The sequence below is a fragment of the Salmo trutta genome, chromosome 27 (genome assembly GCF_901001165.1).
Source record: "Salmo trutta chromosome 27, fSalTru1.1, whole genome shotgun sequence".
NCBI lineage: Eukaryota > Metazoa > Chordata > Actinopteri > Salmoniformes > Salmonidae > Salmo > Salmo trutta.
Window position 1 is genome coordinate 654,283 of NC_042983.1, and position 576,716 is coordinate 1,230,998.

The 576,716-nt window shown below is 42.4% G+C and overlaps 7 protein-coding genes across 24 annotated transcripts; 3 read left to right on the top strand and 4 right to left on the bottom strand.

Moving 5' to 3' along the window:
• Positions 1-4,423: 4,423 nt before the first annotated feature.
• LOC115164094 (SEC14-like protein 2) lies at positions 4,424-57,296 on the bottom strand. 3 transcript variants are annotated; one of them, XM_029716209.1, is made up of 12 exons: positions 56,630-57,292; positions 55,799-55,874; positions 37,490-37,533; positions 30,495-30,557; positions 29,719-29,907; positions 25,251-25,346; positions 25,040-25,100; positions 24,425-24,508; positions 24,023-24,129; positions 9,907-10,046; positions 7,125-7,294; positions 4,424-6,181 (listed from the first exon to the last, which is right to left on the bottom strand). In XM_029716209.1, exons 1-12 carry the CDS (start codon positions 56,684-56,686, stop codon positions 5,997-5,999), a joined length of 1,272 nt encoding a protein of 423 aa, XP_029572069.1. In that variant the 5' UTR covers positions 56,687-57,292; the 3' UTR covers positions 4,424-5,996. The 3 variants fall into 3 exon arrangements, with proteins under 3 accessions (XP_029572069.1, XP_029572070.1, XP_029572071.1); XM_029716210.1 differs by lacking the exon at positions 37,490-37,533 and having other exon boundaries at positions 56,630-57,296; XM_029716211.1 differs by lacking the exons at positions 37,490-37,533; positions 55,799-55,874; positions 56,630-57,292 and adding an exon at positions 33,684-33,719.
• Positions 57,297-57,626: 330 nt separating this feature from the next.
• Positions 57,627-66,055, top strand: rnf215 (ring finger protein 215). Of its 3 annotated transcripts, none has more exons than XM_029716213.1 (10): positions 57,627-58,026; positions 58,294-58,455; positions 59,752-59,823; positions 60,073-60,158; positions 60,518-60,572; positions 60,728-60,832; positions 61,075-61,188; positions 61,358-61,495; positions 63,323-63,425; positions 63,621-66,055. In XM_029716213.1, the coding sequence occupies exons 1-10, from the start codon at positions 57,790-57,792 to the stop codon at positions 63,641-63,643; spliced, it is 1,095 nt and encodes a 364-aa protein (XP_029572073.1). In that variant the 5' UTR covers positions 57,627-57,789; the 3' UTR covers positions 63,644-66,055. The 3 variants fall into 3 exon arrangements, with proteins under 3 accessions (XP_029572073.1, XP_029572074.1, XP_029572072.1); XM_029716212.1 differs by having other exon boundaries at positions 57,629-58,026; positions 61,072-61,188; XM_029716214.1 differs by lacking the exon at positions 59,752-59,823 and having other exon boundaries at positions 57,628-58,026; positions 61,072-61,188.
• ascc2 (activating signal cointegrator 1 complex subunit 2) lies at positions 65,556-85,678 on the bottom strand. Of its 2 annotated transcripts, none has more exons than XM_029716208.1 (19): positions 85,559-85,678; positions 84,975-85,095; positions 84,486-84,644; positions 84,196-84,369; positions 83,769-83,898; positions 83,591-83,658; positions 83,268-83,381; positions 82,907-83,019; positions 82,616-82,690; positions 80,507-80,611; positions 80,275-80,343; positions 79,970-80,044; positions 79,519-79,759; positions 76,175-76,371; positions 75,851-75,970; positions 75,389-75,616; positions 75,039-75,123; positions 66,818-66,912; positions 65,556-66,660 (listed from the first exon to the last, which is right to left on the bottom strand). In XM_029716208.1, the coding sequence occupies exons 2-19, from the start codon at positions 85,059-85,061 to the stop codon at positions 66,483-66,485; spliced, it is 2,313 nt and encodes a 770-aa protein (XP_029572068.1). In that variant the 5' UTR covers positions 85,062-85,095; positions 85,559-85,678; the 3' UTR covers positions 65,556-66,482. The 2 variants fall into 2 exon arrangements, with proteins under 2 accessions (XP_029572068.1, XP_029572067.1); XM_029716207.1 differs by having other exon boundaries at positions 82,598-82,690.
• A 17,438-nt stretch (positions 85,679-103,116) lies between these two features.
• LOC115164097 (protein prenyltransferase alpha subunit repeat-containing protein 1) lies at positions 103,117-179,141 on the top strand. The gene is made up of 7 exons (XM_029716215.1): positions 103,117-103,203; positions 105,535-105,704; positions 130,505-130,571; positions 142,317-142,421; positions 158,303-158,543; positions 167,312-167,685; positions 175,876-179,141. The coding sequence occupies exons 1-7, from the start codon at positions 103,121-103,123 to the stop codon at positions 176,270-176,272; spliced, it is 1,437 nt and encodes a 478-aa protein (XP_029572075.1). The 5' UTR covers positions 103,117-103,120; the 3' UTR covers positions 176,273-179,141.
• A 13,586-nt stretch (positions 179,142-192,727) lies between these two features.
• Positions 192,728-310,915, top strand: LOC115164098 (amyloid-beta A4 precursor protein-binding family A member 1). 6 transcript variants are annotated; one of them, XM_029716218.1, is made up of 15 exons: positions 192,728-192,920; positions 205,806-205,873; positions 239,596-239,736; positions 275,795-277,642; positions 288,339-288,449; positions 293,722-293,761; positions 294,443-294,588; positions 299,605-299,637; positions 300,923-301,009; positions 301,564-301,752; positions 302,695-302,874; positions 304,244-304,456; positions 304,947-305,066; positions 305,296-305,436; positions 306,430-310,915. In XM_029716218.1, exons 4-15 carry the CDS (start codon positions 275,888-275,890, stop codon positions 306,499-306,501), a joined length of 3,087 nt encoding a protein of 1,028 aa, XP_029572078.1. In that variant the 5' UTR covers positions 192,728-192,920; positions 205,806-205,873; positions 239,596-239,736; positions 275,795-275,887; the 3' UTR covers positions 306,502-310,915. The 6 variants fall into 6 exon arrangements, with proteins under 6 accessions (XP_029572078.1, XP_029572077.1, XP_029572079.1 ...); XM_029716217.1 differs by lacking the exon at positions 205,806-205,873; XM_029716219.1 differs by lacking the exon at positions 205,806-205,873 and having other exon boundaries at positions 275,798-277,642.
• Positions 308,489-407,985, bottom strand: LOC115164099 (protein FAM189A2). Of its 4 annotated transcripts, none has more exons than XM_029716225.1 (12): positions 407,431-407,985; positions 400,811-400,867; positions 380,284-380,394; positions 353,929-354,048; positions 352,027-352,134; positions 350,705-350,977; positions 343,832-343,910; positions 325,483-325,671; positions 315,049-315,371; positions 309,933-313,089; positions 309,744-309,871; positions 308,489-309,487 (listed from the first exon to the last, which is right to left on the bottom strand). In XM_029716225.1, exons 1-10 carry the CDS (start codon positions 407,725-407,727, stop codon positions 312,742-312,744), a joined length of 1,905 nt encoding a protein of 634 aa, XP_029572085.1. In that variant the 5' UTR covers positions 407,728-407,985; the 3' UTR covers positions 308,489-309,487; positions 309,744-309,871; positions 309,933-312,741. The 4 variants fall into 4 exon arrangements, with proteins under 4 accessions (XP_029572085.1, XP_029572084.1, XP_029572083.1 ...); XM_029716224.1 differs by having other exon boundaries at positions 309,520-309,871; XM_029716223.1 differs by having other exon boundaries at positions 308,489-309,871.
• An 18,659-nt stretch (positions 407,986-426,644) lies between these two features.
• LOC115164101 (tight junction protein ZO-2) lies at positions 426,645-536,130 on the bottom strand. 5 transcript variants are annotated; one of them, XM_029716228.1, is made up of 23 exons: positions 535,813-536,130; positions 461,007-461,060; positions 452,076-452,200; positions 451,809-451,911; positions 450,630-451,263; positions 448,547-448,650; positions 448,119-448,272; positions 442,445-442,541; positions 441,993-442,141; positions 441,682-441,745; positions 440,939-441,089; positions 440,599-440,707; positions 437,932-438,151; positions 436,737-436,921; positions 435,774-435,869; positions 435,594-435,673; positions 434,365-434,575; positions 433,770-433,870; positions 429,828-430,052; positions 428,974-429,084; positions 427,946-428,320; positions 427,729-427,814; positions 426,645-427,494 (listed from the first exon to the last, which is right to left on the bottom strand). In XM_029716228.1, the coding sequence occupies exons 1-23, from the start codon at positions 535,870-535,872 to the stop codon at positions 427,320-427,322; spliced, it is 3,669 nt and encodes a 1,222-aa protein (XP_029572088.1). In that variant the 5' UTR covers positions 535,873-536,130; the 3' UTR covers positions 426,645-427,319. The 5 variants fall into 5 exon arrangements, with proteins under 5 accessions (XP_029572088.1, XP_029572087.1, XP_029572090.1 ...); XM_029716227.1 differs by lacking the exon at positions 535,813-536,130 and adding an exon at positions 479,615-479,780; XM_029716230.1 differs by lacking the exon at positions 535,813-536,130 and adding an exon at positions 479,615-479,779 and having other exon boundaries at positions 427,946-428,125.
• Between the last annotated feature and the right edge of the window lie 40,586 nt (positions 536,131-576,716).

A 576,716-nucleotide genomic window follows, 5' to 3' on the forward strand; every position in this document is an offset into this window, starting at 1 on the left:
TTTGGTTCTGTTGGAGAGTTTCGTCCTCGCGTTCTCTCTCTCTCTCTCTTGGTTAGTATGGATATTTCAAAGTGACATTCATTAATGTCGTTATAGAATGGATGTTTCATCGGTTGTCACGTTCAATGATACCGAATTCCTAGCTGCAGACTAGTAATTAATATCAAAGACTTGTTATTATTCTGTATCGATAGTTTAACCCCGTGGTATGGTTAAAGTTCAGTAGAGGGATGCATGGTCAAACCTATTAGCCAACTCGTAATGGAGTGGAGGTCTGGTCTTAAGGAAAGAACCCCTGGGTGGGGGTTCATATACTGAACGTAGAAAAGGCTGTCACACGACGCCTTGTCCTGTCTGTGTCCCTGGGGGTGTGCCAGTGACTTGGTAAAACTTTAAACAGAAAATACAATTCTCTCACATTAACATCTTACAAGCATCCTAACATATTCCAAATAGGTTTATCCTTATTCATTAATTTTATACAACCATTTAGATGTAAGTCTCATAGCTCAGGCTATCATATAAACATTATTATGGTAATATGGCCGTATTGTCTCTCATGAGTTTCACAACATTGTACCAAACGGACCAGTTCGTAGCTGGATTCTTCACCAATCTTTTATACCTTCTCCAGAACATAAATGTCGTTCGGTTCCCCCGTCCTGTGAGGTGGAAGAATTCCTTTGTCTCTCTATGAAACCACTCTGTCTCAAAACTGTGGCCATGAGGCAGGACATTCCCTTTGGAATTTACGACCGCCTTCTGACCACAGCAGCCTGGGTGTAGGAGACAGAGGGAGATGGTGCAGAAGTAGGGGGGATGGTGCAGGGGGAGGGGGTCAACTGTGCTCGCTGTACTCAAAGAGGGCAACGTCATGACACCTATTTCTATCATGTAAAAATGTTTAGCCACTATCAGTATCAACCTTCAGTAGGCCTATTAACCATACATATTCAACTGCCAATTTACAGTTCCCTTCAGTTGGTATAACCTACATTATCATTCAATTTAATTACATTGTTTCATTTACCTTAATGTGTTTCCTCTGTAAAAGCAGTCACGGCCGTGTGGTTGTTGCTGCGGATCATTAGTAAAAGATCATGTAAAAAAAAGGCATGTAGGCTAATTCAATCTTTATGGAGCAGTGTGCAGACCATAAGTAACAGTTTGAACCTGACACATGCGCAATACTTGGCCCTGTCATCACACAGTTCCATAGTTATGCAGGCAATAGACGAGGGTATAGTACACTATTCTCCCTATTATAATTATACACTAACCTTCAAGCATTCCATGGTTGAAGAACTGAATGTGGCAATTTTCAGAATGAATCAAACCTTTCTTTTGTGTGTAAAGGCTCTCCAACCGAGTTTTTTATGATTTATAAATATTTTCCTAAACCTAAATAATATAGTATTTTTAAATCTACCACTTGGTGCTGAAACGGAGACGTATATGCATATATTTAGGTGGCTTTCTTTCATTGTTACCTAATATTCTGAGCCCGTTCTCTCGAGTCTGTCGACAAAATTAAAACTAAAAGGTGCACCGTATTTAAAGGGATGGCTTAAGATAAATGTACTGAAAACCCAATTGAATAAAAACTCCACAAGAAAATCTATTGGCCAGTAAAAGGGAGGGTCTGAAATGTATTCAGTGCTCGCAAGGAAGCCACACCTGCAGAGCGCGTTATGCAACTGAATTAGGTAAGTCTGAATACCAAAGACTGAGAAGTGCATAGGAAAGGCATGCTATTGGAAAAGCATAAATTCCTAATTCGGGAATCCCCATAGTGAAGAAAAGTATCCCACATTGTAAAGTTCAGTATGGAGCCACTGAACTAGCTGATTCTGAGGTGTACTTTTCCTCTGGTTCCTCCTGCGTATACTATAGCGGTATTGGGCCAAAGAGAAGGGTCAGAGGTGACAGAGAGATAGATGATCTCTGTAAGTCCCTCCCTGAGCTACTCGGGCACAGAGGAGAGAAGGCTGTTCCTCTGACAGTTTGGCTCTACCCTCTGGAGCGGCTGAACCCTGTAGCGACGCTTGTATGGGACATATGTATGTATGGGATGCTTGTATGTGAAGATCTGTAGTCTATGGTAGAGAGAGAGCTGGAACAATGCCGAGATGGAGTGTACAAAGATGGTGAGGGTTAGGCTTAAAACATGCAATGAAAGGTTTCATAGGAAAGCCGAGGTGCCGAGAGAGAAAGTTGGGCAGATAGGAGACCAGCTCATGCAACACAGAGATGAGCTAAGGAAAGTGCTGATGCCAGTTGTAAAGTTTTTTAGAAAATTAAGTTAGTAGAACATATAATTTGTTTTCTGTAGAAAGGCAAGCATATACATTTGATTATGTATTGTTGTAATTCTGCTGTGTATAATGTGAGATATTGCTGTGCTGTATTTCATGAGGATGTCTTATGTTTCCTGCTCACGAACTGCAGATAAAATGAGCTTTGTAGCGAAGTCTGGTTAAAAATGTATTGTGCATGCTCCCTGACAAAAATAAAATACTAATTAACTAAAAAAATTATGTTTTAATAGTACAGTTGAAGTCGGAAGTTTACATACATCTTAGCCATATACATTTAAACTCAGTTTTTCACAATTCCTGACATTTAATCCTTGTATAAATTCCCTGTTTTTGGTCAGTTAGGACCACCACTTTATTTTAAGAATGTGAAATGTCAGAATAACAGTAGAGAGAATGATTAATTTCAGCTTTTATTTCTTTCATCACATTCCCAGTGGGTCAGAAGTTTACATACACTCAATTAGTATTTGGTAGCATTGCCTTTAAATTGTTTAACTTGAGTCAAACGTTTTGGGTAACCTTCCACAAGCTTCCCAAAATAAGTTGGGTGAATTTTGTCACATTCCTCCTGACAGAGCTGGTTTGTAGGCCTCCTTGCTCGCACACGCTTTTTCAGTTCAGCCCCAAAAAATTATATGGGATTGAGGTCAGGGCTTTGTGATGGCCACTCCAATGCCTTGACTTTGTTGTCCTTAAGCCATTTTGCAACAACTTTGGAAGTATGCTTGGGGTCATTGTCCATTTGAAAGACCCATTTGCGACCAAGCTTTAACTTCCTGACTGATGTCTTGAGATGTTGCTTCAATATATCCACATAATTTTCGTCCCTCATGATGCCATCTATTTTGTGAAGTGCAGCAAAGCACCCCCACAACATGATGCTGCCACCCCCGTGCTTCACGGTTGGGATGGTGTTCTTCGGCTTGCAAGCCTCCCCCTTTTTCCTCCAAACATAATGATGGTCATTATGGCCAAACAGTTCTATTTCTGTTTCATCAGACCAGAGGACATTGCTCCAAAAAGTACGATCTTTGTCCCCATGTGCAGTTGCAAACTGTAGTCTGGCATCTTTATGGCGGTTTTGGAGCAGTGGCTTCTTCCTTGCTGAGCGGCCTTTCAGGTTAAGTCGATATAGGACTCGTTTTACTGTTGATATAGATACTTTTGTACCTGTTTCCTCCAGCATCTTCACAAGGTCCTTTGCTGTTGTTCTGGGATTGATTTGCACTTTTCGCACCAAAGTGCATTCATCTCTAGGAGACAGAACGCGTCTCCTTCCTGAGCAGTATGACGGCTGCGTGGTCCCATGGTGTTTATACTTGCGTACTATTGTTTGTACAGATGAACGTGGTACCTTCAGGCATTTAGAAATTGCTTTCAAGGATGAACCAGACTTGTGGAGGTCCACAATTATTTTTCTGAGGTCTTGGCTGATTTCTTTAGATTTCCCCATGATGTCAAGCAAAGAGGCAATGAGTTTGAAGGTAGGCCTTGAAATACATCCACAGGTACACCTCCAATTGACTCAGATGATGTCAATTAGCCTATCAGAAGCTTCTAAAGCCATGACATAATTTTCTGGAATTTTCCAAGCTGTTTAAACGCACAGTCAATGTAGTGTATGTTAACTTCTGACCCATTGGAATTGTGATACAGTGAATTTTAAGTGAAATAATCGGTCTGTAAACAATTGTTGTTGGAAAAATTACTTGTGTCATGCACAAAGTTGATGTCCTAACCGACTTGTCAAAACTATAGTTTGTTAACAAGAAATTTGTGGAGTGGTTGAAAAACGAGTTTTAATGACTCCAACCTAAGTGTATGTAAACTTCCGACTTCAACTGAAGATGTTCCTAATAAAATAAATGCTTAGAAAACTAACTGTCAGACAATAGATACAACTACTGGAGAAAGACACAGACATACCTTTACTTTTGTAGACTAAGGTACTGTCAGGGCTCTAAAGTGCGATCATTTTGTACCATACTGTACATCCAAGTACTTGTTTAGTTAGTATACTGTATATTCAGTCCCCAGGCTTAATTGTTACCACATCTGCATACAGGTTAAACAGAGAAAGAGAGACGGCTAGTGGACGAGATTCATTCAAGTTGATTCAAACATGTATATTATTTTCCCAATAGATTGATACAGCTCAGATTTGTTTCTGTTACATTAAATATGCACTGACTACATGAATTCTACAAAAATAAATTACATGTTTCTAATTTTAACTAAAGAAAAGATTGACAAATGTTCACAAAAAGATAACAATTTAAATGTTTTGGAGTGGGTACTGTTCCCCCTACTCATTAATAAAATACATAAACGTAACATAAATTATCTATTGAACAGTGAGCACAAACCAACTTCAAATAAGGCTATAATAGCTAGCTACATTCCATGATTTTCACTGTGCAAAATACTTTATCGAGATGCTGGCAGAAGACGACTTCAATCAATATGAAGTACAGTTTACAGATTACATATAATAGAGCGTTTTGAGTGTTTCAACTGCCCATAAGGGCCAGTTAGTTTAGTGTTGCACATTCTTTAAACACACTGACGTATTTAAGGCAAGCATTTACACCAGGGCATGTATGTCTCTCGTTGTTACATATAGATAAATCCTGGGAATTTTTGGAAATCCTGGGAATTTTGGGAAAGTTGCTGGAATTTTGCAAATTGCAACCCTATACAGGAACAAATTGCTGCTGAAGGTTACACAACAACATGGAATGTCATTCTACTGCAATAATGCATAATGATACAGATTTTGGACAGTGGATATTAGCATTTTCAAAGATTTCTTGCCTTTCATGTTATAACATTTAAAAGACAAAATATAGATTTGTTTTCCCTGAAAATAAAACTACCGGTATGTCAACATATTCATTTGAACAGAACTGTGTTGATTTTGAAAAGAAAAAGGCATACTCAAAATGGCCTAATTTTGTCTTGACTCATAAATCATGACAGAAAGAAGAAAGAAAGAGTGAGAGCGAGAGGGTACATCTCAAAAGTATTTCCTTATTCCTTGCCTTTTGAGAAGGTGAGGAATCAAGGACATGAGAAATCAAGGAAAAACCTTGAAATTCACCCTGTGCTTGAGAGAGAGAAAGAGAGGGTGATGCCCATAATGCGTTGTTGCCAAGGAAAAGAGATTCTACATGAACAGATGGTTATATGGAGGAGTGTTGACGAAATAAATATCTCCTGAGGTCTTGCTGCTCTGCTCTCAGCATTGTAAAATAATACACCCTGGACCCTCAACGACATTCAGATATACTATACTTCCTGGTCTTTAAAATAAAATAGATTTTTAAAAGCCATACACTTATTGTAAAAAGTAAACCAGTTATTTCCGTCTGTGTTTGACAACATCTCCTCTACTCCAGGGACCCTGAGTTGTGGACTTGTTTCTCTTCATTGTACATTCTAGCTCTGGTCCAGGGCATTACGTGTGGCTTGCAGATGTAGAAGTCTCAGCATCAGCAAGCCACATGTAATGCACTGGACCAGAGCTACATACCTTTATTCGTGAGCAGCACAATGGCCCATTGTCAGATGAAGTACCTCAGTGCTGATCATTGGAGTCTGTTTCAGTGGTTTCAGGTCTGACTTCACTGACCATGGCCGGGGCTGAGACTAGCTCTAGCTCAGTAACGTCTGTCACAATTAGCTGCTGGCCCCAGATTCTGACCCACCCTGGTTATTCGGGGACTGCGATTGGTTGCTGGCCTCCACTTGTGAGCCAGCCTGTTTTTTCGGAGACTGAGATTGGCCTGGGAGCAGGACCTCGACGGTGAAGCTGATGCGTTTGGACTGGAAGATACTGTAGGTGTTGTCAAACCGCAGCACATCTGAAGAAGAAAGAAAACAACATGGATGTCGCCTAAGTCAAGTCCTACACCTTTACTCCGGCCCTTGTCCTCTTTGTGTTCTTGTATGCAAGGTCTGGTTCTTATTTGCCCAGTTTCTAGACTTGAGTGGAACCTGGGTCTAGTTTTATAACATGCACCCACCTTGCTAGTTATTTGCTGACCGTTCCTATGCTTGTTTGGTGACACTTTTCCCACGACCGAGCTTACATCCGCAATCAGTAGACAGTTCTGATTAGGAAGTTGTCGTTTGCGTCGCTGAGCAGTGCCCAAGTAAGAATTCGATCTAATTGATATCTGATACCCCCCTCCAAATCAAAATCAAACATGGATTCCATGTTGTGTTCTCACTTTGCATGCACACGTCTGTGTTTCACACCTTTTTGTCTAGCTAATCAGCCTTGCAGACAAGAAGTAGAATAGTGTGTGCGCACAAACATTGGTTTTGATTTGGATGTGGGGTGGTAGCATCTAACAATTGGATTAAATTATTTCCTGGGCACCGCTTGGTGATGCAAACAACGCATTCCTTATCAGAACGATTCACTGACCACGGATATACCCTCAGAAGTAGGAAAAGCATCACCCAACAGGCAAAGACACAGGTCTGTAAAGTAGTCACACGGTGGGCTAGTGTTATACTGGTAGGCCGAGATCCAATCTCTGTCTAGTACCACTAGACTAGGTTCTTATGTGCCCCTACCCAAGTCTTCATGTGTCACTGTACCCCTGTTCTAACCCACTGTAGGGCTTTTCACACTACTGAGACTAATCAAACCAACCTTTAAAGTTGCTGGAACCATGAAAAAAAGGCAATGTGAAAAGAAAATACCCAAGCCAGCACAGTTTGGTTTGGGATGGCACGATAGTGTGAAAGGGGTATAAGTTTAGAAATCGCTTATGTGTCTAGCTGTCCTGTACTCACAGACCCCAGGCTCGCTGCAGGTGAGAGAGCCGTCTTCGGGCACCAGGTGTGCGTTGTATCTCTGGCTGGGAACCACCTCCTGCATCTGCCCTGCATTCTGCCTCTCTCCTATCTTGCCCTTCATAAACACCCCAAAGCCGATGTCTGCCCCATCACTAGAAAACTGCCACCTGCATGGGGGGAGATATTATATTACATTATATAATTATATAACCTGACACACCCGCATAGAATTGTTCCGAGAGCCGATCCGTGCCCCACCAAATAACATCAATTTATTTAATAGTTTTTATGACTCCAGTAATAGGCTATTATTCCCCTCCCTGCATGAATTAATGTATATGCATGTCTAATCAACATTTAGATAAAAGGAAACTATGCCATGAAACCATGCCAGAACGACAAAATAATTTTTTTTACAATGAGATGTGACACATTGACAACTAAAATTGCTCTGAAAAAGGGTCTTCTAATTAGCCTTCTTACCTAATGAAAGCCTATAGCCGACATAATAAAACAAGACCTTTACATTCAATATTGTTTAGATAGTAAAACTGTTTAATTGAAAAGCATATAAACAATTCCCAGAATCGAATATAGGATGCAAAACTACATTTATTTAGTAGGCTATAACCTAGGCCTGCTCAAACTTTCACCAGCGCACCGGTTTAAACTTATGGCCAGCGTTATGGTCTAAATCAGGGGTTCTTAAACTTTTTCAGCCTGGGATCCAAATGAGAAATTCTGTGTTTTCCTGGGACCCAAGCTTAGGAAAATATGCAACTATACATAAATATTGGTATATTTCATTGCCCTTATGCCTAAAACAAATGCAATATAGACAAAAACAAATAACAATGAAATTAAATATCCATATAAATATATATTAATGTTTATTTTCCCCCGTTAAAAACACTGTTACATATCTGTCTAGGTTGAAACTGTTGCTGTTAAAATACAATAAATCATTTTCATTCTGAACTGGAATAAACTGATTGATCACATCACACAAATTAATAACAGAACACACACACAGGCTTTTGATAGTGCAACTCTAAGAATCACTACAGCTGAATAATGATCAGGCCTACTGTACATCTTGCTGTAGAAATTATTGTTGAAAGAAAGTTTAGGTTGGAACTGTTGCAATTCAATACATATTTTTTCTTTTGAACTGGAATAAACTGATTGATCACATCACACAGATGTAGACCAGAAAACACACACACACAGTCCTATTGAGAGCATGTCTATTCTGGGCTCCGTTCTTGACAGTGCAATACTGAGGTCATGCTCAGCCTTGAAACTGTTTCTGTACTTGTTTTTTAAGTATGTCAGAGTTGAGAAACCTGACTCGCATAGGTATGTGGTGCCAAACTGGACCAGAACATCTACTGCTTTCTCAGTCAGGCAGGAGACAGCTGTGTTTGCCTCAAAAAGCATCTTGCTTCAATCAGTTTACTCCAGTTAAGAATAAAAAATATTATTGTATTATAACAGCAACAGTTCCAACCTAGACAAGTTTTCAACAATAATTTGTACAGTACATCTTACAGTACAGTACAGTACAGTAGGCCTGATCATTTTTCATCTTCATTTGCACTGTTTCCTGAAGCATGCTGCCCTGTTCTGAATGAACTCCCTGGGTTTACCATCATGCTGTGGATGTTTGGTCAGGAGGTGTCGTTTCATTACTAAGCACTTCCCCGCACAAAACACTTTGTGGGCGCTCCTCGTTCTAAGTTTATATGAAAGAGAAACTCATCGCTGTATATGCGTTTCATGACAATTGAGCTGAGTCAGAACGTGTGGCTAGCATGAATCCATTTGATGACAGCGGTGAGTGATGGCGAGTGGGAATGACAAGTCAGTGGCAGACAGCGCATCGTCTGCTGCTGAACGACAGCGCTGCATCGCCTGTGTCGCGGAGTAATCTTCAAGAAAACTGCAGAAAAAAGATCAGGTAAACCGCGAAGCACACGGGCACCTCCCTCTCACACTAACGCAGCTGCCAAACTGAGCAGAGACCGCTGCTAAGCAGAGAGCGCACTTGGCCAAATCAATTCCAGTAATTCATTAAATAATTATAAATTTACCCACCATTAACAGGTCCGCGACTCAACCCATACTTTAAGAAAGGCTGCAAATGAATGTCTGGAGTAACGTAATAGTTAACTGATAATAAACTCAATTAGCCTATCGTAAACAAATACCAGTAAACAAATACCTACGTTGGCCATTTTCACATGAGCTAAGCTAGCCAAGGAAAGTACACTTGGCAAAGTATTCTCGTGTGGGGGGTCGAAACATACATTTCAGCACCACACAAATAATGGACAGTTCCCTGATCCACAGCGTGCGTGGCTGGTAGCTTATATGTCTGCCTCATCGCTCACAGAATGGAATTCGCAACACAATGCAACACAACAAGTCCTGGGTTTGTAAACCATTTTTTATATTGATTTAAAATGTTTCGACCCGGAATATAATTGTTCTGAATCGCAAGCCGACCCGTGGGTTGAAAGAACGTTTTCATTTCACCCACCAGCTGACATTTTTGCGGATCAACCACGGGGAACCGTGGGTATCGGACTAGATGCAGGGCTACCCTGCACTAGAGTTAAGGAGGGTAATAAAGAGATAGAGAGAGGAAAATAACGGTGGGGGTGGAAAACAAGGGAGGCCGAGATAGAACAGGACAGGTAGTGGGGTTAGAGAGAGGTAAGACAGAGAAAGAGGGAGGGATAGAAAGAAATAGCAGTAGTAATATCGGTCCACTCACCTGAGCACACAGCCAGGGCAGAGGATCTCATATTCTAGCTGCTGTGAGGAGCCACGGCTGACTGTTAGACACTGTTCATAGTCCACCTTCACTGACTCACGAACATAGTAGGACGTAGGCACTGTCCCAGCATAGTGGATCTTGAATACACACATATTTGGACAGAGTAAGAGGATGGATGTTGTGGGGTTACAGTGGCTTGCGAAAGTATTCACCCCCTTGGCATTTTTCCTATTTTGTTGCCTTACAACCTGGAATTAGAATGGATTTTTTTGGGGGGTTATATAATTTGATTTGCACAACATGTACACGACTTTGAAGATGCAAAATATGTTTTATTGTGAATCAAACAAGAAATATGATGAAAAAACTGAAAACTTGAGCGTGCATAACTATCCCCCCCAAAGTCAATACTTTGTAGAGCCACCTTTTGCAGCAATTACAGCTGTAATTCTCTTTGGGTATGTCTCTATAAGCTTGGCACAACTAGCCACTGGGATTTCTGCCCATTCTTCAAGGCAAAACTGCTCCAGCTCCTTCAATTTGGATGGGTTCCGCTGGTGTACAGCAATCTTTAAGTCATACCACAGATTCTCAATTGGATTTAGGTCTGGGCTTTGACTAGGCCATTCCAATACATTTAAATGTTTCCCCTTAAACCACTCGAGTGTTGCTTTAGCAGTATGCTTAGGGTTATTGTCCAGCTGGAAGGTGAACCTCCATCCCAGTCTCAAATCTCTGGAAGACTGAAACAGGTTTCCCTCAAGAATTTCTCTGTAATTAGCGCCATCCATCATTCCTTCAATTCTGACCAGTAGTTACCTAGTCCCTGCTGATGAAAAACATCCCGACAGCATGATGCTGCCACCACCATGCTTCACTGTGAGGATGGTGTTCTCGGGTGATGATAGGTGTTGGGTTTGCGCCAGACATAGCATTTTCCTTAATGGCCAAAAAGCTAAATTTTTGTCTCATCTGACCAGAGTACCTTCTTCCATATGTTTGGGGAGTCTCCCACGTGCCTTTTTAAGCAATGGATTTTTTTTCTGTCCACTCTTCCGTAAAGCCCAGCTCTTAGTGGTCCTATGGACAGATACTCCAATCTCCACTGTGGACCTTTGCAGCTCCTTCAGGGTTATCTTTGGTCTCTTTGTTGCCTCTCTGATTAATGCCCTCCTTGCCTGGCCCGTGAGTTTTGGTGGGCGGCCCTCTCTTGGCAGGTTTGTTGTGGTGCCATATTCTTTCAATTTTTTTAATAATGGATTTAATGGTGCTCTGTGGGATGGTCAAAGTTTCTGATATTTTTTATAACCCAACCCTGATCTGTACTTCTCCACAACTTTGTCCCTGACCTGTTTGGAAAGCTCCTTGGTCTTCATGGTGCCGTTTGCTTGGTGGTGTTGCAGACTCTGGGGCCTTTCAGAACAGGTGTATATATACACTGCTCAAAAAAATAAAGGGAACACTAAAATAACACATCCTAGATCTGAATGAATGAAATAATCTTATTAAATATTTTTTTCTTTACATAGTTGAATGTGCTGACAACAAAATCACACAAAAATAATAAATGGAAATCCAATTTATCAACCCATGGAGGTCTGGATTTGGAGTCACACTCAAAATTAAAGTGGAAAACCACACTACAGGCTGATCCAACTTTGATGTAATGTCCTTAAAACAAGTCAAAATGAGGCTCAGTAGTGTGTGTGGCCTCCACGTGCCTGTATGACCTCCCTACAACGCCTGGGCATGCTCCTGATGAGGTGGCGGATGGTCTCCTGAGGGATCTCCTCCCAGACCTGGACTAAAGCATCCCCCAACTCCTGGACAGTCTGTGGTGCAATGTGGCGTTGGTGGATGGAGCGAGACATAATGTCCCAGATGTGCTCAATTGAATTCAGGTCTGGGGAACGGGCGGGCCAGTCCATAGCATCAATGCCTTCCTCTTGCAGGAACTGCTGACACACTCCAGCCACATGAGGTCTAGCATTGTCTTGCATTAGGAGGAACCCAGGGCCAACCGCACCAGCATATGGTCTCACAAGGGGTCTGAGGATCTCATCTCGGTACCTAATGGCAGTCAGGCTACCTCTGGCGAGCACATGGAGGGCTGTGCGGCCCTCCAAAGAAATGCCACCCCACACCATGACTGACCCACCGCCAAACCGGTCATGCTGGAGGATGTTGCAGGCAGCAGAACGTTCTCCACGGCGTCTCCAGACTCTGTCACGTCTGTCACATGTGCTCAGTGTGAACCTGCTTTCATCTGTGAAGAGCACAATGTGCCAGTGGCTAATTTGCCAATCTTGGTGTTCTCTGGCAAATGCCAAACCGTCCTGCACGGTGTTGGGCTGTAAGCACAACCCCCACCTGTGGACGTCGGGCCCTCATACCACCCTCATGGAGTCTGTTTCTGACCGTTTGAGCAGACACATGCACATTTGTGGCCTGCTGGAGGTCATTTTGCAGGGCTCTGGCAGTGCTCCTCCTGCTCCTCCTTGCACAAAGGCAGAGGTAGCGGTCCTGCTGCTGGGTTGTTGCCCTCCTACGGCCTCCTCCACGTCTCCTGATGTACTGGCCTGTCTCCTGGTAGCGCCTCCATGCTCTGGACACTACGCTGACAGACACAGCAAACCTTCTTGCCACAGCCCGCATTGATGTGCCATCCTGGATGAGCTGCACTACCTGAGCCACTTGTGTGGGTTGTAGACTCCGTGTCATGCTACCACTAGAGTGAAAGCACCGCCAGCATTCAAAAGTGACCAAAACATCAGCCAGGAAGCATAGGAACTGAGAAGTGGTCTGTGGTCACCACCTGCAGAACCACTCCTTTTTGGGGGTGTCTTGCTAATTGCCTATAATTTCCACCTGTTGTCTATTCCATTTGCACAACAGCATGTGAAATGTATTGTCAATCAGTGTTGCTTCCTAAGTGGACAGTTTGATTTCACAGAAGTGTGATTGACTTGGAGTTACATTGTGTTGTTTAAGTGTTCCCTTTATTTTTTTGAGCAGTGTATATATATATATATACTGAGATCATGTGACACTTATATAAAGTCCACCTGTGTGCAATCTAACTAATTATGTGACTTCTGAAGGTAATTGGTTGCACCAGATCTTATTTAGGGGCTTCATAGCAAAGGGGGTGAATACTTATGCACGCACCACTTTTCCATTACTTTTTTTTATTTTTTGAAACAAGTCATTTCTTTTCATTTCACTTCAGCAATTTGGACTATTTTGTGCATGTCCATTACATGAAATCCAAATAAAATTATATTTAAATTACAGGTTGTAATTCAACAAAATAGTTAAAACACCAAGGGGGATGAATACTTTTGCAAGACACTGTAGCTGATAAAAATGTTATGAAAGTCAGCAGGAAATTTTTTAGGGAAGAACTTACAAGGAAATAAAAAAGAAAGCTTTACTTTCTACAACTATGAATCTGCTGCGTTACATGTTTTATCATAGGCTTTTGCGCTTCGCATACTTTCAGTTGAGAAATAAAAGTCCAGAGTATCAGCCTCAGAGTTTAATTTTGTAATTTATTTGCATAATAACAAGACCAACAATTTTCTTTAGACCACCTTACTGGCTAATGATTTCATCTTCCTAAACAGTCTGAGCCCTCAGCTCAAGCAAACCAAGGATTTGAGAAATACTGACTGACCAAACACAGACGGAAGTTAAAAATGCTGGTTGCAGCAGTAATTGAGAACCACCAGGGGGGCAATAAGGGGTGATGTATTCCATATGTGAGTGAAGGGAGAGAAAGATGGGATGGTTCACCTCAACCATAAGCAGAGGGCAATTAGCATTGGTCCACAGTCAAATCACACAAGACCATTCATTACATGTCTAGGATAACACAGCAAGCCATGGGAAATGTTGAGCTGAGCTGAGCACAGGTGCAGACACAAACAGGACCTTGATCCAAATGCATTTGTGGCACTGTCAACGATAAAGGTGTTAAAAATGATCTTTAAAACTTGACTGACTGTTGCATAATCTGCCTGTAGTGTACACACAGACCCAGTCTGATCTCACTCTACAGCAAATAAGCTATAAATGTCGGATGAAACAGATTATTTCTTTATGTAATATCTACATAGGCGTACAGAGGCCCATTATCAGCAACCATCACTCCTGTGTTCCAATGGCACGTTGTGTTAGCTAATCCAAGTTTATTGTTTTAAAAGGCTAATTGATCATTAGAAAACCCTTTTGCAATTATGTTAGCCCAGCTGAAAACTGTTGTTCTAATTAAAGAAGCAATAAAACTGGCCTTCTTTAGACTAGTTGTGTATCTGGAGCATCAGTATTTGTAGGTTCGATTACAGGCTCAAAATGGCCAGAAACAAAGAACTTTCTTCTGAAGCTCATCAGTCTATTCTTGTTTGGAGAAATTAAGGTTATTCCTCTAGCGCCTCTTCAACCTCAAATGTGTGGAGTGGTTGAAAAACGAATTTAATGACTCAAACCTAAGTGTATGTAAACTTCCGACTTCAACTGTATACAATGAGTATACAAAACATAAGGAACACCATCCAAATATTGAGTTTTGCCCACTGAACAGCATCAATTCATCGGGGCATGGACTCTACAAGGTGTCAAAAGCATTTCACTGGAATGCTGGCCAATGTTGACTCCCATGCTTCCCACAAGTGTGTCAAGTTGGCTGGGTGTTCTTTGGGTGGTGGACCACACACACAGGAAACTGTTGAGAGTGAAAAACCCAGCAGCATTCTTGACAAATCGACACTGGCACCTACTACCATACCCCATTCAAAGGCACCTACATATTTTGTCTTGCCCATTCACCCTCTGAATGGTACACAATTCATCGCTCAATTGTCTCAAGAATTGAAAATCCTTCTTTAACCCATCTCCCTTTCATCTACACTGATTGAAATGGATTTAACAAGTGACATCAATAAGGGACCATAACCTTCACCTGGATTCACCTGGTCAGTCTATGTCAAAGAAAGAGCAGGTGTTCCTAATGTTTTGTACACTCAGTGTATATTTAAAGTTTTTTCACAGACTGTATTTAACACCAAGGATTTGTTTTACAATGAAATTGGCCCCAACTCCCAACTGTTCACCGTGTACCCTAAATCAGGTAGACACATTCTTTCATATAATGTGGGAGTGCCCTGCAGTTAACCTGTTGGGGCAAGGTGGCAGTATTTACACGCCGGATAAAAAACGTACCTGATTTAATCTGGTTACTAATCCTACCCAGTAACTAGAATATGCATATACTTATTATATATGGATAGCAAACACCCTAAAGTTTCTAAAACTGTTTGAATGGTGTCTGTGAGTATAACAGAACTCATTTGGCAGGCAAAAACCTGAGAGATTCCTTTACAGGAAGTGGCCTGTTTGACCATTTATTTGCTTTCTTTGACATCTCTTCCAAAAACTCAGGATCTCTGCTGTTACGTGACACTTCCCACGTCTCCAATGGGGTCTCAGAGCCCGGGAAAAACCTGAATGACGTAATTCAAAGCCCTGGCTGAAACACACGAGAGCTTTTGCTAAGTGGTCTATCAGAGGACAAAGGCTTAGGCGCGTGACCTGCCCCGCCCCCGTATTTCTGTTTTTCCCTCAGTTTACAGACACGCAGATTCCCGGTCGGAATATTATCGCTTTTCTACGAGATAAATTGCATAAAAATTGATTTTAAACAGAGGTTGACATGCTTCGAAGTACGGTAATGGAATATTTAGATTTTTTTTGTCACGAAATGCGCCATGCTCGCGACCGTGATTTACCATTCTGATAGTGTCTAGAACGCACGAACAAAACGTCGCTGATGGAACATAACGATGGATTATTTGGGACCAAACCTACATTTGTTATTGAAGTAGAAGTCCTGGGAGTGCATTCTGACGAAGAACAGGAACGGTAAGACCATTTTTCTTATAGGAAATGTGATTTTGGTGAAGGCTAAACTGGGTGGGTGTCTAAATAGCTAGCCCGTGATGGCTGGGCTATGTACTTAGAATATTGCAAAATGTGCTTCATCCGAAAAGCTATTTTAAAATCGGACATATCGAGTGCATAGAGGAGTTCTGTATCTCTAATTCTTAAAATAATTGTTATGCTTTTTTGTGAACGTTTATCGTGAGTAATTTAGTAAATTGTTAGTAAATTCTCCGGAAGTTTGCGGGGGGTATGCTAGTTCTGAACGTCACATGCTAATGTAAAAAGCAGTTTTTTGATATAAATATGAACTTGATTGAACAGACATGCATGTATTGTATAACATAATGTCCTAGGTGTGTCATCTGATGAAGATCATCAAAGGTTAGTGCTGCATTTAGCTGTGGTTTGGGTTTTTGTGACATTATATGCTAGCTTGAAAAATGGGTGTCTGATTATTTCTGGCTGGGTACTCTGCTGACATAATCTAATGTTTTGCTTTCGTTGTAAAGCCTTTTTGAAATCGGACAGTGTGGTTAGATTAACGAGAGTCTTGTCTTTAAAATGGTGTAAAATAGTCATATGTTTGAGAAATTGAAGTAATAGCATTTCAAACGTTTTGAAAATCGCGCCACAGGATTAGACTGGCTGTTACGTAGGTGGGACGATTTGGTGCCACCTAGTCCATAGAGGTTAAATGCTTCTGGCAAAAAAGTTACAAAATTCATTTTGAAGTGCATGAATGTAAATATTCAATGCTTTCCATCTACTATGTTACTTAACGATGATAGCTCCTTGAATCTCTTAATCAATCAGAGATTATTACTGCTGGCAGGTGCCACTGCCGCAAAAAAGTTGTTGGCTCATAGATGGCTATCACCTCACCCTCTCCCAATTCACCAGTGGACACAGTTACTATTAGAAGTTCTAACAGAAATATCAACAGGGAGAATGAATTGTGCTAGTCAAGGAACAATTGAGGCCTGGACAAATATACTCTGTAAAGAATAACCTAAGCTAAAGCCCAACAAATACACACATCCAAATATACACACTCTCTGTAAACAGAAATGATCATGTTTGTCTGTAATTAAAACTTTGTGTTGTGAATTAAGATTTAGCATAGTGAAAACTAACGCAAATGTACATTTTCTCTTCCAGGAGAGGATAGGGTGTTCATAACTCTCCCTTTGAAATATTTCCGAGGCTGTTGTCTTGGGAGAGCAGTTAGTGAAATTCTGCACTTCTATTAAGTAGTGGGCCTTCCCTGTAGCTCAGTTGGTAGAGCATGGTGTTTGCAACGCCAGGGTTGTGGGTTCGATTCCCACGGGGGGCCAGCACAGGAAAAAAAAAAAATAATAATAAAATAAAAAATGTATGAAATGTATGCATTCACTACTGTAAGTTGCTCTAGATAAGAGTGTCTGCTAAATAACTAAAATGTAAGTATAAAGTTACCTGGATCCGGCCGTAAAAGGAGGTCCCAAAAAGCATTTGATAGCCTTCAATAGCGACTGTACTAGATAATTTTAAACCTTTTTTTGTAAGAACGTAGAATATGGGACTAATTTTAAGAAATTTTGCTTAATTAATTTGATTAATATTATGGTGTTTCTATTCCAAGAAAAACGAAAAACCTTCTGGGTTTCTGTTAGTATGGAACGGAAAATATGGCACTGACAACGTGACGGTCGGGAGTAGGCTACAGTACTGGGCTATTTAGCTAAAGAATCCCCGTGTTGTGCAGGCACGTAGGAGACCGGGGTTCAATTCCCTGACGGGGAGGAAGGAGTAGGCTGTCCTTGTAAATAAGAATTTGTTCTTAACTGACTTGCCTAGTTAAATAAAGGTTACACTAAGAGCATTACAATTACACAATTAGGGTGTAGAAATGTTGTCTAACCAATACCCAAACGGAGATTCAGTCAAAATAAAAATCTCATTGATTTATCAAGACCAGTCCCCATGCTTGTCTCAGAGCAGCACGAAACGGTGCTAAAATAGTTGTAGGCTATTGCTTCAAATCCTATTGCTTCTAACTTCAATATGCTCTTTAAATAAATAAGACCTACACCACTTTTAACAGCACATTACTCAACACTAGTGAGACTCATGTCGCCTACAGTATATTTTTTGATATGACGTGACTCTCCGCCAATAATTACATATAGAGGATTGGAGGATTCTAAATTAAAACCAAAAGCTGCCTCATTGGTCTCCCGGTGGCAGCCGGCACGGGTATCTGTACCAACGCATTTTGCATTGCGATGCGGTGACTTAGCTATGCCACTGGGGAGGCCCCATCCACAAAGTATCAAAATACAGAGAGGTGTTGGTAAAGGTATATTGTCCTGCTTATACCCCATAATGGGCTGTTATAATACTGTACATGGTGTCAAGGTCAGGATAACCAAAACATGTATTTATTAAAGACTATCAGAAAGAATGTTGGTACTTATTTATTTTGATCCAAAGCCATGAATGAGTGAGTCATGAATGAGTGAGTATTTTGGCCTTTATTCAGATTTTCAGATTTATTCAGATTTTATATAGGTGCCGCTATATGACTGCAATCAACTTGATAATATAACGATATTTTGGAGGTTATTTCGTTTTCAAAAAAACAAAAGTGAGTGATTGTAATCTGAATAAAGGCCAAAATAATATTTGTCAAGGCCAAAACATTTATTTCTGTTTTAGAGGGAGAGAAACGCTGGGCCAATTGAGCACTGCCCTAAATAAATAAAATGGGGCTCCCAATCAGGGTCAGATGAGATACATAATAATACTTTTTGTTGTATTATTTGTTTTGTCTTTTCTGGTGGATAAAACTGAAATTGCAGCCAATCCCGGCTGGTTGTGATACAACCAACCTAACTTAGAAATACATTTGATGATAGAAGGAAGGTAGGGGGAGAATTCTAAGTCTATTGTCCAACTACCTGCTAATAGCCATAATGGCGCTGTACAACATGACCGTGTGTGTTTGAAAGAGTATTTTACAGTAAGCAACAATTTGTTTACCTTCATTAGACAACTTTGTTCCAATATTTCTGTAATTCAGTGATATTTATTCCCATAGTAATTTGTTATGGATCCATAACTAAATAAATATCAGCATTGTGAAAGAGTATTTTTATCATTATTTTATTAACGAAAGCATAAAGATGCCATTATTAGTTACATTGTTTTTGTTTGAATGTACAGACTGGCACTAAGAACAGCGGGAACGTTTCCCTAGTCAGCGCCATTATTAGTGCAATGCCCCTTAAAGTGTTGCTCTGTGCTACCCAGTGTGGCGGGGTTGGCATCCACCCCCCTTCCTCTTTCCCCATGGGCTAGGTCCGTCTTCTGTGCGCAGCTCTGCGGCCCATCCCGTGCCCCCTGCCCTCGTGCCTTGAACCTCATGCGCTTTCAGTGGATACAGCTGGAGAACTACAAGGCAATCCCATTGTGCGCCACTCGGGAGCCATGACTAATATGACCAATAAATATGGTCCTGCTAATAACAGGGTTAATAATATATCTGTGAGAATATCCAAGGTGCTTTTATATAATTCTAAATTAATAATAATAATCGCTTTTTAAAAAAAATAACAATATTTTGGAGATGGTTTTGCTTTCAAATAACATCAAATGAGCGAGAAAAAGGCCATTCTTGAATGAGACATTGTTACTAATTTGCAAATAAAGCCAGTTTGTTATTTAGAATTAGAATTGCGCCACTCAGGCGCTGTACAACGTGACCGGTCGGGAGTGGGCTACAGTACTACAGTAAGAGCAAAACAATCCTAACAAAATAAAATAATAAAAATCTAGTGTAACAACAGTTTTAGTAAGTAATACTGAAGTCGTACACAATTATCAGTTTCTATTTAGGTTTATGTCGCCCATTCATTGTCAGTTAGAGACACAGTAGGACACAAATACATAATCAGTGCTCCAACTCCCCTTGCACTGGTCTGGAGTAATGAAGTGGTGACGCAGGGTACCGTACTAAACCACAAATTACCTCTAAGTCCCGCAGCATAATGAGTTCTCCTGATAAGAAATGTACTGAAAAACCCAATGTAAACCTGGAACACAGAATGTTTTAAATGTCTTTAAATAATCAGTCTGAAGTATAGAGAAAGAAAAGAGAAAGAACAGAATCAAATAAGAACAGACTCACTTTATGGTGTTGTATAACCTCTGTTCTGACTTTCTGGTCACCCTCGCCAGAAAGGCTAGAGACATTAGGTAAGATTTAAGTATAATATGTAATGCTGGTAAATATGAAGAAGTGTATTGCTGTTGTTGTTTTTCATCTTTGCTTCAATTCTCACCAGATTGGGTCTGCTGAATGGTCGGGATTTCTCCCTAAGGGTTAGCCCTCGAACTCCCTGACCCTGTAACTCTGCGGTGAGGTTGCCAATTTGATATGGGAATATAAGCCAGTTTGCTAAATGGTTTCAACATTGTGTTGTTGTTCTCTTTGACATTTGTCTTAGAAATTTGTATTAAGAATGTAATAATTAGTCATACAGTGAATAGTTTTGTCTGGATTTCCTGAATCAGAAATGCCCTAAACTGTTGTTCTGGTCTGTCTTCTCTCGAGGTTATGGCGATAGTGACTCCAGATGGTATCTCAATGCATGGAAGGGATAATTAGACCGAGAGCAGTGTGAGCCTCACCCCCTCTTACCGGCTGAAGTAATGGCGACAATGGCGTTCACTATTCTTCACCACTTCTACCTTAGACTTGAGTCCGAGACAGCAACCTGTGTAGTGTACAGCCTCCAGTCGAAGCTATCAACTGCCTTTTCTCTCAGGAGTGCGGCATGAGTCCTGGGAACGTCCATGTGGAGTGAGCATAGAGAAAGATCACATCCAAACTTCTCTCATGCTGCTGGTGTACTGTTCGGAAAATGGATAAAACAGAATGGACCATAAAGGTGGCTCAGGTGAGAGATTTGTCTGCTTGGAAAAATCTGATTACTCCCCAGATATTGAAACCGGGACATTATGAAGGGCCATCCACTTTGACAGGCATTAGTTACATGTGTGCCATTGTGCGGATGAACTGTAAAGCTAAGACACCAGAAGAATGAGTGCCGGAAGGGAGGGGGGTGGTCAACCGTGCCCGTAATTGATTTAGGGTTGCCCACATTTTTTTATTTTGGGTATAAGGTTGATTGTGGGGGTCTCCACACTGGGAGATTTATAGTAATTTAGACAAAACATGCATTGAGATACCGATCTGTTATTAACATGCCACTCACGACAGTGTAAGATAGGGAAAAACGGGGGCCGTGCTGAGAAAGGTTATTGCTGTATATGTATTCTAGGTTGTGTGGAACATGTGTGTGATCATTGTTCCAGATGAGGGACTGTTGGAAACTGACTAATTGACTTCAGCACATTTTAGTTTGTTTATAACTATATAAGTGGCCTAGCAGTAGTAACGAATGTGTTATGGTTTAGATGGAATGATCTATGTGCAAATGTATTTGTGGCCGGAGGCAAAGTACAAAGAGGGCCTGTCTCAGAGACAGAATGTTCCCATAAGGGTGAGATAGGAGTCATATGATAGCGCTTCTACCATAGATTGTGAACTATTGCCCTATAATACTGTCTTCTAGCTTTACTGATTGATATTATTGTATTCTCTCTAAGTTTTGCATCATGATATTCACTTGAGTAGGAATGGGTCACTTATTCTCAAATAGTTGTTTGTGTATGAGTCCGGGTAATTAACAATGGACTGAGGCAAAGTGCAAGAATGTATACTACTGATAAGAAGACCGGGAGATGTGTGGAGGAGTACCAAAGGTTCTGGACTCGGGATGGGAGGATAACACCACCTGCCTAGACACAGAGATTCATTGTACATCCTAGACAAAGGAGGGGGAGGGCTTGTCTGGGGAAACAGAGGGCCAAAGTGAGGATGACATTGCGTGGGAACACCTCCTGTAAAACCTGCAGCCTGATGGGGAAGTCTGGGTACAAGCATGAGGAAGTATTTTGAGCCTTAATTTTTGTGAACCCCAGCAGAACAGTATCCAAAGGTATAGTTAGGCTAAGGGAGAGTGAGAATCGTCATATTATGAAACTTCAGTTTTTGCCATATATGATTATGCATAGCTTAACGCATTACTAACACTTGTCATATATTGTGTTTTCTTTTCAAGTCTTTTGCTATCACTCTCTTAGGAACCGGAAGGAGGAAGAGAAAGTCAAAATCTCCAGCTGAAATGTCCTTGTCAGTTGTACAACAGGAGGGGTAATGGCAGAAAGGGGGGGAGTAAAAATGTGCATAGTGTGATTATAGGTTTGAGGCCTGGGCTTTATGCCATGAAAGCAGATTACATAGTCAGAGGCCATAAGTCTCGGAGGTGTAAACATCCAAATCAACTGAGAATATTAATCATGTTTTCTTTTCTGTTTATTTATAAGTTATTTCTAAGTTTATTTAATGTTGAACAGTATGGAGCTACTAATTAAAAAAAAGGGATTGTTGGATTGTAGCTTGAAATATACTTTTTCATGATACCAAACTAGAACTTATTGATTATTTTACATGTATAAGGAATGTATATGTTGGGGTCAATGAAGGGTGGAAAGGAATTTGATGTATTGAAATTTACCGAGTGAGACAAGGGGAAGTGCAGAAAGTTAATTTTCTGTTCGTAAGGAGGGAGGCAAAGGGCAACAGTCTAGTTAGTCTCTGATAAGGCAGACCGGCTGTTGAACAAGGGAAGAGTGAGGAATTCGACTCGAGGTCAAGTCAACAGATGAAGTGAGAAAAAACCTTGGGGAGGGGGGACTCAATGACTCTCCTACTACAGTCCTATCTCATATACATACACTTCCACACCCACGAAGGTTCAAGCATCAGGCAGGGCCATGACTACACCAGTGAGAGGAACTAATAAGTTCCTGCCTAGCAACAGAGATGTATTGGCTGTCTAGATGTGTAAGGAGTTGACCCTGCCTAGTAGGAGGTTATATGTGCTTGTGTAATCATACCTTGCCTTTGCAGCTGTATGACCCAGTGGGTGAATAAACTTGGGTTTGAGCTTTTTCTAGTCGTCCGTTTGAGTTTTTTACTCTGTTTGTTCAGAACCTAACAGATGGCATCTGACCAAATTATGCAATAATTTAGTTCTGGGTTAACCGAGATTACCAACTAAGTCCCTGATCTAAACACTCCATAGAACCCCATAGGATAGCTACTAATGATAAAAGCTAAAGTTCCTGTTCAATCCTGTGTTGAAAGACCAAATTACTCAGTTGAGTAAAATGGAATCATGGAGTTAGGGAGAATTTCAGTCCGTAGAATCTTAGTCTTCCGGAAGATTTCAAAAGGTCATTTCCTGGGTCTCATTTGGGATGACAAAGACCTGTCCTCCTACTCCACCTGCTCCTCTCCAGGTTAGGAAGACATCTCTACCTATGTATCTACAGAGACATCAGAGCAAGGGTCAGTTTCTTAGGTAAGAATATTTAAAATGCATCTAGACCCAACTATCAACTGTTATGGCACTTATTGGCAGGTAGATGACTACAGAGCCATTGAGAGGTTGTAGCTGGCTGGCAGCAAGGTAATTTGTGGCAAGGCAGAATTGAACTGAAGAGCAAAAATAAGCAGATCCATGATATATCCATGCGGCATTGTCTATGAAAAATACCTAATCAGCAGACTGTACCGGTTGAAGCAGACTCAGAGGAAACCATCTGGAAATCCTATAACATCTCAATGACCAGAAGGAATAAAAAGACTGTCAAGACTCATTGTGAATTGTTTCATGATGATATATAGCCCACAATCTCAATGTATCACACATACAAGTCCAACAGTCTGACAGAGAATCCTCATCTAATTCCACTGGCCCCACTAGTAGCAGGATGTAGCTTAGGAACGTTATTAGCCCTGCCTGCAGTATCTTGTGGTTGCAGGCAGCAAAGCAAAGCTGCTCTCATCTCACAGCATGGCTTCAATATTGCAGCATATTGAGTCCTTCCTACTGCAAAAGCCCTTAGGCAGGAGTGGAGCAACTACTAATAGGTGGCACTGCAAGCCCTAAATGTTGTCGCCATGTATAATTTTATTTATTTTTCTCCTAAATCTACTTAAGAGCAGCAATGACTACAGCATTGGACATCTCTCATCTCATTTCGGGGGGTGTGAGCTCACCTTGGTCCTACAGCGAGAGTCCCCATCCGGGTCGGTGAGTTTCCCTCCATACGCAGCAGGAAGCTGCTCTGGGTCTATGTAGTTCAGCAACACCTCCTGCCAGTTGGCTGCAGAACAGACAGGTAAAGAGAGAGAGACTGATATTACCATTTTACGTTTGAGTTATTTAGCAGATGCTCTTATCCAGAGCAACTTACAGTAAGTGCATTCATTACCTTTACTGACCTGAAGGGTTAAGCTGGGTAGAGTTAGAGACGATGCAACCATATACTGTATGAATTCACAGCGTATGGAATGTTCCTACTGTAATAGAAATGCCATGCATAGAGCTGACATGATTCAGCATTCTGGAACAGTATATTTTTATGGGAACATTCCAATGGAAATACAGAAGTGTCTTACCACCCAGGACAATGATCTTGTTGCGGGTGATCTCACTCAGGAAGTGCTTGACGAGGTTGTAGGCCACGGGGAAGAGCTTGGGGGCTGAGGATTGGAAAAGAGAGAACATGTGTGATACAATGGTGTCTAATTAAGGTTTGAGAGATGTGAGACACACAACATAAGTAAGTTTACTAATGGGATACTAAGGGGTAACATCTCCCTCTGGAATCCTTAATTGGTGAAATTGCCACCTCCGTTTGGGATATTACAACAACAAAGAAGTTACTGCAAACAACAATCATGGTTCTTTTCCCTTGGAATTCATTGCACGTGTGATAAAACAGCAGAATATGTACTGCATTACTTATTTTTTAAATACTGCCGGACGTTCTTCTTCTCCATTTCATCAACAAAACAAAAATAATAACAAAGGTGGTTGGGGCAAACAGTGGCTCTGTTTCCCCAAATGCGGATTCGATCTTTAAAGAGTCATGTCCATTATTCATGGTTTCTTTAGGATCTATCTTTTTCAAATGTACAAAGAAACGATAGCATAGTTTGTCTTCTCCAGATAATTTCTCCACATCCAGATATAATAGATTGATATGACGAAAAAGTGGTGGTGAAACTTACCTTTAATGACAAATAGTCTCTTGAGGCCCTCAGGGTAGTTGTCTTCAAACATGGTCAGGATCTGTAAGGATACAACACTTTAATCAGACAGTATCATCTCAGATCACTTTCCCCCTATGGATTCAACAGAACAGTGTGTGTGTGTGTGTGTGTGTGTGTGTGTGTGTGTGTGTGTGTGTGTGTGTGTGTGTGTGTGTGTGTGTGTATACACCTCTCCGTAAGTCTCGATGGCAGGCTTCCACAAATGTTTGAGACCCAGACCCTCACAGTCATAGATCATAGTAATGGCTTCCACATGCCTCCCGAGCTGGAGGAGAGAGAGAGCGAGATAGATGGAGATGGAGAGAGAAATAGAGAGGGCGGAAAAGAGAGAGATGAGAAGGAAGGCAGAAAACAGAGGGAGAAAGTGGAAGGGAGTGTTAAAAAAAGTGTTAATAAATGTACACTATATGACCAAAAGTATGTGGACAAAAAAGATGTTGGCTCTTAGATGGCAATCACCTCACTCTCTCCCAATTCACCAGTGGATACAGTTACTATTAGAAGGTATAACATTGGAAACATCGACAGCGAGAATGAATCGGTCTAGTCAAGGAACAATTGAGCCTGGACAAATATACTTCACTCTAAAGGATAACCTAAGCTAAAGCCCAACAGATACAAATAAATAATCTATAAATCCCAACATGTACACTCATAAAACAAATATGTATATATATATAAACTTCTGACTTTATAGTTGAAGTCAGAAGTTTATTAAAACTCGTTTTTCAACCACTCCACAAATATCTTGTATACAAACTATAGTTTTGGCAAGTCGGTTAGGACATCTACTTTGTGCATGACGCAAGTAATTTTTCCAACAATGGTTTACAGACAGATTATTTCACTGTATCACAATTCCAGTGGGTCAGAAGTTTACAAACACTAAGTTGACTGTGCCTTTAAACAGCTTGGAAAATTCCAGAAAAGGATGTCATGGCTTTAGAAGCTTCTGATAGGCTAATTGACATAATTTGAGTCAATTGGAGGTGTACCTGTGGATGTATTTCAAGGCCTACCTTCAAACTCAGTGCCTCTTTGCTTGACATCATGGGAAAATCAAAAGAAATCAGCCAAGACCTCAGAAAAAACATTGTGGAGCTCCACAAGTCTGGATCATCCTTGGGAGCAATTTCCAAACACCTGAAGGTACCATGTTCATCTGTACAAACAATAGTATGCAAGTATAAACACCATGGGACCACGCAGCCATCATACCGCTCAGGAAGGAGACGCGTTCTGTCTCCTAGAGATGAATGCATTTTGGTGCGAAAAGTGCAAATCAATCCCAGAACAACAGCAAAGGACCTTGTCAAGATGCTGGAGGAAATTGGTACAAAAGTATCTATATCCACAGTAAATCAAGTCCTATATCGACATAACCTGAAAGGCCGCTCAGCAAGAAAGAAGCCACTGCTCCAAAACCGACCATAAAGAAGCCAGACTACAGTTTGCAACTGCACATGGGGACAAAGATCGTACTTTTTGGAGAAATGTTCTCTGGTCTGATGAAACAGAAATAGATGCTGTTTGGCCATAATGACCATCATTATATTTGGAGGAAAAAGGGGGATGCTTGCAAGCCGAAGAACACCATCCCAACCGAGAAGCACAGGGGTGGCAGCATCATGTTGTGGGGGTGCTTTGCTGCAGGAGGGACTGGTGCACTTCACAAAATAGATGGCATCATGAGGAAGCAAAATGAGGTGGATATATTGAAGCAACATCTCATCAGTCAGGAAGTTAAAGCTTGGTCGCAAATGGGTCTTCCAAATGGACAATGACCCCAAGCATACTTCCAAAGTTGTGGCAAAAGGGCTTAAGGACAGCCCTGACCTCAATCCTATAGAACATTTGTGGGCAGAACCGAAAAAGCATGTGTGAGCAAGGAGGCATACATACCTGTCTCAGTTACACCAGCTCTGTCAGGAGGAAAGTGCCAAAATTCACCCAACTTATTGTGGGAAGCTTGTGGAAGGCTACCCAAAACGTTTGACCTAAGTTAAACAATTTAAAGACAATGCTACCAAATACTAATTGAGTGTATGTAAACTTCTGACCCACTGGGAATGTGATGAAAGAAATAAAAGCTGAAATAAATCGTTCTCTATACTATTATTCTGACATTCCATATTCTTAAAATAAAGTGATGATCCTAACTGACCTAAGACAGGGAATTTTTACTAGGATTAAATGTCAGGAATTATGAAAAACTGAGTTTAAATGTATTTGGCTAAGGTGTATGTAAACTTCCGACTTCAACTGTACATACAGTTTATATACACTACCGTTCAAAGGTTTGGGGTCACTTAGAAAAACACATTTTTTGTCCATTAAAATTACATCAATTTGATCAGATATACAGTGTAGACATTGTTAATGTTGTAAATTACTATTGTAGCTGGAAACGGCAGATTTTTTATGGAATATCTACATAGGCGTACAGAGGCAACCATCACTCCTGTGTTCCAATGGCACGTTCGTTGTGTTAGCTAATCCAAGTTTATCATTTTAAAATGCCAATTGATCATTAGAAAACCCTTTTGCAATTATGTTAGCACAGCTGAAAACTGTTGTCCTGATTAAAGAAGTAATAAAACTGGCCTTCTTCAGACTAGTTGAGTATCTGGAGCATCAGCATTTGTGGGTTTGATTACAGGCTCAAAATGGCCAGAAACAAATAACTTTGTTCTACTTGTCAGTCTATTCCTTGTTCTGAGAAATGAAGGTTATTCCATGCGAGAAATTGCCAAGAAACTGAAGATCTTGTTCAACGCTATGTACTACTCTCTTCAGAGTAGCGCAAACTGTCTCTAACCAGAATAGAAAGAGGAGTGGGAGGCCCCGGTGCACAACTGAGCAAGAGGACAAGTACAGTTTAGTTTGAGAAACAGACGCCTCACAAGTCCTCAACTGGCAGCTTCATTAAATAGTACCCGCAAAACGTCAACAGTGAAGAGGTGACTCCAGGGTGCTGGCCTTCTAGGCAGAGTTGCAAAGAAAAAGCCATATATCAGATGTTTTGTGCACAGGGGCATTGTCATGCTGAAACAGGAAAGGGCCTTCCCCAAAATGTTGCCACAAAGTTGGAAGCACAGCATCGTCTAGAATGTCATTGGATGGTGTAGCATTAAGATTTCCATTCACTGGACCTATGGTGCCTAGCCCGAACCATGAAACTGGGTACTGGACTTCCTGACGGAAAGATCATCAAGAACATCAACCACCCAAGCCACGACCTGTTCACCCCGCTATCATCCAGAAGGCGAGGTCAGTACAGATGCATCAAAGCTGGCACCGAGAGACTGAAAAACAGCTTCTATCTCAAGACCATCAGACTGTTAAATAGCCATCAATAGCCGGCTACCAACCGGTTACTCAACCCTGCACCTCAGAGGCTGCTGTCCTATGTACGGAATCACTGGTCACTTTAATAATGGAACACTAGTCTCTTTAATAATGTTTACATACTGATTTACTTATTTCATATGTATATACTGTATTTTAGTCAATGCCATTCCAACATTGCTCGTTCTAATATTTATATATTTCTTAATACCATTCTTTTTCTTTTAGATGCGTGTATTGCTGTGAATTTTTAGATACTACTGCACTGTGGGAGCTAGGAATACAAGCATTTCGCTACACCCGCAATAACATCTGCTAAATATGTGTATGTGACCAATAAAATTTGATTTGAAAAACAGCCCCAGACCATTATTCCTCCTCCACCAAACTTTACAGTTGGCACTATGCATTCGGACAGGTAGCGTTCTCCTGGCATCCGCCAAACCCAGATTTGTCCTTCGGACTGCCAGATGGTGAAGCATTATTCATCACTCCAGAGTCCAATGGCGGCGAGCTTTACACCACTCCAGCCGCTGCTTGGCATTGCGCATGGTGATCTTATGCTTGTGTGCGGCTGCTCAGCCATGAAAACCCATTTCATAAAGCTCCCTACAAACAGTTATTGTGCTGACGTTGCTTCCAGAGGCAGTTTGGAACTCCGTAGTGAGTGTTGCAACCGAGGACAGATGATTTTTATGAGTTACGCACTTCAGCACTCGGCGGTCCCGTTCTGTGAGCTTGTGTAGCCTACCACTTCACGGCTGAGCCGTTGTTGCTCCAAGACGTTTCCACTTCACAATAACAGCACTTACATTTGACCGGGGAAGTTCTAGCAGGGAAGAAATTTGACAAACTGACTTGTTGTAAAGGAGCCATCCTATGACGGTGCCACGTTGAAAGTCACTGAGCTTTTCAGTAAGGCCATTGTACTGCCAATGTTTGTCTATGGAGATTGCATGGCTGTGTGCTCGATTTTACACACCTGTCAGTAATGGGTGTGGCTGAAATACACTATATATAGAAAATTAGGCTATGTCAGATCTGTGACCATAGGTAGGGTTTTCAACAAGGATGACAAAGATTCTACAGGAACACTTCATTAGTGGTATAGAATCTCAGTAAGGTTGGTGCCAGGTGTTTTTCCTGGTCTTGTAAAACATACTGTATGTTCATGTAAAACTCCTGATCCTCCACATACAGTACTGAAAATCATAGATAGTGGCCTAATTGATTTAAATGGGAATCCCCATTCTAATAATTCTATTTATATGAATGAAACCTCCCCATACCCTCTCAGACTGCAGGTCACACTCCTTCTGCAGCATCTCACAGTCTCTGATCTTAGACTTGATGAAGTCCTGTTTAGAAGCAGACAGGAAGAGGCCCTTAGGGTCCACAGGGCCGATGACATCCCACCAGATGGGGCTTCCCTCCCGGTCAAACCCGCACATCCCACCAGACAGGTACTTCTCAATAACCTGGACACAAATGCAATGGAAACACACTATTAACACCATGGTAACTATAGAATAACTATCTTCAAAGTAATGACTCGGGACGTCGGGTTTGAAATGAAAGCTTCTTTTAGTAATAATACTGGTTCACGTTACATTTAACAACTTTAGATTCTACAAACAATAAAAGTAAGTTGCTAGCGAAAAGTCAGGATAATCACTTGTCACTTGACATAACTGGCGCGATCTCTCTCTACCTCCTGTCGCAAGGCATTCTGGAACTTGCAGTCAAAAGCGTAATCCAATACTAACCAATACAACAAAATATGTATGTTGTTCTCTCAATCTCCAACACACAAATTCTAATACAATTACATATGTAAATAACTCGAATGAAAATATCTTTAGATACAGCTCAATGAATTAACTTAAACATTAACTGTGTAACCCATTACAATTACAAGTAACAGAGTAATACCATGGCACTACTATACAGTCAAATTTAAACTATTTCAGTATTTAGGCCCATCTGATATTTTAATAATCGAAAAAGATAAAAATATACTCTGCTAATAGGTCAATTGAATAAGGGTGATAACAGACTGTCATACCTCTGGAGGCTGCCATTCTGTGGTGATTGTGTCTGCTTTCATGTGTTTCCTGAAGTCAAGGTGCTGGAAATAAAGCATGACAGAACATGAATGGCTCCAATAGTTTTTACATGTAATGGATTGAAATAGCTCTCTCTCACGCACACAAACACACTGTTTGTGTCAGGAGAACAGTGACTATAGTGAGTTAAGTAGATCAGTAGGTTTAGACTGCCAGTGTGACAATACCTGCATAAATACCCCATCAGCATAAAGTGGATAATACATTACACACTTCAGGAAATGATAGAGCTGAGCGATTAACTGACCTTTCGTCATTTTTGGGGTTGGTAAACAACTAATTGACCGTCATTGGTTCAATTACTTGAATTCCATTTAGTTATGTGTTCTTGTGTGAGCCCATTGCGCCGTTTCTCTAGAGAAAAACTGATCCATTCACGAGAAAAATCAAGTCAAGGACTATGTGGGACGCTGGGCTGAAGGGACTTCATTAAGTTTTCATTAAACAAATATTCAACCTAGTTGACTGCAGAAATGTGGTAATGAACTAGAATGACCACATTCCATTGTGAAAGTTTTTCTGGCTCAGACAGATGGATCAGAGAGGAAGAGGCAAAGTGAGAAGCTTCATTCTTGACAAAATCTATCTAAAATAAGCACAATGCAATTCCATGGGCTTATTGTGGAACTAAGCTTGTTGCCTTCCTTCCCGCCTTTGGGACAACGACTCCCATTGTTAGAGCGGAGACATGAGCATCTCGTCATTATATACAGATCTCTGGACGGATACACTGCTAAATTAGGTAAAATAAACATAGACTGCATGAGGGTGGAATGTACACAACAAACAACGAGAGGGACGGAGAAAGTTTGCGAAAATAGGCCTTATCTACTTTGAAGAACTAGTAAAATTAAACTCAGCAAAAAAAGAAACGTCCCTTTTTCAGGACCCTGTCTTTCAAAGATAATTCGTAAAAATCCAAATAACTTCACAGATCTTCATTGTAAAGGGTTTAAACACTGTTTCCCATGCTTGTTCAATGAACCATAAACAATTCATGAACATGCACCTCTGGAATGGTCATTAAGACACTAACAGCTTACAGAGGGTAGGCAATTAAAGTCACAGTTATGAAAACTTAGGACACTAAAGAGGGCAATAAATTGCAATGTCCGTACTGTGAGACGCCTAAGACAGCGCTACAGGGAGACAGGACGGACAGCTGATCGTCCTCGCAGTGGCAGACCACGTGTAACAACACCTGCACAGGATCAGTACATCTGAACATCACACCTGCGGGACAGGTACAGGATGGCAACAACAACTGCCCGAGTTGCACCAGGAATGCACAATCCCTCCATCAGTGCTCAGACTGTCAGCAAAAGGCAGAGAGAGGCTGGACTGAGGGCTTGTAGGCCTGTTGTAAGGCAGGTCCTCACCAGACATCACCGTCAACAACGTCCCCTATGGGCACAAACCCACCGTCGCTAGACCAGACAGGACTGGCAAAAAGTGCTCTTCACTGACGAGTCACGGTTTTGTCTCACCAGGGGTGATGGTCTGATTCACGTTTATCGTCGAAGGAAGGAGCTTTACACCGAGGCCTGTACTCTGGAGCGGGATCGATTTGGAGATGGAGGGTCCGTCATGGTCTGGGGCGGTGTGTCACAGCATCATTGGACTGAGCTTGTTGTCATTGCAGGCAATCTCAATGCTGTGCGTTACAGGGAAGACATTCTCCTCCCTCATGTGGTACCATTCCTGCAGGCTCATCCTGACATGACCCACCAGCATGACAATGCCACCAGCCATACTGCTCGTTCTGTGCGTGATTTCCTGCAAGACAGGAATGTCAGTGTTCTGCCATGGCCAGCCAAGAGCCCGGATCTCAATCCCATTGAGCACGTCTGGGACCTGTTGGATTGGAGGGTGAGGGCTAGGGCCATTCCCCCCAGAAATGTCTGGAAACTTGCAGGTGCCTTGGTGGAAGAGTGGGGGAACATCTCACAGCAAGAACTGGCAAATCTGGTGCAGTCCATGAGGAGGAAATGCACTGCAGTAATTAATGCAGCTGGTGGCCACACCAGATACTGACTGTTACTTTTGATTTTGACCCCCTTTCCCCTTTGTTCAGGGACACATTAGTCCATTTCTGTTAGTCACATGTCTGTGGAACTTGTTCAGCTCATGTCTCAGTTGTTGAATCTTGTTATGTTCATCCAAAATTTTACACATGTTAAGTTTGCTGAAAATAAACGCAGTTGACAGTGAGAGGACATTTCTTTTTTTGCTGAATTTATTTTGTCAGACAGCTCTGCAGCATACTTAGGCAGGCTAGCTAAGTAGGATGACTAAAGACAGTACAGTATGGGGAGCACATAACGATAGATGACCTGGCTAGATGGATGGTTGACTGCAAGGCCATTACCTGAGCAGAGATGACATTATTACTTTAAGGAATGAAAAATAATAAAGTCATCAAATAAAAATAAAGTTATATAAACTGAAATATTTCCAATATTTTGGCAATTGAATGCCCACTATTTTTGGCTTTGGAATTTACATTAAAAAGCTCTAAAATCATTGTAACATCATTATTTTCATCACACATTTTTTTTTATAATCGAAAGCGGTGATATTTTTTTCATAATCAAAATGAAACTGAACCAACCTCAAAAAGCACTAATCACTCAGAACTAAGAAATGGGCCGGGGCTTCTGAACCCGACATACAGCACTACTCTGGGCCTGTATTTTCAGAGTAAGCGTGCTGACATCAATTTTGCCTTTTAGATTATTACAGTTGATATAAAACTTATACAGTGCCTTCAGAAAGTATTCATACCCCTTGACTTATTCCAGATTTTGTTGTGTTACAGCCTGAATTCAAAACGGATTAAATAGCTTTTAGAAATGTTTGGAAATGTATTGAAAAAGAAATGCAGAAAAATCTAATTTATATACACTACCGGTCAAAAGTTTTAGAACACCTATTCATTCAAGGGTTTTTCTTTATTTTTACTACATTCTACATTGTAGAATAATAGAAAACATCAAAACTATGAAATAACACATATGGAATCATGTAGGAATAAAAAAAGTGTTAAACAAATCAAATATATTTTATATTTGAGATTCTTCAAATAGCCACCGTTTGCACACTCTTGTCACTCTCTCAACCAGCTTCACCTAGAATGCTTTTCCAACAGTCTTGAAGGAGTTCCCACATATGCTGAGCACTTGTTGGCTGCTTTTCCTTCACTCTGCGATCCGACTCATCCCAAACCATCTCAATTTGGTTGAGGTCGGGGGATTGTGGAGGCCAGATCATCTGATGCAGCACTCCATCACTCTCCTTCTTGGTATATAGCCCTTACACAGCCTGGAGGTGTGTTGGGTCTGAAAAACAAATGGTAGTGGGACTAAGTCCAAACCAGATGGGATGGCGTATCACTGCAGAATGCGGTAGTAGTGATGCTGGTTAAGTGTGCCTTGAATTCTAAATAAATCACAGACAGTGTCACCAGCAAAGCACCCCCACACCATAACACCTCCTCCATGCTTTACGGTGGGAAATACACATGCGGAGATAATCCGTTAACCCACACCACGTCTCACAAAGACACGGTGGTTGGAACCTATCATTAACTTGTTATGGATAGGGGGCAGTATTTTCACGGCCGGATAAAAAAACGTACCTGATTTAATCTGATTATTACTCCTGCCCAGAAACTAGAATATGCATATAATTATTAGCTTTGGATAGAAAACACTCCAAAGTTTCTAAAACGGTTTGAATGGTGTCTGTGAGTATAACAGAACTCATTTGGCAGGCCAAAACTTGAGAAGATTCCAAACAGGAAGCGCCCTCTCTGACTATTTCTTGGCCTTCTTGATCATCTCTATCCAAAACAGGGGATCTCTGCTGTAACGTGACATTTTCTAACGCTCCCATAGGCTCTCAGAAGGCGCCAGAACATTGAATGATGACTTTGCAGGCCATGGCTGAAAAACAGTAGCGCATTTGGATAGTGGTCGATCTGAGAACAATGAGACTGGGGGCGCGTGCACGAGACGACTCCATGTTTTTATTTTTTCGTCTTTGAACGAAAACAGGGTTTCCCGGTCGGAATATTATCGCTTTCTTACGAGAAAAATCGCATAAAAATTGATTTTAAACAGCGTTTGACATGCTTCGAAGTACGGTAATGGAATATTTAGAATTTTTTTGTCACGAAACGCGCGTCACCCTTCTTTACCCTTCGGATAGTGTCTTGAACGCACAAACAAAACGCTGCTATTTGGAAAACATAACAATTATTTTAAGAATTATAGATACAGAACTCCTTTATGCAATCGAGGTGTCCGATTTTAAAATAGCTTTTCGGTGAAAGCACATTTTGCAATATTCTGAGTAGATAGCCCGGCCATCATGGCTAGCTATTTTGACACCCACCAAGTTTAGTACTCACCAAACTCAGATTTACTATAAGAAAAATTGGATTACCTTACCTTTGCTGTTCTTCGTCAGAATGCACTCCCAGGACTTCTACTTCAATAACAAATGTTGGTTTGGTTCCAAATAATCCATAGTTATATCCAAATAGCGGCGTTTTGTTCGTGCGTTCAAGACACTATCCGAAGGGTAACGAAGGGTGACAAAAAAATTCAAAATATTCCATTACCGTACTTCGAAGCATGTCAAACGCTGTTTAAAATCAATTTTTATGCGATTTTTCTCGTAAAAAAGCGATAATATTCTGACCGGGAGTCGTTGTTTTCGTTCAAAGACTGAAAATGTAAACATGGAGTCGTCTCGTGCACGCGCGCACCAGTCTCATTGTTCTCAGATCGACCACTTACCAAATGCGCTACTGTTTTTCAGCCATGGCCTGCAAAGTCATCATTCAACGTTCTGGCGCCTTCTGAGAGCGTATGGGAGCGTTAGAAAATGTCACGTTACAGCAGAGATCCCCTGTTTTGGATAGAGATGGCAAAGAAGGCCAAGAAATGGTCAGACAGGGTACTTCCTGTACAGAATCTTCTCAGGTTTTGGCCTGCCATTTGAGTTCTGTTATACTCACAGACACCATTCAAACAGTTTTAGAAACTTTGGAGTGTTTTCTATCCAAATCTACTAATTATATGCATATTCTAGTTTCTGGGCAGGAGTAATAAAATTATTAAATCGGGTACATTTTTTATCCGGCCGTGAAAATACTGCCCCCTATCCATAACAAGTTAACCACTATTACTGCACACAGAGTGAGCCCATGCAACTTATTATGTGACTTGTTAAGCACATTTTTACTCCTAAACTTATTTAAACTTGCCATAACAAAGGGGTTGAATACTTATTGACTCGAGGCATTTCAGCTTTTCATTTTTTTATTAATTTGTAAAATTTTCGAAAAACATAATTCCACTTTGACATTATAGGGTATTGTGTGTAGGCCAGTAACAAAACATGTCAATTTAATCCATTTTAAATTCAGGCTGTAACACAAACATTTTTGGGAAAAGTCAAGGGGTCTGAATACTTTCTGAAGGCACAGAGGGGACCTGATCCTAGTACAGCACTCTTACTTTATGAATACAGGCTCTGGCCTCTGGGCCACACCTCCTGAGTCTAGTATAACATGTGTAAAGATGTGTAGGCTGATTGTACTATAAGACTGTGGCAAACAATCTAACGCCTAACAAAAATATGACATGACATGATGGACGTACAGGGGAGAGTTGAGTATGTTGAGCCATTTATTACTTTCGCTATGTCATGGGAAGTATAGTATTATTTCTAACAAAGACATCTACATATATTTTAGGATGTTGTGTATCCCCTCAAATAATCTGAATTTATGTAAACATAACCGTTTTGAAAATGTAGCTTGTCCAAAAACAGTGATCTCTTTACCCCGGTATGGGGTAAATTGAGCATAGGGACAGGGTAAGTTGAGCCACTTCAATTCGTAGGCAAGTTCTATGCATTTGAGGCTACTAAGCCCATTAAACTGGTCCCTGAGATTCTTGATATGTTTGGCAAGCTCAGACTCCATGTCATCAGACAAGACCTAACGTGCTTCTGCTACTCTATCATAGCCTCTCTTTCACACAGGTCAACAACCCCTGCTTGTTTTACGTTTGTATACATGAGGCATGATAATGTCTGCTCTGTAACAATAAAAATGCAATATCTTGAGTTCAAATGCATGAAAAATTGCAGAAATACTGTTCACATTATGCATAAAACTGACTAAATGTAATCATAATTTGAATGGGGTATGTTGTGCCATTGGCTCAACTTGACCCTGGCCAAATGGCACAATTTACCCCAAAGAAACCATTATGACTAAATTAGCCCACACAGCTACAAGGATGCATTTTCATATTAGGTTTAGGACCTCATGCTATATTTAGGACCCCAACTGATGTATAAAACATCTTAAACCTATCTACTTGGTTTAGATATTAGCATCATGAAACATATAACACAACAAATTATTTGGACTTTGTGAAAATCCCTTTTTTGGACTTAACTTGCTTACCACTTCTATGTGGTTTCTTCCTTCACAGATGCCATGCAATTATGACCTCTTCCTAAATATTTGGTCACATGATTAATGTTGTGTTTCCTAGAAACAAGGGGTGGCTCAATTAGCCCTTTGGCATTAATTACCCCACTCTCCCCTACAGTAGCATGCTTGGCTTGGCAAAGGTGTTTAATCAAATGAATGTGATGGACGTATTTCAGTTTTTTAAGCAGCACTTTCATGTGACGAAATCCACTCTTTGAAAGCGCCTGTATTGTATTGTGGTTAGGCTACATTCCTGATATTTCCCACATGCTTTTCTCCACAGTATTTCAGATTACTGGCTGGATAAACCGTTGGTAACACCAGGGGTACTCTAATGGTAGCAATGGAAATATACAACAGAACTAGTCATATATGTTTCAATGGCAACATAGGAAAGGAGAAGGGGAGTGTTAGGCCTACCTTTCGAAGCATGGCTTCTGACTTATTGACATTGAAGTTCCTGGCTGTGAGGGGAGAGAAAAAAGGAGAGAAAAGAGGAGAGAAGAGAGAGAAGAGAGAGAGAGAATAATATCCACGGTGTCATGGTTAGAGAGCAGAGCTGACGTTGATTTTGTGTGTGTGTGTGTATGCTGTTATTTAACATGTAAAGGACATTCTATTTGAGAAACACAGAGCATTTTGGTCCTCCACAACTAACGTTATAAACATGAACATCAGATAACTAACCACAAGCAAACAAGCAGGAAATGACCCCAAATCCCCTTTTCATTCATAAGAAGAGTCTTCAGTTTTACATCTGACCGGTGAGACATTGACTGCGTCCCAAATGGCACTCTTTTCAGTCAGCCATGTGACTATGCAAATTATTTCATCTCTCTTTATAAATCTGGACATGACTAATTTCTTCCTCACTCCGGGTGTCAGTAAATGAGCAGGGTAGGGCTGGTGGTATCACCATAACAACAGACTGTAGCTAATCTCCATTAGAGCTATTTATGGAGATTAAGAGCAGCCAGTCGGCTTTCTTCCACTGTGTGCCAACACCTTACATCAGACTTCCCCTGTATAGTAGCAGCACCGTACAGTACTGACCCAGAAGGGAGAGAGGACACTAAGCAGCTTATCTAATACTCTAATAGCTAAGGTGATTAAGTGGCCAGTGGCTCTGTCCCAAAACCCCCCTCCTATTATAGACCAGATTTGCCCTAACGACCAAGGGGTAGCTTGCTACTCAATGTAATAAAGTAATGACTTTTTAAATAAGTTACCTTACAACGTTATATTGGCTGACAATTTGTTAGTTACGCTGTCCTTACGACAATAGAACGAGTCAAAATTCACCCTAGGCTGAAAAACAGCTTAAGAATGTTGGCTAAACTGGAACACTAGTGTGAGCATATAGCAAATTAATGGAATCAAACGTTCGCAGAGCCTGTTTTGACTGGAGTGATGCTTAGAATTCCATACAAAATGTATCCCTTTTTATTTTCCCACTACAGTCTGTTCGTCGGACGAAACTGGAAAAAAGCAACTTGTGTAGAAAGTAAACATCCGTAACCTCGATGCTGTCAACTGTGCTTATGTCTGCGTAATGAAAAAGTAGGGAAAAAATGAAAATGTCTGACTATTTCTGGTCTAGCGATTGATGACAAACGAGCTCGCTGCCCAGACTTACATAATTACAAAGAGGAGATTCTGCTGATTAAAATGGTGCCCGTGTAACAGTTTTGCTTCCGCACCTCTCCTCGCCTCTACCTGGGCTCGAACCAGGGACCCTCTGCACACATCAACAACAGCCAGCCTCAAAGCATCGTTACCCATCGCTCCACAAAAGCCACAGCCCTTGCAAAGCAAGGGGAACAACTACTTCAAGGTCTCAGAGCGAGTGACGTCACCGATTGAAACACTATTAGCGCGTACCCCGCTAACTAGCTAGCCATTTCACACCGGTTACACATAGGCTTCATTAATGTCATTCAGACTTGAATTTGATACAAGAACTATGATAGCTGAGGTTCATAGATTGGAATGAATATTAGTTCAGAACCTAATGTTTTAGGGTCCATACACAGATCAACTACACACTGTAGCTAGCTACACATCCATAGGCATACAGTTATTTTTATCCTCCACTACACAATAAGCAAATAAATAGTTAGCTATGTTACTTCAGCTGCATTGCAAGGCAAGCTTACACAATTGTACATTCAATTTGCAGTAAATGCTTTAGCTAGCTAGATTCTTTACATCCACCGTTTCACAAGACGACAGCCTGTTTTGCTGGTTTTCTCAGGAGTCCCTAAAACATTAAACAACACGAATTACAAATTCATTCTCCTAACACTGGCTAATGTTAGCTAGTCAGATAATTTACGAAAACCGCTATTTTGCAAGTTAACTTCATGACAAAAAATGTGCACAAATGTTTGTCTCTACATTAAACTAACATATTCCTATCAATTGTACATTTTTTGCTTGACTCGTTATGACGTTATAACAACTTACATTTGGTTCCACCGTCATGTTTTGTCAGCCATCTTTGTTGAAGAACGCCAACAGGCACAGGTGGCTCGCGTCAAAATTCGTCATTGGAAAGACTCGATATCATTGGTCAAATAAAAACCTTGGGACCCAAATGCATAATGAGTGCTCTAACTCCCCCTTGTTGTGGTCTGGAGCAATGAAGCCGTGACGCTGGGTACCTCTAAGTTCCACGGTGCAAGGTCGCAATTTTTAAAGGAGGAACCACTGTAGGAAATTGGTTGTCATTTAGGTTCACACCTGCTGAAGAAGAGTGGTCTAGACAGACACATCAATGACCATTGCCAACTGAACTGAGATGAAATTCTGACGAAGACAGCAAAGCTGTTGAAACATCTGTATTTTTGTCTGATAGAAGAATGAGAAAAAGAACCTCTGGGTTGTTGGATGAAGTCTGCTGTGAGTACAGCTACATATATTTTCTCTCTCTCTCTAACAGTTTGTGATATATTGAAAACCTAAAAATGTACTATCTAAACATACAGTGGGGTATGAAATTATTGACACCCTTGGTAAAGATTAGCAAAAATGAATGTATAAAATAAATAATTCAAATACTGAGCTATATTGTACGCTCCTAAAAATTGGGAAATTTGATTATTTTATACTAATACAATTGCTCAGAGAAAGAGATATTTAACAAGGAATATCTATTAACTGCACTGAGCCTTTTTTAAAAATGTTTTATAAGTTGGAGAACACATGGGGGGGGGGGGGGATCTTAGACCATTCCTCCATACAGAATCCTTCTAGATCCTTGATATCCTTAGTCTATGCTTATGGACAGCCCTCTTCAATTGAAACCACAATTTCTTTATGGACTTTGATGTGTGCTTGGGGTTATTGTCTTACTAGAAGATCCACTTGCGGCCAACTTTCAGTCTCCTGTCAGGGGCAACCAGGTTTTTGGATAAAATATCCTGGTACTGGGTAAAGTTCATGATGCTGTTGACCTTAACAAGGGCCCCAGGACCAGAGGAAGCTAAATATCCCTATAGCATCAAAGATCCACCATATTTTACAATAGGTACAGGGTTATTTACTGCTCATGCATTCTCATTTTGACGCCAAACCCACCACGTGTGCATACGACAACTGCACCGCCCGGGTACGGCAACTGCACCGCCCGGGTACGGCGGTGCATCCTCAACCGCAGGGCTCTCCAGAGGGTGGTGCGGTCTGCCCAACGCACCAGGGGCACACTGCCTGCCCTCCAGGACAACTACAGCACCCGATGTCAAGGCCAAAAAGATCATCAAGGACATCAACCACACGAGCCATAGCCTGTTCACCACGCTATCATCCAGAAGACGAGGTCAGTACAGATGCATCAAAGCTGAGACCAAGAGACTGAAAAACAGCCTCTATCTCAAGGTCCTCAGGCTGTTAAATAGCCATCACTAGCTGGCTACCACCCGGTTACTCAACCCTGCACCTTAGAGGCTGCTGCCCTATGTACATAGACATAGAATTACTGGTCACTTTAATAATGGAACACTAACCACTTTAATAATGTTTATACTGTTTTACTCATTTCACATGTATATACGGTATTCTAGTCAATGCCACTCCAACATTGCTCATCCTAATATTTATATATATTTTTATTATATTCCTTACTTTTAGATTTGATCTGTATTGTTGTGAATTGTTAGATACTACTGGAGCTAGAAACACAAGCATTCCGCTACACCCACAATAACATCTGCTAAATATGTATTTGTGACCAATACAATTTGATTTGATTAGAAAGAGTCCTATTTTCATGTCATCCCAAAAAATGTAAAAGCCTTGAGTTAGCTAAACGACACTGGCCCTTGGACTGGAACCGGTGCTTTGGTCAGATGACATGAAAATAGAGCCTTCACTAGTCTTGGGCGCTTGTATATAATAACACCAAGCACACATATACACACATAAAAGTCCACAAAGAAATTGTTAATTGGCCAGAAAATCTACATTTTGTAACGGCCATCTCAGTTTCCGGAATTGAAAAACCTGTGGACAGTCCATACGCACAGGATTCTGTATGGAGGAATGGTCTAAGATCCCTCCCAATGTGTTCTCCAACTCATAAAACATTTTAGAAAAAGGCTCAGTGCCATTATCCTCGCAAGATGAGGTATTGGATGGTATTGAAAACAGGGATGTCTATCATTTTGACTCCTACCTTTTTGATAAAAAATAGTATTACTTGTTAAACAAAATCTCTTTCTCTGAGCAATTGTATTAGTATAAAATAATGTAATTTCACCAAAAAATGTAGCATACAATTTAGCTCAGAATTTGGAATTTATTTTATAGTCATTTTTTACTCATCTTTATCAAGGGTGTCAATAATTTCGGACCCCACGGTACGTGTCACAATAGTAATAACATTACTTGTATTTTTTTTTTTAAACGAGCACCTTATATACTGCATACGCACCAAAACCCTGTTGGTTTGTGGCATTAAATCACTCATATCGATTTGGGGTGAAAACCAGGTTGTATGCGCTGCTAAAACTAACACAACTAAAAAACCACACCGAAATTCGAAATATTGTTACCATCACTGGTTAGAGGATAACCTACTGAAGACAGTCGGCTACATTTTTGAGTGATGCATTTTGATTTGGGGGTCGCCAAAACGAAAAGAGAAACACAACACTGATTTGTCAATTACTAATATCGATATTGCGTTGAAATCAATACAACAAGATGGGTGGAGTCAGTTTGCACATCCTGTTCAAACTAACACTACTGAAAAAACACATGGAATCTGGGAATAAAATGTATATCACCGCTTAGAGGATACCTTGTAGAAGACAGCCAGCTACATTTTGGATTGTTGCATTTTGTTTCAAGTGGGTTGTCAACGCGGAAAGGTAAACGCAACACTATTTTGTTAATCACTTATATCAATATCACATTGAAATCAATAGAGAGAGGGCAAACATTTGGGTTGTATGCGCTGTTTAAACTAACACTATTCAAAGGACACACTGAATCTGAGAATAATTTTTTATATCAGTGGTTAGAAGATAATTTGCTGAAGGCAGTTGTCAATATTTTGGAATCTCAGATGGAGATTCTGGGAGGCTGTTGAAATGGGGAAGGAACAAATAAGTTGCTTTGTTATTTAAATTCAATGAATCACGACCCAACATAGGATATCAACACTGACTAGGGTTGGCTGTTATTTGAGAGATAGTTTGATTCTCAAATCTGTATATTGGTGTGAGGCCAGCGACATTTAAAGAGACCACCCCGATTTCTACGTGCCATTTGAGTTCGAAAATGACAGGAAGACTTCTAAGTCCTGCAACCCCCAGCATGTATGACAAAATCAACAGTACAAAACCAAATATACTGATCTGTTTTAAGCATTTCATCTTGTGTCATCGTGCTGTCTATAAACTTTTATACTAACATCACCAATCTGAGGTAAAAAGGATGTTTAAATCCTCCCAAACCGATATAGTCAAAACATGAGCTTGTGTAATGTAGTGACACATACTGTCCACATCAAGGAAAGTAGCGTAATATAAACTTATTAAATAAGGCCAAAATAATTCTAGGTTTTAATTTAGGATAATAGTAAATTAAGCAAACTCACAAATTTGTACAATAATCACATATATTTCCCACTAGTTTAATCATTTAAGTGTAAAAAAAAAAGTTGTTATGCACTATTTAACCGGGAGCTCAAGAAAGAGTTCCCATAGTGACTGTGCAGCAGCCCGTTCATTCACCCTCTCTACATTGAGAGGACGGTTGCCAAATTCAAACATGTCGACTCAGTCTAACCAATTAAAAGGTCAACTCCGCCTTTCTCAAATTTCAAACAGAAATGGGGTGGGTCAGTGCTAGGCCTGCGGCGGTCATGAAATTTTGTCAGCTGGTGATTATCATGCAAATAACTGCCGGTCTCACGGTAATTGACCGTTAATTAACATAAACATGTCTGGCTTCCACGCTTAGCCTACAAGCCACTGATGCAGACCATTGGATCATCTACATTAAAAAAAGTCTAATAAATCCATGTAATATAGCCTACAGCATCACAATAAATCCATTATTTATTTTAGACAGGTATAAATAAACATGATCTGAAGAAAATGTTGCCTATTTCACTGGAACAAAATAGCATATTCTGAGTTGTCCTTATGCTAGGCCCTGATCCGGCTATGCCATATGGCTGTGGGCTACACTAGTTAATTTAGCAGACACGATTTGCTTAGAATTCTGTGGCATTATTGTATAGTATTTTATTGTATGAAGAATACAATAAACATAGCTAAATAAAATAGAAAGGATATTTTCTCCAAAGGATTTCCGAGGAAATGCGCACACACGGCTATTCTGTGTTAACTTCTTAAAGTATAGGGGGCAGTATTTTCACGGCCGGATGAAAAACGTACCCAAATTAAACTGGTTACTACTCTGGCCCAGAAACTAGAATATGCATATTATTAGTAGATCTGGATAGAAAACACTCTGAAGTTTCTAAAACTGTTTGAATGGTGTCTGTGAGTATAACAGAACTCATATGGCAGGCAAAAACCTGAGAAGAATTCAACCAGGAAGTGAGAGATCTGAGAATTGTAGTTCTTCTTTCTAATCCCTATCGAAACTACAGTGTCTGTGGGGTCACGTTGCACTTCCTAAGGCTTCTATTGGCTGTCAACAGCCTTCAGAAAGTTTTTTCATCCGTCTCCTGTAACCGGGCAGAGAATAGGAGCTCAGTCAATGAGTGGACTGCCTGGGGACAAAGGGATTGGTAATGCGCGATCCCGCGAGTGCGCCGTTCCTTCTTTTTCTTCTTGAATGAATACGCTATTGTCCGGTTGGAATATTATCGCATTTTTACGTAAAAAATACCATAAAGATTGATTTTAAACAAAGTTTGACATGCTTCTAAGAACGGTAATGGAACATTTTGACTTTTCGTCTCTGGTACTGCGCTCGCGCGTTATGCCTTTGGATAGTGCTCTGTACGCACGAACAAAACGGAGGTATTTGGACATAAATATGGATTATTTTGAACAAAAACAAAATTTCTTGTGGAAGTAGCAGTCCTGGGAGTGCATTCTGACGAAGATCAGCAAAGGTAAGAGAATATTTATAATACTAATTCTGAGTTTAGGTGACCCCAGAACTTGGCGGGTGTCTGTATAGCTTGCTTTAATGGCGAGCTATGTACTCAGAATATTGAAAAATGTGCTTTCGCCGAAAAGCTATTTTAAAATCTGACACAGCGGTTGCATAAAGGAGTACTGTATCTATAATTATATATATATATATATATATATATATATATATATATATATATATTATATAAAGAATATCTAGTTAACAGAAGAAAAGAAAGAGAAAATCAGGACAGAAGAAAAAGGATATCAAAGTGAAACAGTTCTCTAAAGACACAAGAGACAATAATACAAGAAACAACACTTCTGTAGCTTGTCAACTATGTGTCTGTCTATCCCTGTTCTCTCCCCTCTGCACAGGCCATACAAACGCTTCACATCGCGTGGCCGCTGCCACTCTAACCTGGTGGTCCCAGCGCGCACGACCCACGTGGAGTTCCAGGTCTCCGGCAGCCTCTGGAACTGCCGGTCTGCGGCCAACAAGGCTGAGTTCATCTCAGCCTATGCTACCCTCCAGTCCCTAGACTTCCTGGCGCTGATGGAAACATGGATTACCACAGATAACACTGCTACTCCTACTGCTCTCTCCTCGTCTGCCCACGTATTCTCGAATACCCCTAGAGCATCGAGCCAGCGGGGTGGTGGCACTGGAATCCTCATCTCTCCCAAGTGGACATTCTCTCTTTCTCCCCTGACCCATCTGTCTATCTCCTCATTTGAATTCCATGCTGTCACAGTTACCAGCCCTTTCAAGCTTAACATTCTTATCATTTATCGCCCTCCAGGTTCCCTTGGAGAGTTCATCAATGAGCTTGACGCCTTGATAAGTTCCTTTCCTGAGGATGGCTCACCTCTCACAGTTCTGGGTGACTTTAACCTCCCCACGTCTACCTTTGACTCATTCCTCTCTGCCTCCTTCTTTCCACTCCTCTCCTCTTTTGACCTCACCCTCTCACCTTCCCCCCCTACTCACAAGGCAGGCAATACGCTTGACCTCATCTTTACTAGATGCTGTTCTTCCACTAATCTCATTGCAACTCCCCTCCAAATCTCCGACCACTACCTTGTATCCTTTTCCCTCTCGCTCTCATCCAACACTTCTCACTCTGCCCCTACTCGGATGGTATTGCGCCGTCCCAACCTTCGCTCTCTCTCCCGCTACTCTCTCCTCTTCCATCCTATCATCTCTTCCCTCTGCTCAAACCTTCTCCAACCTATCTCCTGATTCTGCCTCCTCAACCCTCCTCTCCTCCCTTTCTGCATCCTTTGATTTTCTCTGTCCCCTATCCTCCAGGCCGGCTCGGTCCTCCCCTCCTGCTCCGTGGCTCGACGACTCACTGCGAGCTCACAGAACAGGGCTCCGGGCAGCCGAGCGGAAATGGAGGAAAACTCGCCTCCCTGCGGACCTGGCATCCTTTCACTCCCTCCTCTCTACATTCTCCTCTTCTGTCTCTGCTGCTAAAGCCACTTTCTACCACTCTAAATTCCAAGCATCTGCCTCTAACCCTAGGAAGCTCTTTGCTACCTTCTCCTCCCTCCTGAATCCTCCCCCCCCCCTCCTCCCTCTCTGCGGATGACTTCGTCAACCATTTTGAAAAGAAGGTTGACGATATCCGATCCTCGTTTGCTAAGTCAAACGACACCGCTGGTCCTGCTCACTGCCCTACCCTGTGCTTTGACCTCTTTCTCCCCTCTCTCTCCAGATGAAATATCGCGTCTTGTGACGGCCGGCTGCCCAACAACCTGCCCACTTGACCCTATCCCCTCCTCTCTTCTCCAGACCATTTCCGGAGACCTTCTCCCCTACCTCACCTCGCTCATCAACTCATCCTTGACCGCTGGCTACGTCCCTTCCGTCTTCAAGAGACCGAGAGTTGCACCCCTTCTGAAAAAACCTACACTCGATCCCTCCGATGTCAACAACTACAGACCAGTATCCCTTCTTTCTTTTCTCTCCAAAACTCTTGAACGTGCCGTCCTTGGCCAGCTCTCCTGCTATCTCTCTCAGAACGACCTTCTTGATCCTAATCAGTCAGGTTTCAAGACTGGGCATTCAACTGAGACTGCTCTTCTCTGTGTCACGGAGGCTCTCCGCACTGCTAAAGCTAACTCTCTCTCCTCTGCTCTCATCCTTCTAGACCTATCTGCTGCCTTTGATACTGTGAACCATCAGATCCTCCTCTCCACCCTCTCCGAGTTGGGCATCTCCGGCGTGGCCCACGCTTGGATTGCGTCCTACCTGACAGGTCGCTCCTACCAGGTGGCGTGGCGAGAATCTGTCTCCGCACCACGCGCTCTCACCACTGGTGTCCCCCAGGGCTCTGTTCTAGGCCCTCTCCTATTCTCGCTATACACCAAGTCACTTGGCTCTGTCATATCCTCACATGGTCTCTCCTATCATTGCTATGCAGACGACACACAATTAATCTTCTCCTTTACCCCTTCTGATAACCAGGCGGCGAATCGCATCTCTGCATGTCTGGCAGACATATCAGTGTGGATGACGGATCACCACCTCAAGCTGAACCTCGGCAAGACGGAGCTGCTCTTCCTCCCGGGGAAGGACTGCCCGTTCCATGATCTCGCCATCACGGTCGACAACTCCCTTGTGTCCTCCTCCCAGAGTGCTAAGAACCTTGGCGGGATCCTGGACAACACCCTGTCGTTCTCCACTAACATCAAGGCGGTGACCCGATCCTGTAGGTTCATGCTCTACAACATTCGCAGAGTACGACCCTGCCTCACACAGGAAGCGACGCAGGTCCTAATCCAGGCACTTGTCATCTCCCGTCTGGATTACTGCAACTCGCTGTTGGCTGGGCTCCCTGCCTGTGCCATTAAACCCCTACAACTCATCCAGAACGCCGCAGCCCGTCTGGTGTTCAACCTTCCCAAGTTCTCTCACGTCACCCCGCTCCTCCGCTCTCTCCACTGGCTTCCAGTTGAAGCTCGCATCCGCTACAAGACCATGGTGCTTGCCTACGGAGCTGTGAGGGGAACGGCACCTCCATACCTTCAGGCTCTGATCAGGCCCTACACCCAAACAAGGGCATTGCGTTCATCCCCCTCTGGCCTGCTGGCCCCCCTACCTCTGAGGAAGCACGGTTCCCGCTCAGCCCAGTCCAAACTGTTCGCTGCTCTGGCACCCCAATGGTGGAACAAGCTCCCTCACGACGCCAGGACAGCGGAGTCAATCACCACCTTCCGGAGACACCTGAAACCCCACCTCTTTAAGGAATACCTGGGATAGGATAAAGTAATCCTTCTAACCCCCCCCCCCTTAAAAGATTTAGATGCACTATTGTAAAGTGGTTGTTCCACTGGATATCATAAGGTGAATGCACCAATTTGTATGTCGCTCTGGATAAGAGCGTCTGCTAAATGACTTAAATGTAAATGTAAAATGTAATGTAAATAATTCTTAAAATAATTGTTATGTATTTTGTCAATGTTTATGATGAGTATTTTTGTAAATTGATGTGGTCATTCACCGGGAGTTTTGGTGGGAATACATTTTCTGAACATCATGCGCCAATGTAAAATGCTGTTTTTGGATATAACTATGAACTTTATCGAACAAAACATACATGTATTGTGTAACATGATGTCCTAGGAGTGTCATCTGATGAAGATCGTCAAAGGTTAGTGCTTCATTTGGCTGTGTTTTGGGTTTTTGTGACATATATCCTTGCTTGGAAAATGGCTGTGTGGTTATTTTTGTCTATGTACTCTCCTAACATAATCTAATGTTTTGCTTTCGATGCAAAGCCTTTTTGAAATCGGGCAATGTGGTTACATTAAGGAGAAGTGTATCTTTAAAATGGTGTAAAATAGTTGTATGTTTGAGAAATTGAAATTATAATATTTTTGCTGTTTTGTATTTTGCGCCATGCTATTTCACTGGCTGTTGAATAGTGTGGGACGGTCATGTCCCACCTTGCCCAGAGAAGTTAACAAAGAAACCGGTCCTCCTATATGCTTAATTTAGTGTTATTTACGCTACATTAGGTGTGATACAAACGTTAGGCTATATGTTTAGAGTTTTATTACATTCTAAGGCTGCATGATGCGACTTTGAAAAACGTTGCATGAAAAACATGAGTTCTGCTTCTTGTGCAGGCTGCACACACTTTGACAAGTACTTGATAATATTCTCACCCATTAGACTATTCTTAATTTAATCTGGTCTTTTAAATACAGTCTATGGGTGAAATTATTTTTGATTTAGAATGGCCCACAAAAAAAAACTTTATCCGTAGCCTGCACTTGAATAGTGAATGGAGGTATTTACGTTTTTTAATATGTAAGCATAGGCAGCACATCCATAAGGCTAGGGAAAGCTTTTCCTAAAGTAAATTGAATTATATTGCCAAAATTATATAGCATTATTAGCCTACTCCTGTTTATACAGAAATAAATAAAATAATTCCAAATAGGATACTAAAGCATGATTTGGCCACAGAGGATCATTAGCTAATTTTTCAAAAAAATATTGTGGATTGTTTTAAATTATATTGCCTACAGTCGGAAGGAAAAGCAGCGCTCGCAATTTGGGCAGATTATTGTTGAGTTGCAACTGTCTGTTATTGCTGTAAAGAAAAGACAATGAAAAGACTAATCTGTCTTTAAGTTATCAAAATTCTCAACTTAATTGAGCAAACATCTTATTGGCACCAGCGGAGAGCATCTGTAATATCGCCAGTGAGTGCGAACTGCACAAATTCACAATTTATCATTGTTGGATCAGTGCTACTAGTTTTTTTTACAATAATTTTGTCCTCCAGTTTAGATGGACGTCATATTCTATTTGCATCTCCCGTTCTCGTAGGCCTATTATATGGACATTGTTGTTTTTATTTATTTGTTTGTCAGTGTCAGCAGTCGGCTACCCTGTAATTTGTCGTATTAAAAAAGATTCTGCTAATGTCTCCAGTCATATAAAATACAGTACAATTACATGATATGTGTTCATAAAAGACCACATTTTTCCCATGCAAAGAAAGAAGAAACATCGGATAGGCCTACTTAATGCTATAGTTGCTCTGCCATGCAGTGAAGTCTTTTTTTGCGAACAGTGATTGAGTTATATTTGTAGCCTAAATTATGACTATTCAATCTACTCATCACATTACGAATAGTAGGCAATCTTACATAAGTTTGCAAATGTGATGATGTATGGAATGCTTTCTTATAAAGGTGGCATTTTTATGGTGAAAATGTGCCTCCCCAAACTTGAAACTCACGCGCCTTTGTATGCCATGTTGTAAAGTGGATTATTGTGCTTAATTTAAGAATTTAGCAACATTAAGAATTGAGTAATAAATATAGCAGCACAAGAAAGCTAGGATCCTCTTTTAAATAGTGGCCAGTCAAAACTCTGTTTTCACATGCGATTGCGCAATGACATCTTTCAATGTGCTCTCTAACCGTGTTCGAGGGGTCCTAGGTCTATATGCTACATTTGGAGTTATTTGGCCACTTTAGTTGTGATACAAACCTTATCAAAACATAGGCCTATGGCCTAGGTTACATGATGTGTGCGACTATGACTAGAAAAAGTTGCGCAAAAATACGTATGTGCCATTTCTTGCCTTACTTCACATGCTGGGCATTATTCACAAGTGATAATACATAATTCACAAGTGATAATACATAATTCACAAGAGATAATACATAATTCACAAGTGATAATACATAATTCACAAGTGATAATATTGTCACCCATCAGACTGTTCTTTATTTAATCGTGTCTTAACATATACTAAATAATATACGGTGCATTTGTAAAGTATTCAGACCCCTTGACTTTTTTCACTTTGTTACGTTACAGCCTGATTAAAAAATTGTTAAAATTGTTTTTTTCCCCCTCATCAATCTACACACACTACCCCATAATGACAAAGCAAAAACAGGTTTTTAGAAATTTTGGCAAATGTATTAAAAATAAAAAAGAGATCCATTCAGCCACAAGATCATTAGTGAGGTCGGGCACTGATGTTGGGCGATTAGACCTGGCTCGCAGTCAGCATTCCTATTCAACCCAAAGGTGTTCGATGGGGTTGAGGTCAGGGCACTGTGCAGGCCAGTCAAGTTGTTCCACACCAATCTCGACAAACCATTTCTGTATGGACCTCGCTTTGCGCACGAAGGCATTGTCATACTGAAACAGGAAAGGGCCTTCCCCAAACTGATGCCACAAAGTTGGAAGCACAGAATCATCTAGAATGCCATTGTATGCTGTAGTGTTAAGATTTCCCCTCGCTGGAACTAACAGGCCTTGCCCAAACCATGAAAAAGCCCCAGACCATTGTTCCTCCTCCACCAAACTTTACAGTTAGCACTATGCATTGGGGCAGGTAGCATTCTCCTGACATCCTCCAAACCCAGATTCGTCCATCGGACTGCCAGATGGTGAAGCGTGATTCATCACTCAAGAGAACGCGTTTCCACTGCTCCAGAGTCCAATGGCCGCGAGCTTTACCCCCCTCCAGCCGACGCGCAAGGTGATCTTAGGCTTGTGTGCGGCTGCCCGGCCATGAAAACACATTTCATGAAGCTCCCGACGAACAGTTATTGTGCTGACATTGCTTCCAGAGGCAGTTTGGAACTCGGTAGTGAGTGTTGCAACTGAGGACAGAGGATTTTTACGCACTACGCGCTTCAGCACTCAGCGGTCCCGTTCTGTGAGCTTGTGTGGCCTACCACTTCGCAGCTGAGCTATTGTTGCTCCTAGATGTTTCCACTTCAAAATAACAGCACTTACAGTAGAACAGGGAAGCTCTAGCAGGGCAGAAATTTGACGGACTGACTTGTTGGAAAGATGGAATCCTATGATGGTGCCGCATTGAAAGTCACTGAGCTCACTGAGCTCTTCAGTAAGGCCATTCGTGTGGCTCAGTTGGTAGAGCATGGTGTTTGCAACGCCAGGGTTGTGGGTTCGATTCCCACGGGGACCAGTACGGAGAAAAAGATGTATGAAATGTATGCATTCACTACTGTAAGTCGCTCTGGATAAGAGTGTCTGCTAAATGACTAAAATGTAAAAAGTATGGAGTTTGCATGGCTGTGTGCTCGATTTTAAACACCTGTCAGCGACAGGTGTGGCTGAAAAAGCAAAATCCACTAATTTGAAGGTGTATTGAATGTTCCCTCCAATTTTTTGGGACAATGAGCAACTTTTTGTTCTTGTGAGTGAAAACTTGAACATTGTGAGAATTTTGTGCACAGTGAACACTGAGGCTGTACCCTTACAGTTTTATACAGTAGCCAATATATATATATTTGTACTTTTAGCCATTTTCCTCCCCAATTTCGTGTCTCATCGCTGCAACTCCCCCACGGACTCGGGAGAGACGAAGATCGAGAGCCATGCGTCCTCTGAAACATGACCCTGCCAAGCTACACTGCTTCTGACACACTGCTTGCTTAACCCGGAAGCCAGCTGCACCAATGTGTCGGAGGGAACACCGTACAGCTGGCGACTGAAGTCAGCTTGCAGGCGCCGGCCCGCCACAAGGAGTCATTAGAGCGCGATGGGACAAGGAAATCCTGGCCGGTGAAACCCTCCCGTAACCCGGACGATGTTGGGCCAATTGTCGCCGCCTCATGGGTCTCCCGGATCGAACCCAGGGTTGTAGTGACACCTCAAGCACTGCAATGCAGTGCCTTAGACCGCTGAACCACTCAGGAGGCCCTTATTGTTGCCATTTGAGCATAATGTAGGCCTACCAACAAAACCAATTAAGCAAAACCCATAACATTCTCACATGGAAATAGGTTTCTATGATATAGCCTACAGTAGACTATACTGTATGTGGTGTTCAATGCAGGCCTACATAGCATTTTTCTTCAATTTACATTATGATGGGCTTGACATGAATTAACGATTTACTTGTTCTGTAACACCATGAGCAAAATAGGTGACTGTAAATTGTAGCAGGAACTCCCCATTGTTAACTGACAGTGAGGAAAAAAAGTATTTGATCCCTTGCTGATTTTGTACGTTTGCCCACTTACAAAGAAATGATCAGTCTATAATTTAATGGTAGGTTTATTTGAACAGTGAGAGACAGAATAACAACAACAAAAATCCAGAAAAACGCATGTCAAAAATGTTATAAATTGATTTGCATTTTAATGAGGGAAATAAGTATTTGACTCCTCTGCAAAACATTACTTTTTACTTGCTGGCAATCACAGAGGTCAGATGTTTCTTGTAGTTGGCCACCAGGTTTGCACACATCTCAGGGGGGACTTTGTCCCACTCCTCTTTGCAGATCTTCTCCAAGTCATTAAGGTTTCGAGGCTGACGTTTGGCAACTCGAACCTTCAGCTCCCTCCACAGATTTTCTATGGGATTAAGGTCTGGAGACTGGCTAGGCCACTTAATGTGATTCTTCCTGAGCCACTCCTTTGTTGCCTTGGCCGTGTGTTTTGGGTCATTGTCATGCTGGAATACCCATCCACGACCCATTTTCAATGCCCTGGCTGAGGGAAGGAGGTTCTCACCCAAGATTTGACGGTACATGGCCCCGTCCATCGTCCCTTTGATGCGGTGAAGTTGTTCTGTCCCCTTAGCAGAGAAACACCCCCAAAGCATAATGTTTCCACCTCCATGTTTGACGGTGGGGATGGTGTTCTTGGGGTCATAGGCAGCATTCCTCCTCCTCCAAACACGGCGAGTTGAGTTGATGCCAAAGAGCTCCATTTTGGTCGCATATGACCACAACACTTTCACCCAGTTGTCCTCTGAATCATTCAGATGTTCATTGGCAAACTACAGACGGGCATGTATATGTGCTTTCTTGAGGGACCTTGCGGGCGCTGCAGGAATTCAGTCCTTCACGGCGTAGTGTGTTACCAATTGTTTTCTTGGTGACTATGGTCCCAGCTGCCTTGAGATCATTGACAAGATCCTCCCGTGTAGTTCTGGGCTGATTCCTCACCGTTCTCATGATCATTGCAACTCCACGAGGTGAGATCTTGCATGGAGCCCCAGGCCGAGGGAGATTGACAGTTATTTTGTGTTTCTTCCATTTGCGAATAATCACACCAACTGTTGTCACCTTCTCACCAAGCTGCTTGGCGATGGTCTTGTAGCCCATTCCAGCCTTGTGTAGGTCTACAATCTTGTCCCTGACATCGTTGGAGAGCTCTTTGGTCTTGGCCATGGTGGAGAGTTTGGAATCTGATTGATTCATTGCTTCTGTGGACAGGTGTATTTTATACAGGTAACAAACTGAGATTAGGAGCACTCCCTTTAAGAGTGTGCTCCTAATCTCAGCTCGTTACCTGTATAAAAGACACCTGGGAGCCAGAAATCTTTCTGATTGAGAGGGGGCCAAATACTTATTTCCCTCATTAAAATGCAAATCAATTTATAACATTTTTGACATGCGTTTTTCTAGATTTTTTTGTTGTTATTCTGTCTCTCACTGTTCAAATAAACCTACCATTAAAATTATAGACTGATCATTTCTTTGTCAGTGGGCAAATGTACAAAATCAGCAGGTGATCAAATACTTTTTTCCCCTCACTGTATACCTACCTATAACTGGGCTAATAACTCGCTAACTAGCAAAGAATATCAACAAATGCGCTCTGATCTGAAAAGTGCAGTCACTCGTGGGTGAAAGACCGCTCATGTGGGTGAAAGACCGCTCATGTGGGTGAAAGAACACTGTTGGGCTCCCTCTGCCAATAGAATTCTACTCCATTGCACTATTGCTCTGCCTACAACAAAATCACAGACTCAATCTAATTTGTTTTGGTTTGTTGCATTGGCTGGCTGATATCATGTTGATTCGATCACAGAAAAAACATTGATCTATATAGTGCAAACAAATGGGGAGAACTCAGTAAAGTTCAATCTCTTCTTCTGAACGACAGTCCTGGAACATTGGTGTCCACATACTTTTGTATATATAGTCTAGCTAGTTCGTTAGCTAAGCTAGTCATTGTAGCTAGCCAATAACTCTTCCAGTATGTGTTGACATCATTTAAAAGGATTTGTTTTTGGACTGAAGCTGTAAAGATCAGTAAGAAATTGCACTTCTGTAGCCAAAAATCTTATTCATAAATATGTTTGGTTTATAAGCATTAAATTACCTGATATGATGGTGCATTGATCAGTTATACAGTTTAAAGCCGTTATTTTTGTGTTTTTGCCCAAAGTCGACCATTAAGACCAACACATTTCTATGCAGTGAGTGCAGCTCTGATTATTAGACAAGATCTTTATGGTCTGCCAAGGATCAACACATAGTAACAAGCGCTTTCTAATTACAAATGGAATAGTTATAGATGAAAACCTGACAGACACAGACCATCAGTGGAAGGGCTAAGGTATGTTAAGCTGCCATAACTAATAACAGATGCATGAGTCACTGTTTTACAGGTTTAATGCGAATAGCCCTAGATTAGTCCTAGATTATAAGGATTCAGAGAGCCTACGTGAGTCCAATCTATTCCAATGTAGAACAAGGCATTCTTTACAACGCCTGCCTCTCACTCGCTGTTACTACAACCTGTCACTCAACTAATCAACTCTAGACCACAGACCTCTCTCTTTCTCTCAAGCCCTGTAACTGTCACTTGCAACCGTGTGAAGAGTTTTAACGAAAGCTCTAACACTGTTCATGTCCAAGTTAACCAGCTATTAGCCAAGTATTCAAAAGTTATTACAGTTATATACCAGTTATAAAGACAGCCCTCTCTCTCAAACCTTATAAACACCTTCCACCCCCAACCTCACAACTGAAAGCATTTACTGTAGCTACGCAGGTGTTGTAACTTTTCTCATGGTCAGTAACCATTCCAAAACCAGTTGGTAACTTCTCTATTTGCAAAACCATTGAGTTTTAACTGTTGAATTGTTCGGTTGAAGCTGAAATATCTGTTGCTGTGTAACAACATGTCCATCAAAGATGATAATCACCCTCTTCAGAAGCATATCTATCCGAGCTAGACTGGACTGGAGAGTCTGACCTTACCCAGGCATGGTCTTAACGGCCTTGCAGCTCTCCTACCAGAACAGATCATTCCAGTTCCAAGCCCACCGTGGTGAAGCAACAGGCGGTTAATTAGTCTGCCTTACCTCTGAGCCAGCGCAACAGGAAGTGGTCATGCTGAGCAGGAAGTAGTGGAAGAACATCCTGAATCCTCTCTCGAAACTGCCCAAGGATAAAACCGGGTGGCAGAGAGAGAGACAGAGAGAGAGACAGAGAGAGAGGGACAGCGAGAGCGAGAGAAAGAAAGAGAGCGAGAGGGCCAAAAGGGGTATAGGTGTATTAGTGATGATGCACACATGAGTTTAGTGGTAAACATGGAAGCAAGCATGTGAAATGAATTGTTATAAGCCACATGAAAGCTTCAGACTTCTGTGTGGAAGTTAATCTCTTAAAACAAAGCACATTGGTCACAGTAAGTTCAATAAGAGTTTTTCCACTCACATCTAAAATAGTTATATATTTTAGGAAATGAAACTAAAATCATACACAAGAACCAAACCTTTCAAGGGAGATACATATACTAAATTCTATACAGTAAATTGCAATTACATAAATAATTAATTATTAACAACATGATCATTCATATAATAATAGGCCTAGGGTAGATTTTTTTTACCCAGTTAGGTGGTTCCATCATTTTAATCACCTATCAACTTTACTGACCCGTATTACAGAGAAACCTCTGAAGGAAAAGCTTGATAAAATATATAAATAGGTTACAGCGTATTGTAGCCATGACATGTTTCTACATATAATCATATCTTGTAACGTACATTGCAGCCAACACTGTCTGTGTGCGTGTGGTGGAAAAAGATAGGAAGGTTCAAAGTTCCAAAAGCATCGATGACCGTTAGATTGTCAGGTCAAACATAAATAAATGCGACACAGATACAGAAATGTACAGTACAGCAATTCACCTCCTCCAATGCCTCAGCCTGCTTCGGACTTAGGTCGCCAACCCTGCCACTCATCATGTCTGTCAAAGCAAAACAAGATACAATGGCAGTTTTTATTCCGTTAATGGAAGTTGAAGACCCGAAGAGGATGCCACGCACTTCCCTCCCCTCGTCGCTGGACTGATCCCACTGTGTGAAGCTGCTCTACGAGGGCGCTGTTATCTTCTTCATCCCTGTCAGTCAAGTCGTAAAAAGCAATGACTGTATCAAAGACAGTACACTATGGAGATAGGCTAAAACGGCTTCTTCAGTATAAATAGAGTGCACTTGTAGGCGACGTTGGCTCACTAAACTCATGCGTAGAAACAGGCCAGGGTCAACAACGGTCGTCTCGTGCCGAACTACGCATGTGCAGGCCGTCAAATCAACGGCACTCCGTCGATATAACGTTGTTTTTGACGAAAATGGAAACGTTTCAGTTTTTCACTTTCACGAGCTTGGAGTAATAACATGCCCAACTACTTAAGACATCGGATCTAATCTAGGTTGTATCTTTAGATTTAGAGAAAATGAACAGCTAAGGAAGAATATTTAATTTATATCATTGACTTCTCAAACCACAAACCCCAGACTGGTCTGTTTGGTCTGTTTCTCAACCATTCCCGGAAGTCTTGCGAAGTTGCGTCTCTGGGTTTAGAAACTCTAAAAGCGTAAACACGAGAGGACACGCCCATTTAAAGGGCCAGTATCCCAACCTGATCCAGCGTGTCCTCCTCAAAAATAACAATAAAACGTTTCCAACACAAGTTGTTTTTATGCAACACAATAAAACTTGGGTTTGCATCAAAAAAATAAAATAAACATTAACAGCTACACATCATGCAGTATCAGTCCACACCTTGCATTTGGGCCTGGAAACAAGCACAATACACAACTATTTTATTATTGTTATATATTCACTAAAACAAGCATTTTCTCAATTTCCCAGTAGATGGCAGATTTGCAAGCAAACGTCAACTCACATCTCAGCTTCCTGTTCTACAGGAAGTAGTGTTCTTGCTTACATTTTTGGGTTCCAAGCCAAAAAGTACAGTAACTTAGTTGGTTCTGTAAAATAATGGTTGACAGTTGATAATGATTATCTAGTTTATAGTATTTTTAATTTACGCGTTTCATCGGCCATGTCTGCAAGCTGCTGCTATTTTACCGTGGTGTTTCTGGTCTCGGCTCCTTCGTTCTTGTCGTGTCTGCTAGTTACGGGCGCTCAGGTCGCCTTGGTCGAGGTTCTGCTGAGGGAACGTCCAGATGTCAGCACCGTTCTACAAGGCGAGGTGCTCGAAGCGAACTGGGAAAGCAGCAGCGTACCCGAAAAACACAATCAACAACAAGAGCATGATCTCGAAGGGGACCTCATATTAGTGAGTGATGTTACAGCTGGCTAGGCTCTGCTATGTAAAACCACTGGATTTGTATGTGTAACATGATATGGATATAAACATTACAGTTACTGAGAAAATAACATATACAGTGTATATATACAGTAATCTATATTGTCTAGCAATAGCTTAAAATCTGTTATTTTCACCATTGCATTTTGAATCATCAAGCATGCAATGTCTGCATCTATGATATTACCCAGTAATAATCATATAATGACCCCAGTGTTTCCAATTGCCATTGTTCAGGTGCAGGATGAGGAGCCGCAGGTGAGCCGGGGCAAAGGTGGGGGTGTCCAAGCCAAAGACCAGGAGCCATGGGTAGGTGTGGTGCCTGTCAAAGTGGAGGAGAGCAAAGCTTCCACTGCTGGGAACAGCCAGGAATCCTTTGCTGCTGCCGTTGTCAATAAAGTGAGTTCAGGGAGGAAACAAGACAAAAAAAGACCATGATTTTGGGGATTTTCACAAAATGTAATCCATAGAATGATTCTTTGAAGGAAGGATTGTTGACATATATTTGACATTTGTATCTAAAAGCATAATTGAAAAATCATTTATCAAAGTTTCTGGCGTTACCTAGGCTTCCTTTAAGACGGCATGATCTGTAGGTGCTACAAAGCAACATTTTATTTCATATTAAGCTTTACCGCTTGTTCTGTAATATGAGTAGTATTTTGATTTAAATACAATTTTTGTACATTCATTTATGAATAAAATGTAAACATGAATATTGAAAATATAAAAGTTTTGAGTTGGTAACTTAAAAAATATATACATTGTTGAACATAATATGCTCAGTGGTTCCCAACCAGTGGTACTATGACCCCTGGGTGTACTTGGTCTATCTCTAGGGGGTACTTGAGAAGACTCATGAGACCATAGGCCTACTGGTAAATTGCTTAAAAATCATTATTTAACCTGTCTCCTCCCCTTCATCTACACTGATTGAAGTGGATTTAACGAGTGACATCAATAAAGGTAGCTTTCACCTGGTCAGTCTGTCATGGAAAGGGCAGATGTTCTTAATGTTTTGTATACTTACTGTACATCAACAATCCTTCCTCCAAAGGATCATTTTATGGATTCAATTTAGTGATAATCCCAAAAATCTGTTTTGTCCTGGTTTTGTGAGGAATCACTCACATGGGCATGGGAAGAACAGTCAGTCAGTCCACTGTTTTGTTGAATAATTTGTATATTTGGTGAAATAAGTATTGTGACACACAACAAACTATACCCTGATCAGTGAGAGATGAATAACTGTCTGAATGTTGTATCTGTTCTTCAGCACCACAGAGTTTCACCTAAGGTTGCAAAGGGAGGGTATATTACAGGAAATTTACCAGGAAACTACCAGATTTTTTAAAATCCAGGATTTTATCATTGTAATCTATCACATGACATTTAGTGGCCCTTTTGGGTACTTTGTACAGGTGTCTGTAATTATCTCTGTCCCTCTGTGTGGCCTTATAACATGTAAAATATGAAATTATTACACAAAGATGATTTTCAAATAAAAAATAGAATGGCAATGCTGTAAAACGTTAACCTAAATATAAATCTTTAACTTAGTGAATAGTGTTTAGTAGGAGGGTTTCAGCATGAAATATGATTAATATTTTTTTTACACACTTTTAACACATGCAAATATATCAGTGTGGGTAAAGTAAGTCTGAAGTAAGTATAACCACTATCTCTCTTTGTTAGATGAAACGAGCCTTGGTCCTGGGGGCTTCTGCACTCATCATCCTAGCCCTCAATCAGAACACTATCAGAGAGGTAAAAGTCATTTTCTTACACACTGGCTGTGTTAGTGCTGGGCTGGAGCAAAAGCCTGCACACCCTGTAGCTCTCCTGGACCAGGGTTGGTGACCACTACTATAGAGCATAACACCAATGTTGCTCTATAATTGTCAGCTGTTAGAGTAACCACTCCTCTACTACTGCTTTACAGTATAACCCCATAGAGATAGAACAATGATATATGGTCTATGATAACTACTATTCTCTCCTGTATTCTCCTTCTAGATGGATCTGTCCCAAGTCCTCTCTAAGCCAGTCATTGTCATCCAGACATCAGAAAATGTTACCAAGCTTATCGGAGCACTCCTCAGGTACCACAGTGATGGAAAACGAAACAATACTAGTCTACACAAGGATCCCTCTCTGTGTATATATTTAACTAGGCAAGTCAGTTAAGAACAAATTCTTATTTACAATGACGGCCTACACCGGCCAAACCCGGACAACGCTGGGCCAATTGTGCACCGCCCTATGGGACTCCCAATCATGGCCAGTTGTGATTCAGCCTGGAATTGAACCAGGATGTCTGAAGTGACTCCTCTAGCACTGAGATGCAGTGCCTTAGACCACTGCGCGACTTGGGAGTATAGCTTTGATTGTATGAATATACTACAGCATACTGACTAATATAGAGACACTGAGGGAGTTAACTCTATGGTTTATTTCATAGGGGCCTTCATGCTACTGTGAAAATCACATACAAGACTATTCTACAGGACAACTTGGTAAGATCATCTTTTTGCCATAAACGTTATCACCTTAGAGAACAGCAAAATAGTCAGCGGACATTTCCAGTTTTCTATGTATTGTATCACTCTACTGTCCAGCTCATGTTATTACTTTGGATGTGTGTAAAACCTCCTCTCTGGTGGTATTGTAGGGGGCCACCCTGACGTTGTGGTCCACGTGCGGTCTCTCCAGAGGCGGTCTGTATGGAGAGTGGCAGGGGGTCATCTGCACCGGAGAGACCAACTCGCAGGTCCAGGTGTGAACACCATGGCATACATTCAAATGAATAGGGACAACAAAATAAATAATCAATGACATTCTAACCAAAGATAATCTGATTTTTACGCTACAACTCCTCACAGGCTAGATCTAACAAATCACTGATCTGTGCAACTCGTTGCTTTTTCCTACATCTCTGTTGTGTGACAAACGTAAACAAATGATTCAGAGGTAGGTTAACATCCGTGCTCGGTCCTGTTATGTGTTGTCCTCCAGAAGTACCTGCATCAGCTGTGGAACACGGTCCTACTGGTGGCTCTGATCCTCTGTACAGGGGTCATAGTTCAGGCTCGATGGCAGTACCAGGACAACCAACTCAATGACGACCTGGAGGTAGAGTTGAACCATTTTCCTCTTTTAATCATTCAGCAATTAGCAGACACGCTAATCTAAAGCACATTTAAGTAAACAGACACTGAACGACAGTATGAAAATGAGATGCTTTAAAATGAATAATGTAGAAACATTCACCATAATATTCATGACTTAATCATTCCTACAGTTACCAAAACAGGACATCCTGAAGAGACTGTCTTCCCTGAAGACCAGGATGTACCGGCAGCCCAAACCATGGTGTGACCCAGCGCAGCTAGAGACAGACAACTGTGCTGTCTGTCTGGAACAGTTCAACAACAACCAGGTCAGACTGGCTGACTCCTGAGGGGTATACTACAAAGCAGGATCAAGGAGTTAGCCAGCTAACTTGTCTAAATATTCTGAAATAGCATTGTTGTTTTTTACAGCTAAGCTTGACTTGGGCATGGTCAAATTGACTCAACAAAAAACTCATATCTAAGTTTATCTTTCTTAACACTAGAACCGATGGGCCTCGAGGGACCCCCCTTTCAAGTTAATGAGCAGTCATTTTAACTGCAACATTCTAACAGTGTAATTAATACATTTCATATATGCTATCGCAAAAATAATAATTTGGTTGTGTTAATGAAGGTCTTGGGTAACATTAGAATACCATTTATTTTTAAATGTAAAATAATACAGTAGCATTTTCATTATTTTGTTACTGTAGGCTATATGTAAAAACAAAAAAACACTAATTCAAGTGTAAAATCAATTTTATTTGTGGAGTGCCTTAGTTACAACTATGAAACGGAAAGCTTGTGTTGGAATGCGGTAACAGCTCATTTTTATTACGTCAAAATAAATACCCCATCGTCCAAGACTCACGGTCAGCAAGACGCACGGTCAGTATCCTAAATATCATTATAAGAGCAGTGTTCTTGATAAATAGCGAAAGTCGGCACAAAAGCAATAATTGCATTATAATTAATATGTGTCGATATGACAGCAGTCAAAAATAGTCAATTGTCAGCTGGTGAGTGTGTTGCCTATGCTGTTTTTTTTGCTTGAGATGTAGGGCCTGCTCTTTGTGATGACATTTTGTGCTGATAATCGTCCCAAAGCATTGTCACCGGCTTGTTCTATCCAAGCGGTGCCGTCCCTTCCTCTCTCCTGTCTCACCATTTTCATTTGGTGGTGGCGCGGGCACCTGCTCAGTGTGTACTGGTCTGGCTTTTTTGCACTTAGGCCTTAGAGGTTTAGGCTGAGGCTCAGAATCAGACGAATAATCATCAGAGATGTCATGATTCATTTCTGTGTAGTTTTCATTCAGATTTTGTAGTAACGCTAACGCAGCATGTGCATCTATTCATCTTGGTCTTCTTGCCATTGTAAAATACGCACGCTCCACTGTGTACTCCAAATAGGCCAGAGTAGACTGATGAGACTGTTTGGATTCGATGGACTGATATAGTGTATGTATCATTTTGACGTTATAATTAGAATAGATCAATAGAATGGAAAGACCTGTTCTTCATTCACAATTGGTGAGTACATAATTATGCATTGTTCGCTTCCCCTCGCTCATCAACTTACCCATTCTCCCCCATCATACTTTACTTTGTTTATTTCATCTGTTTTTATATGTGTGAAATTAGTTTTAGTATAGTTTCATGACAGTTATCGGGGTGATTGTCAACAGGGCATGGCACCTTCAACTGTTGGGAAAAGGAGGGGAGCAGACCCTACTGTCGGGAGGACGAGCGGCAACGGAGGAAAACCATTAAAACAATTACATGTCCTAAAACGGGTTGCAACTCCAGTTCTGTTTGTGATATTAAGATGTGTTATAAAGACTTATTTAGGCAAAGACGAAGGGGGGCATATTTAAAAATATATATTAGCAGTCCAAATTACTGCTTTAGTGATTCCAGCGTTAATGAACCAGAAAATCAAGTTATTTCTGGCTTTTTTTTTTTTTTTTAGCTACCGCTAACTCGTTGATCCTGCTTTGTAGTATACCCCTCTGGAACTACTCAGAAACACACACAAACATGTCATATGTTAAATAGAAAGTAAGATGTATAACACATTAATTCTGTAAATTCTACTTTAGACACGAGTGTTAGTAGTATGCTAAGTCACCTGGTGGTGTGTGACTGTGTTGCAGTGTCTTCGCGTGCTGCCCTGCCTCCATGAGTTCCACAGGGACTGTGTGGATCCGTGGTTGCTCCTGCAGCACACCTGTCCTCTGTGTAAACGCAGCATACTCAGTAAGTTATACACCTGCCCCCTGTGTAAACGCAGCATACTTAGTAAGAGCTCTACTTGCCTGTACACTTAAGTGCAACTTTATTTGCCATATGCAATTAACACATTTGAAATCTAATGTAGCGTTGGTGATTGTATTTGGTACCCGGGTTAATTAGCTATTCCCTTTGACTGTCATCTTGCCCTTCCATCCACAGGTAACCTCTGTAGAGACAGCTAATGGTAGCCTTGGCCCAGCTCCTCACCCCACTGACCAGGGCCCAGTTTTTAAAAACTTTTAATCTGGATCAGAATTTCGATTCTGTAATCCCCATTTTTGCTATCCAGGTTCAGATCAATCTCGCGTTTTTTGAGCCAGTTTTCAGAAAGAAATCAGATAGGATCATTCTGATCCAGATACCACAATATCAAGATCACAGAATTTGGATTTTCAGTGTTTTGAACAGGCCTAAATCTTGACATCTGCTGGACAAATTGTGGTACTACTTCTACACTGTCATAGGGTAACAGAGATGAATAAACTACATGAATGGGGGATCAAGATAATCCAGGTTTTTGGCATAAAAACTATCCTAAAAACTATCCTAATCCAAACCTTTTAGAGTTTTGAAAATGCAAAAATGACATGATTAAAGGTCAGATTGGATTACCAAATCTTTATCCGGAGGATCATAATCACATTTTTCAGTTACATTTTTGTAATCATTTTTAATCCTGTCCGAATCCGGAATCCAATCACATAACTTCTGAAAAGCTGGGCCCAGAACATTGGGATCAAGTTGTCTTGTCGTCTTTCGTGACTAGTTTTCAGTAACAGTTCCAGACCACACCTCTTCTTCTTGCACTGGATTGTGGGCAAGGGAGCTTCTCCCAGCAGCTGGCCTTCTTATTGGACAATGTTGACCTCTGACCTTTTAGGGACAGCCAATCCTGAAGCAGCTTCACTTATCTATGTGGTACTGTAAAACAAATGTTACTGTACCAGTGTTGAAACAAACAGTACATTCTTCCTGGGATAACATACCGTACAATGACGTTACTCTTTCTCTCCCACCCTCTTTCGCTGCATGTGTGATAGAGTACTGGTGCCTCATGGTGAAAGTGTCTATACATGTCGGGCATTCTAATGTTCTGTTAATCTGTGGTGGAATTCCATGTATGTTCTTTACAGGGAAATGAATGTTAAGTCCAAGGCATTTTAATGTGAAAAAATAAGATATAGCTAGGTTAAGTTATATTTGCATGGATGTTAAATGCAATATGGTACAAAGCATGGTTAACAGTGTGTTGCTAACTGGCATCAAAACACATCTGGTCATTTGGGGCCCAAATTCCACCATATCACAGGGTCAGTATAATCTCAAAAGTGAATTTAAATTTGTATAGATGGACTAATTTCATCCAGACTATTATTGTCTACTTAAGGAGTACAATTTCAAAGTTTGTGTTAATTCTGAACTAATTGGAATAAGGGTGGGGAGAGAACAATTATATTGTTACCCCTACTTTTGTTAAACTCTGTAGATAGACTGCTCTGTGAGGTAAATGCCTTATTCACCAGATAACCAGAGTAGCTGTACAGAGACAGACAGCATGTTACAAACACATCTGCACTTAAGAGTGTACTACTTGACAGTACTTATTTTAGAAATCCTTTATGTAGTCCTTAAATAATTTTATTATAAACCAGTGACCTTGCAGAACTGAAACAGACTTGACCTTGGCTAACCAATGAGTATAGTATGGAAAGGTGAAAGGTCAAATGGAGTCATTTGTATCACTTTCACTCATCCACAGGCCTTCATTGTAAATAAAAATTTGTTCTTAACTGACTTGCCTGGTTAAATAAAGGTTAAATAAATAAAATAAAATCTAGCAACGCCTTATAGGGAAATGTGAATACTCTAAATGCTTCCTACCATCAGCTAATCACTTGAGTAATATAGCTGCCGTTTCCATCTTTCACCATCCTATGGTATTATGTTGCCACTAGAACACCTTAAAGTCAACGCTCAGTTCACACAGAAATACTCCATTGGAAGAGCTCTAACCACAGTATTAAATGTATTTATTATTTTGTTTGTTCTTAAGAGCTTCAAAAAGCTAATTGTAATGTTTATTTTCTTTTTTTACAAAAATGCTCTTATAGATCTTTCTATAGGATTCTCTTGTTATAAAGTAGTTGTCCATGGCGAGTCAGAAGCCTCTTGAAGCTGTTCGATGTCTGTCTGAGGGACATTTGGCCTCTTAGGCTGCACTTCCACACACACACACACACGACTGTTGTTATAGCAGCTCACTTTTTGGGTTGAGGCTGAACCATGGTGGGTGGGGATATATGAACTACCACAGACACTATCACTTCGTTCAGACATTGCACACACGCTGCCACCCCTGGTCCTGGCCTGCCTGTCATTTTGATGTCTAGTCCTGTAACTGACATTCATTGTTCTTCCAGATCCAGCAGACAGTGGTTTCAGTCTGACAGTCAGGCCGGTCGCACTGGTTCTCGTCCTATTGGAGTCTCCTCTCTCATTTTAGTCATATGTTCCTTGTTCATTTGATGGCGATGTCAAAGCTAATGATTCCATCACTCCAAATCTTAATAAATGGATTTGTTACATGGCAAAAATAAATCTCTTGTCCTTCACTCACTCCATTCAGTCAGCACTTTGGTTTAACTGAATCAATCTACAATATTGGACTTAACAACAAACTAAATTCAAACATGTCTCTAAACATTCCACCAACAGGCCACTTGGCAACCAAAGTTCTGTTATCATGGAACTAATCATTGGTGTCCCTTTGCGATAGAAAATGGAAAACTAGAATGTCTTTACTAAAAGAGAACAGAAAAAGGCCTATAAAAATGGCCTGGTCAGTGAATCCCGGTAGAAAGAATCTGACTGATGAAGAGGACTCTGGGAGGGGACATCAATCAGGGCTCATGACCTTTGAGCCCAGATTATCTTTCTCTCTTTCTTTCCTTTCCACGTCGTCCCGTCTTGTACGCACCGTCCGCTAGGTCAGTTGGTTGGTCTCAATGGCAACACTTATCATCAGGAGGGGATCATTCCTTTGTTCCTCTTGCGGTCGGACATAGCCCTGCGGTTGTGGTTGGCTCCCCTGCTCTTGTGGGCCTCCTTCTTGCGTCGGTCCAGAAGAGTCTCTGTTGACTGGCCCTGGCCTTTAGGTTTACCCACCACGTCTCTCTCTCTGGCAGGCTCCGGACGGAACCTAGGAGGAGGAGAGGGGTTCAAATGGGAAATGCACACATTTCTCATAAGCAAACCTCAATTTAGGATGTCTTGCATTGTAATTGTAAGACATGTAGCAGAACTTAAGGACAATATAAGACATGGATTTAAGTTAGTGTGTGTGTGTGTCTCCGTACCCCTTCCTGTGTTGCATGGTAGCTCTCCTGGCCTCTGCCCTCTCTCTCAGCAGAGCTGGGTCCTGAACAAACTGGTCTCTCTTCACAGCGCCTTCCTGAGAACACACACCATGGAAAGGGTTAATGATACAACACATACTGACTGATCCATCTAAACAGCTTAATTCTTACATCTAGACGTTCCGCTAGCGGAACACCTGCTCCAATATCCAATGATAGGCGTGGCGCGAATTACAAATTCCTCAAAAATACAAAAACGTCAATTTTTCAAACATATGACTATTTTACACCATTTTAAAGACAAGACTCTCCTTTATCTAACCACACTGTCCGATTTCAAAAAGGCTTTACAGCGAAAGCAAAACATTAGATTATGTCAGCAGAGTACCCAGCCAGAAATAATCAGACACCCATTTTTCAAGCTAGCATATATCACAAAAAACAAAACCACAGCTAAATGAAGCACTAACCTTTGATGATCTTCATCAGATGACACTCCTAGGACATTATGTTATACAATACATGCATGTTTTGTTCAATCAAGTTCATATTTATATCAAAAACCAGCTTTTTACATTAGCATGTGACGTTCAGAACTAGCATTCCCACCGAACACTTCCAGTGAATTTACTAAATTACTCAAGATAAACGTTCACAAAAAACATAAATTATTTTAAGAATTATAGATACAGAACTCCTTTATGCAATCGCTATGTCCGATTTTAAAATAGCTTTTCGGTGAAAGCCTGGCCATCATGGCTAGCTATTTTGACACCCACCAAGTTTGGTACTCACCAAACTAAGATTTACTATTAAAAAAATTGGATTACCTTTGCTGTTCTTCGTCAGAATGCACTCCCAGGACTTCTACTTCAATAACAAATGTTGGTTTGGTTCCAAATAATCCATAGTTATATCCAAATAGCAGCGTTTTGTTCGTGCGTTCAAGACACTATCCGAAGGGTAAAGAAGGGTGACGCGCCCGGCGCGTTTCGTGACAAAACATTTCAAAATATTCCATTACCGTACTTCGAAGCATGTCAAACGCTGTTTAAAATCAATTTTTATGCGATTTTTCTCGTAAAAAAGCGATAATATCCCGACCCGGGAAACCCTGTTTTCGTTCAAAGATGAAAAAATAAAAACATGGAGTCGTCTCGTGCACGCGCCCCCAGTCTCATTGTTCTCAGATGGACCACTATCCAAATGCGCTACTGTTTTTCAGCCATGGCCTGCAAAGTCATCATTCAACATTCTGTCGCCTTCCGAGAGCCTATGGGAGCGTTAGAAAATGTCACGTTACAGCAGAGATCCCCTGTTTTGGATAGAGATGATCAAGAAGGCCAAGAAATAGTCAGAGAGGGTGCTTCCTGACTATTTCTCAGGTTTTGGCCTGCCAAATGAGTTCTGTTATACTCAGACACCATTCAAACAGTTTTAGAAACTTTGGAGTGTTTTCTATCCAAAGCTAATAATTATATGCATATTCTAGTTTCTGGGCAGGAGTAATAATCCGATTAAATCGGGTATGTTTTTTATCCGGCCGTGAAAATACTGCCCCCTATCCATAACAAGTTAACCTAAATATAAGAATAACACTACAGCATAGCCACTGGTTCAACTATGTCAAACCTAATATAAATCATCTGGATAACAAAACATGGTACATAGACAGCCTTAGGTAGCTAGCCATCTTGTGGGCAAGATTTTAAACAGCGCCATTCAAATCAAATCAACCCAATAGGTCCACAGACGACACAATCGCCATCACACTGCCCTAACCCATCTGGATAAGAGGAATACCTATGTAAGAATGCTGTTCATCGATTACAGCTCAGCATTTAACACCATAGTACCCTCCAAACTCATCATTAAGCTCGAGACCCTGGGTCTCGACCCCGCCCTGCGCAACTGGGTCCTGGACTTCCTGACGGGCCGCCCCCAGGTGGTGAAGGTAGGCAAAAACATCTCCACCCCGCTGATCCTCAACACTGGGTCACCACAAGGGTGCGTTCTCAGCCCTTTCCTGTACTCCCTGTTCATCCACGACTGCGTGGCCACGCACGCCTCCAAGTCATTCATCAACCGTAAAGACAAAGCAAAAACAAATATGAGGGGACTCAGCGGATATTCAAACAAGTAAAAAGACAGCTTGGCCTAATTTCTTCAGAGCAGCTAAGAATTCAGGATAGTTAATATTTCAACACAGTACTGACTGAAGCATTCTAGAGAATGCCATTTAAAAAGCAGCCTCAGATCATAAGGAATACGTGTTGTTGCATGAAGCATTTATATCAAGGATACCAGCCTTCCCTGTAGCTCAGTTGGTAGAGCATGGTGTTTGCAACGCCAGGGTTGTGGGTTCGATTCCCACGGGGGGCCAGCACAGAAAAAAATGTATGAAATTGTATGAAATGTATGCATTCACTATTGTAAGTCGCTCTGGATAAGAGCGTCTGCTAAATGACTAAAATGTAAATGTTTGCAGACAACACTACAGTGTTAGGCTTGATTACCAACAACGAAGAGGCGGCCTACGGGGAGAAGGTGAGGGCCCTCGGAGTGTGGTGACAGGAAAATAACCTCACACTCAATGTCAACAAAACAAAGGAGATGATCGTGGACTTCAGGAAAAAGCAGAGGGAGCAGCCCCCTATCTACATTGACGGGACAGTAGTGGTTTTAAGTTCCTCGGCGTACACATCACAGACAAACTGAAATGGTCCACCCATACAGACAGCGTGGTGAAGAAGGCGCAGCGGCGCCTTTTGCTTGCCATATGAGCTCTGTTATACTCAGACACCATTCAAACGGTTTTAGAAACTTCAGTGTTTTTTCTATCCAAATCTACTAATAATATGCATATCCTAGCTTCTGGGTTTGAGTAGGAGGCAGTTTAATATGGGCACATATTTTTTCCGAAATTGTCAATACTGCCCCCTAGCCCCAACAGGTTAACCTGTTGGGGCTAGGGGGCAGTATTTGCACGGCGTACCCGACTTAAACTGGTTACTACTCTTGCCCAGAAACGAGAATATGCATATAATTGTTTGATTTGGATAGAAAACACTCTGAAGTTTCTAAAACTTTTTGAATGGTGTCTGAGTATAACAGAACTCATATGGCAGGCCAAAACCTGAGAAGATTCTGTACAGGAAGTGCCCTGTCTGACAATTTGTTCTCCTTCTGTGGCATCTCTATCAAAAATACAGCATCTCTGCTGTAACGTGACATTTTCTAAGGCTTCCATTGGCTCTCAGAAGGCGCCAGAAAGTGGAATGACGTCTCGGCAGTCTCTGGGCGAAAAACAGCAGGAGTTTTTGTGAGTGGTCAGGCAGGGAACAATGACACTGGAGATGCGCGTCCACGAGATGACTCCATGTTTTTCTTTCAGTCTTTGAATGAATACAACATCGCCCGGTTGGAATATTATGGCTATTTTACAAGAAAAATAGCATAAAATTTGATTTTAAACAGCGTTTGACATGCTTCGAAGTACGGTAATGGAATATTTTGAAATTGTCACGAAATGCGCTCGCGCGTCACCCTTCGGATACCGACCTGAACGCACGAACAAAACAGAGCTATTTGAATATAACTATGGATTATTTAGAACCAAAACAACATTTGTTGTTGAAGTAGAAGTCCTGGGAGTGCATTCTGACGAAGAACAGCAAAGGTAATCCAATTTTTCTTATAGTAAATCTTAGTTTGGTGAGGGCCAAACTTGGTGGGTGTCAAATTAGCTAGCCGTGATATCTACTCAGAATATTGCAAAATGTGCTTTCGCCGAAAAGCTATTTTAAAATCTGACACCGCGATTGCATAAAGGAGTTCTGTATCTATAATTCTTAAAATAATTGTTATGTATTTTGTGAACGTTAATCGTGAGTAATTAAGTAAATTCACCGGAAGTTTGCGGTGGGTATGCTAGTTCTGAACATCACATGCTAATGTAAAAAGCTGTTTTTTGATATAAATATGAACTTGATTGAACAAAACATGCATGTATTGTATAACAATGTCCTAGGAGTGTCATCTGATGAAGATCAAAGGTCAGTGCTGCATTTAGCTGTGGTTTTGGTGACATATATGCTTGCTTTGAAAATGGCTGTGATAATTTTTGGCAGGGTACTCTCCTGACATAATCTAATGTTTTGCTTTCGCTGTCCGATTTCAAAAAGGCTTTACAATGTGGTTAGATTAAGGAGAGTCTTGTCTTTAAAATGGTGTAAAATAGTCATATGTTTGAGAAATTGAAGTTATAGCATTTGAGGTATTTGTATTTCGCGCCACGCGATTCCACTGGCTGTTGACTAGGTGGGACGCCCAGGGAAGTTAACCTACAGTGCCCAGGGAGGTTAAGTGACAGAATACTTTTGAAAAGACAGAAGTGATTTTAGTCTTCTAAATGAGAAAATAGTTTTTCATGTAAAGTTTACCAAGTCAGTAACCATGCCCACGTGAGCGCAGAGATTATGCAAAACGTAATGGAATGCCCTTTTTCCCCCAAGTGTTTAAAAGGACGCGCTGAAGAATTAACATATTAGACCAGTTACAGTGAGGGAAAAAAGTATTTGATCCCCAGCTGATTTTGTACGTTTGCCCACTGACAAAGAAATGAACAGTCTATAATTTTAATGGTAGGTTTATTTGAACAGTGAGAGACAGAATAACCAAAAAGAAATACAGAAAAACACATGTCAAAAATGTTACAAATTGATTTGCATTTTAAATGAGGGAAATAAGTATTTGACCCCTCTGCAAAACATGACTTAGTACTTTGGTGGCAAAACCCCTGTTGGCAATCACAGAGGTCAGACGTTTCTTGTAGTTGGCCACCAGGTTTGCACACATCTCAGGAGTGTCCCACTCCTCTTTGCAGATCTTCTCCAAGTCATTAAGGTTTCGAGGCTGACGTTTGGCAACTCGAACCTTCAGCTCCCTCCACAGATTTTCTATGGGATTAAGGTGTGGAGACTGGCTAGGCCACTCCAGGACGTTAATGTGATTCTTCTTGAGCCACTCCTTTGTTGCCTTGGCCATGTGTTTTGGGTCATTGTCATGCTGGAATACCCATCCACGACCCATTTTCAATGCCCGGGCTGAGGGTAGGAGGTTCTCACCCAAGATTTGACATGGCCCCGTCCATCGTCCCTTTGATGCGGTGAAGTTGTCCTGTCTCCTTAGCAGAAAAACACCCCCAAAGCATAATGTTTCCACCTCCATGTTTGACGGTGGGGATGGTGTTCTTGGGGTCATAGGCAGCATTCCTCCTCCTCCAAACACGGCGAGTTGAGTTGATGCCAAAGAGCTCCATTTTGGTCTCATCTGACCACAACACTTTCACCCAGTTGTCCTCTGAATCATTCAGATGTTCATTGGCAAACTACAGACAGGCATGTATATGTGCTTTCTTGAGGGACCTTGCGGGCGCTGCAGGATTTCAGTCCTTCACGGCGTAGTGTTACCAATTGTTTTCTTGGTGACTATGGTCCCAGCTGCCTTGAGATCATTGACAAGATCCTCCCGTGTAGTTCTGGGCTGATTCCTCACCGTTCTCATGATCATTGCAACTCCACGAGGTGAGATCTTGCATGGAGCCCCAGGCCGAGGGAGATTGACAGTTCTTTTGTGTTTCTTCCATTTGCGAATAATCGCACCAACTGTTGTCACCTTCTCACCAAGCTGCTTGGCGATGGTCTTGTAGCCCATTCCAGCCTTGTGTAGGTCTACAATCTTGTCCCTGACATCCTTGGAGAGCTCTTTGGTCTTGGCCATTTACATTACATTTAAGTCATTTAGCAGACGCTCTTATCCAGCGCGACTTACAAATTGGTGCATTCACCTTATGATATCCAGTGGAACAACCACTTTACAATAGTGCATCTAAATCTTTTAAGGGGGGGGGGGGGGGGGGGGGGGTTAGAAGGATTACTTTATCCTATCCCAGGTATTCCTTAAAGAGGTGGGGTTTCAGGTGTCTCCGGAAGGTGGTGATTGGCCATGATGGAGAGTTTGGAATCTGATTGATTGATTGCTTCTGTGGACAGGTGGCTTTTATACAGGTAACCAACTGAGATTAGGAGCACTCCCTTTAAGAGTGTGCTCCTAATCTCAGCTCGTTACCTGTATAAAAGACACCTGGGAGCCAGAAATCTTTCTGATTGAGAGGGGGTCAAATACTTATTTCCCTCATTAAAATGCAAATCATTTTATAACATTTTTGACATGCGTTTTTCTGGATTTTTTTTGTTATTCTGTCTCTCACTGTTCAAATAAACCTACCATTAAAATTATAGACTGATCATTTCTTTGTCAGTGGGCAAACGTACAAAATCAGCAGGGGATCAAATACTTTTTTCCCCTCACTGTATGTGCAGCTCCAGCTGAATACATTACCAATGGTTAAGAAATCTACCACTCTATAGATCAAGCAGACTTAAGGCGTAAGCCAAATGTTTCAAAATGGTTATAAACTCTGAAGCTATCAATCAATACAGAAGAAGCAAATTCTAGACTTCACGTTATCAGTCTGCAGCTGAAGACGTACGTAGCCTAGGGATGAGAACACCGACAACCTCTGAAGCATTCTAACGAGATCAACTGAGAACTACTGTATAGGGTACTTCAAAGTATCCATTCTTACCACCAGCACAACCAGGAGCTCTACCTAAGGACATGGTGATCTCTGGTGGCAAAACCAGAGTCATACACCAAATACTCCGTGACCAAAGGATTTGGACAATCAAGGACAGCTCAATCGTAAATATATAAATTGCATTCTCTTTTTTTCGAATGAACGGCTATCAGAGTGCTTAAGATTTTGAATTTTCATGAGCGAAGCTTCCCGATGTCCAATAGAGTAACTCCTTAGTCTCTCCCCCCCCCCCCTCTGATTTCGCCACTGTGTTATAACCAAACTGTCCTGTTAGTCTTCTAGAGACTATTTACTGTATAATGTTAGTGTGTATTCTGTAATTGTTTAATTAATTAGTAAATAAATAATTGAGCCAATTTGTGTATCGCTGATTCATCAATCAAGTAGGGTTCGTGCAGACTACAAGAAATTACGACGTTTAGAATGACTGATGAGGTAATAATACATTAATAAGTGACTAATCGATAAGCTTTGAAAATTCTGAACAGAGTTCAAGTCTGGAAATAGTAACTCTAAACATTTTCCCGTGGTGCCCCAACTAATTAGTTAATTAATGTTACATGATTAGTTTAATCAAGTAATAATAATTACACAGAGAATTGATTTAATATAACAGTCATCACATTAATGAAAAGTCCACGTCACGACAGCAGTCACCAACCATTTGCAGTCGAAAAGTAAACCGAGCTCTACCGCTCAGATTTTTAGAAATTTTTCCCAGTCTGATCTTTTTATTATAATCATGTATTATTTTAATTTTTTTATTAAAATTGAGTTCCCAGCACTGAAGTCTGAAATATCAGAGTTTCCAGTTGTTTTAGTTTAGGCATCTCAGCGGAGGAAGGGAGAGAGCAGCAGAGGGTCTGCCTTTCGCAGTCCCTGCTCTCTCCTTCCTTTCCTCCGGTAAGACTGACTAGAGAGATGGGACAGTCTTCCACCTGATGGCGAAACTTGAGTAGCACCGCATCTGCCTCATGCACAAATTCATGTTTTTTCTATGACCAGAGGAAGTGAAATACTCCTCAATATTAAAAAAGACATGACGAGCTGCTAATAAATAATAAAACAAAGGGCTAATCGATACACTTGGCTATTCATTCATTGCAGCTGCAGCGCAAGTGGAAGTAGGGATAAGCGTGTTTTATGTTTTGTAATAGTGTTAAATAAAAACAGTGTTGACAGTGCTGAATAAACATGAACCAACTAGCAGCTCTTTGCGGTGTTCTTCGACAGTCTCTCTGGTCATTGTTATAAAAGTTTGCTGTGGCCGGGGAAGCTGTAGGTTTCCAGATCTCCCAGTCCGCCGGGTAGGCGGAGTTTGTCTTTTCAGACAAATGAAATGGTTCAAAATAGAAACACTTTTGCCCACCCAGTGCGCAGGGCTTCTGAATCAAGTTCACCTACCACCAACACCGCAACACAAATAAAAAATTATGGAGCGCAAGCCTTTATTGTAGGCTTTTCTACAGAAATGTTTGGTGCTCGACTAGGAATGCTTTGAAGATCGACCAGTCGGTGACCACTGTTCTATACAGTACAATCTATTTCTATACAACCTACCTTCTCGTCCTCTTCCTCCTCTACGTTCTCCTCCTGCATCTGTGGTCTGCCTCCCTGCCGTAGGACCTGAGGGACGGTGAACGGCCTGTGGAAGGGAGAGAGAGAGAGAGAGAGAGGATGTGTCACAATCAATAAATAAAGCGTATTCATAAAGCCCTTTTTACATAAATGTGGTACAAGAGTTGTCAAAGTGTTTTCATTAACAGGAGCTAGATCTCAAAGGAAAGCAGTAGCACCTTGGCAAGAGGGAAGAAACCTTGAGACTGAGCAACCAAACTCAGATGGGAGGCTCTAGTCTAAATCAGTATGACTAGCTAAAATCTTAATCAGTAAACAGGTGTGTATGTTACCTGCGGTTGAGCAGGTTGGAGTCTCCGTCCAGATCATTGGCTCCTACTTGGTTGATGTCATATGTGTCATCATACTCATCATCATAATCGTTCAGATTGTAGATGGCTCCTGATTCGCTGGGAGTCACGATGACCTCATCCACCACAGTCTCATAGGTCAGGTAGCGTTCCTTCTGCTCTGCTATGTGCTGCTTGTCATTTAGCAGGTCCCGCACACTCTCTCCTTTCCTGAAGGGAAACAACACAGACAGATATACAGAGATTATAGATCACAAAGATACAGAGGTCAGGCTTTATTGTACAGTTCACCATTGACCTGGTATTTATCTAAAAATGACTTGGGATTATTTATTTATTTATTTTGGGTGTGGTTTGGCGTGACAAGACAGGACAGGAAACGGTCTGTGACCGAGTCATCAGGAGGCCATCTTGGCCACAATTAAATAGTCGATAGTGTCTCACCTCCGGCCCTTCCAGACACGAGTCATGTCCACCTGGTCTCTGTTGAAGACATCAAACTCATCATCGTCAAACACGTTGGACCTGGTGCTGAGTACAGGAGGCAGCTCCTCCTTTACCGGCCTGGAGAGAGAGGCGAACATCAACATTAATACCTTTTTCAGACTACCCAACCGGTGCTGGCTCTGTTATTTTCTGTTCACATTGTTATTTCCAGCACAGTTCCCATAACTATGGTGGATACGTAACCAGGCCAGCGCAGCACGACTCAGCTTGTGCATCTTTGTTTGTCTACACACAGACCAACCCACACACCCCTCTCCCTACCTGGGCATGGCTCTGTCCAGTTTGTCCAGGTCAGGGTGTAGTCTGTCCTCTAGGATGTAGTTAATGACCAATTCAGAGCTGTAGTTGTACTGGTGGAGACAGGCCAGTAGAAATCCCTCTCCCAGGTCTGGTAGCAGGTCTCTGATATGGGTTAACAGAGACTCCAGCTCCCCCGCACTGATCGTACACGCAGCACCCTGGATAACATAACACATATCAGACACGGACACACTATTATAACAGCATCTACACAGGACTGAGGCTACTGTGTATTGTCTGTGTGTTGTCTCATATAGGATAGGTAAGCTCTCAAAATGATTTGGTTATATTTGTGTATTATTTTTCCTGCTAAAATTACAAATCTGGAGGTCATACTTGCAAACATAAGCAACCATTTAAATGTAAACAGTTGCGTATCAGCCAATTAAAATTGTTGATTTACTTGCACGTGACAGAACACTAAATTGTAGCTGGTCCCATCAGATAACATAGCACACGTTAGCCCTAAACTAGCCCCACCAGGTGGCAGTGATTATATCCTGGAACAAGTTCTGCATCAGCCAATTAAAATCGTTGATGTAGTTGGACGAGTTCCAAAAACTTGCTCACGGAAGCGTCCTTAACATACCCCCAACAGCATGTCCTGATCATCAAAGCAACTATATTTGACTGACTGGTCAAATTGCATTCTGTGTAAAGTGCCTAGTCCACATAATTGTTGCAGATTGTGGCATGAGTTCCAATCTCACGAGTCCTCACATTTGAAATGTAGATTTACATGTATTGTGTTAGTGTGTTGAAAAGGGACAATTTTCAAGCTGTTGTCTGTAGGCTAAGATTGCATTTATTATTAAGGAGCTCTCTCTTCAGCCTTGCACACAAACACCAATAATCATATAGCATAGGCTTTATTACATGGAGGTGTACACCTAAATGTAGGCCTAAAACGTTTTATATGCATTTTTAATAATCTGCTTTGTCACATATGCATTACTTGACTCGATGAGGAAGAGCATTAAAGTGTACAGTAGGATTTTATTAGGTACACCACCCAGTTTAAGAAAATGTATCACTCCTACAGGCAGTGAGCCATGTGACCGTGGCTTGCTATATAAAGCAGGCAGACAGGCAAGCATTGAGGCTTTCAGTTACTGTTAGATTTAACGTTAGAATGAGCAAAACGAGTGACCTAATCAACTTTGAACGTGGTATGATCGTTGGTGACAGGCACGCCGGATCCAGTATCTCAGAAATGACTGCCCTCCTGGGCTTTTCACACACGACGGCGTCTAAAGTTTCTGAGAATGGTGCAACAAACAGCTCGTTGATGAAAGAGGTCGAAGGAGAATGGCAAGAACTGTGCAAGTGCAAGCTAAGAGCGGGCCACAAACAGGAAAATAACGGCGCAGTACAACAGTGGTGTGTTGAACAGCATCTCGGAAAGCAAAACTCGTCGATCCTTGTCACAGATGGGCTATTGTAGCAGGCGATCACACCGGGTTCCACTCCTATCAACTAAAACCAAGAAGAAGTGGCTTCAGGGGCACGCGATCACCAACACTGGACAATTGAGAAGTGTAAAAATGTTGCCTGGTCCAACGTATCCCAGTTCCTGTTGCGTTATGCTGACGGCAGAGTCAGGGCTTGGCGTAAGCAGCATGAGTCCCACCCTGCCTCGTGTCAATGGTACAGGCTGGTGGCAGTGGTGTACCGCCATCCAATCTGCAGCAACTGCTTAATGCCATTGCGTCACCACCAACATCCCTGTGGAATGTTTCTGACTTGTAGAATCCATGCCCCAAATAATTAAGGATGTTCTGAAGGTAAAGGGGGTTCCGACCCAATACGCTATGGGGGTTTTATCTAACTCTATGATTAGCATTTTCTGTATGCTACTATAGGAACTCCAATCAACATAGCTATAGCTTACATTAATTAACATCAGATAGTGTCCTCCTTATGCTATAACCCTACTAATGCATATGGGACTTTGAATGGTACACCTCAATTCATGAACAACTGGCCGGTGAGCCACCCATAGAGTGATTACGCCCTCTCCTGGCGAGGAGACAGTGTAGGCAACCCTGGTCCTGGAATGGCGCAGGAACTTAATGTTTTTGATTTAACCCATCTGAAAGACCAGATGTGTTGATTTTAGGCAATCACTGCTCAATTAGCTCAAGTTGGTCTTGAGTGGTGCCGAGTTGGAACAAAATCCTGCTGTACCTGCAGCACTCCAGGAACAGGGTTGCCTACCCCTCATGTAGGCTATCATTAGTAGGTTAAATTATTATGTAGGCTTCACTTACGTAGGCCTGCAACGTTTCATAGGCTATTCATTATTATATTCATCCACTTTATTACATGTTTTGAATCGAGTGTCAACGACCAGCAATTACCTATTTTTTCCTCAACAAAAAAGCTTAATGCGAAGGGGTCTCGAACCCATAGTTAAAGTGCACTATCGATTTCGAGTGAACCGCTTAGAAGCGATGGTGATAATGGTAGCCTACATGTCTGCTATTTGACAAATGCATATGGCTCTTAAATTTTTTTGTTTTACGCTGTATGAGTGGCGCAACGGTCTAAGGCTCTGCATCTTAGTGCTAGGGGCGTCACTACAGACCCTGGTTCGATTCCAGGCTGTATCACAACCGGCCGTGATTGGGAGTCCCATAGGGCGGCGCGCAATTAGCCCAGGGTTTGGCCGGGGTAGGCAGTCATTGTAAATAAGAATTTGTTCTTAACTGACTTGCCTAATTAAATAAAGTTTAAATAAATACAGAAAATAAATCAACGTAGATGTTGTAAGGACCTCATTTATCTTTTTTCCATAAAAGCACAAAATCTTGAGATTTTCTCATATATGCTAGGAGCCTAGTCAAGGATACATCAATGCAATATTGGCACACAACATTTTGTTACAGACCAACGTAACAAAAGTAAACCTTTCATTTGTAGGTTTAAAATATACCCCCTGGTCAGGGTTGACCTATTTTAAGAAATGCCATTGGTTGGTGCATATAAAGTCTAAGATCTTTGATAGGCTGATGAAGAATTTGTTCCAGGATATAGTCACTGCCACCTGCTATATCAGCATAAAGCTAATATATGCCATGTTATCTGATGGGACCAGCTACAATTTAGTGTTATGTCACGTGCAAGTAAATCGACTATTTGAATTGGCCTATACGCATTATGAGTTGGAGAGAAACGGTTTAAATTGAAATGGTCACTTATGTTCGCACGTATGGCCCCGTTATTTTGGCGGTTTAACTAACAAACTACAACACAGCTCACCCCACCCCATTTGCCCAAACTGGTATCTCCTATTCAGAACTCACGTTGTCTCCTTTATGGGGCATATCCCGCATGGCCTCTGCTCCTCTGGGGGTCTCCCCTCCTTCCCCTGGCTCTCTGATCACCATCTCTCCCCCCCAGGCCCCTGCCCCACCCTCTACTCCCTGGCCAGTCAGCCCGGCAGAGGAGTGTGTCTGCTGGGGTCTGTACTGGGTTCTCCTCCGGCCGATGCTGTCCCAGGCATCCTCCACCCCCTGGAGCAGATATGATGTCCTAGTCTCATCTCTGACAGGGACGGAGGGTTAAGGAAAGACAACAGGCAGTGCTGGAGGAAAGGGTGGTGGAGGTGTGTTAATATCACTGCTCTAGGTTGGATGGATGGATACGTTTCTTCCAATGAGGGGGATGTGTATGTTTCTATGACTGAGTGGCTGACTGGTGGACTCATTGAGGAACATGTGTCTGAGTGTGTGAGACCATGTGGAGGAAGGATACAGGAGAGGGAAGGCCTGCTGTAGAAGACTGATATCATCAGCTATGGGGAACTGCTCATCGTAGTCCAATAGGAACCTGAGACAGACAGCAACAAGGATGGCATAAACAAACATTCTTTATCTCCTCAATGGACAACCTCCAATCAGTTACACAGCATTCCTAAAAACAGCAGTTACCGTACAAAAACTCTGGTATTAATTAGGTCAGGGATGCAATGGTCAAAAATATTGATTGATTGAAGACGTTTATGGCCCTTCAAAAGGAAATTCTTCCCATATCAGGATTCAAACAAGTATGCACTGTACCTCTTCTCTGGTAGGAAAGTAGTGAAATGCTGCAGGAGTTCCTCCACAAATGTCTGAATGTTCTCTGAGCTAAAAACAAATGAACAACAATGTTCAAAGACTGCAGGAAGGCTATGAGCAAATATGATCCCCATACTAAAAGAAAATATGAATTCCAGCATGAAGGTTTGGTAGGTGGATAAAGAAAGGATGAAAAAGAGAATAGAAAGAGATAAAGGCATTTTATTCTGACCCCTCTAGTATGGGCTGTAGGCAGGTGTGTTGTAGCATCAGGTGTGCCATCTCCACCATCCTCCTCCGGGCGTGACACACCCTCCTCCACAGGTCCTCCTGGAGACTGGCAGGGGGCACGGGAGGGGTCAGTCACTCACACAAGTGCGTACACACACACGGATGCAAAAATGAACAGGCGCGGTACATACACACACAGAACATACAGTTGAAGTCAGAAGTTTATATACACCTTAGCCAAATACATTTAAACTCAGTTTCACAATTCCTGACATTTAATCCTCGTAAAAATTCCCTGTGTTAGGCCAGTTAGGATCACCACTTTATTTTAAGAATGTGAAATGTCAGAATAATAGTAGAGAGAATGATTTATTTCAGCTTTTATTTCTTTCATCACATTCCCAGTGTGTCAGAAGTTTATATACATTCAATTAGTATTTGGTAGCATTGCCTTTAAATTGTTTAACTTGGGTCAAACGTTTTGGGTAGCCTTCCACAAGCTTCCCACAATAAGTTGGGTGAATTTTGGCCCATTCCTCCTGACAGAGCTGGTGTAACTGAGTCAGATTTGTAGGCCTCCTTGCTTGCACACGCTTTTTCAGGTCTGCCCACAAATGTTCTATGGGATTGAGGTCAGGGCTTTGATGGCCACTCCAATACCTTGACTTTGTTGTCCATTTTGCCACAACTTTGGAAGTATGCTTGGGGTCATTGTCTATTTGGAAGACCCATTTGCAACCAAGCTTTAACTTCCTGACTGATGTCTTGAGATGTTGCTTCAATATATCCACATAATTATCCTTCCTCATGTTGCCATCTATTTTGTGAAGTGCACCAGTCCCTCCTGCAGCAAAGCACCCCCACAACATGATGCTGCCACTCCCGTGCTTCATGGTTGGGATGGTGTTCGTCGGCTTGCAAGCATCCCCCTTTTTCCTCCAAACATAAATGGTCATTATGGCTAAACAGTTCTATTTTGGTTTCATCAGACCAGAGGACATTTCTCCAAAAAGTACGATCTTTGTCCCCATGTGCAGTTGCAAACCATAGTCTGGCTTTTTTATGGTGGTTTTGGTGCAGTGGCTTCTTCCTTGCTGAGCAGTATGACGGCTACGTGGTCCCATGGTGTTTATACTTGTGTACTATTGTTTGTACAGATGAACGTGGTAGCTTCAGGCGTTTGGAAATTGCTTCCAAGGATGAACCAGACTTGTGGAGGTCTACAATATTATTTCTGAGGTCTGCTGATTTCTTTAGATTTTCCCATGATGTCAAGCAAAGATGCACTGAGTTTGAAGGTAGGCCTTGAAATACATCCACAGGTACACCTCCAATTGACTCAAATTATGTCAATTAGCCTATCAGAAGACCCTAAAGCCATGACATCATTTTCTGGAATTTTCCAAGCTGTTTAAAGGCACAGTCAACTTAGTGTATGTACACTTCTGACCCACTGGAATTGTGATACAGTGAATTATAAGTGAAATAATCTGTCTGTAAACAATAGGTGGAAAAATGACTTGTGTCATGCACAAAGTAGATGTCCTAACCGACTTGCAAAACTATAGTTTGCTGACAGTGAAATTTGTGGAGTGGTTGAAAAACGAGTTTTAAATGACTCCAACCTAAGTGTATGTAAACTTCCGACTTCAACTGTAGACAGTTCATGCACAGTACCCACACACACATACATGATTAATCAGGTTGTAATACACTATTAATTGGTATATACAGCCATTTGTGTGCATTTTCTTTATAAGCCAGAACGTTTAATAAAATTACATTTAAACTTGATCTACCGGTTGTCGGTGCATTTTGTCCTTCTGCTGCTTGAAAACTGAGACAAAGTATTCACAGAATAGTGTTATTCAGACGACTTTCAGTACATTCAGACTTTCAAAAAGTTTGGTAAACAACACTTTCCTGTGGATACTCCATCTCCACCTCCTACCGCCAAAAGAACCAACCGGGAAAGTAACCTCAAATATAATTTTATTTGTAGAAACTAAGTCTTTTTTTTACAGCAACTTCTTTCAGACTGATATCCATGGGGTAAGCATGGTAACAGTGATGTTCAGGCAAAAGCACACACCTACGAACAGAAACACACCTCTTGTCGTCAAAGTTTCTTTTCCTCACAGCCTTCTCTATGTCAGGCACAGCCACCTCGTAGAATGAGGCTAGTCTAAGAAGATAAAAGTTAGAGCAAAAGTGATCAATTGACAAATGCAATATTGAAATAAACAAATGTTCCACCACTGTGGAAACAGTGTAGTTGAATAGTGGTGGTGGGAAACAAGCTAAATACTGCTTGTTCTTGGCTGTATATGTTTACCAAATAAAATAATTCAAACTGTTGAGGAAACTGAGTGGAAGGTGTGTGTGCGAGCGCGCACGCTACCTATTGAGGAAGCTGTGACAGTGAAATGTAGAGCAGGCAGCAGGGAAGATGTCCAGGAAGGCCTGGATGGTGGTACAGGTGTCACACAGGTACAGCACCAAATCCACTAGGTCCTGGAAGAGGCACAACCAGTCAGAACCAGTCACTCCTGTACTAGGAGAATGTCAACTCATTGAGGAGATGGAAGAGGTTTCACAACAAATCAGTTAAAACAAACCGGTGACTCATTGAAGAGATTTGAAACTTCAGCTGACATGTTTTAAAGACACCAATCTCTGACAAGCAGTGGACTTTACTTTATAACTGTGGTCTATCTAGTCGGTCATGGTGTAAAATGCATCAGCAGTATGTTTATCATAACCTGTTGACTCATGGTCATGGCGGTGGGTCGGCCGGGTTCGCTGAGCTTCAGAGGCTCGATGGCAGTGGCTCCTTCACACTGGAGACCACACTTAGCAAGGATAGTGTCCAACACCTGGGGAGAGACAAAGGGCAAGTCTGAAATGGCACCCTATTTTCTACAAAGTGCACTCCTTAAAAGTTGCAGGCTGAGACATCTTAAAAAGCCGTGACACTAAATTTGAATTGAGGTAAAATTTCAGCGTCACCTAGATTATTTTCAAAGAGCACAAAACGGGAGAAAACCTTTTGAAATGGAGTGTATTGAATGGTTGTGCTTCTTACCTGTAGGACTGAGAGAACCGCCTCATCCAGGTCTCCATAGTAACACGGCTGCTGGGTGAAGATGTTTTCTGGAAGATAAACAAGACATTGATGTCATTTATTGAGAAACAAATCTGTTCTAGATCCATTTGAGCAGGTAAAATGCTACACCTGAGAAAGGGCCCATTGCTGAGCTCACCTATCATCTTATGGAGCAGCTGGGAGTTTCCTTTCCCAAACAGAACACACAGGTCCAGGATCTTGGGAATGTCGAACAGGAAGTTGTTGTAAATGATCTCTCCGAACACAGTCGGAGTTATAAAGCTCTCCTGAGAGAGAAGAGAAAACAGGAGATAAAAGTTATGTTCAGTCAGACAATTCTCCTCTCAATATAAGAGTCGGGCGGAGAATAATTAATGTTCCAAAAATTCTTTGCCTCTAACAGAGGTTAAATATAACTTCTCTCTAACGCCGTCTAAACACGACCTTTAAATGTGAGCCAAGTTATCTGCTTTTAAATTACAGGTATCTGGACGTGCATAAGACAGTTTCTCCATTCAACAACACTACATCATTGCATTATCAGAAACAGACAGACCCCCAGAATACCTAGAAAGCAGCGGTACCTTGGACTCCTTGTGCGTGGCCATTCTGAGGAAGGTCATAAAGACGGCTCGGTGGATGCAGCGCTGCATGTCAGCAACGGCCGGGGAGGAGGGCAAGGAGGAGGGGTCTAATCCCCGAGGGGAGTGGCGTAGGTAGGAATCCAGACACTTCTGCAATGACTCATCAAACACCACCTGGGGGGGGGGGATATGCGTGTTAATGATGGCCACAATGGGTTTAGGTTCTTCTTCGTCAGGTCAAAACCTCCCGTCTCCACATCATATGGTGTATGACAGCCACAGTGACTGACCTGGCACCAGAACTTGTCATGTCGCAGGGCCAGCAGCCAGTCCAGGTCCTCAGTGATGAACTTGCCATGCTCCAGGTACTCCTCCACCTGAGCGGGGGAGCTGTCCTCGGGAGGGGGCTTATAAGGCACGAAACACCGCTCCTCCTTCCTGTCTGGATGCTGCCATGGCAACACAAGGACAGTGGGCAATGGTTCAGAGACATCAGACATAGGCAAACACACTGATATTATATAGCTTAAGTTCTACAGTTGAGGGAAACATATACTAGAGTGGGTTATGATGAGAACTAGGACAGTAAAATAGGTCTGATGAACTGGCACATAACCAAAGGGAATTTACAGACTTTGATGATAGCTTACAGTAGCAAACTCTACCTAATGCAGATAACATACCACAACGCAGTTCGTTTGTGATGTGACAACCACAGCTATGGACATAATGTACACGAGGAAGCAGTGTCAGATGGTTTTTAATGTTGGCTGTCTTACCAGGGCTGGCAGGGTGCGCTCCTTTCCCAGAGGCCCAGTAGCCTCTGTCACCTGTTGCTCATCAAGAGGTATCATTGCACACGCCATCGTTCCTCTTCACTCTTTCAAGTTCAAGTTGATTCTTCAAATAGAGAGATAACTTACTGTATGCAATGGATAGGACACACATCCAACTAGTTAGCTAACCTACCTGCTAATTAATTAAGACGATTCCCAGTTTAGGTAACAGCTGGGTTAGTTCAAAATCGATTAAGCCAACTAAGCTAGGTACAACCGTTAAGTATGAGTAAGTAATGTTACCAAACTAGGCACGCCGGTGTGTAGTTTGCCGCGGACAGAATGTGCATTAATAATTAAGGAAGTGGCTACAACAAATCTACGTGGCACTGGCAAAGAAAGACATAACTAGCCAGCTAATTGCAGACAGTTACCTAGCATGAGTTTCTCAGCTTGCCAATCAGACAACTGAGCCACACAACAGTTGGCAAGGAAGCTTAACCACAACGCTTTAGTTAAGCTAATCGAATCATGTTAGCTATTTTATCATCATTTGTAATTGCCAATTACCACAACGATAAACTCACCTCTTATTTTATATAATGTTTGGCTCTTTCAAGCCATTACGAGCCTAGCCACTGTTCTGTTTTGCGCATGAGGCGAGCCGGAAGTGCCCAAGCACTTTTACGTCGCACATTGCGCACGCGCAGCTCAATGTCCGTTTGGGTGACGCAAATGATATACATCCTGGGACAGACAGCAGAGAAGAAGAATCTTTGTGCTTGATAGCCAAGTTAGCCATTTATGAGGCCTTCGTGGATTCTTCAGAAATATTTCATATGCGAATGTCATGCATAATAAAGGAGGCAAATGATGAACGATGAGTTGTGCAACATTTGTCAAAGCATCCACTCAGCACAGCCAGAAGAGGACTGGCCACCCCTCAGAGTCTGGTTCTTCTCTAGGTTTCTTCCTAGGTTCCAGCCTTTCTAGGGAGTTTTTCCTAGCCACTGTGCATCTACATCTGCATTGCTTGCTGTTTGGAGTTTTAGTCTGGGTTTCTGTATAAGCACTTTGTGACATTTGCTGATGTAAAAAAGGCTTTATAAATACATTAGATTTGATCAGATTTATATCACTGTCACGTGTGCTCCCTCTCCGGCCTCTTGGTCACAAGGCTGCTCGTTATGGTGCACACCTGTTACCACCCTTACACACACCTGCACGTCATCACTCACCTGGACTCCATCACGTCCTTGTTTACCTGCCCTAATGTATATATGTCACTCCCTTTGGTTCTTTCCCCAGGCGTCTTTGTTTCCGTTTCTTGTTTTGTATTAGGTTTCATTAATTTATTAAAACACTCACTCCCTGAACTTGCTTCCCGACTCTCAGCGCACATCGTTACAATCACCTTATGTATTATGACTTTTCTTCTAAATGATTTGTGAAGCATTAATGCAGTGCTTATGATCACCTTATAACAAGGTGTAATTGTAATTGTTTATAAAAAAAAATACGTTTCCACAACACATTGCAAAGGCTGATGACGAGGTTCCCCAAAATGTACAACCGTTCCCTGACACCACTATTCACAGGAGTCTGACTTCTTTACAACATATATAAATAATATCTTCAATAAGTCTAAAGTCAGTTAGAGACTAAAAACACAATTAGGTGTTTAAGATAGCAAAATCCTGTATTTTATTGATTTATTTATTTTAGAACTGCTGTAGAAACAATAGGTGCAAATGTGTGTTGACTGTGTATGTATTCTGAATTGAGAAGTGTTGTATTGATGTATCTGTCCTTTGATGACTAACACATGTGTTTTACATGTGTCACATGTAAAATACCGATAAAATGAAAGACAAAGAATAAATAAAACCAAGATTGCATTGTTGTCTAGTTTCATATGGCTTGTGTTTCTAGACAAAATAAGTGTGTAGTGTGCATAAACTTGAATTCAAAACATAATGGCTAAGTGATCATCCATACTACTAACAGTTTCAATACATTATGGTTGACATTGTACATTCTTCTATTTCATGTGATGGCTTATTTCATACGAGTTCATAGAATGACTCAGAAATGGGAAAGCACAATTATTCCCCTAATCTTTAGGATTTTGACCTATTCTATGCTAAATAATAACAAGATAATTGTGGACTGACATTGAAGTCATTGCATAGCAATTATAATACAACAACTGAGCAAGGGGGAAACAAAATACTCTCTACAGCTCTACGCTGGTACATTTCAGATGCTTTGTCTCCCCCTAGAGGTCATTTATCATATTATATATACACTTGCATATGCTAATGCAGGATTTCCCAAAACTGTCTTCGGAACCCAAGGAGTGCACGTTTTGGTTTTTGCCCTAGCACTACACAGCTGATTGAAATAATAAATGAATCATCAAGCTTTGATAATCTGATACAACTGTGTAGTGTTAGGTCAAAAAACAAAACGTGCACCCTTTGGGGTCCTGCGGACAGAGTTTGGGAAACACTGTGCTAATGGCACAATAAATTCTCACCAATCAAGAAACAACCCTAAAACATATATGAATGAGAAAGCCTATAAACCAAAATAACTTTAGTCCTGTGTCTTTATGATCCTGATCTTACAGTTTTGCTGTTGTCACAACATATTTAAGTTATAAACCTAACATATAATACCAGATGGTCCCCTGATGACAAATCCTACCAACCATAACCCTTTAATAACAGTTATAACTCATATAACCCTATAGCAACTGTCATAATCCTATAACTGTTATAATGGTTATAACCCTTCAACTGTTATAATCTTATAAAAACTGTTATATAGCCATGCAACAGTGTCCTGAACACTGCACCAATACAATATAGTACTTCATAACTCAATGATCTAATCAACCATTGACATGGTAGAAGCTGACTAACAGCTTAACAATCGTTTTCCACGACAGGTAAAAAAGTCTTACAGATTAAACCATGAGGTTTGGGCCTAGCTACATGAATTACAGCCTCACTTCACTCGGTATTGGATAAGGACACAAACAGTCAGGCCACATCTTAAGTGTACCTATCGTTCTGCATACAGTATTTGATTCTTAATTTTCATCATAACAAATAATAAAACAATACAACTTATGAAATGTAATACATCTTTATGTGAGAACAGTATGGATAAGGAATGGAGGACTAGATAAATACAGTTTCGAGAGTAGTGGAAAAATCTAGTCAATGACACATGAAGAGCATTCTGGTGCCACCATAGTCCATCACACCTTTGTCCAAAATAGCACCCTATTCCCTCCAGTGCACTAGTTTTAGGTTTTACACAAAAGTAGTGTACTATATAGGGAGCTATTTCGGACATATCTTAGTAGAGAACAATGTCAGGACAGAAAACTAAATCAGGACATTCTTTATGCAGGTCAAACTTGGTAAGAAAAACAAGCCCTTCACCATGAATAGGTCTGTATGTACATATTTGGTTGTTAAATTCACACGTTTCTTGTGCTTTTGTCTGGTTCCTCATCAAGTAAAAAAAATAACACATCCAAGTCCCATGTGGCTCAGTTGGTAGAGCATGGCGCTTGCAATGCCAGGGTTGTGTGTTAATTTCCCATGGGGGACCAATACGAGTAAATGTATTTACTCATTACTGTAAATTGCTCTGGATAAGAGCATCTGCTAAATGAGTCAAATGTAAGTACTGTACTCAGAAAGTCACATCCTCAGTCCTTTGTTGGGAAAATATTTAGTTTTCAGTTAAAGTTGATTTATACTTTTTTGGTATGGAATGAATAGAAGGGTTTGCACTCAGAAAATGTATGGAGGAGAAAGTCCAAGGATGTCTACAATGCTTTTACCTGATTGTGCTGCTGAGGCTCCCGTAGTTTGTTGCATGTGCATACAGAGGCTTATGGGTAATATAAGTATGCTATGTCCCTGTCCCTGGACCCTCAGTGCTCAAAAGGTCCCAGTCAAGGCTCATCTTCCACATCAAAAACCAATGAGAGAAGGACATGATCTCCATGACAATAGCAGTGTGTTTAGAGCCAAAATGGCCTCTCAGTAGTGTGATTGATTAACAGGATTGTTGTGCGTGGGGCGGGGGGCTGGAGAGATGAAGGAGAGATGAAGGAGAGACGGTACCCATGCCAGTGTACTAGTAGCTACTGCATATGGGAACAGCATATAAATGTGTTTTCATAACTTAAGCCTTATAGGGTGCGTTCCTGCCACACTAGAACCAAAGCTCCTGGTCTCTAATGTCCTGAGAGGGTATAAAGAGCCAAACGGGGCCTGAGAGGAAGAAAGGGAGCCTGGGGAGGAAGGACCAGGCGTTCCTTTTCAGCCCCAAAGGGCATCTACACCTCCAGGTCCAGTTCCAGTTGTAACCGGTTTGATCTGGTTTAAACCGGTTGGGTCCAGTAGTGTGAGTCCTAATGCTAGTCCATGGTGATTGCTCCAGAGTAGGTGGTGAGCAGCAGCATGATGGCAAAGCCGGTTAGGAGGCCGGCGTTCTGGATGGCGAAGGTCAGGAAGAAGCTCTTCCCCCCACTTCCTCCTCCTCATGACTCACCTCCTTCATCTCTGAGAGAGAGAGAGAGAGAGAGAGAGAGAGAGAGAGAGAGAGAGAGAGAGAGAGAGAAAGCAGGTCAGTTCCTCACACTCAAACAGGGCTATATACTGGATGAATGGTACAATCCACCAATCTCTCAACTTTGTTGGCATGACAGGCAGGGGGAGGGGCTTGGTGTGTGTAAGTGTAAAGCAGAGGAAGAGACAATGCAAACTCTCGCTAAAATCTTTCCAAATTAAGGCCAATGCATTTCTATGGTCTTATGTTGAACCTAAGCTTGTCACCTGCCTTCCCGCCTTTGGGACAACGACTCTCATTGTTAGGGCAGAGACGTGCATCTCGTCATTATATACAGATCTCTGGTGTAAATGGGAAGGTGCACACAGCACAGAGGAGCGAAGGAGACGACAGCAAAAATACAAGGGACCAAGCGGACATAAATACTCACAAAAACGAAAAATAACAAATGCCTGTATCGCAAGATACAGGCATTTGGAATATTGCGCGAAAACATACATTTTAATTAATCAAATTAATTCTATATAATCGCCCAGCTCTAACTATATTTAGAATTGGCGATATAGCTAATGTGTTTTGAGTTTCCACTTACTCAGGTGGTGAATTAACTCCAAATAAATTAGCCTATGATATTAGTGCACATAAAGACGCAGGCAACACAAAATAAAGCAAATTCATACTTTAACTTTAGATACTTAAGTATATGTTAGCAATTACATTTACTTATGATACTTAAGCATATTTAAAACCAAACACTTTCAGACTTTTACTCAAGTAGTATTTTACTGGTTGACTTTCTCTTTTACTTGAGTCATTTTCTATCAAGGCATCTTTACTTTTACTCAAGTATGACAATTGGGTACTATTTCCACCACTGCTATTTTAACAGTAAAATATAACAATAGCCTAATTGTCAATTGTCAATGCATGAATCACTGGATTAGGTTGCACATGAAAAAAAATTATATCACAAAGATGATGAAACAACTTAGTTCTGGAATACCATCTCAGTAGTCTATTGCACTGTGAATTACTTTACTTTTTTTTTTTTATTGTGTGACACCGCCCCAAAAATTGTAACAAATCATGGCCTGGTGCCACCAACGGAATAACTTAATGGCACCAGTGCCACCAGGGGAAAATATTAGTCTCGAGCCCAGCCAGTGGATACACACAGACACGTTCATCCCATCCCAGGACGTACCATGTCCGCCAGGGCAATGTAGAGGAACATGCCCCCTGTCAGTGCATTGAGGTGAGAAGCTGTTTCCTGCCAGGATGCCAAAATCCATGCCCAGGTAGCATCAGCAGGCAGACAGGAAGGTGAAGAACAGAGCCTGCTGGATACTCATCCCAGCATTCAACAAGATGACAATGTCACCTGAAGGAGGAGGGAGGGAACAGAGGGAGAGAGAGAGAAACATACATACTTATTGCTTGGAAAGGTGGATTCACATAACCCAACTTAGAGAACAAAACATTATCCATCAAATAAAAGTGGGCTTTGGGAGAATATATATTCTGAAACGCCCCTCATCACCACAAACAACTTCAATGATGGCAGTGAGACTGATGTATTCAGCGGACGACAGAGCAGCGGAGGAATTTTGTGAGAGTTGTAGGACTAGGTCAGTCCCCCACCTAAAATATATATATACAGTTGAAGTCGGAAGTTGACATACACCTTATAAAATATATTTTAACTCAGTTTTTCACAATTCCTGACATTTAATCCTTGTAAAAATTCAGTTTTAGGTCAGTTAGGATCACCACTTTATTCTAAGAATGTGAAATGTCAGAATAATAGTAGAGAGAATTATTTATTTCAGATTTTATTTCAGCATCACATTCCCAGTGCGTCAGAAGTTTACATACACTCAATTAGTATTTGGTAGCATTGCCTTTAAATTGTTTAACTTGGGTGAAACGTTTTGGGTAGCCTTCCACAAGCTTCCCACAATAAGTTGGGTGAATTTTGGCCCATTCCTCCTGACAGAGCTGGTGTAACTGAGTCAGATTTATAGGCCTCCTTGCTCGCACACGCTTTTTCAGTTCTGTCCACAAATTTTCTATGGGCTTTGTGATGGCCACTCCAATACCTTGACTTTGTTGTCCTTAAGCCATTTTGCCACAACTTTGGAAGTATGCTTGGGGTCATTGTTCATTTGGAAGACCCATTTGCGACCAAACTTAAACTTCCTGACTGATGTCTTGAGATGTTGCTTCAATATATCCACATCATTTCTCTTCCTCATGTTGCCATCTATTTTGTGAAGTGCACCAGTCCCTCCTTCAGCAAAGCACACCCACAACATGATGCTGCCACACCCGTGCTTCAAGGTTGAGATGGTATTCTTCGGCTTGCAAGCCTCCCCCTTTTTCTTCCAAATATAACGATGGTCATTATGGCTAAACAGTTCTATTTTTGTTTCATCAGACCAGAGGACATTGCTCCAAAAAGTACAATCTTTGTCCCCTTGTGCATTTGCAAACCGTAGTCTAGCTTTTTTATGCCGGTTTTGGAGCAGTGGCTTCTTTCTTGCTGAGCGGCCTTTCAGGTCATGTTGATATAGGACTCGTTTTACTGTGGAAATAGATACTTTTGTGTCTGTTTCATCCAGCATCTTCACAAGGTCCTTTGCTGTTGTTCTGGGATTGATTTGCACTTTTCGCACCAAAGTACGTTCATCTCTAGGAGACTGAACGCATCTCCTTCCTGAGCGGTATGATGGCTGCATGGTCCCATGGTGTTTATTCTTGCGTACTATTGTTTGTACAGACGAACGTGGTACCTTCAGGCGTTTGGAAATTGCTCCCAAGGATGAACCAGACTTGTGGAGGTCTACAATATTATTTCTGAGGTCTGCTGATTTCTTTAGATTTTCCCATGATGTCAAGCAAAGATGCACTGAGTTTGAAGGTAGGCCTTGAAATACATCCACAGGTACACCTCCAATTGACTCAAATTATGTCAATTAGCCTATCAGAAGACCCTAAAGCCATGACATTCTTTTCTGGAATTTTCCAAGCTGTTTAAAGGCACAGTCAACTTAGTGTATGTGAACTTCTCTCTTATTGCAGCTCTTATTGCAGGACTTTGACTGTGGGAAGTCATCTTATTATTTGCTACATTTATTTTAGTTGACCTTTATTTAACAAGGCAAGTCAGTTATTAAGAACACATTTTTACAAGTGTACTGTTATAAGTACGACACGTGACATCCCGGCAACTTTGAGAAAAAACACTTATATCGGAGTTATCTCGAGATAGCTATGCATATTCATGTCATGAATATGTAGCATAGCATCTCTCTCCATTGAGTACCACAGTATGAGTCATAATACCCTGGGGCAGACCAGCGGGTTTGGTCAAGACATTTACATAGATCAGACACGGACAGAGTATGATTAGCTCCGTTTCAAGGGTGTTTATTAAATAATAAATCAAAAAGAAAAGGTTTCCCCATGAGAACCTCTCTGGGCTCCGGGTCTTCCTGTATCAGCTCAGCTAACCCTAGCCAACCACATGGAAGTCACCTCAATTCCCCTGGTCCTCTCCCTGTGTGCTGCCCTTCTCGCAGCTTTATGGGCCTCGCACAGCTGGTGAGCAATCTGCCCTTGATTACTCATCAGCTCCGAATCAGCCCCAATTAGTCCTGTCCGGAGAGCCCGTCAAGACCTGGCACGTCCAGCAGATGGAGCCACCGCCTCGTGATGTATACTCCATCTGTTACCAGGCCTCGACGAATCTCCCCCTGGTGGCTGACCTGCTGTATGCCACAACCCATAAAACCTACCGCGCAACCATTTTTACACCATTCATTTTTCTGTAGGGGATTTTAGAATGACTTCTTATAGACCCCTTTCTGTGTTTACAAACATTGCCGCATGAGGGCGATGTATGTAAATTGGTGGCAGGACAAGGAGGAGCTCTTATAGAACGCTAGCAAAATGAATCCTCTATTTCAAATCAAATCAATGTTTATTTGTCACGTGCGCTGAATACAACAGGTGTAGACCTTACAGTGAAATGCTTACTTACAGGCTGTAACCAATAGTGCAAAAAAGGTATTAGGTGAACAATAGGTAGGTAAAGAAATAAAACAAGAGTAAAAAGACAGTCTATATACAGTAGCGAGGCTATAAAAGTAGCGAGGCTACATACAGACACCGGTTAGTCAGGCTGATTGAGGTAGATTCTACATGTAGATATGGTTAAAGTGACTATGCATATATGATGAACAGAGAGTAGCAGTAGCATAAAAGAGGGGTTGGCTGGTGGTGGGTGGGACACAATGCAGATAGCCCAGTTAGCCAATGTGCGGGAGCACTGGCTGGTCAGCCCAATTGAGGTAGTATGTACATGAATGTATAGTTAAAGTGACTATGCATATATGATAAACAGAGAGTAGCAGCAGCGTAAAAATAGGGGTTGGGGGGGCACACAATGCAAATAGTCCAGGTAGCCATTGGATTACCTGTTCAGGAGTCTTTTTGGCTTGGGGGTAAAAAGTGTTGAGAAGCCTTTTTGTCCTAGACTTGGCACTCCGGTACCACTTGCCATGGTAGTAGAGAGAACAGTCTATGACTGGGGTGGCTGGGATCTTTGACAACTTTTAGGGCCTTCCTCTGACACCGCCTGGTGTAGAGGTCCTGGATGGCAGGCAGCTTAGCCCCAGTGATGTACTGGGCCGTACGCACTACCCTCTGTAGGTCCTTGCGGTCAGAGGCCGAGCAATTGCCATACCAGGCAGTGATGCAACCAGTCAGGATGCTCTCGATGTTGTAGCTGTAGAACCTTTTGAGGATCTCAGGACCCATGCCAAATCTTTTTAGTTTCCTGGGGGGGAATAGGCTTTGTTGTGCCCTCTTCACGACTGTCTTGGTGTGTTTGGATCATTCTAGTTTGTTGTTGATGTGGACACCAAGGAATTTGAAGCTCTTAACCTGTTCCACTACAGCCCAGTCGATGAGAATGGGGGCGTGCTCGGTCCTCCTTTTCCTGTAGTCCACAATCATCTCCTTAGTCTTAGTTACATTTAGGGATAGTTTGTTATTCTGGCACCACCCGTCCAGGTCTCTGACCTCCTCCCTATAGGCTGTCTCGTCGTTGTCGGTGATCAGGCCTACCACTGTTGTGTCGTCTGCAAACTTAATGATGGTGTTGGAGTCGTGCCTTGCCATGCAGTCATGGGTAAATAGGGAGTACAGGAGGGGACTGAGCACACACCCCTGGGGAGCTCCAGTGTTGAGGATCATTGTGGCAGATGTGTTGTTACCTACCCTCACCACCTGGGGGCGGCCCATCAGGAAGTCCAGGATTCAGTTGCAGAGGGAGGTGTTTAGTCCCAGGATCCTTAGCTTAGTGATGAGCTTTGTGGGTACTATGGTGTTGAACGCTGAGCTGTAGTCAATGAATAGCATTCTCACATAACTGTTCCTTTTGTCCAGGTGGGAAAGGGCAGTGTGGAGTGCAATAGAGATTGCGTCATCTGTGGATCTGTTGTGGCGGTATGCAAATTGGAATGTATGAAATTGTATGAAATGTATGCATTCACTACTGTAAGTCGCTCTGGATAAGAGCGTCTGCTAAAATGACTAAAATGTCAAAAAAAAAAAAATGTCAAAATGTCTAGGGTTTCTTAGATAATATTGTTGATGTGAGCCATTACCAACCTTTCAAAGCACTTCATGGCTACGGACATGAGTGCTACGTGTCTGCAGTCATTTAGGCAGGTTGGCTTTGTGTTCTTGGGCACAGGGACTATGGTGGTCTGCTTGAAACATGTTGGTATTACAGACTCAATCAGGGACATGTTGAAAATGTCAGTGAAGACACCTGTCAGTTGGTCAGCACATGCCCAGAGCACACGTCCTGGTAATCCGTCTGGCCGCGCAACCTTGTGTATGTTGACCTGTTTAAAGGTCTTACTCACGTCGGCTACGGAGAGCGTGATCACACATTCGTCCGGAACAGTTGATGCTCTCATGCATGCCTCAGTGTTGCTTGCCTCGAAGCGAGCATAGAAGTGATTTAGCTCGTCTGGTAGGCTCGTGTCACTGGGCAGCTCGCGGCTGTGCTTCCCTTTGTATTCTGTAATAGTTTGCAAGCCCTGCCACATAAGAAGACCAACGGAGCCGGTGTAGTATGATTCAATCTTAGCCCTGTATTGACGCTTTGCCTGTTTGATGGTTCGTCGCAGGGCATAGCAGGATTTCTTGTAAGCTTCTGGGTTAGAGTACCGCACTTTGAAAGCGGCAGCTCTATCCTTTAGCTCAGTGCGAATGTTGCCTGTAGTCCATGGCTTCCGGTTGGGGTATGTACGTACAGTCACTCTGGGGACGACGTCCTCGATGCACTTATTGATAAAGCCAGTGACTGATGTGGTGTACTCTTCAATGACATTGGAAGAATCCCTGAGCATGTTCCAGACTGTGATAGCAAAACAGTCATGTAGTTTAGCATCTTCCAGACTGTGATAGCAAAACAGTCATGTTGTTTAGCATCTGCTTCATCTGACCACTTTTTTATAGACAGAGTCACTGGTGCTTCCTGCTTTAATTTTAGCTTGTAAGCAGGAACCAGGAGGATAGAGTTGTGGTCGGATTTACCAAATGCAGGGCGAGGGAGAGCTTTGTACGGGTCTCTGTGTGTGGAGTACAGGTGATCTAGAATTGTTTTCCCTCTGGTTGCACATTTAACATGTTGATGGAAATTTGGTAGAACTGATTAAAGTTCCCCCGCATTAAAGTCTCCGGCCACTAGGAGCGCCGCCTCTGGATGAGTGGTTTCCTATTTGCTTATTTCCTTATACAGCTGACTGAGTGCGGTCTTAGTGCCAGCATCTGTCTGTGGGCGCTTGTGGTGTTCTGGGGCTTATTTATAATGCGTCTGCCCCCAATAACCCCGGACATTCCTGTTTCGCAGACAACAGCCCTAAGGTCCCTAAAACATGGTGGGGGCCATACTCTTTGAAATGTTCAAACACATCCCCCAGTTCAACGAGGTCCCTACACATCAATCATCATGACAACTTTAAAGGAACAGATGAAATATATGCATAAATTAACACTCACTCTAAGGTGTGAGAACGGACGACAGGATGTCCTAACAGGATGCCCATATATGGGCACTCCCTTAGAGCACGTGATAACTTCCCGCCAGGATGTCCTGACAGGATGCCCATATATGGGCATACACATGTGACCCATGACATAGGGTCATAAATCACACGTTTGACGTGTGCTGTCTACTGTATTCTCTCTCTGGGGTAAACTGGAAGTTAAATTCAAAACTTTATTATTGAATAACTAGCCTTCAACAGGGTGCTTCCGCTTCAAACTGAACAGTTTCTCATACATACTCGTAAAAGACAAACATTTATCACATCCTGCACAGGGTTTTGTTGTCAACCCAAATTATTGTTATGATGGTTTTCAGACAGCATAATGATTTGATCAGACACTGGCTTCCTAAAAATACTGCTTTAGGGCAGTGATAGATGTTTAGGCTTCTGTAAGGGTTCTGTGGATGTCTCTCTCCACAGTGATATTACAAGAACTGTCATTTCACAGTGTCGTGTTGGTAGAGAAACCACCAAAAGACAGTGATGGACAGCTACGCCTTTCTCTCCCTCTCTCTCTCTGACCACTGCTTTTCTAAATGCATGGAGACCCAAACACTGATTTGAGGCTTAATTATTTTTCTTTTTTAAGAGAGCCTACCGGTAAATGAAATTGGCATACATAGCATAGTCATGTCGATGGTTTATAGGAACAAGTTAATATACACCTACACACGCCATGCACGAACACACACACGCCCACCCTCCTCCCCCACAACACGTAGGGTCAACGGAAGGGTTTATTTCAGCTCACGTACAGGTCAGATCCCAGGGGAGAGATGGGGGAGTTTGCACTGGGGAAGTTTGCACTGGGGGATGTTGTCCAATTCCACTGAAACAACTCAAATGAAACACTTCTAGGAAAACAAAAACGTTGGGCATGCAATACTTGCTTTATTCAAGTAAAAAGACAAACAGCACTAGAAACGTTGCAAGAGGCTTCACTACAATCCCTGGTTCAAACCCAGGCCGTATCACATTCGGCTGTGATTGGGAGTCCCATAGGGCGGCGCACAATTGGCCCAGCATTGTCTAGTTTTGGTTGGTGTAGGCCGTCATTGTAAATAAGAATTTGTTCTTAACTGACTTGCCTAGTTTAATAAAAAAAGAGAATGCTCTTCACCTGAAACACTAGTCCTACAGTTACAGCCTACCTGACTATACGTCTGTCAAAGTCTGCAGACTGGAAATGGTCAACCTTCACCATACGGGTTTCTGTGCTGGTGCTCCAGTTCTGGAGGTTTAAGAGAATAGAATAGAATTTGTTTATTTTCCCAGAAGGAACTTGGGTAAGGACAGGAGTAGAATATGTAACTGCAGCCATGTCATTTGAGATGACAGGGGTAATGAATAAACTCTTATGCAGCTTCATATTAGCTGATATTATTCTACAACAAGTATATATATATATATATATATAGTTGAAGTTGTAAGTTTACATACACTTAGGTTGGAGTCATTAAAACTCGTTTTTCAACCACTCCACAAATTTCTTGTTAACAACCTATAGTTTTGGCAAGTCGGTTAGGACATCTGCTTTGTGCATGACACAAGTCATTTTCCCAACAATTGTTTACAGACAGATTATTTCTCTTATAATTCACTGTGTCACAATTCCAGTGGGTCAGAAGTTTACATACACTAAATTGACTGTGCCTTTAAACAGCTTGGAAAATTCCAGAAAATTATGTTATGGCTTTAGAAGCTTCTGATAGGCTAATTGACATCATTTGAGTCAATTGGAGGTGTACCTGTGGATGTATTTCAAGACCTACCTTCAAACTCAGTGCCTCTTTGCTTAATCTTGCGCATATCATCCCGTTAGCGGGATCATTTTCCAGCGAAAACTCCTAGCGACATTAGCATAACGAAATTCAATATATTTGTTTTTCAAATATAGGACTGTCTCATATCGTTTTATAGATACACCTCTCTTGAATCGACCCTCGTTGTCCGATTTCAAAAAGATTTTACAGGAAAAGCACAATATTAGATTATGTTAGAGGAGTACATGGTAAAAGTAGCATCATATGAATTTTCCGACCAAGCACACGCATCACATATAACCAAAAAACAGCTAAATGCAGCACTAACCTTTTACAAACTTCATCAGATGACACACCTAGGACATCATGTTACACACAGCATGCAATCTATTGTTCAATAAAGGTCATATTTCTATATAAAAACAGCATTTTACATCGGCACCTGACGTTGACTAACTATTTTCCCATAAAATGCGTCCCGGGAAACAGTGCTACAATTTTATAAATTACTATTCGAAAACGATTTTTTTTTTTTATATTGTCAATCTAAGATTTATAGATGAATATCTCTTGAAAACACCCGTCATAACAGACTTTAAATTAACTTTACAGGGTAATCACACTTTGAGATAAAAGGGGATGCGATACCCAGAAAATGAGCTAGAAAGCCTAGCTCGTCGCCATCTTGGAAAAATCGCACATCACATCTGATCTTGTATAATATTGCCAATAATCCCTCACCTTTAGTTGTCTTCATCAGAAAGCACTTCCCGGTATCCCAGGTCCACGACAAATGTATTTTCGGTCGAAAAAGTCCATCCTTTATGTTCCATTAGCTTGCTGTTGTTAGCGCGTCCTAAGGCTGTAATCAAATGTTGATACGGGCGCGGGACCTGCCTAACAAAAAATGACTTTTTTGACTGCTGTAGGTTCGTTCAAACATGTCAAACGTTGTATAACATTAATCTTCAGGGCCTGTTTCAACAAGAGAGCCAATCAGATTCGAGTGGGACGATTTCATTGTGTTTCAAAAGGTTTCCAAAGGTGGGGGCAGACACGGCCGCCGACGTCACAATGCTGATGGCCCTACTACTGTGACCAATTGCCACATCGTCTCCTTCACTGAGTTTCGACCGCTCAATTATCATTTTTTCACGTTGTAAATTATAGGGAAGGCTGTGAAGTCGAGTCCACAATTCAGAATCCCACTTCCTGGTTCAATCGGTCTCGGGGTTTTGACTGCCATACGAGTTCTGTTATACTCACAGACACCATTCAAACAGTTTCAGAAACTTTAGGGTGTTTTCTATCCATATAAAATAAGTATATGCATGTCCTAGCTTCTGAGTTTGATTAGTAGGCCGTTGAAAATGGGAACAAATTTTTTCCAAAATGCGCTGTGGCGCCCCCATTGGTAGGGTACTCGCAAGAGGTTTTAACATCATGGGAAAATCAAAAGAAATCAGCCAAAACCTCAGAAAAAAATTTGTAGACCTCCACTAGTCTGGTTTGACCCAAGTTAAACAATTTAAAGGCAATGCTACCATTTTACATTTACATTTTAGCAGACACTCTTAGCCAGAGCTACTTACAGTAGTGAATGCATACATTATATACATTTTTTCTCCATACTGGTCCCCCGTGGGAATCGAACCCACAACCCTGGCATTGCAAACACCATGCTCTACCAACTGAGCCACACGGGACCTGGCCTGCCAAATACGAATTGAGTGTATGTAAACTTCCGACCCACTGGGAATGTGATGAAAGACATTTCACATTCTTAAAATAAAGTGGTGATCCTAACTGACCTAACACAGGGAATATTTACTAGGATTAAATGTCAGGAATTGTGAAAATCAAATCAAATCAAATTTTATTTGTCACATACACATGGTTAGCAGATGTTAATGCGAGTGTAGCGAAATGCTTGTGCTTCTAGTTCCGACCATGCAGTAATATCTAACAAGTAATCTAACCTAACAATTTCACAACAACTACCTTATACACACAAGTGTAAAGGAATGAATAAGTATAAGTACATAAAAATATATGAATGAGCGATGGCCGAACGGCATAGGCAAGATGCAGTAGATAGTATAGGGTACAGTATATACATATGAGATGAGTAATGTAGGTTATGTAAACATTATATAAAGTGGCATTGTTTAAAGTGGCTAGTGATACATTTATTACATCAGTTTTTTCATTATTAAAGTGGCTAGAGATGAGTCAGTATGTTGGCAGCAGCCACTCAGTGTTAGTGATGGCTGTTTAACAGTCTGATGGCCTTGAGATAGAAGCTGTTTTTCATTCTCTCGGTCCCCGCTTTGATGCACCTGTACTGACCTCGCCTTCTGGATGATAGCGGGGTTAACAGGCAGTGGCTCGGGTGGTTGTTGTCCTTGATAATCTTTTTGGCCTTCCTGTGACATTGGGTGGTGTAGGTGTCCTGCAGGGCAGGTAGTTTGCACCCGGTGATGCGTTGTGCAGACCTCACTACCCTCTGGAGAGCCTTACGGTTGTGGGTAGAGCAGTTGCCGTTCCAGGCGGCGATACAGCCCGACAGGATGCTATCGATTGTGCATCTGTAAAAGTTTGTGAGTGTTTTTGGTGACAAACCAAATTTTTTCAGCCTGCGTCTTCTTCACCACGCTGTCTGTGTGGGTGGACCATTTCAGTTTGTCCGTGATGTGTACGCTGAGGAACTTAAAACTTTCCACCTTCTCCACTACTGTCCTGTCGATGTGGATAGGGGGCTGCTCCCTCTGCTGTTTCCTGAAGTCCACGATCATCTCCTTTGTTTTGTTGAAATTGAGTGTGAGGTTATTTTCCTGACACCACACTCCGAGGGCCCTCACCTCCTCCCTGTAGGCCGCCTCGTCGTTGTTGGTAATCAAGCCTACCACTGTAGTGTCGTCTGCAAACTTGATGATTGAGTTGGAGGCGTGCATTACCACGCAGTCATGGGTGAACAGGGAGTACAGGAGAGGGCTGAGAACGCACCCTTGTGGGGCCCCAGTGTTGAGGATCAGCGGGGTGGAGATGTTGTTTCCTACCCTCACCACCTGGGGGCGGCCCGTCAGGAAGTCCAGGACCCAGTTGCACAGGGCGGGGTCGAGACCCAGGGTCTCGAGCTTAATGATGAGTTTGGAGGGTACTATGGTGATAAATGCTGAGCTGATAAATGTCGATGAACAGCATTCTTACATAGGTATTTCTCTTGTCCAGATGGGTTAGGGCAGTGTGCAGTGTGATTGCATCGTCTGTGGACCTAATGGGGCAGTAAGCAAATTGGAGTGGGTCTAGGGTGTCAGGTAGGGTGGAGGTGATATGGTCCTTGACTAGTCTCTCAAAGCATTTCATGATGACGGAAGTGAGTGCTACGGGGCGATAGTTATTTAGCTCAGTTACCTTTGCTTTCTTGGGAACAGGAACAATGGAAGCCCTCTTGAAGCATGTGGGAACTGAGTTGAAATGCATTTGGTTAAGGTGTATGTAAACTTCTGACTTCAATTGTATATATTTTTAAAGGCCTATTGATAGAATTTACATGAACTGCCCAGACCAAAGGCAAAAAGTATTGATAACAAGTTGATGTCAATTCAGTAGTATGTCTTGTGTTATTGTATGATGAAGAAGAGGTAAGGCTCACAGCATCCATGTAGGTCCCAAAGTGTTTGTAGGTAGATTTACTGAGTTTCTTCTCTCCCTCTGGACACAGTGTATTCATAATCTTTGGGCTCGGCCTCTGTTTTTATGCCAAGATGGAAATAATAGGCATAGAATTCATTAGATCTTCAGAGGGGGGAGCTGATTTTAGAGGGTGCTACAGCACCCCTTAGCACCCCTACTTCCCGCTGCTATGGTGAGGAGGTTGAACCATTATTCACCAATAAAACTTCCACTGAACTGAAGCCTTTTGCATTCAGGATTCTAGCCTAAGTGAAGAGGCCTCCAAATTCCATTCCATAAACTGTGACGTCTTATGAATCACATGGACTGTCAAAACAAAGAGTAGAATGTAAGTAACATGGTGTTTTCATAAATTCATCAGTTATTCTGCGCTCTGGCACACTCAGACGAGAGTGCTCTGAAATCGGAGTAGATAGCCAGAATGAATTTACGAACGCATCCATAGAATGCGTAATCCTTGTAGCTCGAGGTCTATGAAATGAATGAATTGATAACTGAATTACTGTGGACTATGGAAATATGCCATGTTCAAAACAACTGGGAACTCGGAGTCGGGAACGTGGGCCTCTTTCTAGAGCCCTGACTTTCTGAACTAAAGATCACAGATGTTATTATTTGACCTCAGTTGATTTTAGATTACAGTACCAACATTGAGGTTTTTCACAGTCAAAACGGTCTTTGGGATTTTTTGGTCTTAGTTTAAAGTTAGGTGTATGGTTAGCAGTGTGGTTAAGGTTAGGTTTAAAATCAGATTTTAAGAAGATAAATTGTAGAAATAGGCGGGGTTTATGACTCTGTGTCTGGTATCTAGTGACGGCCCTGGTGTGGCGAAGTTAGTGTAAGAAATGTTGCTACAATGGTGAAACCTGTTTTAAACATGTTCATCAAAGATTTTCTGCCTAGTGTGTTCATTTTTAATGACCCGGATGAACATGAGAGAATTCATTGACGTCATCAGTGCACAAAAATGGCAGAGTCGGAGGAGGAGGATGTCTTGGTCCAGAGAGTTGTAAAAGATATCAATAACGCCTTCAAGAGAAATCCCAATATGTACGTAGCTTTATCCAATTTATCGTAAATAACGAGTACGATTAGCTAGCTACAAGATCACAGCAAACTACTCATGGCATGGTGCTCGAACGAGATAGCTATCATTTGCTGCTTTATTAGCAAGCTAACGAACGTTAGCTATCTAACATCTCAGCTTGTTGTTCAGCTAGCTAGCAAGCAAACATTCAGGATAAAAAGCAATCTGCAGAGCCCGGAGGGTAGCCTAGCTTTTGTCTTTGCATACATTTAGCCACACGTTGCAAAGGATATATCTTTGACTGTGCAGCGGAATTCGTTTGCCACTTAGTAGCTAGCTACAGTAACTAGTCATTATCCAAGGAGGCTAGCTACTTGATTTGCAAAAAAAGTTGACCTAGCCTTGTTATTCCCAGCTCTGGAACGGCATGCATAAATCACGTGATCAGAAAGTCCTTGTTTTGTCCACAATTTAAAGTATATAGCCAGCCAAATACTGTTGGAACAGTCTGCGACTCTCCTCTCGCATGCAACATCATAGCCTGTTATGTGGGAGTGACATTTCCAGATTCCTTCCTTCCTTTTTTTTTTTACACCTTTATTTAACTAGGCAAGTCAGTTAAGAACACATTCTTATTTTCAATGATGCCCTAGGAAAAGTGGGTTAACTGCCTTGTTCAGGGGCACAGCCATGGGTGGGCCTGGGAGGGCATAGGCCGACCCACTTACATTTACATTTAAGTCATTTAGCAGACGCTCTTATCCAGAGCGACTTACTGGGAGCCAGGCCCACCCGATGGGTAGCCGGGCCCAGCCAATCAGAAATTGTTTTTCTCCACAAAAAATAGCTTTATTACAGACATAAATACTTGTCAGCTTTTTGTGCATATGGAACATTTATAGGATCTTTTATTTCAGCTAATGAAACATGGGAGCAACACTTTGCATATTGTATTTATATTTTTGTTGAGTATAGTTGTCATCCCTCACCCCAGAGTTGACTGATGAGTTTGGCTCTATGATACATAGATGTTTTATCTATCATCTTATCTCAGAAACCTGTCAGGTTTCACACCTGTTTTTATTCCAATGGAGATCTACTCTGGTGATTACATAGCTACTGTCTTTGTAACTATGCTTTTCAAGTTGTTAGCTAATCATATCCAATAAATTATCATATTATTACTCTGTAATATTTTTTATAAATTGTTATAATAACATGGTCAATTATGCCTTGTTGGGCTGAGAAGAGTGTCAGCTCGCTAGATGTATTCTGTTTAGAAGCTTCTCTGAGTGTTCTAAATTAGAACTGGCCTACATTCTGTAGCTCATTTAAGAACAGGGTGTGAATGCTTCAACTTGATGCTGAGCAGCCCAGATCTTTTCCCTTTCATTTGCATCTCCATGTTTTGATAGCCAACTCATAACCACCAGCCTCTTTTGAGAGATATCAAGAGAGGCTTCGCAGTACAAGGCACAATGGAATGTAAAATATAACTTTTCATATAAAATTGATTTGATGCACATTTCAGTTCCAGTTTATCAAAAGTAGAACATACACAGATCTGTCTGAACCTATTTGAACTGAGTACATTTCAACTTAATAAAGTAAAGGCATTTTTACAGGGCAAAACATCCTTCAATAAAAACAACATCTAAGCCTGATTTGTAGTGTTTGTGCAGGCTCAATCCCTTTGGTGTTGTGAGTGACCTGTGCTGAGTGCTATGCTGTGCTGTGTGCATACACACACCAGGGTTCCATACTAACAATTTCCCCACTAAGTTTTTCAGTTGGTGGCACCAGCCCATGATTTGGTCGCATCCATCTAAAAAATATAGAACAAACATGCCTCTCTGACATGTAGAATAAGGAATCACTCCAGTTCTATTTGTGACATTTCTATCTGAAACATTCCAATCCATTTTGCTTACTGAACATGGCCCTGCTGCAAAGGGGACTGTATGTGTGTGCGCACACCGCAGTTTGAGGCAAACCTGTTCTGTTCTGTGCTCAGTGAGGCGTAGACTCTGGAGATGCACTTGTGCAAAGTAGGCTGCTCTCTACAAGTCTTGTGCCCCGTATTCCAGACCAGTGTTGTATTGGGCATCTAAAGTGTGCTCCTACTCCTTCAACTAGAGACATTTAGGCTAAGTACAAGGGCCCCTACTCCCTAAACCAGGCAGTGAATAAAGCCCACCATCAGACAGGGGTTCTGCTGTGTCTAGAGGTTAAAAGGTTATTACTGTATGTGTGAGCATGCATGGGTATCTGAGAACGTGTTTGTGTAGTTGTTTTGTTAGAGCAATGAGCATGCAGGTTCACACTCTCTCTCTCCTCCCCCCTCCCCCTCCTAGTGATGAGATAGGTCTGATCCTGTGTCCTGAGGCCAGGTACAACCGCAGCCCCATCGTCTTGGTAGAGAACAAGTTGGGGGTGGAGAGCTGGTGTGTCAAGTTCCTGCTACCCTATGTCCACAACAAACTACTGCTCTACAGGCAGCGCAAACAGTGGCTGGACAGGGAAGGTAAGAAGAATAATTATTTATTCTTTATCCATTTTCCTTAGTCCACAGACACACACCCCAGGGCTCGAAATTAAGGGTGTCCCGTAGGGCTGGGCGATATGACGATATAATATCGTGTGATAATAGAAAAACGTCTATCATTTCATATTATGTTGTATCGTTTATTTAATTGTGTCGCAAATCACACTCTACGTCAATATTTTTTATCAATTGGATAATGCTTTGCGTGCCGTGTGGAAGGAAATTTGCAACACAAACAAACACGGAGGAGAGTGAACGTTACACAGACCACAGAGACACGGAGCTCGTACCTAAAAGAGGGGCTACTTCGGTCACGTGGATGTGGTTTGGGTATGAAAAGTCTGACAAGGACCAGAAAACCATCCTCTGCAAAATATGCCACAGGCCGGTCCCGACACCAGGCTCAAACACCGCTAACCTCCTTTACCACCTACGAAAGAATCATGTGTAACAGTACGGAGAGAGTCTACAGATGAGACCCAAAAAAGTACAGTCGAGTGCTCAAAACAAACCCCCGACTCAGACGTTGCAAGAGGATTTTGCCCGCGGCACACCATATGGTAAAGAATCACGAAGATGAAAGGAGGTTTTTTTATTTTTTTTATTTTTTATTACAAAAAACACAAGGAAGGGGTAACATTAAAGTATTAGAACATGAAGGACAAACAATACAGCATCAAGACACTATCAAACATGTATCAGTCTTTCTGCAACAGAGCCATCCTTATGTGTAAGGGTGCATGTGCATGATAGTGATATAAAATATGTCATAGTTTCCTTTTTCATGATCACAATCTTGTGAAACCCGAACCCTCCAAGATCCCCCCATAGTTCCCCAATAGCTGTCCCTCAACCATTCGAGAACCCTCACACAGTCCCCCCCCCCGAAGAAAAAAAAATAAAAAATACAATTAATTCCATTCCCCACCCCAAAGAACCCCCCAATGCACCAACAACCAAGAGAATGAACTAAAGAGTAAAAAGGAAAAGACAGAAGAAAACAGCAAACAATGCAAAAAAAATTAAACTAAATAATACATTTAAAACAAAGGACATCAAGGACAACTGAAATCATAACAGCAATGCCAACTGTATATGTTTGTGTGCATGTCTGGTACTATTACATGTATGTGTGTGTTCTTATGTGTTTATTTGAATGAGAGTGTGTGTATATGTATGTGTACAAACACCTGTACAGCATCAGCCTCAGGCAAACCGGCATTAGTTGTAAAAACACTGACACTTAGTGTCATTGAAATGTACTTTTATTATGTTTTATTTTATCTTTTTTTCACTCCTTTATCTTTTGACCTTCGTTCTCTCTCTCACACAGCAACTCCACTCCCACTTGTCTCCAATTCCACATACCAAACCTCAGCTTCCCTCAGCCCATCCCATCTATCTCCGCTGGCCACCCACTTCGTGTTTCTATGCAACACATATCTTTCAGCTATGCTATGATGTTTAACATACAATATCGATCTATCTAATCGAATAGAATCTACAGCTTGCGTGTTCAAGATAAATACTTTTACTAAGAGTATTAGTAATTGAGTGACCCGGTCTTTCCAGATCTCCTAACAGTACTATTTGTAGGGTTAATTTTAGATCAATGCTATGCATTTTCAGCCATTCCTGAGACCAGAAACAGGCTACCTGAGGGCAATACCAAAATAAGTGGTCTATTGATTCTGTATCCTCATAATAAAATCTGCAGAGCTTTGATGATTTTATGCCCCAAATATTCAACATTTTCTTGGTGGCAAGAATTCTATATAATAATTTTATCTGAAAAGCACGAAGTCTTGAATCTTGCGTTTTATATATCAACTCATACACCCTGTACCATGGAATCTGTACATCAAAAATCTCTTCCAAACTATTTTGCAATCTCTATGGCACAGTTGCCAACATCCTGGTCCTCAAATGAAACTGGTATACTTTCCTATTTATGCTATTTTTATTCCTCCGCCAGTTTTGATCCTTTATATTGGGCAGACAGACCAGTTCCCTACCTCCTCCCACTGCCACCCGCCTCCTCCATTTTTGGGGCAATGCTGTAATCAATTGGTTGTACTCTTGGATTGAGCAGACCTTCCCATACAATTCTGATAACTCCATGAAGGACATAACTCTACCATTACAATTTACAATATAATTTAAGAACAAAATACCCCTTTCAAACATCTTTCCCATAAATACAGGTATTTTATCAACCTGCACATTTGAGTTCAGCCATAATATTTGTTGTAATATTTGTTCTATCTTTTCAGGGGGATGAAATTTAAATTGTAGCCAACTCTGCAATGCTTGTTTGAAAAAGACAGATACTTTGAAAAAAGTATCATTTTCAATTCATCGAAAATGAGACATGGCAATCTGCACAAAGGCAAAAAGGCAATTTTTCTACAATGGATTAGCTTTTCTTATTAATCTACTTGAGAACCATTTAGGGTTCAAATAAAACTTTTGAATGAGTGAAGCTTTTAGAGAGAGGTTTAGTGCTTTTATATTTAATAATCTCAACCCACCCAATTCATATTCATTATATAGATAGGCTCGTTTTATTTTGTCTGGTTTAGCGTCCCAGATAAAGCAAAATATTTTTTGCTCATATGATTTGAAAAACGAATCATCAGGAGTAGGCAGCGCCATAAGTAAGTGAGTAAACTGAGATATGACTAAGGAGTTAATCAGGGCAATAAATAGACCTCTCCATGGTTGCAGGATCTTGTCTATTTTTACAAGTTTTCTATTGAAATTCATTGTGGAGAGCTTATTTATATCTTTTGTGATATGAATTCGATTATGTCTACTTCACCATCAGCCCATTTTATAGGTAAGCTGCAGGGTAATGTAAAAGTGGTATTTTTTAAGGATCCAATACGTAGTATTGTACACTTATCATAATTAGGTTTTAGTCCAGAGAGTACAGAAAAGTTATCTAGATCTTTAATGAGACATTGCAGGGATCTAGCTTGTGGATATAACATAAAACTTGAGTCATCGGCATACATGGCCACCTTTGTTTTTAAGCCTTGGATTTCTAATACTCTAATGTTGTTATTGGATCTGATTTTATTAGCTAGCATTTCGATGGCCATAACGAATAGATATGGTGACAGAGGACACCCTTGTTTAACTCCTCTTGACAATTCAAAACTCGCTCAGAAGTAGCCTTTATTTACTATTTTACACCTGGGGTTGCTATACATTCTTTTTACCCATTTTATAAGAGAATTACCGAAATGGAAAAAATCCAGGCATTTATAAATAAAATCCAGTCTTTATCAAATGCCTTTTCAAAATCCGCTATAAATACCATTACTTGCTTCTTATATGTTTCATGATGTTCTATTATTTCTAGTAGTTGTCGTACATTATCTCCAATGTATTGTCCATGTAAATAACCTGTCTGATCAGAATGAACAATACCTGGTAAAACCCTTTTAATTCTGAGTGCTATGCATTTTGTTAGTATTTTTGCATCAAAACATTGAAGTGTAAGGGGCCTCTAGTTTTTTAGATAGACTGGGTCTTTATATTTGTCATCTGGGTCTTGTTTTAATAATAGAGAAATCAGACCTTCCTGCTGAGTACCTGACAGAGTACCATTTCTATAGGAGTAGTTAAAACAATCTAACAATGGTGCTTTTAGTATATCAAAAATACTTGATATACCTCTACCGGTATGCCATCAAGCCCTGGGGTTTTTCCAGACTGAAAGGATTTAATAGCCTCAAAAAGTTATTCCTCTGTAATTTGGCCTTCGCACTGATCTTTCTGTACATTTGTTAATTTTAAATGTTTTATATTATTTGGAAAGAATTCCTTAACGTAATCTTCATTCAGTGGGAGAGGATGAGACGGAAAAGAGAACATCTGCCTAAAATAATTAGCTTCCTCTTTTAAAATATCATTCAAAGAATCATAAATGACTCCGTCTTCAGTAATGAGTTTCTGCAAATTATTTTTGTTAGCGTTCCTGTGTTGGAGATTCAGGAAGAATTTTGTGCATTTTTCTCTGTATTCCATCCAGTTTGCTTTATTTTTGTAATAGATTACATTAGATCGTTCTTGAATAAGTTCCTCAAGTTCTTTTTATTTTGTATCTCTGTAGTATTGTTTTTATTGCTATCTACCTTTACTATTAGTTCATGGATTTCCCTTGTTAGTCTTGTTTCTTTTGCCAGAAACGGCTTTTTTTTAAATTATTGATGAATATTGAATTAAATGACCCCTGAAGGTACATTTAAAGGTATCCCAAACAATAAGGGGATTTGCTGAACCTATATTATACTGGAAAAATTCAGTTATAAATTATTTTGTCTTAGTTAAAAATAAGTTGTCCTCCAGTAAACTTTGATTAAATTTCGAATATCCCCATCCACGTGGAAAATCTATATGAGTTATGTGAATGCCAATTAGATGATGATCCGATCGCATTCTGTCTCCTATTAAAACTTTTTTAACCTTTTGATGCAAGAGAGAAAGAGACAAGAAAGTAGTCAAGATGACTAGCTTGATTAAGTCTCCTTCATGGAAGGCGATTACAACTTACATCTGCAAAGACATGGCCCCAATTTACACGGTCGAGAAACGGGGGTTTCGTGAGTTGGTGCTAACACTCGACCCAAGGTACCAAATGCAAATTGATATGTGACAGGTATTAATGCCAAAACAACATGCAAAACAGGCAAGCTCCCAAAATATGTATTTTAGGCCTGTATTTATTTTGTTTGCAACTATAGTTTAAGTGTTTTCTATTTACCTTTTTAGATTGAATACATTATTATTTTGTTACACGCTTAATTGCAAATTTGCACCAAGGCTCTAAATAAAAGGAGAAATAATCAAATATGAGTAAGTACCTTTTATTTGTTGAGTATAATTCAAAATGTAATAAGAAATAGGCCTTTACATGTGGTCATTTTATATAAACTATTTATTAATAGAATTTACAGAAAATGTGCTATATCGTGATATGAAATGACCTATATCGTGATATGAGAGTTTGGCCATATCGCCCAGCCCTAGTGTCCCGTCATCCTGGGGATGATAAAAAAATATATGTCTGGGACTGTTTAAAACACACGTTGGAACAGTTGCGGGATGATAGACCAGAAAAATATAAAATGCATACAACAGTGGTTCCATACTAAAATGTTTAAATACAAAGATGAGGCTGATGAAACAGATCACAACATTTAGCTTAAAAGTTAAAAATAATGAATAATTCACATTACAAGTGCAGCAATGTGTTAACTTGTCTCGGCCATATGCGTGAATGTTCCAAAATGCTATTACGGGAGAACACCATTCTCAAACTTGCACCTGATGGGAGCGGTTTTTATATGTGACAGAGATGGATATGCAGCCTAATGGTAGAAACTTAGAAAAAGTGAATATCTGAATATGCAACAGCAGGATTGTGCCTTAATACCTTTGGACAGTAGAAGAAGAAATGCTGGTATCAATGGCATATCAGGAAATCTTAGCTTTTTTTCTATGGTCGGATTTTGGCTGTACATTATTAAAAGCAAGGTAAGATAGGCTATGTAAAATGTCCAGGTTTCAGACAATGATATGGCTGGCTGGGCTCCCGAGTGGCGCAGCGGTCTAAGGCACTGCATCTCCGTGCAAGCGGCGTCACTACAGTCCCTGGTTCGAATCCAGGCTGTATCACATCCGGCCGTGAGTCCTATAGGGCGGCGCACAATTGGCCCAGCGTCGCAGCGTCGTCCAGGTTTGGCCGGGGTGGCAGTCATTGTAAATAAGAATTTGTTCTTCACTGACTTGCCTAATTAAATAAAGGTTAAATAAAATTTAAAAAGTTCATATTTTGTTTATGGAAATGTATAATATTAGAACATCACTCCAATGTTGGGAAAATAAGCCTATTAGAATGCAAATGTTACTCTCCCAGCCTGTCTGTGGGCCTGTTGGCCTGGAGCCGAGGTTTCGCGTGCCGGGAGTTGATGTGGCATTTGCATTGTTTGTAGGCTATGGCTAGCTACTATGGTATTCTAGAGAATATGGTTGTATCTCCCTGAACTGAATGCACACTGAAATGTGCAAAGTATTTTTGCCTCGTGCTGCAACACTGCCTGGCTTGGGGCTGTGCGTGCTCACGTGAAGGCATAAAAATGTGTTTAATTTACTTGAAAACGGAAGTTTACTGAAGTGAGACTTTGTCCTTGTGTTTCTTGGCTATTTGCATTGTTTTGTTCTCAAGCTAGGTTGTGTTTCAATGTTTGAGTTTCAACTGATAGGGAAGAGAAGCAACTCGGATACTAATCAGGGGCTGCATTCCAAACACTTAAGACATACCCTCTCCCCTCAGCCCTCAAATTAAGTGGACGCTGATGACGTATCATGACGTCTGACGAGTTGACACTTGCAGGGCAAGGGGCGAAGGAAGGAAGAATGAATGAATTTTAAATGGATCGCTCTTGCCTGGAAATTTGTCACTCGTTCATCCCACGGTTGTGTTTTCAGTCATCATGAAACTATTGTGTGTGCCTTCTGTGCGCTGCAGTCAATTATGATTGCATTTCATATCTTGGCTGGAAGACAACGCATCCACAGACATCGAATGTTAGCCATCCTACTATCAGGTAAATAGAAAATTACAATGTATGTGTGTGATGTCAGGGAAAGTTGTGTGCAAGATAACATTTCCAAAAACTGACCAAACAAAAATATAATTACTTTTATGATATGTGTTTGAGCCGTGATGTGCATTGGTAGCACAATTTCTAACATATTTACATTGGTTTTTACTTACACTTGTATGTTGACTTCTCCATATTAATGTTGGTTGTAAGTTTTCTTAGCGGATGTACAATCATGGCGAATTGAATTATGGGGCGTTTCAGGCCCGGAGTGAACATAATTGTACACTCTCAAACTTAATCAAAAACGAGGGCTGAGACAAGATCGAATTTGAGGAGAAAGGGGTAAAGAAAATATAAACTTGGCAAAAAAAGAAACGTCCCTTTTTCAGGACCCTGTATTTCAAAGATATTTCGTAAAAATCCAAATAACTTCAGTTTCCCATGCTTGTTCAATGAACCATAAACAATTAATTAATTAATGCACCTGTGGAACGGTCGTTAAGACACTAACAGCTTACAGACGGTAGGCAATTAAGGTCACAGTTATGAAAACTTAGGACACTAAAGAGGCCTTTCTACTGACTCTGAAAAACACCAAAAGAAAGATGCCCAGTGTCCTGCTCATCTGTGTGAACGTGCCTTAGGCATGCTGCAAGGAGGCATGAGGACTGCAGATGTGGCCAGGGCAATAAATTGCAATGTTTGTACTGTGAGACGCCTAAGACAGCGCTACAGGGAGACAGGACGGACAGCTGATCGTCCTCGCAGTGGCAGACCATGTGTAACAACACCTGCACAGGATCGGTACATCCGAACATCACACCTGCGGGACAGGTACAGGATGGCAACAACAACTGCCCGAGTTACACCAGGAACGCACAATCCCTCCATCAGTACTCAGACTGTCCGCAATAGGCTGAGAGAGGCTGGACTGGGTCTCGTAGGCCTGTTGTAAGGCAGGTCCTCACCAGACATCACTGGCAACAACGTCGCCTATGGGCACAAACCCACCGTCGCTGGACCAGACAGGACTGGCAAAAAGCGCTCTTCACTGACGAGTCGCGGTTTTGTCTCACCAGGGGTGATGGTCTGATTCACGTTTATCGTCGAAGGAATGAGCTTTACACCGAGGCCTGTACTCTGGAGCGGGATCGATTTGGAGGTGGAGGGTCCATCATGGTCTGGGGCGGTGTGTCATAGCATCATCGGACTGAGCTTGTTGTCATTGCAGGCAATCTCAACGCTGTGCGTTACAGGGAAGACATCCTCCTCCCTCATGTGGTACCCTTCCTGAAGGCTCATTCTGACATGACCCTCCAGCATGACAATGCCGCCAGCCATACTGCTCGTTCTGTGCGTGATTTTCTGCAAGACAGGAATGTCAGTGTTCTGCCATGAGCCTGGATCTCAATCCTATTGAGCACGTCTAGGACCTGTTGGATCGGAAGGTGAGGGCTACGGCCATTCCCCGCAGAAATGTCCGGGAACTTGTAGGCGCCTTGGTGGAAGAGTGGGGTAACATCTCACAGCAAAAACTGGCAAATCTTGTGCAGTCCATGAGGAGGCCACACCAGATACTGACTGTTACTTTTAACTTCCCCTTTGTCAAAACTCCCACATTATTCCTTTTCTGTTAGTCACATGTCTGTGGAACTTGTTCAGTTTATGTCTCAGTTGTTAAATCTTGTTAGGTTCATACAAATATGTACACATGTTAAGTTTGCTGAAAATAAATTTAGTTGACAGTGAGAGGACGTTTCTTTTTTTGCTGAGTTTATAGATCTTCATCAGTGTCAATTGACAATGCAATGAGAAGAACGCTTTGTGGGGAGTCAGTTCTAAAACAAATGTTAAAAACGTTGTTGTGATGAAACATGCAATTCATGAATAGGGCCCACAACTGAATACAACCTATAGCTGGCAAAGATACTTTTGTTCATGTAGTGTATGTGGACACCTGCTTGTCGAACATCTCATTTCAAAATCAAAGGCATTTATATGAAGTTGGTCCCCCATTTGCTGCTATAACAGCCTCTACTCTTCTGGGAAGGCTTTCCACTAGATGTTGGAGCATTGCTGCGGGTACTTGCTTCCATTCAGCCACAAGAGTGTTAGTGAGGTCAGGTACTGATGTTGGGCGATTAGGCCTGGCTTGCATTCGACGTTCCAATTCATCCCAAAGGTATTTGATAGAATTGAGGTCAGGGCTCTGTGCAGGCCAGTCAAGTTCTTCCACACCGATCTTGACAAACCATTTCTGCATGGAACTCGCTTTGTGCACAGGGGCATATTTTTTACTTAACCAACAATGCAGTTTTAAGAAAAATAAGTGTTAAGGGCTTGTAAGTAAGCATTTCACTGTAAGGTCTACACCTGTTGTATTTGGCGCATGTGACAAATAAAATTGTATTTGATTGTTATGCTGAAACAGGAAAGGGCCTTCCCCAAACTGTTGCCACAAAGTTGGAAGAACAGAATCGTCTAGAAGGTCATTGTATGTTGTAGCGTTAAGACTTCCCTTCTCAGGATCTAAGGGGCCTAGTCCGAACCATGAAAAACAGCCCCAGACCATTATTCCTTCTCCACCAATCTTTACAGGTGGCACTATGCATTCATGCAGGAAGCGTTCTCTTGGCATCCTCCAACCCCGACGGCCAGATGGTGAAGCGTGATTCATCACGCCAGAGAATGCGTTTCCACTGCTCCAGAGTCCAATGGCGGGGAAGCTTCACACCACTCCAGTCGACACTCGGTGATCTTAGGTTTGTGTGCGGCTACTCGTTCATGGAAACCAATCTCCCGACGAACATTTCTTGTGCTGACGTTGCTTCCAGAAGCAGTTTGGAACTCTGTAGTGAGTGTCACAACTGAGGACAGATGATTTTTATGCGCTTCAGCACTCTGCGGTCCCGTTCTGTGAGCTTGTGTGGCCTACCACATTGCGGCTGAACTGTTGTTGCTCTTAGACGTTTCCACTTCACAATAACAGCACATACAGTTGACCCTGGCAGCTCAAGCAGGGCAGTAATTTGATGAACTGACTTGTTGGAAAGGTGGCATCGCCATGTTGAAAGTTACTGAGCTCTTCATTAAGGCCATTCTACTGCCAATGTTTGTCTATGGAGATTGCATGGCTTTGTGCTTTAATTTATACCCCTGTCAGCAGCGGATGTGGCTGATATAGCCAAATCCACAAATTTAAAAGGGTGTCCACATACTTTGGTGTATATAGTGTTTCTCCAGAAAGTACAAATTGGAGAGTAGAGACCGACCGATATGGGATTTTTGCGTCCGATACCGATTTTTAGGGGGTAAAAGTCACTGAATCCCAGGGTGAAATGAAAAACAAACCTTTTCTTATACAAATTGTGCTCTAAAGGATTAACAGATACTATACATTATGATTTCTTAACAAAATATTACAATGAACATTATTTAAGAACATTTTATTTGTGGTTTACAGGATATCCACCAAAAGGAAACTTGTTTAGTATACCTTCTTAGGTACAACTTAAAGATGTCTATCTATGGCAGTGGATAAGAAGAATGCAAAAGTGTTTGTGCTAAACCGCCACAAGGGGTGTCTGGCTGAATGAATTAAACTTTCTTTCAAAGTAAATCTGAAACTGCACTGTTCACAAATAAGCATTGAAATGCAGTAACATGCTGTTCCTAATCTCACCGCTAGGTGTCAGCATTTGTCTTGAGTAGATTTATTACAGTGTTTACAACAGTCAAAGGTCACTTTATGGCAACCTTGCAATGAGAGTAAGTTATGACAAGCACAAGCTAGCTGTTCATTACAACAATGTTTTCTCACAGAAACAATACGTACATTACACTGCAAAATGGCATGACTGAAAACGTTTATGCAGGCAAATACTTGCCGCACTGGTTTTAGTCACACGTTCTAATTTATCTAGCTAGCAAACGTTAGCTACTTATCATGAATGCAAACACATGGCCTTAGTGATGAGGAATGGGCTGCTTGCTTGGTGAAGTGTTCTTTTAATTATTTACTTATTCATATACACTGGCTGTGGCAAGCTATTCACCGTCAAACTACCATGCCTACTCGCTCTCACGTTGTGACCTAGGACTGAATGATGTCAGGCACTCTTCAGGCAACCATTGACATTTTCAAAAAATTACTGCAAATGTGTAGACATATTTGTTTATTCTATGTATATAATATCGGTGCTTTATCTGTGGAATAAAGACTGATATAAATATTTTTGTGAAAGGCTAATATCGGCCGATAATATCCGTCAACTGATTTATCGGTCTGGCTCTATTGGAGACTGAATCTCTTGAAACCTTGATGAAGACAGCTTGCTGTCGAAACGTTGATAAATAAATGATTGTAATTAGTATTAAGAAATGATTGCATCAAAGCTACCCGAGTGTGTGGCTTTTCATTTTCTTTTGAAATATGGTGAATGTCTAACATCAAACCGTGAGATTGAAATAGCTAGAAAGAAGAATAAAAGACTGATGCAATGAGACAATATACAGTGCATTCGGAAAGTATTCAGACCCCTTGACTTTTTTCACATTTTGTTACATTACAGCCTTATTCTAAAATGTATAAATAAATGTTTTCCCTCATCAATATACACACAATACCCCGTAAAGACAAAGCAAAAACAAATATGAGGGGACTCAGCGGATATTCAAACAAGTAAAAAGACAGCTTGGCCTAATTTCTTCAGAGCAGCTAAGAATTCAGGATAGTTAATATTTCAACACAGTACTGACTGAAGCATTCTAGAGAATGCCATTTAAAAAGCAGCCTCAGATCATAAGGAATACGTGTTGTTGCATGAAGCATTTATATCAAGGATACCAGCCTTCCCTGTAGCTCAGTTGGTAGAGCATGGTGTTTGCAACGCCAGGGTTGTGGGTTCGATTCCCACGGGGGGCCAGCACAGAAAAAAATGTATGAAATTGTATGAAATGTATGCATTCACTATTGTAAGTCGCTCTGGATAAGAGCGTCTGCTAAATGACTAAAATGTAAATGTAATCTGGTAGTTTTTGTCTGTCTAGCTGATAGGGAGTGAGCGGACGGAGTGGGTCTATTTACAGGACTTTGTTATTGCAGCCACAACATATATACACACATAGCTTATACACAATAGGTCGGGATGATACTAGTATTGCAATATTTTTTCCATGGCAAAAATTAAAACACGAAGCAGACAGAACACTTTTTGGTCCTTTCTAATCCTGCTGTATGTAAAATATTGCATGCTATAACTTGGAAAATAAATAAATGTGACTCTGGATGACACCATAATGTTTGTTTCTAAAATTAGGTCTCTTTACCTGAAGAAGTAAAATTCGCTTCATGTTTTATTTCCTTGCCACGATACTAACGAATATCGCGACACTGTTATCGTCCCGGCCCTAATACACAACACAGCTGGTGGGAGCTGGAGTCATTGGTTGGTGTCCATACCTGACATTTAAAGCGGTGGTAAACTCTGAGTTAAGCAGCAACAGAGTGCTGCTCAACAGTTTTTACCCCCAAGCCATAAGACTCCTGAACAGGTAATCAAATGGCTACCCGGACTATTTGCATTGTGTGCCCCCCCCCAACCCCACTTTTGATGCTGCTTCTACTTTGTGTTTATCATATATGCATTGTCACTTTAACTATACATTCATGTACATACTACCTCAACTTGGCCGACCAACCAGTGCTCCCGCACATTGGTTAACCGGGCTATCTGCATTGTGTCCCACTCACCACCTGCCAATCCCTCTTTTACGCTACTGCTACTCTCTGTTCATCATACATGCATTGTCACTTTACCATATCTACATGTACATACTACCTCAATCAGCCTGACTAACCGGTGTCTTTATCTAGCCTCGCTACTGTATATAGCCTGTCTTTTTACTGTTGTTTTATTTCTTTACCTACCTATTGTTCACCTAATACCTTTTTTTGCACTATTGGCTAGAGCCTGCAAGTAAGCATTTCACTGTAAGGTCTACACCTGTTGTATTCGGGGGCACGTGACAAATAAACTTTGATTTGATTTGTCCACCAGAGCTGGGAGAGACAGAGACAGGTTAGCATATCAAGTGATTATTTGAAGTACAACTAAAGCTGTCTATAATGTCCATTTTTCTTGGCAAAAAAATTCTGCCCGTTCAAAAAGGTAACGAAAGGACAAGACCACTTGACAATTGCGACACATGCCCAACAGCTCATCTATATGATTAATACTAGAGCCCGACCGGTAAATCGGTTGACCGATATTATCGGGCGATATTAGCCTTTCACATATATTTTTTTCATCCGTTTTTATTCCACAGATAAAGCACCGATATTGTGTACATAGAATTAACAAATATGTCTTCTCATACATGTCACGCTGTAGAATGATAGGAGACAGGCGCAGGAATACGTAATAAGGTTTTTTATCTCTCCACCTAAAATAAAGTACATCATGAAAACGACAGGGATTGACATCATTTGAGTCAGTTGGATGTGTACCTGTGGATGTATTTCAAGGCCTACCTTCAAACTCAGTGCCTCTTTGCTTGTCATCATGGGAAAATCTAAAGAAATCAGCCAAAACCTCAGAAAAAAAACTGTAGACCTCCACAGGTCTGGTTCATTCTTGGGAGAAATGTCCTAATTCCTGAAGGTACCACGTTCATCTGTACAAACAATAGTACGCAAGTATAAACACCATAGGTCCACGCAGCCGTCATACCGCTCAGGAAGGAGACGCGTTCTGTCTCCTAGAGGTGAACGTACTTTGGTGCGAATAGTGCAAATTAGTCCCAGAACAACAGCAAAGGACCTTGTGAAGATGGAGGAAACAACAGGTACAAAAGTATCTATATCCACAGTAAAACGAGTCCTATATTGACAGAACCTGAAAGGCCGCTCAGCAAGGAAGAAGCCACTGCTCCAAAACCGCCATAAAAAAGCCAGACTACGGTTTGCAACTGCACATGGGGACAAAGATCATACTTTTTGGAGAAATGTCCTCTGGTCTGATGAAACAAAATAAAACTGTTTGGCCATAATGACCATCGGAAAAAGGGGGAGGCTTGCAAGCCGAAGAACGCCATCCCAACTGTGAAGCACGGGGGTGGCAGCATCATGTTGTGGGGTGCTTTGCTGCAGGAGGGACTGGTGCACTTCACAAAATAGATGGCGTCATGAGGAAGGATAATGATATGGATATATTGAAGCAACATCTCAAGACATCAGTCAGGAAGTTAAAGCTTGGTCGCAAATGGGTCTTCCAAATGGACAATGGACAAGCATACTTCCAAAGTTTTGGCAAAATGGCTTCAGGACAACAAAGGTAAGGTATTAGAGTGGCCATCACAAAGCCCTGACCTCATTCCTATAGAACATTTGTGGGCAGAACTGAAGAGGCATGTGCGAGCAAGGAGGCCTACAAACCCGACTCAGTTAAACCAGCTCTATCAGGAGGAATAGGCCAAAATTCACCCAACTTCTTGTGGGAAGCTTGTGGAAGGCTAGCCGAAACGTTTGACCCAAGTTAAACAATTTAAAGGCAATGCTACCAAATACTAAGTGAGTGTATGTAAACTTCTGACCCACTGGGAATGTGATGAAAGAAATAAAGGCTGAAATAAATCATTCTCTCTACTATTATTCTGACATTTCACCTTCTTAAAATAAAGTGGTGATCCTAACTGACCTTTGACAGGGGATTTTTACTAAGATTAAATGTCTGGAATTGTGAAAAACTGAGTTTAAATGTATTTGGCTAAGGTGTATGTAAGCTTCCGACTTCAACTGTATGTGACAAATTAAATTAGATTCAATTTTGATTTGATTTACTCAATCCAAATGCTTACGCTGTCACCTGGTGGTGACATTACAAACTGCATTTCACTGAACTTCACTCCATAATTTGTATAAAGATTTACTTTGAGACAACGTTTAATTAATTCATCTATTCTTGTTTATTAGTGTGCTTGTGGTGCTTCAGCATAAACACTTCTGCAATCTTATCCACTGCCATAGATATGTACAATTTAAAGCTAAGTTGTCTTAGAAGGTAAACTGAACAAGTGTTTTTTATTTACTTACGTGTTTATAGAGGATGTACACCACAAGTAAAATGTTCTTAAATAATTTAACTAATTCGGAGCACAATTTGTGAAAAGGTCTGTTTTTCTTTCCACCTCCCTAAAATATATATCAGCAGATATATCTGTAATCGGTGACTTTTTGCGTCCCTAAAATCAGTATCAATCCCATATCGGCCGGGCTCTGATTTATACCATAACTTAATCCTTTCTCTAGATACCAATATGTATGTAGAGGTAGGTAGTCAATAGGTTTTTTCCACATTTTGTAACGTTACAGCCTTATTCTACAATGGATTAAATTACATTTTCCTCATCAATCAATACACAATACCGCATAATGACAAAGCGAGAACAGGTTTTAGATTTTTTTGTTGCAAATGTATTAAAAATAAAAAACATACCTTATTACATAAATATTCAGACCCTTTGCTATGAGAGTCGAGATTGAGCTCTGGTACATCCTGTTTCCATTGATCATCCTTGAGATGTTTCTACAACTTGATTGGAGTCCACCTGCGGTAAATTAAATTGATTGCACACGATTTGGAAAGGCTTACACCTGTCTATGTAAGGTCCAGCAGTTGACTGCATGTCAGAGCAAAAACCAAGCCATGAGGTTGAAAGAATTGTCCGTAGAGCTCCGAGACAACATTATGTCGAGGCAGAGACCTAGGGAAGGGTAACAAAACATGTCTGCAGCATTGAAGGTCCCCAAGAACACAGTGGCCTCCATCAATCTTAAATGGAAAAAGTTAGGAACCACCAAGACTCTTCCTAGAGCTGGCTGCCTGGCTAAACTGAGCGATCGGGTGAGAAGGGCCTTGGTCAGGAAGGTGACCAAGAACCCGATGGTCACTCTGGCAGAGCTCCTCTGTGGAGATGGGAGAACCTTCCAGAAGGACAACCATCATCACAAATTGAATAATGGGGCATTTTATGCCCGGAGTGAACATAATTGTACACTCGCAAACTTGATAAAAAAACGAGGGCTGAGGGGCTTACGTTGCCAACTTCCCTTGCTTGGCAAATCATTTGCACCAATGTCAAAGATGGTCGCGGGGATTCCCCCAAGGGCATAAGGCGAGGGTGAGTGGAGGAGGATGTATTTTATGAGTTTGAAACGCAGCCAGGCTCTCAATCTCACAGGCACCAACATGACTCGAGTCACATTACCACAGTAACATCCCGCCTGTAAAGGGGTAGGTGAACATTTTTTTGCAAACAAAAGTATTTGGGCTGGGAAAAATTATGGGTGGCTGGTGTTCCAAAAAATATTTTTGGGGTCAATGGGCGTTAGGAAGCGGTGGCACTCAAAAAGGTAAATGCAACCATTCTTCAGTGACTGATGACAACTAGACACACCTGGCTGATGGGTCATGTAATGATCTGGCCAAAGTGGAGTCCTTTGTGTAGACATGTAGCTAGCTAGGTAGCTAGCTAGTTTAACAATGAACCAGCATAATCCCAAGTCATACTACTACTAATACAAAGATTGTCATAGCTGTAATACGAATCTGCAGGTAGCTAAAGCTAACAAACTATGTTTAATGTTAGCTAGCTAACATTAGGCTATAACTAGCAATGCAAATGGATTTCTAATTCGAATAATATTACTACACAGATCATCCACGTAACATTAGATAGCAAGCCAGCAAGCTAATGTTTTCTACCTAACTAACAGCAGTTGTGGAAAAAGTACCCAACTGTCATACTTGAGTAAAAGTAAAGATACCTTAATAGAAAATGACTCAAATAATAGTATCTTTACTTTTACTCAAGTAGAATTTTACTGGGTGACTTTTATTTGTCATTTTCTATTAAGGTAAGTCACCCAGTAAAATTCTACTTGAGTAAAAGTGTAAAGGTATTTGGTTTAAAATATACTTAAGTATTAAAAGTTAGAGCATAAATCATTTCAAATTCCTTATATTAAGCAAACCAGATGGCACCATTTTATTTTATTTATTTATTTTTCGGAAAGCCACGGGCACACCAACATTCAGACATAATTTACAAACAAAGCATGTGTGTTCAGTGAGTTCGCCAGATCAGAGGCAGTAGGGAGGACCAGGGATGTTCGGTTGAGAAGTGCGTGAATTTGACTATTTTCCTGTCCTGCTAAGCATTCAAAATGTAACGAGTACTTTTGGGTGTCAGGGAAAATGTATGGAGTAAAAAGTACAATATTTTCTTAAGGAATGTAGTGAAGTAAAAGAAGTAAAAAATACAAATAGTGAACTACAGATACCCCAAAAAACTACTTAAGTAGTACTTTAAAGTATTTTTACTTAAATACTTTACAACACTGACTAACAGCACACTTGCAATAAAAACGGCTATGACAAAATGAGAAACTTATATCTGAAAATGTAGCTAGACTCAAACCGTATACATAGATGAACGCTTCACTGCAAACTGGAACCATTTAGCTCAATTTTGTTTGTAGCTACATATTGTTTGGCCAGCGTTGTGTCAAGTCATTCTGGATCAATCTGACCGTGGCGTGTGCAGAAAGTAGCCCATCACTTTTTCCAAATGTTCTGTCGATAGCGCCTGCTAAATTCAGGGCATCAATGTTGTTGAGAAAAGTAGAAAAACTTTTGTTATTCTCGATGGCTAACGTATATCTTTTAAAAAAACGGTGTGGTAGAAAGGACTCAACACATGCTGAACAGCTCACTTTATAGACAGAGGCATGCTACATGGCAGACCAATCCAAACTCATCTCCCAGCATGTCCAGATGTTCGATCTGGTTCAAGTCTGGGCTCTGGCAGGGCCACACAAGGACATTCAGAGACTTGTCCCGAAGCCACTCCTGCGTTACCTTGGCTGTGTGCTTAGGGTCCTTCTCCTGTTAGAAGGTGAACCTTTGACCCAGTCTGAGGTCCTGAGCCCTCTAGAGCAGGATTCCATCATGGATCTCTTTGTACTTTGCTCCATTCATCTTTCCCTCGACCCTGACTAGTCTCCCAGTCCCTGCCGCTGAAAAACATCCCCACAGCATGATGCTTCCACTACCATGCTTCACCGTGGAGATGGTGCCAGGTTTCCTCCAGACGTGTCGCTTGGCATTCAGGCCAAAGAGTTTAATCTTGGTTTCAGCAGACCAGAGAATCTTGTTTCTCATGGTCTGAGAATCTTTAGGTGCCTTTTGGCAAACTCCAAGCGGGCTGTCATGTGCCGTTTACTGAGGAGTAGCTTCTGTCTGTCCACTCTACCATAAAGGCCTGATTGGTGGAGTGCTGCAGAGATGGTTGTCCTTCTGGAAGGTTCTCCCATCTCCACAAAGGAGCTCCGCCAGAGTGACCATCGGTTTCTTGGTCACCTCCCAGACCAAGGCCCTTCTCACCAAATCGCTCAGTTTGGCCAGGCGGCCAGCTCTAGGAAGAGTCTTGGTGGTTCCTAACTTTTTCCATTTAAGAATGATAGAGGCAACTGTGTTCTTGGGGACCTTCAATGCTGCAGACATGTTTTGTTACCCTTCCCCAGGTCTGTGCATCGACATAATGTTGTCTCGGAGCTCTACAGACAATTCTTTCAACCTCATGGCTTGGTTTTTGCTATGACATGCACTGTCAACTGTTGGACCTTATATAGACAGGTGTAAGCCTTTCCAAATCGTGTGCAATCAATTTAATTTACCGCAGGTGGACTCCAATCAAGTTGTAGAAACATCTCAAGGATGATCAATGGAAACAGGATGCACCTGAGCTCAATTTCGACTCTCATAGCAAAGGGTCTGAATATTTATGTAATAAGGTATCTGTTTTTTTATTTTTAATACATTTGCAACAAAAAAATCTAAAACCTGTTCTCGCTTTGTCATTATGCGGTATTGTGTATAGATTGATGAGGAACAATTTAATTTAATCCATTGTAGAATAAGGCTGTAATGTTACAAAATGTGGAAAAAGTCAAGGGGTCTGAATACTTTCCGAATGCACTGTATAACTACATATTGACAACTACCTCTACATACATATTGGTATCTAGAGAAAGGATTAAGTTATGGTATAAAACAGTGCCCGACCGATATGGGATTGATACTGATTTTAGGGATGCAAAAAGTCACCGATTACTGATATATCTGCTGATATATTGTTTGGGGAGGTGGAAAGAAAAACAGACCTTTTTTCACAAATTGTGCTCCGAATTAGTTAAATTATTTAAGAACATTTTACTTGTGGTTTACATCCTCTATAAATACGTAAGTAAATAAAAAACACTTGTTCAGTTTACCTTCTTAGGTACAACTTAAAGCTAAGTTGTCTATCTATGGCAGTGGATAAGATTGCAGAAGTGTTTATGCTGAAGCACCACAAGCACACTAATGAACAAGAAAAGCTGAATTTATTAAACGTTGTCTCAAAGTAAATCTTTATACAAACTATGGAGTGAAGTTCAGTGAAATAAAGTTTGTAATGTCACCACCAGGTGTCAGCGTCAGCATTTGGATTGAGTAAATCAAATCAAATTTTATTTGTCACATACAGTTGAAGTTGGAAGTTTACATACACCTTAGCCAAATACATTTAAACTCAGTTTTTCACAACTTTGGAAGTATGCTTGGGGTCAATGTCCATTTGGAAGACCCATTTGCGACCAAGCTTTAACTTCCTGACTGATGTCTTGAGATGTTGCTTCAATATATCCACATAATTTTCCTTTCTCATGACGCCATCTATTTGTGAAGTGCACCAGACCTTCCTGCAGCAAAGCACCCCACAACACAACATGAAGGAAGATTACGTGGATATATTGAAGAAATCTCAAGGCATCAGTCGGGAAGTTAAAGCTTGGTCACAAATGGGTCTTCCAAATGGACAATGACCCCAAGTATACTTCCAAAGTTGTGGCAAAATGGCTAATGACAACAAAGTCAAGGTATTGGAGTGGCCATCATAAAGCCCTGACCTCAATCCTATAGAAAATGTGTGGGCACAACTGAAAAAGTGTGTGCGAGCAAGGAGGCCTACAAACTTGACTCAGTTACACCAGCTCTGTCAGGAGGACTGGGCCAAAATTCACCCAACTTATTGTGGGAAGCTTGTGGAAGGCTACCCAAAACGTTTGACCCAAGTTAAACAATTTAAAGGCAATGCTACCAAATACTAATTGAGTGTATGTAAACTTCTGACCCACTGGGAATGTGATGAAAGAAATAAAAGCTGAAATAAATAATTCTCTATACTAATATTCTGACATTTCACATTATTAAAATAAAGTTTCTAAAACTGTTTGAATGGTGTCTGTGAGTATAACAGAACTCATATGGCAGGCCAAAACCTGAGAAGATTCCATACAGGAAGCGCCCTGTCTGACAATTTGTTGTCCATCTGTTCCATCTCTATCGAAAATACAGCATCTGTGCTGTAACGTGACATTTTCTAAGGCTTCCATTGGCTCTCTAAAGCCGCCAGAAAGTGGAATGGGGTGTCTGCTGTCTCTGGGCGAAGAACAGTAGGAGAATTTGTAAGTGGTCAGCCTGGGGACAATGACACTGGAGGTGCGCAGTCACGAGACTACTCCATTTTTTTCTTTCAGCCTTTGAATGAATACAACGTTGCCCGGTTGGAATATTATCGCTATTTTACGAGAAAAATAGCATAAAAATTGATTTTAAACAGCGTTTGACATGCTTCTAAGTACGGTAATGGAATATTTAGAATTTTTTTTGTCACGAAATGCGCTCGCGCGTCACCCTTCTGAAAGTGACCTGAACGCACGAACAAAACGGAGCTATTTGAATATAACTATGGATTATTTGGAACCAAAACATTTGTTGTTGAAGTAGAAGTCCTGGGAGTGCATTCTGACGAAGAACAGCAAAGGTAATCCAATTTTTCAAATAGTAATTCTGAGTTTAGGTTGTCCCAAACTTGGTGGGTGTCAAAATAGCTAGCCGTGATGGCCGAGCTATGTACTCAGAATATTGCAAAATGTGCTTTCGCCGAAAAGCTACTTTAACATCTGACACCGCGATTGCATAAAGGAGTTCTGTATCTATAATTCTTAAAATAATTGTTATGTATTTTGTCAACGTTTATCATGAGTAATTTAGTAAATTCACCGGAGGTTTTCGGTGGGTATGCTAGTTCTGAACATCACATGCTAATGTAAAAAGCTGGTTTTTGATATAAATATGAACTATATTGAACAAAACATGCATGTATTGTATAACATAATGTCCTAGGAGTGTCATCTGATGAAGATCATCAAAGGTTAGTGCTGCATTTAGCTGTGGTTTGGGTTTCTGTGACATATATGCTTGCTTGGAAAATGGCTGTGATTATTTGTGTCTATGTACTCTCCTAACATAATCTAAAGTTTTGCTTTCGCTGTAAATCCTTTTTGAAATCGGACAATGTGGTTAGAATAACGAGAGTCATCTTTAAAATGGTGTAAAATAGTTGATTGTTTGAGATAATTGAATTGTTGTATTTTAGTTGGTTTTGTATTTCGTGCCGTTCGATGCCATTGGCTGTTGGCTAGGGGTTCCGCTAGCGGAACGTTTGTCCTCAACAGGTTAAGTAATTAATTTGCATTTTATTGCGTGACACAAGTATTTGATCACCTACCAACCAGTAAGAATTCCGGCTCTCACAGACCTGTTAGTTTTTCTTTAACCTCTCTGGCGCATGTGGGACGAACTCGTCCCACCTACGTAACAGCCACTGAAATCCAGTGGCGCGATTTTTGAATCGTTAGAAATACTATTACTTCAATTTCTCAAACATATGACTATTTTACAGCTATTTAAAGACAAGAATCTCGTTAATCTAACCCCACTGTCCGATTTCAAAAAGGCTTTACAACGAAAGCAAAACATTAGATTATGTCAGCAGAGTGCCCAGCCAGAAATAATCAGACACCCATTTTTCTAGTTAGCATATCATGTCACATAAACCCAAACCACAGCTAAATGCAGCACTAACCTTTTATGATTTTCATCAGATGACACACCTAGGACATTGTGTTATACAATACATGCATGTCTGTTCAATGAAGTTCATATTTATATCAAAAAACTGCTTTTTACATTAGCATGTGACGTTCAGAAAAAGCATAACCCCCGCAAACTTCCGGGGAATTTACTAACAGTTTGCTAAATTACTCACGATAAACGTTCACAAAAAGCATAACAATTATTTTAAGAATTATAGATACATTACTCCTTTATGCACTCGATATGTCCGATTTTAAAATAGCTTTTCGGATGAAGCACATTTTGCAATATTCTAAGTACATAGCCCGGCATCACAGGGCTAGCTATTTAGACACACACCCAGGTCAGCCTCCACCAAAATCACATTTCCTATAAGAAAAATGTTCTTACCTTGCTTGTTCTTCGTCAGAATACACTGCCAGGACTTCTACTTAAATAACAAATGTTGGTTTGGTCCCAAATAATCCATCGTTATATCCAAACAGCGACGTTTTGTTCGTGAGTTCTAGACACTATCATAATGCTACATCACGGTCTCGAGCATGGCGCATTGGCGTGACAAAAAATGTCTAAATATTCCATTACCGTACTTCGAAGCATGTCAACCGCTGTTTAAAACCAATTTTTATGCCATTTATCTCGTAGAAAAGTGATAATATTCCGACCGGGAATATGCATTGAGCCTAAACAGCCGAATTAAATTTCTCCTCAGGAGCGAATCGTGCACGCGCCTCATTCAAAGGTCCTCTGAGCCGCCACTTGCCAAAGGCGATAATGTGTTTCAGCCTGAGGCTGCCTCGTAAACCTTCAGGTATTTCCAGGGTTCTGAGAGCCTATCGGAGCCCTGGGAATTGTCACGTTACAGCTAAGATCCTTACTTTTCAATAAACAGATGCAAGACGCACGACTCCTTGTCAGACAGGGTACTTCCTGAATGAAACCTTGTCAGGTTTTTGCCTGCCATAGGAGTTCTGTTATACTCACAGACACCATTCAAACAGTTTTAGAAAATTCAGAGTGTTTTCTATCCAAACCTGAACAATAATATGCATATTCTAGCTTCTGAGTTGGTGTAGGAGGCAGTTAAAAATGGGCACATATTTTTTCCAAAATTCTCAATACTGCCCCCTAGGCAAAACAGGTTAAGAAGCCCTCCTGTTATCCACTCATTACCTGTATTAACTGCACCTGTTTGAACTCGTTACCTGTATAAAAGACACCTGTCCACACACTCAATCAAATGGACTCCAACCTCTCCACAATGGCCAAGACCAGAGAGCTGTGTAAGGACATCAGGGATAGAATTTTAGACCTGCACAAGGCTGGGATGGGCTACAGGACAATAGGCAAGCAGCTTGGTGAGAAGGCAGCAACTGTTGCCGCAATTATTAGAAAATGGAAGAAGTTCAAGATGACGGTCAGTCACCCTCGGTCTGGGGCTCCATGCAAGATCTCACCTCGTGGGGCATCAATGTGATCATGATGAAGGTGAGGGATCAGCCCAGAACTACATGGCAGGACCTGGTCAATGACCTGAAGAGAGCTGGGACCACAGTCTCAAAGAAAACCATTAGTAACACACTACGCCGTCATGGATTAAAATCCTGCAGCGCACGCAACGTCCCCCTGCTCAAGCCAGCGCATGTCCAGGCCCGTCTGAAATTTGCCAATGACCATCTGGATGATCCAGAGGAGGAATGGGAGAAGGTCATGTGGTCTGATGAGACAAAAATAGAGCTTTTTGGTCTAAACTCCACTCGCCGTGTTTGGAGGAAGAAGAAGGATGAATACAACCCCAAGAACACCATCCCAACCGTGAAGCATGGAGGTGGAAACATCATTCTTTGGGGATTCTTTTCTGCAAAGGGGACAGGACGACTGCACCGTATTGAGGGGAGGATGGATGGGGCCATGCATCACGAGATCTTGGCCAACAACCTCCTTCCCTCAGTAAGAGCATTGAAGATGGGTCATGGCTGGGTCTTCCAGCATGACAACGACCCGAAACACACAGCCAGGACAACTAAGGAGTGGCTCCGTAAGAAGCATCTCAAGGTCCTGGAGTGGCCTAGCCAGTCTCCAGACCTGAACCCAATAGAAAATCTTTGGAGGGAGCTAAAAGTCCGTATTGCCCAGCGACAGCCCCGAAACCTGAAGGATCTGGAGAAGGTCTGTATGGAGGAGTGGGCCAAAATCCCTGCTGCAGTGTGTGCAAACCTGGTCAAGAACTACAGGAAACGTATGATCTCTGTAATTGCAAACAAAGGTTTCTATACCAAATATTAAGTTCTGCTTTTCTGATGTATCAAATACTTATGTCATGCAATAAAATGCAAATTAATTACTTAAAAATTATACAATGTGATTTTCTGGATTTTTGTTTTAGATTCCGTCTCTCACAGTTGAAGTGTACCTATGTTAAAATTACAGACCTCTACATGCTTTGTAAGTAGGAAAACCTGCAAAATCGGCAGTGTATCAAATACTTGTTCTCCCCACTGTACATACATACATACATACAAACATACATACATACATACATACATACATACATACATACATACATACATACATATATAAAACACAGGGATGCAACCCAAACAAAAGAGCGATGTGTAAACCTCTAAATAATACACGGCACTAGACCTGTAATAACAAGTGCACAATAACACAATACACACACACACACACACACACACACACGTGTTTGATTTGGGCTTCGTCCCCATCGTTTTCATGACGTACTTTATTTTAGGTGGAGAAATAAAAAACCCTATTACGTATTCCTGCGCCTGTCTCCTATCATTCTACAGCGTGCCATGTATGAGAAGACATATTTGTTAATTCTATGTACACAATATCGGTGCTTTATCTGTGGAATATGTGAAAGGCTAATATCGCCCGATGATATCGGTCAACCGATTTATCGGTCGGGCTCTAGTATTAATCATATAGATGAGCTTTTGGGGATGTGTCAATTGTCAAGTGGTCTGGTCCGTTCGTTACCTTTTTGGACGGCCAGAATTTATTTTGCCAAGAAAAAGGGCATTATAGACAGCTTTAGTTGTACTTCAAATAATCACTTGATATGCTAACCGGTCTTTGTCTCTCCCTCTTCCAGCTCTGGGGGACATTACTTGCACTCTGCTGCTGCTCAACTCAGACTTTACCACCGCTTGGAATGTCAGGTATGGACACCAGCCAATGACTCCAGCTCCCACCAGCTGTGTTGTGTATTAGGGCCGGGACGATAGCAGTATCGCGATTCTCGTTAGTATTGGAAACAAACATTATTTATTTTCCAAGTTATAGCATGCAATATTTTACATACAGCAGGTTTAGAAAGGACCAAAGCTTTCGTTCTGCTTTATGTTTTAATTTTTGCCATGGAAAAAATATTGCAATACTAGATCATCCCGGCCCTATTGTGTATAAGCTATGTGTGTATATATGTTGTGGCAGCAATAACAAAGTCCTGTAAATAGACCCACTCCGTCCGCTCACTCCCTATCAGCTAGACAGACAAAAACTACCAGATTCCTTGATATAAATGCTTCATGCAACAACACGTGTTCCTTATGATCTCAGAGGCTGCTTTTTAAATGGCATTCTCTAGAATGCTTCAGTCAGTACTGTGTTGAAATATTAACTATCCTGAATTCTTAGCTGCTCTGAAGAAATTAGGCCAAGCTGTCTTTTTACTTGTTTGAACCTCCGCTGAGTCCCCTCATATTTGTTTTTGCTTTGTCTTTACGGGGTATTGTGTGTATATTGATAAGGGAAAACATTTATTTATACATTTTAGAATAAGGCTGTAATGTAACAAAATGTGAAAAAAGTCAAGGGGTCTGAATACTTTCCGAATGCACTGTATATATAGCCTTCCCTGTGGCTCAGTTGGTAGAGCATGGTGTGTGCAACGCCAGGGTTGTGGGTTCGATTCCCACGGGGGGCCAGTACAAAAAAATGCATGAAATGAAATGTATGCATTCATTACTGTAAGTCGCTCTGGATAAGAGCGTCTGCAAAATGACTAAAATGTCTAAAAATGTCTAAATGTCTATATTGTCTCATTTCATCAGTCTTTTATTCTTCTTTCTAGCTATTTCAATCTCACGGTTTGATGTTAGACATTCACCATATTTCAAAAGAAAATGAAAAGCCACACACTCGGGTAGCTTTGATGCAATCATTTCTTAATACTAATTACAATCATTTATTTATCAACGTTTCGACAGCAAGCTGTCTTCATCAAGGTTTCAAGAGATTCAGTCTCCAATAGAGCCAGACCGATAAATCAGTTGACGGATATTATCGGCCGATATTAGCCTTTCACAAAAATATTTATATCAGTCTTTATTCCACAGATAAAGCACCGATATTATATACATAGAATAAACAAATATGTCTACACATTTGCAGTAATTTTTTGAAAATGTCAATGGTTGCCTGAAGAGTGCCTGACATCATTCAGTCCTAGGTCACAACGTGAGAGCGAGTAGGCATGGTAGTTTGACGGTGAATAGCTTGCCACAGCCAGTGTATATGAATAAGTAAATAATTAAAAGAACACTTCACCAAGCAAGCAGCCCATTCCTCATCACTAAGGCCATGTGTTTGCATTCATGATAAGTAGCTAACGTTTGCTAGCTAGATAAATTAGAACGTGTGACTAAAACCAGTGCGGCAAGTATTTGCCTGCATAAACGTTTTCAGTCATGCCATTTTGCAGTGTAATGTACGTATTGTTTCTGTGAGAAAACATTGTTGTAATTAACAGCTAGCTTGTGCTTGTCATAACTTACTCTCATTGCAAGGTTGCCATAAAGTGACCTTTGACTGTTGTTAAACACTGTAGTAAATCTACTCAAGACAAATGCTGACACCTAGCGGTGAGATTAGGAACAGCATGTTACTGCATTTCAATGCTTATTTGTGAACAGTGCAGTTTCAGATTTACTTTGAAAGAAAGTTTAATTCATTCAGCCAGACACCCCTTGTGGCGGTTTAGCACAAACACTTTTGCATTCTTCTTATCCACTGCCATAGATAGACATCTTTAAGTTGTACCTAAGAAGGTAAACTAAACAAGTTTTAACGTCGTATTTATAGAGGATTTTGTTTCCTTTTGGTGGATTTCCTGTAAACCACAAATAAAATGTTCTTAAATAATGTTCATTGTAATATTTTGTTAAGAAATCATAATTTATAGTATCTGTTAATCCTTTAGAGCACAATTTGTGTAAGAAAAGGTTGGTTTTTCATTTCACCCTGGGATTCAGTGACTTTTGCGCCCCTAAAAATCGGTATCGGACGCAGAAATCCCATATCGGTCGGTCTCTACTCTCCAATTTGTACTTTCTGGAGATACACCAAAGTATGTGGACACCCCTTTAGATTTGTGAATTTGGCTATATCAGCCACATCCGCTGCTGACGGGTATAAATTAAAGCACAAAGCCATGCAATCTCCATAGACAAACATTGGCAGTAGAATAGCCTTAATAATGAAGAGCTCAGTAACTTTCAACGTGGCGATACCACCTTTCCAACAAGTCAGTTCATACATTTTTTGCCCTGCTAGAGCTGCCAGGGTCAACTATAAGTGCTGTTATTGTTAAGTGGAAACGTCTAAGAGCAACAACAGCTCAGCCGCAATGTGGTAGGCCACAATGTGGTAGGCCACACAAGCTCACAGAACGGGACCGCAGAGTGCTGAAGCGCGTAGTGCGTAAAAATCATTTGTCCTCGGTTGTGACACACTACAGAGTTCCAAACTGCTTCTGGAATCTACGTCAGCCCAAGAAATGTTTGTCGGGAGCTTGGTTTCCATGCACGAGCAGCCTCACACAAACCTAAGATCACCAAGTGTCGGCTGGAGTGGTATGAAGCTTGCCGCCATTGGACTCTGGAGCAGTGGAAACTCGTTCTCTGGCGTGATGAATCTAGCTTCACCATCTGGCCATCTGACGGACGAATCTGGGTTTGGAGGATGCCAAGGGAACGCTACCTGCACGAATGCATAGTGCCACCTGTAAAGATTGGTGGAGAAGGAATAATGGTCTGGGGCTGTTTTTCATGGTTCGGTGGTCTGGGGCTGTTTTTCATGGTTCGGACTAGGCCCCTTAGATCCAGAGAAGGAAGTCTTAACGCTACAACATACATTCTAGACGATTCTGTGCTTCCAACTTTGTGGCAACAGTTTGGGGAAGGCCCTTTCCTGTTTCAGCATGACAATCAAATACAATTTTATTTGTCACATGCACTAAATACAACAGGTGTAGACCTTACAGTGAAATGCTTACTTACAAGCCCTTAACCAACAATGCAGTTTTAAGAAAAATAAGTGTTAAGTAAAAAATATGCCCCTGAGCACAAAGCAAGTTCCATGCAGAAATGGTTTGTCAAGATCGGTGTGGAAGAACTTGACTGGCCTGCACAGAGCCCTGACCTCAATTCTATCGATTACCTTTGGGATGAGTTGGAACGTTGACTGCTAATCGCCCAACATCAGTACCTGACCTCACTAATACTCTTTTGGCTGAATGGAAGCAAGTACCCGCAGCAATGTTCCAACATCCTAGTGGAAAGCCTTCCCAGAAGAGTAGAGGCTGTTATAGCAGCAAAGGGGGGACCAACTTCATATTAATACCCATGATTTTGGAATGATATGTTCAACATGCAGGTGTCCACATACTTTTGTTCATGTAGTGTATTTTGGCCAGCTATAGGTTGTATTGAGTTGTGGGCCCTATTCATGAATTGCACTTTTCATGAACATTTGTTTTAGAACTAAGCGTTTTCCTCATTGCATTGTCAATTGACACTGATGAAGATATATATATATATTTTCTTTCCCTCCCCTTTTTCTCCTCAATTTCGATCTTGTCTCATCGCTACAGCTTTCCAACGGGCTCAGGAGGCAAAGGTCGAGTCACGCGTCCTACGAAACATGACCCGCCAAATCGCACTTCTTAACACCCGCCCGCTTAACCCGGAAGCCAGCCGCACCAATGTGTTGGATTAAACAATGTTCACCTGCTTAATTTAGAAATGTCATTGTATACTGAACTAAAAATATAAACTCAACATGCAACAATTTCAAAGATAAATCAAAAAGAAACAGAGTTACAGGACATCAGTCAATTGAAAAAAAATATTTGTCTTTAATATATGGATTTCACATGATTTTATCAATGTATTTATTTGTAATAATGACAATTACAACAATACTGAATATACACTTTTATTTTAACTTAATAATACATAAATAAAATCAATTTGGTCTCAAATAAATAATGAAACATGTTCAATTTGGTTTAAATAATGCAAAAACACAGTGTTGGAGAAGAAAGTATAAGTGCAATATGTGCAATGTAAAAAAGATCACGTTTAAGTCCCTTGCTCAGAACATATGAAAGTTTGTGGTTCCTTTTAACATGAGTCTTCAATATTCCCAGTTAATACGTTTTAGGTTGTAGTTATAGGAATTATAGGACTATTTCTCTCTATACCATTTGTATTTCATATACCTTCGACTATTTGATGTTCTTATAGGCACTATAGTATTGCCAGCCTAATCTCGGGAGTTGATAGGCTTGAAGTCATAAACGGCGCTGTGCTTCAAGCATTGCGAAGAGCTGCTGGCAAACGCAGGAAAGTGCTGTTTGAATGAAGGCTTACGAGCCTGCTGCTGCCTACCACCGCTCAGTCAGACTGATCTATCAAATATCAAATCATAGACTTAATTATAATATAATTAACACACAGAAATACGAGCCTTTGGTCATTAATGTGGTCAAATCCGGAAACTATCATTTTGAAAACAAAACATTTATTCTTTCAGTGAAATACGGAACCGTTCCGTATTTTATCGAATGGGTAGCAACCCTAAGTCTAAATATTGTTGTTACATTGCACAACCTTCAATGTTATGTCATAATTATGGAAAATTCTGGCAAATTATTTACGGTCTTTGTTAGGAAGAAATGGTCTTCACAGAGTTCGCAACGAGCCAGGCGGCCCAGGCGGCCCAAACTGCTGCATGTACCCTGACTCTGCTTGCACTGAACGCAAGAGAAGTGACACAATTTCCCTAGTTAATATTGCCTGCTGACATTAATTTATTTTAACTAAATATGCAGGTTTAAAAATATATGTACTTGTGTATTGATTTTAAGAAAGGCATTGATGTTTATGGTTAGGTACATTGGTGCAACTATTGTGCTTTTTTTTGCAAATGAGCTTTTGTTAAATCATCACCCGTTTGGCGAAGTAGGCCGTGATTCAATGATAAATTAACAGGCACCGAATTGATTATATGCTACGCAGGACAAGCTAGTTAAACTAGTTATATCATCAACCATGTGAAGTAAACTAGGGATTATCTTTTGATTGATTGTTTAAAAAAAATAAGTTTAATTCTAGCTAGCAACTTACCTTGGCTCCTTGCCTCACTCACGTAACAGGTGGTCAGCCTGCCACGCAGTCTCCTCGTGGATTGCAATGTAATCCGGCATAATCGGCATCCAAAAATGCAGATTACCGATTGTTATGAAAACTTGAAATCGGCCCTAATTAACCGGCCATGCAGATTAATCGGTCGACCTGTGATCCAGAGCATCCCAAACGTGGTCAATGGGTGACATGTCTGAGTGTGCAGGTCATGGAAGAACGGGGACATTTTCAGTTCCCAGGAATTGTGTAAAGGTCCTTGCGACATGGGGCTGCGCATTATCATGCTGAAACATGAGGCGATGGCGGCGGATGAATGGCACGACAATGGGCCTCAGGATCTCGTCACGGTATATCTGTGCATTCAAATGGCCATCGATAAAATGCAATTGTGTTCGTTGTCCGTAACTTATGTCTGCCCATGCCATAACTCCTCCGCCACCATGGGACACTCAGTTCACAACATTGACATCAGCAAACCTCTCGCCCACACGACACCATACACATGGTCTGCCAAATTCTCTAAAACAACGTTGGAAGCAGCTTATGGTAGAGAAATTAACATTCAATTCTCAGGCAACACCTCTGGTGGACATTCCTGCAGTCAGCATGCCAATTGCACGCTCCCTCAAAGTCTGGGAAATTGTGTTGGAGTGGCCTTTTATTGTCCTGCTGGGGATTCAAGGTACGCTTGTGTAATGATCATGCTGTTTAATCAGCTTCTTGATATGCCACACCTGTCAGGTGAATGTATTATCTTGGTAAAGGAGAAATGCTCACTAACAGGAATGTAAACAAATTTGTGCCCCAAATTTTAGAAAAATAAGCTTTTTGTGTGTATGGAACATTTCTGGGATCTCTTATTTCAGCGCATGAAATATGGGACCAACACTTTACATGTTGCGTTTTATAATTTTGTTCAGTGTATTTCCAGGCCACTATAGTGTAATTTAGACTGAACAGTCATTAGTCACTGTTCAAAATGACTGGGCATCACTCGACTTTTGGGCACCAATGCTGCGGCGTCTGTAGGATGTTCATAACAATGGAAACAACAAGACAGAGTGACGGAGCTGCAACCCATGAATTCGGAGTTGAGATGACCAAGTGTAACAGTATTGCTTCCTTCCCTCTTCTTGCCCCAACCTGGGCTTGAACCAGTAACCCTCTGAACTAGAGTTGGGCGATATTCCGCTAGCATCGTCTATCGACGATAATTGACGGCCTCCGTCAATGGTGACGACATTGTGATGTGACAGACGATGGTCTATTTGAACTTAACGTAGTCTCGCAGTGCACAGCGGGGTAGCACACAAGTGACATTCCGAGTAATTTGTCTATTTCTATTTGCTGTAGTCTATTTCAATAAATATGTTTTCTACAGAACGCTAGAGTGGAATGTAGGCCAGACAAAGTGGAGAATCCTAGTCAGAAAATATTGTTTCTCTCTCTCTGTCGGATGCATGGGCCTTAGGCTATAGCCTAAACCTATTAAAAAAAATGTAGAACATAACTATCTTGTCTAGCTGTTTTTAAAAACTTGGCCTATATTCCATTCTCTCTCCATTCGATAGGCTATGAGAATGACTTCGGGCTATTGGCTATGCTTCCATCGTTTTGTGCATGGCCCTCTTCCAATAAAACAATGAATCTAACGGAGTAACATCTCAAAACCTTATTTGAATAGCCTTAAAACATAAGGTAGCCAGGGGACTAATAATGAGAGAGAACAAACAATGTCAATAGCCTATAATAAAATCGAATGACAAGTTTAATCAAGTTTAAGCTTATTAAGAAAGAAATGATCCATGGGGGCCAGAAAAATTCTGCCAAAAACATATCCTCCTACTAAGCCTATCATAGAAGCTTTAAGACAAGTTAAAGGTTGCAATATGCAGAAGTTGCTGTGCCATTTCCTGGTTGCTAATATTCTAATAGTTTGCCTAATTTTAGTTTATGTGACAAAACAAGCAAGCAAGTGTAGAGAATCATTGTACCATCTAAACCGCTGTGAAATATATGTTCAATAACCAAAATGATAGTATTTTCAGCTGTTTAAAGCTGATGTTCAAAACCGAAAGTAAAAGACTCAAAAACAAACTTAAGAACGGGAAGCATAAAAATAGCACACATAGAACAGATCTACCTCTTCTTAGACTTGCTTTCAATGATAATGACAGATCCATAACTTACATTTCCTTGTGAATTTGGTCGGGTCGCCCAAAATGTTACATATTGCAGCTTTAAATTTATGAACAGTAACTTATTTCCCAAATATTCTAGTTTAAGTTGGTGTTGTCCTAAAGTTGCACTTTCAAGAATGGAAGCCTATAGGCATAGGCTATTCTCATACACAGCTGTATGAGAGATAGAACACACAATATTATTTATTTACTATTATTTTAAGAGGCAAAAAAAGAAATTATCCAGTTATTACCTACTATCTAGCCATTTCACATTGGCTAAATATGCATGCTTAACTAATGCGTAAATCATTCATTAACGTAAGTAGGAAGTTTACATACACTTAGGTTGGAGTCATTAAAAATCGTTTTTCAACCACTCCACAAATTTCTTGTTAAACCTCTTACATCTAGACGTTCCGCTAGCGGAAGACCTGCTCCAATATCCAATGATAGGCGTGGCGCGAAATACAAACTCCTCGAAAATCCGAAAACTTCCATTTTTCAAACATATGACTCTTTTACACCATTTTAAAGACAAGACTCTCCTTTATCTAACCACACTGTCCGATTTCAAAAAGGCTTTACAGCGAAAGCAAAACATTAGATTATGTCAGCAGAGTACCCAGCCAGAAATAATCAGACACCCATTTTTCAAGCTAGCATATAATGTCACATAAACCCAAACCACAGCTAAATGCAGCACTAACCTTTGATGATCTTCATCAGATGACACTCCTAGGACATTATGTTATACAATACATGCATGTTTTGTTCAATCAAGTTCATATTTATATCAAAAAACAGCTTTTTACATTAGCATGTGACGTTCAGAACTAGCATTCCCACCGAACACTTCCGGTGAGTTTACTAAATTACTCACGATAAACGTTCACAAAAAACATAACAATTATTTTAAGAATTATAGATACAGAACTCCTTTATGCAATCGCGGTGAAAGCACATTTTGCAATATTCTGAGTAGATAGCCCGGCCATCATGGCTAGCTATTTTGACACCCACCAAGTTTGGTACTCACCAAACTCAGATTTACTATAAGAGAAATTGAATTACCTTTGCTGTTCTTCGTCAGAATGCACTCCCAGGACTTCTACTTCAATAACAAATGTTGGTTTGGTTCCAAATAATCCATAGTTATATCCAAATAGCGGCGTTTTGTTGTGCGTTCAAGAGACTATCCGAAGGGTAAAGAAGGGTGACGCGCCCGGCGCGTTTCGTGACAAAAAATTTCAAAATATTCCATTACCGTACTTCGAAGCATGTCAAACCCTGTTTAAAATAAAATTTTTATGCGATTTTTCTCTTAAAAAAGCGATAATATTCCGACCGGGAAACCCTGTTTTCGTTCAAAGACTGAAAATAAAAACATGGAGTCGTCTCGTGCACGCGCGCACCAGTCTCATTGTTCTCAGATCGACCACTATCCAAATGCGCTACTGTTTTTAAGCCATGGCCTGCAAAGTCATCATTCAACGTTCTGGCTCCTTCTGAGAGCCTATGGGAGCGTTAGAAAATGTCACGTTACAGCAGAGATCCCCTGTTTTGGATAGAGATGATCAAGAAGGCCAAGAAATAGTCAGAGAGGGCGCTTCCTGTTTGGAATCTTCTCAGGTTTTGGCCTGCCAAATGAGTTCTGTTATACTCACAGACACCATTCAGACAGTTTTAGAAACTTTGGAGTGTTTTCTATCCAAAACTACTAATTATATGCATATTCTAGTTTCTGGGCAGGAGTAATAATCAGATTAAATCGGGTACGTTTTTTATCCGGCCGTGAAAATACTGCCCCCTATCCATAACAAGTTAACAAACTATAGTTTGGGCAAGTCGGTTAGGACATCTACTTTGTGCATGACACAAGTCATTTTTCCAACAATTGTTTACAGACATATTATTTCACTTCTAATTCAGTGGGTCAGAAGTTTACATACACTAAGTTGACTGTGCCTTTAAACAGCTTGGAAAATCCCAGAAAATGATGTCATGGCTTTAGAAGCTTCTGATAGGCTAATTGACATCATTTGAGTTAATTGGATGTGTACCTGTGGATGTATTTCAAGGCCTACTTTCAAACTCAGTGCCTCTTTCCTTGACATCATGGGAAAATCAAAAGAAATCAGCCAAGACCTCAGAAAAAAAATTGTCGACCTCCACATGTCTGGTTCAACCTTGGGAGCAATTCCAAACGCCTGAAGGTACCACGTTCATCTGTATAAACAATTGTACGCAAGTATCAACACCATGGGACCACGTAGCCGTCGTGCCGCTCAGGAAGGAGATGCGTTCTGTCTCCTAGAGATGAACGTACTTTGGTGCGAAAATTGCAAATCAGTCCCAGAACAACCGCAAAGGACCTTGTGAAGATGCTGGAGGAAACAGGTACAAAAGTATCTATATCCACAGTAAAACGAGTCCTATATCGACATAACCTGAAACACCGCTCAGCAATGAAGAAGCCACTGCTCCAAACCGCCATAAAAAGCCAGACTACGGTTTGCAACTGCACATGCAGACAAAGTTCGTACTTTTTGGAGAAATGTCCTATGGTCTGATGAAACAAAATAGAACTGTTTGGCCGTATTGACCATAGTTATGTTTGGAGGATAAAGGGGAAGGCTTTCAAGCCGAAGAACACCTTCCCAGCATCATGTTGTGGGGGTGCTTTGCTGCAGGAGGGACTGGTGCACTTCACAAAATAGATGGCATCATGAGGCAGGAAATTTATGTGGATATATTGAAGCATCATCTCAAAACATAAGTCAAGGAGTTAATGGGGATTCCAAATGGACAATGACCCCAAGCATACTTCCAAAGTTATGGCTTAAGGACAACAAAGTCAAGGTATTGGAATGACCATCACAAAGCCCTGACCTCATTCCTATAGAACATTTGTGAGCAGAACTGAAAAAGCGTGTGCGAGCAAGGAGGCCTACAAACCTGACTCAGTTACACCAGCTCTGTCAGGAGGAATGGGCCAATATTCACCCAACTTATTGTGAGAAGTTTTAGAAGGGTACCCAAAACGTTTGAAGGCAATTTAAAGGCAATGCTACCAAATACTAATTGAGTGTGTAAACTTCTGACTCACAGGGAATGTGATGAAAGAAAGAAAAGCTGAAATAAATCATTCTCTCTACTATTCTGACATTTCACATTCTTAAAATAAAGTGGTGATCCTAACTGACCTAAGACAGGGACTTTTTACTAGGATTAAATGTCAGGAATTGTGAAAAACGGAGTTTAAATGTATTTGACTAAGGTGTATGTAAACTTCCGACTTCAACTGTATGAACTTTCACAGTGAATGCTTTTGTTTATTCGTTTCGTGCGAATTAATTGAACATCGCCAAATGCATCATAAAAAAATATTGGGCCTATTTAATGCAAACCTTGCTGTTAATAGATCACAACGCAGCATACAACTGAGCTAAACGTTTGTAAATGACAAGTTCACTTTGTCATTCATAGCCTAAAAACGCATATCAAGTGCAAATGCGCTGTTTTGCCCATATCTGAAGGCTGGGAGGTATTTAGGATGTCTCCTACTGTGGATCGGTAAAATATCGTAATGATTATGATTACACTACCTATATTCAAATATTATGGCGACACTTGGAAACCAAGCTCAAGTTTTCAGTGTGGCCTGTTATCGTCCAGACTTGTTGAAATATCTTCTGGACTTGAAAAAAATCTCCAGGCTTTCGTCATAGATGTCAATTTTTTGAAAAATATAACAATTCTTACAGGTGGCAGTTTTGAAAAAAAAAAAAACGAATCCCGTCCGAATCGTTCTCTGGTATAACGGACATTCTGTGGTAATAAATACATAACCAATGTTCTCTTGTAATACTAGTCCCGTGCGAATAGGGCTAAAGACAACACCCTGGTCAAATCATTCTGTCATACAAAATATGTATCCAACTGTCAAGGTCACATACCTAATCGTTGCCTGGTATATTTCATTAAGCCCTAGCCGCCTTCAAACATTTGCTCATTTGGCAGATAATAAAAAAGTAGTCCATTATCATGGTGTAGGCTATTTAGCCTGTGAATGTGTTTGCTTGTACATTGAGTGTCTTTGAGGATCTAACTTGCCTAACTTTGATCAATTCAAATAACTTATTTTTCCTGTGAGAAGTTTTTGTGTTTCATAAAACAAAAACAAGTATGCAAATAGCATGCAAACAAATGTGCAGTAATATAACATTCACATCCGGTAGAGAACATTGAGATTGACAGTCATTGAATAGTTCCTCTCTTCTGTCTGTTTTGGCAGGAAGGAGCTGCTGCAATGTGGCGCCCTAAATCCAGAGAGAGACCTGTACCTAGGAAAACTGGCCCTCACCAAGTTCCCCAAGAGCCCCGAGACATGGATACACAGGTAGGACTGGATAGGTGTGTGTGTGTGTGTGTGTGTGTGTGTGTGTGTGTGTGTGTGTGTGTGTGTGTGTGTGTGTGTGTGTGTGTGTGTGTGTGTGTGTGTGTGTGTGTGTGTGTGTGTGTGTGTGTGTGTGTGTGTGTGTGTGTGTGTGTGTGTGTGTGTGTGGTGTTTCCCTGCGCGTGTGTCCACGTTCAATATTTTTAAATATTAAACTGTAACTGACGGTTTTACGATGCATGTTTAGTCACCGGTGGACCAAAATATTTGAGTGCTTCTAAAACGATGGCATTTATAGGTTCCACTGTAAATCCTCTCACACACTTAAACACAACACACACTCATACACACACACTCACACATTTACACACACTCAAACATGTCACATGCACATACACACGGTTAAACAGGTCCAATCTTTACTGCCTCTACTGAGTCCCTGCTCGACTCTAAACCAGGCTACAGAATAAATCTGTTGAAATATTATTGATGTAGTAAAGTTATACAATTTACCACCACTAACCCAAGCTGGGAGGGAGGAAGGGATGGAGAGAGTTAATGAGGGATGAAGAGAGAAGGAAAGCAAGAGAGTGTGGGTTGGAGAGAAAAGGGAGAGGGAGAGAGGGGGTGGTGGTGGAGAGAGAAGGATGGAGAAATACTTAGTAATAAAGAGAGAGAAACAGAGGAAGGCACAGAAGGAGTGAGAGAGTGGGGATATCTTTCTTGCGAGACGGACGGTCTAACCTATTTCCCACAGTTTAACCCCCCCGTTCCCCACCATCCCCGTCATGTTAGATCAGGACCAAGCCCACGCCGGTAGGCCGTAAGATCACATCCCATTAGAAAGACACCCTGCGTGCCCCAAGTGGCCCTAGGAAATTATGGTCACATGATTATCAGTGGCCTGACACTGGTTTCATTCAGTATATTGTAGAAGGAGGGGGAAAAGGGAGGAAGGATGAGGGGCGAGAGGTAGAAAGCGGGTAGAAACAGATAGAGAGAGGGACAATTACACACACTTACACACGTAACACACACACATACAGTTGAAGTCGGAAGTTTACATACACCTTAGCCAAATACATTTAAACTCAGTTTCACAATTCCTGACATTTAATCCTTGTAAAAATTCCCTGTCTTAGGTCAGTTAGGATCACCACTTTATTTTAAGAATGTGAAATGTCAGAATAATAGTGGAGAGAATTATTTATTTCAGCTTTTATTTCTTTCATCACATTCCCAGTGGGTCAGAAGTTGACATACAATCAATTAGTATTTGATAGCATTGCCTTTAAATTGTTTAACTTGTGTCAAACGTTTTGGGTAGCCTTCCACAAGCTTCCAACAATAAATTGGGTACATTTTAGCCCATTCCTCCTGACAGAGCTGGTGTAACGGAGTCAGGTTTAAAAAAATAATAATTGTATTTAACCAGGTAGGCTAGTTGAGAGCAAGTTCTCATTTACAACTGCGACCTGGCCAAGATAAAGCACAGCAGATTGACACATACAACAACACAGAGTTACACATGGAATAAACAAACATACTGTCAACAATACAGTAGAAAAAAGTCTATATACAGTGTGTGCAAATGAGGTAAGATAAGGGAGGTAAGGCAATAAATAGGCCATGGTGGCAAAGGAATTACAATATAGCAATTAAACACTGGAATGGTAGATGTGCAGAAGGTGACTGTGCTAGTAGAGGTACTGGGGTGCAAAGGAGCAAGATAAATACAGTATGGGGATGAGGTAGTTGGAAGGGCTATGTATGGGCTATGTACAGGTGCAGTGATCTGTGAGCTGCTCTGACAGCTGGTGCTTAAAGCTAGTGAGGGAGATATGAGTCTCCAGCTTCAGTGATTTTTGCAGTTTGTTCCAGTCATTGTCAGCAGAGAACTGGAAGGACACACACACACACATTTACACACACTCAAACATGTCACATGCACATACACACGGTTAAACAGGTCCAATCTTTACTGCCTCTACTGAGGAATTGGCTTTGGGAGTGACCAGTGAGATATACCTGCTGGAGCGCGTGCTACAGGTGGGTGCTGCTATGGCGACCAGTGAGCTGAGATTAGGCGGGGCTTTACCTAGCAGAGACTTGTAGATGACCTGGAGCCAGTGGGTTTGGTGACGGGTAATGAAGCGAGGGCCAGCCAATGAGAGCGTACAGGTCGCAGTGGTGGGTAGTATATTGGGCTTTGGTGACAAAACGGATGGCACTGTGGTAGACTGAATCCAATTTGTTGAGTAGAGTGTTAGAGACTATTTTATAAGTGACATCGTCGAGGATCGGTAGGATGGTCAGTTTTACAAGGGTATGTTTGGCAGCATGAGTGAAGGATGCTTTGTTGCGAAATAGGAAGCCGATTCTAGATTTAATTTTGGATTGGACATGTTTAATGTGAGTCTGGAAGGAGAATTTACAGTCTAACCAGACACCCAGGTATTTGTAGTTGTCCACATATCGGTTGAAGAGCATGCATTTAGTTTTACTTGCATTTACGAGCAGTTGGAGGCCACGGAAAGAGAGTTGTATGGCATTGAAACTCGTCTGGAGGTTAGTTAACACAGTGTCCAAAGAAGAGCCTGAAGTATACAGAATGGTGTCGTCTGCGTAGAGGTGGATCAGAGAATCACCAGCTGCAAGAGTGACGTCATTGATGTATACAGAGAAAAGAGTTGGCCCGAGAATTGAACCCTGTGGCACCCCCATAGAGACAGCCAGAGGTCCGGACAACATGCCCTCCGATTTGACACACTGAACTCTATCAGAGAAGTAGTTGGTGAACCAGGCGAGGCAATCATTTGAGAAACCAAGGCTGTTGAGTCTGCCAATAAGAATGTGGTGATTGACAGAGTCGAAAGCCTTGGCCAGGTCAATGAATACGGCTGCACAGTAATGTCTCTTATCGATGGCAGTTATGATATTGTTTAGGACCTTGAGTATGGCTGAGGTGCACCCATGACCAGCTCTGAAACCAGATTGCGTAGCGGAGAATGTACGGTGGGATTCGAAATGGCCGGTAATCTGTTTGTTAACCTGTTGGGGATAGGGGGCAGTATTTGCACGGCCGGATAAAAAACGTACCCGATTTAATCTGTTTACTACTCCTGCCCAGTAACTAGAATATGCATATAAGTATTGGCTTTGCATAGAAAATACCCTAAAGTTTCTAAAACTGTTTGAATGGTGTCTGTGAGTATAACAGAACTCATATGGCAGGCAAAAACCTGAGAAGATTCCTTACAGGAAGTGGCCTGTCTGACCATTTCTTGCCCTCCTTGATCATCTCTATCCAAAACAGGGGATCTCTGCTGTTACGTGACACTTCCTACGGCTCCCATAGGCTCTCAGAACCCGGGAAAAAGCTGAATGATGTAATTCCAGGCGCTGGCTGAAACACACTAGCGCTTTTGGCAAGTGCTCTATCAGAGGGCCATCAGACTGAGGCTCGTGCATGAGGGGATCCCATGCTTTTACTTTCGCTCTCTTTGTAATAAAAAAACGATTTCCCGGTCGGAATATTATCGCTTTTTTATGAGAAAAATGGCAGAAAAATTGATTTTAAACAGCGGTTGACATGCTTCGAAGTACGGTAATGGAATATTTAGAATTTTTTTGTCACGAAATGCGTCGTGCTCGTCACCCTTATTTACCCTTTCGGATAGTGTCTTGAACGCACGAACAAAACGCCGCTATTTGGATATAACAATGGATTATTTGGGACCAAACCAACATTTGTTATTGAAGTAGAAGTCCTGGGAGTGCATTCTGACGAAGAACAGCAAAGGTAATAACATTTTTCTTATAGTAAATCTGACTTTGGTGAGTGCTAAACTTGCTGGGTGTCTAAATAGCTAGCAAGTTTAGCACTCACCATATTCAGATTTACTATAAGAAAAATGTTATTACCTTTGATGTCTTCGTCAGAATGCACTCCCAGGACTTCTACTTCAATAACAAATGTTGGAATTATGTTTTTTTTTTTAGTTTTTTTTTTACAAATTAATTAAAGATGAAAAGCTGAAATGTCTTCAGTCACTAAGTATTCAACCCCTTTGTTATGGCAAGCCTAAATAAGTCCAGGAGTAAAAAAGTCACATAAGTTGCATGGACTCACTGTGTGCAATCGTTGTGTTTAACATGCTTTTTGAATGACTACCTCATCTCTGTACCCCACACATCCAATTATCTGTAAGGTCCCTCAGTCGATCAGTGCCTTGCAAAGAAGGGCACCTGTTGGTAGTTGGGTAAAAAAATACCAAAAAACTGACATTTAATATCCCTTTGAGCACGTGTCAAACTCATTCCACAGAGAGCCAAGTGTCTGTGTATTTTTGCTCCACCCTTGTACTTGATTGATGAAATAAGGTAACAACATTGTAGTTACTCCACAAAACGAACCTAATTGACAGAGAGAAAACGAAGTCTGTACAGAATAAAAAATATTCCAAAACATGCATCTAAAGGCACTAAAGTAGTACTGCAAAAATGGTATGATGAAACTGGCTCTGAGGACCACCACAGGAAAGGAAGACCCGGAGTTAACTCTGCTGCAGAGGATAAGTTCATTAGAGTTACCAACTGGAAATTGCAGCCCAAATAAATGCAGTAACAGACACATCATAACATCAATTGTTCAGAGGAGACTGCGTGAGTCAGGCCTTCATGGTCGAATTGCTGCAACCGCCGTGTCTTTGTGAGACGCAGAGTATTTTGTATTTATTATGGATCCCCATTAGCTGCTGCCTTGGCAGCTACTCTTCCTGGGCTCTGGCAAAATTAAGGCAGTTATACAATTTTAAAAACATTACAATACATTTATTACAGAATTCACAACACACTAAATGTGTGCCCTCAGGCCCATTCTCCACTACCACATATCTACAACGCAAAATCCATGTGTACGTGTGTGTATAGTGCGTATGTTATCGTGTGTGTATGCATGTGTCTGTGCCTATGTTTGTGTTACTTCACAGTCTCCGCTGTTCCATAATGTGTATTTTTACCTGTTTTTTAGATCTGATTCTACTGCTTGCATCAGTTACCTGATGTGGAATAGAGTTCCATGTAGTCATGGCTCTATGTAGTACTGTCCGCCTCCCATAGTCTGTTTTGGACTTGGGGACTGTGAAGAGACTTCTGGTGGCATGTCTTGTGGGGTATGCATGGGTGTCCGAGCTTTGTGCTAGTATTTTAAACAGACAGCTTGGTACCTTCAGCTTGTCAACACCTCTTACGAAAACAAGTAATGAGGAAGTCAATCTCTCTTCCACTTTGAGCCGTGAGAGATTGACAGGCATATCGTTAATGTTAGCTCTCCGTATACTTTTAAGGACCAGCCGTGCTACCCTGTTCTGAGCCAACAGCAATTTTCCCAAGTCCCTCTTTGTGAACAGTAGTCCAGGTGCAACAAAACCAGGGCCTGTAGGACCTGCCTTGTTGATAGTGTTGTTAAGAAGGCAGTGTAGCGCTTTATTATAGACAGACTTCTCCCCATCTTAGCTACTGTTGTATCAATATGTTTTGACCATGACAGTTTACAATCCAAGGTTACTCCAAGCAGTTTATTCACCTGAACTTGCTCAATTTCCACATTATTCATTATGAGATGTTGTTGAGGTTTAGGGTTTAGTGAATGATTTGTCCCAAATATAATGCTTTTAGTTTTTGAAATATTTAGGACTAACTTATTCCTTGCTACCCATTCTGAAACTAACTGCAGCTCTTTGTGTTGCAGTCATTTCAGTCGCTGTAGTAGCTGACGTGTATAGCGTTGAGTCGGCCACATACATAGACACACTGGCCTTACTCAAAGCCAGTGGCATGTTGTTAGTAAAGATTGAAAAAAGCAGGGGGCCTAAACAGCTACCCTGGAGAATTCCTGCTTCTACCTGGATTATGTTGGAGAAGTTTCCATTAAAGAACACCCTCTGTGTTCTTTTAGACAAGTAGCTCTTTATACAGATTATAGCAGAGGTGTAAAGTCATAACCCATACGTTTTTGCAGCAGACTAGGATCGATAATGTCAAAAGCTGCACTGAAGTCTAGCAAGACAGCCCCCACAATAATTTTATCATAATTTTCTCTCAGCCAATCATCAGTCATTTGTGTAAGTGCTGTGCTTGTTGAGTGTCCTTCCCTATATGCGTGCTGAAAGTCTGTTGTCAATTTGTTTACTGTGAAATAACATTGTATCTGGTCAAACACATTTTTTCCCCAGAAGTTTACTAAGGGTTGGTAACAGGGTGATTGGTTGGCTATTTGAGCCATTAAAGGTGGCTTTACAATTCTTTGGGAGCAGAATGACTTTAGCTTCCCTCCAGGCCTGAGGGCACACACTTTCTAGTAGGCTTAAATTGAAGATGTGGCAAATAGGAGTGGCAATTATCGTCCGCTATTATCCTCAGTAATTTTCAATCCAGATTATCAGACCCCGTGGCTTGTCATTGTTGATAGACAACAATAATTTTTTCACCTCTTCCACACTGACTTTATGGAATTCAAAAGTACAATTATTGGTCAGATATACTTGAATGTGTAGTGTCAGCATTTGTTGCTGGCATGTCATCCCTAAGTTTGCTTATCTTGCCAATGAAAATGTAATTAAAGTTGTTGGCAATATCAGTGGGTTTTGTGATAAATGAGCCATCTGATTCAATGAATGATGTTGTCTTTTTTCCCAAAAATGTAATTTAAGGTGCTCCTAGGATTTTTACTATTATTATTTATATAATTTATCTTTGTTTCATAGTATAGTTTATTTTTATTTAGCTTAGTCACATGATTTCTTAATTTGCAGTACGTTTGCCAATCAGTTGGGCTGCCAGACTTATTTGCCATACCTTTTGCTTCATCCCTCTCAACCATACAATTTTTCAATTACTCGTCAATCCTAGAGGATTTAACCATTTTTATAATCATTTTCTTAATGGGTGCATGCTTATTAGTAACTGGAATAAGCGATTTCATAAATGTGTCCAGTGCAGCATCTGGTTGCTCCTTATTACACACCACAGATCAGCAAATATTCTTTACTTCATCAACATATGAATCACTACAAAACCTCTTATACACTATATTAGGCACAGCCTTTGGATCTTTGGTATTCCTAGATATGGCTATTATATTGTGAGCACTACATCCTATGGATTTGGATACTGCTTTAAAGCAAATTTGTGCAGCATTAGTTAAGATGTGATCAATACATGTTGATGATTTAATTCCTGTTCCTTGAGTAGGTGAATCCAAAATAGGTGACCTAAGTTTTGAATCCAAAATAGGTGACCTACGTGATTCGTGTAGATCCGATGAGAAAAGTTTGAGGGGGGCCGGGGGTGAGGCGCGTTTGGAGCAATACTGGCTGTATCCAAGGCTCAGCCAATCATTCACACAACAACAGAATGCAGCACGTGACTGAAGAGAGAAGAGACTACCAACTTGCTAGTTACAGCATCAGCGCACACTTTGGAAAGAGTGGAAAAGTGGAAAAGCAGTTTGCCAGTTACAGCAGCAGCGCGTCCCCTGGTGAGAACGAAGAGGTAGTTTAGAAGTCTGCCGACGAAGACGACGGAGGTGAGAAGGTGTATTTCATGAGCTGATCAAATAATTGAGTTTATGGTGTGAAAATCTGCTGGCTAACAAAGTCAGACAGCTAGCTTTAGCTAGCTAGTTAAAGTTACAACATCAGATGAGCTAACGTTAGCTATAGTATTAACTGGTATATGACTATTAACGTTCCTCAAGCTATAACATTGTTAGTTGCTCACTGGATCCTGACGGAAATCATCTATGAATTGTTAAATTACTTGTTAGATATTACTGCATTGTTGGAACTAGAAGCACAAGCATTTCTCTACACTCGCAATAATGTCTGCTAACCATGTGTATTTGACCAATAAAATTAGATTTGATGTTTTCCCTCTAGTTTTCAGAATGAAAGAATTAGGTGAAGATAAGGCATTGTTTGTTTAACGAGTGGATTCAGGGATTAAGTGTAGCTGGAGCTGGGCCTGGTTTAAGCTGGATGTCACTATAGAGGTGAAAGGAACACCACACACTTTCCCTCTTTCTTAGTTTTTCAATAAGGTGGATAAAAAGGGGTATGCCAGGTGTACTCTCTGCCTGAAATAGATCAATTATGCCAACAAAGGGTCTCATGCTCTTCTGCCACATTGTAGAACAGTTGTCCACAGGCAGACTGTGTACAATGTAATAACGTGCAGCGTAGCCCAGATACTGCCCAGATACTGCCCACCACCAGCACCATTCCACCAGGGGCCAGAGAAGATTAGGGAACAAGAGGCTCAGCTTCCTGTGCCCACTGTAGACTGCATAGCAAATGCAGAGGTACGTGTGTTAGGTAATTAGCATCACTATTTGAGAAGTCAGCATAGCACGTTAGGCAAATTTAGTGTGCAATTTACACAAGATATGTAGTGTGCCTGCTTTTAGTTAATTTCCGAATTTGTGTCTTCTAGGTGTTGTGACATGACTATCATTAATGCGATGACATGCTATTTATCGAATAATTAACTGTGTAATTATTACGTGATTAAATTAATCATGTAACAATTAACTCATTAGTAACCTGGGGCCCCACGGGAAAAGTTTGTTTAATGAGTTACCGTTTCCCGAATTAACTCAAATATCAATTTTGATATCATAGCAGTCAATCATTTCCTCATATCAGTCTCATTCTGAATGTTGCATAATCCGTTAAATATGCACGAACCCTAGTCTACATGATGGCTCAGCGATACACAAATTGGCTTAATTATTTATTTACTAATTAAATAATCACACAGAATTACATAAACACAGAGAATAGATTATACATTGATTACTAATATAATGCAATGAAAAGTCCCTAGTATACTAAACCGATATGACAGCTTGTTACACAATGAAAGGGGTGGGGGAAAGAAAGAGCGGGAGAAGGAGAGACAAATGAATTAAACTATCGTACATACAGTTGAATAATACGCTCATCGTCAGTATGAATATTTAGCAGCATAACAATAGCTCATTCGGATTTGGAAATGCAATGTACATTATTACGCTTGTATGTCTTTGTTGTCTTTTTCTGTTGAAATTGCCCGATCCGTGGAACAGTCTAGGCAACAAATAACATTGGATTGCTTTCTTTACATTTTTTAGCTGAGTTAGGTTCACATTAACCACTTTATTTTGCACACAAAGACTGATCATGTAGATCATATTCTATTCTTGACATATGTTGTTTAATTAGTTGAAACCTGCATTTCCCCCTGCAGGGATTCTTTGCATGTTTCAGTGCAAAACAAAAGTGTCACCTTTTTGGGTCCTCACCAGTTTGCATCCCTGATATTTACGCTTGTATGTCTGTCGTCTTTCTCTGTTGAAATCGCCCGATCCGTCTGTGACGAAAAGTCTCTGGTTGTGTAAGTCTCTGATTGTCCACCAGAGATCACCATGTCCTTACGCCAGTAGCAATCCTGCCACTGCTCCACGTTTTCTGGTCTAATGTAAATTTAGTTAGGAGTCCTTTATAAGCACTCTGGAAAAACTAGCCGTTCCATCCTTTTGGCATGTCTGTGCTCATGTGGGCATGGTTACTGACGGGTAAAACTTTACATGAAAAACAATTATCTCATTTAGAAGGCTAGAATCACATTTCATCTTCTCACAAATAGTTTCATATTTAATTATATAAGTTTTGCAACATTTAGATGTAACTCTGACATATACATTGGAAGGTCTTAGTTACAATGTTTCTGTTATAACGTCTTTAATGATATTACCAAACAATAAATGCTGACATGATTGTTCTTTAAGTCCCTCCTGACCATTTCCCACATCCTTTGTGTTAGGAATATTGTTTCATTATCCACTTTTGGATGTTGTAGTTTTGGCGGGAAGAATCTGCTTGTAACAGAAGGGTTATTTCCCCTCAATACTGCATGGCCAGGGAGAGACAGTTCCTGCAAGGTATTTATGACCGTCATAAAACTGGCCAACTACCCCAGGAGAGGGCGGTCTTGAAACCTTTGTTTAGCCGGCACCTTTTATCTCCATCCAGGAGGGCAAGTCATGACATAGGCTATGGTCCTTGGTGTCCTAGCAGAGCATTCCCTCCCATTTGCTATTGCTCCAGTAATTGTTGAGCTAGTGCAAAATCTTGCCATTGACAAGGTGGCTTTGGAGAGGATGAAGCTCTCGAGAACAGCATCATCCTACAAGATGGTCAATGGCCTAGGGCGGACCTTCTCCGAAAGGACCTTCTCAAACCTGAGGTTTCCTTTTTCTTTGAACTTGGATGAGAGCACATCTAACAGCAACAAAAAGGTTGTTCTCATATTTAATTATTGTTATCTTATCAATTTGGCATTCTATTATCTATTATCTATTCTATTATCTCTAATCTTATCTTACATTGTTGGAGAGCTCAAGTAGAAAGCATTTAATTGTCCAGTCAACATCTGTTTACTGTGCATTTGACAAAATAACCCTGATTTTGTTTGGTTTGATTTTTGAAGGTCCTCTCCATGCTGGTAAGCTACTACCATGATGACATCCGAAAGGTGGTGGTGGAGCACTTGGGGTCCCTGGAGGTCATAAAGGTGAATGCCGTCAGCTTAGACAGCGCGCTCTGCGACTTCTTCAACCATAACATCCAATGGAAATATCTGGTGAGCATGATGATGGATTCTTGTAGGGTCATGAGAGGTAGCAAGACCGGCATCGAGACAAAGATCTTCCAACCCTGCTCGACATTGATGGAGTCTCCTGTCATCACATCCACAATGCAGCAAAGAAGTTTGCAGAGCCCTTCGACCACCACCTTGAGCAGCTCTTCAATGATCTGCACACTGATCATCAGCGGTCTCCAGATCAAGTAAAAACAAGTATATTTTAAAGTTTGGTATTTACTTATCACTCAATGAATGAAATCTTTATTCATGAATTCATCATACTGAATTTATTCCAAATCTATCGTGTTTATGTGCAATCCTACCTTAAATGACAAAGAACAATAAAGGGGTAGTGTAAGGAAATAAATAATTCTCTCTCTTTTTGTCAAGTGATGTACCTCAAGGATATATGCCTGCCTCCAATCCTCAGAGGTTTGTGCCCCATCGCTGGCTGTCCGCATATGATGTCAGCATTTCAACACACAGAATGCTGTACTACGGGTTCCCGAGCAACGATGACCAGGAGCTGTAATAGGACCCACTGGAACACATTTATAAAGAAGACCACGTGAGCGAGAAGGCACAAGCGCGGATCAAGTCTTTGCACGAGGACCTCAACAGAAAAGGTGAAGATCATCACTAGTTCTATGTTCAAATGTTATTAGTCACATGCGCCGAATACAACAGGTTACAGTGTAATGCTTACTTACAAGCCCCGAACCAACAATGCAGTTTAGAAAATATGAATAAGAATAAGAAATAAAAGGAACAAGTAATTAAAGAGCCGCAGTAAATAACAATAACGAGACTATATACGGGGGTACCGGTGTCAATGTGCGGGGGCACCGGTTAGTTGAGGTAATTGAGGTAATATGTACATGTAGGTAGAGTTATTAAAGTGACTATGCATAGATAATAACAGAGTAGCAGCGGCGTAAAAGAGGGGGTGGGGGGGGTTGGGCAATGCAAATAGTCTGGGTAGCCATTTGATTGATGTTTAGGAGTCTTATGGCTTGGGGTTAGAAGCTGTTTAGAAGCCTCTTGGACCTAGACTTGGCGCTCTGGTACTGCTTACCGTGCGGTAGCAGAGTGAACAGTCTATGATTAGTGTGGCTGGAGTCTTTGACAATTTTTATGGCCTTCTTTTGACACCGCCTGTTATAGAGGTCCTGGATGGCAGAAAGCTTGGCCCCAGTGATGTACTGGGCCGTACGCACTACCCTCTGTAGTGCCTTGCTGTCGGAGGCCGAGCAGTTGCCATACCAGGCAGTGATGCAACCCCTCAGGATGCTTTCGATGGTGCAGCTGTAGAAACTTTTGAGGATCTGAGGACCCATGCCAAATATTTTCAGTCTCCTGAGGGGGAATATGCTTTGTGGTGCCCTCCTCACGACTGTCTTGGTGTGCTTGGACCATGTTAGTTTGTTGGTGATGTGGACACCACGAAACTTGAAGCTCTCAACCTGCTCCACTACAGCCCAGTCGATGAGAATGGCGGCGTGCTCGGTCCTCCTTTTCCTTTAGTCCACAATCATCTCCTTTGTCTTGATCACGTTGAGGAAGAGGTTGTTGTCCTGGCACCACCCGGCCAGGTCTCTGTCCACCTCCTTATAGGATGTCTCGTCGTTGTTGGTGATCAGACCTACCACTGTTGTGTCATCGGCAAACTTAATGGTGGTGTTGGAGTAGTGCCTGGCGGGGCCCCTGAGGGGCCCTGTGGGGAGGATCAGCATGGCAGATGTGTTGTTACCTACCCTTACCACCTGGTGGCAGCCCGTCAGTCCAGGATCCAGTTGCAGAGGGAGGTGTTTAGTCCCAGGGTCCTTGGCTTATTGATGAGCTTTGAGGTCACTATGGTGTTGAACTCTGAGCTGTAGTCAATGAATAGCATTCTCACATAGGTTCCTTTTGTCCAGGTGGGAAAGGGCAGTGGTGAGTGCAATAGAGATTGCATCATCTGTTAGGTTGGTATGCAAATTGAGTGGGTCTAGTGTTTCTGGGATAATGGTGTTGATGTGAGCCATGTCCAGCCTTTCAAAGCACTTCATGGCTACAGACTTGAGTGCTACAGGTCGGTAGTCATTTTGGCAGGTTACCTTCGTGTTCTTGTGCACAGGGACTATGGTGGTCTGCTTGAAACATGTTGGTATTACAGACTCGGACAGGGAGAGGTTGAAAATGTCAGTGAAGGCTGCGAGTTGGTCAGCCTGCGGCCTTGTGAATATTGACCTGTTTAAAGGTCTTACTCACATCTGCTACGGAGAGCTTGATCACACAGTCGTCCGGAACAGCTGGTGCTCTCATGCATGTTTTAGTGTTATTTGCCTTGAAGCGAGCATAGAAGTTAATTTGCCTGTCTGGTAGGCTTGTGTCACTGGGCAGCTCTTGGCTGTGATTCCCTTTGTAGTCTGTAGTGGTTTACAAGCCATGCCATGGTTACCAGTGATGAGCAAAATGTACCTTATTGACACTTAACTTACTGATTCTGTTTTCACAGGCATGACACAGCAAGGAAAAGACAGAAAGAAGAGTGACCAGGAAGGTGTGGCATGAGGGCACTACAACTGACCTACAACTCAGAATTTACGTGGGTGTACTGCCTATCATGAAGGAACACGTAATGGTTTTCCCGGTGGGTTTTTTCTATCTGCGACTGTTGGCTACACCTGTATATACAATGTTGTATTTCACAACAGCTTGTTTTACATTCACAGGGTAGCCAGACGTTGGTACATAAGCTCCACGACAAGCAGCTTGAAACTTTTCAATGCTGAATACATCACTAAAGTGTCACCCAAGACTATGGGAGTGATGGTACTTAAGGAGAAGATGCTGCTGTTTGCCAGGGAGATGTATGTGGGGCGGGAAGCAGATGGATTCTGAACCAGGAATCCTAATCATGCTGTTAGTACCCTACAATTTAATTACATTTAATACTTTATCTTTTTTCTCATTGTTTCAAAACAGTTTTGTGGTGTTCTATATTTCAGCTGCTGAAGTCTTTCATGGAACAGGTCACCAAAGCCTTGCAAAGTCACACACTGAGGTCACTGTCTGCTCTGGACCCGATTTTGAGAGGCCACTCGCAGGTAGCGATCCAGTTGAAGAAGCCCTGCGCAATGTTGGGCCACCTCTCACTTGCCGGCAGTGATCTCCACCAGGAGATCATGCGATACAACATTGATCCATGCCTGGCCAGCTTCAAGGAGGGAGATGACATGGTGGAGTGGTGGGCTCATGTCTTGGCCCAGACACCTTATCCAGCCCTGGGTAATGTGGTGAAAGGTGCCCTCTCTGTCTTTCATGGTCCCAGGGTTGAATCTTCATTTAGCTGGATGAACGACATCATTGATACACGAAGCACCAACATCAACATCTCAACTTTCAATGCAATACAGACTGTGAAGTACACCCTGCAGACCAGGCAGAAGACCGCAGTGGAGATGTTTAAATGGGAGGATGCAAGGTTTGGAGAGGTGGACTGAAGGCTCTGCAGAAACATCAGTTCAGCAGGAACAGTAGACAAGACCCAGTGGCAGCGGAGTCTGCTGGAAGACCAAAGACGACATCTCGGGTATGGCTGTCAGCCATCTGGAAGCGCTCAGGAGAGCAAGACGGCGGTAGCTGAAGAGGAGAAGAGGGCAAGGCTCAAGCATGCCGCAAAACAGCGCAAGCGGGCACTTGAAATACTTGTCCAGGTTCTGAAAAAGAAGTAGGGGAAAACCCTCTACCCAGCCCTCTACTTCCCTCCAGTACTCTCCCTTTGTCAAATAAATCCCAAATTGTTCCTGGCCTAGGACGCAGCATCCGAGGCCTGTTTTCTGCCACCATTTACCTTAATTTGATGGGCTATATTTTTATGTTTGCAATTCAGATATTTTTTTTCAGAAAGTGTTCTGAAACTGTATGTGGGTATAGGAAAGAGTTCTATTTGGGTTTCATTTAACTTTCCCTCAGAAATGTTCTGTTCTGTTGGGCAGAACAGCATCAGAGGGACTGTTCCTGAAAGCTAGATCAATGAGTTAGCTAGCTAACTTTCCAGAATATCTTGAAATAACTCCATCTTTGGAGAACTATTGACCTAAAATGTATGTGGTATTATATTGACTCGACTACATAAACCAGTATAAAATATGAATGTATTGTTTATTTTGTGGACTTGAGTGTCATGTGCAGTAAAGTATGGCAACAAATAACATTGGATTGTTTTCCTTAAAATGTTTAGCTATGAGTTAGGTTCACATTAACCACTTTTTATTTTACACACAGAGACTGATCATGTAGATCATATTCTTTGTTGGTTAATTAATACACAGATTCAGCCTAAAAGTCACTAGAAATTTGAATTTTAAAGCTGATTTACAGTAAAAAAAATCCCCTTAAAATCCCCTTAACACATGTTTTGTGTGTTTCAGTGCAAAGAAAATGTGTCACATTTTTTGGACAGTTAGCATCCCTGCCACTGTGAAGCATAAAGAAGGAGTTGTGATGGTGTGGGGGTGCTTTGCTCGTGACACAGTCAGTGATTTATTTAGGATTCAAGGCACACTTAACCAGCATGGTTACCACAGCATTCTGCAGCGATACGCCATCCCTTCTGGTTTGCGCTTAGTGGGATTATTATTTGTTTTTCAACAGGACAATGACCCAACTCACCCCCAGTCTGTGTAAGGGCTATTTGACCAAGAAGGAGAGTGATGGAGTATATCTATATATCTTTTACAAATGTTAGAATTCGTTTTCCACTTTGACGTTAGAGTATTCCGTGTAGATCGTTGACAAAAAAATTACAATTAAATCAATTTTAATACCACGTTGTAGCACAACAAAATGTGTAGAAAGTCAAGGTGTGAATAGTTTCTGAAGGCACTGTGTATGGCCGTATATGGTGTGTACAGGACATGATCAAACTGACCCAAAATGACCCCTCATCTGGCCAGCAAAGTGTTTAGCAGCCTGAGAAGGCTGTGGTTGCACAATGCATTCTGAGAATGTCATCGCAGTTGATAGGTCACTTACGTAGCTGTTTTGTATTGATGTTATCCAGGCCTTTTGTCCTGGCTCTGTTGTTGAACCAGATGCTTACTATAGGCTCGGTTGGTTCTGGGTTTAGGGCTGTTTTGGGAGCCGAGGGTATTTGAGGTGCGTGTGTGTGTTCAGTCAGTGTATATAGTTAAACATTCCCCCTGTGTTTCCAGGCGCTGGGTACTACAGCAGGTGCTACGGGAATGTTCTTCCCCCAGCTCAGACAGGAAGAAGCAGGGTGACAGTGACTTGCGTGACGCAGCAGAGAGGACGCAGCTTAGTGAGCGCCTCCACAGGGTTCTACACGACGAGATGAAGGTATGCGCCGACGCCGCCAGCCGCTACCCTAGCAACTACAACGCCTGGTCGCACCGTATCTGGGTCCTGCAGAACATGGCCCAGGGCAACCTGAAGGTAGGAGTAGGACGAGATAGGGTCTCTCTCTATCTCTCTCTCTCTCTCTCTCTCTCTCTCTCTCTCTACCTCTCTCTCTCTCTCTGCCTCTCTCTCTCTCTCTCTGCCCCTCTCTCTCTCTCTCTCTGCCCCTCTCTCTCTCTCTCTGCCTCTCTCTCTCTCTCTCTCTCTGCCCCTCTCTCTCTCTCTCTCTGCCTCTCTCTCTCTGCCTCTCTCTCTCAATTCAATTGACTTTATTGACATGGCAAGTTCATTATTACTTACATTGTCAAAGTATACATATAGAAAATATATATATACACTGCTCAAAAAAATAAAGGGAACACTTAAACAACACAATGTAACTCCAAGTCAATCACACTTCTGTGAAATCAAACTGTCCACTTAGGAAGCAACACTGATTTCACATGCTGTTGTGCAAATGGAATAGACAACAGGTGGAAATTATAGGCAATTAGCAAGACACCCCCAATAAAGGAGTGGTTCTGCAGGTGGGGACCACAGACCACTTCTCAGTTCCTATGCTTCCTGGCTGATGTTTTGGTCACTTTTGAATGCTGGCGGTGCTTTCACTCTAGTGGTAGCATGAGACGGAGTCTACAACCCACACAAGTGGCTCAGGTAGTGCAGCTCATCCAGGATGGCACATCAATGCGAGCTGTGGCAAGAAGGTTTGCTGTGTCTGTCAACGTAGTGTCCAGAGCATGGAGGCGCTACCAGGAGACAGGCCAGTACATCAGGAGACGTGGAGGAGGCCGTAGGAGCGCAACAACCCAGCAGCAGGACCACTACCTCCGCCTTGGTGCAAGGAGGAGCAGGAGAAGCACTGCCAGAGCCCTGCAAAATGACCTCCAGCAGGCCACAAATGTGCATGTGTCTGCTCAAACGGTCAGAAACAGACTCCATGAGGGTGGTATGAGGGCCCGACGTCCACAGGTGGGGGTTGTGCTTACAGCCCAACACCGTGCAGGACGTTTGGCATTTGCCAGAGAACACCAAGATTGGCAAATTTGCCACTGGCACCCTGTGCTCTTCACAGATGAAAGCAGGTTCACACTGAGCACGTGACAGACGTGACAGAGTCTGGAGACGCCGTGGAGAACGTTCTGCTGCCTGCAACATCCTCCAGCATGACCGGTTTGGCGGTGGGTCAGTCATAGTGTGGGGTGGCATTTCTTTGGGGGGCCGCACAGCCCTCCATGTGCTCGCCAGAGGTAGCCTGACTGCCATTAGGTACCGAGATGAGATCCTCAGACCCCTTGTGAGACCATATGCTGGTGGGGTTGGCCCTGGGTTCCTCCTAATGCAAGACAATGCTAGACCTCATGTGGCTGGAGTGTGTCAGCAGTTCCTGCAAGAGGAAGGCATTGATGCTATTGACTGGCCCGCCCGTTCCCCAGACCTGAATCCAATTGAGCACATCTGGGACATCATGTCTCGCTCCATCCACCAACGCCACATTGCACCACAGACTGTCCAGGAGTTGGCGGATGCTTTAGTCCAGGTCTGGGAGGAGATCCCTCAGGAGACCATCCGCCACCTCATCAGGAGCATGCCCAGGCGTTGTAGGGAGGTCATACAGGCACGTGTAGGCCACACACACTACTGAGCCTCATTTTGACTTGTTTTAAGGACATTACATCAAAGTTGGATCAGCCTGTAGTGTGGTTTTCCACTTTAATTTTGAGTGTGACTCCAAATCCAGACCTCCATGGGTTGATAAATTGGATTTCCATTGATTATTTTTGTGTAATTTTGTTGTCAGCACATTCAACTATGTAAATAAAAAAGTATTTAACCTCTCTAGGGTAGGTGGCACCAAATCGTCCCACCTACGTAACAGCCAGTGGAATCCTGTGGCGCGTTATTCAAATACCTTAGAAATGCTATTACTTCAATTTCTCAAACATATGACTATTTTACAGCATTTTAAAGACAAGACTCTCGTTAATCTAACCACACTGTCCGTTTTCAAAAAGGCTTTACAACGAAAGCAAAACATTAGATTATGTCAGCAGAGTACCCAGCCAGAAATAATCAGACACCCATTTTTCAAGCTAGCATATAATGTCACAAAAACCCAGAAGACAGCTAAATGCAGCACTAACCTTTGATGATCTGCATCAGATGACACACCTAGGACATTATGTTACACAATACATGAATTTTTTGTTCAATCAAGTTCATATTTATATCAAAAAACAGCTTTTTACATTAGCATGTGACGTTCAGAACTACCATACCCCCCGCAAACTTCCGGTGAGACAAGAAGAACAAGATCTTGTCAGAGAGGGCACTTCCTGTAATGAATCTTCTCAGGTTTTTGCCTGCCATATGAGTTCTGTTATACTCACAGACACCATTCAAACAGTTTTAGAAACTTTAGGGTGTTTTCTATCCAAAGCCAATAATTATATGCATATTCTAGTTACTGGGTAGGAGTAGTAACCAGATTAAATCGGGTACGTTTTTTATCCGGCCGTGTAAATACTGCCCCCTAGCCCTAACAGGTTTTAATAACATTAGTCTTTCATTCAGATCTAGGATGTGTTGTTTAAGTGTTCCCTTTATTTTTTTGAGTATTATATATATATATATATATATATATATATATATATAAATAAATAAATGAATGGTGGGACCAACAGCAATAATAATACTAGTAGTGGACATGGGATTACCATTAACAACAACTACAACAACAATATTAATCAGAACAACAATACATTAAAGCAATGGTAGTAGACCAGTGTCAACATGACTGAGAAGACACATGACATGGTATGAAAGACGAAACAAAACAAGATGGGAAATATTATTGACATTACATTGCACTTTTCACCGGCTGTCCCTCAGGTTGTGGCAGGAGGACACATATTTGGCTGCCAAAACTGCACATTTTGGCTTTTCACCCTATAAATGTTATATTTTTTCTTCAACTTTTATAGTTTCAAATTCTTTGTATTGATTTATAATTTGGGGAAAGAAATATTCACTTAGGTCTGAGTATTTGTCACAGTGTAATAGGAAATACAGCTCTGTCTCTACCTCTCCCCTGGATCAGAGTGAGCACAGCCTGTCCTCTCTGGGCAGCCAGGTTTGTCTGTGACGACCGGTCTCTATAGCCAGACTGTGCTCATTGAGTCTGTACCTAGTCAATGTTTTCCTCAGTTTTCTATCAGTCACAGTGGTCAGATAGTCTGCCACCATGTACTGTCTGTTTAGAGCAAAATAGCATTGAAGTTTACTTAGATTTTTTTGTGGTGTCTTTCCAAAAGGTGATATATTTTTCTTTTTGTTTTGTGATGATTTGGTTGGGCAAGAGTGCTATCCTGAGGCTCAATGGGGTTGGTTTGGGTTTGTGAACTGAGCCTCAGAACCAGCTGGCTGAGGGGACTCTTCTCTGGTTTCAGCTCTTGACATTGTAGAGCTGTGTGATGGAATGTTTTGGGGTCACTTGTTTTTAGATGGTTGTAAAATTTCATGGCTCTTTTTTCTATTAGAATGAGGAGGGGGCATTGGCCCAATTCTGCTCTACAGTGAGGGAAAAAAGTATTTGATCCCCTGCTGATTTTGTACGTGTGCCTACTGACAAAGAAATTATCAGTCTATAATTTTAATGGTAGGTTTATTTCAACAGTGAGAGACAGAATAACAACAAAAAAATCCAGAAAAACGCATGTTATAAATTGAGGGAAATAAGTATTTGACCCCTCTGCAAAACATGACTTACTACTTGGTGGCAAAACCCTTGCTGGCAATCACAGTGGTTAGACGTTTCTTGTAGTTGGCCACCAGGTTTGCACACATCTCAGGAGGGATTTTGTCCCACTCCTCTTTGCAGATCTTCTCCAAGTCATTAAGGTTTCGAGGCTGACGTTTGGCAACTCGAATCTTCAGCTCCCTCCACATATTTTCTATGGGATTAAGGTGTGGAGACTGGCTAGGCCACTCCAGGACCTTAATGTGCTTCTTCTTGAGCCACTCCTTTGTTGCCTTGGCCATGTGTTTTGGGTCATTGTCATGCTGGAATACCCATCCACGACCCATTTTCAATGCCCAGGCTGAGGGAAGGAGGTTCTCACCCAAGATTTGACGGTACATGGCCCCGTCCATCGTCCCTTTGATGCGGTGAAGTTGTCCTGTCCCCTAAGCAGAAAAACACCCCCAAAGCATAATGTTTCCACCTCCATGTTTGACGGTGGGGATGGTGTTCTTGGGGTCAAAGGCAGCATTCCTCCTCCTCCAAACACGGCGAGTTGAGTTGATTCCAAAGAGCTCCATTTTGGTCTCATCTGACCACAACACTTTCACCCAGTTGTCCTCTGAATCATTCAGATGTTCATTGGCAAACTTCAGACGGGCATGTATATGTGCTTTCTTGAGGGACCTTGCGGGCGCTGCAGGATTTCAGTCCTTCACGGCGTAGTGTTACCAATTGTTTTCTTGGTTACTATGGTCCCAGCTGCCTTGAGATCATTGACAAGATCCTCCTGTGTAGTTCTGGGCTGATTCCTCACCATTCTCATGATCATTGCAACTCCACAAGGTGAGATCTTGCATGGAGCCCCAGGCCGAGGGAGATTGACAGTTCTTTTGTGTTTCTTCCATTTGCGAATAATCGCACCAACTGTTGTCACCTCACCAAGCTGCTTGGCGATGGTCTTGTTGCCCATTCCAGCCTTGTGTAGGGCTACAATCTTGTCCCTGACAAGAGAGCTCTTTGGTCTTGGCCATGGTGGAGAGTTTGGAATCTGATTGATTGATTGCTTCTGTGGACAGGTGTCTTTTATACAGGTAACAAACTGAGATTAGGAGCACTTCCTTTAAGAGTGTGCTCCTAATCTCAGCTCGTTACCTGTATAAACGACACCTGGGAGCCAGAAATCTTTCTGATTGAGAGGGGGTCAAATACTTATTTCCCTCATTAAAATGCAAATCAATTTATAACATTTTTGACATGCGTTTTTCTGGATTTTTTTGTTGTTATTCTGTCTCTCACCATTCAAATTATAGACTAATCATTTCTTTGTCAGTGGGCAAACGTACAAAATCAGCAGGGGATCAAATACTTTTTCCCCCTCACTGTACATGCGTTATTTGGAGTTTTTCTTTGCACTTGCAATACAGTCTTGCAAAACTCTGCATACAGTATTTCAATTGGATGTTTGTCCCATTTGGTGAATTCATTATTATTATTATTAGAGAGTGGACCCCATACTTCACTGCCATATAGAGCAATTGGTTCTGTAACCGAAAATTTCGAGCCAGATTCTAATTGGAATTTTGATTTTAATGTTCCTTTTAATGGCATAGAATGCTCTTCTTGCTTTGTCTCTCAGCTCATTCACAGCCATGCTGATATCTAGTCCTAGATATGTGTAGTTTTTGGTGTGTTCTAATAGAACTGTGTCCAAATATAATTTATATTTGTCATCCTGATTTCTGGACCTTTTTTGGAATATCATTATATTTGTCTTTTTTAGGTCAGAGCCCAGGTCTGACAGAACCGGTGAACACGATCTAGGTGCTGCTGTAACCCCTCTTTAGTGGGAGACAGCAGCACCAGGTCATCTGTGTATAGCAGACACTTGATTTCAGTGTTGTTTAGGGTGATACCAGGTGCTGCCGATTCTTCTGATGTTTTTGCCAATTCATTCATGTAGATGTTAAATAGTGTTGGACTTATTGGGCAGCCCTGTTTCACTCCCCCACCCTGAGAGAAGTCTGTTTGCTTGTTGCCAATTTTAACCGCACATCTCTCTCTTTCTCTCTGCCTCTCTCTCTGCCTCTCTCTCTCTCTGCCCCTCTCTCTCTCTGCCTCTCTCTCTCTCTGCCTCTCTCTCTCTGCCTCTCTCTCTGCCTCTCTCTCTCTTTGCCTCTCTCTCTCTCTGCCTTTCTCCCTCTTTGCCTCACTCCCGCTCTGCCTCTCTCACTTTCTCTCTGCCCCTATCTCTCTCTCTGCCCCTATCTCTCTCTCTGCCCCTATCTCTCTCTCTCTCTCTGCCTTTCTTTCTCCCTCTCTGCCTCTCTCTCTCTCGCTCTGCCTCTCTCTCTCGCTCTTCCTCTCTCTGACTCTGCCTCTCTCTCTCTCTCTCTCTCTCTCTGCCCCCATCTCTTTCTCTGCTTCTCTCTGCTTGCCTCTGCCTCTCTCTGCCTCTCTCTCTCTGCCCCTCTCTCTCTCGGCCTCTCTCTCTCCCTCTGCCTCTCTCTCGCTCTGCCTCTCTCTCGCTCTCTCTCTGCCTCTCTCTCTCTGCCCCTCTCTCTCGCTGCCCCTCTCTGCCTCTCTCTCTCTCTCTGCCTCTCGCTCTCTCTGCCTCTCTCTGCTTCTCTTTCTCTGCCTCTCTTTCGCTCTGCCTCTCTATCGCTCTGCCTCACTCTCTCTGTCTCTGCCTCTCGCTCTCTCTCTGCCTCTCTTGCTCTCTCTCTTCCTCTCTTGCTCTCTCTCTGCCTCTCTCTGCTTCTCTTTTGCTCTGCCTCTCTCTCGCTCGCTCTGCCCCTCTCTCGCTCTGCCCCCCTCTCTCTCCCTCTGCCTCTCTCTCGCTCTGCCTCTCTCTCGCTCTGCCCCTCTCTTGCTCTGCCTCTCTCGCTCTCTCTCTGCCTCTCTCTCTGCCCCTCTCTCTCTCTGCCCCTCTCTCTCTCTGCCCCTCTCTGCCTCTCTCTCTCTCTCTCTGCCTCCCTCTCTGCCTCTCTCTCTCTGCTTCTCTCTGCCTTTCTCTGCCCCTCTCTCTGCCTTTCTCTCTCTGACTCTCTGCCTCTCTCTCTCTGCCTCTCCTACTCTCTGCCTCTCTATCGCTCTGCCTCGCTCTCTGTCTCTCTGCCTCTCGCTCTCTCTCTGCCTCTCTCTGCTTCTCTCTCTCTGCCTCTCTTTCGCTCTGCCTCTCTATCGCTCTGCCTCGCTCTCTCTGTCTCTGCCTCTCTTGCTCTCTTTCTTCCTCTCTTGCTCTCTCTCTGCTTCTCTCTCTGCCTCTCTTTCGCTCTGCCTCTCTATCGCTCTGCCTCGCTCTCTCTCTGCCTCTCTTGCTTTCTTTCTTCCTCTCTTGCTCTCTCTCTGCCTCTCTCTGCTTCTCTCTCTCTGCCTCTCTTTCGCTCTGCCTCTCTCTCGCTCTGCCCCCTCTCGCTCTGCCCCTCTCTTGCTCTGCCTCTGCCTCTCTCTCGCTCTTCCTCTCTCGCTCTGTCTCTCGCTCTGCCTCTCTCTCTCTCTGCCTCTCGCTCTGCCGCTGCCTCTCGGGTCTGCCTCTGGCTCTGCCTCTCTCACTCTGCTTCTCTCTAGCTCTGCCTCCCTCTCCCTTTCTCGCTCTACCTCTCTATCGCTCTTCCTCTCGCTCTCCCTCTCTCTCGCTCTGCCTCTCGCTCTGCCTCTTTCTCTCTCTCGCTCTGCCTCTCTCTCGCTCTGCCTTTCTCTCACTCTGCCTCTCGCTCTCTCTCTCTGCGTCTCGCTCTCTCTCTCGCTCTCTCTCTGCTTCTCTCTGCCTCTCTGTTTCTCTCTGCCTCTCTCGCTCTGCCTTTCTCTCACCATGCCTCTCGCGCTCTCTCTCTATCTGCGTCTCGCTCTCTCTCTCTGCTTCTCTCTGCCTCTCTCTCTGCTTCTCTCTGCCTCTCTCTGTCTCTGCCTCTCTCTGTCTCTGCCTCTCTCTGTCTTTGCCTCTCTCTCTCTCTGCCGCTCTCTCTCTCTCTGCCTCTCTCTCTCACTCTGCCTCTCTCGCTCTCTCTCTGCCTCTTTCTCTGCTTCTCTCTGCCTCTGCCTCTCTCTCACTTTGCCTCTGCCTCTCTCTCGCTCTGCCACTGCCTCTCTCTCGCTCTGCCACTGCCTCTCTGCTTGTCTCTGCCTCGCTCTCACTCGGCCTCTCTCTCTCGCTCTGCCACTGCCTCTCTGCTTCTTTCTGCCTCTCTCTTGCTCTGCCTCTCTTTCTCTGCCTCTCTCTCTGCCTCTCTCGGTCTGCCTCTCTCTCTGCTTCTCCGCCTCTCTCTGCCACTCTCTCTCTCTGCCTCTTAATTGTATGTTCGTGGTCTCTGTCAAAACATTGATAGCTCTTTCAATGTAACATTGACAGAAAACATCTGTGTGTGCTAGTCTAGCAGGCAACTAGCTATGAATGTTTTCATGCAGCTAGCATGGCTTATACAGTAAGACCAGGGTCTGTGTGTCTCCAGCCCTCGCTGCCTCATATCTCTGGCCTGTCACTGTGTGTTGAGGAGGACAGGAACTTTCTAATCCATTTAACTGATCTGGGGACAGTGCAGGCATTAATGCAGCAAATCCCTACGGCCTGATCCTAAAATAAGAGGCCTAGGGATTTAAAGGTGGATGGAGTGTTGTGGCTCAGTTGATCCGTTCCTAATTTTTAAGCCATGCCAGGCACTCCTAAGATATGGAGAGATGCTACTGTTTATTAGGACCAGGGATATAGGACTGTGACAAGAGTAGACAGTAGGAATAATTCTTTAATAGACACTTCCTGTTATGATAGGATAAGCCCACTTTCTGATCACCCATTGGGGTTTGGTTCTCGTAATGGCTGCCCTGATAGCGTTTGATTGGTCAAATCATGTCTTTGTAAGAAGCCAAATAATTTCCCTCTCTCTTTTGGAATTGCTAGTGTGCACAAGTATAATTCCAACCATAACATAATTGTTTTATTGTTAAAAATGTTTGTCTGAACATATACACCTGCAATTTAGTGTCCTCTTTAATCATATGTTGGTTAGCATACCTTTGAATGGAAAACCTTGCTTGAATGAGGTCATCTCTCCTCCTCTTTTCCCAGGTCCTCCATGATGAGCTGTCCTCCCTACGTGAGTGGGTCTCCATGCACGTGTCGGACCACAGTGGCTTTCACTACCGCCAGTTTCTGCTCAAGGCCCTGGTCAGGGAGCTCAGCCAGTCCATGCACCACCACCATGCCCCTCGGCCCAGCCTCGGCATCTCCAGCCCTCGCAGTCCCAGCCCGGACCCCCAGCCAGGCCACCCCCACCACCAGGGTAACGGAGAGGCCACAGCAGCAGCCCCCTGCCCCTCTCCCGCCACCCCAGAGGACCAGTCCTCGGTGCCGGCCGTGCCCCAGCTCTTCCACCAGGAGATGGAGCTGTGTACTGACCTCATCCAGTCCTTCCCCGGACACGAGACACTCTGGTGTCACAGGTACGAGCCCACCGGCCACTGTCACTCAACCTGAGACTACAATGTTAGCCAATCACAGAACACATTTTATTATGAGACGCTCTGGTGTCACAGGTGAGACCAAAGGAGGACCAATCATGGACCAGCACGTTGTTGTATCTAGGGTGTGGCCTAATTTCAGCTAGAGCCATAGCCACTGTACAGAGTTTGGCTAACTACCCTCCATATTGGTGGCAAATGCTTTATTATGCCAATCGTTTTTATTGTCCGTTAGACCATTACAATGTTCTCAGGACTCTTCAGTAGTGGATGTGTTGGTGGGTCCCTATCATGTCATATACGGTGCATTCGGAAAGTATTCAGACCCCTTCACTTTTTCCACATTTTGTTACGTTACAGCCTTATTCTAAAATGGATTAAATCATTTTTTCCCTCATCAATCTACACACAATACCCCACAATGACAAAGCAAAAACAGGTTATTATAAATTTTTTGCAAATGTAGTAAAAAATCTAAAACTCATATTACATTTACATAAGTATTCAGACCCTTTCTCAGCACTTTGTTGAAGCACCTTTGGCAGCAATTACAGCCTCAAGTCTTCTTGGGTATGAAGCTACAAGCTTGGCACACCTGTATTTGGGGAGTTTCTCCCATTCTTCTCTGCAGATCTTCTCAAGCTCTGTCAGGTTGGATGGGGTGCGTCGCTGCACATATATTTTCAGGTCTCTCCAGAGATGTTCAAGTCCGGGCTCTGCCTGGACCACTCAAGGACATTCAGAGACTTGTCCAGAAGCCACTCCTGCGTTGTCTTGGCTGTGTGCTTCGGGTCATTGTCCTGTTGGAAGGTAAACCTTTGCCCCCTGTCTGAGGTCCTGAGTGCTCTGGAGCAGGTTTTCATCAAGGATCGCTCTGTACTTTGCTCCGTTCATCTTTCCCTCAATCCTGACTAGTCTCCTAGTCCCTGCCGCTGAAAACATCCCCACAGCATGATGCTACCACCATCATGCTTCACCGTAGGGAGGGTGCCAGGTTTCTTCCAGATGTGGCGCTTGGCATTCAGGCCAAAGAGTTCCATCTTGGTTTCATCAGACAAGAGAATCTTGTTTCTCATGGTCTGAGAGTCCTTTAGGTGTCTTTTGGCAAACTCCAAGCGGGGTGTCATGTGCCTATCACTGAAGAGTGGCTTCCGTCTGGCCACTCTACCATAAAGGCCAGATTGGTGGAGTGCTGCAGAGATGGTTGTTGTTCTGGAAGGTTCTCCCATCTCCACAGAGGAACGCTGGAGCTTTGTCGGAGTGACCATCGGGTTCTTGGTCACCTCCCTGACCAAGGCCCTTCTCCCCAGATTAATCAGTTCGGCCAGGCGGCCAGCTCTAGGAAGAGTATTGGTCGTTCTAAACTTCTTCCATTTAATAATAATGCAGGGCACTGTGTTTTTGGGGACTTGCAATGCTGCAGACTTTTTTTGTGGGACCTTAAATAGACAGATGTGTGCCTTTCCAAATCATGTCCAATCAATTGAATTTACCATAGGTGGACAAAGAAGATGATCAATGGAAACAGGATGCACCTGAGTTCATTTTGCACCTGAGTGTCATAGCAAATGGTTTGAATAAATGTTTTCGTTTATTATTTTTAATACATTTGCAAAAAAATCTCAACCTGTTTTGACTATCATTATGGGGTATTGTGTGTAGATTGAGGAATTTGATTTATTTAATCAATTTTAGAATAAGGCTGTAATGTAACAAAATGTGGAAAAAGTGAAGGGGTCTGAATACTTTTTTTTGCTGCAGAACATTCTTTGTTCTTCTAGAAAGGGAGAGAATAGAGATATAGTGAGAGGAAAGAGGGAACAGAGCTAGCGAGAGGAAAGAGGGAACAGAGCAAGCGAGTGAGGGCAGAGAGGGAGAACAGAGAGAGGACTGGGGAAAGAGGGAACAGCAAGAGAGGCTGAAGATCAGCTCAGTAAAAAGTGTTTATACCTGACCAGTAGGGCTGGGTGATATATCAAATTATTTTGATAAATTCTAATTTATGTTTTAGCACGATATTTCAAATGCCAATATCGCAAGAATCTGCTGTTCTATTTTTCGTTTTTATGAGTGTTTATGTCCGCTTGTTCTCATGTCTTCATGGTCTCGTCTCCTTTGCTCCTTCTGCTATGATTGTGCACCCTCCCGTTTAAACACACACACACACCAAGCTCCTCCCCTACACACAAAGCTCCTCCCCCTGCCACGCAGAACAACAAAGATGAAAGATCACTTCTTCCTCTCTGACAACAAGCCGTTTCAACTCGCTATTTGAGATGGGTCAGAGAATTGAATGTTTATTTCTCTACCATAAGCCGCCTCCAACGTAATTTTAGAGAATTTGGCAGTACGTCCAACCGGCCTCACAACCACAGTCCACGTGTAACAACGCCAGCCCAGGCTTCTTCAACTGCGGTATCACCTGCTTCAGCCACCTGGACAGCTGATGAAACTGGATTTGCACATTGTAGGTGTTGGTGATGTATTAATTCTCATGGCTTGGGTCTTCTGTATGTTGATATGGAGACCAGTCTGTTTAGCATACATGCAGAGTCTATCTAACTTTTCGAGGTGGATTTGTTTAGATGATTTAGGGTTCAGATCATTAGCAAAGTCAAAGTCCTCTAGATGAGGGAAGAGTGTCCTCTGGATTCCTCTGGAATTGTCAGATATTGTTTGACGCATTACCCAGTCGATGGTAACAAGAAAAAGGATCGAAGAATGGATACAACTTTGTCTGACACCAGACTTGAAATTACTCTGTAGGAGAACTATAAAGGATGATGCTACATTCGAAGTGTTCATAGAACTTCCCAATGAGGTTGACAATCTTAGGTGGTATTCCGTAGGCTCCTAGGACCCTCCATAAGCTCTCATGGTGAACACTATCGAATGCCTTCTTGAAATCAGTAAAGTTGATTTAGAGGAGTGCATTCCATTCGGCACTGCTCGATGATGTGCAGGGCAAAGATCTGGTTAATGCATGCTCTTCCTTTGCGGATCCCTGCTTGTTCTTGTCTGAGTTTGTCATCAACAGCAATGTCAATCCTTTTGAGGTGTATCCTGCAGAAGATGTAAACTCAGCAAAAAAAAGAAACGTCCTTTTCAGGACCCTGTCTTTCAAAGATGATCAGTAAAAATCCAAATAACTTCACAGATCTTCATTGTAAAGGGTTTAAAGACTGTTTCCCATGCTTGTTCAATGAACCATAAACAGTTAATGAACATGCACCTGTGGAACGGTCGTTAAGACACTAACAGCTTACAGACGGTAGACAATTAAGGTCACAGTTATGAAAACTTAGGACACTAAAGAGGCCTTTCTACTGACTCTGAAAAACACCAACAGAAAGATGCCCTGTTGTAAGGCAGGTCCTCACCAGACATCACTGGCAACAACGTCGCCTATGGACACAAACCCACTGTCGCTGGACCAGTCAGGACTGGCAAAAAGTGTTCTTAACTGATGAGTCGCGGTTTTGTCTCACCAGAGGTGATGGACGGATTTGCGTTTATCGTCGAAGGAATGAGCATTACACCGAGGCCTGTACTCTGGAGCGGGATCGATTTGGAGGTGGAGGGTCCGTCATGGTCTGGGGCGGTATCTCACAGCATCATCGGACTGAGCTCGTTGTCATTGCAGGCAATCTCAACGCTGTGTGTTACAGGGAAGACATCCTCCTCCCTCATGTGGTACCCTTCCTGCAGGCTCTTCCTGACATGACCCACCACAGCATGACAATGCCACCAGCCACACTGCTCGTTTTGTGCGTGATTTCCTGCAAGACAGGAATGCCAGTGTTCTTCCATGGCCAGCGAAGAGCCCGGATCTCAATCCCATTGAGCACGTCTGGGACCTGCTGGATCGGAGGGTGAGGGCTAGTTCCATTCCCCCCAGAAATGTGCGGGAACTTGCAGGTGCCTTGGTGGAAGTGTGGGGTAACATCTCACAGCAAGAACTGGCAAATCTGGTGCAGTCCATGAGGAGGAGATGCACTGCAATACTTAATGCAGCTGGTGGCCACACCAGATACTGACTGTTGCTTTTGATTTTTTTAATTCAATTTATGTTAGTCACGTCTGTGGAACTTGTTCAGTTTATGTCTTAGTTGTTGAATCTTGTTATGTTCATACAAATATTTACACATGTTAAGTTTGCTGAAAATTAACACAGTTGACAGTGAGAGGACGCTTCTTTTTTTGCTGAGTTTAGTTGTATGTTGCCAGTTGTCACATTCGCTGAGGTTTCCTTTCTTTGGCAGTTTGACGATAAGGCCTTTTCTCTAGTCTTGTGGTAAGATATCATGCTCCCAGATCTTGCAAAAGATATCAGTCAGCACCTTGGTAGCTGTGTTGACATCAGCTTTAAGTAACTCAGCGTGCAGAGAGTCTTCATAAGCCTTGATGGCTGCTTGGACCTCTGCTTCAACAGGTGGGCCTGTGTCAATACCATCAATCTCATCCGAGGTTGGTGGGTCTTTTGTATCATAAGGCTTTGGCCAGTTGACAACCTCTTCAAAGTGCTGGACCCATCTTGCAGTTTGTTCCTCTTTGGTTGTTTTACCTTGTTTGTCTTTGACTGGCATTGTGTGGTTGCTAACTTGGCCACAGAGCTGTCTTGTGATCTTATATACAGTACTTAGTTCTCCTCTTGCTGCAGCTTGTTCTGCCTCACTGACCAATTATCTTATCCCTTCCAGCTCTCTTTCTTACTTTTTTGTCCTTGGTCTTATATTCTTGCTTTGCTCGCTCAATCAGCATGGGTGATTTTGTGCTTAGCAGTTTATCTTTGGCCAGCCTTCTCACATCTATTTTCTTCCATGTATCTTGTGTTAACCACTTCTTTGCCCTTCTTTCTAAAGCCAATAACTTTCTTTGCCGTTTCTGTGTACGCGTTCTCGATGTTACTCCACGTGATTTCAACTGTGCCCTGGTGTTCCTCTGCATTGGCTAATGGACTGAAGCAATTTCTTAGCTCAATGGTAAAAGCTTTCTTTATTTCAGGAGATGTGAGCTTGTTGATGTCAAAGACGTTCTGCCGTTGTTGTATTGTGTATGTGTGTGGCTCACAGCTTCAGCCTGACCTTGGCTATTACCAGGTAGTCGTTGCTGTTGACATCTGCCCCATGGTGGACCTTGATATCCTGCAGAGACCTTCACCATTTCTTATTGATAATGATGTGGTCAATTTGGTTGACTGTGTAACCATCTGGGGATCTCCATGTTAGCTTATGGATGTCTTTGTGAGGGAATTGTGTGCCACCAATCACACAGATGTTATTGAGGCAAAAGTCGACAATCTTTTCACTGTTGTTGCCCAATAGCCTAGCTCCAACCTTTGCATTCAAATCCACCGTTGTCATGACCATGCCGTGTTGTGGGACCTTGGATACTGCTTGTTGTAGCTGCTTGTATCAGTCATCCTTGTTCTCTGCCTCGTTGGTGTGGGAATAACATTGCTGGATGGTGAACTTCCAGTCCTTGGAGTCAAATCTTGCTCTGATGTGCCAGTCACTGATGGGTTCCCATTCTAAGAGTGATTTGGCAGTTGTTCTACTGATAATGAGGGCTAGACCACTGGAGTGGGAATCATCCTTTCCTGAATAGATCGTTTAGCCATCGCTTTTCACCATGCGTCCAGAACCAGTCCATCTGCTTTCGCTTACACACAGGATATTAATGTTCCATCTCTCTGATAACTTGAGCTGTCATGAAGTTTCAAACATGGTGCGGACATTCCATGCTCTAAGACGTACTGTAGTTTTGGGCCCTAGAAAACGTGCTATGACAGCTTTCATCTAAAGCTGTCATAGTATTTGTATCTGCCAAGGCAGCAGCTACTTTTGCTGGGCTCCGGCAGAATTAAGGCAGTTCTACAATTTTTTTAAACATTACAATACATTCATTACAGAATTCACAACACACTAAGTGTGAGCCCTCAGGCCCATACTCCACTACCACATATCTATAGTACAATGTCTATGGATTGGTTGGAGTTTCCTGTTGGGTCCCTTGTTGTAGTTTTCAAAGTTGTTGTTGCAGTTTCTGCAACAGTGTGTTTTTACGGGGTGTTTTTTTAGCCCCACGTCTAATCCCCAACCTGGAGGGCCAGGTGCTGTGTTTAGTCTGTCCTCTCACCTGCAACCTGCCCGGCATGGTTGAACCTGCATGGGGCCAAAACCCCACCTGTATAATCTTCAGGATCACTGAAACAAGCAAGCTTCCCCACCAACGCCAAGGAAATAGCAGGCATGGAATTATGCATGGTTCATTTTCATAGATTGACTTGAAAACCAGATCAGTGATCATTTTAAAAAAGCAGGTTAAACTGTTTTGATAAAATAATACAATTATTAGTGGGTCTTATGATTGTGGAAGGCTTATATTTAGCCTAGCCCTGAATTCATTAGATTATTGCTGACTGTTTGAAATGCATTTTTTTTTTACAGTTTAACCTCTCTAGGGTAGCGTCCCACCTGGCCAACATCCGGTGAAATTTCAGAGCGCGAAATTCAAAATTCAAATATTTAACATTCTTGAAAATATATGTCTTATACATCAAAATAAAGCTTAACTTCTTGTTAATCCAGGCGCCGTGTCAGATTTCAAAAAGGCTTTACGGCGAAAGCAAACCATGCGATTATCTGAGGACAGCGCCCCGCATACAAAAACATTATTTATATTTTTTGTAAACATTTTTAGTCATTTAGCAGACGCTCTTATCCAGAGCGACTTACAGTGGTGAATGCATACATTTCATACATTGTTTTTTGTTTTTCTCCCCATACTGGTCCCCCGTGGGAAACGAACCCACAACCATGGCGTTGCAAACACCATGCTCTACCAACTGAGCCACACGGGACCACACGGGAACACATGAAAATCATATTTCAACCAGGCAGGTGCGCCACAAAAGAAATAGAAATAGCGATATAATTAATGCCTTACCTTTGAAGATCTTCTTCTGTTGGCACTCAAAAATGTCCCAGAAACATCACAAATGGTCCTTTTGTTTGATAATGTTCTTCTTTATGTCCCAAAAATGTCCATTTATTTGGCGCGTTTGATTCAGAAATACACCGGTTTCAACTCGCCCAATATGCCTACAAAGTATCTAATAATTTACCTGTAAACTTGGTCCAAACATTTCAAACAACGTTCCTAATCCAACCTCAGGTACCCTAAAACGTAAGTAATCGATAAAATTTAAGACGGAATAAACTGTTTCTAATACTGGATAAAAACAACGTGAAGCGCGTTCCAGTTCATGCGCACCAAAACAGTAGAGTCCATCTGGAGTGACAGTTACAATGCATAGCACTACTTCTTCATTTCTCAAAAGAAAACATCGAACAATTTCTAAAGACTGTTGACATCTAGTGGAAGCCATAGGAACTGCAACCAGGTTCCTAATAAAAAGGGAGTCCCATAGAAAATCATTGGAAAATCCTATGACCTTTTTTCTCCCCTGGATGGTTTGTCCTCGGGGTTTCGCCTGCCAAATCAGTTATGTTATACTCACAGACATTATTTTAACAGTTTTAGAAACTTTAGAGTGTTTTCTATCCAAATCTACCAATTATATGCATATCCTAGCTTCTGGGCCTGAGGAACAGGCAGTTTACTTTGGGCACACTTTTCATACGGATGTCAAAATACTGCCCCCTACCCCAGAGAGGTTAATTGTACAACAAAGCTTATTTAGAGAAAACATTCCATCTATATATATATATATATATATATATATATATATATATATATATATATATATATATTGTGAATTGCCCATAACTATTAAAAAACAGAGATTCAATTCTTAGGCCATATTGCCCAGCCCTACTGACCAGCTTTGTTGTGATAGGGCGAAGTAAGAGGTACCATGGTAACAGTGTTCAGATGGTTGCTAACTGATTACTAATGGCTGTAGAGAATGTGAAGATTATTTATACATTGATTTGGCCAAGATGGTCATGACTCAGTGATATCTTAGAGGATATCATTATTTTTGTCTAGAGTGGCATCTTTTCCCCTTAAAAATATAATATGGTTTCAACATAAAATGTTTTTTAGCTCTACAGTTCTACAGATCCTAGAAATCCAGTTTTTCAATGATAGCAGTTTACTATGACATCAAAACTAACACTGTATTTCCTAACCACTATCTGTCTCCAGGCGACACGTCTTCTACCTTTGGCACCACTGGAGGCGGGACCACGATCACCACGATGGCCAGGACTGTGGCAATGAGTCTCCCCAGCTGAACCACACTGACGCTGGGCTGAACAGCCACCCTCACACAGCCTCCCCTAGAGGAGTGGGTTTAGACAGGGTGGAGAGCAGGAACGGACAGGCTCAGGAGGGTCAGAATACCATGGAGGTGGACGGGGTCGGGGTCCTAGACCCCCGCGAGACTAAGCGTCTGAAGCGGGGTCCCCCTGACCCCTGCCCCCCCGCCCTGCCCTCAGAGCACGGTTTCATAGCCAGCATCCTGGACGGCTGCCGCTCCCCCGAGCAGGGATGCTTCGCCCTTGCATACAGAAAGTGGCTAGACTCTGTGATTGGTCAGTGAGAGATGGACGGACAATGTCATTGGTCAGTGAGAGGAGACGCTTCCTACTCCACTGGAGATGGGTTACGGTTTAAATTTGCCCCTCTGGCACAGATCTAGGATCAGTTTACTCTCACCCAACCCCTAACCTTAACCATTAGGGCAAGAACTGCAAAATACTGTCCCTAGATCAGCGTCTAGTGGCTGGTAACATTATGCTCGTCTTGAAGGCTCTGGAAGGGGGCTGGGGGATCTCAAAGTTATTTGTGGCCCCTCCTGTCTTCCTAGAAATGCCTGGATTCTGATTCGTCGGCAGAGCTTTGTCTGAGCCAATCTCCCTTCAGAATGGAAATTTGAGTGTGGCTTTGCTCTGAGTCGTTCCACCTCAAAGCACAAGAAAGAGGACCACCAGATTGTTTCTGTAGTTAGTAAGAGGAGATACGATTAGCATTCCTGTAACATTATTTTGTTGAAATATAATTAGATCTCTGAAATATTAAGCGAATTGATTTCATCCAAATTGACCATTTTAATTTATAAGATTCAGATAGTAATCAATAAATATAGTACCCAACATCCAATTTGGACCAAACTTCTTCCTACCAATGCGTCCCCCAAAAATTGTCAAAGGCCACCCACGGACCCCCTACACCCCATGCCAGTCCCACCCCAACAACCAGTATACAGTATCAGTTGTCTATGTTTGACAAGTAGTATGAAGCTGTGGCTTGGAGTATTGCTTCTCCATACAATGTAATGTATTCCCTGTGCATCTGGTGATGTTTCTTTTCCCCCTGTTCAGAGAAATTAGTCATTTAAGTGGCTTGCATTGTTGTTAAGCAACAAAAGTGACGCTTGCGCAACTATGGGGAAAAACAGACCTGTTTTTGTTGACAACATGTAAACTATATTTAGTCTACAAATGTTTGTTGAACATATAAATACATTTGCACAATGAGCACTTGTTGACTCTCAAATACATTGTTACAGTTGTTAGCAAATTCTTGCCATATTAGCATTGACATGAAATAAGTCAAAACACCTCAAAACAAGACATGGTATCAAGAACACACTCCCTACACTCACAGTAATATCTGCTAACCATGTGTATGTGACCAATAAACATTTATTTTATTTGAAGATACAACTAGCTGAAACGAGACACATACGATTCCCCACATGGTAGCTTCTTGTCATTGTTGCTCGTTATCTCACCGTTCAGAATCATTGCAAAGCACGGCTTCAGGCCACAATGATGTGTGCGCATAATTTTTGTGACGTTATCAGCCAAACGGTCTATAGATGTTTACCACTAAATGCCACTGTTCCTGCTACACCGCCACTCTTTTATCCATTTTGCTGGTCTCTTGTGTTTACATCACAACATTTCATTTTACAACTTTGGGTAGAAAACCAATAGATTTGTCTCATTATGAAAATAAATTGTGTCGTCCTCACAATTCAAGCCAGTCCTCCATGAAAGCAATTCAGCTTGTTCTTATAGCAACTTAATGGTGAAAAACAACTCTTATTGAATAGTCCACCAATGGCTGCTCTCTGATGCAATTCTCATATGATGACTTTACCTTACAAGCCAAAAACTTTGATGAAGAAATTGGCTAGCGACTAAATGTTGTGACAGCCTTAATAAAGTAATTAATTGCATGGCAGTCTTATGTGTTTCAATAAAATTATCAGGAAACAGCTCTATAAAAGCATAAAAGAGTGTGATGGTATAGCAGGAACAGTGGCATCTAGTGGTCAAAACCTGGTACTTTCACACTACTTCATGGTAAATAATGCAAACAACTTCAATACTATCAGGGGGGAAAAACATCAGTTTCATAGTGAATACATTACATAGTATGGAAAAGCAATACTCTAAACCGCAGCGTCATACTACTTATCAATCATGGTGAACTGATACTGAATACTGGGGGTGCGTGGGTGGCTTTTACATTTTGGGGGGGATTCCTCATGTCTTACTCAATGGTAGGAAGAACTTTGGTCCAAGTCGGATGTTTGGTACTATATTTATTGAATATTATCTGAATCCAATAAATTAAAATGGCCAATTTGTTTGCAATTAATTAGGCTAATTTCTCCAAGATAAAATGTAAACAAAATAATGTTTCAGAAATACCAAACTTACCTGTTTCTTACTACAGAAACATTTTGAGAACAATCTGAGATGGTGGGTGTCATGGCTTGCTGAAATAACATGGAACGACTTCTCTGGAAAAGTATGGCTCATATGGTCTGTTAGTAGCTTAGTTCAGGTACCTCAATACATCAGGTCTCTCAATGTTAGGGACTAGAACAATTCTGTCAAACAATTCTGTCTGTTGTTTTAGGTTTTTCACTTAAGAGATTCATTCTTCCGGTATCTTTCTTTTGTCTTCCAGTAACTAAATGTATTGTAGCAGAATAGGTTAAGTGAAGCTGCCATGGTTACAGGAGGCTATTCATCACAAATGTTGTTATCAGGTCAATTCTGCATAATTAAATTAAGGACTATAGTGAGATGAGCAGTGCAGCAAATCATTCATTGTCAACATACAAAAACAAAGAACAAAAAACTAGCAAAGCCATTATATGCCGATACCGATATGTCGTGCATCCCTACGGACAACTAAACAACATTTAGACTGAGCACAACCATGAACCAATGAAACTCATGTTTTAGCTCCCAGAGAAATTTAAGTTTTTCGCAAGGAGAGAGGAAAGCAAATAAAATCTGAGAGAATCAATTCTAGTTGATCCAGGTTTCTTCATACCTGGATGTGAAATATATGTATATATCAACTGCCAGGCGTACAATGGTCTGAGTCACTTCAATTGTAGAGAGGTGCTCGATTGTAAATAAATGACTGCAAGCACATTCTAAAAATTCTAATTTCCTCAGAAGGTTCTCCTGAAGTACCTAGCCCTCGAGTGTGTCAATGAGAATGATTACAGTACTGTATGTAAGCACAACTGGTATATAGGCTGTGTCACTGCTTTCCCTTTTCTTCAAGAACAACTTGGTGCTAGCCTGGTCCAAGATCTGTTTGTGCTTTTGCCTACCCCATTGTCATTGTCAAGCCAAACATTTTGCATGACAATTCCATAAGGAGTTGACAAGCGAGCAGAAACAGACTGGCACCAAGGCTAACTTAGTACCACAACCTCTATTCCCATTCTGAGGGGGAACTAGTATCAGTTTCAGACTTGTGAACCTTGTAGGTTTTATAATCCCCCCTGATCTGATCATCACATTGTCTGCATCCCAAATGGCACCCTATATAGGTAATAGGGTGCCATTTGCGACACACTCATACTCTCCTGGAGTAGTTGTTGCTGCTGTATTTTTTTCACGGTTCTGTTTGTTTAGTCCTCTTAATGATACCTGGGCTTGTATTCACAAAGTTTCCCTGAGGAGCGCTGCCTGATAAAGGATCAGTTTTGGCCTTTTGATCTTTATGATTACATGGTCAGGGGGTACTTCATCCTAGATCAGCACTCCTACTCTGAGACTCTTTATTAGAGATGTAACTCACGATTTACCGATACGCATTAGTCCCTAGTTCTAATGTTCAAGAGAGAACTGTGTTGACAGTCATTGATCTACAAGTCATTTTGCATGCCGAAAAACCCCAGGCAATGTCAGTAGCCTAGCAAAGATTTTCCATTATATTGACAAGATAGTCGAGTGACTGTCCTCAAAGATGGAATGGAGGCGAGTTCAGGGGGGCCCATTACCAATGAGAGGGCAGATACTCGTGTGAACAACAGGCAACTCTGATTATAACGTTTTTTTTTCAAAGTTGTGAAATGCCATTTGTGTCCACATATATCAGTGCATTTGTAACAACTTAACCATTACGAAACTAATATTCAATCAAATAACCTTCAAGTAGCAAATTAGCAATTCAATGTTTTGCTGACCAAATTTGACACTCTCTCATTGACCTCCGTACAAAAATATAATCCATTCTCCGTTTCATGAATTTATTCACAGGTAAATAGTAATTGACTCTTTTTTAAAACAATTAATAAAAATCATGTTTAAAATCAGTACAACCGACTATGCTAGCTGAGGTTCATAGTAGCGTAGCACCCCGTATAATCGGCATATTCAACATCATTTAAGAAATGATCTTGTGATCAAGCCATCAATGTTTTGTGATTATTGGTGTAGTAAAAATGTTAGCTAACGGGTTAGCAATTAGCATGTTTGATATTTCAGTGGAAATACTACTATCATATTTTTGATAAGCGGTTTAGCAACAAAATAATACATCCCGTATTATCAGCATACGGTCCCCAGTTATTGGCCACCTTACTATTTTGTTCAATTACAAGATATATCCGTTTAATTTTGTTTAAAAAAAGACACCAACCTCGTATCTGAAGTGTTTACTAGATAGTTGATTAGTTGGCTAGCCTTCCAGTAAAAAAAAAATGACTTGCCTGTCAACTTGTCATTGCGTAGCCCGGTGCGCCCTCCTGTAGAGGTTCTTCACCAGCATCTTGTTCAGTGTTGTAACCAAATAATGTCTCATTATTTGTTTTACAGATTGAGCTTATGTTTTGAGAAAGTAGATAACAGTTTAATACTAACATATAAATGAGTGTGAATAATTTAGGTCAAAAGTTGGATATTAAATGTTATGGTTTGTCTCGCAGTCAAATTTTACAATACACAGCTTGTCCCACAAAATGTGTATATATACACTGCTCAAAAAAATAAAGGGAACACTTAAACAACACATCCTAGATCTGAATGAAAGAAATAATCTTATTAAATACTTTTTTCTTTACATAGTTGAATGTGCTGACAACAAAATCACACAAAAATAATCAATGGAAATCCAATTTATCAACCCATGGAGGTCTGGATTTGGAGTCACACTCAAAATTAAAGTGGAAAACCACACTACAGGCTGATCCAACTTTGATGTAATGTCCTTAAAACAAGTCAAAATGAGGCTCAGTAGTGTGTGTGGCCTCCACGTGCCTGTATGACCTCCCTACAACGCCTGGGCATGCTCCTGATGAGGTGGCGGATGGTGTCCTGAGGGATCTCCTCCCAGACCTGGACTAAAGCATCCGCCAACTCCTGGACAGTCTGTGGTGCAACGTGGCGTTGGTGGATGGAGCGAGACATGATGTCCCAGATGTGCTCAATTGGATTCAGGTCTGGGGAACGGGCGGGCCAGTCCATAGCATCAATGCCTTCCTCTTGCAGGAACTGCTGACACACTCCAGCCACATGAGGTCTAACATTGTCTTGCATTAGGAGGAACCCAGGGCCAACCGCACCAGCATATGGTCTCACAAGGGGTCTGAGGATCTCATCTCGGTACCTAATGGCAGTCAGGCTATCTCTGGCGAGCACATGGAGGGCTGTGCGGCCCCCCAAAGAAATGCCACCCCACACCATGACTGACCCACCGCCAAACCGGTCATGCTGGAGGATGTTGCAGGCAGCAGAACGTTCTCCACGGCGTCTCCAGACTCTGTTACGTCTGTCACGTGCTTAGTGTGAACCTGCTTTCATCTGTGAAGAGCACAGGGTGCCAGTGGCGAATTTGCCAATCTTGGTGTTCTCTGGCAAATGCCAAACGTCCTGCACGGTGTTGGGCTGTAAGCACAACCCCCACCTGTGGACGTCGGGCCCTCATACCACCCTCATGGAGTCTGTTTCTGACTGTTTGAGCAGACACATGCACATTTGTGGCCTGCTGGAGGTCATTTTGCAGGGCTCTAGCAGTGCTCCTCCTGCTCCTCCTTGCACAAAGGCGGAGGTAACGGTCCTGCTGCTGGGTTGTTGCCCTCCTACGGCCTCCTCCACGTCTCCGGATGTACTGGCCAGTCTCCTGGTAGCGCCTCCATGCTCTGGACACTACGCTGACAGACACAGCAAACCTTCTTGCCACAGCTCGCATTGATGTGCCATCCTGGATGAGCTGCACTACCTGAGCCACTTGTGTGGGTTGTAGACTCCGTCTCATGCTACCACTAGAGTGAAAGCACTGCCAGCATTCAAAAGTGACCAAAACATCAGCCAGGAAGCATAGGAACTGAGAAGTGGTCTGTGGTCCCCACCTGCAGAACCACTCCTTTATTGGGGGTGTCTTGCTTATTGCCTATAATTTCCACCTGTTGTCTATTCCATTTGCACAACAGCATGTGAAATTTATTGTCAATCAGTGTTGCTTCCTAAGTGGACAGTTTGATTTCACAGAAGTGTGATTTTCTTGGAGTTACATTGCATTGTTTAAGTGTTCCCTTTATTTTTTTGAGCAGTATATTACTTTTTTGACAACTCTCAATCAACTTAACTTACATAAACTGCAATGAAAATTGGTAGAAGGGTGTCTTCAGTCACAAAACGTGCTGTTATTTTCTAGGCCATTTAAATGATTTAATCCTCCAACCGCTAGAGAGCGTTCGAAGTTAGGGGGTGTCCGATGTTGGGGGAAAATTAGCTAGTCTCCACTGGCATCAGTAATAGCTTTCCTTATATTTCTCATGGAAGAAAATATTTACTTACCATATGAGCAACAAGTGAGAACTGCAGAAAAACAATGTGCCTGTAATGTACCCATCCTGGTTCACCATCAGCAATAGTTTTGGTAGTTTTACAGGGTAAAGTTGATAATTCCATAATGAGGACTGCAATCACTGCATGGTCGAAGCAGGAGGAGAAGCTCGCTCCCTAAAAACTTTAAAACGATCAAAACCATTCATTTTGAGACGGGGGTGAAATCCAAAGTTGTGCTATACATTCATAGATATTGATACATTACTAGCTAAAACACTTTTAATCTGGAAAAATTACTAGTGGGTGATGGTGATTTAAAATCAAAAGTGTGGGGAGAAAAAAGCATACACTGCCCCCTCCCCCCTAATCTGATAGTGAGGTAGTAGATGCCCACCAGTCTCCCTTAAGGCTCAGCTCAGTTGACTACATACACCATAGACATATACATCATTTACAAACACACACATACCAGGGTTTCTGTTAGGAAAACGTGGTGCCTGACAAAGTGAGCTGGAGGATTTAAATTTACTGGTCATTTGAGAAATGTATCGTCCCCATATGCAGTGGGTGCATAAACCATTAGGGCATCCACCCACTGTGCTCAAAAATCACATTTCAATTATGGTAATGCATCTTAACAGAACCTGAAACTCATGTAATGAAGCAGCCAATAAAATGCAATTTTCAAACATTTGCCAAAATGCAATTTGCCTGAAAACAACATTCTAAACAGCGCACCTGATAGCGGTTCCATATGTGACAGAGATAAAAATCTGTTAGAAACTTAGAAAGAGGGGGAAGCTAAAGATGCAACAACTAGGATTGTGCCTTTGGCTTCTGGACAATGAAAAAAAGTTGATATGAAAACCAGACACATGCTCATTGCTAACATGGAGCACTCCAAACAAAAGATGGACAAAAAAATGGACAAATTGTGTAAATGATGGTTATGAAATAAACCAAAACGTGTTTCTCAAGTGTAGCAGGTTGTGAACTCTGCAAACGTTTCCACTGAGAATGAGAACTGTAGTAAATGATTGTAATTAATATATGCATTAACAGAAATTGATGTAACCAAATGATGGGGATTAACGGTACATTTACTACTGGTGACATACACTACCGGTCAAAAGTTTTAGAACACCTACTCATTCAAGAGTTTTTCTTTATTTTTGCTATTTTCTACATTGTAGAATAATTGTGAAGACATCAAAACTAGGAAATAACACATGGAATCATGTAGTAACTAAAAAAGTGTTAAACAAATGAAAATATATTTGAGATTTGAGGTTCTTCAAATAGCCACCCTTTGCCTTGATGACAACTTTGCACACTCTTGGCATTCTCTCAACCAGCTTCATGATAGGTAGTCACCTGGAATGCATTTCAATTATCAGGTGTGCCTTAAAATTATGGCAAGAACAGCTCAAATATGCAAAGAGAAACGACAGTTGCAAAAACCATCAAGCGCTATGATAAAACTTGCTCTCATGAGGACCTCCACAGGAATGGAAGACCCAGAATTACCTCTGCTGCAGAGGATAAGTTCATTAGAGTTACCAGTCTCAGAAATTGCAGCCCAAATAAATGCTTCACAGTGTTCAAGTAACAGACACATCTCAACATCAACTGTTCAGAGGACACGGGCCTTCATGATCAAATTGCTGCAAAGAAACAAACCACTACTAAAGGACACCAATAAGAAGAAGAGATTTTCTTGGGCCAAGAATCACGAGCAATGGACATTACACCGTTGGAAATTTCTCCTTTGGTCTGGAGTCCAAATTTGAGATTTTTGGTTCCAACTGCCATGTCTTTGTGAGACGCGGTGTGGGTGAACGGATTATCTCAGCATGTGTATTTCCCACTGTAAAGCACGGAGGAGGAGGTGTTATGGTGTGGGGGTGTTTTGCTGGTGACACTGTCTGTGATTTAATTTGAATTCAAGGCACACTTAACCAGCATGGCTACCACAGCATTCTGCAGCGATACGCCATCCCATCTGGTTTGGGCTTAGTGGGACTATCATTTGTTTTTCAACAGGACAATGACCCAACACACCTCCAGGCTGTGTAAGGGCTATTTGACCAAGAAGGAGAGTGATGGTGCAGCCTCAAATGACCCGGTCTCCACAATCACCCAACCTCTACCAAATTGAGATGGTTTGGGATCAGTCGGACCGCAGAGCGAAGGAAAAGCAGCCAAAAAGGGCTCAGCATATGTGGGAACTCCTTCAAGACGGTTTGAAAATCATTCCAGATGAAGCTGGTTGAGAGAATGCCAAGAGTGTGCAAAGCTGTCATCAAGGAAAAGTGTGGCTACTTTGAAGAATCTCAAATATTAAATATATTTTGATTTGTTTAACCTTTCTGGCGCAGGCGTTCTGCTAGTGACCTACCTCGACAACATCCGGTGAATACAAGTGTTATACATCGGCTTAAAGATGAACTTCTTGTTAATCCAGCCACTTTGTCAGATTTCAAAAAGGCTTTACGGCGAAAGCATACCTTGCGGTTATCTGAGGACAGCGCCCCGCTTACAAAAGCAAAATGCAAACATTTTACAACCAAGTAAAGGAATTACAAAAGTCAGAAATAGCGATACAATTAATCACTTACCTTTGAAGATCTTCATATGGTTGCAGTCACAAGAGTCCCAGCTACACAATAAATGTTCGTTTTGTTCGATAAAGTCCCTCTTTATATCCCAAAAACTCTGTTTTGTTGGCGCGTTTTGTTCAGTAATCCACTGGCTCAAAGGTGGTCAAAACATGCAGACGAATACATCCTATTAGTACCGGTAAAGTTTGTTGAAACATGTCAAACGATGTTTATAATTAATCCTCAGGCTGTCAATTGTCTAAATAATCAATAATATTTCAACCGGACAATAGCGTATTCAATAGAAAGGAAAAACAATGAAGGGCACACACTCGGTCATGCGCGCAAACCAGCTCTGCATTCTTCCTCAGTCCACTGACGGAAAGGTCTCATTCTTCGCCATAGGATCTGCAATCTGGGTCCTAACCCATTAGATACTCTATAGGCATTCAATTGAAAACCACCCACATCAAAAGAATCCCACTTCCTGGATGATTTTCCTCAGGTGTTCGCCTGCCATACCAGTTCTGTTATACTCACAGACATTATTTTAACAGTTTTGGAAACTTTAGAGTGTTTTCTATCCAAATCTACCAATTATATGCATATCCTAGCTTCTGGGCCTGAGTAACAGGCAGTTTACTTTAGGAACGCTTCTCATCCAGACGTCGAAATACTGCCCCCAAGCCAATAAGAACTTAACACTTTTTTTTGGTTTGTTTACTACATGATTCCATATGTGTTATTTCATAGTTTTGATGTCTTTACTATTATTCTACAATGTAGAAAATAGTAAAAATAAAGAAAACCCCTTGAATGAGTAGGTGTTCTAAAACTTTTGAACGGTAGTGTATGTAATGGGGAATAGATAAAAAGCATAAATAACCAAAGGACAAACAATTCACACTATGATCTCACATTAGTTGACTTTTAACTTTTAGATTTTTAGCATTTTAATTCCGATATTACTTTATTAAATCTTTAGAAAATAATTGCCTCCATGTTTCCATGGTCAGATTTTGCCTATAGACTACTTTGAAGCAAGGTAAGACATGCTTGATAATATGAAATAAAACAATCAAACAAACAATATCAAACAATTAAGTATGTTTTCAAAATGCATACTGCCTCCAGCTCACATTGTGAAGTGGTGGGTGACGCGCTGACAGCCTGTTGTCTGCACTTGAATGGGCGGTGCTCTTCAATTACCAGTTGAGACATAAAAATAGTAGCTTGTTTAATCGTGCACCAAAACTGTTTTTAACACACAATTGCATTTAGAATTGTTGCGCAATGAATGGCCTTATAAAAGCACGTTTTACTCCAGCAGGAGAAGTCCCGCTCAAAATAGGCTGACTAATGAAAATACACACAGGCCAATTTAATTCCACTAAATTATGCAAATTAACTTAGACCGATAAACATGATGGTCAAATTTATTGACTAATATTTCCATCAATGAATTTAAATAATTATTTTGCTATGGGTTTTATTTCTCTCAGCGGGAACAGTTTTATATATCGCCATTTATCGGCCAATTGCCGGCTAACGGAAACCCTGGCACACACAGACAGAGAAGTCAGCTAAAACAGATCTAGATACGTATCGAAATGAAATTGAAAGGGAAAGATGCACTTCCCTACTCTTTATGAATACAGGCCCTGGCTGATGGCACGCATTATTGCTCAACAATAGTACCAGATCTGTTTGTTCTCTTGTCTACTCCATTGCTGTCCTTGTCAATCCAAACAATGTTTTGTTTGGCATGACAATGAGTGACAAGGAGTTGACATGACAGCACAACTATATATACACCTTCTTAGAAGAGTGGAGGCTGTTATAGCAGCAAAGGGGGGACCAACTCCATATTAATGCCCATGATTTTGGAATGAGATGCTTGACGAGCATGAGATGCTCGACCACATACTTTTGGTCATGTAGTGTATGTAACCGGCAATAACTGGCCTGAATGCCTCTCATTCAGCACGACATTCAAAATGGCCGCCTTTCTTTGGGCCAACAGAATCAAGGGCGAGGCAGCTGCTGTCATTCAATGTTGTTGATGTTTCAGTGTTTTTGACCTTTCTTCCCTGTAGAGTAACTTGGCTCCCACTAACTTGACAGCTTTTCAGTCCAGTGGGTTTACTACAAAGCAGGATCAATGAGTTAGCCAGCTAACTTCAATTAACAACCATAAATAGCTATTGATTTTCTGGTCTATTGAGAAAGCTCAACTTAGATATGTGTTTCTGGTTTTTGACTAATTTAGACCATGCCCGTTTCAAACTTATCTTTGTAAAAAAATGTTTTTAAATAGTTAGGCAAGTTAGCTGACTAACTCATTGATCCTGCTTTGTTGTATACCCCTCATATCTCACAGACCCACTGATCTGGGTATTATAGGCGTATGATTTAAAGCTTGTTGTCATTAGGGGTCAGTGAAAGCATTGTGTAGGAAGAGTTTATTTTATGCTTACAGCACTATCTCCATAGAAATAGGATTCATGGATAGAATGGATTCTATATATATGACTGTCTCTCAGTTCAGCACATAACATTAAAGAGAGAGTTTGGGATTTTGAGTCAGACAAACTTGTGAATACCATTTGTATGTCTCTGCGTCCAGTATGAAGGAAGTTGGGGGTAGTTTCATGAGCCAATGCTAACTAGCATTTGCGCAATGACTGGAAGTTTGCGCAATGACTGGAACAGCTAGCGTTGCACTAACGCTAGTTTGCAACTTCCTTCAAACTGAACACAGAGACATAAGAATTGTATACACGAGTTCAAATGACTGGGGTAGTACACAAAGGGCTTCATTGCCAAAATACCAATCTATCCCTTTGTAGGATTATACATATTAAGATATGTTTTTGATCCATTCTCTGCTCGTTCTTCTCGACCTACAGTATATACTTGAGGTATTCAATCAAACACTGAGTTATGGCTCCTGTAATAAGTATTATAACCAGATAATAGGTTCCTCTATGGTAAATACGGTATAAAGACCTATCTTTTGGTAGTGTTACATGATACTTGTTACATTATCTCAAGATAAATCATCTACGTTTGTGTTTTATAAGCATGACATTACATTCCCTAACCTGTATATTCACAGAACATATCTTTAGACTGACACATACTCGCACGGTACATATTCAGGTAGGATTCCATTTTGTAAGAAAGGGCCCCTGTCCTGTACCTTTTGTAAATATAATTTGTTCAGTTGCATAAACCACTATGAACATGATGATAATAATAACAACGGCAGAACAAGTCTTACACCCTTTATTGGTCATAGACTAATAGATCAATCTTTTATAGAGGAGCAGCTCTGATGAACATTGGGCTTCTTCTGCATTATTTTCTGTAAGGTGCAAATGGGATATTTGCAGCTGTTTTCGTAATTAACATTTTCCAGCCCCATCTCAATTTAAAGGGATAGTTCACCCAAATTACAAAATGAAACATTGGTTTCCTTACCTTATCCATAGACTGTTTACAGGGTATGACAGCAATCCATTATTTGGTTTAGTTTCCCTGGAACTGTTTCCACATGCTAACATTGTAACATTTTTGGCACAAATCCCATTTAAGTCATTGGACCGATATTAGCTTTTTTCATGCATCATGTCTAAATCATCTGAAACGATCTGAAATTGATTGTGAAGCTCAACAAAGTAACTTATAGTGGATTTGAACATTATGTAATTTGGGTGAACTATACCTTTTAAGTGGCAGGGCTGAAATAGGCTAAATCAAGTCTAAGATTGTTGCTTTAAATGAATAGTTCACCTTTCTGTCTTCTCCTCTTACATCGATACTTCACCACCTATGTATCTCCTCTTAAAGGGATAGTTCCCCTACTCTAACCTCCAGTTAACCTCTCTCTTATCTTAGATGCATCCTCCTGCAGATCTGCCCCTAAGTCACACCAGCTCATTTGTCAAAGTGGTTATTATACAATACTGTATTATGTGTCTGAGCCACTGCCCACAGGGCAGGCAGGTCAGATTCTCTGTCGGATAGGGAGGGATACTGCTATAGAGTAGGTTGGAAAACCGTTTCCATTTGTATTAGAGACAGACTTGTATTTCTGTTAGGTGTTTGAGCCCTCTCGTCAAGGTGCTACTTAACAGGGCCAGTATTCACAAAGCGTATCTAGGAGTCCTGATCTAGGATCAGTTTTGTCTTTTTGATCATAATAAATAATATTATATGGATAGGAGGGACCTGATCCTAGATCAGCTCCCCTACTTGAAGACACTTAATAAATACAGGCTTAGGCTACTGTCGTGTGTATCTGTAATGTGATCAGAACAGGCACTGGTATGAAGCATGTGGCCGAGGGAGGCAATGACAACACAGACAGACAGACAAACAAACAAGCTTGGAGAGAGCTTGGTAGTTGCCACTGAAGTATTCTCTTCACAGCTGCCGCATAACAAAATGTGACAGAGCTCAAATGGATCAAAAACCAAACTGACGTTTTGAGTGGAAGGAGCAGGGGCAGGCTCTTTAGCGCTTGTAGCACAACATAACAATCAACTTGCAACTGTATAACATTCCCAAGAGGCTTAGCGAGACACGCTTGAGACATAGGCCTAGACAAGCATTCATAAAACATTCATAATGCCACTGTGAACAGACAAAGCAGCTCATAACAGCCTATGACAACAGCTGTTTTAGGGGCAGACAGTAGGGGCAGTAATGTGTGAAGAAGTCATCAGCCATTGCGGTGGTCAGTGACACAAGCTGGGAAACACATCATGACTGTTGTAGGTGGATATTGGAACAGCCACAGTGTCTGTCCTATTGGAGATCATTGCAGAAAGAGTTCAAATGCAGCCTTACCTACTATCACTTCATTTGGATACTGTGTGCATACGTCTGCCCTGTCCTGCCGAAGGCACTCTTGTTTTTAGTTCACAACATTTTACCTACGAGGACTTCCATTTAACTCCTACTACTACTATGTTCTCTGTTACCTATGTTTGGAATAACTAAGAAGATAATATATAATCTAAACATTATGTAAAAGACCCTTCTCATCTCAAAACCACTGTGTCCTGAATGATGAAAATCATTTATCAAACTATCAAAGCTACATTTGTTTTTGTTGAGCTGTCATTGAGTAGTTTTCATTCTGTCTGTGTCAGCGTCTTTTGAATGAATGAATGCAAGCATATCCTTACTCTTTTTACCATGTGGGTTTGTTGTATTGCATACTAGGCCTACTTACAGACATTAGAACACAAATGTTAGAATATAGGAATTATACATAAACTCAGCAAAAAAAGAAACGTCCTCTCACTGTCAACTGCGTTAATTTTCAGCAAACTTAACGTGTGTAAATATTTGTATGAACATAAGATTCAACAACTGAGACATAAACTGTACAAGTTCCACAGACATTGAATAATGTGTCCCTGGACAAAGGGGGGTCAAAATCAAAAGTAACAGTCAGTGTCTGGTGTGGCCACCAGCTACATTAAGTACTGCAGTGCATCTCCTCCTCATGGACTGCACCAGATTTGCCAGTTATTGCTGTGAGATGTTACCCCACTCTTCCACCAAGGTACCTGCAAGTTCCTGAACATTTCTGCGGGGAATGGCCCAAGCCCTCACCCTCCGATCCAACAGGTCCCAGACGTGCTCAATGGGATTGAGATACGGGCTCTTCGCTGGCCATGGCAGAACACTGACATTCCTGTCTTGCAGGAAATCACGCACAGAATGAACAGTATGGCTGGTGGCATTGTCATGCTGGAGGGTCATGTCAGGATGAGCCTGCAGGAAGGGTACCCCATGAGGGAGGAGGATGTCTTCCCTGTAACGCACAGCGTTGAGATCGCCTGCAATGACAACAAGCTCAGTCCGATGATGCTGTGAGACACCGCCCCAGACCATGACGGACCCTGCACCTCCAAATTGATCCCGCTCCAAAGTACAAGCCTTGGTGTAACGCTCATTCATTCGACGATAAATGCAAATCTGACCATCACCCCTGGTGAGACAAAACCGCGACTCGTCAGTGAAGAGCACTTTTTGCCAGTCCTGTCTGGTCCAGCGATGGTGGGTTTGTACCGATAGGCGAGCCCTCAGTCCAGCCTCTCAGCCTATTGCGGACAGTCTGAGTACTGATGGAGGGATTGTGCCATCCTGGTGTAACTCGGGCAGTTGTTGTTGCCATCCTGTACCTGTCCCGCAGGTGTGATGTTCGGATGTACCGATCCTGTGCAGGTGTTGTTACACGTGGTCTGCCACTGTGAGGACGATCAGCTGTCCGTCCTGTCTCCCTGTAGCGCTGTCTTAGGCGTCTCACAGTACGGACATTGCAATTTATTGCCCTGGCCACATCTGCAGTCCTCATGCCTCCTTGCTGCATGCCTAAGGCACGTTCACACAGATGATCAGGGAGCCTGGGCATCTTTCTTTTGGTGTTTTTCAGAGTCAGTAGCAAGGCCTCTTTAGTGTCCTAAGTTTTCATAACTGTGACCTTAATTGCCTATCTTCTGTAAGCTGTTAGTGTCTTAACGACCGTTCCACAGGTGCATGTTCATTAATTGTTTATGGTTCATTGAACAAGCATGGGAAACAGTGTTTAAACCCTTTACAATGAAGATCTGTGAAGTTATTTGGAATTTGACTAATTATATTTGAAAGACAGGGTCCTGAAAATGGGATGTTTCTTTTGTTGATGAGTTTATATGCAGAATCTTTAATTTTTTACAAAGGTTCATTTAGTTTTTAAAATATGTCGTTTTTTACTTTGTACTTTTTCTAATTTATTGTAAGATTGTTTTTGGAGGGTTTGACCAATGTTAATATGCCTAGCAGCTCATCTTTGATTATTTCTGTATTTATTTATAGAGTAATACAATAAATTATATATACTGTTTCAACATAAATAGTTTTTAATCAACTGCTTACCAAGCTTAATAAAGCTCATATGAAATATACAACTTTGTCAGAACCTGAGAGGTAAAATAGTTGAAGAATGGGTAGTAGGTGGAAAATACGTAATAAACATGTAGGTAATGGTATACTATTTATTTACATCTCTGACTAAAACTTCCTTGCTATTCCATTGCCATAGGCACACGTGAAAGAGAGAAGTATTCTATCTGGCTAAATGTTTGGACATCCCCATGACGAAGTACAGAACTGACAAGAATAATGGGGTAAAATTTAACTGATATGCAATATAGCATGGATAAATGAAACGGACCAGAAATGTGTGTACTCTAGTTGAAGACAATATAAGCCTTTCAAGACCGCTGAAGCGGCCATCCAGTGCTGGACAAAATTCCCCCCATTTAAAGATGCTTTTTGCATTGTTTGTAATCCCCCTCTGATGTCACGGTGGCTGGGGAGGAGGGGTAGGGGAGGGAGGCAGCTCGCTCACAGCACAGCACAGACCGTCTGCTGCCCAGCCTAGCCGGGTAGAGTGAGAGAGGTGTGGAACGAAAGATGGTGGAATTGCAGGGAATGGAACGGACCGCAAGCTTGCAGAAACACCGATATTGAAGAACCCGAGGTGAGATGAATTACCGTTGATTCGCGCGAATTGCTTGTGAACGCACTGTTGCGTGTGCATGCGATATAATGGGGTTTCAAACAGAGCAACACTTCTTTCTGAGTATTTTTGCGAACGAACTGTAGCACTAGCAGAGATTGTCTGGGCGAATGGCACTTGATTGGCCAGGGTAGCCCAGTCATCCTGCTGCCGATACTTTTTCATGGTCATTGCCAGCGGGAGATTGTTGTTCCATATAAGCAATACAAGAGTTAGGCTACAATGTATCAATGTAGCGGGGGGAATAATTTAAACGCCCACATTGTTGACATGAAACAAACATTCTATGCGGGCGATATAATATTTTTTAGGCCAGGTCATTCATTTGCAGATGTTCCGAAGGCATTGATAAGCTTAAATCGTTTTAAAACAATAGAAAATATTATATATAATAAACTACAGCAATGTATCTATGGACAATATTATTTTCTAACTATTCAGGAGATAAAAAATTGTGATTTTGCTGAGATGATGCTTTAAATTGCGCAACAAGTGCATTCGTTGTTCTATTCTGTTTTTTTTCTTCTGTTTTTCAATGAAGATAACAGTGCTTGGCTGCGTGACAGTTAGACTATAACAGGGTTGTTTGCATTAGGTTCCATGGCATGAGGCTACATCCCTAACTTGATGGCTTTGCCAAAAAATAGGTGTTTTTTTCCAAGTGATGCGGCCCCTCCTAAACCTGACCAGGCTGGCCACAACAGTGCTATTGATCTGTCTGGGCTCTAGTCTGATTAATCTTTTTTGCAGCCTTGGCTTCTGTAACAAGTGAGCATTCATTACGATGCGTTTATAATTGTTACTGCCTCGCAGCTGCCTCCGCCGTCCACGGGGACCGGGGCAAGGTCGGTGTTTTTTGCCAAATAGTGCGCTACGGTCTGTGAGTTGATGAATGGCGGTCCGGGGCCCGGAATACGCAAGCGCAGTAGGTACTTCGGATTTTGCATTCCTGACAAATATTCGTCCTAATTGTCGCCTTGGCTCATCCGTTTCGGAGCAGGTGGCAAGGAAAAACTATTGACGTAATTAAGGTAAAAGTATGTTATGTCAATGTTTTGCGGTTTAGGAGTTGTTTCTGTGTTTTCTATATTCATAGCTCTCCGCTTGTCTTTTGTCCACAGACTAGTCGCGGCGCACTCGTTCTCTTCATCCTACCGATGATGCAGGTTGCAGAAAAGCAGTATGTCATGTGTTGTCTATATGGGTGGAGATTGATTGGCGAATGGGCGGTCGCATTTTTATTCTTCAATAGCATCAAAATACCTGGTTCACAACCAAATGCTATTTGGAGAACTGCAAAAACAAACGACCCCAGCCATTAATTATCACAGAAATATTAGGTTTAAAGTTCTGTGGAACAGTATGCAATATCAACCGTATGCAATGTCAACTCAACCGTATCATAAATGTAACGTTACTAATTTACTTGTGGAAACGCGCATTCAGTGCAACTTGAAATAGATCCATAATACACACTAACAATTCACAACAAAGCCAACTTCAAATGCCGACATCCAGTGGCGGATTTAGCTATAGGCGACATGCGTGGGAGACCTTGACCGGGGCCTTTTCTATCGCTTATTTTCAGGTCACGTCAATGATATCATGTCACCGTGTGGGACCGTGGGTCAATTAACCTTGTCGGAGTGGGCGCCTGATTCTAGTTTGTGAGCTAGGTAGGCTACTGCCTGGGAAGGTCTCCCACTCAGAAGTTGAGATGGGGAAGCCGGACGTAGGGGGAGCGGGGGAATCTTTCAAATAGTGCACCTCTAACTTTGTACAGTACTAATGCAATTAGTTGTGCAATTGAGTTTGTGTGTTTCTTGTTTGAAGTGCAATAGTGTAATAATCAGGTTCTCTTCTTTATAAGTGTGTTATTTTATTGTGTATTTGTGTGATATAGGATTTGTGCAATTTAGTTTAATTTGTGTGTTTTTTATTAGCAATAGGGTAATTGTGTAATAATTAGATTATCTTTTTATTTGTTTTTATATACTACAATTTGTTTCTATTTGTCTTTTACTTATTTTTTATATTTCTGAGTAGTATTTTTGTATATATTAATATTTCTAAAAGTTATGATTATTTATTTGTGTTGTTCCAATTATCTGGTTGTTGTTTTTTTGGGGGGGGGGGGGGGGGGATACAAGCTACAACCGCCACTGCTGACATCCATAGCATGTGAGATTCGAGTTTGGGGAAGCAATTATAATTTTTTCACCTTTATAGGCATCTATCATTGCACTTGCAGACAGGCAACCCGGACGATGCTGGGCCAATTGTGCGCCGCCCTATGGGACTCCCAATCACGGCCGGTTGTGATACAGCCTGGAATCAAACCAGGATCTGTAGTGACGCCTCTAGCACTGAGATGCAGTGCCTTAGACCGCTGCGCTACTCAGGAACGGTCATATAACTCAGTTACTGTTAGCGAAACAGACAGTTCTGAACAGCGGCCACAACTTTGGTTTTAGAAGAAGGGGGGAAGATAATTATTATTATTATATATATATATTTTTTTATCCAGTCAGAAAAACACTCCAAACCGCCTACCCGACCGTTTTGAGGCGTCCACATGGTCCTGAAGCACACCATTGCCTCGTTTTGTAGCACATTCCAATGATAAAACTAAGGGGGACAAAAATGCAATTTCAGAATGTGTGTGGGGGGGAGATAACATATTTTTGAATACAACACATTAGTAGCCTACTCTATTGACACTGACAAACAGATCAGTAAAAACGACCTTGTCTTAATCTTACCTGACCAAATTCACATAGAATTTTGCGTTATAGATCTATCATTCCACTTGAAACCAAGTCAAAGAAGTGGTAGATATGTTCTATGTGTGCTATTTCTATGCTTCCCATTCTTACATTTTGTTTTTGTGTCTTTTACTTTCGGTTTTGTACACTCAGCTTCAAACAGCTGAAAGAACAATGTTTTTGGTTGCGGAAAATACATTTCACAGCGGTTTAGATGGTACAATGATTCTCTACACTATACCAGCTTATTTTGTCACATAAACTGAAATTAGGCAAACTATTAGCGTTTAAGCAGCCAGGAAATACAGGATTTTCTGCGTAGTGTAACTTTAATTGCAACCATCTAATCTCTAAAAACTTTCCAATGGTACTGATCCAATGATAATGACAGTGATTATTCATGCACTCACCAGGGATATGGTTTTACTCTCTGCTGCTGCCAAAAAGATAGGCTACTGTTTGCTCAATTGGGAGTTGAGAATTTTAAGCAATAGCCACTAAACTGTTTCTCCTACGACTGTATTTAGAAATATTGCAATAGGCCTATTTAACTACTTTTCACTGTCCACTGCAATTTAGTAATCAGCTATTTGTTAGGCTATTTGGCAATCGCTGCCCAAATTGCAGGTTAAAAACAATCCACAGCTAATTTTTTCAAGATGCAAATGATCCTCTGTGGCCAAATCATACTCTCTGGTGTATAATTTTGAATGATTTTATTTATTTCTGTATAGGCATTTTGTAATTATATACCAAATTTAATTGAATTGACTTTAGAGGCAGCTTATCTTCCCTTAACCTATTGGACGCGCCGCCAATGTCGACATCAATGTGAAAGTAACCAGTGCATAAAATCGCTGGCTGCAAGGTTTACAAGACCAAGTTCAAATACCGACATCAAATTCAAAGCAATGAGCGCACTGCCTAAACAGCTGACAAACAAAGAAAACTGTCTGGCACTGCCTATGCTCTCTGCTGTGAGAAAGGCGTGCAGGCTGGCAGCTTCTCTCTCAGCGATGCTCCGCACGGTCCTAAAGCCAGCTATCAATTACAGCCATTACATTTTAGGCGGGATTGGAATGATTTTTGTCTACTTTTTTTATAGCCTACTTCAATTTTTTTTGTCTTGAGCTAGTGAATTAAATGTTGTTGTTTTTTTAACCTTTATTTAACTAGGCAAGTCAGTTAAGAACAAATTCTTATTTTCAATGACGGCCTAGGAACAGTGCGTTAACTGCCTTGTTCAGGGGCAGAACAACCTATTTTGTACCTTGTCAGCTCGGGGTTTCAACCTTGCAACCTTTCGGTTACTAGTCCAACGCTCTAACCACTAGGCTACGCTGCCATATGGCGCCTGCCATACCCAACTGTAACTCTTGATATCCCTCTTGATGTTCATGGTGACAGTAGTCAACCCTCTTCAAAGGTACATAGAGACACATTATGTCCATTTACTGAAAAGGCTGCTTCTGTTAAATGTTTATGCCACAGATACTAGCCCTACATTGTTGCTAAATAAGTCTTACTTCCCCCAATTAATCTTATAGTCGTTTGAGATTAGCGGGTGTGTGTTTGTTTAGGCTATCAGCATAAGAAGCATATGGCGTGTGTAGTCCGAGGGTAAGACCAGAAATATATCACTGCTTTAAAAGGATTTGCAGAATTCTTGATCCTCTCCTTCCATGTTGAGCCAGTAAGCTGTGTAATTGCTGAATAGGATGTATTATAAACGGTTCATCACCATGGAAATTGTCATAAATAGGACAGGATTGATATCTAATTGAAAGACTAATAGGCTTAGTCCAGTGGTCAGCAAACCTGGTCCGAGCTTGGTGTGTGCAGGCTTTTGTTCCAGCCCACCACTGGCTGTTTTGTCGAGCAGTTGATAAGTTGAATCAGGTGTGTTATTGCTGGGCTGCAGTAATATTCTGCTCACCCAGTAGCTCTCTAATCGATTATGTAAAAGTTGTGGAAATTAAGGAGCTTTATGACCATCATTGATTCTGGCATTTGACTCTAGTGTGTGCTTTTGATTTCTGCATTTGATTTCTTTTCCCTTTTGGCAAACACTCAAGTGCCTTTGTCTTAGAAAGGCGAGAAGGAAGGGGGTAGAGATCACAGATCAGAAATGCCCTTTCTCTGGGTAGAGGAGGAGGAGTGAGGCTGTATTTTCCTGGTGTGTTAGGCCAATCTATGACCTTTAACTGGAGCCGTCTGTCTGTCCCTGTTTCAGAAAGAGATGTGATTGGTGGGCATCAGGCAGAATGAGATGTGGTTAGAGCTACTTCAGAATGAGATGTGATTGGTTAAACAGCAGGCACACCTACATGGCAGGCTTTCTGCTGGGGTGGAGGTTGTCAAGAGGAAGAATGCTACAAAAGCTGAGAGATATGAGTGAAGGAGGGGAGGAGAGAGGAGGGAGGGGGGTAGTGAGGGAATAGAGAGATGGAGGGGGAGTGAGGGGAGGAGAGGGAGAGTGAGAGATGGGGACTCTGACCTACAGAAAGGACTTCTGGTGTGAACACCCCCTCCTCTTCCTGCCTCCTCCCTCGGCTCCCTCTGAGATATGGAAGTCAGAGTTGTGGAATTGGTTTCCATGACTAATTTTCTCTCCAAGTAGAGAGAGAGAGAGTGTGTGTGTGTTTAGCACTCTGCATGGTCCTTTCTCGGGCTCCCAAGTGGCGAAAGTGGCATCTTAGTGCAAGAGAGGCTACAGTCCCTGGTTCGAATCCAGGCTGTAACACATCCGGCCGTGATTGGGAGTCCCATAGGGCGGTGCACAATTGGCCCAGCGTCATCCGGGTTTGGCTGGGGTAGGCCGTCATTGTAAATAAGAATTTGTTCTTAACTGACTTGCCCAGTTAAATAAAGGTTAAATAAATAAAAATTCAGAGGCGATAATGCACATCTGTTATTGACCAGCATGTTGAGAGAGATAGAATATGTCGGGCTAGTATCAATATCACTCTACTCATTCACACACAGCTGTTCATTCACACACACACACACACACACACACAGCATAATATTGCTATTATTTTGGGGACCCTTAAAGATGTTGTCGAAGGAGGTGTTTTTAATTTGTAATTCTTCACTATAAGTGTTTCATTGTCTGTCTCTGTCATAATGGTTGTTAATTTAATTGCAGTACTGTCAGTGTCTCTTATCATTCTTAGCAGTCGTTTTCTCAGTTACTCACTGTTAACGTCTGCACTGGCTGGCTACCCACACTACTCTTTGCTACGTGCATGTAGATTACTCCTTTTAATTTACTCTCCAATGGAGTGATAACAAGAGGAGGAGAGATGTTTTGGAGATTACAATCAGAGATAGTCTATTACAATTAGGAACTACCTTCTTGCCCTTTGTGCTGTTGTTTGTGCTCAATAATGTTTGTACCATGTTTTGTGCTTCTACCATGTTGTGCTCCTGCCATGTTGTTTTGCTATCATGTTGTCATGTTGTGTTGCTACTATGCTGTGTTGTCATGTGTTGCTGCCTTGCTATGTTGTCTCAGGTCTTTCTTTATGTTGTGTTGTCTCTCTTGTCGTGATGTGTGTTATGTCCTATATATATTTTTTATTTTAGTTATTTTAAATCCCAGCAGGAGGCCTTTTGCCTTTTGGTAGGCCATCATTGTAAATAAGAATTTGTTCTTAACTGACTTGCCTAGTTAAATAAAGGTTACATTTAAAAAAAAATAATAATAATGAAATTGACGTGGTTTCTCCTCTCTTAATGCATGCTTTTCACAATACAGTATGTTGTGTTTGCTAAAATTTAATAAACAAGTTGATGGCTCGTATTTCACTAAGTTATGTACAGTATTTTGCAGAGTAGGTGTCCAAACCAGTCAAAAGTTTGGACACCTACTCATTCAAGGGTTTTCTTTATTTTTACTATTTTCTACATTGTGGAGTAATAGTGAAGACATCAAAACTATGAAATAACACATATGGAATCATGTAGTTACCAAAAAAGTGTTAAACAAATCAAAATATATTTTCGATGAGATTCTTCAAAGTAGCCAACCTTTGCCTTGATGACAGCTTTCCACACTCTTCTCTTGGCATTCTCTCTACCAGCTTCACCTGAAATGCTTTTCCAACAGTCTTGAAGGAGTTCCCACATATGCTGAGCACTTTTTGGCTACTTTTCCTTCACTCGGCGGTCCAACTCATCCCAAACCATCTCAATTGGGTTGAGGTTGTGTGATTGTGGAGGCCATGTCATCTGATGCAGCACTCCATCACTCTCCTTCTTGGTCAAATAGCCCTTACACAGCCTGGAGGTGTTGGGTCATTGTCCTGTTGAGAAATAAATGATAGTCCCACTAAGCCCAAACCAGATGGGATGTCGTATCGCTGCAGAATGCTGTGGTAGCCATGCTGGTTAAGTGTGCCTTGAATTTTAAATAAATCACTGACTGTGTCACCAGCAAAGCACCCCCGCACCATCACGCCGCCTCCTCCATGCTTCATGGTGGGAACAACACATGCGGAGGTCATCCGTTCACCTACAAAAGACATGGCGGTTGGAACCAAAAATCTCAAATTTGGACTCATCAGACCAAAGGACAGATTTCCACCGGTCTAATGTCCATTGCTTGTGTTTCTTGGCCCAAGCAACTCTCTTCTTCTTATTGGTGGCCTTTAGTAGTGGTTTCTTTACAGCAATTCACACAGTCTCCTCTGAACAGTTGATGTTGAGATGTGTCTGTTAATTGAACTCTGTGAAGCATTTATTTGGGCTGCAATCTAAGGTGCAGTTAACTCTAATGAACTTATCCTCTGCAGCGGAGGTAACTCTGGGTCTTCCTTTCCTGTTGCGGTCCTCATGAGAGCCAGTTTCATCATAGCGCTTGATGGTTTTTGCGACTGCACAAATGTCCGTATTGACTGACCTTCATGTCTTAAAGTAATGATGGACTGTAATTTTCTTTTTGCTTATTTGAGCTGTTCCTGCCATAATATGGACATGGTCTTTTACCAAATAGGGCTATCTTCTGTATACCACACTTACCTTGTGTCACAGATTTCTTCGTCTTCAGACGATATAGCGAAATCATCGTCGGAGAAAGTGGACCAATACGCAGCGGGTTGCGTGTTCAACATCATATTTATTTAAAGACGTTGACCACGGAAAAACAAGAAATGCAGACAATACGACAGGAGACAGTTTCGCAGGCTATACCTAGCAGTGCAAAAAACAACTACCCACAAAACACAAAGACAAACACACCCTACTATATAGGACTCCCAATCAAAGGCAACTCAACACACCTGCCTTCAATTGGGAGTCCAACCCCAATTAACTATACATAGAAAAACAACCCTAGAACCTATACCAACCACTAACACACCCCACTACACCACACACAAAACCCCATAATACAAAACAAATATACCTCTGCCACGTCCTGACCAAATATAATACAACTAATACCTAAATATTGGTCAGGACGTGACACCTTGTCACAACACAACTGATTGGCTCAAACGCATTAAGAAGGAAATACATTCCACTCATTAGCTTTTAACAAGGCCCACCTGAGTGAGAAGAAGTCTAAGGCACTGCATCACAGTGCTAGAGGCGTCACTACAGACCCTGGTTCGATCCCGGGCTGTATCACAACCGGCCGTGATCGGGAGTCCCATAGGGCGGCGCACAATTGGCCTAGCGTCGTTTGGGTTAGGGGAGGGTTTGGCCGGGGTAGGCCGTCATTTTAAATAAGAATTTGTTCTTAACTGACTTGCCTAGTTAAATAAAGTTGTAAAAAAAACATTTAAATGCATTCCAGGTGACTACCTCATGAAGCTGGTCTCTCTCTATGTAGACACATTTCATCTTTCTGTCAGGGTTGGTCCATGTCATTTCAGCAAGCTATGACACCCAGATTGTTTCAGATTGTTCTGAAATGGTTTCTGTAGTTAGAATCAGATAACATTAGTATTCCTTCAATATTATTCAATGTTATTTTGATTTAAGACAATTTGGACTCTAAGAAATTAAGCTACTTGATTGGACCCAAATTAGCCCTTTCAATTTATAGGATTCATATAATATTCAATAAATGATTAAGACGTGAGGAATCCAAATAAATGGTCAAAAGCCATCCACGGACTCCCCAAGCCCACCCCAATGGCCAGTATACAGTATATTTTCCCTATGTTTGACAAGTACTCTGAAGCTGCGCCTTAGAGTATTGATTATTTATACTATGTACAATAGGTGTTTTTTTCCCTTCCTGTTCAGATAAATTGAAGTCACTTGCATTTCCCCCATAAATTAATGTGTAAACTGTTCCTGCTACTACCACAACCTTTTATCCTGTTTGTGGGTCTCTTGTGTTTATCAAATGGATCACAACATTTTATTTGCAACTTTGGTTTGAAAACCAATAGCTTTTTCTCATGATGAAAATAAATTGTCGTCATCCTCAAAAGTCAAGCCAGTCCTCCATGAAAGCAATTCAGTTTGTAATTCTCTTAGCAACCTAATGCTTCAACCAAACTCTCCTTGAATAGTCAAACAAGTGGCAGCTCTCTGAGAGGGCTTTCCCTATGGCGCAATTCTCATATGAAGCCCAAATATTTTATGACAACCCTAATAAAATAATACAATTATAAACCATTGCATGTCAGTCTTATGTTTTTCAATAAGATTATTAGAAAACATCTCTATATGTTGTGTTATATCTACCATTAAACCCAACCCAATACCATTACCATTGCAAAACACTTTACAGCAGTAGTCACCAACCGGTCGATCTGTAAGGCATTCCTAGTCGATCACCAAACATTCCGATAAAACCTCGGGTTCCTATTTTTATATTTGCTTCGCACTGTTTGCGGTAAGTGGACTTGATTCAGCAGACCTAGGGCGGGGAAGGTAAAGTGTTTCCATTTTGAACCATTTCATTTGTATGAAGGTAGAACTCCAGAGAGCAAATCAAGTGCATCTATAGGCCTACAGCTGGCAGATCAGATAGCTCAGATCACCGTGTATGCACAGTTTCCTCGAGCCATAGACTGTAAAAAGAAGCCTCAAATGCACAGCAAAGTTGATACTGTGAGATTTCAGAACATTTAAAACCATGTCAAGCTAGAGACTCAACGAATACAGGAAAGAGCTGCTGTTTTTATGTGTAGCCTAAGATCATGTTTAAGTTGTTATTCAGTTCAACATCTTTATATGTGCGTTCTTCTTACTTCCACCCATGCTACAACCCAGTGATGGAAAAAGAACCCAATTGTCATACTTGAGTAGTCAAAGTATTTGGTTTTAATTATACTTAAGTATCAAAAGTAAATGTAATTGCTAAAATATACTTAAGTATCAAAAGTAAAAGTATAAATAATTGCTAATTCCTTATATAAAGCAAACCAGACAGCATCATTTTCTTGTTATTATGTTTTTACGGATAGCCAGGAGCTTGCTCCTACACTCAGACATAATTTACAAACGAAGCATGTGTTTAGTGAGTCTGCCAGATCAGAGGCAGTAGGGATGACCAGGGATGTTCTCTTGATAAGTGTGTGAATTAGGCAATTTTCCTGTCCTGCTAAGAATTCAAAATGTAACGAGTACTTTTGGGTGTCAGGGAAAGGTATGTAGTAAAAAGTACATCATTTTCTTTAGGAATGTAGTGAAGTTAAAGTTGTAAAAAAAAAAAAATAGTAAAGTACAGATACCTAAAAAAAACGACTTCAGTAGTACTTTCAAGTATTTTTACTTTACACCACTGCTACAACCAGCACCGCAACTACAATGAATGAGGATTAAAGGGAGTGGCAATAGTAGGAACAGTGGTATTTAGTGCGAAAAACCTTGCATTTTCACACTTATTTATGGGGGGAAATGCAAGTTACTTCAATGGCTAAATACTCTGCACCAAATTCACTGATAATACACTTAGTGTGTTGTGAATTCTGTACTGAATGTTTTGTAATGTTTTTAAAATTGTATAACTGCCTTAATTTTGCCGGACCCCAGGAAGAGCAAGGCAGCAGCTTATGAGGCTCACCCCAACTGTCCGTTGGGGTGGGCCTGGTGTGGGGGTCCATGAGTGGCTTTTAATTTTTTATTCTTCATGTCTTACTCATTGTTAGGAAGAAGTTTAGTACAAATCTAAAGTTAGGTACTATACTTATTGAATATTACAGTCATGGCCAAAAATATTGGCACCCTTTAACTTTTTTTTAAGTAATTCACAATTTTCCCTAAAAAATAATTTGAAATTGAACAAAGTATTTGGCCTCCACAATTCTTTATTTCACTGCTAATGTTACAGAACCTTTGTTTTTGATTCAGAACTTAATATATCCATTTAAATCAGAAAATAAACACAAATGGCATTGACAAAATTGACACCCTATACTTAATATTTGGTAGCACAGCCTTTGGTCAAAATAACTGCAATCAAGCCCTTCTTATAACCATCGATGAGCTTGCTGCACCTCTGTACTGACAGTTTGGCCCACTCCTCTTGTGCAAACTCCTCCATTTCTCCCAGATTAGAAGGGTGCCTTCTCCTAACTGCTGTTTTCAGATCTCTCCACAAGTTTTCAATGGGATTTAGATCTGGACTCATTGCTGGCCACTTCAGAGCAGTCCAGTGTTTTGTCTTGAAACATTCCTGGGTGCTTTTTGAAGTGTGTTTGGGGTCATTGTTCTGCTGGAAGACCCATGACCTTCGACAGAGACCCAGCTTTCTGACACTGGGTCTGACATTGTGCTCCAAAATACCTTGGTATTCACCTGATTTCATGATGCCATGCACACGTTCAAGGCACCCAGTGCCAGAGGCAGCAAAGCAACCGCAAAACATCCGGGAAACCTCCTCCGCAAAACATCCGGGAAACCTCCTCCATGTTTGACTGTGGGGAAGGTGTTATTTTCTTTGAAACCTTCATTTTGTTTTCTGTAAACATAGAGGTGGTGTGCTTTACCAAAAAGCTCTAATTTGGTCTCATATGTCCACAGGACATTCTCCCAGAAGGATTTGGGCATGTTCAGGTGTGTTTTGGCAAATTGCAGTCAGGCTTTCTTATGTCTTTCTCTCAGCAGTAGGGTCCTCCTGGGTCTCCTACCATAACCCCCTTTCATTGAGTAGGCGACGGATGGTGCGAGTTGAAACTGTCGTACCTTGTGTCTGAAGGTCAGCTTGAATCTGTTTGGCAGTTGACCGAGGTGCTTTATCCACCATTCGAACAATCCTTCACTGCAATCTTTATTCAAGTTCTCTCTTGCGGCCAAGTTCAGTGAGGTTGGCTACAGTGGCATGGGCCTTAAACTTGATAACATTACGTACGGTGGAAACAGGAACATCAAGGTCTCTGGAGATTTGTAGCCTTGAGATTGTCCATGCTTGCTTACAATATTGTGTCTGACCTCCTCAGATAATTATTTGGTTTTCTTTCTTTTGTCCATGCTCATTGTGGTACACACAGTGACACAAAACAGGAGAATAAGTCCTTTTCTCTATTCAAACTGGTTGAATATGTGATTTTTATACTGCAGGCAGCTTCAACTCACCACAGGTGAGTTCAATTCCAAAGTAAATAAGAATCACCTACTTGAAATCAAATTATTTCTATCTACTTCTACAAGGTGCCAATAATATTGTCTGAGCCATTTTAGGATTTCTTTGTGGAATTAGCTAAGATTTTGTAAATTATTCAGTTTTTTTAATATATTTTTTTCAACTGCACATCGAAGACATACATATGTGGATACCAAAATAAGTTTTAATTTCAACAGTTTTCTGGAAGAAATGGTGCATTATTTGAAAAAAATGCAAGGGTCACAACTGTATATGAATCTATACATTTACAATTAAATTAATATAGCCAATTTGGGTGCAATCAATTAGCTTAATTTCTCAGAGATCGTATTATATTTCAACCAAATAATGTTGCAGGAATGCAAATCGTATCGGTTTCTAACTACAAAACCTCTTTCTTGTGCTTTTTGAGGTAGAACGACCCCCTCAGTGGTGCATATTGTGGTGGCTGTCTCTTTGTTTACATTATACATTTTGCGGTAAATGCTCTCATCTGCTGCTGTGGTGTCTGTTTAGGGTCCAGGGGAGCTGACGGGATACAGAGCAGGCGTTGGAAACGGACTAATTGACTTGAGCACGTTTTAGTAAGTGGCCTAGCAGCAGTGATTAACGTGTTATGGGTAAGAAGGAAGGATCTATGTGCAAATGTATTTGTGGCAAAGTACATAGGGGGCGGGGCCTATGTCTGTGACAGAATGTAAACTTTCTGCACTCGCCCTTTCTCACTCAGTAACTTTCCATTCACCTACTTCTTATCCACCCTCCATTGACCCAAACATATACATTCATTATACATGTAAAGTAATCAATAAGTTCTAGTATGGTAACACAAATAACAACATTTCAAGCTAGAATCCAACAGAGGCTAATCCTGGGGGTACAGTGTGTGTGAAGGTGTGTGTGTCTCCAGCATGTTTTCCTTCTGATTTATACCCCTACAAGGGACTCTCCCTTCCTCCCTGACTGTTTGTCAATGCATGGGCTTGCCACACCGTGTCCACATAATGATATAGGGGATTCCGGTGCACACCTTGCAATATTGAAACGTTCCCCTTCTGCTCTTCCTCTCTCAACTCTTTGCTGTTGCTGATTTCCTTAGCTGTCCTGTCCTGTCCTAGGAACGGCATTGAGCTTTCTTTCAATATGAATCACTCTCTAGAGGAGTTCTGTGGGTTGATATGGCTTAACAATGACAGAGGCAGGCAAGGTTAGTCAGCATTGTAGTAGCTCTAACACCAGCTATTCTGTTTTATTTACCACAGAATTATGTTTCTTTATTCTGTATTGACAACACTAGACTGTATCAGCAGCTAGTAAATGCTCTCTGCCTCTTCACCATTTTCATCTCTTATGCTGAGAAAGAGCTAGTGCCGTGTGAGTGTGTGTACTGTGTGTGTGTGTGTGTGTTGTAGATATATTTTTGTGAAGAGCTGTCAGGCTACAGGGTATAAGAGGTCATATGTAAGGGTCATATGTCTGGTTGGTGTGATTGATGTAGAAGATTGAGCTCCTAAAAGTCACACAGTGAGAACACAAGGATGGAGCTCACAAGATGAGTGTCATAGGCTCTTGTCAAAAGTATTGCACTACTGTATATAGGGAATAGGGTGCCATTTGGGACGCATTCGAGATCTCACAGGACCACCTCACAATACAATACTGTCCATTACAGTCTGCTGGTCTGCTGCTGCATTTTCATCTCCTGTCTGCCTCCAATCACACTCAATGTGAAGCAGGGGGACTGAAGCTTTGTTGTTGAGGCTAGAATCACACTGTCATGCTGCACTATGTGTACAATGGTGTTTTCGAGTGTCACGATTCAGAATACAGTCAAATTAAGGTATGTTTTTTGTTTATTCAATTGACGTCATGCAGACATGGGATTTGAGGGTAAATGTTTGTCTTTTTCTCGATCTTAGATATATGGACTGTGTCTCAGAGGCCTCTGTGGATTCCCTTTTCACTTTTTCTCTTTCTTTCTTTTTTCTCTCTCTCGCTTCCTACCTCCCACTCTCTCCTAATGAGCTGTCAGTAAGTGGGAGAATCATTCAGGAGCAATGAGACATCCTCACCGGTGAACGCACACACACGCATGCATGGACTCACACACACACACACACACACATGCATGCATATATATATATATACACACACACATATACACATACATACAAACACACATACTGTATATACACATACGAGAATCCATTCTATTAGTCTGTGTTGTTAATGGTGATATTTTTTGCCACATTTTTGTTGTTAAATGGGCTCCACAAACCTAATTAGCTGTTTATCAGTGTTCCTCAAGCTACTGCTCAAGAGTTCTTGGGAGTGTGTGTGGCACTGTATTTTGCGAGGACATGAAGGTGTGTTGTGTAGTGTGCAGTGAAGGACCAGATCATTTAAGATATTTAAGATGGGCCAAAGATATTTTTAATAGTTTCTCTACCCAGTGCTTTGCTTCACCCTCACCTGGCACTCCTCACTCATGCTTTCCTTATTTCAACTGTATGTCCTGACCACACCAGTGTAGATACACACAGGAGCTACACACATACAGTTACACACAGGAGCTACACACAAAATTGGCACAACTAAGGTACCCTTGACTGGATGTAGGTGAGTTAATGACCACCTAGGGAGTAGCTACGACCTACATAGTAATCTATCAACATCAATATCTGGGACAGTCCTAGAGCTACAACCGTCTGGGAACTAGACTGGTATCTTCAAACATTCCCAACTGTGTGTGGAAAGATTGAGTAATTGCACAACTACTACAAAGATATAACTCAAATGAAGTATCTTTAAATACATTTTAGGTTAGGCATACATTTGAAAGATAGAAAAAAGCTTTGAGCTCAAGGACTTTTTAGTAATTGGCCGCCACATTCTCAGTTGGAACAAAATGCCCCTCATCAAAATAGAGGTTATATTGAAGAGACGTTTAGCCAAGGCAAGCAGTTGTAGTGAGGGCATGAAGCTATGTCTTTACAGTACATCCTACAGGCCAATTACTCCTCTGGGTTGTAATATCAATAGCATATCAGCATAATTGGGTAGACAGAAAACATATGGCCTGTATAACCTACACATAACCTCTCGTCTGTGCATCAGACCTGGGTTGAAGTAGTATTTGTTCTCTTTCAAACATCCTGAATGTTTGCTTGAGCCAGCCTATTTGAACCAATGATATGAATGGACATAGCAATTGACCGTGTGACACCATTAATTCCAATGTGAAGATTCAATAGCTCATTGGAAGCCAAATTAAATCAGTTACAATGGCTTCCCAATGGAGCCATAAAATGTGCAGTTTGAGCTAAACCAGGAAGAGATGTTGCAGGCTAGCTCAGTGCTGCCTCCTCTCATTGAGTAACTCAAATTCAAGGCTGACCGGGGTACTGCAGGCTGGCATTATTTTATTTATTTAACCTTTATTTAACCAAATTCTTATTTTACAATGACGGCCAACCCCGGCCAAACCCTCCCCTAACCCGGACGACGCTGGGCCAATTGTGCGCCGCCCTATGGGACTCCTGATCACGGCCGGTTGTGATACAGCCCAGGATCGATTAGCAACTAAATTATCCTTAAAACTTTGTGCAATTTTGAAATAATCTGTTCAAGGACATACATCTGGTGTAGTATAAGCAATTATTGGTACAATGTTTGCTTTACATTTTAAAAAAAATATTTTTTTACACAAATATTGACCACGAAGATCACTATTTTTCTATTTAGTATAATGGGGGTCCTGTTTTCTGCTAACAATGCCTGCAGTTGGCCTTGAACTTCCATGGCTTCAATGAAAGGGAGCAGTCGTTCTCCCCTGATTTGAACCCATGTCTGGGCTGGATGGATGGAGAAAGAGGGATGATAGAAGGATAGAGGGATGGAGTAGTGCACCATATGGCTTTGTCTATTTCTGGTCTCTGCTTGGTTTGCTATTAGATTATATTAATAGATTACAATAGATTATCGTTATGAATCATAGGCTTTGTCCCAAATTGCACTCTGCTTCATATATAATGTGGTGTACTACTGTGTCAGTAGTACTATTACAGTGAAAGGGAATATTTAATGCGGATTAAACCTTAGAGTTTGCTACTGCATATTAATGTTATCAGTCAGCGGGTAGTCCTCTATGTGGGAATTTATGTTAGAATTGGAAAATGATCTGCCAATCTGGATTTTTTTTTTGTATGAAGCTGTTAATTGGAATTTGAGGAGTTTGGGATCAACAAACTTTGGACGTGGGTCACATTTGCCGTACGAAGTTAGTGTGTTGTAAATGGACAGTATTGTGTGTGTGTCTGTGTGTGTCTGTGCGCCTGCGTGTGTGATATATATTTTTATATATATATATATATATATATATATATATATATATATATATATATATATATATATACACACACTACCGTTCAAAGGTTTGGGGTCACTTAGAAATGTCCTTGTTTTTGAAAGAAAATCTAATTTTCTGTCCATTAAAATAACATCAAATTGATCCGAATTTTTTTGATGAAATGTTTTATTTAACCTTTATTTAACTAGGTAGGCAAGTTGAGAACAAGTTCTTATTTACAACTGCGACCTACAAGTGCAACCTGGCAGTTGCGACCTACAGTGTAGACATTGTTAATGTTGTAAATGACTATTGTAGCTGGAAACGGCTGATTTTTTTTATGGAATATATAAATAGGCGTACAGAGGCCCATTATCAGCAACCATCACTCCTGTGTTCCAATGGCACATTGTGTTAGATAATTAATCCAGGTTTATCATTTTAAAAGGCTAATTGATCATTAGAAAACCCTTTTACAATTATGTTAGCACAGCTGAAAAATGTTGTTCTGATTAAAGAAGCAATACAACTGGCCTTTTTTAGATTAGTTGAGTATCTGGAGCATCAGCATTTGTGGGTTTTATTACAGGCTCAAAATGGCCAGAAACAAAGGACTTTCTTCTGAAACTCGTCAGCCTATTCTTGTTCTGAGAAATGAAGGCTATTCCATGCGAGAAATTGCCAAGAAACTGAAGATCTCGTACAACGCTGTGTACTACTCCCTTCACAGAACAGCGCAAACTGGCTCTAACCAGAATAGAAAGAGCAGAGGGATGCCCCGGTGCACAACTGAGCAAGAGGACAAGTACATTAGAGTGTCTAGTTTGACAAAGAGACTCCTCACAAGTCCTCAACTGGCAGTTTCATTAAATAGTCTCAATGTCGACAGTGAAGAGGCGACTCCGGGATGCTGGCCTTCTAGGCAGAGTTCCTCTGTCCAGTGTCTGTGTTATTTTGCCCATCTTAATCTTTTCTTTTAATTGGCCAGTCTGAGATATGGCTTTTTCTTTGCAACTCTGCTTGGATTAGCTAACACAACGTGCCATTGGAGCTCAGGAGTGATGATTGCTGAAAAATCTCAGACTGGCCAATAAAAAGATAAAATAAAAATCTGCTGTTTCCAGCTACAATAGTCATATACAACATCAACAATGTCTACACTGTATTTCTGATCTATACTTCTGATGTTATTTTAATGGACAAAAAATGTGCTTTTCTTTCAAAATCAAGGACATTTCTAAGTGACCCCAAACGTTTGAACAGCAGTATATATATATATATATATATATATATATATATATATATATATATATATATATATATATATATATATATATATATAAAATGGACAGTAATAATCCATTGAATATTCATGTTATTCAGGTCTATGACTGCGGAGAAAGTGAAACTGACAGAATATTAATACAGTGCGTTTTACTCTTGAATGTCCTGTTGAAATTAGGCTGTTAGCATTCCACAGCTCGCCCTCCCTTTGTTAGTGCAGAGTTGTCTTTCTCTCTCGCTCTCTTGTTAACACATATTTATGGTTCTCTCTCTGCTCTCCCTCTATTCTCTCACTCCCCCCTCGCTTGTAAGTCACATGACAACCCTGTGACATTCATCTAACATGAACTCTTAATACAATCACATTACAATGATACAACTATGACATAAAAGCATGTAACAAAACTTATAAGGGTACAGTAGTATTATAAGCTTTTCTGGCTAATACTTATTTTAGTCAGACAGACCACATGACTCCTCTCTAGGATCATTAATCTACTGCTTTAATCAGATGTTATAATGACTGTATGTGTTTCACCTCTCACTGTTACGTTGTTAAGCTTTCTGTCATTTAATCCACAACCTAACCCTCCACGCTGCGTCTTACACAAACAGGCATGCATGCATGCATACAGGCCTTGAGTGCCAACCGGTTTCAGCCAAGCATGAGAGTGGAGGGGCTGAGGAGGTGGTGTGTGTGTGTGAGAGAGAGAGGGTGCAAGAGACAGGAAGTTGTGGTTGTGATTGGGGTGTACCAGGGGTAGTTGAGTGAGTGAGTGGATCTCACATCGACTAGGGAAAGGGGGATACCTAGTCAGTTGTACAACTGAATGCATTCAACTGAAATGTGCCTTCTGCATTTAACCTAACCCATCTGAATCAGAGAGGTGCGGGGGTCCTGCCATAATCGACATCCACGTCTTCGGCACCCGGGGAACAGTGGGTTAAATGCCTTGCTCAGGGGCAGAATTACAGATCTTTACCTTGTCAGCTCGGGGATTTGATCCAGCAACCTTTCGGTTACTGGCCCAACGTTCTAACCACTCAGCTACCTGCCACCTACTGGAGCACACTTAGCCAAAGCCCACTGCGATAATTCTTGAGCATTTCTCTGAGGTCACGCAACCAGAAGACAGCTCAGGGAGAGAGGGGGAGGTAGATAATGGAAAGAAGGAGAGGAAAGAGAAAGTGGTAAGGCCTGAGGAGATATTGTGCCAGGGAGAGAGGTGGAGGGAGGGAAGTTGAGGGAGAAAGGGCTCAGGGTGAGGGGAGGGAGGGAGGGCTCAGGGTGAGAGGAGGAGGAAGGGAGGGTGAGTTAGAGAAGGGAGAGAAAAAAAGTGGTAAGGTGTGACGAGATATCGTACCAGATAGAAAGGGGGAAGGTGGATGAAGAGATGAACCCAGAGTGTTTGAAAGCTGGGAAAAAGGTGACAGGGAGGCAGGAAAGGTGAGGGGCAGGGAAGATGGGTAAGAGGTAATCAGAGAGGCAAAGGGAAGAAGATATGGCTCAGGGGCCTATAGAGTCTAAGAGATAGCTCTTTGATCTCACACACACACAGCTTTCAGATTTGGTATCTGAGCCAAGGCCACACACACGCTCACAGACAGATACACAGACACAGACACAGACAGTGTATCTGCAAACACACACTGAAGGTACTGAAATAGCACCAATATTTTTATCTCAGTGCAGAGTGGAAATGGACAGAGAATATTAGCCCTTTCTGGGGAGATAAAGATGACTCAGGCTGGCACTACATCTGTTTTCAACAGTCAGATTGTATTGTAACATGCTGACCAGACCGGGCACGCGCGCACTCCATCGCAAGCATGTTGATTTTGTCCATCCACACCAGACCCGATCAGGACACAGGTTGAAATATCAAAACAAACTTTGAACCAACTATATTAATTTGGGGACAGGTGAAAACGCATGAAACATTCATTTCAATTTAGCTAGCTAGATTGCTGTTGCTAGTAAATTTTTCCTGGGATATAGACATTGGGTTGTTATTTTACCTGAAATGCACAAGGTCCTTGACTTAATCCACAGATAAAAAAGTAAACCTAGTTAGTTTCTGGTAATCTCTCCTCCTTCAGTCTTCTTCTTCTTCTTTGGACTATATATGGCGGTTGGCAACCAACTTTAAGGTGCATTACCACAACCAACTGGACTGGAGTGTTGACCTCATTTCATCTTTCAATCACCTACGCTCCTAAAAACCAATAAGATGATGGGAGAGGCGGGACTTGCAGCACATCAACCAAGTTCTATTTTTGCACCTGGCTACGCAAACGCTCGCAATCAGTTTTGATGAAATTATTGAATAACATGTACTGTATGTGTACATTTATTTTGCAACGCTCACGCATGTAATGCGAGTGGTGTGGTCTGCATGTAAGCCACCAGAAAGAACACACAATAACCAAATATGAATAATAACACTCCAGTAAAGATAAATTGTACTCCACAGTTCATACCCTTTAGCTGTCGTGATGAAATTACATGTTTTTGTCATTAGAAATGCCATTGCCAGTGGAGTTTAGTGTATTGAGGCTAGAACATGACAGATCTTCCAACAACACTATCTATCACTACATGACTGTGTGTGTTTCTGAGATAGTGTCTTGGTAGTACTGTCTGAGAAATGCTATTGTGTTCTCCCTTCAGTGTTGATCTTCAACCCCAGTCTGACACAACCCAGTGTTTGTTCCTGTCAGACAGTGGAGGACAAACCACTTCTGTCACCCCACAGATGTCATCCCTGTGTGTGTGTGATGCTGAATGTCTTCCAGCCTTGTCAACCTGCTCTAACACACACTGAGCTAAGCTGACTTCAGCGATCCTGTGTGTGTGTGTGTGTGTGTGTGTGTGTGTGTGTGTGTGTGTGTGTGTGTGTGTGTGTGTGTGTGTGTGTGTGTGTGTGTGTGTGTGTGTGTGTGTGTGTGTGTGTGTGTGTGACAGAGTATTAGACAGCTTGTTCATTGTTGTATATATGAGTGTTTGTGCTTAATCAATGGGCACCAGTGAGAAGATTTCTATCCCCAAGGCCACTGTTAAATACACACACACACACACACACACACACACACACACACACACACACACACACACATACCACTGGGGTAGACGTATACTGTATGTGATGAACAAACACCACTATCTGATTGTGTATTCCCGACTGCCTCCCATCCTTGGTGTAAATTATTTGTGATCACTAACTGGGGTTTTACAATGACTGGAGGGTTCACTGTCCATGCTGTCCCCTGTCAGAGAACAGTGTCTGTATTATGTCTGTCTTTTGTTGCTTTTCCATTGGTCGAGAGGACAGTAGGTGCTGTATTTCCATTGGTGGACAGAGGTTTCTGTGTCTGACTTTCTGGGTGCGTCTTAGTAGTCTGAAGTCCACACCTCATATCCTTTCCTTGAGATACCTGAGATGAGAGGAGGTGGCCTTGTGAGACTATTGAGATGAAGGAGAGCAGACGAGGAGAGGAGGCCACGTTAGACTATTGAGATGCGTCCAGTGTAAAGATCACTTCCTTCACCTGCCATCCAAGTGGAAGTCATTACCGAGGCATCTCCATGACAACCCAGCAGCACACCATGACAATCCAGCAGCAGCTTGCTCTGCGTGGGGAGATTCAGCCAAGCCTGATCACAACAACAACTATAACACTCCCACCCTGACTGACTACTATAGACAGACAAGATATAGAGGAAATATGTTTATCATTGGTTCTGAAGTGTAGATCCAGGTTACAATAATTGTACAAGTCAAGAGTTATCGCTACATACTGTATGTATTTATTTATAGTATGTTTTGCTGCTTGGTCTATCTGTGGTTTATATTTATCTTAAAGAGCCTTTAAAGAGTAACTGAACTTCCTGATTTGGCCTCGTTATGAAAACAATACTACAGTATACTATAGTCTAAATACGGTAGTATTACTATAGTCTAAATACTATAGTATTCACTTATGTTTTTGTTGACTTCACTGTAGTATTTACTGTAATGTTTTTTCTTACATGACTAGTATATTATAATATTCACTTTAGTGTTTTTGTGGACATGACTGTAGTTTACTATACAGTGAGGGAAAAAAGTATTTGATCCCCTGCTGATTTTGTATGTTTGATCCCCCACTGACAAAGAAATGATCAGTCTATAATTTTAATGGTAGGTTTATTTGAACAGTGAGAGACAGAATAACAACAAAAAAATCCAGAAAAATGCATGTCAAAAATGTTTTAAATTGATTTGCATTTTAATGAGGGAAATAAGTATTTGACCCCCTCTCAATCAGAAAGATTTCTGTCTCGCAGGTGTCTTTTATACAGGTAACAAGCTGAGATTAGGAGCACACTTAAAGGGAGTGCTCCTAATCTAATTTTGTTACCTGTATAAAAGACACCTGTCCACAGAAGCAATCAATCAATCAGATTCCAAACTCTCTACCATGGCCAAGACCAAAGAGCTCTCCAAGGATGTCAGGGACAAGATTGTAGACCTACACAAGGCTGGAATGGACTACAAGACCATCGCCAAGCAGCTTGGTGAGAAGGTGACAACAGTTGGTGCGATTATTCGCAAATGGAAGAAACACAAAAGAACTGTCTCCCTCTGCCTGGGGCTCCATGCAAGATCTCACCACATGGAGTTGCAATGATCATGAGAACGGTGTGGAATCAACTCAACTCGCCGTGTTTGGTGGATGAGGAATGCTGCCTATGACCCCAAGAACACCATCCCCACCGTCAAACATGGAGGTGGAAACATTATGCATTGGGGGTGTTTTTCTGCTAAGGGGACAGGACAACTTCACCGCATCAAAAGGAAAGATGGACGGGGCCATGTACCGTCAAATCTTGGGTGAGAACCTCCTTCCCTCAGCCAGGGCATTGAAAATGGGTCGTGGATGGGTATTCCAGCATGACAATGACTCAAAACACACGGCCAAGGCAACAAAGGAGTGGCTCAAGAAGAAGCACATTAAGGTCCTGGAGTGGCCTAGCCAGTCTCCAGACCTTAATCCCATAGAAAATCTGTGGAGGGAGCTGAAGGTTCGAGTTGCCAAACGTCAGCCTCGAAACCTTAATGACTTGAAGAAGATCTGCAAAGAGGAGTGGGACAAAATCCCTCCTGAGATGTGTGCAAACCTGGTGGCCAACTACAAGAAACATCTGACCTCTGTGATTGCCAACATGGGTTTTGCCACCAACTAGTAAGTCATGTTTTGCAGAGGGGTCAAATACTTATTTCCCTCATTAAAATGCAAATCATTTTATAACATTTTTGACATGCGTTTTTCTGGATTTTTTTGTTGTTGTTACTCTGTCTCTCACTGTTCAAATAAACCTACCATTAAAATTATAGACTGATCATTTCTTTGTCAGTGGGCAAACGTACAAAATCAGCAGGGGATCAAATACTTTTTTCCCTCACTGTAGTATTCACTGTAGTGTTTTTGCAGACCTTACTGCAGTATTTACTGTAGTGTTTTCGCAGACATGACTGCAGTATACTGTAGTATTTACAGTAGTGTTTTTGCAGACATGACTGTATTGATATTGTACCAACACCTGCCAGCTAGGGTTAGCTAAAATGGCACAACTACCAGACTACGCCGGTTACTGTTTAATGAGGGGAACACCTCAACCAGAACAGAAGACACACAGGTTCGTGACAGGCCACCTATTGAGTTGGGTCAACATTTCTGAGTAGGCTTGGGCGATATACTGTATATATCGTATACTGGGGTATTTGTAAATAGCCACAGGATGGTTTTTCAATACCGTTCAAACTATTTATTAGAATTTTTTCAATAAATTTCAACTGAAGCACAAAATTTGTCTGATGCTGAGCAAAAATAACAAGAAGCATTTTAGATCTGCGTTTATAAAACGCAGCAAGATATTTCTTATGCGTTTTATATTTTTTTCCTGTGTGAAAAATGCATAATTCTGCGTTAACGTGACCCCTAAGTTTACTTATTTAAGCAAGTGGCTGAATTAATAAGGTGACGGGGCATCATATAGTGTTTGAGAAGTCAAAGCCCTTTGGATGAGTTATCTGTACAGCTGCCACTGCTTGATTTCTTTGTGTTTTCTTCTCCTCTCTGTTCTGTGCCTGCCTGCTCCTCCCCCCTCTTCTCCGAGCAGAGCTGGCAGGCCAGTTGCCCTAGCGTCTGCGTGTACACATGCAGACAAGCATGTGTCAAAACTTTTATCATTTGCAAAATGTCTCTCGTCCACATTCGCTTGTAAATGTCCAAACTCACCAAAAAAATATACTTCGGTAGCTCCCGACCTGTATAACTTTAGGAGCTGGATTGCCTGTCTTTGCAATTCGTTTAGTTTTGTTTGTGCTCGTTAACATATTTAGCTAGCAGACTCCATGGAAATTCACTATTACTTGTGCTCATTTTGTTAGTACCCTGGTAATGAAATCCAATGGATTCTTTTTTTTGGTGGCTTTTTGTCCTTTGTTTGGCTAACTAGGCCTGCTTTATGGCTATGTTTGCTACTTTTGTTAGCTTCATATTGTTTGTTTGCTTGCTCTGCTATGTCCCCAAGAACACAGTGGCCTCCATCATTCTTAAATGGAAGAAGTTTGGAACCACTAAAACTCTTCCTAGACCTGGTCGCCCTGCCAAAATGAGCAATCAGGGGAGAAGGGCCTTGGTCAGGGAGGTGAACAAGAACCCGATGGTCACTCTTACAGAGCTCCAGAGTTCCTCTGTGGAGATTGGAGAACCTTTCAGAAGGACAACCATCTCTGCAGCACTCCACCAATCAGGCCTTTATGGTAAAGTGGCCAGACGGAAGCCATTCCTCAGTAGAAGGCACATGACAGCCCGCTTGGAGTTTGCCAAAGGCACCTAAAGGAGTCTCAGACCATGAGAAACAAGATTTTCTGGTCTGATGAAACCAAGATGGAACTCTTTGCCCAGAATTCCTAGCGTCACGTCTGGAGGAAACCTGGCACCATCCCTACAGTGAAGCATGGTGGTGGCAGCATCATGCTGTGGGGATGTTTTTCAGTGGTAGGAACTGGGAGACTAGTCAGGATCGAGGGAAAAATGAACGGAGCAAAGTACAGAGAGATCCTCTAGAGCGCTCAGGACCTCATACTAGGGCAAAGTTTCACCTTCCAACAGGACAATGAACCCTAAGCACACAGCCAAGACAATGCAGGACTGGCTTCAGGACAAGTCTCTGAATGTCCTTGAGTGGCCCAGCCAGAGCCGATAGAACATCTCTGGAGAGACCTGAAAATAACTGTGCAGCGACGCTCCCCATCCAACCTGACAGAGCTTAGAGGATCTGCAGAGAAGAATGTGAGAAACTCCCAAAATACAAGTGTGCCAAGCTTGTAGTGTCATACACAAGAAAACTTGAGGCTGTAATCACTGCCAAAGGTGCTTCAACAAAGTACTGAGTAAAGGGTCTGAATACATATGTAAATGTGATATTTCAGTTTATTTATTTTTTTATATATATTTGCAAACATTTCTAAAAACCTGTTTTTGCTTTGTGGCAAAATTGGGAAGAAGTGGAATAATAAAATAAGTGTGGGGAATAACAGTAGTGTTCATTCTGAATAAGCATATAATTACTCAATATTTTTGTCCATTGTTAAGAATGAGAATTGTTCCACTGATCAGACTAAGTAAAGTAAATAGATCAAATCTCCTGAAAACAAGATCGCATTAGTCTGCCCTACACCCTAACCAAATTATTTTTCTAATTTCCCCTTCTAGAATTAAACTTACACTTTTTGGTTCACTGTCTGTTAGACAAAATGTTTTTCGTAGTTACAAATCAGGTCACCCTACCAAACTTTCCTGCTAAAACATATTGTAGGTCTGCTGCCTTTTCGTTATCACAACCTAAATTCCAATCACCAAACAAGGGGACTAATGCAATGTGGATTAAATTGACTTTGGTGCATGCAACCTACTTTTGTTGAAAACATTGTACATAAAACAGCACTACCTTGCTGCTCGTTTTAGTTTTATTAACTCAGCAGAGAACGTTCTCTCTCTATTCAGCTCCAATCTAATCTTGAGTGGTGTTTCTTTAAAAAGTGCATCCAATTCCCTTGATCCCTTACATAACTAGACCAATCATATACTTCAATGTGCCGCGGTTCAGAGGTTCCACTTGTGATGTTAAATTGTAGGCTCATATCCTCCGATTTCAACATTGGACTAATTAGAAAAATAAAAGCACTACTTTCCTAAGCTTGAGATATGTGTGGCGTGTGAGCGTGAGAAGAGGGTCAAATGTGTGCGTTTCATGGCCAATTCGTGAGAGTTGGCAGCGCTGGTGTACATACATTGATCAACAAAAAAATTGATGTGTGACAAAGACAAAACATTTCATGCTTTAAATATCACATTGATGTGCTTATAAAGACAGTATGCTTATACTTACCTAGCAAATAAAAATGTTGTGTGTAGAGTACAACTTCAGCTATCTAACCTGAACTAGAAGGGCATTATATTTGTCTATTTGGCCAAATCTAACGATTTGGTTTTCTAACCACCCACTGACATGCACATCTCTCTGGGTGAGGTTCTGTCTTCCAGTCTCCACTGGGTGATTCCATCTATGTAGTATGTAGTACAGGTTATGGACAGGTGCAGCCAGGTGACAGGAGGGTTGGAGTGCATGACACTCTTGGAGGGTTGGAGTGCATGACACCATCCTGGATATGACAGAGTTCAATAACTACAGGCAGATGTGAAATGCCGGAGGATGGCACTCTTCTCATACCACTCTTTAGCTACTGACCAATCGTTGAATCACTCAGTAGCCTACAGAGTAATATGAGAAGAGTGCAATTGCTGAACTTATGTAGATATTCTAAACAATGTTTTGATAACTTTCAACATTTCCATGTAGAATAAACCATCCTTCACATAATACTGTAGAAGCCGTGTTCTGCTAATATAACAATGTGCTACCTTCCTGTAGTGTGTCCCATATAAGAACGGAGTTCCCCGACATGTTTGAAGAATACATAGGGTCCCCCCAACCTATTGATTGTACCATTCGATTCAATAATAACAAAAGACAATAACAAGCAATAATAATTTGAATGCTGAGTGCAAGGTCTGTCCTGAATCAGACATCAGTATCAACCTGTCTTTCAGTCAGAGGACTCTTCTGTCCTCCATCTGTAGAAAAATGAGGATGAGTTGATGAGTGACATGTTTTGAAAGGGTGATATTACTAAACACTTGTGATGTACTGTCTTGTTAGTAATCACTTTTAGTCCCTTCTGAGATGTTTGAGCATGTTAGCATAGATCAGCTCCAGGTCCCCCTCGTCACAGGTCATATGAATGAGCCTGACTTTGGCGCCTATATCCTACCCAGCTCCTATATCACAGATGGAGAGAGAGAGAAAGATAGTCATGGAAGCGAACAGTAAATACACAGTTGAACATAGCCATTCAGAGATCCTGATTCACAGCTAATTCACAAGGGACACGTGCCAGCATGGTTGGCTTTACTCACTCGGGCCCAGGAGAAGTCCATTAGCACAGTGGAAGGGGGCACCTCCTTACAACATACAATACAAGCCTTTTATCTATTCCCCAGAGTCAGATTAACTCGTGGATACCATTTTTATGTCTCTGTGTCCAGTATGAAGGACGTTAGAGACAAAGGCTCTCAATGCCAAAATCCTGAAGTATCCCTTTAAAGGACAATCTCATTGAAAAGTGTTTGATGAAGTCCATCTACGTCAACATTTGTATTTGGCTGATGCAGAACTTGTTACTGGATATAATCACAGTCAGCTGGTGAAGTTAGCATAGGGCTAATTTGTTCCATGTTATCTGATGGAACTAGATAGAATGTAGCCTTCTATCACGTGCAAGTTGTAACGGTTTTGACTTGAGGTTATCATTTATCGGGGTGCCAGGTAGGTTGTGCCTACCAGAGAAAATATTGGTTTCTCCTTTTAGTTTGATAGGGAATGAGTCCCACCTGGTCCGTCAAGTCTACACCAATACAAAGGACTCATGTAAAAGTCAGGATGGAAATACACTTTTCATAAACCCTTAAACCATTGGAAAGAACTTACAAAACAACTGTATTCTTTTGCGTGGTTGTATTAACATAAATGATCACACACAACAATAATGAGCTTTAAACAGCTCTAGTTCCTCCAGAAATGTCCTGTACCTCGGGCCTAAAAAGAGTCCAGCCCGGTAAACAAGTTCAGGGAACTCAAGTGACCTTAGTCACGCAATGGTTGTCCGTTCATACAGTGTAGCGTAAACCCAGTGTCAATCATACAATGAAAAGAACAAATATTTGACCACACATTTCAATAAATCCTCAACTACAACTACATAAATCATCACGGTATACATCACACCAAAACAAATGAAATACCGTATACAAAAAAGGTTGTAGTCAGTCGGTCAGTCAGAGAAGCCAATCCGCCGACAGATCTCCAGCGGAGAAAGGCCACGAAAACCAACGGAGGTGTAGTCCACGGAGGCAAAGAGTGGATCCGATCCTGGGTAGATTTTCTATTAGGCTACACAAAGCACACTTTTACAGCAACACAACAACGGAAGAGAGAAGCTTCAGAACTGAGGGTCGAACACATCCTCATTCATGTTTCCATCACAACTCCACTTTTGCGCAGCTGATGCTGGCTATTTAATTGGGAATTAAAGGGGAAGCGCCCTATTGGAAGAAGCACTAATTAATTGGGAATTAAAGGAAAAGCGCTCTATTGGAAGGAGAAGCACTGAGACGGTTCAGGAAAATTCAGGGCCGTCACAAAGTAAATCAACGATTTGAATTGGTTGATGCCCATTTCGAGATGCAAAAACTGTTTCAACTTAAACCTTTTCTAATGTTTGCACGTATGGTTCCAAAATGTTTTTCCCTCTGTCTGACTCAGTGCTCCAGTCTGAGCAGCTCTGTGTATGGATGTGGCTAAATCACAGCCAAATCAGTGACACTGCTTTTTCCCCTATCCCAGAATCTAGACCTCTCGATCACAGGAGTCACTGGCTATTTAACTCAGTCTCTGCTATAGTAAACCTCTAGTTCAACCACTCTCCTGTCTGTTCTTCTTACTCCCAATAAGAGGAGACAAATATTGTCTTCTGGTATGTACACACACAGACCAGAACTGTCCCAATATCTGATGTTTTACTGTTTGTTTTCTATTGAGTCAAGCAGCACCCTATCACATTATGCCTACAGTACATTATGCACTGGAAGAGCAGGACAGGGAGAGGAGGCCACATTGGAAAACTGTCTTCTAATTTAATTAAATTCAATGAGATTTAATTTATCCAAGAATAGGCAATTCAACTAATTTAAAGTTTTATTTTCAAGTTCTCTGATCCGTCAACTGACTGGCAAAACAAGACAAATGTTGAAGGCCTCGTTATTAGAAATGAGCATTTATGCTACAGTTTAACTACACCTAGGCTTACCTTAAGCATGGTCAGACAGCATAGCTAGCCACAGTACAGTCATTTACAGTTCAGTTTATGGCTTTTTTTATATCTACTATTCAACAAAGAATTGTGTCTTTTGACATTTTGCAGGGAGTTACACTTGATTGTGAGAAGATAGGAAAGTGCATTTCTCTAAAATGTTGTGCGCAAATTTGTTTACATCCCTGTTAATGAGCGTTTCTCCTTTGCCAAGATAAATCCATCCACCTGACATGTGTGGCATATCAAGAAGCTGATTAAACAGCATGATCATTACACAGGTGCACGCAGTAAACAAAATGTGATTGGAGATCCAAATAACCAAACCATAGCCTACTACAATGAGATGCAGCTGTCTTGCCAAACAAATAGGCCCGCTTCAAACATGGAAAACGATGCCACTCATGAGTACAGCAACACGTGGAGATATGGCACAATACACTGGATCAAATTCGACCCACTCAATCAATTAAGCAATGCCTGCCTACCATACACTGAACACGTTTGTCAAAGTGGAAAATTAGTTCTCACATGTAACTGTGGATGCCTCCCCCATGAGTCAGTCCTATGAGTTCATTTTGAATATTGTGTGACTTGTATGTGGCATTGTGGGTACTAAACACATTGGCAAGTTCATTGTCTTTTCGGAGAGTATATACCATCATAGACAGAAAAGGTATATGACATTTCTCGCCAGCTGCCCGTCATTAACAAATGTTGACACCAATGTTCCCATAGCACTTCAAACTTGTTTTTCTTTCCACGATGCAGTGCCTTTCAAATGCTCTTTGCGTACCTAGCGAATCGTTTGGTACTATCAATAGCATGCTTCCAGTTAGAATACCCAGCTTGGGTGAAAGCCTTGTCTGCATTAGCATAACTTTCGACATGGGAAACAGAATGCCTCATTTGCAGTAACCAAGTATTCCAGCCACTATCTTCCTATGAACAAGTTGCTTTTAAATGAAAGTGTTTGGACAGAAAATCTGCAGCTACAGTAGGATTTTAGGCTAACCTGGGCTGGCTACTCTGTTCCAAGATTGTCAGGAACAGCCAGCGGTGTAGGGGGCTGTGGAGCCATTGTCCTAGGGGTGCTTGTGGAAGGGTGGGTAGGCTCTGCACGCGGAGCTAGCTGGAGCTCGGCAACATCACTGCTGGGCTTGGTAGTTTGATGCTGCTGCTGCTCACTGCTCTTTTTCTTCTCTTGGGTTTGTTTGGCGAAGCCAATTTCTGATATAAATCCTGGCAGTGGCAGATTCGAGCTTGCTAAGACGCTAACTTAATTCTAGTTGTGATGCAGAGTTGAGTAAAGCAGCTTCAACTGTGAAATTTACCCCGCCCGTCAAATATTACAGGTGGAGGCGTATCATGTTATTCACTTAGCCTACCACAGAGAAGCTTTTTTTCCAGCTTTTTATGGAAACCCAAAGGAGTCATACCTAACCACCCCAAAATAATTCCAGCATCCAAACAGTGCACCAGCCATTGGATGAATGTAAAGAGATCTGTTACAAAACACCAACACTTCTAGGTGTAATGACATTTGGAGATTGTCATTAGGCCTACACTCTTGTAGCTTGAATTAATTGATGCATTTTTCTGACAAATTGACAATTTTTGTCAAAAGAGAAGTCTGGAAACCTGAAAAGGGGCTGAAATATGACACGAAAATAATCAAATCAAATCTTATTTGTCACATACAACAGGTGAAGGTAGACCTTACTTACAAGCCCTTAACCATCAATGCAGTTAAGAAAAATAAGTTAAGTAAAAAATAGATAAAAAATAAATTATAATAATAATTAAAGAGCAGCAGTAAAATAACAGTAGCGAGGCTATATACAGGGGGTACCGGTACAGAGTCAATGTGCGGGGGCACAGGTTAGTCGAGGTAATTGAGGTAATATGTATATGTAGGTAGAGTTAAAAAAGTGACTAATCTTTTCAGTCTCCTGAGGGGGAATAGACTTTGTCGTGCCCTCTTCACAACTGTCTTGGTGTGTTTGGAACATGATTGTTTGTTGGTGATGTGGACACCAAGGAACTTGAAGCTCTCAATCTGCTCCACTACAGCCCCGTCGATGAGAATGGTAGTCCACAATCATCTCCTTTGTCTTGATCACGTTGAGGGAGAGGTTGTTATCCTGGCACCACACGACCAGGTTTCTGACCTCCTCCCTCATTGCTGTCGGTGATCAGGCCTACCACTGTTGTGTCTTCTGCAACCTTAATGATGGTGTTGGAGTTGTGCCTGGCCATGCAGTCATGAGTGAACAGGGACTACAGGTGATTTTAAATGTATTTATATAGCCCTTCTTACATCAGCTGATATATCAAAGTGCTGTACAGACACCCAGCCTAAAACCCCAAACAGCAAGCAATGCAGGTGTAGAAGCACAGTGGCTAGGAAAAACTCCCTAGAAAGGCCAAAACCTAGGAAGAAACCTAGAGAGGAACCAGGCTATGAGGGGTGGCCAGTCCTCTTCTGGCTGTGCCGGGTGGAGGTTATAACAGAACATGGCCAAGATGTTCAAATGTTCATAAATGACCAGCATGGTCAAATAATAGCAAATAATAGCACCCCTGAGGGGCCCCCGTGTTGAGGATCAGCGTGGCAGATGTGTTGTTACTTACCCTTACCACCTGGGGTGGCCCATCAGGAAGTCCAGGATCCAGTTGCAGAGGGAGGTGTTTAGTCCCAGGGTCCTTAGCTTAGTGATGAGCTTTAATGGTGTTGATGTGAGCCATGACCAGCCTTTCAAAGCACTTCATGGCTACAGACGTGAGTGCTACGGGTCGGTAGTCATTTAGGCAGGTTACCTTAGTGTTCTTGGGCACAGGGATTTTGGCGGTCTGCTTGAAACATGTTGGTATTACAGACTCAGTCAGGGACAGGTTAAAAATGTCAGTGAAGACACTAGTCAGTTGGTCAGAGCATGCTCAGAGTGCAAGTCCTGGTAATTAGATTAGATTAAACTTCATTGTCATTGAACAAGTACAAGTACTGTACAACGAAATGCAGTTAGCATCTAACCAGATGTGCAAATAAAAGAGTACAACAAATGTACAAGTGAAACAATTAAATACAATGTATATTATTAAGTGGGATGTATAAATGTGCAATGAAGGTAAATAGCAAGTACAAATGACAAGTCCAAATGTGCAATGAAGGCAAATTGAAAGTGCAAGGAGGCATGCAACTGAAATACAGGGATAGCAGCAATGAGGTTACCGAGGTAGACATGTACATGTACAACTGAATAATGTCCTTAACAGACTTTGCAAAGCAATATTAGAGTCCAGTAGTACCGTGAAGAGTGCAAAGAGAGTAGTGCAACAAGGTCCCTGAGAGGCAGTACTAAGCGGTGGGCGGGTGGATATGGCTAGTGCCGTGTCACAGAGTTCAGCAGGGTTACAGTAGCTGGAAAGAAACTGTTCTTGAGCCTGCTAGTGCGGGAACGTAGAGACCTGTACCGCTTGCCTGATGGTAGGAGGGCAAACAGATTGTGGCATGGATGTGAAGGCTCCCTGATGATGCCACGCGCCTAATGCAGACACCGCTTGCACTGGAGGTCTACGATGGCAGGGAGCTGGGCACCAGTGATGTGCTGGGCAGTTTTCACCACCCATTGCAGGGCCTTCTGGTCGTCCATGGAGCATCCGCCAAACCACACTGTGGCGCAGTTAGTCAGAACGTTCTCGACCGTACAGCAGTAAAAGTTCACCAGGATCTTGGGAGATAGGCAGGCCTCCTTCAGCCTCCTGCTGTGCCTTTTTGACCAGGGTTGAGATGTTTAGGGTCCAGGAGAAGTCCTCTGAGATGTAGACACCCAGGAATTTGAAGCTGGGCACACGCTCCACCTCAATGCCATCAATGAGAACTGGGGCGTGGATGCAGCTTTTAGACTTCCTGTAATCCACAATGAGCGCCTTGGTCTTCTTTGCATTGAAGACCAGGTTGTTGTTAGCGCACCATGCAGGCAGATGCTTGACCTTCTCCCTGTAGGCTGACTCGTCATTGTCACTGATCAGGACTCCCACCATGGTGTTGTCTGCGAATTTGACGATGGTGTTGGAACCGTGTACAGGAATAGGTGAAGAGGGAGTACAGGAGGGGGCTCAGCACGCAGCCCTGTGGCACACTGGTGTTCAGGGTTGAGGAGGTGAAGTTGTCTAACCTGACAAACTGGGGTCTGTTGGTTTGGAAGTCCAAGTCCAGTTACAGAAAGAGGGGCTGACCCCTAGGTCATGGAGTTTGGTGACCAGCCTAGAGGGAATGCCCGTATTGAATCCTGAGCTAAAGTCTATAAACAGCATTCTCACATAGGTGTTGGTTTTGTCCAGGTGGGTCAGGGCAGAGTGTAAAGCTGTGGAGATGGCGTCCTCTGTAGACCTGTTCAGTCGGTAGGCAAACTGGTGGGGATCCGGTGTTGGAGGGAGGCAGGACTTAAGGTAGGCCAAAACCAGTCTTTCGAAGCACTTCATGATCATGGGGGTGAGTGCAACAGTTCGGAAGTCATTCAGGCTTGATGTGGTTGACTGCTTCGGCACTGGCACAATGGTTGCGGTTTTAAAGCATGTGGGGCCAGCGACAGGTTGAAAATGTCAGTGAAGACCTCGGCCAGCTGCCCAGCACATGCTCTGAGCACACGACCGGGGACGCCATCAGGACCAGCAGCCTTGCGTGCATTCACCCTGCTCAGTGCAGACAACACATCTGTGATGGATAGTCTGAGGGGGAGGTCATCTGGGGGGCGCTCAGCTTTGATGGCTGGATCCCTGTCAAAGCGAGCATAGAACCTGTTTATCTCGACGGAGATGGAGATGTCGCTGGCTATTAGGGTAGGGTTTTTTGGCCGGTAGTCTGTGATGGCTTGGATGCCCTGCCACATGCGTCGAGGGTCGGAGTTATTGTTGAAGTGCTCCTCAATCCGCAGTTTGTGGTCATGTTTAGCCATCTTGATGCCCTTTCTCAGGTCGGCCCTGGATGAGCTGTAGGCTTCCGCATCACCGGATCTGAAAGCAGTGTCACGTGCCTTTAGCAGTAGTCAGACCTCTCTCTTCATCCAAGGCTTCTGGTTGGGGAAGGTCTTTATTAGTTTATGGGTGGTGGCATTGTTGATGCAGATGTTGATGTAATCCATAACGGAAGAAGCATATGTTTCAATGTCCATATGGGAGTCAAGGGTGACCTGAGTGGCAAACAGTCTCCAGTCTGTGTGTTGAAACTGGTGCAGTAGTAATGAGTGTGACCCCTCTGGCCACACTTTGACTGTCGTCACTGATGGTTTCACACATTTAATGAGGGGTAAATACTTGGGGAGTAGGAACAGTGAAAGGTGATCAGACTGTCCCAGGTGGGGGAGGGGAATGGCTTTGTAAGCCTCCGGAATGTTTGTATACACGTGATCTAGTAAATTGTCTCCTCTAGTGGGGCAGGAGACATTTTGGTGGAATTTGTGAAAAACAGTTTTCAGATTTAAGTGGTTAAAATCCCCTGCAACAATAAAAGCACCATCAGGATGTGCAGTTTGCTGTTTGCTAATAGCAACCTGCAGTTCTTTCATTGCTAGTTTAGCATTAGCATCCGGAGGTATGTAGGCTGCAGTAACAACAATGGATGTAAGCTCCCGAGGCAAGTAGAAAGGCCTGCACCTAATCATCAGGTACTCCAGATTGGTTGAGCAGTGACTCCCGGTTATGTTTCTGTCTGTACACCATGCTTTGTTTACATAAATGCACAGACCACCTCCTCTGGTCTTTGGTCCTCTGCGGTGCGATCAGCCCTGAAGATGTCGCGCCCCTCTAGCCCAATAGCATTGTCGGGTATGCTGTTGTTTAGATACATTTCTGTGAAAATCATGACGCTACAATCCATAATCCTTTTTTTGTGATATGATTCTTAGTCGTATTTCGTCCATTTTGTTCGCCAGCGACCAGTCGTTAGCGAGGAAAAGGCTAGGTAGTGAAAGCCGATGTGGGGTTAGCTTTTGCCTGGCCCAGAGGCCACCCCGCTTCCCTCGCCTTTGTTTACGATCTCGACGCCGCCTCTGGGCACTTCCTCTCAGCGATGTTAGTCAGAATGCTCTCGACCGTGCAGCGGTAAAATAAAAAGTACAGGCTTTTTGAGGAGGCTGAAGAAGGCCCGCCTGTCTCCCAAGGTCCTGGTGAACTTTTACCGCTGCACGGTCGAGAGCATTCTGACTAACTGCGCCACAGTGTGGTTTGGCAGATGCTCCGTGGCCGAAGAGGAAGTCTCCCGGGGCGTCTTCGCAATCTCCAGTGGAAGTTGGAAGTTGTCAAAAACTCTCTTTGTGCATTGTGTTCCAATATCCAGGAGTTCTTGTCGGCTATACTGAGTGTACATCAGGCTGTACTGAGTGAATAAACTAAGAACTATTAAGTAAATTACTGCTAATTTGCAAACATCTGGGTAGATGCCGAGGCTCGAATTGTACACGCGCCACCACCATCTGGCCCTGCGGCCTTGTGAATGTTGACCTGTTTAAAGGTCTTACTCACATTGGCTACTGAGAGCGTGATCACACAGTCATCCGGAACAGCTGAAGCGCTCATGCATGCTTCAGTGTTGCTTGCATTGAAGCGAGCATAGAAGTAATTTAGCTCGTCTGGTAGGCTCGTGTCACTGGGCAGCTCGCGGCTGTGCTTCTCTTTGTAGTCTGTAATAGTTTGCAAGCCCTGCCACATTCGATGAGCGTCCGAGCCGGTGTAGTACGATTCAATCTTAGTCCTGTATTGACACTTTGCCTGTTTGATGGTTTGTCTGAGGGCATAGCAGGATTTCTTCTAAGCGTCCGGGTTAGAGTCCCGCTCTTTGTAAGCGGCAGCTCTACCCTTTAGCTCAGTGCGAATGTTGCCTGTAATCCATGGCTTCTGGTTGGGGTATGTACATACAGTCACTGTGGGGACGACGTCATCGACGCACTTATTGATAAAGCCAGTGACTGATGTGGTGTACTCCTCAATGCCATCGGAAAAATCCCGGAACATATTCCAGTCTGTGCTAGCAAAACAGTCCTGTAGCTTAGCATCTGCATCGTCTTACCACTTCTTTATTGACCGAGTCACTGGTGCTTCCTGCTTTAGTTTTAGCTTGTAAGCAGGAATCAGGAGGATAGAGTTATGGTCAGATTTGCCAAATGGAAGGCGAGGGAGAGCTTTGTACACGTCTCTGTGTGGGAAGTAAAGGTGGTCTAGATTTTCCTCTGCTTGCACATTTAACATGCTGGTAGAAATGAGGTAAAACTGATTTAAGTTTCCCTACATTAAAGTCCCTGGCCACTAGGACCGCCGCCTCTGGTTAAGCGTTTTCCTGTTTGCTTTTGGCCTTACACAGCTCATTGAGTGCGGACAGTGCCAGCATCGGTTTGTGGTGGTAAATAGACAGCTACGAAAAAATGGTTGTCAACTCTCTTGGTAAATAGTATGGTCTACAGCTCATCATGAGATACTCTACCTCAAGCGAGTGAAACCTTGAGACTTCCTTAATATTCGATTTTGTGCACCAGCTGTTGTTTACAAATATACACAGACCGCCACCCCTTGTCTTACCAGAGGCAGCTGTTCTATCTTGCCAATGCAGCGTAAATTCCACCAGCTGTATTTTATCCATGTCATCGTTCAGCCACAACTCAGTGAAACATAAGATATTACAGTTATTGTCCCGTTGGTAGGATTTTCGCGTTTGTAGCTTGTCTATTTTGTTATTCAATGATTGTACGTTGGCTAATAGGACTGATGGTAGAGGCAGATTACCCACTCGCCGTCGGATCCTTACAAGGCACCCTGACCTACGTCCCCGATATCTCTGTCTCATGCGAATGACGGGGATGTGGGCCTTGTCGGGTGTCTGAAGTAAATCCTTCGCGTCCGACTCGTTAAAGAAAAAATCTTCGTCCAGTACGAGGTGAGTAATCGCTGTCCTGATATCCAGAAGCTCTTTTCGGTCGTAAGAGACTTTGGCAGAGACATTATGTACAAAATAAGTTACAAATAACGCGAAAGAACACACACGATAGCACAATTGGTTAAGAGCCTGTAAAACGGCAACCATCTCCTCCGGCGTCATTAAGAATACAGATGTGTCTGTCCCGAGCTCATCGGCACGGGAAACTAAGGGCCCAGTTGAAACAAGTTCTCTATCAGTCTGAAGTTGAACCCAGTTGACACAATATTGCAAGTTTGCTTTATTTTCATATTTACCACTGTATCAGTACAAAATTGCATTTAAAGAAATAGGAGAATGGTTAAATTAGAGACCCCCCTCCCCATTTAGGGAATCTCATGTCTCATTCGGGGGTCTGAGTCCCCCCTGGCCCCCCTGCAATACGCACACTGGTAGCAGGTGTAGCAGTCTCCTGGGAAACTGGCCCTGAACCACTTTGCACTAGTGTTGCATGGTATACCGAAACTTTGCTACTTTTTCGATACTAGAACATGAAAAATGGTTTGATACTAGAATTTTTGTAACCTTCTGTCAAATGTGTCTCAATGATCAAGTCTTTCTGTCAGCGCAGCCAATATCCCCTTCGTAGCGCGAGCTCACCATGCTTGCTCCACTTAGCCTGCACTAGGAGTCAGGGTTGCATTATGTTTGCTTCCCACTCATGCTGCACAGAAGTTAACACACTTGAATAATGTGACACGGCATGTAAACATTTTGTAACTTTTAACCCCTGGTCGGGCTCCGTATGCGGGACGGACATCCAGCAAAAATCCTATCGCCATTAGCATAACAAAATTTTATATATATATTTTTTCAAATATAGGACTATGTTATATCGTTTTATAGATACACCTCTCCTGAATCGAACCACGTTGTCCGATTTCAAAAAGGCTTTACAGCAAAAGCAAAACATTAGATTATGTTAGAGGAGTATATCGTAAAAGTAGCCACATAGCCATTTTCCGACCAACCACATGCATCACAAATAACCAAAAAACTGCTAAATGCAGCACTAACCTTTGACAATCTTCATCAGATGACACTCCTATGACATCATGTTACACAATACATGCATTCTTTTGTTCGATAAAGTTCATATGTATATATAAAAACAGCATTTTTATCGGCGCATATCGTTGACTAACTATTTTCCCTCAAATGCATCCGGTGAAACAGCGCTACAATTTACTAAATTACTATTCGAAAACATTTTTAAAATGTAATATTGTCATTCTAAGATTTATAGATTAGCATCTCTTGAAAGCACCTGCAATGCCAGATTTAAAAATAACTTTACTGGGTAATCACACTTTGCGATAAAAGGGGATGCGATACTCAGAAAAATAGGCTACCGTTACAGGTCAGCGCCATCTTGGAACAATCGCATATCAAATCTACTCTTGTATACTATTGCCAATAATCCCTTACCTTTGATTATCTTCATCATAAAGCACTTCAAGGAATCCCAGGTCCACAACAAATGTATTTTCGTTCGAAAAAGTTAATCCTTTACGTCCCAATAGCTTGTTCTTGTTAGCGCGTTCTGAAGGCTGCTCCAAAAGCTCCGTTGGCCGCGGGACTCCTCTTTCAATAAAATGCTTTTTTTAAATTTAGGTTCGTTCAAACATGTCAAACGTTGTATAACATAAATCTTTAGGGCCTTTTTCAACCAGAGCTCCAATAAGATTCAAGGGGGACGATTGCATTGTCTTTCAAAACGTTTCGAAAGGGGAGGATAGCCAGGGGCGCCGGCGTCATAATGGTGATGGCCCTCCTCATGTGACCACGTTCCACAGACTCTCATTCTGTCAGTTTTCACAGTAGAAGGCTCAAATCACTTTGTAAAGACTGGGGACATCTAGTGGAAGCAATAGGAAGTGCTCAATGAACCATTGCTCACGGTGTGATTTCTAGGCAAAGTGATGAAGTTGAGTCCGCAATTCAGAATTCCACATCCTGTTACGATCGGTCTCGGGGTTTTGACTGCCATATGAGTTCTGTTATACTCACAGACACCATTCAAACAGTTTTAGAAACTTTAGGGTGTTTTCTATCCACAAGTATTAATTATATGCATATCCTAGCTTCTGAGTTTGAGTAGGAGGCCGTTTAAAATGGGCACAATTTTTTTTCAAAAATCGCTGTTGCGCCCCCTATCCTAGGCGACCGTCAAGAGGTTAATTACTGTTTGCAAAACAATATCCATATACAGGCTAAAACACTTCAACGTAGTTTCCAGCTTTGTAGGCTGGAAAGTTTCTTTGCTATCTTACAGCTGAAGCTAACATCAGTTCTCTAACCTAGTACTTTATGCTGATTTCAAAGCTGATTGCCACCAAAACTTTATTAATTCACATATGTCTCGCTCACATCTCTCCCAAAGAGAGAGATGTGCATGCACACACTCCTATTGATATGCATTCACCTGTATTGTGAATAGGCCTAAGCGCCATCTTGATTTACCCAGTTTACCAATAGTAATTTAGCATTCATACAAATCATTACCATTATGTTGTTATGTAGTAAGATTGGTTAAAAACAAAGTCAAATTGATTGTATGATTGTATAATTGATTCATTAATGCATACATGTCTCTGAAAAATGTTGACATAAAACATTTAAAATGTAATGATATTGAACTCAAAAGATGCCCAACGATTGAACAAAGCAGTAGCTGAGTTAATCTGTCTGGATCAAGTGCCATTCTGTGACTTTGGTTAATATGCCTTCTTTTTTTGCTGTGGTATCATTTTGGTATCTGGTATTGTGATGGTATCGAGTAATATGATACTAAACCTTGTATCGGTATCGAACCAAAAATTCTGGTATGGTGACTCTGGCTGTGGTGGGCAGGAAATTTCGTCAGCCGGTGATTGTCAAGCAAATAAATGTAGTCTCACGGTAATTGACCGTTAATAAACAAACACATTTAGCATCTCCTGGCTTCCACACATAGTGGTCTAGAAACCACTGATGCAGACCTTTGGAACATCTACATTTTAAAAAGTATATTAAATCCATGTAATATAGCCTACACCTTCACGATAAATCCATTATTTATTTTAGACAGGTCTAAAGAAACGATATGAAGAAAATGTCTATTTCAGAAAAAACAGAATAGCATACTCTGAGTTGTCCCTATGCCAAATGGCTATTGGCTACACAAGTTCATTTTTAGCAGGCACGATTTTCTTAGAATTCCGTGGCATTATTTTATAGTATGAAGAATACAATTGAATAAAATAAAGGATAATTTCTCCAAATGATTTGAGGGAGTGTTCAAATGCGGCTATTCTGTTTTGAGCGGTTAACTTGTTATGGATAGGGGCAGTATTTTCACGGCCGGATAAAAAACGTACCCGATTTAATCTGGTTATTACTCCTGCCCAGAATATGCATATAATTAGTAGCTTTGGATAGAAAACACTCCAAAGTTTCTAAAACTGTTTGAATGGTGTCTGTGAGTATAACAGAACTCAAATGGCAGGCCAAAACCTGAGAAGATTCTGTACAGGAAGTACCCTGTCTGACCATTTCTTGGCCTTCTTTGTCATCTCTATCCAAAACAAAGGATCTCTGCTGTAACGTGACACTTTCTAAGGCTCCCATAGGCTCTCAGAAGGCGCCAGAACGTTGAATGATGACTCTGCTGTCCCAGGCTGAAAAACAGTAGCGCATTTGGATAGTGGTCGATCTGAGAACAATGAGACGGGCGCACGCGTGCACGAGACGACTCCATTTTCAACTTTGAGTCTTTGAACGAAAACAGGGTTTCCCGGTCGGAATATTATCGCTATTTTACGAGAAAAATCGCATAAAAATTTATTAAACAGCGTTTGACATGCTTCGAAGTACGGTAATGGAATATTTTGAATTTTTTTTGTCACGATACGCGCCGGGCGCGTCACCCTTCGTTACCCTTCGGATAGTGTCTTGAACGCACGAACAAAACGCCGCTATTTGGATATAACTATGGATTATTTGGAACCAAACCAACATTTGTTGTTGAAGTAGAAGTCCTGGGAGTACATTCTGACGAAGAACAGCAAAGGTAATCCAATTTTTCTTATAGTAAATCTGAGTTTGGTGAGTACCAAACTTGGTGGGTGTCAAATTAGCTAGCCCGTGATGGCGAGCTATCTACTCAGAATATTGCAAAATGTGCTTTCACCGAAAAGCTATTTTAAAATCGGACACCGCGATTGCATAAAGGAGTTCTGTATCTATAATTCTTTAAAAAATTGTTATGTTTTTTGTGAACGTTTATCGTGAGTAATTTAGTAAATTCACCGGAAGTGTTCGGTGGGAATGCTAGTTCTGAACGTCACATGCTAATGTAAAAAGCTGGTTTTTGATATAAATATGTACTTGATTGAACAAAACATGCATGTATTGTATAACATAATGTCCTATGAGTGTCATCTGATGAAGATCATCAAAGGTTAGTGCTGCATTTAGCTGTGGTTTTGGTTTTTGTGACATTATATGCTAGCTTGATAAATGGGTGTCTGATTATTTCTGGCTGGGTACTCTGCTGACATAATCTAATGTTTTGCTTTCGTTGTAAAGCCTTTTTGAAATCGGACAGTGTGGTTAGATAAAGGAGAGTCTTGTCTTTAAAATGGTGTAAAATAGTCATATGTTTGAAAAATGGAAGTTTTCGGATTTTCGAGGAGTTAGTATTTCGCGCCACGCCCTATCATTGGATATTGGAGTGGTGTTCCGCTAGCGGAACGTCTAGATGTAAGAATAACAAAGAAATATGCTTAATTTAGAGTTTATTAATGTAACTTTAGTTGTTCTACAAATGTTGAGCTATATGTTTTGATATGTATTTCATACATTATATAATACATATGTATTTAATACATTCTAAGGCTGTATGATTCGACACTAATGACGATTTGAAAAAAGTCGCTTGAAAGGCATAAGCTCTACTTTGTTTTTTTGCGCAGTTCCTCATTCACAATTTGACAAGCACTTGATAATGCCTCGAATTTCCCGGCGACATCCCCTTTCTGTGGCCGTAATGCACCCCAAAAAAATCCATGCCTTTTGTGGCCAGTGGCCGTTCTTCCCTTGGCCCAGAGTGCTGCGTTGTGCCCTTCTCCCTGAGTGCTGCGTAGCTCTGCATCACATGAACGGGCCTTTCTCACAGTCCACAAGTAAAGACAGACCCATTTGGGACGCAACTGCGCGTGTCCTTATCCAATTACGAGGTGCATATTGAGATATCGGAAGAACTATCCACATTTACTTTTCGTCAGCCAACAAGATGAGTAGGCCTAACGAACACCAAAAACACTAGCCTATGGGCCCTCCCGAGTCGTGTAGCGGTCTAAGGCAATGAATCGCAGTGTTTGAGGCGTCACTACAGACCCGGGTTCGATCCTAGGCTGTGTCACAACCGGCCATGACCAGGAGTCCCATAGGGCGACGCACAATTGGCCCAGTGTTGTCCGGGTTAGGGGAGGGTTTGGCCGGGGAGCTTTACTTGGCTCATCGCGCTCTAGTAACTCCTTGTGGCGACTTTTGTCGTCATTTGAACAGTGTTTCCTCCGACACATTGGTACAGCTGGCTTCCAGGTTAAGTGGGCGGGTGTTAAAGAGTGAGGTTTGGCGGGACATGTTTCGGGGGTTGCATGACTCCACCTTCACTTCTCCCGGGCCCTTTGGGGAGTTGCAGCGATGAGACAAGATCATAATTGAAATTGGGGGAAAAAGGGGGTAAAATACAAAAAACTACAATACATTTTTTTTTAAAGCACTAGCCTATGTCAATCTACTATCCACCATAGTACAAAAGTTGACCTATTCTGTGCAATAAATAAATATTCCAAACATAGCAGTTGTGGGATGCTATAGATTCTAACTTAATACAAACACTAGCATCAACAAAAAAGTTTTTTTGTGACTGACGCAACAGATCAGAACTTTTAGCTTAAAATGTTGATAAACTTGTAGGCTTTTTTTTCACATAAGCGCAGCAATGCGCACATGGCAGTAGGCTATAAGCGCAAGTGTTCCATTAGCGGGAAAACACCATTATCAAAAGTGACCGCAAATGTGATTATGCATGAAATGCTTTTAATATAAAGGTGCATTTTTATGGTGAAAATCTTCTTCCCCAAACTTGAAACTCACTCGCTGCTTATGTATGCCAGGTAGGCTCTACACCCCTTGTAAAGTGGATTCATGTGCTTCATTTTAAGAAGTTATTTGGCCACTTTAGTTGTGATACCAACCTTATCAAAACATATAAGCCTATGGGCTAGGCTTCCCCCGTCGGGGGAAAAAAATATTGTTTCTTGCCTTACGCTGAGCATCATTCACAAGTGATAATATATCATTCACAAGTGATAGGCTAAGATTGTCACCCATCAGACTATTCTTGATTTAATCTTGTCTTTACATATACTAAATAATATATCTGTGAAATTTGTTTTGATTTAGAATGGGCCATTATCATGCACCTGTCTCGAAACCGGGACAGAGAAAAAAATACGTCACCTATGCACTTAAATAGCGAATGGAGAACACTTTTCCCGTGGTTCATTTTCATGCCAGCCAGGTAGGTTATACTCCTGTTGTAAAGATAAGCAATGTGCTTTATATTAGGAAAGTTGAGAAATAAATATAGTAGGCCTAGCCTGTAGAAAGCTGATGGGATCCTCTTTTTAATAGAGGCCATCACTCTGTTTTCTCGCACAATAGCATAGCCTATAGAAATGTTACGCAACATGAGCACATGGGCTCTCATGAAATGTTCAATAAAATGTTTGATAACAATTGCATTGATGTCAGAGTGATTAGAGGGACAATAGTGTTAGCAGTTAGCAAGTTTGGTAGGCTGCTAATGACCATCAACGGCATCAGAGTGTCAGGGCTGTGCGCTGCTGGTGGAGAAGTCAGGTGCAGGAGAGCAGGGAGTATTGAACAAGCGCACACTTTATTATGGCAGTAGAGAAAATAACAGAAGAACGCAGCTTCTTCAAAACCTCCAGCCCACAAGGCAAAAGTGTAAGGCGCGATAAATGTTCAATACAAGACACTGTAATACAAAATAAACAAACCGTGTGCAAAAACACGGAAACATGAAAACCCAGTCTAGCGCGTAACGATAACCACGTAACACAAAACAATTACACACAAAGACATGGAGGGGAACAGAGGACTAAATACATGTAGTGTGATTATGGAATGAAAACCAGGTGTGTATGGAACAAGACAAAACAAATGGACATATGAGAAATGGAGCAGCGATGGCTAGAAAGCCGGTGACATCGATCGCCGAACGCCGCCCGAACAAGGAGAGGAGCCGACTTCGGAAGTCATGACAGTGCCCCCCCCCCTTGACGCGCGGCTCCAGCGGCGCACCGACACCGGCCTCGGGGACGACCCGGAGGGCGAGGCGCAGGGCGGTGAAACTCCCACAGCAGTTCGGGGTCCAAAACATCCGCAACCGGAACCCAGCACCTCTCCTCCGGACCGTACCCCTCCCACTCCACGAGGTACTGAAGGCCCCCTGCCCGACGCCTTGAATCCAGGATGGAACGAACGGAGTACGCCGGGGCCCCCTCGATGTCCAGAGGGGGCGGAGGGACCTCCCGCACCTCAGATTCCTGGAGCGGACCAGCCACCACCGGCCTGAGGAGAGACACATGGAATGAGGGATTAATATGGTAATCAGAGGGAAGCTGTAATCTGTAACACACCTCGTTCACCCTCCTCAGGACTTTGAATGGCCCCACAAACCGCGGACCCAGCTTCCGGCAGGGCAGGCGGAGGGGCAGGTTTCGGGTCGAGAGCCAGTCTCACTGCAGTGACGGTCCACGCTGGTCTTTTGCCGAAACGCGGCTCGCTGGAGGTGAACATGGGCGATAAATGTTCAATACAAGACACTGTAATACAAAATAAACAAACCGTGTGCAAAAACACGGAAACATGAAAACCCAGTCTGGCGCGTAACGATAACCACGTAACACAAAACAATTACACACAAAGACATGGAGTGGAACAGAGGACTAAATACATGTAGTGTGATTATGGAATGAAAACCAGGTGTGTATGGAACAAGACAAAACAAATGGAAATATGAAAAATGGAGCGGCGATGGCTAGAAAGCCGGTGACGTCAATCGCCGAACGCCGCCCGAACAAGGAGAGGAGCCGACTTCGGCGGAAGTCGTGACACAGAGCTTGGAGAAGCCTAATTACCATGACTAAACAGTCGCGTAGAATTTGACTGCCTTCATGACTCGTGACTGTCGGTGTGGCGGTAATACGGTCACTGCAACAGCCCTAATCATGAAAACACTACTCTGTCCTCCCCACTTCCTCAGTTCCTCCCAACCTATACACATACAGCATGTAGTACATAGTTTATATCAGGCAACAGTTTATGACATCACCTCTTTTTGGATGCAAGAGGAGATGCCATCTTGGAAAATGTATTTATTATTTATTTTTGTTATTTATTTTCTTCAGGTGTTATTCAGATATTGTCATAGAGTCACATTGTGCTGCCATCATGTAATACTCTGCTCTGCTCTCTGTCTAAACTCATCTAAATTATGGAAACTTTATCAAGGCCAGACTAGATTCAGAACAAAAATGTGATTTTGTGATCCGCTCTGTGAAAATCTAGGTTATGGCTCTCTCAGTTGAGTCACAGACATCTCACATTGCCTTGACAAATTCGTTGAGTGTGTGTGTGCGGTCTGCGTTTGTGTGTGTGTACACGTGTGTGCGTTTGTGTGTGTGTACGCGCGTGTGTGCGCGTGCGTGCGTGCGTGCGGTGCGTGCGTGTGTGTGTGAGAGCTCTTGTTCAGATTCACTCTGTTTCATCTGTCACATTGCCACAGAAGTCACATCATAAAGCCAGAGATTTAACAAGAACACAAGGCTGATTTTCCACAGCCTCTCTGCTGCTGCTGCTCTGCCAGGATTATTACAGATAGGACTACTAAGAGACAAACTGGAGCTGTTCTCTCTCTCTTCTCTCACTCTGCCAATGGGATAAGCTTGTTTCAACCTTTTGTAGTATGTGTGTGAAGGAGGGCAATGTTTTTTTTCATCTGTTTTTCTCTGTTTCTCCACCCACTCCTCTTACATTAGATCCTCATCTGCCTCTCCTTAGCCTTATCTATAATGTCTCCACTTCTTTTCTGTGCTGTAGTTTGGAGCTGGTGTGTACTAACGCAGCCATATATGCCTTTTTCTGTCTAAGGAGCCAGTGACCTACACTGACACGAGCCACAAGGCCACTGAGATCCACGGAACCATAGGGTCCAACCTCAACTCCGGCCCCCTGACCTCTGCTCTGAGAAGCCACCTCATCACCCTCCACACCTATAGATGGTTCTAGAAGGTGAGTGTCTGTCTGCTTCCACACCCCTGAAGATGCTTCCCTTCCTTCCTTCGTATTTTCTCTCTCTCTGCTACCTAAAGACAACATATTTTATTGAACTGTTATTTTCATCTGAGCATGGCTAAATATCTCTTGCACATTCAGTTTGTTCTTCCAATCATGGAGCTTGGTTGGATTTTCTGGCAGATTGCAATAATGATAATGTACCGGTAGACTTTTTCCTTTACCCAGGGAATTTCACCAGCCAGCCCATTTGGAATTATTGGATAGAGATAAATGTTTAGCTAGAGATTCTGTAAGTTTGTGTGTGTGTGTGTATGCATGCTTGATAGCCAGCTGGTCATCGTGCTACAGTGGTTCATTTGTTCTGTGATGCCTCATTAACTTGGCTGAAGCTGGTACTTTGGTGCTCCCCATTCTCTATCTTATTCCCTCTCTCTCTCACTCCCTCACACCCTCTCTCGCGCTCCCTCACTTTCTCTCTCGCTCCCTCACACTCTCTCTCTAACTCCCTTACACTCTCTCTCTAACTCCCTCACACTCTCTCTCGCCCCCTCACACCCCCACTGTCTCTCTCGCTCCCTCACACTTCCTGTCTCTCTCGCTCCCTCACACTCCCTCTGTCTCTCTTCCTCCCTCACATCCCCCGTCTCTCTCGCTCCCTCACACCCCCTCTGTCTCTCTCTTTCTGCCCCCCCCCTCTCTCTCTCTCTCTCTCTCTCTCTCTCTCTCTCTCTCTCTCTCTCTCTCTTTCTCTCTGCCAAGTGTGTTCCCTTACAACAACAAAAAATGAAAAGAATTACATGGTTGTCAGACTTGTGAACAAATTAAATTTATCCTAGTATTATTTTCACCACTTCAGCTTCATTTGGTCATCATCCAGGGACCAACCAGGAACGACCATGCTTATCTTCAGAAGTAAACCAGCAGTGGGATGCAAGGTGCTATGTTGCTGGAATGAATGTACCAAAACTTCCAACTAGAAAAAAAAGCAGCGAAAGGCCAGAGTAACAACCAACGATATGTCAGTCAAATTACAGGAAAGAGGAAGGCGTTTTGTTTATTCGCGTTGTCCATTTACAGTTTATAGTATTTCCTTGCAATATTTTATTTTGCTACCAATACTTTTGGGTTTATGTTTTGCTTTCAAGATCATTCTTTGTGTTTGCAATACTAAAAATGTTGTTCTCGACTTCAGAAGTTTTGCTTAATATTAATGGCACAAACGTAACTCACTCACTAGAGGATTTCACCATATACAATAATAACACTATAACTCTATTAAAGGTGTTTAAAGCGGCAATCCTTAATTGAAACAGTTTCGGTAAAAAGCTGTAACTATGCTATGGATGCAAGGACTGAATGTTTTTAGGCCATACAGTGTTTGTTTACATTTACTTTGTTTACAAACATTGAAAGTGGAATTTTCACATGTGGAGTTTTCTTACATGTGAACCTGCAATTTAGGTTTTTTTTCACGTGATTGATTTTCACATGTGAAACAGCAAATGTGATTTTCACATGTGAAATCTTTTCACGTGAAAAGTGAGTATACGATTATATGAATGATTTTATCATGTGAAACCACAAATTTTACATGTGAAACTGCAATTCACATGTGAGGTGAAAACATGTTATTCTCCTCACATGTGTAAAGATGGTGTTAACATGTGAAATTTAAGCTCAACGTGTGAACCTGCAAATATTTGTTTATTTGTTTTGTAATGGTTGGCTGTCACATCTACAGTGCTTATAGGTACTAGAGAGGGACTAGGCTCAGAGTTAATGAATCGTTAAATGACTGGCCAAGGGATCAAATAGATAGACTCATGCGCTCGCTCGCTCGCTCGCACGCTCGCACGCACGCACGCACGCACGCACGCACGCACGCACGCACACACACACACACACACACACACACACACTATCACTGTATGGCCAATACTTGTCCACTCTTGGCTCTTGTTCAGAGTGTTCGTGCATACAGTGGCAAGAAAAAGTATGTGAACCCTTTGGAATTACCTGGATTTCTGAATAAATTTGTCATCAAATTTTATCTGATCTTCATCTAAGTCACAACAATAGACAAACACAGTCTGCTTACACTAATAACACACACACAATTATACGTTTTCATGTCTTTATTGAACACACTATGTAAACATTCACAGTGCAGTGTGGGAAAAGTATGTGAACCCTTTGACTTAATAATTGGTTGACCCTCCTTTTTGCAACAACAACCTCAACCAAACATTTTCTTTTGAATTCTGGACCATTCCGCTTTACAAAACTGTTTCAGTTTAGCAATATTCTTGGGATATCTGGTGTGAACCACTCTCTTGAGGTCATGCCACAGCATCTCAATCGGGTTGAGGTCAGGACTCTGAATGGTGCACTCAAGAAGGTGTATTTTCATCTATTGAAGCCATTCTGTTTTTGATTTACCCCTGTGTTTTGGGTCGTTGTCCTGTTGCATCACCCAACTTCTTTTGAGCTTCAATTGGCGGACAGATAGCCTTACATTCTCCTGCAAAATGTATTGATAAACTTGGGAATTCATTTTCCCGTCAATGATAGCAAGCAGTCCAGGCCCTGAGGCAGCAAAGCAGTCCCAAACCATGATGCTCCCTCCATACTTTACAGTGAGGATGCAGTTTTGATGTTGGGGTGCTGTGCCTTTTTTTCTCCACACAGTGTTGTGTGTTCCTGCCAAACAATTCAACTTTAGTTTAATCTGTCCACAGAATATTTTGCTAGTAGCGCTGTGGAACATCCAGGTGCTCTTTTGCGAACTTCAGACGTGCAGCAATGTTTTTTTTGGACAGCAGTGGCTTCTTCTGTGGTGTCCTTTCATGAACACCATTCTTGTTTAGTTTTTTACGAATCGTAGACTCGTCAACAGAGATGTTAGCATGTTCCAGAGATACATATACATGAACTTTCTTGTGCTTCAATATCAAACTTGTATGTCATCTGTAAATACGAATAAAATTGTTAAATTAAGAGCCTAGTTGGTTTAGCCACAGAGAAAGCCAGCAACCTTCCCGTTAGCCATGATTGGCAGAGATAATGAGTGGGCTGGACATGCTGAGAGATTAGTTTGGATTGGTCTGCGGTGTTGCATCTTGTGTCTATAAAATGAGCTGCTCGTAATGCATAAATAATCCTTTCTACTACAGTTTTTTTAAAGATATAGTGTTAACCATGGGGAACTGCAAATATGTTGCTACTGCTCTCAATAACGTTGCTGCCCTGAATTTATCAGGTGCTATCGACAAAGCTCAGTGGGAAAAAGTTGTGATGGACTACTTTCTGGACGACGATCGTGCCATGCAATGCTGACTCTCTCTCACTCTAAAAATAACACGTTTTGAAATCAGTGGAACACAACGGGCCAAACAAGCTGTGCAAACTAAATGGAAACAACACAGGATGTCTTATAAAAGGGGTTGCAGTCTGCCGTGAAGCTTACATCCATGTATACAGGTAAGAATCTAGCTACAGATTCAGATATTATACATTTCTAATTTTGTCAAAGTTGTGTTCATTGCAAGCTAAATGTTGCTGTTAGCTAGCCAGCTGGAGTTCGATGGCTGGCTTGCTAACTAACATTAAACCTAACGTTATTTGGTTAACTTTAGCTTGACAATCGGTTTGTATTGCTAGTAATATTACTTTATAGATTGAGCTAGATAGCTAACGTTAACGTGACATGTCTTAACAAAGGACCCCAAGTTAAAGCTTGCTGTTAGCTAGCTAATGTTAGCTGAGGGTAGGTGGCTGGCTTGCTAGCTAACATTTGTATTTATATTTGTATTTATTATGGATCCCCATTAGCTGCTGCCAATGCAGCATCTACTCTTCCTGGGGTTCAACAAAATTAAGGCAGTTTATACCATTTTTAAAACATAATACATTCACAGATTTCACAATACACTGTGTGCCCTCAGGCCCCTACCCCACCACTACCACATATCTACAGTACTAAATCCATGTGTATGTATTGTCCGTATGTTATCATTTGTGTGTGTGTGTGTATGCATGTGTCTGTGCCAATGCTTGTGTTGCTTCACAGTCCCTGCTGTTCCATAAGGTGTTTTTTTAATCAGTTTTTTAAATCTAGTTTTACTGCTTGCATCAGTTACTTGATGTGGAATAGAGCTCCATGTAGTCATGGCTCTATGTAGTACTGTGTGCCTCCCGTAGTCTGTTCTGGACTTGGGGACTGTGAAGAGACCTCTTGTGGCATGTCTTGTGGGGTATGCATGGGTGTCCGAGCTGTGTGCCGGTAGTTTAGACAGACAGCTTGGTGCATTCAACATGTCAATACCTCTCATAAATAAAAGTTGTGATGAAGTCAATCTCTCCACTTTCAGCCAGGAGAGATTGACATGTATATTATTAATATTAGCTCTCTGTGTGCATCCAAGGGCCAGCCGTGCTGCCCTGTTCTGAGCCAATTGCAAATTTCCTAAGTCCTTTTTTGTGGCACCTGACCACATGACTGAACAGTAGTCAAGGTGCGACAAAACTAGGGCCTGTAGAACCTGCCTTGTTAAGAAGGCAGAGCATCGCTTTATTAGACAGACTTCTCCCCATCTTAGCTACTACTGCATCAATATGTTTTGACCATGACAGTTTACGATCTAGGGTTACTCCAAGCAGTTTAGTCATCTGAACTTGCTCAATTAACACATTATTTATTACAAGATGTAGTTGAGGTTTAGGGTTTAGTGAATGTTTTGTTCCAAATACAATGCTTTTAGTTTTAGAAATATTTAGGGCTAACTTATTCCTTGTCACCCACTCTGAAACAGTTAAGAACAAATTCTTATTTACAATGATGAACTCAGACGACGCTGGGCCAATTGTGCACTGCCCTATGGGACTCCCAATCACAGCCAGTTGTGATACAGTCTGGATTTGAACCAGGTTGTCTGTAGTGACACCTCTAGCACTGAGATGCAGTGTCTTAGACCACTGCTCCACTTGGGAGTGGTGCAGTGTATAGTGTTGAGTCATCAGCATACATAGACACTCTGTCTTTACTCAAAATCAGTGGCATGATATTAGTAAAAATGTAAAAAAGCAAGGGGCCTAAAAAGCTACCCTGGGGAATTCCTGATTCTAACTGGATTATATTTGGGAGGCTTCCATTAAAGAACACCCTCTGTGTTCTGTTAGACAAGTAACTTTTTATCCACATAATAGCAAGGGGTGGAAAGCCATAACACATACGTTTTTCCAGAAGCAGGCTATGACCGTTAATATCAAAAGATGCACTGAAGTCTAACAAGACAGCCCCCACAATAATTGTATCATCAATTTCTCTCAGCCAATCATCTGTCATTTGTGTAAGTGCTGTGCTTGTTGAGTGTCCTTCCCTATAAGCATGCTGAAATTCTGTTGTCAATTTGTTTACTGTGAAATAGCATTTATCTTGTCAAACGCAATTTTTCCAGAAGTTTACTAAGGGTTTGTAACAGGCTGATTGGTTGGCTATTTGAGCCAGTAAAGGGGGCTTTACTATTCTTTGGTAGCCGAAAGACTTTAGCTTCCCTCCAGGCCTGAGGGCACATGCTCGCTAGTAGGCTTAAATTGAAGATGTTGCAAATAGGAGTGGCAATATCATCTGCTATTATCCTCAGTAATTTTCCATCCAGATTGTCAGACCCTGGTGGCTTGTCATTGTTGATAGACAACAATTATTTTTTCACCTCTTCCACACTGACTTTACAGAATTCAAAAGTACAATTCTTGTCTTTCATAATTTGGTCCGATATACTTGAATGTGTAGTGTCAGCATTTGTTACTGGCATGTCATCCCTAAGTTTGCTTATGTGTGTGGTATGAAGTGTGTGTAACGTGAGTGTTTTTTTCTCAGAATGCCATTTCGCATTGGTAGTTATAGCCTAGTCTTAACTAGCTAACTAGCTAACATAGAACCCTATTGGTTAACTTTAGCTAGCTATAACAATCGGTTTGTATTGCTAGTTAAAGCTTGCTGTTAGCTAGCCAGCTGATGTTAGCTACAGTAGCTAACATTACCTGTATGAACTGTGTGTAGTGATGTTATCTCAGTATGCCATTTCGCATCTATTGTATAATAATGCTAAAATATTTGTATCTGGAATTTGTCTTTCAGCATCAATCAGTAGAACACGCCTGACTCTAATCCACCAGTCATACAGTCATTAAAAAGAGAGCTGGCCCAAGCAAGCAAAGGCAGCAGCGCAGTCATCAACTACTTGCACCATTTCTTCACCAACTATGGAGTTGGAAAACCCGTGTGGACCTGAATTGTGATAACTGCAGTGGCCAAAAGAAGAACAAGTTTGTGCTCTGGTATTATGCCTGGTGGACCATGCACAAGCTCCACCACAATCTGGACCTGATCACAGGCTACACCAAGTTGGCCCCTGACTGGTGCTTCAGCCTCTTCAAGCAGAGCTTCAGAAAGTCGAGAGTGAAAACTTTGTCTGAGACTGCTGGTGTTGTGAAGGACAGCACTGTGACAGGGGTCAACATCCCACAGCTGGTTGGACTGGAAGATGGTACGGTGCTGGTGGAAAGCTATGGCTGGCAACAACATGGCTGGTACTTCAGGCCGCTGCCACAGATCAAGCAGTACCAGAACTTCAGGTAAAAAATTAATTTCATTGTATGAGGTTATTCTTATCTAAACTTGGGAGGTGAATGAATGTTGTAATGTCTTCAGATTTTTTGTTGTTATTCCCTGTTTTACAGCTTCGATGCTCTGAAGCCTGGTGTTGTCGCCAAGGAGCGTTCGGATTGATGGTACCAGGTTTCAACTGCTGCGCAACGCTGACATCCGGTCTGCCTGTAAAAGCACCACCTGGACTGGATACAGCTAGACAAACTATCTTTTTGAGAAGATCAGGGAGTTTTGCGACAAAGAGGCTATGGACATCACATTCCTTGCACCAAAGTCAAGGGCAGGACAGAAACAGGCTCTCCGAATATACAGTTGAAGTCGGAAGTTTACATACACCTTAGCCAAATACATTTAAATTCAGTTTTTCACAATACGTGACATTTAATCCTAGTAAAATTTCCCTGGCTTAGGTCAGTTAGGAACACCACTTTATTTTAAGAATGTGAAATGTCAGAATAATAGTAGAGAGAATTATTTATTTCAGCTTTTATTTCTTTCATCACATTCACAGTGGGTCAGACGTTTACATACACTCAATTAGTATTTGGTAGCATTGCCTTTAAATTGTTTAACTTGGGTCAAACATTTTGGGTAGCCTTCCACAAGCTTCCCACAATAAGTTGGGTGAATTTTGGCCCGTTCCTCCTGACAGCTGGTGTAACTGAGTCAGGTTTATAGGCCTCCTTGCTCGCACACACTTTTTCAGTTCTGCCCACAAATTTTCTATGGGATGAGGTCAGGGCTTTGTGATGGCCACTCCAATACCTTGACTTTGTTGTGCTTAAGCCATTTTGCTACAACTTTGGAAGTATGTCTGGGGTCATTGTCCATTTGGAAGACCCATTTGCGACCAAGCTTTAACTTCCTGACTGATGTCTTGAGATGTTGCTTCAAGATATCCACATCATTTTCCCTTCCTCATGATGCCATCTATTTTGTGAAGTGCACCAGTCCCCCCTGCAGCAAAGCACCCCCACAACATGATGTTGCCACCCCCGTGCTTCACGGTTGGGATGGTGTTCTTCGGCTTGCAAGCATCCCCTTTTTTCCTCCAAACATATCGATGGTCATTATGGCCAAACAGTTCTATTTTTGTTTCATCAGACCAGAGGACATTTCTCCAAAACGTACAGTGCAGTTGCAAACCATAGTCTATCTTTATTATGGTGGTTTTGGAGCAGTGGCTTCTTCCTTGCTAAACGGCCTTTCAGGTTATGTCCATGTAGGACTCGTTTTACTGTGGATATAGATACTTTTGTACCTGTTTCCTCCAGCATCTTCACAAGGTCCTTTGCTGTTGTTCTGGGTACCTTCATGCATTTGGAAATTTCTCCCAAGGATGAACCAGACTTATAGAGGTCTACAATTTTTTTTCTGAGGTCTTGGCTGATTTCTTTTGATTTTCCCATGATGTCAATCGAAGAGGCACTGAGTTTGAAGGTAGGCCTTGAAATACATTAACAGGTTTATTTTTATAATTTTTTATTTCACCTTTAATAATCAGGTAGGCTAGTTGAGAACAAGTTCTCATTTACAACTGCGACCTGGCCAAGATAAAGCAAAGCAGTGCGACAGAAACAACAACACAGAGTTACACATTGAATAAACAAGCGTACAGTCAATAACACAATAGAAAAAAAGAAAGTCTATAATCGGTGTGTGCAAATGGCGTGAGGAGGTAAGGCAATAAATAGGCCATAGTAGCGGAGTAATTACAATTTAGCAAATTAACACTGGAGGGATAGATGAGCATATGATGATGTGCATGTAGAAATACTGGTGTGCAAAAGAGCAGAAAAGTAAATGAAAACAATATGGGGATGAGGTAGGTAGATTAGGTGGGCTATTTACAGATGAGCTATGTACAGCTGCAGCGATCGGTTAGCTGCTCAGATAGCTGATGTTTAAAGTTAGTGAGGGAAATATAAGTCTCCAGCTTCAACGATTTTTGCAATTTGTTCCAGTCATTGGCAGCAGAGAACTGGAAGGAAAGGCGGCCAAAGGAGGTGTTGACTTTGGGGATGACCAGTGAGATGTACCTGCTGGAGCGCGTGCTACTGGTGGGTGTTGTTATCGTGACCAGTGAGCTGAGATAAGGCAGAGCTTTACCTAGCATAGACTTATAGATGACCTGAAGCCAGTGGGTCTGGCGATGAATATGTAGCGAGGGCCAGCCGACTAGAGTATACAGGTCGCAGTGGTGGGTGGTATAAGTGGCTTTGGTGACAAAACAGATGGCACTGTGATAGGCTGCATCCAGTTTGCTGAGTAGAGTATTACTGTCTTGGTGTGCTTGGACCATGTTAGTTTGTTGGTGATTTAGACGCAAAGAAACTTGAAGCTCTCAGCCTGCTCCACTACAGCCCCGTCAATGAGAATCGGGGCGTGTCTTGATCACATTGAGGGATAGGTTGTTGTCCTTGCACCACACGGTCAGGTCTCTGAAATCCTCCCTATAGGCTGTCTCATTGTTGTCGGTGATCAGACCTACCAATGTTGTGTCATCAGCAAACTTAATGATGGTGTTGGAGTCGTGCTTGGCTGTGAAGTCATGAGTGAACAGGGAGTACAGGAGGGGCCTGAGCACGCACCCCTGAGGGGCCCCCATGTTGATGAACAATGTGGCGGATGTTACCTACCCTTACCACCTGGGGCGGCCTGTCAGGAAGTCCAGGATCCAGTTGCAGAGGGAGGTGTTTAGTCCGAGCGTCCTTAGCTTAGTGATGAGCATTGAGGGCACTATGGTGTTGAACGCTGAGCTGTAGTCAATGAATAGCATTCTCACATAGGTGTTCCTTTTGTCCAGGTGGGAAAGGGCAGTGTGGAGGGCAATAGAGTTTGCGTCATCTGTGGATCTGTTGGTGCGGTATGCAAATTGGAGTGGGTCTAGGGTTTCTGGGATAATGGTGTTGACGTGAGCCATGACCAGCCTTTCAAAGCATTTCATGTCTACAGACGTGAGTGCTACGGGTCGGTAGTCATTTAGGCAGGTTACCTTAGTGTTCTTGGGCACAGGGACTATGGTGGTCTGCTTGAAACATGTTGGTATTACAGACTCAGACAGGGAGAGGTTGAAAAAGTCAGTGAAGACACTTGCCAGTTGGTCAGCGCATGCTCGGAGTACACGACCTGGTAATCCTTCTGGCCCAGCGGCCTTGTGAAAGGTCTTACTCACATCGGCTGCGGAGAGCATGATCACACAGTCGTCCGGAACAGCTGATGCTCTCATGCATGTTTCAGTTTTAGGGGTCCCTGCCCAGCCACGTCCGACGAGCCACTTCGGAGCCGGTGTAGTATGATTCGATCTTAGTCCTGTATTGATGCTTTGCCTGTTTTATGGTTCGTCGGAGGGCATAGTGGGATTTCTTATACTGTAAGCTTCTGGGTTAGAGTCGCGCTCCTTGAAAGCGGCAGCTCTACCCTTTAGCTCAGTGTGAACGTAGCCTGTAATCCATGGCTTCTGGTTGGGGTATGTACGTACAGTCACTGTGGGGACGATGTCCTCGATGTACTTATTGATGAAGCCAATGACTGATGTGGTGTGCTCCTCAATGCCATTGGAAGAATCCTGGAACATATTCCAGTCTGTGCTAGCAAAACAGTCCTGTAGTTTAGCATCTACTTTATCTGACCACTTTTTTTGTAGAACGAGTCACTGGTGCTTCCTGCTTTAATTTTTGCTTGTAAGCAGGAATCAGGAGGATTGAGTTATGGTCAGATTTGCCAAATGGAGGGCAAGGGAGAGCTTTGTACATGTCTCTGTGTGTGGAGTAAAGGTGGTCTAGAATTTATTTTCCTCTGCTTGCACATTTAACATGCTGGTAGAAATGAGGTAAAACAGATTTAACTTCTTACATCTAGGCGTTCCGCTAGCGGAACCCCTAGCCAACAGTGGAACCCCTAGCCAACAGCCAATGGGATCGCATGTCGCGAAATACAAAAACAACTAAAATACCACAATTCAATTTTCTCAAACATACGACTATTTTACACCATTTTAAAGATACACTTCTCCTGAATCCAACCACGTTGTCCGATTTCAAAAAGGCTTTACAGCGAAAGCAAAACATTCGATTATGTTAGGATACCACCACAGCAACAAAAAAAACAACACAGCCATTTTCCTAGCAAGGACAGCCATTTTCCAAGCAAGGGTAGCCGTCCAAAAGCACAAAACCAGCTAAAATTATGCACTAACCTTTGACGATATTCATCAGATGACACTCCTAGGACATTATGTTAGACAATACATGCATTTTTTGTTCCATCAAGTTCATATTTATATAAAAAAAACATTTTACATTGGCGCGTGACGTTCAGAAAATGTATTCACCCCAAAATTTCCGGTGAATGTGCACCATAATTTACAGAAATACTCATCATAAACGTTGACAAAATATATAACAATTAATTAAAGAAGTATAGATGAACTATTCCTTTATGCAACCGCGTTGTCAGATTTCAAAATAACTTTACGGAGAAAGCACATTGTTCAATATTCTGACTACTGCTAAGCTAATTCTGACTACTGCCAAGCTATTCAGTTAGCCGTCCAGCCACAGCATCCACAAAACGCTGAAATATGTTAAAAATATTATCTTACCTTTGCTGATCTTCGGCTGAATGCACTCGGAAGGTCTCCCACTTCCACAAGAAATGTTCATTTGTTCGATAAATTCCATAATTTATGTCGAAATAAATCCGTTTTGATGGCGCGTCCAGGTCACCATTCCAAAATGCATCTATCCACCATCGACGAAAAGTTATAAAGTTCCCTCAGCGTTTGTAGAAACATGTCAAACCATGTTCACAATCAGTCTTTAGGGTGTTTTTAACGTAGAATTTTGATAATATTCCAACCGGACAATAGCAGATTCATTACAGAAGAAAAATAAAAATGGCTAGCCCTGCGTGAGCGCGCACGAGGTAAGTCAATGACCCCAGCCCGACCACTTACTGTTTCGGGTATTATTCAATCAAATTGCATTGTAGAAGCCTCAAACAAGGTTCTAATGACTGTTGACATCTAGTGGAAGCCTTAGGAAGTGCAATATGACATCACAGACACTGTAGTTTAGATAGAACATCATTTGAAATGACTACAACCATGTGAGGTCATACTTCCTGGTTGGACTTTTCTCAGGTTTTTGCCTCCCATATGAGTTCTGTTATACTCACAGACATCATTCAAACAGTTTTAGAAACTTCAGAGTGTTTTCTATCCAAATCTACTAATAATATGCATGTCCTACCTTCGGAGTCTGAGTAGGAGGCAGTTTAATTTGGGTACGTTTTTCATCCAGCCGTGAAAATACTGCCCCCTATAGTGAAGAGGCTAAGTTTCCCTGCATTAAAGTCCCAGCCACTAGGAGCGTCGCCTCTGAATGAGCTTTTTCCTGTTTGCTTATGGCGCAATACAGCTCATTGAGTCCGGTTTTAGTTCCACCCTCGGTCTGTGGTGGTATGTAAGACAGCTACGAAAAATACAGATGAAAACTCTCTAGGTAGATAGTGTGGTCTACAGTTTATCATGACATACATACAAAACCCTGAGACTTCCTTAGATATCATGCACCAGCTATTGTTTACAAATATGCATAGGCCCCCGCCGCGTGTCTTACCAGAATGGCAAGGAAACCATGTGTTTGGTGTATTTGATACCATTCCACCTATTCCGCTCCAGCCATTAGCACGAGCCGGTCCTCCCCTATTTAGGTGCCACCAACCTCCTGTAGTGCCCAAAGAATGTACCATAATTTCCGGACTATTAAGCGCACCTGAATATAAGCCGCACCCACTGAATTGAAAAAATATATATATTTTGAACATAAATAAGTCACACATGTCTATAAGCCGCAGGTGCCTACCGGTACATTGAAACAAATGAACTTTACACAGGCTTTAACGAAACACGGCTTCTAACAAAAATAAATAGGCTTTAACGAAACACGGCTTGTAACAAAAATAAATAGGCTTTAACGAAACACGGCTTGTAACAAAAATGTAAAATTAGCAGTAAGCTTTAGTTGTCTTTTTGCACTGAGTCAATTCCTCACGCTGCTGTTTCCAACGTCTTATCATTGACTCATTAAGACCAAGCTCCCGTGCAGCAGCTCTATTTCCTTTTCCAACAGCCAGATCAATCGCCTTCAACTTGAAAGCTGCATCATATGCATTTCTCCGTGTCTTTGCCATGATGAGGGTGACAAAATGACTACCGTAATCAGAATGATGGGAAGTTTGAGAGCGCTCGATTTAATCTAAACAGTAAACAAAAAAGTTGTTTGACCTTAACCCGTTCGGCAATTTGATTGGTCTAATGAAAGCTTCATGCTGCCAAAAAACTGACCACGTCACAGAATGTGTTTTTTTGGAAGAAAAAAAATTGAAAGCGGGAAAAATCCATATATTAGCCGCGTCATTGTTTAAGCCGTGGGGTTCAAAGCGTGGGAAAAAGGTTGCGGCTTATAGTCTGGAATTTACGGTATGTGTGTTTGGGTGTTTTGGTGTGATCTGCTGTCCTGCTGTTGTTGCCAACTGCAACCTGGTTTCATCAGTACAGTAGTATTTTTGTCCTAGCACAGGGTATTTAACAAACGGCTCTACTAACCTCACTCTTGCTTCGCTTGTTCTCTCTCTCCCTGCTCCTCCAGGTATGATCCTGTTTTGTTTGTTCTTTTATTGGTTTATTTAGTTTCCACTCAGTCATGTTTACATACACATATTCACGCATCCATGCACCCTACATTATGACATTTCCACACCTCATTCCTTTTTCTTTGTTTAGAATTAATAGTTTTGTTTTATAATAAATAACTTTTTGAATTGGCCTATACCAGTTGTTGATGTCCTCTCATTTTTGCCACAGGCTATGAGCCGGCCTGTGACAATTGACACTTGCGCCAACCGAAAATAGAGCCCCCTATGTCAGCCCCTGAAAATCAGATATCAGCCTCAATCTCTGGACCAGAAGGAACGTACCTACACTCTTAGAAAAAAAGGGTTCCAAAAGGGTTCTTCGGCTAACCCCATAGGAGAACCCTTTGAAGAACCCTTTCGGCCTTCATGTTAAACCCTTTCCACAGAGGGTGACTTAGGGGGCTCTATTTTTGGCAACAAACTTGTTTACAATTTTATTATGTACAAACTGGCGCACTGGCATTTTCCAGCCCTAGCGCCAGGGTCGTCAATTTAGCTATCTAACATCAGCTTGCTTATGCTGAGGTGGCAACATTTCATGTGAGTCCTTAAAAACGAGCAAAAGTGACAATTTCATGCAGCACTAATGGGAAGTTTTAACCCTATCATTCCCAGGATTCCAGCAAAAATAGGCTTAATTTATCTGATTTTCATTTATTTGCATGTCCAACCCATATCTTTATCCTCACAATTAAGCGTTTTACCATTTTCTTTTTAGGACAACCAGTGCTACAAGTAGAACACACAACAATTTTACATAAATAGTTGCATTCACGTTACTCTTGTGAGCCATAGAGCAAAACATGTTTGTAGCTCAAACCATTCGGACACTACAGATGGTGGGAAGAGTTAGACAAATTATTTTGCCAATTAGCTTCAGCTGGCTGGTGTCTGACCCGGGCCCCTTCGTGGTCCGCTCTTGTCTCTCAAACGCCGCTCTAGCTCAGCGCCCGTTAATCACACAGACCGATGCAGAAGAAATGGACGAATCCAATGGTACAGAATTCTGTAGCTCAAAAACAGATACTTTTGAGAATCTGCCTTGCACATAGGCAACTATACAATTGACAGGAGCCTAGTATTTTGTATAGATGTGCAAATGTTATGCGCAGAGATTTAGGCCTACATGTGCACACAGTGCCATGGAACGAGTGAAGCAATTTATGATATCATGCTTCTGACCCCATCCTATTTAGAAATATTGTTAAAAAAAACAAAAAGCTTGTTTTCCATTTCATATCAAGCCCTCCATAGTCTACCCTTACCCTAGGCCTAGGCTACAAAGGCTGGTTCAGCAGCAAAGTCTTGTATTTTTTTATCTTGGACTTTATCCATAAAGGTGTTTAAAAGGTGACTGTAGGAAATTCTAGCGGCCATGACTGAATTAAACCTGAGTTGGTTTTGGGGTGTGGTTTGATGTGTGAGTTTGCAGGTGGGAAGAGTTAGACAAATTATTTTGCCAATTAGCTTCAGCCGGCTGGTGTCTGACCATGACAAAGTTGGTTTGACTTTGGATAACCTATCTCCGGGGCTAATTGGGGGCAATCAATAAATTGCACAATGTAAATGAGAAAATATTAATTTCAACAATTTATAGATGGTTTGAGGTTTTTAAGTCATTGAATATTGGAGCTATTGGAATTTTTACATATTGTCCAATTTACAGATGGTCCCTAACTAGCCCCATAGGGATATCCAAAGTGAAATTAAATTTACCACAGGCATTACAATCGGTTCGCTTGCAGCTGCACTCCATGATTACTTGTGTCCTGCCAGCAGTGGGCATGTGGGCAGGATTGAAACAAACCCAATCTTCATTTATGTTGTGATGCAGTCACGATCAAAAGTTTCACGAGACTGACTTCATGACCAAAATTATCCTCTTTACACTTTGTAGTCAATTCTGACAGTATAATAAATGTTTCTGACTCATATCAATGCCACATAGGCTGTTTTCTAAATGAGAAGTAGTTTTTTAGGGGCTGTTGCTCTTTAAATGGTCTATTCGGCCTTAATTTGAAAATATACTGCACATCCTAAAACATACACACATATGCCTACCAGCATACTTCATTTAGCTTGTTCAAGTAGCCATCCCCATCTCCAAAGACCACCACTCATCCGGTTACCAAAGACGTGCTCCTCCAATGAGTGGCCAAGCCCTCGTTACACCTACAACTTATTTATTTATCAACAACCAGCCCTTTTGTACCATTGCCAGCTATTGTGAAAATAGCTTAAATATTTCTGACAAACCCCCATTGCTTAGATTTACCATTGCGTTAGGTTTGTTAAACTAGAGCCAAGGATCAGTTTGGCCTTTTTAGACCACACAATAAATAACATTACATGGACCCTAGCACTCCAACTCTGAGATGCTTGATATATACAACCCCTGATCTCTGATTTGATGTGCAGAGAGGAAAGAGGGCCATTATGCACCAGTCCATCTCAAGAGGAGGAGACATATTGTATGTCTGTCCTGGCGGCTGTGGGAAGAAATAAAGAATGAAATATTGATTCTCAATCTCTCTTGCCTCCGCAGGCCACGACAGTCAATTTGTTTTTGCAATGCATGCTGGGACTCACCCTGGGAGGAGAAGGCGGAGGGTCTGAGTCACTGGAGCCTGGCGTTATAGAAAATAAATAACCATGAAAAATGTATCAAAATAATGTCATTTTTCATGTTTTATTCACTGAATTTCATATCAGAGATGTGTGCAGTAGACTCGTTTAGAGTTGTAGTTTATTTAATCCGTATACACAGCTTTGATTTGAGGCCCCTGCAGCTGTACTCATCTTTTCATCTTTAACTAATGAAATGGTGCACATTTTAACTTTTATAAGAGTTGATGGTGTGTGTGTGTGTGTGTGTGTGTGTGTGTGTGTGTGTGTGTGTGTGTGTGTGTGTGTGTGTGTGTGTGTGTGTGTGTGTGTGTGTGTGTGTGTGTGTGTGTGTGTGTGTGTGTGTGTGTGTGTGTGTGTGTGTGTGTGTGTGTGTGTGTGTGCGCGTGTGCGTGTGCGTGCGTGCAACTTTCCTGTCTGAGTGTGTTTGTGGGGGTTGGATCTTGGATGTCTTGAAGGGCTCTCTTTCTTCAAAATAAATGCCTGTTACTTTTTATAGCCCAGCTGCTTTTGTAACAATGCCAAAATCCCATTTCTAACTACTATTGAAATAACCATATGATCCCATTGAGCTCTTTGACTTTCCTTCAGGGTATATTGACTGTGATGTTTAGTTACAGCCAAATACATAGGCTTATCGTAAAGGCTTGTTCAATTTAAACACACACACACACATAGCCTTGAGAAAGGTTGAGTTTTCTTTTTTTTATTGCTTTGTTACTATTTTCACAAGTATGTGGGGGAATTTTCTAAACTCTTAGTACAAAACTCCAAACTTGTAACGCAGCCAGTCTTACATTCAAAACCTTTCATTGTGCATTAATTTTGTTTGTAGACATCTTTCACCACAAAAGCATTGATCCAAAACACAACATAGTGATGTCTTCTCAATTCAGATATTTTAACCACCAGTTCATCCAAAAGCTAAAAATATGAGAAATGTTTCAAAATTGCCCTTTGAATGTAATATGCTTACTGTAAATTACAGTACATTAGTTTTCACATTAGGCAATAAACTTGCACAACCCATTAAAATTTACTGAGCAACTTTCACAATGTAGTCAAATTAAAGAAACATAATGTTTAGCAGGGACTAGTTTGCATCAAGCCTGTAAATATCATCATTGTTCATGCACCTGGGGAAAAACCCTTTGGCATGGTGAATCCACGCCTGACTTACAGTAGATCTGGATTGATGTCATTGCATGCCGCATCCATGGCCTGAAGGAGGGGGGTACGCTCATGGGGATGGCAATCATACATCTTCCATCTGTATTGTAATTGCGTATTGCATTTTACAGTGTTGTATTGTACTTGTGGCTCAGTTCATAACAACATGGCACTAGCAACACAAGAGTTTTTGGTTCGATTCCCACTGGGGAATTGTATTGTATTGAGATTGTATTGCTGCACTATAGGAGCTAGAAACACAAGTATTTCGCTGCACCTGCTGTAACATCTGCTCAGCTGTGTACGCGACCAATAAACTTTTATTTGATTTGCTACATACAGTACATCTCTGATCTTTTTTAATGCTTACTGTGAAGTAAAATCAGAATAGTCATAATAATAGTACTTTTGAGTATATTTCAAGCTTTTATGTTTCTACTTTACAGACATACACTTTCATTATGTAGTTCTCAAAACCTGTATTAGACAAACCAGTTTACATGTTAAATGTATAGCTACAGTAGGTTTACCCAACTTTTATGTGATCATCAATTAAGAGCATTTGGATTAAGCGATAGTAAAATGTATTTTAACTAAAGGGAAGAGAATAATATCAAAAGTAATGTGAGCATCGCATCGTGAAAGGCAATTACTTTATTTAAACATGTATTGCAAAGTGAAAGATGTATTTCTAGATGAAAGCCTGATTAAGTTATTAAGTGAAAAAATAAAGTTGTGTGTTCTACTTAGTCAATTGAAAATGTGCTTAGAGTTTTGAAACTGCCTTTTTGATTAGCTGTTTTGAGTTTTGTACCAAGAGTTGTGAAAATTGCACATAAGCGATTAAACAAAACTGTAGTTTACTTGAGAATAGTCAAATATGGTGTGTTTGCCCATGGGCTCCCTCAGACAGAACCAACCCAGCACTGTGACAAGTACAGAGTATAGATCCTTATACTGTATCTCTGGAGGCTAGCACCATGTTATACTGCGTCAGAAAAGCTGAATGAAAAAGATGTAAGGCAGATTAACGCAGCCTTCACTTGCGGTTCCCACCAAAGTTGAAATAATTAGTAGAGAGTAGAGGGAATAATCATCTCTAACTTGCAGAGTAAAATTAACCCTCGGTCGTGCTGCATGGCTTCAGAAAAGGAGGAAACCAATTTTCTCCTGCTTCTGTTCGACTTCTGCGCATTCGCCATTCTTCTCTGACTGAGATTCAGATTTTTTTATTTTAGCTTTCCTGGCTAATCCGTTAGCAAGAGGATTTAACCAACAAAGACAACCATGGAATTAACAGGCTTTTTTGGGGCTTTTAATATATTTTTGAGTTAAAATAACACTTAACCCTAGCTTTCTTGTCTGTACCTGGAATCATGTCACTACATTTAAAATATGTGTAAGGCGTGGGTGTTGGTAGATGAGGAATAAAATGCAGGAGAACAGCGATTCGGTGTATGGGCTTTAATAGGCTTCCAAACAAAACGACAGCCAATGCACAGAGCGCACAACAAAGCAAAGTGCCCCAAACACACGGGACAAAACACAGCTTGCGCAAACATACGCACCACTGAAGAATGTGCAACAAACCGCGTGTAATCACGCACAGCATACAATGGGAAAAATAATCCCGCACAAAGAGCAGGCAGGCCTGCTGGCTAATAAAGCCCGCTAATAGTCCAACTAAAAACAGGTGCGCCTAATAACGAAAAGGGGGAAAACAAAAAGGGAATCAGTGGCAGCTATTAGGCCGGTGACGACGACCGCTGAGTGCCACCCGAGCAGGAGGGGAGCCACCTTCGGTAGGAGTCGTGACAATATGCTAATTATTCTAGGCTTGTATGCTTTCTCTCTACCTCACAGAATAATGCTAGGCCTATGTAATTGATATAGAGTCTACAATCACAGATAATATGACCTCCGGACCAGAAATCAATGTTTATCTTCTTTGTGTATTGACTACTGGCTATAAAGATGGCATAATCAGTATGCTAATGGGATAAAACACGGTCAATGCAGCTATCGTTGTGTTTTGGCAGAATGTCCTTGACCTAATGTTTAATTGTCGTAGTATTCTTTGTGTTCCTAGGGAATGTAATTAGTTCAGTAATAGGTGTGTGTGTGTGTGTTCAGTAATTGATGCAAATTCTGTATGTTCTTGTGTGCATGTAATTGTGTAAAATTTACTTGATTGATATACACTACAGTTAGCGTGTGTATCTGTGTGTGTTATCCTTACATAATACCCTGGGATTTTGTCTGTCTTCTCCCCTCATTCCCCACGACCCTCTACACACACACAACACATTTTGAGCACTTATGTCATTAGAGGAAGGATTCAATCAAGTTGTCACCCTGTCAAAGTGGGCGCATCTGGACAGGCTATTTAGAGAGAGCTGAAAGATTCGGAAGGAAGGAGAGGCTTGTTCATCAACCACACTGTTCTATGTGTGTGTCTGTGCCTTTCTCTGCGATTGTGTTTCTCTGAGATGGTTTGTTATATGTGTGTGTGCGTGCATACAAACGTGCATGTGTGTGTGTGTGTGTGTGCAGGAGGCTGTAAGATAATGTCTCTGATGTTAATGGGAAGTGTGTGTTGTGGCATGTCCAGGCGGTTCAGTTCTGTGTCACTGTCATGTGTCAGCTCTGATCGGCCCAACTGCTGATATGAGTATAGCCTGAGCTCAGCACCTCTAGGGTTGTGTGTGTGACATGTACTGTATATAGGCCTGCCTCTAGGACCACATAAATGCCTGGCTCTGCCCATATGTCTGTAGCCCTACAGTAAGTGTCTATAAATTACCAGGTCTGGTTTATAGGCCAAAACACTGACCAGACCAGACCACATAACGAAACCATGGGGTCTATTGACTGATTGGCCTTGCCGAACATATAGTTCATCCTGTATGGCTTAATGGTATGATGTTTTATCCTTCTTAGGCGAATGAGACACTGGCCATGTACAAATACCCGTACTAAATAGTAGACCGTTTGAGTATGCAAAGAAATTACATTTAATAGTATGCAACATTTCGAAAATCAAGTATGTTTTAAATGCCCGGATGTCATACTCCAGGGTTCCCAAACTGGCGGCCCGGTGGTTTTATTTGCCCCCCAGGTTTTCTGTTGGACATACAGTTGAAGTCGGAAGTTTACATACACCTTAGCCAAATACATTTAAACTCAGTTTTTCACAATTCCTGATGTTTAATCCTAGTCAAAATTCCCTGTCTTAGGTCAGTTAGGATCACCACTTTATTTTAAGAATGTGAAATGTCAGAATAATAGTTGAGAGAATTATTTATTTCAGCTTTTACTTCTTTCATCACATTCTCAATGGGTCAGAAGTTTACATACACTTAATTAGTATTTGGTAGCATTACCTTTAAATTGTTTAACTTGTGTCAAATGTTTTGGGTAGCCTTCCACAAGCTTCCCACAATAAGTTGGGTGAAATTTGGCCCATTCCTCCTAACAGAGCTGGTGTGACTGAGTCAGGTTTGTAGGCCTTCTTGCTCACACACTTTTTCAGTTCTGCCCACAAATTTTCTATGGGATTGAGGTCATGGCTTTGTGATAGCCACTCCAATACCTTGATTTTGTTGTCCTTAAGCCATTTTGCCACAACTTTGGAAGTATGTTTGGGGTCATTGTCCATTTGGAAGACCCATTTGCAACCAAGCTTTAACTTCCTGACTGATGTCTTGAGATGTTGCTTCAAGATATCCACATAATTTCCCTCCCTCATGATGCCATCTATTTTGTGAAGTGCACCAGTTCCTCCTGCTGCAAAGCACCCCCACAACATGATGCTGCCACCCCTGTGCTTCACCATTGGGATGGAGTTCTTCGGCTTGCAAGCCTCCCCCTTTTTCCTCCTGCAAGCCTCCCCCTTTTTCCTCCAAACATAACAATGGTCATTATGGCCAAACAGTTCTTTTTTTGTTTCATCAGACCAGACAACATTTCTCCAAAAAGTACAATCTTTGTCCCCATGTACAGTTGCAAACCGTAGTCTGGCTTTTTTTTATGGCGGTTTTGGAGCAGTGGCTTCTTCCTTGAGGAGCTGCATTTCAGGTTATGCCGATATAGCACTTGTTTTACTGTGGATATAGATACTTTTGTACCTGTTTCCTCCAGCATCTTCACAAGGTCCTTTGCTGTTGTTCGGTGATTGATTTGCACTTTTCACACCAATGTACGTTCCTTTCTAGGAGACAGAACGTGTCTCCTTCCTGAGCGGTATGACGGCTGCGTGGTCCCATGGTGTTTATACTTGCGTACTATTGTTTCTATATATGAACGTGGTACCTTCAGGCGTTTGTAAATTGCTCCCAAGGATGAACCCGACTTGTGGAGGTCTACAATTTTTTTCTGAGGTCTTGGCTGATTTCTTTGCCATGATGTCAAGCAAAGAGGCACTGAGTTTGAAGGTAGGCCTTGAAATACATCCACAGGTACACCTCTAATTTCTTATTTCACCTTTATTTAACCAGGTAGGCAAGTTGAGAACAAGTTCTCATTTACAATTGCGACCTGGCCAAGATAAAGCAAAGCAGTTCGACACATACAACAACACAGAGTTACACATGGAGTAAAACAAACATACAGTCAATAACACAATAGAAAAATAAGTCAAATTGACCCAAATGATGTCAATTAGCCTATAAGAAGCTTCTAAAGCCATGGCATTATTTTCTGGAATATTCCAAGCTGTTTAAAGGCACAGTCAACTTAGTGTATGTAAACTTCTGACCCACTGGAATTGTGATACAGTGAATTATAAGTGAAATGATCTGTAAAATATTGCTGGGAAAATTACCTGTGTCATGCACAAAGTAGATGTCCTAACCGACTTGCCAAAACTATAGTTTGTTTACAAGAAATTTGTGGAGTGGTTGAAAACAAGTTTTAATGACTCCAACCTAAGTGTATGTAAACCTCCAACTTCAACTGTAACTGACTGTAAAAACACTTGGAAATCAGATCCAAGGGATTTTAATTGAAGAAATCTGTCCTCAAGTATTCCCACACATAATGGAGAGATGTTATCGTATACAAATATAAGCAAGGTTTTAAATTATTCTGTTTTAGTCAAACATATCTGTTTGGGCTTCTTGCGGTCAATTTGCAGTCTACAAATGATTTGTAATTGTGTTCTGTCCCCCCAACCATCCGCTCAAGAAAAAAAATCGACCCACGACTGACTAGTTGATGATCCCTGTCATACTAATTTAGGCTTTGACAACAGCTGATCAATTAGATATGGAGACGCTCTAGCGAAATCAAGGAATAGCTGGAAACAACGCAATTGTGCATCACGCATTCTTCGTATGCAAATATTCAGGGTATGGTTTAAATGCCAGGATGTAATACTCATTTCAGAGCTTCATCTAGTAGAATTTGATGCACACTTTTCCACAATGCATTGGAAGAGTTGGGCTGCGAGTGATAGGCCCTAGCTCTCTTCATGTAGCCAAACAAAAAAACTAGGCTACTTAATTGGGAAGGTGCCGAATAGCTTCTGCGGTGATGTTAAAATGTAGGCTAAGAAGATTTTGTTCTCCTTAAAATAATCATGAGTATTGCATCGTAGGCTACATGTGGCTACGTTATTGATGTCATGTTAATCAGGCCTTTTGATTTGAACATATGGAATGTTTTAGTTTTGTAGGCTAGGCTACCTATTTAATTATTACATTTATGGATCAAGCCTTACATGCTGACCACACCTCTCTCTTCGCAAAATAAATGTACACATACATGTTATTCAATCATTGCACCCACACTGCTCGCACGCATCAACGAGCGTCTGCCTAGCCAGGCGCAAAAATAGAACTTGGTTCTATTTGTGACGCTTGACGCACTGCAAGTCCTGCCTCTCCCATCTCCTCATTGGTTTTTAGGAGCATATACCCACGTCCCATCTCCTCATTGGTTTTTAGGAGCATATACCCGCGTCCCATCTCCTCATTGGTTTTTAGGAGCATATACCCACGTGGATGATTGAAAGATGAACTGAGGTCCACACTCCAGTCCAGTTGGTTGTGGTAATGCACCTTAAAGTTGGTTGCCAACCGCCATATAAATTCTGAAGAAGAAGCCTGAGAACTAGAAACAAACTCGATTCATCCTTTTATCTGTGGATTAATTGTCACAGTAGAGGAACTTGTGCATTTCAGTTAAAATAACAACCCAATGTTTATATCCCAGGACAAATTAGCTAACAACAGCAAGCTAGCTAGCTAATTGCCATAAATCAAATCAAACTTTATTTGTCACATGCGCTGAATACAACAAGTGTAGACCTTACAGTGAAATGCTTACTTACAAGCCCTTAACCAACAGTGCAGTTCAAGAAAAACTTAAGAAAATATTTACCAAAAAAACAAAAGTTAAAAACTATAAAAAGTAACCCAATAAAATAACAATAACGAGGCTATATATAGGGGGTACTGGTACTGAGTCAATGTGCGGGGGTACAAGTTAGTCGAGGTAATTTGTACATGGATATAGGGGTAAAGTGACTATGCATACATAATAAACAGCGAGTAGCAGCAGTGTACAAACAAATGGAAGGGGGGGGGGGGGTCAATGTAAATAGTCCAGTGGCCATTTGATTAATTGTTCAGCAGTCTTATGGCTTGGGGGTAGAAGCTGTTAAGGAGCATTTTGGTCCTAGATTTGGCACTCTGGTACCGCTTGCCGTGCGGTAGCAGAGAAAACAGTCTATGACAAGAGTGACTGGAGTCTCTGACAATTTTTTGGACTTTCCTCTGACGGCTAGTATATAGGTCCTGGATGGCAGGAAGCTTGGCTCCAGTGATGTACTGGGCCATACGCACTACTCTCTGTAGCGCCTTACGGTCAGATGTCGAGCAGTTGCCATACCAGGCGGTGATGCAACCGGTCAGGATGCTCTCAATGGTGCAGCTGTAGAACTTTTTGATGATCTGGGGACCCATTCCAAATATTTTCAGTCTCCTGAAGGGGAAAAGGTGTTGTCTTGCCCTCTTAATGACTGTCTTGGTGTGTTTGGACCATGATAGTTCGTTGGTGATGTGGAGACTAAGGAACTTGGAACTCTCGACCTGCTCCACTACAGCCCCGTCGATGTTAATGGGGGCCTGTTCGGCCCGCCTTTTCCTGTAGTCCACGATCAGCTCCTTTGTCTTGCTCACATTGAGGGAGAGGTTGTTGTCCTGCCAGGTCTCTGACCTCCTCCCTATAGGCTGTCTCATCGTTGTCGGTCGGACTGTTGTGTCGTCAGCAAACTTAATGATGGTGTTGATGTCGTGTTTGGCCACACAGTCATGGGTGAACCTGGAGTACCAGAAGGGACTAAGTACACACCCCTGAGGGGCCCCAGTGTTGAGGATCAGCGTGGCAGATGTGTTGTTGCCTACCCTTATCACCTGGAGGTGGTCCGTCAGGAAGACCAGGATCCAGTTGCAGAGGGAGGACTTTAGTCCCAGGGTCCTTAGCTTAGTGATGAGCTTCGTGGGCACTATGGTGTTGAACGTTGAGCTGTAGTCAATGTACAGCATTCTCACATAGGTGTTCCTTTTGTCCAGGTGGGAAAGGGCAGTGTGGAGTACGATTGAGAATGTGTCATCTGTGGATCTGTTGGGGTGGTTTGCGAATTGTAGGAACCTAGGGGATCTGGGAGGATGCTGTTGATGTGAGCCATGACCAGCCTTTCAAAGCACTTCATGGCTACCGACGTGAGTCCTACGGGGCGGTAATCATTTAGGCAGGTTACCTTCGATTTCTTGGGCACAGAGACTATGGTGGTCTGCTTGAAACATGAAGGTATTCCAGACTCGGCCAGGGAGAGGTTGAAAATGTCAGTGAAGACACTTGCCAGTTGGTCCGTCTGGCGCCCGCGGCTTTGTGAATGTTGACCTGTTTAAAGGTCTTGCTCACATCGGCTATCGAGAGCATGATCACACAGTCGTCCAGATCAGCAGGTGCTATCATGCATGCTTCAGTGTTGCTTGCCTCGAAGCGAGCATAAAAGGCATTTGGTAGGCTTGTGTCACTGGGCAGCTCGCATCTGGGTTTCCCTTTGTAGTCCGTAGTAGTTTTCAAGCCCTGCCACATCCAACGAGCATCAGAGCCGGTGTAGTAGGATTCAATCTTAATCCTTTATTGACGCTTTGCTTGTTTGATGATTCATCTGAGGGCATAGCGGGATTTCTTATAAGCGTCCGGATTAGTGTCCTGCTCCTTGAAATCGACAGCTTTCCTGCTTTAGCTCAATGCGGATGTTGCCTGTAATCCAATGCTTCTGTTTGGGATATGTACGTAGGTCACTGTGGGGATGACAAATTCTTGTCAGATTTGCCAAATGGAGGGCTGGGGAGAGCTTTGTATGCATCTCTTTGTGTGGAGTAAACGTGGTCTAGAATTTTTTTTCCTCTGGTTGCACATGTGACATGCTGGTAGATATTAGGTAAAACGGATTTAAGTTTGCCTGCATTAAAGTCCCGGGCCACTAGTAGCACCGCTTCTGGATGAGCATTTTCTTGTTTGCTTACATACCGTTGGTTGAGTGCGGTCTTAGTGCCAGCATCGGTTTGTGGTGGTAAATAGACGACTACGAATAATATAGATGAGAACTCTCTTGGTAGATAGTGTGGTCTACAGCTTATTATAAGGTACTCTACCTCAGGCGAGCAATACCTCGAGACTTCTTTAATATTAGACATCGCACACCAGCTGTTATTGACAAATAGACACACACCCACACCCCTCATCTTACCAGACGTAGCGTCTCTGTTTTGTCGGTGCATGAAAAATCCCGCCAGCTCTACATTATCCGTGTCGTCGTTCAGCCACGACTCGGTGAAACAAGATATTACAGTTTTTAATGTCCTGTTGGTAGGATAATCTTGATCGTACGTCATCGATTTTATTATCCAATGATTGCACGCTGGCCAATAGAACGGATGGCGTTGGGGGTTTACTCGCTCGCCTACGAAGTCTCAGAAGCCAGCCTGACCTCCTGTATATCTTTTTCTCAGTCTTTTCTTCACGCAAATGATGGGGATTTGGGCATGTCCCTGAGAAAGCACTATATAATTTGCGTCGGACTCATTAAAGGAAAAAACGTCTTCCAGTTTGAGGTGAGTATTCGCTGTTCTGATGTCCAGAAGTTATTTTCGGTCATAAGAGACAGTAGCAGCAACATTATGTTCAAAATAAGTAAAAAAAATAAGTTACTAACAAAATAGCACAGTTTTTTTGTTTGACCTTTTTTTTTAAAAATAGGATAGATGGGCTATAGGGCTACATTATAGGTTGAATGTGATATTCTGCCTATAACTCCATTCCTATTTTATTCAGAGATTAGAGAAATTAATTGAATTGGAAATTAGCTATTTTCAGGCTGGTTAATGCGATGCATGTCTGCTGAATTTGGAAATCCACCTGCACTCGGCCCCGCCCCAACCTACTCAGCCAGTCAGGAGCCACTACTGCGATGCGGCCATGGCATACTGCATACTTTTTGCTAAACGGTACGTGCTAAATAGAATGCGACAATGAGTACATAGTATGCAGTTTAAGTTTGTAGTACGCTAGTATGTGTATTCGGACACGCCCATTGCTTTGGGTTTGGGCATCTCCCCCCACTCTCTCTTTCTAGCTCCTCTCATACTTCTGTTTCTCTCTGTCCATCCATCCATCCTCCTCTCCCTCTCTCTCTCTTCCTCCATCCCTCTCTCTCTGTCTCCATCCCCCTCTCTCTGCAGTGTAGCTGCAGACTCTTATTAGTTCTGTATAGTTGTCCTGGTTCAGTCTGGCTCAGCTCAGCTCAGCTTGGCTCTGTGACTTTATTTACGGGGCAGTTTGACCACTGGAGGAAAGCCAACGTCTGTGTGTATTATTACCTCATCCTGACAGCTCCCACCTCACATATATGACTCTCAGAGGGAGGGAGAGGAGGGAGGGAGGGAGAGGAGGGAGAGGAGGGAGGGAGGGAGGGAGATTGGAGGAAAGCAAGAGGGATGGAAGGAGAGAGCAGTAGATTGGTAGAGAGTGAGGGGGATGGAAGGCACTATAACTCAGTCCTCCTGCCTCTCTATGTCCTGCAGTCATCCTGTCATCCCCCTGTAGTTATCATGATTTATCTCTCTCACCCTGCACGTGGACGCGCACACACATTTACACACACACATTCACACACACTCACGCATGCACATACACACGCACGCACGCAGTGAGGCACATGCACACAAATAATTAGTGTGATCGATAGACCAAAGCATCCAGCTGGTAAAGAGGAGAAAACATACCACCAGTATACTCTATGGTTTTCAAGGAGTTGTATACCGTGGCTCTGCTATCCTCTCTTCTGTCTTCTACCAAAACTCAAGGTCAACACACACAGACTGAACACACACAAACAAGCACCCTCCAACACACGTCAGCAACCTGACCAACACTAGGTGTTTGACTCTGTGTGTGTCCATGAGAACTGCCTAAGGCTAATTCTGAAGGCTAATTCAGCTGCTCTACAGTCTTATTACAGCCCACTGAGCCTAGCAGTGATGTTCTGCTTTAGCTTTAATGATTTACTTGAATAACCTCCTCTCTTCTATCTCCATCCCTCAATATTGTCTTTAAGCAATCAGAGGGTCCGCAAGCTCTCTCTGCCTTCCTCCCCCTCCCTTTCTCTCTCTCTCTCGCTCACTTTATCTTTCTCTATCTCCCTCTTTTACTCACTCTGTGCCTCACTCTATCCCTCATATCTCTTTATCTCTCTCGTTCTCCCTCCCTCCCTCCCTCCCTCCCTTTCTCAATCACTTCATATTTCCCATTCTCTCTCTCTCCGCCAAATAGCTGGTCTCTCTAGGCCATGGATTTCAAATACATTTTGCCCCGTGGGCCGCATTCGGTCTTCAACAAGGTTTGGAGGGCCGGACTAAAAATGTGTTATATTTCCTCGCTGTCAAAATTAGAAAGAAATTGTCCACTATTGTTTTTGGAATTTTCAATGCTAGCTTTGCTAGCTTTTATTTCGCTGATTATTAGTGAGCTGGACACGGTCAAGAAACTTTATGAATGTAGGTCCATTGTAATTTCTACACAGTTTCGATTTGGTTTTAGTAACACAAAGAATCACCCGCAGGCTGGATTGGACCCCTCTGGCCGGCCAGATCCGGCCCACAGGCCATATGTTTGACACCCCCTACTACTAGGCAGAATGATTCATTATTGACAATGAATCAGCGTGTGTGAGGTAGGCTTGTAAATCGTGTGTGTATTTTTTATTTAGAGTAAATACTTATTTTCTATGTATTTTAGTATTTTCAAATAATGTGGCCTGGATCAACTACTTCAATTGGAAGTATTTGAAATTGTTTTAAAATAATTTCCTATAAATGCACGGCAGTATTTAAGTATTTGTGTAAATACTGTGTATTTGAGTATATTAAAATACATGCCAATTCCTGTATTCAAGTATTTTTTTTTATGCCAGTACTTTAAGTGTACAGTCATGGCCAAAAGTTTTGATAATGACACAAATATTAATTTTCACAAAGTTAACTGCTTCAGAGTCTTTAGATATTTTTGTCAGATGTTACTATGGAATACTGAAGTATAATTACAAGCATTTCATAAGTGTCAAAGGCTTTTAAAGTTGATACAAAGAGTCAATATTTGCAGTGTTGACCCTTCTTTTTCAAGACCTCTGCAATCCGCCCTGGCATGCTGTCAATTAACTTCTGGGCCACATCCTGACTGATGGCAGCCCATTCTTGCATAATCAATGTGAGTTTGTCAGAATTTGTGGGTTTTTGTTTGTCCACCCGCCTCTTGAGGATTGACCACAAGTTCTCAATGGGATTAAGGTCTGGGGAGTTTCCTGGCCATGGACCCAAAATATCGATGTTTTGTTCCCCGAGCCACTTAGTTATCACTTTTGCCTTATGGCAAGGTGCTCCATCATGCTGGAAAAGGCAATGTTCGTCACCTAACTGTTCCTGGATGGTTGGGAGAAGTTGCTCTCGGAGGATGTGTTGGTACCATTCTTTATTCATGGCTGTGTTCTTAGGAAAAATTGTGAGTGAGCCAACTCCCTTGGCTGAGAAGCAACCCCACACATGAATGGTCTCAGGATGCTTTACTGTTGGCATGACACAGGACTGATGGTAGCGCTCACCTTGTCTTCTCCGGACAAGCTTTTTTCCAGATTCCCCAAACAATCGGAAAGGGTTTTCATCAGATAAAATGACTTTACCCCAGTCCCCAGCTGTCCAATCCTTGTACCTTTTGCAGAATATCAGTCTGTCCCTGATGTTTTTCCTGGAGAGAAGTGGCTTCTTTGCTGCCCTTCTTGACACCAGGCCATCCTCCAAAAGTCTTCGCCTTACTGTGCGTGCAGATGCACTCACACCTGCCTGCTGCCATTCCTGAGCAAGCTCTGTACTGGTGGTGTCCCGATCCCGCAGCTGAATCTACTTTAGGAGACGGTCCTGGCACTTGCTGGACTTTCTTGGGCACCCTGAAGCCTTCTTCACAACAATTGAACAGCTCTCCTTGAAGTTCTTGATGATCTGATAAATGGTTGATTTAGGTGCAATCTTATTGGCAGCAATGTCCTTGCCTGTGAAGCCCTTTTTATGCAAAGCAATGATGACGGCACGTGTTTCCTTGCAGGTAACCATGGTTGACAGAAGAAGAACAATGATTCCAAGCACCACCCTCCTTTTGAAGCTTCCAGTCTGTTATTCAAACTCAATCAGCATGACAGAGGGATCTCCAGCCTTGTCCTCGTCAACACTCACACCTGTGTTAACGAGAGAATCACTGACATGATGTCAGCTGGTCCGTTTGTGGCAGGGTTGAAATGCAGTGGAAATGTTTTTGGGGGATTCAGTCCATTAACTCCCAATGGCTCTTTTATCACAGGAATTAATGCTGCGTGACTCAACTGGAATTATGGGTAAATCTTTGTTGACGGAACGCTGTCAACATTAATTTATCCCACAATTAGTTAGACAAGTCATTAGGATGAGGGGTAATTGATCGGCTGATAGATAAAACCTTAATTAGAATGATAAAAGAGAGGAGGAATGAGCAGGAGAGAGGAGGAGAACTTGTCTAAGCTTTTAGACAGTGACGGCTGCAAACCGTCATGACAATATTGAGGCTTTGTAGCATTCAGAGATGAAATGGAGTAATTTCAAGTGTTCCATGTAACCAATGATTTATTCAATGATGCCTGTTTAAAATATGTGTGATAACTCTAAATGTGGCTGTACTTGTGCATTTTAGTATTTGTGTAAATACTGTGTATTTGAGTATTTTCAACTACTTCATTTGGATTATTGGATTAATTGCAATATCATTACAGTGCCTTTTGTACATACATGTATTTACAGCCCAGTGCAGTCAAAACGTGATTTTCCTGTGTTTTTATATATATTTCCACACTATGGGGTTTGAATAATACTGTTTTTATTTTTACATTATGATATGCCCTTTTAGTGTAAGAACTGTTTGAAAAGACTGCCTGAAATTTGAGCTTGTTTTGGTGGGATGGAGGTTTGGCCTGCCTGGTGATGTAAGTAGCTAGTTTTCAGGTTACATATCCCTCCCATTGGGCTCATCCAATTAGGCCCCTCACTCAGACCACTCCAGACAGTCCTAGCAAAATTCTTGCTTGAGAAATTACTCTTCGCTAAGAAGATATTTTAGTTTATTTTTGACCATTTTAATTGAAAACAATCACAGTAAGGTTACCCAGAAATAATTTAATATTGTGATAGAAATTGCTGTATTGGACCTTTTAATAGCTAACTTTAAAACCATGTAATAATGTTAACACTTTATAATCAGACTTTCAAATAAAGCAATTCCAATTTATTGAAACTGTTCAGCCCCACCTTCAGCAATACACTGTAGAGGCTAGAGCTGAATATCGTGTTTTTTCTCCTGCAGTATAAGAGACAGAGAGAGAGAGAAGGAAAGAAAAGAAGGAAAGAGAGACAGACACAGAGAAAAAGAAAGAGAAGCATAGCGAATAACGGTGTGAGAGAGAAGAGGTACTATAGTGTGGTATGATCTTTCCATGACCACTATCTCCACACTGCCTCAGTCCAGAGCTGCAGGGCATTTCAACACTTGGCGGCAGGAATGTGTGCGTGTGAGCAAGTGTTTTTGTTCATGGTAAGCGTTGATGTTATTGTGTGTGTGTGTGTGTTTCTGTTCATGACAAGGGTGGTTGTGTGTGTGTGTTAGTGTGTATGTCCTTGAAAGAGACCAGTTTCCAGTGAATCTCCTGCAGAGAGTGAGAGATGTGTAGACAGACAGGTTGGAGGTCACAGTGACAGTGGGAATCCTAGCCACAGATCACCTCTCCCTGTCATTCCAGCTGGGTCACACCTCACTTCCGAACTGCCCGACCACATCAAGATCAAAGGCAGGAGAAGAGAGAGGGGTCAAGGTTCATAATGTAGCATTTTCAGGCATTTTAACTGTCATATTTCACTACTGTATGTTCTGATAAGATCTGTAAATTGATGTTCTGACACTTTTTGGAGGGTGTGAGGAGAGAGGTGAGAGGGCTGAGGAGGGAGAAGGAGTGAGGTGAAAGTGGGTGAGGAAGGTGGTGAGAGAGGAGAGTTGTGAGAAGAGGGGGTGAGGAGAGAAGAATGGATGAGGGGGTGAGGAGGATGGGTTCCATACAGTACAGTATAGGAAGAACAGTATAGAGAAGAAAGGGGTGATGAGGACTGAAGGGGTTCCATATAGTACAGTATAGAGACACTTCAGACCCAGTGATGATCATGAAACATTCATGCAGTATGCTCAGCATCCTCCTTCACAGCAGTATACCAGAGCCCTCTACCATACCAGAGTCCTGCTGTGTTGCCCTACCTTTCCCTCTGGCATTTACATTTGACATCAGAGGGCACAGTATATGGATTAATCTATCTTCGCTTGAGTAATGGCGGTTACATACAGGTAACTGCCAAAATAAAGGAAACACTTACAGTGAGGGGAAAAAAGTATTTGATCCCCTGCTGATTTTGTACGTTTGCCCACTGACAAGGAAATGATCAGTCTATAATTTTAATGGTAGGTTTATTTGAACAGTGAGAGACAGAATAACAACAAAAAAATCCAGAAAAACGCATGTCAAAAATGTTATAAAATTATTTGCATTTTAATGAGGGAAATAAGTATTTGACCCCCTCTGCAAAACTTGACTTAGTACTTGGTGGCAAAACCCTTGTTGGCAATCAGAGGTCAGACGTTTCTTGTAGTTGGCCACCAGGTTTGCACACATCTCAGGAGGGATTTTGTCCCACTCCTCTTTGCAGATCTTCTCCAAGTCATTAAAGTTTCGAGGCTGACGTTTGGCAACTCGAACCTTCAGCTCCCTCCACAGATTTTCTATGGGATTAAGGTCTGGAGACTGGCTAGGTCACTCCAGGACCTTAATGTCCTTCTTGAGCCACTCCTTTGTTGCCTTGGTCGTGTGTTTTGGGTCATTGTCATGCTGGAATACACATTTTCAATGCCCTGGCTGAGGAAGGAGATTCTCACCCAAGATTTAACGCTACATGGCCCCGTCCATCGTCCCTTTTGATGCGGTGAAGTTGTCCTGTCCCCTTAGCAGAAAAACACCCCCAAAGCATAATGTTTCCACCTCCTTGTTTGATGGTGGGGATGGTGTTCTTGGGGTCATAGGCAGCATTCCTCCTCCTCCAAACACGGCGAGTTCAGTTGATTCCAGAGAGCTCCATTTTGGTCTCATCTGACCACAACACTTTCACCCAGTTGTCCTCTGAATCATTCAGATGTTCATTGGCAAACTTCAGACGGGAATGTATATGTGCTTTCTTGAGCAGGGGGACCTTGCGGGCGCTGCAGGATTTCAGTCCTTCACAGCGTAGTGTGTTACCAATTGTTTTCTTGGTGACTATGGTTCCAGCTGCCTTGAGATCATTGACAAGATCCTCCTGTGTAGTTCTGGGTTGATTCCTCACCGTTCTCATGATCATTGCAACTCCACGAGGTGAGATCTTGCATGGAGTCCCAGGCCGAGGGAGATTGACAGTTATTTTGTGTTCCTTCTATTTGCGAATAATCGCACCAACTGTTGTCACCTTCTCACCAAGCTGCTTGGCGATGGTCTTGTAGCCCATTCCAGCCTTGTGTAGGTCTACAATCTTGTCCCTGACATCCTTGGAGAGCTCTTTGGTCTTGGCCATGATGGAGAGTTTGGAATCTGATTGATTGCTTCTGTGGACAGGTGTCTTTTATACAGGTAACAAGCTGAGATTAGGAGCACTCCCTTTAAGAGTGTGCTCCTAATCTCAGCTCGTTACCTGTATAAAAGACACCTGGGAGCCAGAAATCTTTCTGATTCAGAAGGGGTCAAATACTTATTTCCCTCATTAAAATGCAAATCCTTTTATAACATTTCTGACATGCGTTTTTCTGGATTTCTTTGTTGTTATTCTGTCTCTCACTGATCAAATAAACCTACCATTAAAATTATAGACTGATCATTTCTTTGTCAGTGGGCAAACGTACAAAATCAGCAGGGGATCAAATACTTTTTTCCCTCACTGTAACTAAATGAGGGATACAAAGTATATTGAAAGCAGGTGCTTCCACACAGGTGTGGTTCCTGAGTTAATTAAGCAATTAACATCCCATCATGCTTAGGGTCATGTATAAAATGCTGGGCAGGCCATTATTTTGGCTACCATGGCTATGCCCCCATAGGATGACAATGCCCCCATCCACAGGGCACTAGTGATCACTGAATGGTTGGATGAGCATGAAAACGATGTAAACCATATGCCATGGCCGTCTCTGTCACCTGATCTCAACCCAATTGAACACTTATGGGAGATTCTGGAGTGACACCTGAGACAGGGCTTTCCACCATAGCCATCAACAAAATACCAAATTATGGAATTACTTGTGGAAGTAAGGTGTCGCATCCCTCCAATAGAGTTCCAGACACTTGTATAATCTATGCCTAGGTGCATTAAAGCTGTTCTGGCTTGTGGTGGCGCAACACCATATTAAGACACTTTATGTTGGTGTTTTCTTTATTTTGACAGTTATCGGTAGGTGCTCCTTTGTTAGTTGTTCACACTGTATATGGATACTAGTCTGCGTCAGGGACTGATGTGTGTGTGTGGTCAATCAATCACAATAAATATATGTGGGAATGTGCCTCCCTGTGTGTGTGTATTCCTCTAAAAGCAACCTCCTAGATTTACAGAAGATCTTTAACATTCTGTAGTATGTCAATTGATAGTAGTAAGTCTTACTACTTCAGCAGTTTCTCTCTCTCTCTCTCTTTCTCTCTCTCTATCCCTCCCTCGCCCTCTGGACTGTCACAGTGTTGTGGTTTCATTCCACTGCAGCCTCTCCTGATGTAGCTACCTTCATTTGGATATACAGCTGTTATGTTTCTCTCTTTTTTTTTGTGGTCTGTCTCCATCTATATGTTTTCCTCCCTCTTGCTGTTGCGGGTAAGGGCTGCCAGGTCCCGAGGGAGAGGGTGTGTCTATGTACGTGTGTTTGAACATGTATGCGTGCATGCATACACGTGTGTGTGTGTGTGTGTGTACGTGTGAATGTCAGTCTGCATGCCTGTGCTTGTATGCCTTGTGTGTGTGTGCCCGCCACACTTGTGTGTGTGCAAGTGTGAGGTGGTTGCTAAGCAGGAACAGAGAGGAGAGGAAAGGTAGTTTCCTTGTTGCTGCAGTCTGAACACCTCACCTAGGCGTTGTCATGGGAGACTATCACCATGGTTACCACAGATGTGCGCTCTGGCTGTGTGCGTGTGTAGTTTCAGATCCTTTCTTTGCTAATGAGATGGGGTGTTAGCCCTAGACTGACTGATTCCCATGCTTCATTGTGAATGACAGAAAATCCTTCTCATATACTCATTATGATTCAACATAGCCTCTATTCTCATTCTCTGGTGGTCTTCTGCAACCAAATGCTAATTGTTAGCAGTTATTCAATGAATATTCCTTTTTGATTGATTGACTATAGTGAAGAGTTGGAAAGTGTTTGTGGAATGAAAACATAGGACTATGATCATTCTATTGAATGTAGTCCAGTGATGTTGTCTGATTTAAAAGTTTACATTTAAAAAAAGCTTTGACCAATCTGGGTAATGATATGATTAAAACAGAGGCCCTACGTTCCTTTCAATGTTTTACTGAATGTGTGATGTTAGTGGTGGTAGTCATACATCATTTGGAGTTAATATTTCTCCTCAGAATCATTGCCTGATGCCCTTTGATTTCTACTCATGTCAGTTTTCCTCTGGGACTGTGTGTGTGTGTGTGTGGCATTCTCTCTCTTCCAGAGCTGAAGACATTAGCGCTTACTTTCTCTCTCTGCCTGCTGTGGCTCTTGACAGCACAAAGTGGGTCAATGTCACACACACACACACATACATGCGGTGACTGTCCTTGTTTTGTAACCAGCTATAGAACCGGAAGAGAAGCGAGAAGATGCTAGACCTCCAGGTGGTCTTTCTGACAGGAAGGGTCTGGATCTGGGGAACGTTCTGTGTGGGTGGCTATGTGTTTTGGTTCTGGGGGGTGCTCTTTGCTATGAGGGGTGAGGGGAGAAGGAAGGAGCCTCAACAGGTTGCTAAACAAGAAGTTCTGAGGTCTATGATCTAGAGTTATCACTGTGGTCCAGCTGTCTCATACTTTATGGCATTACAGACTCAATACTGTGATTGATGAAGGTTTCACTAATGTTAAACTGTGGTTTTTACTAATAAATTGTTTTTATTGAACTTCCGTCCGAGTGACTTAATACCTTTTGTAGACTATGTTTTAGTTTGTAGTAGCATTATAACTCTCTTCTCTCTTTCTTTTCTCTCAGAAGCCCTTCCACTGAGCAGCGTTTCTCCCAGACGGCAGGCGATGCATTCCGCCTAGACTCCACCCCTCTTTCCCCGACCAATCCGAGGCAGCCATGAACCCCGAGGAGGTGGAGCATGGCCAGGAGCTGATCGAGCACATAGAAGCCGACCTGCCCCCTCCTCAACGCCGTCGCCACGACAACCACATCGCCACCAACAACGGTCGACCCCGGCAGCCTAGCAACCACAGTAGTGAGAACAACAACCACGCTGCTCCCCGCTACAGGAGATATAATGAGGCTCCTGGCGCAGGTGGCAGCAGGGTCAGAGGGGCCCCACAACGCAGGTCAACAGAGGAGCCAGAGGCGGAACTGCACCTGGGGGCCCAGTCCCCTCCCCAACCCCAGCAGCAGCAGCAGGCCCAGGGTCAGTCACAGCCCATCCTGCGTCCTGCAGTGACGCGTTACCGCAGACAGGGGGACAGCGAGGCCAGGCTCAGAGCACAGCAGCAGAGACACATACAGAGACAGCAGAGAGAGGCTGAGAGGGTACACCAACAACAACAACAACAACAACAACCTCTGCCAGCCCCACAGCCTGTTCACTCTCTACCCCCAGAACGAGAAGAGCCGGAGGAGGATGAGGAGGAGAGAGGCAGGTATAGAGAGAGGGAGACAGAGGGGGATAACTCTGCGTTAGCCCGTTCGGCCAGCACGGAGAGCGCTTTCCACACACACACAGACCGGGCGGAGGGCGACTGCGTCATGGCCCTAGATCTTGAGGCAGAGGACGAGGGCGGTACTTACGAGGTGATGCTTCGTCCAGAGGCGGAGGGATACACAGAGAGCGCTGAGTCAGAGCAGCACCATCCCCACCCTCAGCCCAACCTGAACCTCAACTACCCCCCTCAGCCCCCTCCCTTACCCCGGGAACCCCTACCAGACGTTGGGAGACCCCCCAGTCAGGAGGAGGCAGAGGAAACCCTGAACCCTGGGTGTGGTTACTCTAACTACGTCTACACCCATCCTCTCAACCTCCATGGGGGAGGGGCCAGGGTGCCGGGGGGGCGGGACAGCAGTGTCGAGGAAGGGATGGAGCCTAAAGACGAGGCATATTCTGAAGCCTACCACTACTCCCTGACAGAACATGTGTACGAGGAGATCAGCGACGCCCCCTCTGCTGCTGCTGCTGAGGGGGCGGGGCCTACAAATGCCAACGAGAACCTCCAGCAGAGAAAGGCGGGGTTCCGTCTGTTTGAGGGGAGGGACGGGGGCGGGGACTACTGGCAGCAGGAGGCAGTGGGGTCGAGGCTGCACCACTACGACGAGCGCTCGGACGGTGAGTCAGACAGCCCTGAGAAGGAGGCGGAGTTTGCTCCATACCCGCGGGCAGACAGCTGCGACCAGGACGGTGAAGAGGACATCAACATGATCGTAACGGAAGTCAGAGAGAGTTGCAGCTCTCAGAGTCTGGAGAGAGCTGCTGCTGGGTTGGGGGAGGGAGGAGACAAAGAAGACATGATGAAAGGAGGAGAGGAAGAGGGAGACTCTTACAACTCCCAATCCGACGCCCCCACAGACTCCAAACATCCCAAGAGAGAGATGGAAAGAGAGGGGGATGAGAGAGAAGGAGAGAACGTTCCAGCCCCAGCAGACAGTCCCTCTGAGGACTCGTCTGGGGTTCGTGAGAAAAGAGACGCCATCACCCTGGCCATAAAGGACATCAAGGAGGCCATAGAGGAAGTGAAGACCAGGACGGTGAGGTCACCCTACACCCCTGATGAGCCTAAAGAACCCATCTGGGTGATGAGACAGGACCTGAGTCCCACCACTGAGTGTTGTGAACTGCAGCCCTCACTAGGGGGCGACGTGAGTACAGGTTTTATGCAGACTAACACCAGTGTGTGTGTGGGGGTTTAGTCACCTCACCTGTGAGTGTGTGTGTGTGTGTGTGTGTGTGTTAATGAGTGAGTGTGCATGCGTGCGTAAATGCGTGTGCATGTGTGTGGTCACCTGACACACTGTAATGGAGCTGGTAGCTTAATAATGATGCAATTCTTATATAAAGATACAGTAGATAGCAGCTTGAGTTACAACCTCAGACTGGTCAGGACAGGAAGGAAGAAGGGTCTCTTAATAGTCTGAAGTGGCTTCCTTTCCTTCCCTCGTCTCTTTTCTCTATCTTTATTTATATGAAAATACAAGATAGGTGAGAGCAATATGGAGGATGCTAACTATGAAATTAGCTCGTCTGTCCAGTTCTTTCAAATCAGCACAATAGAAGGAGAGGAGGTAAGGAAAAGAGGAATCAACTTGAGATACAGCCTAGGAAAATGTTTGGTTGTATGTTGAATGTATTGGATCATGATGCAGAAAGGCAACAGCAGAAGAGCTGAATAACACATATCCTTCTGGCTTCAAGACCACAAGATTAGATCCCTCTCCCTTCTTCCTCTCTCCATCATTTATCTTTCTCTTTCCCTCTTTTCTGTCTCAACATCCCCTTCTCACTTCATATCTCTAACACTTCATCTCTCTTTTTCTCTTCCCTCTTCCCCTCCTCCTCTCATTATCCCTCTTTCCCTCAGAGGGGTTGTTTGTCACATGCTGGCTTTGCTTTCTGAGTGGTGGCTGTGAGGACAAATGATCCTCCTCTCCTCCCCTCCCCTTTTGACTGCTGCAGTAGCTATAGCGTGGGTAGGTTGGTTGAATCGTTTGACCAGCGGTCTCATCTCATCAGTATTCCTCCTAGCTCTGTGGTTGCATGCCACCTTTCCTCTCTTAGCTTCTCCACTACACAGTCAGCCTTGCAAATGGAGCTGTCTTGGCCTGCCAGACCTAGACAGCCTGACACTGATAAGAGGGGGAAGGGGGTAGAGTGTAGGTTAAGAGAGGAAGAAAGAAAAGGGGAGGAGGGAGGAGCGAGCATGAGAGAGTAAGGGAAGAGTCAGAGAGGATTGCTGAATTACAGAGTGCGAATTATACCGTGGCATTCAGGGGTCACTTTTTTTCACGGGACCTCCTATGTTTTCAGAATGTTTTTTATGGGCCTAATAGTAAAGATGTGTCTTCTTTTCTTTTTTGTCTTCTTTTCTCTTTTTTTGACACAGAGGTGGGCATGTTCGTTTAATTTGGAATAAGCATTTATTTAAAAAAATTGACCACTGTGTAACGTTCGTCGTCGTATGGAGTGGACCAAACTGCAGCGGGTATATTGAACATCTTTTATTTGAAGGAAAAACAAAACACACGACGAAAACAGTCCTGTAAGGTGCACAGACTAAACCGGAATCAACCACCCACAAACACAAGAGAAAATTAGCCCACTTAAATATGGCCTCCAATTAGAGGCAACGACAACCAGCTCCCTCTAATTGGAGGTCATTCCAAAACCTAACATAGAAATAGAGAAACCAGATAAACACATAGAAATAGAAAATATAGAACATACACCAAAAACGCCGAAACACACAAAACAAACACCCCCTGCCACGCCCTGGCCAAACTACAATAACAAACCACCCCTTTTACTGGTCAGGACGTGACACACTGTAGCAGTACAAATTGCATTTTAAACAAATAGGAGAATAGTTAAATTAGCATTAGAGACATTGTTGCATTTAGGGAGACTCCTGTCTCATTCATGGAGATGGCATGCTGATGTCAAACAAATCAAATCAAATTTTATTTGTCACATGCGCCAAATACAACAGGTGTAGACCTTACCGTGAAATTCTTACTTACAAGCCCTTAACCAACAATGCAGTTCAAGAAATAGTTAAGAAAATATTTACTAAATAAACTAAAGTAAAAAAAAAATACATATATAAAAAAAATCAACAAGTAACACAAGAAAATGACATAACAATAACCCAACCCTTTGTTACAGGGGTACCAGTACCGAGTCAATGTGCAGGTTAGTCGAGGTAATTTGTAAAGTGAATATGCATAGATGAGTAGCGTGGGGGGGTCAATGTAAATAGTCCGGGTGGCCATTTAATTATTGTTCAGCAGGGGTAGAAGATGTTAAGGAGCCTTTTGGTACTAGACTTGGCGCTCCGGTACCGCTTGCCGTGTGATAGCAGAGAGAACAGTCACTTGGGTGACTGGAGTCTTTGACCATTTTTCGGGCCTTCCTTTTCCTATATAGGTCCTGGATGTCAGGAAAGGGGGAATACCTAGTCAGTTGTATAACTGAATGCCTTCAACTGAAATGTGTCTTCCATATTTAACCCAGCCCTTCTGAATCAGAGAGGTCCGTGGGGCTGCCTTAATCGACATCCATGTCTTCGGCACCTGGGGAACAGTGGGTTAACTGCCTTGCTCAGGGGCAGAATGACAGATTTTTACCTTGTCAGCTCGGGGATTCGATCCGGTTATTGGCCCAACGCTCTAACCAGTAGGCTACCTGCCACCCCTGGGGCATACGCACTACCCTCTGTAGTGCCTTACGGTCAGATGCCGAGCAGTTGCCATACCAGGTGGGGATGCAACCGGTCAGGATGCTCTCGATGGTTCAGCTGTATAACCTTTTGAGGATCTGGGGACCCATGCCAAATCTTTTCAGTCTCCTGAGGGGGAAAAGGTGTTGTCGTGCCCTCTTCACAACTGTCTTGGTGGGTTTGGACCATGATAGTTTGTTGGTGATGTTGATACCAAGGAACTTGAAACTCTCGACCCGCTCCACTTCAGCCCCGTCGATGTTAATGGGGGCATATCCTGCCCTTCTTTTCCTATAGTCCACGATCAGCTCCTTTGTCTTATTCACATTGAGGGAGAGGTTGTTGTCCTTGCACCACACTGCTGGGTCTCTGACCTCCTTGCTATAGGCTGTCTCATGGTTGTCGGTGATCAGGCCTACCACTGTTGTGTCGTCAGAGCTCTTACTCTTCTGTATAACTACCCAGGGGGCATAGTAGTGATGAGAGTGGCTAGTGGATGGATGGACACTTTACTACTGTCACGCTAGCTTGAGAAATCCCCTCCAAGTATAAAAGACTGTTCCTCTTCAAAAGGGTTAGAAATGATGGAGAGAGATTCTTTGTACTCACTCAGACCTCTGGAGACAACAACGGACTCATGTCTGGGAGCAGGCAGTCATTTGGGTTTTAGTAGAGTCACGCAACACACACACACACACACATTCAAGCTTATCCTATTATTCGAAAGGTGTGCCGCATGAGCGGTGAGCTGAGGTAATGTTTGTTGACTTTTAGTCATAAGAGCCTGACACTGTCTAGAGATGTGAGGAGTTGATGCCATTGTATCAGATGACACGCATCCCCTGAGAAGGTCAAAGCCATCAGCATAGTGGTTTATGACATACACATACATACACACACACACACACACACACACTATACTTAACAAACAGAGCCCTGCTAGATTACTGTCTGTTGTTGAGAGACTCATTAATTAGCTCTGTTTGTCTTTGATTAATTTCAGACAGCACAATGTACATCTGGTTTAGAGCCAACCACCAGCTCTCATGGAGTTAGGAGTGCTGCTGGTACTAACGTTGTTAGTGTGTGTGTGTGTGTGTGTGTGTGTGTGTGTGTGTGTGTGTGTGTGTGTGTGTGTGTGTGTGAGAGAGAGTCAACTATTAAAGACTCCACTGTATTCTCCAATTACATTGAATGAACTATAGGACACAATACAAACCCTTCTTAAACTCTTTAACATCATCCTCAGCTCTGGCATCTTCCCCAATATTTGGAACCAAGTACTGATCACCCCAATCCACAAAAGTGGAGACAAATTTGATCCCAATAACTACCGGGGGATATGCGTCAACAGCAACCTTAGGAAAATCCTCTGCATTATCATTAACAGCAGACTCATACATTTTCTCAGCGAAAACAATGTACTGAGCAAATGTCAAATTGGCTTTTTACCAAATTACCGTACGACAGACCACGTATTCACCCTGCACACCCTAATTGACAAACAAACCAAAACAAAGGCAAAGTCTTCTCATGCTTTGTTGATTTAAAAAAGCTTTCGACTCAATTTGACCACTGTGACTGACCCAAAATTAAGGAAATCTTTGACTATGTTCAGACTCAGTGAGCATAGCCTTGCTTGGCCGCCGAAGGCAGACCCAGCTCTCAAGAGAAGACAGGCTATGTGCACACTGCCCTACAAAATTAGGTGGAAACAGCTGCACTTCCTAACCTCCTGCCAAATGTATGACCATATTAGAGACACATATTTCCCTCAGATTACACAAACCCACAAAGAATTCGAAAACATATCCAATTTTGGGTAGAATATCAGTGTGCAGTCACAGCAGCGAGATTTGTGACCTGTTGCCACAAGAAAAGGGCAACCAGTGAAGAACAATACCATTGTAAATACAACCTATGTTTATTCCCTTTGCTACTTTAATTACAACACTGTATATAGACATAAATGACATTTGAAATGTCTTTATTCTTTTGGAACTTTTGTGAGTGTAATGTTTACTGTACATTTTTTATTGTTTATTTCACTTTTGTTTATTATCTATTTCACTTAATTTGGCAATGTATGCATATGTTTCCCATGCCAATAAAGCCCCTTAAATATATCAGAGAGAGAGAGAAAGAGAGGTGGGTTAAGACTGTGCTATAATGACCTTATGCGTACTGTACTATAGTGTCATTTACATCTCCTTTCTGGCAGTTCGCCGTTCATCAGAAGAACATGTTATTTTTGCCTTCCCCAGGATAATTTATTTAGTGTAGATGAGAGAGTGAATAATTCAGAGGGTTTCCAATAACATTGAAGAGAGCCTGTTTTCATCCACTGCAGGCCTCTGTCTATACACAAACACACAGACACACACACCCCTCCCTGTGCCTTTCTGATAAGTCCATTGTGAATTCTGATAGCTTGTGAAACAGGAGTAGAGCAGAGCTCAGACTTGGTACCAAGCCACCAGAGACTGTAGATACATTACCACCACAGTACCATGAGAGAAGGTTAGCTAGTTTTCCTCATTCAGGTTCTGTAGCCACTAGGTAGTGTCTGTTTGTGTGTGTAAGTTAAGGACAGTCTGCATCATAGTTTGACCGTTGTTCAGGCTCAAAGTATGGAGAACTTCTGGGATTCCCTGGTAGACCGTCTGCATGAAAACCATGGAAACCAGGTTTGTTTGGAGTGAACATTAGTGTAGTTTTGATGGATTTATACCAAACATTCCTCCGATGTTGTTTGGTGTTGGACATGGACTTATTTTTCTATGGACTGTGGATTCGGGCCAGTTTTCATTGTGGAAGTTGTTTTCCCTTCAATTTCTCTAAATGTCTAAAATGTATGACAGTTGCGCTGTATGAATGAAACATCACTGAAGATTGTTGAAGAATATTTATGAGTCAACCTAGGTGTGTTTTCTGTGCAGAGAAGTAGCTACTGGAACTATGGGCATTGGGCAATGGAGCATCGATGGATAGGAGCGCCCACATAGATAGAAAATCAATAGACAGGCCATAGATTAGTTCTATATTCATTTCTATGGAATGATAAGCTTCAATTCATCGAGCGTTCCAAATAGTGCATCCAATATGGCCGCCGATGTACATACTCCCGGTGGTCATTGCTTTGAACTGGAATATCCATTCTGCTAATTGCATTTCTACGAGCTTCCAGGGACTAGATAATGATGTGTGGAAGAACTTTACTGGCCTTCACAGAACCCTGACCTCAACCCCATCGAACACCTTTAGGATAAATTGGAACGCCAACTGCTAGCCAGGCTTAATCACCCAGCATCAGTGCCCGACCTCACTAATGCTCTTGTGGCTGAATGGAAGCAAGACCTCGCAGCAATGTTCCAACATCTAAACTCAGCAAAAAAAGAAACGTCCTCACTGTCAACTGTGTTTATTTTCAACAAACTTAACATGTGTAAATATTTGTATGAACATAACAAGCTTCAACAACTGAGACATAAACTGTACAAGTTCCACAGACATGCGACTAACAGAAATGGAATAATGTGTCCCTGAACAAAGGGGGGGTCAAAATCAAAAGCAACAGTCAGTATCTGGTGTGGCCACCAGCTGCATTAAGTACTGCAGTGTATCTCCTACTCATGGACTGCACCAGATTTTCCAGTTCTTGCTGTGAGATGTTACCCCACTTTTCCACCAAGGCACCTGCAAGTTCCCGGACATTTCTCGGGGAATGGACCTAGTCCTCACTCTCCGATCCAACAGGCCCCAGACGTGCTTAATGGGATTGAGATCTGGGCTCTTTGCTGGCCATGGCAGAACACCGACATTCCTGTCTTGCAGGATATCACACACAGAATGAGCAGTATGGCTGGTGGCATTGTCATGCTGGAGGGTGATGTCAGGATGAGCCTGCAGGAAGGGTACCCCATGAGGGAGGAGGATGTCTTCCCTGTAATGCACAGCGTTGAGATTGCCTGCAATGACAACAAGCTCAGTCCGATGATGCTGTGACACATCGCCCCAGACAATGACGGACCCTCCACCTCCAAATCGATCCCGCTCCAGAGTACAGGCCTCGGTGTTACGTTCATTCCTTCGACGATAAACGCGAATCCGACCATCACCCCTGGTGAGACAAAACCGCAACTGGTCAGTGAAGAGCACTTTTTGCCTGTCCTGTCTGGTCCAGCGATGGTGGGTTTGTGCCCATAGGTGACGTTGTTGCCGGTGATGTCTGGTGAGGACTACAAGCCCTCAGTCCAGCCTCTCTCAGCCTATTGCGGACAGTCTAAGCACTGATGAAGGAATTGTGCATTCCTGGTGCAACTCAGGCAGTTGTTGTTGCCATCCGGTGCCTGTCCCGCAGGTGTGATGTTCGGATGTACCTATCCTGTGCAGGTGTTGTTACACGTGGTGTGCCACTGCGAGGATGATCAGCTATCCGTCCCTTCTCCCTGTAGCGCTGTCTTAGGCGTCTCACAGTACGGACATTGCAATTTATTGCCCTGGCCACATCTGAGTCCTCATGCCTCCTTGCATCATGCCTAAGGCACGCTCACAAAGATGAGCAGGGACCCTGGGCATCTTTCTGTTGGTGTTTTTCAGAGTCAGTAGAAAGGCCTCTTTAGTGTCCTAAGTTTTCATAACTGTGACCTTAATTGCCTACCATCTGTAAGCTGTTAGTGTCTTAACGACCGTTCCACAGGTGCATGTTCATTAATTGTTTATGGTTCATTAAACAAGCATGGGAAACAGTGTTTAAACCCTTTACAATGAAGATCTGTGAAGTTATTTTGGATTTTTACTGATTATCTTTGAAAGACAGGGTCCTAAAAAAGGGAAGTTAATTTTTTTGCTGAGTTTAGTTGAAAGCGTTCCCAGAAGAGTGGAGACTGTTATAGCAGCAAAGATGGACCAGCTCCATATTCATTTCTATGATTTTGGAATGAGATGTAGTGTGTTTATATAATATATCTTATTCTGCTCTTTTCCCCTCTGGTTTCCCTTCCCTTTCTTTTTTTTCCCTCTCTGTCTCATTCTTCATATCGCCTCCTTTTCCCATTTCAATCACTCTCTCTCATTACCGCTCTATCTCTCTCTCTCCCCTTCTTCTTCTCCTTCTCCTCCTTCTTCTCCTCCTCCGTATCCCCAACTCTCTCTATCCCTCTCTCCCCGCTCTCTATCCCCCCTCTCACTGTCGCTCTCTTTCATTCATATTCAGATTGCTTTATTGGCATGAAATACAATTTGTAGATATTGCCAAAGCAGTATAGCGGTACAGCATTTCAGTAAATACAGTACAATGCAATGAGGATAATGAATTACAGTTCATTACAATAATAATAATACATATAATTATAATAATACACTTGAGAACCGCACTCGACAAGAAGTTTGCCCATCACTTCCACTCATTGGGGAGTGAGTCAAATGCTATAAATTAAGAGGACTCAATGTATTTTGAAAGCAGAGTTTTTGAGGATTATAATAATACCCATTTGATGTCTATGGTGGCAAAATTGCAAGATTATGTTATAATGCTTTTATTGCATCAAATGGTTGTTTTATTCAACAGAATAGAGTATTCTGTTAACTATTGTGTGTGTGTGTGTCCTACTGAGGATGGGCCTCTGGGAGATAACACTGACAGGAGATTTACGATGTCTTTTGGGTGATAAAACCTAAAGAGCATTCCAGAGCATGAGTTAATGTTTCTGTTCTATACCGTACCACGGAGAGATGGTTCCAGTTTGGAGTCGGAGGGCCAGACACTGGTATATACAATGAAAACTGTCGACACAGCAGATACTGTCTGCTATGTATTATAGGTATCTTTCATACACATCTTAACCTTGTGACCCATTCTATATATCTGTTGTTCGTCATGTAGGTTGAAAGGGGTGTATCTTGGCTATAAAAGACCTTTGTACTTTTATCTTGGCACTCTCAACGGATCATCAGAAACGGTTATTCATCACCAAGCCATTGCTATTGCAAAGCTCTCACTGTTAAAGATTTAGTTTTAAGTATAACTCTGGCTTGTGTGATAAGTTTGTCTCTCCTCATTTGATAGTAAAGAAATGAACCACCACATGTCATACAAGCAAGCCAAACGCCCGTCCAAATGTGCACTTCACATTTCTATATCATAAAACTCATGTCATATACTGTGTCAATGCTTTTTTAGCACTATGTTTGATATACAGTTACAAGATGACATGGCGTCATACCCTGGCTTGTTCTGAACAGAATGAACAAATGTTTGTCTATTGTGAAGAAAATGTGCCGCAGAACACGCACCTGAATGCACTAATGAATCATTTCTCTGCGTATCAAAATGACGATTTGTTTCTCTGAATTACCTTGTGAAAGCCTACTGTAAGATCTGTAAGATCATGTAAGACACTGTAAGATCATGTTTTATAACTTAGCTAGTCATGTTGGCAATAGAAGAGAACAAGCTTTCAAAGGATGCCCACCTGATCCAGATTGCAATTTATAATGAGGCGTTTTTATGGATTGCGTAAACAACAACAATAATTCTGTGATGGCGGAGATGCAGGGTTGTGTTCCAAACAACACAACTACAAGTGTGCTTGCTCTAGTTTCTCAACGGCACAGCTAGGGAAAAAAACACCTTATATTTGAAGATTCTTCTTTGAGTCATAAAAGTGCAATGAAATGACTTAGGGAACTGTGCAAACTTTGGAGAGGAGTGTGGCCACTTGGAGACACCAGTTAGTCCTCTCACTCAAACCCTTGTAATTGTTTTGTCTTAGGTTGCACCTACAGTACCCCACATTTACCACAAATATAGTAAAAAGTACAGTAAACGTAAAATGCACATTAAATCAATAGTGTAATGTTTGGATTCAGTCTTGTGTCAGATGAACTGTTGTGCCTGTAACTTTGGTCTAATAATTTTCCCATAATCTCCAAACTGTTTCAATTGCTTCCATGCTTGTGCATGCATATGCTTTTCATATTTCTTCTGTAAGAAACATTTCAATTTAGCCCTATCTATATAGGCCAATTCCCACGAGTGTAAAGGGTTAAGCCAGTCTCTGGCTGTCAATATCCCAGAGCTGTTTTACACGGCTATCCAGCCATGTCTTGTATATACATTTTGATTTAGCTGTGAAGCTTTGCGTAGCGTTGGTGACGTCAAAGGCATGTGCTGTAGTTTTATTTTTTACATGTAAGCACATCGTTAGCTTTTTACTTTTTTCGATTACATAAATGCTTTAAAATTCTCAAAAAGTGATGTTAACTGATTAAGATTATTTCATAGAAAAAAACGTATATAAAATCTCCTAATCCTGTGTTTACCACAGACCTTATTTTCTGCATTTATCCAAAAACCCTCCAAAAACCCAATTAATTTCTTCATAGGCTTTGCCCAACGAGCCATGGCGGAGTTTGCCTCTGTAAAATTGTCTACAAAAGACGCCATTACAATTGCTCTCAATGGAGTGGGGTTTAATTCGTCTGCTAAATGACTAAATATCAATGTAATTTGTCGCTTTTTTATATGGGGGTTTTGAACCCTTGGTTCCAAGTACCAGGGAAGCAGCCACTCTCCAAAACCAGGTTGAATAGTTTTAATTAGGCATTCTGTACATTTGCATAAATGTGTTTTTGTGGCAGCTATCAAAGCCAAATGTAAGTCAGGGAGGTTTGGGCTATATGTACTCGAAAGGAAATCATTCATACAGGTTGTCCAAATACTGTATATGTTTATTACCCTCAGGTTCAGAATTTGTTCTAGCATTAAAATCCCCACTCGAAAGCACATTTCCCTCAGCTTGGAACTGGTTGGTTTCTCTTTGAAATTATCATAAAACTGAATTTGAGTGAGAACCATAGACTGCACATACAGTATATGTAAATGATTGTTACTAATGATCGTGCTTTTGTTGAGTTTGAACCAAATGTGGGTGTTACTCTTATTGATTTGGTTCAGTGAAAGGTCTTGTATAAGTCTTGTATACCATATGATCAATCCTTCCAAGGCCCTGCTCTGTTTTATGTTTTTATGTTTGAATGATGGAAGTAAAATTAGCTCTTTCTCTCTTTCTCTTTCTCTCTTCTCTCTTCTCTCTTCTCTCTTTTCCTCGCTCTCTCTGTAGTCTCCAGGTTCAGACTCTCAAGCCTCTCCTCAGGGGGCGGAGTCTTCAATCCGGACACCCATGCTTGAAGGGAGTGAAAGCTTCGAGTCTCCACCGCTTTCCACTAAAGAGGTGTTTTTGTGTGCATGTATATGTCCATGTTATGATACTTACCAGGCATTGTGACAAATCAAAATGACACTGCATATAGGTCCGTTGCGGTGACCATATTACCGCAACACCGGCAGTCATGTGTCATGAACGTAGTCAAATTCCACGTAAACGTTGAGGTAATCTCCTATTATGCACTCTGGACATGCTTTGGTAGTACCCAAATCACTAACGACCATTAGGTCACTAATGGTCTGGCACTCAGAGCTCTATTGTCCCTCTAACCACTCTGACATCAATGGAAATGCATTCGAAAATCACTTCAAACACTTTATTTTTTATTTTTTATTTAACCTTTATTTAACTAGGCAAGTCAGTGAAGAACAAATTCTTATTTACAATGACGGCCTAGGAACAGTGGGTTAACTGCCTTGTTCAGGGGCAGAATGACAGATTTTTACCATGTCAACTTACAATCAAAATAATATCATGCTTTTAAAACCCACCATTAGGTAAAACATTTTGACCTCACTGTGATGATCAATTTGAAGAAAGAAGTTCAAAAACTGAGTGGAAAACATGGTCGTTGTGGATGTTGTTTCAGAGCCAAGCACAACGAAATGTGTAGAACAACCAAATGCATATTAGAGCTTATGCATACGCATATGTCTAAATGCAGTTGAAGTCGGAAGTTTACATACACTTAGGTTGGAGTCATTAAAACTCATTTTTCAACCACTCCACAAATTTCTTGTTAACAAACTATAGTTTTGGCAAGTCGGTTAGGACATCTACTTTGTGCATGACACAAGTCATTTTTCCAACAATTGTTTACAGACATATTATTTCACTTCTAATTCACTGTATCACAATTCCAGTGGGTCAGAAGTTTACATACACTAAGTTGGCTGTGCCTTTAAACAACTTGGAAAATTCCAGAAAATTATGTCATGGCTTTAGAAGCTTCTGATAGGCTAATTGACATCATTTGAGCCAATTGGAGGTGTACCTGTGGATGTATTTCCAGGCTTACCTTCAAACTCAGTGCCTCTTTCCTTGACATCATGGCAAAATCTAAAGAAATCAGCCAAGACCTCAGAAAAATAATTGTAGACCTCCACAAGTCTGGTTCATCCTTGGGAGCAATTTTCAAACGCCTGAAGGTTCCACGTTCATCTGTACAAACAACAGTACGCAAGTAAAAACACCATGGGACTACGCAGCCGTCATACCGCTCAGGAAGGAGACGCGTTCTGTCTCCTAGAGATGAACGTACTTTGGTGCAAAAAGTTCAAATCAATCCCAGAACAACAGCAAAGGACCTTGTGGAGATGCTGGAGGAAACAGGTACAAAAGTATCTATATCCACAGTAAAACAAGTCCTTATTCGACATAACCTGATAGGCCGCTCAGCAAGGAAGAAGCCGCTGCTCCAAAACCGCCATAAAAAAGCCAGACTACGGTTTGCAACTGCACATGGGGACAAAGATTGTACTTTTTGGAGAAATGTCCTATGGTCTGATGAAACAAAAATAGAACTGTTTGGCCATAATGACCATCGTTATGTTTGGAGGAAAAAGGGGGATGCTTGCAAGCTGAAGAACACCATCCCAACCGTGAAGCACGGGGGTGGCAGCATCATGTTGTGGGGGTGCTTTGCTGTAGGAGGGACTGGTGCATTTCAGAAAATAGATGGCATCATGAGAAGGAAATTATGTGGATATTTTGAAGCAACATCTCAAGACATCAGTCGGGAAGTTAAAGCTTGGTCGCAAATGGGTCTTCCAAATGGACAATGACCCCAAGCATACTTCCAAAGTTGTGGCAAAATGGCTTCAGGACAACAAAGTCAAGGTATTGGAGTGGCCATCACAAAACCCTGACCTAAATCCTATAGAAAATGTGTGGGCAGAACTGAAAAAGCGTGTGCGAGCAAGAAGGCCTATAAACCTGACTCAGTTACACCAGCTCTGTCAGGAGGAATGGGCCAAAATTCACCCAACTTATTGTGGGAAGCGTGTGGAAGGCTACCCGAAACGTTTAACCCAAGTTAAACAATTTAAAGGCAATGCTACCAAATACTAATTGAGTGTATGTAAACTTCTGACCCACTGGGAATGTGATGAAAGAAATAAAAGCTGAAATAAATCACTCTACTATTATTCTGACATTTCACATTCTTAAAATAAAGTGGTGATCCTAACTGACCTAAGACAGGGAATTTTTACTATGATTAAATGACAGGAATTGTGAAAAACTGAGTTTAAATGTATTTGGCTAAGGTGTATGTAAACTTCCGACTTCAACTGTATGAGCCCAAGTCCCACCCAAAAAAACGGAATTAAAATAATGATTGTGCTTTTATACAATACATATCCTAATAGTCTACCACATATTAGCATGGCAAAAAAAGGTTTCGGCACATAAGTGGTCTAGCCTATACTCCGAAATTAAACACATTCTAGTATTCACCTTAGAATGTGGACTGTATTATTATGCATACTTGATGGACTGGTTGGCTTAATTGAGGACAGACGTTCCGCTAGCAGAACGCCTTGCCTACATCCAATGGAACAGCAGGGCGCGAAATACAAAAATCTAATAATTTCAATTTCTCAAACATACAACTATTTTACACCATTTTAAAGATACACTTCTCCTTAATTTAACCACATTGTCCGATTTCAAAAAGGCTTTACAGCGAAAGCAAAACATTAGATTGTTAGGACAGTACATAGACAAACAATAACCACACAGCCATTTTCCAAGCAAGGAGATGTGTCACAGAAACCCAAAATACTGCTAAGAGGAAGCACTAACCTTTGACGATCTTCATCAGATGACACTCCTAGGACATCATGTTACACAATGTATGTTTTGTTCGATGAAGTTCATATTTAGATCCAAAAAGAGCATTTTACATTGGCGCCTGATGTTCAGAAAATGTATTCCCACCAAAACCTCCGGTGAATGAGCACATCAATTTACAAAAATACTCATAAACGTTGACAAAATATATAACAATTATTTAAATAATTATAGATACACTACTCCTTGATGCAACCGCTGTGTCAGATTTTAAAATGGCTTTACGGAGAAAGCACATTGTTCAATATTCTGAGTTCATAGCTCAACCATCAATGCAAGCTATACAGCTACCCGCCAAGTTCTGGCATCAACAAAACTCTGAATTAGTGTTATAAATCATTCCTTACCTTTGCTGATCTTCAGCGGAATGCACTCCAAGGACTCCTACTTCCACAAGAAATGCTATTTTTGTTCGAAATACTCCATATTTATGTACAAATACCTTCGTTTTGTTTGTGCGTTCAGATTACTATCCAAAGGCATAATGCGCGAGCGTAAATTGAGACAAGAAAAGTCAAAATGTTCCATTACTGTTCGTAGAAACATGTCAAACGTTGTTCACAAACAATCTTTAGGGTATTTTTAATGTAAAAATGCGATAATATTCCAACCGGACAATAGCGTATTCATTCCAGAAGAAAAAGAAGGAACTGTGCGCTCGCGGGCTCACGCATAACCAAGCCCTTTGTCCATAGGCAGTCCACTCATTGACTGAGCTACTATTCTCTGCCCAGTAACAGGAGAAGGAGGAAACAAGTTTCTAAAGGCTGTTGACAGCCAATGGAAGCCTTAGGAAGTGCAACGTGACCCCACAGACACTGTAGTTTCGATAGGGATTCAAAAGAAGAACTACAATTCTCAGATTTCCCACTTCCTGGTTAGATTTTTCTCAGGTTTTTGCCTGCCATATGAGTTCTGTTATACTCACAGACATCATTCAAACAGTTTTAGAAACTTCAGTGTTTTCTATCCAAATCTACTAAGAGTAGTAGGCAGTTTAATTTGGGTACGTTTATCCGGCCGTGAAAATACTGCCCCCTATCCTCAACAGGTGAAATTACTCTCAAAACGTTCTATCCGTGAGTATGGGAGAGAACGTATAGGCCTAGGTGATGCTGTTTGTTGTGCAGGGTGGCTTACAAAGTCAACCTACAATTATGGTGAATTTGTATTTGATTTTGAAAACACTGGATAGCTGCAGGAACATGGTTGGCGAGCCCATGGCATACAGAGGTTGGGCGGAATATCACCTGTCGCGCAGTGAGAGGCTGCATGCTCCTCAATCAGTGGTTGATGCGTGAAGTTTAAATTATTTTTCTTATAAACCCAGACATTTATATATGCAATCCTGTGTGAAAGCAGGGTTTTGGTGGTTGCCACTAAAAAGAAGAGGATCCTAGCTGCTCCTATATTTATTTCTCAGCTGCTTTGCTATAAAGCCGGAGTAGACTACACGGCATGATTTAATTGGGGGAAAGGGGCCTCCATTCGCTATTCGAGTGCATACGGATGACATGTATTTTTCCCCTGCCCCTGTTCCTACCCATTTCATAATGGGCCATTCTAAACAAATTTAAGATAATATTAAATTGAGAATAGTCTAATGTGTGAAAATATAATCACTTGATGAGAGAACCGGGTGTGTAGCCAGAGGCAAAGAACAGAGCGCAAGCTTTTTTTGTGACTTTTTCAAATAGTCAATAGCCTATAGCTGCATCATGTTTTGATTTCTAAGACATTCTGAGGTTTGTGTCATTCAAAACTAAATGTACCAAATAATTCTAAATCTACCATATAGGATCTGTTTCAATTGATAACTTTTACGCTCAACATAGCCACTTCATTTGTGCACTCACTCCGGAAGGGGAAAACATCCTTTCTATTTTTTTCAGCTAACTTCAATTATATTATTCTTACAATAATATAATATCATGGCACAGGACTGATTCGATATCTGATTCCATATTTGCTAAATGAACAAGCCTACGAGCATGGCGCATAGCCAGATAACATACAGTCGGCCGACTCACATTCGGTTCTTTTGAAATACATTTTCTTCATATAATGTTTCTTTAGTCCTGTCTAAAATAAATAATGGATTTATTGTGATTGTGTATATTAAATGGATTTATTCGACTTTTTAAAATGTAGATGTTCCAAAGGCGCACATCAGCTGCTTGCATGCATAGAGGCCTGAAGATTGTAAACATGTTTATGTTAATTAACGGGTAATTACCGTGAGACTGGCAGTCATTTGCATGACAATAACCGGCTAACAAAATGTTATGACCGCCACAGCCCAATGTGTCAACCAACGTGTGTCTGTCTTTCACCAGTGTTATGATAGTGCTATGACAGTGTTATAATGACCATGCCTGTGTGACCGGTCAGTAACGTGTTATCTGTCTCTCCTCTACACCTACAGTCCAGGAGAAGCCTGGCCTCCTTTCCTACCTATGTAGAAGGTAAGACCTGCTCCTTTGACTTGCTCCTGGTCTTTACGTCCCTCTCTGCTTTACTTCAGTGGGCCTCATTTGGCCAGTGCAGAATATATTTGAGAAGTGGTTCTCTCTAGTAAATGCTTGGGTGATTTAGCTCTGTGGGCGTATGCTGATGTGCAGGCCTACATTTAGTACCAGATCAGCATTTTTAAATGTCATGGAGTGCTGAATGGGAGGTAAGGAAAATTAGAGACAGAGAAAGGGCCCCTAGTGCACCCGTCAAACGCTTCAGTACGGTCTTTCACATACACATCTCTCTATCTATCTCTCTATCTCTCTCTCTATCTCTCTCTATCTCTCTATCTACCATCTATCTATCTATCTATCTATCTATCTATCTATCTATCTATCTATCTATCTATCTATCAAACAGACCCACCCACACTCTTTCTCCTTCCCTCATGCATTCTGTGTGTTTTAGCTCAGTAGGAGCATTGTGTCTCTAGTTTCTCTAGCTCTGTGTGAAGCACAAGGACATTCCGGTGACACACACACTCTCTCTCACTACGATGTCCCAATCAATCCAGCTGTTCTGATTTCTGCATCTTTAGAGTTGAAGCCTTCACAAACATGTTAAGATTCAAACCGTATATATATTCCATGGCAAATCATGGTATTTTAATCTTCCTACTCTTCTGCCCCCAGTCCCAGGTCCATGTGACCCAGAGGACCTGATCGATGGGATCATCTTTGCTGCTAACTACCTGGGCTCCACCCAGTTGCTGTCTGACAAGACCCCCTCCAAGAACGTCCGCATGATGCAGGCCCAGGAGGCTGTCAGCCGCATCAAGGTGAGGAGAGAGACTAATTAGATTTTTTTTTCTTTGCTCGCAATGATGTGGTTGAACATGCTGGGTTGACCCTAGTAGACAGTACAAATTATTTTCTTACAGAGGAACTTCTGGATAGATCCCATTTTAGTCATTTAGCAGATGCTCTTGTCCAGAGCAATTAGGATTTAAGTACCTTGCTCAAGGGCACATCCACAGATTTTTCACCTAGACAGCATGGGGATTTGAACCAGCGACCTTTCGGTTACTGGCCCAAAGCTCTTAACCCGCTAGGCTACATGCCGCCAAACCTGATTCCAACCTGTCCTTGTACTGTATTATGTTTTCTACTTGGTAATGGATAATATCTAATAACCTGTTTTTAATACTGTCTGATAACACACCGGGCAAAAACTGGTTGCATCAGCGTTGTTTCCACATCATTTCAACAACAACAAAAAATCTATCGGATGACGTTGAATCAACGTGGAAAACTGATTGGATTTGCAAAAAGTCATCAATGTAAGGGACATTTTTTTTCACCCAACTTTTAACCTAAATCCAATGATTGTTGATTTCATGTTGAATTCACATTAGTTGACAACTCAACCAAATGTAAATGAAAACTAAATGTTGAAATGACATCTGTGCCCAGTGGGAACGTACTGCTTTATAACATCTTTATCACAAGTGATCAAATCGATATCTGTTTTGCATAGAAACATGTTCTATGCTTTGTACGAACCTAAGTATGTACAAAGGTTAAGATCTCACATCAGTACATTTATACCTATAACTGTGTCACTTCCATAGAGAATAATAGAGAACTCTAGTGCTCAAATGCTTGTTTTAGCTTGGCCTGTGCTATTGAGGACTTTCCCCATTTTGAAGTAGTCAACTGGGTGGGAAGGAAGGATCACATAATTCCATCTAGGTCATCAGAAGGGATCAGACAATTCATTATACTTGAGTAAACATTCCATAACTGCAGGTGGCAGTAGATTTCCAACCTTGGCTTTATATCTGTTCAAACAACACACTTCAGGTGGCAGTGTGCACCCTTTGAGTTTGTTTAATTGACTACTTCAAAATGGAGATGTCCTCAATCGCACTGCCCATGCACTCACAGATGTCATAATGGGACAGATGCAATGAAGAGTCCTCTATCACTCTCTATGGTTACTTCCCCTCACTCACTTTCTGTCACATGACCTGAGTCTTCCTGACATCTTCCTGGTTTATCAGCCTCCTGGCGCACCTCCAGCCCATAGCCCATACTGTAGTGACTCAGCATTTTACAGCCCGCCTGATCAAAATGCACTGAGCTGTAGCCCATAGCCTCTGTCAGCCCATACATACTGTACACACACCTAGAGTATGTTCTCTGTTACTCCTGTTCTCATCAGACAGAGCCACCATAGCACCTCTGCATGTTCTACTATCTATAGTATCCTTCCTATGTTTCTTCCTTGACTTTTTCCAAATTTTGTTGTCACAGCCTGAATTTAAAATGGATTAATTTCAGATGTTGTGCCAGTAATCTACACACAATATCCCATATTCTCAAAGTGGAAATGTGTTTTTACAAATGTTACAAATTAATGAAAAGTGAAAAGCTGAAATGTCTTGAGTTGACCAGGATCGGTGTGTCGTCCCCCCCCCCGCGGGACGGTTGAGTTAACGTGCACTAATGTGATTAACATGAGGTTGTAAATAAACAAGAACATTTCCAAGGACATAGACATATCTGATATGGGCAGAAAGCTTAAATTCTTGTTAACCTAACTGCACTGTCCAATTTACAGTAGCTATTACAGTGAAATAATACCATGCTATTGTTTGAGGAGAGTGCACAGTTATGAACTTGAAAATGTATCAATAAACCAATTAGGCACATTTGGGCAGACTTGATACAACATTTTGAACAGGAATACAATGGTTCATTGGATCAGTCTAAAATGTTGCACATACACTGCTGCCATCTAGTGGCCAAAAAAAATTGCGCCTAGAGTCCTAAGTCATATATTGGCCTTTCTCTTGCATTTCAAAGATGATGGAACAAAAACATTTTTTCTTTGTATTATCTTTTACTAGATCTCATGTGTTATATTCTCCTACATTAATTTCACATTTCCAAAAACTTCTAAGTGTTTCCTTTCAAATGGTATCAAGAATGTGCATATCCTTGCTTCAGGTACTGAGCTACAGGCAGTTAGCTTTGGTTATGTCATTTTAGGCAGAAAAAAAAGGGTCAGATCCTTAAGAGGTTTCAAACCCCTTTGTTATGGCAAGCCAAAATAAGTTTAGGAGTAAACATGTGCTTAACAAATCACAAAATAAGTTGCATGGACTCACTCTGTGTGCAATAATAGTGGTTAACATGAATTTTGAATGACTACCCCAATTATCTGTAAGGTCCTTCGGCTGAGTAGTGAATTACAAGCACATATTCAACCACAAAGTCCAGGAAGGTTTTCCAATGCCTCGCAAAGATGGGCACCAATTGGTAGAATGGCACCAATTGGTAGAATGGTAAAAAAAAAGAAGCAGACTCTGAATATCCCTTTGAGCATGTTGAAGTTATTAATTACACTTTGGATCAATACACCCAGTCACTACAAAGATACAGTCACCCTTCCTAAATCAGTTGCCAGAGAAGAAGGAAAGAGATCAGGGATTTCACCATGAGGCCAATTGTAATTTTAAGAGAGTTTAATGGCTGTGATAGGAGAAAACTGAGGATGGATCAACAACATTGTAGTTACTCCACAATACTAAACCAAATGACTGAGTGAAAAGAAGGAACCCTTTTCAGAATACAAATATTCCAAAATATGCATCCTGTTTGCAACAAGGCACTAAAGTAATATTGCAAAGAATGTGACAAAGAAATGAACTTCTCTGAGTACCACTCTTCATATTCTCAAGCATGGTGGTGGCTGCATCATGTTATGAGTATGCTTGTCATCGGCAAGGACTAGGGAGTTTTTTAGGAAAAAAATACATGGAATAGAGCTAAGCACAGGCAAAGTCCTAGTGGAAAACCTGGTTCAGTCTGCTTTCAAACAGACACTGGAAAGCAAATTTACCTTTCAGCAGGACAATAACCGAAAACACAAGGCCAAATTTACACTGGAGTTGCTTACCAAGATGACATTGAGTGGCCTAGTTACAGTTTTGACTTAAATTGGCTTGAAAATCTATGGCAAGACTTGAAAATGTCTGTCTAGCAATGATCAACAACCAACTTGACAGAGCTTGAATTTGAAAAATAATGATCGGCAAATATTGTACAATCCAGGTGTGCAAAGCTCTTAGAGACTTACCCAACAAGACTCACAGCTGTAATTACTGCCAAAGGTGTTATCCAACGTGTATTGGGTTGAATACATATCTAATAAAGATATGTTAGTGTTTCAGTTTATATTAATTTTTGATTTTTTTTCTTCCACTTTGATATTGGAGTATTTTGTATAAATCATTGCCAAAAAAATTACAATTCAATCTATTTTAATTTAACTTTGTAACACAACTAAATGTGGAAAAGTCACGGTGGTTGATTACTTTCCTAATGCACTGTACCTATTAGTTTACTATGTATTGTAAAGACACACTCAAGATTCCAATTAAGCCTGATACACTTTCACATTAATTGACCTCATTAAGTGAATTTGACCATAAAAGAATGGTGCAGTTTAATAAAAAAGTATTATGGTGGTAATAACTGTGTCTAATCCTTTTAGTGCACAAGTGAGTCACCTGCTGGCCAAAACATAACACACTGAAGAGTAAAGTAGATATACCATTAGGTACTTTTTTAAAGACTGGTTGACTTCAGACTAGTTGAATCCCAGAAATTAGATGTAAGATATGTTCTAAAATGGAATGTCCCAATGGATGTAATCAATACACACACTGCCACTCAATCCCCTCCCCAGACCCATAGGCCTACTATGCCCATGCTACTTCAGCCCTGCATTACTCTGACCACATACACGCACACACATGCACACGTGCACACACAAACACAGCTGTGTTATTGTGAAATTTCAGGACTTTTTGGAGTGTCAAATTTTTTCACCATTACAAATCCTATTTTCCCTAACCGTTACTTAACCTAACCCTAACCCCAAAACAACTACCGTAATTTCCAGACTATTAAGCGCACCTGAATATAAGCCGCACCGACTGAATTTTAAAAAATATATTATTTTGAACATAAATAAGCCGCACATGTCTATAAGCCGCAGGTGCCTACCGGTACATTGAAACAAATGAACTTTACACAGGCTTTAACGAAACACGGCTTGTAACAAAAAATACAAAATTAGCAGTAAGCTTTAGTTGTCAATTCCTCACACTGCTGTTTCCAACGTCTTATCATCGACTCATTAAGACCAAGCTCCCGTGCAGCAGCTCTATTTCCTTTTCCAACAGCCAGATCAATCGCCTTCAACTTGAAAGCTGCATCATATGCATTTCTCCGTGTCTTTGCCATGATGAGGGTGACAAAATGACTACCGTAATCAGAATGATGGGAAGTTTGAGAGCGCTCGATTTCATCTAAACAGTACCGGTAAACCAAAAAGTTGTTTGACCTTAACCCGTTCAGCAATTTCATTGGTCTAATGAAAGCTTCATGCCGCCAAAAAACTGAGCACGTCACAGAATGTATTTTTTTGGAAAAAAAAAATTGAAAGCGGGAAAAATCCATATATTAGCCGCGTCATTGTTTAAGCCGCGAGGTTCAAAGCCTGGGAAAAAAGTTGTGGCTTATAGTCCGGAATTTACGGTAATCTTAACCCTAAACAACCCTTTAGCTTAAAATAGCAATTTTGAACAAATTCAGGACCTGAAAAAAGTCCTGAATTTTCAAAAAAGTAGTTTTCCTATCTGTTCAGGACATTAAGATGAAATGTAAGGACATTGGGTCCTGATAATGTAGGAAAACAAGTACACACACACGGCGCACCCTGCCTGAGCCCTGCTTCAGTCTAACCCATTCTCCTGTATGTATGTTTGTTCCATGCCAAGCAGACGGCCCAGAAATTAGCCAAAAACAAGAAGAAGGTGCGGTACTCCTCATTGATTGGCTGTTCAGTGTTCCGTTGTGTTTTTTACTGTGTCTGTCTGTGTCTATGTCCCAAATGGCACCCTATTCCCAATTTAATGCACTACTTTTGACCAGAGCCCTATAGGCTATAAAGGGAATAGGGTGCCATTAGGGACTCATACTGTGTTGTAAAGTCTCTCTCTCTCTCCCTTTTCCCTCTTCTTTTACTCGCTGCATTTTCTGAATCCAGCAACAAAGTCTTCTCTGTTGATTTGCAGTCATGTTATGTATACCATTCTTAGGTTTGTCTGTCAGTTAAATCGTCACCATTTTCTCATTCCATGTCAGACATTCTCCGATTTATCCTCCTATAGAGTTTCTACAAGATACTGACAGGAATACATAGACACATGGACACATGATATAGATGTACAACGAATAAAAGCTTATATGAGGAGAAACTGAAATTGCTGGATGCAGAAAATGGCTGTGCAGCCACAATTTTTGTGTTATATCATGAAGTTGTGTTGTGTTTGTGATCGTAATTGAAGAGGTTTTTCTCTGGCACAAGCTTCTGTATTAGTGTGGTATTTCACTGTGGTTGTAACAATTGTAGGGCTGTTAGCACTGTGAATCCTGTGGATGGCTAACATTACACACAGCAGCACCTCTCTCTCTTTTCCAACACAGACCGACTAATTATTCACTGTAACCCCAAGGTTTCTCAACTCCGGTCCTGGGGACTCACAGGAATCCATCCAGGTTTTCATTACAAACCAACACTCTCAACACTGTAATACGACTTAATGAAGTGACCAAAAACCAATATAACTAGAGTGAAACCCAGTTAACACAGTGGGTCCCCAGGAGGGAAGTTGAGAAACACCACAGTATAACTAATAAGACTAACCCCATTACTAACTCCAGTCTCTCTGCTACCTATGGAGAGGCTATATTTGACTAACTACTGAACTAACTCTGAATATGCTGTACAAGCCAGAATTACACTGAAGGAAAACAACAACTCTATACACACACACACACATGCACACGCACACACACACACTCTACCTGCAACATTCTGAACACCTCAAAGCTTTTGATTGATTGAAAGTGCTGGTGTTTTCCTTCTGTGTTATCTCGGGTAATTGTGGACTGTCTCTGACCTCTGTCTATTTGTGGAATGATAATAATGGACTGTTAGCTGTACTGCTCTAATAGACTAGATGCTCAATTGCCCTGTTCTGTCTCTGTGTCTTTCTCTGTCACTGTATGTATCGGTCTGTGTGTGTGTCTAAGCAGGCTCCAGAAGGTGAGGCCCAGCCCATGACAGAGGTGGACCTCTTCATCTCCACCCAGAGGATTAAAGTCCTCAACGCTGACTCACAGGTACACTCTCTCTGTCTCATCTTCTATGTTGCGCACTTCTCTGTTGACATTTCTCCTCCTCTCCTCAGGTAGTAACAGTCCCAGCCAGGTTGCCATGGCAGCCAGTGGGCTTAGATTTACCTCCGGTAACGGCGGGTCGTGGCTCATTAATCCCAGCGTGGGGCCAATCAGGGGGCCTGGCCAAACTAGCCAATTACCTGTACAAGTACCCCTGGGACAATCAATATAGTGTTTCTTGAGTGTAGATTTATTCACACGACGGCTGATGGAGTTGCTTTGATATAGGTTTGGTCCAGAGTTTCTTCTTTCTGTGCCCTCCCTGTCCTGACCATAGACATAGAGAAGGGTTGAATCTGGTAGACATGAAACGTATGGTCCTTGACTGTCCCCTCTGTGGTTACAGGAGACCATGATGGACCACCCCCTGACCATAACCATATCATCACCCCTTAACCCTTGAACCCTGACCTTAACCCTATCATCACCCCTTAACCCCTAACCCTATCATCACCTCTTAACCCTTGACCCTAACCCTATCTCTCCTCTATCTACAGGAGACTATGATGGACCACCCTCTGAGGACCATCTCCTACATCGCTGACATCGGCAACATTGTGGTTCTGATGGCAAGGCGCCGTATGCCCCGCCCAGACTCTATGGACAGCGTGGAGGCGTCAGACCCCGCCGAGGACGAGAAACAACGGCAGTACAAGATGATCTGCCACGTCTTTGAGTCCGAGGATGTGAGGAGCTCACTTTACTTTTACTTTCAAACGATGCCTTATCTCTCTCCCTTTCTCCCTCTCCCTCCCTTCCTCCCACTCTCCCTACTTACTCTCTCACTCTTTCTCGTTTGTTCATTCATTCTTTGTCACGCTGTATAACTTTCTCTGTATCTTTTGTGGTTACAACCCTTACTTTATATTGGTCTTTCACGCACTCTCTTTCTCTCTTTGTGGTTACAATTACAGCCCTTAGTCTCTCCATCGCTCTCTCTCCCTCTCTTTCTCATAATTTTTCTCTCTGTATCTGGATTCGACTCGTCCTGTTGACTGACTCTCAACCTTATTTCATTTTAATGTTGCATTAATTAATCATAATCAAGTCTCCACGCCCTCCCTTATCATCTAATGGTTCATTTCACTTAACATAGTTGTTTTTGGGACCCCTGGTGTAACTGGGTACACACACACACACACACACACACACACACACACACACACACACACACACACACACACACACACACACACACACACACACACACACACACACACACACACACACACACACACACACACACACACTCATATGAACACACGAACACAGACACTCATATGAACACAGACACATACATATGAACAGACACACACACAGGAACAGACACACACACATGCCAGTGATGACAGCATGGCCGACCTATCTTTTCTCTGTACTCCAGTGATTTGAGATCAACTTCAGAAGACAGAGTAGGACTCAGAGAGATGAAACATTCATCTCATCAATATGAAACACTTCTGTCCTGATTGGTTTGTTCTGTTTAAAGCGCCTATGCAGTCTTTTTGATTGGATTTTAAATCATCACTGTATGTCTAACAAATCACCGTGTCACAGTTTTTTTTTCCTCCCTCTCTTCCTCCCTCTCTCCATCCCTTGCCTCCCTCTTTCCCACTCTCACTCTCCAGGCCCAGCTGATTGCCCAGTCTATAGGCCAGGCCTTCAGTGTGGCGTACCAGGAGTTCCTGCGGGCTAACGGCATCAACCCAGAGGACCTGAGTCAGAAGGAATACAGTGACCTGCTCAACACTCAGGACATGTACAACGACGACCTCATACACTTCTCCAAGTCTGAGAACTGCAAAGACGTGAGTCTGTTGTAGAATGATGAACTGTACTACAGTACCCATCATGCTCTGTATCTGTACCTGGTTTTATCTTACTAAAGGCGTTCGTAAAGCTAACACTATGGTGTATTAATACATGTGTTCCACTTCTACAAGTCCGAGAGCGACCGTGGTTTTACGAATGAAGAGCAGAGTTCTTACTATGCTATAAACTGTCTCCAATCAGCAGCACCACTGAATCATTTTTAACCTTGAAACCACCCATGTCCAGTCTTGGCCACGGCAGGCAGTGATTGGTTCTAGACCATGGCGCGTAGTAAGAACTCAAGTTCGAAATGAGTAAAGCAGCAAAGATGTGAGTCTCTCAGACACTGGGATCTCCCAGGCAGGCCTCTGGAGAATTGATCAATTGATTTTACCAGTTAAAAAAACACAGTACATTTTAAAAACGTGACAGTGATATCACAAAAAGTCTGAGACTTATTTCCCCTAAAAGAAAAGTGGTCCTCTTTGATGGAGATTGAAAAGTCTCTCTAGTAGTCGGTTCCAGATGATGCAAAGGGCTGGAAATGCAGTATAGCTTGAGTGGAGGGGGCATCGATGGTACAGTCAAGAAGAAACAAAGACTCTTAGTCAGTGCACCACATCTGCTTCTCCGACGTTCAGTTCCTCCACAGGTACAGGTCCTCCATTGCCGAAAATGTGGCACCCACTTGGGTGGAGGGCATGGAGACTTGATTATGATTAATCTTTTAATGCTTCATTAAAATAACAAATAAAAAGCCACCACACATTGACACTGGTTAGGAACAGTCCCTTTGCCTTCTCTGCCATCCATGGAAACTGCATGCAGTTGTCAATCCCAGCAGATGAAATAAAAAAGCCAGTGCTGCATTATTTAAATCCAAATAGTGTAGCTATCAAGCCAAACAAATATACTTTTTATCTGTCCTGCAACTGTGAGTCAAGACAACCAAATGTAAGTGAACGAAACCCAGAGCAATGAAAACCCCCACAAATAAATGTAAAAAAATACATAAAAAACACAGAACAAGGTGCCATGGCAACCACGGAAGTACAACGTAGTTAAACAAAACATTTGTTATTAAGCCAAAAGTGAACTATGGCTGGGTTGACACAGGCAGCCCAATTATGATATTTTGCCCAATTACTGGCAAAAGAGCTGTTCTCATTGGCCAATAAAACAATTTTAGCAAAAAAAAAGATCAGAATTGGGCTGCCTATGTAGAGAGAAGGGTTTGCTCTTTCTTTGGGGTGTAGATCAGGTTACTGTAAAAGCAATTTGTGGCAACTGCTGATGTAAAAAAGGGCTTTATAAATACATTGAGATCAACCGATTGATTGATTGACTGATTGTGGGTCTCCCCAGATTTACATCGAGAAGCAGAAAGGTGAGATTCTGGGTGTAGTCATTGTGGAGAGTGGGTGGGGCTCCATCCTGCCCACAGTAATCATCGCCAACATGATGCATGCTGGTCCGTCGGAGAAGTCAGGCCGTCTTAATATCGGAGACCAGATTATGTCTATCAACGGGACCAGTCTGGTGGGGCTACCCCTGTCCACCTGCCAGACCATTATTAAGGTAACACACACTATCTCCTCTCTCTCTTTCTCTCTCTCCTTTTCCCTCCCTCCCTCCCTCCCTCCCTCCCTCCCTCCCTCCCTCCCTCCCTCCCTCCCTCCCTCCCTCCCTCCCTCCAATCAGTCTGTTGGGGCTACCCCTGTCCACCTGCCAGTCCATCAACAAGGTAACACACACACTCTCTCCTCCCTCTCTCCTTCCATTAGCCTGGTGGGCCTGCCACTGTCTGCCAGAGCATCATCAAGGTACTGGAGGACAGAAGAGAAAGAGATATCCTAACTATCATTCCTTTATTTCTCATCTATCTCTGCATCCTCTTTCTTTCCTCGCTAGCTCTGTATCCTCTCCTCTTACAATGACGTGTTCTCTTTTATGTGAGAACGGGAATGCCAAGGACAGTGCAGTACACACAGCCAACATCTATACTTGTCACCTACCAATTATCTTATTAGACTAGTTTAATTCATTCACCACTTCTCTTCTCTCTCAGGGTCTGAAGAACCAGTCTCGTATCAAGCTGAACATCGTCAGGTGTCCTCCTGTTACCACAGTGCTCATCAGACGACCTGACCTCAGATACCAGCTGGGCTTCAGCGTACAGAACGGCATTGTGGGTATCACCAGGGAGACCATGTGTTGCGTGATATCATGAGCCCCAAACTTTCTCGGCATTTGACTTTGTCCTCTTTGCTTTGTGATAATAACCTTCTGTTTGTGTATGATAGTGGTGACTCTTGAAGTGATAGGCTCATGCTTTTGCTGAAACCGAATATAACAGATTTTAAGCTGATCGGCTGAATGTAACTGTCTTTTTTGGACCTTCCCCTGCACACCCACAGATCTGCAGCCTTATGCGAGGGGGCATCGCCGAGAGGGGAGGGGTCAGGGTCGGCCACCGCATCATCGAGATCAATGGTCAGAGCGTGGTGGCCACGCCCCACGAGAAGATCGTCCACATCCTGTCCAACGCTGTGGGAGAGGTGAGGTCAGAGGGGAAAGGTCATTCTGAGCCTGTAACTGTTAGCTTAACAAAGCATTTCAGTTTTGGTGCTGGACCTTCAACCATTGTTGGGTTAGGTTTAGGGTAGTCTCGCGTAGCCATACCTCCAAAACAGTAGAGGCTGCTGAGGGGAGGATGGCTCATAATAATGACTGGAACGGAGCGAATAGAATGGAATCAAACACATGTTTGATGTTGTTGATACCTTTCCCCTTATTCCGCTCCTGCCATTATCACGTGCCAGTCCTCCCCAATTAAGGTGCCACCAATCTCCTGTGCTCCAAAATCATGTCACGCTTCCTTTGGTGGTCTGGAGAATTTTGTATTAGCCGAAATGGTTAGAATGGTTCGCAGGATTCCAGCAGCTACATTTTAATTGGGTGTTACATTTCAAGAACCTTCCCCACATGCCCCTAAATGGGCGGTGCATCTTTGTTATGTTTGTCACTGTTTTCAGACCAGGTAAGATACATAGTTGTTGCTAGTTTGCAACATTGGTGAAAATGTAAGAAAACCTGGAGTAAAAACTGAATTATGGTTTGCCAGAAGTGTGCTCTACACACAAAATCGAGTCGATGAAACTTCTCTGCTTGAAAACTCTACAAAAAAAGAGACGTTATGAGTGGGCACCTGTGGAGCTCTGCCCAAGCAAGGCATTTCATTCGTTTGACGTGTTGTTAGGCGTCATTGATTTATACTGTGTTTCCACCCATTTTTAGCTGTTTTCTGCCATTGACTTCACCAGGCTTTCTGTATAGGTAAGCCTGGTTCTCGACGAGGCTACAGTTAGGTTTGTCTAGGGTTAGGGTTGAGGCTAGGGTTAGACTTGAGCTGGGATGTGGACATGAAGCTAGGGTTGGGGTTAAGGCTATGGTTATGTAGTTACTGTATATCCATGATCAGCGTGAGTCTCATTCTTCATCTCTCTGACTTTCTTCATCCTTCGTTCTCTCTCTCTCGCTCTCTTCCACAGATCCACATGAAAACGATGCCAGCTGCCATGTACCGCCTGCTAACTGCCCAGGAGCAACCTGTTTACATCTAGTGATGACCTCCCTCTCCTACCCGACATCCGCCCTCACTCCCTGATGACGTCACCCCTGACCCCCAGCATCACTGCACCCTCTATGTGTGAGCAACTCCTCCCCCTCCCTCAAACCCCAGATCACCATTGGACACTGAAGCTTCTTAATCCTTACGAATGGACGTATCACATGCTCTGGATTACTATTTTATCCAATCTGATTGTTTTGCTGTGGAGAGTAGAGTTTGGCTGAAAAAAAACAGCTTGTTCAAGCCCCTCCCATACCGAGGGTTGCTTCATGAACTTCACACTGACCTTCCCTTCTTTCCCATGTTTCTTTCTCTCCCTCTCTCTGTTTCTCTCTCTCTCTCCCTCTCACTTTCTATCAGTCTCCCTCCCTTCTCTATCCCTCTCTCTTTCTCTCCCTCTCTTTCTCTCACCGGCTGCACTCGTCTGATGTAATGTTGAATACTTCTGTGTTCTCCCACAACACAAACAAAAAGAGAGGGAGTGTGAAACTTGCTGATGAACAAGTGTTACTACTCTGAACAACAAACCCCTATCACTCCTCGTCATAACATTCCATGCCTTCCGTCTAACGTTAATGAATGTCCAAGCAGGGAGGACTTTTCCCGACTCGAAGTCCACCAGGAAAGATAAAGAAAACCAAACGTTCCCATCCCAGTTTTTTTTATGTTGTTTTTAAGGCTGAGATTTGGGCTGATATAACAAGCATTCCAAGTTTCTCCACACCCATCTGTTTCAGTCAGGCCTCATCAAGGGAAGGCATAGACCAAATTATTTCAAACCTTCCAAAGGAATTCACATTCCCTTCTGAAACAACATGCAATCCAGGAAAAACAGTTCTACAGGGCTGGAGGCTCGGTTCGGCTAATCACGTACTATTTCCACCCTGGGAAGAGGGGATTCTGCATCATCAAACCACCATATGTCTTAAGGGTTTACAGTCACTCTGAGACCAGAGCTTAAAGTAAATGCCCAGTGTTTCCAGATTTCTATGAAATATGACCAATAATTACAATATGAGTGAAATGGTTTTCGTTTAAAAAAAATGGTAATTGGTATGGTAAAAAGTAGCTTTTCTGTGTTGGAATGGTGTGGGCATACCCCAACAACAGAATAGTGAGGGCGTATACCGGTCATTAAAAATATTCACACAAGTAGACCGCTGATTGACCAGCTCAGCCTCCTCTAGACAGCTGATTGGCCAGCTCATCCTCCTCAGGGAGATACGTCTATGAGAAAATAACAAGTATTTTTGAAAAGGTTTGGTGGAGATTTGAAGTGGGGTTTTTTAAGTGTTTTTTTTCTACAATTTATGCTTTGGCCACATAGAAGTCAACAACATTATTTGGATATAAGTTAACAGCATAAGAACTTTTAAAGTGAGATTTTAACTGGGCAGTTACTTTAAGCCATACGTTACATTTCACATAGGATGTATCCCAAATGGCACCCTATTCCCTATAGTGCACTACTTTTAAGCAGGGCCCATAGGGCCTGAGTTGAAAGTAGTGCACTATGTAGGGGATAGGGTGCCATTTGGGACACCACCACAAAGGTTCTGTACTATAGGCTCTGGTGGTGGAATACTGTAGAAGCTAAAACTTTTCAGATCCATCTTAGGCTGAGGAGAGATAGCAGAGGTCAACCAGATGTGTATAGAATACCTCAGACTTTGGCACCAAACTGAAGTTCAGGATTAAATATTTTTTGGGGGATCAGGAAAGTTGGATTAGATTGTGTTACAGTACAACCTTAAAAACAACCACCAATGAAATTATTTTATATTTTCATTACCAAGGATTTTACATTCCTCTGTCTTATTTAATATTTAAAAAAATGTTTTGAATATAATCTGTAATATTTATGCCAGACTATACTGTAATTCTGTTTATAGGTCATAATATTGCATTGCATTTGGATCTCAATCTTTATACTTGAAGGATGCTTATCATAGTACAAGAAATGGGTCATTAGTTTGTTATTTAAAAAACATGATTTATTCTTTTATTTTTTTAGATTTTATTTTGTTATCTCGCAAATGTGAAGAAATGAAAGTACTTTGAGTCAACATATCCTCTCATCTCCCTGGTGTACATGATTCACATGTCCTCAAATGTATCTGTGTTGCATAAAGTGGATAGAAGTTCCCCTCCTGTTTATGTTGGGCCCTGCTGCCTTTCTGACTAGAAGTGATTAATGAGGCTACAGTGTTTTGAGGCTAGGAGCTCGATTCAATCCTTATCGGCGAATAGCAACTTGACATTTAAAGGTAATTTCTGATTTAGCCAACATATGCAGCATTTACCGTGAATTCAGTCTCCGCGAACGCAGGAATAGTGCCTTTACATTTCAATCGCGCTATAGCGCCGAACTTCGGCGATGCGGTTTGAATCAAGCCCTAGTAACTAAAGCAAGATGCGACGACTTACCACTGATAATGAACATGTTAACCACAATGGAAGCATTATGTTGTAGTAGTAAATTGATGAGCAGATGCTCTGATTATGGCCTTGCTGTAGGAGTGTCAGCTAATGCAGATGATGGATTGACAATGGGAAGGAATGACTAATGTTGTTATGATTCCTCCTCTTTAACCACATATCCTCCCATTCATTGATCTGTCTGGCCTGCCGTATACATTTCAAAACCTATTTTCTTCACAATGAGAAATAAGACACTTCTCACTCTAGCTCTACTCTGGGTCTGTAGCTTACTTAAGAATCAGATCTAGTTATTTTAGAATGTTTTCAAATGTAATTCTGAAATGTCTAGAACTCTAGACAGTAAAAAAAAAGAATTCCAGGAAGCTTACACCTTGTTTAACGTGAATGAGCTTTGACCTTCTGCCCAGACATCCTCTCCCTCACTTCGTGTCTCCTGTGTCACTTCCCGCTTGAGACGCCCCCTCTGGATTCGTGTTTACAAACTGTCATGGGACAGTTTCCGGGTTGTGGAGTGGACACACATTATGACGCAACACCTCTGTAGGAGGGACACATTCTGTTGCGACACCTCTGTAGGAGGGACACATTCTGTTGCGACACCTCTGTAGGAGGGACACATTATGTTGCGACACCTCTGTAGGAGGGACACATTATGACGCGACACCTCTGTAGGAGGGACACATTATGACGCAACACCTCTGTAGGAGGGACACATTATGACGCAACACCTCTGTAGGAGGGACACATTCTGTTGCGACACCTCTGTAGGAGGGACACATTATGACGCGACACCTCTGTAGGAGGGACACATTCTGTTGCGACACCTCTGTAGGAGGGACACATTCTGTTGCGACACCTCTGTAGGAGGGACACATTCTGTTGCGACACCTCTGTAGGAGGGACACATTCTGTTGCGACACCTCTGTAGGAGGGACACATTATGACGCGACACCTCTGTAGGAGGGACACATGACGCGACACCTCTGTAGGAGGGACACATTCTGTTGCGACACCTCTGTAGGAGGGGACACACATTATGTTGCGACACCTCTGTAGGAGGGGACACACATTATGTTGCTACACCTCTTGCTAGTTGCTGCTGGAGCACCCTGCCACCTGAGCTTGTGTGCCAAACATTGACCCTTCCCCTCTGCCCTACTCTCCCCTCTAAACCATTGATTGTTCCAAATGTGTATTCTATCTCATCCCTAAATCAAATTTTGGCCTTATTTATTACTGTACTTATGACATTGAACTACTAAATGATGCTGAAAAAGTTGTTCCTGTACGGTTGACCACATGATGTTTTAGCATGGTTCATCTATGGAGTCACCGGTCGGTCGGTAATATGCTGTATCATTCCTGCTTCTAGTGTGTGTGGTGTGTAATGACAACTTCTTTACTCCATGTTAAACCAAAACCAGCTGGACTACATAATATATACATAAATATATATATAAAGGTATATATACTTCTAATGGTTATTTGTGTGTTTGGATTGACCATATAAGCAAGCTTCAATGAATAACACGTAACGTGAAAAGAGAATTCAGACTAATGTCAAGGGCCCTTAACGTGACTCTGAAAGAAGTGGTTTCATATGAACTAGAGATGCAGTTGATTGTGTGAAAAGACATAACTGTACGTATTTGACTAGTGCACAAGGTCACAAACACAGGGGCGTATTACTATAGACCTCCCCCACAAGAACGTTGTACTTTGTAAAGAGATGGGGAGCAAACATACACTTGAGTAGGTGGTGACTGAGAGGTGGGATAACTAGTGTTTATAATGCACTGTTTTGAATGTAATTAATCTTTAAAAAAAAACACTTTCTGTAAAGCTATGGCAATGTTTATTTATTTGCTAGCTTTTCTGTGATGTTACAGTTATTGACTACATTACCTTATCAGAACTGGAATGTTTGTAACGGTATTTACAACAATAAACTACTTGCAAAAGGACGGTACTGTTGTCGCTTTCTTTTTTAAAGAGTGCGGGAGTCCCACTCCTTTTTTTTCTGTTGCTTTATTGAAGAGGTACTACAGTGTGGAAGATGGAGAAGGGTGAGTCAAATGGCAGTGGGCCCGATTCAAACCCATGCAGACTGGCATACATGTGTGCCGGGGTCAGCGGCTGTAACCACCGGACCACACAGACCACTTTATGTTGCCTTTAAAGGCCAGGATTCAATCCAAGGCGTGTTATAGAGCAATGCACTGGACAGCCAACAATGTGCCTTTTAAAGGTAACTAAGCCTGGGAACATCCGCAGCATTTACCATGAATGGCATCTCAGCGAAACGTTAGGGACATTGCCTTTAAAAGGCACATTGTCGCAGTCCGGTGCACTGCTCTATAATGCGCATTGGGTTGAATCCCAGTCTAAATGATGCAGTTTGATTTAATGAATTGAAGCTAAATTTAGCATCCCAAGACTAAACACTCTTGTATTGCATGAGAGACTCTTCCTTCCATAGACTTTCACATGCAGTTCTCCTTCAAGTTAGGCCTAAATTCAATCGCGATTGACATTTGAAGGTCATTTTCGATTGAGCAGACATATATATAGCATTTACCGCAAATGTGGAAACATTGCCTTTGAAAGATGCATAGCCGAAAAGGGGCGATTGGATTGAATCTAGCTCTTATTGTTCAGGGCAAAATTGCCGTCTAGCAGGGCCGTGCACAGACCTTTGAAGAAAAAAAATGACTTTCATAATTTCTATCTCGAAATTCATGAACTTTTTTTTTTAGCATAAGCCTATTTATTTCTGCAACAACACACTAATCAGAAAAATACATGATTGACTACGGGAAAATAGGGTGAGGATACAGCTGATCGTTGATGATCGACGTTAAACTGCTAGTTAGCAAGCTTGATTTATTTTTTACTGATTGTGATCAATAAATGCTCTTAAATAACTTCATAATAGAATATTCACAATCGTCTAATGATACAGTATATGGCTGGTTAGTGACATGTGTGGATATTTTAGTATATGGTGGTTAGCAACAGACTACCTGTGTTGCTGCTGCACGTATCAGCCAACCAGACCGAATACTGATGATTATGTAAATCAAGTGGCAGGGCAGACTGGGAAACAGGCACAACCCGGGCGTGTCCAAGCTCCGTACAAGGCAGACCAACAGGCGCAATCAACAGACGGGGTGGGGGTGGCGAACTTAACGATGACCTGCGGGCAGTGGGTTCAGAACAACAATGTCAAAAACTGTATACAAAAAAACAAGTATACCGCCACCCAAAATGGGACTTGGCGAGTGGGAGGGCAAAGGGGCAGGTGCTTGACACAGGTACACTCCTATCTGTGCACATGCTTGCTGTCTAGCCATATGTTCAGTGCCAATCATTTCAGAACAGGTTGTAGCAGAGAATTGTTAATGGGAAATATTTGGAAACCATTTTGAAACCTTTGATTCTATGGCTCAGTATAAGGTGGCCCAGATCATCTCTCACGATGCAAACAACATCTGTACTGAACATATACCGGTAAACTTCAACAATATTAGCACAGCACAAACTAAAAAGAAACACATACAGACACTCTCATACACAACTTAGGCACACAACCACACACTCCCATGCAGCCTTTCCAAAGGCTAATCCTTGCAGTCTGTGGGACTTTTCTCCACTAGCTTTAGCAGTGGCAGTCCCAAACCTCACAACTAGTAGGAGCACTTCACTTGGAGTCAATGGGCTGTTTTCCCCCAGTGGACCATACCATTATGTCTTCGCTAGGGAGGTTTTGAGATGGGATAACAGAGTTCCATCAGAGCACAGTTTCTATGAGACTGTGGGGGCGCTCAGGATGATCCAGGCGTGACCCCGCCTGTGACGTCGACCTAGAACCCACCCTAGAACCCGCTCTAGACCCAGCTCTAGACCAGGACCTGGAGCCAGAGCCACCACCCTGCCTGTCCTCTAGCGGCTGCTGTTCCGCCCAGGTGAAGGTGCTGAGGTCCCCACAGCTCCCGAGGTGCAGCAGCCCGGGTCTCTTCCGGAGGGGCTGGGGCAGGGTCTGGGAGGAACAGTTCAACAGGGGGGCACTGGGTCTGGAGCGGGGCCTGGGGAGGGAGAGGGGTTGGAGGATAGCTGCTCTCTCTGATACTGTGATCATCTGGAGAGGAGGATATAATGGTCCAGTTTAAAGGGATAGTTCACACAAAAATTCACACAAATGTATCTCTTCTTATCTCCTCTTTCTCACCTACTCATCCTTCTCACCCCCTTCTCCCTCCGTCCTCCACTCCTCTACCTGTTCTAACTGTTCTATATACCTTCTATCTGTTCTATGCAGACCTGGGCAGAAAATAGTTGTATTTTGTAGTTTATTTGAAAATACCAACTTTTCAAATACTTGAGGTAGTCGAATATAGTTTATATAGAGTTTAAACTAAAAGGCAACTATTTTCTTTGATATTCATACAGGTCTCAGAAAACCAAATCATCTTTGAAAGTATTTTGAAAACCAAAAGCTACAACAGTTAGTTGAATTTGTCTAAATATATTATCATTAGCACATGGTTTGGAGGGCTCTCATATATTAATTTTATTATAGCATATAGCCTACAATTAAATACATGAGGGAGATGGAATCAACTCAACATTAGAGTAAACCACTTTTGCAGCTTCAAAATGACTAACAAATATATTTTCATAATGAGTTAGACACTTAGTAGAGTAACACTTGACATCAAGTTCTTATATATAGTAACTTTGTGATTATTACAATAGCAACATTGTTGTTACATATGACTTTGGAAATTGCTTTATAATTGCATAATAATGGAGTTATTACATAAGTGGAATAAGGAACAGTCACTATTCCTCTCAGCTCATTATGCAATTAAAATGCAATTAGCAAAGTATTATGTAACAACATGCTAATAACATGTTGCTCCAAAAGTAATTACAGCTTTATCACACAGGCACAAGAACAGTTTAATGTTAAGTGTTACAGAGAACACTAACAGTATCAAAATATGGCTAAGTGTCGAAAGGAAACAAAATATCCCATATAACAAATATCAACTACAGCCTAGGTAGGGGGAAAAACGTGTTAGTTTGTATTCTGAGTAAACTATCCCTTTAACTATGTTATAGTGTGTGTTTGAAATAAGAAGACGGACAAAGAGGTTAGAAGTTGATTTAGCTAAGAATTCAACTTGCTATTTGCAATGTTTTCAAATGGCTTTTGTATTTTCAGGTATTATTAAGTTAATTGCAGCTTTTTACCTTTTCAGTGGCATGTTGAAAGAGTCATACAGTAGTTGAGCGTCACAACGCATTTATACTTATCTTATCAAAATATAATTGGTTAATTCAGCATTTCCGAAACTCTGTCCTAGTGACCCCAAGGAATGCACACTACACAGCTAATTCAAATGATCAAAGCTTGATGATTAGTTGATTATTTGAATCAGCTGTGTAGTGCTAGGGCATGAACCAAAAGGTGCACCCCTTGGGGTCCAGAGGACCAAGTTTGGGGAACCGAGTCTGGGTTGAGTGTCACAACTTATTTATACTTATCTGTACAAAATATAATTGGTTTGACTTGATTATGAACACCTGGGGCAATAGACATTCAGGAGAATAGATATTTACAGAATGTTCAGATAGAAAAGTATTGTATAGATCAAATATGACTAAGATAGATTGGAGATTGTGTTAGATATTCATTCTATTTATATATTCAACATGCAGTGGCAGATACAGCCCTGCAATTAGTTGAAGCCAGCAAATCCAATAGCTTCATTAAATAATATAATAATATATTAAGAAATATTAAGAAGTTGTGTTCTCAGATCTGTATTTAAATAGTTTAGAAAAAGTAGTAACTTTCTGAGATCTGCATTGAAATAGTTTTATAAAGTAAAAGTCATTTGTTGGGCTCTTTATTCAAGGAGTTGTAGTCCCCTCCAAAGTAACTATTTGTTCCCCCATTTATTAAAAAAAATGTATACGAAGCATAGGTAAAACTATAGTTGTCCCAGGTCTGCTTCTATGTAGCCTCTACCTGTTCTATGAAGCCTCTACCTGTTCTATGTAGCCTCTACCTGTTCTATGAAGCCTCTACCTGTTCTATGTAGCTGGCACAGCGTACGGCCTCCTCCATTTGTTTCTGGTCAGAGCGCAGCACGCTGCGGATGCTGTCCACCAGTTCCTGGACCTCGGGGGTCAGGCTGCAGTGGGCCGGCTGCTCCAGGAACCTACTGACCAGCTGCTGAGTGTGTCTGTAGCTCTGGTAGTCCACCATGGAGGAGGGCCGGGGCCGCCGAGGGCCTCTACCTCCCTGCCGGAGGGTCACTGTCTGGGTCCGAGAGGACTGGGCGGCCAGTGCAGACTGGGAAGTCTGGGTGGAAGTCTGGGTGGTCTGCGTGGCCGCCTCACAACTTAATACTGAGGAGGAGAGGGTGGTAGGGGCTTAGTGTGTCTGTAGACTGGCATGCAGTGGGACATCTGTTGGAAGCGTAAGCTATGCTTCACAGTTTAGCAAATGACAGGGTTACCGCTATCCCTATGACACACACACACACACACACACACACACACACACACACACACACACACACACACACACACACACACACACACACACACACACACACACACACACACACACACCCCCGTCTTTATTGCAGTCATGTTGAGTAGATGATCAGATCTCACTTCTAACGAATCAAACACGACATTAGCCTATGACAAAGCATTCTTCTAAGAAATCACAAGTGACTAGTGAATGGTCAGTGATGACTTCACTAGTCTAGGTGTGCGTCCTAAATGACACCCTATTCCCTAGGATCCATGAGATTGAAACAAACCTGTGAGGATCCAATTACGTATGTCAATACGAAGACCAACACAGCAGTAAACCTACAAGTGGCCCACGCATCTGGTAAGAGAGAATATTACATTGTACACATTTGTCTATGTTAGGTTTCAATATCCTGTACATTTTATGTTTTTAGTGAAGGACTTAATCTGTGTCCAGAACACAATTATGAGTTTTTGATGTCAGTAACTCCACTCCAACCATGTTCAGTGATGCAGGGGCTGGTCAAAAGTAGTGCACTCTATAGAGAATAGGGTGCCATTTGGGCACAGCTAAGCATATATTTGACTAAAAAGAGAAGACGTTTTACAATCTGAATTCCTTGTATCTCTTGTTCCAAAGACATTCTGAAGAATTAAAATTAGCAAAACGTCTTTGGAGTTATGATTCATAGTTACGGTGCTTCCAGGGTAATGTGTGTAATGTGTGCATGTTCCCTCAGGCCCTATAGCAAGGTCCCTGGCTCTCAGCTATGGACTGCTGTGTGTTCTACAAGTTACTCTCAACATCTCCTTGCGTCTGGCCCTCTGTGAGTCTACTGACTTCTATGTATAGTGTGTGTTTTTTTATTATAGGCCTACATACTGGATAGAAAGTTAGCAAAATAAAGACAAAGACAAATCTCTTGCACAATGAAGATAAATAACACAGGACCAGATAGAAGTTGCCACAACCTGACCAAAGAGAGACAAGCTACAGCTACTTATTGGCCGGCTAGGTGAGTAATAATGTGTAAAATTTGTGTGTTAATGTGTCAGGTGAAAGTAGATTTAATTTATACCCGGTACGGTACCTCCTATGTGTACACGCGCTTGCATGTGCACAACATTTTTTTGGGGGGGCCTAAACATATGTTACCAGAATTACATACAGAATCCCGATTAATTTAATAGCATCTATGTGGGCCTAGTAGTAAAGATTTGTCATTTACCATTTCAAATGTATTACCTTTTAATGTGGCAATAACATAACCAGTCATGATGTTTTCATCTGAATATCAAATACTGAAAAGGTTCCCGGAAGCCTGGCTACCGCTCGCACGTTCGTCCACTCTAAAATAATTTCCGCATCCATTGAGTGCACTGTGCACCCATCATTTGAGGAATGGAAAGAGACATCTGTTACAAAACACCAGAAAGAGTAATGAGGAGGAACTTCTTGATGCACTGAAAGCCATTAAGTCATGGAAAACTCCAGGGTTGGATGGTATACCAAACCTTTTTTGATATACTCAGAGGACCGTTATTAGCATGTTTTAACCACTCCTACAAAAATGGTAGATTATCAAATACTCAACAAGGTCTGATTTCATTATTACTGAAACAAATAGTAAAAGATCCGGTCCATTTAAAAAATAAGCGGTCCCTTACACTTCAGTGTTGTGATGCAAAAAGTCTAGCAAAATGCATAGCGCATAGAACTAAAAAGGTATTGTCGGATATTATTCAAACTAATCAGACAGGTTTTTTACATTGGAAATAATATAAGACAAGTACTAGAAACAATCAAACACTATGAACAATCTGGGAAAACAGGCCTGGTATTCATAGCTGACTTTGAAAAGGCTTTTGATCAAGTATGACTGGAATTTATATATAAATGCCTGGAATATTTCAATTTTGGAGAATATCTTATAAAATGGGTTAAAGTTATGCATAGTAACCCTAGATGTAAAATAGTAAATAATGGCTAATTCTCAGAAAATTTTAAACTGTCACAATCGGCATTATTATGGCCATCGAAATATTAGCTACTAAAATCAGATCCAACAATAACATCAAAGGGTTAGAAATCAAGGGATTAAAAACAAAGGTGTCATTGTAAGCTGATGATTCATGCTTTCTTTTAAATCCACAATTTGGATCCGCCCACAGCTTCATAGAGGATCTAGATACTTTTTCTAACCTATCTGGATTACAGTGTACTATATTACGTGTTGGATCACTAAAAAATACAACTTTTACATTACCGTGTAGATTACCAATAAAATGGTCTGACGGTGATGTGGACATACTCGGTATACATATCCCGAAAGAAAGAAATGATCTCACTACAATACATTTTAATAAAAAGTTAGCAAACATAGATATGATTTTGCTACCATGGAAAGGAAAATACCTGTCCATTTGTGGAAAAATCACCCTGATTAACTCTTTAGTCATATCCCAGTTTACATATTTGATTATGGTCTTGCCTACACCTAGCGACCTGTTTAAATTATATGAGCAAAAAATATTCAGACAAAATTAAACGGGTCTATTTATATAATTCATATTAATTCGGAAGGCAGATATTTTCAATATTAAAGCATTAGACCTCACACTAAAGGCGCCAGTCATACAAAAGTTATACTTAAATCCAAACTGGTTCTCTAGCAGATTAGTAAGAATATCCCATCCCATGTTGAAGAATTGTCTTCTTCCCTTTATTCAGATAACAACCTCTCATTTTCGGTTATTTGAAAATGAAATAAGCTCCGAAATATCGCTATTTTTAAAACAAGCCATAGAAAGTTGGTTGCAATTTCAGTTTAATCCACGAGAAAAGACATAACAAATAATAGAACAAATATTGTGATTAAAGTCAAATATACTAATTGATAGAAAAACATACTTTTTTTATTTAAGAAAAATAGGTATAATCTTTGTAAATGATATCATAAATAGGACTGGTGGAGTTTTCACACATGCAGCTAACAAAAATATATGGAAATGTCTGCTCTACCCAAAATTACAACCATCTAATTGCAGCATGCAAAAATGGAAGAGGCAAATGGAAGGGGGAAAAAGTTAGGAACTTGTCTGTTGGCCCTGCATTAAAGACCAAAATTGGTTAAAGAAAACGTGAGTTATCTTGAATAAAAAAGTATACCAGTTTCATTTAAGGACTCAAAAATTGCAAAATAGTTTTTTTATGTATCGTAAAAAAAAAAAAAAAATGTATGAAATGTATGCATTCACTACTGTAAGTCGCTCTGGATAAGAGCGTCTGCTAAATGACTAAAATGTAAATGTAAAATGTATCGATTCCATTGCACATGGTTTATGAACTGATACACAAAACAACACTGGGTTCAAAACTTTGAATTTTAAAAATTTCAATTATTATACAAAATTCTTGCAACCAATATAATGTTATTTATATGGGTGATACAACCATCCCAGCTCTGCATATTTTGTTGTGAAGAGAGCGAATCATTAGATCATTTGTTTTGGTACTGTCCATATGTAGCTTGTTTTTGGTCATAGGTCCATGAATGGTTGAAGAAGTGCAACATTTACCTGGAGCTAACTCTGCAGATAGCAATACTGGGTGATTTGAAAAGACATAGTCAATCGATCAATGATATAATAATACTTTAAGCAAAAAAATATATATTTTGTTTCAACATCACAGCACAGTTGAAAAATATATTGCAAATATATATATAAAAAATGGATGGTGTTAAGAGATAGGCGTTGAGTGGAGCTGAAGGGTGGGATTAAAAACAACAAGATAACTAATGTAAAATATACTATGTCCGTAAAATGTATATAGATTCAGAACTTTTGTGAAACAGCACTGTTAAAAATATATTGCAACATAGAAATCAAACTGAATGGTCTTCAGAGATAGATTGAGGGGTTGAGAGTATCTGAATAATGGGATTAAAAACAAACACAAGATAACTATTGTAAAATACATTGTGTCCGTAAAATGTATATAGTATGTATAAACTGGAAGTAGAAGCCTAAGTGTTGTTGTCCATTAGTTTATTCCAATTAGGGGAGGGGTGGTAGGGTTAGAGGAAAATAATAAAGGAAAATATATTTTTAAAAGATATGTACAGTTGAAGTCAGATGTTTACATACACCTTAGCCAAATACATTTAAACTCAGTTTGCCACAATTCCTGACATTTAATCATAGTAAAAATCCCCTGTCATAGGTTAGTTACGAACACCGCTTTATTTTAAGAATGTGAAATGTCAGAATAATAGTAAAGAGAATGATTTATTTCAGCTTTTATTTCTTTCATCACATTCCCAGTGGGTCAGAAGTTTACATACACTCAATTAGTATTTGGTAGTATTGCCTTTAAATTGTTTAACTTGGGTCAAACGTTTCAGGTAGCCTTCCAAAGCTTCCCACAATAAGTTGGGTGAATTTTGGCCCATTCCTCTTGACAGAGCTGGTGTAACTGAGTCAGGTTTATAGGCCACCTTGCTCGCACACGCTTTCTCAGATCTACCCACAACTTTTCTATAGGATTGAGGTCAGGGCTTTGTGATGGCCACTATAATAAATTGACTTTGTTGTCCTTAAGCCATTTTGCCACAACTTTGGAAGTATGCTTGGGGTCATTGTCCATTTGGAAGACCCACTTGCGACCAAGCTTTAACTTCCTGACTGTCTTAAGATGTTGCTTCAATATATCCACATAATTTCCCTTCCTCATGATGCCATCTATTTTGTGAAGTGCACCAGTCCCTCCTGCAGCAAAGCACCCCCACAACATGATGCTGCCACCCCCGTGCTTCCCGGTTGGGATGGTGTTCTTTGGCTAGCACAGCCTCCCCCTTTTTCTTCCAAACATAACAACGGTCATTATGGCCAAACAGTTATATTTTTGTTTCATCAGACCAGAGGACATTTCTCCAAAAAGTACGATCTTTGTCCATGTGCAGTTGCAAACCGTAGTCTGGCTTTTTTATGGCGGTTTTGAAGCAATGGCTTCTTCCTTGCTTAGCGGACTTTCAGGTTATGTCGATATAGGACTTGCTTTACTGTGGATATCGATACTTTTGTACCTGTTTCCTCCAAAATCTTCACAAGGTCTTTTGCTGTTGTTCTGGGATTGATTTGCACTTTTCGCACCAAGGTACGTTCATCTCCAGGAGACAGAACACGTCTCCTTCCTGAGCGGTATGACGGCTGTGTGGTCCCATGGTGTTTATACTTGCATACTATTGTTTGTACAGATGAACGTGGTACCTTCAGGCGTTCGGAAATTGCTCCCAAGGATGAACCAGACTTGTGGAGGTCTACAATTTTTAATCAGAGATCTTGGCTGATTTCTTTAGATTTTCCCATGATGTCAAGCAGAGGCACTGAGTTTGAAGGTAGGCCCTGAAATACATCCACAGGTACACCTCCAATTGACTAATGATGTCAATTAGCCTATCAGAAACTTCTAAAGCCATGACATCATTTTCTGGAATTTTCCAAGCTGTTTAAAGGCACAGTCATCTTAGTGTTTGTAAACTTCTGACCCACTGGAATTGTGATACAGTGAATTATAAGTGAAATAATCTGTCTGTAAACAATTGTTGGAAGAATTACTTGTGTCATGCACACAGTAGATGTCCTCACCGACTTGCCAAAACTATAGTTTGTTAACAAGAAATTTGTGGAGTGGTTGAAAAATGAGTGTTAATGACTCCAACCTAAGTGTATGTAAACTTCTGACTTCAACTTCTGACTACAGTGTCAAGAAAAAGTACGTGAACCCTTTGGAATTACCTGGATTTCTGCATAGATTTGACATAAAATTTGATATGATCTTCATCTAAGTCTTAAACTAATAACACACACATTATTGTTTTTTTTATTGTCTATATTGAATACATTTAAATTTTCACAGTGTAGGTTGGAAAAAGTATGTGAACCCCTAGGCTAATGACTTCTCCAATAGCTAATTGGAGTCTGGAGTCAACTAACCTGGAGTCGAATCAATGAGACGAGATTGGAGACTTTGGTTAAAGCTGCCCTGCCCCATAAAAAACACAACATTTGAGTTTGCTATTCCCAAGAAGCATTGCCTGATGTGAACCATGCCTCGAAAAGGGAAAGGGTTACAAAAGTATCTCTAAATGTCAGTCCACGGTAAGACAAAATGTCTATAAATGGAGAAATTCAACACTGTTCCCTAGGAGTGGCCGTCCTGCAAAGACGACTGCAAGAGCACAGCTCAATGAGGTTAATTAAGAAGAATCCTAGAGTGTCAGCTAAAGACAGAAATCTCTTTAAGATGCTAACATCTCTGTTGACGAGTCTACAATACGTAAAACACTAAACAAGAATGGTGTTCATGGGAAGGCACCATGGAAGAAGCCACTGCTGTCCAAAAAAAGCATTGCTGCCTCAGGGCCTGGACAGCTTGCTATCATCAACGGAATAATGAATTCCCAAGTTTATCAAGACATTTTGCAGGAGAATGTACGGCTATCTGTCCGCCAATTGAAGTTCAACAGAAGTTATGTGATGCAACAGGACAACAACCCAAAAGACAACCCGATTGAGATGATGTGGCATGACCTCGAGAGCGGTTCACACAAGACATCCCAAGAAAATTGTGGAACTGAAACAGTTTTGTAAAAAGGAATGGTCCAAAATTCCTCCTGACCATTGTGCAGGTCTGATCCGCAACTACAGAAAACGTTTGGTTGAGGTAATTGCTGCCAAAGGAGGATCAACCTGTTATTATATCCAAGGGTTCACATACTTTTTCCAACCTGGACTGTGAATTTTTACACGGTGTGTTCAATTAAGACATGAAAAATAATAATTGTTTGTGTGTTATTAGTTTAAGCAGACTGTGTTTGTCTATTGTTGTGACTTAGACAAAGATCAGATAAAATGTTATGACCAATTTATGCAGAAATCCAGGTAATTCTAAAGGGTTCATTTACTTTTTCTTCCCACTGTATAACTCGGAAAGTATTCAGACCCCTTTACTTTTCCACATTTTGTTAGGTTACAGCCTTATTCTAAAATGTATAAAATAGTTTTTTCCCGCCATCAATCTACACACAATACCCCATGATGACAGAGCAAAAACAGTAAAAAAAAAATTTAAAAGCCCCAAAAATGAAAATAAACCGGAAATATCACATTTACATAAGTATTCAGACTCTTTACGCAGTACTTGTTGAAGCACCTTTGGCAGCAATTACAGCCTCGAGTCTTCTTGGGTATGACGCTAAAAGCTTGGCACACCTGTATTTGGGGAGTTTCTCCCATTCTTCTCTGCAGATCCTCTCAAGCTCTGTCAGGTTGGATGGGGAGCGTTGCTGCACAGCTATTTTCAGGTGTCTCCAGAGATGTTTGATAGGATTCAAGTCTGGACTCTGGCTGGCCCACTCAAGGACATTCAGAGACTGCATTGTCTTGGCTGTGTGCTTGGGTCATTGTCAGGATGGAAGGTGATCCTTCGCTCCAGTCTGAGGACCTGAGCGCTCTGGAGCAGGTTTTCATTTGTACTTTGCTCCGTTCATCTTTGCCTCGATCCTGACTAGTCTCAGTCCCTGACGCTAAAAAACATCCCCACAGCATGATGCTGTTACCACCATGCTTCACCATAGGTGCCAAGTTTCCTCCAGACGTGACGCTTGGCATTCAGGCCAAAGAGGTCAATCTTGGTTTTATCAGACGAGAACATCTTGTTTCTCATGGTCTGAGAGTCTTTAGGTGCCTTTTGTCAAACTCCAAGAGGGCTGTCATGTGCCTTTTACTGAGGAGTGGCTTCCATCTGGCTTCCGTCTGGCAGGTTATCCCATCTCCACAGAGGAACTCGAGAGCTCTGTCAGAGTGACCATCGGGTTCTTGGTCACCTCCCTGACCAAGGCCCTTCTCCCCTGATTGCTCAGCTTGGCCGGGCGGCCAGCTCTAGGAAGAGTCTTGATGGTTCCAAACTTCTTCCATTTGAGAATGATGGAGGCCAATGTGTTCTTGGGAACTTTCAATGCTGCAGACGTTTTTTGGTACCCTTTCCCAGGTCTGTGCCTCAAAACAATCCTGTCTCGGAGCTCTACGGACAATTCCTTCGACCTCATAGCTTGGTTTTATACACCTGTCAGCAACGGGTGTGGCTGAAATAACCAAATCCACTCATTTGAAGGGGTGTCCACATACTTTCGTATACATAGTGTAAATAGTTTAATAGCCTACAGTTTTTTTGGCATCTTTGTTTTAATTATTGTCATAGGCTCATATTCAATATTTATTTTGCCGGTACTATGTACCGGACAGTACAGGCTTAATTTCACCCCTGGTGTGTGTGTGTTTGTACAGTGTACGTGCGTGTGTGTGGGGGATCAGCTAACAGTGCACTCCAATGAAGGGAAAGCAATTCACTTTTTTTCTCAACTCTGTATGAAAGGACGGAATAAGTTTAACTCCAGCTGGTACTTCTCCTAAGAGCATAAAAACTGGGAGAAGAACAGAGAGGAATGTCTGAAGAGGGTAGCAGACCGGGTGATCATAAACAGCAGAGGGGAACAGAGGTGTGTGTGTGTGTGTGTGTGTGTGTGTGTGTGTGTGTGTGTGTGTGTGTGTGTGTGAGAAAGAGAGAGCGAGAGATTTCAGATTTTTCAAGATCTTTCAAATCAGAAGTGATACAGAAAAAAAGTCCATATTAATTGCCTTCAGTGCAGTTGATTCATAACGCAACTTTTACTCTCTTCTTTCATTGTTTGTTATCAGTCAGTTCTTCAACACGTATTGATTGGTCTGACTGACAAGGATTCTGAGGGAAACCAGGATATGGGTGAACGGAACCGTACTTATCACAGTGTAAGAAATGTTCACCTTTTTTCATTACATCAACAATGTATATCAAAATATAAACGTAAAAAGAAAATCGACACTGTCATTCGATTGTCGGCAGAAGGTAAGTCTCTTTACACATGATTAAGGATAAGTTCAAAGGTCATCAACAGTAGTGGTTTGTAGGTTCTGGAGTTCCGGACAGCCTAAAAATGGAGGTGGGGAAGAGGAGGACTGTGTCACCGTTCAGCCTGTGCATCAGTTGTACAGCTGGAATGACCTACCATGCAGCGAAAAGGCAACATGGATCTGTGAGATTGTTTGCCACACACACACACACACACACACACACACACACACACACACACACACACACACACACACACACACACACACACACACACACACACACACACACACACACACACACACACACGCGCGCGCGGGCAGGCAGACATGCAGACATGCAAAAATGCACGTACACGCACGCATATATCCTTTTATATACAGTAGTTTAGAAATATAGCTTTTTAATGCACTTCATAACATACCCACATGTATGTTTTTCTTATTTCTTGTTTAATGAACTCATTACAATGTGAATTGACATTTCAAGTATTTGCTTCTGCTCTATTGCTGAGTGAATATTAAACAAACAAAAATAACTGTTGTATTTTATCATGTAATCCCACTATAAAATCTAATGAGCCATATTTTTGAACTCCCTTCCCTGTCAGAAGGAATATACATTTGCTGTTTCCTTTCTTGCAAAAGCTGTGGTCTTGTGTGGCTCAGTGGTGGATCATGGCACTTGCAATGTCAGCATCATGGGTTTAACTCCCGCTGGGGATCACCCACACTAAAAATATATGCACGCTTTGGATAAAAGTGTCTGCCAAATGGTATCATATTAAATGTGAATTTGTGCAAGGGAAATGTTTGTAAATGTAGTCTCAATCTTCAGAGAATGAGGAGATTCTAAATGCACGCATGCAGAGACTGTAGATTTACTGAGGACAGACTGTTCCAGAACTATGAAGTTTATATAATCCTATTTTTGACTTGTGTGTGTGTGTGTGTGTGTGTGTGTGTGTGTGTGTGTGTGTGTGTGTGTGTGTGTGTGTGTGTGTGTGCATGGGTGACCCTGCCTTACCTTTGGCAGCCAGGTCTAATAGTACAGGGTCACTGTAGGAGCGCATGATCCTCTGGCGCTGAGACCTCCTGACGGGGGGCACCGGGGCACCCTGGGGGGGTCTGGCCTGGAGCAGGGGGGGTGATGGGGGAGAGGGGTAAGATGGCGGAGACGTGGGCACAGCAACAACCGTCGTCTGGGGACCAACGTCTGAATCACAGGAACAATAAACACAATTAGGAGGAGAGGGGTAGGGGGGCACTAAAACAGACACACATAATAAGCACAGAGTCAGTCAGTTAGGAGAGGGGTGGGTAGGGGGAGGGAGGTGGGTTGAGGGGTAGGGGAAAGTGGGACACCATTAGAGACGTAATAAACCCAGTCAGAGGGAGGGGTTATAGATTCATATCTAGTGTAAATAGGGGTCATAAACCAGTCGCTGATACACCTGAGTTTCTTTAGCAAACTCCCCTAGCTAATGTTGTTACTCTATCCTTAGGAAACTCCCTAGAGACAATATTTAATGAGAGCCATGCATAAACAGCTATACCTTCTCTATGCGTAACGCTCACTCCTCTCATGCCCCTCTTTAACTCTGTCTTTCTGTCAGTTTTTTTCCTTTCTTTCTTCCTCAAGTGTGTGTGGTGTGACAACTTATACCAGGGTCACACCCAAAGCTCCATCTCTATCACACAAGCATTGTGACCTTAGAAAGGGAAAGTTACAATTTGAACCTTCAAGGTGTGTTTGATCATAATGTCTGTCTGTCTGACTTTTTCGCCACATCTTAATCTTCTCAGTTTGACAAACTTGTCTCTCTACTCTAAAATAGTTCCAGACTGGGAGTGAAATTACACTTTTCACAGAGATTAAAGAAAGGGAAGAAACATTCCTATCCTGAGCTGTATGTATGAAGGAGACTGAGTTTGTGAGAGCTAGATAGAGGGTGGGTGGGGGTGGTGAATGTAACATCTGAGACTGAAATAAATGTTCTTATAATACATTCATGGCATAACTGTCAGTGGGTGAATCTATGACGGAAGGGCAAGGTTATGTCCCATTCCTCTGACTGGGACAACTATAGCAGTACAAAGGGATACAGTAACTGTAGCAGTACTTTCACTGGATAACTATAGCAGTACTTTCACTAGGATAACTATATCAGTATTTTCACTGTAAGTTAGCAGTAACTAGAGCTGTAATGGGATAGCTACAGACAGACATCCTACTAGCAACAGGACTCTCTCAGCAAGGATCTTGAGTGCCGCAGCGGTCTAAGGCACTGCATCTCAGTGCTAGAGGCGTCACTACAGACCCTGGTTCAATCCCGGGCTGTATCACAACCGACCGTGATTGGGAGTTCCATAGGGCGGTGCACAATTGGCCCAGTGTTGTCCGGGTTAGGGGAGGGTTTGGCCGGGGTAGGCCGTCATTGTAAAATAGGAATTTGTTATTTACTGTCTTGCCTAGTTGAATAAAAAAAATTCATAAAAGGATACAAGTTCGAGGATACTTTGTCAGGACACACACGTTTAGCTTTTTCCAAGGCTCACATGTATTAATGTGAATTATGATGGTGGAAAGAAGATATGAGAGATTCATACCGAGGTTTGGACATATCCATTCACAGGATGCCCTATGTTTTGCATATAGCCTGTAATTTATAGGTAGGGACAGTTTTTTCCCCGTTTTTTAACTGGCATTTCCAGCATTATTCATTAGGTTTGCTGTATGGGGTCAATTTCACACCATATGTATTGAATTGAAAAATAAAAAATAATAAATCGTGAACATGAAAAATAAAGTTGAGAATGTAAGCATTATATTTCCAAGGACTGGTGAAATAATGGATGTTGAAATCAAAAACCAAACAATTGAAAGCAAAATGTATAGAATTGTAAACAAAAATAAGACATCAAAAACAAACCCCCAAAACTTGTAAGCAAATCATTTTAAAGTGAGAGCAAAACTCTATGACAAATTATAAAAAAATATATTTGAAAACAAATGAAAATATCGTTTTCGGTTAAACTTTCCCAGCAACCAATCCTATTGAATACATTTTGCCTATGCTCTTGCTTTGCTTGCTAAGTTAATCATGTTCATTAATTGGGTTAAAACGAACAGTCACTCCAAAAATAGAGGACCAATGGAGACTCATTGTCTCCCTCTAAACCCTGCTCTTCACGGAAAAATAACGGCAAAACTTGTAATCGAAAAGACTGGCAGTGAAAGCAAAGAAACAGACATCGAAAGCAAAGATATGAGTAGCATAACCAAAAGGCAAGAGTGTAGGCAAAATGTATTCAGTAGGATTGGTTGTTGGGAAAGTTTAACCGAAAATATCTTTGCATTCTTTTTCAAATATTTTTTTTTTCATCATTTGTCATAGTTTTGCTCTCGCTTTAAAATTATTTGGTTACAAGTTTTTGGGTTTTGCATTTGATGTCTTATTTTTGTTTACAATTCTATACATTTTTCTTTTAATTGTTTGTTTTTTGATTTCAACAACCATTACTTCACCTGTCCTCGAAAATATAATGTTTACATTCTCAACTTTATTTTTCATGTTCATTATTTATTTTATTTTGAATTCAATACATATGGCGTGAAATTGAAACCATATTTATGCAGGTAAAACAATTCCAAGGAAATGTTCTTTGACAAGCTGTCTCCAATCAATAAATCAATCAATGTCTGGTTGTGTGTGAGTGTTCGGTGGGGGGTCGAACCCGGGTCCAGCAACTGTCAAGCCAACACCTAAACCATTATGCCAAGAGTTCCGGACCTCTTGATGAGCTCGCTAGGTGTTACCTACCCCTTTTCTCTATACCAAGTCCCTCACGTGTACAATCCTCTCCAATGGCCTCAAGAGTGCCATCCCACTTCTGACATGACTGCCAAGCTGTTCTGACCTCTTGGCGAAATGGTTAACGTGTTGGCTTGACACTCGCAGAGCCCGGGTTTAAGTCCCGTCGTGGCTGTCAACAGTGAAGAGCCGACTCCGGGATGCTGGCCTTCTCGGCAGAGTTACTCTGTCCAGTGTCTGTGTTCTTTTGCCCATCTTAATGTTTTCTTTTTATTGGCCAATCTTAGATATGGCTTTTTCTTTGCAACTCTGCCTAGAAGGCCAGCATCCCGGAGTCGCCTCTTCACTGTTGACGTTGAGACTGGTGTTTTGCAGGTACTATTTAATGAAGCTGCCAGTTGAGGACTTGTGAGGCATCTTGTTTCTCAAACTAGACACTCTAATGTACTTGTCCTCGTGCTCAGTTGTGTACCGGGGCCTCCCACTCCTCTTTCTATTCTGGTTAGAGCCAGTTTGCGCTGTTCTGTGAAGGGAGTAGTACACAGCGTTGTACGAGATCTTCAGTTTCTTGGCAATTTCTCGCATGGAATAGCCTTCATTTCTCAGAACAAGAATAGACTGATGAGTTTCAGAAGAAAGGTCTTTGTTTCTGGCCATTTTGAGCCTGTAATCGAACCCACAAATGCTGATGCTCCAGATACTCAACTAGTCTAAAGAAGGCAAGTTTTATTGCTTCTTTAATCACAACAACAGCTTTCAGCTGTGCTAACATAATTGCAAAAGGGTTTTCTAATGATCAATTAGCCTTTTAAAATTATAAACTTGGATTAGCTAACACATCGTGCCATTGGAACACAGTAGTGATGGTTGCTGATAATGGGCCTCTGTACTAGAGGTCGACCGATTAATACATTTTGTATTTCAAGTTTTCATAATAATCAGTGGAGTGCAATGTAATCGGCCACAATCAGTGTCCAAAAATGCTGATATTTTTGGACACTGATTGTGGCCGATTACATTGCACTCCACGAGGAGACTGCGTGGCAGGCTGACTACCTGTTACGCGAGTGCAGCAAGAAGCCAAGGTAAGTTGCTAGCTAGCATTAAACTTATCTTATATAAAAAATCTATCTTAACATAATCACTAGTTAACTACACATGGTTGATGATATTACTAGTTTATCTAGCTTGTCCTGCATTGCATATAATCGATGCGGTGCCTGTTAATTTCTCATCGAATCACAGCCTACTTCACCAAACGGATGATGATTTAACAAGCACATTTGCGAAAAAAGAACTGTCGTTGCACCAATGTGTACCTAACCATAAACATCAATGCCTTTCTTTAAAATCAATACACAAGTATATATTTTTAAACTTGCATATTTAGTTAATATTGCCTGCTAACATGAATTTCTTTTAACTAGTGAAATTGTGTCACTTCTCTTCCGTTCCATGGAAGCAGAGTCAGGGTATATGCAGCAGTTTGGGCCGCCTGGCTCGTTGCAAACTGTGTGAAGACCATTTCTTCCTAACAAAGACTGTAATTAATTTGCCAGAATTGTACATAATTATGACATAACATTAAAGGTTGTGCAATGTAACAGCAATATTTAGACTTAGGGATGCCACCGTATTAGATAAAATACGTAATGGTTTCGTATTTCACTGAAAGAATAAACTTTTGTTTTCGAAATGACCATATTAATGACCTAAGGCTCGTATTTCTGTGTGTTATTATGTTATAATTAAGTCTATGATTTGATATTTGATAGAGCAGTCTGACTGAGCGGTGGTAGGCAGTAGCAGGCTCGTAAGCATTCATTCAAACAGCACTTTCGTGCATTTGCCAGCAGCTCTTCGCTGTGCTTCAAGCATTGAGCTGTTTATGACTTCAAGCCTATCAACTCCCGAGATTAGGCTGGTGTAACCGATGTGAAATGGCTAGCTAGTTAGCGGGGTGTGCGCTAATAGCGTTTCAATTGATGACGTCACTCGCTCTGAGACCTTGAAGTAGTTGTTCCCCTTGCCCTGCAAGGGCCGTGGCTTTTGTGGAGCAATGGGTAACGATGCTTCGAGAGTGGCTGTTGTCGATGTGTCTCTGGTTCGAGCCCAGGTAGGGGCGAGGAGAGGCAATACTATAGTGCCTATAAGAACATCCAATAGTCAAAGGTATATGAAATACAAATGGTATAGAGAGAAAAAGTCCTATAATTCCTATAACTACAACATAAAACTTCTTACCTGGGAATATTGAAGACTCATGTTAAAAGGAACCACCAGCTTTCATATGTCCTGAGCAAGGAACTTAAACGTTAGCTTTTTTACATGGCACATATTGCACTTTTACTTTCTTCTCCAACACTTTGTTTTTGAATTATTTAAACCAAATTGAACATGTTTGATAATTTATTTGAGACTTAATTAATTTTATTGATGTATTATATTAAGTTAAAATAAGTGTTCATTCAGTATTGTTGTAATTGTCAATATTACAAATATATATATAAAAATTGGCCGATTAATCGGTATGAGCTTTTTTTGGTCCTCCAAGAAACGGTATCGGCGTTGAAAAATCATTATCGGTCGACCTCTACTCTGTATGCCTATGTAGATATCCCATTAAAAAATCTTCAGTTTCCAGTCATTTACAACACTGTATTTCTGATCAATTTGATGTTATTTTAATGGACTAAAAATGTGTTTTTCTTTCAAAAACAAGGACATTTCTAAGTGATCCCAAACCTTTGAACTGTAGTGTATGTTTTTTATGTAAAATACATTTGCAAAAATTTCTAAAAACCTGTTTTTGCTTTGCCATTATGGGGTATTGTATGTAGATTGATGAGGAAAATGTTGTATTCAATCAATTTTAGAATAAGGCTGTAATGTAACAAAATGTGGAAAAAGTCAAGGGGTCTGTCCAAATGTACTGTAATGACCTTTGTGTGCATTGTCACATCCCACAGAGTTTTATCCTACCTACTAGTGCTCCATTTGAGTGACATCGCCTGCTTAAACTTAGTAGGGCATTCATTATCTTATCCCCCATATGGAAAAAGAATTTATTGGAATATATTTAAAAAACATAGAAATATAGTTAAATACTGGGAAAATATACACTGCTCAAAAAATAAAGGGAACACTAAAATACCACATCCTAGATCTGAATGAATGAAATAATCTTATTAAATACTTTTTCTTTACATAGTTGAATGTGCTGACAACAAAATCACATAAAAATAATCCATGGAAATCCAATTTATCAACCCATGGAGGTCTGGATTTGGAGTCAAAATTAAAGTGGAAAATAACACTACAGGCTGATCCAACTTTGATGTAATGTCCTTGAAACAAGTCAAAATGAGGCTCAGTAGTGTGTGTGGCCTCCACGTGCCTGTATGACCTCCCTACAACGCCTGGGCATGCTCCTGATGAGGTGGCGGATGGTCTCCGGAGGGATCTCCTCCCAGACCTGGACTAAAGCATCCGCCAACTCCTGGACAGTCTGTGGTGCAACGTGGCGTTGGTGGATGGAGCGAGACATGATGTCCCAGATGTGCTCAACTGGATTCAGGTCTGGGGAACGGGCGGGCCAGTCCATAGCATCAATGCCTTCCTCTTGCAGGAACTGCTGACACACTCCAGCCACATGAGGTCTAGCATTGTCTTGCATTAGGAGGAACCCAGGGCCAACCGCACCAGCATATGGTCTCACAAGGGGTCTGAGGATCTCATCTCGGTACCTAATGGCAGTCAGGCTACCTCTGGCGAGCACATGGAGGGCTGTGCGGCCCCCCAAAGAAATGCCACCCCACACCATGACTGACCCACCGCCAAACCGGTCATGCTGGAGGATGTTGCAGGCAGCAGAACGTTCTCCACGGCGTCTCCAGACTCTGTCACGTCTGGCACATGTGCTCAGTGTGAACTTGCTTTCATCTGTGAAGAGCACAGGGCGCCAGTGGCGAATTTGCCAATCTTGGTGTTCTCTGGCAAATGCCAAACGTCCTGCACGGTGTTGGGCTGTAAGCACAACCCCCACCTGTGGACGTCGGGCCCTCATACCACCCTCATGGAGTCTGTTTCTGACCGTTTGAGCAGACACATGCACATTTGTGGCCTGCTGGAGGTCATTTTGCAGGGCTCTAGCAGTGCTCCTCCTGCTCCTCCTTGCACAAAGGCGGAGGTAGCGGTCCTGCTGCCCTCCTATGGCCTCCTCCACATCTCCTGATGTACTGGTCTGTCTCCTGGTAGCACCTCCATGCTCTGGACACTACGCTGACAGACACAGCAAACCTTCTTGCCACAGCTCGCATTGATGTGCCATCCTGGATGAGCTGCACTACCTGAGCCACTTGTGTGGGTTGTAGACTCCGTCTCATGCTACCACTAGAGTGAAAGCACAGCCAGCATTCAAAAGTGACCAAAACATCAGCCAGGAAGCATAGGAACTGAGAAGTGGTCTGTGGTCACCACCTGCAGAACCACTCCTTTATTGGGGGTGTCTTGCTAATTGCCTATAATTTCCACCTGTTGTCTATTCCATTTGCACAACAGCATGTGAAATTTATTGTCAATCAGTGTTGCTTCCTAAGTGGACAGTTTGATTTCACAGAAGTGTGATTGACTTGGAGTTACATTGTGTTGTTTAAGTGTTCCCTTCATTTTTTTGAGCAGTGTATTAATCAAATATATAAATAAAATATATGTTCATATATTTGTAAAATGTGTAAAATACACTCACGCCCTTCTCTACCCCGATGATAACGTTGAGTCTATTGACCTCTGGTAAGTGGTGTTTTGCATGCAAAATATGGATCATTAAGTTGGAGTTTAAACTAAATTCTGCAGCTATTGCGGTATATCCTACCTGCCATTTATGAAACATAAACACCTAATTTATATTTACTATTTCAAAGACACTTGAACAAGCTGCGAATCACAATTTGTCATCATGGCTTTATGTAGTACTGTGCATCTCCAATAGTCTGTTCTGGACTTGGGGACTGTGAAGAGACCTCTGGTGGCATGTCTTGTGGGGTATGCATGGGTGCCCGAACTTTGTGCCAGTGGTTCAAACAGACAGCTCGGTGCATTCAACAGGTCAATACCTCTCACAAATACAAGTAGTGATGAAGTCAATCTCTCCTCCACTTTGAGCCAGGAGAGATTGACATGCATACAGTGCCTTCCACTAATATTGGCACCCTTGGTAAATATGAGCAAAACAGGTTGTGAAAAAAATGTATTTTCTGTTTATCCTCTTGGTCTTTCATTCAAAATATTCACAAAAATCAAACCTTTAATTGAAGTAAAATGTATGTGAAAAAAAATAAAAAATGAAATGTGTACCCAATTAATGGCAATCTAGCTGAAGTATATTCCCATTCATATTTTACGTTTTAAAGTTCATCTGAGTGATTAAGACCACTTCCTGTTTCACTGGGGTATAAATATGAGATGACACACAGGCCAACTTCCCATAGTCATCCATTACTATGGGAAAGACCTGAGAATACAGTATGATGTGCAACAAAAGGTTGTTGAGTTGCACAAATCAGGAAATGGCTATAAGAAAATAGATCTACGGTTGAAAATGCCCCTTTCCACTAACAGGGCAATAATTAAGAAGTTTTACCACAAGTTGTTTGGGAGGGTTGAAATAAAAAAGCCTTTGCTGTCATCAGCTGTATAAGGAAATAAGCAAACAGGAAATCACTCACCAAGAGGCGGCGCTCCTAGTGGCCGGATACTTTCATGCAGGGAAACTTTAATCAGTTCTACCAAATTTCCATCAACATGTTAAATGTGCAACCAGAGGGAAAAACAATTCTAAATCACCTGTACTCCACACACAGAGACGCGTACAAAGCTCTCCCTCGCCCTCCATTTGGTAAATCAGACCACAACTCTATCCTCCTGATTCCTGCTTACAAGCAAAAATTAAAGCAGGAAGCACCAGTGACTCGGTCTATAAAAAAGTGGTCAGATGAAGCAGATGCTAAACTACATGACTGTTTTGCTATCACAGACTGGAACATGTTCCGGGATTCTTCCGATGGCATTGAGAAGTACACCACATCAGTCACTAAGATTGAATCATACTATACACCGGCTCCGACGCTCGTCTTATGTGGCAGGGCTTGAAAACTATGACAGACTAGAAAGGGAAGCACAGCCGAGAGCTGCCCAGTGAACAGGTCAACATACACAAGGCTGCGGGGCCAGACGGATTACCAGGAGGTATGCTCCGGGGATGTTCTGACCAACTGGCAGGTGTCTTCCCTGACATTTTCAACATGTCCCTGATTGAATCTGTAACACCAACATGTTTCAAGCACCCCACCATAGTCCTTGTGCCAAAGAACACAAAGGCAACCTGCCTAAATGACTACAGACCCGAAACACTCACGTCCGTAGCCATGAAGTGCTTTGAAAGGTTGGTAATGGCTCACATCAACACCATTATCCCAGAAACCCTAGACCCACTCCAATTTGCATACTGCCCAAACAGATCCATAGATGATGCAATCTCTATTGCACTCCACACCTGGACAAAAGGAACACTCATGTGAGAATGCTATTCATTGACTACAGCTCAGCGTTCAACACCATAGTACCCTCAAAGCTCATCACTAAGCTAAGGATCCTGGTACTAAACACCTCCCTCTGCAACTGGATCCTGGACTTCCTGACGGGCCGCCCCCAGGTGGTGAGGTTAGGTAGCAACACATCTGCCACGCTGACCCTCAACACTGGAGCTCCCCAGGGGTGCGTGCTCAGTCCCCTCCTGTGATCCCTGTTCACCCACGAATGCATGGCCAGGCATGACTCCAACACTATCATTAAGTTTGCAGATGACACAACAGTGGTAGGCCTGATCACCGACAACGATGAGACAGCCTATAGGGAGGAAGTCAGAGACCTGGCCGGGTGGCGACAGAATAACAACCTATCCCTCAACGTCACCAAGACTAAGGAGATTATTGTGGACTAAAATGTTTTATTGTGGACGGAAAAAAAATGCATGAAATGAAATGTATGCATTCACTACTGTCTTCTCCAGAGCGACTGCTAAATGACTAAAATGTAAAATGTAAAATGGACTACAGGAAAAGGAGGACCGAGCATGCCCCCATTCTCATCGACGGGGCTGTAGTGGAGCAGGATGAGAGCTTCAAGTTCCTTGTGTCCACATCAACAACAAAACTAGAATGGTCCAAACACACCAAGACAGTCGTGAAGAGGGCACGACAAAGCCTATTCCCCCTCAGGAAACTAAAAAGATTTGGCATGAGTCCTGAAATCCTCAAAAGGTTCTTCAGCTGCAACATCGAGAGCATCCTGACTGGTTGCATCACTGCCTGGTACGGCAACTGCTCGGCCTCTGACCGCAAGGCACTACAGAGGGTAGTGCGTACGGCCCAGTACATCACTGGGGCTAAGCTGCCTGCCATCCAGGACCTCTACACTAGGCGGTGTCAGAGGAAGGCCCAAAAAATTGTCAAAGACCCCAGCCACCCCAGTCATAGACTGTTCTCTCTACTACCACATGGCAAGCGGCACCGGAGTGCCAAGTCTAGGACAAAAAGGCTTCTCAACAGTTTTTACCCCCAAGCCATAAGACTCCTGAACAGGTAATCAAATGGCTACCCGGACTATTTGCCTTGTGTGCCCCCCCCCCAACCCCTATTTTTACTCTGCTGCTACTCTCTGTTAATCATGTATGCATAGTCCCTTTAACTATACATTCATGTACATACTACCTCAATTGGGCTGACCAACCAGTGCCCCCGCACATTGGCTAACCGGGCTATCTGCATTGTGTCCCACCCACCACCTGCCAACCCCTCTTTTACGCTACTGCTACTCTCTGTTCATCATATATGCATAGTCACTTTAACCATATCTACATGTACATACTACCTCAATCAGCCTGACTTTTTTTTCACCTTTATTTAACCAGGTAGGCAAGTTGAGAACAAGTTCTTGTTTAAAATTGCGACCTGGCCAAGATAAAGCAAAGCAGTTTGACAAATACAACAACAGAGTTACACATGGAGTAAAACAAACATACAGTCAATAATACAGTAGAAAAATACGTCAATATACAATGTGAGCAATTGAGGTGAGAAAAGTGAGGTAAAGGCAAAAAAAGGCCATGGTGGCGAAGTACATACAATATAGCAAGTGAAACACTGGAATGGTAGATTTGCAGTGGAAGAAAGTGCAAAGTAGAAATAAAAATAATGGGGTGCAAAGTAAAATAAAAAATAAATACAGTAGGGGAAGAGGTCGTTGTTTGGGCTAAATTATAGATGGGCTTTGTACAGGTGCAGTAATCTGTGAGCTGCTCTGACAGCTGGTGCTTAAAGCTAGTGAGGGAGATAAGTGTTTCCAGTTTCAGAGATTTTTGTAGTTTGTTCCAGTCATTGGCAGCAGAGAACTGGAAGGAGAGGCGGCCGAAGGAGGAATTGGCTTTGGGGGTGACCAGTGAGATATACCTGCTGGAGCGCGTGCTACAGGTGGGTGCTACTATGGTGATCAGCGAGCTGAGATAAGGGGGGACTTTACCTAGCAGGGTCTTGTAGATGACCTGGAGCCAATGGGTTTGGTGACGAGTATGAAGCGAGGGCCAGCCAACGAGAGCAGTGGTGGGTAGTATATGGGGCTTTGATGACAAAACGGATGGCACTGTGATAGACTACATCCAATTTATTGAGTAAGGTATTGGAGGCTATTTTGTAAATGACATCGCCAAAGTCGAGGATCGGCAGAATGGTCAGTTTTACGAGGGTATGTGTGGCAGCATGAGTGAAGGATGCTTTGTTGCGAAATAGTAAGCCAATTCTAGGTTTAACTTTGGATTTGAGATGTTTGATGTGAGTCTGGAAGAGTTTACAGTCTAACCAGACACCAAGGTATTTGTAGTTGTCCACATATTCTAAGTCAGAACCGTCCAGAGTAGTGATGCTGGACGGGCGGGCAGGTGCAGGCAGCAATTGGTTGAAGAGCATGCATTTAGTTTTACTTGCATTTAAGAGCAGTTGGAGGCCACGGAAGGAGAGTTGTATGTCATTGAAGCTCGTCTGGAGGGTTGTTAACACAGTGTCCAAAGAAGGGCCAGAAGTATACAGAATGGTGTCGTCTGTGTAGAAGTGGATCAGAGACTCACCAGCAGCAAGAGTGACATCATTGATGTATACAGAGAAGAGAGTCGGCCCAAGAATTGAACCCTGTGGCACCCCCATAGAGACTGCCAGAGGTCCGGACAACAGGCCCTCCAATTTGACACACTGAACTCTATCAGAGAAGTAGTTGGTGAACCAGGCGAGGCAATCATTTGAGAAACCAAGACTATTGAGTCTGCCGATGAGGATGTGGTGATTGACAGAGTTGAAAGCCTTGGCCAGGTCAATGAATACGGCTGCACAGTATTGTCTTTTATCGATGGCGGTTAAGATATCGTTTAGGACCTTGAGCGTGGCCGAGGTGCACCCATGACCAGCTCTGAAACCAGATTGCATAGCGGAGAAGGTATGGTGGGATTCGAAATGGTCGGTAATCTATTTGTTGACTTGGCTTTCGAAGACCTTAGAAAGGCAGGGTAGGATAGATATAGGTCAGTAGCAGTTTGGGTCAAGAGTGTCCCCCCCTATGAAGAGGGGGATGACCGCAGCTGCTTTCCAATCTTTGGGAATCTCAGACGACACTAAAGAGTGGTTGAAGAGGCTAGTAGGTTGCCACAATTTCGGCAGATAATTTTAGAAAGAAAGGGTCCAGATTGTCTAGCCCGGCTGATTTGTAGGGGTCCAGATTTTGCAGCTCTTTCAGGACATCAGCTGACTGGTTTTGGGAGAAGGAGAAATGGGGGAGGCTTGGGCGAGTTGCTGTGGGGGGTGCAATGCTGTTGACCAGGGTAGGGGTAGCCAGGTGGAAAGCATGGCCAGACGTAGAAAAATGCTTATTGAAATTCTCATTTATAGTGGATTTATTGGTGGTGACAGAGTTTCCTATCCTCAGTGCAGTGGGCAGCTGGGAGGAGGTGCTCTTATTCTCCATGGACTTTACAGTGTCCCAGAACTTTTTTGAGTTTGTGTTGCAGGAAGCAAATTTCTGCTTGAAAAAGCTAGCCTTGGCTTTTCTAACTGCCTGTGTATATTGGTTTCCAACTTCACTGAAAAGCTGCATATCACGGGGGCTGTTCGATGCTAATGCAGAACGCCACAGGATGTTTTTGTGTTAGTTAAGGGCAGTCAGATCTGGAGAGAAGCAAGGACTATATCTGTTCCTGGTTCTAAATGTCTTGAATGGGGCATGCTTATTTAAGATGGTGAGGAAGGTATTTAAAAAAAATAACCAGGCATCCTCTACTGATGGGATGAGGTCAATATCCTTCCAGGATACCCGGGCCAGGTCGATTAGAAAGGCCTGCTCGCTGAAGTGTTTCAGGGAGCGTTTGACAGTGATGAGTGGAGGTCATTTGACCACTGACCCATTACGGATGCAGACAATGAGGCAGTGATCGCTGAGATCTTGGTTGAAAACAGCATAGGTGTCTTTAGAGTTGGTTAGGATGATATCTATGAGGGTGCCCGTGTTTACGGCTTTGGGGTGGTACCTGGTAGGTTCATTGATAATTTGTGTGAGATTGAGGGCATCAAGGTTAGATTGTAGGATGGCTGGGGTGTTAAACATGTCCCAATTTAGGTAACCTAGCAGCACGAGCTCTGAAGATAGATGGGGGGTAATCAGTTCACATATGGTGTCCAGAGCACAGCTGGGAGTAGAGGGTGGTCTATAGCAGGCGGCAACGGTGAGAGACTTGTTTTTAGAGAGGTGGATTTTTAAAAGTAGAAGTTCAAAATGTTTGGGTACAGACCTGGATAGTAGGACAGAACTCTGCAGGCTATCTCTGCAGTAGATTGCAACACTGCCCCCTTTGGCTGTTCTATCTTGTCTGAAAATTTTGTAGTTAGGGATAGAGATTTCAGAGTTTTTGGTGGTCTTCCTAAGCCAGGATTCAGACACGGCTAGGACATCCGGGTTGGCAGAGTGTGCTAAAGCAGTGAATAAAACAAACTTAGGGAGGAGGCTTCTAATGTTAACATGCATGCAACCAAGGCTATTACGGTTACAGAAGTCATCAAAAGAGAGCGCCTGGGGAATAGGAGTGGAGCTAGGCACTGCAGGGCCTGGATTCACCTCTACATCGCCAGAGGAACAGAGGAGGAGTAGGATAAGGGTACGGCTAAAAACTATGAGAATTGGTCATCTAGGACATCCGGAACAGAGAGTAAAAGGAGCAGGTTTCTGAGGGCGATAAAATAGCTTCAAGGTATAATGTACAGACAAAGGTATGGTAGGATGTGAATACAGTGGAGGTAAACCTAAGCATTGAGTGATGATGAGAAAGATATTGTCTCTAGAAACATAATTGAAACCAGGTGATGTCATCGCATGTGTGGGTGGTGGAACTGAAAGGTTGGATAAGGTATAATCAGCAGGGCTAGAGGCTCTACAGTGAAATAAGCCAATAAACACTAACCAGAACAGCAATGGACAAGGCATATTGACATTAAGGAGAAGCATGCTTAGCCGAGTGATCATAAGGGTCCAATGAGTAGTGAGGTTGGTTGGGGTCACGGCGATTCAGACAGCTAGCCGGGCCATGGGTAGCAAGCTGGCAGAAGATGGTCTGTTTTTAGCCACCTCGTGCGTTTCCGTCGGTAGATTAGTGGGGTTCCGTGTGGTAGAGGGGACCAATCCAATTGGCAAAATAGTTATAGTTATAGTGGCCCAAGAAAATTAACTAACCGGTGTCTGTATGTAGCCTCGCTACTTCTATAGTTCACTACTGTATTTAGCCTGTCTTTTTACTGTTGTTTTATTTCTTTACCTACCTATTGTTCACCAAATACCTTTTTTGCACTATTGGTTAGAGCCTGTAAGTAAGCATTTCACTGTAAGGTCTACACCTGTTGTATTCAGCGCACGTGACAAATAAACTTTTATTTGATTTGATCAAACAACAAGCTCAAGCGCCTATAGTTTGCCAAACATTACTGGAACTTTCCATGGGACCGGGTTCTATGGTCAGATGAGACCAAAATAGAGCTTTTTGGAAACAAACACCAGAAGTGGGTTTGGCTTAGACACATGGACAATAAAGACTTTTTTCACAGCCTGTTTTGCTCATATTTCCTAAGGGTGCCATTATTAGCGGAGGACACTGTATTCTTATTAACATACTTTTCCCCATCTAGCTACTGTTGTATCAATATCTTTTGACCATGACAGTTTACATTCCAGGGTTACTCCAAACAGTTTAGTCACCTCAACTTGCTCAATTTCCACATTATTTATTACAAGATTTTGTTGAGGTTTAGGGTTTAGTGAATGCTTTTAGTTTTTGAAATATTTAGTACCAGCTTATTCCTTGCCACCCATTCTGAAACTAACTTCAGCTCTTTGTTAAGTGTTGCAGTCATTTCAGTCGCTGTAGTAGCTGACGTGTATAGTGTGGAGTCATCTGCATACATAGACACACTGGCCTTACTCGTTAGTAAAGTTTTTTTTTATTTTAAGTAAGTGGCCTAGACAGCTGCCCTGAGGAATTCATGATTCTACCTGGATTATGTTGGAGGCGCTTCCATTAAAGAACACCCTCTGTGTTCTGTTAAGACAGGTAATTCTCTATTCACAATATAGCAGGGGGTGTAAAGCCATAACACATACATTTTTCCAGCAGCAGACTAATGATCGTTAATGTCAAAAGCCACACTGAAGTCTAACAAAACAGCCCCCACAATCTTATTATCAATTTCTCTCAGCCAATCAGTCATTTATGTAGGTGCTGTGCTTGTTGATTGTCCTTCCCTACAAGCGTGCTGAAAGTCTGTTGTCAATTTGCATTGAATCTGGTCAAACACAATGTTTTCTAAAAGTTGGTAACAGGCTGATTGGTCGGCTATTTGAGCCAGTAAGGGGGCTTTACTATTCTTAGGTAGTAGAATTACTTTTGCTTCCCTCCAGGGCTTAAATTGGGCTTAAGTTGATATGGCAAATAGGAGTGGCAATATCGTCCACTATTATACTCAGTAATTGTCCATACAAGTGGTCAAACCCCGGTGGCTTGTCATTGTTGATGGATAACACTACTTTTTTCATCTCTTCCACACTTACTTTACGGAATTCTAAATTACAATGCTGGTCTTTCATAATATTTTTATTCACTGTTAATGTGTCGGGATCCTTCTCTTGCATGGCACTCGCTGCAGACTGTGCGACATCCACGGCCATCTCATCTCTTCTTACTCCTTCAGCTATTTTCACTGCCTCTACATAGGAGACCTGCTGGTTAATATTTAAATATATGTTCATATAAGGATTAAACATATATTTATATATCTTTAATTTACATATAATTAAATACACGTACATACAACCGCTTATGGACAGGCGTTCCGCTAGCGCCTCACCAATATCCAATGGTAGCGCCTTGCGCGAAATACGAAAAACCTTAAAAAAATATAATTTCAATTTCTCAAACATATTACTATTTTACACCATTTGAAAGATAAGACTCTCCTTTATCTAACCACATTGTCCGATTTCAAAAAGGCTTTACAGCGAAAGCAAAACATTAGATTATGTCAGGAGAGTACCCAGCCAGAAATAATCACACACCCATTTTTCAAGCTAGCATATATGTCACAAAAACCAAAACCACAGCTAAATGCAGCACTAACCTTTGATGATCTTCATCAGATGACACTCCTAGGACATTATGTTATACAATACACGCAATCAATCAATCAAGTTCATATTTATATCAAAAACCAGCTTTTTACATTAGCATGTTTTGTTCAGAACTAGCATACCCACCAAAAACTTCCGGTGAATTTACTAAATTACTCACGATAAACGTTCACAAAAAACATAACAATTATTTTAAGAATTATAGATACAGAACTCCTTTATGCAATCGCGGTGTCCTATTTTAAAATAGCTTTTCGGTGAAAGCACATTTTGCAATATTCTGAGTACATAGTCCGGCCATCACGGCTAGCTATTTTGACACCCACCAAGTTTGGCACTCACCAAACTCAGATTTACTATAAGAAAAATTAGATTACCTTTGCTGTTCTTCGTCAGAATGCACTCCCAGGACTTCTACTTCAACAACAAATGTTGTTTTGGTTCCAAATAATCCATAGTTATATCCAAATAGCTCCGTTTTGTTCGTGCATTCAAGTCACTATCCGAAGGGTGACGCGCCGGCGCGTTTCGTGACAAAAAAATTCTAAATATTACATTACCGTACTTCGAAGCATGTCAAACGCTGTTTAAAATAAATTGTTATGCGATTTTTCTCGCAAAATAGCGATAATATTCCAACCGGGCGACGACGTATTCGTTCAAACACTGAAAGAAAAAATGGAGTCGTCTCGTGCACGAGCGCCTCACTGTCATTGTTCCCAGAAGGACCACTCACCAAAACCCCTGCTGTTTTTCGCCCAAAGACTGCAGAGCTATCATTCCACTTTCTGGCGCCTTCCTAGAGCCAATGAAAGCCTTAGAAAATGTCACGTTACAGCACAGAGGCTGTATTTTTGATAGAGAGGCTATAGAAGGACAAGAAATGGTCAGACAGGGCACTTCCCATACAGAATCTTCTCAGGTTTTGGCCTGCCATATGAGTTCTGTTATACTCACAGACACCATTCAAACAGTTTTAGAAACTTTAGTGTTTTCTATCCAAATCTACTAATTATATGCATATTCTAGTTTCTGGGCAGGAGTAGTAACCAGATTAAATCGGGTACGTTTTTTATCCGGCCGTGAAAATATCCCAAAGAGGTTAAAATATCTGTCAATATAATTTTTCCATACGGGCCACGTTGTCAATGGTGTGCTTACTGGGAGCGGAGTCAGGTGCAGGAGAGCAGAGAGTTGTGAACAGGCGCACACTTTATTTAGGCAGGAGAAACCAACAGACGGACGCCACTTCATCGAAACCTCCATCCAATATGCCCAAGTGCAAAAATGCGCAAACAGTCACAATAATAAAGTACAAACAAATAAACATACCTCGTGATATAAAACAAGGAATAAACACACACCAGAAATAGCACGTCAAAATGACACGAAACAATTACACACAAAGACATGAGGGGGAACAGAGGAATAAATACATGTAGTGTGATTGGGGAATGAAAACCAGGTGTGCAGGGAACAAGACAAAACAAATGAATAAATGAAAAATGGAGCGGCGATGGCTAGAAAGCCGGTGACGTCGACCGCCGAACGCCGCCCGAACAAGGAGAGGAGCCGACTTCGGCGGAAGTCGTGACAAGTTGTCCTATGAATTTTAATATCTAATAAAATGTCTTACATTGTGGTTGTGTTTTGGTGTGTTCAGACCTGTGACGCCAGACCATACCGGTTAATGCACTACGCTACACTACTCTGCCCAACCCAGTACTTGTCCCACCTCTTCTCTCAAGCTTTATTACAGTATGCCGGTCCATCAATCCATCCATCCTTGTGTCTTACCTCTAATTGAAGTACCCGCCTCTGAGCTGTTATTCAACTCTTCTGTGAGATCCGTCACGGGAATCTGAATCTCTGTCTCCTGAAGATAACATAGTCATTCGATATTATACTGTAACTGGAGATTGGGAGACATTAATAAACCACACAGTTATGAAGCAAACAATAAAAGTAATTATCCAGGGTTGGGGTCAATTCTGAATTGAGCCATTTAATTTCAATTCAATTCTTGAATATGAATTGGCCACACTCCACAGGAAGCAGAATTAATAGAATTTGAATTAAAGGAAGTAGAATTGAATTCATTCAGACTCAAATGCCTACACATCACTGTGTAGTGATGTGTTTCACCTGTCCTTGTGATTGTCTCCACCCCCTCCAGGTGTCGCTTATTTGAGCCACAGGGAAGACCATTTTCCCCAGTGTATTTATTCCTGTGTTTCTTGTCTCTCTGTGCCAGTTCATCTTGTATGTTTCCAAGTCAACCAGCGGTTTTCCGTTTGCCTGCTTTTTGCATTCTCCTTTTTCTAGTCCTCCCGGTTTTGACCCTTGCCTGTTTCTGGACTTTGTACCCGCCTGCCTGACCATTCTGCCTCCTGTGTCTGCATTTGGGTCTCACCTTGTGCCTTGATACATCACCATAGAAATGTTTATTTTGACATCACGTATAGTTACCAATACCATGTAGCATAAGGTTGTAACATTTTTGGGAATGCATTCTGGGAAACATTTCAAATGCATTCTGGGAAATGCATTCTGATATATAACAAATACTAACTATGAATTATAATAGACAACCTACAACGTGTTAGAATATATATATATATATATATATATATTTTAGGAGAATGAGTTTTAGAAATAAAAAACACATTCTCCTAAATCAATTTTCGAGAATTATAGTGGCCTGGAAATATTCTAACATGTTGTGGGTTGTCTATAATAATCCATAGTTCCCTGAATGTTGTTAAATATCAAAATACATTTCCCAGAATTCATTATATCAAACACTGCAGTAGGGAAGGGAACAATGTAATATCATGACAAAGAAAAAATATTGTTATCAATTATAGTGTCTCCAGAAAATATTCAATATTGACTTTTTCCACATTTTATTGTTACAGCCTGAATGTAATATCCCATGTCAAAGTAGAAATATAATAATTAATTTTTTAAAAAATTTTACAAAACGAAAAAATGAAATGCTGAAATGTCTTGAGTAGGGTTGTTGCGGTGACCGTATTACCACCAAACCAGCGGTCAAAAGTCATGAAGGCAGTCAAATTCCACATGACCGTTTAGTCACCGTAATTAGGATTCTCCAAGCTCTGATGCTGCTGCTGGTCATTAGTAGCCTGCCAAACTTGCTAACTGCCTTGTACTCAGCATTCTATTGTCCCTCTAATCACTCTGACATCTATGCAAATGTTTTTGACAATCTAATCAAACACTTCATGAGAGCCCATGAGCTCATGTTGCGCAACATTTATATAGGCTATGCAATCGCGGGAGAAAACAGACTGATGGTGGCTAATAAAAAGAGGAGGATCCCATCACCGTTCTATAGGCTAGGCCTACTATATTTATTTCTCAACTTTCCTAATATTAAGCATATTGCTTATATTTACAACAGGAGTATAGCCTATTTGGCTGGCATGAAAATAAACCACGGGGAAAAGCGTCTTCCATTCGCTATTTACAGTTGAAGTCAGAAGTTTTCATACACCTTAGCCAGATACATTTAAACTCAGTTTTTCACAATTCCTGACATTTAATCCTAGTAAAAGTTCCCTGTCTTAGGTCAGTTAGGATCACCACTTTATTTTAAGAATGTGAAACGTCAGAATAATAATAGAGAGAATGATTTATTTCAGCTTTTATTTCTTTCATGACATTCCCAGTGGGTCAGAAGTTTATATACACTCACTTAGTATTTGGTAGCATTGCCTTTAAATTGTTTAACTTGCGTCAAACGTTTCAGGTAGCCTTCCACAAGCTTCCCACAATAAGTTGGGCGAATTTTGGCCCATTCCTCCTGACAGAGCTGGTGTAACTGAGTCAGGTTTGTAGGCCTCCTTGCTCGCACACGCTTTTTCAGTTCTACCCACAAATTTTCTATAGGATTGAGGTCAGGGCTTTGTGATGGCCACTCCAACACCTTGACTGTGTTGTCCATAAGCCATTTTGCCACAACTTTGGAAGTATGCTTGGGGTCATTGTCCATTTGGAAGACCCATTTGCGACCAAGCTTTAACTTCCTGACTGATGTCTTGAGATGTTGCTTCAATATATCCACGTAATTTCCCTTCCTCATGATGCCATCTATTTTGTGAAGTGCACCAGCCCCTCCGGCAGCAAAGCACCCCCACAACATGATGCTGCCACCCCCGTGCTTCACGGTTGGGATGGTGTTCTTTTTATTCAGCTTTGTTCAATTGTATTCTTCATACTATAAAATAATATCAAATAATGCCACGGAATTATAAGCAAATCCTGTCTGCTAAATGAACTAGTGTAGCCCACAGCCATTTGGCAAAGCCACATTAGGAACTAACATAAGGACAACTCAGCAATTATTTTATTCTGAAATAGACTACATTTTCTTCGTATTATGCTTCTATAGACCTGTCTAAAATAAATAATGGATTTATTGTGACGGTTTAGGCTACATTACATGGATTTATTAGACTAAAATGGCTTGTAGGCTACAGTGGGGGAAAAAAGTATTTGAACCCCTGCTGATTTTGTACGTTTGCCCACTGATAAAGAAAGGATCAGTCTATAATTTTAATGGTAGGTTTATTTGAACAGTGAGAGACAGAATAACAACAAAAATATCCAGAAAAACTCATGTCAAAAATGTTATAAATTGATTTACATTTTAATGAGGGAAATAGGTATTTGACTCCTTCTCAATCAGAAAGATTTCTGGCTCCCAGGTGTCTTTTATACAGGTAACGAGCTGAGATTAGGAGCACACTCTTAAAGGGAGTGCTCCTAACCGCAGCTTGTTACCTGTAAAAAAGACACCTGTCCACAGAAGCAATCAATCAATCAGATTTCAAACTCTCCACCATGGCCAAGACCAAAGAGCTCTCCAAGGATGTCAGGGACAAGATTGTAGACCTACACAAGGCTGGAATGGGTTACAAGACCATCGCCAAGCAGCTTGGTGAGAAGGTGACAACATTTGGTGCGATTATTCGCAAATGGAAGAAACACAAAAGAACAGTCAATATCCCTCGGCCTGGGACTCCATGCAAGATCTCACCTCGTGGGGCTGCAATGATCATGAGAACGGTGAGGAATCAGCCCAGAACTACACCGGAGGATCTTGTCAATGATCTCAAGGCAGCTGGGACCATAGTCACCAAGAAAACAATTGGTAACACACTACGCCGTGAAGGACTGAAATCCTGCAGCGCCCGCAAGGTCCCCCTGCTCAAGAATACATATACATGCCCGTCTGAAGTTTGCCAATGAACATCTGAATGATTCAGAGGACAACTGGTGAAAGTGTTGTGGTCATATGCGACCAAAATGGAGCTCTTTGGCATCAACTCAACTCGCCGTGTTTGGAGGAGGAGGAATGGTGGCTATGACCCCAAGAACACCATCTCCACCATCAAACATGGAGGTGGAAACATTATGCTTTGGGGGTGTTTTTCTGCTAAGGGGACAGGACAACTTCACCGCATCAAAGGGACGATGGACGGGGCCATGTACCGTCAAATCTTGGGTGAGAACCTCCTTCCCTCAGCCAGGGCATTGAAAATGGGTTGTGGATGGGTATTCCAGCATGACAATGACCTAAAACACACGGCCAAGGCAACAAAGGAGTGGCTCAAGAAGAAGCACATTAAGGTCCTGGAGGGTCCTAGCCAGTCTCCAGACCTTAATCACATAGAAAATCTGTGGAGGGAGCTGAAGGTTCGAGTTGCCAAATGTCAGCCTCGAAACCTTAATGACTTGGAGAAGATCTGCAAAGAGGAGTGGGACAAAATCCCTCCTGAGATGTGTGCAAACCTGGTGGCAACTACAAGAAACGTCTGACCTCTGTGATTGCCAAAAAGGGTTTTGCCACCAAGTACTAAGTCATGTTTTGCAGAGGGGTCAAATACATATTTCCCTCATTAAAATGCAAATCAATTTATAACATTTTTGACATGCGTTTTTCTGGATTTTTTTGTTGTTATTCTGTCTCTCACTGTTCAAATCAACCTACCAATAAAATTATAGACTGATCATTTCTTTGTAAGTGGGCAAACGTACAAAATCAACAGGGGATCAAATACTTTCCCCCCCCACTGTATGTGTGGAAGCCAGGAGATGCTAAATGTGTTTATGTTAATTATTGGTCAATTACCGTGAGACCGACAATTATTTGTTTGACAATCACCGGCTGACGGAATTTCGTGACCGCCACAGCCCTAGTCTTGAGTCAATAAGTATTCAACCCCTGTGTTATGACAAGCTTAAATAAGTTCAGGAGTAAAAATGTGCTTAACAAGCCACATAATAAGTTGCATGGACTCACTCTGTGTGTAATAGTGTTTAACATGATTTTTGAATGACTACCTCATCGCAGTACCCCACACATGCAATAATCTGTAAGGTCCCTCAGTCGAGCACTGAATTTCAAACACTGATTCAAACACAAAGACCAGGGAGGTTTTCCAATGCCTCGCAAAGAAGACACCTATTGGTTGACTCAAGGGTGTGAAAACTTACAGTACCAGTCAAAAGTTTGGACACACCTACTCATTCAAAACGAGTTAAATAGATTTTTTATGACAAAGTGAAAACATGTTTTTAGAAATTTGTGTAAATTTATTGAAACTAAAATACAGATATCTCATTTACATACAGTACCAGTCAAAAGGTTGGACACATACTCATTCAAGGGTTTTTCTTTATTTTTTACAAATTTCTACATTGTAGAATAATAGCGAAGACATCAAAAGTATGAAATAACACATACAGAATCATGTAGTAATAAAACAAGTGTTAAACAAATCAAAATATATTTTATATTTGATATTCTTCAAAGTAGCCACCCGTATCACAACCGGCTGTGATTGGGAGTCCCATAGGGCGGCGCACAATTGGCCCAGTGTCGTCTGGGTTTGGCCGGTGTAGGCTGTCATTGTAAATAAGAATTTGTTCTTAACTGACTTGCCTAGTTAAATAAAGGTTAAATAAAAATAAAAATTGATGACAGCTTCGCACACTCTTGGCATTCTCTCAACCAGATCATTAGGTAGTCACCTGGAATGTGTGTGTTTCCTTCTTAATTCATTTGAGTCAATCAGTTGTGTTGTGACAAGGTAGGGGTGGTATGCAGAAGATAGCCCTATTTGGTAAAAGACCAAGTCCATATTATGGACAGCTCAAATAAGCAAAGAGAAATGACAGTCCATTATGTCAGTCAATCTGGAAAATATCAAGAACTTTGAAAGGTTCTTCAAGTGCAGTTGCAAAAACTATCAAGAGGTAATGATTAAACTGGCTCTCATGACGACCGCCACAGGAAAGGATGACCCAGAGTTACCGCTGCTGCAGAGGATAAGTTCATTAGAGTTACCAGCCTCAGAAATTGCAGCCCAAATAAATGCTTCACAGAGTTCAAGTAACAGACACATCTCAACATCAACTGTTTAGAGGAGACAGCGTGTGAATCAGGCCTTCATGGTCCAATTGCTGCAGAGAAACCACTACTGAAGGACACCAATAAGAAGAAGAGACTTGCTTGGGCCAAAAATCACGAGCAATGGACATTAGACTGGTGGAAATCTGTCCTTTGGTCTGATGAGTCCACATCTGAGATTTTTGGTTCCAACCGCTGTTAGTTTGTGAGACGCAGAGTAGGTGAACGGATGATCTCTGCATGTGTGGTTCCCACCCTGAAGCATGGAGAAAGAGGTGATGGTGTGGGGGTGCTTTGCTGGTGACACTGTCAGTGATTTATTTAGAATTCAAGGCACACTTAACCAGCATGGCTGCCACAGCATTCTGCAGCAAATACGCCATCCCACCTGGTTTGTGCTTAGTGGGGCAATCATTTGTTTTTCAACAGGACAATGCCCGAACACACCTCCAGGCTGTGTAAGGGCTATTTGACCAAGGAGAGTGATGGAGTGCTGCATCAGATGACCTGGCCTGGTTACTACATGATTCCATATGTGTTATTTCATAGTTTGTATGTCTTTAATATTATTCTACAATGTAGAAAATAGTAAAAATAAAGAAAAACCCTTGAATGAGCAGGTGTGTACAAACTATTGACTGATAATGTATGTCAATTCAATCTGTATTTTAGTTTCAATAAATTTGCTAAAACTTTTCACTTTGTCATAAAAAAACTCATTTTGAATTCAGGCTGTAACAAAATGTGGAATAATTCCAAAGTAATATTTTAAATAGTATGTGTATTCTTTGCATTAATATGTTGCATATCCTTTTGATAAAATATTTGTCAAATGAACCAAACTTTCATGCTCCATGGTTTGAATTGGTTTGAATTCAATTCTAATTCCTTCAATTAAAATTCTGGTTCTTGTGGGGTGTGGCCAATTCAATTTAAGTGCATTGTTTGAATTGAATTCAGAAATTCCAAATTGACTCCAACCCTGCAACTATCAATACAAAGCATTTACAACTCTCAAAGGTATCACATTGCTGCATTACTTGATTTGAAGTTACTGAGTAACTTGTTGGAATACAACTTGGAGCATGCTGACTGGATGGGGGCCAGCCATTCCAATTGTTTTTCACTAAACTATGCTAATGTTCAGCTGTAACTAAATGACTATCTAAATCCATAGTCTACTTTCAAGGTATCCATAAAATGATATAAATGTAATCTGCTGTATGTACCTGTGTTGCGGTGGCCAGGGCGGAACCTCCAGTAACAGCTTCGTAGGGAGGGGGTGGGTCTAAAGGACAGAACACCTCTACTCCTTTAATCCTGGCACCATAGATATGAGGTAGTGGTATCACACTGTCCCCAAACATCCTGCGAGCCAGCCGTGGTGTGTAGGAGTAGAATGTTGAAAAGTAGGAGGGGGGAGGGGCAGGGGGGACAAACTCATCCGGGTCAGGGATAATAGTTGGCTCCTCCACCTCCTCTGCAATTGGCCTGGGATCATCCTATTAGGGGGGGGGGAGAGAGAGAGAGAGAGAGAGATAAGCCCCTTATTGAGATGCACCTGTAGTGTTGACAAATAAGTAAAACATTGGTCAATATGGAGCAGAGTATGTGAGCGGAGCGGAGCTGGAGCGGCGCGAGGAGCAGTATGCCCAATTTGACAGGAGCACAGAGCTAGATTCCCAAAGGCTGGAGCATCGGACTTCGCTCCAGTAGCACTCCAGTAGCGCTCACTTCACGAGCTCAGGGCATGCCTGGCCCAGCATGTATTTGTAGTCTACTTCTGTGCTGCTATAGCCTCTTGCTTTAGCTACTGTCATGGAGTTTGATAAATATTTTCACAAAGAATTTGATAAAACACACAGGTGCAAAATCAAGGTGATTTACAAAGATGAGGACCAATAGCAAGAGAGGGAGTGCAGTGATGTAGTGTCCACAACTAAAGAATCATTGTGGAATCTGAAAATACACATATGCTGAAAGCATGATGGTGTACTTACTATGTGAACATGCTAAAAGAAAGGAACGAGGTGGGTAGATAACTAAGTGTGACATTGTAGCAAAGTATTTATAAACAAAAAATCTGATCATCCGACAATATGCTGTTAAATATGACACGTAGACTATTTGAAATTATGAGCGCTTCTTACCTTTTCATGTTTAAATAAAATACTTTTCATTCAAATCACTTGGTTTGGTTTCAATACTTCCAAACCAAATGCTAGGTCCAGGTAGTCACAAAAATAGATGGAAAGGGATACCCGCCAAATGGGTGTCGGTTAAATTGTGATTTTAATGAATGGAGTGAATTCAGAGCTGCAGTTTTTTTCCCTGTGAGTGAGGTGCGGTTGGAAAGGCTGTGGAGAACTGGAGCGGTGCACAAGCACAGCATGAGCGGAATTTCCAACCACTCAACTCTGCTCACACACTCTGATATGGAGATTCTTCTGCTATGTGATTGGACGTGGTGCAGATTCTAACCTACATGAATGCAGCTGGGGGTTCTCAGGCCCTGGGAATGGTTGTGATAGGGTACATGGGGTAGTCTTACCATACATGGTCTTCTGGTGGTGAAGACCTGTAGGTATCGGAGGGCAGCAGCCACCAGACACACTGCAGTGGTCAGAGCATTCAGAGCACATAGCGCAAACAGAACCTTCTGGAAACACGGACAGACGAGAAACAGTTTGGGTTAAACCACCCCACAAACACCAATAACCATCTTAACTTGCTATATGGTTAAATGTTACCATAACAACCATAGAGTTGTATACAGGGCTCTAGTGCCCAAAAGCCCGTTTTAGCATGAGCAGTGCTTTTGAGCACTTTCGCCATTTTTAACCTTTTCACACATGAGTTCCAAATATCTCTAACGGTCGCCCCAACATGAGTTATTTTATGCACGTGATGTCAGAATGCACTCACTGTTCCAAAATGTGAATGTTACGCAACAGGACAGTTAACACGTGCTAACACTTTTCTCTTCGAGGAGAGCCCACACACTTCACCAATGTTTCCGCAGATCTAGTATGCAGACATTTGTGCAGTCTTACACGAATTGGCACATTTTAAGACTGGCTGGCGCTGGCATTGCCTTCCTTGTTTTTTTCCTTACAAATAATACATTTGGACATGTGCGTTCCTATCAAAGCAAGCGCCTTATTTTCTGTATGTCGTTTCTACCTTAGCATACAGTATGTGTGTGTGTGTGTATATATATATATGGAGCATAATGTATTTACAGTTTTATTCACGTTTTCAAGTACTGGTGACAAATAATGCATTCCGATTATTGCATAGATTATAATGGATGTGTGTAAAATACTTTTTTGAAGGTTGTACTGATTATAATGAGCTAATGCTAAGCTATTTGCCAGCTATGTGTGATGCTATGTTTGTTGACATTATACAATGCATTCTGGGTGTCACAGAAACATCTGTCAGACCAAATATTTTCTAATGAGGTGAAGGGTAAACTTCCGGAAGTGAATGAAGGGAATTGAATGATCATAGACGACACACCCCTTTCAACATGCATACTGCAAACAGACCAAACTCATCTTGTCTCCTCTTATTATCTTTGGCTGACGCGTAAAAACTAACATGGCGGCGTGCACAAACTACCCCTCATCGGATTACTTTCAATTTCTAGAAGTGTTTTACTCAATTATTTCGATCAATGGTGAGCTCACCCATGATGTGATGAAATATAAATAGTAATTGCTATTAGCTAATTCATATTGTGGATTCTGACAGCCGAGAGTTATCTAAATATGACCGCTTGTGTAAGGTTAATCTTTCCTCAGTTAGTGCTAGGACTAATGTAGCCTACATTTTCCAGTTTCGTTACTTCTGTGAATGTCTGAACATTGCATCCAAAAATAAACTTGTCACGTTCAGGACATAATTTTGTAAGGACTGTGTTTGTGCAAAATGTTTCTGTGAAAAAACTGTGTGGCTAGCTTAAATGCTGACTGTTGCATAAATCGAAACTGGACTTTCTAAATAAGTGTTCTAATCACACCGGTTTGAGCGTAAGCTGCAGTGACCACTGTAGAATGATCACACCCATTTGCTGGTACATGTGAAAAGGTTAAGTAGCCACCTGGGTGGCAATTCCTAAGGATCACATAATTCCATCAAGATCATCAGGAGGGATCAGACAATGAATTATACTTGTGAGCAAACATTCCATAACTGCAGGTGGCAGTTAATCGCCAAACTTGGCTTCAAACCTTTTCTAGCAACACACTCCAGGTGGTAGTATGCACCCTCTATCAGTTTGTTTACCAACTCATAGAAGTAGGAGAATAATAAAAAATGGAGATGGGCTCAGTGGCACTGCCCAGATGCCATAATGGGACAGATACAACGTTGCGATCTCTATACAACTCTATGCAATGAACATAAATTCTCTCACACACATGGTATGCACAAACTAACACATACACACCTTGAGCAGGACCCTCATGGTACTACAGGAGTGTCCAGGGTAGAGTTTGAGTAGTTTTTCCTCAGGACACTTGGCAGTGGGGGTCTGAGGACAGCAGTTACACACATCTCCCAACTCACTCTGAAACACAAAAAACACAAGAGATGCATGGCCTTCAGACTGACTCTGAAACACAAAACAGACCAGGTCTAAGAAATGTAAAAAACAAACAGACTGTGTTTGACATGTTGGCATGCCAATCTCAACCTATTCTAAGACTGTTAACACTTTCAACCAGAGGAAAGTAAGGAGGGAGGAAGGGAGGGAGAGAGAAATAGGGCAAAGAGGGAAACTGAAGAGAGAGACATCAACAGAGTGAGAGCAAGACATATTTTACCTTCAGGTATGTACAATTTCATCTCCCTCCCTCCAGGTCAATGAAAGGGTCCTTGCTATCCGGTATCCTTGGGACGTCCCTACCCCATTGAAGTTGACATTTAAAATGATTACGGTAAGGGTTATGGTTAGGGTTATGGTTAAGGTTAGGGTAAGCGTAGTTTAGTGAAAGTAACAACAGATTTGAGGAGCAGGTGGTCTGGACGGGAGACTCCATTACTCACAATTACTCACACTTTAACCAACACCCATCTTTCAATTATTTCAAGGCTATAGCCTACAAAGAAATACATTGTGAAGCATTTGCGAGTGCGACACTAGGCTGGTAGGGACATAAAGCGCTCAGCAACATTAAACAACATTGAGTTGTATTAAATCATTATTGCCAATAAATTGCGCATATAGGCTATATACTTAGAACACACACACACACACACACACACACACACACACACACACACACACACACACAAACGAAGTCTAAAGTTTACATACACTTAGGTTGGAGACATTAAAACGTGTTTATAAACCACTCCACAAATTTCTTGTTAACAAACTATAGTTTTGGCAAGTCGGTTAGGACATCTACTTTGTGCATGAGTCATTTTACCAATAATTGTTTACAGACAGATGACTTCTCTTATAATGCACTGTATCACAATTCTAGTGGGTCAGAAGTTTACATACACTAAGTTGACTGGGCCTTTTAAACAGCTTGGAAAATTCCAGAAAAAGAGGTCTTCGCTTTAGAAGTTTCTGATAGGCTAATTGACATCATTTGAGTCAATTGGAGATGTACCTGTGGATATATTTCAAGGCCTACCTTCAGTGCCTCTTTGCTTGACATCTGTCACAACATCCACAGAAGGTGGCGCCTCTCCTCGGTCGAGCGGCGCTCGGCGGTCGTCGTTGCCGGCCTACTAGCTGCCACCGATCTGTGTTTCAGTGTCTGTTAGTTATGTCTGTTTTGTGATTGCACCTGTTTTGTGTTTGTCATTAGTGGGGGGTATTTAGTCTGTCTGTGTTTAGCTAGTATTCGTGCGGGATTGTTCTTTGTTACGTGTGGTGTTACGTTTATTGTATAGGCATTAGGGTTGCCGGGCTGCGCCCCGTCTGCCTTTTGAGCGGAGCTTCGTTTAAGTCATTTTTTGACTGTTATGCTCTCAGCCATATATGGATCTTGCCATTGAATTATTAAATTAAGTTTGTTCCAACGGACCTCAGTCTCCTGCGCTTGACTCACTCCTTAAACGGTTCATCCCGCTCGTGACAGAATCCCGCACCACTTTATGGAGTCAGCAGGGACAGAAACATTTTCAATGGAGGAACAAGTCTCCCAACATGCCCGCCTCCTCCAGCGACTGGGCACGGCCATGGACCAGGTGCTGACCCGATTGGAGAGCTGGGAGCGAGTCGCTCCATCAACCCCACCAGGACCGAGTCATCACCCTGCGCCCCTACCGAATCCAACCGAACCCAGTACAAGCGGGATACGGATCATGGCTCCCAGGGAGTTCGATGGGCGAGCGATTATTTCATCTAAGGCAGGAGACGAGGAGTGCTCAGGACTTTGCTCTGGAGTTCCGGACTCTAGCCGCCGGATCGGGGTGGAATGAGCGGGCCCTGATTGACCACTACAGGTGTAGTCTACGTGAGGACGTCCGCCGGGAGCTGGCTTGCCGGGACCATACCACCACGCTGGGCCAGTTGGTTGATTTGTCCATCAGGCTGGACAACCTGCTGGCTGCCCGGGGACGTTCCGATCGGGGCCTATTCATTCCACCTCCCATCCCTCCTGCTCCAACGCCCATGGAGCTTGGAGGGACTGCTGCTAGGAGGACCGGAGGGGGGGGCCTCTCCTGCACCCACTGTGGCCGTAGAGGACACACTGCGGACCGGTGCTGGAGAGGTTCTCCCGGGAATTCAGATGGCAGGCGGAGCACCCCATCGACCCCCCAGGTGAGTCTGCACCAACCACACCCAGAGCCCCCTGTCGACCACATGTATGTATCTGTTTTCTTCCCTGAGTTTTCCCCTCACTAGCAGTATAAGGCACTAGTCGATTCAGGTGCAGCTGGGAGTTTTATGGACCGAAGTGTTGCTGATAAGTTAGGGATTCCCCTGGTTAAACTGGACCAACCCTTCTCCGTGCACGCTTTAGATAGTCGACCACTAGGGTCTGGCCAAGTGAGGGAGGCAACAGTGCCACTGGTCATGGTAACGCAGGGGGGTCATGAGGAACGTATCAGCCTGTTTCTTATTGATTCCCCGGCATTTCCGGTGGTGCTGGGACTTCCCTGGCTAGCCTCTCACAATCCTCAGATTTCATGGGGGCAGAGGGCTCTTAAGGGGTGGTCGAGGGAGTGCTCAGGTAGGTGTATAGGAGTTTCCATCGGTGCAACCACGGTGGAGAGTCCAGACCAAGTCTCCACTGTACACATCCCCTCTGAATATGCCGATTTGGCTATCGCCTTCAGTAAAACGAAGGCGACTCAATTACCACCCCATCGACAGGGTGATTGTGTGATAAACCTCCAGGCTGACGCGGCCCTTCCTAAAAGTCACGTGTATCCTCTGTCGCAGGAGGAGACAGTGGCTATGGAGACATACGTCACTGAATCCTTGAGACAGGGATACATTCGGCCATCTAAATCACCCGTCTCCTCGAGTTTCTTTTTTGTGAAGAAGAAGGGGGAGGCCTGCGCCCGTGCATTGATTATAGAGGTCTAAATTCTATCACAGTGGGGTTCAGTTACCCACTACCTCTCATTGCTACGGCCGTGGAGTCATTTCATGGGGCGCGCTTTTTCACCAAACTAGATCTCAGGAGCGCGTATAACCTGGTGCGTATCCGAGATGGAGACGAGTGGAAGACTGCATTTAGTACCACATCTGGCCATTATGAGTACCTCGTCATGCCGTATGGGTTAAAGAATGCTCCCGCCGTCTTCCAATCCTTTGTGGACGAGGTTCTCAGGGACATGCTCGGGCAGGGGGTGGTGGTGTACATTGATGACATCCTGATCTACTCCTCCACTCGCGCCGCGCATGTGGCTCTGGTGCGTAAAGTGCTTGGGCGGCTGCTGGAGCATGACCTATACGTCAAGGCTGAGAAATGTGAGTTCTTCCAACAAGCCGTTTCTTTTCTGGGATATCGCATTTCCACCACAGGGGTGGTGATGGAAGATGACCGCGTTATGGCTGTGCGTAATTGGCCGACCCCTACCACGGTAAAGGAGGTGCAGAGGTTCTTGGGGTTCGCTAATTATTACCGGAGGTTTATCCGGGGTTTTGGCCAGGTGGCAGCTCCCATTACCTCACTGATGAAGGGGGGTCCGGTGCAATTGCGGTGGTCGACAGAGGCGGACAGAGCCTTCCGTCGTCTGAAGGTTCTGTTTACCAATGCTCCGGTGCTGGCGCATCCGGATCCCTCTTTGCCATTCATAGTGGAGGTGGACGCGTCCGAGGCTGGGGTGGGAGCTGTGCTTTCGCAGCGTTCGGGCGCTCCTCCGAAGCTCCGCCCCTGCGCATTCTTTTCTAAGAAGCTGAGCCCGGCGGAGCGCAACCATGATGTGGGGGACAGGGAGTTGTTAGCTGTGGTCAAGGCTTTGACAGTGTGGAGACATTGGCTTGAGGGGGCACGTCACCCTTTTCTCATCTGGACCGACCACCGTAACCTGGAGTACATCCGGGCAGCGAGGAGACTTAATCCTCGTCAAGCCAGGTGGGCCATGTTCTTTATGAGGTTTCAGTTCACCCTTTCGTACATTCCGGGTTCTCGGAACCGGAAGGCCGACGCACTGTCACGTCTCTACGACACCGAGGAGCGGACCATCGATCCCACTCCCATACTCCCGGCTTCCTGTCTGGTGGCGCCGGTGGTGTGGGAGGTGGATGCGGACATCGAGCGGGCGGGTCGGTTCGAACCCACTCCACCTCAATGTCCCGCGGGTCGGAAGTTCGTTCCGCTGGGTGTTCGCGATCGCTTGATCCGATGGGCCCACACTCTACCCTCCTCGGGTCACCCTGGGGTGGAGCGGACAGTGCGAGGCCTGAGGGGGAAGTACTGGTGGCCCACCTTGGTAGAGGATGTAAGACACTATGTCTCTTCCTGTTCGGTGTGCGCCCAGTGCAAGGCTCCTAGGCACCTGCCTCGAGGGAAATTACAGCCCCTCCCCGTTCCACAGCGACCATGGTCTCATCTCTCGGTGGATTTCCTTACGGATCTCCCGCCATCTCAGGGAAATACTACGATCCTGGTTGTTGTGGATCGGTTCTCGAAGTCCTGCCGTCTGCTTCCGTTGCCCGGTCTTCCCACGGCCCTACAGACCGCGGAGGCCCTATTCACCCACGTCTTCCGGCACTACGGGGTGCCCGAGGACATCGTATCTGATCGGGGTCCCCAGTTCACGTCCAGGGTGTGGAAGTCGTTTATGGAGAGGCTGGGGGTCTCGGTCAGTCTGACCTCGGGTTTCCACCCCGAAAGTAATGGGCAAGTAGAGCGCATTAACCAGGATGTGGGCAGGTTTCTGCGGTCATATTGCCAGGACCGCCAGGGGAGTGGGCGCGGTTCGTACCCTGGGCCGAGATGGCCCAGAACTCTCAGCGCCACTCCTCTACTAACCTGTCACCCTTCCAGGTCGTGTTGGGGTATCAGCCGGTCCTGGTGCCATGGCAACAGAGCCAGACAGAGGCTCCTGCGGTGGAGGAATGGGTCCAGCGCTCTAGGGAGACCTGGAATGCGGTCCAGGAGTGCATAAAGAAGGCTGGAGATCGACACAAGGAGAGCGCTGACCGCCACCGCAGTGAGGCCCCGGTGTTTAACCCAGGAGATAGAGTCTGGCTCTCGACCCGGAACCTGCCCCTCCGCCTGCCCTGCCGGAAGCTGGGTCCGCGATTTGTGGGGCCATTCAAAGTCCTGAGGAGAATAAACGAGGTGTGTTATAGGTTACAACTTCCTACATATTACCGTATTAACCCCTCGTTTCATGTGTCTCTCCTCAGGCCGGTGGTAGCTGGTCCGCTGCAGGACGCTGAGGTGCGGGAGGTCCCCCCGCCCCCCCTGGACATCGGAGGGGCCCCGGCGTACACAGTCCGGGCCATCTTGGACTCCCGACGTCGGGTGGGGGGCCTACAGTACCTCGTGGACTGGGAGGGGTACGGTCCGGAGGAGAGGTGCTTGGTCCCGGCGAGGGATTTTCTGGATCCAGCCATGTTGCGGGATATCCACAACCTCCGCCCGGATCGCCCAGCGCCTCGCCCTCCGGGTCGTCCCCGAGGCCGGTGTCGGCGCGCTGTGGGACCCGCGCGTCAGGGGAGGGGTACTGTCACAACATCCACAGAAGGTGGCGCCTCTCCTCGGTCGAGCGGCGCTCGGCGGTCGTCGTCGCCGGCCTACTAGCTGCCACCGATCTGTGTTTCAGTGTCTGTTAGTTATGTCTGTTTTGTGATTGCACCTGTTTTGTGTTTGTCATTAGTGGGGGGTATTTAGTCTGTCTGTGTTTAGCTAGGATTCGTGCGGGATTGTTCTTTGTTACGTGTGGTGTTACGTTTATTGTATAGGCATTAGGGTTGCCGGGCTGCGCCCCGTCTGCCTTTTGAGCGGAGCTTCGTTTAAGTCATTTTTTGACTGTTATGCTCTCAGCCATATATGGATCTTGCCATTGAATTATTAAATTAAGTTTGTTCCAACGGACCTCAGTCTCCTGCGCTTGACTCACTCCTTAAACGGTTCATCCCGCTCGTGACAACATCATGGGAAATTCAAAAGAAATCAGCCAAGACCTCAGAAAAAAATTGTAGACCTCCACAAGTCTGGTTCATCCTTGGAAGCAATTTCCGAATGCCTGAAGGTATGACCACGCAGCCGTCATACCGCTCAGGAAGGCGAGGCGTTCTGTCTCCTAGAGATAAACGTACTTTGGTGCGAAAAATGCAAATCAATCCCAGAACAACAGCAAAGGGCCTTGTGAAGATGCTGGAGGAAACAGGTACAAAAGTATATATATCCACAGTAAAACAGGACCTATATCGACGTAACCTGAAAGGCTGCTCAGCACGGAAGAAGCCACTGCTCCAAAACCGACATAACAAAAGCCAGACTATGGTTTGCAACTGCACATGGGGACAAAGATCATACTTTTTGGAGAAATCTCCTATGGTCTGATGAAACAAAAATAGAACTGTTTGGCCATAACGACCATCGTTATGTTTGGAGGAAAAAGGGGGAGGTTTGCAAACCGAAGAACACCATCCCAACCATGAAGAACAGGGGTGGTAGCGTCATGTTGTGGGGGTGCTTTGCTGCAGGAGAGACTGGTGCACTTCACAATATAGACGGCATCATGAGGAAGCAAAATTATGTGGATATATTGAAGCAACATCTCAAGACATCAGTCAGGAAGTTAAAACTTGGTCGCAAATGGGTCTTCCAAATGGACAATGACCCCAAGCATACTTCCAAAGTTGTAGCAAAATGGCTTAAGGACAACAATGTCAAGGTATTGGAGTGGTCATCACAAAGCCCTGACCTCAATCCTATAGAAAATTTGTGGGCAGAACTGAAAAAGCGTGTGCGAGGAAGGAGGCCTACAAACCTGACTCAGATACACCAGCTCTGTCAGGAGGAATGGGCCAAAATTCCCCAACTTATTGTGGGAAGCTTGAGGAAGGCTACCCGAAACGTTTAACACAAGTTAAACAATTTAAAGGCAATGCTACCGAATACTAATTGAGTGTATTTAAGCTTCTGACCCACTGGGAATGTTATGAAAGAAGTAAAAGCTGAAATAAATCATTCTCTCCACTATTATTAAGACATTTCACATTCTTAAAATAAAGTGGTGATCCTAAGACAGAGAATTTTTACTAGGATTAAATATCAGGAATTGTGAAAAACTGAGTTTAAATGTATTTGGCTAAGGTGTATGTAAACTTCCGACTTCATCTGTATATACACCACAGTTCAAAAGTTTGGGGTCACTTAGAAATGTCCTTGTTTTTTAATGAAAAGTAAAAGAAAATGTCCATTAAAATAACATCAAATTGATCAGAAATACAGTGTAGACATTGTTAATGTTGGAAATGACTATTGTAGCTGGAAACGGCATATTTTTTATGGAATATCTACATAGACATACAGCGGCCCATTATCAGCAACCATCACTACTGTGTCACAATGGCACATTGTGTTAGCTAATCCAAGTTTATCATTTTAAAAGGCTAATTGATCAATAGAAAACCCTTTTGCAATTATGTTACAACATCTGAAAACTGTTGTTCTGATTAAAGAAGCAATCAAACTGGCCTTCTTTAGACGAGTTGAGTATCTGGAGCATCTGCATTTGTGGGTTCAATTACAGGCTAAAAATGGCCAGAAACAAAGACCTTTCTTCTGAAACTCGTCAGTCTATTATTGTTCTGAGAAATGATGGCTATTCCATGCAAGAAATTGCCAAGAAACTGAAGATCTCGTACAACGCTGTGTACTACTCCTTTCACAGAACAGCGCAAACTGGCTCTAACCAGAATAGAAAGTGGGAGGCCCTGGCGCACAACTGAGCAGGAGGACAAGTACTTTAGAGTGTCTAGTTTGAGAAACAAGATGCCTCACAAGTCCTCAACTGGCAGCTTCATTAAATAGTACCTGCAAAACACTAGTCTCAACGTCAACAGTGAAGAGGCGACTCCGGGATGCTGGCCTTCATGGCAGAGTTGCAAAGAAAAAGCCAGTTTAGACTGGCCAATAAAAATAAAAGATTAAGATTGGCAAAAGAACACAGACACTGGAAAGAGGAACTCTGCCTAGAAGGCCAGCACCCCAGAGTGACGCAAAACTTTTGAACGGTAGTGTGTATATATATATATATATACACACTGGGGTAGAGAAAGGTGTGTGTATTTTACACATATTACAAATATATGAAGATATATTTTATTTATAGATTTGATTAATACACTGCTCAAAAAAATAAAGGGAACACTTAAACAACACAATGTAACTCCAAGTCAATCACACTTCTGTGAAATCAAACTGTCCACTTAGGAAGCAACACTGATTGACAATAAATTTCACATGCTGTTGTGCAAATGGAATAGACAACAGGTGGAAATTATAGGCAACTAGCAAGACACCCCCAATAAAGGAGTGGTTCTGCAAGTGGTGACCACAGACCACCTCTCAGTTCCTATGCTTCCTGGCTGATGTTTTGGTCACTTTTGAATGCTGGCGGTGCTTTCACTCTAGTGGTAGCATGAGACGGAGTCTACAACCCACACAAGTGGCTCAGGTAGTGCAGCTCATCCAGGATGGCACATCAATGCGAGCTGTGGCAAGAAGGTTTGCTGTGTCTGTCAGCGTAGTGTCCAGAGCATGGAGGCGCTACCAGGAGACAGGCCAGTACATCAGGAGATGTGGAGGAGGCCGTAGGAGGGCAACAACCCAGCAGCAGGACCGCTACCTCCGCCTTTGTGCAAGGAGGAGAAGGAGAAGCACTGCCAGAGCCCTGCAAAATGACCTCCAGCAGGCCACAAATGTGCATGTGTCTGCTCAAATGGTCAGAAACAGACTCCATGAGGGTGGTATGACGGCCCGACGTCCACAGGTGGGGGTTGTGCTTACAGCCCAACACCGTGCAGAACGTTTGGCATTTGCCAGAGAACACCAAGATTGGCAAATTCGCCACTGGTGCCCTGTGCTCTTCACAGATGAAGCAGGTTCACACTGAGCACATGTGACAGACGTGACAGAGTCTGGAGACTCCGTGGAGAACGTTCTGCTGCCTGCAACATCCTCCAGCATGACCGGTTTGGCGGTGGGTCAGTCATGGTGTGGGGTGGCATTTCTTTGGGGGGCCGCACAGCCCTCCATGTGTTCGCCAGAGGTAGCCTGACTGCCATTAGGTACCGAGATGAGATCCTCAGACCCCTTGTGAGACCATATGCTGGTGCGGTTGGCCCTGGGTTCCTCCTAATGCAAGACAATGCTAGACCTCATGTGGCTGGAGTGTGTCAGCAGTTCCTGCAAGAGGAAGGCATTGATGCTATGGACTGGCCCGCCCGTTCCCCAGACCTGAATCCAATTGAGCACATCTGGGACATCATGTCTCGCTCCATCCACCAACGCCACGTTGCACCACAGACTGTCCAGGAGTTGGCGGATGTTTTAGTCCAGGTCTGGGAGGAGATCCCTCAGGAGACCATCCGCCACCTCATCAGGAGCATGCCCAGGCGTTGTAGGGAGGTCATACAGGCACGTGGAGGTCACAAACACTACTGAGCCTCATTTTGACTTGTTTTAAGGACATTACATCAAAGTTGGAACAGCCTGTAGTGTGGTTTTCCACTTTAATTTTGAGTGTGACTCCAAATCCAGACCTCCATGGGTTGATAAATTGGATTTCCATTGATTCTTTTTGTGTGATTTTGTTGTCAGCACATTCAACTATGTAAAGAAAAAAGTATTTAATAAGATTATTTCATTCATTCAGATCTAGGATGTGTTATTTTAGTGTTCCCTTTATGTTTTGAGCAGTGTATATATATATATATATATATATATATATATGAACTATCAGGGGAGATATATATCTGTAACGACTGTCGTAGCGAGGGGACCAAAGCGCAGCATGTTGAGTGCTCATAATGACTTTTTATTTTAAACACAGAACACTAAAGAAAATCACAAAAGCGAAAAAGATCAGCTCACTGTTCTGTCGGGTACATAGACTAAACAGAATACAACTGCCCACAACACAGGTGGAAAAAAAAACTACTTAAGTATGATTTCCAATTAGAGACAACGAGGACCAGCTGCCTCTAATTGGAGATCATCCCAAAAAACAACAACATAGAAATAGAAAACTAGAACTAAACATAGATATATATAAATAACATCTTACTATGGTCAGGACGTGACCATATATATATATATATATATATATATACACACACACACACAGTGCATTCGGGAAGTATTCAGACCCCCTGACTTTTTCCACATTTTGTTACGTTACAGCCTTATTCTAAAATTTATTAAATTGTTTTTTCCCCCGAATCAATCTACACACAATACCCCATAATGACAAAGTATAAACTGTTTTTTATATTCTTTGTCAAATGTATATTTAAAAGAAAGCTGAAACATCACATTTACATAAGTATTTAGACATTTTACTCAGTACTTGTTGAAGCACCTTTGGCAGCGATTACAGCATTGAGTCTCCTTGGGTATGACGCTACAAACTTGGCAAACATGTATTTGGGGAGTTCTCCCATTCTTATCTGTAGATCCTCTCAAGCTCTGTTAGGTTGGATGGGGAGCGTTGCTGCATAGCTATTTTCGGGTCTCTCCAGAGATGTAAAATCGGGTTCAAGTCCGGGCTCTGGCTGGGCCACTCATGGACATTCAGAGACTTGTCCCAAAGCCACACCTGCATGGTCTTGGCTGTGTGCTTAGGGTTGTTGTCCCGTTGGAAGGTAAACCTTCGCCCCAGTCTGAGGTCCTGAGCGCTCTGGAGAAGGTTTGAATCAAGGATCTCTCTGTACTTTGCTCCATTCATCTTTGTCTCAACCCTGACTTGTCTCCCAGTTCCTGCTGCTGAAAAACATCCCCACAGCATGATGTTGCCACCCCCATGCTTCACCGTAGGGATGGTGCCAGGTTTCCTCCAGACGTGACACTTGGCACTCAGGGCAAAGAGTTCAATCTTGGTTTCACCAGACCGGAGAATCTTGTTTATCACAGTTCGCGAGTCTTTAGGAGCCTTTTTGGCAAGATCCATGCGGGCTGTCATGTACCTTTTACTGAGGAGTGGCTTCCATCTGGTCACTCTACCATAAAGGTCTGATTGGTGGAGTACTGCAGAGATGGTTGTCCTTCTAGAAAATTCTCCCATCTCCACAGAGGAACAATGGAGCTCTGTCAGAGTGACCATGAGGTTCTTGGTCACCTCCCTGACCAAGGCACCTCTCCCCTGATAGTTCAGTTTGGCCGGGCAGCCAGCTCTAGGAAGAGTCTTGGTGATTCCAAACTTCTTCCATTTAAGAATGATGGAGGCCACTGTGTTCTTGGGAACTTTCAATGCTGTAGACATTTTTGGTACCCTTCCCCAGATCTGTGTCTCGACACAATCCTGTCTCAATTCCTTCAACCTCATGGCTTGGTTTTTGCTCTGACATGCACTGTCAACTGAGGGACCTTGCATAGACAGGTGTGTGCCATCCAAATCATGTCCAATCATTTGAATTTACCACAGGTTGACTCCAATGAAGTTTTAGAAACATCTCAAGGATGATCAATGAATTTTTTGTTGTTGTTTATAAATACTTTGCTACAATGACACACTTAGTTAGCTACCCACCTCATTCCTTTCTTTTAGCATGTGCACATAGTAATTAGGCTACACTGCCATAAACCCACCATGCCCTGCCCTCTCATTTCAGCCTCACATTACAGGGGCACCGGGGTGTGTGTGATATGTTCCCCAATAAGAAACCAAAAACCGTTGCACAACAGAAAAAGGGAATTAACAAATGAGCCACTGACAACCAAAACGAAACAGGTGGGGTTTTAACATGGGTTCTGAAAGGCATCCATGGGGGGCCTACTGAGTGCTGGCCAAGGAACTCCAGTTGGGTCTTAAAAGATCCCCACCATGGACACCCACTGTATTTGCCTGATACCAGACAAAAAAACGAAATAAAACAACACACCAACTTTGGATAGGGAGTGAAAATAAAAGTGGAGCCAAACCCAAACAGTCGAGGTAAAGGCTCTATTTAACAACTTAAAGCAGAAAAGCTAAACAGAGATGTAGCTCTTTCAACATCTATTTTTCCAACAGAAGCCCTGGGCCAGCAGCTCTTAAATAGCAGTTGTGCCAGCACAGATTAAATAGGGAGCAGCAGTTGGAGGGACGAGATGTTGGAAACTGAGGTTTTGTTTAAAACTGCTAGTGAGTCGGGTGAAGTTAATAGCACAGAGAGTAAGAATGACTGGGTTACAGTGGCGAAGAAGAAGGGAAACAAGAGAAGGAAACCACTAGACTTGTTTTTCGTTGGAGTGAGGGCATTGGACCAATGTTACCTGAGGAAAATCTGGAATGTGTTGGAGGAAAGTGTTGAGTCGGTGACAGTCACAAGAAGTTGTCTTATTTAGATTTTTTTGTGTGTCTGCGGAGCAGAAGAAGTGTGTTTTAAGCCTCAAAAAGATATCGATGTGGAATGTTTCCTGTATGGTTTTTCGAAGCAGGGCGCCTATCAAGGGGGTTATTTCTAGGGGGCGCAGAAGGCAGATGATATAACTGAAGACATAGATGGAGTGGTTGGTGCATGTCGACTGATCCGTATGGTGGGATTCATGAGATACCCTGTAAGAGCTTTTGTGCACAAGCCTCTTCAGTGTCATAAATGCAGAAGATTTGGTCATGTGTCAAGTATGTGGAGACGGGCAGAGTATCGTATGCCAGATGAAGTGAAATGCTTCAATTTTGGTGGGGAACATTCACCCGAATTCCTGGAGTGTCCTGTTAGGGTGAAGGAGACCGAGGTGGCAAGAGTAAGGGGTGTCCAGCGTGTCTCCTATCTGGAGGCAGTGAGAAGAGTGGAAGGTACAAGTGGCGAGGAAGAAACAATGATAGTAGAGCCATCACGACCAGTAAAGGTTTTTATCAACCGAGGGATCATGAAATGTTGTATGTTAAAAAGGTAGACTTTGTATTATTTATTGCAACGGTCATAAACTGTACAGTACAAGCGGAGACGAGGTCATTGTGAATGCAGCTGAAAGTATTTTAGTGTTTTCACAACTGAGGCCTTGCAAGAAATCTTGTCGGTGAATGTTCCGCCCTCACAGGCCCCTGATCCTGTGTAGGGATGTATTTTGGAATAGACTGTGACTGGAGAAGTGGAAGGGTTTTGTTTGTTGAAGTGTCTATTTTTTGTATTTTGTATTTTGTTGTTTTTCCCCGTTCAATACCCCACCCAGCTGGTGGCGGTAATGCACCATTAACATTGGATGCCAACCGCCGTTAGACCCTTAGAAGAAGAACAGGTGAAAGACCTTATGACTAACGAGGACAACAGTTGCAACACATTCTGACCAACAAGGATGATTCCAATCAGTACACCACACCCAAAGAGAACCAACCTCGAAATCAAAAATGAAATCTAAAGAACCCAAAGCCTGTAACACCTTCCCTCTTAAAACAACGAGTATAGTCCATGTACTTGTTGGACACATTTTCTCACAACCAACAGAAAACAACTCCCATTTCACAACATGATCAATGTAAATGCGTCGCTACTTAAATGGTGTTGCTTCGCCAATATAAACATGCTGCTTATTGCCTGTCTATCGTACAAGACAAAACAGCCACTCCTTTTTCTTATATAATATTTTTGGGAATAATAATAATAAATGATCATTTCGAAAATTAATTAGCAGCCAAATATTTTTTTTACAATCTCAATCTTTATACCTTTATACCTATTCCCATCCCCTCGGAACGAGCCCAACCAAAATGTACATCCTCAATACGAAAAAAACGTGCAATCAAAACAAAATGTGAGCCAGGTGAAATACGGTCTAGAGGGGTAGAAACCGACACATAAACCTCAAAGTGCTGAAACGCCAAGATTAAAGCAAGCATTTCTTTCTCGATGGGCGGAGTAGTGTTTTTGACAGGAGGCCGAGTTTTTCGAAAATTACCTCATTGGATGCTCAACATCATTGTCGCATAGCACCTGCTCCTACATCACTGGCATCTGTGTACAAATAGAATGGACGACGGAAAGCTTTAGTGGCAAGCACCAGGGTGGAGACTAAAAGAGCTTTTGTCTTCTCAAAAGCCTCTTGACTGTCTGGGCTCTAGCGGAAAGCAATTTTGGTACTAGTCAAATGTGTAAGTGGGGCAACAACCTGGACAAAGTTCTCACAAAATGCTCGTTGGTAGCCAGCCATCCCCAAGAATCGGTGCAGTTCCGGGTGAGAAGTTGGCACAGGAAGGTTATTGATGGCCTCCACTTTTGCCATGACCGGTCAGACTTTTCCTTGACCCACCACCTTTCCAAGATACTTCACTGTTGCTTGGGTGATTTCACTCTTTGACAGCTTAACTGTCAAGTTGGCAGATGCAAAACACTTGAACAGACTCCTAAGGTTCTGAAGATGTTCTGGCTAGGTGGCACTAAATACCACCACATTGTCCAAATACACCTCAGCATTTTCAGATAAAACGTTTCTGTCACGAAGCAAGCACCAATTAGCCTGGAGCTAGCCTATGCTAGGCCCATCTCCCGGCTAGCTGAAGAGGTCCATCAGCCACTCCTTGGGCTACAATACCTATTTTTCCAATTGGCCTGGACCATTTTACTACACGGAGCCCTGCCGATCGACTGGTCTGCCGACGTAACCGCCCGAGGGGGCTACAACTGACTCTTCCATCGCGACATCCCCCTAAGGCTCTTCTGCTAGCCTGCTAGCTGTCTAAATCGTCGTGTCTCCAGGCCACCTAGCTACTCACTAGACCCCATGATCACTCGGCTATGCATGCCTCTCCTTAATGTCAATATGCCTTGTCCATTGCTGTTTTGGTTAGTGATTATTGTCTTATTTCACTGTAGAGCCTCCAGCCCTGCTCAATATGCCTTAGCTAACCCTTTTGTTCCACCTCACACACATGTGGTGACCTCACCTGGTTTAAATGGTGTCTCTAGAGACAATAACTCTCTCATCATCACTCAATGCCTAGGTTTACCTCCACTGTATTCACATCCTACCATACCTTTGTCTGTACATTATGCTTTGAATCTATTATTCCGTGCCCAGAAACCTGCTCCTTTTACTCTCTGTTCCGAACGCACTAGACGACCAGTTCTTATAGCCTTTAGCCGTACCCTTATCCTACTCCTCCTCTGGTGATGTAGAGGTTAATCTAGGCCCTGCAATGCCTAACTCCACTACTATTCCCCAGGCGCTCTCATTTGTTGACTTCTGTAACCGTAAAAGCCTTGGTTTTATGCATGTTAACATTAGAAGCCTCCTCCCTAAGTTTGTTTTATTCACTGCTTTAGCACACTCTGCCAACCCAGATGTCCTAGCTGTGTCTGAATCCTGGCTTAGGAAGGCCACCAAAAACCCTGAAATTTCCATCCCTAACTATAACATTTTCCGACAAGATAGAACTGCCAAAGGGGGCAGAGTTGCAATCTACTCCAGAGATAGCCTGCAGAGTTCTGTCATACTATCCAGGTCTGTGCCCAAACAATTTGAGCTTCTACTTTTAAAAATCCACCTTTCCAGAAACAAGTCTCTCATCATTGTCGCTTGTTATAGACCGCCGCTTGCTATAGACCACCTTCTGACCCAAGCTGTGCCCTGGACACCATATGTTAATTGATTGCCCCTCATCTATTGTCAGAGGTCGTACTGTTAGGTGACCTATACTGGGACATGCTTAACACCCAGGCCGTCCGACAATCTAAGCTAGATGCCCTCAATCTCACACAAATTATCAATGAACCCACCAGGTACAACCCCAAATCCGTAAACACGGGCACCCTCATAGATATCATCCTAACCAACCTGCCCTCCAAATACACTTCTGCTGTCTTCAACCAGGATCTCAGTGATCACTGCCTCATTGCCTGCGTCCGTAATGGGTCTGCGGTCAAACGACCACCCCTCATCACTGTCAAACGCTCCCTAAAACACTTCAGCGAGCAGGCCTTTCTAATCAACCTGGCCCGGGTATCCTGGAAGGATATTGACCTCATTCCGTCAGTAGAGGATGCCTGGTTATTCTTTAAAAGTGCTTTCCTCACCATCTTAAATAAGCATGCCCCATTCAATTTTTTTTTAATAAGGAACAGATATAGCCCTTGGTTCACTCCCGACCTGACTGCCCTTGACCAGCACAAAAATATCCTGTGGCGTATAGCATTAGCATCGAATAGTCCCCGCGATATGCAACTTTTCAGGGAAGTTAGGAAACAATATCCAGTGGCAGTTAGGAAAGCAAAGGCTAGCTTTTTCTATACAGAAATTTGCATCCTGTAGCACAAAATCCCAAAAGTTCTGGGACACTGTAAAGTCCATGGAGAATAAGAGCACCTCTTCCCAGCTGCCCACTGCACTGAGGCTAGGCAACACTCACCACCAATAAATCCACGATAATTGAGTATCTCAATAAGCATTTTTCTACGGCTGGCCAGGCTTTCCACCTGGCTACCCCTACCCCAGGTCAACAGCCCTGCACCCCCCTCAACAACTTGCCCAAGCCTCCCCATTTCTCCTTCACCCAAATCCAGAGAGCCGATGTTCTGAAAGAGCTGCAAAATCTGGATCCCTACAAATCAGCCGGGCTAGACAATCTGGACCCTTTCTTTCTAAAATTATCCACCGCAATTGTTGCAACCCCATCACTAGCCTGTTCAACCTCTCTGTTGTGTCGTCTGAGATCCCCAAAGATTGGAAAGCTGCCGCGGTCATCCCCCTCTTCAAAGTGGGAGACACTCTAGACCCAAACTGCTACAGACCTATATCTATCCTACCCTGCCTTTCTAAGGTCTTCGAAAGCCAAGTTAACAAACAGATCACCGACCATTTCGAATCACACCGTACCTTCTCTGCAATGCAATCTGGTTTCAGAGCTGGTCATAGGTGCACCTCAGCCATGCTCAAGGTCCTAAACGATATCATAACCGCCATCGATAAAAGACAATACTGTGCAGCTGTATTCATTGACCTGGCCAAGGCTTTCAACTCTGTCAATCACCACATTCTTATCGGCAGAGTTAAGAGCCTTGGTTTCTCAAATGACTGCCTCGCCTGGTTCACCAACTACTTCTCAGATAGAGTTCAGTGTGTCAAATCGGAGGGCCTGTTGTCCGGACCTCTGGCAGTCTCTATGAGGGTGCCACAGGGTTCAATTCTCGGGCCGACTCTTTTCTCTGTATACATCAATGATGTCGCTCTTGCTGCTGGTGATTCTCTGATTCACCTCTAACACAGATGAAACCATTCTGTATTCTTCTGGCCCTTCTTTGGACACTGTGTTAACAAACCTCCAGACGAGCTTCAATGCTATACAACTCTCCTTCCATGGCCTCCAACTGCACTCAAATGCAAGTAAAACTAAATGCATGCTCTTCAACCAATCGCTGCCCGCACCTGCCCGCCCGTCCAGCATCACTACTCTGGACGGTTCTTAGAATATGTAGCTTAGAATATGTGGACAACTACAAACACCTAAGTGTCTGGTTAGATTGTAAACTCTCCTTCCAGACTCACATTAAGCATCTCCAATCCAAAATTAAATCTAGAATCGGCTTCCTATTTCGCAAAACAAAGCATCCTTCACTCATGCCGCCAAACATACCCTCGTAAAACTGACTATCCTACCGATCCTCGACTTTGGCGATGTCATTTACAAAATAGCCTCCAAGACTCTACTCAGCAAATTGGATGCAGTCTATCACAGTGCCATCCGTTTTGTCACCAAAGCTCCATATACTACCCACCATTGCGACCTGTATGCTCTCGTTGGCTGGCCTTCCCTTCATATTCGTCGCCAAACCCACTGGCTCCAGGTCATCTATAAGTCTTTGCTAGGTAAAGCCCCACCTTATCTCAGCTCACTGGTCACCATAGCAGCACCCACGTGCTCCAGCAGGTACGTGCAGGTATATCTCCAGCAGGTATATTTCACTGGTCACCCCCAAAGCCAATTCCTCATTTGGCCGACTTTCCTTCCAGTTCTCTGCTGCCAATGACTGGAACGAATTGCAAAAATCACTGAAGCTGGAGACTCATATCTCCCTCTAACTTTAAGCACCAGCTGTCAGACCAGCTCACTGATCACTGCACCTGTACATAGCCCATCTGTAAATAACCCATCCAACTACCTCATCCCCATACTGTTATTTATTTTTTTGCTCCTTTGCACCCCAGTATCTCTACTTGCACATTCATCTTCTGCACATCTATCACTCCAGTGTCTAATTTCTAAATTGTAATTATTTCGCCACTATGGCCTATTTATTGCCTTTATCTTACCTCATTTGCACACACTGTATATAGACTTTTCTATTGTGTTATTGACTGTATGTTTGTTTATTCCATGTGTAACTCTGTGTTGTTGTTTGTGTCGCATTGCTTTGCTTTATCTTGGCCAGGTCGCAGTTGTAAATGAGAACTTGTTCTCAACTGGCTTACCTGGTAAAATAAAGGTGAAATAAAATAATTAAAAAATACATTTCTCATCAGCCGCTCTCTGAGAGTATTCCTTCATCCACCAAAGCAGCCTCAAGCCACTATTTTACTCCTGCCTTTGACTCAGAAGTGTTACACCGATGTCAAAATGCTTAGGCAATGAGCAAATGCTTAGTACCTTGGTACTTCCCAAGTGTTTTTTTCTTCAAATGCTTTCACTTTGAGGACCATGGCTTTTTAAATTTTTTACCCTGTGAGTATTTATGCAACTTTCCACTGCTTCAGAGTGATTAAAGCGACTACAACAAGCCTGAGACACAAGATCCCGGATTAGCCTCCATTTTGTTATCTTCCCCAATAACAAACCAAAAATTGTTGCTCAACAGAAAAAGGGAACTAACAAATAAGTCACTGACAACCAAAACGGAACAAGTGGGTTCTGAAAGGCCTCCATGGCGGGCCTACTGAGTACTGGCCAAAAAGATCCCCACCATTGACAACAATTGGAATTGCCTGATATTAAACAAACTAAAAGAAAAAAACTCACTCCAACATAGGACAGGGAGTGAAAATAAATGTGGAGCCAAACCCAAACAGGGGAAAACAAAGGTAAAGACTCTGCTCAACAACCCTAAAGCAGAAGAGCTAAACAGAGGTGTATCGCTTCCAATATCTCTTTTTCCAACAGAAGCCCGGAGCTAGCAGCTCTTAGAGACAATTTATGCTTGAGCCGTAAATGTGGTTATAGGCGTCGTATGGATGGTGTGATGCAATAGCAGAGCCCCCGGAAGCATGCAGAGGACAAATTGAGCTGTTGTAACAATGCAGTGGGCTCCATATACAGTAGCTCCGCATCGACATGATTGGTTTACAATAGGTGAGAGCGGGAGGTCCTGTATAAACACAAACTCACTTCCTTGACAACTTCCTTCAAAACAGCTCTGCGCTGCTCCACGAAGCACGAGAAGTAGGAATGCCCTGACTTCTGCAGAGGCCATATCACTGTAAATGCTGCACGGCCAATGCAGATGTCCGATTGACCATGCAGCATCTTTTAAATATTAGCTGTGCCAGCACAGATAAAGCACCTTCTGACTAATGAGGACAACCAGTGCAACACATCCTGACCAACGAGGATGATTCCAATCAGTGCGCCACACCCAAAGAGAATAGAAGAAAACCCGAAGCCTGTAAAAGTGTGTGTGTGTGTGCATGTGAGTGTGCACGAGTGGAGACTCCTCAAATGATTAAATGGGAGGACCATCCTCATCAGTGAATTTTATACAAATAAAAATAGTGAAACATTAAAAAGGTTATCCTTTATAGATAAAACTATACTAAATATATTCACATACCACTAGCAGCACTCTGTAGGTTAGCACCATAGGTGTCCTCCTCTGGGTACATTGACTTCAATCCCCGCCGGACTGAGTTTTTTGGTTTACAATAGATTTAAACGTACTCTTTAAAGTTGTAATAGCAGAATGCACAAGATGCAATTTTGAAATTGGGTAGTGGAGCATAATTTTCTCTTGTCAAGTTTGTCATTGCGTACCTTAGAAAGCTATTTACAACTTCTCAGAAATCTCCAGATCAACTAGCCCATGTCAACTAATGTTTTTTTTTGCCCATAGATATTGTTGTAATTTTCTACTCACTCAAATATTACATGAATACACATTAGACATGGCAAAATATATAGAATTGCAAGAAAATTTGCTTTAAACTACAACATATTCATTGCATACCATGACAAAATGTGTAGAATTCAGTGGCGGTCAGTGCCGTTTAAGATGAGGGAGGACGATTTAGTTTTTTTCATGAGCTTTGCCTTATTTCTATTACAGCATATTGGATGCCTGTCATTCATATTCCATTCACCCAGTTCAACATAGCATCGATACGTTTAGGTTACTACATGATACTCAAATTTTCACCATGCCCATCATGAGGTTGCACACTCTTTGCATTTCAATTGATAAAAGTCAAAGAGTGGAATTTCTTTCCTTCTTAATGTGTTTGAGCCAATCTGTTGTGACAAGATAGGGGTGGTATACAGAAGATAGCCCTGCTTGATAAAAGACCAAGTCCATACTATGGCAAGAATAGCACAAGCAAAGAGAAACGACAGTCAATCATTACTTTAAGACATGAAGGTCAGTCAATCAAGAACATTTCAACAACTTTGAAAGTTTCTTCAAGTTCTGATGCAAAAACCATCAAGCGCTATGATGAAACTGGCTATCATGAGGACCGCCACAGGAAAGGAAGACCCAGACCAAGTTCATTAGAGTTAACTGAACCTCAGATTGCAGCCCAAATAAATGCTTCACAGAGTTCAAGTAACAGACACATCTCAACATCAACTGTTCAGAGGAGACTGCGTGAATCAGGCCTTCATGGCCCAATTGCTGCAAAGAAACCACTACTAAAGGACACCATTAAGAAGAAGAGAGTTGATTTGGCCCCAAAAAAATAGCAGTGGACATTACACCGGTGGAAATCTGTCCTTTGGTCTGATGTGTCCGAATTTGAGAGTTTTGGTTCCAAGCGCTGTGTCTTTGTGAGTACGTAGGGTAGGTGAACGGATGATCTTTGCATGTGTGGTTCCCACCGTGAAGCATGGAGGAGGTGGTGATGGTGTGGTGGTGCTTTGCTGGTGACACTGTCAGTGATTTATTTAGAATTCAAGGCACACTTAACCAGCATGGCTACCACAGCATTCTGCAGCGATACACCATCACATCTGTGTTGCGCTTAGTGGGACCATCAATTGTTTTTCAACAGGACAATGACCGAACACACCTCCAGGCTGTGTAAGGGCTATTTGAACAAGAAGGAGAGTGATGGAGTGCTGCATCAGATGACCTGGCCTCCACGATCACCCGACCTCAACCCAATTGAGATGATTTGGGATGAGTTGGACCGCAGAGTGAAGGAAAAGCAGCCAAACAAGTGCTCAGCATATGTGGGAACTCCTTCAAGACTGTTGGAAAAGCATTTCAGGTGAAGCTGTTTGAGAGAATGCCAAGTGTGTGCAAAGCTGTCTTCAATTGAAAGGGTGGCTACAATGAAGAACCTAAAACATAAAACATACCTTGATTTGTTTAACACTTTTTTTGCTTACTACATGATTCCATATGTGTTATTTCATAGTTCTGATGTCTTCACTAGTATTCTACAATGTAGAAAATAGTCAAAATAAAGAAAAACCCTGGAATGAGTAGGTGTGTCCAAACTTTTGACTTGCACTGTATATACAGTGCATTCGGAAAGTATTCAGACCCCTTAACTTTTTCCACATTTTGTTACGTTACAGCCTTTTTCTAAAATTGACAATTTATTTATTTTCCTCAATCTACACACAATAGCCCAGAATGACAAAGCGAAACAAGTTTTTAGAAAATGTTGCACATTTATTGAAAATAAAGAACATAAACACCTTATTTACATAAGTAATCAGACCCGTTGGTATGAGACTCAAAATTGAGCTCAGATGCATCCTGTTTCCATTGATCATCCTTGAGATGTTTCGACAACTTGATTGGAGTCCACCTGTGGTAAATTCAATTGATTGGACATGATTTGGAAAGGCACACAACTATCTATATAAGGTCCCACAGTTGACAGTGCATGTCAGAGCAAAAACCAAACCAAGAGGTCGAAGGAATTGTCCGTAGAGATCCGAGACAGGATTGTGTCGAGGCACATATCTAGGGAAAGGTATCAACAAATATCTGCAGCATTGAAGTTCCCCAAGAAGACATTGGCATCCCTCATTCTTTAAATGGAAGAAGTTTGGAACCACCAAGACTCTTCCTAGAGCTGGCCATCCAGCCAAACTGAACAATCGGGGGAGAAGGATCTTGGTCAGGGAGGTGACCAAGAACCCGATGGTCACTCTGACAGAGCTCCAGAGTTCCTCTGTGGAGATGGGAGAAACTTCCAGAAGGACAACCTTCCCTGCAGCACTCCACCAATCAGGCATTTATGGTAGAGCGACCAGACGGAAGCCACTCAGTAAAATGCACATAACAGCCCGCTTGGAGTTTGCCAAACGGCACCTAAAGGACACTCAGACCAGGAGAAACAAGATTCTCTGGTCTGATGAAACAAGATTGAACTCTTTGGCCTGAATGCCAAGCATCGTGTATGGAGGAAACCTGGCACCATCCCTATCGTGAAACATGGTGTTGCCAGGGTCTGGGAGACTAGTTAGGATCGAGGTAAAAATGAACAGAGCAAAGTACAGAGAGATCCTTGATGAAAACATGAACCATAGCGCTCAAGACCTCAGACTGGGGTGAAGTTTCACCATCCAACAGGACAACGACCCTAAGCACACAGCCAAGACAACACAAGAGTGGCTTTGGGACAAGTCTCTGAATGTCCCTGAGTGGCCCAGTCAGAGCCTGGACTTGAACCCGATCAAACAGCTCTGGAGAGACCTGAAAATAGCTGCACAGCGATGCTCCCCATCCAACCTGGCAGAGCTCAAGAGGGCCTGCAAAGAAGAATGGGAGAAACTCCCCAAATACAGGTGTGCCACGCTTGTAACATCTTACCCAAGAAGACTCAAAGGTGTAATCGCTGCCAAAGTTGCTTCAAAAAAGTACTGAGTAAAGTGTCTGAATACTTAGGTAAATGTGATATTTAATGCATTTTAGAATAAGGCTGTAACATAACAAAACGTAGAACAAGTCAAGGGGTCTGAATACTTTACGAATGCACTGTACACACTGAACAAAAATATAAACACAATATTCAACAATTTCCAACATTTTACTGAGTTTACAGTTCATTATTATTATTATTATTATTATTATTAGTAGTAGTAGTAGTACATTTGTCAATTGAAATACATTCATTAAGCCCAAATCTATGGATTTCACATGACTGGGAATACAGATATGCATCTGTTGGTCACAGACACCTTAAAAAAAAGTAGGGGCGTGGATCAGAAAACCAGTCAGTATGCACTGCGACACATCTCCTTCGCATAGAGTTGATCAGGCAGTTGATTCTGGCCAGTGGAATGTTGTCCCACTCCTCTTCAATGGCTGTGCGAAGTTGCTAGATATTGGCGGGAACTGGAACACGCTGTTGTACACGTCGATCCAGAGCATCCCAAAAGTGCTCAATGGGTGACATGTCTGGTGAGTATGCAGGCCATGGAAGAACTGGGACATTTTCAGCTTCCAGAAATTGTGAATCCTTGCAACATGGGGCCATGCATTATCATGCTAAAACATGAGGTGATGACGTCGGATGAATGGCACGACAATTGGCCTCAGGATCTGTAGTCAGGCCAAGACAATGGTGAGGATGCGGAGCACGCAGATGAGCTTCCCTGAGACGGTTTCTGACAGTTTGTGTAGAAATTCTTTGGTTGTGCAAACCCACAATTTCATCAGCTGTCCGGGTGGATGGTCTCAGACGATACCAGACGAGCCGGATGTGGAGGTCCTGGGATGGTGTGGTTACACGTGGTGTGCGGTTGTGAGGCTGGTTGGACGTACTTCCAAATTCTCTAAAGTTATGTTGGAGGCGGCTTATAGTAGAGCAATTAACATTAAATTCTCTGGCAACAGCTCTGGTGGACATTCCTGCAGTCATCATGCCAATTGCATGCTCCCTCAAAACTTGAGACATCTGTGGCATTGTGTTGTGTGACAAAACTGCAATTTTAGAGTGGCCATTTATTGTCCCCAGCACAAGGTGCAGCTGTGTAATGATCATGCGGTTTAAACAGCTTCTTGACATGACACACCTGTCAGGTGGATGGATTATCTTGGATGAGGAGACATTTTCACTAACAGGTATGTAAAGAAATTTGTGCACAAAATTTGAACAAAATAATATTTTGGAGAGTCTGGAAAATGTCTGGGATATTTTATTTCAGCTTATGAAACATGGGACCAACACTGTACATGTTGTGTCTATATTTTTGTTCAGTGTTGATCTTTAGAAAGAGGAGAGGCACTGCGATACAATGTTTTTTTTTTTATTAGTTTTTTTAAGCTAAACCTGCTTTTTGCCTGAGTAACCTCTGGTGGCAGAGCATTCCATGATGACATGGCTCTACACATAACTGAGCAACACATTAAGTCTGTTTTTGGTTTGGATACAGTGAAGAAACCCGTGGCATGTCTGGTGGGGTATGTACGGTGTGTCTGTTTGAAGTGTATGCAAATATTGGTTAGTCATTTTCAACACACACATTTTTCTTAAAAAGACTAGAAGAGAAGTAGTCAATTTCTCCTCAACCCTCAACCATGAAAGATTAACATGTATGTTGTTGAGGTTAGTTTTGTGTGCGCAGTTAAGGGCAAGGCGTGCTGCTTTGTTTTGAGCCAGCTGCAACTTTGCTAGGTCTTTCTTTGCTGCACCGGACCATATTACCGGACAGTAATTAAGATATGGGACAAGATCAGATCCCGAACAACTAGAACAGTTGATCTTTGAGTCAAAAATGCAGAATATATTTTTATAACAGACATACCTCTACCCATCTTCACAACAACTTTGTGAATATGGCTTTACCATGATAACTGATTATCCAATGTTACTCCTAGGAGTTCAACTTGTTCAATGGTCACATCCTTTATGTGTTTGTGTCTGTGTGCATGCGTATGCGTGTGTCGATGTCCAGATCTCAGCTCCAGTCTGATACGCAGCTTGTGTTCAAGTTCGTTTTGGGGTGGGAGAAGTTCCTGCAGGTCTAACGTGTGAGATGGTACGTTTCTAGGCTAATAAAATGTACCATGTTGATATGCCTTGAACTGGAACGAGCCGTGGTTTCTGTTCCAAATGGCACCCTATTCCTTATATACAGTACTGCACTACTTCTGAACCAGGGCCCATAAGGTTCTGTTCAAAAGTAGTGCACTATGTAGGGAATAGGGTGCCATTTGGGACACAGCCCTGGTCTCTGTGTGGGGCCGGTTGGACGAATAAAACAATTATGGATGGTATTAGGATGTAGAGAGGTCACATTGTTGAGGTAGGCATCTCCAGTAGAGAGGAAAGAGACATCAGGTAGATCAGATAGTTTCCTTCCTCTCCGACTCCATATAACTTATTATGTGATTTGTTAAGCACACTTTTACTCCTGAACTTATTTAGGCTTGTCATAACAAAGGGATTGAATACTTATTTTCTCAAGACATTTCAGATTTTCATTTTTTATTCATTTGTAAACATTTGAAAAAACATAATTCCACTTTCACATTATGGGTATTGTGTGTAGGCCAGTGACAAAACAACTACATTTAATACATTATAAATTCAAGCTGCAACAACAAAATGTGGAAAAAGTCAAGGGGTGTGAATACCTTCTGAATGCAAGAAGCTGTGTGTGTGTGTGTGTGTCTGTGTGTGTCTGTGTGTGTCTGTGTGTGTCTGTGTGTGTGTTAGTGAGAGAGAGAGAGAGCGAAAGCGAGAGAGATAGAGAGAAAATGAATACAGGAGTACAGCCTGCCACCTAAGACATCAAAAGCTCCCCTATAATAACAACACATAGCTCACACAAACACATGTGAAAATAGATCACTGATAATCATGATCCACTTATCCCCAATCATTGTCTGTCTCACACCATAATCAAACCCCTACACACAACATCATCACATATGCACACACACTCGACCAATCAAACATCTACACACATTTCAAATCAGGGAAAGATTTTGTGTTGTGTGCACATGCATGTGGGTCTGTGTGTGCGTGCCTGCCTGACTGTGGGTGATGTCTGCGTGTGTGTGTCTCACCAGTTGACAGTTGGTTATGGTGGAGACCAGCTGAGCTCCTTGACAGCAGAGGATGAAGCTGGCCAGGTTGAGAAGAACACACACCACTGACGACAGCACAAACATATTCACCTGGGAGAGGAAAAGGGTGGGGGAGGAGAGAGAGGGGAGGGAGAGAGAAATAGTAATGGAGATATTTGCAAAACATATCACACAGCCTAATAGGAAAATAGTCAAAATCAGAGAGCATGCTAAAATTAAATCCCCATCAGGAAAATAACACAGGACCATAATACTGAGAGAGGGAAGAAAGGGAAGTTGAGAGAAAAAAGGGATACAACTGTTTATGACGAAAGAGAAAGGCCCTCATATCTGGCCTTGACTGGAAAGATAATTTATAGTGCCTTCACACCCCGGACTTTTTCCACATTTTGTTGTGTTATAACCTGAATTTAAAAAGGATACACTTTAGATATTTTGGGTCACTGGCATACAAAAATACCTCTTAATGCCAAAGTGGAATTATTTTTTTCGATTGTTTTACAAATGAATTACAACTGAAAATCTTAAATACGTATTCAACCCCTTTCTTATGGCAAGCCTAAATAAGATATTTGTATTTTTTAATGACTACCTCATCGCTGTACCCCAGATATACTGTATCTGTAAGGTCCCTCAGTCGAGTAGTGAATTTCAAACACAGATTGAACCAGAAAGACCAGAGAGGTTTTCCAATGCGTTACAAAGAAGGGCACTTATTGGTAGACAGGGGGGGAAAAAATAAACTGACATTGAATATCCCTTTGAGCATGGTGAAGTTATTAATTACACTTTGGACGGTGGTATCAATACACCCACTCACTACAAAGATACAGGCATCCTTCCTAACTCAATTGCCGGAGAGGAAGGAAACCACTCAGCAATTTCACCATGAAGCCAATGGTGACTTTAAAACAGTTCGAGTTTAATGGCTGTGATAAGAGAAAACTGAGGATGGATCAACAACATTGTAGTTACTCCACAATACTAACCTAATTGACAGTGTGAAAAGAAGGAAGCCTGTACAGAATAAACATATTCCAAAACACGCATCCTCTTTGCAACAAGGCACTAAAGTAATACTGCAAAAAATGTCACAAAGCAATTCACTTTTTATCCTGAATACAAAGTCTTCTGTTTGGGGCAAATCCAATACAACACATTACTGAGTACCACTCTCCATATTTTCAAGCATATGTTATGGGATTGCTTGTAATCCTTAAGGACTGGGGAGCTTTTCAGGATAAAAAAAGAAATGTAATGGAGCTAAGCACATGCAAAATCCTGCAGGAAAACCTGGTTCAGTCTGCTTTCCACCAGACAGTGGGAGATGAATTTACCTTTCAGCTGTACAATAACCTAAAACACAAGGCCAAATCTACATTGGAGTTGCTGGCCAAGAAAACAGTGAATGTTCCTGAGTGGCAGAGTTACAGTTTTTACTTAAATCTGCTTGAAAATCTATGGCAAGACCTGAAAATGGTTGTCTAGCAATGATCACCAGCCAATTTAAGAGAGCTTGAAGAATTTAGAAAATAATAATGGACAAATGTTGTACAATCCAGGTGTGGAAAGCTCTTAGAGACTTACCCAGAAAGACCCTGTAATCGCTGCCAAAGTGATTCTAACATGTATTGACTCAGGGGGTTGAATACTTATCTAATCAAGATATAATATTGTTTTATTTTTCATAAATGTTTTATAAATATTATAATTTTTCTTCCACTTTGACATAAGAGTATTTTGTGTATATCGTTGACAAAACAATACAATTAAATCCATTTTAATCCCACTTTGTAACACAACGAAATGTCGAAAAAGTCAAGGGGTGTGTCATAGTTGTCGTAGGATGAAGGAGCGGACCAAAGCGCAGCGTGTGTATCATTCCACATTTTCTTTATTAAACTGTGAAACTATGCAATACATACAAATAAACTGAATGAACAAAACAACAAACCGTGACGAAGAGTTACAACATACACTTACTCAAAAACAATCTCCCACAAACCCAAGTGGGAAAAACAACTACTTAAGTATGATCTCCAATTAGAGCCAACGATGACCAGCTGCCTCTAATTGGAGATCATCCCAAAAAAGGCCAACATAGAAATACAAAAACTAGAACATAACAACATAGAAAATCTAAACTAGAAAAAAAACTGTCACGCCCTGACCTACTCTAATATAGAAAAGAACAGCTTTCTATGGTCAGGACGTGACAGGGTGTGAATACTTTCTGAAGGCACTGTAATTGAATTGAATTTATTTGGGTAAAATACATATACAACAAGATAAACAATGTATTCCCAGAGGAAATCACATACAAGTATTAATTAAAACACTTGTTTTCAAAGTGGTCCTCAATGGTAAAAACAAATAAAACATTAATGATTAAAACACAAGACGAAATTACAGATAGAAAAGATGACAGAAAAAATGAGTCATATAAACACTGTTATTGAAAAAAGACAGAAAGAAGAAGAAGGAGAGGAGGGAAGACAGACCAATACCAGTTTGTTGATAGCTGACATCATGGAATATACAGTGGGTAATTTAACTACACTACTATTAGACTCTTGATGTGAGTGTTGGTTTATAGTGCATGTAATTCAGAACAGCCAAGGATATGTCAATCAATATGAAAATGACCCCTTTTCAAAGCTTACACCAATAGGTGGGCTCGGAAAAGATCTGACTATTTTAAGCGTGCCTCAAGCAGCAAAATCGTGTCGGTCGCCTGGCGGTCTCGGGCATAAATGAGGGGATGGGACAAATCCAGCCCCCCACCCCCTCTCACAGTGAGGCAGAGGGGTATTTATACTGGAGCTGAGACTGGGACGCATGGTGACCTGTCAGTCTCGCTGTCTGTCTCTCTGTGTCTGTCCCTATCTGTCTGGCAAAATTTCTGTCTGGCGACCGCGAAATCGCACGGGTCAGAGGTGGGGCTCTATGTATTCTTTGTGACTGGGAGGATACAGCCACTAATTTGTCCTAACTCAGTCAGTGTGTCCGCTCTCGCTCTCTCACACAGGACACACACACACAAATACACAGCTTGCAGGACAGACAGCTCAACTCCAGATTTCACCCTCAGGCAAGCGCCAAATCCCCAGTTCCAACTGAACACTCACTCTTCCAGTTCCCGAAGTCACGTTTTGAACAAATTGAGGGGATTAAGACTAAGACCGTCTTTACACTAATAAGAGTCTTCCCCAAGGGGTAGGCTATGTCTGAAGATACATTATTGATGTTAATCTGTTGCACTAAAGGTGCACTATGCAAAAATCGCTCCACAATTTCCTGGTTGCTAAAATTCGAATAGTTTCAGTTTATGTGATAAAACAAGCAAAAGCAGTACAGTGTAGAGAATCATTGTACCATCTAAACCCCTGTGGAATAACATTTTCAATAACCAAAAATATTGTATTTTCAGCTGCTTGAAGCTAAACCTAAGAATGGGAAGCATAGAAACGCTAGTGGAACGTTTCGACAACATCCGGTGAAATTGCACAGCGTGAAATTCAAAACAAATTATTCTAAATATTTCACTTTCATACACTCACAAGTGCAATACACCAAATTAAAGCTTAACTTCTTGTTAATCTATCCACCGTGTCAGATTTCAAAAAGGCTTTACGGCAAAAGCAAACCACGCGGTTATCTGAGGACAGCACTCCATCAAACAAACACATGACAATCATATTTCAACCCACCAGGCACGACACAAAACTCAGAAATAACGATATAATTCATGCCTTACCTTTGAAGAGCTTCTTCTGTTGGCACTCCAATATGTCCCATAAACATCACAAATGGTCCTTTTGTTCGATTAATTCCGTCGTTATATCTCCAAAATGTCCATTTATTTGGCGCGTTTGATTCAGAAAAACACTGGTTCCAACTCGCCCAACATGACTACAAAATATCTAATAAGTTACCTGTAAACTTTGTCCAAACATTTCAAACAACTTTCCTAATCCAACTTTAGATATTTTAAAACGTAAATAATCGATAAAATTTAAGACGGGATAAACTGTGTTCAATACCGGACGAAAACAAAGTGAAGCACGTTCCAGGTCGTGCGCACCAAAATATTAGAGTGCACCTGGAATGACACATGAAAATAACAGGACTACTTCTTAATTTCTCAAAGGAAAAACATCAACCAATTTCTAAAGACTGTTGACATCTAGTGGAAGCCATACGAACTGCAACCAAATGCCTCAGAAATCTAGATTCACATAGAAACCGAATTGAGTCACCTCATAAAAAAGATTCCTGGATGGTTTGTCCTCGGGGTTTCGCATGCCAAATAAGTTCTGTTATACTCACCGACATAATTTTAACAGTTTTAGAAAGGTTAGAGTGATTTCTATCCAAATCTACCATTATATGTATATCCTAGCTTCTGGGCCTGAGTAGCAGGCAGTTCACTTTGGGCATGCTTTTCATCCGGATGTGAAAATACCGCCCCCTAGCCCGAAGAGGTTAACACTAGAACAGCTGGGCCTCAATGGACCCCCATTCAAGCTAATGACTGCAACATTCTGTGTATTTAATATATTTCATATATGCTATCACAAAAATTATAATTTGGTTGTGTTTATGAAGGACCTGTGTAACATTAGAATAATATTTAAATGTTATTTCAAATAACACAGTACTTTCATTAGTTTATGTTACTGTAAGCTATATAAAAAAGGCGAAAATTAAAGTGTTCAATCAATTTTATTTGTGGAGTGCCTTTGTTACAATTATAAAACATAAAGAATATGCGTTGGAGCACGGTAACAGCTTATTTTTATAACGACACAATAACAATTTAAATATCCCAACCACCAAAATGCACAGTCAAAGATGCGCGGATTTCATTTAGCTGTTATCCCTTGTCCTAACAGTTGAAACAATTTTCCAAAATTTCACTTGCTTGACACACTTTGACATACCTTTGTTTGGCTGTAGTGTGTAATAGTCTCCGGTTTCCCCTTTATTGTGTTCCCATTGTCTTGTCATTCTTCAGCACCGTTGCAACGGCTGTGCAGATGCCTTATTTTGCTCAGAGAGAGCTCCCCTTGCCAAAATAAGGTTCCACAAGCCCCATCACCACATTCTCTGACACCTGCTGCCTGATGTGGATATTTTCTCAGATATTGAAAGCGTTCAGCATGTACAATTACGCACGCTCTCACTGTGTAGCCTACTCCAAGTAGGCCAGAGTAGACTGACAAGACCGCTTTGATTCGGTGGACTGATATAGGGTGCATACCATTTTAAGATTATAATTAGAATGGATCAATAGAACAGAATGGCGCACCCTGTTCTTCATTCACAATTAGTGATTACATAATTATGCAATGTTCGCTTCCCCTTGCTCATCCATTCTCCCCATCATTCTTTACTTAATTTATTTCATCTGTTGTTATATGTGTGAAATTCGTTTTTTGGTATAGTTTACTTTCTAGGAAATTATCTGCTGTGCACTGCACTGTTCACTGTCAGAAGAAGGAGCTGAGCAGGCCCTAGATTTAGATTTTAGTAATTTAGCAGAAGCTCTTAACCAGAGCAACTTACAGTAGTGAGTGCATACATTTTCATACTGTTCCCCCATGGGAATCGAACCCACAACCCTGGTGTTGCAAGTGCCATGCTCTACCAAGTGAGCCCTACTGTTGGGAGGAGGGACAACAGGGGAAAACCATTTCAAAAATGACATGCCCTCCTAAAACTGGGTATAACCACAGTTCTGTATGTGATATTAAGATTCTAACACTGACAGTGTGTTATATACACTTATTTAGGAAAAGTCAAGAATGGAGGGACGCAATATTTTAAACGGCAGAGTAATAAATAAAACAAATTCATGAGCAGTCAGTACCTTAGTGGTTCTACTGTTAAGATATTAATTTGCCTGGATCTTTTTTGTGCATAATGGCCTAGGCTAAATGCTCCATAATTCACCAGATGAAGTGGGAACTTAAAACACATTAGCTAGATTGTTAACCCTAAATATAATATTCTTGCTAGATAGCCAATTGATAATCTAACAGTACATGTAATGTCCAACAAAAACTGTCTATTGGTAGGCCTATATAAACTCAGCAAAAAAAGAAATGTCCCTTTTTCAGGACGCTGTCTTTCAAAGATAATTCGTAAAAATCCAAATAACTAAACAGATCTTCATTGTAAAGGGTTTAAACACTGTTTCCCATGCTTGTTCAAGGAACCATAAACTATTAATGAACATGCACCTGTGGAACGGTCGTTAAGAAACAACAGCTTACAGACGGTAGGCAATTAAGGTCACCGTTATGAAAACTTAGGACACTAAAGAGGCCTTTCTTCTGACTCTAGAAAACACCAAAAGAAAGATGCCCAGTGTCCCTGCTCATCTGCGTGAACGTGCCTTAGGCATGCTGCAAGGAGGCATGAGGACTGCAGATGTTGCCAGGACAATAAATTGCAATGTCCGTACTGTGAGATGCCTAAGACAGCGCTACAGGGAGACAGGACGGACAGCTGATTGTCCTCGCAGTGGCAGACCACGTGTAACCATACATGCACAGGATCGGTACATCCGAACATCACACCTGCGGGACAAGTACAGGATGGCAACAACAACTGCCCGAGTTACACCAGGAACGCACAATCTCTCCATCAGTGCTCAGACTGTCCTCAAAAGGCTGAGAAAGGCTGGACTGAGGGCTTGTAGGCCTGTTGTAAGGCAGGTCCTCACCAGACATCACTGGCAACAACGTCACCTATGGGCACAAACCCACCGTCGCTGGACCAGACAGGACTTGCCAAAAGTGCTCTTCACTGACGAGTCGCGGTTTTGTCTCACCAGGGGTGATGGTCGGATTTGCGTTTATCGTCGAAGGAATGAGCATTACACCGAGGCCTGTACCCTGGAGCGGGATCAATTTGGAGGTGGAGGGTCCGTCATGGTCTGGGGCGGTGTGTCACAGCATCATCGGACTGAGCTTGTTGTCATTGCAGGCAGTCTCAACGCTGTGCGTTACAGGGAAGACATCCTCCGCCCTTATGTGGTACCCTTCCTGCAGGCTCATCCTGACATGACCTTCCAGCATAACAATGCCACCAGCCATACTGCTCGTTCTGTGCGTGATTTCCTGCAAGACAGGAATGTCAGTGTTTTGCCATGGCCAGCGAAGAGCCCGGATCTCAATCCCAATGAGCACGTCTGGGACCTGTTGGATCGGAGGGTGAGGGCTAGGGCCATTCCCCCCAGAAATGTCCTGGAACTTGCAGGTGCCTTGGTGGAAGAGTGGGGTAACATCTCACAGCAAGAACTGGGAAATATTGTGCAGTCCATGAGGAGGAGATGCACTGCAGTACTTAATGCAGCTGGTGGCCACACCAGACACTGATTGTTACTTTTGACCCCCCCTTTGTTCAGGGACACATTATGACATTTCTGTTAGTCACGTCTGTGGAACTTGTTCAGTTTATGTCTGTTGTTATGTTCATACAAATATTTACACATGTTAAGTTTTCTGAAAATAAATGCAGTTGACAGTGAGAGGACGTTTCTGGTTTTGCTGAGTTTAGATGTATTCCCTGCAAATTATGCACTCTCAATTACATTATCCGTTTTGTAAAGTCGTGGCCATCTCTTAACCAATCCCTTAGTCTATGGTTCACGAGAATACGTTTTTCAAAGCTTTCCCAAATTTTGGGCAAATTTGGGGCAAATTTGATCAGCATGAGGAGAGACACCAACCAGTTTCAATTCTCTAGGTCAAACGGGGTAGTGCATATGAGTGTTTAGGTGAGACTGCTCATAACAGCGCCACCTACAGGCCAATCTGTTACATTCTTTTTGCTGTGAACCCCTAAATAGAAATCATAGTCATTCATGACCAAATATGTCCATGTAAAGACTCAAATACTCAGTCAAGACATGGTAGAGTAGTGTTTCCCAAACTTTTCAAATAAACAATTCGTGATCAAGCTTTAATTGTTTGAATCAGCTGGGTAGTGCTAGGGGGAACAAAACAAAATGTGCACCCAGGGTTTGGGAAACCCTGGTGTAGAGTGAATCTCCATGTGGTGACAGTCCCATTGAGTCCACACCACACCTCAGGACCTTTGGTCAGGACGGCAGAGAGCTTGATCCATGACCTCCAGATCACAGACCCACCGGACCAAGATCATCTGAACTCTTACCTCTGACCTCTATGAGCAGTCAGGGATCAGCTAGTTTGTTCAGGTGTCTAGTGCCACTAGGGATAGGATTTGAGAAAATCTGGTAAAAACTGTTTGTTTCTAAGAGGCTTTAATACCGCCTCTACAGATAAATCAAACACACCAGATTACAGGGTTTTAAGGATTTGGGAGGACAGGGAATGTGACTGCAGGATAAATCCATTTAAATTCAATCACTTTTTTAAAGCATCCCTTTTGATTTAAACAAAACTTTCTATTCATGTTTGCCTTTGGAAGAAGTGGTCAGAAACATTCAGGAGATAAAGGTGCTCAAAGTTGACCCATTTTGTATACCCCACTATACCATGAAAAATCTGTCTTCACTGGAAAATATAAACGGTTGAGTTTGATATCATTTAAAAGCTTAAAAACAATGTTGTCAAACTAAAAAACATTTTTTTTCAATACATTTGTCATTTTTAAACCTTTAACGTCAATGACCACCCTGCATCCCACTTCTGAAGCTAAGCAGGGTTGGTCCTGGATGGGAGACCAGATGCTGCTGGAAGTGGTGTTGGAGGGCCAAGTAGGAGGCATCCTTTCCTCTGGTCTAAAAAAATATCCCCAGGGCAGTGATTGGGGACATTGCCCTGTGTAGGGTGCTGTTTTTCAGATGGGATGTTAAATGGGTGTCCTGACTGTGGTCACTAAAGATCCATGGCACTTATTTTAAGAGTAGCGGTGTTAACCCCGGTGTCCTGGCTAAATTCCCAAACTGGCTCTCATAACATCACGCTCACCTAATAATCCCCAGTTTAGGATTATTAGGTGAGTAGCTCATTCATCTCGCCTGTAACTATTCCCCAGGTCGTTACATGAGAATGTGTTCTCAGTCAACTTACCTTGTAAAATAAAAATGTCTAAACTGTGATATTTTTCCATATTTGCAAATGTTGTAGCTTAGACCCCATTTCACATCTGAGGTATTTGTGTTGTGCCCACCATCGGTTGACACAACATGCTCTTGAATACATGGTGGCTGTCATTTCAATAATAGAAATATAATTTATAGAATGGACCTTTCCCTTCATATCACTGCAATTTAGCTGGTAAAATATTCAAATGTAAATTGAATTAAAATGTTCACTTCTAATTACTACCACAAAGATGACCGCTTGTCCACCCATCGCCGAATGTCAATTTAAATGACCATGAATATTCTAATATCTATATTTATATGATTTCAATAGGTTTACTATGGAGGATTGAAAGTATAATTTAAAACGACAGATATTCCCATTGAAGTTAGAATTCTTGATGTGTGGACCTCCAACCATCTTTGTGGGACCATTTTTGTGGAAGCACAACGTTTCCCAAAAAAGAGCACCCGAGGAGTCTGAATCTGCATATGGTGTTGGGGTGAATAGGGGATGAATCATGGTGTTGGGGTGAATTGGGAATGAATCATGGTGTTGGGGTAAATTGGGGACCAGATTGGGTTTTTGATGGACAAAGCCATCTGGTGTTTGTGAAGCATGTGTAAAAAAGACAATGAACACTGCCACAAGATACTGAAAACTGAGATTTACAAAGTAATCTAACCAGTACTGGAAACAATAATAAACATGATTAACCTGCTTGTGAAATGGGGATAATAAATAATTAAAATAAGCAAACAGACAGTGTGACTTCAAGATCAAATAGATGAGCATATCGACGCTCAACATTTTTGTTGCTGATTTGGTGCTTTCTAGCATGGTCATCCAGCTCAGAGTCTGAGATGACCTCTCTAGCATGGTCATCTAGAGATAACTCCTGAACCATTACATCCTGACAGACATGGCTGACTTAACACTATAATTGCTGTACTTAGAGTGGATTTGTCTTGAATATTTTTCCTGGCACAAGACCAAACCACACCTCTATGGCTGCATGGATGGCATTCTAAGGATGTGAGGCTTATATGTAGGCAACCTTTTCTTGCCCAGGACCCCCTGCCCAGACTAACCAGCGACCCATCATATGTTAGCAAAAAATGACACTTAAAACAAATAGATTTGTTCAATTGTTTTTCATAATTTTGACCGCCCCACATTATAATTGGAAGAGGAAGTGTAAACTCTAACATGGCCTATTAGCTAGAAAGATAACTCCAAACACATTTTTGCATAGCAGCTGTTTAGCTGAGTAAACAAAGGTTAGCGTTGGAAAATGTTGGAAAATGTACAGTGCATTCGGAAAGTACATTTACATAAGTATTCAGAGCCTTTACTCAGTACTTTGTTGAAGCACCTTTGGCAGCGATTACAGCTTCAAGTATTCTTGGGTATGACGCTACAAGCTTGGCACACCTGTATTTGGAGAGTTTCTCCCATTCTTCTCTGCAGATCCTCTCAAGCTCTGTCAGGTTGGATGGGGAGGGTCGCTGCACAGCTATTTTCAGGTCTCTCCAGAGATGTTCGATCGGGTTCTGGCTGGGCCACTCAAGGACACTCAGAGACTTGTCCCGAAGCCACTCCTGCGTTGTCTTGGCTGTGTGCTTAGTTGCTTGTTGTCCTGTTGGAAGGTGAACCTTCACCCCAGTCTGAGGTCCAGAGTACTCTGGAGCATGTTTTCGCTCCATTCATCTTTCCCTCGATCCTGACTAGTCTCCCAGTCCCTGCCGCTGAAAAACATCCCCACAGCATGATGCTGCATGCTTCACTGTAGGTTTGGTGCCAGGTTTCCTCCAGACGTGACGCTTGGCATTCAGACCAAAGAGTTCAATCTTGGTTTCATCAGACTAGAGAATCTTGTTTCTCATGGTCTGAGTCCTTTAGGTGCCTTTTGGCAAACTCCAAGCGGGCTGTATTTATATCTGTTATGGATCTCCATTAGCTGCTGCTTGGCCGGGTGGCCAGCTCTAGGAAGGGTCTTGGCGGTTCCAAACTAATTCCCTTTAAGAATGATGGAGGCCACTGTGTTTTTGGGGACCTTCAATGCAGCAGAAATGTTTTGGTACCCTTCCCCAGATCTGTGCCTCGACACAATTCTGTCTCTGAGCTCTACGGACAATTCCTTCAACCTCATGGCTTGGTTTTTGCTCTGACATGCACTGTCAACTCTGGGACCTTATATAGACAGGTGTGTGCCTTTCCAAATCATGCCCAATCAATTGAATTTTCCACTGGTGGTCTCCAATCAAGTTGTAGAAACATCTGAAGCATGATGAATGGAAACAGGATGCACCTGAGCTCAATTTCGAGTCTCATAGCAAAGTGTCTGAACACTTATGTAAATACTTTCTGTTTTTTTTAATACATATGCAAACATTTCTAAAAACCTGTTTTATCTTTGTCATTGTGTGTAGATTGATGAGAAAAAAATATCAATTTCAGAATAAGGCTGTAACATAACAAAATGTGGAAAAAAGAAAGGGGTCTGAATACTTTCTGAATGCACTGTATGTCAAGTCAAGAAAGCTTATCCGGCAGGCAGAGGCATTTGCCGTGACTGGTACTAGCGGATGCTTTTTCACGCTCCCTTTGTTATTTAGTTTTACAACTAAAATGCTTGACTGTATTTAAAGACATGGATGACTTGTATTGATTGACATGCACAAATTAATGTATGATTGATTGATATACTGTATATTGAAGTAGGCCTGTCACGTCCTGACCAGCAGAGGGAGTAGTTGTTTAGTATTTGGTCAGGACGTGGCAGAAGTTGTGTGTTGTATGTAGTGTCTAGTTGTTTTGTTTCTGTGTTAGTCTTGTGACTCCCGATCAGGAACAGCTGGATATCGTTGTTCCTGATTGGGAGTCATATATTAGGTGTGTGTTTTTCTCTTGGGGTTGTGGGTTGTTTTATTTTGCACTGCTGTAAGTATCTAGATAGCCTGTAGAACTGTCGGTTTGTCCTTCGTTATTTTCTTGTTTTTCCGTGTTCTCATTATTTAATAAATTATGATGTTGAGCATGCAATCCGCTGCGCCTTGGTCTTCTCTACAGTACGACAACCGTGACAAGGCCTTTATGCCAATAAGTAATTTACGCTAAAAACAGCTACAGTAAAAACTGCATTTTCGTTTCATGGAATAAAAACACGATCACATTTATCAAACTAATTAAGCAAAATAAAAATAAAAAATCAATCCCATATAGTCGAAAACATTCAAGAAAATTGGGAATTTTGCTAAATTTCATCAAAAAAGTTAGCTTATAACTGTGAACCTTTTTTGTGGGATACACATGGCAATTCTAGGTCTTGTGGCATATTTTAGCTAAACTATCTGTCACATCTGCTCCTGCAACGCCCTCTACTGCTCATCCTGTATCTCCTTGACCTGCCGCCTCCCCCAGTGGTCATTTCCTCTCTCTCTGTGTGGCTGTGTGTGTGTATGTGTGAGATTGTGTGGGCGGAGACAGGTGTGCTGGATCCCCACCAGCTGCAACCTGTTTCATAATCAAGACCTCTACTAATACTCAGCCCTGCCACTTCCACGCTGCCAGAACGTAATCTCTGCTCACTCAATGTTTCTAGCCGTTTGTTACTATTCAGATCCTGTTGTGCCTGTTTTCCTTGCCTGACGCTGTTTTCCTCTCCGCTACAGTTCTGCCCGCTCTGTCTCCAGTCCCATGTCTCGTCATCCTGCTACTCTGTCCTGGATTCCCCACTCTACTAGTCCCTTGGATTCCCCTCCGGACCTGCTTACCCTGTCCCAACCCCTCTCGCTCCAGCCTCAGCCTCCGCATCTGGTTTCCTGCAACCCGCCTGAGCTTCCCCTGACCTGCACTCCATCTTCCCCCTGTGTTTCAATAAATACCTTGGTTACTTCATTCCAGTCTCCTCGTCTGAGTCTGCTCTTGGACACTATCCCCAATTCAATGGAATTGCAACCCTCTGCATGCACAGTGCATTCTTTCATCGCATGTGCAGTGCACTCTTCCATCACATGTACAGCTGATTCTCAAGATCTTGCACACTAATGAGATGATATTGAGCCCACACTACTACACTGTCTGAGCCAAGGACTACATGCTTTCTGGTAAGTTTTGATTACAATACTGGGTGGGGTGAATATTTTATGACAATTTTTTGTTAACTAGTAAATAGTAGCCTACAGCAAAGCGTGTTTAAATCATTTCTAAGTTGTTAACAATTTATGCTAGTTAGTTTTTGCTACCATATGGGTGTTAGCTTGCTTAAGCCTGCTAACTAAGTGTTAATTCATGTTTAATTTTTTAAAACATTTATCTTACAAAGGAGTTGTTTAATCTAACTGCTTAACTGTTGATCTGTACATTGAATTATATTAGTGTTTTTTAAAAACTTTTTTTTTTACTAATCTTTAAAGGAAAATGCCACGGGCGCCATCTGTGCGGAGACATTTCACTGCAGCTAATGTAGAAGGAAAAGCTGTGTACATTTGCAAATACTGTGCCAAATCATATGTGAAGAATGCAACAAAGATGCAGAATCATCTGGCCAAGTGCATAAAATTCCCTCAGCACTCACAACAAGCAACCTCTGACAAAAGTCCCTCTACTTCTATTCGAGGTGAAAATGATGAATCAGACACCTCATCGATAGCAACAGCTCATGGTCCTCCTGTAATCAGAAGTTTTTTTGACTCAATGGAGGAACGTAGTCAGAGAAATGCTGATGAATGTCTTGCTCGAGCTGTGTATGCAACTGGTTCACCTCTGATGCTCACAGGCAATGTGTATTGGAAGAGATTTCTGAATGTTCTTCGCCCAGCATACACCCTTCCAACCAGACATGCTTGATCTACTCATTTTCTGGATGCAGAGTTCAAGTGAAGGTCAAGCAAATCATAGAGAAAGCAGACTGTTTTGCAATCATCTCTGATGGGTGGTCGAATGTTCGTGGGTAAGGAATAATTAACTACATCTCCACCCCTCAACCAGTATTCTTCAAGAGCACAGACACAAGGGACAACAGACACACCGGTCTCTACAATGCAGATGAGCTGAAGGCAGTCATCAATGACCTTGGACCGCAGAAGGTATTTCCACTGGTGACAGACAATGCTGTGAACATGAAGGCTGCTTGGTCTAAAGTGGAGGAGTCCTACCCTCACATCACACCCATTGGCCATGCTGCTCATTCATTGAATCTACTCCTCAAGGACATCATGACACTGAAAAGAATGGATACACTCTACAAAAGAGCCAAGGAAATGCTTAGGTATGTGAAGGGTCATCAAGTTATAGCAGGAATCTACCTCACCAAGCAAAGTGAGAAGAATAAGAGCACCACATTGAAGCTGTCGAGCAACACCCGTTGGGGTGGTGTTGTCATCATGTTTGACCATCTCCTGGAGGGGAAAGAGTCTCTCCAATAAATGCCCATAGCACAGTCTGCTGATATAGACAGCCCCATCAAGAGGATTCTCCTGGATGATGTATTTTAAGCAGCATGAAACCCCTGAAACCTATGGCTATTGCACAGATTGAGGGAGACAATGCCATCCTGTCTGATGTTCAGATTCTGCAGTTCTGAAATGCATCAAAAAGCGTGAAGACTTCTGCCTGAAGCCCATACACGCCGCAACGTACATGTTGGACCCCAAGTATGCTGGCAAGAGCATCCTGTCTGGTGCAGAGATCAAAAAGGCCTATGGTGTCATCACTACCATGTCTCGCCACCTTGGCCTGGATGAGGGCAAGGTTCTTGGCAGTCTGGCGAAGTACACTTCCAAGCAAGGGCTTTGGGATGGAGATGCAATATGGCAGTCGTGCCAACATATCTCATCAGCCACCTGGTGGAAGGAACTTTGTGGATCTGAGGCTCTTTCCCCTGTTGCCTCCATCATCCTCCCACCAACATCAGCCGCCTCAGAGCGCAACTGGTCATTGTTTGGGAACACACACACCAAAGCACGCAACAGGCTGACCAATAAAAGGGTTGAAAAATTGGTGGCCATCCGGACAAATTTGAGGCTTTCTGAGCCTGACAACGAGCCATCCTCAACAAGGTTGGAAAGTGACAGTGAAGATGAGGCCTCAGAGTCTGATGTTCAAGATGTGGACATTGAAGAGGTCCAGGGAGAAGACATGGAAGCCTGTGAGGAAGACAGCCAAAGCTTTAGCTTAAACACTATCATTTTACAGAGGTATGTTAAAAATGTTTTTTTGAAGATCATCGGGGATCATTCAATATTCTCTTTCTTTTGATGTGTCATTTCATTAAAAGTTCAATTCGTAACAATTTTTTTCAATTCTATTGGAAGGATTTAATCATTTGCAATTATGTCTACTTATGATATTTACATTTTAGTCATTTAGCAGATGCTCCTATCCAGAGCGACTTACAGTAGTGAATGCATACATTTCATTAAAAAAAATTCCGTACTGGTCCCCCGTGCAAAACGAACCCACAACCCTGGCGTTGCAAACACCATGCTCTACCAACTGAGCCACACAGGATGATAAGGTAAAAGGTTTCTGTCTCCATATATGGTAAATATATCCAATGCAAAAAACATCCATATTTAAATGGTATTAATATTAATTCCCACGGAAAGTTTCCACCTCTGAATATTCCCCAAAATGTGCCACCCTAACAAACAATATTTAAAAACTGTCAAATGCTTCTCAAAGATGCCTTCTGGTTGTCAAACTAGCACTAACTAGCATTAATGGCAGCAATGGCTGACATGTTAGAATTTTGTGGTTGCCCGCAAGCTGTGCTGCAGTATGACGCAACTTTTAAAGGAAAAACCACTGTATGTCAGATACTCCAGTGAGTGTAATACGCTCCAATGACTGTAATTAGCTCAATATTAGGAGTTGATAAATAAAGTTGACATCATTCAAAATAAGATATTCCGCTTTTTTCTACTGTAGTAGGTATCAACGACGGCCTGCTAATTAGGGCGTTAGGGGTGGCGCCTCACCTGTGGAGAAATTTAAAAAAATATATATACTGAACAAAAATATACACGCAACATGTAGTGTTGGTCGCATTTTTCAGGAGCTGAAATAAAATATCAGACATTTTCCATACGCAAAAAACTTTTTTTTCAAATTCAATGCAGAAATTTGTTTACATCCCTGTTAATGACCATTTCTCCTTTGCCAAGATAATCCATCCACCTGACAGGTTTGGCATATCAAGAAGCTGATTAAAAAGCATGATCTTTACACAGGTGCACCTTGTGCTGGGGACAATAAAAGGCCACTCTAAAATGTGAAGTTTTGTCACACAATACAATGCCACATATGTCTGAAGTTTTGAGGGAGCTTGCAATTTAGAGAATTTGGCAGTACGTCCAACCGGCTTCACAACTACAGACCACGGGTAACCCTGCCAGCCCAGGACCTCCACATCCGGCTTCTTCACCTTCCGGATGGTCTGAGCCCAGCCACCCGGACAGCTGATGAAACTGTGGGTTTGCACCACCGAAGAACTCCTGCAGAAACTGTATCAGGGAAGCTCATCTACACACTTGTCGTCCTCAACAGGGTCTTGACCTGACTGTAGTTCGGCATCGTAACCGAATTCAGTGAGCAAATGCTAACCTTCGATGGCTACTGGTACGCTGGAGAAGTGTGCTCTTCACGGATGAATCCTGGTTTCAACTGTACCGGGCAGATGGCAGACAGTGTGTATGGCGTCGTGTGGGTGAGTGGTTTGCTGATGTCAACGTTGTGAACAGAGAGCCCCTTGGTGGCGGTAGGTTAACGGCATTGGCAGGCAGCACAGAAAAAAAAAATGTATGAAATCTATGAAATTGCATGAAATGTATGCATTGACTAGTATAAGTCGCTCTGGATAAGAGCGTCTGCTAAATGACTAAAATGTAAAAATGTAAATAAGCTACGGCCAACTAACACAGTTGCATTTTATCGATGGCAATTTGAATGCACCAAGACATAGTGACGAGATCCTGAGGCCCATTGTTATGCCATTCATCCCCTCATGTTTCAGCATGATGTACAATGCACGGCCCCATGTCACAAGGATCTGTACACAATTCCTGGAAGCTGAAAATGTCCCAGTTCTTCCATGGCCTGCATATCACCAGACATGTCACGCATTGAGCATGTTGGGATACTCTGGATCAACCTGTACAACTGTGTGTTCCAGTTCCCGCCAATATCCAGTAACTTCGCACAGCCATTGAAGAGGAGTCGGACAACATTCCACAGGCCACAATCAACAGTGCTGCATACGGCAGCACTGTTGATTGGCAAATGGTGGTCACACCAGATACTGACTGATTTTCCGATCCACGCAGCTACCTTTTTTTAAGGTACAGTATCTGAGACCAACAGTTGCCTATCTGTATTCCTAGTCATGTGAAATCCATAGATTAGGGCCTACTGAATTCATTTCAATTGACTGATTTCCTTATATGAACTGTAACTCAGTAAAACCTTTGAAATTGTTGCTTGTTGCGATTATATTTTTGTTTAGCGTAATTCATGGATTATGTTTAAAATACTCATAAAAGTGTGGTAAATGTGTGTACATTTTCCTGTAAATATATTGTTCAAAACAAGCTGTTCAGTTATTTACTACTCTGCCAGCAGCAGCTCCGGGCGCACGGGCTGTGCACCCAGTGCTTGGGTTATTTTGCCAGCTATTTGCTATAAGGGAGGACGGAACCAATGAGATTGAAGGATTTCATCACATGAATGTTAACAGCACAAAGCAAATGGATGGTCCTGTGGCGTTGAAATTAGAGCTCAGATCTCCTGGATCTCCTGATAGTCAACAGATGGCGGTAAAGAGCAAATTGTACTTGACTTGTAATAAACTAATCATAACCGTGTCATTATGGTGGCTGCAACAGTGACACCAGCTCTGTCACTTAACACTGTAGAATCACTTCTAAAAACAGAATTTGAAAGGCTGACCCTTCCAAATAATTGCAAATAAAGCATTTGGGACCTGCTAAACCAGACATCTTCATCCAGCAATTGTTGAAAGACAGAGGGAGCCAATATGCTCAATCAAACCTTCTCGCGGACCTGGGGGGGGGACAGGGGACAAGATAAAACACAAGAATCTGAGAACCCAGGAGTGTTTAGGGGACTTGTTGATTTTGTGTCATCGCTGGACACTGCAATGAAAGAGTACTTGGACACCGTTACGGTTTTTAAAGGCACGTCCCATGAGCTACTAGACTGTCCACAATGCAAGGGCGCATTGTACAGGAGTTACAGAACACTGACTTTATGTCCATACAAGCGGATGAGACAACCTATGTGATGCACTGTAAGCTTGCCATCATTTGCCGCTACATTGACGCAGCCAAAACTGTGCAAGAGAGATATTGGGGATTTGTGAAATTGGAAGGATGCACCAATGCAGACACCATCAGCAGGGCTTTCCTTGAAAATCTAGGCCTTTTTCCAAAGCAAACAGCAGACAAGATAAATCATATTGGTCAAACATATAATGGGGCAAGCGTGATGCGCAGTTCAACTGGTGGCAAATCAATTTGGTGATGCAACAAGCAGCATCAGCAGTTACACAGGCTTGTGTATTTTTCTGAGATTTAATAAAGGTGAACTATTGGAGTGCTTAGAAACCATTCTAGCCTCTGATGACATTGACAACATCACTGACAGGGAAGCAAAGGGATTCTCGACGATGTTAAAGGATTTTCTTTTTTTCCTTGATTTGCACACCTGTATAAAAGAAGAATTGATGCTGTGCAAGCACAGGATGACATCAAATGCTTTATGGATGTTTTGTCCAAGGTACGAGACTCCGCGCTATCGCTCTGTGCCAAGTACACTGACGCAGCTGGAAACAGAAGAGGTGTTCCTAGTGGTGGAAAGCAATGACAGGCATGAGGTAATATAGTCTACAACCTAATTAAAAGCCCTCTATGAATTAAATAAATCATTATTAATGGCATATTAATATTCAGTTTACATTGATTAGACCTATACTTGATAGAGTTGTATGGATAGTGTGTGTTCAATGCGTCTAGCCTAATGCTTGTCAAAATCATGGGCATTAATATGGAGTTGCCCCCCCCCCCTTTGCTGCTATAATAGTCTCCACTCTTCTGGGAAGGCTTTCCACTAGATGTTGGAACATTGCTGCGGGCACTTGCTTCAATTCAGCCACAAGAGCATAAGTGAGGTTGGGCAGTGATGTTGGGCGACTAGGCCTGGCTCGCAGTCGGCGTTCCAATTCATCCCAAAGGTGTTTGATGGGTTGAGGTCAGGGCTCTGTGCAGCCAGTCAAGTTCTTCCACACCAATCTTGACAAGTTATTTCTGTATGGACCTCGCTTTGTGCACGGTGGCATTGCCATGCTGAAACAGGAAAGGGCCTTTGACAAATTGTTGCCACAAAGTTGGAAGCACAGAATTTTCTAGAATGTCATTGTATGCTGTAGCGCAAAAATGTCCCTTCACTGGAACTAAGGGGCCTAGCCCAAACCATGGAAAACAGACCCAGACTATTATTCATACTCCACCAAACTTTACAGTTGGCACTACGCATTCGGGCAGGTAGTGTTCTCCTGGCATCCGCCAAACCCAGATTCGTCCATCGGACTGCCAGATGGTGAAGAGTGTTTCATCACTCCAGAGAAAGCATTTCCACTGCTCCAGAGTCCAATGGCGTCGAGCTTTGCACCACTCCAGCCGACACTTTGCATTGTGCATGGTGATCTTAGGCTTGTGTGCGGCTGCTCGGCCATGGAAACCCATTTCCTGAAGCTCCCAACTAATAGTTACTGTGCTGACATTGCTTCCAGAGGCAATTTGGAACTTGGTAATGAGTGTTGCAACCGAAGACAGATGATTTTTATGCGCTACACGCATCTGCACTCGGCAGTCCCGTTCTGCGAGCTTGTGTGACCTACCACTTTGCGGCTGAGCCGTTGTTGTTCCTAGACGTTTCCACTTCACAATAACAGCACTTACAGTTGACCAGGGAGCTCTAGCGGGGAAAGATGACTTGTTACAAACTGACTTGTTGGAAAGGTGGCATCATATGACAGTGCCACCTTGAAAGTCACTGAGCTCTTCAGTACGGGCCATTCTACTGCCAATGTTGGTCTATTGAGATTGTATGGCTGTGTGCTCAAATGTATACACCTGTCAGCAATGTGCGTGGCCTGTTGAAATTGGAAAAAACCTGCCTGCACTCTGCTCCCCCCCACCTACTCAGCCAACCAGGAGTTTCTACTGGCAGGTACTTCATTCAAAATGTGTTTATTCTGTTGTTGCTAGCGATATTCAAACAAAAATATGGAAAAAAGGGTTGAATACCCCTGGCCTTCATACAGTACTAAAGTCAGTTCCCTCATACAGTAAGCAAGTACAGATCCCTCTCATATAAAAAGAACAGTTCTGTGATATATGACCTACCAGCAGCAGCATGGGTCTCCTCCATGTTGTGAGGCCAATGATCCCTGACAGGATCACCTGGAGAAGAAGAAAAACAGATACAGAAATCAGCAATGTTACATACTGTATACCATGTGCATACACAGACAGTAACCCCCCCACACACATTATTGTCTCCATTAAAGTATTTTGTATTTATTAGGACCCCTAATTAGCTGCTGCCAAGGCAGTGGCTACTCCTCCTTGGGTCCAAACAGGAAACACAACAAATAAAATACATAATATACATAAATATACATACATAGAACTACATTTACATTACAATTTAGCCATACAGCAGACGCTCCCATCCAGAGCGACCCACAGCTAGTGCATTCATATCAAGATTGAAAGGCAAGACAACCACATATCACAGTTGCATCCCAACCACATACACTACCGTTCAAAAGTTTGGGGTCACTTAGAAATGTCCTTGTTTTTTTAAGAAAAGCAATTTTTTTGTCCATAAAATCACATCAAATTTATCAGAAATACAGTGTAGACATTGTTAATGTTGTAAATAACTATTGTAGCTGGAAACGGCTGATTTTTAATGGAATATCTACATAGGCGTACAGAGGCCCATTATCAGCAACCATCACTACTGTGTTCCAATGGCACGTTGTGTTAGGTAATCCATGTTTATCATTTTAAAAGGCTAACTGATCAATAGAAAACCCTTTCGCAATTATGCTAGCTCAGCAGAAAACTGTTGTGCTCATTTTAAAGAAGCAATAAAACTGGCCTTCTTTAGACTCGTTGAGTATCTGGAGCATCAGCATTTGTGGGTTCGATTACAGGCTCAAAATGGACAGAAACAAAGACCTTTCTTCTGAAACTCGTCAGTCTATTCTTGTTCTGAGAAATTAAGGCTATTCCATGCGAGAAATTGGCAAGAAACTGAAGATCCCCTACAACGCTGTGTACTACTCCCTTCACAGAACAGCGCAAACTGGCTCTAACCAGAATAGAAAGAGGAGTGGGAGGCCCCCGGTGCACAACTGAGCAAGAGGACAAGTACTTTAGAGTGTCTAGTTTGAGAAACAGACACCTCACAAGTCCTCAACTGGCAGCTTTAGGCCAGCATCCCGGAGTCGCCTCTTCACTGTTGACGTTGAGACAAGTGTTCTGCGGGTACTATTTAATAAAGCTGCCAGTTGAGGACTTGAGGGTCTGTTTCTCAAACTAGACACTCTAATGTTTCCCCCTCCCCACTCATACCACTCTCAGACAGTCCTACCAAAGTCCTTGCTTGAGAAATTGCTAAGAAGCTATTTTTGTTTTCAATCAAAATGGTTAAAAAAAAGAAATTATATATATATATTTTTTTTTTCTACCTTTATTTAACTAGGCAAGTCGGTTAAGAACAAATTCTTATTTACAATGACAGCCTACCCTGGCCAAACCCGGACGACGCTGGGTCAATTGTGCGCCGCCCTATGGGACTCCCAATCACAGCCAGATGTGATCTGTGTAGTAATATTATTCGTATCTCAGAGCCATTTGCATTGCTAGTTATAGCCTAATGTTAGCTAGCTAGCTAACATTGAACCTGGTTGGTTAGCTACCTGCATATTCATGCAGGGTAGTAACATTATGAGTTGGGATTATGGTTCATTGTTTTGCTAGTTAGCTAGCTAGCTACATGTCTAAACAAAAGACTCCACTATGCAAGAAGCCATTTCAATAGAATGTTCATAATGTCACTGTGACAACTAGACGTAGCTGGTAAATTCGCTCTGGCTATCTACTCTCTTTTCAGAGCACTCCTCTGTGTGTGTCAGAGTGCAGAATAAGTGACGAATTTATGAACGCTCAACACCCGTTGAATATGGCCGGTGTCAGTAAACATTGGCAAAAAAGCGTAATTAAATTGTTGCCAGCAGCACAGTTGCAGTCACCAATGCTCTGGATAACATGAAAACAGCCTAACCAGCTCTACTAGGGCAAGTAAAATGGTAAGAGTGAGCTGTTCACTCATTTGTGTCAGGAAGTAGCTAGCCAGCTAGCCAACGTTAGCCAGTTAGCTTGGGTGCTTGACTGCTGTTGTTACGTCCGAATGCTTGGATCAACCCTACTCCTCGGCCAAAGTGGCCAGTGTGCACTCTGAAAGCTCTGAGAGCAAACCGCTTTGAATTTACTAACGGACAATCTGACAACGCTGAGTTTACGAACGCCCAGAGCGCACTCTGGCACTCCAGATTGAATATACAAACACACCCGTAGTATAAACCAGCCTTTAGTCTTGAAATCTTCAGTTGTTTAGTACACGGCCTCACATGTGAATCCCTAAAGAGCTGGGTGGGGCTAAAGCTTAAGAGGGTGTGAATGATGCTGAATGGGTGTAGACTAAGAAGAGCTCTCCAGTAGGTGTACCAAAACATTCAAGGGCCATTTTCTCAAAAGTGAGGTTACAAGTTAATCAACTTTTAAAGCAGAATGACTTTCCAATTGTTCCTCAACTGCAGTGTATGATATACCATGTTCTAGCACAGTCTCTACTGTTATCCAATGTAAAAAAAACACAATTTCAAACGTTGCTACATAAGACCGAATCCAGCCGGTCAGTCACACATGGTGTGTGGATGTTGTTTAAGGTTGTGTGAATGTTGTCTAAGGTTATGTGAATGTTGTCTGACATAATGAACTAAAGCAGTGAGTGGTGGGTTCCTTCATCTTCCTTTGTCGGCCATTGCGCCACACTTCCTAACAATAACTAGAGAGTTAGTTGCTCAATAGGCCTTATCTCCCTTACACCCACCCATGTTCCAGGAAAGCTATGTATGCCGAGTGAGTTGCTGTGTTTTGGTGAGGGGTGATTTGCCAGTGGACATTAAAACAGACTTCTACAAAGGCCGACAGAAGCCTACAACACCCCAGCCCTTATAGATCAATGTGAAACCCCTATAATGTGGTGTCAAAGAGGAAAAATGTCATTTGGTATCTTATATGGCTTGAAGAAGAGATAGGTAATCCTGTTCCTCTTAGTTTCTGTAAGATTGTTTCAAGTTGCCCTTTAAGTTTAGTAGTCTGTTTTATAACTGTTTCTAACTTTCTGTAAAACAATTGTTCATGGTTCCTGTTATCCCAGGATGTGTGGGAGAGTGGACATGTCCTTGATATGATTTGTCTCTGTCTGGACCTAATATCTGTGGTGATAAGCAGAATCACCGGACTCATTCGAAGGGCATGTGAAACGCCCCACCCATCCTCGGTCTGTATAAGATGTCTGTGAAAACAAAAAGCGAATTTATTTGGTTTTCCAATGCATGTTGAAATACAGCTTTTGTATATTGAGATTGGACTGCCTTATGAGGGGTTTTCCACCACATAAGAACACAAAAACAAATTGTACTGTGTGGTTACATTAGTGTGTGGTAACATTAGTGTCTGTAAAAGGATGATTTCTCTCCAGTGGTAGTTTCTGATTAAGCTGAAAAGGCCCAATAGTCTACTGAAACACTTTTAGTCTAATACTCTAACTGAAGTGGGCAGTTACAGTGGCTGGACTGATTAAGACTTAACAGGGCCATTATTTTGATGTTGTCTGACATAAGGCTGTATCTGACGGCTGGTATATTGTTACCAGGTTTTGATATTACGCCCATTTATTTTGCGGTACCGGTATTTTTCCAGCACTACAGTATTGTGTTTATACTGGTGTTTTCTTGAATTAAATACCTTGTCCACACATCTCAGCTCTCCTGCGCCTGACTCCTTTCACCAGTTACCCACAACCTTGACACTGCCAAACATGCACAAAAGTCATTGTACAATGCACAGTCCCACTTTAAAAGAACAACAACTTTAAAGGCTTCGCATACCCTTTATAAGGCCTACATAGATGCTTCACAAATTATTAAAGTGAATCCATACTAGGCCTCTGTAAAATGTGTTATAACACGTCCTTATGTCTGGGGGGGATTTTAAAGCAGAAGTGGCAGAGCAATAAGGTTTCTCCATAAACCAGGTTAGAATCAATGTGTCTGAGAGGAGAGGAGATTAGTCTCAGGCAACAGGGAGGGTCCTCAACATGCATTATGGCCTTTTATTACACACTTGCACATCTGAGTTGTTGCAGGTGCATGTAAATAATGTGATAACTAAATAAAAGTGAAGCCTGCACTTTTCTTTCACATTTAATTTTTTTATAAACCAAGATGGAGAAATATCAGGGCTGCACCCCACAATGCACCCTATTCCGAATTTAGTGCACTACTTTTGACCAGGTCACATAGGGTTTGCAATATGTAAGGAATAGGCCCTATTCCATACACAGTGCAAGCTCTATGGGCCTTGGTACATTGGAAATACATTGGAAATACATTTATTCAATAGGGTGCCATTTAGGACTCGATCGAAGATGGACACCCTAGAGTGAGAAACATTCAATATCAAATTCTGGTTCAGTGTTTTCCAATAAGAAACTGCCTGTTTTATAAGACCTTAGTCACAATGTGCTTCCTGGGGTAAATGACTAGGTTATTACCCCTGACCCTGATTACTCATTACAATACAGTTTCTTTTGCCAAAGGATTGTATAGTCCCTTATTTGGTGTGATTGATTTATAAAGACAAAGCTTTGGAATTCAACTTGATTTTTACCCAGTCCTTTCAGATATACAGTTGAAGTCAGAAGTTTACATACACTTAGGTTGGAGTCATTAAAACTCGTTTTTCAACCACTCCACAAATTTGTTGTTAACAAACTATAGTTTTGGCATGTAGGTTAGGACATCTACTTTGTGCATGACACAAGTAATTCTTCAAACAATTGTTTACAGAAAGATTATTTCACTTATAATTCACTGTATCACAATTCCAGTGGGTCAGAAGTTTACATACACTAAGTTGACTGTGCCTTAAAACAGCTTGGAAAATTCCAGAAAATGATGTCATGTCTTTAGAAGCTTTTCATAGGCTAATTGGCATCATTTGAGTTAATTGGAGGTGTACCTGTGGATGTATTTCAAGGCCTACCTTCAAACTCAGTGCCTCTTTGCTTGACATCATGGGAAAATCAAAAGAAATCAGCCAAGACCTCAGAAAAGAATGTGTAGACCTCCACAAGTCTGGTTCATCCTTGGGAGCAATTTCCAAACGCCTGAAGGTACCACGTTCATCTGTACAAACAATAGTACGCAAGTATAAACACCATGGGACCATGCAGCTATCATACCACTCAGGAAGGAGAGGCGTTCTGTCTCCTAAAGATGAACGTACTTTGGTGCAAAAAGTGCAAACCAATCCCAGAACAACAGCAAAGGACCTTGTGAAGATGCTGGAGGAAACAGTTGCAAAAGTATCTATATCCACAGTAAAACGAGTCCTATATCGACATAACCTGAAAGGCTGCTCAGCAAGGAAGAAGCCACTGCTCCAAAACCGCCATAAAAAAGCCAGACTACAGTTTGCAACTGCACATGGGGACAAAGATTGTACTTTTTGGAGAAATGTCCTCTGGTCTGATGAAACAAAAATAGAACTGATTGGCCATAATGACCATCGTTATGTTTGGAGGAAAAAGGGGGAGGCTTGCAAGCCGAAGAACACCATCCCAACCGTGAAGACCGGGGGTGGCAGCATCATGTTGTGGGGGTGCTTTGCTGCAGGAGGGACTGGTGCACTTCACAAAATAGATGGCAACATGAGGAAGGAAAATTATATGGATATATTGAAGCAACATCTCAAGACATCAGTCAGGAAGTTAAAGCTTGGTCGCAAATGGATCTTCGAAAAGTACAATGACCCCAAGCATACTTCCAAAGTTGTGGCAAAATGGCTTAAGGACAACAAAGTCAAGGTATTGGAGTGGCCATCACAAAGCCCTGACCTCAATCCCATAGAAAATTTGTGGACAGAACTGAAAAAGCGTGTGAGCAAGGAGACCAAAAACCTGACTCAGTGACACCAGCTCTGTCAGGAGGAACGGGACAAAATTCACCCAACTTATTGTGGGAAGCGTGTGGAATTCTACCCGAAACGTTTCACCCAAGTTAAACAATTTAAAGGCAATGCTACCAAATACCAACTTCTAACCCACTGGGAATGTGATGAAAGAAATAAAAGCTGAAATAAATAATTCTCTCTATATAGTGGTAATCCTAATGGAACTAAACCAGGGAATTTTTACTAGGATTCAATGTCAGGAATTGTGAAAAACTGAGTTTAAATGTATTTGGCTAAGGTGTATGTAAACTTCTGACTTCAACTGTACAGTATGTGCTCCAATCCATTTCACTCATAAATGTGCTAGTATCCAACTGTAGGGGCTACCAACATAAGTCACCCCATAATAATAATGTACTTGTCAGCACACAAGTCACCTAATACCACTGGACTCTTAAACAGCATCTAGATATGACACCAGGACATGACAGCTGACAAATAGTCCAGCGCTCTGCCATGTCTTTTGGTTCTGGTGGATATGATCTAATCCCCTAACCAGAGTGTGATTTGGGTAATAGTTCCACAATTGATAAGCACTACACAACCTGTTGATATAGTAGACTAGCTATCATAGCTCAAGAATATGGAGTCAAAAAAATGACTGCCATCTTATTAATTATGTGTGAGATGTTAATAAACCTGTGGCTACTCACTGAAGATCCGACCCAGAAAGGGCATGAGTTTCGGATGGGTGGCGAGCTGCTGAGAGAGAGTGCTGAGAAGGAGAGCGCGACGATGGAGCAGCCGAGAACCAGCTGCAGTAATCCGAGGGAGAGCAGTGGGCGGCCGGGGAGAAGCGCTGGTAGCAGCTGCGACTGAGAACCAGGCATGCGAGAGCTAGATATACAGCGGGGCGGGCGGCTCCTGAACGACGAGTCTGCCAACTGAGAACCCAAAGAAAGTCTACTTACAGGGTAACACGAGCCGGGGAGAACTACCGGTATAGACATTGGAGACGCGCGACCAGGAGGAGAACAACAAACAACTGAACCTGGATGAGACTCAGCGCAAGGAGGCGGGAGATCGTTTTAGTTTTATTCCTAAATTAAAGCAGAGATCCGTCAGTTGGGTTTGGTCGATCTTAGCGTCGTTACTCCTGCCATGGTCGTCTCGAGGTGGCGGAGTTTGAAGTTTTAAAATAACTGCTGTTTGTTACAAGGGGCTAGGATTGCGTTTCACATTTTTGTCAGAGGCACAAGAAGGGCGCAGGAAGGGGCGCGTGTGCAGGCGTCTGGGCATAAACGGCAGGGACCCAAGTGTCCCGGCCCTGGGCATAAACCGCAGGGACCCAAGTCGATAGGGGGCCCCCAACCCCCCTTTTTTAGGAACTCGGTCAGGGTCTCAATTTACTGTTGAGAGTTAGAATGGTAGAATACACAAGATGCAATTTTGAAATTGGCAATGTATCAGCAGTTTTTCCTCATGTATTGTCAGTCACTGACAGTCACTCAATTAGCCCATGTCAGCGAAAAAAAATGTAATTGGTAAATTAGTCTAGTCAAGGGGCCCTAACCTCCAGGGCCCCCCCATAGACGTTGTTAGTCACTCACACTCAGATATCATAATGAACATGGCATAAATCAATCGCGTGGCTACCCAGACTCCATGCTCTGGCCACGCCCAGGGACCTTAGTTTCTTCTCCACAATGAGTCTGGATCGGAGTACCGCCCCGACGCTTCACCAAATGCAAACACCATCTGATTGGTCCAGAAACCAATGGGTTGGGCCAGAGCCAGAACACACGTGGGTAAAGTGGTGGTTCGTCATTGGCTTTGATACTCTGATTGGTTAGAGACAAGCAAACTGGTAATTACTTAGTTTTGTACAGCAACCCTTGTGTGCCTCTTCACCACAAATGACTTCAGTGATGACAGTCAGAATTGCAGGAAATTAGCTTTAAAACTGCTAAATGTTCTATCCACGCATCACAACATTTTGGGAATTGCAGGAAATTAGCTTTTAACTACAAAATGTTCTGTCCGCCTCATGGCATGAGTAGAATTGCATGAAATTCACTTTAAAACCGCAAGATTTTCTCTCCACCCCATGGAAAAATGGGTAGAATTGCATAAAATGTGCTTTAAAACCACAACATTTTCTCTACGCCCTATAGCAAAATGCGTACAATTGCAAGAAATTAACTGATGTCAAGAGGGGGACCACAAAAATGTTTTATCCACAAGGTGGGGTGGCCCCCAAACCAAATCTTGATTATGGCCACCAAAAAGCTAGGATCGGCCCTGCGGGTGAGATTAGGCCACACATCCCCAACTGTCATTTGCAATATTTGGGTGTGAAAGTATTCAACGATTTCTTAACTCTTCGGGTAGATTTTATTTTGAGTCAGGCCACCGTCATTATTTGCACAAAAATAAATTGCTAAACGTAATTCACTAGCCTAAATGTCTTGTTTAGATGCGTTTGATGACAGCTGACTGTAGTAGGCTATGCAAATGTATATCCTCTTATAAAAACTGCAATCTACTCTACCTGCTTTGTGTTTTGATCAGCGTACATATGACCAAAGGATCAGGGTTGGTGTCGATCTTTTATTCTCTGATAATGACAGGAAAAATATCCATAAACAAATGCTGTCCTTATATGCCAAAATCCTCTCTTCCGCATGGGTACAGTAGACAGGGCAATATAACAGTTATCTAGTTTCACATAACAGTGCAATATAAGATAAATGCAATGCAATTTACCTTGCTCAGTTGGTAGAGCATGGTGTTTGCAACGCCAGCATGGTGTGTAACGCCAGGGTTGTGGGTTCGATTCCCACGGGGGGCCAGTACAAAAAAAAAAAACAATAATGCATGAAATGAAATGTATGTATTCACTACTGTAAGTCGCTCTGGATAAGAGCATCTGCTAAATGACTAAAATGTAATGTAAAATAGAAATTTACAGTATAGACTATGGACCTAGGCTAGCCAACTTTCTCAATGACATCCTGGTGTTATGTACAGTATGTGATGTGCACTTGCAAACTACTAACAGTAAAATATTGTCAAAATATCTTCAACAAAAACACGACATATTTAATGACAGGAAAAACTTGCATAAACAAATGCTGTGCTCCCCTTTTAACAACAAAAGGGGACATGAATAGCCATGCTAGCCCAATGATGACATGTAGCCTACAGTAGAAAGTACAGTAGCTAGCTAGCATGTACAACATTCACAAATGAACAGATACAAATTGAATAAATTACTGAAATACATGAATATCTCAATATATTGGTGGGGGACCATTATAATACACTGTCAGTGACCATATAAACTCATTGTAAGTGTTTTAACATATAGGCCTGATTATGATTTTCATGGGACAATTTTTCAGTCCCCTACCTCTTCCACGTGGGTACAGTAGTAGACAGGGAAGAGTTAAGGGGGGCAGGGGATGTTTAAGGGGGAATGCAGAAGGGAGTGTGCAACGTTAAAAAGGGCACTTACAACAACAAAAGGAATGTACCGTAATATCAGGCATGGAACTATTGAAATGTTGTGTAATTATACAACATATAATTCCAACATGTTGAATTATGCAAACATCTGGAGAGTATGAAATGAAAAGAAAAATACTTGTAATGACTTCGTATATACAGGCCCTAAGTTTTACCAAACCACTCACTCACTGGAATAGATCAGCTAAATAGCTACCTAATAAAAGGTTGAGAGAATAGAGATTGTGCAGGTCTAAGCGCTCTCTATACAAAAATTAGGACTAAGGCCATACCTCTACTTTTGTTGTGAATTAAAACTTCTCAACATCTAATTGTATTGCTTTATCAATAACGGGGGACTTTTTCCTACCAATGTCCTTTAGTGTCTACAATTTGTTCTGCCATAGACTATCAGTCTACACACTGGCTTGATAACCCTCCCAAACTTAGAAGGGGGGTGTCTGCCTGCATGGGGGCTCTTCCTAGGTTGTTCTTGGACAGGAGGGCATTGAGGGGCAAGGAAAGAGGATGGGGATGAAGGGTCACCAGCACCAGTAGCACCAGCCACAGGAAGCTCATCTGAGGTGAATGTTCATCTGTGGGTTACTTGGGCTGAGGCTGCCAGTGTCTTCAGCTGAAGACTGCACTGTTGAACACCAGAATCTTCCGTCTCAGGTGTATTACTTTGTTGGTTACAGCGAGCAGAGACAAACATGACCACGAATCATGGTCAACAAGTTTTAATGTTGTTCTGCCATTGCCACACATTTCCAAAGGTGACATCAAAGGGTGTCATAATACATTGCTCAAAACCACATCAATACATCAGGCACATCCGTCACATGGGTGTCACTTCCCATACTGTTGTCACTCTTGAAGCTGGGGTAAGACACATCCTGTGTCTCATCCAAGGGGGAGAAGTTTACTTGGAGCAGAAGGTTTTTCTGCACCATCTTCTCATTTCCACTATGACCCCAGATCTTGTAGATGTGGAGTCCAGGCTTTGAAGCCACAACAGTGTAGACGTCTGGTTCCCACTTGTCGGCAAGCTTGCATTTTCCTCTGCATCCTTTGTTATCCACAAGAACTTAGTCACCAATGGAGAGAGGCTGGCTTTGACTTTCTTGTTGTACTTCTGAGCTTGGAGCATAACAGACTGGAGGTTGCTCACCAGGGTCTTCACATAGACATCATAGCCACAGACAGTCTCGTCCTGAAAGACGTTCTTGAACATCTGGTCAACAGGCAGCCTTGGTACTCTCCGAAACATCCAATACATAGAAGGGTGCAAAGCCAGTGGTCTCATGAGCAGTACAATTGTAGACAAAGGTCATGTTCTGGATCATCTGGGGTCACTTCTGCTTTGACTTTGGGGGCAAGGATCTCAGCATGTTGCCAAGTATCCTGTTTAACCTCTCCGTGCCACCACCCGCCATAGGATGATAGGCGGAGGTACAAGACTTCTTGACACAGGCCAACTCCAGGAGTTCGGCGATGTGTTCACTTTGGAAATTCGCTCTCTGGTCTGAGTGGAGATGGGTAGGAAATCCATAGACACAGAAGAACTTGTCCCAAAGCTTCTTCAAACTTTTGTTGCTGTCTGGTCCCAGCAGGGGAATGCATGTGCCATCTTGGTGAAGTGATCACTAATCACTAGGACATCCACAGACTTGTTCTGGTTGTCTTCAGCAGACCAGAAGTTGATGCATACAAGTTCCAGTGGGGCAGTGGTCTTGATGCTCTCCGGTGGGGCTCTTGCTGTGTGCTCTGGGGTCTTGCTGAGGACATACCTTTGACAGGTCTTGACATAGTTGCGGACGTCTTTATCCATTATGTGCCATAAAAACCTCTGACGGGCGAGGGAGATGATGCGTGGCTGGCCACCAGGCAAGGCCTCCTTCCTCAGAGTCTCAGGTAGGACGTATGGAATCGCTTGCTCTTGTTTAGTGGATCATTGGAAACTCTGTACAATATATCATTCACCAGTGTGAGCATTTACCATTGTTTCAGATTCTTCTGATTGAGCTGATTGTCATTGTGACGCTTACGTTTGGATGGTCTGCAAAACCTCTCAACATAGTGGATCAATGTGGAGATGGAGGCATCATGTTGTTGGTGGGGCTTGAGCTCTTCTACGGACAAGGAGGGGAGTGTGTATTGGCTAGCTGGGGCTAACGTGCTCATGTGGTCCACTAACAAAGCAGCTCTCTGTCGAGACTCAGACTCCCAGTCTTCACGAGAGGAGAATAAGACTGACACGCCATCCTCAGACGAGTACACATCTGCAGACACACACAGGGAGGAGTTTTCCTAGGACTTGCGGCTGACATGTCTGGCAGAATGCATCCTGCACACATCCATCTTCCACATCACACACTTTCCTAAGCAGCTCCAAATATGGCTCAGACAAGAGTCAATGACTCGGTGGCTTCACAAACGGGTCCCTGCTCAGCGCGTTGGGCACAACATTGTTTCCCCGGAATGTGTTTGATCTCAATGCAGTATGGTGCAAGCTTGGAGACTCAGCGTAGCTCACCTGCATCTACCTTGTGCTTGGTCATGATGTAGGGCAGGGATGGGCAACATACATTTTTTGTGGCCCCCACTCCCATCAATGTTGCCCATCCCTGATGTAGGGTAAGTATACCCATTAAGCCCACTTTAATCTTTGGATTCAAAGAAAAAAAGACACATTTTCTTCCATTTCATGTTTCAACCAGTTCATGTGGTTGTTGTAACCATAACAGTTTTTAGCCAATCAGATGATTTATTATTAAGTTACGATGTACCTCTTGACTAATTACACATTTTGTTGTTACAGCTGAAGTAAAAATGTATTAAATATTTTGTTACTCTCACCCATCTACACACAATACCCCATAACGACAAAGTGAAAACAGATTTTTTTAAATGTTGTGAATATCAAATACAGAAATATCTAATTTACATAAGTATTCACATCCCTGAGTCAATACTTTGTAGAATCACCTTTGGCAGCGATTACAGTGGGTTTACAAGAGCTTTACACACCTGGATTGTGCAACATTTGCCCATTATTCTTTTCAAAATTCTTCAAGCTCTGTCAAATTGGTTGTTGATCATTGTGAAACAACAATTTTCAGGTCAAGTAGATTTAAGTCAAAACTGTAACTCGGCCACTCAGGAACATTCACTGTCTTCTTGGTAAGCAACTCCAGTGTAGATTTGGCCTTGTGTTTTAGATTATTGTCCTGCTGAAAAGTGAATTAATCTCCCAGTGTCTGGTGGAAAACAGACGGAACCAGTTTTTTCTCTAGCCTTTTGCCTGTGCTGAGTTCAGCATTTCCCAAACTTGTGATCAAGGAGATCACTTAATACTGATCTCTCTCTTCCATCAGAAGCAATGGGTCAAACTGAATTTGTAATAAAAGGAATGACCTCCTACTCTGCTAAGTAGGCCTAACTCTCGGCGTCAGTAGGCTATTTTTGTGTATTTTCAGGAACAGCTAAACAGGAAACAGCTCAGCCAGGAGCATCACTCAGATCTATCATGAGATCTAGACATATTTACAGTAGCCTATATAGATACACTCAGTGGCAAGAAAAAGTATGTGAACCCTTTGGAAATACCTGGATTTCTGCATAAATTGGTCATACAATCTGATCTTCATCTAGGTCACAACAATAGACAAACAGTCTGCTTAAACTAATAACACACAAACAATTACACATTTTCATGTCTTTATTGAACACACCGTGTAAACATTCACAGTGCAGGGTGGAAAAAGTATGTGAACCTCGGATTTAATAACAGGTTGACCCTCCTTTGGCAGCAATGACCTCAACCAAATGTTTTCTGTAGTTGCGGATCAGACCTACACAACAGTCAGGAGGAATTTTGGACCATTCTTTTTTACAAAACTGTTTCAGTTCAGCAATATTCTTGGGATGTCTGGTGTGAACTGCTCTCTTGAGGTCATTCCACAGCATCTCAATCGGGTTGAGGTCAGGACTCTTGACTGGGCCACTCCAGAAGACGCATTTTCTTCTGTTAAAGCCATTCTGTTGTTAATTTACTTTTGTGTTTTGGGTTGTTGCCCTGTTGCTTCACCCAACTTCTGTTGAGCTTCAATTGGCGGACAGATAGCCTTACATTATCCTGCAAAATGTCTTGATAAACTTGGGAATTCATTTTTCCGTCGATGATAGCAAGCTGTCCAGGCCCTGAGGCAGCAAAGTAGCCCCAAACCATGATGCTCCCTCCACCATACTTTACAGTTGGGATGAGGTTTTGATGTTGGTGTGCTGTGCCTTTTTTTCTCCACACAGTGTTGTGTGTTCCTTCCAAACAACACAACTTTAGTTTCATCTGTCCACAGAACATTTTGCCAGTAGCGCTGTGGAATATTCAGGTGCACTTTTGCAAACTTCAGACGTGCAGCAATGGTTTTTTTTGGACAGCAGTGGCTTCTTCCGTGGTGTCCTCCCATGCACACCATTCTTGTTTAGTGTTTTACGTATCGTAGACTTGTCAGAGATGTTAGCATCTTCCAGAGACTTCTGTAAGTCTTTAGCTGGCACTCTAGGATTATTCTTAACCTCATTGAGCATTCTGCGCTGTGCTCTTGCAGTCATCTTTACAGGAACAGTGCTGAACTTACTCCATTTATAGACACTTTGCCTTACCGTGGACTGATGAACATCAAGGCTTTTAGAGATACTTTTGTAACCCTTTCCAGCTTTATGCAAGTCAACAATTATAAATCTTAGGTCTTCTGAGATCTCTTTTGTTCGAGGCATGGTTCATATCAGGCAATGCTTCTTGTGAATAGCAAACTCAAATTTCGTGAGTGTATTTTATAGGGCAAGGCAGCTCTAACCAACATCTCCAATCTCAACTCATTGATCGGACTCCAGGTTAGCTGACTCCTGACTCCAATTAGCTTTTGGAGAAGTCATTAGCCTAGGGGTTCACATACTTTTTACTTTTTTCCAACCAACAGTGTGAATGTATAAATGATATATTCAATATAGACAAAAAAAAATACAACAATTTGTGTGTTATTAGTTTAAGCACACTATGTTTCTCCATTGTTGTGACTAAGATTTATGACTAATTTATGCAGAAATCCAAGTAATTCCAAAGGGTTCACATACTTTTTCTTGCCACTGTATGTGTATATATATATATATATACAGTGGCATGAAAAAGTATATATATATATATATATATATATATATATATATAAAGTTAAAGCTTGGTCACAAATGGGTCTTCCAAATGGAAAATGACCTCAAGCATACTTCCAAAGTTGTGGCAAAATGGCTTAAGGACAACAATGTCAAGGTATTGGAGTGGCCATCACAAAGCCCTGACCTCAATCCCATAGAAAATGTGTAGTGGCAGAACTGAAAAAGCATGTGTGAGCAAGGAGGCCTACAAACCTGACTCAGTTACACCAGCTCTGTCAGGAGGAATGGGCCAACATTCACCCAACTTATTGTGGGAAGCTTGTGGAAGGCTACCCGAAACATTTGACCCATGTTTAAACAATTTAAAGGCAATGCTACCAAATACTAATTGAGTGTATGTAAACTTCTGACCCACTGGGAATGTGATGAAAGAAATAAAAGCTTAAAAAAATAATTCTCTCTCCTATTATTCTGACATTTCACATTCTTAAAATAAACTGGTGATCCTAACTGACCTAAGACAGGATACTAGGATTAAATGTCGGTTATTGTGAAAAACTGAGTTTAAATGTATTTGGCTAAGGTGTATGTAAACTTCCGACTTCAATTGTACATTCAGGATGAAAGGGTTACTAGTTATGGCAAATGTTAGGAAGACCTGGTTGTTGTAACATAAACCAAAAAAACAGCAAAGTTTTATACTTTGACCACATCTTTTCACATACGTTTTATTTGGATCTTTTTCCTTTACCATGTTGATTGGCTCCAGCCATTGGAAGCTCGGTGCATGTACAAAGAAAAAGAACGCAATTCAACCATTGATGGATGGTGGCATTATATGATGCCTGAATAGGAAAGAGGATCTGATCAAGCCTATTGGTATTCTTGATCAATTCTTGATCCAAAAAGACACAACTGTTATGGGGTTAATTCCAAATCTGCTTGCATTGCTTGGTAGTGTGGTATGAGACAACATAAATAATACAATGTAAATAAAATTAAAATAAACAGTATTGTCCTAAATTGAGACATGAATAAAAAAATGTGTTATCACATCAATAACATCAAAATCGTTCAGAATGTACCTGTTTTCAGTATAGAACGACATGTATACAGATTATATTACAACTTTTTGTGTTTTGTCTTAGTGATTGTTCTTTAGTAAATAGGAAACTCAACAGTGTGTTAGTCCGAGAAACATTAACCTGTTACGGCTAGACGTTCCGAGAAACATTAACCTGTTACGGCTAGACGTTCCGAGAAACATCAACTAGATAGTTGTTTTATCTTTGTGAAACCTTGAAATGTACACGAGAAGTGATTTTGTAACAACAGATTTGAATGGCTAATTGTATCAAATATATATGTATCATTGTATGTTTGAATTATCGCTCATATAAACTGTTTTCATCACTGCCTTGTAAACACATACTTGTAAGTTGGAGCTGCTGTACGTGAATACGTGAATCTGTTGTACAGATTTGAGCACTTGACATGACGTTGACATTTCTGGGTATGTCTCACCTGTAACATAATAATAATAATAATGATTATGATAATAATAATATTGTTATTATTTGTATAATAATACAAATCTGTCAATTAACCAAATGTATTTCTTAAAAACCCTTTTTGCATCAGCAGTTGTTACAAAGTGTTTTACAGATACCCAGTCTAAAAATCTAAGACCCATCAATGCATATGCTGAAGCACAGCATCTAGGAAACACTCCCTAGAAGTCATACACCCAGGATTAAAATTCGAGAGGAACCATGCTCCAAGGGCTGTGCTGAGTGGACATTTAAGAGTACAAGTGTCCCTTATTGTTATTCAAGATGTTCCAACGTTCGTAGATGACCCTCAGGGTCATATAATAACCAGGGTGACTGTAGAGGGGGCAAAAGTTCAATACTCAGGAGTCAAGGTCATGTCTTTTGTTTTTTTCATAGTCTGAGAGAGAAAGAATATCTATTACATAAAGTTATCACAGATGCACACTATGTAACACATATTAATAATTCCACAAAAATTTTGTCATTGTCTTTCATAACTGTTGCAATACAAAACATTGAAATGTTGTCAAATACTTGTTACTTTGTTATACATTGAGTGAAATGTTATACATTGAGAGAGAGAGTAATATTACACAATTGAATTATAGATCATCACTCACACACACACAGACATGGCTTCATAGTTGTTCATAGTTTATTATCATAGTTTGATCATAGTTTCTAATTATCGATTGTAATCATAGTTTGAACATAGTTGGCCATAGATTCTAATCATACTTTCTGATCATAGTTTCTAGTCTGAGAGGTTTTGATATAATAAGAGGGTCAAATATAATCTAAGAGGGCAGAAGCTATTGTTAACAAACAGTATCAATAAAAACAATGGCTACTGCTCAATGGATAAATAGCCTTCATTTTAAAAAAAACATACATGTCAATGAAAACGATTAAGACATATAATTCTTAAATGATATGTGTTCCCTGATTTAGCCCAGTGCATTAAAAGGTTATTAAAGGGGGTAAAATGGATCTGTTTAAGTCATAAGGGCCCATCTTAAAGAGTACAATTACCCTTTCAAAAAGACGATGGCGTGATTAATTGAGACAGCCACCACAGGAGACCTCACGAGAATACATAAAAACTGTTTTCAAACATTTGTGATGTGGTCTCCTGATGTGTAAGGGTTGTAAACACTTGTTAACCCTTCATAGGGATATGCCGAGAAGCCTTTTGGAAGGTCAGAGGTTAGACAGGTTTAAGAAACATTGGTTCCTACACACATACAGAGACACACACAACCACACGCCCCCCCTCCCTCCCTCATGGGGGATATAGAGATGGCCTGACATCCTCGGGGGAAAAAAACTGTTATGTACATATAAACCCCCATGTTGTGTAAGGGCACACCTGTTGAATTGATGAGAAAAACCATTGGTCCAAACAAACAAACAAACACACACACACACACCTGTCTCGTGTGGTGAGAGAAACCACTCGTGGGAGACAGACAGAGAGACACAGAGATTTCCTTCATTGAAGGTAAGATACATTTTATTTTTAAATATAATATTTTCTTCTAAAATGTTAATACTGAAATGCCTACTGTACAGACCTTTAAACATATTACTATTGTGAAAAAGTGCACTATGCAATATTATACTATACCTCTTTTTTTTACTCAAATGTATATAAAACATACATATTATGAAACAATACTACATTTAATACCCCTTAAATGTGTACATGTATACTATATATATATTTTTTAACTGTATTCATATAAAATCAGGTTTTTGATTATTTTCAGGATTCTCTCTATGGATGTAAACCCACAGACCTGACAATATGTTCCTTCATTGAAAGTGAGATACATTTTATTTTTAAATATATTTTCTTCTAAAATGTTAATACCAAAATGCCTACTGTACAGACCTTTAAACATATTACTATTGTGAAAAGTGCACTATGCAATATTATACTATACCTCTTTTTTTTTACTCAAATGTATATAAAACATACATATTATTACCAAACAATACTACATTTAATACCCTTTAAATGTTTACATGTATAATATATACATATACAGTGAGGGAAAAAAGTATTTGATCCCCTGCTGATTTAGTAGGTTTGCCCACTGACAAAGAAATGATGTCTATCATTTTAATGGTAGGTTGATTTGAACAGTGAGAGACAGAATAACAAACAAAAAAATCCAGAAAAACACATGTCAAAAATGTTATAAATTGATTTGCATTTTAATGAGGGAAATAAGTATTTGACCCCTCTGCAAAACATGACTTAGTACTTGGTGGCAAAACCCTTGTTGGCAATCACAGATGTCAGACGTTTCTTGTAGTTGGCCACCAGGTTTGCACACATCTCAGGAGGGATTTTGTCCCACTCCTCTTTGCAGATCTTCTCCAAGTCATTAAGGTTTCGAGGCTGACGTTTGGCAACTCGAACCTTCAGCTCCCTCCACAGATTTTCTATGCGATTAAGGTCTGGAGACTGGCTAGGCCACTCCAGGACCTTAATGTGCTTCTTCTTGAGTCACTCCTTTACTGCCTTGGCCGTGTGTTTTGGGTCATTGTCATGCTGGAATACCCATCCATGACCCATTTTCAATGCCCTGGCTGAGGGAAGGAGGTTCTCACCCAAGATTTGACGGTACATGGCCCCGTCCATCGTCCCTTTGATGCGGTGAAGTTGTCCTGTCCCCTTAGCAGAAAAACACCCCCAAAGCATGATGTTTCCACCTCCATGTTTGACGGTGGGGATGGTGTTCTTGGGGTCATAGGAAGCATTCCTCCTCCTCCTCCAAAAACGGCGAGTTGAGTTGATGCCAAAGAGCTCCATTTTGGTCTCATCTGACCACAACACTTTCACCCAGTTGTCCTCTGAATCATTCAGATGTTCATTGGCAAACTTCAGACGGGCATGTATATGTGCTTTCTTGAGCAGGGGGACCTTGTGGGCGCTGCAGGATATCAGTCCTTCATGGCGTAGTGTGTTACCAATTGTTTTCTTGGTGACTATGGTCCCAGCTGCCTTGAGATCATTGACAAGATCCTCCCGTGTAGTTCTGGGCTGATTCCTCACCGTTCTCATGATCATTGCAACTCCACGAGGTGAGATCTTGCATGGAGCCCCAGGCCAAGGGAGATTGACAGTTAATTTGTGTTTCTTCCATTTGCGAATAATCGCACCAACTGTTGTCACCTTCTCACCAAGCTGCTTGGCGATGGTCTTGTAGCCCATTCCAGCCTTGTGTAGGTCTACAATCTTGTCCCTGACATCCTTGGAGAGCTCTTTGGTCTTGGCCATGGTGGAGAGTTTGGAATCTGATTGATTGATTGCTTCTGTGGACAGGTGTCTTTTATACAGGTAACGTTGTGGATGAAATTACAGTTTCATATACACGCTCCCCAAACAGTAGACCCAAAAGTTCACTACAAAATTTCCCGACTCTTTCAAATGTTCAAACACATTCCACAGTTCAACAAGGTCACTACACATCAATCACCAGCACAGCTTTATTGCGAACACATGCTTTACCCATAACAGCTGCACAATCAGTTTACATAAGCACTCACTCGATAGAGTGAGAACATCCGGACAGGATGTACATAGCGTGAGAAAATCCGGACAGGATGTACATAAATGGGCATAACCACGTGACACAAAAAATAGATCATCAATCACTTTCGGACACATGCCGTCTACTTTATACTCTCTGATGGTGATTCATCACACCAGAGAACTTGTTTCCATGGCTCCAGATTCCAATGGGTGCAAGCTTTACACAACTCCAGCCAACGTTTGGCATTGTGCATGGTGATCTTAGGCTTGAGTGCGGCTGCTCGGCTATGGAAACCCATGTCATGAAGCTCCCGGTGAACAGTTCTTCTCCTGATGTTGCTTCCAGAGGCAGTTTGGAACTCAGTAGTGAGTGTTGCAACGGAGGACAGACAATTTTTACACACTACGCGCTTCAGCACTCGGCGGTCCCGTTCTGTGAGCTTGTGTGGCCTATCACTTCGCGGTTGAGCTGTTATTGCTCCTAGACGTTTCCACTTGACAATAACAGCACTTACAGTTGACAAAGGCAGCCCTAGCAGGGCAGAAATGTGATGAACTGACTGGTTGGATAGGTGGCATCCTATGATGGGACCACGTTGAAAGTCACTGAGCTCTTCAGTACGGGCCATCTACTACCAATGTTTTCCTATGGAGAGTGCATGGCTATGTACTTGATTGTATACACCTGTCAGCAACGGGTTTGGCTGAAATAGCCGATCCACTAATCTATATACAGTACCTGTTTTACTATTTTCTACATTGTAGAATAATAGTGAAGATGTCAAAACTATGAAATAACAGATACGGAATCATGTAGTTACCAAAAAAAGTGTTAAACAAATAAAAATATAGTTGATATGAGATTCTTCAAAGTTGCCACCCTTTGCCTTGATGACAGCTTTGCACACTCTTGGCATTCTCTCAACCAGCTTCATGAGAGCCACCTGGAATGCATTTCAATTAACAGGTGTGCCTTGTTAAAAGATTTGTGGAATTTCTTTCCTTCTTCATGCGTTTGAGCCAATCAGTTGTGTTGTGACAAGGTAGGGGTGGTATTCAGAAGATAGCCCTATTTGGTAAAAGACCAAGTCGATATTATGGCAGGAACAGCTCAAACAAGCAAAGAGAAATGACAGTGTATCATTACTTTAAGACACGACGGTCAGACAATCCAGGAAATTTCAAGAACTTTGTTTCTTCAATCGCACTTGAGTACAAATTTGAGATTTTTGGTTCCAACTGCCGTGTCTTTGTTAGACGCAGTAGGTGAACGGATGATCTCCGCATGTGTGGTTCAAAATTGATGTGTGGTTCAAATTGATGTGTGGTTCAAAATTGACCTCCAAAAGTCTGGTTCATCCTTGGGAGCAACTCCACAAATCATTTGTTTTTCAACAGGACAATGACCCAAAACACACCTCCAGGCTATGTAAATGCTATTTGACCAAGAATGAGAGTGATGGAGTGCTGCATCAGATGACCTGGCCTCCACAATCACCTGACCTCAACCCAATTGAGATGGTTTGGGATGAGTTGGACCTCAAAGTGAAGGAAAAGCACCCAACAAGTGCTCAGCATACAGTTGAAGTCGGAAGTTTACATACACTTATGCTGGAGTCATTAAAACTCATTTTTCAACCACTCCACAAATTTCTTGTTCACAAACTATAGATTTGGCAAGTCGGTTAGGACATCTGCTTTGTGCATGACAAGTAATTTTTCCAACAATTGTTAACAGACAGATTATTTCACTTATAAATCACTGTATCACAATTCCAGTGGGTCAGGAGTTTACATACACTAAGTTGACTGTGCCTTTAAATAGCTTGGAAAATTCCAGAAAATGATGTCATGGCTTTAGAAGCTTCTGATGAGCCAATTGAAATTTTTGAGTCAAATGGAGGTGTACCTGTGAATGTATTTCAAGGCCTACCTTCAAACTCAGTGCCTCTTTGCTTGACATCATGGGAAAATCAAAAGAAATCAGCCAAGATCTCAGAAACAAAATTGACCTCCAAAAGTCTGGTTCCAAACGCCTGAAGGTACCATATTCATCTGTACAAACAATAGTACGCAAGTATAAACACCATGGGACCAGGCAGCCGTCATACCGCTCAGGAAGGAGACGCGTTCTGTCTCCTAGAGATTAGCGTACCTTGGTGCAAAAAGTGCAAATCAATCCCAGAACAACAGCAAAGGACCTTGTGAAGATGCCGGAGGAAACAGGTACAAAGGTATCTATAGCCACAGTAAAACGAGTCCTATATCGACATAACCTGAAAGGCCACTCAGCAAGGAAGAAGCCACTGCTCCAAAACCGCCATAAAAAAGCCAGACTACGGTTTGCAACTGCACATGGGGACAAAGATCATACTTTTTGGAGAAATGTCCTCTGGTCTGATGAAACAAAAATAGAACTGCTTGGCCATAATGACCAGTGTTGTGTTTGGGAATGTGATGAAAGAAATAAAAGCTGAAATAAATCAATCATTCTCTACTATTATTCTGATATTTCACATTCTTAAAACAAAGTGCTGATCCTAACTGACCTAAGACAGGGAATTTTTTTTACTTGGATTAAATGTCAGGAATTGTGAAAAACTGAGTTTAAATGTATTTGGCTAAGGTGTATGTAAATTTCAACTGTATATACACTGCTCAAAAAAATAAAGGGAACACTTAAACAACACAATGTAACTCCAAGTCAATCACACTTCTGTGAAATCAAACTGTCCACTTAGGAAGCAACACTGATTGACAATAAATTTCACATGCTGTTGTGCAAATGGAATAGACAACAGGTGGAAATTATAGGCAATTAGCAAGACACCCCCAATAAAGGAGTGGTTCTGCAGGTGGGGACCACAGACCACTTCTCAGTTCCTATGCTTCCTGGCTGATGTTTTGGTCACTTTTGAATGCTGGCGGTGCTTTCACTCTAGTGGTAGCATGAGACGGAGTCTACAACCCACACAAGTGGCTCAGGTAGTGCAGCTCATCCAGGATGTCACATCGATGCGAGCTGTGGCAAGAAGGTTTGCTGTGTCTGTCAGCGTAGTGTCCAGAGCATGGAGGCGCTACCAGGAAACAGGCCAGTACATCAGGAGATGTGGAGGAGGCCGTAGGAGGGCAACAACCCAGCAGCAGGACCGCTACCTCCGCCTTTGTGCAAGGAGGAGCAGGAGAAGCACTGCCAGAGCCCTGCAAAATGACCTCCAGCAGGCCACAAATGTGCATGTGTCTGCTCAAACGGTCAGAAACAGACTCCATGAGGGTGGTATGAGGGCCCGACGTCCACAGGTGGGGATTGTGCTTACAGCCCAACACCGTGCAGGACGTTTGGCATTTGCCAGAGAACACCAAGATTGGAAAATTCGCGACTGGTGCCCTGTGCTCTTCACAGATGAAGCAGGTTCACACTGAGCACATGAGACAGACGTGACAGAGTCTGGAGACGCCGTGGAGAACGTTCTGCTGCCTGCAACATCCTCCAGCATGACCGGTTTGGCGGTGGGTCAGTCATGGTGTGGGGTGGCATTTCTTTGGGGGGCCGCACAGCCCTCCATGTGCTCGCCAGAGGTAGCCTGACTGCCATTAGGTACCGAGATGAGATCCTCAGACCCCTTGTGAGACCATATGCTGGTGCGGTTGGCCCTGGGTTCCTCCTAATGCAAGACAATGCTAGACCTCATGTGGCTGGAGTGTGTCAATAGTTCCTGCAAGAGGAAGGCATTGATGCTATGGACTGGCCCGCCCATTCCCCAGACCTGAATCCAATTGAGCACATCTGGGACATCATGTCTCGCTCCATCCACCAACGCCACGTTGCACCACAGACTGTCCAGGAGTTGGCGGATGCTTTAGTCCAGGTCTGGGAGGAGATCCCTCAGGAGACCATCCGCCACCTCATCAGGAGCATGCCCAGGCGTTGTAGGGAGGTCATACAGGCACGTGGAGGCCACACACACTACTGAGCCTCATTTTGACTTGTTTTAAGGACATTACATCAAAGTTGGATCAGCCTGTAGTGTGGTTTTCCACTTTAATTTTGAGTGTGACTCCAAATCCAGACCTCCATGGGTTGATAAATTGGATTTCCATTGATTCTTTTTGTGTGATTTTGTTGTCAGCACATTCAACTATGTAAAGAAAAAAGTATTTAATAATCTTATTTCATTCATTCAGATCTAGGATGTGTTATTTTAGTGTTCCCTTCATTTTTTGAGCAGTGTATATAGATATATAACCAACCTCTGGCCTGTATTTGAAGTGGAAGGATGGTGGATGGTAACTTTCCTGGACCTCTCCTGAAGAGCCAGATCAAAGCCCCCCTGGTGGTGGTGTTATGTAACAGCAGTATCAGAGGAATCTGGTATCCATAACGTGTCCACAGTAGGACTGTTTCCTATTAACGTTTATGTTAATGTGGTAGATGATTTGCAGCTTGCCAACGCTCGAGGCACGATGAGTAACTAAGTGTACAACAAAATAAACACCAACCCCCCCAATCAGTCAAATACAAAGTGATCATTTAGGTAGCCACAGTATCACACACATAAAATAACCTTAACACTACTGAGCTAATCAGACCCAAGCTGTACTGTACTGGCTGGGTTACACATCCACCATAGCTGCTTGAACCATGTTGAAAAGGACAATGTGAACAGAAAATAAAGCCAGCACAGGGTGTTTTCTCCACTCGGTCAATTAAAGACTTTCTTTTATTTGGTGTTCTAAGATAAAACTACATGAAAGACCCAAGCAAACATTGTCCAGTCATTCCACTCTCTATCTGTTTCTCTCTCTTTAATACTTTAATACTGTGTGTTCAATCATAAGCACTTATAACCCATTGGAGGTATAGTGTGAACTGAGATACAATCAAGCATGTAATAACATGTAGAAACACATCAACAGTGTAACCGAGACCACGACGGACACGACAGCCTACATGACAGACTCCACGACAGAAATGACTGACATACATATCAACCAATCACACGTCTCCTGCAGCAAACCTCTCTGAACCCACCTGAGCTGGGTTGCTATTCAATCAAAACCGTTATCCAGGTTTCCGCGGGTAAGACAAAAATGACCTTCCTCTTTTGAAAGATCATGTTTGAGTTATATTACTGATCAGTTTATTTTTGTTCCACACAGTGAATTTATTCTCATACATTTTATCTTACCCAGGAAACTCGGAAAGCATTCCCCCCCAATTTCGTGATATCCAATTAGTAGTTACAGTCTTGTCCCATTGCTGCAACTCCTGTACGGAGGTCGAGAAGGTCGAGAGCCATGCGACCTCCGAGCCCCACTGCTTCTTGACACACTCCTCGCTTAACCCGGAAGCCAGCCGCACCAATGTGTCGGAGGAAACACCGTACAACTGGCGACTGAAGTCAGCATGCATGCGCCCACCTCGCCACCAGGAGTCGCTAGAGCACGATGGGACAAGGCCATCCCGGCCAAACCCTCCCCTAACCCGGACGACACTGGGCCAATTGTGTATCGCCTCATGGGTTTCCCAGTCGCAGCCGGCTGCGACACAGCCTGGAATCGAACCCGGGTCTGTAGTGACGCCTCTAGCACTGCGATGCAGTGCCTTAGACCGCTGCGCCACTCAGGAGGTGGTTTTGATTAAATGCTGTTCCCATGTTGGACATGTCTCTGGGGGATAGGACTGGTCACGGATAGTGTCGTTGTGGAGGAAGGGACAAAGGGACGGATGGAGGGAGGGACGGTACAGTGGGGACAGTATTAAGGTTTTGGTGTCTCTTGTTCCCTGTTTTCCCTAAAAGCTTGAGAGCAGCAGAGTGGCGTGGTCCAGGGGACAGGGACAGGGGCGCCATGCATGGACAGATGTCCCCAAACCTCATTATGTTATTCATAAAGTAAAAGGCACTTAAAAAAATCTTACATTCCAGTGTATTGTATATACAATATATTGTCTCTTTCGTTTGCTCTCTCGATCTCTCTCATATATATATAGTATGTATACACACACACACACACACACACACACACACACACACACACACACACACACACACACACACACACACACACACACACACACACACACACACACGATCATATAGGAAGGAATGCAAAGATGGAGGAGTATAAACACCAGACATTGTATATATAATAATATATATGTGACCTTTTAAAATAGTTTGGAGACAGCTGGTTATAATATTGGATATAGTACAAAAGGAAAGGAGTAACGAGAAGAAGATACAGCTTGGAGCACTCGTAAGGTTTAAGGTTCTTGTGGAGTGCAGAGAGGGACTCGTGGCAATAGGTTTCAGTTGCTCTGCAGGCAGCAAACGGAAGGAGTTGCATAGGCAAGAAATAACATGTGGTTCCTGATTAAATGGATCATAACAATAACACAGATCAGTGTAACAAAAGAACTCAACCAAACAAGCAAATATAAATTAAACAAGAATAATAACAAAGACAGTGAGGTAACTATCCACTTTCTGAAGCAAAAAAGCGGTTTTAAGAAAAACTTAAAACTGGCCAGCTTCCAAGTCAGCAGCGTATTGGTGCAGGGTCAGGGGAGGGGGGCAGAGTCCCGGTGGAATTGAGAGTGTGTGTTTGTGTGCGCTGAACTGAGTCAATCAGAGCAGGGCTCAGCAGTGTGTGGGTGTCTCTGTCAACTAGCCCTGTGTCTTGTTACTTTAGGGTGCTAAGGGGTAGTCGGGAGTCCAGGAGAGAAGGGGCACTACAGTTTAGTGTGGTAGGGTGGTAGGTGGGCACGTAGTAGTGCTACACTTCATTCAGTGTCCTGGTATTTTCTGGTTGTTGGTAGCATAGTCTACAGTTCTGTGTCCTGGTATTTCTGGATGTTGGTCTGGTAGTAGCCTCTCTTGGTGTGGTCTGCCAGCTGGCGTCGGTACTCTTCTTCTTCCTCTTCACTGGGGTAGAACCCACAACTCTCAGAGTATGGCAGCTTGGAGGGAGGGGTCTGGGGCTCAGGACGCGAGCTGGAACTGAACACACACACAGGCGCACACACACACACACACACACACACACACACACACACACACACACACACACACACACACACACACACACACATACATGTACAATACACACACACAATATAGTCAGTGAAAATCCCCACACGCAGATGAATATAGAGTACAACGGAATGCGGACAGACGTAACACAACACACTCACGGTACGAATGGGTAAAAACCCTCCCATGTTGAGTTCCTACCCTATAGGCTGAGGCCGGCTGTGATCCAGTTTCTGGGTCTTCACGGGGACAGCATAGATGTCTGGGTGCTTCTGAGCTATCTCCAACTGGCCAGAGACAGACATTAGTATGATGCTTTGATGACAACACAGATTAGCAGACACACACTCTTTCTCTCTCACTCACACACACATACACATTCAGAGGCGCATGCACACACACACATCCACCCACCCACCCTGGCGTTCTGGGCCTCCTGCAGCTCCAGCATCCTCTGAGCGCGTGCAAAGTGGTCCATCTTCTCAAAGGCCTTGATCTTCCCCAGGAACGACTTGAGGCTGGGGTCCTCAGGGCTCTCCCCTGGCTCCTCTGGGCCCCTAAAGGCCGCTGTGTTTGGGGCCGTGCTGCGGGTGGTGTCCTGGGTATTATAGGAAGGTTTGACGGCGATGGGGGGAGGTGCCAGTGGCTTGGCCTTGCCAAATGAGTTAAGGGTGCGAGGGAGAGGAGGGGGGTCGCTGGCAGGGCTGGAGGAGTGGGAGTTGTAGCCTCGGCTGGGGGGGGGCTCATATGACCCTATGGGAGGGACTACCTCATCCCTGATGAGCAGCTTTACCTTGAGGGGGAGGGAGGGTGGTGGTGGTGGGGGGGGGGGGGGGGGGGGGGGTAGGTGGACCAGCATAGAATTAGAATGAATCAAATCATTTTGATTCGATTCAGTCAATGAAATCATTCTATTTCTATGGGGACCAAACAGGGTCAGTCGCAGATCCGCAAACCAAACATTTCTATACGTGAATAGTAGATTTGTGACTAGAAAAACGCTTGAAACAATAATCATTAACTTTAGGCTTCCGCCCTCATTACCTCACTATTGATTTACTCTAGAATATCGGTTCAACAGACAAAGGTTCACAATACTATTAATGACTATGAGGTTTCACGAACACAGGTTTCACCACAAGGAATTTTGGGAGTTACTTTTTGCTAATTAGGTACCAGAGTGGTCTGCCGTTGGAGGAATCCGAGCCGTGGTGGGTGTGGTTTCTCCAGATCAGACCATTCTTCAGAGAGAAGGGGAGTTTGCTAGTTCTGATTTAGTTAAAAGAGCTAAGGGGTGGTGGGGGGTTTCAAACATTCAAATGTAAGTGGATGTTTGAAAACCACACAGTTGCCTAAAAATTTGAACTACCGGTTGACTTTAGGTACGAAAGATGGTAAAAGTGAATATAAGAGGAATTTGTATATGTGTGTGTGTCTGTCTCTCACCTTGGGGGGGTCAGGTACAAACGCGGGGGGTGGGCTGGCGCTGCTGAGCACCTCCCTGCTGCCCACCCTCCTGACACGACCACGGATCTCTGGACTACACCTGCGCAGGATCTGACCCCAAAAACACATATACACATAGGACAGGGTCAACAGGAAGTACCATGCAGGTTCACAGGCTGGGTCAAGGGTCAACCATGCTGATTATTGAAGGGTCATGTTTTAATTATAGAGGGGTTGTGTCTCTTTGCATTCAAAGGGCCAAGAGGTAACATCTGCATAAACCAGGTGCATAGAAGCAATTGTCAAGGCATCTGGTTACTAAGGGGCGAAGAGGAAGTTATACTGTACATGCAGTTAGTAGCCTATGTAACACTGTTATACACTGCTACCCTGGGACACACACCCACAGATTTTAAGTTCCTTGCACAGCAATAAAAAAAATCATATAGTTCCCTAGTGTGTTTCCAGTCTGTTTTTAACTACTGTACTAGAGAGAAACTGGCCACAGGCCTTTGGGAGGGCTATTATCATAGTGCTGAATGGCCTCTATTTCGAAAAATGTTTTGCTAAAGTGCATCTGACACATTGGGTATTCCTGAAACAACCCAAACAAATGCTAACCAGATGGTATTGATGTTGGTCATGTAGGCCTAGATTGGACTGGGGATATCATAGGTGTAATGATGTGTTTGAACTGTAGAGGGCAGAATAGATTCTTACAGCTCTGCATAGCACCAAGGTTGTGAGGTTAGGACATCACAATACATGGGCTGCTTATGGGCTGCATGTGTGTGTTGTTAACTATGCGTGTGTGTGTGTGTGTGTGTGTGTGCGTATCGCTGTGTATCTCTAACCTCCTCTGCCAGCACGGGCTCAGAGGAGCGGCTGATAGCGGACACGTGCAGTTGGTCAGCCGGCTCGTTGTCCAGCTCGTTATCCGTGTAAGCCACACCCTCATCCGCCGTGTCATCGTAGTCGCTGGCCAATCGGCTGTCCATGCTCAGGTAGTCGGCTGACATGGCTGACAGGTATGACATGCGGTCGTCATGGAGATCAAGGTCCATCTCCATCCAGTCCAGCTAAAAGAGACACATGATGGATCTTGGTGTACAGAGAGGAAGCAGAAACAAAAACAAAAACAAAGAAAGAAAAGAAAGAAGAACCGAGCTGTAGAGCACGAGTAGTAGAAGGATTCACACACAGTGAGCATGCTCACAACACAGAACTCAGGAAATAGAGCAAAAAACTTTTCACCATCTTAAAAGTGATAGAAAAGGCCGAAGTACAGTATGAAGAAACTAGACTAAGTATAGTAGTACCAAGGGAAATAGCTAAGATGGACTAGTACACAGAAGTTTACAGAAATAGCTTGATAGGAAAGAACAGTGAATATGCTATACAGTTGAAGTCAGAAGTTTACATACACCTTAGCCAAATACATTTCAACTCAGTTTTTCACAATTCCTGATATTTAATCCTAGTAAAAATTCCCTGTCTTAGGCCAGTTAGGATCACCACTTTATTTTAAGAATGTGAAATGTCAGAATAATAGGAGGGAGAATTATTTATTTCAGCTTTTATTTCTTTCATCACATTCCCAGTGGGTCAGAAGTTTACATAAACTCAATTAGTATTTGGTAGCGTTGCCTTTAAATTGTTTAACTTGAGTCAAACATTTCGGGGAGCCTTCCACAAGCTTCCCACAATAAGTTGGATGAATTTTGGCCCATTCCTCCTGACAGAGCTGGTGTCACTGAGTCAGGTTTGTAGGCCTCTTTGCTCACACACGCCTTTTCAGTTCTGCCCACACATTTTCTATGGGATTGAGGTCAGGGCTTTGTGATGGCCACTCCAATACCTTGACTGTTGTCCTTAAGCCATTTTGACACAGCTTTGGAAGTATGCTTGGGGTCAATGTCCATATGGAAGACCCATTTGTGACCAAGCTTTAACTTCCTGACTGATGCCTTGAGATGTTGCTTCAATATATCCACATAATTTTGCTTCCTCACGATGCCACCTATTTTGTGAAGTGCACCAGTCCCTCCTGCAGAAAAGCACCCCCACAACATGATGCTGTCACCCCCGTGATTCACGGTTGGGATGGTGTCCTTTGGCTTGCAAGCCTCCCACTTTTTCCTCAAAACATAACAATGGTCATTATGACCAAACAGTTCTATTTTTGTTTCATCAGACCAGAGGACATTTCTCCAAAAAGTACGATCTTTGTCCCCATGTGCAGTTGCAAACCGTAGTCTGGCTTTTTTATGGCGGTTTTGAAGCAGTGGCTTCTTCCTTGCTGAGCGGCCTTTCAGATTATGTCGATATAGGACTCGTTTTACTGTGGCTATAGATACCTTTGTATCTGTTTCCTCCAGCCTCTTCAAAAGGTCCTTTGCTGTTGTTCTGGGATTGATTTGCACTTTTCGCACCAAAGTACATTCATCTCTTGGAGACAGAACGCGTCTCCTTCCTGAGCGGTATGATGGCTGCGTGGTCCCATTGTGTTTATACTTGCGTACTATTGTTTGTACAGATGAACATGGTACCTTCAGGCATTTGGAAATTGCTCCCAAGGATGAACCAGACTTGTGGAGGTCTACAATATTTTTCCGAGATCTTGGCTGATTTCTTTAGATTTTCCCATGATGTCAAGCAAAGAGGCATTGAGTTTGAAGGTAGGCCTTGAAATACATCCACAGGTACACCTCCAATTGACTCAAATGAGGTCAATTAGCCTATCAGAAACTTCTAAAGCGATGACATCATTTTCTGGAATTTTCCAAGCTGTTTAAAGGCACAGTCAACTTAGTGTATGTAAACTTCTGACCCACTAGAATTGTGATACAGTGAATAAGAGAAATAATCTGTCTGTAAACAATTGTTGGAAAAATGACTCATGCACAAAGTAGATGTCCGAACCGACTTGCCAAAACTATAGTTTGTCAACAAGACATTTGTGGAGTGGTTGAAAAACAAGTTTTAATGACTCCAACCTACGTGTATGTAAACTTCTGACTTCAACTGTAGATTTGAAGTAGACAGTAAGACAATTCTACAGAACATGATTGAAACATGTACATAATACAGGGTGGAATAGTACAATAAGGATAGAAGAGGATAGGAGTGTAGCAGACTATAGCCACTGGGCACAGACGTCAATTCAACGTCTATTCCACGTTGGTTCAACATCATTTAATTGAAAGGAACTGGAAACACTGTTGTTTCAACCAGTGTGTGCCCAGTGGGTAGCATGTGTAGAGTAGAGTATATTATAGTGTTGTGAACTTAAGAAAAAATCCCTAACTGAAAATAAAATGTGATTGTTTTTGTTCACAATATTTTAAATGACAGTGCAGTTATCACAAAACTGCCACTAACAGATCCCGACCATCATCATAAAGGGAAACATTTGAACAAATAGGCTTACCTAATGCAACAATGATGGAACGTTAATAAGAGGGGATATGCATATTTCAAATGATTTGCCATGGATATATAAAGCCCCCCGCACCTTACCGTCATTATGAGTTGAAAAAAAAAAGCATTGATTCCATTCATTATTTCAGTTGATATGCAGCCATTGTTAAGGCCTTGAATTTGTGAAGTAATTAGCTAAATGAACAACTGCAAGACAATTGCAGCCTCACTAGTGCTACTGAAACAGGTGCGTCTTTCTCATATCACTGTTTACGTTCACTCCCATTTCAACAGGGTGTTACACCTGCATTGCTTGCTGTTTGTGGTTTTAGGCTGGGTTTCTGTAAAGCACTTTGTGAGATCTGCTCATGTAAAAAGTAAATACATCATGTAAATACATTTGATTTGATATCCCCTTTATAATGGGAGTTGAGACATAGCCTAGAGTTAACAGCATTAACCTTTTTAACCAGTAGATACCCGCATTTTGCCCTGTGTTTAATTTGTGTGCTTAAACTTGGTAGGCAGGCTGAACATGAAACAAAGTAGGCCCTTAATGAATATTCTATTTGGCTTCATCAAAAATGTTTTGTTGTATATTTCAGTCAGGAACCTGCCTAGGTTTAGAGTGGGTTGTAACCTATTCTAAATGCCACACTATAGCAGTTTGTGAAAAAAAAAACTCTGAAAATAGACAAGACAAATCCATTATTTCAAAAGTGCAGCTTACTTTTAATCAAGCAGTACATTTGAATTCATGATAAAGCTATCATGATTTGACAAGGAATGTAGCTTGTCTACAGTAGGCCTAATGGGAGTTTGGGTGTGCAGCACGCTTGTGTCTATAGGGAGTGGTCGAAATTGAGTGAGAGACACAATGGAGGTAAAAGAGAATTTAACCTTTACAGGATCGGTGGGTCCCCTGCGGGACGGTTGAGCTAACGTAGGCTAATGTGATTAGCATGAGGTTGTTCATTTAAGAGAAGAACTGTGATCACTTGGCTAGGTTTCTTTTTGGTGCGAGTCACTAATGCACATAACAAATGGAAGGAACACTAGAGTCAACGTGAATTAACGGTTGACTTTGGGACAAAATTTCACCTGCCCACTCGGGAAGCCACAAAGCAGATTCCAGATAACTAAGCCTACTGTATGACTTTGGTAGGAATTCATCTCCCCTTAGCAGTCATACCATGCAATAGGATTTCATGTGGAATTGTTTCAAATATTCTTAATGTTTTAACGGAAAGCCGATAAGAAAATAGCAGTTTAAATGTTGCAACAAAAAAAAAATCAATTTGGCACATCCCTAGTATAGTACATTATAGTACAGTACAGTATCCAGTGTATGAGCACTGTATGGTGAGTGTGTTTACCTTCCCCTCAGACACCCATACAGCCTGAGTCTGCTGCTCCCTGATAGAGTCCTTCACACTGCCATACCACGCATCGTTGGCCGAGTTCACATCAATAGTAGCTGTAGGGAGGAGCGCGCCGGAGCAAGGAGGAGAGGGAGGGAGGGAGAGAGGAGGAAAGAAGCGAAAGAATGGAAGAGAAAAGAAAGAGAAGGGTGAGAGATAATTGCAAGACGGATGAGAAGAGAACGAGTAGAGAGGGGGAGAGAGGGAGGGGGTGTAACAGATTATCCCTCATGCAGGAAGATCTTGTGTTCTATATTTGGCTGTTTAACTATTTGTTTATTGACGTTAGAGACTCGATAGTCATCTACAGAAATGGACTTAACATGAATCACTGGCCAACTACAGGATTGTGTGTGTGTCAGATAGTCATATACACATACAGAGAGACAGAGGGAGAGAGGTCAACTCACTGGCCAACTACAGTATTTACTGGAGTATGGACACTCCTGAGGGTGGTAGCTAAAAGTAAATGGTGTGTGTATGCATGTGTATCTGTTCGCGTATCTCTGTGTAACTGTGTGTGTGAAGCGGATCCATGTGTGTGACTAACCAGTGAATAGGTGAGAGCAGGTCTTCCTCAGTTTGACAGCCTGTTCATATAGTTTCCTAGCGCTGCGGTTGGACCCAGGTATCACCCTCTGCCTCATGGCCTTAACCCCTGGTTTACTGTCTGGGTTGAAAAAGATGACGACGGGGTACCACTGGGTGTAGTTCAGAGTGTCCACCGCCTTGGGAGTCACATCCAGCAGGGCATGCTTGTCCTACAGGGGACATGATGGGGGAGAGTGATTGAATGGAGAGAGAGAGACAGATAGAGGGGGACAAAGCGAGAGAGAGAGAGAGATAGAGGGTGAAAGAGAGAAAGATAGCTAGATCAGTGGTTCACAACCTTTTTTGAACCGTGGCACACCTTGATGGGATAAACATTTGACAATATTTCCAATATATATGTAACATGAACTATCAGCTATTATATGGCATCTTATTCAGAACACCTGGGCAATCAGCTACAAAAAATTATGCTTTAAACTTTTGTGCAGTTTTCAAGTGAATGGCTCAATTTAATAGCATTGATTGCAACAGAGTCAGCATTGTATGATATTACTTGTAAATCCGGTTGAGAACAAAGTAGAAAAAGATTTAACACTGACTTCTGCATGTCGTAGCTCATGCTCGAAATGTCATAGTGACAAATCAAAGATGTGCATCAAAGTTGTGTCTTTTCTTGTGTATATTACTGTTCATTTCTATCATAAAGCGTTGCGGAGAAATGCATCGTTAAACATCGGTTGCTAAAATCGGGATTTGGTTCGGTGGGAAAAATGTAAATTTATGTGGCCAATCCTCTGGATCCCCTTTGAGCCGGCCCTGCTTTGATAAGACACGGATCGAAAACCGTTAAAAATGACAGCCCAAATGGAATCTTTCTGCCACTTGCCTAAACACAGTCACAAAAGTAGGTAGATGAAAGGAGGCTACAGTACCAACATTGCTAGGGATAGATTGCGCTGCCAGTCTTGGTATCTCAATCTGCAAGTTTGCATTTAGTCATCGGAAACAGCTTCTTTCTGTGTCATGATTAAAACCGCATTTAGCTTTCTATTCAACATGTCCTGCAATGTAATCAAGTTCTGTGCGATTGAAATGCGTCAGCATTATTTAAGGGGGAATTTGGTGATGTTGCGCAAAAACATGTTATTCGCGGGTGTTCATCATAAATTAGTGTTCCAGATAGATTGATTGATTGATTGATAGAGAAAGGGAGAGAGAAGCTCTTACCTGCTCGATGATCTGGCGGATGGTGTTAAGTCTCACCACTCCTGAGGATTTCTCCGACCCGGCATCTTTAGGCTCCGTTTCTGACAATGGACAGAGACCGTGTTATTCAACAAATGACTAGTGTGACTCAAGACAGACAGAGACAGAGACAGACAGAGACAGACAACGTGAGAGACTCACTGGCGATGACAAACAGGTCAGGCAGCTCGTTGGCTAGCTTGTCATTGGCTGCATCAGCTATAGGACCAAACAGAACCACAGGACGTCTGAAACCAGCTACAGGACAAGAGAGGAGATGATGCTTTAGACAGTCACTCCTTTGCAGTAGTACAACCTAAAACAACATGACTATCATTACTGGGTTTATCATGGACAACATTAGGGGCCATATATAAATGTGTGTGTGGCGGGGGCTGACAGTGGCTAATAGTTAAATCAATAGAGACATTTTCTGTTTACCATCAAATGTCACGTTTGAGTGATGCGCGTGTTTCCTGACATCAACTCTTTGTAGCAGGATAGCGAACGTTGATGTTCTCTAAGGAACATTCTCCTCTCCCCCTCATCCCTTTTGCCATCTCTCCCCCTCTCCCTGTGGTGTGTGTTTCCTGTGTTCAGCGTGACGACCCACACACACTCTTCTCCCTCTCCCCTCTCAATTTCTCCCTTTTCTGTGTTACTCCTGTGTGTGTTTTGTTTTCTGTGTTACCTAATGCTGGCCTGCCCCTCTTTCACCCCTCATTCCTTCCTAAAATGCTGTCACCCCACCCCTCCCTTCGTCAATTATGTATTTCTCCTCAACTCTATCCCCCCCCGCCGTTTCCTGTGTGTTCCCCAATTATGGCCGGCATCTGTATCACGTCAAATCTCCACTCAAATCTGTATTCCTCTGAAACACTCCCCCCCTCCCTTTCCTCCCTTTTTAAATGATATATATTTTTTATTTAACCTTTATTTAACAAGGCAAGTCAGTTTAAGAACAAATTATTATTTACAATGACGGCCTACCCCGGCCAAACCCGGACGATGCTGGGCCAATTGTGCGGCGCACTATGGGACTCCCAATCACGGCCGGATGTGATACAGCCTACCTCTCCATGTGTGTAATTTCCTGTGTGGTTTCCGTGTGTTGACCAGACCCACCCTCTCTGAGCACGACTCTCTCGTACGCAGGGAAGCGTGTGGCGATGGGCGTAGCGCCGACATCCTCTCTGCTCTTCCTCAGCTCCTTCCTCTTGGCTGCCCTTTGACCTCTCAGACGCCAGAAGTCGGCGCGGTCCGTGCCAGCAGCCTTATGGGAGTTCTGTACGCTCGCCATCTGATCAGCCCTGGGAGAGAGAGGGGGAGGAAGGGAGAAAATGAGCAATAAGAGATGGGGATTATGAGGAGAGGTTAGAATGGTGAGAAGGAGGGAAGAGGGGTGATATGTTTTGAAAAAGCGATGGTGAAGTCAGCATAGAGTGAGGGCAATGTGTTGGGGTGATAAGAAGGTAAGTGGGTGTGGGAGAGGGAGAAAGATGAACCAAGACAAGTGTGTTTACGATAAAAGACAGAAAATAAACACTCTTTCAAGTTGTTTCAGTTCAAATAACTTCCCACAGCCAAGGTCTGAGAATCTATTCTAAGCGAAGGGAGAGCACATGGAAGGAGAAAAAGGGGGAGGAGAGGACATTAAAACAGAGGAGGAGGAGATGTTGGTGTAGTGGCAGGTTAGATGAGTGGTGTGTGTGTGTGTGTGTGTGTAGGGATCAGGGGGAGACTCTAGTGAAGGGATCATCACCTAGATTGAGCTGCGGCCCGCCAGTTGGGGAACTCTACTCTAGTGTGTGATCTAGGAGTATTTCATCCCAATGTGGGAGAGAGATGGCTCTGATTTGACTGATGTGGCTGAACACTCCCGACAGTCAACTGATGGCCAGGGAATCGTATCGGTCCTCTAAAAGTTACTATACTAGGGCCCAATCCTGACTTGAGAAATTTTAACTTAGTTTCCTCCCAGTCCATGCTCTAAGGACGATGTCTTGGACCTGAGCTAACTGTTACGGCTAAGGTTACACCCTCCCATTCCATATCATCTGCTCTAGTTAGGGATGATGTCTTGGACCCTAGCTAACTGTGCTACAGTAGCTAGCTCCTCGCTGTCTCTATCTCACCTGCTCAAGTTAGGGATGATGCCTTAGGGATGATTACCTGCTCTACCTAGGGATGATGGCTTAAGGATGATTACCTGCTCTTATTAGGGATGATGCCTTAGGGATGATTACTGGCTCTTATTAGGGATGATGTTTATGGGATGATTACCTGCCATTCTTAGGGATGACGCTTTAGGGATGATTACCTGCTCTTATTGGGGATGATGCCTTTCTCCAGCAGCTGTTTGTCCTTGCCGGTGCGGATGGCCAGCCAGTTGCCCAGCTTGCCATCGTAGAGAGTGTCCACCACTTTGAAGATCTCCCCTCTGGAGAAGGCCAGGCTCTGGGGAGCCTCCCGCTCATACTCAAAATGAGTCCTGATAAAGAACGAGTCCCCACGACCAGACACCAGGATGTCATTGTAGACTGGAGAGAGGGAGGAGAAAAGGAGAGAGGAGAGAGGGCGGGGAGGAGAGAAAGCGAGAGAGCTCATACTACAAATCCAAATTTACAATAGCATTCACTGTACATCAGTAGTCACCAACCCCTAGTTCTGAAGAGCTAAATGGCATGCAGAGTTTTGGTCAAGCCGAGCACTACCTTCCTGAAAACCCTGTAGCTCTCAACAACAAGGGTTAATGAACGTCAACAGGAACATTTGGTTGCTACAAGTGGTTCCTTACTACCCATGTTCCATGTCCCCCTTTCCTTTCCATGTGCGCCCATTCAGTCCCATTCTCTATGGATCACACTTGCACTCCACTATTGCCTGACGACAAACTGAATTCTTCTGCTGCTCTAAGTTCACTACATACTTCAGTCTGAGACTGCCATCGTTGAAGTCGTTTGTGAAAATGTAGGGTGTTGTACAAAACAAAGTAATCAGCGATTGGATTATCTCTAACCAATCAGAGTATCAAAGCCAATGATGATTTTTCAAAATGCAGCTTTACCCACATATGTTCAACCCATCGGTTTCTGGGACCAATCAGAACGGTTAGAATGAGTTTGCGTTCTAGAAATCGTCAGGGAGGTACTCCGATCCAGATTCATTGCGGAGAAGAAACTAATGTTCGTGGGCGTGGTGTAGTGTTTGGCCGGAGCAAGAAGTTTAGGTAGCCAGGCAAACACCACTACCCCCGAGGCACAATCTCACACCAAGGAGATAGGGATTACGAGGAGGAGAGAGAGAGAGAAAGAGGGGAGAGGAGAGAGAGCGCGACGAGGAGAGAAAGAGCGAAGAGGAGAGAGAGAGAGACATGGAGAGAAAGAGAGACGAGGAGAGAAAGAGCGACAGAGAGAAAGAGAGAGATAGGAGAATGGGAGAGGGAAGAGGAGAGGGAGAGTGAGGAAGAGAGAGAGAAAGGGAGGAAGAGATGACAAAGGGGTGAGATAAAGAAAGAGGAGGGATGAGAAAGGAAGAGAGAGATGGTGACAGTAGAGGTCAGTCATGCATGTCCTCTCCTAGGCTGGCTGTCTGTGTGTGTGTGTGTGTGTGTGTGTGTGTGTGTGTGTGCGCACGTGTGTGTGTATACGCCTGTGTGTGTGCGTGCGTACGCAGAGTTGAAAGTACAAGATTTGGTGGGGTTCCAAGTTCAATAGCTTTCCCACAGCGCTCCCCGACAACCCAGCTGCTAGCTTTACACAGCCTGGCTGGCTAATAGACCGCACCTCCACAATTCACTGCTCCCTACTTGCCTGCCTGCCTGTCTTTCTGTCTGTTAGTCTGTCTGCAGATGAGGCCCCTGGTACCTCTCACACACACAGGATGCATCCCAAAAGTAGTGCACTACGAAATGAAATAGGGTGCCATCATAGTTAAGACACAACTAAGCACCCACACAAACATAAGGTTTATAGGCTAGTAGTATACACATAGTTCACACTAACACAGTTTTTAAAGATTCATTCATTTAAAGATTAACTTACATAGTACATACATAAACCCTAACACAGTTATACAGAGACTCGGTTTGTACTGTACATGTTACATGTCACATTTCAGGGGCAATGGGTTTATAAGGCTATGTTCTCATTACGTAACCTGTGTGTGTGTGCATGCATGACTGGCTGTAACTGGTTTCAGTGCCGATGGGCAACAAGCTGGCGTCTCTGTATCACACTGACACAAAGTTATTGTATATGTGTGTGTGTACTTGTCTGCATTTGTGTGATTGTGCATGCATGCGTGCGTGTAGCCCTGGGGTCTGACCCTCAGTGTTTGTGTAATGAGTAGAGAGGAGCATGGAGAGGACAGTGTGCACTACTCTGCGCATGGGGCTATTCCACTCTTCACTTTAATACTTTCATATCCTGCTGCGTATAGCACCTATTCAACTAGACTGACTAAGAAAAAGGACTGACCCACTCTCCCTTTTCTTTTTCCATCAAGCTGTTCCACGTTGTTCATTTGTAACTCAGCCAAAGTTTAGTAGCTCGGTTAGGGAGCATGGCGATTGTAATGCCAGGGTAGTGGGTTCAATTCCCAGGACCATCCGTATGCAAAATGTGTGCACGCATGACTAAGTCACCTTGGATAAAAGTGTCTGCTAAATGGGATATATTATTATTATTATAGTATTGTCTTGTCAGGAAACATTTCATAATTTGGTGAACGCTACCATATTCCCCTGAAATGAAATCAGATTATGTGGATAACTATGGAATAGTGAGGGGCAGTGTAAGATTAGCGCTTTGGAACTCTCTGGAAAACGATAGAAGTCAAGAACCATAGAAGTGTATATGGAACCTATGTCTAGAGCCCTCTGAAGTACTATAGAACCAGGAAACTCTGGGAACCCTGTCAAACACGAAGACTAGAGAACTCTCTAGAACTCTGTGAGACTCTCTCTAGAACCTTGTAGAAGCCTCACCATCAGGTTTACTCTGGGCCAGTATGGTGACATCCTCTCCTTTAGGAATCTCCAACAGGAACAGAACAGCCTCTTCTCTCACGATGCCTCGGAAGTCAACGCTATTGACCTGCACACACACACACGCACGCACACACACACACAAAGGGGGAAATGAAGGGTTGTTTATTGACTACAATTCAAAATATGAGTCTCCAGTTATCAACACATCAACACAACAGATATTCGCTTTCAGAAAGTTGGTGTTGACTTTACAGATGTACAGTATTTGCCTTTGGTGTACAGGTTTTGTATTGAATTCAGATGTTCCAATGCCGTTCACGGTGCCAAAGATGGTTACCTTCATGATTTGGTCTCCTGTGCGTAGCCCCTCCTCCTCGGCAGGACTGCCCTCCTGGATGCCAGCGATGAAGATGCCCACATCGTTACCGCCCGCCAGCCTCAGACCCACACTGTCCCCCTTCTGGAAACTCACCATCACCGTGTTAGCACTGAATGGATGGCAACATTACAAGTGGTCACATTAGGATCAACTCAATTGGTGAGATTCTTTGGAAACAAAGGTCGTGGAACTTTCTTTACCCCAATTGAAACACTGGCTTAGGAACAATCCTTTTGTAAAAACCAAAAAACATGCAAAAAACCTAAGTCATTATCAATTTAAGTTCTGTCCCTTTAAACTCAGACTACATGTAGCTAGTTGTAGGTAACAGAAGTCCTGATCAAGGTCAGACTACGAGGCAGTTAGTCTGCAGCTAGTTGTGTATTCTAGGTTTCACCTGCAGTAGAGAGAGGAGGGTTGAGACACTCCTTCCTTCCCTCAGACTACAGACAAATAGTGCCTGTCAGCACACCCAGCCCAGCGCTAGGAAAACGTAAAAATAACCCTCCCTCCCTACGGACACACACACACACATAAACGCACACACAGCAGAGAGATGGAGCCATGGATGCATCATGAATATGAATGAGGAAAGGAGATGGAAAAGAAAGGAGAGTCCACCTCTGACTCCCTCTTTCCATGTGCTAGCCTGGTCAGTGTTTCTTATAGGGCACTATAACTCTGGACAGCGATCTACTCACCCATAGAGCTCTTCATCCTCTGGGCTGGGGCGTAGCAGAATCTTAGGAGTAATCTTTGCTGACGCTGGTAAACAACAAACACACATACATGAACACATCTAAACAAATACTGATGGGTGAGTTCTCATCAATGACCACCCGAACTGGTTGATTACATACTCAATCAATGACAGGCTAGATAATGCCAGACTGAAAAGCTGTAGACTAACACCTAGTTACGAATGTTATAAGATTTAATTTAAACAGGGCTTAGGTAGGATTTGAGGACACTTTTCTAGATGCATTGTGGGTAAAAGATGCATTGTGGGTACCTGGTTGCTCGTCGAGGCGTGGCAGCCCCTCTGAGGACAGTACGGCAGGGCCCGGGTCGTTTGGGTCCTGTAGGGGGGGCACCCTAAAGGGCGAGGCCATGGCAGACATCTTGGCTACCCTGGGAGAGTCTTCCAGGCTAGTTAGAGGTCTGGGTGGGAGGGACACAAACTGGATAGGTTGGACACTGTAACAAGAACTGTAACAGTACCTCACTGACCTATTCTGAAGCTCTCCTCTCACATACATCCACCCACCCTCCCTCCCAGGACAGGTTGGACACTGGAACAATACTGGAACAATGTATTGGTTATATAACACAGTACAGTAACAACAACTTTAATAATATATCTGACTGACCTATACTGTATCTGTCTTCTCCTCCTCTCACATCTCTAATCCATCCATATATTCATCAACAGACAGGTTCTCTCCCCCCCACCCCCCCACCCACCTGGGGTTCTCTCTCTCGTTGGAGGAGTGGGAAGATAGGTCCGACTGGCGAGATCTACGGTCCTCCTGTGGGGAGTAGGACTCCATCTCTGAGATATCTGAGAGAGAGACAGAGAGGGAAACATAGGAGATTATAGAGACATGGAAATCGTATGGACTGTGTTCCCTTCACCAGGAGAACTTGTACACCAGTGGAAACCTGATTGGTTGCCCCAAGAAGAATCACCAGTCCCCTAGCTGTGTAGGAGTCAGATATAGGTAGAGTTAATGAAGCATTCTCTGCCTCTCTACAACACGCTCTGAGTGACTTCACAGTATATACAAAGTTCTGTACTATACTGTACGGTCCATCTAAACCACAGTAAATGCTGTAGAGTATATTAATGTCATTTTAAACCAGAGTATACAGTATACTGTCATTCTAAACCAGAGTGACTGTTGGAAATTCTGAAGATTTGCCAAAGTCCTCACAAAGGCATACTGACATACAGTACATATAGTATTTAGTATGCAAATATGATATCTGTGACTCATAACAACTGAAGAGGTTAAGTTTCCAGATCCGTGTTGCTATGTATTCTATGACTAGATAGATATGTAGTAGATTATCTGTATGGTTTCATAACAGTGAAATTAAAAGATAGTGAGCACCAGATGCCACACTAGGCCTTAGTACACTACTGACATTTACAGACTGCACTGTACAGTACAGAGATCTAACAGGCCTCAGTCACTTCGTTCTGTCACTCTGTTCCTGTTCATTCCCTCTGATGTCTCTGCCAATGAGAAGCCTTTCATTGGTCTGTCATGGTTTTGATCTTCTAAAACTGTCTCGGTTCTAGATGTGGGACTCAGAGCAGTGTTCTAAAGAGTAGGAGGAGAGAAGGGGGAGGAGGGAGAGTACAGAGAAGCATGTGGAAAAGAGGAGCTTTTAACAGGCTTTGAGAGGACCCAGGTGTTAGAGCGAAAGAAAGCGACAGAGAGACTGTGAAACTGCCCTGTTTAAAATATGCCATAGGTCGATAGATAGACACATCATATCTAGTGCCCTGTAACCTAACCATGAAAAATCCCAGGCCCATAGCCCAGAAAACTATTGCCCAGAGTGTTTTCAGGTCAATAAAACTCTGGGCCCTAAACTATTCCCCCATAGCTCTATGGCTTTAGCACTGGCTCGGGCGTAGCAGTATATTCAGTCTCACTCCATTACCAAATACATTTTTTCACATTTAATTGTCCAATTAAAAAGTGATTTAAGTGAATTTGTTAGTGGGGCCGACCATGGTGATGTTTCCTTGGGACAGTCCATTAAATCTCTATTAATTAAATTACAGTTAGTCATTGAGACAGACTGTTACTGTAACACACCATGGTGTAGTGAAGGGCAGTGGAGGGGAAAAAGTGATGACTCCATGGTCCTCATCAGGGAGAGAGAGAGGGGAGGGGGATGGGAGGAGGAAGATGGGAGAGAGGGAGATTGATGGAAATATGGAGGGAAAAAGACCATAAGAGCGAGGGAGTGAAGGAGCAATAGCAAAGGAGAAAGAAAGAGAGAGATAGAGGGAGGGAGTGGCGAGGGAAGTCGTTACTGTGAGTGGTGGTGCTGCATCTGAAAGAGCATGATCCTGTTGCATCAACACTCCTCAGCTCCTGTAAAGAACTTCAGACAGAGAGACAGACAGACACAGAGACAGATAGGCAGACATACAGACACCGAGGTAGATAGACAGACTGACAGACGGCTGAATAGACAGATGGCTGGACAGACAGACATGCCTCTCATAACAGCAGATGGTATATTTCCAGCAGGAGAGCCACACATACAGTAACAGGCGGACTTATTGACGGGTGGATTGAAACATCGAATCATGAAAGCCATAAACAGGTAAAAATGAAAGATGAACAAAGCTAGTTGATTGGTTGGTTGGTTTAGCCGGTGTGTATGTGTGTGAGCAGTGATGTAGTGGTGCCTGGAGAAGTGGGTATACTCAAATTTTGCCCAAAATTTCCCAAACGTCTTGTGTGAAAAATGTAAAAACAGTGACACACTGAATGTCCTAAAATGATAAATCCCATATTGGTCTTTCAGTCAGGCCAACCCAAGCAGTACTGTTCAAATGTTTAATAGTAGGCCTATTATTGAAATAGATATGAGACTATCAACTGAGTTAGAAATTCACACGTACAGTATCAGACCCCCCCCCCCCCCCAAAACAAATACAAAAAATTGGATGTTCTAATTCCACAACAATTTTTAAGCCACATCAGGAGACCACTTGTGAGGTCTGGGAAAAATGTTAAAAATGACGATTTTTTTGTTTGTAGTTCCCCTTTAATTCAAATGTGCAGGCATCTAACACTGAGTCCCGTGTGGCTCAGTTGTTAGAGCATGGTGTTTGCAACGCCAGGGTTGTGGGTTCGATTCCCACAGGGGACCAGTACGGAGAAAAAAAAATATAATACTTATAATAATGTATGAAATGTATGCATTCACTACTGTAAGTCGCTCTGGATAAGAGCTTCTGCTAAAATTACTAAAATGTTGTTTGGTTAGTGGAGTTTCTGTAGCACACATGAGATGGAGTTTGCAAAACAAATGGCCACTGGATTGATGCAAATAATCATGAAATCCTTCTGCCAGGAAGGCATAGGCTACTTTGTAGCTAGTTAACATTTAATTGAGAAGGTGTTAGGGAAAGCCTTTCCATCTACCAGAAGGAGGTTAGGAATATCATTAATGTCGCTACATTTTCCCTGTTCTTAATTGTTTGAAACCTGGATGTTTTACTTCATATTATGAGGCATGTCTTACCTTGCTTCAAAGTAGCCTATAGCCAAAATCCCACCAAAGAAACATGGAGGCAATTACTTGATAAAGACTTCCTCATATGTGCCCTCCTGTTCAACTTTCCTTCATTGTCTAGTAGCCAAAGGCATCATCCTAGTCATATTAGCAACTCATGATAGTTGTTGCATCTTTAGATCTCCCCTCTTTCTATATTTCGAATGGATATTTCCATCTCTGTCCATGAAACCACTTGCATGTGCGGTGCGCATTTTAGAACAGTATTTTCCCGCAAATTTAATTTTGAAACATTTGCATGTAGGCCTGCCACCGTGTGCACATTGCTGCGCTTAAAACATGATAAATAAAAGTTTATCAACATTTTAAGCTAAACATTCTGATTTGTTCCATCAGCCATATTAATTGATACAGCGTATACCTCCGCTACAATACTTTGATACGCAGCATGGGGATTAAGAAGTGAGTATACGCAATGCCCACAAAAAAAGTGGTTATATGGTGTACACTGTACCTGCGTATACCCTCAGTGGTGTAGTGGAGGGTATGTTTGTTAGATTGAGGGTCTGTTTGTTAATATGTACTGAACAGAGTGGTCTGTTTTTGTACTGTGTGCACCGCCCCCCTCCCCTCTCTGCTTTCCCTGCTCTCTCTCCCCCCTCTTTAATCAGAGTACTGGCAGAGGCACTGGCAGGGGCACAGGCTGGGCGGCTAGGACTTTGGCAGGGGAGGAGAGAGATATAAACAAACCAAGCTAAAGAGAAATAACAGGCCGATAACATCCACCGTCGGAAGGTTTAAACTCCGGAGGGAAAGCACACAGGGTACTTTAGAGTAAGGGTTGAGATTACGGTCTCAGAGGCACAGGTCCTCCAGGACCCCCCCCACCCCCCCCCCCCCCCGACAATCTCAACTGGATTATATGGAGGGGTGGGGTGAGAAAGTAGTGGCGTCAGGATGTTTGGTTTATGTGGAGGGGTATCTAGATAATAGTGGAATAAGGAATTTACTGAAAGACCACATCCAAAACGAATGGTTTATGAGGAGACAGGCAGTAAGGATGCAGGCAGTAATGTTGCAGGCAGTAAGTGGGTCAGCCAGTGATCCTGCTCTTCTCTGTTCTCTATTCAAATCCTCAACTGCCCTCCTATTCCCTGCCTTCAGCCACCCACTACTTCCTGGTAATCCGCCTATCAGAGCTGGTTTGCTGTGACAGGAGACAGGCACGGAAATCAGGTTTGTTTTCATAGGCTGGCCTGAGATCAGTTTGTCACACATACTGTCACAATGACAGGAAGAGACCATGTCTGTAATGTTAATGATAGCCCTGAAAATGAAAATATTACTTTGTATGAAATGGTAATGTTGTATGTGTTATTTTAACTATGTGTTAAAATACTGACAATTATTCACTAAAATCCTAGTATTCAACTCCTGTTAATACTGAAAGAAGAATATTAATATGTTGTTACAATGGTTATAATGATGCAGTAATCGTACCCACTTATACTGTTCTAAACACGGTTTTTCACGCAATTCCAAATCTTATTTGGAATTGAAATATAGCTACGTTTTTACCCCCTCTCTAAGTTGTTGTATGTTTTTACTAATGACAGAATATGCTCAAATATGTATCAAAGCTATAGATAGAATAAAACAATCACTTAAAGTGGTACAAAGCTTGTACTACATGTACTTTTAAGTACAACTAAAACTACAGTAAAATATTTGTACCAAATGTACAGTAAAAAATGTAATATTTGTTCCATTGGCATTATTCAACCTACTGTCCTTAATAAATCACACAGTACAAAATAGATAGTGATTAAAATATTTTATTGGTTTTAGGAAAATATTAAAAAGTTAAAGTTTAATAGCAAAAAAGGAAGTGCAAAGTGTAAAAGCTTTACAACTTGTAGTAGTGTAGCGGTTGGCAGAGTTCATTTTTACAGTTTAAAGGCAACCAATGCAAACATTACTGTTGTGACTCTCTTGGGTGGTCCTTCATCTAAAAGAATGACATTTTATCTGGAAGAGAGAAGACAAAAAAGGATTTCTCTTTTGTAGGTTACGATTGAGGAAATCTATTTTTGTTGTCAATACTTTATATTCATGGTCAGTTTAACTTCCTAGTATGAGAGTAAACGTCCAAAATGTTTACCCTTAAATAGCATACTTAGGCTAGTAATGAACCACTTTAGGTCACTATGTCCTGTCTGTACATTAAGTACATTAAGTCAACTAAGAATGGACTCTATAACCTCTGTGTGTGTGCGATATGGCAGCTGCAAGCAGAAACGTGAGACTTTCCAATTTCGTGTCCCATTTTTATTTTTAACCCGTTGAATGCCAGATATTTTTACTGCAACAGGGCCGTTGCCTGAGTTGGTGGCTGTCTACTCTGGAGGAATGTTGAAATAATGCCATTGGATACTTTTGAATATCGTTTTCTATTGATAACAAACCTGAGCAAACTTTGATATCTTCACCTAAATCCTAAATTGATCAGTAACAGATGTAATATGTTTCTATTTGACCTTTTAAACCTGCAAATGTAATGTACACTACTACATCATCTGAAGTGATTTGACCTATTCATACTTGTGAAAGACCCAGTTTTGAGCCAAAGAATGGTGCTGGTTTTCATGATCACTGTATAGTGTTGCCAATTAGACTTGGCAACACTATACAGTACAGTGATCAATGATCTGTAAGTGCAGGGGAGCAGAGAAAACTAACACGTACTGTAGCCCTCTGGGACTTCTACAGGCAATCTAAACCACTCAAACCCCACTACACTCTGTGAATACTGCTTTGCTATTGGTCAGGACAGGTGTCCGTAATCCCTCCCCCTCCCCAGTTAGCCACTCACCATCAGGTTCGGAGTCGGAGTCTACGAGGGGCGGGATACGGATGAGGATCTGGCGGCGGTCTCTCTGGACGACCAGTTGGAGTTTTCCTCTAGACTTCTCTATGAGCTTCCCTGCATCGTTCAGCGACAGGTTCTCTGTTACTGTCCCATTGATCTGGAGCGAGGGAGGAGAGGAGCGAGATGGGAGAGGAGAGGACAGGAGAGAGAGAGAGAGAAGGAGAAATGAGATTAGTGTAAATGAGTGTTAGATGAGTAGTGATTTGACAGTTTGGTGGGAGAGAGGATTTAAAATGTTCCTCTTTGGCAGCATTCTTCTTTGTAGCCATGCCAACAACGACCGATTTAACTTACATTGAGAGTGTATGTGTGTGTAAAGGAGAGAACAAGAGATTAATTGTGTGTGTGTGTGTGTGTGTGTGGTATATTACCTTGAGGATGATGTCTCCCTCCTGTAGGTTTCCGTCCTTGGCAGCCAGTCCTGTACTGGTCATCTCCTTGATGAATATCTGACTGCCCAGACGCAGACCATACTCTAGACACACATAAACACACACACACACACTTAGCTGTGGCAACCAGAGAACGAATATACACAGCCCGACCTTAAAACCACGTTCACCTCTGACCTTGCAACCTTATAGCACAAATAAAAACTGACCCTTCCAAATCAAAGCAGTAAATATTTTCTGTGTCCCAAATGAGCCCTGGTCAAATGTATTGCACTATACAGTATACACAGTAGGCAATAGGGTGCCATTTGGGACTCGGTCATTCATAAGCTCCCTCCTTCCTGTGCACAACATCCCTTCTTAAGGGCTACCACTTATTGTAAAGGACCAGACATGATTTGTAATTGTATTTATTATGGATACCCATTAGTTCCTGCCAAGGCAGCAGGCTACTCTTCCTGGGGTCCAGCAAAATTAAGGCAGTTAAACAATTTTAAAAACATTACAATACATTCACAACAGATTTCACAAAACACTAAGTGTGTGCCCTCAGGCCCCTACTCCACTACCACATATCTACAACACAAAATCCATTTGTACGTGTGTGTAAATGTGTATGTTATCGTGTGTGTATGCATGTCTGTGTCTATGTTTGTGTTGTTTCACAGTCCCTGCTGTTCCATAAGATGTATTTTTATCTGTTTTTAAAAAAATCAAATTTAACTGCTTGCATCAGTTACTTGATGCCGAATAGAGTTCCATGTAGTCATGGCTCTATGTAGTACTGTGTTCCTTCTATAGTCTGTTCTGGACTTGGGGACTGTGAAGAGACCTCTTGTGGCATGTCTTGTGGGGTATGCATGGGTGTCCGAGCTGTGTGCCCGTAGTTTAGACAGACAGCCCGGTGCATTCAACATGTCAATACCTCTCATAAATACAAGTAGTGATGAAGTCAATCTCTCCTCCACTTTGAGCCAGGAGAGATTGACATGCATATTATTAATATTAGCTCTCTGTGTGCATCCAAGGGCCAGCCGTGCTGCCCTGTTCTGAGCCATTTGCAGGCAGTCCCTCTTTGTGGCACCTGACCACACGACTGAACAGTAGTCCAGGTGCGACAAAACTAGGGCCTGTAGGACCTGCCTTGTTGATAGTGCTGTTAAGGTAGAGCAGTGCTTTATTATGGACAGTCTTTTCCCCATTTTAGCTACTGTTGTATCAATATGTTTTGACCATGACAGTTTATAATCCAGGGTTACTCCAAGCAGTTTAGTCACCTCAACTTGTTCAATTTCCACATTATTTATTACAATATTTAATTAAGGTTTAGGGTTTAGTGAATGATTTGTCCCAAATACAATGCATTTAGTTTCTGAAATACTTAGGACTAACTTATTTCTTGCCACCCATTCTGAAACTAACTGTAACTCTTTGTTAAGTGTTGCAGTCATTTCAGTCGCTCTAGTAGCTGACGTGTATAGTGTTGAGTCATCCGCATACATAGACACACCGGCTTTACTAAAAGCCAGTGGCATGTCATTAGTAAAGACTGAAAAAGTAAGGGGCCTAGACAGCTGCCCTTGTGAATTCCTGATTCTACCTGGATTATGTTGGAGAGGCTTCCAATAAAGAACACCCTCTGTGTTCTGTTAGACAGGTAACTCTTTATTCACAATATAGCAGGGGGTGTAAAGCCATAACACATGTTTTCCAGCAGCAGACTAATGATCGTTAATGTCAAAAGTCGCACTGAAGTCTAACAAAACAGCCCCCACAATCTAATTATCAATTTCTCTCAGCCAATCAGTCATTTATGTAAGTGGCAATATCGTCCGCTATTATCCTCAGTAATTTACCATACAAGTTGTCAGACACTGGTGGCTTGTCATTGTTGATATTCTTTTATCTCTTCCACACTCACTTTACGGAATTCAAAATTACTTGTCTTTCATAATTTGGTCAGATATACTTGGATGTGCAGTGTCAGTGCCTGTTGCTGGCATGTCATACCTAAATTTGCTAATCTTGCCAATTAAAAAAATCATTGATCACAGCTTCTCACCTTCGTTGGGTCTGTTCTTGACCAGCAGGACGTTAACAGGTTTCTCCAGGGGCTCCAGGTCTCCAGCTCCTCCTCGGGGGAGGTCAGGAGAGGGTGAACGGGACGGCTCACGAAGGTTGTCTCTACTCTTACCCTTCACCATCCTCCCCCCGGTACCTCCCCCATCCCTGTAGCTCCCCCCTCCTCGCTCATAGCTGTCTCCCCGGCTGTAGCTCCTCCCACCTGGACTCCCTCCTCCCCCTCCTCTCTCCCGGTCCATGCTCCTCCCCCGGCTGCGTTCCCGTGGATACTGTGGCCTCTCTGGACTGGGCGGCTCCCGGTCCAAGGCCCGCCCACTGCTGTTGTCATGGTGAGGCTCTGGGCTTGGCGACGCCCTCTCTTTGCTCCTCCCCCGGCTTCTCCCCCGGTTACCACGGCTGCCGTAGTTGGGGTCCAGGTAGCTCTTGTTGTCGGGGGTGAGGTCGCGTGGCTCGCGGTTATAACCAGGACCACCATTGCCACGATGCCAGCCCCCGTCGCTCTGGTTTTCATCGGCATCGTAGTAGCGGGTGGAGCCGAAGTCTCGACTCTCGGCACCAGGGGAGGGAGGGTGTTTCAGGGAGTGGAGAGCCACCTTCCGAGGTCTCTTCACCGTCTGGGACACACACACACACACACGATAAACTGTTAGAGACTGAACACTAGGCTGCAGCATTTTGATCGAAAGGATAGCATTAGTTAACACGTGCAACAAAACACCCGTGAGACACACACGCACACACAGAGCCAGGAGCAGAGGCCATGACAGTAAGGTTAGTAAGATTATTTTTGGCTATGCAGTGTTAAAGGAGCGTCACCTGGAAAGAATGCGCTCAGCTCAGTGGAGTGTAAAACACCTTGCTCGGCAGTACTGTGGCTGTCTGTATGGTGCTCCACTGTCACACTGCTACAACTAGCTGAACATGTCTGGTTAACTTTTTTTAACTGCTGGGCCAAATCATCTCTGTATAAGTCTGGTCAACCATTACATCATTGGTATGAAAATCTATTTTTCCAAGTCTGGCCTATATTAATATTATATGATCCATCTAATTGCCAATGGAAAAAACACTAATCTCTTGAACAATTGGGCATTGTTGCCAACCTTCTTCAGGTGGCTTCCTTCCTGCAATCTAACTAACTAACTACGGTGATACTCACTATCTTGGCGGTCTTCCCACATTTGCGTAGCTGCTGCACAGCGAAGGAATGAGGCACGTTGTCCATGAGGATGGAGTTGACTTGGATCACACGGTCATTTTCACTGGGGAGGGAAGCAACAAACACAACACACAGTTCACACAAAACCTCAAATAAATGGGTTCTAGGGGCGCACCTCAATAGTCTAAAATGGCTTCCTCTCATTGTGTCCTTCCTTTCTTTCTTTCTTCTGTACTGATTTGGAGAAAAAAAAGCAGTGTAACGTACAACAGTAGTCCATCAGCTGGTCCTCCCTGCAAGACATCTGACACGATGATTGACATCTCTCCATTCTCCACGTTGGGGTTGTCCCGCCCCCCCGACACAGCGATACCAAACCCCATCTTGGAGTCCTGCATGCAGGACACATAGACATAGAGAGACATAGAGACATAGAGAGAGAGACATAGACAGAGAGACATAGAAAGAGACAGAGAGAAAGAGGGAGACATTGAAAGAGACAGAGACATTGAAAGAGACAGAGACATTGAAAGAGACAGAGACATTGAAAGAGACAGAGACATTGAAAGAGACAGAGACATTGAAAGAGACAGAGACATTGAAAGAGACAGAGACATTGAAAGAGACAGAGAAAGACAGACAGATAATTAAGCTGGGGGTTGGGCAATGGAAAGATATAGGGTTGAAATTGGACAGGGGAATGGGATTGGGAGGTCAGACAAACAAATGGGTTGAAATTGAATGAGAGAGTAGGTAGACAGACAGGTAGAGAGAGCATGGTAACATTGGCTGGGTTGAAGGGTTGACTACAACCACATAGATGGGAAAGATGGGAGGAGATCGGTTGGTGGGGCGAGGGAGGAGGGGGGAGCAGACAGCTTGCATTTCCAATTTGGCTCTAACAGTCTCTGCCCTGAATGACACATGTATCACAACCCACAGGTTTAGAGGGACATAGAGGAGGGAGAGAGAAAGAAAGAGACCAGGAGAGATGTGCAAGACGGATAGAAAACAATCACACGCGTGCACACACTCGCTCTAGCCAGAATACAGTCACGTCCAAGTAGTAGACATGACAAATCTCCCACGAAAAGAGAGAGGGATAGAGAAAGAGAGAGGAATAGAGAAAGAGAGAGAGTGAAAGCGAGAGAGCACAAGCGTGAGAGAGGGATAGAAAGATAGAGAAAGCAGGTCAACCTTGGAGCTCTTGGCTATCAAAGGAGAAGCAAGACATCTCCTGTCCGTCTAAATGAAGATGCATTGGAGGAGGAGTAACAGACACACACACACACACACACACACACACACACACACACACACACACACACACACACACACACACACACACACACACACACACACACACACACACACAGTAAATGGGGGAAATGGAGAGCAGGGTATTAGTCAGAGACGTGGTTTCCCCTAACAACACTTACCTCCTTAGTGTGTCAAATAAACTCAGCAAAAAAAGAAAGGTCCCTTTTTCAGGACCCTGTCTTTCAAAGATAATTTGTAAAAATCCAAATAACTTGACAGATCTTCATTGTAAAGGGTTTAAACACTGTTTCCCATGCTTGTTCAATGAACCATAAACAATTAATGAACATGCACCTGTGGAACGGTCGTTAAGAAACAACAGCTTACAGACAGTAGCCAATTAAAGTCACAGTTATGAAAACTTAGGACACTAAAGAGGCCTTTCTACTGACTCTGAAAAACACAAAAAGAAAGATGCCCAGGGTTCCTGCCCATCTGCGTGAACGTGCCTTAGGCATGCTGCAAGGAGGCATGAGGACTGCAGATGTGGCCAGGGCAATAAATTGCAATGTCCATACTGTGAGAGGCCAAAGACAACTCTACAGGGAGACAGGACGGACAGCTGATCGTCCTCGCAGTGGCAGACCACGTGTAACAACACCTGAACAGGATCGGTACATCCAAACATCACACCTGCGGGACAGGTACAGGATGGCAACAACAACTGTCCGAGTTACACCAGGAACGCACAATCCCTCCATCAGTGCTCAGACTGTCCACAATAGGCTGAGAGAGGCTGGACTGAGGGTTTGTAGGCCTGTTGTAAGGCAGGTCCTCACCAGACATCGCCGGCAACAACGTCACCTATGGGCACAAACCCACTGTCGCTGGACCAGACAGGACTGGTAAAAAGTGCTCTCCACTGACGAGTCACGGTTTTGTCTCACCAGGAGTGATGGTAGGATTCGCGTTTATCGTCGATGGAATGAGCTTTACACCGAGGCCTGTACTCTGGAGCGGGATCGATTTGGAAGTGGAGGGTCCATCATGGTCTGGGGCGGTGTGTCACAGCATCATCGGACTGAGCTTGTCATCATTGCAGGTAATCTGAACATTGTGCGTTACAGGGAAGACATCCTCCTCCCTCATGTGGTACCCTTCCTGCAGGCTCATCCTGACATGACCCTCCAGCATAACAATGCCACCAGCCATACTGCTCGTTCTGTGCGTGATTTCCTGCAAGACAGGAATGTCAGTGTTCTGCCATGGCCAGCGAAGAGCCCGTATCTCCATCCCATTGAGCACGTCTGGGACCTTTTGGATCAGGGGTGAGGGCTAGGGCCATTCCCCCCAGAAATGTCCGGGAACTTGCAGGTGCCTTGGTGGAAGAGTGGGGTAACATCTCACAGCAAGAACTGGCAAATCTGGTGCAGTCCATGAGGAGGAGATGCACTGCAGCACTTAACGCAGCTGGTGGCCACACCAGATACTGACTGTTACTTTTGATTTTGACCTACCCCCCCTTTGTTCAGGGACACATTATTCAATTTATGTTAGTCACATGTCTGTGGAACTTGTTCAGTTTATGTCTCAGTTGTTGAATCTTGTTATGTTCATACAAATATTTCAGTTTGCTGAAAATAAATGCAGCTGACAGTGAGAACACATTTCTTTTTTTGCTGAGTTTAGATGCCCTTTTTCCAAGCTCTGTGATGTCACATTCTCCATCACTGTGTTTATAGTTGATCTGATAACATTGATTCTATATCTGTCCCAAATGGCACCCTACTCCCTACATAGTGCACTACATTTGACCAGAGCCCTATGCGCCCTAGTCAAAAGTAGTGCACTATATAGGGAATAGGGTGCCCTATGGGGCATGGTCAAGAGTATTTACATTTTTTATTTATCTAGGCAAGTCAGTTAAGAACAAATTCTTATTTATAATGACAGCCTAGGAACAGTGGGTTAACTGTCTTGTTCAGGGGCAGAACGACAGATTTATACCTTGTCAGCTAAGGGATTTGATCTAGCAACCTTTCAGTTTCTGGCCCAACGCTCTAACCACTAGGCTACCTGCCGCCCTATATTCCCTATATAGTAGTGCACTATATAGTAAATGGGGTGCCATTTGGGAAGCGGTCTGTTTGTTGTTAATCTGATAAGGTTGATAAAAACGTTGATCCTATCTACTACAGTCAGTGACCACAGAGACATCCTCTCCTCTGGGGATACTGTGTCTAACTGGAGGCTTCAGTAAAGGGAGTTGAGAGATGCACATACACGCATGCGTATTTCGCGCACATACACACACGGTGAGAGCTAGGGCTGAGCGGTATACCGTATTTTACTATATACACCGGTATTTATGCACGGACCGGTTTGGGTTTTTACATTCTCTGTGCAGCTTTCCACACAGACCTAGTCCCATCCCGTCACTCAAGGAGCGCATTTGTTGTTGCTTGACCATGAGACATTTTCGTTCAGTCTGCATGGTCAATGCAGCACATCCAACAATGCTGATGACAACAATGTTGTTTTCACTTTGATCTTAATATAAATCCACAAGCATTCTATAATTACAATATTAGTTTGTGTTTCTTACATCTGCAAACAGCTAGATTGTATTTTCTTAACAAGTTAAGCTAAATCGTGTTAGCTGGCTAGCTAACTAGCTAATAAAAGTACTGAGTCAGAGCAAACGTAGCTAGCTAATACAGCCTGATACCAGTACTGGTGAAGGCTAAAATCAGCATGTTGTTTGTGCAACAGTATCTTCTAAATCAAAGAGGAATAGGCGAAGCATGATTATGTTAGCTATATGAATAAATATTTAATGTAGTCAAAGATTATAGGGTCCCCTAGGAAACACTGAACATCACTTTGGTTCCTACCCTGTCACAATAACTCGTCCGTGGCATTTTCATTAGTTGTCATGTCAAACAACACTGTATTCAAAGTGCCCACTATTATTTATATTCTAACTATAGAATTATAATAAACATTCCATTTCCATGATTCCAAAAGTTCACCCAAGTGTTTTGATCTAAATCGCAATTGCAACATTTGGTTAAAAATAAGGCCTAGTATTTTTGCCCATATCATGGCAGTGTGGAAATGATCTCAAATGAGTACAGGAAATGCAGAACATTATTTTAGGGTAAAGTTGAATTGAACAGTATAAAACAATCCAAATGGAGAAAGACCCATTGAAATAATTTAGAATATATGTGTTGCCACCCAAGGGTCACACACTACACATAAAGCAAATGTATAACTTTTATTAATCAAAAACATAAAATACCATCAAATACCATCAACAATTTGAAAAATACCATATGATATGATATTTTGGCCACATCGCCCAGCCCTAGTGAGAGCCAACACAAACCAGAGAGATTCCATACAAAAACAGGGACAAGAAAAGACCATGATTTGGAATATTTTCACAAGATTTAATTCATAGAATGGTCCTTTGGAGGAAGAATTGTTGACAAATATTCAAGATTTTTATCTAAAAAAGAAATAAATTATAATTATGACATTTTGGCCTTACCCATGCCTCCTTTAAGCCTCCACAATGGTGTCATATGAAGCTTTACTGCTTGCTCTGCACTATGAGTAGTGTTTTTATTTAAATAATTTTTTTTACGTTCATTTATGAATATTGTACCATATCAATATGAATAATATTTTGCAAATGTTTTAATAAAAACTCAGCAAAAAAACAAACGTCCTCTCACTGTCAACTGTGTTAATTTTCAGCAAACTTAACATGGGCAAATATTTGTATGAACATAAGATTCAACAACTGAGACAGACATGTGACTAACAGAAATGGAATAATGTGTCCCTGAACAAAGGGTGGGGGGGGTCAAAATCAAAAGTAACAGTCAGTATCTGGTGTGGACACCAGCTGCATTAAGTACCGCAGTGCATCTCCTCCTCCTCATTGACTGCACCAGATTTGCCAGTTCTTGCTGTGAGATGTACCCCACTCTTCCACCAAGGCACCTGCAAGTTCCCGGACATTTCTGGGGAGAATGGCCCTAGCCCTCACCCTCCGAGCCAACAGGTCCCAGACGTGCTCAATGGGATTGAGATCTCTGGGCTCTTCGCTGGCCATGGCAGAACACTGACATTCCTGTCTTGCAGGAAATCACGCACAGAACGATCAGTATGGCTGGTGGCATTGTCATGCTGGAGGGTCATGTCAGGATGAGCCTGCACAACAAGCTCAGACCGATGACGCTGTGACACACCGCCACAGATCATGACGGACCCTTCACCTCCAAATCGATCCCACTCCAGAGTACAGGCCTCGGTGTAACGCTCATTCCATCCACGATAAACGCGAATCCGACCATCATCTCTGGTGAGACAAAACCGCGACTCGTCAGTGAAGAGCACTTTTTGCCAGTCCTATCTGGTCCAGCGACGGTGGGTTTGTGCCCATAGGCGACGTTGTTGCCGGTGATGTCTGGTGAGGACCTGCCTTACAACAGGCCTACAAGCCTTCAGTATAGCCTCTCTCAGCCTATTGGGGACAGTCTGAGCACTGATGGAGGGATTGTGCGTTCCTGGTGTAACTTGGGCAGTTGTTGCTGCCATCCTGTACCTGTCCCGCAGGTGTGATGTTTGGATGTATCGATCCTGTACAGGTGTTGTTACACGTGGTCTGCCACTGTGAGGACGATCAGCTGTCCATCCTGCCTCCCTGTAGCGCTGTCTTAGGCCTCTCACAGTACAGACATTGCCAATTATTTCCCTGGCCACATCTGCAGTCCTCATGCCTCCTTGCAGCATGCCTAAGGCACGTTCCCGCAGATGAGCAGGAACCCTGGGCATCTTTCTTTTTGTGTTTTTCAGAGTCAGTAGAAAGGCCTCTTTAGTGTCCTAAGTTGTCATAACGGTGACCTTAATTGGCTACTGTCTGTAAGCTGTTAGTGTCTTAACGACCGTTCCACAGGTGCATGTTCATTAATTGTTTATGGTTCATTGAACAAGCATGGGAAATAGTGTTTAAACTCTTTACAATGGAGATCTGTGAAGTTATTTTTGATTTTTACAAATTATCTCTGAAAGACAGGGTCCTGAAAAAGGGATGTTTCTTTTTTTTGCTGAGTTTATATCATTGAACATCATGTGAAAAAATATGAAATAAAAATACTAATATTACAGAGCAAGCAGTAAAGCTTTATATGACACCAATACAGAGTCTTAAAGGAGGCCTGTAGCATCTACAAATGAAACATTATGGAGTCTTAAAGGTCCTGAACAGTTATTCTGAAAAGTACTTTTTCCTCTCATGGAAACTACCAGGAAGTTTGAAAAGACAGAGTGAGTGGGCAAGGAGCTTATATTCATGAGCTCGCCTTGAATGACGGCTCTTTGAAACACCTACAGTATGTCAAGCAACTTGGATGCATTGAGCAGTGTTGCAGTAAATGTGGTGATACACAAAGTAACTCAAACAACATTGAAATTGCATCAATTCTATAATACTTTTATTTATCTCCCGTTTGGCATTTCTCTTGTGATGCGTTTCACAGCAGCACTGACAGATGTGTTAACTTGACAACTGCGTCAGAGTTTTGAACTACCCTTCACCCCCTTTTGTTCCATGCTGGCTGAAGACCTACCTAACATCAGAAACAGATGAAAGGGGAAAAATTTGAGTATCTTTGCCATAGATGAATAGGGTAAACTTGTAATTATATTTGGTGACACCCAACAGTGACATGTTGGTCACAATTAGAGTAGCTATCTAGGTATATAAATCACACCCACCTGCAAACACCCCTTCTCCGATGTTGGTTACAAGACGGTACTTATTTAAATGATCATGTTACTATTGGTCTATTAAAATTAGAGTTAAGGTGATGTCACCTTGTCCCCTTAATAATGAATCCAAGTGCTTGACATGGGGGAGGGGACCAGTAATGATCAAACTTTATCAATGTAGAAGCAACAGTCATTTTTCATACTTTGGTTATCATAGTTTGATCTGGTTTCCTTCAAATATCATCCAATTTCATGAAAACATGATTTTGACTGTTCATTACCTTTAAAGGAGTCCTGGGTAAGGCCAACATGTCATAAATATGCCAACCTAGATTCATTATTCTCAACTACGCTTTCAGATACAAATACAAATATGTCAACAAACCTTCTTTCAAAGGACAATTCTATGGATTACATTTAATGAAAATCACCAAAATCAGGGTGTTTTTTTGTCCTGGTTTCAAATGGAATCAACTCACCTGCTATGGTCCTTTGCTGATGGCAAAGGCAAAACACCACACACACTACACAGTGAACATCCACTGGGGAGAGACCATTGGAGAGAAATCCAGGGCCAGTACATTTAAAAGTCACAGGTTAACTACCCCTTTGTAGTCTCTCTCAGACACACACACACACACACACACGAGAGAGACAGAGACATATATAGAGCATTCGGAAAGTATTCAGACCCCTTGACTTTTGTTATGTTACAGACGTATTCTAAAACGAATTACGTTTTTTCCCCTCATCAATCTACACACAATACCCCATAACGACAAAGCAAAAATAGGTTTAGAAATGTTTGCAAATGTATATTAAAAAAAGATCTGAAATATCACATTTACATATTATTCAGTACTATATTGAAGTACTTTTGGCAGCAATTACAGCCTCAAGTCTTCTTGGGTATGACGCTGCAAGCTTGGCACACCTGTATTTGGGAGTTTTCCCCATTTTTTTCTGCAGAATTTCAAGCTCTGTCAGGTTGGATGGGGAGCGTCGTTACACAGCTATTTCCAGGTCTCTCTAGAGATGTTTGATCAGGTTCAAGTCCAGGCTCTGGCTGGGCCACTCAAGGACATTCAGAGACTTGTCCCGAAGCCACTCCTGCGTTGTCTTGGCTGTGTGCTTCAGATCGTTGTCCTGTTGGAAGGTAAACCTTGGCCCCAGTCTGAGGTCATGAGCACTCTGGAGTAGGTTTTCATCAAGGATCTCTCTGTACTCTCTGTACTTTGCTCCGTTCATCTATCCCTCCCAGGGATGGTGCCTGGTTTCCTCCAGACGTGACACTTGGCATTCAGGCCAAAGAGTTCAATATTGGTTTCATCAGACCAGAGAATCTTATTTCTCATGGTCTGAGAGTCCTTTAGGTGCCTTTTGGCAAACTCCAAGTGGACTGTCATGTGCCTTTTACTGAGGAGTGGCTTACGTCTGGCCACTCTAACATAAAGGCCTGATTGGTGGAGTGCTGCAAAGATGGTTGTCCTTCTGGAAGTTTCTCCCATCTCCACAAAGGAACTCTGGAGCTCTGTCAGAGTGACCATCGGCTTCTTGGTCACCTCCCTGACCAAGGCCCTTCTCCCTTTATTGCTCAGTTTGGCCGGGCGGCCAGCTCTAGGAAGAGTCTTGGTGGTTCCAAACTTCTTCCGTTTAAGAATGATCGAGGCCACTGTGTTTGTGGGGACATTCAATGCTGCAGAAATTGGTTGGTACACTTCCCCAGATCTTTGCCTCGACGCAATCATGTCTCAGAGATCTACGGACAATTCCTTCTACCTTATGGTTTGGTTTTTGTTCTGACATGCACTGTGAACTGTGGGGCCTTTCCAATTCATGTCCAATCAATTGAATTTACCACAGGTGGACTCCAATCAAGTTGTAGAAACATCAAGCGTGATCAATGGAAACAGGATGCACCTGAGCTCAATTTCAAATCTCATACCAAAGGGTTTAAATACATACGCTTTGTCATTATGTTTTTTTTTAAAAATTTGTCATTATGTGTGTCGATTGATGAGAACTTTTTTTTTGTAATACATTTTAGAATGAGGCTGTAACATGTTTTTTTTGTGAACAAGTCAAGGGGTGTGAATATTTTCCGAATCCACTGTCTATAGACAGAGAGAGAGAGACAGAGAGAGTTCAACTCACCCTCTGTAGGTTCACAGTGTACTGCTCCCAAACAGTCTCCTCCATTCCTGAGCTCTGTGGACCGAGAACAAAACAGTTAGTAGTGATGGGGGGAAAAATAGATAGTTACATAACGCAGTATTATTTCGGACTATATTATAAACTCAGCAAAACAATAAACGTCCTCTCACTGTCAACTGCATTTATTTTCAGGAAATTTAACATGTGTAAATATTTGTATGAACATAACAACATTCAGCAACTGAGACATAAAATGAACAAGTTCCACAGACATGTGACTAACAAAAATTGAATAATGTGTCCCTGAACAAAGGGGGGGTAAAAATCAAAAGTAACAGTCTGTATCTGGTGTGGCCACCAGCTGCATTAAGTACTGCATTGCATCTCCTCCTCATGGACTGCACCAGATTTGCCAGTTCTTGCTGTGAGATGTTACCCCACTCTTCCACCAAGGCATCTGCAAGTTCCCAGACATTTCTGGGGGGGAATGGCCCTAGCCCTCACCCTCCAATCCAAAAGGTCCCAGAAGCGCTCAATGGGATTGAGATACGGGCTCTTCGCTGGCCATGGCAGAACACTGACATTCCTGTTTTGCTGGAAATCACACACAAAACGATCAGTATGGCTGGTGGCATTGTCATGCTGGAGGGTCATGTCAGGATGAGCCTGCAGGAAGGGTACCACATGAGGGAGGAGGATGTCTTCCCTGTAACGCACAGTGTTGAGATTGCCTGCAATGACAACAAGCTCAGTCAGTCCGATGATGCTGTGACACACCGCCCCAGACCATGATGGACCCTCCACTTCCAAATCGATCCCGCTCCAGAGTACAGGCCTCGGTATAACGCTCATTCCTTCGACGATAAACGTGAATCCGACCATCACTCCTGGTGAGACAAAACCGCGACTCGTCAGTGGAGAGCACTTTTTACCAGTCCTGTCTGGTCCAGCGACAGTGGGTTTGTGCCCATAGGTGACGTTGTTGCCGGCGATGTCTGGTGAGGACCTGCCTTACAACAGGCCTACAAACCCTCAGTCCAGCCTCTCTCAGCCTATTGTGGACAGTCTGATCACTGATGGAGGGATTGTGCGTTCCTGGTGTAACTCGGACAGTTGTTGTTGCCATCCTGTACCTATCCCGCATGTGTGATGTTCGGATGTACCGATCCAGTGCAGATGTTGTTATACGTGGTTTTCCACTGCGAGGACGATCAGCTGTCTGTCCTGTCTCCCTGTAGCGCTGTCTTAGGCGTTTAAACCCTTTACAATGAAGATCTGTGAAGTTATTTGGATTTTTACAAATTATCTTTGTAAGACAGGGTCCTGAAAAAGGGACCTTTCTTTTTTTGCTGAGTTTATTCATCCTTTGACTCCTAGTATTGATTGGTAAAAAAAAGAAAGCTTGTTTGCTGTACCAGCAACAAAACTCTGGTTTTTAATCCTATAGCTTGTTCTCCATCTTGTTTTTAAATAGTGAGACTTTTATTGTATAATTGTGTAACCGATAATTATGGACAATAACCGTGTACACATTCTCTTTTTGCGTCATAATACATTCATTTTAGGAGAAGTGGGGATTCAACTTGAAAATGCCAGGGTGGCAGGTAGCCTAGTGGTTAGAGCGTTGGGCCAGTAACTGAAAGATTGCTGGATCGAATCCCCGAGCTGACAAGGTAAAAATCTGTTGTTCTGCCCCTGAACAAGGCAGTTAACCCGCTGTTCCCTGTAGGCCGTCATTGTGAATAAGAACTTCTTCTTAACTGACTTGCCTAGTTAAATAAAGGTTAAATAAAAACATTAAACGTTATATTAAAGTAGATATAGTTTAGCAGTTAATTTTTTTTTACATTAAGTGGGTAAAGTTGGTAATCATTTTACAAGCAGAACAGCACGGTCGGAAGGAGAAGCTTAATTTCCAAAACTTGCAAGTGGTCAAAACCATTTTTTTTTGAGACATAGGTGTCACCAAAGCTGTGTTGTATTCATTAGGTATGTCGTAGCAATTTGCATGACAATTAATCGTTACCCAAAATTGCGTAATTGTCACAGCCCTAGCCATTACTGACCAAAACAAATTTTGTCATGCTTTCTGTCTCTCTGCAGCAGCCATATAACATTAGTGAGCAATATGTTTAGAACATCAAATCCCGGTATCGAATACTGATGAGGAAAAAATTTGGGCGATATTGTACCGATACTTTGACTCCAAGTATTAATTTGTATATATTTTTTTTATGTAATATATATAAAGTACCAGTCAAAAGTTTGGACACACCTACTCACACCTACTAAGAGTTAAACAAATCAAAATATATTTTAGCCACCCTTTGCCTTGATGACAGCTTTGCACACTCTTGGCATTGTCTCAACCAGCTTCATGAGGTAGTCACCTGGAATGCATTTCAATTAAAAGGTGTGCCTTGAATTTCTTTCCTTCTTAATGCGTTTGAGCCAATCAGTTGTGTTGTGACAACAGAATATAGCCCTATTTGGTAAAATACCAAGTCCATATTATGGCAAGAACAGCTCAAATAAGCAAAAATAAACGACAGTCCGTCATTACTTAAAGACATGAAAGTCAGTCTATCCGGAAAATGTCAAGAGCTATGGCTCTCATGAGGATCACCACAGGAAAGGAAGACCCAGAGTTACCTCTGCTGCAGAGGATAAGTTCATTAGAGTTACCAACCTTAGAAATTGCAGCCCAAATAAATGCTTCACAGAGTTCAAGTAACAGACACATCTCAACATCAACTGTTCAGAGGAGACTGCGTGAATCAGGGCTTCATGGTCGAATTGCTGCAAAGAATCCACTACTAAAGGACCTCAATAATAAGAAGAGACTTGCTTGGGCCAAGAAACACGAGCAATGGACATTAGACTGGCAGAAATCTGTCTTTGGTCTAATGAGTCCAAATTTGAGATTTTTGGTTCCAACCGCCGTGTCTTTGTGAGATGCAGAGTAGGTGAACGGATGATCTCCCTGTGAAAAGGCAAAGGGTGGCTACTTTGAAGAATCTAAAATATGAAATACATTTTGATTTATTTAACACTTTTTTGGTTACTACATGATTCCATATGTATTATTTCATAGTTTTGATGTCTTCACTATTATTCTACAATGTAGAAAATAGTAAAAATAAAGAAAAACCCTTGAATGAGTAGGTGTGTCCAAACTTTTGACTCGTACTGTACATACATACATACATACATACATACATACATACATACATACATACATAACACAGTATAGTGAGCAATAATTTTGGAATATCAAATCGCAATATATTTAGAATCATGAGAATCACAATACATATCGTATCACCACCTAAGTATGGTGATAATATCGTATCATGAGGTCCCTGGCAATACCCAGCCCTAACGGTTAGTGATCGGAACATTACAGACATTGTTAGTGAACGATACTTTAACACAACAACTTAAGTTACAGAATATTATCTTTGCAAACAGTAGATGCTTCTTTATCAGATACATCCGTTTTTTACTACAATCATCTTAACACAATACTACATGAGTTACTGAACATTAGCTGAATACAGAGTAGATGTGATACTGATCATCACAGTATGGAAGAGGTATAACTTTGTATCAAAGTCTTAAGACTAGAGCCCGACTGATATATTCGTTCCACCGATAACAGATATGCCATAAATAGGATGAAAAAGGGAATTTCCTGCTCATCTGAACATTTGCGGCCATTCTTATGATGTGTCATTATTGTCACAATCTAAGAAATCAACAATGCAAGAATATTTCTTGGACAATTGCTCTTTGGGATGGCAATTTGGGAGAAATGTCACTGTAAAACAGTATATCGGCAGATATTTCAAGTTTCAAGTTTTGTCCCCCAAAATATCGAAATCGATGGTGGAGCCCAAAAAAACATATCGACCATTCACCAAAGATTCCTAATGTTAGGGAGAGTAGGATTTATTTAGCACAGGGTAGGCATGTTAACACTACAGAGAAGGGGATGAAGCAATATTGAACTACTCATCACACACACCATTTAAACTACCTTCATATTATCTCGAGGCACTCCCTGTGAAAATACATTAACTTCAGCAAGTATTCACACATCTCGACTTTTTCCACATTTTGTGGTTACAGCCTTAATTTTAAATGAGATTTTGTGTCACTGGCCTACACACAATACCCAATAATGTCAGTGGAATTGTGTTTTTAGACATTTTTGAAAATTAAAAGCTGAAATGTATTGAATAAATAACTTCAGAAGTAAAATACAATTCCATTCTCACTCTGTGTGCAATATAAAGTTTTCAATGATGACCTGATATCTGTACCCCACACATACAATTATCTGTAAGGCCCCTCAGTCGAGCAGTGAATTTCAAACACAGATTCAACCACAAAGACCAGGGAGGTTTTCCAATGCCTCGCAAAGAAGGGCACCTATTGGTAGATAAAATAATAAAGAGACATTGAATGTCTCTTTGAGCATGATGAAGATATTAATTACACTTTGGATGGTGTTTCAATACACCCAGTCACAACAAAGATACAGGTGTCCTTCCTAACTCAGTTGCCGGATAGGAAGGAAACCGCCCAGGGATGTCACAATGAGGCCAATGGTTCTTTAAAGCAGTTAGTTTTCTCCTATCACAGCCATGAAACTCTAAGGATAGATCAACAACATTGTAGTTACTCCACAATACTAACCTAAATGTGTGGGAAAAGAACATAGCCTGTACAGAATATATTCCAAAACATACATTCTGTTTGCAATAAGGCACTAAAGTAAATTAAAACTGCATTGTTTTTTACTGTGGCTGTGAATACAAAGTTATGTTTTGGCAAATCCAACACAACACATCACGGAGTATCACTCTTCATATTTTCAAGCATGGTGGTGGTTGCATTATGCTATGGGTATGCTTGTCATCGGCAAGGTCTAGGTTGTTTTCGGGGAGTTAAAAAGAAAACAATCCAGCTAAGCACAGGCAAAATCCTAGAGGAAAACCTGGTTCAGTCTACTTTCCAACAGAAACTGGGAGACAAATTCACCTTTCAGCAGGACAATAACCTAAAACACAAGGCCAAATATACACTGGAGTTGCTTACCAAGATGACATTCAATGATTCTGAGTGGCTGAGTTATAGTTTTGACTTAAATCAGCTAGAACATCTATAGCAAGACTTGAAAATTGCTGTCTAACAATGTTCAACAACCAACTTGACAGAGCTTGACATTTTTTTAAAGAAGAATGTGCAAATATTGTAAAATCCAGGTGTGCAAAGCTCTTAGAGATGTATCCAGAAAGACTCACTGCTGTAATCGCTGCCAAAGGTGATCAAAACATGTACTGACTCAGGGGTGTGAAAACGTATGTAAATTCGATATTTCAATATTTATTCTTCAATAAATGTGCAAACATTTCAAAAAACATGTTTTTTCTTTGTCATTATGGGGTATAGTGTGTAGATTAGTGAGAATTTTCTTCTCGATATAATCCATTTTGAATTCAGGCTGTAACACAACAAAGTGTTGACTTAGTCAAGGGGTATGAATACTTTCTGAAGGCAATGTATATTCTTTCTTGCAATCTGGAAAAAACATCTATGGACATTTTTGTTCCATTTTCACACTGAATTAAAATGCCCCATGACATATAGTACTGGTGAAGATAAGTCTCGGCTTTGATGCAAAACCACCACTTTTCCTGTATGGTTCTATGGTAAAGACATGGATGGGGGAACCAATACAAAATTACCTCTCTGGTGCAGTATTAAAGAAGTCTCGAGGTATTGCTCGCCTGAGGTAGGTACCTCATGATAAGCTGTAGGCAAAACGATCTACCAAGAGAGTTCTCATCTATTTTATTGGTAGCTGTCTATTTACCAACACAAACCGATGCTGGCACTAAGACTGCACTCAACGAGCTGTATAAGGTCATAAACAAGAAAAATGCTCATCCAGAAGCGGCACTTCTAGTGACCGGGGACTTATGGAGGCAAACTTAAATCCGCTATGCATCTGGTTTCCGAGCTGGCCATGGGTGCACCTCAGCCACGCTCAAGGTCCAAAACGATATCATAGCCGCCATCGATGAAAGACAATACTGTGCAGCCGTATTCATCGACCTGGCCAAGGCTTTCGACTCTGTCAATCACCGCATTCTTATCGGCAGACTCAACAGCCTTGGTTTCTCAAATGACTGCCTCGCCTAGTTCACCAACTACTTCTCAGATAGAGTTCAGTGTGTCAAATCGGAGGGCCTGTTGTCCGGACCTCTGCCAGTCTCTATGGGGGTGCCACAGGGTTAAATTCTTGGGCCGACTCTTTTCTCTGTATACATCAACGATGTCGCTCTTTCTGCTGGTGATTCTCTGATCCACCTCTACACAGATGACACCATTCTGTATTCTTCTGGCCCTTCTTTGGACACTGTGTTAACAAACCTCCAGACGAGCTTCAACGCCATTACAACCCTCCTTCCGTGGCCTCCAACTGCTCTTAAATGCAAGTAAAACTAAAAGCATGCTCTTCAACCGATCGCTGCCCGCCCATCTAGCATCACTACTCTGGACAGTTCTGACTTAGAATATGTGGACAACTACAAATACCTAGGTGTCTGGTTAGACTGTAAAAACTCTCCTTCCAGACTCACATTAAGCATCTCCAATCCAAAATTAAATCTAGAATCGGCTTCCTATTTTACAACAAAGCATCCTTCACTCATGCTGCCAAACATACCCTCGCAAAACTGACTATCCTATCGATCCTTGACTTCGGCGATGTCATTTACAAAATAGACTCCAACACTCTACTCAGCAAATTGGATGTAGTCTATCACAGTGCCATCCCTTTTGTCACCAAAGTCATCTGTCACCTGTATGCTCTCGTTGGTTGACCCTCGCTTCATATTCGTCGCCAAAGCCACTGGCTCCAGGTCATCTATAAGTCTTTGCTAGGTAAAGCCCCGCCTTATTTTAGCTCACTGGTCACCATAGCAGCACCCACCCGTAGCACACGCTCCAGCAGGTATATTTCACTGGTCACCCCCAAAGCCAACTCCTCCTTTGGCCGCCTATCCTTCCAGTTCTCTGCTGCCAACGACTGGAACAAATTGCAAAAATCACAGAAGCTGGAGACTTATATCTCCCTCACTAATTTTAAGCATCAGCTGTCAGAGCAGCCTACCGATCATTGCACCTGCACACAGCCCATCGATAAATAGCCCGCCCAACTACCTCATCCCCATATTGTTATTTTTACATTTTTTGCTCCTTTGCATCCCAGTATCTCAACTTGCACATTCATCTTCTGCACATCTATCACTCCAGTGTTTAATTGCTAAATTTTAATTATTTCACCACTATGGCCTATTTATTGCCTTACCTCCCTAATCTTACAACATTTGCACACACTGCATATAGACTTTTGCTATTGTGTTATTGACTGTACGTTTGTTTATCCCATGTGTAACTCAGTGTTGTTTGTGTCGCACTGCTGTGCTCTATCTTAGCCAGGTCGCAGTTGTAAATGAGAACTTGTTCTCAACTGGCCTACCTGGTTAAATAAAGGTGAAATAAAATAGAAATCTGTTTTAACTCATTTCTAACAGCATGTCACATGTGCAACTCCAGGAAAAAAAAACACTAGACCACCTTTACTGCATACACAGAGAAGCATACAAAGCTCTCCCTCACCCTCCATTTGGCAAATCTGACCATAATTCTAAACTCCTGATTCCTGCTTACAAGCAAAAACTAAAGCAGGAAGTACCAGTGACTCTGCTCTTTAATAACTTGTTACTTTTATTTCTTATTCTTACTCGTTTTTTTTTTACTGCATTGTTGGTTAAGGGCTCGTAAGCAAGCATTTCACTGGAAGGTCTACACCTGTTGTATTCAGCGCATGTGACTAATACAATTTGATTTGACTTGCTCAATACGGAAGTGGTCAGATGACGCGGATGCTATGCTACAGGACTGTTTTGCTAGCAGAGACTGGAATATGTTCCGTGATTCATCCAATGGCATTGAGGAGTATGTCACCGGCTTCATCAAAAACTGCATTGACGACGTCGGCCCCACAGTGACCATACATACATACATATCGCAACCAGAAGCCATTATTACAGGCAACATCCGCACGGAGCTAAAGGCTAGAGCTGCCGCTTTCAAGGAGCGGGACAATAATCCGGACGCTTATAAGAAATCCCACTATGCCCTCATCGAACAGGCAAAGGGTCAATACTGACTAAGATTGAATCCTACTACACCGGCTCTGATGCTGTTCGGATGTGGCAGGGCTTGCAAACTATTATGGACTACAAAGAGAAACCCAGCCGCGAGCTGCCCAGTGCCGCGAGTCTACCAGACAAGCTAAAGGTATTTTATACTCGCTTTGAGGCAAGCAACACTGAAGCATGCATGAGAGCGCCAGCAGTTCCGGACGACTGTGTGATCACGCTCTACGTAGCCGATGTGAGCAAGACCTTTAAACAGGTCATCATTCACAAGGCTGCGGGGTCAAATGGATTACCAGGGTGTGTACTGCAAGCATGCATGGAGTGGCTATTACAGACTTGGTCAGGGAGAGATTGAAAGTGTCAGTGAAGATACTTGCCAGCAGACCACCATAGTCCATTTGCCCAAGAATGTGAAGGTAACCTGCCTAAATGAATAACGCCTCGTAGCACTCACGTCGGTAGCCATGGCTCACATCAACACCATCATCCCGGAAACCCTAGACCCACACCAATTCGCAAAAGGCTCAACAGATCCACAGATGACACAATCTTAAATCGCACTCCACACTGCCCTTTCCCACCTGGACAAAAGGAACACCTATGTGGGAATGCTGTTCATTGACTACAGCTTAGCGTTCAACACCATAGTGCCCACAAAGCTCATCACTAAGCTAAGGACCCTGGGACTAAACATCTCCCTCTGCAACTGGATCCTGGACTTCCTTACGGGCCACCCCCAGGTGGTAAGGCTAGGCAACAACACATCTGCCACGCTGATCCTTAACATAGGGGCCCATCAGGCTGAGTGGCCAAGCACAACTGCAACACCATCATTAAGTTTGCTGACGACACAACAGTGGTAGACCTGATCACCAACAATGATGAGACTGCCTATAGGGAGGTCAGAGACCTGGCAGTGTGGTACCAGGACAACAACCTCTCCCTCAATATGAGCAAGACAAAGGAGCTGATCGTGGACTACAGGAAAAGGCGGGCCGAACAGGCCCCCATTATCATCGACGGGGCTCTAGTGGAGCGTGTCGAGAATTTCAAGTTCCTTGGTGTCCACATCACCAAACAAACTATCATGGTCCAAACACACCAAGACACTTGTGAAGAGGGCACAACAACACCTTTTCCCCCCCAGGAGACTGAAAAGATTTGGCATGGGTCCTCAGATCCTCAAAAAGTTCTACAGCTGTACTGTCGAGAGAATCCTGACCGGTTACATCACCGCCTGATATGGAAACTGCTCGGCATCTGACCATAAGGAGCTACAGAGGGTAGTGCGTACGGCCCAGTACATTACTGGAGCCAAGTTTCCTGCCATCCAGGACCTATATACTAGGCGGTGTCAGAGCAAGGCCCAAAAAATTGTCAAAGACTCCAGTCACACAAGTCATAGACTTTTCTCTCTGCTACCGCATGGCAAGCTGTACCGGAGCGTCAAGTCTAGGTCCAAAAGGCTTCTTAACAGCCTCTACTGCCAAGCTATAAGACTGCTGAACAATTAATCAAATGGCCACCCAGACTATTTACATTGACTGACCCCTCCCCCCTTTGTTTTTACACAGCTGCTACTCGCTGTTTATTATCTAGTCACTTTACACCAACCTACACGTACAAACTACCTCGACAAACCTGTACCCCCGCACACTGACTCGGTACCGGTACCCCCTGTATATAGCCTCGTTATTGTTATGTAATTTTACTGTGTTAATGTTTATTTTTTACTTTAGTTTATTTTGTAAATATTTTCTTAATTCTATTTCTTGAACTGCATTGTTGGTTAAGGCCTTGTAAGTAAGCATTTTACGGTAAGGTCTACACCTGTTGTATTCGGCGCATGTGACAAATAAAAAAAAAACTGTCCACACAGGCTATAAATAGGCCTGACCCTCTGTGTTAGCCAATGGAGTTGGAGTATCTAAATCTCTCTCTCTCTCACACACACACACACACACACACACACACACACACACACACACACACACACACACACACACACACACACACACACACACACACACACACACACACACACACACACACACACACACACACACACACACACACACACACACACCTCCAGGACAAAGTGGAAACAGACACACATCCGGATGGATCAATGCTTTGGTGATTAACTCGGCACCGGTCAGCGTAGGAGACTGACCTACCTCTGCCTGCACACACACGCAACCATTCATTCATACACTAGGGCTGCACGATATGGGCAAAAAATAGAATATGATTTTTGTACCAATTATTGCGATTGCGATTTTACTTGTGATTATACATCAACACAGTTGGATAAACTGTTGGAATCATAGAAATTGAATGATCATTCTAATTTTAGAGTTGGAATATAGTGGGCACTTGGAATGCAGTTTTGTTTGGCATGACAACGAATTAAAAAGTAAGGGTGGAGATGGTTGACAGAGTAGTAACCACAGTGTTGGTCAGTGTTTCCCATGGGACCCTAATTAGATTAAAATAGATAGGTACAGTGCCTTCAGAAAGTATTCGGATTCCTTGACTTTTTCCACATGATGTTGTGTTACAAAGTGGGATTAAAATTAATTTAATTGTAATTTTTTTGTCAACAATCTACACAAAATACTCTGTAATTTGAAAGTGGAAGAACATTTGTAAAAAAATAAATGCATAAAATAAAACGGTAATATATCGTGATTAGATAAGTATTCGACCGCCTGAGTCAATACATGTTAGAATCACATTTGGCAGCGATTACAGCTGAGTCTTTTCACACCTGGATTGTGCTTTTTTTGATTATTTTCAAAATTCTTCAAGCTTTGTCAAATTGGTTGTTGATCATTGCTAGACACCCATTTTCAGGTCTTGCCATAGATTTCCAAGCAAATTTAAGTCAAAACTGTAATTCGCCACTCAGGAACAGTCACTGACTTCTTGGTAAACAACTCCAGTGTAGATTTGGCTTTGTGTTTTAGGTTATTGTTCTAATGAAATGTGAATTAATCTCCCAATGTCTGGTGGAAAGCAGACTGAACCAGGTTTTCTTCTAGGATTTTACCTGTGCTTAGCTTCATATTGTTCCTTTTTTATCCTGAAAAACTCCACAGTCCTCGACGGTTACAAGCATACCCTAACATGATGCAGCCACCACTATTCTTGAAAATAGGGAGAGTGGTACTCAGTAATATGTTGTACTGGATTTGCCCCAAACATGACACTTTGTATTCAGAGTAAATAGTGAATTGATTCGCTACATTTTATACAGTATTACTTTAGTGCCTTGCTGCAAACAGCATGCATGTTTTGGAATATTTTCACTTTGTAAAGGCTTCCTTATTTTCATTCAGTCAATTAGGTTAGTATTGTGGAGTAACTACAATGTTGATCCATCCTCAGTTTTCTCCTATCACAGCCATTCAACTTTGTAACTGTTTTAGAGTCACCATTGGCCTCATTGTGAAACCGCTGAGATGTGTCCTTCCTCTCCGACAACTGATTTACGAAGGACGCTTCTATCTGTGCAGTGACTGGGTGTATTGATACACCATCCAAAAAGTAATTCATAACTCCACCATGCTCAAAGGGATAGTCAATGTCTGCTTTATTTTGTTTACCCATCTATCAATAGGTGCCCTTCTTTGCGAGGCATTGGAAAACCTGGTCTTTGTGGTTTAATCTGTTTTTGAAATTCACTGTTTGACTGAGGGACCTTGCAGATAACTGTATGTGTGGGGTACAGAGATGAGGTAGTCAGTCAAAAATCATGTTTTAAACACTTATTGTAAACAGAGTGAGTTCATGCAACTTATTATGTGACTTGTTAAGCACATTTTTACTCCTGAACTTATTTAGGCTTGCCAAAACAAGGAGGTTGAATACTTATTGACTCAGGACATTTCAGCTATTCATTTATAATAAAAAAATATAATTCCACTTTAACATTATGGGATATTGTGTGCGGACCAGTGAAACAAAATCTTAATGTAATCCATTTTAAATTCAGGCGTGCGACTACTTTCTGAAGGCACTGCTGCACAAACAACGCTGATATACTCCACCACAGGTACCGGCCTGTATTAGAGAAAATGTTTGCTAGCATGATTTGCCATATCTCAGTGAATTTAGATAATCATTAGCATTAGCGCCTAACACGATTTTGTTATGCATATTTGCAGCTTGCTAAGACCAAGAAACTAGCATTTTGCAGAGAGAAAGTTACACAAATAGTATTATATAGAAAACGTTTGGAATTATATTAAGAAGCAAAGTGGAAAGCTGTGTCGTTCTTGTTTGGAATAATCTGTTGACTGAATACTGTTGTTTGGTCAATGCACGCAGAGTGAATCTCAAGCATGAGGAGGAACGGCCCGCTTGAGTGACAGGGGGTGGGGCTTGGTGTGTGCTGGATTGGGAAGCGGCCAAAAGAGGAGCAAGCAACAAATCTAAAGTAAAGGAAAATGGGTGTTACAGACGGCTAGGTGGCGTTTCGAAGTATCGCTTCCTTTTGCGATATGGATATTGTGCATGTCAATATCACAATTTAGATAAACATTTGATTAATCGTGCAGCCCTAAGGCACTCGCACACCGTCTGAGGGCGTGGGAACTAACCTCCACAGTCTTGAGTTGGACCAGGTAAAAACAACAACATATTTTTTATGTTTCAGTCAGTTGGCTTTTACAATGCTGTGAAATCCCAACTGCTATCTATTGACCACAGTTTGTTCATGCACACAAATTATTGGTTGGTGGCTATGCAATGCAGTCTCTCCTCGCCCATAGATCACATTCAAAACAAGTCCAAAAATGGAAGTAGCAATTGCAGATTGCCCCTTTAAGCATGGTACTGTATACCAGACTGGTGTTATACAGGGCACAGATGGACTAGTAGCTATGAGAGAGCAGCTAGGCCCTGAAGTGACAGACAGTCAGTCACACCTCTGCTGCTCTACATGGTTCTCTGCTTCTCCCCAGTGTCCCTCAGCTCAGCTCACAACAAAGAGCAGGGGTTCTCAAACGTTTTGGGAACAGGGACCCCTTTTGTGATAGCAAATGAAATCAGGGACCCTCTCATAACTGACTTGCCTAGTTAAATAAAGGTAAAATAATAATCAGAACACAACTCGAGTGAGACAAACATAGCATAGGAGCTTTACTATAACTTCAGCAGTGCATGGCCGGATGAAAATGCTGCAGTTTCCAAGCTAATTTCCTACAATTGCATGTGCATTTGCAGGGCACAACAAAAAATAAATCAATTCACAATGTATTGGTCCAAAAATTAAACCAAGCCTAGTGTCAAACAGTTCTTCTCCCTAAATTCCCTTTCCCCTCTGTCTCACTCATTCAAATCGCATCCCGACCACTCCCTCAAACACAAGCTACATTCCTTGCAAAATGATGACAGTTTTATCACAAATTCAAAATGGCTGGTTGACTGAAGTAGGGAAACATGTGTTCCAACAATGAGCTGCAGTTTTGGAATAATTGCATCCAGTCTAACTTCCGTTTAGGCTACTTTGCAGTTGTCACTAGTAACCGCATTTACAAAGTCAAATTTGGCATTATTTACAAAAAATTCCTGAAAACAAACATTAGCTTTTTGGTCTTAATTTAAGTTTAGGGTTATGCATAATGTTAGCAGTGTGGTTAAAGGTTTAAAATCAGATTTTAAGAAGATACATTTTAGAAATTGGAGAGGTTTATGACTTTGTGGCTGTGGTAACTAGTGAGGCGCGTACGTTGCAAACTGCTAGTGCTACTTAGAATTGATTAGCCTAGGTCAGGGCTCTCCAACCCTGTTCCTGGAGAGCTACCCTCCTGTAGGTTTTCGCTCCAACGCCAGTTGTATCTAACCTGGTTCAGCTTATAAACCAGCTAATTATTCAAATACTGTCTGCTAGATTAGGGTGCGAGTCAAAAAATACAGGACGGTAGCTCTCCAGGAACAGGGTCTCCAGGAACAGCCCTGGCCTAGGCTATAACCCCGCTAAACATAGCAAGGTTCCACACTGAAAATATGCAAAAACAGTGTGATAAAGACAGTGTATTTTCATCAGAATCATTAAGCCTCGGCCTACTCACCAAATATATGTTGTGGCAATAATTCATCCCCATGCAGTGTTCAATGTGGAATTGTTCATCCATTTAGAAAATTCCAAAGAGCAGGCAGAATAAACAACGTCTGTATATCGAACAGAAGGGAGATTTGGTTTGTAACCCTGAACAAATTGTTTTTCAACTTGAGCCCCGTTTCAAATGATCACTCTGAGAATAACTGTTCCAGATGCGAGATGCGTATTACTTAGCACTATTCTGTTCTGTTATATTAGATCATGTTTTTTTTACTAGAAAACAGGTGTGTCTTGACTGTGATAAGGGCTTGGAAAATAAAAGAGTGTCTTGTCTGCTAATTTAACAAAACAAGGCTATGGCATTGCACAGCCATAGGGTTCTACAAGAAAACACCTCTGCTGAGGTTACTACCTTTTTGAAGATTGTATTCCACAATATAATAACTAGTTGATATTATAGTTTCAATAAATTCATCTTAAATGGCACTTTTGTTTTCTGAATATATAGTACCAGTCAAAGCTTGGACATACCTACTTATTCCAGGGAATTTTCTTAATTTTGACTATTATCTACAATGTAGAATAATAGTGAAGACATCAAAACTATGGAATCATGAAGTAACCAAAAAAATATATACACTGCTCAAAAAAATAAAGGGAACACTTAAACAACACAATGTAACTCCAAGTCAATCACACTTCTGTGAAATCAAACTGTCCACTTAGGAAGCAACACTGATTGACAATACATTTCACATGCTGTTGTGCAAATGGAATAGACAACAGGTGGAAATTATAGGCAATTAGCAAGACACCCCCAATAAAGGAGTGGTTCTGCAGGTGGGGACCACAGACCACTTCTCAGTTCCTATGCTTCCTGGCTGATGTTTTGGTCACTTTTGAATGCTGGCGGTGCTTTCACTCTAGTGGTAGCATGAGACGGAGTCTACAACCCACACAAGTGGCTCAGGTAGTGCAGCTCATCCAGGATGGCACATCAAAGCGAGCTGTGGCAAGAAGGTTTGCTGTGTCTGTCAGCGTAGTGTCCAGAGCATGGAGGCGCTACCAGGAGACAGGCCAGTACATCAGGAGATGTGGAGGAGGCCGTAGGAGGGCAACAACCCAGCAGCAGGACCGCTACCTCCACCTTTGTGCAAGGAGGAGCAGGAGAAGCACTGCCAGAGCCCTGCAAAATGACCTCCAGCAGGCCACAAATGTGCATGTGTCTGCTCAAACGGTCAGAAACAGATTCCATGAGGGTGGTATGAGGGCCCGACGTCCACAGGTGGGGGTTGTGCTTACAGCCCAACACCGTGCAGGACGTTTGGCATTTGCCAGAGAACACCAAGATTGGCAAATTCGCCACTGGTGCTCTGTGCTCTTCACAGATGAAAGCAGGTTCACACTGAGCACGTGACAGACGTGACAGAGTCTGGAGACGCGTTGGGGAACGTTCTGCTGCCTGCAACATCCTCCAGCATGACCGGTTTGGCGGTGGGTCAGTCATGGTGTGGGGTGGCATTTCTTTGGGGGGCTGCACAGCCCTCCATGTGCTCGCCAGAGGTAGCCTGACTGCCATTAGGTACCGAGATGAGATCCTCAGACCCCTTGTGAGACCATATGCTGGTGCGGTTGGCCCTGGGTTCCTCCTAATGCAAGACAATGCTAGACCTCATGTGGCTGGAGTGTGTCAGCAGTTCCTGCAAGAGGAAGGCATTGATGCTATGGACTGGCCCGCCCGTTCCCCAGACCTGAATCCAATTGAGCACATCTGGGACATCATGTCTCGCTCCATCCACCAATGCCACGTTGCACCACAGACTGTCCAGGAGTTGGCGGATGCTTTAGTCCAGGTCTGGGAGGAGATCCCTCAGGAGACCATCCGCCACCTCATCAGGAGCATGCCCAGGCGTTGTAGGGAGGTCATACAGGCACGTGGAGGCCACACACACACTACTGAGCCTCATTTTGACTTGTTTTAAGGACATTATATCAAAGTTGGATCAGCCTGTAGTGTGGTTTTCCACTTTAATTTTTAATTTTGCGCTATCATTTGTATTTCAACAGGACAATGACCCAACACACCTCCAGGCTGTGTAAGGGCTATTTGACCAAGAAGGAGAGTGATGGAGTGCTGTATCAGATGACCAGGCCTCCACAATCACCTGACCTCAACCCAATTGCGATGGTCTGGGAGGAGTTAGACCAGCAGAGTGAAGGAAAAGCAGCCATCAAGTGCTCATCATATGTGGGAACTCCTTCAAGACTTTTGGAAAAGCATTTCAGGTGAAGCTGGTTGAGAGAATGCCAAGAGTGCGCAAACCTGTCAAGGCAAAGGGTGGCTACTTTGAAGAATCTAAAATACATTTTGATTTGTTTAACACTTTTTTGGTTACTACATGATTCCATGTGTTATTTCATAGTTTTGATGTCATCACTATTATTCTACAATGTAGAAAATAGTAAAAATAAAGAAAAACCCTTAAATGTGTTGGTGTGTCCAAACTTTTGACTGGTATTGTATATGGGACAATTTAGCAATTAGGATTCATTATCTCCAATGGTTATCATAAATTAGGCATTGTTCCGCACTGTTGGCATATAGATACACGCACAATTGTTTTTCCAATGTATGCCTTGTGTTCTAAAAATTATTATTATTCTTTTTTTATGCGAGCACTCAAACAGTCTAGAAATGTCAAATACCCATCCCTAACAAACACGCACAAACACACACACTGATCTGACAGAATTCTATACCTGCGATGACAATGTGCAGACAGACAGACACACATGCAGAACACACAAAAACACAGACACATATTGATCAACAGCCACAGATGCATAGCTATCCTGCAACCCTGAGTACTATCCTCTCTGTAAACTCCTCTCTCTAGTGTGAACGGCATCAGGACCCATCTATATTGGCTCCTATCTGTTCCAGAGAGCTGGATGTAGTGTAGAACACACCTACTCAACCCACAGGAGGGACTGCACTGACACCACACCCGGAAATAACTGTTCCCCACAACCCACCCACCCACAGACTGACTGACTGCCGTGCAAATCACACAGCTAAATGCTACCAACCTCCAACTAATGCAAAAGCACACTCTCTCCTCTCTCTCACACTTTGCTAGCATGAGAGATGGAGCGGGAGAGCTTTTTCATGACACACACACACAGACTGAGTACTAGCACCAATACGGGAGTATGAGTCAACATCATTCATCAACAGTTTCTTCGCCTCTCAAATGAAGAGCAGTGAAAAGCATTTCTCAGCCAGAGCAATTGCCTATTGGAGCAGCACAGTTCTTCAACCCTGTATTATCCACTTGGCAAATAGAGTTCTTGGATCGAGCATTTTCCTATTGGATCAAAATTTGGCAATTGTGATTTACTAGAATTGAGATGATGAGGAACTGTGTGTCTCTGCAGCTAAATAACCAAGCACTGAGTTCAGCTAGCTACCACAATATATCTCTTCCAGAAACACAACTTAACAGAACTTCACTTAGTTTTAACACTCGGTTCTACAACCAAACATCTACGTTAGTCTACAAACAAACATCTAGTCAAACACATGCCAGGGAGTTCTAAGGGGAAAGCAGAGAGCAGGGTGAGTTTTTCTCAAGGGATCAGAGCTAGATAGTTTATCCTTTTGGGGAGGTGGATAATCAGCGGCAAGGGCAGAGGGTCTCTCTGGCTCTCTCTATCTGTCTCCAGTACCAGTCGGAGGAAGCATGTGTTCCCAGCGGGAGCGTAGAGCACCACCACGCTGCTCCTTAGTTCCTCCGAGTTGAGCCAGGGTCCTCCCAGGAGAGGCACCTCCAGCCTGGGTTGACCTCCACCTGGCCCTCCTGCTGCGCTCCTCTTTCCCCGGCCCCCACCACCTCCACCCTGGTCCTCCTCCGTGTGGCGCAGCCATGGACCCCCTCGGGCCCCTGAACACCAGTCCCTCAACTGCAGGCAGTCCAAATTCATGGCTCATCTCATCTCCCGCAATCTCGACCCGCTGAACGCTTCTTATCCATGGCTCAGCTCAGCTAAGCTAAGCTTGAGCACTGTTTGGCTCAACACTCTGTTTGTATGGCACCAGCACAGTACCCAGTAGCCAAGCCTGGCCCAGAGCAGCACAGGCTGGTTTGGTTGGGGTACAGCAGACAACCCAGTGAGCCCACAGAGCAGCCCTATGGTCCTACAGTCCAATGCCTACTGAAGTCAGCCGACCTCCAATCCCATTAAGCCGGAGTGGCAGAACGGATTAGTCGGCCCAGGGGGAACTAAAAATAAACACAACTCACGCTTCCTCCTCCTGCTCGCAGAGTCCTGAGCGCGCACACTGCACGCACCCACTTCCTGCGGAGAGCTGTCGACATGTCAATCGCCTCGCTACACGACACCAGCCGAGCGGTCGGCGGTCGGAATGGGAGTCAGGGCGCCAGGGTCTCCCATCCGTCTGCTCTCCCTCCCTCCCTCCACATTCTCTTCTCCCTCCCTACTCCGTCTCTCTCTTGCCTGCTCTCCTCCCCCCAATTCACCGGCTTCCTCCAGGCTTATGTAATCCTAATACAACACACACACACACACACACACACACACACACACACACACACACACACACACACACACACACACACACACACGAATATCAGCACCCAGTAATGTGGTGAATATCAAACACTTCATTGTGCAGTGTCAGATACCAATATTCATGACTAAAACAGTGACAGTAGAAAAGCCGGTAGCAAAGCACAGTATAATGAAATAAAGGGCAAGCTGACCCGACCCTCTACAACTCATCTCCTCTCATCTCATCAACACTGAGCTGACAGCTGAATAAAACATAATTACACTGTAACAGAGAGAGGGGGAGAGAGTGGGAGCGCTAGAGAAAGACAGACTGGATCTAGTATGAAATCGGTTTAATTAGTTGTATCCACCATAGAACAAGAAGCTATCAGAGCAAGCAGAGTATGGTACGGGTCTGTGGGCACGATAGTATGAACAGGGTTTTAATTATATTCCTTTCTGATCCACACGGTACGAGATGACTAATGCTTACCAGGAATTAAATCTCACACACACACACATAGGACATAGAGATCATGTGTGTGAATGCATACTTTATGTCTTTGTGTGTGTCTGTGCATACTGAATGTGTGTGTCTGTGCGCACTGTATGCATTTGTTGATTTAGTGTATTGTCCGGATCTCTAGACAGAAGGTTAGGGGTGACCTGGAAAAAAATTACTCTGGGATTAAAGGGATATAAGCCAAATTCGAACGGCACTCGTATTACTAGAGATGTTGGTTATGTAATTATTTCCCCAGCATGTGCGTTTCCAGGAAATGATTTGCAAGGGAATCGTTTTTCCAAACTTTTTTTTTTAAGGACTTTTAGTGACAGAAACCTGGAGGTTTTTATTCTAGGTGTAAAAATATTCAACATCATGTCTACAGTAATAAGCTACACTGATAACTTGTGCTTGGCTGCCAAATGTATAGGTGTCCCCATAATATTTAAATTGAGGAAGTGTGATCATAATCTTTATTTTAGCGATCCACGGTAGATGTCCCTGCTAATGAAAAATCTCCCAATCCTGCTGATGTGAGCTGCTGCAAAACGGACTGCAGTTGAGATGTGTTATGAGAAAATGAACCAGCCATTTGCAAAAAGTTTAGCTCAGTGGAGAATTGGGGATGCCCTGCTTTGCGATCTATTACCTACATTTACAGCCGGAGTTTCATTAAAGATGCACTATGCAGAAATCGCCATTTCCTGGTTGCTGACATTCTAATAGTTTTGCCTATTTTCAGTTTATGTAACAAAACAAGCAAGTATAGTGTAGAGCAGTTGTTCCCAAACTGTTATAGTCCCGTACCCCTTCAAACATTCAACCTCCAGCTGCGTACTCCCTCTACCACCAGGGTCAGCGCACTCTCAAATGTTGCTTTTTGCCATCATTGTAAGCCTGCCCCACACACACACTACATGATACATTTATTACACTTAAGAATGAGTGTGAGTTTGTCATTTCCCACGAGCCGGGTTGTGACAAAGAACTCTTATAGGACCAGGGCACAAATAAAATAAATATAATATCATTATTATTATTATTTATTTAACCATCTTACATATAAAACCTTATTTGTTCATCAAAAATGGTGAATAACTCACCACAGGTTAATGAGAAGGATGCACATAACTCTGCAATGTTGGGTTGTATTGGAGAGAGTCTCAGTCTTAAGTCATTTTCCACAAACAGTCTGTGCCTGTATTCAGTTCATGCTAGTGAGGGCCGAGAATGCACTCTCACATAGATACAGTGAGGGGAAAAAACTATTTGATCCCCTGCTGATTTTGTACGTTTGCCCACTGACAAAGAAATGATCAGTCTATAATTTTAATGGTAGGTTTATTTGAACAGTGAGAGACAGAATAACAACACAAAAATCCAGAAAAACTAATGTCAAAAATTGTATAAATTGATTTGCATTTTAATGAGGGAAATAAGTATTTGACCCCTTCTCAATCAGAAAGATTTCTGGCTCCCAGGTGTCTTTTATACAGGTAATGAGCTGAGATTAGGAGCACACTCTTAAAGGGAGTGCTCCTAATCTCAGCTCATTACCTGTATAAAAGACACCTGTCCACAGAAGCAATCAATCAGATTCCAAACTCTCCACCATGGCCAAGACCAAAGAGTTCTCCAAAAATGTCAGGGACAAGATTGTAGACCTACACAAGGCTGGAATGGGCTACAAGACCATCGCCAAGTAGCTTGGTGAAAAGGTGACAACAGTTGGTGCGATTATTCGTAAATGGAAGAAACACAAAAGAACTGTCAATCTCCCTCGGCCTGGGGTCGCCACGCAAGATCTCATCTCGTGGCCTTGCAATGATCATGAGAACGGTGAGGAATCAGCCCAGAACTACACAGGAGGATCTTGTCAATGATCTCAAGGCAGCTGGGACCATAGTCACCAAGAAAACAATTGGTAACACACTACGCCGTGAAGGACTGAAATCCTGCAGCGCCCGCAAGGTCCCCCTGCTCAAGAAAGCACATATACATGCCCGTCTGAAGTTTGCCAATGAACATCTGAATGATTCAGAGGACAACTGGGTGAAAGTGTTGTGGTCAGATGAGACACAAATGGAGCTCTTTGGCATCAACTCAACTTGCTGTGTTTGGAGGAGGAGGAATGCTGCCTATGACCCCAAGAACACCATGTCCACCGTCAAACATGGAGGTGGAAACATTATGCTTTGGGGGTGTTTTTCTGCTAAGGGGACAGGACAACTTCACCGCATCAAAGGGACGATGGACGGGGCCATGTACCATCAAATCTTGAGTGAGAACCTCCTACCCTCAGCCCGGGCATTGAAAATGGGTCGTGGACGGGTATTCCAGCATGACAATGACCCAAAACACAGGGCCAAGGCAACAAAGGAGTGGCTCAAGAAGAAGCACATTAAGGTACTGGAGTGGCCTAGACAGTCTCCAGACCTTAATCCCATAGAAAATCTGTAGAGGGAGCTGAAGGTTCGAGTTGCCAAACGTCAGCCTCAAAGCTTTAATGACTTGGAGAAGATCTGCAAAGAGGAGTGGGAACAAAATCCCTCCTGAGATGTGTGCAAACCTGGTGGCCAATTACAAGAAACATCTGACCTCTGATTGCCAACAAGGGTTTTGCCACCAAGTACTAAGTCATGTTTTGAAGAGGGTCAAATACTTATTTCCCTCATTCAAATGCAAATCAATTTATAACATTTTGACATGCGTTTTTCTGGAGTATTTTGCTGTTATTCTGTCTCACTGTTCAAATAAACCTACCAGTAAAATTATAGACTGATCATTTCTTTGTCAGTGGGCAAACGTACAAAATCAGCAGGGTATCAAATACTTTTTTCCCCTCACTGTACGTGGTTGCAAAGGGCATCAGTGTCTTAACAGCGCGATTTGCCAATGCAGGAAACTGAGCGCAGCCCAATCCAGAAATCTGGCAGTGGCTTCTGATTAAATTCAATTTTCACATAACCGCTTGTTGCAATTTCAAAGTACCTGCGTAATTGTGCACCCAACTAACTCAGGTGGTTCGCTTTATCACATTTGACATTGTCCGTAAGCTTGAGTTCATTTGCACACAAAAAAATCATACAATGATGGAAAGTAGAGGTCGACCGATTAATCGGAATGGTCGATTTCATTAGGGCCGATATTTTCAAGTTTTCGTAACAATCAGTAATCGGTATTTTTGGCCACCGATTTGCCGATTTTTAAAATAAATCTCTTTTTTTTTTAAGGCAAGTCAGTTAAAAACACATTCTTATTTTCAATTACGGCCTAGGAACGGTGGGTTAACTGCCTTGTTCAGGGGCAGAACGACAGATTTTTACCTTGTCAGCTTGGGGATGCAACCTTATGGTTAACTAGTCCAACGCTCTAACCACCTGCTTTACGTTGCACTCCACGAGGAGCCTGCCTGTTACGCGAATGCAGTAAGAAGCCAAGGTAAGTTGCTAGCTAGTTTTAAACTTATCTTATAAAAAACAATCAATCAATCATAATCACTAGTTAAACTAGTAATATCATCAACCATGTGTAGTTATCTAGCCAGTCCTGCGTTGCATATAATCGATGTAGTGCGCATTCGCGAAAAAGGACTGTCTTTGCTCCGAAGTGTACCTAATTATAAACATCAATGCCTTTCTTAAAATCAATACACAGAAGTATATATTTTGAAACCTGCATATTTAGCTAAAAGAAATCCAGGTTAGCAGGCAATATTAACCAGGTGAAATTGTGTCAGTTCTCTTGCGTTCCTTGCACGCAGAATCAGGGTATATGCAACAGTTTGGGCCGCCTGGCTCGTGGCAAACTAATTTGCCAGAATTTTACGTAATTATGACATAACATTGGAGGTTGTGCAATGTAACAGGAACATTTAGACTTATGGATGCCACCCGTTAGGTAAAATACGGAACGGTTCCGTATTTCACTGAAAGAATAAACGTGATAGTTTCTGGATTCGACCATATTAATGACCTAAGGCTCGTGTTTCTGTGTGTTATTATGTTATAATTAAGCCTATGATTTGATAGAGCAGTCTGACTGAGCGGTGGTAGGCACCAGCAGGCTAGTAAGCGTTCATTCAAAATAGTACTTTCGTGCGTTTTGCCAGCAGCCCATCACAATGCATTGCGCTGTTTATGACTTTAAGCCTATCAACTCCCAAGATTAGGCTTGTGTAACCGATGTGAAATGGCTAGCTAGTTAGCAGGGTGCGCGCTAATAGCATTTCAAATGTCACTCGCTCTGAGACTTGGAGTAGTTGTTTCCCTTCCTCTACATGGGTAACGCTGCTTAGAGGGTGGCTGTTGTCGATGTGTTCCTGGTTTGAGCCCAGGTAGGAGCGAGGAGAGGGACGGAAGCTATACTGTTACACTGGCAATACTAAGGTGCCTATAAGAACATCCAATAGTCAAAAGGTATATGAAATACAAATCGTATAGATAGAAATAGTCCTATAATTCCTATAATAACTACAACCTAAAACTTCTTACCTGGGAATATTGAAGACTCATGTTAAAAGGAACCACCAGCTTTCATATGTTCTCATGTTCTGAGCAAGGAACTTAAACGTTAGCTTTCTTGCATTATTTAAACCAAATTGAACATGTTTCATTATTTATTTGAGGCCAAATAGATTTTATTGATGTATTAAGTTAAAATAAGTTCCTTCAGTATTGTTGTAATTGTCATTATTACAAATAAAAAATAAAAAAAAATAATAATAATATAAAAATCGGCATCGGCTTTTTTGGTCCTCCAATAATCGGTATCGGCGGTAATCATAATCGGTCGACCTCTAATGGAAGGACCTGTGTGTTTTCCTAATGCAGACAGAGAAGAGCTCCAACTTCTTAATCATAGCCTCAATTGTTTGTCCCGCACATTGAATATAGTTGCGGAGAGTCCCTGTAATCCTAGATTCAGATCATTCAGGCGAGAAAAAACATCACTCAGATTGGCCAGTCGTTTGAGAAACTCATCATGCAAGCAGTCAGACAAGTGAAAAAGGTCAGTAAAGAAAACGTTAAGCTCGTCTCTCAATTCAAAAAATGTGTCAATACTTTGCCCCTTGATAACCAGCGTACCTCTGTATGTTTTAAAAGCGTTACATGGTCGCTGCCCATATCATTGCATAATGCAGAAAATACACGAGAATTCAGGGGCCTTGCTTTAAAGTTAAGCATTTTCACTGTTGCGTCCAAAACGTCTTTCAAGCTGTCAGGCATTCCCTTGGCAGCAAGAGCCTCTCGGTGGATGCTGCAGTGAACCCAAGTGGCGTCGGGAGCAACTGTTTGCACGTGCGTTACCACTCCACTATGTCTCCCTGTCATGGCTTTTGCGCCATCAGAACACATAATTACATTACCCAAACAGCAAAACTAATCCCATCCGAATAAGGCTTAAGGCCATCTGTGTTTGTGCGTGAGTGCATGTCTTTCTTCATAGAGTTAAACCTTGATATTCTCTAACTATGCAAGCCAGAGAAATAGTCTAGCTCACTTTCTTTGAACCACCTTTTCTATTGTCTCTTATGCAAAATGCTCCATAAGACTTGCTTAAAGCATTCGTAGACTTGCTATAAGCAAGACCTGAACTAGACCGATGTCATCAAGTTTGAGTCACTTCTCCCATCTCTAAAATGGATGACACATCATCATAGTCTACAGTCAGTCAGGTGGCTTTAAATAATTTATACTAGAAACCAAGAAGTGCATCATAAGACATCAGCCCGCTGAATCTGAAAATTTAGAGCTTCTTCTCTGCTGTTTGAAGAAAAGTTAGTCTCTGAAAGTCTATGTATTTAACAGGGACAGTGCAAATTAATCAACAATCTCTTGCCAGAAATAGAACAGCTGTTAGTTGATGCGAAACTGAAACTAAAATATCTACAATGCCGTTGGAGGTACGCCAAATAAAAATGTGGCTCACATTTTCAAACAGTACATTTATATTTTCCAACTGGGCCTTATATTTGGGTGAGTTTTTTTTTATTCGCCTCTGTAGCCTCATTTCACTGCCAAAAATAAAATTAAATCATCAACTGTTCAGCAAAATAACACAATGTGAAATACAGGTAGCCTAGTCAAATAATTAACATCCAATCACATTAACCGTTACTCTCTCGCGGGAACCTTTGCGCAGACATTTAGAAACTAAACATGATAACTTGAAAAATAAGCCACGGCAGTTTTTTGAGCGAGAATAAAGACGACTTTCAAGTAGTAAGACATGTATAAAAGCAACAGATGCCATTAATAAGAAGGGGCTAGAAGCGTCTTATATGGTGAGCTACCGAGTGGCTAGGACAGGCAAGCCCTATACTATTGTGGAGGACTTAATTCTTCCTGCTGCCGCAGATATGACTGGGACAATTCTGGGGGAAAAGGAGAAAAAAAACTATACAGACAATGGCTTCATCAAACAACACTGTTTCACGACGCATCAGTGACACGGCAGGAGATGTTTTGAAACAATTACTGCTTTGCATACACGCCAGTGAATTACATGCATTACAGCTGGATGAGTCAACAGACGTGGCGGGCCTGGCACAGCTCCTGGTATATGTCTGCTACATTTATGGGGGCTCAATTAAGGAACACATCCTCTTCTGGAAACCAGGAAAATATGAGAGGACATTTTTAAAGTACTGGACAGCTTTCTGACATCAAATGGACTTTGGTGGTCAAGATGTGTTGGTATCTGTACTGATGGCGCAAAAGCCATGACAGGGAGACATAGTGGAGTGGTAACGCGCGTGCAAGCAGTTGCTCCCGACGCCATTTGGGCACAGCGGGATCCATCGAGAGGCTCTTGCTGCCAAGGGAATGTCTGACAGCTTGAAAGACGTTTTGGACACCACAGTGAAAATGGTTAACTTTGTTAGTAAAGCAAGGCCACTGAACTCTCGTGTATTTTCTGCATTATGCAATGATATGGGCAGCGACCATGTAATGCTTTTACAACATACAGAAGTGCGCTGGTTATCAATACCGTATTTACATAAGTATTCAGACCCTTTGCCATTAGATTTAAAATTGAGCTCTGGTGCATCCTTTTTATACAACCTGATTGGATTCCACTTGTAGTAAAATCAATTGATTGGACATGATTTGGAAAGGCACACAGCTGTCAATATAAGGTCCCTCAATTGACAGTGCATGTCAGAGCATAAACCAAGCCATGAGGTCGCAGGAATTGTCGTAGAGCTCCAATTCAGGATTGTGTCGAGGCACAGATCTGGGGAAGGGTACCAACCAATTTCTGCTGCATTGAAGGTCCCCACAAACGCAGTGGCATCAATCATTCTTAAATGAAATAAGATTGGAACCACCAATACTTTTCCTAGAGCTGGCAGAGTTCCTCTGTGGAAATGATAGAACCTTCCAGAACAACTGCAGCACTCCACCAAATCAGGCCTTTATGGTAGATTGGCCAGACTGAAGCCACTCCTCAGTAAAAAGGCACATGACAGCCCACTTGGAGTTTGCCAAAAGGCACCAAAAGGACTCACAGACCATGAGAAACAAGATTATCTAGTCTGATGAAAACAAGATTGAACTCTTTGGCCTAAATGCCAAGCGTGACGTCTCTAGGCGAACTTGGCACCATGCCTACAATGAAGCTTGGTGGTTGAAGCATCATTCTGTGGGGATGTTTTTCAGCGGCAGGGACTGGGAGACAAGTCAGGATTGAGGCAAAGATGAACGGCGCAAAGTACAGAGAGATCCTTGATGAAAACCTACTCCAAGACTGGGGTGATATTCACCTTCCAACAGGACAATGGCCCTAGGACAATGACCCTAAGCACACAGCCAAACCAACGCAGGAGTGGCTTCAGGACAAGTCTCTGAATGTCCTTGAGTGGCCCAGCCAGAGTCCGGACTTGAACCCGATCTAACATCTCTGGAGAGACCCGAAAATATCTGTGCAGCGATGCTCCCCTTCCAACCTGACAGAGCTTGAGAGGATCTGCAGAGAAGAATGGAAGAAACTCCCCAAATACAGGGGTGCCAAGCTTGTAGCGTCATACCCAAGAAGACTGGAATCTTATCGCTGCCAAAAGTGCTTGAACAAAGTACTGCGTAAAGGGTCTGAATACTTATGTAAATGCGATATCAGTTTTTATACATTTGCACAAATTTCTTGAAACCTGTTTTTGCTTTATCATTATGGGGTAGGGTATTTGTTAATTTTTTTTATAAATGTGCAAACATTTCTCAAAAACTTTTTTCGCTTTGTCATTATGGGTAATTGTGTGTAGATGGATGATTTTTTTTTTTATCCTCATCAATTTTAGAATAAGGCTGTAACGTAACAATGTGGAAAGAGTCAAAGGGTCTGAATACTTTCCAAATGCACTGTATACAGAAACACTATACATAGTTTCTCTTCCTCAACTATGTGTGTAAAGGTAATGTGTAATTAATTACCTTATACTACACAGTAAAATGAGCAGTGTTCTTGAGTTGAAATGACCATTGAATAGCTTCCCAAATCCCAAACTGTAGCTTGGATATGGACATGAATATATGCATTTTCCTTACATAATCCTATTCTACTGTTAGGGGCTTGGAGTGACCACGTGAATTGGCCTTGTCTATATGGGTCTGATAGCTGTGGCTAATCCACTATTGTTCAGTCTAAATTGGGACCCCTTCTTAGCAGGCACTTTAACCAGTCAGCCCAGACAGGTTCCAAGGATCCCTATCCTTAATAGCAGTGAGGAAGTTGGAACTACTTGATTGTTGCATTTCATGTCTTATTGAAAGTCCTTCTTTCCTGCTCCTCTGTTGTAAATATTTCAGACATCATCTTTCCCTCATTAATAAAGAATGCGTCCAACAGCATTTGAGAGCAGGAAGCAGAGCAGAGCTGGGATAGGACTAGACTAGTATAACAGAACAGAGATACACACGAGACAAAAGTCCGGACAGTGTTCTCACAAGCCCACTAACAATTACTGACGTATTTTCAGCAAGCCATGACACCCACTATCTCAGATTGTTCTGAAATGGTTTATGCAGTTAGAAACAGAAAAGATAAGCCTGCCTGCAACATTAATTTATGAAATAATACTTCAGAGAAATTCAGCTAATTGATTGCATCCAAATTGGCCATTTGAATTTATAGGACATATAATATTCAATAAATATAGTACCCAAAATCTGATTTGGACCACACTTCTTCCTACCAATGAGTAGGAAGAAGTGAGGAATCCCCCCAAAATTACCAAAAAGTCACCCACGGACCCCACTATAATCCCACCCGGACAACTAGTATACAGTATCAGTTCACTATGTCTGACAAGTAGCATGGAGCTGCGACTTGGATTATTGCTTCTTCTTACTATGTAATCCCCCTGTTCAGGGAAATTAGCCATTGAAGTCAATTGCCTTAATTCCCATAAAACCATGTGAAAGTACTGTGTGTGTGTGTGTGTGTGTGTGTGTGTGTGTGTGTGTGTGTGTGTGTGTGCGCCTATGATAAAGAATTAAACATGACCCCCTCCATTTTTCACCTATATGACCCAATTGAACAGCTCCAAATGATAACACCAGTACCCACCACTCCAACCAGCCCCCAATCAAATCTACAATTTTCCAATCCCCTCAAAAATAGCTCTGGTAATAACACAATAAGTACCCTTTTGACATTGCTAAATGGGGGAGATTAAAATAAAACAAGAGCACAAAAAAGGTTACAAAAGGCACTTAACCTCCCCCCATTCTTCCCTCTACCTCTTCTCTCTTCCACCATCCTTTCCCTGACTAAGAGGAAAGGAGCCAGATTCATTAAAATACTTTTTTTCTTCAAAGCGGAGCAGAGAAGAGGCTGTGAGAGATGCTCTGCACCACCCATGGACCCTGTATAACAGCACTGACCTTTTCACCACACACCAATCCAGTAGAAGGGCAAGTCAACAGCACTTAACCAAATAGGGCTATCTTCTATATACCTCCCATACCTTGTCACACCAAACTGATTGGCTCAAACACATTAGGAAGGAAAGAAATTCCACAATTTAACTTTTAACAAACAAGGCACACCTGTTAATTGAAATGCATTCCAGGTGACTACCGCATTAAGCTAGTTGAAAGAATGCCAATAGTATGCAAAGCTGTCATCAAGGCAAACGGTGGCTACTTGGAAGAATCTAATTTGTTTAACACTTTTTTGGTTACTACATGATTCCATATGTGTTATTTCATAGTTTTGATGTCTTCACTATTGTGTCTTTGTGTAGTATTCATCCCCTTGGTGTTTTTCCTATTTTGTTGCATTACAACCTGTAATTTAAATTGATTTTTTATTTGGATTTCATGTAATGGACATACACAAAATAGTCCAAATTGGTGAAGTGAAATGAAAAAAATTACTTATTTCAAAAAATTCAAAAAAATTCAAAACTGAAAAGTGGTGCGTGCATATGTATTCACCACCTTTGCTATGAAGTCCCTAAATCAGATCTGGTGCAACCAATTACCTTTAGAAGTCACATAATTAGTTAAATAAAGTCCACCTGTGTGCAATCTAAGTGTCATATGATCTCAGTATCTATACACCTGTTCTGAAAGGCCCCAGAGTCTGCAACACCACTAAGCAAGTGACACCATAAAGAGCAAGGAGCTCTCCAAACAGGTCAGGGACAAAGTTGTGGAGAAGTACAGATCAGGGTTATAAAAACATATCAGAAATGTTGAACATCCCACGGAGAACTGTTAAATCCATTATTAAAAAAATGGAAAGAATATGGCACCACAACAAACCTGCCAAGAGAGGGCCGCCCACCAAAACTCACAGACCAGGCAAGGAGGGCATTAATCAGAGAGGCAACAAAGAGAATAAAGATAACCCTGAAGGAGCAACAAAGCTCCACAGAGGAGATTGGAGTATCTGTCCATAGGACCACTTTAAGCCGTACACTCCACAGAGCTGGCCTTTGCGGAAGAGTGGCCAGAAAAAAGCCATTGCTTAAAGACAAAAATAAGCAAACATGTTTGGTGTTAGCCAAAAGGCATGTGGGAGACTCCCCAAACATATGGAAGAAGGTACTCTGGTCAGATGAGACTAAAATTGATATTTTTGGCCATAAAGGAAAATGCTATCTTTGGCGCAAAGCCAACACCTCTCATCACCCCGAGGTCACCATCGGCAGGGACTGGGAAACTGGTCAGAATTGAAGGATGGCGCTAAATACAGGGACATTCTTGAGGGATACCTATTTCAGTCTTCCAGAGACTGGGACGGAGGTTCACCTTCCAGCAGGACAATGACCCTAAGCATATTGCTAAAGCAACACTCGAGTGGTTTAAGGGGAAACATTTAAATGTCTTGGAATGGCCTAGTCAAAGCCCAGACCTCAATCCAATTGAGAATATGTGGTATGACTTAAAGATTGCTGTACACCAGCGGAACCCATCCAACTTGAAGGCGCTGGAATAGTTTTGCCTTGAAGAATGGGCAAAAATCCCAGTGGCTAGATGTGCCAAGCTTATAGAGACATATCCCAAGAGACTTGCAGCTGTAATTGCTGCAAAAGGTGGCTCTACAAAGTATTGACTTTGGGGGGTGAATAGTTATTCACGCTCAAGTTCAGTTTTTTTGTCTTATTTCTTGTTTGTTTCACAATAAAAATCTTCAAAGTGGTAGACATGTGTAAATCAAATGATACAAACCCCCCAAAAATATATTTGAATTCCAGTTTCTAAGGCAACAAAATAGGAAAAAATGCCAAGGGGGTTAATACTTTTGCAAGCCGCTGTAGGTAGGTAGGTAGGTGTGTGTGTGTGTCATGTTGGATGTGATCGGAGTTCACTGGACCGATCTGTGAGTCCTGTATTTGCATTAACCTGTGACAAGGGACACATCCTACAACTGGGTCAATGCATTCTGTGCTGCTATACCCATAGATATTTGTTAGTGCTGAGAAAAATAAGACCTATTGTCTGATATGTTTAATGCATAAGGAATACCAGCAAACTGATTTAGTCTAAAACGTCTGACAAGGTTTTGTCCATTGACTTGATATTTCAGTATGTCAAGGGTTATACTTGACTTCTGAGATTCTAACAGATCTCTTGGACTGTTCTAGAGATTGAAAGCTCCTCTCTGTTCCTTCCTCACCATTAGCACCATGCTATCCCTGTGCTTCTGTGATAATACCAAAACACTGATTTATTCTCATGTTTGACACAGTTTTGACCACTGCAAAGTCTGAATTGACTTGACAGCTCCTCCCAGTTCCTCTCACCACACAGTCTCTGCGTCCCTAACATTGTTGGTTTCCCAAATGACACTCTATCCCTTTTATAGTGCACTACTTTTGACCAGGGTCCATAGTGCTACAATATCTGTCAGCCCAGCCCCAGAGTGAAGCCAGTTTGAAGGGGTGAAGAGAAGAGAGGAGTATCTGAAGTTGAGAGATCAGGCCACAGTGGACATGACAGCTGTAGCCCACCCCCTGATTACAGCAGGGAGAAGATCTATAGCACTGGATAGATGTCCATGGAGGGACTGATCTATAGAGAAGAGATTTATACTGGAAAGGGAGGGGAGAGAGCAGGGATGGGGGAGGTAGCGTAGAGGGGGGAAGAGGGGGGGGCGTAGAGGCAGTGGGGGACGAGTGGGGAGATAAGGAGAAGTAGAAGAGGTGTTAAAGGTAAGATGGGGAGCAGGTTGAGAATGGGGAAGTGGAGCGATGGTGGACAGGGAAGCAGACGACGGCAGATATAGCTGACGCATGCCCTAACACCCGTATCTCTCCTTCCACATCGATTCATGAGGCTGACGTGGCCTGAAACCAGCTCGCACTGAACACTCCCAATATTGTGACAGTGAGAGGTCGCTGTAGAGACTGATCACTCTGGACAGCGGCAGTGTGTGTGTGCATGTTTAATTCCCATCTATCTCCTGCACAGTAAACAGAAAGGCTAGCAGCAGTCCCTCATTCCACCTATACTACCAGCGTGGCTAATAATACCAGTTAGCTCTCTGATAACTCTTACAATTACAACAATATATCCTCAACATCAAATAGAGATGACACACACACACACACACTACAGCAAGCTGGAACGGCTGAGTGTCAGTTCAGACAGAAGATGGGATGTACACAACACCCCTGAACAGGTTTAGGAGATTGGGTGCAGTAACATAAGCTGGAGGGAATTGCAGCCATTTTAAAGGCTCCTGACCAGTTGTGCTATTTTGTGTATTTTTTTGCACTGATCTTAATTTTTTTGGTGCATAATGTTTCCGCCATTGTTTCCTACGACCGAAAATAGCTTCTGGGCATCAGAACAGCTATCATTCATCTCGACTTGGATGAGGACTTCTACTTCAATGAGTCGGAGGCGAAAGACATTCTGATTATCCTGGACCAGGCACAAATCCTAGACACTCGAAGGAGGAGGAGATGGCGCGTGGGATGCCTGAAGAGACCACGTCGGAGAGTGGATATATCGCCTCTACCCTATTGGCGAAAGTGCAAACACTGGAGAATACACTGGATGAGCTCCGTTGGAGACTATCCTATGAACGTTATCTAAAGAACTGTAATACCCTATGTTTCTCAGAGTCGTGGCTGGACAAGGATATGGTAAATATAAATCGGGCAGTTTTTTCTATACATCGGCAGGACAGAACGGTGGCTTAGGGAAAGCTCAGGGGAGGTGGTGTGTCTCTGTTAACAACAACTGGTGCACGATCTCTAATATTAAGGAAGTCTCGAGGTTCTGCTCCCCTGAGTTAGAATACCTCATAAGCTGTAGACCATACTATTTACCAAGAGTTTTCATCTATATTTTTCGTTCTGTAGCTGTCCATTTACCACCACAAACCGATGCTGGCACTAAGACTGCACTCAACAAGCTGTATAGGGCCATAAACGAAAAATGAAAATGTTCATCCAGATGCGGTGCTCCAGGTGGCCAGTGACTTTAATACAGTAAAACAAATGTATTTGACAGAATTTCTACCAGTGTCACCTGTGCAACTATAAGCGACAAAAACTCTAGATCACCTTTACTCCACACACAGAGAAGCATACAAAGCTCTCGCTCCATTTGGCAAATCTGACCATAACTCTATCCTCCTGATTCCTGCTTACAAGCAAAAACTCAAAACCGGAAATAGCAGTGACTAGCGATTGCTAAGCTACAGGACTGTTTCGCTAGGACAGACTGAAATATGTTCCAGGATTCATTCGATGGCATTTAGGGAGTTTACCACAGTCACAAGCTTCATAAATAAGTGCATAGACAACATCATCCCACAGTGACCGTACTTACATATCCCAACCAGAAGCCATGGATTACAAGCAACATCGGCACTGAGCTAAATGTATTTAATTTATTTCACCTTTATTTAACCAGGTAGGCCAGTTGAGAACAAGTTCTCATTTACAACTATGACCTGGCCGAGATGGAGCAAAGCAGTGCGACACAAACAACACAGTTACACATGGGATAAACAAACGCACAGTCAATAACACAATAGAAAAAGCTGTATACAGTGTGTGCAAATGATGTAAGGAGATAAGGCAATAAATAGGCCAATAGTGGCGAAGTAATTACAATTTACACTGGAGTGATATGTGCAGATGAGGATGTGCAAGTAGAAATAAAGGTGTGTAAAAGAGCAAAAAAACATATGGGGATGAGGTAGGTAGTTGGTTGGATGGGCTATTTACAGATGGGCTGTGTACAGCTGCAGCGATCGGTAAGCTGCTCTGACACCTGACGCTTAAAGTTAGTGAGGGAGATATGTCTCCAACTTCAGTGATTTTTGCAATTCGTTCCAGTCATTGGCAGCAGAGAACTGGAAGGAAAGGCGGCCAAATGCTAGAACTGCCGCTTTCAAGGAGCGGGACACTAATCCGGACGCTTATAATAAATTCCGCTATGCCCTCTGACGAACCATCAAACAGGCAAAGCGTCAATACAAGACCAATATCAAATCCTACTATATCAGCTCTGATGCTCATTGGATGTTGTAGTGCTTGCAAACTGTCACGGATTACAAAAGGGATACCCTGCTGGGAGCTGTCCAGTAACGCTAGCCTATCAAATTTGCTAAATACCTTCTATGCTCGCATCAAGGCAAGCAACACTGAACCATGCATGATAGCACGAGCTGTTCCGGACAACTGTGTGATTACCCTTTCCGTAGCAGATGTGAGCAAGACCTTCAAAACAGGTTAACATTCACAAGGGCCGAAGGGCCAAACGTATTACCAGGATGCATACTCGGCGCATGCGCTGACCAGCTGGCAAGTGTCTTCACTGACATTTTAAACCTCTCCCTGACCCAGTCTGTAATAGCTACATGTTTCAAGCAGGCCACCATAGTCCTTGTGGCCAAGAATGCCAAGGTAATCAGTCTAAATGACTATCACCCGGTAGCACTCATATCTGTAGCCATGAAATGCTTTGAAAGGCTGGTCATGGCTCACATCAACACCATCATCCCAGACAACCTGGACCCACTCAATTTGCATACCGCCCCAACATATCCACCGATGATGCAATCTATATTGCACTCCACACAGTCCTTTCCCACCTGGACAAGAGGAACACCTATGTGAGAATGCTGTTCAATGACTAAAGCGCAACACCATAGTGCCCTCCAAGCTCATCACTAAACTAAGGACCCTGGGATTAAACACTTCCCTCTGCAACTGGATCCTGGAATTCCTGACGGGCCGCCCGCAGGTGGTGAGGGTAAGCAACAACACATCCCCCACACCCTCAACAGGGGGGTGTGCTTAGTGAGTGCTTAGTCCCCCTTCCTGAACCTGAGACCAAAAACAGGCTACCTGAGGGCAATACCAAAATAAATAGTCTATTGATTCTGTATCCTCACAACAAAATCTGCAGCGCTTCGATGATTGTATCCCCAAATATTCAACATTTTGTTGGTGGTAAGAATTCTATATAATCATTTTAGCTGAAAAGCACGAAGTCTTGAATATGGCATAATTTTATATATCAACTCATACACCCTGTACCATGTAATCAGTACATCAAAAATCTCTTCCCAACTATTTTGCAATCTGTATGGCACAGCAGTCAACATCCTGGTCCTCAAATGAAACTGGTATACTTTCCTATTTATGCTATTTTTATTCCACTGGCAGTTTTGATCCTTTATATTGGGCATACTGACCAGTTCCCTGCCTCCTCCCTCTGCCTCCTCCATTTTTGGGGTAATGCTGTAATCAATTGGTTGTAATCTTGGATTGAGCAGACCTTCCCATACAATTCTGATAACTCCATGAAATCCCTAACTCTACCATTCAAATGTACAATATCATTTAAAAACAAAATACCCTTTTCAAACATCTTTCCCATCAAAACAGGTCTTTTAGCAACCAGAACATTTGAGTTCAGCCATAATATTTGTTGTAATATTTGTTCTATCCAAAATGTAACAATGCGGAGGGCTCTGTACAGCTCCGCATTGATATGATTGGTTGACGGTAGGTGGGGGTGGGAGATTCTGTATAAACACAAACTCACTTCCTTGACAACAGCTCTGTGCTGCTCCGCAAAGTGCAAGAAGTATGAATGCCTTGACTTCTGCAGAAGCCGTATCACCGTAAATGTTGCATCGCCAACGCAGACATCGAATTGACCATGCAGCGCCTTTAAGCCATAAGACTGCTAAATAGTTAACCAATAGCTACCCGGACTTCATTGACCCTTTTTGCACTAGCTCTTTTTACTCATCACGTATGCTGCTGTTACTGTTTATTATCTCCTATCCTGTTACCTAGTCACTTTATCCCTACCTATATGTACATATCTACCTCAATTACCTCGTACACCTGCACATCGACTAGTGCTGCTACCCCGTGTATATAGCTATAGTTATCGTTACTCATTGTGTATATATTCATTGTGTTATTATTTTTATATTACTTCAATTTTTTGTCTTTCTGCATTGTTCGGAGGGGCCCGTAAGTAAGCCTTTCACTGTTAGTCTACACCTGTTGTATAATGAAGCATTTGACAAGCAATGTTCTTTTATTTGATACATGCACGCACCTGAAGAGGTAGAAAACAAAGAAAGATTCCCAGCGAGAGATATACAGAGAAAGTGAAAAAACTGAACGAGAGAGCTTGTTTTCTGCCTCCCCCATCCTTCTCCAGTGTTACAGTAGCTAGCCCTAAGGACCCCAGGCTGTTCATGTAGATATCTCAGTCTCAGCAGTCTAGTCACAAAACACCCACACATCTAGCCCCCTAGAGCTACCTTAACACTAGAACCACTGTGCTTCTCAGCCTCCAAAGACACCCTGAGACACATTCTATTCTACCACCAAAACATTCTACAGTACAACTATCCTCCCAACCAACTTCCTGTAAGCACACACGCACGGGGGGTAGTGGATTCCACATCCCCAGAGGACCAGAGAGAGCAGAGGTCCAGAGTTTCTCTTCCCACCCACACCACCCCGGCCTCAGAGTTCTGCACCCCCATGGCAGGTGATACACTACATGACCTGCTCGAACATCTCATTCCAAAATCATGGGTATTAATATGGCGTTGGTCCACCCTCTGCTGCTATAACAGCCTCCACTCTCCTGGGAAAGCGTTCCACTAGATGTTGGAACATTGCGTCGGGGACTTGCTTCCATTCAGCCACAAGAGCATCAGAGAGAAGTTGGGCACTGATGTTGGGCGATTAGGCCTGGCTCGCAGTCAGCGTTCCAGTTCATCCCAAAGGTGTTTGATAGGGTTGAGGTCAGGGCTCTGTGCAGGCCAATCAAGTTCTTCCAACACTAATCGACAAACCACTCCTGAATGGACCTCGCTTTGTGCACGTGGGCATTGTCATGCTGAAACAGGAAAGGTCCTTTCACCAACCTGTTGCCACAAAGTTGGAAGCACAGAATCATCTAGACTGTCATTGTATGCTGTAGCATTAAGATTTCCCTTCACTAGAACTAAGGGGCCTAGCCTGCACCATGTAAAATAGCCCCAGACCATTATTCCTCCTCCAAACGTTACAGTTGGCACTATGCATTCGGGCAAGTAGCATTCTCCTGGCATCTGCCAAATCCAGATTTGTCCGTTGGACTGCCAGGTGGTGAAGTGTGATGCCTAGTTAAATAAAGGTTAAATAAATAAAATCACTCCAGAGAACACGTTTCCACTGCTCCAGAGTCCAATGGCGGTGAGCTTTACACCACTCCAGCCGACACTTGGCATTGCACATGGTGATCTTCGGTTTGTGTGCGGCTGCCAGAGGTAGTCTGGAATTTGGTAGTGAGTGTTGAACCGAAGAGAGAAGATTTTTACATGCTACACGCTTCAGCACTCGTTCCTGTTCTGTGAGCTTGTGTGGACTATGACTTTGCGGCTGAGCCACTGTTGCTCCTAGATGTTTCTACTTCACAATAACAGCACTTAGTTGACCGGGGCAGCTCTAGCTGGGCAGAAATTTGATGACCTGACTTGTTGCTAAGGTGGCATCCTATGATGTTGCCATGTTGAAAGTCACTGAACTCTTCAGTAAGGCCATTCTGCTGCCAATGTTTCCCTATGTATTTTATATACCTGTCAGCAACAGGTGTGGCTGAAACAGCTTGATCCACTAATTTGAAGGGGTGTCCACACACCAAATGCACTGTATATACAAAAGTAAGTATTCAGACCTCCTGACTTTTTACACATTTTGTTACGTTACAGCCAAAACAATTTTTCCACCCCTCAATCTACACACAATATCCCATAATGACAAAGCAAAAACAGGCTTTCAGAAATGTTTGCACATTTATAAAAAAATTGAAAACCGAAATACCTTATTTACATAAGTATTCAGACCCTTTGCTATGAGACTTGAGCTCAGGTACATTCTGTTTGCATTGATCATCCTTGAGCTGTTTCTACAACTTGATTGGAGTCCACCTGTGGTAAATTCAATTGATTTGGATTTGGAAAGGCACACACCTGTCTTTATAAGGTCCCACAGTTGACAGTCAATGTCAGAGGAAAAACCAAGCCATGAGGTCGAAGGAATTGTCCATAGAGCTCCGAGACAGGATTGTATCGAGGCACAGATCTGGGGAAGCGTAACAAAACATTTCTGCAGCATTGAAGGTCCCCAAGAACATAGTGGCCTCCATCATTCTTAAATGGAATTAGTTTGGAACCACCAAGACTCTTCCTAGAGCTGTCCGGCTGGCCAAACTGAGCAATCAGGGGAGAAGGGCCTTGGTCACGCAGGTGATCAAAATCCTGATGGTCACTCCGACAGACCTCCAGAGTTCCTGTGTGGAGATGGGATAACCTTCCAGAAGGAGAACCATCTCTGCAGCACTCCAACAAATCTGCATTTATGGTAGAGGGGCCAGACGGAAGCCACTCCTCAGTAAAAAGCACATGACAGCCTGCTTGGAGTTTGACAAAAGGCACGTAAAGACTCTCAAACCATGATAAACAAGATTATCTGGTATGATGAAACCAAGATTGAACTCTTTGGACTGAATGCCAAGCGTCACGTCTGGAGGAAACCTGGTACCATCCCTACGGTGAAGAATGTTGGTGGCAGCATCATACTGTGGGGATGTTTTTCAGAGGCAGGGACTGGGAGACTAGTCAGGATCGAGGGAAAGAGTGGCCAAGCCAGAGCCCGGACTTGAACCCAATCAAACTTCTCTGGAGAGATTGCAGCGACGCTCCCCATCCAACCTGACAGAGCTTGAGAGGATCTGCAGAGAAGAATGGGAGAAACTCCCCGAATACAGGTGTGCCAAGCTTGTAGCGTCATACCCAAGAAGACTCGAGGCTGTAATCGCTGCTAAAGGTGCTTCAACAAAGTACTGAGTCTGAAGTCTGAATAAGTACTGAGTCTGAATACGGCAGATTTTTTTTAATGGAATATCTACATAGGTGTACAGAGGCCCATTATCAGCAACCATCACTCTGGTGTTCTAATGGCACGTTGTGTTAGCTAATCCAAGTTTATAATTTTAAAAAGGCTAATTGATCATTAGAAAACCATTTTGCAATTATGTTAGCACAGCTGAAAACTGTAGTTCTGATTAAAGAAGCAATAAAACTGTCCTTCTTTAGACTAGAGCATCAGTATTTGTGGGTTCGATTACAGGCTCAAAAAGGCCAGAAAAGGACTAACAACTTTATGAAACTCGTCAGTCTATTCTTGTTTGGAAAAATGAATGCCATTCCATGCAAGAAATTGCCAAGAAATGACCATCTCTATACAACACTGTGTACTACTCCCTTCACAGAACAGCGCAAACTGGCTCTAACCAGAATAGAAAGAGGAGCGGGAGGCCCTGGTGCACAACTGAGCAAGAGGACAAGTACTTTAGAGTGTCTAGTTTGAGAAACAGACGCCTCACATGTCCTCAACTGGCAGCTTCATTAAATAGTACCACAAAACACTAGTCTCAATGTCAACAGTGAAGGGGCGACTCCAGGATGCTGGCCTTCTAGGCAGAGTTGCAAAGAAAAAGCCATCTCTCAGACTGGCCCATAAAAAGTTAATATTAAGATGGGCAAAAGAACACAGACACTGGACAGAGGAAGATTGGAAAAAAGTGTTATGGACAGACGAACATTCGTGAGACGCAGAAAAAATAAAGATGCTGGAGGAGTGCTTGATGCTATCTGTCAAGCATTTGAGGCAATGTGATGATCTGGAGGTCCTTTGGTGGTGGTAAAGTGGGAGATTTGTACAGGGTAAAAGGGATCTTGAAGGAGGAAGGCCATCACTCCATTTTGCAACGCCATGATGCCATACCCTGTGTACGGTGCTTAATTGGAGCCAATTTCCTCCTACAACAGGACAATGACCCAAAGCACAGCTCCAAACTATGCAAGAATTATTTAGGGAAGAAGCAGTTAGCTGGTATTCTGTCTATAATGGAGTGGCCAGCACAGTCGCTGGATCTCAACCCTATTGAGCTGTTGTGGAAGCAGCTTGACTGTATGGTACAGTACGTAAGAAGTGCCCATCAAGCCAATCCAACTTGTGGGAGGTGCTTCAGAAAGCATAGTTTGATATCTCTTCAGATAACCTCAACAAATTGACAACTAGAATGTCAAAGGTCTGCAAGGCTGTAATTGCTGCAAATGAGGATTCTTTGACGAAAGCAAAGTCTGAAGGACAGTTATTATTTCAATAAAAAAAATCATCATATATAACCTTGCCAATGTCTTGACTATATTTCCTATTCATTTTACAACTCATTTCATGTATGTTTTCATGGAAAACAAGGGCATTTCTTAGTGACCCCAAACTTTTGAATGGTAGTGTATATAAATATTTCAAAAATGCAAAAATGTCTAAACCAGTTTTTGCTTTGTCATTATGGGGTATTGTGTGCAGATTGATGAGGGGAAAAAACGTATCAATTTTAGAATAAGGTTGTAACGTAACAAAATGTGGAAAACGTTAAATGGGTCTGAATACTTTCCGAATGCACTGTATAGTGTATCAGTAGAGCGTTTATAGGATAATTGAGGACAATCAGCGGCAGGAACACAGAGTCCCGTAAGGCTGCCATAAATCTATCTTTATCTAGTACACGGCTATAACACATCTATAATGCAGCACACAACAATAATGAATGAAAAACAACTCATCAGTCCCCAGGTTAACCATGTAGACTGGAATTTATCATTTAGGGAGAAAAATTAGTTGTTTTTCCTGATGAATAACGTCACTAGAACATTGTTTTCTGATGTGAATCGCGGCTCCAGATACCCGCTGCTGCTCCAGACAACTGCTAAAGCCGTATGAAATTAGAACTGGTTTAAAGCTACACAGCAGCGGTTCCTCGGCCACACAGCACAGCAGTGGTCTTAAGTTTCAGACAGACATGTTGCTTCTCTGTGAGGGAGTGGAGCTGGGATCAAGGGGTCTCTCTGGTGTCTGTGGTGAACAAGAGGAGTGGTACTGCGCTGATTCTGAGGAGGATTGTGATGTGTGTGCGCTCGCCGGCAGTAAGGGAATGGAGCAGAGCAAAGGGAGTGGCGTTATTTTTAGTGCATTCCCTCCCCAGGATACCCAGCAGTTTGGGCCCGTTGGCTTGCCTGTCTGCTGGAGGCTTCTGTTACTGTAGCTACTCCTGGGCCTGCCCTGATCAGATACACATAGAGCGAACTTGCAAGGGTTTGTGTTACTGAGATGAACGAGGCACAAGGAGATGAAGAATTAATGTTTCAAATAGTAATGTGAAAATGTACAATTACATTCAAACAGGCTATTTAAACATGATTAAACCGAGCATAATTCCCCACCTCAGTGTCCCATTATAATTCCCCACCTCAGTGTCCCATATTAATTTGCTACATAGCAATTAAGGAATCTTCCCCTTTTATACCTATACAATAAAGGCCTATTATATAGAATAGACAGACACAGTGATTTAAACCTTTCCCACCACTACCCTCATCTACATAACTGTAAGAAGAAGGCCTTGGACACAAATATAGGACACAAAATATGAATGGAAAGTATTTATTTCCCATGACTTAGTTGTGGTCTATCTGGGGTCATGACAGTGACTCATGGTCCTACTGTATGTGGACTTTCCCCCTGGGTACTGGGACAACGACTGTTATGACACTGTGGTTACAGCTGCCATCTTAGCTCATTACCAACTGTGCCCCCTCTCGTCTCCTCCTATGGAAATAACCCTTTACACTTGAGAAATGGGTCAGGTCTTCATTTTCTTGACAGAGTGAGTCAGACATAATGAACAGAAGAAATATATATATATATTTTTTAATTAAAAATGTAGACGCCACAAAAGGAGCTTGTTTTTTCACCCATGCTGCTCTACTGTATATGTGGGAGAGAGGTCCCACTGGCAACAAAGTTTTTTTTATTTATTTAACCTATGTTCCTAGGCAAGTCAGTTAAGAACAAATTCGTATTTACAATGACGGCCTAGGAACAGTGGTTAACTGCCTTGTCAGCTCGGGGATTCGATCTAGCAACCTTTCAGTTACTGGCCCAACGCTCTAACCACTAGGCTACCTGCCACCCCCTGATTTCTCAAAAACATATAGTCTGATTTCTCTTTTATTCCAATGATTGTTTTCACAAAAACATGCCAATGTTGTCTTTACTAATCAGAGTCTGCTCTTCATGGTCTTATCATCACTACCCAGCAGACTGGCACACACAGCTCAATAACACGAGACATTATTACAACACACACGCAAACTGCATTACACACATTCTGATTACATGCTGTACAAACAAAGAGTTGCACTATTTTCTAAATTCACAGCTCCATCCAATCTGTGGTCTTTTTGACATCACAAACAACATTTTGTTTCCTTAACAAGCATTATGATTTCCATATCCTCCACAAACAGTGACATCACAAGTAGCCAGAATTATTTCCTCTCCAAGAACATTGTGAAAAAAATGCAATATCCTCAAATAACAAATTGACACCTACAAAAACAGAATTCCATGTTCTCCACATACAGTACATTGTAACAACACAAACAGAGCTCTGTGCATTGTGGTAACATCAAAGACAGAGCCCTTGCACTGTGAGAAAACAGAAACATTCAGGCAGTCCCAGTGCCAGTCTGCTATAGCCCAGGGCAGAATGGGTTCTGTGACCATCTACAGATCTGATGTTTACTGTTAACGTACCTCTCTCCAGTTCACAGGCAGGACTGACCGGTCCACTCACTGTCTGAATGTACACTGACCTCCTGTCACAAACACACAACTAGGGATGCAACATTTTTTTTGTAGGATTAGGGATTTCCTTCTTTATTCTGGGAATCCTCCAAGGGGTATTTCAGGAAAAACAGGGAAGTTACTGAAAGTTCCCAGAATTTTGCAAACCTACATACAACACACTAGCAAAGGTCCACAATAACACTAACACTTTATCAGAGGGGAAATTATGAACTTTTAAGCCCACGTACAGTGCATTCTGAAAGTATTCAGACCCCTTGACTTTTTCCACATTTTGTTACGTTCCAGCCTTAATCAAAAATGTATTAAATCGTTTTTATTTCTCAATCTACATACAATAACCCATAACGACAAAGCAAAAACATTTTTATAAATAATGAAATACCACATTTACATAAGTATTCAGACCCTTGACTCAGTACTTTGTTGAATACACCTGTATTTTTGGAGTTTCTCCCATTCTTCTCTGCAGATCATCTCAAGAGCTGTCAGCTTGGATGGGAAGGCGTAGCTACATAGCCATTTTCAGGTCTCTCCAGAGATGCTCGATCAGTTTCAAGTCTGTGCTCTGGCTGGGCCACTCAAGGACATTCAGAGACGTGTCCCGAAGCCACTCCTGCGTTGTCTTGGCTGTGCGCTTAGGGTCGTTGTCCTGTTGGAAGGTGAACCGTCGCCCCAGTCTGAGGTCCTGAGCGCTCTGGAGCAGGTTTTCATCAAGGATCTCTCTGTACTTTGCTCCATTCATCTTTCCCTCGATCCTGACTAGTCTCCTAATCCCTGCTGAAAAACATCCCCACAGTATGATGCTGCCACCGTAGGGATGGTGCCAGGTTCTCCAGACGTGACGCTCGGCATTCAGGCCAAAGAGTTCAATCTTGGTTTCATCTGACCAGAGAATCTTGTTTCTCATGGTCAGAGTCCTTCAAGCAGGCTGTCATGTGCCTTTTACTGAGGAGTGACTTCCGCCTGTCCACTCTACAGTACCATAAAGGCCTGATTGGTGGAGTGCTGCAGAGATGGTTGTCCTTCTGGAAGGTACTCCCATCTCCACAGACGAACTCTGAAGCTCTGTCAGAGTGACCATTGGGTTCTTTGTCACCTCCCTGACCAAGGCCCTTCTCCCCCAATTGCTCAGTTTGGCCAGCCGGACAGCCCTAGGAAGAGTCTTGGTGGTTGCAAACTTCTACCATTTAAGAATGATGGAGGCCACTGTGTTCGTGGGGGACCTTCAAGGCTGCAGAAATGTTTTGGTATCCTTCCCCAGATCTGTGCCTCAATACAATCCTGTCGTCTCAGAGCTCTACGGACCATTCCTTCGACCTCATGGCTTGGTTTTTGCTCTGACATGCACTGTCAGCTTTCACAGACACAGATCCTTGACTTAGCTAACATACAAAAATAGAGAGAAAAAGGTATATAAGCTGGCCAAAAGACTACATCTATACCTGTAGCTAGCTCTTCCATGATGCATTGCCTGCTGATAAAAGCCTAGTTGCCAGGGGGTTGTGTTGGGCCCGCCAACATTTATCCAGCTGACTGCTGCTGGCAAATAGGGCATCTCCCACCCTAGTGGCTAGCCAATGAGGAGCCTCCATACCTGTGTGAAAGGTAATACCTGTACAGTACCTGGAGCCTACCAGCAGAGCAGAGCAACGTACCTCAGACCTGCAGGGCCTCACTCAATAGAACACAGAACTGTAATGTATAGAAACTGATACTATTCTTTATTCTACTTGACAGAGAGTTACTCTCATGTCTTCTCTACGGTATTACCGACAAGGGGTGCCATTTCTTTCCAAACTTATTTTTTATTTGTATAATGTTTTTGGATGCACAAAACAAATTTAGGCAGTAGGGACCTTGATGTTGATTGATTTGTTTCTGCTTTAATCAAGAAGCCTGATCTTGCAAGTTAGAACAGAATATCACACAGTGAATGTGAGAATCCCTTCTATTTGTTATTGGACACAGTCATGGACACACAAGCCACCACAGAGGACTAGAGACATAGAAAGGACACACTAGCCAGCCACCACATAAGAAATTGAGACATCCAGAATCTCTCCTGTCAGACGTGTGTACTGTTACTGTGCTGTATGGTAACAGTGCTTTAAATAGACAGTGTGGGTGGGTGCCTGGTTTTGTGGTCACAGACAGACAAAGCTGACCCTCAAACCCTCTCAACCAGTCATCCAGCCACACCCTAGGGTTGGGCAGTATCCAGATTTTCATACTGTTCCTGTACCATACCGGGGTATACGGTATTACCAACAGTGCACACAAGGGGTGCTATTACTTTCTAATGTTTTTTTTGTGTAATCCTTTTTTAGGGCTCTTGATTGATTGTCCCTGCTTTAACCAAGAAGCTTGATCTTGCAAATGCATAGCTGGAGCCATGAGCAGGAAATCATTTTTGGGGAACAACAAATGGACGATTTATTTTAGAAAATTCATACAATTAAATTCATGAAATTCCATGTGAATTCACAATGCACCTGTACTGCTGCCAGCAATGGTTTGGGTCCTTTTCAAATGGTTAACCATTGCACCTGTACTACCATTACTGTACCTCAATTCCACTTTGCAAAGTTTGCATTTCCTTCTCATTTAACTTCTCAAAGTATTGCTATACAGGACCGCTGCTGTCGCTTACCTTTTTTCCCCAATTGTTATGTCAATGACGTAGTGGTGGAGAGTCGACTCAAAAATAATTAATCCTCGACTCCTTGCACGTCAACTCAGTGTCGACACCCATTTCTGAGTGTCAAGATTGGATTCCGCTAGGACTCGACTCCTAAGATTCAGTGATTTTAGATCTGAGAAGACTGATTAGTTGCCATACTTCTGAGAACAAACACTAGCATCTTTCACAGCGAGCTAGCGAGGGATGGAGAGAAAGGGAAGGGGCACAGTATAGGGCAGGTCGGCCACCAGTCAGAACAGTGCACTCGGTCTATCCATCGACAATCAAAAGCTGTATCTCGCAATGGAATGCTGGATCTTGCAATTTCTTGGCTTAAAATATCTCGCAACTTCAGTAATGCAGGGCCTATCATCAATGAATATGCTAGGATACTGAGATGAGCAAGACGCAACACAGTATATGCTCAATGTGTGCACAGGTTCGCTTCACACTGTTCACAGAGTGGTAGCAAGCCAGGGCACCAAAACAGTTAAGAAGATGTTCCTTACTCTTCAATGCTTTAAGTTATTGTGTAAATTGACCCACTATGCTGTTTACTTTCTGCATCTGCATAAAGGGATCTTTCTTAACGTTAAGGATCCCAATTTCGTTGAAAGTTAAGCAGTGGCGTAGCATGCACCCCCCAAGCTTTAGGGCCCGGCAAACCCATAAAAAATAATATACATGTACAGCGCCTTCAGCAAGTATTCATAGCCCTTGACTTATTCCACACTTTGTGTTACAGCCTGAATTCAAAATTCACAATACCTCATAATGACAAAGTGAGATAGTTATTTTAAATGTTTGCAGATTTATTAAAAAAGAAATACAGAAATAATTTACATAAGTATTCACACCCCTGAGTCAATATTTTGTAGAAGCACCTTTGGCGGGGATTACATCGGAGTCTTTTTGGTAAGTCTCTAAGAGCTATGCACATCTGGGGCCTCATTTACTATTTAACAGTTGGGTACATTTTACACTAAATATCTAGGGTGCGCCATTTCTGAAAAGACTGCACACGCACAAAAACATTGACATTTATAAACTTAGCGCACGCCATACATACGCATGCTGAATATTATTAAAAGCAGACATGATGTAAAACAGTGTGTGTGTGAACAAGGTGACAATAACGACCTTATTTGCTGTATACTTTGGAAGTATTGGAATTAGGCCAAGACAGTATCTAAAAGAAATATCAATGGCGAACTTCATCAAATATCTTTGGAGGTGTTTTCTTTGTAGTGACATTTGCTGTATCTGACTGATTCTGAAAGACAAAAACAATTGAAGATTGTTTGAATTCAATAAATGTTTTGCATCAACTTTTCCCAGAAACAAAATATGCTGTACTGCACATGAATAATGAAAGAAAGAAAACTACAGTACACACTACAAAAATGCAAATTGTCTGTTCACCTGTATGTTATCAACCGCGGTCTCTCACAGATACATAGTCTATGATAATTGAACGTTTTTGGTCTATCTAATAGGCCCAAGTAAATAAGAGATGCACATGGTACTTCTGGAATATGAACTCATCATGGTCAGAAAAGGTGAGGAATTTATTCTGCAATGGATATGATGGGTATTAGAGGTCGGACGATTTATGATTTTTCAACGCCGATACCGATTATTGGAGGGCCAAAAAAAAGCCGATACCGATTAAATCGGCCGATTTTTTTCCCCTGCTGCTTTTAATCATGACAATTACAACAATACTGCATGAACACTTATTTTCACTTAATATAATACACCAATAAAATCAATTTAGCCTCAAATAAATAATGAAATTTGGTTTAAATAATGCAAAAACAAAGTGTTGGAGAAGAAAGTAAAAGTGTAATATGTGCCATGTAAAAAAGCTAATGTTTAATTTCCTTGCTCAGAACATGAGAACATATGAAAGCTGGTGGTTCCTTTTAACATGAGTCTTCAATATTCCCAAGTAAGAAGTTTTAGGTTGTAGTTATTATAGGAATTATAGGACTATTTCTCTCTATACGATTTGTATTTCATATACCTTTGACTATTGGATGTTCTTATAGGCACTTCAGTATTGCCAATGTAACAGTATAGCTTCCGTCCCTCTCCTCGCTCCTACCTGGGCTTGAACCAGGAACACATCGACAACAGCCACCCTCGAAGCAGCGTTACCCATGTAGAGCAAGGGAAACAACTACTCCAAGTCTCTGAGCGAGTGACGTTTGAAACGCTATTAGCGCGCACCCGGCTAACTAGCTAGCCATTTCACATCAGTTACACCAGCCTCATCTTGGGAGTTGATAGGCTTGAAGTCATAAACAGCGCAATGCATTGCGAAGGGCTACTGGCAAAACGCATGAAAGTACTATTTTGAATGAATGCTGCTGCCTACCACCGCTCAGTCAGACTGCTCTATCAAATCATAGACTTAATTATAACATAATAACACGCAGAAATACGAGCCTTAGGTCATTAATATGGTCAAATCCGGAAACTATCATCTCGAAAACAAAAGTTTTTCCTGTCAGTGAAATACGGAACCGTTCCGTATTTTACCTAACGGGTGGCATCCCTAAGTCTAAATATTCCTGTTACATCATAATTACGTAAAATTCTGGCAAATTAGTTTGCAACGAGCCAGGCGGCCCAAACTGTTGCATATACAGTGGGGGATAAAAGTATTTGATCCCCTGCTGATTTTGTACGTTTGCCCACGGACAAAGAAAGGATCAGTCTATAATTTGAATGGTAGGTTTATTTGAACAGTGAGAGACAGAATAACAACAAAAATATCCAGAAAAACGCATGTCAAAAATGTTATAAATTGATTTGCATGTTTTGGTCACTTTTGAATGCTGGCGGTGCTTTCACTCTAGTGGTAGCATGAGACAGAGTCTACAACCCACACAAGTGCCTCAGGTAGTGCAGCTCATCCAGGATGGCACATCAATGCGAGCTGTGGCAAGAAGGTTTGCTGTGTCTGTCAGCGTAGTGTCCAGAGCATGGAGGTGCTACCAGGAGACAGGCCAGTACATCAGGAGACGTGGAGGAGGCCGTAGGAGGGCAACAACCCAGGAGCAGGACCGCTACCTCCGCCTTTGTGCAAGGAGGAGCAGGAGAAGCACTGCCAGAGCCCTGCAAAATGACCTCCAGCAGGCCACAAATGTGCATGTGTCTGCTCAAACGGTCAGAAACAGACTCCACGAGGGTGGTATGAGGGCCCGACGCCCACAGGTGGGGGTTGTGTACAGCCCAACACCGTGCAGGACGTTTGGCATTTGCCAGAGAACACCAAGATTGGCAAATTCGCCACTGGCGCCCTGTGCTCTTCACATATGAAAGCAGGTTCACACTGAGCACGTGACAGAGTCTGGAGACGCCGTGGAGAACGTTCTGCTGCCTGCAACATCCTCCAGCATGACCAGTTTGGAGGTGGGTCCGTCATGGTGTGGGGTGGCATTTCTTTGGGGGGCCGCACAGCCCTCCATGTGCTCGCCAGAGGTAGCCTGACTGCCATTAGGTACCGAGATGAGATCCTCAGACCCCTTGTGAGACAATGCTAGACCTCATGTGGCTGGAGTGTGTCAGCAGTTCCTGCAAGAGGAAGGCATTGATGCTATGGACTGGCCCGCCCGTTCCCCAGACCTGAATCCAATTGAGCACATCTGGGACATCATGTCTCGCATCCATCCACCAACGCCACGTTGCACCACAGACTGTCCAGGAGTTGGCGGATGCTTTAGTCCAGGTCTGGGAGGAGATCCCTCAGGAGACCATCCCCCACCTCATCAGGAGCATGCCCAGGCGTTGTAGGGAGGTCATACAGGCACGTGGAGGCCACACACACTACTGAGCCTCATTTTGACTTGTTTTAAGTGTTCCCTTTATTTTTTTGAGCAGTGTATTTGAAATAGTTAATCAAATAAAATGTAATTATATTAGGTGTAGTTCTTAGTGAAATGCTTACTTACGAGCCCCTAACCAACAATGCAGTTTAAAAAAAATACGGATAAGAATAAGAGGGGGGGGGGAACAACGCAAATAGTCTGGGTAGCCATTTGACTAGATGTTCAGGAGTCTTATGGCTTGGGGGTAGAAGCTGTTTAGAAGCCTCCTGGACCTAGACTTGGCGCTCCGGTACCGCGAGTAGCAGAGAGAACAGTCCATGAGAAGGGTGGCTAGAGACTTTTTAGGGCCTTCCTCTGACACCACCTGGTATAGAGGTCCTGGATGGCAGCAAGCTTGGCCCAAGTGATGAACTGGGCCGTACGCACTACCCTCTGTAGTGCCTTTGGGTCGGAGGCCGAGCAATTGCCATACCAGGCAGTGATGCAACCTGTCAGGATGCTCTCGATGGTGCAGCTGTAGAACGTTCTGAGGATCTGAGGACCCATGCCAAATCTTTTCAGTCTCCTGAGGGAGAATAGGTTTTGTTGTGCACTCTTCACGACTGTCTTGGTGTGTTTGGACCATGTTAGTTTGTTGATGTGGATACCAAGGAATTTGAAGCTGTCAAACTGCTCCACCGTAAGCCTGTCGATGAGAACGGGGGTGTGCTCGGTCCTCTTTTTCCTGTAGACCACAATCATCTCCTTTGTCTTGATCACGTTGAGGGAAAGGTTGTTGTCTTGGCACCACATGACCAGGTCTCTGACAACCTCCCTATAGGCCGTCTTGGCGGTGATCAGGCCTACCACTGTTGTGTCATCGGCAAACTTAATGATGGTGTTGGAGTCGTGCCTGGCCGTGCAATCATGAGTGAACAGTGAGTACAGGAGGGGCCTGAGCCTGAACCCCTGAGGGGCCCCTGTGTTGAGGATAAGCGTGGCAGATGTGTTGTTACCTACCCTTACCACCTGGGGACGGCCCGTCAGGAGGTCCAGGTTCTAGTTGCAGAGGGAGGTGTTTAGTCCCAGGGTCCTTAGCTTATTGATTAGCTTTGAGGGCACTATGGTATTGAACGCTGAGCTGTAGTCAATGAATAGCATTCTCACATGTTCCTTTTGTCCAGGTAGGAAAGGGCAGTGTGGAGGGCAATAGAGGTTGCATCATCTGTGGATCTGTTGGGGCAGTATACAAATTGGAGTGGGTCTAGGGTTTCTGGGATGATGTGAGCCATGACCAGCCTTTCAAAGCACTTCATGGCTACAGATGTGAGTGCTAGGAGTCGGTAGTCATTTAGGCAGGTTACCTTTGTGTTCTTGGGCACAGGAACTATGGTGGTCTGCTTAAAACATGTTGGTATTACAGACTCGGACAGGGAGAGGTTGAAAATGTCAGTGAAGACACTTGCCAGTTGGTCAGCGCATGCTCGCAGTACACGTCCTGGTAATCTGTCTGGCCCTGCGGTCTTGTGAATGTTGACGTGTTAATCAGTCGTTCAGTCATTTAGCTGATCTGGTAGGCTCGTGTCACTGGGAAGCTCTCGGCTGTGCTTCACTTTGTCCTGTGCTTCCCTTAGTCCTGTATTGACACTTTGCCTGTTTGATGGATCGTCGGAGGGCATAGTGGAATTTCTTATAAGCTTCCGGGTTAGAGTCCCGCTCCTTGAAAGTGGCAGCTATAGCCTTTAGCTCAGTGCGGATGCTGCCTGTAATCCTTGGCTTCTGGTATGTACGTACGGTCACTGTGGGGACGACGTCATCGATGCACTTATTGATGAAGCCAATGACTGATGTTGTATACTCCTCAATGGCATCGGAGGAATCCCTGAACATATTCCAGTATGTGCTAACAAAACAGTCCTGTAGCTTAGCATCTAGCTTAGCATCTGTTTCATCTGACCGCATTTTTATTGATCTAGTAACTGGTGATTCCTGCTTTAATTTTTGCTTGTAAGCAGGAATCAGGAGGATATAATTATGGTCAGATTTTTTAGAGGGAGGGTGAGGGAGAGCTTTGTATGTGTCTCTGTGTGTGGAGTAAAGGTGGTCCAGAGTTCTTTTTCCTCTGGTTGCACATTGAACATGCTGATAGAAATTTGGTAAAACAAATGTAATTTTTCCTGCATTAACCTGTTAGGGCTAGGGGGCAGTATTTACACGGCCGGATAAAAAACGTACCCGATTTAATCTGGTTACTACTCCTACCCAGTAACTAGAATATGCATATAATTATTGGCTTTGGATAGAAAACACCCTAAAGTTTCTAAAACTGTTTGAATGGTGTCTGTGAGTATAACAGAACTCATAAGGCAGGCAAAAACCTGAGAAGATTCCTTAAAGGAAGTGCCCTCTGACAAGATCTTGTTCTTCTTGTCTCTGTTTATTGAAGACTGAGGATCTTTGCTGTAACGTGACACTTCCTACGGCTCCCATAGGCTCTCAGAGCCCGGGAAAAAGCTGAATGATGTCATTCCAGCCCCAGGCTGAAACACATTTGCGCTTTTGGCAAGTGGCCGATAAGAGGATAATGGGCTTAGGCGCGTGCACGAGTCGATCCCGTGCTTTATTTTCTTTCGTCTATTTACCTAAACGCAGATTCCCGGTCAGAATATTATCGCTTTTTTACAAGAAAAATGGCATAAAAATTTATTTTAAACAGCGGTTGACATGCTTCGAAGTACGGTAATGGAATATTTCGATTTTTTTTGTCACGAAATGCGCCGTGCTCGTAACCCTTATTTACCCTTTCGGATAGTGTCTTGAACGCACGAACAAAACGCCGCTGTTTGGATATAACAATGGATTATTTGGGACCAAACCAACATTTCTTATTGAAGTAGAAGTCCTGGGAGTGCATTCTGACGAAGAACACCAAAGGTAATCAAACTTTTCTAATAGTAAATCGGAGTTTGGTGAAGGCTAAACTTGCTGGGTGTCTAAATAGCTAGCCCTGTGATGCCGGGCTATCTACTTAGAATATTGCAAAATGTGCTTTCACCAAAAAGCTATTTTAAAATCGGACATATCGAGTGCATAGAGGAGTTCTGTATCTATAATTCTTAAAATAATTGTTATGCTTTTTGTGAACGTTTATCGTGAGTAATTTAGTAAATTGTTAGTAAATTCGCCGGAAGTTTGCGGGGGGTATGCTAGTTCTGAACGTCACATGCTAATGTAAAAAGCTGGTTTTTGATATAAATATGAACTTGATTGAACAAAACATGCATGTATTGTATAACATAATGTCCTAGGTGTGTCATCTGATGAAGATCATCAAAGGTTAGTGCTGCATTTAGCTGTCTTCTGGGTTTTTGTGACATTATATGCTAGCTTGAAAAATGGGTGTCTGATTATTTCTGGCTGGGTACTCTGCTGACATAATCTAATGTTTTGCTTTCGTTGTAAAGCCTTTTTGAAATCGGACAGTGTGGTTAGATTAACGAGAGTCATGTCTTTAAAATGCTGTAAAATAGTCATATGTTTGAGAAATTGAAGTAATAGCATTTCTAAGGTATTTGAATAACGCGCCACAGGATTCCACTGGCTGTTACGTAGGTGGGACGATTTGGTGTCACCTACCCTAGAGAGGTTAAAGTCCCCGGCTACTAGGAGCACCGCCTCTGGGTGAGCGTTTTCTTGTTTGCTTATGGCGGAATACAGCTCATTCAATGCTGTCTTAGTGCCAGCCTCTGACTGTGGTGGTATGTAAACAGCTACGTAGAATACAGAAACTCTTTAGGTAGATAGTGTGATCTACAGCTGATCATGAGATACTCTACCTCTGGCGTGCAATAGCTCGAAACGTCCTTAGATATCGTGCACCAGCTGTTATTTACAAAAATACAGTCCGCTGTATTATCCTGCCGGTATATTGTATAAACAGCCAGCTGTATGTTTATATTGTCGTCTTTCAGCCACGACTCCTTGAAGCATAAGATGTTAGTTTTTAAATATCCCATTGGTAGTTTAAGCTTCTGTGTAACTCGTCGAGTTCCTTCTCCAAGGATTGCACGTTTGCTAGCAGAATGGAGGGAAGTGGGGGTTTATTCGAGCGCCTACGAATTCTCAGAAGGCAGACCGCTCTTCGGCCCCTCTTTCTCCGCCTCCTCTTCAGATCACGAGAATCGGGGCCTGTTACCGAGGAAGAAGTATATCCTTCGCGTCAGGCTCGTCAGAGTCATGCAAGGAAAAAAAGTATTCTGCTAGTCCGTGGTGAGTAATCGAAGTTCTGATGTCTAGAAGTTATTTTCGGTCATAAGAGACAGTAGGGGCAACATTAGGTACAAAATAAGTAAAAATATAAGTTAAACAATGCAAATAAATGAACAAAAAAAACACAATCGGCTGGGGGCACGTAAAACGTCTGCCTTCTTCTCCGGCGCCATCTTCTATTTACTACTGTGAAGTGGGTCCAATTAAAATGAGAGAAGGGACGAATGGCAGCCTATCCTAACTTGCGAAATAGTATGAGACCATCAGTCAGAAAAGGTGAGGAATTTATTTTGCAATGATCACGGAAATAAAAAATAGAAAATAGATGACAATTTTGAATTATTTTCCAATGCGAAGATAAAATAAATAGATTTTTGCTCTTCTCACTAATGGCAAATTATTGCATTTTAGCTACCATTTTTTGTATGAATAAGAGTGTCAACATAAACTCAGCAAAAAAAGAAAACGTACATTTTTCAGGACACTGTCATTCAAAGATAATCCGAAACAATCTAAATAACTTAACAGATCTTCATTGTAAAGGGTTTAAACTGTTTCCCATGCTTGTTCAATGAATTATAAACAATTAATGAACATGCACCTGTGGTACGGTTGTTAAGACACTAACAGCTTACAGAAGGTAGGCAATTAAGGTCACCGTTATGAAAACTTAGGACACTAAAAAGAGGCCTTTCTACTGACTCTGAAAAACACAAAAAGAAAGATGCCCAGGGTTCCTGCTCATCTGCGTGAACATGCCTTTGGCATGCTGCAAGGAGGCATGAGGACTGCAGATGTGGCCAGGGCAATAAATTGCAATGTCCGTACTGTGAGATGCCAAAGACAGGGATACAGGACGGACAGCTGATCGTCCTCGCAGTGGCAGACCACGTGTAACCATACCTGCACAGGATCGGTACATCCGAACGTCACACCTGCGGGACAGGTACAGGATGGCGACAACAACTGCCCGAGTTACACCAGAAATGCACAATCCCTCCATCAGTGCTCAGCCTGTCCGCAATAGGCTGAGAGAGGCTGGACTTAGGGCTTGTAGGCCTGTTGTAAGGCAGGTCCTCACCAGACATCACTGGCAACAACGTCGCCTATGGGCACAAACCCACCATTGCTGGACCAAACAGGACTGGCAAAAAGTGATCTTCACTGACGAGTCGCGGTTTTGTCTCACCAGGGGTGATGGTCGGATTCGCGTTTATCGTCAACTGAATGAGCTTTACACCGAGGCCTGTACCCTGAAGCGGGATCGATTTGGAGGTGGAGGGTCCGTCATGGTCTGGGGCGGTGTGTCACAGCATCATCGGACTGAGCTTGTTGTCATTGCAGGCAATCTCAACACTGTGCGTTACATGGAAGACATCCTCCTCCCTCATGTGGTACCCTTCCTGCAGGCTCATCCTGACATCACCCTCCAGCATGACAATGCCACCAGCCATACTGCTCGTTCTGTGCGTGAGGAATGTCAGTGTTCTGCCATGGCCAGCGAAGAGCCCGGATCTCAATCCCATTGAGCACGTCTGGGAGCTGTTGGATCGGAAGGTGAGGGCTAGAGCCATGCCACCCCCCCCCCAGAAATGACCGGGAACTTGCAGGTGCCTTGGTGGAAGAGTGGGGTAACATCTCACAGCAAGAACTGGCAAATCTGGTGCAGTCCATGAGGAGGAGATGCAATGCAGTACTTAATGCAGCTGGTGGCCACACCAGATACAGACTGTTACTTTATTCCATTTCTGTTAGTCACGGGTCTGTGGAACCTGTTCAGTTTTATGTCTCAGTTGTTGAATATTGTTATGTTCATACAAATATTTACACATGTTAAGTTTGCTGAAAATAAACGCAGTTGACAGTGAGAAGACGTTTCTTTTTTTGCTGAGTTTATATTCCCTACTTGCACAAGGCTACTACTAGGCTACTTTTGCCTTCTTGCAATGCAATATTTCAACCAGTAGAAACTGTGCGTACGCATGTTCTACAGTTTTCGGGAGGATAAGCACATTCTGACGTCAAGTTCAGTTTTTATAAATGCCAACTTTGACAGGAAAACTGGCACACAAATGTTTTGGCACATATTTTGTGCGCACGCAGCATTTATAAAACGAGGCCCCTGGATTATACAATACTTGCCCATTTTCATAAATAATCCCCAAAAAATCAAGGCAGACATTTTTGTGTTGCCATAGATTTTCAAGCCGATTTAAGTCAAAACTGGAACTAGGCCACTCAGGAACATTCAGTGTCGTCTTGGTAAGCAACTCCTGTGTAGATTTAGTGTTGTATTTTAGGTTATTGTCCTGCTGAAAGATGAATTTGTCTCCCAGTGTCTGTTGGAAAGCACACTAAACCAGGTTTTCCTCTAGGATTTTGCCTGTGCTTATAGCCGTATTCCGTTTATTTTTATCCTACAACAACTCCCTAGTCCTTGCCGATGGCAACCATACCCATAACATAATGCAACCACCACCATGCTTGAAAATATGAAGAGTGGTACTCAGTGATGCGTTTTGTTGGATTTTCTTAAAACATAACGCTTTGTATTCAGGACAAAGTTAATTTCTTTGCCACATTTTTTTGTAGTGTGCCTTCTTTATTCTGTACAGGCTTCCTTCTTTTCACTGTGTCATTTAGGTTACTAAATTAATGCCAAGCTTCAGGATCGAGGGAAAGATGAAAGGAGCAAAGTTCAGGGAGATCCTTGATGAAAACCTGCTCCAGAGCGCTCAGGACCTCCGACTGGGGCAAAGGTTCACCTTCCAACAGGACAACAACCCTAAGCACACAGCCAAGACAATGCAGGAGTGGCTTTGGGACAAGTCTCTGAATGTCCTTGAGTGGCCCAGCCAGAGCCCGGACTTGAACCCGATCGAACATCTCTGGAGAGACCTGAAAATAGCTGTGCAGCGACGCCTCCCCATCCAACCTGACAGAACTTGAGAAGATCTGCAGAGAAGAATGGGAGAAACTCCCCAAATACAGGTGTGCCAAGCTTATAGTGTCATACCCATGAAGACTCAAGTCTGTAATTGCTACCAAAGGTTCTTAAACAAAGTACTGAGTAAAGGGTCTGAATACTTATGTAAATGTGATATTTCAGTTTAATCTTTTAGAAATGTGCAAAAATTTCTGGCTATGTGGAAAAGTGGAAGGGATCTGAATAAGGGGTCTGAATACTTTCCAAATGCACTGTGTGTGTATATATATATATCTTTTTTTTTACGGTATTGAAAATCATACCATTGGTATTTCTAAATACCCGATTCAAGGTATACTGTACATGGTATAACACCAAAGCCTACCACACCCTACAGCTGCTGTGGTGGCTAGAACCTGCAGATCTGAGGGAGAGGAGTTATATCTCTCTCTCTCTCCATCACTCTACCCCCTTCCCCCTAAGAGAGGGAGGAATGAATGTCTTTAGAGTCCATCAAACAAGCAGAAGATGATTAATGATGCTATCAAGTCTGCGATGCACAATTCACTTCCTGTTAAACGATCAGACTATAAACTGCCCATTACCCCACTCTTTTTCACCCTCCCTCATCCACCTCCTTTTTCACCCTCTCCTCCTTCATTCTTTTTCTTTCTCCCTCTCTCTCACGATCCCCTTCTCTTTAAATATCTTCCCCATCTCTCTCTTTGTCTCTTCTCTTTTCCCTCCTTCTCTGTATAATGTTCAGTAGTGTAGATCGGACCTATCTAATCCATCCACAGAGCTGAGTGTTAAAGATCAGACATCACACTACTATTAAGTGTTACAGCAGGATATCTGTGATGTCATCTCTGGGCGCCAGGCAGGCAGGCGGTGGCTGAATGAAAAGGTCAGCTCCACTACAGAGTGCGGGAAGAACTCAATTGCATACTCCTCGTGTCCACCCTCTATCCTCGTCTCCTTCTCAAAACCCATTGGAGGAGAAGGTCAGAGAGGAGGGACCTCTAGCTTTCTCATCCAATGAGTATACAATAGAGATCTTCCCTGTGTCTCACACTAAAGAGGTGCCAGACCATGTTTGAACCAGACCCAGTTTTATTTATTTTAAATGTAAGAGGGATCTCTTCCATCCCTCCTGCCCATCCTTCCTTGAAGTGATCACTGATGTTACATTGAAGAAGCTTAGATTGAGTATTCTAGTCTGATTCTGTATGGTTTTCCATGGGTAAGCCAAGCCCTTATTTTAAGATGATTGGATAGGTTTAAGTGGAGGCTCTATGTATGCATCTTTCACCTATCCTAGTCATGTGAGGTCAGTGATTACTAATCAGTGACCATAACCCAACTCAGCTCTCCTACACATACAGTAGCTCTTCACAACCCCAAAGAGAGCACTAGAGACAGCACTCCACTCCAAACAGAAAGGCCAAGTGGTCTAGCCTCAACTACGGGTTTTAGTTTGTTGTTTGATTTTATAAAACAATTCCCGCTTTGGAGCATCAGGATTTGCACGCCCATCTCTCGCCCTCGCTTCTCTCTCTCTCTCTCTCTCCACTGTGCCAGCTATTCTCCATACTGTCTGAGCTCTCCATTGTGATGTAATCTCATTAGTGAGTCATTCTATTCACATATTCTGAATTCCTCTTCCTTCATTGTATTATTAGGCGGCCTGTTTACTATTTGTAAATGTATGGGAAACTCTTTGTAAATAAAGTTGTTATTATCACATAAGCATCATTAGCATTGTTAGTCTAAATTATTCATAAATTGACCTCGTCTTAAAGTAATCACAAATACCAAAAACATTCCATAAATCTACAGTAAAGGCTTGAATGCTTTGGAGGGTAAAAAACAACAACACTTCACACAAAAGACTGTCTTGTTTTCATATGAGAGAATGTTAATCTCAGCCATATGGGCATGAGTCATTTAGATATCTTGTTTTTCTTCATAATAAATTGTGGTTCTATTTCTATCCTTTTCCCTTCAGTGTTGCACCTGGGATTGTGTCGCTGTACAGAACATCTGAGAGACCAGAGCAGCAGAGAACAGAGCGGAACTAGGCCAGAGCAGGGGAGTGCAGAGTGCAGAGACTGATTATTAGGCTTTTGATCACTGGGATATCGTCAATTAGTAAACAACCACTTCAGACACTGGCCTTCAGACACTGGCCTTCCCTCCATCTTTCTTCCTCTACATATATTCTTCTCCCCCTCTCTTCTGCTTCCTCCTTCTGCTTCCCTTCTTCTCCCTGTTCACTCTACATCCGCTGAGCCCATCTACTGCCCCATCAGTAGACCAGGTCCGTCTATTGTTCTAGCTGCTCTAAGGAGGAAGTGATGTCAGGGTAAATGCATAATAATATCACATTTCTGTTTTTACTGTAGCACTGGGGTTGCTATGGTAAAACACTTCACTCCAATGGTTTCCTCATTCATATTGCCCCAAATATGAGTTATGGTAAAATAAACCAACCGCATATTCATTGCTTTCCAACTCTCAAAGTATTTGAAGGAAACCCAACACTATTTAAAGTTGTACCCACGAATGTGGTGCGGCTGTATGGGTGTTTGATCTGAAATATGCAAAAGTCTCTTCTCCTTGTACACACCCCTTTTCCTGCTCCTGCTGCTGCTGTTCAACAAAACCTTAATTACCAAAGGACATTTCTTGCTATTACTAAATAATAAATATGTTTAATTTCTCTGATCAACAGAGAAATCAGAGCACAGAGAACCGTGATCTCACCGTGACATGTGGAGTTAACCTGGTTTTGGCTGCCTGTCCTCTATTGTCTACATCTCTCAGTCAGAGTTAGCCTGGGTCTTGGCCTGACTGTGCTCTGGACTGGTGGACTGGGGTGTGGTGATGTGGAAAAATAAAAAAGGCCTGCTGACCTGGCAGCCATGCAGGAAGTGTTCTGTAAACGGTCCCTCTGCCTGGTCCCTCTGCCTGCGTTTTGTGACGTGCTCTATCTAGCTCATTAAAAAAAAAAAAACATTTTGTCATAAATATTGGCATGGGCTGTTGGATCAAAACAGAATTCACGAGAACATGTTTTCTAGCAAATTTGTTTAAATGTCAAAATAATTGGCTCGCTAACAGTCAACTGACAAGATCGCTAACTAGCTGTTTTGCTGGCTAGCACAACCACAAACTAATTCTTACACAACCAGCGAGCTAGCACATTATCTTGTCAAACTGTTAATTACTAGCAAGCCAATGAAAAGCAAACAACTGGGACTGTAGTCTCCCCTAGGTACATATCTTAAATTGTTCTCTCTCTTCCCTTTAAGGAGGAGTTAGACCAAATCATTGTAAACATAAAAACGTGTACTTATTTACTGTTTAATATCTAAAACTAAATTAAAGTCTTGAAATTGCATTAAAGGCAGTGCAGTCAAACATTTTCCAAATGTTTATATACTTTTCCACACTGAGGTTGGAATAATACTGCGAAATTGTGAAAATTATTAGGGATGCACGATATACCGGTGAACATATCGGAATCGGTCGATATTAGCTAAAAATGCCAACGTCGGTATCGGCCCGACGTCTAGTTTAACGCCGATGTGAAAAACTGATGTCTAAGCTGACGTGCATACCTATATAACGTACAGTGGGGGGAAAAAAGTATTTGATCCCCTGCTGATTTTGTATGTTTGCCCACTAACAAAGAAATGATCAGTCTATAATTTTAATGTTAGGTTTATTTGAACAGTGAGAGACAGAATAACAAAAACATCGAGAAAAACGCATGTCAAAAATTTTATAAATTGATTTGCATTTTAATGATGGAAATAAGTATTTGACCCTTATTTAATCTGGTTACTACTCCTGCCCAGAAACTAGAATATGCATATAATTAGTAGATTTGGATAGAAAACACTAAAGTTTCTAAAACTGTTTGAATGGTGTCTGAGTATAACAGAACTGATACGGCAGGCAAAAACCTGAGAAAAATCTAACCAGGAAGTGAGAATTCTGGTGCTTGTAGTCCTTTCAAGTCATTGCCAATCGAACACACAGTGAGTTAGGGTTCATTTTGCACTTCCTAAGGCTTCCACTAGATGTCAACAGTCTTTAGAGAGTTGTTTGAGTCGTCTATGATGAACAGAGACCGAATGAGAATCCTGAGAAGTTGGTGACCCCTCATGCGAGGTAGCTCCATGTTCCGAAACGTTTTTCAAGACACTGGTTTCGTCCGGTTGGAATATTACTGAATCTTCACGTTCTAAAGGCCCTAAAGATTGATGCTTTACAACGTTTGACATGTTTGAACGAACGTAAATAGATTTTTTTTTACATTTTCTTCGTGACATTTTCCTCGCATTTGGAGTAGCTGAACTGAACGCGTGAACAACAAGGAGCTATTTGGACATAAATTATGGAGTTTATCGAACAAAAAAATGTTTGTGGACCTGGGATTCCTGGAAGTGCCTTCTAATGAAGATTACTAAAGGTAAGCGAATATTTCTAGTTTTATTTATGCTTTTAGATGACTCAAATGGTGGCTATCTGTATTTCTTGATGTCTTTATCTGAGCGCAGTACTCAGATTATTGCAAAGTGTGCTTTCCACGTAAAGTTATTTTGAAATTGGACAACGTGGTTGGATTCAGGAGATGTTTATCTATAATTCTTTGAATAACAATTTAATATTTTATCAAGGTTTATGAATAGTATTTTTGTAAATCGGTGTGCTGATTCACCGGCATTTTGAGGCAAAATATTTTCTGAACGTCACGAGCCATTGTAAAATGCTGTTTTTGGATATAAATATGAACATGATCGAACAAAAAATGCATGTATTGTGTAACATGATGTTCTAGGAGTGTCATCTGATGAAGATTGTCAAAGGTTAGTGCATCATTTTAGCTGGTTTTGTGCTTTTGGACAGCTACCATTGCTTTGAAAATGCTAAGAAAATGGCTGTGTTGTTCTTTTGCTGTGGTGGTATCCTAACATAATCTAATGTTTTGCTTTCTCTGTAAAGCCTTTTTGAAATCGGACAATGTGGTTGGATTCAGAAGATGTTTATCTATAATTCTTTGAATAACAGTTTAATATTTTATCAAGGTTTATGAAAAGTATTTTTGTAAATCGTTGTGCTGCTTCACCGGCAGTTTTGGAGGCAAAATACTTTCTGAATGTCAAGCGCCAATGTAAAATGGGGGTTTTGGATATAAATATGAACTTGATAGAACAAAAAATGCATGTATTGTCTAACATAATGTCCTAGGAGTGTCATCTGATGAAGATCAAAGGTTAGTGCTGCATTTAGCTGTGGTTTGGGTATTTGTGATGCATGCTAGTTGCTTGGAAATGGCTGTGTGGTTTTTTGTGTCTATGTACTCTCCAAACATAATCTAATGTTTTGCTTTCGCTGTAAAGCCTTTTTGAAAAATCGGACAACGTGGTTCGATTCAGGAGAAGTGTATTTATAAAATGGTGTAAAATAGTCCTGTTTGAGAACTTTGAATTATGACATTTTGTGATTTAAAATTTGGCGCTCTGATTTGTCACTGGCTGTTGAATAGTGTGGGACGATTTCGTCCCACCTCCCCTAGAGAGGTTAAAGGGAGTGCTCCTAACCGCAGCTTGATACCTGTATAAAAGACACCTGTCCACAGAAGCAATCAATCAATCAGATTCCAAACTCTCCACCATGGCCAAGACCAAAGAGCTCTCCAAGGATGTCAGGGACAAGATTGTAGACCTACACAAGGCTGGAATGGGCTACAAGACCATCGCCAAGCAACTTGGTGAGAAGGTGACAACAGTTGGTGCGATTATTCACAAATGGAAGAAACACAAAAGAACTGTCAATATCCCTCGGCCTGGGGCACCATGCAAAATCTCACCACACCTGATCATAAGAACGGTGAGGAATCAGCCCAGAACTACACGGGAGGATCTTGTCAATGATCTCAAGGCAGCTGGGACCATAGTCACCAAGAAAACAATTGGTAACACACTACGCCACGAAGGACTGAAATCCTGCAGCGCCCGCAAGGTCCCCCTGCTCAAGAAAGCACATATACATGCCCGTCTGAAGTTTGCCAATGAACATCTGAATGATTCAGAGGACAACTGGGTGAAAGTGTTGTGGTCAGATGAGACCAAAATGGAGCTCTTTGGCATCAACTCAACTCGCCGTTTTTGGAGGAGGAATGCTGCCTATGACCCCAAGAACACCATCTTCACCGTCAAACATGGAGGTCGAAACATTATGCTTTGGGGGTGTTTTTCTGCTAAGGGGACAGGACAACTTCACTGCATAATTTGACAGGGCCATGTACTGTCAAATCTTGGGTGAGAACCTCCTTCCCTCAGCAAGGGCATTGAAAATGGGTCGTGGATGGGTATTCAGCCTCCAGTATTTATGCTGCAGTAGTTTATGTGTCGGGGGGCTAGGGTCAGTCTGTTACATCTGGAGTATTCTCTTGTCTTATCCGGTGTCCTGTGTGAATGTAAATATGCTCTCTCTAATTCTCTCTTTCTCTCTTTCTTTCTTTCTTTCTCTCGGAGGACCTGAGCCCTAGGACCATGCCTCAGGACTACCTGGCATGATGACTCCTTGCTGTCCCCAGTCCACCTGGCCATGCTGCTGCTCCAGTTTCAACTGTTCTGCCTGCGGCTACGGAACCCTGACCTGTTCACCGGACGTGCTTGTTGCACCTTCGACAATTACTATGATTATTATTATTTGACCATGCTGGTCATTTACGAACATTTTAACATCTTGACCATGTTCTGTTATAATATCCACCCGGCACAGCCAGAAGAGGACTGGCCACCCCTCATAGCCTGGTTCCTCTCTAGGTTTCTTCCTAGGTTTTTGGCCTTTCTCAGGAGTTTTTCCTAGGGAGTTTTTCCCAGCCACCGTGCTTCTTTCACATGCATTGCTTGCTGTTTGGGGTTTTAGGCTGGGTTTCTGTACAGCACTTTGAGATTTCAGCTGATGTATGAAGGGCTATATAAATAAATTTGATTTGATTTGATTTGATATTCCAGCATGACAATGACCCAAAACACACGGCCAAGGCAACAAAGGAGTGGCTCAAGAAGAAGCACATTAAGGTCCTGGAGTGGCCTAGCCAGTCTCCAGACCTTAATCCCATAGAAAATCTGGAGTGAGCTGAAGGTTCGAGTTGCCAAATGTCAGCCTCGAAACCTTAATGACTTGGAGAAGATCTGCAAAGAGGAGTGGGACAAAATCCCTCCTGAGATGTGTGCAAACCTGGTGGCAACTACAAGAAACGTCTGACCTCTGTGATTGCCAACAAGGGTTTTGCCACCAAGTACTAAGTCATGTTTTGCAGAGGGGTCAAATATTTATTTCCCTCATTAAAATGCAAATCATTTTATAACATTTTTGACATGCATTTTGCTGGATTTTGTTATTCTGTCTCTCACTGTTCATATAAACCTACCATTAAAACTATAGACTGATCATTTCTTTGTAAGTGGTCAAACATTCAAAATCAGCAGGGGATCAAATACTTTTTCCCCCCACTGTAGGTACATGACGTAATGGCACCACGTAAAATGTTGCGCTACACGTGCAACACAGCATTCCTAACCTAGCCCACAATGTGCGTTGTGTGGATCGAGCAGTCAACAAGTCGAGCAGTAATTTGAAAGAGTAAGAACATTTCAGTGAGACAACGCAAAGGTGAAATCCATTAAAGCCAAGATACTAGAATTCATTGCCCTTGACAATCAACCATTCTCTATCGTGGGTGATGTTGGCTTTCGCCGACTGGTTGAGCACCGGTACACACTACCAAGTGCACTATTTTTCAGATATTGCCCTACCGGCATTACACAGTAATAGCTTCACAACATACATACTATGGAACGCCATTTGGGTCTTTGCGTGCCAAAAAAGATACAGTAGCACTATCAAAGCTGTACAAAAAAAAGTCTGCAAACAAGCAAACACCGGCCACGAGCGATGTGTTTTCAATACCGCGTTAGTAATAAAGCATATTTTGTTCGCCCGTAACTTCTGGGGTAGCTAGCTTTAGCTTGGTACCTAGCTAGCACCAATACAACCAGCCTGAAAACAATGACCAGTAGAAACTGCAGTCATTTTCATTATTCTCAGCAATGATTTAGGAATCCTTGTGAGTAAGTATTAGCTAGGTTGCCACTTGTTGTTCGCCTATTGAAATTGAACTTCTGTTCATGAAAATAAATAGCTAGCAAGCTACTTAACCATGTTGTCCAAAGCTAACGTTATAAGCAGCCAGCTAGCTTCATCTGGCTAGTGAGGCTCGACCGGACCGGGTTATGTGAAGCTAGCCACAATAAGAATTAGGCACAATAGTGGAATTTGCAGTTTGCCTTCAAAATAAAAGTATGTTATTGACAGTGATGCAAATTAATACAAATAGAAGAACTTTGCCATACTTTTATTTTGAAGGCTAACTGCAAAGTCCACTGTTGTGGCTAATCCTAATTGTGGCTAGCTTCACATAGATGGGTCTGACCAGCATTAACCAAATAAGAAATGTCTTATAAATTAGGGTTATTTTAGATGATGACACCTAGCTATATAGTTAGCTAGCTATTGCTACTAAAACAGATTGTCATTTTGATATGTTTTTGGGGAAGAACATTGTCTGCATCCATGAGCTAGCTAGTTTTTGCTTATGACCAGCACTGTAGGTGTGCGAGACAACTTTACCGGCATTATAGCACACGTATCGATGAATCGTTGTGACATACGAGTGATAGTGTAATCAATGTGTAATTACTGTGGGAAAAAAATTATGAACTCGTTGAATTATTATGTGACGTGCAGTCATATTCAGGTCCTGATTGGTCAACAAGCTTAATTGACACGTCCCAAACAGCGTTCCATAGCAAAGACCCAAACGGCGTTCCATAGACATCCTAGTTGATAATGAAACTGAGCAAATGAACAACGAAACAGCACAGCAAGTTAGTGAAATAAATATGTTTTGATTATGCGTTACTGGTAATGGGGACATACGTAAATGCCAACAAAATAACTTTTGGTCAGTGTGGTGTGTGTGTAACCTTTATTTAACTAGGCAAGTCAGATAAGAACAAATTCTTGTTTACAATGACGGTCTACCCCGGCCAAACCCGGACGACGCTGGGCCAATTGTGCACCGCCCAATGGGACTCCCAATCACGGCCGGATGTGATACAGCCTGGATTCAAACCAGGGACTGTAGTGACGCATCTTGCACGGAGATGCAGTGCCTTAGACCACTGCATCCATGTGTGTGTGTGTGTGTTGTTAACTGTACTACAATGCTTAAAAGGCTGCAAACATTTTTAATATCGGTTAGCGTTTTTTTTTTTGCCAAGGAAAATATCAGCTATTGTATCGCCCAAAAATGTCATATCGGTGCATCACTAAAAATTATGCTGTTTGAAAAGACAGTCCAAAATTTCTGCCTGTTGTGGTGGGATGGAGTTTTGGCCTGCCTGGTGACATCACTAGGCGGTTCATTAGTTAATAGACCAATAAGAAAGAGTTCTATACCTCTCTGCCAACAACAGCTAGTTCAGTTTTCGCCTGCCAGTCAGACCACTCCCAGACAGTCCTAGCAAAATTAGTTATTGAGAAATGTATTGCAAAGAAGCCATTTTTGTTTCTTTTTGACCAGTAAGGGACTTAATTGCTACTCAGGTATTATTTGATACTGAGATAAAAACGGCAGTAGTGGATCTTTAACATAAATAAATAAAAGTGTTTGAACACTTCAGATAAAAATAATCACTCAATCACATATAGATACAAATAAAACCTGGGTGTTTTTTTTCTTTCCCCCAAGAAAACGCTGTAAAATAGCTGCTAGGTGTTTTTTCCTTCAAAGGAGCACCAGCATCATTGTCAAATCTAAACAAAAGACAGTAAAATTAGATGGTTGCCAGAGTAACAATTATGGGGGTAGTGTGGTGTGTGTGTGTGTGTGTTCAGGGACTACATCCTCTGTGTCGGCACTAAAATAGCCAACTGCCCCTTATTCCTGTTGGATGGTGATGGGTTGAACACAGAAATCAATGCCATGTAATTACAGCTGACCTGAACAGAGAGAAAGAGCCATTTACTATTTGGAAAACACCAGATTAGTCCCAAATGGCACCCTATTCTGGGCTCCCGAGTGGTGCAGCAGTCAAAGACACCGCATCTCAGTGCAAGAGGCGTCACTACAGTCCCTGGATCGAATCCAGGCTGCATCACATCCGGCCGTGATTGGGAGTCCCATAGGGCGGCGCACAATTGGCCCAGTGTTGTCCGGGTTTGGCCGGGGTAGTCCGTGATTGTAAATAAGAATTTGTTCTTAACTGGCTTGACTAGTTAAATAAAAGGTTAAATGGAAGAAAAAAAAATTGCTATATACTGCACTATTTTTGATCAGAGCTATGTTCAAAAGTATTGCACGATGTGGGAAATAAGGTGACATTTGGGACTTCTTTGTTCAACATTCGTTCAACACACAGCTGCACATATAGGCCAACCGCATGCCATGGTATTCGGTGGCATATAGCCTAAGGGGGGCTTTCCTCCAAAACCCAGTCAACCCACTAACAATTCCACTGTCCCTGAATGTCCCACCAGGAAGTAAGAATAATGCATCCCAAATGGCACCCTATTTCCTTTACAGTGCACTATTTAGGGAATAGGGTGCAATTTGTGATGCAGACTGTGGCTACTGTAAACCAATTACAGGGTTCTGACTCAACAGGTTGAGCAAAAAGGTCTTGAGCTGGGCTCGCCATTGGGTCATTCCTGTCCTCTCTTAGGGTATTTTAGGTGTGTGAACTAACATGTGGAAGGAGGAGGAGAAGGAGGAGAGGGAAGCTTCGGGTTGGAATGCAGGGGAGAAGAAGTGCGGTTGTTGTCCACTGTACAACCAAGATAATCTAAAGGCGTGTGTGTGTGTGTGTGTGTGTGTGTGTGTGTGTGTGTGTACAGTGCATTCGGAAAGTAGCAGAGAGCAGAGCAGAACTAGGACAGAGCAGCAGAGTGCAGAGACTGATTATTAGGCTTTTGATCACTGGGAGATCATCAATCAGTAAACAACCACTTCAGACACTGGCCTTCCCTCCATCTTTCTTCCTCTATTCCTCTCCCTTCTGCATCCTTCCTCTGCTTCTCTGTTCACCCTACATCCTCTGATCCTATCTACTGCCCCATCAGTAGACTAGGTCTGTCTATTGTTCTAGCTGCTCTTAGGAGGAAGTGATGTCAGGGTAAATACATCATAATAATACAATCACAACACTTCTGCCCCAAACCATTATTCCTCCTCCACCAAACTTTATAGTTGGCACTATGCATTCGGGCAGGTAGCGTTCTCCTAGCATCCGACAAACCCACTGCCAGTGAAGCTTGATTCAGTGTTTCCACTGCTCCAGATTCCAATGGCGGCAAGCTTTACACCACTAGCCGACGCTTGGCATTGCGCATGGTGATCTTAGGCTTGTGAGTAGCTGCTCGGCTATGAAAAGCCATTTCATGAAGTTCGTTGCTTCCAGAGGCAGTTTGGCACTTGGTAGGGAGTGTTGCAACCGAGGACAGACACATTTTACTCGCTACGCGCTTCAGCACTTGGTGGTCCCATTCTGTGAGCTTATGTGGCCTACCACTTCGCGGCTGGGCCGTTGTTGCCCCTAGACGTTTCCACTTCACAATAACAGCACTTACAGTTGACCGAGGCAGAACTAGCAGGGCAGAAATTTTACAAACTGACTTGTTGGAAAGGTGGCATCCTATGACGGTGCCACATTGAAAGTCACTGAGCTCTTCAGTACGGCCATTCTACTGTCAATGTTTGTCTATGGAGAATGCATGGCTGTGTGCTCGATTTTATACACCTTTCAGAAACGGTTGTAGCTGAAGTAGTCGAAGCCACTAATTTGAAGAGGTGTCCACATACTTTTGTGTAAACATTAAGAACACCTTCCTAATATTGAGTTGCACCCCCCTCCCTTTTGCCCTCAGAAGAGCCTCAATTCATTGGGGCATGGACTACAAGGTGTTGAAAGCGTTCCACAGGGACGCTAGCACATGTTGACTCCAATGCTTCCCACAGTTGTGTCAAGTTGACTGGATGTCCTGTGGGTGGTAGACCATTCATGATCCATAAGGGAAACTGTTGAGCGTGAAAAACCCAGCAGTGTTGCAGTTATTGAGATATACTGGTGCGCCTGGCACCGACTACCATACCCCATTAAAAGACAAATATTTTGTCTTGCCCATTCCCCCTTTGAATGACACATATAGTATACACAATCCATGTCTCAATTGTCTCAAGGCTTAAAAATCCTTCTTTAAACCTGTCTCCTCCCCATCTAAACTGACTGAAGTGGATTTAACAAGTTACATCAATAAGAGATCATAGCTTTCACCTGGTCATGGTGGTGTTCATAATGTTTTGTATACTCTGTCTGTCTGACACACACAGTATGTGTAGGGCAGTTCCACGAGTGTTAGTGGAAACCTAACAGCTGATCTAGGCACACAGTCAACTCTGGACGTTGACTGTGTGTGTGTGTGTGCGCGCGTGTGTGTTTATGACGAATAACTGTTATCCTGTTACGCCTCGATCACACCTACAGTGTCATTACGCAAAATGGTATGCAGCATCATCTGGATAGGTGTTCAACATTCATGTTCTGCTACCATTTCTGACAAGGCGTGTACGTATACAGTTTGATGCATACATTCGATAAATCCAACGTATGCCCCACACAGAACGCACTGCAACTCCCTCTGCAACGCAATGCTGCAAGGCAAACGCAACGTTCCATTGGAAATGAATATACTTCTGGTGTACAAAAATGCAATGGACGTTGTCGGTGTGATTAAGGCGTAAGAGAGTCACGGCACTGCTCTTCATGGCAACAACCCCAGACCATCCAATCAGAATTCTGCACCACCATTAGATCCGGCCAATGAGAGATCAGATAGCTCAGAGCAATTTGGTGCAAATGTGTTCCCCACGAGGGGTTTGACTTCAACACCACCATGCCTTTGGCCCCCTGTCCCATGCCCTTTGCCTCACCAAAGAGAAATGCTTACCAGTAAGCGTATATGAGTGCAAGCTCCAGTCAGAATACACTCACCACCAGATTATTTACAGCGATAAGAGGAACAGCTCTCCTAGCAGGGAGGGAGCTGAGAGTTGAGTTGAAAGGCAACAGGAGGGAGGACATGTGGGCAATGGGCCCTGGTCAAAAGTAGTGCACTATATAGGGAATAGAGTGCCATTTGGTACTCAGAGGAATCTTTAACTTTGTCCACTCCCTCTCCATGAGATGACGGTGTGGAGGGTGTGTCAAGTTGGACTACATGCAGTGGTCTAATGTACTTAAGCAAAAATACACAGAAAAAATGAATTCCTCGTCAATGCCTGTGCAAAGTTGCTGGATATTGGCCGGTACTGGAACACGCTGTGGTACACATCAATCCAGAGCATCCTAAACAAGGGGTGCTCAAGGGGTGACATGTCTGGTGAATATGCAGAACTGGGACATTTTCAGCTTCCAGGAATTCTGTAAAGATCCTTGTAATGATCAGGACGTGCATTATCAGGCTGAAACATGAGGTGATGGATCTCGTCAAGGTATCTCTGTGCATTCAAATTGCCATTAATAAAATTTTATTATGTTCGTTGTTTATAGCTTATGCCTGCCCATACCATAACCCCACCGCCACCATGGGACACCCTGTTCACAATGTTGACATCAGCAAACCACTCGCCCACACTACGCCATACACGCTGTCTGCCATCTGCCCGGTACAGTTGAAACCGGGACTCATCCGTGAAGAGCACACTTCTCCAGCGGCCATCAAAGGTGAGCATTTGCCCACTGAAGTCGGTTACGATGCTGAACTGCAGTCAGGTCAAGACCCTGGTGAGGATGACGTGCACTTCCGAGACGATTCCTGACAGTTGCTGCAGAAATTCTTCAGTTGTGCAAACCCAGTTTCATCAGCTGTCCAGGTGGTTGGTCTCAGACAATCCCACAGGTGAAGAAGCCGGATGTGGAGGTCCTAGGCTGGCGTGGTTACCCATGGTCTGCGGTTGTGAGGCCGGTTGAACGTACCACCAAATTCTCTAAAACGACGTTGGAGGTGGCTTATAGTAGAGAAGTTAACATTCAATTATCTGGCAACAGCTCCGGTGGACATTTCTGCAGTCAGCATGCCAATTGCATGCTCCTTCAAAAGTTGAGACATTGGTGGGATTGTGTTGTGTGACATAGCTGCATATTTTAGAATGGCCTTTAATTGTCCCCAGCACAAGGTGCACCTCTGTAATGATCATGCTGTTTAAGCAGCTTCTTGATATGCCACACCTGTCAAGTGGATGGATTATCTTGGCAAAGGAGAAATTCTCCGTAACAGCGATGTAAACAGGTTTGTTGACAATTTTAGAAAAATAATATTCGGGGATCTTCTATTTCAGCTCATGAAGCATGGGACCAACACTTTACATGTTGTGTTTATATTTGTCACTTAAGTCGTTTTGGGGAGTATCTGTACTTTTCTATTTATATTTGACAACTTTTACTCCACTACATTTCTATAAAAACATGTACTTTTTACTGCCATACATTTAACCTGACACCCAAAAGTACTCGTTACATTTTGAATGCTCAGGCAGGTCAGCAATATGGTCAATTCACGCACCTATCAATTTAGCGCGTTGTCATCCCTACTGCCTCTGATCTGGCGGACTCACTAAACACATACTGCGTTTGTAAAGGATGTCTGAGTGTTGGAGTGTGCCCCTGTCTGTCCGCAAATAGAAAAAAACATACAATTATGCTGTCTTGTTTGCTTAATATAAGGAATTTTATGTATAGCATTTACTTTTACTTATGACACTTGAGTAATTCTTCTACCCCTGTACTTAAGTACATTTAAAACAGGATACTTAAACTTTTACTCAAGTACTATTTTACTGGGTGACTTTTACTTGAGTAATTTTCTATTAAGGTATCTTTACTAGGTATGCAAAATATATCGATGAACATATCGGAATCGGCCGATATTAGCTAAAAAATGCCAACATTGGTGTTGGCCCGATGCCTAGTTTAACGCCGATGCGCAAAACCGATGTCAAAGCTGAAGTGCATACCTATATAACGTAGGTACATGACGTAATGACGGCACGTAAAATGTTTCACTACACGTGCAACACAGCATTTCTAACCTAGCCCACAATGTCTGCTGTGTGGATCGAGCAGTCAACAAGTCAAACAGTCATTTGAAAGAGTAAGAACATTTCAGCGAGACAACTCAATGGCAAAATCCATTAACGCCAAGATAATGGAATTCAATGCCCTTGACAAATCAACCTCTCTGTGATGTTTGTTTTCGCCGACTGGTCGAGCACCGGTACATGTTGCCCTACCGGAGTTAACACGGTAATAGTGTCACTGCTATTAGCTTCACAACACACAACAGAACGCCGTTTGGGTCTTTGGGTGTCAAAAAAGAGCCATCAAATAACACTATTTGACAAGTGAAAAAACACTTTGACGCATTAAATAAGCTTTTAATTTGACACGTCAAATAACACAGTTCTATTATAGAATGTTGTGTGTTCTGAACTTGCATGTGTAAGCCAAGCGCCACCACTAATATCTGTAGCACTGTCAAAGCTGTACAAAAAAAGTCTGTAAACAAGCAAATACCGACCACGAACGATGTGTTTTCAATACCACGTTGGTAATAAAGAATTATTTGTTCGACCACAACTTCTGGGGGGTAGCTAGCTTTAGCTTGGTACCTAGCTAGCACCAATACAACCTGCCTGAAAACAATGACCAGTAGAAACTGCAGTCATTTTCATTATTAACCAATATTTAAAATGATCTAAATCATTGCAATCAGTATCGGGTTTTTTGGCAAGGAAAATATCGGATATCGGCCAACAATGTCATATCGGCGCATCACTAATCTTTACTTTTACTCAAGTATGACAATTGAGTACTTTTTCCACCACTGACTACATGATAACCTCTAGAAAGGTAGTAGTAACATGAATACATTCTAACATACTCGGAGTAGCAGGTACTTAATATTTTCTCCAACAGTAATTTCTTCCTTCAACTGTCCCTTTAGAAACCTTACTGTTCATCAGAAACATGCTATAATATAAGATGTGTTTTCTTTAACTGGAACCAAGCTTATCTAGAAAACTGGACAGTTTGAATCAACCTACTCCAGTTTGTGAGCATACTAATTATAGTCCTACTAATACTAATTATAGTCCTTGAGTACTGGCGGGCTGATCAGAGAGTGTGTGTGTGTGTGTGTGTATGTGTGTGTTGGTCAGTGGCGTGAGAAAAGGGGGAGGGGGGGTTGAAACCAAACAGTTCCCTGGGAGATTAGAACTTCCACGGTGGCTTCTATCCTATGGCCTTCTGGGGGATTACTGCTGGGACCACCTGCTCCACGCTACAGCGGTCAGCAAGACACGAGCCCCTCTGGCACACACACACACCCTTAGGTCTGCTCTGAACATGTATCTCTCCAATGTGGGACCTTGAAGCAACACAGACAGACAGACAGACAGACAGACAGACAGACAGACAGACAGACAGACAGACAGACAGACAGACAGACAGACAGACAGACAAAGTAGGCTTACATACTGTACTCACATGTGCAAACATTCACATGCTCTCACATGCTCCTCCTACAGACTCTCACACACACACTGTAACACACTCTTCTCCTCAGAAGGACACATTGAAAATCAACGTGCATCTAGTTAACATGTATTATCACCTCCTGGAAATTCAAATAAAGTTCTACTGTATGACTGAAGTCCTCACCCAATAGAGAGTGACACACTACTGTAACAAACACACTACTGTACTTTTTTAACAGCTACTCACTCTAGAATGGAGCGAAGGTTCTAGTCAATACAGCTGGGCAGATAGAACAGTGGAACCCATTGAGGCTGTGTGGAGGGTTGACAGTGACTGTATAATAATTATCCACTCACCACAAGCTATTTCAACAAACAAGCAAGATTTGTCTCAATAGTAAAATTGTTCCATCTTTGAAAGCCTCTATAAGGCATATAGGCTATGGATTTTTCAGAAATGTGTGACAGTGCTTGTGAAGACTTAAGAAACGCGCAATAAAGCCTGCACAAGTAGTTTCTTTAAAGTGGGTCTGTAAATTGTTTTATTGGATTTAGAGTATAGTGATAATCACATGCTGAAAAGACAGGATTTAATACTAGACTATCTTATTATATCTTATTCATCAGCACTCCCCTGTTATTGTTGAATTAATACAGTAGCTGTGTAAACAAATGCCATATTGAGGGTTGAGAGGACTGGGTTTTGAAGCTGCTGGGTGTCATGAGGTCAGCAATGTGATCATCATCAACCCGTTACACACACACACACACACCACGTAATGGTTGACCCTTCCAGCGATCCTCATCCCAGCAACCTTATCCCCTGCTGGGGCCAGACAGACAGACAATACTGAGCCAAGTACAGAGAGAGCCTTTGGGCTGCGTCCGTCCACACACCACACACACTTCTGAATTGATGTAGCCTAACAAGAAATTAGGCTATACACACACTTATTTTCAAATCAATAGACATTTAAACTTGAAAGATTTAAAAGTAACAGAATAGAAATAGTCAAACATAATATTCTATATCACAGGAATCTAAACTGTGTGTAAATAATGCACAGCTACTTGACACCAAGCGCAAATATTTGACTAAATACTTAAGGCGTCATTCTTATTGGCGGAGAGGGCGAAACTCTACAGGTGAATTCACAAGGTTATAAACGTTGGTTGCTCCATATGTAGCAAAGGTACAGCCACCCGATCACCACCTCATGACCGTAAAACACCTCAAATATATATGTATTACAAATACCTACAGCATATTCTTGGAACGCAGCGGGTTATGATACAGCGATGCGGTATGCTAAAAGTTACAGTCTATAATGGTAAAACAAACTACAGTTGACTTACTCCGACATGTTCGCCCTTGCCTGGATACACAGCCACTCTTCCGCCTCCTTTCACAGGCATTCTGCGCTGTAAAAGTTGTGAAACACTGTCGCCTTATGTTAACCGTAAAACAAGTGTCTTAATTATGGCTTGTAGAACTGGTATCTCTTAAAATATACCCTATCCTAGTCTCTAAAATGGAACATGGCTTGTGACTGCGGTCCTAAAAGACTTCCCTAGCTCGCTGCAACTCCCGAGATCCTTTAAAATTATTGCTGTGATATCGATGGGAACCGAAACGTTCTTACCAACAACTGGGGTGTATTCTTTCTGTAAATTCTGTTGAAATACGTTTCTTCAACGGAAGCAAACGGAACGAAACGGGGAGGGACCTAACTGAATTTGTCCAATACAAACTCTCGTTTAAGTTGCAAAACGAAACGTTTTACAACTGTTTGGCGGAATTAATACATTTCAGAGGAGACTTTGAACTCAGCCTACTTCATGAATACCGAGATGAAATTGAGGGGTCAACTAATGTTGCCCATTTCTATATCACTTTCAATGGTCGTCTACAAACGGATTGAATGACTGACATGTTTAATAGGCTATTTTGTGTAATCTTATTCCGACATAGGAACGTTTTGTACCTATTTTGTACGATGATATTTTATTCAACCCCCTCTGCCAGAGTGGACTCTTCCGGATTGGATACATTGATTTAACTGTTCTCTAAAAGTTAACAAAAAACAAAACGGTATTTACTTACAGAAAGTAAAATTCTATGTATTTATTGACGGCCTTGAAAGCCTAGTGTAATAGTAGAGTTTCAATAAATGTATTTTTTTTATGATAAAACATAGTGATCTGTCCTCTGTCTATCTAACACAGCACAACAGGAGAAGAGTTAATATCGTCAGCTTCTGCGTTATAAGGAAAATATTTAATTCAAAAAGGTTAAACTAAATCCTGTAAGGCAGACAGACTGTAGTCTTATATTGACCTCTAATATTCCCTCTAGAATGGATGAATAGAATATATCCTGCACAATTCATGCATCTTTGGACTGCAGGGTAGTGACAATACTTTTAAGCAAACTGGAGTCTGCATTTGATTCTATAACTGTTATTTATCTCCACAGCTCCACAGCTCCATTGACAGTGATGGCGCCAGAGGGGATGGCTGCCGTCTTATCAGCTCTTAACCAACCATGCTATTTTGTTTGTTTTTTCGCGTTGTTCGTAACTTGTTTTGTATATAATGTTGCTGCTACCGGAGGACCGAGCACACCCCCACCTCATCGACGGGACTGTAGTGGAGCAGGTTGAGAGCTTCAAGTTCCTTGTCGTCCACATCACCAACAAACTAACATGGTCCAAGCACACCAAGACAGTCGTGAAGAGGGCATGACAACACCTATTTCCCCTCAAGAGACTGAAAAGATTTGGCATGGGTCCTCAGATCCTCAAAAGGTTTAACAGCTGCACCATCGAGAGCATGCTGACGGGTTTCATCACTGCCTGATATGGTAACTGCTCAGCCTCTGACCGCAAGTCACTACAGAGGGTAGTGCGTATGGCCCAGTACATCACCGGGGACAAGCTTCGTGCCATCCAGGACCTCTATACCAGGCGGTGTCGGAGGAAGGCCCTAAAAATTGTCAAAGACTCCTGCCACCCTAGTCATAGACTGTTCTCTCTGCTACCGCGCGGCAAGAACAGCTCAAATAAGCAAAGAGAAACGACAGTCAGTGAGTCAATCCGGAAAATTTCAAGAACTTTGAAAGTTTCTTTAATAAGTGCAGTCGCAAAAATCATCAAGCGCTATGGTGAAACTGGCTCTCATGAGGACCGCCACTCCAGTTGCATCCCAAATAAATGTTTCACAGAGTTCAAATAACAGACACTTTTATCCAAACAACTTTGTCATGCGTGAATACATTTTACTTATGGGTGGTCCCAGGAATCAAACTGCTCTATCAACGTGGTGTATGGTGTCCATACACCACGGTATGTACTGCTCTCCACCCTTGCAATACACACAGAACAGTGTGTGTGTGTGTGTGTGTGTGTGTGTGTGTGTGTGTGTGTGTGTGTGTCTGACTCCTTAGAAGATAGTAATAAGCTAGTCTTGACTGGCCATGCTTGAGAGAAATGACAGACTGCTGTCGTAGGAGTCTGCTTTAACTGCCAAACAGATGTCAGTACAGTACAGTAGCCTCATGAGTTAATAAGAGACAGACATGTTTCTCTCTAATACATCCTCTGTGTTAGCTGTGGGTATTGAAACATCTGTCTGAGGGGGTAGTGTGTGTATTGTGTTAGTGACCTCTAGAGGTAAGGTTAGAACTTGAAGGGAGCTCACAGAGCATGCTGTAGGGCAGGGGTATTAAAATCTTACCCTACATGGTCCAGACTACTGCTGGTTTTCTGTTCTACCTGATAATTAATTGCGCCCACCTCAATTCATCGAAAGCGTTCCACAGGGATCCTGGCCCATGTTGATTCCAATGCTTCCCACAGTTGTATCAAGTTGGCTAGATGTCCTTTGGGTGTTGGACCATTCTTGATACACACGTGAAACTGTTGAACGTGAAATACCCAGCAGCGTTGCAGTTCTTGACACAAGCCGGTGCGCCTGACACCGACTACCATACCACATTCAAAGACACTTAAATCTTTTGTCTTGCCCATTCACCCTCTGAGTGGCACACATGCACAATCCATGTCTCAATTGTCTTAAGGCTTAAAAATCCTTCTTTAACCTGTCTCCTCCCCTTCATCTACACTGATTGAAGTGGATTTAACAAGTGACATCAATAAGGGATCATGGATTCACCTGGTCAGTTTAGGTCATGGAAAAATCTGTTCTTAATGTTTTGTACACTCAGTGTAGAATATCTGTGTGGGAAAAAATAGATTAGCCATTACAGACAGTACAAGATTGTGAGAATGTATTTATATGTCACCGGTAAAATTGTAAATTAACTGCTATAATGGCTCCCTTATCAGTTCAGTCAATGCATCATTCATTCAATGTGCTGTAACATTGAAATGTATGCATTCCTTTATCCATCTGACCAAAAACAATACCAGACAACTTTGAAGCGTTTGAATATTCAGGCATACATTATAAGATTCAGAATCAGTTTTAGGATCCAGATGTCTGCCTGTCATAGTAGTAGATAGACAGCTGCTGACAGACGCTGGTTTATAAATCAGCATAAGGATGTTATTTACACCTTAATGTTATCACACACACACACACACACACACACACACACACACACACACACACAGATGCATCTCTCTGTGATTTAAGACAGAGGAAGAGTAATCATGAGCCCTTATTATCTTAGCAAACAGTACGTTGATTACAGGAGAGGAGGTGTGTATATGTGTGTGTTTGTGCATGTGTGTGTGCGCGTGTGACTCACATCATTAATGGATCATGCCTTTTAAATTCATTAGAGAGCATTTAATATGCAGAGCCTCATATAATACACACACTGATAGATGAAAATGGTTATGTATAAATATGGCTGGTAATATGTTACATGAGAGAGAGGTTGTCTGACATGTTAAATAAACATGTGACGGAGAAACACTGTCTACAGCAGACTTTCCCAACTGGTGGCCTGTTAGCCGAATTTGGCCCTCGGGTGGTTTTATTTGGCCCCACAAGTTTTCTGAGCAAAATTTGTAATATTTTTTAACATTTTTAGAATTAGACATTTTCATTGCTGGACATAGAAGACTGTAAAAACACCAGGAAATCAACTCCAATTGATTTTAATTTTGAAAATCAGTGCGAAATCTGTATTCCCATCAGGCAATTTTCAGTCTACAAATGATTGGTAATTATGTTCCGGCCCCCCCGACCATCCGCTCAAGAAATAAATCGGCCCGCAGCTGAATCTAGTTGATATACCTGGTCTACAGTACGTCAAATAAATATATACTGTCCCAGATAAAATAGGATGAAGCTACTCCACGTTCCTGTTGTGTTTTTGTTCTGTCAGGTGTTTTGAAACAGTAAACAAACAGAACCATGCCACACTGCAGCAGCAGAAGAGCCCGATGCAAATACAGCCTAGTCTTCTGTTCTCTCTCAGTACAATAAACATTCTATTGATTAGCAAATGTAAATGCCGCCTTGTGTTAGTTGGGGTGTTTTGCTGTGTTTTGTCTGTCCCACAGACGTAGCACAGGGAGTTTGGGGTGTCAGCTATCTGGGACATGCTAATTAAGGAGGATAAATAGATGGCAGAGTGATCCCAGGGGAGAGTAGAGGAGCACAGAGCAGCCATCAGCGATTCACCCTGCCCTTCATCTCATCTCTACTGGAGTGAGAGGGGGAGTGAGAGAGAGAGAGAGGTTATTCAGAGGCACAGAGTAGAGAGGGTTGAGCGTTAGAGAAAAAAACCAGATGAATCATGTAAACGATATGATTAATCAACACTCTGCTGTAATTACACAAACACTGTTAATCAACAGTCACAGATGATGACATCCAACTCCTCACGGTGCTGCTCAATGTGGCACAACTCACCCCTCAGGTAAATTATTTTCAAAGCACAGGAGGATGGGATCATACACAGAAAAGTTTGGCTAAATACCATTCTTTAGTGTCTTTTATGACCTTAAAGAGCACAGAAAGAGGAGGACTGGTCTCTTCACTGAGCATAGCAGCCATTTCTGATTGACAGTTGGAGGGTTTCTCATAACTCCTACAGTAGGCTGTGTCCAAAATGGTACCCTATTCTCTATATAGTGCACTACTTTTGATTAGCGCCCAATGTGGTGAATAGGTGCCATTTGAGACGCAGCCCCTCTAGTCTCCTCTAACATCCTGCAGTGGGCTTAACTACGGCCTCTTCTCCCCTCTCACCAGGGGCAGAGTAAACCTTCTTTCTGAGCCAGCCTGACAGTATTACTGATGAAATATGCATTGATATGCACAGAGAGAGAGAGAGAGAGAGAGAGAGAAGAGAGACTGGGGGAGACAGAGAGAGAAAGATAAATAGAGATAGGAGAGAGGGGGGACAGAGAGAGAGAGAAAGGGAAAGATAAAGAGAGAGTGGAGACAGAGAGAAAGAGAGAGAATAAGAAGGGTGTGCCTTCCATATTACGCAGACCTGGGCGAAGAGATGAATAAGTTATCGGCTTTAAAAAGTGCAGTCGGACCGACCAGGCCTGGCCAGAAATAGCCACAAACATCCTCCAATCAAATAGGAAGTGGATCCAACCGACAGATCCAAAAAGGGGGGGTAAAGGTTAAGTTTAGGCAAAGGGCTAGCAAACTGCCACCCGGAAGCCATACAAAATCTTTTGGCTGTATATACACTCACACTGCCAATCAAATACAATCATCACAATGTCCCTCTCTCAGGTCTCTGTCCAGTCAGTGATCACCTGGGTTGAAAGTCTCAATTATGTGTCAGTGAGCATGTTTAAATGGTGTTATTGATTTACTGTAAAGTACATGAAGTTTCATCCCACTGCTGTCTGTGAAATTACTATTAGTCAGGGAAAGGAATCTAGAGGGTGCAGTACCGCAGTTGAACACTAGAGGGAAGGCGCCAAGCTTCACAACACGTTTGGTATGTGCAGACCTCCAATACTATCAAATCAGTCAGGCAAAAATGTTGTGTGGACATAAAAAGTATCTTCATGTATGACTGACCATGCAACTACAACTTAGTTAAATGTCAAAATCACCCCACAACATTATGATAGGCATATGGGCAATATATACAAACACCATTCAAAGAGGACTGTATAGCTACAGTCCTAATTGTGTTCTCTGTTACTGTACTGTAGATTAGAAGGTGCTGCTGTAGCTGCATATGAACCCAGTAATGACATGCAAATCACAGTTCCACACAGTCCTGTGGGATTCAACCATATTGTCTGCAGTCTGTTGGTTCTTTTTAATAAAAGACAACGAGGTGTGGTGCTGTAACAGTCACAATGGGCTCGCTACTTCTGTACTGTAATCTGCATCAATAAAATATTTGAAATGCATTCTGAGCGATCGGGACTGCAGGAGTCAGTGGACACAGTGTGTGTGCGCGTGCGTATGTGTGTAATGTGTATATGTGTGTGTGTGTGTGTGTGTCTGTGTGCATGTGTGGTGTGCACAGAAGACTGCAACAGATGTAGGATCTTCATTTGAGCCAGTTTGCTACTGCAGGAAAATAATCCTGCAATAACAGGAAATGTGAATTATTATGTGGATTATAATTAATGGACATTGTTGTAGGGGTTGATACATTTTTCATAAGGGAAAATCAAGTCAGACATTTCTAAGTGGAAATTACAAACTTCAGAAGTGTTTTTTTAAACCTCAAATACACTACAAGTGTTAAATGTCCTGCATTGCAGGAAAGTTCTCCAGCAACAGGGTGATCAAATGAAGATCCGACATCTGTAAATCAATGGTGTTCAAGTATGGGGTTCTGCAGACCAATATGGAGACCGGAGTATGGCTGAGTGGGTGTTTCGAAAGGAGTGGGTGTATGGAAAGCGAACCAGCTAAGTTGGCAGATTTGTTCTCACTCAAGACCCTTTTGCGTGGCAGACTGGGCTGCATGACGAGTCGAAAGGCGGTGCCAATGTCAGTGCACCGGTTGTGTATGGAGGTGCTTGCCGACCTGAGGTGCTACCCATTGGGCAACTATCACAGTGTCGCCAGTAGTAACGTGGCAATATTTTTCCCTCCTATGATTTTATTTCAAGTAGGATAGCAGCCTACACAATAAATAACTAATAACTAACAGCCTACAGAATAAATAACAATTCGTCGGGGCATGGACTCTACAAGGTGTCGAAAGCGTTTCCTAGGGATGCTGGCCCATGTTGACTCCAATGCTTCTCACAGTTATGTCAAGTTGGCTGGTGGACCATTCTTCATGCACACTGGAAACGGTTGAGCATGAAAAACTCAGCAGCGTTGCAGTTCTTGACACAAACCGGTGCGCCTGGCAACTACTACCATATCCCGTTCAAAGGCATGTACAATTTTTGTCTTGCCTATTCACCCTCTGAATGTCACACATACACAATCCATGTCTCAATTGTCTCAAGGCATAAAAATCCTTCTTTAACCTGTCTCCTCCCCTTCATCTACACTGATTGAAGTGGATTTAACAAGTGACATCAATAAGGGATCACAGTTTTCACCTGCATTCACCTGGTCAGCCTATGTTATGGAAAGAGCAGGTGTTCTTAAGGATTTGTATACTCAGTGTACATGCAGTCTACTCAATCGAGAGGGCATGAACGGCAATAACACCGGGACACTCTGGTTGCCATATTGGGCTGCAGCTACCCTCTTCTCATGGTGTTCCCAATCTGCTAAATGGTGTTCTAATGTCGCCAGGGAAAGGTCGCCCATTGACAACTCCATTGATCCAGTGAGCAGTACCTCTTTCTTTCTTTCTCTTTCTTTCTTTCTTTCTTTCTTTCTTTCTTTCTTTCTTTCTTTCTTTCTTTCTTTCTTTCTTTCTTTCTTTCTTTCTTTCTTTCTTTCTTTCTTTCTTTCTTTCCCTTCAGAGTCTGACTTTGTTTTTGAGGTTGTTTTAAAACCGTCTGCCAAGATTTTATTTGTGAAATTTTTTTTCCTTCAGGATCTGCTGCACCATCTTTCTGATTAAAAACTGTTTGATTAAAATCTATACACGCAGTACTGGAGAAACAAATGCTAAAACCTCAGCAGCTGATGTATTGCACTCATAGTTATAGCTTACAGTTATGGATAGTAGGAAAACAAGATGAGAGGAAAGAGGAAAAGACAGAGTTTGGGTCTAGGAGAAGGAGAAAGAGAGAGAGGAGGGGGAAGAGTATGCGTAAAATGTACAGTGTACTTGGAAAGAGTTCAGACTCCTTGACTTTTCTACATTTTGTTATGTCACAGCCTTATTCTAAAATGTATTAAATTGTTGTTTTTTTCCCTCATCAATCTACACACAATACCCCATAATGACAAAGCAAAAACAGGTTTGTAGACATTTTAGCAAACTGAAATGTCACATTTACATAAGTATTCAGACACTTTACTCAGTACTTTGTTGACGCACCTTTGGCAGCGATTACGGCGTTGAGTCTTCTTGGGTATGACCCTACAAGCTTGGCACAACTGTATTTGGGGAATTTCTCCCATTCTTCTCTACAGATCCACTCAAGCTCTGTCAGGTTGGATGGGGAGCGTCGCTGCACAGCTATTTTCAGGTTTCTCCAGAGATGTTCGATCGGGTTCATGTATGGGCTCTGGCTGGGCCACTCAAGGACATTCAGAGACTTGCCCCGAAGCCACTCCTGCGTTGTCTTGGCTGTATGCTTAGGGTCGTTGTCCTATTGGAAGGTGAACCTTCGCCCCAGTCTGAGGTCCTGAGCACTCTGGAGCAGGTTTTCATCAAGGATCTCTCTTTACTTTGCTCCGTTCATCTTTCCCTCGATCCTGACTAGTCTCCCAGTCCCTGCCACTGAAAACATCCTCACAGCACAATGCTGGCACCACCATGCTTCACCGTAGGGACGGTGCCAGGTTTCCTCCAGACGTGACACTTGGCATTCAGGCCAAAGAGTTCAATCTTGGTTTCATCAGACCAGAGAATCTGAGACCAGAGAATCTGAGAGTCATTTAGTTGCCTTTTGGCAATCTCGAAGTGGGCTGCCATGTGCCTTTTACTGAGGAGTGGCTTCCTTCTGGCCCCTCTACCAAAAAGGCCTGAGTGCTGCAGAGATGATGTCCTTTTGGAATCAAATAAAATAACATTTTATTGGTTACACACACACACACGTGTTTAGCAGATGTTATTGCGGGTGTACCGAAATGCTTGTTCTGTCATCTCCACAGAGGAACTCTGGAGCTCTGTCAGAGTACCATCGGTTTCTTGGTGACCTCCCTGACCAAGTCCCTTCTTCCCCGATTGCTCAGTTAGGCTGGACGGCCAGCTCTAGGAAGAGTCTTGGTGGTTCCAAACTTCTTCAATTTAAGAATGATGGAGGCCACTGTGTTCTTGGGGACCTTCAATGCTGCAGACAGTTTTTTAGTACACTTCCCCAGATCTGTGCCTCGACACAATCCTGTCTCGGAGCTCTACAGACAATTCCTTCGACCTTATGGCTTGGTTTTTGCTCTGACATGCACTGTCAACTGTGGGACCTTTATATAGACAGGTGTATACCTTTCCAAATCATGTTCAATCAATTGAATTTACCACAGATGGACTCCAATCAAGTTGTAGAAACATCTCAAGGATGATCAATGGAAACAGGATGCAACCGAGCTCGATTTCGAGTCTCATAGCAAAGGGTCTGTATACTTATGTAAATAAGGTATTTAAAAAATATATATTTTATACATTTGTTAATTTTTAAAAACCTGTTTTCGCTTTGTTGTTATGGGGTATTGTGCATAGATTGATGAGGGAAAAACGTAATTTTAGATTAAGGCTGTTAACGTAACAAAATGTGGGAAAAGTCAAGAGGTCTGAATACTCTCCGCATTCACTGTATATGTGAAATTTATGGACATATGCCTGTAAGTGTTTTGGATAAAAACATCTTCTAAAGGGCATTTTTTATTATTTTTAATAGGATGAGAGGGTAGAGGAGGAAGAGGTGGATGAGACAGAAAAGGGTCGAAGGAGTTGGACAGGGATGAGAAGGAGGAAAGAAGGTCATCACAGTGATTATTTTGTTAATTACTCTTAATTTGTCACGCCGTGACCTGAGAGAGCCTTTTTATGTCTCTATTTAGGTTTGGTCAGGGTGTGATTTGGGTGGGCATTCTATGTCCGTGTTTCTATGTTTGGGATTTCTTTGTTTCGTCCGGGTATGACTCTCAATCAGGAACAGCTGTATATCGTTGTTGCTGATTGGGAGTCATACTTAGGCAGCCTGTTTTCCTTTGGGTTTTGTGGGTAGATGTTTTCCGTATAGCTACTTTGCCTTATGGAACTGTGTAGTCGTTGTTTTGTTTATTTTGTAAGTGTTCACTTTTCTCAATATTAAAAAAGATGAGCATTCATATTCCCGCTAAGTTTTGGTCCTGTGTTCACGATGACCATTACATAATTAAATAAAAATGTGTGTTGTCAGGCCTGCCAGCATCGTAGCTCACAGTAAGAGAGAGCTGGAGAAGTAACTTCTGAGAAGAGGCCCTGCAGGGAACTCTGGGTAAATCTTTCTGTGTTCTGTGAAGGGGGCGAAGAAATAACAGAGGCTGATTCTGATCTTTTTTTCCACTAATTGGTCCTTTGACCAATCACATCAGATCTTTTTCAGAGCTGATCTGTATGGTAAAATGACCAATTGGTGAATTTTTTTTTATCAAAGTTTGGCTGCCTGTCTAAACGCAGCCAGAGACTATCTCTCACACACACACACACACACACACACACACACACACACACACACACACACACACACACACACACACACACACACACACACACACACACACACACACACACACACACACACACACACACACACACACACAGACACACACAGAGAGAGAGACACAAGGAGACACACAACCTTCCAAAACACTCCACTACCAGAGCCAGGCAACCTTGTCCAAGGGCACCATTAATGCATTTAAAACAATGACTTTTTTCTCTGTCTCTCTGTCTCGGCAGATCAGGAGACAATCAAACAATATGTCATCTGAAGGACAACTTTTGTAACAATACTCGTACAGGATGGGAATAAACATATTTTGTAACAATACTCTTACAGGATAATTCTACGGAATAAACTTTTTTATTTTGTATTTTTTTATTTCACTTTTATTTAATCAGGTAAGCTAGTTGAGAACAAGTTCTCATTTACAACTGCGACCTGGCCAGGGTAAAGCAAAGCCGTGTGACAGAAACAACAACACAGAGTTACACATGGAATAAACAAGCACAAACACAATAGAAAAAAAGAAAGTCTATATACAGTGTGTGCAAATGGCATGAGGAGGTAAGGCAATAAATAGGCCATAGTAGCAAAGTAATTACAGTTTAGCAGATTAACACTGGAGTGATAGATGAGCAGATGATGATGAACAGATGATGGTGTGTAAGTAGTGATACTGGTGTGCAAACGAGCAGCAAAGTAAATAAAAACAATATGGGGATGAGGTAGGTTGATCGGGTGGGCTATTTACAGATGGACTATGTACAGCTGCAGCGATCGGTTAGCTGCTCAGATAGCTAATGTTTAAAGTTAGTGAGGGAAATGTAAGTCTCCATCTTCAGCGATTTTTGCAATTTGTTCCAGTAACGGGCAGCAGAGAACTGTAAGGAAAGGCGGCCAAAGGGGGTGTTGGCTTTGGGGATGACCAGTGAGATATACCTGCTGGAGCGCGTGCTACGGGTGGGTGTTATTATCGTGACCAGTGAGCTGAGATAAGGCGGAGCTTTACCTAGCATAGACTTATAGATGATCTGGAGCCAGTGGGTCTGGTGACGAATATGTAGCGAGGGCCAGCCGACGAGAGCATACAGGTCGCAGTGGTGGGTAGTATAAGGCGCTTTGGTAACAAAACGGATGGCACTGTGATAGACTATATCCAATTTGCTGAGTAGAGTGTTGGAAGCTATTTTGTAGATGACATCGCCGAAGTCAAGGATCGGTAGGATAGTCAGTTGTACTAGGGTAAGTTTGGTGACGTGAGTGAAGGAGGCTTTGTTGCGAAATAGGAAGCCGATTCTAGATTTGATTTTGGATTGGAGATGTTTGATATGAGTCTGGAAGGAGAGTTTACAGTCTAGCCAGACACCTAGGTATTTGTAGTTGTCCATGTATTCTAGGTCAGAACCGTCCAGAGTAGTGATGCTAGTCGAGCGGGCGGGTGCGAGCAGAGAATGGTTGAAAAGCATGCATTTGGTTTTACTAGCGCTTAAGAGCAGTTGGAGGCCACGGAAGGAGTGTTGTATGGCATTGAAGCTCGTTTGGAGGTTAGTTAACACAGTGTCCAAAGAAGGGCCAGATGTATACAGAATGGTGTCGTCTGAGTAGAGGTGGATCAGGGAATCACCCGCAGCAAGAGCGACATCGTGGATATATACAGAGAAAAGAGTCGGCCCGAGAATTGAACCCTGTGATACCCCCATAGAGACTGCCAGAGGTCCGGACTACAGGCCCTCCGGTTTGACAAACTGGACTCTGTCTGCGAAGTAGTTGGTGAACCAGGCGAGGCAGTCATTTGAGAAACCAAGGCTATTGAGTCTGCCGATAAGAATACGGGGATTGACAGAGTCGAAAGCCTTGGCCAGGTCGATGAAGACGGCTGCACAGTACTGTCTTTTATCGATGGCGGTTATGATATCGTTTAGTACCTTGAGCATGGCTGAGGTGCACCCATGACCAGCTCGGAAACCGGATTGCACAGCGGAGAAGGTACGGTGGGATTCGAAATGGTCAGTGAAGTGTTTATTAACTTGGCTTTTGAAGACTTTATAAAGGCAGGGCAGGATGGATATAGGTCTATAACAGTTTGGGTCTAGAGTGTCATCCCTTTTGAAGAGGGGGATGACCGCAGCAGATTTCCAATCTTTAGCGATCTCGGACGATACAAAAGAGAGGTTGAACAGACTGGTAATAGGGGTTGCAACAATGGCGGCGGATCATTTTAGAAAAAGAGGGTCCAGATTGTCTAGCCCAGCTGATTTGTACGGGTCCAGGTTTTGCAGCTCTTTCAGAACATCTGCTATCTGGATTTGGGTGAAGGAGAAGCTGGGGAGGCTCGGGCAAGTAGCTGCGGGGGTTGCAGAGCTGTAGGCTGGGGTTGGGGTAGCCAGGAAGAAGCATGGCCAGCCATAGAGAAATACTTATTGAAATGTTAGATTATCATGGGTTTATCGGTGGTGACCATGTTACCTAGCCTCAGTGCAGTGGGCAGCTGGGAGGAGGTGCTCTTGTTCTCCATGGACTGTTCTCCAACTTATTTTGTAACAATGGCCTACTCAGAGTATAGGTCTAGGGAAAAAGGAAAATTATTGTTGATTTTCCATAACTACAGTACAGCACTCTGGTAACAAACATGAAAACAAGAGGTTATCTAACGCCAATCCTCTAGTTACTTTAGACTGTAGTCAGTTCAACCTTATCATAATAAAATCATTAAAAACTATTGTCATTCCTCTCAACGAGCAGAAAGGCCTAGACTAGACTGGAGAGGCCTCTCTTTCTCTGCCTTCAGACAAAAACAGCACTCCTCTCATAGTCTCTCTAGACAGGTAGGTTGCCTCCAACAATGTACCAATGTTCCAGCCCTAGATCTGAGATTTCCTAGACTACTCATCTCTAACTAGCTTACACCAAAAGAAAACATGTTATTTTCTATTCACAGTTAGTAAGTGGAGACTAAGTGGGCATGCAAAGTCTTCCTGTATAAACATTAAATCATGTTAATTAAGTCAGAAATCAGGAGCAGACAGTTTACTGCTGTGATACAGAGGAACCAACCAGTCTACAGTATTTACATCTAGTTGACTTTAAACAGCCCGTATGTTATTTCACAGACAGACAGAACAACCCAGAACAGATAAATACACAGACAGACAGACAGAACAAGACAGAACTAGACAGAACAAGACAGAACAAGACAGAACTAGACAAGACAGGACAAGACAAGACAAGACAAGACAGAACAAGACAGAACAAGACAGGACAGAAATAACATACAGTATCTCTCTGTACGTGTGAGAAATTTGACTTTCCCTAGTTTTATAAACTATCGTATCCTGTTTTAAGTGGCTGAATAAGTATAATACATGTGTTACCTTACAGCTTAATAATGAGAACTGTTTTAATAATATATATTTTAAACCACAGAAAAGTGAGGACGAGGAAACAAAACATGTAGATTGAACTGAAACAGAATGTTAGGTAATGGGAGTGTCGAGAGAAGACTAACATGATCATGAATAAAATGAGGACACATAACTCAAAACATAGCAAATGCTAAATAAATATACACACACACACACACACACACACACACACAAGCACACACACGAGACCAATGGAACTTATGGGAAAGTGTTCTTCATTGCAAACTGTCATTGCAAACTAATGAACATTAATAAAATGGGGACAATTCAATTAAAAACATGAAATACATAAATCAATACTGGTAACTAAAACGATAAATAAATTAAGAAAAGAGAGATGCTAAGATTAAGTAAGTGAAGGGTCAATTGCAACCAACATTGAGACCCTTCTCTACACAAGGTGATCTCTTGATATGCGCTATTATCACATTCACCTGATCTCAATTGCAACCAATATTGGCCACCATTTTACTCCCTAAAGTTTATTGCGGTGTTAACTTTTAGTCCTGGTTGATGCAAATATTTTTGAAGACCAATTCGCCCTCTGGGGAGTATTATCTTCGGTATAAATCAGACCTTTTATTTGAGCAAACTAAGCACAGATTTAACTATTTGACAATCATTCCGTACAGCTGAACTGAGCTGCGCGTTACGTTCTGCCTGTTAGTTGCAATTGACCCGTAAATAGTAAGATGATAAAATAGGATAAAGTAAGTGAAGTGAGTTGGTAAAATACCTCCTTCCAGGGACTTGCTAAACAGGGTATAGTTCGACGGCGAACAGACAGGCGGCGGGAGTCAGAAATATGGCGTACATCGTGGAGGTAGTAGGAGCGGGTGTCACCAGTCCCGTAAAAGCTGTCCCACGGTTGGTTGGTTTGGAACAAGCCTGGTGCGTTCTGCTGACTATAATAAAACACTTTGGTTAGCACATACACAAAAACATACACACACGCACTTACACTATCACTGTACTTTGAACACGCAGGCACACACATTATATACACACACACACACTCTTTCTCTCATTCTATCTTTCTGTTAAATGGATACACCCACTATATTACAGTATATCTGTCAAACTGTCTAAGTGATGTGAGACAATAAGGCTATGATAAATAATTAATAAACAAGTCAACCATTCCAAAGATATACAGTAAACACTGAATCAATTAAAACATTCAATATAACTGTCATCTTAAACCAAATCTAATATCAATCAATATAATCTCCTCTACGTTAAGAGGACCCGAGGACCCGAGGACCCAAAATCAATAAGCGTTATCTCGTTATGAATAAATCAAAAACGCATCACTGGACTGGAGATGAGGTCAGATAAATCGTATCCACAATGTATTTTACCTACATAGCGAATCAAAGCGTCAAATCATGTTGATTGAGAAGAGTATTTCTAAGTATTCTGTGAATTCTATGGAGAAAGCTTAATCCTGAAAGTCACAGTGGTTACAGATAAAAAGATCACATCACAAAGCTGTAGATCACTTTCAGAGGTGTGACCGCAGATTCTGCATGCCCTTACAGGGTGTGTCTGTGTGTTTGTGTATGTGTGTGTATGTGCATGTGCGAGAGTGTGTGTGTGACACATGAGGGATGGCAGTTTATAGGGAGCGGTGACTCAGAGCTGACCAGATCCCAACCATCCAGAGAGTCGTTAGTCAGACCACAGAGACCTAGCGATCAATCCTCAACATAACAAGCTTCCCTCCTGGGAGCGCTGCCCCCGTCCCCCCACACACACACACACGTACACTGCAGCGACAGCAGAGAGATCCCTCCAGATTCAAGTCAAAATTCAACGTTTTTGAAGGTCCTCAGGATGTCGAGAGACTCTGTCAAAACCGGATCTGGGACTGAACTAGGGTCTATAAAATAGGAGTTCTGCTGCTTAGAGACCACTGCACTATCCATCCACAACGAGTTAGCAAGGCTAGTCTTAACAAATGGCTAAACTTAACCGTGGAGTTGTTTTTCTGTTCTAAACCATCAACTTAACCCACGTCGCCACTAGGGGCAACCCAAGCCATCAAGAATGCTTGGGTTTTGCTAAGGCGTTGTGGACGAGGATGGTGGATGGGCGTAGTCCGCAGACTCCATCTCCGAGGGCGACAGAGCCTAATGAGTAGTGACAGACAGAGTTGGGATACAAGGCGGACCTGCCTCTCTCTGGAGGAGTGTGTTTGTGTCTGGTAACAGGATCTGTGCTTGATAAGAGCTCAGCTGGGAACGATGACACGGAGAACACTGTCACGTGTCTCACCCTGAGAGCTGCAGGACACACACACACACTCTGCAGATTTACGAGTGAAGAGTCATAAGAGCGGTGAACCAAGAACCTTCTGTAACTTGACAGAGGTACATCGGGACATGCATCCCAACACACACACACACACACACACACACACACACACACACACACACACACACACACACACGTTTAAACATTCACACAGATATGTACAGTGTATTGCAAAAATATTCAGACCCCTTGGATTTCTTAACATTTGATTGTGTTACATAGTGGAATTAAAATGGATTTAACTGTCATTTTTTGTCAACAATCTAAATTACATTGATTATCCCAAACATTAGGAACACCTCAACTACCAGACGGTTTGTTGTCCAAGTCTCTAGCCACCCTAGTCATAGACTGTTCTCTCTGCTACCGCACGGCAAGCGGTACCGGAGTGCCAAGTTTAGGTCCAAGAGGCTTCTAAACAGCTTCTACCCCCAAGCCATAAGACTCCTGAACATCTAATCAAATGGCTACCCAGACTATTTGCATTGCCCCCCCTCCCCCCTTTTAGCGCTGCTACTCTCTGTTGCTATCATCTATGCATAGTCACTTTAATAACTCTACCTACATGTATATATTACCTCAACTAACTGGTGCCCCCGCACATTGACTCTGTACCGGTACCCCACTGTATATAGTCTCGCTATTGTTATTTTACTGCTGCTCTTTAAATACTTGTTACATTTATTTCTTATTCTTATCCGTATTTTTTAAACTGCATTGTTGGTCAGGGGCTCGTAAGTAAGCATTTCACTGTAAGGTCTAATACAATTTGATTTGATGTTGACTCCAATGCTTCCAACAGTTGTGTCAAACTGTTGAGTGTGAAAAACCCAGCAGTGTTGTAGTTTGGTGCACCTAGCACCTACTACCATACTACGTTCAAAGACATTTAAATCTTGTGTCTTGCCTATTCACCCTCTGAATGGCACGCATACACAATCCCCATCTCATTTGCCTTAAGGCTTAAAAATCCTTCTTTAACCTGTCTCCTCCACTTCATCTACACTGATTGAAGTGGATTTAACAAGTGACATCAATAAGGGACCATAGCTTTCACCTCAATTTACCTGGTCAGTCTATGTCATGGAAAGAGCATGTGGTCGTAATGTACAGTGTATGTATAGTCGTCGCATAAGTATTTAGCCCCTTTGTTTCAGCAAGCCTAAATTAGTTCAGGAGTAAAATTTGGCTTAACAAATAATATAATATGTTACATGGACTCACTCTGTGTGAAATAATAGAGGTTGACATGATTTTTGAATGACTAACCCTTCCTCTGTCCCCCATACAGTACCCACAACATCTGGCCACTCAGTCAAGTATCGAATTTAAAGCACAGATAAAACTACAAATACCAGGGAGCTTTTCGAAAGCCTCATAAAGAAGGGCAGTGATTGGTAGAGGTAACAAATCAGACATTGAATGTATCTTTAAGCATGGTCAAGTTAATAAGTATGCCCTGGATGAGGTATTACACCACCCAGACACATCAAAGATACAGTCGTCCTTCTGAATTCAGCAGGACCGGAATGAAACTGCTCAGGGATGTAACCATGAGGCCAATGGGAATTTTAAAACAGCTACAGAGTTTACTGGCTGTGATGGGAGAAAATTGAGGACGGATCAACAACATTGTAGTGACTCCACAATAATGACCTAAATAGCAGAGTGAAAAGAAGAATACAAATATACAAAATACATCTACAACACAAGGCCAAATCTATACTGGAGTTGCTTACCAAGAAGACTGACTGGCCAAGTTACAGTTTTGACTTAAATCTGCTTGAGAATCTATGGCAAGACTTGAAAATTGCTGTCTAGTCATGATCCCCAAAATCTTGACAGAGCTTAAAGAAATTTTAAAAGAATAATGGGTGTGCAAAGCTCTTATAAACTTACCCAAGAAGACTCACAGCTGTAATCAATGCCGAAGGTGTATCTAACATGTATTGACTCAGGGAGCTGAATACTTATGCAACAACTATATTTTAGTTATTCCATTTTTATTAATCTAAAAAAACAAATGCATTTTTCTTCCACTTTGACTTTATGGAGTATTTTGTGTAGATCATTTTTTGAAATACATTTTAATCCCACTTTGTAACACACAAACATTTGAAGAAATCCAAGAGGTCTCAATACTTTTGCAAGGCACTGTAGATACAAAAACATGTTCCCACATACACAAACTAATACACAGCCAATTTATTGTTCTAAACATTGACAAATAAATAAATCACTAAGGATGCCAGCTAGTCACTGATGTTAGCCAGTTAGTGTATACGAAACCATGTATGTGTGTATGTGTGCACAGTCTCTTGTATTTGTGTGGATTTGTGTGTGTGTGTGTGTGTGTGTGTGTGTGTGTGTGTGTGTGTGTGCGTGCGTGCGTGCGTGTGCGTGTGCGTGCGTGTATATTTTTTGCCACGTGCCAAAAATGTTACTGTGGTGTGTGGGCTGGCCGATGTCAGAGTGGGATTCTGAGGCGGTCGTATCAGAGAGCAGCCATCACTCCCAGAGTGACACACAGTAGGAAGGACGCCTAAAAACAGACAAACACACCCACACAAAGCACACACACACTCAGACACAAACACATAAACCCCAAGGGGTAAAGTAACAGCTTCATCTGCACTGACTCATAAACCCCTGACATCTATGTATCACCAGAGATAGGGAGACAGAGAGAAAGAAGGAGAGAGAGAGAGAAAGAGAGATGTGAACAAGTCATCCATGCTGAAACTTAACACCTTGTCTTAATGTTAATGAAGTGAAACAACAACACAAACACACTTCAGTACTAAACTTAGACAACAATGTGAGAGGTTGTGAGAGGTAATGTTCGTATCGTAACCCATAGCATGGCATAGGCATATGGCTAATCCCTTCACATGATTCTATTACTGAGAAACACTTCATATGCATTATTTTAATATGACTAACAGGCCATGTTTCTTAATCCTGGTCCTAAGGAACCAAAGGGAGGCACATTTTTGTTTTTGAATCACCTGATTCAACTCATCAAAGGTTTGGATGATGAGTTGATTAGTAGGATCAGGACGGTGTCTTGGTGTTGGGGGTGGAGGGGGGGCGCAACCCTGGGGAACCCCGGAAAATACTAAAGGAAAAAAATAAACTGCATTGTTGGTTAGGTGCTTGTAAGTAAGCAAAAGTTAAAACGTTTGGGGTCACTTAAAAATGTCCTTGTTTATGACTTATGTTTATGACTTTTTTGTCCATTAAAATAACACCAAATTGATCAGAAATACAGTGTAGACATAGTTAATATTGTAAATGGCTATTGTAACTGGAAACGGACGATTTTTTATGGAATATCTACATAGGCGTACAGAGGCCCATTATCATCAACCATCAACAACCTGTGTTCCAATGGCATGTTGTGTTGGCTAATCCAAGTTTATCATTTTAAAAGGATAATTGATCATTAGAAAACTATTTTGCAATTATGTTAGCACAGCTGAAAACTGTTAAAGAAGCAATAAAACTGGCCTTCTTTAGACTAGTTGAGTATCTGGAGCATCAGCAATTGTGGGCTCGATTACAGGTGCAAAATGGCCAGAAACAAATAACTTTTTTCTGAAACTCGTCAGTCTATTCTTGTTCTGAGAAATGAAGGCGATTCCATGTGAGAAATTGCCAAGAAACTGAAGATCACGTACAATGCTGTGTACTACTCCCTTCACAGAACAGTGCAAACTGGCTCTAACCAGAATAGAAAGAGGAGTGGGAGGCCCCGGTGCACAACTGAGCAAGAGGACAAGTACATTAGAATGTCTAGTTTGAGAAACTGACGCCTCACAAGTCCTCAACTGGCAGCTTCATTAAATAGTTCCCGCAAAACGGCAGTCTCAATATCAACAGTGAAGAGGCGACACCGGGATGCTGGCCTTCTAGGCAGAGTTCCTCTGTCCAGTGTCTGTGTTCTTTTGCCCATGTTAATCTTTTCTTTTTATTGGCCAGTCTGAGATATGTCTTTTTCTTTGCAACTCTGCCTACTGGTCTAATGTCCATTGCTCGTGTTTCTTGGCACAAGCAAGTCTCTTCTTCTTATTGGTGTCCTTTAGTAGTGGTTTCTTTCCAGCAATTCAACCATGAAGGCCTGATTCACGCAGTTGATGTTGAGATGTGTCTGTTACTTGAACTCTGTGAAGCATTTATTTATTTGCAATTTCTGAGGCTGGTAACTAATGAACTTATCCTCTGCAGAAGAGGTAACTCTGGGTCTTCCTTTCCTGTGGCGGTCCTCATGAGAGCCAGTTTCATCATAGTGCTTGATGGTTTTTTCCCCATGTCTAAAAGTAATGATGTACTGTCATTTCTCTTTGCTTATTTGAGCTGTTCTTGCCATAATATAGACTTGGTATTTTACAAAATAGGGCTATTTTCTGTATACCACCCCTACCTTGTCACAACACAAATGATTGGCTCAAACACATTAAGAAGGAAAGAAATCCCACAAATTAACTTTGAACAAACAAGGCACGCGTGTCAATTCAAATGCATTCCAGGTGACTACCTCATGAAGTTGGTTGAGAGAATGCCAAGAGTGTGCAAACCTGTCATCAAGACCCAAATATATTTGGATTTATTTAACACTTTTTTGGTTACTACATGATACCTTGTTGTGTTATTTCATAGTTTTGATGTTATCACTTATATTCTACAATGTAGAAAATAGTAAGAATAAAGAAAAAGCCTGGAATGAGTATTTGTGTCCAAACTTTTGACTGGTACTGTATATACAGTGATTTCAGAAAGTATTCAGCCCCCTTGAATTTACAACATTTTGTTACGTTGCAAACTTGTTCTAAAATTGCCCTCAATCTACACATAATAACCCATAACGAAAAAGCAAAAACAGGTTTTTGGATTTTTTTGCAAATACAAATAAAATTAAAAAATGAAATATGACATTTACATAACTATTCAGACCCTTTACTCAGTACTTTGTTAAAACACCTTTGGCAGTGATTACAGCCTAGAGTCTTCTTGGGTATGATGCTACAAGCGTGGAACACCTGTATTTGGGGAGTTTCTCCCATTCTTCTCTGCAGATCCTCTCAAGCTCTGTCAGGTTGGATGGGGAGCGTCGCTGCACAGCTATTTTCAGGTCTCTCCAGAGATGTTCGATCGGATTGAAGTCTGGGCTCTGGCTGGGCAACTCAAGCACATTCAGAGACTTGTCCCTAAGCCACTCCTGCATTGTCTTGGCTGTGTGCTTAGGGTCGTTGTCTTATTGGAAGGTGAACCTTTGCCCCAGTATGAGATCCTGAGCACTCTGGAGCAGGTTTTCATTAAGTATCTCTCTGTACTTTGCTCTGTTCATCTTTCCCACGATCCTGACTAGTCTCTCAGTCCCTGCGCTGAAAAACACCCTCATAGCATGATGCTGCCACCATGCTTCACCGTAGGGATGGTGCCAGGCTTCCTCCAGATGCTTGGCATTCAAGCCAAAGAGTTCAATCTTGGTTTTATCAGACCAGGTAATCTTGTTTTTTCATGGTCTGAGAGTCCTTTAGGTGCATTTTGGCAATCTCCAAGCGGGATGTCATGTGCCTTTTACTGAGGAGTGGCTTCCGTCTGGCCACTCTACCATAAAGGCCTGATTGGTGGAGTGCTGTAGAGATGTTTGTCTTTCTGGATGGTTCTCCCATCTCCACAGAGGAACTCTGTAGCTCTTTCAGAGTGACCATCACCTCCCTTACCGCTCAGTCTGGCCGGGCGGCCAGCTCTAGGAAGAGTCTTGTTGGTTCCAAACTTCTTCCATTTAAGAATGATCGAGGCCACTGTGTTCTTGGGGATCTTCAATGCTGCAGAAATGTTTTGGTACCCTTCCCCAGATCTGTGCCTCGACACAATCCTGTCTCGGAGCTCTACAGACAATTTCTTCAACCTCATGGCTTAGTTTTTGCTTTGACATGCACTGTCAACTGTGGGACCTTATATAGACAGGTGTGTGCCTTTCCAAATCATGTCCAATCAATTGAATTTACCACAGGTGGACTCCAATCAAGTTGTAGAAACATCTCAAGAATTATCAATGGAATCAGGATGCACCTGAGCTCAATTTTGAGTCTCATTGCAAAAGATCTTAATACTTATGTAAATAAGGTATTTCTGTTTTTTACATTTTAAAAACCTTTTTTCGCTTTGTCATTATGGGTTATTGTGTGTAGATTGATGAGGAACATTTTATTTAATCCATTTTATAATAAGTAACGTAAGAAAATGTGGAAAAATTTAATGCAATGTATAATGATTTTAAGTTATGTTTAAGCCAAGGTCTGATGCGCAATCCTCTACTATTGACTAGGTAGGCCCTATATTACCATGTGACATGTAAGAATAATTATTATTGTAAAACAAATAGAGACGTTATACTTGATCTGCAATGTCTGTGGAGTTGATATGATAAGAGTATGTGTGTGTGTTCTTGTGTGTGTGCGTTATTCACTAGGACACCCTAAAGCAATAAACCCCAAAAGCCTCAGAAGGAAAATACAAGTATTCTCATTCTTTAACGCTCTTAGTTTCTGTTACTGCAGGATCCTCATTACATGACCAACCATTCCTCTGACATTTAGGGCTTGCCAATGCTTGTAAAAACACTCACAAAGGTGATCAATTTGCGGTACCTTAACCCGTCTTCCTGCGCTAGAGAGAGAGTGAGTGAGTGAGTGAGTGAGTGAGTGAGTGAGTGAGTGAGTGAGTGAGAGAGAGAGAGAGAGTGAGAGAGAGAGAGAGAGAGAGAGAGAGAGAGAGAGAGAGAGACGGTGGTGGGCAGACTAGCTAGAAATGACCCCTTACCACTGATAGAGGGTCAGATATTTTGACGGTTAAGGTCAGGTGTGGGGAAATATGATCCTAGATCTGTAGTTGAGGGCAGCTTTATACCTCTAGTATGGGCGTTCCTATCTGCCAAGGTCAACTGTGTGTGTGTGTGTGAGCAGGAACAACCTGCTGAGGAAGCGAGAGCGAGACACTAAAGATAGGTACTGTGCTGTACTGCACTGCGCCTGGACACAGACAGAGAGATAGAACAAGATAGAGAGAGAGAGAAAAAGTAAGAGATAGAACACGAGAGAAAGAGAATGAGATATAATGTGAGAAAGACAACAAGAAAGAACCAGAGAGAGAGACCTCATGAATATGAAGCCTGGCCCAACTTCACTGACTTTACCACTCTTATCTTTCTCTGCTGGCTGTCTGGCTGGCCTCAGTCAGCTACGCTATGTACACTATTTTTGGGAAAGCGTGGAGGAAGAGGTGTGATGGAGAGAGGCGTCCTATACTGTACTATATTGAACTATGCTATACTGTACTGAAGGTACAATACCTACAACTCTGTTGTTTTCCACCATTGTTCTTATCTAAAAGGGACACTAGGGTTAACTACTTTGAAACTCTGTACAGTGAGAGTACTGTATTTAGCTACATAAGCAAGAGTGTGTGTGAAGTCACGTGCAGCCAGCCAGTAGTGTGCTGTGTAATGCTGGCTGGGCGTGGCTGGCTGTGTGTAGTGGTGTAGCTGTAGGTACTGTGCACCCTGTCACCTTCTCCATCTGCTCCACGCTAATTAACACTGCTACTGCAGCACACACACACACACACTCTCTCTCTCACACACACACATAGAGAGAGAGAAAAAGAGAGAGAGAGAGAGAGGCAGGGACTCAGAGGTGCGACGAGGAGAACATAAGAGAGGTGGGAAGAGAGAAAGTGAGAGACGGAGAGAGAGAGAGGTAGAAAGAGGGAGATGAGAATGAGCTAGACAAGATGGAAGAAAAAGAGAGAGAGGGAGGGTAGAGGGGGGAGGATTGTCATGTTAATTGATGTCATGGTTGGTATAAATGTCAACTAATGAGTCTGATTCCAGAGTATGACTTTGTCTATTGAGCCATAATGATCTTTTAATTATTTGTGAGCTAACATGTGCAGCGTTGCGGGTTACGACAGTTGTTCATTAACATGGTAATATTAACGACACAGGGGAGAGAGGGAAAGAAAAGGGAGGAGATGGGTAGATGAGAAAGAGAGGACAACAGGAAGACAGGAAGGGAGAGAAAGAAAGAGAGAGAAAGAGGTGACCCACACTCATTTCTCTAGTGATAAAGTGTACAGTATGTCGGTATCACAATTCATTTTCACCTTGCTGTGTGTGTGATATGTAGACAGTGTGTGCCATGTGTGTGTGTGAGAGAGCGAGAGAGAGGTACAGTGTGTGTAACTGTACTGTGTGCTTTGCTTTTGAAAATGTGTTAAAACCAGCCAGGTCGTTCAACCTCCATTGCAAAATTAGACAGCCTTTCAGGGCGGCAGGTAGCCTAGCGCTTAGAACGTTGGACTAGTAATAGAAAAGTTGCTAGTTCGAATCCCCAAACTGACAAGGTGAAAAATCTGTCGAGCAAGGCACTTAACCCTAATTGCTCCATGGTCGCTGTTGATAAGGGCTAGTAATTGACCCTACTGCTGAGGGTGTCTCAGGGCCGTGGGATATGCAAAAAACACATTCCCAATTAATTTGCACATGTGTAAAATAGAACAAATATAAGCAACCACCAAATTATTATTATTTGGGAAACAGGACTTCAGGAGATGACGTCAAAACCGACCACTAGAGGCAACGGTGAGCGCTATTACCATCAAGTAGGCTTGGGTTTTGCTAGGGCATTATGGATGGGGATGGCGGCTGGGCATAAGCCGCGAGCTCTGGCTCTGACGGTAACATGTTCAATCCCAGTTCTAGGATCTCATTTATTATTATTATTATTTGTTTTAACCCTATCCCAAACCTTAATCATGAACTTCACCATTCTGAATTTTCATGAACTTAACCATTCGGAATTAATACCAAAAAATCTGACATTTATGGACAAGGGTTTTGGATGTCTGATTCTGCAGTGAGACTTTGAGAGCTTGTTGGTAAAAACATGGGGCAGAAATGTGTGGGGTATATATACACACACAAAGGTCTGTGCCCTCTGGCTCTAGCCTCTTACACAACTGCCAGATGCACACAGAGAGATGCTACAGTGAGAATCATTCTCAAGGTGACTGACTGACACACACAGCTATAACCAAACTATATCATCCATGTTGGCACCACACCTTCCATCACAGACATATTATTTTATATTATTTCGCAGATGCTTTAAACCAAAGCGAAATACTTATTTCCCTCATTAAAATGCAAATCCTTTTATAACATTTTTGACATGAGTTTTTCTGGATTGTTTTGTTGTTATTCTGTCTCTCACTGTTCAAATAAACCTACCATTAAAATTATAGACTGATCATTTCTTTGTCAGTGGGCCAACGTACAAAATCAGCAGGGGATCAAATACTTTTTTCCCTCACTGTAGTAACCAAAAAAGTGTTAAACAAATCAAAATATCTATATTATATTTGAGATTCTTCAAAGTAGCCACCAACATCTCTCAGAGAGAGTGAAAAAAAACTAGTAGAGCAAGAACGCTAGAGACAGATTGAGAGCGAAAGAGAGATAGAGAGAGAGAGAAAAAGATGGAGTGAGAGAGACAGAGACAGAGAAACAGAGCTGAAGAGAGAATTAATGATAAAGCAAGGGAGAGAATTGAGAAGGGCTTGTTTTGATATCTTCTCAGTGCAAAGTGCTAACACATGTCTAGGATATCAACCCCCAGACAGTCCAACCCTATGCTCCCTGACGAGCTTCCTCCATTAATTAACTCCAACAGCAAAACATCTAGTGTTTGTCATCTAGTGTTTGTCTCATTATGGACACATCCATTATTTACACCTTCATCAGATGCTCAGCCATGCAAAACACAATGGCTTAAAGTTACCTCAGAGTTAGCTTTGCATTGCGTTTACGTTGTGTTAGCATTAGGTTAGTGTTATGTTATCGTTATATTAGCATTAAGTTAGCATTAGGCCTATGTTAGCGTTAGATTGGTGGTGTTATGTTAGTGTTAAGCCTATGTTCACGTTCGCTTGGTGTAATGTTAGCATTGTGTTAGCATTTGGCATCAGGCCAGTCTCTCCTGTTAAGATCACTCCAGATCTATTGAGTGTGACACTTCTCCATGCCTTCTGGGGAGCTCCACTATCCGTCTCCTCCAAATGGGACCTTCTGGTCCCTGCAGTGCACACTGACACTGTTTTTATCCTAGGCTTAATATCTGCACAATGAAAATCATCACTATAACAGTAGAGCATTCTGGGGTGCAGCTTGTGCTTTTGGGTTTCATACAGGTATTAGGTAAGCTATGGTATTAGAAGTGTGACTCATCTGTGTGTCTCAGGTGTGTGTTTCATCTTCTATCCATCCAATATGTTCTTGCGTGTATGCCTGAGTCTGTCTGTGTGTGTCCCTCTGCAAGTATTCATGTGTGTGTGTATCGGTGTGTGTGTGCCCAGTGCTATAGGTGGTAGTGAGTAAACAGTCAGCAGATCTACACGTCCATTTACCCCAATCAACAATAGAACATTCATCTGGGAAGTGCTCTCATAACCCCAACAGGACAGGCTGATTACTAAAAGAAATATGCCACTCACTCACTCACTCACTCACTCACTCACTCACTCACTCACTCACTCACTCACTCACTCACTCACCCAGTCTCTCACTCTGTCTCTCCCTCCTCTCTCTCTCTCTCTGGCACTGGCATCCTCCCTCTCTCCCTCACTCCCTTCTTCTCACACATGTTCTCTGCCTCACTCATACACTCTTTATCCCTCCCTCACTCCCTCTCTCCCTCAGCTGGCAGTAGCCCTGTTCTCCATTCAGACCATGTCCTAAAAACCGTCTCAGCCCCAAAGCCCTGCCACAGACTGACAGGAACACACATATTCACCCGGCTCCACTTCTGACATCTCCTCCACAGCATCTATGCCCTAGTAGGAGGTATTCTACCAATAACTGTGACTTGGAAAAGAACGTTTCCACAAAGGTGTGAATTATGAACTGGAAATAGGGAGACAATTATGCTTGATGGACAGTATGTTGAGTTGAGCTATTATATCAAGCTATGGTATATAAACATTTTACAATAAGAGACCTATACTATATAGAGGAGTAGGATGATAAAGGAGGAGTTGGGAAATCAAAAGTTTGGACACACCTACTCATTCAAGGGTTTTTCTTTATTTTTTACTATTTTCTACATTGTAAAATAATAGTGTAGACATCAAAACTATGAAATAACACACATGGAATCATGTAGTAACCAAAAACGTGTTCAACAAATCAAAATACATTTTATATTTGAGATTCTTCAAAGTAGCCACCCTTTGCCTTGATGACAGCTTTGCACACTCTTGGCATTCTCTCAACCACCTTCATGAGATAGTCACCTGGAATGCACTTCAATTAACAAGTGTGCCTTGTTAAATGTTAATTTGTGGAATTTCTTTCCTTCTTAATGTGTTTGAGTCAAACAGTTGTGTTTTGACAAGGTAGGGGTGGTATACAGAAGATAGCCCTATTTGGTGAAATACCAAGTCTATATTATGGCAAGAACAGCTCAAAAAGCAAAGAGAAATGACAGTCCATCATTACTTTAAGACATGCAGGTCAGTCAATGCGGAAATTTCAAGAACTTTGAACGTTTCTTTAAGTCCACTCGCAAAAACCATCAAGCGCTATGATGAAACTAGCTCTCATAAGGACCACCACAGGAAAGGAAGACCCAGAGTTACCTCCTCTGCAGAGGATAAGTTCATTAGAGTTACCAGCCTCAGAAATTGCAGCCCAAATAAATGTTTCACAGAGTTCAAGTAAGAGACACATCTCAACATCAACTGTTCAGAGGAGACTGCGTAAATCAGGCCTTCATGATCAAATTTCTGAAAAGAAACAACTATTAAAAAGACACCAATAAACTTTGTGAGACGCAGAGTAGATGAACGGATGATCTCTGCATGTGTGGTTCCCCCGTGAAGCATGGAGGAGGAGGTGTGATGGTGTGGGGATGCTTTGCTGGTGACACTGTCAGTGATTTATTTAGAATTCAAGGCACACTTAACCAGCATGGCTACCACAGCACTCTGCAGCGATATACCATCCCATCTGGTTTGTGCTTAGTGGGACTATCATTTGTTTTTCAACAGGACAATGACACAACACACCTCCAGGCTGTGTAAGGGCTATTTGACCAAGAAGGAGAGTGATGGAGTGCTGTATTAGATGACCTGGCCTCCGCAATCACCCGACCTCAACCCAGTTGAGATGGTTTGGGATGAGTTGGACCGCAGAGTGAAGGAAAAGCAGCCAACAAGTGCTCAGCATTTGTGGGAACTCCTTCAAGACTGTTGGAAAAGCATTCCAGGTGAAGCTGGTTGAGAGAATGCCAAGAGTGTGCAAAGCTGTCATCAAGGCAAAGGGAGGCTACTTTGAAGAATCCCAAATATAAAATATAAAACACTTTTTTGATTACTACATTATTCCATATGTGTTATTTAATAGTTGTGATGTCTTCACTATTATTCTACAATGTAGAAAATAGTAAAAATAAAGAAAAACCCTTGAATGCGTAGGTGTCCAAAATTTTGACTGGTACTGTATTTGGTACAATAACTTTAGATATAACAAGCTATCATTTATAAGCTTTCTACAATATAATAACTTTTGAAATGTTAGGCAGATAGTTATGTAAATGTTTTACTGTAAGATAGTTTGTATGTTGAGAAGTGTTATTACGTGTTATTACAAGATATCATCCATGAGGTTTCTACAATGTAATAACTTTAGCAATAACAAGCTATCATCTATGAGCTTTTTACAATTTAATAACTTTATCGATGTAAAGCAGATAGATAGAGTTGTATACATTTTTTTCGTGCGGAGGCCTGCTAGTAGTGATGTAGAGCTTAATGTCAGCAGTCAGATTTTATCTTGGTAAGGTCAGAGAGAGACCGTGAGAGAGACGCTGAAGCCTCAAACAAATCATCAGCAGCCTCTGCTTTGCTCCGCTCTGCACTGCCTGCCGACGCCCAACACTGAATCTAATACTGTTCCCGTCCCCTGACACATCCATCAATCACATAAACACACAAAAGAGCACACACACACGCATGCAGAAATGCCGGAACGCATACACACACATGGTTCACAAACTATTTGAGAAAAATATCAAGGATCATGGTGTCAGAACCACTGAAATATTAACTCCCAACCCCTGTAGTAAAGGCCATGTCCTCTGCCTCCTGCTCCCCTGTGTCCTCTTCAAAACAACGCCTTTCTTAGAGCGAGAGAGGCGGTTCCAACCAATAACAGTGCTCTAACAAGCTGTCTTCACTTTGTGTGCCCACTCTCTCTTGTTCCACCACATACAAAATAAGGCCACCTCTTTTATGCGATTCTCTCACTCACACCTTAACTTTCAAAAATCCAACCCATACTGTTTTAGCATAACCCTCAAACGACCCCCCCCCCACACACACACACACACACACCTTTACGTATACATAAACGCAGACCAAATTTCACATGTACAACAACAACCCAAGCAACCACCAAAACCGACCCCCCTACACACACACACACACACACACACACACACACACACACACACACACACACACACAAGAAAAAAGAAAGAGAGCAGTCTACACAGTACATAGTAAAGTCAATGCACGTCCCCTCCACAGAGTTCCATACAGAAGAGCCATATTAAACCAGCAGATAGACAGCAGGTAACAGATCAGCTTTTCCTCAGTGTAGGTGTTGTCCTGCTCCAGAGCAAAGCCAGAGAGAGAAGCAGTAAAAGTCAGAGTCTACCTTGCCCTGCTCCCAGCAAAAAAAGAGAGGAGTCAGAGAGAGAGAGAGTCAGATAAAGATAGAATGAGATAGAGAGAGAGAAGAGCATTGGCCGATGGGCCACTAACCGAAATGTCGCTGGTTCAAATCGCCAACTAGGTGAAAAATCTGTCGATGTGCCCTTGAGCAAGGCACTTCACTCTAATTGTCCTGTAAGTCGCTCTGGATAAGAACATCTGCTAAATAAGTCAGGAGTCAGAGTGTACCTTTCCCCAGACAGAGCAGAGCCAAAAAGACAGAAAGGAGTCAGGTTCTACCTTGCCGTCCGCCCAGCAGAGGCAGATGTTACCGGAGGTGCTGAGTATATCCGAAATTATGGAGGTGATTCCCAGACGCATGGTGACACTGTCTGACACAGGACCACACTGGAACAACGCACAGTAGAGAGGAGGGTGATGGAGATAGAAATATAGAGGCAGGGAAAGAGAGAGGCGAGGTGTGGGCTCCCACAGAGCGGAGTGCCAAGCAGAGAGAAGGAGGAGGAGAGAGAGAGAGAGGAGGAGAGGCTGCTTGCGTGGCTGCCGCTTCTGCAGGACCTCGCACACTCGGAGTGTGTGTGTGTGTCACCTCTGGCACGCGTTGACAACAGGTGCAGTCCAAGAACAAACCCCCCACACACACACTTACACACACACAGAGCCTACAAATACACACACACACACAACAGGGGAGAATAAGCATGCAGGGTGTCTCAGTGTGTGTAGAATAATTTATTTACCAGTTATTTACCACCCTGCTTGCTAAATGTGCCATAATTATGAGATCGGAAAAACATACATGCACACACACAAGCATATTTAAACACACAAAGGGGCCATACTTGTGAACTTTAGGTTTAAACCATTGGTTAAAATTGCTAGCTGCTAGCTTTTCTCATAAGGCAACCTCGCCAAATTAGCCACGATGCTAAGGACGGCCAGATGAGCAGATAATTATATCTGGTTACAAAATAAAGAATCAACCTATCAGAGACCTTACAGAGCAACAGCCCCTAAGAAAACAACGAATCCCTTTGAAAAAGGCCTATGTGGGATCAACATGAGTCAGAAACATTTATTCTAGAGTCAAAATTGACTACAAAGTGTAAATAGGATCATTTCAGTCTTGTCTAAAATGAAGTTTAGAACTTCAATGTGTCACAACTGTCACGACTTCCGCCGAAGTCGGCTCCTCTCCTTCTTCGGGCGACGTTCGGCGATTGACGTCACCGGCTTTCTAGCCATCGCCGCTCCATTTTTCATATTTCCATTTGTTTTGTCTTGTTCCATACACACCTGGTTTTCATTCCCTAATCACACTGCATGTATTTATTCCTCTGTTCCCTCCATGTCTTTGTGTGTAATTGTACTTATGTTATGTGGGTATTGTTACGCACCATACTTTTGTCTATTTTTCTTTGTTTGGGCACATTTATGTACTTTTGTGCTTTCGTTTGGACCGGAATAAAAAGTGCGCCTATTCACTATGGTCTACTCTCCTGCACCTGACTTCGCCTCCTGTACACACCCTTAACAACAACGAGTAAATGATTGGGTTTGGATTACAATTATGTCAACAAATCATGCCTTCTTTTGCCAAACTCAATGTGCAAATCGCCCCTCTGCCCACTTTGCTTCCCTTCATTGAATGGGACTCCATTGTTTCATCGCCTCCAACGCATTCAAAGGATCACGGCTGTTTTAGACTGAAAAACCCAATACCGATTGACCATGCAATGCATGCTTCCAACAGGATGCACAGCCAACTGGTTTGCATGCCCTGCCGAAGGATCCTATCATGCGGAATAGGTTGTTTGAGTTCGTTGGTTCCAAGTGGTGGTAGGTATACTGGTAGCTAGACCATAGACTGCTGGTTATGTATTTGGTTATGTATATTTTGATCATCATTATCACTATCATCGCTAGCATAGCTGATGAAACGTTAGCTAGCTAGCTACCCAAACTAGCGAGCTAGCTGGCTAACGTTAGCCTACCTTAATACAACTCGGATTTGGCTACAAGACATGATAACAGATGGACTTTAGCTGCAGTATAACTTTAGCCACCTAACTAAGATTGAGGGGACCACCATATTTTAGCTAGTTAACACGAGCATTGCTAGCTATTTTTGCTTGTAACAGTAATAGCAACATTGACATCTCTCTGAAGTAAATTTGACGACATAATATGGCAAAGTTGTTTTGTAGTAATTACTTTAGCAATGTCATCGTATTTTCATGCCACTCTAAGCTAGTGTAATTGGGACAAAATAGTCACATTAGCCTACGAGGTGCAACCCATGTCTAGAGCACACATAAATATTGGATGCAGCTATGGTGGCACTAGCCAACTCATGTCTGACTACAACAGTTTACTAACTCAAACCAACCAAGGGCCCATCATTTTTTTTAAATAACAATAACAGGGCCATAGCAAAACATGTCACAGTTGTTTGCACAATTGTAACTGCATCAACGGCCTGAATCTAATCTGTCATGTCCTGACCATAGAAAGCTTTTATTTTCTATGGTAGAGTAGGTCAGGGCGTGACAGGGGCTTTGTCTAGTTTATATTTTCTATGTTGTGTGGTTCTAGTTTCTGTTTTTCTATGTTGTTTTTTTTGGGGATGATCTCCAATTAGAGGCAGCTGGGCATCGTTGTCTCTAATTGGGGATCATATTTAAGTTGTTGTTTTTCCCACTAGGTTTTGTGGGAGATTATTTTGAGTTAGTGTATGTTGCACCTCTTTGTCACGGTTTGTTGTTTGTTTATTAGTTTATTTGTATGTCTTGCATAGTTTCACAGTTAAAATAAAATGTGGAATGATACACACGCTGCACCTTGGTCCGCTCCTTCATACAACAAACGTGACAGAATCTCCCACCACCAATGGACCAAGCAGCGTGGTCAGGAGGACTGGACCTGGGAGGCAATCCTGGATGGAGCAAGACCCTGGACAAGGCCCGGGGAGTATCGTCGTCCGAAGGAGGAGATTGAAGCAGCGAGAGCAGAACGGCGATATTACGAGGCGTTATACCATCAAGGCAAGCACAAGAGGCAGCCCCAAAATATTTTTTGGGTGGGGCACACGGGGAGATTGGCAGAGTCATGGTTCAGACCTGAGCCAACTCCCCGTGCTTACTGTGGGGAGCATGTGACCAGTCGGGCACCGTGTTATGCAGTGATGCGCACTGTATCTCCAGTGTGCATTCACAGCCCGGTGCGCTCGTTGCCAGCGCCCCGCATTTGCCGGGCTAGACTGAGCATTCAGCCAGGAAGGGTGGTGCCAGCTCAGCGCTCCTGGTCTCCAGTACGCCTCCTCGGTCCAGGATATTCTGCGCCGGCTCCGTGCACTGTGTCGCCAGTGCGTATTCACAGCCCAGTGCATCCTGTGCAGCGCCCCGCATTTGCCGGGTGAAAGTAAGCATCCAGCCAGGACGGGTTGTGCCAGCTCAACGCTCGAGGCCTCCGGTGCGCCTCCACGGCCCAGTATATCCTGTACCTGCCCCACGCACCCGGCCTCCAGTGAGTCTATCCAGCCTGGTACGCCCTGTGCCTGCTCCTTGCACTTGCCCTGAGGGCGTGTTACCAGTCTGGCGCCACCTGTGCCAGCCCCACGCATCAGGCCTCCAGTGCGCCTGCCCAGTCCGGTGTGCCCTGTTCCTGCTCTCCGCACTCGCCCTGAGGTGCGTGTTACCAGTCTGGCGCCACCTGTGCCAGCCCCACGCATCAGGCCTCCAGTGCGCCTTCCCAGTCCAGAGCTTCCGGCGACAGTTCCCAGTCCGGAGCTTCCTGCGACAGTTCCCAGTCCGGAACATCCTGAGACGGCCAACAGTCCGGAACATCCTGAGACGGCCAACAGTCCGGAACCTCCTGAGACGGCCCACAGTCCGGAACCTCCTGAGACGGCCCACAGTCCGGAACCTCCTGAGACGGCCCACAGTCCGGAACCTCCTGAGACGGCCCACAGTCCGGAACCTCCTGAGACGGCCCACAGACCGGAACCTCCTGAGACGGCCCACAGACCGGAACCTCCTGAGACGGCCCACAGTCCGGAACCTCCTGAGACATCCCACAGTCCGGAGCCTCCAGCGACGTCCCCCAGTCCGGAGCCTCCAGCGACGTCCCCCAGTCCGGAGCTTCCAGCAACGTCCCCCAGTCCGGAGCCTCCAGCGACGTCCCCCAGTCCAGAGCCTCCAGCGACGTCCCACAGTCCTGAGTCTCCAGCGGTGGTCCCACAGTCCGGAGTCTCCAGCGGCGGTCCCGCAGTCCAGAGTCTCTAGCGGCGGTCTGCAGTCCAGAGTCTCTAGCGGCAGTCTGCAGTCCAGAGTCTCCAGCGAGGGTTACCAGTTCAGAGCCTCCGGCGATGATCCACGGTCTGGTGACACAAAAGCGGAGGGATCAGCTGGCGGAGCGGGGGCTACGCCCCGAACCGGAGCTGCCTCCTATGCTGGCAGATAAGCAGGATGAGAGGGTTCTTCGTCCCGCACCAGAACCGCATCCGATGCAGGAGGATCCGCGGGATGAGAAGGTTCTTCGTCCTGCACCAGAGCCGCCACCGACATTAGACACCCACCCTAACCCTCCCTTTTTTCAGGTTTTGCGTTCGGTGTCAGCACCTTTGGGGGGGGGGGGACTGTCATGTCCTGACCATAGAAAGCTTTTATTTTCTATGGTAGATTAGGTCAGGGCGTGACGGTGGTTTTGTCTAGTTTAAATTTTCTATGTTGTGTGGTTTTAGTTTCTGTTTTTCTATGTTGTTGTTTTTTTGGGGATGATCTCCAATTAGAGGCAGCTGGTCATCGTTGTCTTTAATTGGGGATCATATTTAAGTTGTTGTTTTTCCCACTAGGTTTTGTGGGAGATTATTTTGAGTTAGTGTATGTTGCACCTCTTCGTCACGGTTTGTTGTTTTGTTTATTCGTTTATTTGTATGTCTTGCTTAGTTTCACAGTTAAAATAAAATGTGGAACGATACACACGCTGTGCCTTGGTCCGCTCCTTCATACAACAAACGTGACACTAATCAATTCTGGAGCCAGTCAGTCTACACCTGTAAAGCATAGAATTAGCTTCCAAACAAGACTGCGTTATTTCTTGAGCTATGTTTATAATTGAGGGATGATGACAAATGTTGACCCTGTTTTTCTGTTAGACAAAGTGCACAGTTGGGTGCCAGATTGATCGCCTGGTCATGAACGGATGCCGGAACCTACCAGAAGGAGCAAAGGAGGGTATCATAACATGTCCAGCAATATGATTGCAATGGTTTAGTAACCTCCAAAAATTATTTAATTCACTGTTCATTTGCTATTTTCATAGCTTGTCAGGCAAGACCACAGAAAAAAAGTGTGTCATGCGACACAAGTACCCTTGTGACACCTCCTCCGTTGTTGCCAGAGTCTCCATCGCCTCTTTTGAAAAGGACACGTCATCATGAGTTGACGTTCCTATCGGTCCTAGACTATGGTGACATCATCTAAATGAACACAGCTGCCACTTCATTAAAGCCGTTAGATGCAGTTTATCATAGGGCACTGCGCTTAATTACGGGTGAAATGTTAGTACTCATCAATACATTCTCTACCGGAAAGTTGGTTGGCCGTCTTCGATGTCACAGGTTGATACATTGCTATGTTCCTCATTTATAAAGCGCTTTTACAAAAAGTCAGACTGTACCTAACATCTTTACTAATCTTTAGACATATGAGTTACCGCACGCGGTCTCAGGGATGGTTAACTCTTGAAATTCCTTTGGTCTCTACTGATTTAGGTAAATCAGCTTTTAGTTTTCTTGCACCTTATTTGTGGAACAAAATGTTCTCAAATTGTATGTTTTGGTGCCTTTAGGGAAATTCAGAAAGATGATTGAGGACCTTATTTCTGATGAATGTGTTTGTTTTTTATGGTTGTGTTTATCTTTGTGCTTGCATTTTGTATTAATATTTTATTGTGTATTTTCAGTAATTTATGTAATTCAGGGCTAATCTGTAAAATAGACCTTGGTCTCAGTATGACTCCCTGATAAAATAAAGGTTAAATAAAATTAATAAATAAATAAATTTTACATTTTTTTTTACATTTTAGTCATTTAGCAGACGCTCTTATCCAGAGCGACTTACAGTAGTGAATGCATACATTTCATACAATTTCATACATTTTCTTTTTTTTTCTGTGCTGGCCCCCCATGGGAATCAAACCCACAACCCTGGCTTGGCAAACACCATGCTCTACCAACTGAGCTACAGGGAAGGCCTCTGATAGTGACCCGAGTTACTGCCCTGATGACACAGACGGCTTCATCAACAATGACAGGTAATGTGTGTTATGTGAAATGTGAAAAGATGTATTCAAAAATACTTCATAAATACTTGATACTAGTATGCTAATTCCCCAGCCAATATCAGTGGTGTAAAGTACTTAAGTAAAAATACTTTTCTTCACTATTTATATTTTTGACAACTTTTACTTTTCTACATTCCTAAAGAATGTTTTTAACTCCATACATTTTCCCTGACACCCAAAAGTACTTGTTACATTTTGAATGCTTAGCAGGACAGGAAAATGGTCAAATTCATGTACTAATCAAGAGAATATCCCTGGTCATCTCTATTGCCTCTGATCTGGCAGACTCAGTAAACACAAATGCTTAATTTGTAAATGATGTCTGTGTGTTGGAATGTGCCCCTGGCTGTAAATAAAATATCTGTAAATAAAAAAATATATAAATTGGTGCCGTCTGGTTTGTTTAATATAAGGAATTTAAAATTATTTATACTTTTACTTTCAATAGTTAAGTATATTTTAAGCAATTACATTTACTTTTTATACTTAAGTATATTTAAAACCAAATACTTTTAGACTTTTACTCAAGTAGTATTTTACTGGGTGTCTTTCAATTTTACTTTTCAAATAAGGTATCTTTTACTTCTACTCAAGTATGACAATATGGTACTTTTTCCAACACTGGCCAATATACATTTAGTAGAGTAATTTTGGTTGTGAAGTGCATTATCAAAAAGCTTTGTCCTTTCTTTAGAACTAAATGCAATTTACCACTTGGCTGTTTATTATATCACCCTGTCTCAGGCGCTCCCAGTCAACAACATCTCATAAGATTGTCTACTGCAGTTGCTCGAGAGATGTCCAGTTTGCAGACATGCCCTCGCTGTGAGCATTCTTATGAATAGAACAGTCATGTTAGCAAGTATCTGGCCAGCAACCTTCACCTTTCAAAGGCTCATAATTTGTTCAAATGCAGAAGGTAACCCACTTCATTACTTTGATACATTTCATAACCCAATTGTGAAACATAATTTGCTGCTTATTTTCTACTTCTTAGATGCATATAATGTCCAGGGCATAACCTAGTCTGGTGGAACCATCGTGATTGATGTGTTCACCATTCTATTTCACATCACATTATATGATATCTGAAGTGAAATATAAAGGTGAACGCAGTGGTCAGGTTGGTTCCATCAGGCTAATCATAACCACCATTGATAATGTCATGTAATGTAAGAGTGTGTGTGTGTGTGTGTGTGTGTGTGTGTGTCCGACCAGTATCTTTGATGAGGGGCTAGGAGCTGATCTACGCTGCTTTGCCCATCAATGGGTTTCTGACAAAGACCTCACCTCCAGCCTCACTTCTTGCCTGCTCACCAATGGTTGTCTTCACATGTTAAATCTTCGTTAACATGTCATTTGTGTGGGATACTTGCTGATAAAGACCTGAAATGAATTGACAGGAAAGCATGATCAGATTTAGTGAATTTTACTGAATTGGCTTCATGAGTCGTAAAGCCAGGAGGCTAGGCCTCACTTCAGTGGATTCCTGGAGTAGCTGTGCCCTTTACTGGACACTTGGTGAACCTAGCCAGACCAGTCAATTTACACTTTGTTACACGTGACAAGGTAGGCTAGATAATGATTATAAAAATGCATATAAAACGTTGTAGGCGTAACCTACATGTAGGCAAGTGTACACGTCCATGCAGCTTCATATGCTGAGATATTATTAGGCCCTAGTGGTGTGTTTGTGAAGAAGGCTGACTGATAAGAGAATTATATGTTTAAAGGTAATGATTAAAAGAATCACACCCTGAAACGTAACTAATTAGTAATTAGTAGTTTATGTAGCATGTATAATGAATAATTAAAGTACTAAATGTAAGTCCCATAAGGTTTAGCAGAGATGCGTGAGGAAGAGAAATGTATGTGTGTATGTGTGTGCCTAAGAAAATATCGAGAACAATTAGACTGTGTTTGACCCGACCTAGCTAGAACTTTGAGAAACTTATGATAGGACAGGGAGTACCTCTCAAGGTTCCTCTAATCTCGGGGGAATAGAACGGACAGCGCTGGGTAGTGATTAACAGTGGTGAGAACTCCGGGGAGGGATACAACTCACCTACTGTTCGTGTGTATGTATGTGCGTAGGATATCTACTGTTTGTGTGGAGGTATGTACGTAAGTACGGAGTGAGCATAAAATGAATGTCTTTGTATAATGGACTTCAGAACGTTCTTGTGAATAAACTGTACGAACCTTTTGCATAAGCTGAGTCTTTGCCTAATTATTATTAACCCAGTGTCTTACAAACCTTGGGGATTAGTCAAAGCTTATTGATTGTTAGTTATTATCATTGGGATTGAAAATTCTTCTGACACTGACGAAATTCATTCTTCATCTTCATTTTGAAGGTGATGTATGCACTTTCGTTTTCCACACAATACCACAATCAATGTACAGTGGGGGAAAAAAGTATTTGATCCCCTGCTGATTTTGTACGTTTGCCCATTGATAAAGAAAGGATCAGTCTATAATTTTAATGGTAGGTTTATTTAAACAGTGAGAGACAGAATAACAACAAAAATATCGAGAAAAACGCATGTCAAAAATGTTATAAATTGATTTGCATTTTAATGAGGGAAATGAGTATTTGAACCCCTCTCAATCAGAAGGATTTCTGGATGGATCCCAGGTGACTTTTATACAGGTAACGAACTGAGATTAGGAGCACACTCTTAAAGGGAGTGCTCCTAACCGCAGCTTGTTACCTGTAAAAAAGACACCTGTCCACAGAAGCAATCAATCAATCAGATTCCAAACTCTCCACCATGGCCAAGACCAAAGAGCTCTCCAAGGATGTCAGGGACAAGACTGTAGACCTACACAAGGCTGGAATGGGCTACAAGACCATCGCCAAGCAGCTTGGTGAGAAGGTGACAACAGTTGGTGCGATTATTCGCAAATGGAAGAAACACAAAATAACTGTCAATCTCCCTCTGCCTGGGGCTCCATGCAAGATTTCACCTCGTGGGGTTGCAATGATCATGAGAACGGTGAGGAATCAGCCCAGAACTACACGGGAGGATCTTGTCAATGATCTCAAGGCAGCTGGGACCATAGTCACCAAGAAAACAATTGGTAACACACTACGCCGTGAAGGACTGATATGCTGCAGAATTTTTTTGGGCTGCCTCTCGTGTTTGTTGCGCTCCCTTGCCTCATACCAGCACCTCTCCGCTCTCGCTGCCTCGATCTCCCACTGCGGGCGGCGATACTCCCCAGCTTGAGCCCATGGTCCTTTACCGTCCAGTATCTCCTCCCATGTTCACGAGTCCATAGTGCCCCTCTCCTGGTGCTTCTCCTTCCTCCGCTGCTTGGTCCGTTTTTTGGTGAGTGATTCTGTAACGACTGTCGTCGCAATGAGACCAAGGTGCAGCGGAGGATGTGTATTCATATTCAAGATTTTAATAAACCGAAAATAGAACACTATACAAGTCAACAAAAAAACGACAGCCAACAGTTCTGTCAGGTACTCACAACGAAACAGAAAGCAATCACCCACCAACCCCAAAGGAAAAACAGGCTGCCTATGTATGACTCCCAATCAGCAACAACGAACTACAGCTGTTCCTGATTGAGAGCCACACACGGCAAAGAAACAAACCAACATAGAACATAAACATAGAACGCCCACCCATGTAACACCCTGGCCTAACCAAAATAGAAAACTAAAAACCCCTCTCTATGGCCAGGGCGTTACACCACCAAGTATTATTATAGTTAATACATCATCTTGCAGAGGGGTCAAATACTTATTTCCCTCATCAAAATGCATATCATTTTATAACATTTTTTACATGCGTTTTTCTGGATTTTTTTGTTGTTATTCTGTCTCTCACTGTTCAAATAAACCTACCATTAAAATTATAGACTAATCATTTCTTTGTAAGTGGGCAAACATACAAAATCAGCAGGGGATCAAATACTTTTTCCCCCCACTGTATGTCCACATTTCAAGGAAAAATTTGAACTGCACAGGGGATAATTGGCTGAGACGGAATTTGTTATCGGATATTTTTTGTATTTTTTTATTTTACCTTCATTTACACAGGTTTTTCTCATTGCGATAACATCTCTTTTCCAAGAGAGACCTGGTCCAATAGCAGCAGGGGAACAATGTTTCAGACAAAACAACTTACATACACTAACACAACATTAAACAAAACTATAAAACACACATACAGTAAAACAAAAACATTTTACGTTAAAAACACGAAAGTCTTGACTAAAAACAGCTGGCCTAAAAACAATTACACTCTTCTATGATATATACATCGATCAAGTGTTTAAACTCCACCAACGAAACTAGATCATCAAATTTTTAAATGTTCAGGAGAAAATTCCAGGACCACAGAGCTAAGTAACTAAAACTATTTCTACCATGACCTGTTCTAATTTTTGGTACTGTTAGAAGCAAATGAGAATGGGAACGTAATTAACATTTATTTACCGACCTGACTAAAAAAAGAACAGAGACAAAATGGCATTTTACCCAATATGGCCTTATAAATCAGTGTATACCAGTGTTTAAGCCTACGCAAGGTCAATGACGACCAGCTAACAGCGCTGTCGAGATTACAACGATGTGTTAGACGTGTTTGAGTTGTAATGAACCTGAGGGCTGCAT

Bases quoted from the DNA above. Each gene is read 5' to 3' on its own strand.
- LOC115164094 (XM_029716209.1), bottom strand. From the start codon at position 56,686: ATGATGAGTGGCAGGGTTGGCGACCTAAGTCCGAAGCAGGCTGAGGCA. The intron at 37,534-55,798 runs GTAAGGCAGACT...CTCCCCTCACAG, and splicing joins CCTGTTGCGCTGGCTCAGAG to CCAGGAACTTCAATGTCAAT. The intron at 6,182-7,124 runs GTGAGTACAGGA...TTTCTTCTTCAG, and splicing joins CTGCAGCGAGCCTGGGGTCT to ATGTGCTGCGGTTTGACAAC.
- rnf215 (XM_029716212.1), top strand. From the start codon at position 57,790: ATGTCTGCAAGCTGCTGCTATTTTACCGTGGTGTTTCTGGTCTCGGCT. The intron at 60,573-60,727 runs GTAAGATCATCT...GTGGTATTGTAG, and splicing joins CTATTCTACAGGACAACTTG to GGGGCCACCCTGACGTTGTG. The intron at 63,426-63,620 runs GTAAGTTATACA...TTCCATCCACAG, and splicing joins GTGTAAACGCAGCATACTCA to GTAACCTCTGTAGAGACAGC.
- ascc2 (XM_029716207.1), bottom strand. From the start codon at position 85,061: ATGGCGTGTGCAATGATACCTCTTGATGAGCAACAGGTGACAGAGGCT. The intron at 79,760-79,969 runs GTATCCTTCCTC...CGTCCCTGTCAG, and splicing joins CAGCAGGCCTTCCCTCTCCT to AGATGAGACTAGGACATCAT. The intron at 75,971-76,174 runs GTAGGGAGAGGG...CTCTCTCTCCAG, and splicing joins CTGGACAGAGCCATGCCCAG to GCCGGTAAAGGAGGAGCTGC.
- LOC115164097 (XM_029716215.1), top strand. From the start codon at position 103,121: ATGGCAGAGTCGGAGGAGGAGGATGTCTTGGTCCAGAGAGTTGTAAAA. The intron at 103,204-105,534 runs GTACGTAGCTTT...TCCCCCTCCTAG, and splicing joins TTCAAGAGAAATCCCAATAT to TGATGAGATAGGTCTGATCC. The intron at 142,422-158,302 runs GTAGGACTGGAT...CTGTGTTTCCAG, and splicing joins CCCGAGACATGGATACACAG to GCGCTGGGTACTACAGCAGG.
- LOC115164098 (XM_029716218.1), top strand. From the start codon at position 275,888: ATGAACCCCGAGGAGGTGGAGCATGGCCAGGAGCTGATCGAGCACATA. The intron at 277,643-288,338 runs GTGAGTACAGGT...CTCTCTCTGTAG, and splicing joins AGCCCTCACTAGGGGGCGAC to TCTCCAGGTTCAGACTCTCA. The intron at 305,067-305,295 runs GTGGGTATCACC...GCACACCCACAG, and splicing joins TCAGCGTACAGAACGGCATT to ATCTGCAGCCTTATGCGAGG.
- LOC115164099 (XM_029716225.1), bottom strand. From the start codon at position 407,727: ATGTCTATACCGGTAGTTCTCCCCGGCTCGTGTTACCCTGTAAGTAGA. The intron at 350,978-352,026 runs GTAAGACTACCC...CCCCCCTAATAG, and splicing joins CCACCAGAAGACCATGTATG to GATGATCCCAGGCCAATTGC. The intron at 315,372-325,482 runs GTAAGGCAGGGT...TCTCCTCCTCAG, and splicing joins ATTAGACCTGGCTGCCAAAG to TATTAAGTTGTGAGGCGGCC.
- LOC115164101 (XM_029716227.1), bottom strand. From the start codon at position 479,689: ATGTCGACAGCTCTCCGCAGGAAGTGGGTGCGTGCAGTGTGCGCGCTC. The intron at 440,708-440,938 runs GTAACCATCTTT...GTGTGTGTGCAG, and splicing joins CAGGAGACCAAATCATGAAG to GTCAATAGCGTTGACTTCCG. The intron at 428,321-428,973 runs GTGAGAGACAGA...CTCCCCCTCAAG, and splicing joins TTGTACCTGACCCCCCCAAG to GTAAAGCTGCTCATCAGGGA.